The 576716-nt window shown below is 37.2% G+C and overlaps 2 protein-coding genes and 2 pseudogenes across 36 annotated transcripts; 1 reads left to right on the forward strand and 3 right to left on the reverse strand.

Moving 5' to 3' along the window:
• Positions 1-2257: 2257 nt before the first annotated feature.
• On the reverse strand, positions 2258-45733 carry BEND6 (BEN domain containing 6). Of its 3 annotated transcripts, none has more exons than XM_074333132.2 (7): positions 45596-45733; positions 30039-30255; positions 23686-23863; positions 13282-13502; positions 11723-11915; positions 10719-10855; positions 2258-2396 (listed from the first exon to the last, which is right to left on the reverse strand). In XM_074333132.2, exons 2-6 carry the CDS (start codon positions 30156-30158, stop codon positions 10728-10730), a joined length of 840 nt encoding a protein of 279 aa, XP_074189233.1. In that variant the 5' UTR covers positions 30159-30255; positions 45596-45733; the 3' UTR covers positions 2258-2396; positions 10719-10727. The 3 variants fall into 3 exon arrangements, with proteins under 3 accessions (XP_074189233.1, XP_074189232.1, XP_088651768.1); XM_074333131.2 differs by lacking the exon at positions 45596-45733 and adding an exon at positions 35305-35442; XM_088795642.1 differs by lacking the exon at positions 45596-45733 and adding an exon at positions 35305-35442 and having other exon boundaries at positions 2299-2402; positions 10716-10855.
• On the reverse strand, positions 28899-29549 carry LOC109448864 (large ribosomal subunit protein eL34 pseudogene; annotated as a pseudogene).
• A 728-nt stretch (positions 45734-46461) lies between the features above and the next one.
• Positions 46462-475320, forward strand: DST (dystonin). Of its 33 annotated transcripts, none has more exons than XM_019734620.3 (104): positions 46462-46642; positions 47239-47300; positions 97728-97928; positions 140937-141144; positions 241162-241223; positions 263872-263961; positions 264499-264597; positions 266229-266306; positions 268044-268136; positions 287875-288041; positions 301052-301164; positions 301260-301366; positions 303512-303631; positions 305668-305763; positions 305863-305990; positions 309283-309376; positions 309678-309832; positions 310639-311098; positions 311184-311312; positions 311458-311535; positions 311615-311776; positions 311866-311970; positions 314338-314433; positions 315012-315137; positions 315757-315909; positions 316118-316272; positions 316481-316607; positions 317098-317281; positions 318315-318472; positions 318990-319168; positions 319935-320073; positions 320879-321072; positions 322270-322432; positions 323210-323293; positions 324073-324180; positions 324689-324787; positions 334481-334609; positions 336854-336942; positions 338078-338213; positions 339289-344754; positions 344882-345031; positions 345172-345387; positions 345574-345723; positions 346584-346817; positions 348294-348446; positions 349837-350070; positions 350577-350843; positions 353926-354474; positions 355520-355696; positions 363708-363831; positions 366866-367074; positions 367705-368022; positions 368483-368649; positions 370254-370410; positions 371334-371460; positions 373520-373582; positions 374665-374906; positions 375794-375923; positions 378724-378923; positions 380352-380847; positions 382245-383716; positions 399528-399689; positions 401204-401374; positions 403739-403905; positions 405212-405371; positions 405576-405902; positions 406431-406515; positions 407758-407999; positions 408938-409144; positions 419000-419119; positions 419293-419400; positions 421184-421402; positions 424979-425182; positions 426426-426657; positions 427494-427720; positions 429252-429374; positions 429512-429613; positions 431671-431772; positions 434903-435076; positions 435424-435579; positions 438441-438638; positions 438975-439103; positions 441799-441969; positions 442723-442878; positions 443084-443290; positions 445648-445767; positions 448505-448674; positions 450025-450184; positions 452735-452929; positions 453429-453557; positions 456765-456908; positions 457592-457780; positions 459264-459393; positions 461103-461266; positions 462053-462215; positions 463486-463640; positions 463820-463894; positions 464801-464818; positions 467534-467651; positions 468992-469063; positions 469993-470192; positions 470620-470730; positions 473323-473446; positions 474288-475320. In XM_019734620.3, the coding sequence occupies exons 1-104, from the start codon at positions 46462-46464 to the stop codon at positions 474548-474550; spliced, it is 23457 nt and encodes a 7818-aa protein (XP_019590179.3). In that variant the 3' UTR covers positions 474551-475320. The 33 variants fall into 33 exon arrangements, with proteins under 33 accessions (XP_019590179.3, XP_019590183.3, XP_019590182.3 ...); XM_019734624.3 differs by having other exon boundaries at positions 264499-264534; XM_019734623.3 differs by having other exon boundaries at positions 47239-47273.
• LOC109448904 (nucleophosmin pseudogene) lies at positions 58852-59805 on the reverse strand (annotated as a pseudogene).
• Positions 475321-576716: the final 101396 nt, after the last annotated feature.

Here is a 576716-nt window from a genome sequence, read left to right on the forward strand (position 1 = left end):
AGTGGAAATATAATGGCTGTATGTGATGTCAGAGGGGTAGTGGATCGGGGACGGGGGTTGTCACTCCGTGAGGGATATACATGATAAATGTCTAACTATTACATTGTTTTGTACACCTGAAACTAATAATAAAAAAATGTGTTCAAGAAAGGCTATGGCACAGCATCAGTAGAAGATTTTATAAGTAAAAATGTGAAAAGAGCTGCAAAATTTTCAAATGCATGAAAGACATTCACAGGAAAATGCTGTCACAGAACAGATGAAAATGCCGACCACACATTCCACCACGGGGTAAAAATCTTAACAAACTACCATCTCTATGTAGGAAGACCACAGAACACACATGCTGGAACTCAAATCAGTAAATTTTTCTTTGACACTTCGCTGCACTTATTGTAGACTGAGAAAGTCCTTCCCCTTCAGAGAATATAAAACTATTCATGTTTTTAAAATCTCAGTTCAATTTTTACTTTTTATTAATTTGAAATTCTTTATAAAATATGATTTGAAGTAGGAATATAATTATTTTTTATTCATCAATTGTCTCAGTATTATTTATTGAATAAACCTCCTTTGCCCACTATTAAAAGTTCTACTTTGATCATATTCTAAATTCTTGTATAGGTGATAATATATATTATATTATATTATATATTACATATAATCACATATATCTCCATTAGTTTTCTTAATTTGTAACTCATTTAGATTCAATCTATGAAGCTGAATTAAAAACAATACATCTATTATCTATAAAAATATCAACATATCACAAAATAAGGAAGGACCATAGACATTCCAGTTGAATAATACAGATATATTTTGCAAAGGAAATTTTATTTACATTTAGTAGGAAAAATTTATATTACAAAGTATTTTTAAACATCTTAGTAAGATTATCCTTTTTCAATAAAAATATAAGCACCCTGGACATTGTGACTATATCCTACATAGAATGGAAATTGACCGTGGATATTGTCTATACATCCTACAGAGCATGGCTCTTTAGAAGACAAATAAGCCAGAGCCACATAGCCCAATTATAATGGTAACACCTCAGTGTGTGGATGAAGAAGCCATCACTCTTGAAAAGGATTTTCCCCCTGGATTTTATACATTAATAAGAAACAAGCAAATACTTTTTATGTTTTCAATGGGATTTATTTATATTTAAGTAAAAGTAGCAAATATTAACATAAGTTATTTCCTTAAGAATATTTATTTGGTACAACCACATTGTTATCAAACATTTATGGAATATTCCCTGGCTCCATATTATTGAATTTTCCAACTGTTATATGCATCCTCTTTTCCAAGTTTAAACATAGCCTTGTGCACTGAAGAAGCATGGCTTGGCAGTGCAGAGTTTTCCCATGTGACAACCTGACATCAAGGAGAAACCTCTTGATGAGAATGTTTTATCTTTCATTCATTCACAAAATGGAATTTTTCTTTTTTGTGTGATTATCAGCCCCACATGATTTTGTTTTCATTTATTTTTTTCTTCTGATATTCTGAAAACAAAACAGTTAAAGCTAAGCAGTGTAGCAATATAACCAACCAAATACGTGGGATATTACATCTTATATAGGATGTTTTAGATGACACTGATGTTTTATATTATATATCTGTATTTATATGTAGGGCAGTAAAAAGTTAGAAGCATATACACAAACATAAAAAAGATTTTTCTGAAAGTTGATGCATTGTTTTAACAATCACAAAAACCTGGGTTTATTTCCTTTTCAGGAGTACAGTAGAATAATTTCGTATTAAAATAGAAAGGTCTTGCTGCTCTGATTTTTTTATTTCTATGCTATACATTTTAAGTAACAGAATTATCCTGTAACTTTATTGCTAAAGCACTATTACTTGGTTAGATATGATTACCAGATTTCAGGCTGACTTTGCTGCTCTCATTCACGTTTTTGAACACTGATCATTTCACTATACTTTTCCACACATGTGCTTATGCTAAAGATCCAAAAACCAAAACGGTGTCATTGGTAATAATAAATGTACAGCAATTAATTAGAACAGTGACAAATCTTAGGGGTTGAAGTTTTTGTTGTTATGAGAACTCTGACTAGCCTGTTAAGTTAGCTGTACAGAGAAGCATTTTGGGATGGAAAAATGCATATTTCCAAGAAACTATAATGCATGCTTATTTGACTGCTAGAAATTCTCTACTTTGATGTGTCGTGGATACTTAGGGTGGAATCTACATGCAGCTTCTTCAGCAAGCTTGTTGCTCCGTCAGGAGAGCCCGCGATATTACAGATGTCTCCCAGCCTGTCACTGCACATGTCTGTCTGTGCTCACTGCCAGGGAGGTTGCAGATTCTCCAACAAAATCCAATTTTAGATTTAGAACTGGAGGTGCTTAGTTTCAGATACCTATAGTACCGATAAGAAACAAATTTCAAAAAATAGAACAGATTTATTTTACAATTCTTATAGTATTTGTAACTGTGGTATGAATTATTTTTGCATCTACTATAAATTTTTGCTTAAAAACAAATTGTTAATAAGAACTATTACTATTAAAGTGACTTAAGAACTCTTTTATGATCTAGTCAGAGGAAGTCCAACATAAATAACAGTTAAAATATTATATATATATCTATCTCAAATGACTTTAAAAGATATATGTATATCTCAAACGACTTTAAAAGAAACTTTTTCTTAGGTAACATTTAAAACATACAAAGTAAAATGAACCATCCTCACATACCCATCAACCATCTTAAAAAAATTATCAGTGATTCTGTTTGTCATTCTTTCGCAACATTTACTGATTGTTTAAGTATCAGGCAATTTTCCAAATCTACTTCACCTCTTTCAAAACTCAAGAAAACCAAATGAGCTAGGTCAGAGGCAGAACTATTATGAAGCTAATAAACCTTACTTTCATAGGTACCTTCCAAAAAAGGGGTCCTAGTAATATCTTTACATGTTTATATATTTTTGTTAAATTTACCAAAGTTAGTTATTTCAACCATAATTAGTTAAGACCACTGTCTCTTTCCATTTCAACTGCCTTTCAGTCATATTTTCTCCTCTGATTGTAACCATGGAGTGGCAGTGGGTATTCCTGAGATTTTATTAAGGATTCACTGCGATGTGTTTTTGCACTTTGCAAATCTCTTCCATGTATAATTACATTATTGCTGGTCATTCCAGTTTGTAATGTCTTCTAGGAATATCATGGTAAATTCAAAGTACTTCTAGGTAAATTCAAAGTACTCACTCCATAGAAAACTTGAAATGCCCTGAAATCTTATAGCTCAGCTATCTCAAACTCAATAGAGGTTTCCCAAATTTAACAGCAATCCTAAAAATTACATTGCTAATAAAGAGTTGAGAATTTGCAAGAAACCTCTGTAAACTGTCAAAAAGAAAAAAAGCAATTTTCCATCAACTATGCTAGAGGATAGTTTAAATTGTTTATCTATTCTTTCTGTAGACACAGCTATTACAAAATTGTTGTCAAATGAAGAGGTAGCCAATATGTATGCAACTCTAAAAAAGTAGGATAAAAGTATTATACAGACGTTAATAAAAATATTATACAATTTCCTCTACATGATGTGAAGTTGAGATAGTTGTTAACTTTTAAACATTATGTAGTTTTAATAATTTATTCCAAATTAATATACAGAGTTGTAACTAATTGTGTATTCATATTTTTGTGTTTCTTTTCTTAAAGAGAGCTTTCCAAATTCTATAAGCTTCAGGTTCCACAAATCCTGGATCCATCCATGAGGTAGGTATTATTATTATCCCTGTTTAAATTAAAATTCAGAGAGGTCCAGTACTTTCCAAAGGCCATACATTTATTAAGACATAGAGCAGGCTTCAAAACTAGATTTTCTGATCCTAAAATATTTAATTTTATATGTCAACTAGGCTAGGCTATGGTACCCAGTTATTTGGTCAGACACTAGTCTAGATGTTGCTGTACCGGTATTTTTAAAATGAGATTAACATTTAAATCAGTACATTTTCAGTAAAGCAGATTACTCTCCATAATATGGGTGGGTCTCACCCAATAAGTTCTTCGAAGGCCTTAAGAGCAAAGACTGAGGTCCTCTGAGGAAGGAGGAATTCTGTTTCTAGACTACTATTGGACTCAAGACTGCAATGTCAACTCTTCCCTAGGTTGCAGCCTGTGAGCCTGCCCTGCAGATTTCAGACTTTTCAGTTTCCATAATTGTGTGTGCCAATTCCTTAAAATAAATTTCATATATACATATATATATATCTATATATCTCTCTATATATATCCTATTGCTTCTGTTTCTCTGGAGAACTATGACTAATGCAAAAAGAAATACAAAGAACTATATGCTAGTTTTGGCTAATACCATATTGCCCCCCAAATAAGACCTAACTGGAAAATAAGCCCTAGCATGATTTTTCAGGATGCTCGTAATATAAGCCCTACCCCCAAAATAAGCCCCAGTTAAGATAGTCAGCCAGACGGATGCATTTAGTACATCCGTTGCAACACACGAGGGACGTATTGAGTTATAAAATAGTCATATTACTATACAATTAAATATAAATAAATAATATTATTGACATTGACACTGGAAATAAATGATAATATAAATTATAATGAAGTATTTGTAAATACCCAAGCAGGCACCTTTGGAGGAGAGGTAAATGCCTATGTAAACAGATGAACTCGAGACTTATTGCTAAATGACCAATCAGAGTACAGACACAACACACAAATAACATGCACACTTAATGAACGGACGTGGTTGTGTCTAATATGAATCTTCATAATTCAATATGTCATGTGTTGTAATGGATGTACTTAATGCACTTGTGTGAAATAAAGAAACGTTTTCTGAATTTTGGTGCCTGAAATTTTTCGTCGCTTTTGTGTGGACTATCATTCTTAACTGTCATCATTTTTGTTGCCATCCTGTCTCGTAAGTCTTCAATTAACACCTGAGTTAATGGTAGACTTAAAGGGAATAATATTTTGACCCCCAGATAACATGAGTGCAAAAAGAAAGAGCTATTCCATCGAGTACAAGAAAGGAATTGTGGAGGACTCCCGGGGCAAGAATCTTATGTCTTTCTGCAAAGAAAATAAGTTGGATTTCCAAATGGTCCAAAAATGACTAGCAGGGTACAATAACCTCAGTCAACAGGTGGACGAGGGATATGCTAAGAAATGCAAGTGTGGATCAGGTCGGCAACCATTATTTCCTGAGCTGGAAGACATCTCCTGTGAATGGATTGCTGACAGGAGAGCAAAACTTTGGTTGTGCGCAGGGCTGATATTCAAGCATTTGCTCTTGCAATGGCACCACAGTTAGAAATATCCCCAGAAAAATTCAAAGCATCACAACACTGGCTGGATGACTACCTTCAGCAATATGAACTATCTCTAAGATTGACAACACTGTTCAAGCTGGAAGATACTAAAGTTATTAAACGTGCACTTGCATTCAAGTCCTTTGTTGATGACATCGACTTTTCTAAATACAAACTCTGCGACATGATTGCTATGGATGAAACTGCAGTGTTTATGGGCTAAGGATCTCAAATGACAATTGATCAGGGGTGTGCCTTGTCAATCTACATTCCCTCCACTGGTTACAAAAGTGCACGATACTTGTATTTTGGCAATTCATCTGGAAGGAAAGAAAGCCTCACCTTTCATCATCACTAAGAGCAAGAAAGATAAGGTTGAACGTGTTTCAGGCATTTATGTTCTTGAAACCAAAAAAGCCACACAAAAGCAGTTATAAGGAAGTGGGTCAATTTAACGCTGCCACTTGTTTTTGCAAGGTGGCCAAAGAGGTCTGCTAGTCTGGGATTCAGCCAGCACTCACCACGCTAAAGACATGAAGAATCTTGCAGAGAGAAGAATAGATTAAATAATGATTCCCGCAGGAATGACTGCCTAGCTCTAGACTGTTGATATTGCAATAAACAAGTTGTTCAAGGACCATTTGAGCACGGAAATCAATGATTACATTGAAAATAGAATGGAGAGAAATCAGCGTTGGAAACTTTGCGAAGCCTAGCCTGCAAGAGGTTGTGACTTGGGTGAAGAATTCATGGAATAAAATCACTGACAGCTGTGTTGCCAATGCACTACATCTATCGCTGGACATAAGAGATTGCTGGACATAAGAGATTGGGGCCAATGATTCTACAGGAAATGGAGTCGCAAGAAATTCAAGCTGGAATTCGGGGTTTGGAGAGTTATGATGATGTTCCAGAAGAAGATGACATGACTGTATTTGAATAAGTGTATATTTTTGTACACGAATAAATGTAGATTGTTGTACATGAAAAAATAAGACACCCCCTGAAAATAAGCCCTAATGCGTCTTTTGGAGCAAAAATTAACACAAGACCCGGTCTTATTTTCGGGGGAATACAGTAGTTACTAATCATATGACCTTGTCAGTTCACTTAACCTCTTTAGGCTTTAGTTTCATTATCTCCAAAACAAGGAAATCATTTCAGACCAGGAGTTTTCAACCTTGGCACAATTGATATTTTTGGCTGGGTAATTCTTTGTTGTGTGGGGGCTCTCCTACACATTGTAGGATGTTTAGCAACATCCCTGGCTGTCCACTAGATGCCAGTAGTATCACCCCGTTGTGAATAACCCAAAACATCTCCAGACATTTTCAAATATCCTCCAGTTGAAGGGCAGGGGACAAAAGCCCTCCCATCCTATTTGAGCACTGCTGTATTATTAGATCATCTTTAAATTATAATATAGGCATATGTAATATTATAGTAGAGATTATATATACTGAGGCAGCTTTGGAAATTTCGGGAGAAAGCTATTTGACCACTTGGGATTTTATAGAGGTGATATTTTAATATTCTGTAATTCTTATAAATATAACTTTCTTCAGCACTTATAAGAAAGAAGCAAAAAATGGAAAAGTCCAGAAATATTGGCAAATCAAGCTCTTGGCCAAGTGCGAGCTACAGGCCACTTAAGGGCAGTGAAAAATATCATAAACGTAGCCACTTTAAAATGGAATTGGAGCTGCCATCCCAGAGGAAGTGCCTTTGCATGTTTTATTCCTCAACCCACTGGAAAGTTAAAATAGGGCAAAATAACCTTTGTACTGAACCTAAAGCAGCATTTATCCAAAACAACTATTTGCAAAGATAATAAGAAAATAGGTATTATGAGTATCAGACTGAAAATTAAAAACATTCTTTAGAATTAGCATCACTGTGTTAACTTCTCTGCACGATAGCAATTCTTTCCTTCTATTCAGGTAATTATTCCCCTTCCTTTTCTCATAAGGACCCCTTACCTTTGCCTCCTAATTGGAACACTATTTGGGTTCCTGTCTGACTCAGTGCTTCTTGAAGAGCTGTTCTTTTGGATCTCAAATAAATGCTTGTGGCCTCTCAGGCCTTTTAGTTTTAGGTTAACAGCAGTCAAGGAGTGAGAGAGAATAGATGAAAAAGGTGGAAGGATGGACTTTAGCATTTATCTTCAAATAAATGAGTCTTAGCTGGGAAATGATTGTCCTTTCAAATCCAAGCCACCAGTGACAACTCTGAGCTCAGTAGTGGGTGGAGGGCACAGTCCGCCACATGACACATGTGTTGGGGTGGCTAGGCTTCTTGGATGTATAGAAATTCGTATAAGTCTACATGATTTCTTAATTCATATTGCCTTGCTAATATTAATGCAAGGAAAGGTATTTTTTCAAAGAATATATTTTTTGGTGGGAGGTTAGGGAGGGGGTATGGTTTGCCTCAATAAGTGTAATTACCTTTAGGCTCCTGTTAAATGACCAAGAAGAAAAATCAGCAGCATTCCACTAGATGGTGCTATATCTGACTAACTCATCAAGCACAGATAAATTAAGTTTTATGTGACCCTGTTCTTCCCAGCATATTTTCTCAGTCCTTTGAAATAATTTTGATTTAGCGCTACTTCAAATGAAACATACCTGTCAATTAAAAAATTTTATTTTCCGCTCAGAACATATTTACTTCTGACACCTTGTTAATCTCTACCTACTTCTGATTCAAAATATATGCATTTGTATTCCAAGCAATTGGGCAACAAAGCAAGGCTCAGGCTCAGAATGCACAAGAACATATTGTGTTCATAGCAAAAGACTGTTCCCTTTACAAATTTTAATTAATGTCATAGCCAGGTGATGTAACAACACTACTACCGGCAAGTGCAAGCAAAACTGATATAAAAATCTTTTAACTTTAATTTCTTCAACACTTTGCTGACTGATATTGTCAGATGAGTTTTGTGTTTATCCTTGGCAGTCTGAGATATTAAAAAAGGCAGAAGTTAGGATATTAAAATTTTTTGCAGAGCTCTGAAATACAATAATGTGCTACAAAAGATAGCTCTATGACTTGGGAGCTAACTGCATGGCCATTAGAAAGGGAACTTGGCCATTCTACACCAGGATAACAGGATAGGCTCACGTCAAAAAGAGAATTATAAGGGCTCATTTAAGCAATTATTTCCTAACTGGGAAGGTGTAAGGTTCACAATCTACTGAAAATTTTAATCACTTGGGGGAGAAAAAGGTTACAAATATCCTTATCTTTTATAAAATTTCAAGTCAATCTACCAGTGTATAGAAGCCAAGAGAAAGAATTCCTCTGCAGTTGTCATAAGTAGTCTCGTTTGTTTTTAAGGAAGAGAGAATATTGTTGACCCTCATCAGTAAACTTACTTGTATAGCAAAATAGTAAGGGACTCTCAGGGAGGATGGGGGTGGGAGTCAGCAATGGGTGGAGGGTGTCGGGGGGAATTACTGCATTATAGGCAATTCCATATCCCATTTAAAATACGGTCAGAAGAAAAAGACAAGTAAAATGGTCTCAAAAGTGACTAGAGTTGGGTGGAGAACAGGTAAAGTGGAAGTTAAAGATTGAAGTGAAAAAAAAAAGGATGAAAAACCTGCCCTCATATGGTTACCATATATCTCTGTTTATCAACTAGAATATTAACACAGTAATGCATATTTTTCACATATTTTCCATCAAAATAATGCAGAGGAAGGATGAGCACAAGCCAAACACCAGGACATTGGGTTGCTAAAGCAAACAAAATTCCACTTCACAGTTTTGCATAGGGCAGGGCCTGACTACAACGTGTATTTCCTCCAGAACTCACTAAAAACAAATAATTCTTTTTCCAGTGTAATACAAATATCTTGGTAAAAATCCTTATCAAACAAAGTATAACAACTATTTAAAGATTTAAAGACAATTAGAAGCAGAGGGAGGATGGTGGGGGAGACTCCTCAATACTTCCAGCCAGTGTATCCGTCAAACCACTGTTTTCAAGTTTTAAGTTCAGTCCCAGTAATGCACCTCAGAGATTTCCCAAGCGTCTGTATCTCTCTTGTTCTAGAGAGGCACTTCCTAAATTGTCCTCCTTTGGTTCCTTTCTACCCCTACCTACAACTTAACACATGTTCTGTGAAGAAAAAAATTTCTCAGTAAAATATATATTTGGAAAACACAACATGCTACTATATACCCCCTTCTTAGAAATTTCTGGTACACTGGGCATATTAAAGGGTATCAAAATATCTGAGGGGTTCTGGGAAAGGAAAATCTGTGTAACTGAACTGATATCCCAAATTTATTTTACTTATTTTTTTGTATTTCATTGTTTTTATCTTTTATTCTATTTTAATTTTTCAATTACATTTGACATTCAATATTATTTTATATTAGTTTCAGATGTACAGCATACTTGTTAGACATCTATATAACTTACCAAGTGATCCCCCCCAATTAGTCTAGTACCCATTTGGCACTATGCATAGTTATTACCATATTATTGACAATATTCCCTATGCTTTACATCCCTGTGACTATTTTGTAATATTTTTTATTTTTAGAAAGGTTTTCATTGAAATATAACTAACAAACAATATTATATTAGTTTCAGGAGTACACCATAGTTGTCCAACATTTATTTATATACCTAAAGAAGTGGTCACTGTGATAAGTCCAGCAACCATCTGACACTGTACCACACTGTCACAATATTATTGACTATATTCCCTATGCTGTACATTACGTCCCCATGACTTATTTATTTTATATGTGGAAATGTGGATCTCTTACTCCCCTTCACCTTTCCCCCCCCCCGCCTTTTAAAAATTTTCCAATTACAGTTGACATTTGATATTATTTTATATTAGTTTCAGGTGTATAGCATAATGGTTAGACATTTTATGTAATTTACAAAGTGATCCACCTGACTAGTCTAGTATCCATCTGGCACTATACATAGTTATTACCATATTATTGACTATAATCCTTATGCTATACTTTACATCCCCCTTACTATTTCATAACTACCAATTTGTACTTAATCCCTTTACCTTTTTCACCCTGCTCCCTCCCAATCCCCCTCCCATCTGGCTACCATCAGCTTGTTCCTTGCATCTGAGTCTGTTTCTGTTTTGCTTCTTTGTGTTGTTCTTTAGATTCCATATATAAGTGAGATCATATGGTATTTGTCTTTCTCTGTCTGAATTTTTCCACTTAGTATAATACCTTTCCCTTCCCTGTCGCCACCTTCACTCCCAGGAATAACTATTAGCATTTCACAAGCCACTAGTATTCTCTAGTAGAGTGTTCAGAAAATGGTATTCCAGGGATAAAAGTATTACATCTTTTTGCCGTGTTGAAAGGATTGCGAAGATTTAAAAGACTTACCAAAAGGATCTACTTAATATCCTGAGAGTTCATATTTTTACTTAAATTTGGCTTCTTGGTACAGTTATTCAGCTTTTGCCCTATCATTCTCCTGATTGAAACATCATCTGAGTTGGGAAATAACTGTTTTGTGACTCCTGTAAAAAACAACAATAAGAATACACAAAAACACTTTATAAGGCCTTTGCATCTTAAGGTCTGAACTGAGATAAAACATCACACAATCCACATTATAGTTTTCTATTTTGCAAAAGCAATCCAAACACACTTGAGATATTTAAATAGATGAGTATATAAACAAGTTTTACAGTTTTACAAAGCAAAGCAAGAGATAATGAAGGTCTATATTTTAAACTGAGAGCATACGTATTTGTCTTCTTATAGTACCACTCAATTTTAACCTTGCTACTTACTCTGCACTCTAAGTTCCCCTTGCTCAAAAATGTTGGGAATTTAATTTTATCCATCCCAACATCAGCTGAAACAACTAGAGTCTGACTGACCCTTTTCCAAGTAAGAAATCACATACTGTTCAAATGTAAAGAGTTGGGATTCCGTGATTCCCTAAATTTGTTGGATATTTGCAAAAAAAAAAAAAAAAAAAATCTGATAATCTAGATTATTATATTTAAGGAGATTCATTAATTTGAAAACCATAAAAAGGATAGTCAAATTAACCTCTATTTTTCTAGAATAAAAGATAAGGGATAGAACCAAGGTGAGACAGAAAAACAAAACTGAAATTATGTTTGAAAGGATTTTGAAAATTTATTTTAAAACTATGAATTTTATGAATCCAAACTTTTCAGTGATATATAATTTAATAACTGCTTTTAATGTAAAGTTTTTCTACAAAATTTCCCATGTTTAATAAATGAGATTTATTTTGAGATTCTCTCATAGAAAAATAAACTTGGAAAAGAAAGACCATGAAAGAAAAATTTAACCTTGAATGGTAAACTATTTCAAATTCATGTGACAGTAAAATACAATCATATTATCACCTATGATTTCTTGAACTTCATTCTGATTCATAGCTGGTTTTACAGCTTTGTCCCTCGAAGTAGAGGATTTTGCACCCGTCAGGCTGTGTGTGGCCATGTATTCATTTGTGTAAAGTACTTGCATTAAATCATTAATAAACTTCTGAGGCTTGCTTTTGTTACAACGGGCAATCTGCCATTTTTCAATCTTGAACTAAAAAATAATAAATGAAATTGGAAAAAAAAAAGAAAGTAATATCTGGAGAAATATACCTTTAATTAAGACATGCCAGAACAAAAAAATCAACATACTTTAAAGTGAGGTATTATACTTTTAATATATATGTTACATTTCAGGTTAGAGTTAAATGTTATCTTTGAGATAATTCCCCATATCTGTGAAGTATTTGTTCCAGAGTATATACAAATTCTTGTCATGGAATCTGGATTTGGTACTTTAAGGATTAGTCCCCTCCTCTTCACTTCCTACTAAGGGTGATAGGCAGAATAATGGTCCACTGAAGACATCCACATCCTATTTCCTGGAATTTGTGTATATGGTTGCCTTATATGGGAAAAACGACTTTGCAGGTGTGATTAAAATTAAGGATCTTGAGATGGGGAGATTATCTTGGATTATGCACGTGGGCCCAATCTAATCACAGGAGCCCTTAAATGCAGAAGAGGGAGGCAGAAGAATGGGTCAGAAAAAAGAAACAGATGGAGCAGAGATTCGAAGAGTAAGAGGGATTTTGCTTGCATGGCTGGCTGTGAGGATGCTGGAAGTGTGCCTCAAGCCAGGGAATGTGGTTGCTTCAAAAAGCAGGAATGGTTTTCAAGTTTATAGCCAGCAAGAAAACGGGGACCTCAGTTCTACAACCACAAGCAACTGAATTCTACAACAACTCACATGAACAGGACATAGATTTTTCTATAGACCCTCCAGAAAGGTGTGCACCTGCCAACAGCTTGATGTTACCACACTTCTGATCTACAGAACTTGGAGAAAGTCCATTTGTGTTATTATAAATCACTATTTTTTTGGTAATCTATTATACAGCAAAAGGAAATTATACTAAGATTCAAATATTCTGAATGTTAGCTTTTTCATATTTAATGATTGCTCTTGAAGGCATCTTTTTCCAGGCTAATACCTGAGTCTAACAAAACGCTTGCCTTTTTAGCTTCTGTTTCTTGATTAAGAGAAATTGAAAAAGTAGAAAGAGAATTGTGTCCAGCCAGCATGTAGACGCTGAAATTTACATTCTTTCAATGACATAATTTTACTTAAACACCCCTTAGCGCATCGTTATCCTTCTATCATTGGATTAAGAATTTTCTAGTTTAAAAACTTCATCATTATCCACAATTTGACTAGTTTTTTAAACTGGATATTTGTTTCACAAATATTAATTTATTGTAAAAAACACACACACCCAAATAAAACTGTTTAAAGCAATTGGAATGTTATGGTTGTGACCTAAAGTTATCTGATGAAACAATGGTCATTTTGTACTCTTATTTTAATTTTTGTATTTAACTGTATCCCAGTGAAAGATAAGGCAGGTATTCCAACTGACCTGCTTATCATCAGTATGATGCTCTTCTTCAGGTTTCAAGGAAATTGGTGAACTGGAATTAGAATCAGAATTACTGCACATTGAGGCAAATGATTCTGGTGAGGAGTTGTTTGTTGCTCTCCAGAGAGTGGATGCAGGTGTAGACATGGTTCCTCCACCCTTGAGGACGGCCTCCGCCATACCAACCAATTCTTCAAATTGGGTAACTGCCTGTGGTAACACTAGAATGGCAAAAAAAGGTAACACTTTAGAAATACTTTTAACAATGGGCATATATATTTATTTTTATTGGGTAGATATGCATAGAAATACATGGAACAAATTGGTAACATTTGCTACCTTTGAAAAATAAACGTGGTAGGAGGAGTGGTTGGAATACATTTACTTTTTATTATTAAATAATTTAATAATTGCTTCATAATAAAAAATCAATTTTAAAACATTTGGTGATTGCATTTAAATGTATATACATTACATCATAACTAAAATCAGTGTTTTAAAAAGTTGATTCTTTTTTCTAACTGCTAATAATATTATCTGAAGGTATTTAATCTCTTCGTTGTAGACATTACTTAATATATGATCAATCACCTTCCAGATACTTACATTAGGCCAGCTTAAATGATAAGATAAAATTAACCATTTCTCACATATTAAAATAAATTTTCTATGACCTTTGTGTGTCGTTTTCCAGGGAGTCAAATTTTATCAAATTAATAAAAAGTCATTGCCACAATTCAAACCTATGTTTTCACATATTGAAGGTAAATTTTAGTAGTCAACTGCATGTTCTCTTTGTTCCTTTTTTAAATGGAAACTTACACATTCAAAGGTTTCATGCCTCCATGTAAAATGGTCTTCTCTGATGTTATATTTAGTTTGTTTCCTAAGGACAAATAACATTTTGTTGGAGTTGGAAGTCACCTCGAACCCTATCTAATGCAACTCCTCACTCTATGGTTGAGGGTAATGCCTACTGGGGGGAGGGGGGGCAGGCAAAAAGACTCTGAAACTTTTTTTGTACTTATCTTAAGCATATTATTGAACTATAACCTTTAGAATAATATTTGATTTGAGAGCTGAAAAATCACATATTGATGACATGTCCAAATCAATACATCTGGTACTATATTAGTAGAAAAAGAAGAAAATCTACTAAAGAAAATCTTATTTTATATTCTCTCAATTAATATTAAGCATCTCTCATGTGCCAGACACTTATTCAAGCAGCGATTATTTATTGAGCATTTAATAATATTAAGCACTTATCTAGCTTTTGCTCTGTGCCAGGCACTATTCTGGTGACTTTACTCATGTTCATTTATTTAATCCTCATTGTAACTCTCTGAGGCAGGTATAATCATCATCCCCGATTGATGAGGACAATTAGGCAATGAAAGTTTTAATCACCCGTATAGGCTTGACTCAGTGAAAAGAGAGACAAAGATTCAAATTCAGACTGCCAATTTCATGCTATAAACTACAGTTGACCCTTGAACAACACGAGTTTGAATTACACAAGTCCACTTACATGAGGATTTTTTTCAATAAATATATTGGAACCTATTTTGGAGATTTGTTACAATTTGAAAAAACTCGAACCATGTAGCCTAGAAACATTCAGAAAAAGTTAGGTATGTCATGAATGCATATAATACATGTAATATTCAAAATATGTGTTCATCGACTGTTTATGTTATCAGTAAGGCTCCCAGTCAATGGTAGGCTATTAGTAGTTCAGTTTTTGGGGGAGTCAAATGTTATATGTTGATTTTTGACTGCATGGGGGGAGGTTCAGTACCCCTAAACCCTGCATTGTTCAAGGGTCAACTGTACTATATTATGCAGACTCTCAACATTTGCCAACCACTATGTTAGGTGCTAGGGATGAAACTGAGAGCAAAACCAGGTGTGATTCTAGCTTTTTGGAACTGAGAGGGGGTGGAAGGCATTATTTACATAAGCATGCTGTATAGTAAGAATTTGGCCTGCTCAAACTGAGGTCTCTATCCTAACCCTCCTGGCCCCCAAATTCCTATAAAGTAATCTCTGAACCCTTGGAAATTTCCAAGGACAGGAGTGTCTTTCTTAGTCTTGGTGAGGCCCTCAGACCCCACCTTATAGTTTATGCTAAGCTGTTTCTTGGGGTGGGAACAATCACACCCAATAGCCTTAGGGTAGAAGCTGGCCATAGCAAGAAAGCCAGAAAGATTTAGAGACTGAGTTCAACCACATAGGCAATCAATCAATCAGTCAGTCAGTTACGTCTACATAATGAATCCTTACTAAAAACTTTGAACACCAGAGCTCAGGTGAGCTCCTGGAGAGATAATACTCCATGCATATTGTCACACATAAATGCTAGGAGGGTAATGTATCCTGAGGACAGCAGAAGCCTCACATTTGGAAACTGCCCAGACTCTGCCCTATGTCTCTTCTACCTTTGGCTGGTTCTAATTTGTATTCTTTCCTGGTCATAAATGAACCATGAGTATAATAGATTTCAGTGCGTTGTGAGTGTCTTTAGTAAATTACTGAACCAGAGGATGGTTTTGGAAAACCCCTGAACTTGGGGTTGGCATCAGAAGTCTGAGGCAGACTTGGCAGTCTGGAGGACAGTGCTGTTTGGCTAACTCAAGGTCCATGGAAAGAAATGAAAAATTTTAGTTGTAAAGCATGTAAAAATAACATAAATGGAGCCACTTTCAAATGAGCGAGAGCCACCATCCTAGAATCACCGCCTTTGCACATCTTACTCCTCAAACTTGTGGAATGTTAAGACTGGAAAAAATAACCTTTGGACTGGCTTAAAGCAGTATAGATCCCGAACAACTGTTTGCAAAGATAACAAGATAGCAGATTTTATGATCACCAGACTGAAAATGAAAAATATTCTTAAAATTAGCATCACTATTTTAGCTTATTTGCATGTGTAAAATTTCCTTCCTTCTATGCATGTAATTGTACCCATTCGCTTTTTCATAAACACCCTTTGCCTTCACCTTTCAATTGGAACACTATTTGGGTTTCTGCCTGAATCAGTGCTTCCTGAATAGCTGTGTTTTTGGATCTCAAGTAAATGCTTGTTGTCTCTCACTTTGGTCTTTTATTTTTAGGTTAACAAGTGCCACCAAGGAAAGTGTAATGGGCTTGACCCATCCTGGGGAGGGGAGAGGCATGGAAGGCTTTTTTGGGGAGGTCAGGACTGATCTGAGAGCGGAAGGTTGCGAAGGAATTAAATAGCTGGAGAGAAGAAGGAGGTCATCAGAGACACACTAGGAAACACAAGTTCTGTATTTGAAAAACTGCAGGAAGGCCAAAGCTAGAATGCAAAGAGAAAAGGGGAATTAGGTATAAAGTGACGTTTCAAGGCTGTTTACTGTGTTTTCTAATAATGAAATTTGTACCAGTTCATTGGAATATATCCTTCTTGTCATTTCTATCTTTGTATCTGTCTATATGCATGTATTTTCTTTTACACAATTAGGACCATACTGTATATACAGCATTGTATTATGGTTCTGTTTTCCAATTAGGACTGTAAAGTGAATATCTTTCCTGTTTTATCAAATCTTCTTGGAAAATATGAGTTTTGAGGTCTAATTTACATAGCGTCCAAGTCTTAGTGGAACTTAAGTAGGTAAAGGGAAATGAGTCTGACAAAAGGATACACTTGGTTAATGAACACCCATGAAAATATAGAACATTTCCATCCTCTCAGAAAGTGGCCTCATGTCCCTTCTCAGTCCCTGGACTTGCTTCAGAGTCTGATCTGACATCTTTCTTTACCAGAGGTAAGTTTTACCTGTTCTTGAATTCCATATAAATGGATTCAAACAGTATACATTCTCCTCTTTTTATCTGACTTTTTTTTTCTCTGCGTAATGTTTTGAGATTCATTCATGCTGCTCAGTTATTCATTTTTAGTTTTTGTTGTTGAATAACGTTCAATTATATGGATACTCCACAATGAATGTGTCCATTCACCTGTTGATAGGTTATTTGCCATTTGAAAACATGACTTTAATGGTTCCCTAATATTCCAAGGTATTGATATTACATAATTTACTTAAATGCTTTTTACTAAAAAAAATCTTTTTGGAATTTAGTTTGCTTCCAGTTTTTCTTTATTACAAACAAAACTGATGAACTGCTTAGCCCATATGTCTTCATATATATCTCTGATCACCTCAACGCTATAAATTCCTGAAAGGATAATAATATGGTCACAGATATAAATGTTTTCAAGACTCAATATTGTTGAATTACTCTCCGGAATGATTCTTCCAACTTACACTCCCACCAGCAACGTAAGAAATGGGATATTTCATTGTACTATCAACAACAGGTAGTAATCACTAACAACAATCTTCACTATTTTGATAGGTTAAAATCTTGGTACAATTTAAATTGCAATTATTTGATAAATAATTATACATAAACAAATAAATATTTATTTGTTTATGATTATTTGAACTTCCATGAATTATCTATTGGACCATGGAATATTAGTACTTCTTCTATTTTATAAGAACTTAAAAGATTTTTGTAAAGTGCTTATAAGAGTGGCTAGTGCATTATAGACACAATATGTTAGCTATTATTAGCTCCCTTACATATTAAGCATTCTAACCTTTTATTTGTTATAAGTTGCAAGTATTGTTCTTAGAATGTTAATTTTAAACCTTCTTTTTGAAGCACACCCACATGCATTTTTAATTTTAGGTAAAGTAGCAGTCTTTTCTTTAGTATATTATCCATTTATTTTATGTGCAAAAAGTCATTCATCATTCAGATCAGTTAACTATTTCCCCATATAGTTTGTATAGTTTAAACATCTTTTTATAGTGTTTTCCCCCAGAGATATATTTTGAACTTCTAATGAAAAACTTTAAACACAAAAATAGTAAACACTCTTATACCCATCCGCCAGTTCCAACTCACAGCCATCTTGTTGCAGCTATACTCCCATCCACTTCCTCCCCACCCTTAAGATTACTTGAACCAAATGACAGGCATTATCTCATTTCATCTATAACTACTTCCATATGTATCTCTAAAAGGTAAGAAATTTTAAAAGTATAACTGTAACACCATTGTCACAGCCAGAAATACTTAACAATAGCTCCTTAATAACATTAAAAACACCTAGTAAATGTTTGAATTTCTCCAAATATCTGATTTTGTTAAAGTCGGAATCAGGATTCAAATAAGGACCGTACATTACAATTGGTTGTTGTCTCTCATCGAAACTGTAAGTTTCCTCTCCTCTCCTAGTTTTTCCTTGCAATTTATTAGTTGAAGAAACTGGCTCATTTGTCCTGCAGGTTTCCCATGGCCTGGCCCTTAAGTGGTGTTTAACATATTCTCAGTTTCCCTGTATTAGTTCTAAATTAGTAGTTAGGTGTAAAGGCTTGATCAGATTTAGGTAGTGTTTTGACCTCCACAAGGTGGCATTTAATGCATGGCTACTTTTGTGTGATATTAGCAATCACTGATGATCACTGCTTCGATTCACTATGCCATAAAGGGTTGCACAATGGTATTACATGGCCATATTTAGGTGCTAGGAGTGCTCTTCGCTACTGGGTTCTTGTTTGTAGGCTTAATTAGTGAACAATATTAGAAAATATTTATTATTAATTTTTAAAGATAAAATTCATCATGTGTTTAAACAGGTGTTTTCCATTTAAATTCAGAACACAGAGTTTCCATTTAAACTATAGTTATGTTTTTGGTATGCCACATGGGGTGAAATGAGAACCTAACTTGAACTGGCCACCTCCCCCCACCCCCCAGGAAATTATTTGTTTAATAAGTCATTGTCATGCAGGGAGTCACACGGGGTCTCTGCTCCCGCTCCCCACATAAGAACGCAGGATATGGTGAGGCCAAAATGGGACACCCATGGAGCCATAGGTAGGGGAGTCTGTGGGGACAGAGCCCCAGAAAGCAGTTTCCAGGCTCTCGGCCTCACATAGAAAGGTGCTGGCTCAGGTAGTAAATGGCCATCAACTGTGATTGGATGGCCATCAGCTGTGGCTAGTTGGCCGTCAGCTGTAACCAGTGAGCCATTGGCCACTAATATAACTGCTGTGGCTATGCTAGCAGAAAATGGGGACTAGCAAGAAGATGGTGGCTGGCTGGCAAGTGCGGATTGCAGTTAGGATGGCAGGTTGTGGACAGTGTGGATCCTGCTTCCTGTGTCTCCGGCCCAGCCGCCAGTAAGAATATAGTAATATGACTCTCCTATCTATGGCTCCGTGGGTGTTCCTTTTTGGCCTCACCATATCCTGAGTTCTTATGTAGGGAGCGGGAACAGAGACCCCGCTGGACGCCCCCCACGACAGTCATACCACTATAGTCTCGCTGGCGGCTGGGTTGGAGACATAGGAGGCAGGAGCCACATGATCCGCTATCCACACTCCACCACACTACGCGCTTGCCAGACACCATCTTCTTGCTAGCCCCCATTTTCTGCTAGCGTAGCCACAGCAGTTATATTAGTGGCCAATGGCTCACTGGTTACAGCTGACGGCCAAGTAGACACAGCTGATGGCCATCTACTACCTGAGCCAGCACCTTTCCACGTGAGGCTGAGAGCCTGGAAACTGCTCTCTGGGGCTCTGTCCCCACAGTCATCCTTTTACTAACTGACTTGCAGGACTTGCTACATAAATTACCAGGCCCATTGCTAAATGAAAATGCAGGACTCCTTGTCCAAAATGTCTTAAGAGTTTTAATATGGTAGCAGCAGAGCTGTTAACCATTTTGTGGGGCCTTCCTAAGAGCAGGATCCTATGTAACTTCACAAGTGACACACCATGAAGCTGGCCATGATGACTTGTGATAGTGAACACCATAACAGCAAAACTTATATAGCATTTGCTATCACTAGGCTCTGTTCTGAATGCTTTACAAGTCACCCAGGTAATTACTTTTATTATTTCCATTTTTGAGATGAGGTCACTGAGGCACCGAATGGTTAAACAACTTGCACAAGATTACACAGCTAGTAGGTGGTAGAGGCAGGGTTTGAATTTTTAGAACTTTATATGATTTAATGTTGACAAGTTATGTCCTCATATTCTTTTTCAAATTGTTCTTAATTGATTTTGCCTATTTATTTTTCAGGTTAAGTTTAGACGAATTATTGTCAAATTACAACAAACAAACGAACAAAACAATCATTGGTATTTTGATTGGGATTCCATTCAAACTATTAGTTATTTTGGGATGTGAAATGTCTCTCCATTTATTTAGATTTGTATATTTCTCTGCTCAGTTTTAAATTTTTCTACATAGATCCCACACCATTTTTGTTAGGATAATTACTAGATATTGTATAGTTTGTAATTAATATGAATCGATTCTTTTGTCTTTCTTTGAGGAATGTAACCAGCAATTTTTGATCTACATGTAAGGAAATTACTGATTTAAAAAAAATGGCAGCTAGCAGATTTGGAGCACCTATTATGTACCGAGCACTTGTTATTTTTAAAATAAAATAAGACTTATAATGAAAAACAGTAGTCCTTTGCCTTATCACTAACCCCCTTGATTATCACTCCTTGAGGCTACCACTTCCAATCCATTTAACTGTTTCTTCTGCTAGTTACCATTCTAGTCTTAAATAATAATATACACATGCAGCTATAGAGGGTGCCAAAAAATGTATACACACTTTAAGAAAGGAAAAAACTGTATTAAAATTATGCTGTTGGTAACCATTTTGAGCACCTTTTGTAATTGCTTAAGTCAAACGTGTCTTGTATTCATCTTTTGTTATCGATATATATTGAATATTACAATTTTAATACAGTTTTTTCCTTTCTTAAAATTTTTAAGGCACCCTCGGGATTTATTGAATTTTTCAGATCCATATACTTATTTATTGATGTTCAACTATATAATGTAACTATGTAGCTCCTTTTATTCTTTTCCCCCAGCCACACGGGCACTTACACATAGTACTCAAATGAAAACATATGCGCAGTCTTCTCCTTTTTCTGTCATCCCAGTATAGTGCTAACACAATTGTTAGTTCAATAAATATGGTGCTTACATTATTTTAGTGATGTAAATATTATTCACAATTCCTTTCCTTTAAAATTCAAAGAGAATAAAAGGGGAAAAATTGAACACAATGTGTAGAGTCAAATCACTTAAGTAGTTTTCCTACAAACGGAAGGAGAGAAATAGGGTGGAAGTCTTCGGAGAAGCAAATGGTTTGAAAGAGGGTTTTTTGTTTTTTTAAAAATTTATTGGGGTGACAATTGTTAGTAAAATTACATAGATTTCAGGTGTACAATTCTGTATTACATCATCTATAAATCCCATTGTGTGTTCACCACCCAGAGTCAGTTCTCCTTCCATCACCATATATTTCATCCCCTTTACCCTCATCTCCCACCCCGCACCCCGGTTTTTGTTTTTTAATGGGAGAAAGAATAGTACGTCTGATGCTAAAGGAAATGATTCATTAGAGAAGAAAAACTTGATGGTGCAGGAGAGAGGGGCGAGAATCATTGGAGCTATGTTCTAGATTAGATGGGATGGGATCTGGTGCATAGATGGAGTTATTGCCTTTGGCTGGACAAGAGAGTATGTCATTTGTGAGAGACAGGAGAGAAAGTGGAACATATAAACACAGGTGTAGGGAGATGACAGTCTCTTTATATCCTCCAATTTCTCAATGAAGTAGGAAGTGAAGTCATCAAGTGAGAGTGAGAATAAGGGAGGAGGTGTGGGAAGTTGGCCGGAGAGGAGAAAATTAATTGGTAATCCAGGAGTGTAGGAAGAGAAGAAACTGCTCATAGCAAGGGATTCTTTTCATATACTATTGAAACTGATTGACTACTCTTTCATTTAGATTTTTTTCACGTATATTTATAAAAAAAATTGGTCTATAAATTTTTTTGGGGTGGTGATATGTTAAGTGCTGTCAATAAAAACAGACAATAACAATAACTACCATTCCTGAGCACCTATCATGTACCAGGCACTGGTAACTTGTTTCGTTTATCTCGTTCAATCCTCATAACAACAAAGAAATGATATATTGCCCCCATTATACAGATGAGAAAATTGAAGCTGGGGCTGAGGGCACGACATTTTATTGTGCCCTTGTGGTCAAAGTTTTATAACTAGCTAATAAGTGGGATTCAAAGCAAGGTCTGTAACTCCAAAATCAGTACTTTTAACCAGCAATTTATGTTAACTTTATAAACTAGCTTTTCAGCTTATTCTAAGTTCTGGAACAGATGATATAAAAATGAGAATTATCTGTTTTTTTTAAAAATTCACAAAAACCTCACAGGAGATAGCCATGAGTTATAAAAAGGCAATATTTAAATTTGAAAAAATAAAGAGATAATGGCTTGTTATAAACATCTTATTTCCATTCACATGCAGCTGTTTCTACTTACAGTTATGAAGCCTTCAATTTAACAAATAGTCTAAGAAAAGCATGTAAACCATTACTCTGTCAGCCTCGCTCAACATCATGTTCCATCTGTCTCCTATCATTTCTGCCTCGAGAAATATCAGAACTGTCCTGTTTATTTCCATCACCATTGCCCTAGGCTGCCATCATGTTAAGCATGGATGACTGCAGTACCTTTCAAGTTCTTCCCCACTTCCTTTCTTGTGTTACTTGTACTCATTCTGCACACAGCAGCCAGAGCGATTTATTTCCAAGTGTTCTGCGTATTTGCGAATGCTGCCCAACTTAGGGTATAATTGCCAAATATAGGGCTGTATAAAATAGTGCAGGGTGCTTAACTACAAGTGGAAAACATTATTTTTGAAAAATAAACACTTTAAACAATATAGAATCCTACAAAAAGGCATTGTGCCAAGTGGTTTTTAATTTGCTTAGGCTGACCTTTCTCCTTATAAGTCTTTAGTAAAATGATTGTTTTCCCAAACCACTCCTTCTAACCTCAAAATTAAAATTTAATATATGGAATCTTTAATTCTAGTGGGTCTATAATGGACTAGAACAGGCCCCATTTTCTAGTGCTTTCCTTAGCAGAGGGGCTTGAGATAAGTATATCATGAACACCTTAACATATTTGTTTTGTTTTACTAATCTTTTTTCTCCTGGGCCTACCGATGAGTGGTCTATATTAAATGCTCAATAAATGTCCATTAAACATTGTTAAATGAACACAACATTTGGTATTTTGTAGGGAGATCTAAAATTTTCTATGCAATAAAGTAGAGGCTTCAATAGAGTGTTTCTGTATTAAATTATGTAATCATAGATTTTCTTAAAATGTGACCTTTGATTTTTTTTCTCTAAGGCCCTGATTTCCTTTTTCATACAGCTGATTTGCAATACTTTTCACTCATTATGTATTTTCCCTTTCATCTAAAAATGTCAATTTTCTCAAAGTTTACCTTGAAGCATGACCAAAGACTGCCGAAGTCGGCTGTTTTCTTTCCGGGTGTTCGTTAATTTTTGTTTCAGGCTTTTTATTTTTGTGCACAATTCCTCCTTTGACAATTCTTCTAAAGGCTGTTCATCCTCGCTGGAGCTCTCACCAGGCAGAAAGGCATTTCCCGAATAGGGGTCTCTCTAGAACATAAGGCGTGCACAACAAGAAAAGCTTCAAAGTGACTTTCATGCTTTATTCCATGTTCTGTATGCTGAAGGGACGTAACCAGACCTATGAATTCCTGTTCTCTCAGGCACTTCCTCTCCAGGAGAGGAGCTGGGCCTTCAGCTTTGTCTTCCACTATCCCGGGGAACTTGGAATAAGGAAGAACATCAAAGTTTCACACAGGTGTTTTACGAAAAGTAGAAATCAGGATTCTGACTTTCTGCCTAACTTCAGTGAGAAACACAAAGTAGAAAAAGAGCGTAAGAGAGTAGAATCAGCGAGACTACCATTCAGAGCTCTGTAACTCATCCCACCCTCCATTTCTACCTTGTTCCTCATTCACAGCCTGTCTATTGAGATGACACCGATGCCATGAGGTCAATTTTGGGGTTTTTTTTTTGCATCAGAGAAAGGAGACAGAAGATTCACCTAGAACAATAGTTTCAAAAATAGTTTTTAAGGTCAGTAGGAAGACAATAATCTGAAAACACATGCATTTGAGTTATAAAACTCAGGTTGTGTTGAGGCAGAAAAGAAATTTCTCAAATTACCAAGCTGATCTTTATATATCTATATCTATATATAGATATAGATATTGATCAGCTTTATATATATGTATATATAAAGTATCTTTAGTTGCATTCTTGTGGCTGCCTCGGTGTCCTGAATTGATTCAAAACGTTTTCCTTTCACGGTCATTTTGACTTTGGGGAACAGCTAGAAATCGTGCCGTGCCAGAGCTGGTAAATAAGGTGGATGAGGACACACCGTAATGTTCTTATTTGACAGAAATTGCTGTACCAGAAGCGATGTTTGACACATAGCATTGTCATGATGGAGGATGATATAAAGATACTCATGAAAGAGGACTTCCAGAACTACTTCAGAAAGTGGCAAGAACGATGGGCTAAGTGTTTGAAGTGAAGGGGAGTATTTTGAGGGGGATTAATGGCCATGTGTCTTTTACTGTAATACCTTTTTAAAAATTGAAACATTCACTGTATTTTTTTTTTTTTAATCACATCTCGTGTACCTCCAAACCTGGAAAATGGGAGCACAGAGTGGAATTTATAAAGTGCCAAAACCCAGAAGCTTGGAGTATAAAGTTTTTAAAAAAGAGCTTTAGAGTAGAAGAGATAAAGGCATGATCTAAAGGAAGTTCCTGCCACACAGGAAGGGAAAAGCCAGGCTGGTGTCAGGGGAGGAGCCTGGGGAATCAGGAACTGGAGTGACAGGACATCCAATTTAAGCATCTTTGATCTTCCTGCCCTCGCCCCTTGGGGGGAATGGAGAAGGATCACAGGGGTAGGGGTATATGATAGAAACATCCAGATAAATAAGGGGCAATTCCAGAGCAGTGGGGCTGCCTCCTTGCTTCTCAGTCCATTATAAACTCCCTAAAGAGGCGCCGTGTCCAGCATAATGTCAGGGCATCTTGATCCCTCTCTGGGCCATAGATTAGAAATGGCCCAAATCAGTGTCTGGACAAATGGACCAGAGATCGCATCCAGACTTCACAGAGATTATGCAGAGCAGCTCGAGAATCCAAGCAGTTGCTGCATCCTGGTAAGGAAGTAGATAGGTGCTGGCGAAACTGATGAAGCAGAAATAGTATGTTGACAGAGAGGCCACAGGATGCCAGAACCTTATGTGAGATGGCAGTTGGTGCCAGGATGGCAAACTTCCGCAGTTGGTGCCAATAGAATTCCCAAAAGACCTGGAAGGATTGGCTGTACCTCAATAGTAACACTACTACACACCTACGAAGCAGGCAGAAAGGTTAGAACCTGGGCAGAAGACCAGCTATCCCTCCCCAAATGCTGGGATGATATGAAAGACTCCGGAAGACTTGAATCATTTCCAAGGGGAAAAAAAAAAGAAAGTGGAGGAAGATAAGAATCTAGACTCCATTAAGGCTTAAATCCTGAGTGATTGAAATTATACTAATAGCTCAGAGGGACTTCTAAAAACTACAACACTCTGCCATAAACTTGTGAATGGACAAGTTTAAGCTTTTTTCCCCTTTCTTATGGAGCAGGGATGGAGAATTGAAAGCCAGGTGAGATCAGTTATAGAAAATACAAGTACAATTTTGAATGATTTATAATGAACATATTTAACATCACTCCTTATTTTATAAATATACAAATATGTGTTTCATATATTCACGATTACATATATGTGTGTAGGTGACATATATACATAATGGTAATGAAAATGACTATTATCATACGTGGGTAAGTGGTAATATACTGACACTAGATATATAAATCCTATAGAGAAAAATAATGGATTTGATTAAATAGAAATGAAAGATTTTATTTTAAGCTGAAGGATGCCTATTGAGACCATAGTTCTATAGCAAGTACAGTAAGTCCTCACTTAACATTGTCAGTAGGTTCTGCAACTTTAAGCAAAATAACATATAACGAAACCAATTTTACCGTAGGCTAATTGATAGAAACAAGAGTTGAGTTCCTATGGCATCTCATCAACATTTAATGAAATGTTGCTGCTGGACGAAATGATGTTATTTGGGGACCTGCTGTAATTTTAAAAAATTAGAATGTATGGTCTGGTCTTACCATTTTTCGCAAGTTCCTATAAGAAAGAAATGAAATAAAACAAAAGCTAATCCATTTGTAAGCATCAGTGGAAGACAAAGTTAATAGACAATATCAGATTGAAAGAAGACATTTTTAAAATCTAAAACCACAAGAGACTAATTTCTACAATAAGAAGGTATTTGTGCAAATCAATCAGAATAGAGTAGGAAACCCACTAGAATAGACTAAAACCAAACAGAAAAGATAAGAACCCAATAGAAAAATGGACAGTGGCAGAGACTGTTAGCTTTCTCCAGGTATTTGCTCTCCCATTCTCTACCGTAATAGGTTTTTAGCTGGGCAGGTAGCTGTCAGCCAGATTACATTTCCCAGACTCCTGTGCAGCAGCTTAGTGCAGCTATGTGACTAAATTTCTGCAATAAAATATGAGTAGAAGCCGTGTATACCACTACTGCTTCATGACCTTAAAAGGAACGCGGATGCCTTCTCCTCTTGTATTCTCCTTTTTCTGTTGGTAGAGAGGAAGGCATGGTGGTGGCAGCTGGAGCGGTCACCTTAGACCCAGAGATAGAGGCTGTGTGTGGAGGAAGGCAATCAACAGGATTAGAGGGATACTCAACATCATGGAGCTGCCATAGCAACCCTGGACCGCTTTTCCTATTATGTGCTAGGGAAATGCACTTCTATCTTCTCTGAGGCACTGTTATATCTGGGTCTTTGTTACAGACTTTGCAACATACATGATAACTAATCCAGATTTTCATACCTAGAAGTAGGACACCCCAAACCTGACACATGTTAGAATTACTTAGAGGTCAGATTGTGCGCAACGGGAGCACAGGTATAACATGCTGGAAAGTTGTTGACTCTTGTTAGACCCTGGTGACATATTTGGTAAAACTGTCACCTGGAATACCTTGGAAGGCAGACCATGTGCTTACTGAGTCTGGGAAAAGAAAGAATGTTGGTGTGTATCAGTGACTTCTTGTTGTTGCTGGTCAGTTTGCAGAGATGGAAGGTTTTCTCCTTCCATCTGCATTTAGAATGCAGCCTGCCATCTAAAATGACTGAGAGTCCAGTAATGTTAAATCTTCAAAGTTTGAAAAAGCCAATTACTTCTACACCTAAATAGCTGGACCTAAGACTGTCACCTCAAGGCTTTCTCAAGACCTTTTCTTTAAGTGTTCTCTGCTAGACATTGAGATCCATCCCATGGGAAGTATCAGATGCAGTGTGTTACCGTCAAGCTTTTTGTTTCATTTGGCCTTTAGTTAACTTACATACGTTGGAGAGAGAAGAGGCTAAACATAGATGTCATAACAAGAGGAGAGTTTGAGGCTTAGTTTTGACCCAATAAGATCTCTGGCTGTAGTTCCTTGCAATGAAACCAAAGTGAAATAGTTTGGAAAACTATTAACTTTTGAGAAAAAAATAAATTGCTAAAGAAATCATAATACTAGCCTGCAAGAGCACGTAACTATTTTACTCTTCAAGGAACCAAGGGCCCCCCCAGACCTGCCTGAGCAAATTGAAACAAGATATCATTTTCTGTCATCAATTGCCAAAAATATGAAATATAGATATAAATACTAAGTGCAAACATAGGAATCCCTCATGCTGTGCTGCTGGGCGTTGTAGACTGATGTGGACATTTTGGAAAACAATTTAATAGTATCTATTCAAATGAACTAGAAATAAACATATAACTTATAAGCCATAAATTACCCTCCTGCATATTTATTCCAGAGAAATTCTCACACTGTTTATTAAAAGAACATGTATGATGATATTTATTTTGTCACTGTTCGTAGAAGTAAGATGTTGGAGGAAATCTAGGTGTTCATCTTCGGAGGATAGGATAAGTAAAATATGGTGCTATGTAGTAGTTAGACACAATGGATCAACTGTATAATAGCAATACAGATGTTACAAACAGTGTTGATTGAAAAATCAGAAACAGATTGAGGTGTATATTATAATACCAACGTACTATTAAATGATGTACCAAATGATGTATCCATAAGGTTGTACAGTGCAGCATGACTTTTAAAATGAAGAAGGATTGGAAACAAGCCATATCCATCATAGGGGACTGGTTAAATAAAGAATGGTACGTACACACAGCAGAATAATATGTAGCTGTAAAAAAGAGAAAGTTCTTTATATACTAGTGGAAAGATCTTTAAAACATATTAAGTGAAAAAGAAAGTACGAAGCAGCATATTTTGTAAGTTACTTTTTGTGCAAAATAGAGGATACAAATATCTATATTCATATTTACCTTATTTGAACAAAGAAACACCAGAAGGATAAACAAAAAAACAATAAATGTGGTTACCTGTAGTAGGAGGTTAGGAGGTGGAAACAGGGTGGATGGGAGACAGGGATGTGAAAGAGACTTTCCACTGTTTACATTTAATGTATGTATATATTAATATATGTATATATTAATATTTCTACTGTTTAGATTTAACATATGTATATATAGATATATATACACATACATATATTACAAATATATTCTTATTTTATTACTCAAAAAGCTTCATTACTTTTTGTTATTTAGCTTTCTGATTCTGTGCTTGTGCCTTTAACAGTTTCACAATGATTTTGTGCTCCTCAACTAGAAAAGCACACTTGATCCTGTCGTGGACACATTTCACACGCATGGAATCACCATAGGTTCAGCTGACACAATTTTTCATTTTAGATAACCTCATAAGAATTTAGATCTCACAGCATGAACCTCTTATAGTTGGCCTGGGCACATGTGACATGTAAATTTTAGTGCTTCCCAACCTGCTTGGTGTAAAGGTAAATAATTCTGTTACCAGGGATTCAGGATAGCCTAGCTTTGTTGGAGGTTGTATTATAGGATAGCCGATGATGGTGTGTCAAGTGCTGGGCCGTTCTGAAGACCTCAAGACACTATTCCAGGAAGACTAAAAATATTTTAAACCTTGGAAATTAATAGTATATATTTTAAAAATTAAATAAGCATACATGCACATAAAACACTACAAGTATTATGGAGACATACACAAGTACATGTATTACAAAGACACACAAAGAAAAAGGTACAGAGTAAACACATCGATAGGTTGTCTAAAGAGTAGGAGGAGAATGAGAGTGGGGAATTCAGATCAAAAAGGAATCAATGCATAAATAAAAATAAGAAAGAAGCCATGACTAAACCAGTGAGGAAGATGGGCCACAAAATGGAGTAAACAAACAAACAAAAAACGAAACAGAAGAGGCTTTCCAATTTCTCCAGTGTTTTTTGAGAGGAAAAAAAATACTATCTGACAGTTTACTGATCTTTAATTTCCCAGAATATCAAGGAAAGTTTGAACAATGGCACAATTGGCCATTCTTAAATAGAAGCAGGTAAAATGTCTTTTGAGTATGTTCTAATTCAACTTATTCAACATTAAAAAGAGAACATGCAATTTTATTCCCTCGGTTGAATAAAGAACGAAAGGGAAGAATAAATTAGTAAAATAGGTGAAAGTACTAATAAATCGTGAGCGGAATTATGAAATTATGGTGGAGCTAGATAATCAAATTGTATCAGAACACCAACCTGTCCTTTATCCACGTCACTATTTGCATTCTCTGAGTCCATTGTCTTCGTCCTTTTCCTCTTTCCTTTTCTAAGAGCTTGGGGATTGGTAACTTCATCTGTTTGCAAGATCGTCTGCATTTTATCAATTAGTTATCAAAAGTTTTCACAAATTGTAGGAGGGAATGCCCACGTAGATGATACTATTCTTGATGTGGCCCCAAATTTAATGTTTTTCCTTAAAAACAAAAACAAACAGAGGATATGTAATATATTTACAGTTGTAAATATGTCTCATATGTATGTCTCATAATGGCACTAGCCACTGAAGTAAACTACTTTTACTAAATGCTTCCTGTCATTCTTTCTTCCACTGACCAATTTTGTATACATTTTCATGTGAATTAAACCTTTTTCACTTTCATCACACCATCATCATGACATCATCTTTCCATGATATGATATGCAGTGAGTTGTCACTTATAAAATTAGTATGAAATTTTTTCGTATTTACAAGTTTTTCTTGTCAATCAGTTATGAGAGGTCTAAAATCAAAGTAGAAACATAAATGTATCCAAACAGTATTTCAGAAGACTGACGTTCTATATCTTTAGGAAAAAGACATTAATAGTATCAGCAGATTTTATCAGGACCAAAATATTCCAAGGGAGAGCAATAAGAATTACTCAGAAGTTTGTTTTATTTATTTTTTTCTGAAAACTCTAAAGTTTTGAGACAGAAGGTTTCCTTGGTATAAACTTAAAACTTGTACCATAAAGAATGGGGAAAACATCTCAAAGGCAATAATACTTTTCATTAAAATTTTAAGGGATAATAATTTTTCAAAACCCAATAAAGCAGATGATAGTTCTTAGGTCGAATAGGGTTGAAATGATTAAGTTTAACTTTTGCTACAGATGATACAGCACATTTGGTCTTAGCATCCTTATTACTTGCATATATTGGTTTGTGTTCATGGAAATATATTTAATGATAAATAATAAAACTTTTAACTATAGAAGGGACTGAGCTTAAAGGGACCTCAAGAAATACAGGGACTGTTGAGCAGAAAGTAACATGTGCTCCTGTGGGGGCAGAGCCCCAGAAAGAAGTTTCCAGGCTCTCGGCCTCACATAGACAGGTGCTGGCTCAGGTAGTAAATGGCCATCAACTGTGATTGCATGGCCATCAGCTGTGGCTAGTTGGCCGTCAGCTGTAACCAGTGAGCCATTGGCCACTAATATAACTGCTGTGGCTACGCTAGCAGAGAAGGAGAGAAAAAAATGGGGGCTAGCAAGACGATGGCGGCTGGGCTGGCAAGCGTGGATGGCGGTTTGCGGACAGTGTGGATCCAGCCTCCAGTGAGAGTATAGTGCCGCCAGAGAGAATATAGTGGTATGACTCCCCTACTTATGGCTCCGTGGGTGTTCCTTTTTGGCCTCACCATATCCTGCGTTCTTGTGTGGGGAGTGGGAGCAGAGACCCTGCAGGACGCCCTCCACGACAAATGGCGCAGCGAGCAGGGTCTCCCGCACAACAGCTCCTTACCAAATTACACTAAGTAATTCTTTTAGACAATATGGTTTTTTTAATCTATTTTAAGAGAAATGCATTATTCTCTACCACAAGCATAAAATAATATTTGAGATGGTAAATATCATTAGTCTATTAACCCAGAGCAAGGTCAACAAATATTTTCTGTAAAGGGTCAGGTAATAAATATTTTAGGCTTTACAAGCCAAGAGGTAAAATCAAGGATATTATGTAGATAGTTATATAGCAAAAAAAATAAATAAATACATTTCCACAACATTTTCTTCAGCTGCTGCAATCAAACATAATTTAATTAACTCTCTATCGATAGATGGCGTTCCTTGCTTGGTTAACAAATGAACCACTGAGGAACTTATTTTGGTCGCAGACTTATTTTCATTTTTGTGAAGAAATTCTGCTGTGACGGTATATTTCATTTAAAATTTTCTAATTTTTCTGACTGTTGCTGTCTGGTAAGTTGGAAATATTGTAATGAGTGCTTAGTTTGGTAATGTTGACATATATCATGTTCTTTTAGCTATGGCGTCACTGTATAATTAACACAATGCTTTGCCATCTAATTTGATAACAAAATAATCCATACTTTACTCAGCTTTAAAGCATAAGTCTAGTTTTCTCTTTTTATCTTGTTTTGACGTGATTACCATGCACTGGTAAAAAAAATAATAAAATGCTATGCTATGACAACATGCATGACACTACAACACTGTCAGGTTATTATAACTGCATCACTGTGGTTTGTGGTACCCTGAGCAGTAATATGTAGTGATGTGACTGCCCCATATGGTCTCTGTCACAACTACTCAAATCTGTCCTCATAGCATGAATGCAGCCACAGGCAATATGTAAACACAAAAGTGTGGATGTGTTCCAATAAATCTTTATTGATGGACACTGAAACTTGAATTTTATGTAACTTTCACATATGTTATTCTTACATTGATTTTTTCCCAACTATTTAAAACTGTAAAAACCATGATCAGTTTACAGGCCACACAAAAACAGGTGGTGGGCAGATGAACAATAGTTTGCTGAACCCTGACCTACGAGCTCAGTTATAGTTAAAAGGAGTTTAAACTGTATCACCTGCTTTCTTTTCTTTCATCTTTATTTCTTTTCCTGGAAAGCAGGCCAGCTGTTTTAACTTCTTCCTCCCCAGCACCTTACTTCATGGCATATTATTACTAACAAATGAAGAACAGTATTCGAAAGACACAATATATAGCCTGTAAGATTCTAAAGCAAATTGTTTTTATTTGATAAAACTGAATTTTGCCAGATTTAACTGATAGGGGCCTGTTACATATTCTTTAGTGACTGTGACAGATGCCAGAGTCCTGCTTCACTGGGGTTGAGGGTGGGTGGAAGAGGGAATGGGGAGTTATTGTTTAATGAGTACAGAGCTTCAGCTTTGCAAGATGAAAAGAGTTGTGGTGATGATTGCACAACAGTGTGGCCATACTTTATGTCTCTGAACTGTACACTTAAAAATAGTTAAAAGGGTAAGTTTTATGGCATGTGTTTTTACCATAATTAAAAACATTGGAAATTAGTTTACAAATATATAGTTTTTGTCATATCCATAATGTACAAAATTTTCTCCTGATGATGTGATTTAAAGAGCAAATCCTCAGGTTTCTTTGTTTAGGACCAAACAGAAAGCATGTATCAGATCTCTCTTAGAATGATGACTTTTGAGTAGATTTCAGGCCAATATTCTGTTATAACATCCACAGACAGGTGATTTAATGTTTATATTACCTGTCAGCAAATTCAGAAGGGGTATTATGAATATGGCTATAATTTAAACACTACTAGTTCCCGATAGTAAAACAACTCACCATGTAGTAATCTGCCCCTCTTTATTTATGGGGTGACATGGGTGAGGAATGCATCCATATTATTTTTTAAAAATTATGCATATACTAGAGGAAGAGAAATCAAGATCATTGGGTGCTCTAAATGATTGGGTGCCTTTTCCTGCAGTACCCACAGCACTCTACTGAGCAAAACAAGTGCTGGGATGGCTTTCTCATCAAAGTGTTCTTGACTTCTGGATAGAAATTAATAGATTTTACTAATGTCCATCAGAGAACATTTCAACTCACTCTTTTTACTCCCTCCATTCCAAATGACGTCAAACGCATTTTTAATTTCCAAGTTGTTCCAACAATATTCCAATTAAAAAGACAACTTTAGGATGGTTCAACTGTGCTGCCAAACTATGATTGCATTACTCAGACTTGACTGGAGCATAAGCATGAGCCCAAGCTTTCTTATGTTAGGTTAAGTATGTTTGAGGGGCTATGGACCTGAATCATTTTCAATTTTTCATGATAAGAAATGAAAGAAGAACATCCTTATCTGGATGTTTATCTGGAAAAATATCCTTATCTGGAAAAACATCCAGAGTTTGTGGATGCAATTTTACTGGAGCTAATTTAACTAATAAGCAGTGATATGATGCCTTGTCAGGTATGGAACCACTACCTAGAAAAGAAATTCATTTAGCTCCCTATATGGTCCTATGTGACATCCTCAGATCTTTCCAATCCTGTCTCTTTCACTTAATAAGAAGAACAACGTGGCTAATTTTACTGAGTGCTTACTATACGTAAGGTACTGTTCTAAGCATTTAACCTATACTGGTTTAATTCTCACAGAGGCTCTCTGGAGTAGGTACAATTATTACAGATGAGGGATCTGGCCACCACTCCCTGTTGCTAACCCTTAAGCAGGCTAAAGGGCTCTAGAGCCAGAACTTAGAAACTAATCATCAAATCAGCTTTGCAACAGATTCTGTCAATTCCAGTACCTAGGTTTTTGCTTTCTTCGCTTTACTAAGTCCCTTATAGGACCCTCCTTGCCTAAGTTTCTGCCTCATAGTCCCTTAGTTTCAGAGACTGAGTCCTGACTTGATCATCAAGGGCTTCTTAAGATTGTAGCCCTGCTCCAAAACGAGTTCTGGAGATCTTCTCCTTGCCCCCTCCAGACCCCGTCTCCAGGCATCTCTATTTTGTTCCCTAAGCCTGGAGGTTGACCTGTTTGGGCTCCTTCACCCTTTTCCCAGTTGGGTTCAGCCAGTGGGGTGTCCAGCCAGGATATTGGAGGGAGGGAGGACAGTGAGTTAGGAGAATTTATACTCCTGGTTCCTTTTCCTCTCTCCCTGTGGGTCTAGGGCTGGTAACACTTCACTGTGACTAGCCCTGAGATACAGCCCTATTTTTCCTGGTTTCCCTATACCCAGCTGCTATGCTCTGAATGTGCCCCCCCCCCCCAATTCATACGTTGATAGCCTAACTCTCAAAGGTGATAGTATTTAAGTTAATGGGGTTTTTAGGAGATGATTAGGTCATGATGGGGGAGCCCTGGTGAACGGGATGAGTGCTCTCATAAAAGAGGCTTCAGAGAGATCCTTAGCCCCGTCTATCACGTGAGGACATGGCGAGAAGTCAGCAGTCTGCAGCCCAGAAAAGAGGCTTCACCAGAACCTGACACCTTGATCTTGGATGTCCAGCCTCTAGCCCAGTGAGAAATAAATGTCTGTTGTTTATAAGCTACCCAGTCTCGGGTATTTTGTTATAGCAGCCTGAAGAGACTAAGACACCAGTCACACAGCTTAGCTTTATCACCTGTACCGTGTTTCTCTTCTTCTCCTGACCTGACAAGAGAGCCAGGTGCTACATGACCCAGCCTCTGTCTTATCTGTAATTAGACAATGTGACTGACTTACTTTCATCTTGATGTGTTCAGGAAGAAGACTTCTGGGGTAGAGAGGTAATAGTGCAGAAATCAGAGGCTGGGGACAGTGGAAGACAATATTCTCCTGCTCCAAAATGTCACCTATCCCCATCAATTGTCTGCGAAAAGCCAGCAGCCAAGAGTGGAACCATCTGAAAGTTTACACAAGAAAGTATATGCAAAACTTAGAGGGACTCTGGACAAGTTCTATCATTCTAGAGGCTCCAAAATCTTTTCTAAAAGATACTAATTTTTGTGAATATTTTCTCCTTGGCTATCCTTATTTTCCTACCTGTCTTTCCACCCCCTATATTTACATGTCTTTCCTCATTTACCAGACACACAGGTGCAGAGTTAAGAGTAAAGGGGAGTAAGATTCAATTCAAAGTTCTATTTTAGGATAATTATAAGTCATGTAAATCATCTTCCACTGCACATTTTTTGGATTAATGTAGAACATTCTATTCATCTTAAAAGCTGATAGCAAGACGAGACCATTATGATTTTTGCTTTAAGTAGTCATATTCTAAAATATTAATGTTTTAGGCCAATTTTTTAAATTCACAAAATGTAATAATTTTGATGCAAGAATCAATCCCTATGCATAAAAATCAGGATTGATTCAACTTTCAAATATTAATTTATCTTACAATTATAACATGAAATGACAAGTTAATTTCTCTTTGAAATATTTACCCCATTATACACTATATTAATATCATATATTAATGAAATGACTGGTTACCATTTACCAATGTCTCCATTAATTTTGTACTTTCACAGTCTCAAAAGTTTAGGTCTAAACATAATTAATGTGCTAAGTCACATACTTCAGATAATTTACTTAATAAATCATCTTAAGTGGTTTGCCCTCTCACCTATTATCAATAATTTTCTCTTCTTTAATATTCTTTCAGACCATGTTGAAGCAACATTTAAAAAAAAAAAGAACGATCAGATACATTTCAGATTTGTATCATTTCTCTACCTCCTATGTATAAGTCATTAGAAAAATACATTAGTATATATTTGTGAGTGGCAATATTTGCCTATCAATAAATACATAGAATAATAAAATGGAAGGGAATGTAAGAGGCCATCTTCTCTCTGTTATCTATATTGGGTATGGGCAGCTGTAGGGCAAGTTAGTTCGAGGAAACTAGTTTAGGGTGGAGAATGAAAGTACTGATCAAAGAAGGAAGCCCACAGAGATGGAATGGATCTATTTAATCCAGCTGAGACCCAGGAAGTTATATAAAAGCAAGGAAGAATACTTTGAGCTCACTGTACAGACGCCAACCTCAAGGTTCAGGAGTGTCAAAGACTGCGAGGAACAGGGGACTCAGTGGCGATGGCATTTGGGACAATGTTGTGAGCTCGTGATTTTATAGAGAAGTTGCTCAAACAGCCAGAGTGAGACAGAACCTCAGGCAAACGCACATCCTATTCATAGGAAAAGGGGAAGGCTAAACTTCACCTTGTACCAAAGGATAGAAAGCTTAGTGAAATACTTTTTTTTTGTGGTAAAAGTAAAGTCTTGCTATGTAGATAGTTCAAGATAGTCTTTCAGTCTGAATCTCTTCCAAATACTATATTAGATGATGAATCAGGGTCACATAAGTGTTTACAAACACAGGCTCTAGAACCACTGTCTGGATCCATAACTGTAGAACCAATACTTACTACCTATGTAATATTTCTGTGCCAGTTTTCCCATGTGTGATATGGTGATAATAACGGTACTCTATTATGAGTTGATATGTGATGTATGTTAATAGCATGTTAGCTTATTAATAGTAGTATTTTTATTATTAACTGAAGGAAAAAGACCCATATCACCCTCATACAAGCTTAGATCAAACATGCAAGGTGGGAGGGGGGGTTTATAAGCCACAGTAGAGAGGGGTGGTATCAAGAAATATATTTACTTAATCTGGATGCCTATTCTATAATATAACCTGATTCTAGAATAGCCTACTTCTACCTTACTTAAAAATATAAAGAAAATAATTTATTAGAGTTATCCCTTTTATGAAGGACAGCCAGGTGGTCTGCGATAGAGGTTTTTTTCCAAAGTGGGCATCTGCCTGGCCTCCCAGGCTTGTTTAGCTTCTTGGAGGTGCTGCATCAAATTTACCTAAGTGATACTGATGGGGACATGACAATAAATGGTAAGAGTGGATCTATAATTTTTTTAGTAAAAGGTGTCTTATTAGACTGAAGCATTAGAGGAGGTGGTCTAGGCAAATTTCTCACAAGCTAAAGGAGAGGACCAGAGCTCATGTGCCAGCAGACACCTGATATACTGCTGGAGCATCGGGTTGGGCTTCATTCACCTGGATAGGTGTAGCTGAAGGACAGTAAGAAGAGAGGAAGTGTAGCTGCTCAGCAAACTCCAACTGGGAGGAATTCCTACAGAGAAGGCTTCGGTAGGAGGGGAGGCGGTGCAAATGAAAACATGCAACAGAAACTGCAGTTTTTGCAGTGCTGGAGAACCTTTATACCACTTGTTGGCTATGTGATCTTGGGGAAACTCCTTACATCTTGAAGCCCAGGATCCTCATCTATAAAATAGGGATATTAGTAGTACTCACCCATGGTTGCTGTAAGGATTAAATGAGTGAATGTCTGTAAAGCATTTAGCAGAAGCTTAGCAAAGAGTAGATACTCAGTAAGTGTTAGTTACTTACTACTAAAAACAACTTGGTAGTCCTTACCAAGGTAGCCACTAAGTAAGGAGGAAACAAAGGTGTGTTGTCCCACATCTTTGAGTGAGGGGGAAAGGTGAGGTGAATAATGATCATACCAACCAACTCCCAGTGTGTCCCTGGTGCCCCTGAATGAAGTCATCAAGACTAGACTTCAACAGCTCACCAGATGGCAGGGGGTCTGGTACACCAACTGCAGTCCTGCAATATCTTTACAAGGTGGATTCCTGCCTCATTACAAATGGCCACAAAACGAAAATGTGGAAATAACAGTGCCCGCTAGACCAGAGGGATTTGAGGCACTTAGGGAATGGCATTGGTTCAAAGTCTGTCTCTATGTGGGGAATGCATGAATGTTATGCCACGAAACCCTGTACAGCCTAGAGGGTCAGAATGGAATTTGATAAACATGAAACAAATCAGACTGAGAGATCAGGACATCCCTGGAAACTGCACCCATCCCCTGGAGTGAGAAATTCACGTGATGAAATAACCAGCCGCATGATGTGACAGAATGTGAGCATAGCGATGGGACACTGGGACCTAGTGTCCTGAGAACACGATGGTGGTAGGATAGTCAAGGTTCACAAGTTTGGCGAGCATGGGAAACTGGAGATAACAGGTAGATGGAGCTGAGCACTTGGTATGGATGGGCAGTATTCCATACCAATGCAGGATTTTCCTGGCTGGATTGAGGGCCCCGCTTACCTGGTAACTATAGAAGACTGAATGTTGCAAAGCCTCATCAACTACAGCTTGGGGCAGGCTTTAGGAAGGGTAGGCCACCAGGATGTCTACAAATAGTTTCCAGGAGCTTGATACCCAGTCCTTCTACTTCTCTTTTAAGCCTTCAGGTTATGGAGTTCCTTAGTCTGACACAAGACTAAATTTTACGACCAGTGTTTTGGGCTCAGAATGGGCTTACCCATTTAAAAATCTAGATATAAATCAGGATACTTAACTGGCCTGAAGGGAGCTCGGGAATCAAGTTAACCCTTCTTCCTGTGACAGAATTCTGTGGAAATGGTCTTAGATAATGTGTTTCCTCAAAAATAAGACCTAGCTGGACCCTTAGCTCTAATGTGTCTTTTGGAGCAGAAATTAATATAAGACCCAGCCTTATTTTACTATTAAGACTGGGTCTTATTTTACTGTAACGTAAGACTTGATATAATATAATATAATGTAATATAATATAATATAATATAATATAATATAATATAATATAATACCGGGTCTTATATTATTTTTTGCTCCAAAAGGTGCATTAGAGCTGATGGTCCAGCTAGGTCTTATTTTTGGGGAAACATGGTAGTTAGCACAGTCTTCCTTCTTAGGGTTAGAACCAACGTCCCAATGAAAGTTACCTGTAATTTATTTGTCTCTCTTCCAATCTGTTTAAAGTTGCAAGAGGACAAACACACAGCATATCTCCACTTAGTCTTAGGATGGGTGGCATTCACCTGCATTTGGGAGAAGTCCCTGAACTTGTAAAGGTGACAAGTCGACAGCTTCCTCTGTTCATCCTAGATTGACAGTGCTCAAGGCACTTCTCCCAGTCTCAGGGGAGGTACCCAGGTGATGCTAATGTTGATGGACTGAGAGAATGATTTGAAACTGCAGAAGCCTTAGTATCTGTGTGGATTTGTATGGTTCTGTTCTCTCTCTATCTCTCTATCTCTATCTCTCAGAACCTGATTCAAACTATGGATCATGTACCCCCCAAAGAAATCCACATTTTTACATGTAACTTTAGATCCCTAGAAGCCTGTCAATGCATTGCAGGTTAAGAATTCCTACGGCAGAGATAGGATCAGCAAGAATAGGCTTTAGGTTTTTGGCTTTCTTTTTTGAATTATAAACTTTCCTATATTTCAATATAGTGTGTTTGCTATTTGTTTCCTTGATTTACTCCAAAAAGTATTTTGGAGTTACAAATACATTTTAAGATGTACTTTTCTTTCTGTTCCCAGATTTGCAGGCTATCATTACATTTGGATAATTTCAATAACTTCTGGAACTGTATGTTATTGAAACATCTTTTACTAATCATCAGTTACTCATCGAAATTCTCTGTTCTCCTCGGTACACTTGCTACCTCTTAGCGTCTTAGTGACATTATTCTTTCAGGCTATCAACACACTGATGCATTAGCATACAAATCGATTAGCACAGAATATGTAATGCAAAACTCCTACAAAAAATATTATAAGAAGTAGAGGAGATTTAGCTACTAAATGTTGTCATTTTATTAAGACAATCTGGAATTTAATTCATAAACATTAGTTAGTCAAGATTTTATTCATCTCGCAATATAAAAGCTATGCTACGTTAACCCTCTACCTTACTTTTTTTCTTTTTTCCCTTAAGAACGTAGAATGCTTGTGGCTTATATGGCAACTCTTATCTTGGATCTAGAAGGCAATAACTTCAGATTTCAAACTTGCTTTATAAATTGCTCATTCTTAGAAATGGTGGAAATATTTTACACTATCTGAATAATAATGAACAATGCTGCTCTGTGATTTATAACTCTAAGAGCTTTATAATTTGATTTATGAACAGCTCTCAAATTTTCCACTGGCAGCTCATACAACTATGAGTAAATTTTCTGGTCAAATGACTCAGTATTTTGCTGCATGACTAATCCCACACTCAATGTGGAAACTATATAAATGAATTCTATTTGCTTTTAACGTAGATAATAAATGACTACTTTCTGAAACCTGTCTGTAAAGCATTATAGAGTAGATGAATTCAATTATATTGACATTTTAAACTCTCAAACTAGACTTTTTTGAGAAATCTGTAATGCTTGCACAACTCCCACCCACACAAAAAAAACCACACACAACATTCCCCCCTGCCCCCAACACACACCCCATTATCATGGATTCCATAACCTATAGGACAAATAATCCTAAATTTGGCTCTAAAATTTCTAAAATGTTAATAGAACAATTTGGAATGATTCCATTTAAATTATGTTCTCTTACAATGATGTCTTTAAGTTATTTTTAAAGTTTTTTAATGGTAAAATGAATATAAAGTCCTTTCCCAGGGAATATTTGCTGAAAATAGTACTTGATATTACTGCAAATAACAATTGTTTTTCCTTCAAAAACTAAAGTTTTAAAAAAGACAATCGCTATCCATCCACATGATGGCTCCCATGAGTCTGGTGGTTAGAAATTGCCTCTAAGATTAGATGATGTAGGTTCTTCCACATGATGTGGCTTCTTTACTTCCCTATAAAGAACATGTATGAGTATATTGTTGACACAGGTCCTGGTCTCTGTCATGAAAGACCATTTGGGAATAAACAGGCCATATAGCACATTTCTTCAGATTCCTCTCAATTCCTTTCATGTCACTTAATTCTGAGAGTAAAAACTTCACCCAGGAACACTAGGTTACCAGTCCAAAATCAGTATGATTTATTTCTAGTACATTATTGCTAGAGCCATTTGCATCTAAACTTTCTGTTTTCAAGGGGGTAATATTTCAATGTAATGTCCTTGTGTGATAACTAGTTGGGTAATTTACTCACATCCATATAGGTCTGTAATAAAAGCTTACAGACAGCCTGGGCTACATTCCAAGGTATTCCTTATCTTTTCCCCCCAAACATTCTTCTAGCCTGAGTATTAGTAGCCAGGGAGAGGGAGGAGGAGGCCATGGGCAGGGAGCCATCATAACTAGTTAGGATCATTTTTAACTCTATAGAGTCAGAAGCAGCCTGAGAGCAGAAAGAACCAGGCTGTCGGACTCATGGTATGTTAGAATGAATAGCTAAATCACAAATGCCCAGGGGAATGCCCTCTGCTCCCCTCTCTTTATCTCTTAATTTCTTTCCCACTTCTTGTTTCATCTCTGAGTTTCACAGGACTTGTTCACGTAGTCCTATTCTAGCAAAAGGACCTTTATATTGGCCTTTATTCAGGCTTTAATTGCATTTCTACTCATCCCTTTTAGAGCTGGATTTCTCCAAAGATTGTGGACAGCGGCTCTCCTCTTCTTCACGTACCTCACCCTCTTCCACCCATTGGTCTGGCTTTAGCCTTTTCCATTACAATGAATCAGTTCTCTGGACTGTGTCCAGAGGTCTTCTAGTCACCAGTCCGCAGTCCTTATCTTCCTTAACTTCCCATTTGAGCATCTGGTGTAGTAAGCCACTAACGTGGAACACTTCCTACTTGGCTTTCACAGGCTTGCCTTCTGCTCACTTCTCCAATCCCCAAATGGAAGCTGTCTCCAAAGTTCTGATTCCAATTCTTTCTCATAGTTTCCCTTCCTTAGTCATTTCATCCATTTCCATGACTTCAACTACAATTTATGTTGATGACTCCTGCCTGTCTCCGGTTCTGACTTCTCCACCCGATTTTCCATGAGCTTGCAAGATAATTTCACATTGATGCCCTTCTGATACCTCCACTTCAATGGGTCTAAAACTCAGTTGGTCATTTTTCCTTTCAAAACTGTTCCTTCCTGCTAGCTCAAAACTTGGGTCATCTGCGATTCCTTCCTTTCCCTCAATTGGTCATTACATAGCCTATGGTGGAGCCTCTTCTTCTTCCTATCCATAAATTAGGTATCTGAGCTACAACTTTGTATCTCTAGGGAACTCCTGTCAATATTTCTGCCATTCTATTAAAGCTCCCTACTCTTATCTTGAGGCAGTAGAATGAGTCAGTGATGAGGGAAATGGGGGAAGGCCTGCTAGCTACGAATGGACAGGGCTGATATATGAAAGGTCCCTTCTCATCCATGGTCCTATCTCTTGCTCACTCATGCAGAATGCCTCCTCCAATGGAGGGTGTCGGGTTCTTCTTAGCTTCTGGTCTCCAGGTAAGAAAGAGTATAGGTAGGGTTCCTTCCTGCCCTAGGTGGGAAGGACTATATAGTTGACCCTTGAACACCAAGGGGGTTAAGGGCACCGACTCCCCGCCCAGTTGAAAATCCACATACAACTCTGAATCCCCCAAAACTTAAGTACTAATTGCCTACTGTTGACTGGAAGCCTTACTGACAACATAAAGTCGATTAACTCAGATTTTGTATGTTGTATGTATTATATACTATGTTCTTCAATCTGACTTTACCCTGAATAAAGTTAATATATTAATTTCCTTTTGGTTCCTTGTGTGTGTTCTCAATTTGGTTGAAAATCCAAAGGGAAGATGGGCTGCATGATGGATCATCTTCTATATACCTGATACAAAACTCTCTTAGCTATTTTCCTCAACTTATTTGTCTTCTCTTGGGTGACAGTGTTAACTCACTATCATAAAAAGTCAAAAAATTATTTAAATTTCCATTTAAAATTTTCATTTCATGGCATCAAAGATTTGCCCAAGAGTGTACCTCCTCCATTCTTACCCCCAAACTTTAAATTTTTCTGATTTTGATACAATGTCAATTACTCTTTTTAAATGAAAATCTAGCAGAGAGAAAAGGTATTACTTCTACTAAATTAACTTCCAAAAAGGATTGATTGCCTGATTTAATATTTATTGAATTCCACAATGCATTAGGCATCACTGAAACACACAGAAAGAAGCAATTAATAACATGCCATTATTTGGAGAAAGAAATCATAACTTAGCAACAAATCAGAAAATAGCAATGGAACCTAAATACTAAATTTTTTCAATGATTTGGTTTGCTTATTATTAGTATCCTTGAGATAACTGATGCAAAGAACAGAGATGAATGCATCTAAAAGAAATATCTATAATCCTACTGCATGGCAGTTAAGCATTTGCTTGCCAAGAGAGATAAATAATGCTCTCGTGTGCACTCGAAACTTATAAATGGCTGCAGCAAAACTCAGGATGATAACAATTGTGCTAATGTAATAACTCAGAAACTCGTAATTGCTATTTAGTTGCTTTTTGTTGTTAAAAATGCAGAATTTGGGGCAAATTGGTTACTATGCTGTTTGTGGTCTTAGACATGTTTCAAGGATATTTAGACCATTTCAGCTCACTCACGAATTTTAGACAATAAGTATAAAGATGACCTTCCAAAATTCTGTTAGTTATTTCTCCCAATGTTTGCAGGTTAAGTCAGTTTTGTTGTTGCTTTAAATTACTTCACTGTGCCACTGTTGAGTCCATGCGGTAAAGAATTTTTCCTTTCTTAATGTGCCTGCCACACATTGCATGCTCTCAGGATTCTCTTCAATAACCCCTGCACAATGGACAGGAATAGTCTCTCACTGCAGTGGGCTGCGGTATCCAGGAAACCTTTAAGCAATGTGCACATGATGCAGTGCTACCTGTCAGCCTCTGAGTGCCAGGACCTATGAAACCTCTCCTGCCTTGTAGTACCTAAACTGACATTCAACATTGCCACCTTATACAGCATCTGCCAGCAAGGTCCTTCCATCTTCAACCACAACTGAATAAGATGCAACATGTCAGCAACTTGAATGTTTATTTTGTTTTAGGAAATGAGTTGTGCATAGGAAAACTTAATCCATTGTTTCCCACGTTTACGAATCTGGCATTTAAGAAATGCATCAGGCAATGCCTTTTGGAGTTTCCGTTAATGCTTGCACATGGTAATATGTTAAAGAACATCAATGGTTAAGCTTTTATGCAGAGCTGGACAGGTGATTTTGCACCGTTGGAAAACAACACTGATTTTGAGATCCTTCAAGTAAATCACAAAACTTGAGGATTGTCATGGGTTCTTTGCTTTTCAGAATTTTACAAATTACTTTTCATGACACAATTTCTTCAGTCTCTTAAATATTCCAAAGAGTCCACCTTAGTAGTTATTAGAAACCCCACACACATGCAGTAATGCGTTACCTTGCGTTTATAACTGCAGTTTCCTTATGAGAGTAAATAAAACAAACAAGCAAAAACAGCCTCACACAGCATTGTCTTGGGAGCAGCATAACGCAGTACCGCACCTGGCCGGCGGGCCAAGGCCGCAAGATGCCGCAGACTGCAGCAGCGGCGGCTTCCTGGCCAGGTGGCGGTGGCAGTCCATTGAAAGGCGCACGGCAGCGCTCCTGCCATACCTTCTGCGTTGGCATTGCCCCAGCGACCACTGTAAAATCTCCCGGTCATGAACTACAATATACTTTTTGCTGGTTAAGAAGAAATGGGAGGGGGTAAGAGGGAGAGAAGAGGGATTGTGTGCATTTTAAGTGTGCCAGATCATTATTTGTTCACACTAGCTAAAAATTTTTCTTCTTAAAATATTTACCAGCCAATCCCCAACTTCCTTCATCTGTCAGTTCTCTACATCTGAAATTGCCTCTCCCTTCAAATGCACTAAATGAGTCAGGTTTTACGGTAAACGCATGGATATAAGAGAAATTGGCACTTTCGATCAATTTCTCCTCTGCGAAATTTCTCCCCTGCGAAATAGCACCAAGTTTAGGGGTGGGAACAGTTCACGTCTGCAGACCGGAGCGTTCTATTGGGGAGCGCTCCCAGTTTAGAGCGGCTTGGAGACGTGTGGGCCTCCCCTTCCTGGAGGACCCCAATTCCCAGGGAAGGCCCTTCCCAGTGTTCACGCTTCAGCGTGCGAGGTACCCCCCTGCAAGCAATAGCTCACCCGGCTGCATCTTCCAAAGCCCCAACCTCCGGGCGGGGAGCGGGAGGTGGGAAGTTGGGGGTAGCACCGCTTGGAGGCTCCCTCAGCGCCTTTTTCCCCTTGGCTCCTTGGCGCCCCCTGACGCCGGGCTCCCCAGCAATTCGGCCAGGGGAAGCTGGATAGGTGGAAGCCCCAAGCGTGGGGGAGCCGAGGCACCTGGTCCGTGAATCCGAGGACAGCACTGACTGGCGGATGGCCCCGCGGGAGGGCGCTGGGCGCTCAAGCCCGAGCGCAGCCCGCGGCCGCCGCAGCCGCAGCCGCCGCAGCCATGTCCGCGCGCCCGCGTTGCCGCAGCCCGGCCGTGATGTCATCAGCCGAGCCCCCGCCGCGGCGCCCCATACCCGCCCCCCGTGGGCTGCCGCGGCCGCAGCCCAGGCGCCGAGTCCCCGCCCCGACCCACGTGCGCCCGTCTTCGGGATGCCGAGGCCGGCTGCGGCCGCAAGACGATGCACAGGGCCCGGGTGGCCGCGGCAGCAGCGCTGCTCCTCCCCGCCGGCCGCCTCCCCGGCTGGGTTGCGCCCGGGGGCTGCGCACGGACGGGGGCGGGGGTGCCTGGGGAGGGAGGGGAGAGGCTCCCCACCGCAAAGTCCCTGCCTCGTCGTCGTCTGCTGAGTCATGGCAAGCGCTCCCCGCAGCCCTGGATCGCTCGCATAGCGAGGCTGGCGCGCGGTGCGCAGCCATTGGGCTGGGCGCGGGGCCGCGTGCGCCGGGCATGACGCGTTGAGCCGCGCTCGCCCGTGCCCGCCGCTTCGGCTTGCGCCCAGCGCGGGTGCTTGCACCGCCGCACTCCAGCCCCGCCACCCTGCTGCCTCCGCCTAGCCCGCACCATGATCGCCGCGGCTTTCCTGGTCTTATTGAGACCCTACAGCATCCAATGTGCCCTCTTCCTCTTGTTGCTTCTGCTGGGCACCATCGCCACCATCGTCTTCTTCTGCTGCTGGCATCGCAAGCTCCAGAAAGGGAGGCATCCGATGAAATCGGTCTTTTCGGGTCGTTCAAGGAGCCGAGGTAAGACACGCTGCGACAGGTTTCTTCGGGCTGGGAGGAACATTTAAGTCTATTTGAAGAGTGAAGCGCGGCTCGCTCCCTTCTGCGCTGCTGCCACTATCTCCATCATTGCCCACTCCCCAAGCTGAGTACGCTTATGTATTTGACGTCCCTCGCTCCTAACCCCCTTCCTCCAGTCTCCCGGCTTGGGATAAACACAGCGATGCGGGGAGCTGGGAGGAGAGGAACGGACGCAAATTCTTACTGTCAGTTGGTTAAAGCCCTTAAGGGTAATCCGAGCGGTGTCCGGGGCTGCGGCAGCCTTCCTTCACTCACCCATCCCTGTAGCTCAGGGGTAAGAAAGTAAGGCATGGAGAGTTTGGGGCTCCCGAACTCCCCTAGAACTTTCCCTGAAACTTCTCCTGGAGAAATCACCTAGAGACCGATGACCTAGTAACCTCCCCGCCCTACAGGATGTCCCCACTGAATTCGAGGCATCTGGAATGTGTCTTCCCGACCCTTGTCCACCCCCCACCCCCCTAGGTTAAGTCCTCAGTAACTCGGCAGATGAATAACAGGGAATTAAATGAAGTTTCGTTTTTCTCTTTTCTCTCCAGATGCTGTTATGAGATCTCACCACTTTCGTTCTGAGGTAATTTATTTAGCGCGCACGCTCAAGGTCAGAAGAAGTTCTCTTTCCTGAGTACCAGTATTAATCATATGCGTATTAAGAAAACTGTAGGGAATTGAATGGCGAGCATGCTGCCCACACCCGAACTAGTGCCCAGCAGTTTTAGCAAATTTCTTGTGTAGTGGAGCCGCTGTAAAAGAGGCGGGGGTGGGGGGGGGGGAACAGCCTCTAAAAGCACTACAGACCTTAGAAAACTAAGCCCTGGGGTGGATCTCAGCTTCGCTTACAATCTGTAATTTGCTGATGGAAGCTTTCTGGGTGCTGAATGGAGTTGTTCAGTTGAATATCCAAAGGCAGAGAGGAGCTTTTAGGAAGTTAGAACAGAGCAGTTTGCATTTCATTGATCCAATATGCATTTCATTTTAGACTTTCGAGTTTACATTTCTATCACTCATAAAGCTCTTCACGTTTTTATTACGGCCATCTGATGATTTTTGCAAAGTGATGGTGTTATTGATCTGGCTTTATCTGATTATGTGTGCTAGCCTCTATTCTCAAAAGGTGGACCATCCTTCCACGAGCAGGTGGGGCGGTGCAGAGATAGGGTGGGATTGCTGTATGACCAGCTCCACTGAAGATAGAACAAAACAAAACACGACAAAAACATAATTTTTCCCCGACCCGCATTTCTTTCCAGGCCAACCCCACTTAACGTGAAATAATTTTGAGAGCGTTTCACACAGCCAGGCTTGGAGGTTACTGGTCCAATGCTTGTTGTGGTTTACCCATCTTAGCTGCCTTCACAGTTAGATACCCTCCATTTACTTGACATATACCTGAGAAGTTATTTCACATTTCATTTCACATTGATCAAATGTTTTATTGCACCCTAGATGTTTTATTGGGCTCTGGCTGCTTGAAAGCTTTAACTGCATTATTATAACATTATTACAATGTGGCACACAGAGTAATTCTACTGTATGTATCCCTGGAGGGTGAGAATTCTGAGCTCAATTTAGGATACTTAAGAGAATAAATTAACCAGTCAGGTAAGCAGAGGTTCCGTTCCAGGCTTTACACTAACTAGCTGTTTGGTGCTGGGAAATGCTTAACTTCTCAGTACCTCAGTTTCCCTTTCTGTATAATAGGACCAATAGGTCCTGGGAGGGTTGTAAGGGGAGGTTTATTGCAGGTTTCTAAGTAATTATGTAAAAAAAAATTAAAAATGTGTAAAAATAAAAGATGTGTGTGCAAATTTTAGTCTTTATTAAATTGATTCAAGTTAATGGGAAACAACATAAACTGTGTCTAGTGTGAAGCAACACTTTTTGAATATATAATTAATTTAATAAAATAACCCATATAGATGTGACAAAAAATAAGTAATGGTCAGGGTGCAAACATCAATATTTCGATTTTTAAATTCGAAATATTCTTAACTGAGAGATTTCTCAGTTAAGGATTTCGATTTTTAAAAAGAGATTACCAGTTCCATACACGTAAATGATAGAACCAGAATAATAATCTTGTTACGGATTACTTTATTTGCCGTCAGGTATTTTAGCTAAAGCACAAACAGAAAAAATGACATAGAACTATGTTTTGTTTAATTATCTCTCAGTTAAGATTTTGTCCTGAGCTTGCATTTGGTTAGGAAAGCTGGGAGCAGTTGTGTAAGGCCTTAACGCATTTCACAAGATTCCTGGTACAGTTTGACATTTGTTTGTACTTCACATTTGCCTCATCTGCTAGACTGTGAGCTCCTTGAGGGCAAGGACCGTATCTTGTTTAGGGATAGTGGGTTCCCCACTGCACAGTATAGTGGGTTCTTCATAAATATTTACTGAATGAATGAAAAATTCTTTGGTGGGTGACAGTTCCCATAACCGGGCAAATAGAAGTCAGAGTTGGGCAGAAAAGAAAACTGTGCATTCTCAGAATTGAGCATTAGCTGAATCTCAAGTCTTATTTTAACTCTCTAGGCTTTTAAAAATTGCCCTGAAATATGTATTAAAAATGTAAGTCACTGGTTAGAACAAAATGGATTTGGTTAGATTTTTTTTTTCCGTCAGAAAATCAAATGTAAAATTAATTTGTTGGTGGGCTACCCGTGTTCCTTTTTGTACCAAGTTCCTTGGATAAACTACTCAAAGAATATGAATTTATAAGTGAAACACCTGTCTTACATGAGAATGTCATAAAACATTTCATTGTTTTATGTTTACCACAAATAAAACATTTTCCCTTCAGGATAACATCATAGGGAATTGTTTTTCTATTCGCTTTCTATCGAAATGCCATTTCCTGCAGGATTTTCTCCTTGAGGAATATCTCTGAAATTTTTGGATTCTAGCATATTAAAAGAATTAGAATTTGAGTAGCATAATGGATTATTCTTGTTGTTGCTTTTTATTAATAGCTGCTGCAGGATAATTATCAAAGAAAATGTTTTCATTTTCTGACAAGTCATTATCTTATTGAACGAAGTTAATGTTTTCCTGTTCTTCATTCCAGTCTCAGAAAGTAGATAATTCACCTTCAGCATTTCCATAGTGGTGAAATGAGGAAAATGACTTTAGGATCCGCTGACTCACTTTGAAATCTGAAAGAGTTTTGGAAAAGCCCTTGAACACAAGAAGTTCCGTTAGGACTTTGCTGCTTTACTTGGCAGAGGCTATTGCTTTTGCTACCCACACGCCCAGCATGGAGTCCAGTTGGACAGGAAATTTCAGGATGTTCCTATCTAGGTAGAGAAATACTTCTCCAGGGAGGAAAACCATGGCCTCAGGACCCGGTTTGCTTTGGGGAAGTTTTGTAGCCGGGAAGAAAGCCACATTTCTCTCATCTGAGGAGCTCCAGCTTTTTCTCTTCACTATGTATATAATAGATACATTTCTCCAACTCAGTTTCTTCCTCCTGAAGCTACAAATAATGTAGATGTTTATGAGATGTTTTGGAGCCGTAACCACTACAAACCCTTTTTATTTTCACTTACTTGCAAACTTGTCTTTACTAGCTTTTTAATCGTCCTCTAAATTTTAATAATTAGCATATAAGAATGTGAAATTATTAATCCATCCAGCAAGAGCTGAACAGTAATAACCCCAATTCACTGACAGATAAAAGGGCCCAATTAAATAAAGAGACTTATGTGTTCTGTGTATGCAGATAAAGAACTTGTATGGTTTTTTTGTTTGTTTGTTGGGTTTTTTTTGGGTCCTAAACAGCTAATTGAAGTGAAGTGATTTCACACTGATGTAGGACAGGACACAGTGTAGAAACCAAGTGTTCATTCCGAGTGTCTAAAAAGTGTACTTTTCCTGAGGATTTATAATGTTTTATACTGTGACTTTATGTAGTGTTTAACTGTTACCCTAGATTCCTGTGGTGAAAATCAGGCAGTGACAATCCTGATTTTAAGGAAATTTCAGAAAGTGATATGGGTAATTGAGGTACCATTAGGTTACAAGAAAGAGTCTTGGGAGTACTTCAGTAGACTGAAGACAATTATAATGCCCTTTGAGAATACCCAGAGTGAACAGTGGTAAGTGATCCCTATTCATCAGCTCAGTGGAATAAGGGAAGCCTTGTTTGGTAAAAGGAGGGGGGAAAGTGTGTTTTATGTCTATCAGGATTTGAGCAAATATCCTCACTTCCCGTTTTAGGTAAAGGAACCAAAAGAGTTAACTCAAGTTAAGCAGTTCCTGAAGAGTCACATAGCAAGATAAGGACTGAGTAAGACAAGAACTCTCTGGCTACATTTTGTCTGCCCTGTGATATTTAACTGTGTCACTCACAGCTCAGAGAATAATATGCCTAAATTCTCAATGAAAGAAGCTAGGTTGAGTGAATTTTTAGCGGACGTTTGTTATAAAATGGAATAGACAAAACTTTCAGGTTTTTCCAGTGATAATCTGTTATCCTAGATGAAAGTATGGTCAATATAAACCCTCTTGGCCTCATTATATTCCCAGGGTGTCCCTGTAACAAACGGTGGAAGAATGGTCAGTAAAATAACCACATTTCACAGCTTCTTATTAAATTTGCATCTTTCATTCAGAATTACTCAGTTTAATAGATTAAATGATAGTTTTATTACTTAACTATCTTTTACAATTAGGTTATCTTTATAAGTAAATGCTTTGCATACAGTTCAATTCCAGGTCTAAATTAATGTGTACTCATGAAAGCAGTTTTAATTTGAACTCTACACATGATTTGGTGTTCATTTAGCTTCACCTAATTATTTTAAAAATAAACACATTTATTTTTTCATTATGCATGAAGTATGATGTTAGCTACTAGAGCTAACAAAGGGTCTGAGGTATAGCCCTTGCCTTTGACGATTAGTTCTAGGTCACTCCCAATATCAGTGCTGAAATTTTATAGTTACTGGTTTCTTCTGTTACTGTAAACTGAACTGCTGTGCTGTTTCCAACTGTAAATCACAAGTGTGCTGAGAGCATTAGAGGCTGAGGTGTACAAGTACAGCCAATACATTTGTAAAAAAATTTACTCTATTCACAGAAGTTTATTACACCAGAGTCACCACTACCATATAATTCACCCTTACTTTAGCTGCATGGCAACAAAACAGAATGTTGGGGGAAAAAAGGAAGAGAGAGAAAAAAACAAAACACCACTTTTTTCCCCCCCATGCATCAGAGCTAATTAAATGCAATCTAGATGAAAGTTGAACAAAAGCTTTTCCAGAGAAGTTTGAATCTTTGTCTAACCTTTAGGTTCAAGAATGACTCTTTTTGAGATTTGGATTACAAAATAGAACCAGGCTAACAATAACAAGTATTGATTTAATGAAAATAATACAGGAATGAGTTCAAAATCCAATTTTGGGTTCCAGCTCTGCTATTAACTAACTGTGATATTGGTCAAGTTTCTTAGTGTCTCCAAGACTTAACACTTGGTGTTCTCACTGGCAATCTGAAGATGACCTCTGAGGCCTCTTCCAGAAGTAACAGGCCATGTTTCTGCTATGTGCAAAGCATCATGCTAAAAAGGTATTATGTAAAACATGATTCCTGCTTTCTAGGAGCTTAATGTAGGCAAAGATAATATAATTAGCACCAAATAAGTACCAAATAACAAAATATATATAGGAAAGGGATGGTTGGAATAGTTCTGATTACTTCTATCTGGGGTGATCGGAGAAGCCTTCCAAAAGGAGGTAATATTTATGTTGAAGCATGTGATTGGGTAGTACCTGGCTAGACAAAGAGGAAATGAAAGCAAACCCCCAGGCCAGCAGAATGGCATGAAAATAGGCAAAGATTTAGGAAGGCGCATGCTTGTTTTCAAAGCTCAGAATACACTAATATGATTAGAATGAAGGATTCTTGAGATTGCATAAAGAAATATAGAACTGGAAACATAAGTGGGTAACTGCTACAATAAAAATAATGTTTGTATATTACTTGAGAGTTGACAAAAGCCTTTGACATATCATTGTTTTATTTGAATACCTTAGGAGGGCAACTGCTATGAGCCCTCAAGAGAAAAAATTGCCTTTTGATTTCTTTCTTAGCAACTATAGCAAAACAGCCTGATCACGCTATTTTCAGTGTGAAGGACAATGAAAAGTCGTGGCCTCTGCTATAAAGGGCCTGGGAAAATGACTCACTGTGGGTCTTTCTAGTCACTTGATTCTGCGCTTTTGTAAGGTACCATGTTTTTCAGGTCTAATGCACAAGCATCACTGGGTTATATTTTGACTGCAGACACCATATGTTCGGGGATTTGTGACAACCTGCCCGTGTGGTCAGGATAGCCATTACAAGTCCTCATGCAAAGTATAATAAATTTGCAGGTATTTCATTATGTACAAGGCCATTTTTTATCAGCTTAGAAATATATTACAGTTTTTTAAATTATTTGGAATGTGGGCATCTGCATTTAAACTTCTTCCTTGAAAATTTTCCTCTCCCATGATAATTACTCCCTCCTGAGATGTTCATGCCCTCCTGAAATCCTCAATCCTATTTGTTCATCCTTAGCCAGTGACTTTGTCTCTTAACTCACAGAGAACATCAGTGCCATCAAGTAATAACACCTCAAACTTCGTGTCCCTACAAACTAAGTGGCATCTTAAACTTCCCTCCCAGTCCAATGGAAAATTCATCTGTCCTGCATGCTAATATTTTATGCTTATGTTGCATATTTCTTTTTTTCCCATCTCTTGGGAGATGTTGGTCTATTAGTCCTTCCCTCCTCTTTTATCTTCTATTGCATGCTCTCTGCTGGCTCCTTTTCCTTGCATATAAACATCATATATGCTTCTGTTTGAAAACAACAATACAAACCTCTTTGTATCACCAGTTCTTCTCTTGTCAAGAGAAGTTTCCTGAAAAGTTTATTTGTCACCTCTCATTTATTCTTCCACTTAGTATAATCTGGCTTCTGCCGCTACTACTTAAAATCACTCACATTAAGGTCACCGGTGATTTCCAAATTGCTAAATCAAATACAAGTACTTCAGTCTTTAACTGAACCAACCTATCTTATATTTGACACTGTTGGCCACTGCTTGCTTGAAATTCGTCCAGTTTTCTGGACGATACTCTCTTAATTCCCCCCCCCCTTTTCTGGCCATGGCTCTCTCTGTTGAGAGATCTTCACTGGATCTTCTTCCTACTTGTATGTTGAAATTCTCAAGATACTGCCTTGGGCCTAATATATATTTTTTAACAATTTTATTGAGGTATAATTCTCATACTATACACTTCACCCATTTAAAGTGTGCAACTCCGTGGTTTTTAGTGTGTTCACAAAGTTGTGCAACCATCACATAATTTAATTTTAGAACACTTTAATTACCCCCAAAAGAAACCCCATACCCATATCAGTCACTCCCCACTCCCCTCCCACCCCTACCCCACAACTCTAAGCAACCGCTAATCTACTTTTTGTCTTAATAGATTTGCTGGGTCTCATTTTTGCTCACACTATTCAAACTTTACTTGTGGGATCATATCATACTTACTGTTTTAGGTTACCCTGTATAATGGTTACTCTGAAATCTGTATCTCAAATTCAGACTTTATTATGACCTCCAGATACAGAGAGCCAACTGGTTTTTCCTCATTTTCTCATGATGTACCATGAGAAACTAAATGTTGAACTCATCAACCCCTCACCATATTTGCCCCTGTTTTGGAGAATGGTACTAGCTCCCACCCTGCTGCAGTTGCTCAAACGAGAAATCTAAAAGATATGATAGACAACTTCCTTATCCACCCTGCCCTATCTGTCTTCTCTTTTAAATATCTCTGGGGTCTGCCTTCTTTACTATCCCCATTGAGGTTATTTTGGCTCAGGCCCCACAATAAAACTCCAGACAAGTTTCCTTGCTTCCCCATCCCCAATCCATATTCACTAATATAATAAAGATCATTCTAAAATAGAAATTGACTATTAAAACTTGTATCAGTCATGGAGACATTTAGATTCAAGTAATTTCAACATAAAATGGGTTATTAATAAACAAGGATATATATTCTCTGATAGCAAGATGTTGCAGGCTTTGCTTGTGTCACTGCTAGGTAGTGTATTTGGGATGATAACCCTTGTCTTTCCCTCATGGTGGCAGGATGGCTGGCACAGCTCCAGATATGCCCAAATTCAGGAAAGGAAAGAGGGGTAACAGCAGAGCCAACCAAGGAAGGATATTCATCGGGAAATAAGAATCTTTGCCAGAAGCCTTTCCAGTTAGATTCTTCTTACAATGATAGGTCAGAACTGTATCACAAGGCCATCTCTCACACCAAGGGAAGCTTGGGATACGAACTGTTATTTTTCCTAGCTCCTGCAGTAGAGGTAGGCAAGGAAGAAGGATTGGGTAAACCGTATTGCTCTCCTACTTAAAATCTCTCAGTGGTTTCCTACTTCCTTCAAGGTAACGGAGTTCAACCTTCTTACTACAACATCGGAGGGATCTCTATGCTGATGCCCTTGTGATAGTTCTACGCTAACCATTTGTCCACACTGCTTGTAATTCTTCAAATGGACCGTGACCTTTTAGGATTATTGTTTTTGTCCATCACATCTCCAACTGAGAAAGCTTCTCTTTCTCTTCCTTTCCTCTCTTTGCCCACCCGCCTCCAACAAGAACACAAAAAATACTTCGGCACAAAAGGCTAACTCCTGCTCTTCCTTCAAAACTCCGTTTGAAGTTCCTAGAGGGTCGTCCCTTCCAGGAAACTTTCTTAACTCCCTCCTCATAATCATAATTGAGTTTTTTGTTTGTCTTTCCTACAACATTGTATCTTGAAAGTAGTCTAAATCTCTAGTTTTTAGCTCAGTGTCTGGAACAGAGTGAAGCGCAGTAAATGTTTGCTAAATGAATGAATATTTGACATTTTCTATAAGTTAGTTTAATTCTCAATTCTCATGGATTCTGTAACTGTCCAAATATTTCTGTATCCCTCTTTTACTTAAAGGGAAAGAGACAGATGCTTCTCATTTTCTAAATTTCAGACATATAGTTATGCCTTAGTTAACATCCTGTGTTTACTTTGAAAATACACAGATTCAGGCACTTGTAAAAATGAGTTGAAAATATTCTCTGACATTTTTATTCACTATTGAAGAGATTTTAATACTTTGATGTAAGAGTTTTGAACAAAAGTTTTAATATTTAATGGTTTCATTTCAATTTGTAATTTGAAAAATCAATACAAGTATATTCTGAATTATCTTGTAACCAATTTACCTTATCACCAGTATTGTCACCCAATTCCAGTGCTTGAATTTATGTTTATAATCACATTGGTGCCAAGTGGTATTTCTTTAACTGTCATGATCGTAAAATAAAAGATCAGGGGCAATTTTAATGTGCAATTTTTGCATTCATGTCTGGTGAGGGCCAAATGATGTGTTTGATAATCTTTGTTCAATTAGGTTTGAGAAATATTGCAGTGAATTTGAATAAAGAGCATTAGAAATGCCAGCTATCAATATAAATAGAAAATACTATTTCATTCCTCTTAATTAAAAAAATGCATATAATTATTTAAAGTACAAATTATAACATTGTCTTGTGGAATTTATAATGTATATAGAGGGTGCCAAAAATATATATATATATACACATTTTAAGAAAGGAAAAATCTGTATTAAAGTTATGCTGATGGTAACCACTTTGAGCACTTCTTGTAATTGCAGAAGTCAAATGTGACTTGTATTCATCTTTTGTTATCAGTATATATTGAGTATTATTAATACAATTTTAAAACAGTTTTTTCCTTTCTTAAAATGTGTATACATTTTTTTTGGCACCCTCTGTATATAGATATTTGACAACTATTGTGTAGAAAAGTATAGGGGAATAAATAAACTCCCTATATGCCTGCAAAATTTCTACATTTTAGATGAAGTAGTATATTAACTCTAAGTAGAATGAAAAGTTAAGGATGCCTATTTTCATTCCCAGAGCAACCAATACAAATAACACATAATAGCTAAATTCAAATTAAATTCTAAAAAATATCCAAATATTCCAAAGAAGGAAGGAGTAAAGGAACAAAGGAACAAAACAGTTGTGCATATTCCATGTCTTAGAACTGCTCTAACTCCCAGGTCTTGGTGAGTTTCTTCCTTTCCTCATCAGGACCTTCAGTCTTCAATGTTCCTTAGGTTTCAGCCTGTTGATACTTTCTGACTTAACTCCACTTGCCTTTCTGCTAAGTGTAGACCCTTAACAACTGTATGAGAAGTTTTCACTGTTATACTCGCTTTACTCACACAGTTCGTCTGTTACAGGGACTTTGACAATTCCCAGACCTGACTAAAACTCATTGACTCCTTTTCTGTTCTTGTGCCTAGGAGGCTTATCCTTAAATCCCAGACATTTAGTTTGTTGTGTTATGCAGCAGTCATATCTGTTCCTTTTTAGTGTATCAGTGAGCTTCTGCTTTGCAAACAAACCACTTACAACATTAACCATTTAGCTCACAACTCTGGGGACTGGCAATTTGGGCTGTGCCCCGATGGGCAGTTGTTCTGGTCTGAGTCAGGCTTGGCTCATCACAGCTTTGGTCAGCTTCTGGCTGACTCATAGTTTTCCTGTCCTTGGTCTTTCCTCTTCAGTAAGCCAACCCATGTTGGTTCACATGTGGTTAGACTTCAGTTCCCACAGCAGCAAGGGTGGAAGGGCGTGAGGCCTCCAGAGGTCTAGGCTCTGAACTCTTATAGTACCTCTGCTCACACAATGGTGTTGCCAAAGCAAGTCTCAGAGACTGGGGGAAGTAGCGTCCTGATGGGAGGAATTACATAGTATTGTGGGCACTTTTGCAATCTGTCATAATTTTTGTCTCAAGTTTGCTGCTGTCTACTGTCCTCAGAGAACTTATTTTAAACTTTTTCTGTTGTTTTCCCTGGACAGTCTTTGCCAATACCTTGGTTTTCATATATATGGAAATTACTTTCACCTGAAATTTCTACACCTGATTTAATTTTTGAACAATTTTGTGAGGTCTAATTTCCAGTTTTAGAGTAGTTCCCATCACCCCAGATTGATTTCTCATATTTGTTTGCAGTCAATCCTTGTTCCTACCCTTTACCCCCTCAAAACCACTAATCGATTTTTAGTATGTGTAGATTTGCCTTTTCTGGACATTGCCTATAAGTGGAATCATAAAATATGTAGTCTTTTGCATCTGGCTTCTGTTATGTGGGTTAATGTTTTGAGGTTCATCCATGTTGTAACGTGTCGTGTTATAGCATGTATCAGTATTTTGTTCATTTTTATTGCTGGATAGTATTCCATTCTATGAGTACACTGCACTTTGGTCTTCCATTCACCAGTTAATGGACACTGGCTTTCACTTGATCTTAGCCAAAAGGCCGAGAAGCGATAGGACACTGGCTTTCTACTCCAATTTTTAGCTCTTATAAGTAATGCTGCTATGAATATTTGCTTAAAATCATTATGAGGAGATATGGTTTCATTTATCTTGGGCAGATATCCAGAGTGGAACTGCAGCTTGCATTGTAAGTTTACGTTTAATTTTTAAAGAAATTGTCAAAACTGTTTTCCAGAGTGGCTATCAATTTAACATTCTCACCGGCAATATATGAGAATTCTAGTTTCTCCTCATCCTCGGCAATACGTGTCTATCTTTTTGATTATAGCTATTCTAGTGGGTCTGAAGTGGTATCTCTGTAGTTTTAATTTGCATTTCCCTAATGACTAATGATTCTGAGAATTTTTTCATGTGCTTTTTAGCAGTTCATAGATTTTTTTTTGGTGAAGTGTTCAAATCTTTGCCCATTTTTATTTTAGTTTAATTTTATATTTTTACTTTATTAAAATACTGAGTTTATTTCACATGTATATTTTTGTCTCCCCACCATTTCCATTTGTCTGACCACCATTACTACTATGTCCTATCATAACATTCTATACATACCAAGGAAAGGTTGGGGTCCCATCTTTAAAAGCTAAACAGGCATTTGGACAACAATGGAACCTAGACAACATTTATCAGATACAGTAGGAAAAGTTCTCACTCTGTATTATAAATAGGACAACCAGATATCAATTGTTACAGAAATGAAATAAGATGGAAAATTTTAACAGTTTAAATTATTTTCTTAAAGAGACTTCTTCTACTGCCAGAGATTTTGAGAGCCTCCTGGAGAGTCATCTGGAGCAATTCTTCACATAATTGATGATCTTGGCTTCCCCTTTGGGAAGATAACCATCTTTTTCTATACTTGTTTGCATTTTTGTTTTAATGTCTTTTATAGAAACAGGTCATTTCTGCGTTTTAGGAATGTTTTTCTGTTACTGAAAGATTCCTGACCTTTTGATCTTGGTGTTGATGGTTTTGAGTCTTTCATTCTTGTTTGATTGTGGTGCATTTTTGGCTGGAGTAGCTCACATCGATTTTTTTATTGGAGCTTTTTCTTTAGCTTCCTCCTTTTCGAAATCATCATCTTTATCTTCTTCATCATCATCTTCAGCAGCAGCAAGTTTTGCTATTTTTCTGTGGAAACTTGTGACCAGTTCCAGAGGCAGATTACTTTCTGGAATACTTACGAGTTTCACATCCCTCTTCTCTTCATCTTCTGACTCTGCATCTTTTTCCACAGCTGCTAAGTGCTGTCCATTAATACACACAGGCCCTGAACCATACACAACCGTAAGACCATAGATGTTATTTCAAAGCCCCCAAGGGAAACCATTGGCTTTACAGACATTTTCAAAGTTTCCAGTGTTACTTTAATTGGACCGCCTTCATAAGTCATTGCCTCTGGTTCAACAATGTGCAGTTTATCCATTGCACCAGCCCCTTAACTGACCGTTCTTAACTGCTGCTCATTTTCATCCTTGTGCACCTCAAAGTGATCATTTTTGTTGGCCTTTAATTCACAACCAAAAAGTTAGGTTTGGGGTCTCAGTGAGCTCAAGTCCACGTATACTGACTCTTCCATGGGGTGGTGGCACGCTTAGGTGGGAGAGAAGGCAGATGGAGATAAACAACTACTGTTCCAGAGAACAGCTGCGCAGGACAGAACACTCACACCAGGGCTAATCATTTGGTACTGCATCTTCTTAATGAGTTGTAAGAGTTTTTTTTGTTTTGCTTTTTTAAATATATATTCTGGAAACAAGTCCTTTAACAGACATGTGATTTACAAAGGTTTTCTTATAATGTTTGTCTTTTCATTTACATAATTGTATCTTGTTAAGTGCAAAAGTTTTAAATTTTTATTAAGTTCAGTTTTCCTTTATATTTTCCTTTTTAGATTGCATTTTTTGGTGTCAGATCCAAGAACTCATTGCCTCATCCAAAGTCATGAAAATTTTCCGTGTTTTTTCTAGAAATTTTATAGTTCTGGTTCTTACATTTAGTCTGTGACTCATTTTGAGTTTTTCTCTATTTTCTGAGTTTGTGAATTATTGGTATTAATTCTGTTAAATATTTGATAGAGTTCATCAGTGAAGTCATTTGAGGCTGATGTTTTCTTTGTGGGAATATTTTAAGTTATCAATTTAAAAGTTAAGTATCCAATTTCTTTATTTTTTATATGCCTATTCAGATTTTCTCCTTCTTCTTGAGTCAGTTTGGTAATTTGTATTTTTCTAGGTATTTGTTCATTTCATCTAAATTATCTAATTTGTTGGCCTAATAGTATTCCCATTTACTCCTTTTAATTTCTGTATGGTTGGTAGGACTTTCAGATTCCTTTTTGTTTGTCTAGCTAGAAAGTTGGGGTTTTTGTTATCCTGTTCTGCTGCATACTTCTGTGACTATGTTTGTATCCAGGGTCAAGTGGTAGGAACAGAGAGCATGTAAAGTGATGGGAGTTTGCCCTAATCTCTTGGGATCAAAGAGGAAGGTTTTGGTTCCTTTTTACTGGGGCTTCTGATGTCATTGCCTGTGGGATTGCTTGAAGGCTGGGGCTTAAGAGAACTCAGACAAGAAAAAAATGGGGGATTCTGCACTCTGAGTCTTAAGCATTCCCTTTTTCACTCCTCAAGACGGAATAAGGGGGCTTCTGGAACTTTCTCTGTCTGAGCCTCAGTATCCAGCTCTGGGTTTCAGGCTACACTGCTGCGTTTCATTCATGTGGGGGATACGAGAGGTAAAAATGACAAACTTGCCACTGGTTTAGTGATACTTCAGATTCTGGCCTTTTTAAAAACTTGGTTAATTGCTACTATTTACTTTTCAGAATCCTCAAATGGCTGCTTAGTGCATTTTGTTCAGTTGTGTGGTTGTATTCAGTGGGAGACATTGTACTTTATTGTAATTTTATTATAACTAGAACCATGATCTGTTTTTAATTAGTCTATCCTTCACCCCCCCACCCCCCTTTAAGTCCATTGCTTTTCTCTTTTTACTTATTTACTGTTTGGAAAATCTTGTAGCATTTTGCCATCTATTAATAGTAAGATGATACTGATAGACATGTTATTGCTACACACAACTCATGCAATACTGAAGATTCCATTTATTTCATTATTATACAGAACTTTTAGGAATGTATCTCAATACATTTTCATTTGAAGAACTTTTTTTCTTTTCTTTTTGTCCAATCTCATAATTCACCAGATTTTCTGGGTTTTACTCCGGTTTCCGAAAACCAAATAGATTGAGATTACGGAACTATCTGCGGATTTTATGGAACATAATATACATTTAATCATACTTGATGTTATTTACAAAGAGTAGAACTCTCACATTAAGAAGCAGCCGATTAACAAGTTTTAAATAACTAACAGGCCAACTCTGGAGAATCATTAACAAACATTAAATAAGTAAATTCCTGCCGCTTCCCACTCTGCAGTGAGCTGCATGAAGGAGCCAGCAGGCATTTTCAAACATTTCAGACTGATCTAGGGTGTAAACTACCTCTTGTTTTGAAGGGTACTGTAGGGTATCCAAAAGGAATCACAAATGTGTTTGGTGAAATTTTCTAGCTTTTAAAAAGTGATGCAGTGTAAGAAAAATTTGCAGGACAAATTTAAATTTTTTTAAAAATTGAATAATGATGAGGTCTAATTCCTACTGTTCTGAAGTCTCCTTGCAGGTTCTTAACCTTTGGGGGGCATTCTGAGAATCTGATGAAAGCTATGGTCTACATCTCTAGAAAAGTTAAGATACATAGGATGTATACTTTTGCGTATATTTTAAGCGCCTGCAGGGGCCCTCTTACTGCTTGCTCATCTGTGGATAGATGTGGAGTGTAGGGCAGAGATAGACTCCAGTTTAGCATTCCTGCAGTAAGATGACCAGATATCTTTGTCTACAGATTGGGATCATTTTTGAAAATCTCTCCCAGGTGATTTGTCTTGGGTAAAGCCTTTGGGAGGGCAGGTTGAGCTTTAGTTCTTACCATGGTTCTGGTGTGAGACATAGATAACATTCTGTATATTACTTGTGATACTTGGAAGTACAGTAATTCACAAAGCCGTCCCCAGTCCACAGTCTACAACTGGAAATTCCAGCTCAGATCTTTTTCCTGCAACAGACAGTAGGAGGCTGATGTGCTCCAAGTTCATTTGTTTCACAGAGAAGAAGTGCATATTCAGGAATATATGGGGCTACAGAAACTTCCTGGGGAGGCGTTTTTCAGCCCCCCTGCCCTCCCACCCCACCATGCAGCTGTGGTAGAGTCTTGTGAGAAGCTGAATGGTATAGTGGAGAGGATCGTGACCAAGTGGAGTGGTAAGTCATTTAATATTCCCAAAGTTCACTTTTCCTTTTGGTAAACTAGAAATAGCAATACCGGTTGCATCTCTTTACAGGTCATTGTGAGAATCAGTGAAAATAACATATGTATGTGATCTTTAAAAATATATAAGCCTATTGAACTGAAAGATAAAGGGAGACATAGCATAATAGCTATGACAGAATGGAACCTTCATTCTTTCACCATGCATTTATTCATTAGTAAATACCTATAATCTAATATGCGCAGGGCATCTTTAATTTCCCTACGCTTTTAGTTGGGAAATATGGCTCTTTTATCGCTCCAATACTTTTTAGAATCTCTTCACCTTGTAAAGAAAAGAGAATAAAAGGAAGTTTAGTGATACAGAATGAGAAAGTCACATAATTTGTACGATTTAAGTTGGAAAAAATCAGTATAATGGGGTAGTTTGTATTAGCTCTTAAAATGATAGTCAAAGGGAGCTGGATGATTTAGGCTCTTCTGAAAATAGTGAGATCTCATCCTGCCCCACATCCTGTCCTGGAGATGACCTAATTATGGAGAAGTGATAATAGCTGCCATTTTCTGAGAACTTTCCTATCTTTACATATGTTCTATCTCATTTAATCATCACTCGCCCAAGGTCTCATGGCTCTCAGAGCTGAAATTTCAACCCTGGTCCTTTCACCTGCACAGTCCATGCTCCTAGCTACCTAGAAGCAGAAAAGGGGGGCTGAATTACAATGAGCTGAACTGGCATTTACCTTTTCTAAAGTTCACAGGGATCAGTGTTAATTTACATTCTTTAACCTTGAAAGCTCAGAATAACCTTTGAGCTTGCTTTTCAGGACTTAGAGATAGTGGTAATTGCCACCTGAAAGCAGGGTAGGGACTCAGATGGAATCAAGTTTTAGCTTTAAGAAATAAGGTTCTCTAAGCTCCACTTTTTTCATATTTGATATCCTTAAAGAAATGAATTTCCATTATTTAATCTATTTTCTGAGAGTACCATTTTCAAGCATTTTGGAATTTACATTTCCGACTTATTAGAAAATATGAAGCAATATGATTATTGTAACATGTAAATACACTGCATTTTCTTTGTTATTATTAGAAAGAGAAATGTGCTGGTGTTTTCCACAGATGTGGTGTGTCTTTTAGGCTGAATTCCTTCTCGGTCTGCTGTCTTTGCCTAAGCTCCAGTCTGCTGGTTACATTACCTACTGATGTGGCAGAACAGAAGAAACCAAAGGCTAAATTTTAAATAACATTCCTCATTGTTTAGATTCTCTTAAAATATTTAGAATACCTAGCTACATGTCTGAATCATATGCTGTACTGGGTGGGAGGTAAAATTGGGAAATTTTGGCTGACTAGTGCTAGTATATACAATTTCTCTAGAAACCTCAAGAAAATAATGGACTCAAGCATGCCATGAGCTATTCTCTGAGAAACTATGGCAACGGGTCTTTTAATTAAAGCTGAAGTAGTGTGTGTAGCTTAGAAAAACAGATACTGCCAACTGATAAGGAGAGTATACGGGAATAATCTAGAAACTAAAAAAAGATTTCTTTTTAGATATATTTGGTAGTTTTATTATCTATATTGTCAAAGAAACAGGAAACTTTTAATGAATATCAATATTTGGCTTTGGAATATAATATTTTTTAAAGAAAATGTAGTTTCCTAATTATTTTTTTTTAAGGTTAGTATTCAAATTAATTTATGTTTCCTGAGTACACATTACCTGACAGTTGGAAAGACCATCCTGGAGGCATCCTCAATTTCAGAGGGCAGCCATCTTGGGATAAACACAAAATGGGTGATCTTTCCATTTTGATAACGGAGACCATGCATATGCCCCAGTAAAACGCACTGGGGAAGGGGGCTGATGATCAACAAATTAGTAAACTGTTCCCCTCTTGAGCTGAACCATTTACAGCCAGTGTGCTAGAATTTATAAACTCAGAGCATGCCAAAAAATAATTTAAAAACCAAAAACCAAATGGAAAAGCAAGAGTTGCCATTTTTCTTAGATCAATAAATGTGTTATGCTAGCAACCCCAGTGATGGAGAGATTTTATCAACCCCTTTGCCTGGAAGAATTTGAGTTTATGCCTATTGTTTTACCATCCTGTTTGATTAGTGCATCCCTTCACACTTAAAAACATACCTGTTTGGAGGATAAATGGTAGGGGCAATAGCTGGAAAGATAAATAGCATCTAGCGACATAAAATGTAATAGTTCCAAATGTAAAGCTCATAAGCCAGAGACCATGTAGAAACTGGCTCTTACAATAATAGTCTGTTATCCAGTCTCCCTGGCTCTGGCTCCCAGGTCAGCTTTATTAAACTGTTGGCAGAGTTATCTGTCTATAATCAGATCTGACCTTCCATTCCTTTTGCTTAATGGCTTCCACTTGCTTACAGGATTAATACACCCTTTCTCAGTCTCAGATACAGCCTACCTCTTACGCATACATTACTCAAACAAGGCTGAGCTGTTCCTGTTCACTGTCCTTCTGTATTTTCACACTATTGCCAGTGCTGGAATTCCTCTACTCTTTGTGTGTGTGTGTGTGTGTGTGTGTGTGTGTGTGTGTGTGTGTGTGTAAAACTCCTACTCATACTTCAAAATGAGGATTAAACATCACCTATTTCTTCCCTTTGTCTCACCGTCCTCCCTTATTTCTCTCAAACATTCTCCCCTCTGGGACTGGATGAGAGCACCAGATGTGAGGATTTACACATCTGTCTTCTGAAGGCAGGTGCTGTGTAGTTTTTATCTTGTCTCCATAGCCTTGTGTGGTATTTGGTATGGAAAGAGTACTTACTCACTATTTGTTGAATATTTGATGTTGGTAAATATTTGATGAATGGATGAATGGGATAAAGTGGGTGAAATAATTGGAGTCACTAGGGCGTATCTGAGAAAACACAAAGTACCTGTAGTTGAAATTTGGTTCTGCTGTTTGCCCTTCTCCCCCTTTCTCTCACTCTGCTGCTCTCTTCTAGGTACCCACAGCTCTCATGCCCGATATTTGGCTTCGCAGAACACCTTCTGCAGGGTCTTGCCTAGGCTTGCCCTACCGCTAAGTACCCCTCAGCTTCTAAAATACCCTTTACATTTCTTCCCCAAACTTCTACCCTCCACTCCAATCAGAATGCCATTTCCATACTGAAGATATAATTAGAGGATAACCACTTCAACCTAATTCATTCTAGATTATAAAAGACTGACAGGGAGGCAACAGGAAGTGTCTGAAATTTGAATTCCACAATATAAGGGGTTGCTTGCCTGTTCAGATTTCTGACTGTGTACATAACCTTCCCTTTCATATGGTATACTAATGCCATCTCTAAAAAGGTTTTCATGCCAGGATTTTGGATTATGTCATTCTGTTATGACAAAGGAATATTTTGAGAGCTGCCTTCCTGTAACTAGCTTCAGCAACATTACTGTCTTTGTTCAATAGCATTCGTGTCATTATTTGAATATTTTATTGCTTTTATGTATCTTTTTTTTATATAAATGAATGAACATTGGAAAAATGACCGCTAATGCTGGTGATAAGGAAATTAGGTCTCATACAGCTAATGCACTATAGACAAAGATACAGAAAGAATTATCAGGTGAGGAAAAAGAGTCAATTCTTAGCCTTAAATGGATGCTCCCTGAATTTAAGCCCATCTATAAGTCTTTTATTATTTAGGGGGGGGGGGGAAAGCAAAAATAAGGAACATGTATTGAATTCTGGAACTCTGTTCTTGAAGATGGTATACAAAAGAGGACCTGTGACTAGTGACTTTTTTTAATCTCACATTTTAGTTTCTGAGCCTGAAACCTAAGTCTCTCATTTGAGTTCTGCACATTTCATTTCTTTTGTGTTTTCACTAAAACATGGGGCATGGCACACCTGTAAAAGGTAAGGAAGTTACGCCTGGGATTCCTTCAAGCTGCCCCCCTCCTCAATGTTATTAATTCTTGCTTTAAATCCTTCTAGCAGCTGAAATCTAGTTAGTACTTTTGCTGCAACTATTTTAGTAGATCCCAAGATCAGGGCCCTGTAAAACCAGGATATGGTATAGGCCCTTGGGCTGTGTACTGAGACCTACAAGGCGAGGACAGAGGCTCTGCAAACCACTACCAATTTCTTTACCTGTTTTTCTTAACCCGTCCAGGAATACCAAGGCCTGGAGGGCAGCTTACCCTGGGCCATTAGTTCTGAAGGGTTTGGTCTCATGAGAAGAATGATCCCAACCAACTGAGAGAGGCCATTTAGTTAGAAGCTTAAAAAAAATAAAATCAAGTTGAGTAAAACCTGCTCCTACCTTTGAAGAACTCTCTTTTTCAACTCGCAGTGATGTATGATCATATAAGAAATTTGTTATTCATTGAAGTTAGTATGGATGCTTCCTATCTTCTCTTCTTTGGCTATACCGGCATTTTCCTGAGAATTTCTGTGTCTTGTGTGTAGAATGAAAGGGTAAATTAGGTTTGTTATTATTATTATTATTATTATTCCCCCTCCCCCTCAGCTCTATACCCATTCTTAGTTTCTGGTGAATCCTTTCATTAATTATTTTTTCTATATACAAGGAAATAAAAATATTTTATTTTTCTGTTTTTTTAATATGGATAATAACATCCTGTATAAACTGTTTTGCACCTTGTTTTCATCACTTAGTGTTTCTTGGAGAGCTTTCCTTAGAGAGTGCTCCACTTTTTATTTATTTATTTTTTTAAAGATTTTATTGGGGAAGGGGAACAGGACTTTATTGGGGAACAGTGTGTACTTCCAGGCCTTTTTTTTTTGTCCAAGTCAAGTTGTTGTCCTTTCAATCTTAGTTGTGGAGGGTGCCATTCAACTTCAAGCTGTTGTCATTTCAGTCTTAGTTGTGGAGGGCGCAGCTCAGCTCCAGGTCCAGTTGCCATTTTCTAGTTGCAGGGGGCACAGCCCACCATCCCTTGGTGGGAGTCGAACCGGCAACCTTGTGGTTGACAGCCTGCACTCCAACCAACTGAGCTATCCGGGAGCTCAGCGGCAGCTCAGCTCAAGGTGCCATGTTCAATTTTATTTGCAGGGGACGCTGCCCACCATCCCTTGCAGGAGTCAAGGAATTGAACTGGCAACCTTGTGGTTGAAGAGCCTACACTCCAACCAACTGAGCCATTCAGGAGGCAGCTCAGCTCAAGGTGCCGTGTTCAATCTTAGTTGCAGGGGGCGGAGCCCACCATCCCTTGCGGGACTCGAGGAATTGAACTAGCAACCTTGTGGTTGAGAACCCACTGGCCCATGTGGGAATCGAACCAGCAGCCTTCGGAGTTAGGAGCATGGAGCTCTAACCGCCTGAGCCACCAGGCCGGCCCGAGAGTGCTCTACTTCTTATGGCTGCATAATATTCCATTGGATGCATGAATATAATTTAGTTAACCATCCCCCTATTAATAATATTTGGGAATTTTCTAATCTTTTATTACTATAAACAATGCTTAAATATAAGACCTTAGTCATTTCACATGTGTGCAAATATTATCTTTAGTATGAATTCTCAGAAGAAGTATGGGGTCAAACATGTATATGTTTCAGTTTTGATAAATGTTATCATATGGTCTTCCATAGAGGTCTATTTTAATTATTGAGGCTTCATAATATGTTGTAGTCCCCTCTATTGGGATGCTTTTTTGCTGGGCTATTCTTTTTTTTTTTTTATGAATATTAGAATTCTCAGAAAAAATTATTGAGACTATATTAAATGTGATTTTTGTTAAAGCAGAATTGAATCTTTATGATTTGGATTTCTATCTAATAGTTGATATTAGTTCTATGACTTTTAGTATTAGAACTTTTCTGTTAGTTCAAGTCTTCTTTTGTGGAAGAGTCTTTTTCTTGTAGTTTTTCCACATTTCTTGTTAAGGTTATTTCAAGTATTTTATCTTTTTAGTTGCTATTAACAGTGGTTCTTTTTTCCTACTGTATCTTTTTGTTAGTTTGTAGGTTGTATATATGCAAATTATTGGTTTTATTTTCTTAATCTTGTAATCTGCTAATTTACTTAATTATTTACTGTTTATAGTACTTTTCAGTGGAATCTCTTGGGTTTTGCAGGTATACAAACATATCATTTGTAACTGGTGATTATTGTTCATCCTCCTTTCCAACTTTTGCATTTCATATTTATTTCATTTGTATGTTTTGTTGGTTAGGGCATCCAGCAAAATGTTAAAAAATACTTATAAGAGTAGGTATTCTTTTCCTGTTCCTGACTTAACTGAGAATGTCTGTGGTGTTTCCCTGTTAAGCAAAAGCTGACTTTTGAGTTGAGATAAATACATTTTATTATGTTTCAGAAATATCCCACTGTGCTGGTCTCTCAGCTTCACCTCTCCCTTACATACTATGTATACTCTTTGGTGTTGGGACTGGGACTCTGTACACTGCATTTTCCAGATGCCTTTGACAGCCGATTCATGTTTGGGATCTGTCAATAGAGGGCGCTAGATGGAGCCTGGGAAGTGGGAGGAGGGAGAAGCACTTCCTGCCTCTTGCTGTTCCTGTCAGAGGTGCCCCATTGAACTATCTCACCTCAGCCTCCAGCTTTTCTCTGGCATACCAGAACCAGCCTCCTCATATGTACCAGCAGTAACCAAGCAGTGCCCCTTCAGAGGTATGATGCCCAGCTCAGAGGAACCTTCCTTCTCTGAGCTCCTGAGGAACTAACAGCCCCAGAGCAGTGTGCCCTTCTCACAGGTCTGAGCTCCAACTATGTGGGGCCTCTTCTTTGAGCTCTCCTTTTGTTCCCCTAGTTCTGTAGCTGCTTCCTGCATTTATTATCTCTAGTTACCTCAGTGTCTTCTTTTTGCTGTTCTAGTCTTCCAACAGTTGCTTCACCAATTCCCTTTATTAAATCCCCTCTGTAGAAATACCTGATGATATTTCTGTTTCCCTGAAAGGACCCAGTCTGATGACTCATTTATCCCTATTTTATTGAATGCTTTTTTAAAGGGTTGTTTTCTGAATTTTTTTCCCCCAGTGCTTTTTCTGTGCCAGTGGGAATGATTGTGTGGTTTTCATCTGTAGACCAAATGAAATACAATAATGGATTTTCTAATACTGGACTCTTCTTGAATTTCTGTAATAAATCTTCCTTTATCATATTGTATTCTTTTAATGGGTTGCTGATTCTTCTTCCTGATATTTTCATTAGGATTTTTGCATTAATATTTACACATGAGATTGATCTGAAGTTTTCTCTTTTGGGGTAATCTATGTCAGGTTTTTATTTCAGTGCTGTATTTACTTTATAAAAATGTGGTTCACTGTTTTTCTAAGCTTTGGAACAGTTCAAATAGCATTTAAAATTAAACTTCCCAGGTTTCTGCTGTTGTTTTATCTTATTTTTGTTTCTCAAGGTTTGGCGACATTCCTTTATGAGATTCTTTGGGACTGGTGCTGGTTTGGTATCAGATAATGGGAGCTCTGTTTCATTAAATAAATCCAGAAAGACGAACACAAAAAATGATGTTTGATGCTGCATTAGCTGGGCTAGTAAAGAAAAACTTTTGTGAGTACCGGGGCTGGTCCAAACCAAATTGTGCAATAGGCAGTGTGTCTCTGGTGCCCTTTTTATCCCTTAATTATTGTACTTATGTCTCTAAGTAATTCTCCCTCTTACTTGTTCCTCTTTTCTGTCCTATTCTGAAGCCAGTCCCTGCTGAGGTTACCTATTACTAACTGATATAGTTTTTGAGATATGTCCTTACTTAGAAATATTTACATTTTAATAGCAGAATCATGTATATGGTTATGAAAGAATCTTGGGTCCTGGTGCTTTATGTTTTATGTCCCCTCTGTTTTCTTTTTTAAGTTCTTTGAGTATACTTATGTCTAAGCCAAGGTATAAGGATACCAGGTTGAGGAAACTGTATTATCTCCATTGGCTCAGTTAAATAAATTTAATATACTTTCCACTCAGGAACATTAGAGGGTCTCCAGCCTCCTAAAAAACAAAATAAAATGAAACATCAGGGTCACCACCTAACTACCTTGGAGTGAGTAAAGGAAAAGATGAATCATGTTGTTCAAATTTCTAACCTCATCTCTAGTCTCGTAGCTTATCATTTATTTTCAATGCCTTTACATATCTTCTTTTCTCTGACTAGCAGAACTTTCCTTGCCCTTGACCCTGTTTGAAGCCATGGCACTGGCTTCTCTCACACAGTGGTACCTCTTGCCGCCATGAACTGACCACCTCAATTGCCCAGTAATATCTCCTTATGTTACCTTCATTACATTACTTGCTTTTTAGTCTGCATTCTCCTCTGGATTGGTTGCTCCTAAGGGTATGTTCTGTGTGTATTCAATTTTGTTTCCTATGCTTGGTACAGTGCTAAACACATAGGAGGCCTCAAAAAAATATTAGTTGAATTACTGAATAAATGAAACCCAAGTAAAAGTGGAAAAAAAGAAAGATGAATGGCAAATGGATAAATAGATTCTGAAGGGACTTCAATACCATGAGCCAAATGCTAAAAGGTGGGTTTTAATAATCCACTTGTGCTGTATGAAGGTAAACAATGTTTTCATTCTGAGTGAATTTAATTTATATTTGATTATATTTATATTGCATAGGCTTTCCTGGCAACACACTTTCTGAATCTGCTTACTCAGAAGATATTATCAGAATAAGTCAGAAAGGCAGTTTCCAAGGCTGTGAAAGTCTAAAATCCTGTGGTAGCTTTGTAATAATTCACCTTTTGTATCAGGAAATTTGTGTTTATCCTTCATGCATCAGGAAAATTTGTCCTGCTTCAGGAAATGATGACAGTAGAAATAAGAGAATGAAAGGGAGTAATAAGGGGTGCTAAAAATAGATCTGTTGGGAGATGAGATGACCTGAAAGTGGAGGATTAAATTGAAGGGTTTGAGGGAAATAAAAGCTCTTTCCATGCCTCCACCTGGAAAGTATAAAAATAACTGGAGCATAGGATTATGTTTAGCTTGAATTTTTTTCCCTTCTTGAGCTGCTGGAAAATTTTTAATTGGCAATCTGTGTTTCGATGATAAAGTGAGGATTTAGGATTTTTTGGACCCACTTTAGCTACTGAAATTATGCAGGAACATATAAACATTGTTATCCTTATTTTACGGCTCCACTGATGTTACCTGTCCAAAGTACATCTTAATGTATTCTTTATTCTGTGCTCTCTAGGTATTATATGTTCTACTTTTTTCTTCATATCGATGTATTAAACTATTTTTAGTCATGCTGAATTGTGTAGGGACAGTTTTGGAGAAGACTTACCTACATATCTATGCTTACTATTGAATTGCATTAACAGTTAAAATTAATCTTTTTAAAGAGTTTAGGATTACCTCCAAATGAGGACAAATTGTTTGACAGTGGCAGTGTAAATTTGCTGACTTTATGACCTTACTTCAGAAATGTTATTCCTTTTGATAAGACAGTTTGGTTTTTATCAGTTGTGACATAAAAAGGCTCTTACTTGTAAATCAATCTGAGTGCCTTCATTTCTGTCCCACAGAGCTCATTTGTCTTCCTTTAGGGAGTGGGGAATGTAGGTGCAGGATAGAAACCAAGGGAAATAGATCTTACGGTTTCTCTCTCCAGCTAGAGCGTCCCTCCCAGGGAGATGCTCCTCCTCTCCAAAGGGTACACAGTGTGATGACCAACCACTACTGCCTCCTTTCCTGGAAATAAATGCACCTGGATCCCAGTAAGAGTTCTAGCACTATACGGTTTAGCTGAATGCTCTGATACTCGGGGGGTGGTATGGCGGGAGAGCCAAGGTTCTGTCCAGGGCGGTCACAGCCCAGGCCTTTAGAGTTCTTTTATTCTTTAAATCTTCTGTCTTTTCTTGGCGTTTTCTCTTCTTGTTCCTCTGTCCTCGACTTTGCACCTTCCTCCCTCCCCATCCCCTATCATCAGGCATCCAGTGAAGGTCGGTGCTTTTCTCCTTTTTATCATCTTCCGCCATCCTGAGAGGGGTAAGATAAACTCTGATTCGTGATGTGACTGCTGGCTTTGTCAGTCTCTGCAGGGTTTAATAAGAAAGTAACACTCTTCCTATTTAATGCTATTTTGGCTATATATTTTTTGCGACCTGTTGGTCCAGCAGTACTATGCTAAGAAAGCTTTTTAAATTTGCCAATCATTTAGATGCCCAAGTCAGTTATCCTTAATTGCCATGGAAAAAAGCAGACACAAATATAATGTAAGCCAATTCAATCAAAGTTTGGCATGAAATGGAATTGTTATGGTGCCCCTTTTCCTACCTCATAAAATTAAATAGTTTTTTGTTTTGTTTTTTGAGGAAGCATTTTTGTACTTTAGATTTTCCTTTAAACTCAAATGGCCACCTATAGAACTTGGTAGTCCCATTGCATGTTTCCTGCAATGCTCATAGAAATGTAGTTTTCACACTCCTTTGTTGGAGGTGTTCTAATCATAAAAGGGGTAAGCAGAATCAAGTCCATTTCCATCCTGGAAGAACATAGCCTCTCATGTTAGCTAGCCTACCTTAATTTTTTTTCCTTTTTTTTTACTCTGAGTAAGAAGTTATTTAGGAACTTTTTAGAGTACATAACATATGGTGACACGAGAAACCATCTTGCACTGTGGATGTAGCCCATATTTCTGATGATTAAATTAAAATAAGCAACATATATATTTGAAAACTGGAAACATGACTTTGTACATTTTCAATGCTAAAATGTCTAGCTCTCTAGGTATGATAAATTTACTGCCTTTGTTAAATTTCCTCCCCCATAAAAGAATATTAGTAGAAACCTAAGATGACCAATGCTGAGAAGAAACAATATAAATTGTCAGCAAGACACCATCTCCTCAGATTTTCTTGTTTATGTATGTTAAGAATGGCCTCAAGCTTTCCTTGAACACAGTAAAACTAGAATTGTATATGTATGTATACATTTACATAAAAATATAAATATAAATATAAAATATATAAGATCAGTCTTCATCCAGTTGTGGTCCGGAGCTGGCTTCTATCAGCTGGAGGAGCCAGAGTTGTTTGCATCTTTTTCCAGTTTTGCATTCAATGACATCATGGCCATGATGGAAATATTTATACTATAGAAACTAACTGGCAAATGCTTATCACAGTGCTCCCCCGCACCCCCCATTTACCAAGAGCTCACTGTCTCCATCTACTCTAGGGAAAAAAATCAAAGATTCCTAAATAAGCACTTACTATTTACAAGACTGGTTATAGAAAACAGGACTGTAACCAATAAGCCAGTTAATATTTCAGTCAAATGTGTATATCAAATGTATACATACAAATGATTTTTGTATGTTTATTTGTATCTCTTTATCTTACCAAATTCGATGATTTCTGACAGTATTTTAATTAATTGCTTAGATTTTCTAGATATTCAGTCACATTTGTAAATGATAACTTTGACTTTTTCCCTGAATACTGCTTATTTTTTTCTGTCCTATTCTATTAGCTATAGCCTCCTAAAAATTTTAAAATAATTGTGAAAGTACCTTTGGCTTATATGATAAAGATAAATATATAAAGTAATGGAAGTGTCTTTTTCTACCAGTAGTCCTCACAGTTTTGATTGTATACCCCACCAGTAGAATATTAGCATGCACACTCAATATGTATGTAGTTATTTATAAATTATATACATATATTCCTATATTAATGTATTGTCTATGTAATAACAAATTTCATTCTGAGAAAATTAGTCACTCATGCTTATTTAAAATTTTTTTTTTCTTAAAACTGTGATCTAGTAATTCAAAAGTCAATTATTTTAAGCTCAATTTCTTTTGATATTTGGTCATAGCCATTGTTATAGTTGGAAAAGAACTAAAAAAGAAGATTCAAATGGAAAAAGTACATTGATAACTCCCCTTACTATGGCATTCATTTTTCAATTTTATCCATGGATTATGCAAAATTATTTTAAAATAAAATTTACTAGTAAATTTAAATTTTTCCTGATGTCAATAGGTTTTCTTATAAACTAGTCTGAAGGAAATGAGTTTTATGTTTTTAACAAATAATTCTAAAACTTACTGAAATTCTTCATTTAAAACAGATGGTGGTTTTAAAACAGATTAAAGAACTCTATTTTCAAATTTTAAAGTATAAAATTAGAGCTTTTATAGATCAATGAACTTACCTTTTTGGGGGGAACAAAATCATGTATTAGTAGAAATGTATTTAAATACCCATTTTCAATACACTCTTTTTATTCCACAAATGTAAAAGAGCAGTTACTTTCTCTTTCATTGTTCAAATGTCACTTTTATTTATTTGAGTTGTTTGAAAATATCTGCTACCGATGGCCTCTTATCACTGAAAGTTAGCAATTTTGGAATTCTTGTGTTTCTATAATACAAGACAGCATAGTTTACTTTTAAATTTGACAACTCTTTTAAGTGCCTTTAAAGGTAATCAATAAAACTCTGTAATACAGAAATTTTTTACATTCACTTTTATAGTAAAAAGTATGAATTTTCTCTCAAAATTCATTCTTCTCTTATTTTTGTAATATAAATACCCTAATTATAATTGGACATATGGTGCACCAGCTACAGCCTGCGTTTCTCAGCCTCTCTTGCAGTTATGTTAAGTTTTGGACAGTTTCATCTAAGTGGAAGTGATGTATGCACATTCTAGGTTAAGTTCTTAAAGGAGCTTCTTGTCTCCCATAGTCTCTTTCTTCCCAACTGGAAAGGAATTGTGGTGGTGAGCCAGTTTCAACAATGTGGATGAGTAATACCTGAGGGGAAGGTAGAGCAGTGACAGAGTAGGATATCCTGGGTCCTTTATGACTTCATGGATCAGAGCCACCTATGAACTGCAAACTGGCCAAGAAAAATGAATTTCTATCTTGTTCAAAGCACTGTAGTTTTGGATCTATTTATTGTAATAGTTGGCCAATATTTCACTGTGCTTTTCATCTCATTCTAATGCAGAAATAGAGTATATTTCTATTGTTTTTATAAAAAGTTTTTAAGTGTTTATATATTGTTATGAAAGTAACCATATTGATTCAAGTAGAACAGAGCAGAGTGTTCAGATATATATCCAAGTATATATAGAGGTTTAGTAAATGATAAAAATGACATTTTAAATCAATAGGGATGGATTGACAGTTGTTGAAGGCAGGTGATGGGTACTTAGTTCTTTATACTCTTTTATCTTTTTGATATTTTGAGATTTTTCTATAATAAAAAAATAAACAGTTAAAAAAATGAAGAAAATAAATTATTTGGAGAAAGAATAGCTACTTCAGTGGATGATATTACCCACTTGGGAGAAAATTAGAAAACTAGTTTCAGATGGATTAAAAATATGTATGTGATTATTTCAGATGGATTATAAATGTACACTTAAAGGACTTAAAGAATAGAAGAAGATATAGGAGACCGTTTTATAATCTTGAAGTTCGGAGAAACATTCTATGAAAAAGCAAAATTTAGAAGTAATAAAGGAAAAGACTGGCAATTTTGAATAAACGAATTATAAATTTCTGTACAATAATATTAAGAGACAGGTTGCAACCTAGGCAAACATTCTTGCTGCATGTATGGCAAATAATTGTATTCATATTACAAAATGAGTATAGCAAATACATATAATTTGTATGAAAATAAACATAGGATATGAACAGACAGTTCAAAGAAGAAAACAAAAAAAATGGCTTATAAAAATATGAAAATATTTCCAACCTTACTAATAAAAAATGCAAATTAAAACTAGTTCTTTGCCCATCAAACTGGCAAGAAATAAGACTGATACTATCCAGGCGTTGATGGGTTTAGGATTAAACAGGCACTTTCTTTCTTTTTTTAAATACCCCAGTTTTGTAGTTTAAAGAAGCTACTTGATAATAATTCTGTAGGTCAGTAATTTGGGCTGAGCTCAGCTGGGAGATTGTTCTGCTGCTGGTCTCACTGGGGTCATCTATTCATAGAGTCATATGGCACTGGACTGCATGTGGGTTCCCCACAGTAGTCTCACTGCCTGGCGGCTGGTACTAGCTGTCGGCCAGGTCTCTCTCCCTATGTGGTCTTTCATCCTCAGAAAGGCTATCCAAGTCTTTATATATGAAGGTCTCAGGGACTCAAGGGGGAAAAAGAAGAAGCGGCAAGGCATCTTGATGCAAAGGTTTGCAAATCATGTACCTTTATTTCTGCTACATTCTGTTGGTCAATGCAATTCACAATGCCAGCCAAGAGTCAAGGGGAAGGGAAATAGACTTCACCTCTTGTTGGAAGGAATGGCAAGGTTACATTACAAAAGATTTGTTGCATCCATCTTAGCAAACAAGCTACCACATAGAACTAGCAGCAAAGTGATTATAATAAAGCCATGGCAAGGTTCTCTCCAGAAAGAAAATTCCCGTGTGTTTCAATTTACTATTTCTGATTTGAGGGTTTTTTTTCCCCTCTAATAGTGCAAATGCAAATCTATCACATGCATATTGTTCTTTTTTTTTTTTTTTAAATTAAGTTTACTGGGTTGACAATGGTTAGTAAAATTACATGGGTTTCAAGTGTACAATTCTATAATACATCTTCTATATATCACATTGTGTGTTCACCACCAAGAGTCAGTTCTCCTTCCATCACCATATATTTGACCCCCCGTTACCCTCTTCTACTATCCCCCCTCATCCCTTACCTGCTTGTAACCGCTAAACTGTTGTCTGTGTCTGTGAATTTTTGTTTCTTTGTTTGTCTTGTTCCTTTGTTGCTTTTAGTTTTATATCCCACATATTAGTGAAATCATACGGTTCTTGACTTTTTCTATCTGACTTATTTTGTTTAGTAGCATGATAATCTCAAGATCCATTCATATTGTTGAAAATGACACTATTTCATCTTTTCTTATGGCTGAGTAGTATTTCATTGTGTATATGTACCACATCTTCTTTATCCAACCTTCTATCAAAGGACACTTTGGCTGTTTCCATGTCTTGGCCACTGTAAATATGCTGCAATGAACATCATAGTACATATATCTAAGTACATATATCTTTACGGATAAATGTTTTCAGATTGTTTGGGTAGATACCCAGAAGAGGGATTGCTGGATTATATGGTAATTCTATTCTTATTTATTTATTTATTTATTTATTTATTTATTTATATTGGGGGACAGTGTGTTTCTCCAGTTGTCCTTCAATCTAGTTGTGGAGGGCGCAGCTCTGCTCCAAGTCCAGTTGCCGTTTTCAATCTTTAGTTGCAGGAGGCACAGCCTACCATCCCATGTGAGAATTGAACCATCAATCTTGCTGTTAAGAGCTCACGCTCTAACCAACTGAGCCATCCAGCTGCCCCTCTGGAAGCTCAGCGGCAGCTCATTGTCTTCAATCTCGTTGTGGAGGGCGCAGCTCACTGGCTCATGTGGGAATCCAACCAGCAATCCCGTTGTTCAGAGCTGGCACTCCAACCAACCTAGCCATCCAGCCGCCCCCATTCTTAATTTTTTTAAGGAACCTCCATACTGTTTTCTATAGTGGCTGTACCAATTTTCATTCACACCAACAGTGTATCACGTTCCGTTTTCTCCATAGCCTCTCCAACACTTATTATTTGTCTTGTTGATGATAGCCGTTCTAATCCGTTGTGAGGTGATATCTCATTGTGGTTTTGATCTGCATTTCCCTAATAGCTAGTGAAGTTGAGCATTTTTTCATATATCTGTTGGCCATTTATATGTCTGATTGGGTGAAGTTTCTGTTCATGTCCTCTGCCCATTTTTAATCGGATTGTTTGACTTTTTGTTGTTGAGTTGTATGCGTTCCTTACATATTTTGGATATTAGCCCCTTATTGGAGGCATGTTGACAAATATCTTACCCATTCAGTTGGTTGCCTCTTTGTTTTGTTGATGGTTTCTTTTGCTGTGCAGAACCTTTTTAAAAATTTTTATATAGTCCCATTTATTTATTTTTGCTTTTACTTTCCTTGCCTTTGAGGTCAAATTCATAAAATCCTCTCTAGACTCAAGGTCAAGTTTAGTACCTATGCTTTCTTTTATGCGGTTTGTTTTTTCAGGTCTTATGTTTTGGTCTTTGATCCATTTTGAGTTAATTTTGATATATGGTGACAGATGGCAGTCTGTTTCATTCTTTTGCATGTGGCTTTACAGTTTTCCCAGCACCATATATTGAGAGGCTCTCTTTTCTCCATTGTATGTTTTTGGTTCCTTTGTAAAAAATTATCTGCCCATATTCATGTGGGTTTTATTTCTGTGTTTTCAATTCTATTACATTGGTCTGTGTGTCTGTTTTTCTGTCAATGCCATACTGTTTTGATTATTGTTGGTCTGTAGTACAAGCTGAAGTCAGGGAGTGTGATACCTCCAGCCTTGTTCTTTTTTCTTAGGATTGCTTTGGCTATTTGGGGGTCTTTTGTGATTCCATACACATCTGATGATTTTTTTGTTTTTCTTTTTTTTTTAAAGAGGTAAATTATTTTATTTTGTTTATTTATTTATTTTTTATTGGAGAAGGGGAACAGGAATTTATTGGGGAACAGTGTGTACTTCCAGGACTTTTTTCCAAGTCAAATTATTGTCCTTTCAATCTTAGTTGTGGAGGGTGTTCAGCTCCAGGTCCAGTTGCTGTTGCTAGTTGCAGGGGGCGCAGCCCACCATCCATTGCAGGAGTGGAACCGGCAACCTTGTGGTTGAAAGCACGTGCTCCAACTGACTGAGCCATCTGGGAGTTCAGCGGCAGCTCAGCTCAAGGTGCTGTGTTCAATCTTAGTTGCAGGGGGCGGAGCCCACCATCCCTTGCGGGACTCAAGTTGTTGAACTGGCAACCTTGTGGTAGAGAGCCCACTGGCTCATGTGGGAATCGAACCGGCAGCATTCAGAGTTAGGAGCACGGAGCTCCAACCGCCTGAGCCACTGGGCCGGCCCCTTTTCTATTTCTTTAGAAAAATGCTATTGGGATTTTGATGGGGATTGCATTAAGTCTGTATATTGCTTTGGGTAATATAGCCATTTTAATTATGTTGATTCTTCCAATCCATGAACACGGAAAGTCTGTCCATTTCTTTGTGTCTTCTTCAGTTTCTTTTAATAATGTCTTATCAGTGTATAGGTCCTTCACATTCTTTGTTCAGTTTATTCCTAGGTATTTTATTATTCTTTCTCTTGCAATTGCATAAAGAATTTTTTTTTTAAATTTTCTTTTCTGAAATTTCATTGTTAGTGTATAGGAATACAATGGATTTTTGTATGTTGATTTTGTAGCTAACAACTATCGTGTATTTATTTACTGTTTCTAATAGCTTTTTGGTGCAGTCTTTAGGGTTTTCTATATAAAGAATCATGTCATCCGCAAAAAGTGACAATTTAACTTCTTCATTCCAATTCGAATGCCTTTTATTTCTTTCTCTTGCCTAATTGCTATGTCTAGGACTTCCAATACTATACTGAGTAACAGTGTTGATAGGGTACAACCCTGTCTTGTTCCTGAACGTAGAGTGAAGGGTTTCAGTTTTTCACCATTAATTACGATACTAGCTGAGGGTATGTCATATACGGCCTTATTATGTTAAGGTATTTTCCTACTATGCCCATTTTATTAAGTTTTTTCATCACGAATATATGTTGTATCTTGTCAAATGCTTTTTCTGTATCTATTGATATAATCATATGATTTTTATCTTTTATTTTTGTTTATGTGGTGTATCACATTGATTGATTTGCGTATGTTGAACCGTTCTTCTGCCCCTGGGATGAACCCCACTTGATCATTATGTATAATCTTTTAAATGCATTGTTGTATTCGATTTGGTTGTATTTTGTTTAGGATTTTTGTATCTGTTTTCATCAGAGATATTGGTCTGCAATTTCCTTTTTTGTGTTATCCTTATAAGGTATTGGTATCAGGTTTTGGTAATATTGGCCTCATAAAATGAGTTAGGAAGTATTGCCTCTTCTTCAATTTTTTGGAAGAGTTTGAGAAGGAAAGGTGTTAGATCCTCTTTGACTGTTTGGTAGAATTCACTAGTGAAGCCATCTGGTCCCGGACTTTTGCTTTTGGGAAGGTTTTGGATGACTGATTCAATTTCCTTACTGTTGATCGGTCTACTTGAATTTCCAGTTCTTTTTTATTCACTTTAGGAGGGCTTTAGGTTTCTAAGAACTTGTCCATTTTTTCTAGGTTATTGAATTTGGTGGCATATAATCCTTCATAGTATTGTATGATCCTTTGTATTTTTCTGGTAACCGTGGTAACTTCTCTTTCATTTATGATTTTGTTTATTTGTGTCTTTTCTCTCTTTATCTTTGTGAGTCTAGCTAAGGGTTTGTCAATTTTATTAATCTTTTCAAAGAACCAGCTCTTTGCTGCATTATTTTTTTCTATTGTCTTTTTGTTCTCTGTTTCATTTAGTTTTGCTCTGATTTTTATTATTTCCTTCCTTCTGCTGACTTTGGGTTTCAGTTGTTCTTCTCTCGCTAGTTTTTTAAGGTGTAATTAAACAGGTGCTTTCATAGTGTTGCGAGACGTGTAATTCGGTTCAACATTTTTAGAGACAAATTTAGCAGTGTCTTTACAATGTGAGTTTTCTATGGCCTGGCAACTCCATTCCTAAGTAAAGATTTTAAGATTTTATCTATCTGTCTATCTGTCTATCTATCATCTATCTATCATCTATCTATCTATCTATCTATCTATCTATCTATCTATCATCATCTATCTCTATCCATCTATCTATCTATCTGTCTATCTATTCATTTACACTGTTTATAATAGAAAAAAATGAAATATCCCAAATTATAATCAGTATGAGAATAGTTAACTAAAGTATGGCATATCCATATACTAGAAAATTATTCAGTTGTGAAGAACAATTTACATCTGAAATACTGTCTGTATTATTATTAAATAAAAAGAGTGAAATGTAAAACAATATGTATAGTAAGGTCTTATTTTTGTTAATAAGTTATATTAATATATCTAGAAATATCTGTATAAACATAGGAAAGAAATCAGGATGATATTTACTAACTTTCCAGTTATTGCCTTGGAAGGATGTATTTGGAGATATAAAGCTTATTCATATAATTTAAAAGGTGAGTGTGGTATACTCTTTTTGGTGAGTTTGAGTTTCTAATTTATTCTTTTCTGAAATGTTTAGGCAAATAGATCTTTAGAAAAGCAAAAGCAAAACCAAAATGTATTGAGAATCTACTTTGTGCCATATATAAGTAAGAACGATGAAGGATACCAAGGAGAAAGAAACATGTCTCTGCCCTTATATCCACAAATAAATTTTAGATAAATCAAACTGTGATAAATGCTGTAAAAAAAGCCACAGTGAAATAAACACCACTTAAATCAAGCTATTGGAAAAACTCAATAGGCTCATATGATCTAGGTTAAAAAGTTCATAGCTTTTGCCCAAATAATTGCAAGAGAAGATAGCAAAATCTTTAAAGCTCTTAGCTACTATTCAATAACGTTATCTTAGGGAAAAGAGTGGGTACGAGGTGACTGCTAATGCCGAGTTTTTCCTGATGTCCATGTGATGTATACCAAAGAGCAGAAATGAACAACAAAAGATGTCAAAGTAGACTAGCCACCAGCATTTCACACAAACCTCTGATTTACCATCTTTGTTTGGACCCTGCTCCTTTTCTCTCTCTTCTTACTTAGTATAAATTACCGGAAGATTTTGGGTCATGAGAACATTTTTCTTTTTCTTGCTGATAAGTATATCTTCAGAGTAAGCAAATTTTGAAAGGGAATGTGCCTGCCAGAAAAGCATTTAAGACTTGAACACAGACCAAACACACATTCAATTAGCCTCTTTAGGGGCAAAACGTTCAGCCTCCTAGTATGTGTAGGAATGGCCAGTTTTTTCTGCTCTGTGCCCTGCTCTGTGCGTCCCCGGGGAGGTCGGGGGGGGGGGGGGCATGTGTCTGAGACATTTCTCATCAGAGCACTGTGTGCTGGAAACCTCTGCCCATGGTGTTTTCAGGCGTGCTTCACAGGCATTGTGTCTGGGGCTGGATGGTGAGTTTTGCAAGCATTCCTCTCACACCCCCACCCCAACTCCTGGCCTCGGGGCTCAGTAAATGATTACCTCACTTCCCTGTTTTAATACTGTTGCTCACCTTTGGGACATGAAATCCTGCCCTGAACTCCAGCTCAAAAGTCTGAGTAGCTTTTGTTCACTGTGTACAGTGGCAGGGGTGGTGTTCAAAATATTTAGCAATGATTAGGTTGGTGCAAAAGTAATCGCGGTTTAAAAGGTTAAAAACAATTGCAAAAACCGCAATTACTTTTGCCCCAATCTAATAGTTGAAAGTGGACACTGACCAATCTGAACAGATGTCAAATGAAGGGCTTATGCCTTTGCATTGCTAAATCCTGTGGGAGGTTCAGAAGTGGGGGGAGGCGAGCAACAGGGAGGATGCTCAGGCATCTTGGGGCTTCTATTCAGGTCCTGCTTTCCCTGAACTAATCACCTAGTGCCCTGCCCACCTGACTGAGTGTTGGTGCCTGGAGCCTCTGAGGGCTCTGCTGACTCATTGGCTCTTGTCTGCACTTACACGTCACCCTTAGCAGGCCTGGCTTGCTGTTTGCCCCATCACTTGTCTGCCACCTGAACGAGTGAGGCCCCATCTGCCTTGTGGCCAAGGCTGCTTGAATCATGATAGGCTTGGACTCAATTTAGGAGTTTCTCACAGACACTGTACCAATAAGGGATTATGTTGGACCTGAAGATTAAGCTATTGAGAAGAACGTGTTGGGTTGCTGTTGCTATAGCTGTAGTTATAAGGCTCCTTTAACCACCCATTCTTCCTTTGTGTTCAGTGTTAGCAGTTCAGTTTGCCTGTGTGTTTCAGTCTTTGTTTTGACCTCTAGGTCTTAGTCCATTGTGCTGTCCTGTGTCTTGAGTTGTTTCTGATGCATTGTCCGGTAAATTGACTTTAGTCTCTTAAAGATGCTGATTTTATAATGGGTATTGAAAGGCACTTAAGGATGACCTTGGAAAAGACTTAGTTTCCATTTATCATTATTTTCCTGTGACTTGTTGTCAATTAACATGTTGTTGTTTTTCCCTTTCTTATTTTCCTCTGGTTTTCTATTCTTTTGTTCTTTCCCATCTTGTACCTACCCGCACATTTTCTCCTGCACACTCAGTGGCTATACAGCCTTATCTAGCTCCCTTGCCTTTCCTCCCTGTGCACTTTCTGTGGCTCTTTTCCCCCTCATCATGCCCTCCCACCCCCACCCCCATGCTGCCTTCTTTGTCATGACTAGCCTCTGTGGCCTGTTTTTCGTGTGACTCATGGCCTTTGCATAGTGTAACCATTTACCATTTCAGAAATCTTGCAGTTTGGGTGCTATTTGGCTCGCAGTATTCGCAACTGGCAAGTTGTAAACACCCCATAAAACATGTTTCTTTATTTTGTATTTCCTAGCTTTTTATCTTGAAAAGGACATTGTCTCTGACATATTTATATTTTAGACTGTGACTTTTATCTGTAGACATGGTCGCTAGTGATACGGTCTGTGAGTGGGTAGCTCGGTAGCATGCAAACAGATTGTACTCACATTTACAGAATCATCTCTAAGACCCCTCGGTCTGTAATTATGAAGGCTGGGTTATGATTTGCTCGTTGCTCTGCTATTTATAGGAGCCTGTCATTGTGCACGGCTGCCTGTGCCCGAGGCTGGGGGCCTTGTTGCTGAGAGGCGCGGAGGGAGCTGTGGTTGCTGTGAGAGCAGATTGCTGCCCGTTTCCCAGGCAGCCTTCCTCACTTGCCCTCCTTAGCTTTGAGTAGAGCTTCCGCTTCCCTCTACAACTATCGCCTCCCCACTTCACTTCTCTAGATGGATGCTGCTTCTGTATCCTGTTGCTACCTGTTTTTGACGTATGCACTCTCCAGTACTGTTGCTGTTACTCTCATTTCTTTGTACTGATGGATTTGCTGTCTTCTAGAAAGTCTTTATTGCTGATTTTTTCCTGTCATGGATCAGATAGGGCTCAGAATTTATCGATGGCACTGTGTAGGAAACCAGACTTCATGTTTGGTGCAGGTCAGCTTCCTGGGGAAATAAACTGTGAGTTGGAGATTATGTGCAGGAGATTGATTGGGGAGTGCCTGGGAATAAGACTTAAAGTGAGTGAGGGATGCAGGATTGGGCAGAGGGAGAAATTGAACTGCGATGCCTATGTAGCAGAGGCCTCAAGCTGATCCCATGAAAGTTCTGGAGCTGAGAGGCTCCGAAGGAAGAGTCGCTCCTAATTGAGGCAAGCACTCCCCCTTTCCCACTGACCAGCATTGGCCACTGGGGAGGGGGTGTGACCCCGGCCAGGTCGCTAGCTCTCTGGCTGAGGGTAATTCCCACATAGGGCTTCAGCTAAAAGCCAGGACCTGCCACTGGTCTTAGCAGCTGGAAAAATGAGATTTGGGTGGTGCCCCACAGCATTCATTAAAATGTTCTTGGTATAGTTTTGTATGTAGTAGATTTCTATGCTGCTTGTAATTTGATTTTAATATGAATGCAATGTGGGTTCCATACTCTGAGAGTCGCTTCAAAGCCGAGCATATTTATTTTCTTTTTATGGTTCATTTTGGTGAAAAAAACATGATGTTGATGAATTCTATCATGACAAAATAGAGCATAAGCTAGTTCCAACAGAATAAGCCTTGTCTTACTGGACAGCCCCTGCCCATACAACTCACTGTCATTCTGTGCTGATGGCTTTATCTCTTAAAACCAAAGCAGGAGGTGGGAAGGGTGAAGGCATGAAACCTGTTGTACCTCAAACAGTAGAGCTGAGAAACTTGTACAAACCTTTTGCTTGGTAAGGACAGTCCAAATATACAAAAACCATCAGGGAATAGGCATAATCATTATTAGAAAAATAATGCAAGTGCGTCATTTGGTAGTATCATCTGTGCGTTTGACGAAACAGCATAACAGATGTTGTTTAATCTGCCTGTGAAACTGCAAACAGATGGAGGAGACATGGCTGCCAGAGCGAAATTAGACTGACCTTGTATTTCACAGACCAGGTTGTTGCTAGTGGGCACAGATTAGCAAACCAAACGTCGAGTCTAGCTTACTTTACAGTCTGTGATAGAAGCAGACTGCCCAAGGCCCTACAGGATACTGCACGGCAGGGGTGGGCAGAGTTTTTCTGTAAAGGGCCATCTACTAAACGTTTTTGACTTGCAGTGCAGATGAATTCTGTTGCTACTACTCCACTCTGCTTTTGTAGCACAGAGATAGCCATGGCAACATTTAGGTGAATGGGCATAGCTCTATTCCAGTAAAACTTTGCAAAAATAGATAGTGGGTCACATTTGGCCTGAGGGCTATATTTTGCTGATCCCCGATGGAGAGCACAGGTCAGGTTGCCTGAGTTTCAATCCCAGGGCAGAATTTTTTAAATCTATAAAATTGGCATTAAAATAGCATTTACCTCCTAGAAATGCTATGAGATATAAAGAACTGATGCTTACACAGTGTTTGGCACATAGAAAGTGCTTGATAACTGGAAATGATCATTCTTTATGCAATTGTAAAGAGTTAGAGAGATATACTTACCCAGCTGAACAATGTTGAAAAGAGTTATATAAATGGGGCTTAAATTCTGTTTGTCTATGTAATAAAATATATAAATGGGACTCTTTTTGTCTTAGTTTTGTCTGAAGCCCCAAGAATTGTGGCTGGTGAGGATCACATTGTCAGAGAGAGAGCCAGACCCCTGTGCAGGACTTGCAAAGGAGGTGGCTATAAAATTGGTTTTGCCACTAGCTCTGTGGCATAGTCTAATGTTGCTCACCAGTATCTGTGTTCTCTTCTTTCATGAGCTAACCATGTCTTTTAGCAGTTAGGTGATGGCCATGTAACTGAGTTCTGGTTAATGAGATGCAAGGAGAAGTGATGTGTGCTATTTGCAAGCCTGGCCCATTGAAACCATCCACACACAATCCTGGCTCTTTTCCACAAACTAGCAGAGTGGAGAGGACACTGAGGACCTAACAAGCCCCAAGATGGGGATGCCTGATTTCTTAAATGACTGTGTGAAACAGAAATACCTATCCCACTTGCTAATCCATGGGTGACTGTGCCGTGAGCGAGACGTAAACTTTTGTTGTGTAGAGATCCTGAGATTTTGTTGTTGCTTGCTACACCAGTTAGCCTACACTGACATTTATTGTTATCCATCACCAATTTTAGGATATATGGATAAAGGCTGAGGATCTAGTTATGAAAAATTAGAGCAATGCTGTTCAATAGAACTTTCTGTGAGAACGGAAATATTTTATTTGCATCATCCAATACAGTAACCACTAATCACATGTAGTACTGAGCACTTGACATGTGGCTAGTAGGCCTGGAGAACTGAATTTTAATTTTAATAATTAGAATTTAAATGCAAGTGGCTAATGGCTACCCTATTGGATAGCTCAGGGTTAAAGACTGGAAAATTTCTTAGGAGTGCACTGAGTCTCACCCCAAGCTGCCCTGAGCCTTGTGAGAGCAACTTTAAGGAAACCACAAGGAAAGCTTGACATGTATCCTTAGAGTCTGCATACCAAGGCTGGACCAGACCACGTGTGACAATTCCAAAGGACCAGAGACAGTGAGTGTCTGGCTGGCTGATCTAATGGTGAAGTCAGCAGACATGGCTACATGGGGAACAGCCTGCTGTCCCAGAATGTATTGGGGCAAAGGACGCATGAGTATTTCTTACAGATCTCTTGGGAGAAAGAGCCTGGAGTCACTTTAAACCCTGCCCAAGAGGAAGCCAAGAAGAGTGATAAGACCTCATCGGAATGGCACTGTTTTTGTGACTGGAAGTGGCAAGAGGAGTTTTTAATTATCTGAGAATGACGAGAAAAATTATAGGATCTATCCTAAATTTTATGTAGGATAGGGAGAAAACTAACCCCTTATCGTGGGTTTGAAGGACAGCCAAGAGAGAAAATACAGTTAGTTTTCTAAATGTACCCTATCATCCTTGCTTAGGTTAATCTAACAGTTATAATTAAAAAGTACTTTAAGCGCCTTAAGGGAGAAGATGCTATAGCTCCAGGAATTTCAGCTTCAAAGTCTCCTTTTATTCTTCTCCCCATTCCTACCATGGAGGCCATATTTTGTGTCTTAGGTTCATTTGGGTGCAGAATCAAAGACTGTAATTTAGCACATGCTGTAAGGATATACGTGTAATTTAATGAACTTTAAGAAAAAGCCCCATAATGGGGTCTGGCTTCACAGAGACGAGTTGAGAGTTGGTTGTGGATTTAAGGCCTCCTCGCTGCAGTGAAATGCCAAAGGAATGACTCAGATTTACTCCCCTAACTGCTGCTTTTCCTTTTGCTGTCAGTTGGTCGTCTCTCTTCCCCATGGTTTCTATACTCTGTTACCCTCAGTGTATACAAGGGCCACACAGTTTCCTTCATGCCTTCTATGTCCTTGTTACCCAGAGTTTGGTCTGCAGAGGAGCAACGTTGGGATCCCCAGGGAGCTTGTTAGAAATTCAGAATCTACATTTTAATAAGAATCCTAGACTATGCATATACATATTAAAGATTGAGAAGCACTGGTCTATAGAATGATTTTTCTTTTTTCAGTTTCAACTTCTGTGCCCAGTGGCCCAGGCTTGTGGTATTTCTCTATGGAACTCTCAAAGGAGAGACTCTGCCCAAGTATTCAGACCCAGTAACCATGAGCTGGGGGTAGGGGCAGTGCTGTTGTACAAAACATACTCCCTCAGGCAGCAGGGACTGGGGCAGGGCGGGGCATATGTCCAGAAACAGAATGATTGAAATCAGTAAGAGACTGGAAAATATTTCTATTTACAAAACTGAATTTAAGTTGTAATTCATTTACAATTTGAAAAAAAAAAGTCAAGGTTCTCTACCAGTCGGAGCTTCTGATCAGCAGGAACTAATAACCAGTTGACATAGCATGAGTCAGTATAAAACACACACTACATTACTAACCTGTGAAACCTTATCTAAAATAAATGTATAATTCCTAAGTCTTTGCAAAGACTAAATGGACTTTTTGCTGTTATCATATCTCCGGGAACCAGTGATCTATACCAAAAAATGATTAATTATTAGAAAATAAGACTTTAAAAAGCTAATATTTTATCCCAGTATTCTGTATTTGTCAGGGAATACATTCTCTCTGAAAAGAGAAAGGTAGCTTTAGATGCATTATTTTCTTATCTAGCTGACAGAGTGGCTTCCATGGCCGTTCTATTAATGTAGGATTATTAAAACCACAAAGGGCAACATTGCTTTAATCTTGAGGGTCTCACTGCACACAGCACAATGGGGAACAGTGTTATTATGACCAAAATTACTCACTAACCACATGGTAAGGGGCAGGAGCTGCTATTAGTTAGAGCAGGAATTCTCATACTGTGGTCATGGGATGGCAGCATCAGCTGCACATGAGGACTTGTCAGAAATGCAAATTCTCAGCACCATCGTAGATTTACTCAATTGGAAGCTCTGAGGGCAGAACCCAGCAATCTGTGTTTTAATCAACCTTGCTGGAGGCTCTCATGATTGATAAAGTTTAAGAACCACTGATTAGGCTAATGCAAACTCCTACAGCAAAAATACACTTCAATGTATAACAAGATGAAAATAGATTTGTTGTTCATTTAAAGGTACAGGTGGGTGAACAGATTGGCAGAATGGCCACTTCCATGCAGTTATTCAGGGACCCAGAATGATGAAGGCACTGCCATCTTTAATATGTGATTTCCAAGGTTGCTCTGAAGGTCATGCTAGCCAAAAGAGAGAAGCATGAAGAAATGACTGTGGAAAGTGCTTATGGGCTAGGTCCAGAAAGGCATACATTATGTATATGTACATTTCATTGGCTGGAACTCAGTCACATGGTCTTACCTAGCTGCAAGGGAGGCTGAGAAATGTAGTTGAGTTTCTGCCCAAGAAAAAGAGTCAAACATGGATTTTGGTGAGCATCTAGCAGTCTCTGTCATAAACTCTTTATGGAAATTTCTGAGAGTTTCTGTATTCTGGACCTATTTTATGCCATAAACCCCTTTGACAGTCTGGTGAAACCCATGGACTCATTCTCAGAATGTTTCTAAATGCATAAACATAGAATTACAAAGGAGGCCAATTATATTGAAATATAACTATAAATTATTAAAAAGAATTTTGACAGAGCAGTATATGTACTTCTTTATTAATGCATTCAATAATAAGACGTAGTGGCCGATTTACTAAGTACTGTGATTTTGAAGTAACACTGAATATAAATAATATTTCAGAGTATCTGCAGCCACTATAATTTAATATATAAACATATAAGATTTCTTTTGGAGGCAAAAATAATAGGTACTGATAATAATACCAGGTTTATGGACTACATTCATAATTCATAATGCTAATTTAGAGGTTAGTAAAAATAGACATAATTTTGCCCATCCAAGTTCGTTGACTACTCCCCCATCTGCCTTGAATTTTATTCATAGATCTAAGAACTTCTGCTCTACAGTTTATTTCTAGTCTTGGATGAGGAGAATCATGGAGTTTTTACAGGATATTATATGCTTTATAAACATCAGCTTATTAAGATTCATAATATTTTTATGTGCTAAATTTATATCTTATATACTTATAAACCTTAGTTTTTCATGTGTAAAAATAACAGAAGAGCAATTCTATATAAATACTCTGTAATTCAATACATTAAGTTTCTATTTGTTCAGATACTTCATCAGTAAACTGGATGGTAGTTTGATCTTATAAAACAATAATTCTTACCTGAAAATGTTAACGTTTTCCATTTCTGTCTTATTTATTTTTGTTAATAGACCTTTTCTTGTTTTAATCAGTCAACATATATTACTGAGTACTTGCTTAATGCCTGGGCCTGTGACTATATATAGAAGATTAGCTCTGAATGCATTACTACTGCCTTATAATCTCTGTCTGAGAGCAGAGTGTAAAGGGCACTGGTTTGGCATTGGATAGATCTGATTTCTAATACGAGCTTTTTCTAATTGCAAATTTTTGCTTTAGATAGATTATTTAACTGATAAGCCTCAGTTTGCTTGTCTATGAAATGGATGTAATAGGCTTAGCACCTAAATGGTGCTTAGTATGTGATTGCTATTAATACCTCCTCCCTTTTTATGCCAGTCTACACAGTCAAACAGCCTGGTTAAGTCTTAGTATTCAGGCTCGGAGGAAAACAGATAACCATCTGAAAGCATAACAGGATTTTTTGTTTGTAGGCAACAGAATCTGATTTTGTCTGACTTAGACCCAAAAGAAAATTTATTGCAAATTATGGCAGAACTCACAATCTAGACTGAATGTCTGGTTAGAACAGACAGAACGAGGCGGCTTTGGAAGGTCTTTGGTACAGCCACTGGAACTAATGCATTCTTTGATTTTTTCAGTCTTTCTGTCTCCCACGTAATAATCAGTATCCAAGCAGAGAGACTTTGACTGGTTGAGCTTTGGCCATGTGCCTGCCCATGAACTGTATGAGGTTATAAAGAAGCATGATACAGAGCAGGCTGTGCAGCACCCTGATTTAGCTACGTATCAAGACTGCACATTCTGAGAAGTTATTACCCAGAAGGTGCTGATAAAATGGGTTAACCTAAAAATGGTGGAAGTCTACTACCAAGAGACTGCCAAGTGTCTGTCACTTATTGGTTAAAAGGTATGAAGGCAAGATCAAATGAATAGAGAGAGAAATGGACTTCAGATTTGCACTGTCAAATCTGGTTAACACCTGTAAGAGCTTATAGCACCACCTACTGTTTTAACATAAAATTGCCGTCTGTCAAAAGTGGCTTATGTTTTATAGTAGTTAGGACAAGCCAGTGTAATAAACCAAGGACCTATAATCCTATGCAGTGGTTTAGGGAAATAAAAACGGTGGCCACCCACTGATGACTTCATGTTGTTTATACTGTTTGTAGTCATAGCTCTGAACCGCTGGCATGTGAATTGCTGCTGTGACATCTGGGAAGAGAAATAGTAGTAAAAAGGGTGATAATTTATTGACTACTTATTGTAATCCACATACTGTTCTAAGTACCTAATGTGGATTATCTCATTTAAACACCATCATAAGTCTGTGAGAGAGGTATCATTATATGCATTTGACAGATGAAGAAACTGCGGCACGGAGAAATAACTTGGACACCTAGTAGGGGGTCCTAGTAGGTAGATTGTACACCTAGTAGGGGGTAGAGCTGGCATTCGAGCCCAGATAGTTTGACTCACAGGAGAGTAAGTACCTGGGTCTCTCTGGAGCAAAGAACTCTTTCTTAAAAATCAGGGGTGGTTGGTATCTTGGCAGTCCCTCATGTGTGTCTGTCAGCACATGAGATTCATTTTCCTTTTTACATCTGATTAATAACATACTTTGCTGTTAAGACTATCTTTTATTCACACAAGTAACATACATAATAATCATAGGCAACAAGTATGTATCATAATGTACCAGATGCTCTTCTAAGTACTTTATTCATTCATTTATTCTTCATTATCATTCATTCAATTCATTTATTCTTCTCAATATCCCTCTGAAATAAGTATTAGTTTTAATCCCCATTTTACAGATGAGGTAATGGTTAAATAACTATCCAAGGTCACATGATGAGGAAGTGACAGAGGTAGTACTTGAACCCAGACAGTCTGGCTGCAGTCTGTGTACTATACCACAGTACTTACAAAACGTTATTTAGAAATAGTACAAGTGTATTTAGATATTAGAGAAATCACAGAAGCCTACATGTGGTCGTATCTTGAAAAAAAATGTCAGGCATGAAAATGACTGAAGTTTTGGAAAGATTGATTTAACTATTTCTAATTTTTATTGTAAGTAATGATTGAATATCTTGTTGCATATATTTGGTAGATTTTCTGAAGAATAGATGTAGATTTACTGGGTTATTGCTCTACAGAATGACTGTACCAACATGTTATTTTATTTTTTTCAGTTTAAGGAAGTGTTATGCAGTTTTTTCCTGTGTTTCTAGAATTTATAAGCCACTGAGTACTATTGGTAATAATACAAGTTAAACAAAATTTGGTTGGTTATTACTCATTAGAACATAAGATAAGGAGAATTTTCATTCTTACCTAACACATGTACTCAACTCATCCTACTGTGACAAGCTAGTACGTTATGAAATACTTTAATTCTACCAATGTACACTTTGCTGAATTACAGAGTGCAAGGGCTGTGGAAATTAGTGCCACCTAGTGGTTAGATTAATCCTAGATGTTCTCAGTCTTCAGAATGCTGAAAATTAACCAGAGCATGTTGTTAAAACATCAGATTTTGGTCTCACCCTTAGTGATTCTAATTCAGAAGGAAGGAGAGACAAAGCTCTGGCTAGCCTTACTAAATAAAAAGAGAAAAGACACAAATAAACAAAATCAGAAATGAAAGAGGAGAAGTTAACGATGGCTACCACAGAAATACAAAGGTTAATATAAGAGTACTGTAAAGCACTATGTGCCACCAAATTCAACAACCTAGAATAAAAAGACAGGTTCTTGCAAATATATAACTTTCCTAGACTGAATCACAAAGAACTGGAAAATCTAAATAGATCAATCAACAATAAGGAAATTGAAACAATCATCCAAAACCTCCCCAAAAGCAAAAGTCCAGGACCAGATGGCTTCACTAGTGAATTCTACCAAACATTCAAAGGCGATTTAATACCTGTCCTCCTCAAACTCTTCCAAAAATTTAAGAAGAGCCAATACTTCCTTACTCATTTTATGAGGCCAACATTACCCTGATTCCAAAATGTGGTAAGGATAACATGATAAAAGAAAACTACAGACCAATATCTCTGATGAATACAGATGCAGAAATCCTAAACAAAATACGCCCAAATGAAATACAACAATACATTAAAAAGATTACACATCACGATGAAATGGAGTTCATTCCAGGGGTGAAAATAATGGTTCAACATACACAAATCGATCAATGTGATATGCCACATAAACAAACAAAAAAAAGGATAAAAATCATATAATCATATCAATAGATGCAGAAAAAGTATTTGACAAGATACTACATCCATTTATTAACACACTTAATAAAATGGGTATAGAAGGAAAGTACCTCAACATAATAAAAGACAAAACGACAAACCCTCAGCTAATATCATACTTAATGGTGAAAAGCTGAAAGCTTTTCCTCTTAGATCAGGAACAAGACAAGGATACCCTCTCTCACCACTGTTATTCAACATACTATTGGAAGTCCTAGCCAGAGCAATCAGGCTAGAGAAAGAAATAAAAGGCATCCAAATTAGGAATAAAGAAGTCTAATTGTCGTTTTTTGCAGATGACATGATTCTTTATATAGAAAAACATGAAGACTCCACCAAAAAACTATTAGAAACAATAAATAAATGCAACACAGTTGCAGGATACAAAATCAATTTACAAAACTCCATTGCATTCCTGTATACTAACAATGAAATTTCAGAAAAAGAAATAAAGAAAACAATTCCTTTTGCAATTGCAACAGAAATAGTAAAATACCTAGGAATAAACTTAACAAAGGATGTGAAGGACCTATACACTGAAAACTATAAGATATTATTAAAAGAAATTGAAGAAGACACAAATAAATGGAAAGATATTCCATGTTTATGGATTGGATGAATCAACATATTTAAAATGGCCGTATTACTCAAAGCAATATACAGATTTAATGCAATCCCCATCAAAATTTCAATGGCATGTTTCAAAGAAATAGAACAAAAATGCATCAGATTTGTATGGAATCACCAAAGACCCCGAATAGTCAAAGAACTCTGAGAAGAAATAACAAGACTGGAGGAATCACATTCCCTGACTTCAAATTATACTACAAAGTGACAATAATAAAAACAGCATGGTATTGGCAGAAAAACAGACACACAGACTAATGGAATAGAATTGAGAACCCAGAAATAAACCCACATAAATATGAGCAGATAATTTTTGACAAAGGAGCCAAAAGCATGCAATAGAGAAAAGAAAGCCTCTTTAATAAATGGTGCTGGGAAAATTGGGAAGCCACATGTAAAAGAATGAAACTAGACTGCTATATGTCACCATGTACCAAAATTAACTCTAAATGGATTAAAGACCTACACATAAGACCTGAAACAATAAACTGCATAGAAGCATAGTACTACACTTATGGACCTTGGGTTTAGAGAGGATTTTATGAATTTGACCTCAAAGGCAAGGGAAGTCAAAGCTGAAATAAATGAATGGGACTGTATTAAGCTAAAAAGCTTCTGCACAGCAAAAGAAACCATCAACAAAACAGAGAGGCAACCAAGCAAATGGGAGAAGATATTTGTAAACAACACCTCTGACAAGAGGCTAACATCTATAATATATAAAGAACTAATACAACTGAACAACAAAAAAACAAACAATTCAGTTAAAAAATGGACAGAGGACCTGATGAAACACTTCTCCCAAGAAGACATACAAACGGCTAACAGATACATGAAAAAATGCTCAACTTCACTAGTTATTAGGGAAATGCAAATCAAAACCACAATCAGACTTGTTAGAAGGGCTATTATCAACAAGTAAGAAGAAGTGTTGGAGAGATTGTGGAGAAAAAGGAACCCTCATGCACTGCTGATGGGAATGAAAATTGGTGGAGCCACTGTGGAAAACAGCATGGAGGTTCCTCAAAAAATTAAGAATAGAGTTACCATATGACCCAGCAATCCCTCTTCTGGGTAGGTATCTACCCCCAAAACCTGAAAACATTTATTCATAAAAATATATGTACCCCTATGTTCATTGCAGCATTATTCATGGTGGCCAAGACATGGAAACAAACGAAGTGTCCTTCAATAGATGGTTGGATCAAGAAGATGTGTTACATATATACAATGGACTATTAGTCAGCTATAAGAAAAGGTGAAATCCTGTCATTTGCGATAACATGGATATATCTTGAGATTATCATGCTAAGTGAAATAAGTCAGACATAAAAAGTCGAGAACTATATGATTTCACTCATATGTGGGATATAAAACTGAAAACGAACAAACAAGAAAAGCACGCAAAAACTCTCAGACACAGACAACAGTTTAGTGGTTACTAGAGGGTAAAGGGGGAGGGCAGGAGGTAGAAGAGGTTGAAGGGGGTCAAATATATGGTAATGGAAGGAGGTTTGGCTTTGGGTGGTGAGCACACAATGCAATATATAGATTATGTGTTATATAGAGTTGTACACTTTAAACTTACTTAATTTTATTAACTAACGTCATCACAATAAATGTAATATAAATTTTTAAAAAAGGAGGGAGGAGAGAGAGAATGAGAGAGAAAGAGAGAATGAGAGAGAGAGAGAGAGAGAGAGAGAGAGGAAGAGAGAGAGTTGGGGAAGTGTTGTCCAGGAACCAGCATATTTAAAGAGCAGCCTGTGTGGTTGTTGGTTGTGAGGTATTTGGTCCTTAGTCTACTCTAGAACAGTTTTGCAATTGGCCCAGCTCTCTCTTCTTAATGTTTTTCAATGGCAGCTGCTATAGTAGCTCGTGGATTATGGGGTCATTTGGGATTATTTTGGGTTGACGAGGATCCAGCTGAGCTTTCACACAGGGGAGGGATGGGAACAGGCTATGTGTTTGGGGATGAGAAGAAAGCACCCAAACTGCGACCTTAGTTTTGCAAAATCCGTTTCCGTTTCCTCCTTGCTTATTTCTGCTGACCTCGGTGCTACTTTTGACTCTGTGGGTCACGCCTGACTTTTGTCTCCTTCATATCCTTCAGCCTGGTATTCAGGGCCTCCATACTCAGACTCCAGACCTTCTCCCATGTTCCTCAATGAGAATCCCTTATACACATTGATCTCTCAGTATCCCACAGAATCATGCTCAAGCCTTTTCTCATTGTGCTTCTACCCGTGAAATTCTTACTCTCCATTCTTTATGCCTTTTCTGCAATCTTTAAGGTTTTATACATCTTTTAAAATTCAGAAGCCCTCCGTGGAGCATTAACACTTCATCCCTTCTGCTTTCCCACCATACGTCATCTGTAGCTTGTACTCTCATTCTGGCACATCAAATAATTTTTCTTATTGCTACATTAATATTCTGTCCATCCATCTATCATTTTACTTATCCATTCATTCCTTGTGTTGTTTCCCTGGCCTGGACTATAAATTATACTCATTCTTCAAGTGCTCCCCCTCCTCCCTCCAACTAAGCCAAATATAGACTATTCTCAGCTTTGTTTATTGATTCCTTCTCTGAGATCTGTTAGCACAGTCTTCAACTGCCCACTTTAACCCTTAATTTCACATTCTAGTGTGTTCTTGAATTCTGCGTTAGACTTCTTTTTCTGCTGTCTGGTAAATTGGAGCTGCGTAAGACAGAGACTGTTTTATATAATACCTTGATATTTCCCCAAATCGTTCTCCCATTCCCCAATGTGTAATGTAGCCCAGTTGAACTTGTTTCTATTGTCTAGGAAGTTGTCCTTATACTCACCTTGCTCTAAAAGAGGAAGACAATTAATATTTTATTGAGCACCTGTATTTGCCAGCTACTGTGCTTAGAATTTTATGTATTATCTTATCTATAACTTAAAATCCATGTGAGTCAAATGTTATCCATTTCTTAGCTTAGAAAAGTTAAACTCATAAAAGTTTAATAAATGTGTAGCTATAATTAACAGATGATGACCAGACCCAGGCTCATCTCACCCAAAAACCCATACTCTTCACTCCACCATATTTTCTCCATTTAGTTTTAGAGCTTCACTTTATGGTATTTAGAATGATTCTTTGTATTCCTGCTTTCTTTCTTTTTTTTTTTTTTTTAAAGAGTCTGCTCTCAGGAACGTAGAGTGGTACTTTGTAATACTCAGGAATAACATTCAGTCCCACTCCCTGTACCCTGCTTCATGCCTAACTGGAAATACCCTTCTTCACAGGTAGTCGGATTTCTGTCGACTCAAGTAAAGCAATGTGCTCACCTGCTCTTTTTTGGGGGGGTGGGGGAAATGGTTCTAAGGGATTAAAAACATTTCCTAATTTGGAATAACTCTGGGCCCTGAAACACTGAGGTGTTTTTGAGAACGCTGGTGCGGAAATCTTGCTGGCATTTTGCACCTCCTTCTGTGTGCTCGCACTGGGAATGTAAGCTATCTCATTGAGCTTGGTGATGTTTGGGGCTCTTTGTATAACTAGCCCTAGAGAATTTCCAAACTAACTCAATACAAGTCTGGCTGTGTTTTCTGCTACAGGGATTCAGAGCAAGCCCTCGGCATATTAGAAGACGAGCTGCAGCAGCTGCGGCTGCCCGCCTGGAAGAAGCCAAGCCTGTGGTGGAGGTTCACCATCAGAGTGAGCAAGAAAGTTCAGTGAGGAAACGAAGAATCAAGAAAAACAGCCGAGTCCAGCCAGAATTTTATCACTCCGTTCAAAGTGCTGTGACCAGAAAGCCTGTAAGTAGAGAATTGACTTTTATAAGAATATTAAATATACTGTCAAATGGTGTTATCATTCTCTTCGTTTAAAAAAAATATCAGATCAATTTTCAATAATTAGGTTTTCCTGCTGTTAGTCCCAATCAGTGGCAGTATACTCATATGAGTGCGAGCAAGGAATGTGGTTTCACAGGTTTCACAGAAAGCGCTGAGCGCAATACCCTCTAGGTCCATCCATGTTATCACAAATGTAAGATTTCATTCTTTTTGATGGCTGAGTAATATTTCATTGTATACATGTACCACATCTTCTTTATCCAATCGTTTATTGATGGGCATTTCAATTGCTTCCATCAGACAGAGACAAATACCATATGTGGTATCTAAAGATCAAAATAAACAGAACAAATAAACAGAAACAGACTCAGATACAGAGAATAAACTGATGGTTGCTGGATGGGAGTGGGGTGGGGGGATGGGTGAGAAGGTGAAGGGATTAGAAAGTACAAATTGGTAGTCACAAAATAGTCATGGGGCTATAATGTACAGTATAGGGAATATAGTCAATAACATGGTAATAACCATGCAGAGTGCCAGGTGGGTACTAGACTAATTGGGGTGGGGATCACTTGGTAAATTATATAAATGTCTAACTGCTATGCTGTACACCTGAAACTAATATGAAAATAAAATTTAATGTTAACTATAATTGAAAAAAAAAAGATAGCGCTGGGCAGAGAGTTGTCAAAGAGGCCAGAGCTTGTCACTATCAGACATCGATTTAAAAACTGGTGAATTCTGAATCCCATTAGAGCTAGACTGAGGGTAGGGGCCAGCAGGCTGAGGCACGGTGATGATGAGATCAATGCTGGTGAGGACAGGTGACAGTAAAGCCAGTGTCAGGATGGGAGCAGCATGGGTGAAAGGTGGGCCTGGAGTCTGGTGTGGTAGCTGAACCCCTCCAGGGGGCTTTTGGGCGAGTGAGGTCTGTGCTGGCTTCTGCAGCCAGCCAGAGTGACTCTGTAAGCAGACTGGGCTTCATGCATGCGGCCTTTATATTGTTTCAAGGCCGCAGCGTTTTTCTTTTGTAACCAAGTACCCCGTGTCTCTGTTGGCTGCAGTGCTGACTTGTGAAATTCGGGGCTCCACGGGGAGCTGGGCTCCACCTCTTGCTCACCTCCTGAGTACATTGTTCTCTGTGCTCTGATTCTTGGTTGGGGTTTTGACACATGACTTTTGATGAAGGTTGTGACAGTTAAGGATTTGGGCTTAGAAAATGCCACTTTAAGGCTTTTAAAAAAACATTTCAGGACTGCAATAATTTTGCATTCCTTTAGCATTGAAAAAACGTTTGCCTATGGTTTGCTCCCATACTGTAGGGAGCCTATTTTTGTTGTTCCTCATGCCAACCTCGGGGAGCCATCAAGATTTGACTTGATAATAAGTCTTTGTAAATTATTAACACAGAACTGCCGTTCTGTGGGGTAAATGGATGGCAGGCGCAGGTGGAGCTTGCTATAAAGCCAGAAGTGTATCTGACTCAGGGAGCCGGCCAGCGACAATGGCAAGAAGCTAAATTCCTTTACAGAAAAGGAATTTTTATCTTTAACCAATTGTAAAATAAGTATACATTTAGAGATAAGAGTCTTCTGTTCATGATTTAGTAAAACAAAGGCTAAGTAAAATTTAATACTTATGTGGAGCAATATGAAATGGTAGGAAAATTTTCTCATTGTGGGGGCAGAGCCCCAGGGAGTAGTTTCCAGGCTCTCGGCCTCACATAGACAGGTGCTGGCTCAGGTAGTAAATGGCCAACTGTGATTGCATGGCCATCAGCTGTGGCTAGTTGGCCGTCAGCTGTAACCAGTGAGCCATTGGCCACAATATAACTGCTGTGGCTACGCTAGAGAGGGAGAGAGGAGAAGAAAAGAGAAGAATGGGGGCTAGCAAGAAGATGGCGGCTGGGCTGGCAAGTGTGGATGGCGGTTTGCGGACAGTGTGGATCCAGCCTCCAGTGAGAGTATAGTGCCGCCAGAGAGAATAAAGTGGTATGACTCCCCTACCTATGGCTCCATGGGTGTTCCTTTTTGGCCTCACCATATCCTGCGTTCCTGTATGGGGAGCGGGAGCAGAGACCCTGCAGGCCTTCCCGCACGACACTCATTCAACAAACATAAGCCTTTTTATACAGGAAATAAGGGATACACAGGTATATATCAATACCTAACAGTTATTGAGTGCTTACTGTCTGTCACGCAGGGAGTCACGCGGGGTTCCAGCTTCCGCTCCCCACATAAAAATGCAGGACATGGTGAGGCCAAAAAGGAACACCCACGGAACCATAGGTAGGGGAGTCATACCACTATATTCTTGCTGGTGGCTGTGTTGAAGACACAGGAAGCAAGAGCCACACTGTCTGCAACCCACCATCCTAACTGCAATCTGCGCTTGCCAGCCACCATCTTCTTGCTAGCCCCCATTTTCTTGCTAGCGTAGCCACAGCAGTTATATTAGTGGCCAATGGCTCACTGGTTACAGCTGACAGCCAACTAGCCACAGCTGATGGCCATCCAATCACAGTTGATGGCCCTTTACTACGTGAGCCAACACCTTTCCACGTGAGGCCAAGAGCCTGGAAATTGCCCTCCTGCCGCTGTCCCCACACTATCTAATAGGAATTATTTGATGTGACTCACTTAACAACCCTATGAGGTGGATATTGGTGATGAATCTGAGGCCCAGAGAGGGTAAATAACTTGCCTGAGTTTACCTAGTTGTTTGGGTTCAGAGTCTAGGATTTGGATCTAAGCAGCCTGCTTTTAGCACTTAAGCACTTACTTCTACAATCTGCTACCTTCTTATTGTACCTGGTCTCTAGGAACTCACAGTTGAGTCGATGGACAGACATGCAAACAAGTAAAATATAATGCATGTCTGTTATGCAAGTGCTATTGTAGAGTTATGCACAGGGCCCTGTGGAAGCATGTTGGAAGGCTAGAACTATTTACAGAGCAGCAGACACCTGGGATGAGTTCTGAAGACAAGGAATGTATCAGGTAGAAAGTGGAGGTAGGTATTTTTGATGAGACGTTATGTAGCAGAGCACAGAGGCGTGACAGGGTGTGATACTCAGGGGAGAGCTTAACATGGAGCTGGTAGCTGAGACTGGATGGGTCAGGAAGGGCCAGGTCATTAAAGGATTGTATATTATGCTAAATAGTTGGGTTTATCTTCTGTGATGGGGGTCTATTGAAGGTAGGGAATATAAGACACATTGGTTCTGTTGTTCAGAATCTAGCTAACTCTTTGCTTCTTCAAATCTTTCCATGAGGACCAGAATGAAGAAGTAAGTGATGATCACCAAAGTTTAGAAACCTTCAACCACCATTATTCTCTCCTGAGCTCTGTACATACTGCCAAGGCAATAGGATGTATTCCTTATGCCTCTGTGACTTTGAACTTGCTCTTCACCGTGCCTTGAATGCCTATCCTCACTCTTTGTTTGCCTGGTGAATTTCACTTCACCTCTGAAGACTGACTCATGATCAAGCAACTGTTCAGGAAACTCTTTTCAGATCCTTCCTATCAGAGTGAGGTTCCTTTCATTCTGATCCTCAGCACTTTATATAGATCTCCAATGCAGCAGTGACTCAAGTGAAAAAGGTCGGTGCCGTAGTAAGACAAGCATGGGTTCAAATCCTGCTCTGTGTACATGGCAGGAAACAGTTGACATACGAAGAGAGTTTAATAAAAGGAGTCTTTTCAGAGGTGTGGGAAGGGCTAAGGTACTTCACCAACCTTCACCTAACTGCTCCTAATCTGATGGGGCAGCAGAAGGCAGTGGTCTTACCAGACCCTGGTAAGAGGAGCTGGAACCATGGAAGACCCCTTCCCCAGGAGTTGTGGCTGTGAAGTGCAGCTACGACCGGAACCTGGTGAGTCAGCAAGGGAGCAGGTGGAGTAAATACATATTGCTGGTGCTTTCCATTCACTCAAACTAACTGGAAGCCAGAGGGCACAGGAGCTTGTGTGATGCAGGTGATAGAGATCAGCGTCCCCAAGACAGAGCAGGGCCGAGATGGGCAGAGTGTCTGAGAGTGGGTGAGGACAACGGAGAATAAAAAACATGTGTGGTAGTCTTTGCCAAGTTATTCAACCCTTTGAGACTCAGCTTTCTTCTTGTAAAGTGGTAATAGCTACTTCATTGAACTGTGAAGATGAACTGAGCTGATATATGGAAGTAGATGGCACGGTCACCTGATTAAACACTCAATAAATGGTAATTTATTCCTTTCCTTTCCTCCCCTAGACCTTGACTTCTTTGTGGGTCATACCATCTGGTCTAAAATAACTCCTGGCATATGGCATCTGGATGCATTTTATTGAGTAAATGAATGAATGCTATTTATCAATGACATATACTTATGCACTATAGGAATTCAGAGAATGGAGGTTTTTGTTTCTTAAACCCCCCAAATAGGATAGTCAAGGGATAACTGCTTCACAGAAGAGCTGGGATTGAGTTGGACTTTAAAATATGGGTAGGAACTGGACAGACAGCAGATGTTAGGTCTGAGACGTGGAGTAAGCAAAAGTACTGAGCACCGTTTGGCTGGATATGGGGATTTATATGAAAGAAGTACGAGACAGAGCTGGGAAAGAAATTGGGGCCGGAATACATTCCAGAATTATTCCACTGAATTTAAACTTCATTTCCTGTGATTCATGGAGACACTGGAAGATGTGAGTAGCATGATCAAAGCACGATTTTAGAACGATTAAATGTGAACAGGGTAAGTCAGAGGGGCGCTGATGGAGAATCTGAGGGTGGCCTTTGCCCTCTCTTCTTTAGAAGGATCAGTTGGAAAGGAGTGAGATTAGAGAGCAGGAAATAGCAGTGTAGGCTACTCTTGCTTAGGGCAATAAAAAGATTCAGGGGAGTGTGTTTTCAGGGCAGGTAAAGCTCACCTTCTCCATCAGTCTGCATCTCCTAGGGGTTGTGTTGGAGGCTGGATATTGTCAGAGTTGGTAGGTAGTGAGGAGGCCGTTGGCTCCTTGTCTCGCATGATTCCTGCTCAGCTTTCTGGAACCTATGGCCTCAGCTGACATTTGTTTTTATGTGGACTTCAGCTGAGGCCTTTTGTCCTCTTGTGGATTTGGTTAGGAAGTGCCAGCTAGAGCCACCCTATTCAACCTGTGCCTGAAGCCTGTGCCTTCTCTAACTCCACAGTTAGTTCTTATCTGTGGAGTTAAATCAGTTAAATCAGAAAATCAGTGTCGCACACACGTTGCCATGACGGCAACTCTGACTGTGGCTTGGCGTCAAAATAAATCAGCTGTGGTGACTCAGGATTATTTGAATAGTTTTATATGAAGAAATCCAGGCATTTCTAGTGGCAGTCTGAATAAGAAACAGGCCCATGAGTGAGCAAGACTGAAACAGGAAGCAACTGTGAAGAAGATGCGTCAGAAATGTGACAGTGCAGTTTTATCTCCTTTCAGGAGGCCTGTCCCCTGGACGAAGTGGGCCGCATGCCATGTGCAGTGTATTATACTTTAGCATCTTTGCAGCTCTAACTGATTTACCTCTTCTGAATTCCTAATTTATACTCAAATGTGTCTACAAGAATTTGTAATGGAGATCATAATATAAACTTAACAATACGCATGCTTTTTATTTCACTCCTTTGGAATGTTTCTAAGGATGCATCAGCTAAAAATTTACCCTGATTTTTTTCTTAGTAAATATGTCTTGGAACTTATACTATATATTAAGACACTGGAACACTCAGGAATTTTCAACCATCTTGTAGCAGAAAAGATAATTAGATCCAGATCTCCGTTTGTTCTTTAGCATTTTGGCATTACAAAGCATTTTTTTGTGTCTGAATCCTAGAGTTTTTAAACATCATCATCGTATTAAGAGCTCTCACATTTACTACATTGGTAGCTCATTGTATTCTGTTTTTTTCCCCCTCATTTCATCTTCCCAGCAATTCTCTGGGGTAGGTGCTCACTCTCCCGAGGAGGAGACTTGTCAAGGTCACACAGCTAGTGGATGATGGAACTAAGGTTTAAACCTCAGCACTCTGACTGGAGCAGTCTGAGAATGGAGAAATGCAAACCATCACATTTCTGGTGCTAGATGTTTAACCTAATCAACCCTCCTAACGTAGTTTAATGACTCTGAATTTCAGTTTTCCTACCTACATAGATGGTACATATAGGTGAAATCTTTGTGGTTTTTTTTTTTAACTATTACATCGATCAAAACCTATTTTTAAATGGTATTGAAAACCAGAGATAAACCCCAAACCCTTTTGCCATGCATTTTATCGATCCTTTCCTTTTGTGGCAGAGCACTTAAGAAGTAGCAAGTCTTTCCACCCTGTTGCCCACTCATGCCAACCTGTTCACGTATAACAACTCTCAGGCCCAAGAAGTATTTATGTATTTGGTATTGGGGGTGGGATAAGGGGAAATAAACATTTTAGAGTACTTGAAGACAATCAGACACACTGATTCTCTTCCTGTTACATTTTACTGATGCCAGTTTCTTTGCATACTACAACAGCATCGTGTACATTTTCTCATGACTTAGAATCTCAGTCTTTCTCAAGGAGGTGAAAGAATATCTGACTGAAAATTGCTAGCGCTCCTGTGTCATTGCCCAAGCTGCAGTTTGCTCCTTTTTCTGTCAAAACCTCAGCCCATGAGCTTCTGTCTTGTCACTCTGGGTGTCCCAGCACACGTTAAGTGAATTATTGAGCCTGATAATTTTGACTTAGGAATTGGAGGTTGGGACAGGCTTAGCACAGATGATTGTGGTCCTGTTCTCTGAGATGGGAACACTGAAGAAGATGCCGGTTTGGGGGCGGGATATCAGCTTTCCAATTTGGATATGTTAAGTCTGAAATATCTCTTAGATATGCTAGTGTCTGGATTTCATGGAAGACATGAGTCTGGGTTGGGAATAATTAGTACATAGATATTATCAAATCCATGACACTGGATGGGATGACCCAGGAAGAAGAGAGTTGAGAATTGAGCCTTGGATCCTCCAGTGTTGAGAGTTTGGGAAGAAAGGACTGAGGTTCCTTTATAACTTCCAACTCTTCCCTCAGAAGTACAGCTGCCTTATGCAGAGATGGGCCCAGGGCTCTTGACTTTCATTTAAGGATATTCATCTTAGGCCAAGAAAAGGCAACTCAGGTAGAAAGTAGAGAAAGTAGCAGAAAAGGATTTCCCAACATATTGATTACTCCTTCCCTTTCCTATTAAACCACAGTGTTTCTCCTATTAAACCACTTTTTTGATCATTCCCTTCTTTTCCTTCTCTATTTGCATTTTGTTTTCAAGTTTTGGGGAAATTCTCTGCTATTCTGATTGCAGATTAGATCACTGTAAGGCTGTGAGATATTTTGGAACATTGCATAGTTTTTATTTTTTTAAATTAACCAATAGGATTTCAGGTCATCTTTGTAGTTGGGAGCTTGCTGCAGTATAAGAGAAGACAACATATTCTTGATCTTGTTGAAAATATAGTAGGATGTTTCTCTGTTCCTTTCCTGCTTAGATTATTATAAGGTCTTCCTTTTCCTTTTCAAATATGTAGGACCAGACAGCTATATTTGCATAACCTCAGGACACTTCCCTTTCTGTGGAAAGCTTGACTATATAGCTCATAACTTACTTTGTTGTAATTAATGGGCAAATACAAAACTCCTAAAGGAAATGTTTGTTTCCTTTTCCTCTTTGGAATTCCAAGAGAGTGAACTGAGTTAATAAAGTCAAATTTCTTTTCTAACTGCCTCAAAAAGATTTTATTGAATTATGCCCATTCAGCTTACTGAGTCTTTCCTACCCATTGCTATGCCTCCTTTATGGACTCTGACAAAAGATTTCATTTATTATAAATTTGCTATCAATAGAGATAAGGATATTTGGTGCACAGGAGCATGAAAGGTAGGTGGACTATACTACGTGGGCAGTGCTAATATTGTTTAGTTTCTCAAACTGTTCGTGAAACCAAGATTGACTTGGTGAAGGGATTCATCTGCTCTGCTCGGAGAAATGTAAGCATCTGTTTCTAAATCCTGATCCTCTTCAAAGTCAGCATTTTGACTGCGTGCTATTCGTTTTGTCTTTCTTGTACTCAGGGTCATCCATAGTCTTAAAAACCTTAAATTCTTTAAGATCCAAGCAAAGGAAACTTAAAAATCTCATATGGGCATATAAACTTCATGGACAACTGTGGATCAAAGGACTGAAAACTGTGGATCAAAGGACTGAAAAGAAAGCCCTTCAAAGATGGTCTAGTTTATTACCTTACCTCTAACCAGAACAGTCTTTAAATTGTTCCAGAAAGATAGGGATAAATTCTTTTGTTTTAAAGGACATACTCATAGTTTCCCTTGGAATTCTGGTTGCTATTTAACAGCTATCTTTGCCTTGGATGACTTATTATTGATCTTTGCCCTAAATCCCATGGGTTACAATTTAAGACCATTTTCTGTTGTATCATTTGTGAAGGGGGTTAAGTTTAGCCCACCTGCTGCTCTGTTGCTATCAGTCTTTGTGAAATCAAAATGTTAAAGTTTGAGGGGATCTTTGAGTTTATCTGACTCAACTTTCTCTTAATGCTAGATTCTCCTTTTCTCCAACTGTAGTGATAAGCTCTCCCATTGTTAGATAGCTCTAATTAGTAGCAAGTTAATTCTACCTGTGAATCAAAAAGCTGTTTCTTTGCTAGGCTCTCTGGATCTTTTCACCTATATCTAATTCTCAGTTTTTCCAAATAACACCTTTGCTGCATTCTTCTAAACTATGTCCTGTGCGGCAAGAATCCATCTGATTTTTCTCAGTAATGCCCCTTTTTTTTTAGTTCTGAGATGAAGAATGTGGTTCAAGAATATCAAACTATGGAAATTGAATGTATCCAAACAGATTTTAGTTTGTGCCTTGGGAGAGGAGCCGTCAGTTCTAGAAATGACAGTAATGTTTCAGGAAAATTACTGCTTTGCAGTAGTACTTCATAGTTAAGTAGTACTTTTCGTATTTTTAAAAGCATACTCATATTCATTATCTCATGTAATCTGTACAACCAACTTGTGCATTGGTAGGGCATATATTATTAACCCAATTTGACAAAACTGAGTCTTAGAGAGTAAGTGACTGAGCCAAGGTCGTAAGTCTAGATGGAGGCAGACACCCATCACCCTTGTAGTTGGGAGAGCTCTAACTCAGATAACATATGGGAAATTGGGTGAGAAATTTCAGGGACGAGAATTTAGATTCCAGTAGACTGGAGGAATTATTCATGTTTCTCAATCTGAGCCATTCCCAGGGAGTAACTATCTATCTTTGAGAACCTGCTCACACACTGGCTACCCTAGAGTGCCAGTGCATTGGCAAATCCACTTTGGTCTAATACTATCTAGTCTATGCTATGGCCTCCACACATCCTGCTCAGTTACCAAATATAAAGTAGGTTATCACCTCTGATGCTGGGGAATATCACTGACTTATCAGCGTTGACCCCCTACTATGTGCAGAGCAGCATCACTAAGATGAATGAGGATCAGATACCTAATTTAATCTGGTGTTAAAATTAGGTTTAAGTACGCTCCTGTACTGTTACTAGGACTGTAAAATTGTCCAGCTGCTATGGAAAACAGTATGGCAGTTCTTCAAAAAATTCAAAATAGATTTACCATAAGATCTAGCAATCCCACTTCTGGATAGATACCCGAAACAATTGAAAGTAGCATCTTGAAGAAATATTTGTGTACCCATGGTCATAGTAACATTATTCACACTAAACCAAAGGGTAGAAACAACCCAAGTATCTATTGACGAATGAATGAATAAACAAAATGTTACATATGCATCCAATTGAATATTATTCAGCCTTAAAAAGGAAGGAACTTCTGACACATGCCACCACATGGATGAACCTTGAAGACATTATCCTAAGTGAAATAAGCCAGTCACAATAAAAATGAATACTGTATGCTTCTACTTCTCTGAGGTACCTAGAGTACCAAAATCATAGAGACAGAAGGTAGAATGGTGGTTGTCAGGGGTTGATGGAGGGGGGAGTGGGGAGTTGTTTAACGAGTGTAGAATTTTAGTTACACAAGATGAAAAGAGTAATGGAGATTGGTTGCACAACAATGTGAATATACTTAATACTACTGAACTGTACACTTGAAAAAGGTTAAGAGGATAAATTTTATGTTTTGTGTATTTTGCCACAATTAAAAAGAAATTGAGTTTAAACTTCAGGCAAGGAGGCAGAAGAACAATAAAGGTTCATAGAATAAGGGCCCAAATGATAAGAACATCAGAGAAGATATACATTTAGCTTATTTTAAATAAAATTACCATGAAGTATGGGAGGTACAAGGTAAACAAGAGACAATTAATTACAAGTAGCAAATGCTAAGAAAAGTAATTAATTACTTATTGGAGGACATGTCTTTATACACAGAGTGTAGTCATGACTGTGGATTGAATGACTATCAGATGGCAAGACATGTTATTTCATAGGAATGAAATGACTGTTGGTATCATTATTCTTATAAAAGAGAAACTACTAAGAATATAAACTGCTAAGAATGTTGAGGTTTTAAAGGCTATTGAATATGTATATTGTATTTGCGCATGAGTTAAAACATACTCTGGAATGAACAGTAGTGATCTAACACAACATAAACTTGCATATTAATTCAAAAGATTATATTATTTCATGATCACCTTATGTTCTTGGGTCAAAAAACTTCAGAAACTTTATTTAGCAAATACATATGTTGGTGTTGTTAGGCGTCAGAAGTTTTAGTGGGAGAGAGAAGAGGTGCAGGTATAAAATCAAAGAACTTAAGTAAACCCCTATAATCCTAAAATTGAATTGGAAATATCAGTTTGAACTCATAACAAATTTTTCCATTTCAAAAAAGTACTTCCTGGCTCTGTCCACTAAACAAGTCTAGAAACAATGACAAGTCCAGTAGTAATGCCCATATTACAGTAGCCTAGTGTCATTTCTAACTGAAATGAACTGGTTGGGTTCCTTATGCAGAGCCTGAGAGAGGTCATTCTTGTGAAACTGATTTATTGAGGGCAAGCTCTCAGGAGGAGAGTAAAGGAAGTGGGATAGGGTAGGAGGCAAAAATTAATAAGCAGAGATACAGGCTTGCTTGGAGACCACCTTTAGCCTGGTCCTACACTGGGCTCTGGTGCATGAATTGCACCAGAGTTAATCTCAACTTGCAGCAAGACTTTCCCCCTCCCTCCCCACCTCAGTTAATCATTGGCCTTGGGCTACTGAGGTGGGGGGTGTAGGAAGCTTGGTTTAGCCCAGGGGAGTTCCTTGAAGGGGGGGCAGCTGTGAGCCATTAGTGGTCAGCAGTCACAGCTGCTGGGAGGATACTGTTTGGGTGGAGAGGGTCCTGTTGGGGCACCTCAGCAGCCATCACAGACTCCTTGGAGAAATGGCTGATTCTGGATCTGCAACAAGAGATGGAGAAGGAGCCTAGTCCATCTTGTGAAACCAGAAAGCAAGGAAACATTGATTACTGTGGTTTTGTAAGAAGGATCAGGAGTAAACTTGGAGAGGTTCCTACTGCTCAGTCAATAAGAATAATGATCGCAGCGGATTGAAACTCATCAGTATATTTAAAATCCATGACTTTATGATTTTTTTTAAAAAAACACCTCATTGGTGACTTTGGGAGAATGCTAAACGAACCAACTCACTTTCTGAACAATGGTAAAGGGAAAGAATCAAGCATTACCCTGTCTTTGCTGTAAGAATTATTCTACTAGGTCATCAAATAGTTGCTGAGGAAGGAAGGAAGGAATGATGAGCTTAGAATGTCACCATTTTGCAAACCCTAATGAAATAATGAACCTACACAGTAATCATCAATCATCAACCCACAAAAGAGACAACCACACATTATGTGCCTCCTGATGAAAATACACAATACCACTTTAAGATGTATTCTTGCCAGAAACATTGAGCATCAGATCAAACTCCTAGTTCTAATTACAGATTTACACAAAATACAGAGGACAGAGGAATATGTTAAACAATATGTTGAAGATAACAGTTAGCAAAATCTGGACTGTGGGAAACTTTGGCACACTCAACAAACAAATTTCTTCGAAAAATAAATTGTAAGAAAAAAAAGTAAGTGGGATAATCTGTAGATTAAAAGGGATTTAGGAGATCAACCAACATATGCCTTGTTTGGATGAACAAACCAAATGTAAAAGAATAATTCTTGAGAAAATTGGGGACTGACTGGATATTTGATGATGTTAAGAATTTGTATTAATGTTTTAGATTGGTAATGGTATTGTGATCTTATTAAAAATAGTCTTTACCTTTTAGAGATATGTACTGAAATACTTAGTAATGGAATAATAATATCTCTGGGATTTGCTTCAAAATAATCCAGTGATGTGGAGGAGAAATGTGGGTAGGAATACAGTTCACACAGTACTGACCAAGATTTGGTGATTTTTGAAGCTGGGTGATAGTATTTCTTTATACTTTTCTATTGTTGTATAAGCTTGAAATTTTCCATAATGAAAGGTTTAAGACATTAAAAAAGGAAACACATCTGTTTTTTTGAAATTTACATTATCAGCACTTTGCTTCATCAAGTCCCTCTTCCGGCTTTTGTTTGCATAGGGTGAGCCGATTCTTTTTGTTAATAATATTTCCAGATATCAGATACTAACCATTAGAAAGTTTTTAGAAAGGCAGAAGAGGGCAATATTCCCATGGCAATTTTTTGATGCTTTTTATTTCTTTTAACAAAGGACTCTTTGCTTATTTCTCAGCTTCTTTTACTTAGAACATTTTGTAATACCATTTTGGCGAATGGTATAAAAATGTACTTTATTTAAAATTTAAACAGATGCTGTAAAACAGACAAATAATCATATAGGCATAGTCTTCCATTTTAATATCTAAAATTGGATTTTTCCCTAAAATTGCTATTTTTATTCTTTGTAGATTTATTGCTATGAAAATAGAATTATTATTGAAAAAAACTGACCCAAAAGGCAACATACCATCATATTGCTTATTGTTGTCTTGCTGAAACTCAATTGATACCTAGTCTTAACAATTTTTTTGATAGTAAGTAGAATTCTTCTATTCCAGTGTTACTTTATTCCAGAAAATTACACTTATATCTTCTCACAGAGCTCATGAAATTTTGATGATGGCTGAAATGCAAGCTATTGAATAGTTGCCTAATCGATTTGAGTTAATCTTTAATACTGACGTCACATCCCATTATGTGACTCTAATTCAGGAGATGGTTTTCCAGAGGTAGATTATTTACTTGCATTTTGCTGCTCATACTTCTACTTTTTCTTTTGCTAAATAGGCAAGTGAGTTGATGATTTATGCATTTCTAGCTCTGTTTAAAGCTTAAGAAAGCTTGAAACTATCATTAGTTTCAGGGTACTTTAAAATTATTTTAAAATTATTGTAAAATTTTATTTACCAATTAGCCCTATTAGAAACGGGAATCAGTAATTGAGAATGAATTATAATTTTGAGCTGCTTTGCCAAATGCGATATACATATGTGTGTGTGTGTGTGTGTGTGTCCATATATATATATATATATATATATATATATATATATATATATATATCAGTTTACTTTCACTAAAATTAGATAGCTGGGTATGGATCTTTAAGAAGCAATGGGGTCCTTACAGGATGTGTGCTGTCATGCTATTATTTTTTATAACTTACAGCTGCAGAAAAATAATTATTTTTAAATAGCCAGAATAAGTGTTGAAAATGAGCTCCTTTTTCTTAGCTGTCAGAGCAACTATTTCCCTTGATTATAATCAGTTGTGACATATCGCTTTCAGCCTTTTCCTTCTGTATTCCAAGAAAGTTAAACATTACTGAGCATAAACCTTTTTCCAAAGAGTTCAGAACATCAAAAATTATACGTTCAACCTGAGCATATACTTTAAAGTGGACTTCCATGTGCTCCTTCAGCTCTTAGGAGTTTTAAAGAAGAGATGTCAGAAAAGTCATTAGCCAAGATTCTTGGCAAATTTTTCCATCTTTTGTTGTTGTTGTTGTTTGTTTGTTTTTGTCTCTGTGAAACAGAAGATTAGCCTCCCATTTAATACAGTGTGAATTAGAGTTAGTCAGATTTGATTTCTTCAACTGATGACAAATTATAGAGATTTATGATGTTTCACCAATAAAGAAAAACCATTTGGATTAAATAACTAATTATTGATCTACTTTTGAGTTGTGTTATTGTCTCTTCTCAGTAGTACAAGTCTGAGAATGGTTGGAGAGGTTTAGAATTCTGTGGCCTGCTCCTAAAAACCTGAATGGTTCCTTTCTAATTATAAAAATAAACTGTTGGTCTGAAGATGGAAGGTGAAGTGGGAAGATGAGTCAGTTGGATGTCAGGTATTGTCTGATTCTTTTGGCAATTACTTACTGTATGCTTACATTCTTAGTTATTTTTACTGGTTCTTTTTATTTTCCTAGGTATATATAACTTTGAGTAAGAGAGTATTTTATATTGCTAGGCACTGTAGAAGTATTTCATTAGTTGATATTTAAAAATATCTCTTTTCCTAATTGTAGAACTAGATAAGTTGAAAAACAAAACAGTACTGCTTTCTTAGAAATATGCTAAAACTGTTTTTCCAGAATCATTTCTTATTGTAGTTCTGTCTCTTGTTCTGACGTTAATGAGAAGAATCATGTCACCGTAGAAGAAAGAGACTGTGCTTTGTGTTCTAAATTTCAGCCCTAGGGAATTATGGGATTTCAATAAATTTTAATAATAAATCTCTGGTCTACTTTTTTTTTTTTCTTTTCTGAATAGTTATTGCTTAGCCATCATGGAGTAAGGTAAAGTTGTAAGTTGAGAAATCAGAGTGAAGAGGAGTGGAGAAAAAGAGAATTATAGGCTCAGGTATTGTGGCAAACTGAAAAGTTAGATTGTATTTTATATCCAGAACTACTTTTCTTGATACTCTTTTGAAAGTTATCTATTCATCATGGGAACAGAAATGAGAAATTTTTTTATGTTGTAGGCTACAAGAACACCTGTATTATTAATGGGCTCGGCCCAGTTTTATTTTGCTTGAGCCGAGATTTAAACCTTTCAGTAAACATAAGCAGTATGATAGAGTGACTAAGTGTATATTCTGGAGCCACGCAGCCTGTGTAAGCGCAAATTTGGCCTTTAGCACTTATTACGTAGCTCAGTGCCTTTGGGCACTGTGAGTTTTTCAGCTTCACTGTGGCTCAGATACCTCAATTATAGAATGGGGGGTCATAATTTCACAGTGTTATTGTGAAGACATCTTTGTATAGTACTCACAACAGTACTTGGCATATAGTGAATGCTATATCTGTTTACTATTATTACTTATCAGCAACCTAGGTATGGGCTAGAGTTCTGGATATACTGGAGATATGGAGGTAAATAACATAAGGTCTCCGGTCTCAGGAATCTTCTAGTCTGTCTTGTGGAAGTGGATAAACAGACGGTCACAATGTAGTGATAGAGGGTGTTCTAAGGGAATATTACAGTCTCTTATCTCAAAATAGGAAGCTCAGAGAAGGCTTCCTGGAAGAAGGGGTGGCTGAACTGAGTATTGAAGGATTATTGAAGAAAGAGGGAAGAGCCTTCCAGGCAGAGGGAGCAGGAGGTCCTAAAGGAGCTAGAAGTAGTTCCTAATGAAGCTGGTACAGAATATGAGGCTGGTGATGGGTACGGTCACAAAGGGCCCTGTTTGCCATACCAGAGTTTGGACTTTATCTTTTGGCATTGTGGGGCCCTGAAGGATAGTGAGTAAGTGAGGGTTGGGATGAGAAGTCCAGTTTAGAAAGATTAGTCTAGTGCCAGTGTAGCAATTCAATTGGAAGGGTAGAAGGGTAGAGCCAGGGAGACTTATGCTTTGGTTCAAGTAAGAAATGATTAGGGCCTGAATTAAGATCGTAAGATAAGGTAGGTGAAAAGAGAGGAATTAATTTGAGAGCTATAAAGAATTAGAATAAGTATAGTTTGGTAACAGATAATATGTAGGGTGAGGAAAAGGAGAAATCATATATATTTATATATATTTTTTTAATTGATTTTTAATTTTTTGGCTTCTACCTTTAGCTAATGGGTAGATTCTAGAGTCTTTCACTAAAATGGGAATAAAACAAGATAAGAGGAAATGGGTGTGGTGTAGGGGAGGGGGAAAATATGTCGGATTTTGTATGTGTTGATTTTGAAGTGTCTGTGAGACATCTAAGGAGTGATGTCTAGAAAGCAGTTGGGTATTAGAATATGGAATTCACAGGAAAAGACAAAGCTGGAAAGATAGATTTGGTAGTCATCAGCACATAGAATGTTGTTAAAGCTGTGAGAGTGAATTAAACTAGTCAGGGAGACCCTGCAGAGTGAGAAAGGAAGAATGAGATCCCAGATAATATGCTGAGATTCCAGATAATAATATCTGAGGGTAAATGGTGGGAGAGAAAGCCATCAGGATGGAAGAAGCAGAATAAGCAATCAGAGAGGAAATCCAAGGGAGAATGGTGTCACGGAAGGTGAGGTATGGGGATGGGTAAATCTGGAAAGTCTTCTACACCTCTATACCCCAACCCCACACCCACACCCCTGGTTCCAGAATGCCAGCATCCAGGCTTATGCTTCCTATGCAAGAGATCAGAAGAGCCTTCTCTGAAGAAATTGAACCACCGAAGAAGACAAAGATATGTATTAGGAAAAAGCCAACGGCCATCTAATCATCTGGTAGTGAATCTCACAAGTTGACAAACTTCATCCAATCATTCTCTGGTGAAGACCACTTGTTGGACAAGCCTAAATCATGTTTCCAGAGTTTCCAGTGAACTTTTTAGTATCTCAATCATGAATGTGAATGGATGGCTAACCTTCACCAGTTACTGAAGAAAGCCTCCAACATAAAGGAGAGAGAACAGAAAACCCCAGACTAACAAAGAGAAAAGAAGAGGAACTCAGAGGAAGTAGACAATGTAGGGAGATGAAAAAAATTCTTACCAAAATGTTAAGAGAAACTATTGCATCTGTTAAACTGTAATTTTCAAAAAATTAAAAGCTTGACCCTTTTGTACATATAAAATGAGCATGTGTTAAAGATTTTATTTAACTCATTAATTAATGGGAGATCCTCTTAGATAATAAGATCAATTCAAAGGAGAATCTGAAGGACATATGTATTCAGTTAAGAATGCAGAAATGAATTTGCTGATAGATATAAAACAGGTGAATATCCCATAGGGGAATAATATGCATTATTGGGGTTGTCACTTTTGTTGGGTGGAAATTAAACCAATTAGATCAATTAAACCAATTAGATCACTGGACAAAATTCATTTGCATTGCTATGGACAAAAATCTTATGTTTTATTACAAGTTAACTTTACTCTTACAGTGTTGTAAAATAGCCTAAGCCCTGTGGTTTTCAAGGTATGGTTCCTATTCTAGCAGAATCAAAATGGCCTGGGAACTTGTGCTTTGTTCTGATCTAGTGAATCAGAAATTTTGAGAGTGGACCGTAGCCATCTGTGTTTTAACAAGCCCTCCAGGTGATGCTGATTGATACCTGAGAAAGTGGGACAACCACTGACTTAGTAGGAAGACGAAGGTGCCCATCCCAGTGGAATCGGAAAACCATTAGAGAGTTCATGCAATAGTGCTCAGCTCTCCATTGAAAGAACACCTAATAGTCTGTTTTGCCCATTTCCAAGTCCTGGGCAGTTTTTCTTGACACATCTGTGAATCAGAAACAATATGGAATTAAAAAAATAATAAGGAACAAAGAATAAAACAGAAATTTTAGAAATTAAAGATGGTAGCAACCCCCTCCCTTCCTCCAAAGTTTATGGTTGAGGAAATTTTTCAGAAAATGGATAAAGAGACAATTGGAAAGGAAAGATAAGAACATTATAGAATGAATCCAGGAGTTCCCACAGCTGGAAAAAAGAGAGAAGAGAGAAATGGTGAGGAAGAGTTATCAAAGAAATAAAACAACAACAAGTTCTCAGAACTGAGGGATATGAGTCTTTAGATTGAAAAGACCTAATAAGTCCTTAATGCGATGGCTAAAAAAAAGACCTTTCCCAAGGCACATTATTATGTAATTATAGGACACTCGGGATAATAAGATGATCCTAGAAGCTTAGAGGGGGTGGGTAAGGAAAGGGAGGAAAGGGAAAGGAGAGAAAGGTGGAGGAAAGAAGGAGGAAGAAAAAAAAAAACAAGTAAAAAGAATGACTTAAAATGGGTGCATTCAACTCAGTAGAGTTGATGTAAACAAAGTCACAAATGATCATAAAAAGGTCATTGGATTTAAGAACAATACTGGAAGCTTTAAGACAATGTAGCATTGCCCTTGAAATTCTGAGGGAAAATGATTTCTAACCCAGAATGTTATACCCAAGCTGTCAATAAAGTGTGAGGATAAACATTTTCGTATTTGCAGGGACTCACAAAATTTATCTCAAGGGAACCCTTTCTCACTCGATTAATAAAAGATGTGTTCTCTCAAATGATATACTAAAATGAGAAAGAGAAAGACATGGGACCCGAGAAACTGGAGATCTAACCCAGGAAAGAGATGAAGACAATCTGTAGGATGACAATGGATGGTCCCAACATCATATCTGTTCAGCAGACTTAGGAAGATGCCAGTTGCGATGGGAGCAGGAGGATGGAGGACTTCAGGAGAGATTCCTCTAGGAATAAAAATGGAACAAATGTGACCAAATGGAAAATTTGCATTGAGTTTCACAAAGCTGTTGGTGTCAGAGATTAAAATAAGAAAATAGAAATAAGCAATTATTATTTCTCATAAAAGTGAAAGTTTGAGTAAGGAAGAAAATGTAATTATGATATAATACTTGACTGAGCACTGAATAATATTAACATGGCATTAATCATGAAATCACTGAATATGGATTTAAGCAAAAGTTATGCAAGAAAGGTATAATCTTTGTCTACAATAATAGGAACTCAATTGATAAATTAATGGATCTAGGGATATCTCTATTATATAGAACTATATAATAGAACTATATTATACAGAACTATAAAGATCAGTGTCATAAGAACCAATTAGTTGAAAGTGGTTGCATCTGGGAAGAGGGGGAAGAGAGCCAGAGGCCATGAGTTTTATGCGTAATCTGTTTATTGATTAGGGTGCAAAGAGAAATCAAATTTATTTTTATTCACCAATCTCCATGTAACTCACTTTCTGCTCCTAAGGAAAAACTCAAGACAGGTCCCACAGCTTTTCTAGTCACTCTTCGATAATGGAAAAGTCCTTGGGTTGCTTACAAGCCTCAAATAGTTTTAGCCTAGTCTAGTAATAACATAACTCTGGTCTGGTCTTGTGTATTATCAAAACTCCATATTCAAAATTAACATTTTTTCTCTTTCCTGAACTTGAGTCAATTTCAGGCTGAAGTGCCAAAGGCCATGGTTGGCTTCTTCCCTTTTCCTTCCTTGTTTTCTCCTTTGCCCTCCAGTTGTTGCCTCTGACTGCTCTAGAATTGGTTCAAGGAGAAGAGGGGATCAGGGGACAAAGGCCTGGTTTGCACAGCCCAGACAGCTATGATCCAGCATCAGTGCCCTCTGCATGTATTGCAGTTTCCTTTGTGTGGGAAAAGTGTTTCGTTTGCTTGTGTATTCCTGCCTTTCCCCTGAACTTCTGATGTTTCGCCCCCTCTATTTGGTGCCATCTTCCATCCACAAAATCCTCTTGGAAAAGATCCCTTTTACTAGAAGTCTAAGTTAGCTCCCTCTCTCTTGGAACCCATATCAGGTCCCCAAACACATGTGCCTTTGTTGCCCAATTCTGGGCAACCCTTTTACTCCAGCCTCAGTCTTCACCTTTAGATTCTCATAGTGAGAGTGGTATTCCAGGCATATGTTCCCTAATCTCCGGTGAGAAGTCTTTCAAGAGGTCTCTTTGAAAGCCTCTTCTTTGGTTTAAGGTACAGGGTAAGCACCCCAACCCCTCTTCCAGGCGAAAATGCTCTAGGCCTCAGTAGCTTTCTCCAAAGCAATGTTTCTCTTTCTGGTTTCATCGACCTCTCTTGGGATGGGTGATGGGTTTTTGTTTCTCTAATCGGTACTGTAGTCATTTAACACGGCCTTCATAGATTGTCTAGCACAGTTCCTTTTGCACATTTGTGGGTAGGACTTTTAAAAACAATTTCTAATCCATTGAAGATCTACACATGGTTCTTTGGTGACTGGTCTTCAGCTGATGTCACAGGTGACTCACCACATGAGTTCAGCAAGCACCTGAAATGGTCTGTTTATTTAATAAGGTGAATCTACTGGCTGGTTGCATTTTCAGTCGATGTCAAATTATTCTAAAAGTTTCTAAGTCCTCTCAATTTCTGCATTTACCTTGTAGAAAACTATAGGTCTCAGACTGGCAACAGTCCATGGGCATATTTTGAGGTATACTGTTCTAGCATTTTCCTGTAGGATTGGCGGATAGTGGCACTTATTGTATTATTCCTGGCTTTTGGGTCATCAGCTAAAACAGACTAAAAAAGTTCTAATTTAATATCCTTGTGGGGACAGAGCCCCAGAGAGCAGTTTCCAGGCTCTCGGCCTCACATGGAAAGGTGCTGGCTAGGGTAGTAGAATTTCCATCAGCTGTGACTAGTTGGCCATCAGCTGTTACTGGTTAGCCATTAGCTACTGATATAACCACCGTGACTAAACTAGCAAGCGTGGATTGTGGATTGCAGATGGCAGAGAGGCGGATTGCAGTTAGCAAGTGAGGTTGGTTGGCAGAGAAGCAAGCAGAAGGTTGCGGATCATGTGGCTCCTGCTTCCTGTGTCTCCAACCCAGCCGCCAGAGAGACTATAGTGGTATGACTCCCCTATCTATGGCTTCGTGGGTGTTCCCTTTTGGCCTCACCATATCCTGTGTTCTTAAGTGGGGAGCAGAACCAGAGACCTCTGCATGACACCCTGCATGACAATGGAGGTTGTTAAATAGGTGCATTGCTGAGAGCCCAGTTGATGTTAGATTCTTTTACATTTGTCAAGGGATCAAACTACCTGGCTGAAGGATGTTTTCAATGCAGGTATCAGCAATTTAGGATTAGGAGTTAAGGTGAATGTTTCAGCTGATTCAAGATGGAGGATGGAATTGGTAGCTTTAGAGAAAGTGGCTGGGATATTGATATCAAGTGAATGCTTGAAATGATGCATCATGGGACCAGATAGGGAAGAACAGGACATCACAAGGCCAGTAATGGATCCGACCAGGAACAAAGAGGATTGGAGGGCCGATGAGCTTGAAAAGGAGTGAGAGAATTGGAGAACCAGAAATTTGAAGTCATTGTTGTTGTATTACAATGAGAGGTTTCAGAGTTGGCTCAGTTCCAGGTGATGTCATCATCCAGAGAGGAGCCATGGGGCAGAAGAGGAGAGAAGGGGAAGATTATTTGAGTTCAGGAGGTTAGGAACCTTTGTGCTGTAAGTGTTGGAGGCTTATCTAACTGATGTGAAAATCTTCCCAGGTGATGGCAGCACTCAAAGTGGAGAAAAAGCGGTGAGTCAGATGCCCAAGTTCTCAGTGAATGAGGGTGTGTGGCCAGAGGTCAAACAATTCACAGAGGGGAAGAGTGGTGTTGGATAATGACTTTGGACTTCAGAGGGGGACAGGCTTTTGATGGGCTACATGGAAGAAGGAGCAACTTCTGCTCGAGCAGTGTAGTGGTGCAGAGAGCAAGCAATAAATAAGGTAAGACAAGCAGTGAAGGTGGCATTTTCTGTGAGGAAGTACAGCTTGTTGACAGTGAAATGAAGGTTCCACAGGACACCTAGGAAAAGTTGGCCGTAAGGGCAGTGGTGGAGGAGGTACAGATAGCAGGAGAATGATAGATAGTCTTTGAGAGGAGAATTGCCCGTGGGGCTTGAATTTGGGTCAGTAGCCAGGATGGCAGGGATGAGCCATGCGGTGGGTGATTTTACCTGCACTGAGATTCCAGCAGTTCTGGGGATGGATCTCAGGGAAGCCACAGGCATCCTCTGCCACCCAAACCAGTAGCCTTTGCTTCTGGCCAGGTTGTGTGTCCAGTAGACACTGCTTAGAGTGTGAGTTCTCCAAAGGCCTTTTGGATTGACTGAGACCTAAATGTATTATTGATTCCAAAATAAGAACTTTGGTACTTGAACTTTAAAAATGATCTTAATTAAATGACTATAAAGCATATTATTTCAACTAGACAGTTGCAATTCAACTTTTATATAATTGTATATAAATGCAATTTAAAATTACAAACATGTTTTAAAGTTTATTGAAATGATAGAGCCCTTTCAACCATGTGATGGAAAAATGTACGTGTCTGCTCATATGTCTGATGATACGGATAGAGCCTGTACATGCGTGCCTCGGACCCTGTAAACATCTCAGAACATCTCTGGCTTTGGTTCCAAATAGAACCTCAGTGAGGAATTGTTCAGAAAGTGTTAGTGTGCAGTCGAAAATTGCGTGAGGAAAAGATAACCAGGCCTCCAATTTGACCCTCTCCAGGTGACTGGGAAGGGGATCCACTAATACTCTGAGGGATCTTCTCTAGTTTTCACATTTGCCTTTGGTGATTTCGAGGCATAATTTTAATACTTCTTCACAATTTCTTAAATATCACATGTTTTGAAGTAGATGATGGGAAGGACTAAAAGGGATAGGTATTTAGGCTCATGTAAGAAAAATATACTATTTGGAGTTTTAAGATTAGATTTAAACTGGAGCAATAACTTCATTTCTCTGAGCCATCGTTTTCTTTGAGGTAGAATGGGATTAATAGCCATATATATATATATAAAATAGGATTTTTGCAGGGATTAAATGAGATATTTTGACAAGGTTTTTTGAGCTATAAAATGCTCCACAAATGTGGTTATGACTGACAGGGGTTTTAGGTGGTATGATGGTGATAAAGATGGATGAAAAGAAAGTAAGATGGCTGATTCATGACACACTCTCATCACTGGCTCATGCAGGCCAGGTGTTATTAATTAATGAATTAATCTGATAAGTACCCACAACCTCCCATTCAAAACAAAAGCTAGGACCTTAGCAGTCACCTGTGTCTAAACACATGATCGCTCCATTCCAGCCACCTGACTCTCCCTACTCAACGTAACCATAATTCTGAAACACCTTATCATTCTAGTTTCCCTTTTCACAGAGTTTATTACATCTCTGTGTATTCCTATGAAGTTTATATTTTAAATTTTTAGTTTTTAACTTACACTGTTTTTCAAAATATTTGCATCACTTATAGTTCTATCAGCTGTGTGAGCAAGCATGGAGCCATGTTCTTGTAGGCACCTAGTAATGTTAGACCTCCATTTTTTTTTTTTTCACCAATTGTATATATAGTATGTTATCTCATTGTAGGTTTGATATACTTTACTCTGATCACTAATGATGCCAAACATCTTTTCATATGTTAATTAGCTATATGTGCTTCTATTCTTGCAAAATGTCTGTCCATTTCAGTTGCCCTTTTCCTAATTTGGTTGGTTGTGCTTTTCTTATTGATTTGTAGTTCTTTATGTATTTGTATTCACTGGGTTTTAATTTAAGTTATGATATTTTTCATTGGTTATTTTTGATAATCTTTTGTCCCTAACTCCTACTTTTGATGCCTTTTCCCCTTTCTTTAAACATATAAAGTATGTTTATTTTATGTTTAATATCTGATAATAATTAATATACATGAAGTATTTTGTCTATGGGCTTGTGTCTGTTTGTTGTTTCTGTAGTTCCACCTGTGGGGCCTTGTTTCATTATGTTTTGAACTTTTTTTAAAAAAAAAGAGTTATAATTGATGTACAACATTATATTAGTTTCAGGTGTACAACATGATGCTTTGATATTTGTATGTTTTGTGAAATGAGCACCACAATAAGTTCAGTTAACATCGTCACCATACATAGTTATAGAATTTTTTTTCTTGTGATGAGAACTTTTTTTAAATAAATTTTATTGGGGAATATTGGGGGAATAGTGTGTTTTTCCAGGGCCCATCAGCTCCAAGTCATTGTCCTTCAATCTAGTTGTGTAGGACACAGCTCTCTGGCCCATGTGGGAATTGAACCGGCAATTCCGGTTCAAGTTGTTCAGAGCTCGTGCTCTAACCATCCGGCCGCCCCGAGAACTTTTTTTCAGCCTTTTTTTTTTTTTAATTTCAGGTGTGCAAAACAACATAATGATTAGACATTTACACCCTTCACAAAGTGGTAATTCCCCCAAGTCTATTACTTCTCTGATATCATACATAGCTATTACAATACCATTGACTATATTCCCTATGCTGTACTTTACATCCCGAAATATATATATATTTATATATATATGATATATATATATCATATATATAATTATAGTTGACATTCAATATTATTTTATATTAGTTCAGGTGTACAGCACAGTGGTTAGGCATTTATATAATCTATGAAGTGATCTCCACCCCAGTACCCATCTTACACCCTACATAATTTTTACAACATTATTGATTATATTCCACATACTGTAATTCACATTCTCATGACTATTTTGTGACTACCAATTTGTACTTCCTAATCCCTTCACCTTTCTCACCCATCTGCCAACCCCCCTCCCATCTAGCAACCATCAATTTGTTTTCTGTATTGTTTTGAGAACTTTTAAGATTTACTCTTAGCAACTTTCAAATATGCAATGGAGTATGATTAACTATAGTCGCTATGTTGTGCATCACATCTCTATGACTTATTTTATAACTGGAAGTTTATATCTTTTGACTCCCTTTACCCATTTCGCTCATCCCTTTACCCTTGTTTTGCAACTTTTTATCATGATCTTTTGTTTGCTGGAACTTTGTAGTAATTTTTGAGGCTTGGATTAAAGGTACATTTCTCCAGAAAGGGTCTTGTTTTATTTCTGCCAGGCTTTATGAACCGTGGGAAATAAATAAATCATCAACATCAGAGCTTTTCTTACTGCGTAGGTCGTGTGATTGGCCACAACACACAGAGAACCAGCTTGTGGTTATGCAAATGTTTTTCCTACTCAATCCAGCCTCTGGCTAGAGACAAGAAAGTTACCTTGCTATCTCAGGGTATTTTGTTTTGTTTTCCTAATTCATACTTTCCCTGGTTTTATTGGCAAATGTTCCAGACTTCCTTGTCTGTGTCTTCTTTCCCCGACCAGGTGCTTGGCTTTCCAGGGGGAAGCTTTAGGTCACAGGGATCAGCGTATCATGTCTGTACGTGTGCCTTTGCTTCTCCATCTCTCTTGCTTTTGAGGATTTTCTCTATTTTCCTGCCAACTCACTGATACATTAATAATGTGTATATATTATTGTTATTTTATCCAGAATTTTTAGGTATTGTATTGTGTAGTAGGAAGGCTTGTTAGGATATCAAGTTTTGCAGTATATCGAGAAACGCTTGTCTTGTTTCTGTATGACTAAAGATGTTCCCTTACCTGCATCCTCTCAGATCAGAGCTACACGTACCCCAAAGTTTTATCTTCCATACCTAGAGCCACTGAGAGTTAAAAAATCTGGATGTCATTGTCTAAAGTATACTCCCTCCCTTCCCCAGCCAGGGAGCCAAGACATGACTTTGAATTCTCCTTTCTAGTACAATTTCATTTGTACTTAGGGCTGTGTGGTACATTGGGTCCTTTGCTTCTCATCTCTTTGTATTAAAGCAGATGACACAGCACTTTCATTTCCCCCAGATGGTAGAGTTCATGCTCACATAGGGTAGTAGAGTGACTCACTTATTTTTAAGTCTCAAATTTCAGTACATATTTGTTATTTTAGTTAAGCCAAATCAACTTTCTAATTGCACAATGTTTTGTTATAACTTGGAGTTGAACATAAAACTTCAAATGGGGAAAATATTGATGCAATATTTTTATGACAGAAAATCCAGATGAATTATAAAAATGGCAGTTGTGGTTGTCAAGTTATTTTATTTGTTGTTTTTGGGAATCAGCAACTTTCTAAAAGAATGTTGTAGTCCAAAATAGACTTTTTTTTTAGAGGGGAGGACGAATTAGGGGTTAGAAGGGGATATTTTCTGTTTACTATCTTACATGTGATACTCAGTACAGGATATCTTATTAGCTTTTAAACTTAGTTCAAGATAAATATATAGACAGGCTTTGTGTAAGTTGGAAGTAAAACATTAAAGATATTGGAATTTGGGCATCAAAAGAACTTTAGACATGATGGACTTGTGGACAATTTAAGAATTTCAAAAATCATCCAGCCTAGATTGTTACTCAGAAAAGTGACCTGAGATGCCAGATGTCATATATGCTTTTAATTTCAGAGTCACAACTGGAAATAGTATCTCCTAGTTAAGCACACTTTTTTTCTGTGCTGTGTTGTTTCCCTCTTTATATGCCATGTTCAGCAAACATTTCAAATTTTTTATATCTATAAATTGTAAAATATATATATTTATATGTTTTGTAAAATGAACTGACCCCCTTTCTCCCCCCATGTTTAAAATTAATTTAGGAAACCCAGAAAGTTTACATTTTAAAAAAAGTATATAATAATCTTTGGAATTTATGGGACTATTAAGCAGGCAACACAGATTTCTTTAAGTTTATTTCTATAATGTGTGTAATCACCATGACTCCAGGCAAACTCATCTGTTTCTTAGAGCAAAAGAATCAGGACGTCTGAGATGCAGACATTTCAGGATACTGGGGAAGTGAAAAATAGCTTCTTCTGAAACGCGAACACTGCTTTTTATAAACAAATGACTATCATTATTTCCTGTTTTTTAATACTATTAAAAACTACTTTGAAACATCATCAGCCCTTTGCAGCTCCAGCGATAACCATAATTAAGTAAAACAGTACAAGAAAAGAAGTTGTAAAGACACACAGGCATCTCATATCAACAGCATTTTTATGGTTGCTAACTACTACTAATAATGCTAACCAGCCTTTTTTAAACACTTCCTGTGAGCCAGGCATTGTGCTAGACAATGAGCATTAGCTCACTTAATCCTAACAGCAACCTTAGAAAGTAGATTTTCTTTATAAATTAGAACAGCAAAGTTTAGAAAGTTTAAGTAGCTTGTCCACAGTCAAGTAGCTGATAAGTGGGGAAGCTGGGCTAGGAAGCACATTGACCTGCCAGACTCCAGGGTCATATCTCACCTCAGTTCTCCTTTGTCTCCCCAGTTAGCTTGCTGAGAACAGTTCCCTTTCTGGTGCATGGTTAGGAAAGTTTTACTCTGGGTTGTGAGACTGTGTTATGCTTTAAACCTCTTTTTCCAAGACAAGTTTCAGGGCAACTGTAACAAGCAATGATTGTGGGAGAAGGAAGGTAAGAAGAAGGAATTAATATTTATTGAAGGAAATTGGTATTTACTGAATACTTAACTGTGTGTTAGGTGGTATGGATGTTTTTGCAAAAGTCACTCACTATTCATGCTTCCATTCTACAAATATTTACAGAGTGCCTGTTAGGTTTGTCGCTGTGCTGGGAACTGGGAATATAACCATGAACTAAGCACAGTCCCTATACCCCCGGAGCTTATTATCCAATGAGGGAGACAGGCAACATACAGATTGACATTTACATATATAACGTGTCAGTGGTGGTAAGTGCTATGGGGAAAATTGAAGCAGGGTAAGGGGTATACAATGAGGTGGGTAGGGAAGGTAATATTATATAAGGTTGTTCAGAAAGAACTACCTTTAAAAAGATGACATATGAACAGAAATTTAAAGATTATGAGGCCTTGTAGGTTATGGTACAGGCTTTGGATTTCACCTTGAGTGAAGGGTAAGGCTGCTGGAGGGTTTTGAGCACAGGTATGACATACTCTCACTTGTGCTTTTTTTTTTTTAATAATTAGAAACAAATCTCATATATATTTTTATCTTTATTAAATTTATTGGGGTAACATTGGTTAGTAAAATTACATAGGTTTCAAGTGTACAATTCAATACTACATCATCTATATATTGTGTGTTCACCACCCAGAGTCAGTTCTCCTTCCATCACCATTTGACCCCTTACCCTCTGATAACCATTAAACTGTTGTCTGTGTCTCTTGAGTTTTTGTTTCTTTGTCTTGTTTATAGCTTTCAGTTTTATATGCCAAATATGAGTGAAGTCGTATGGTTCTCGACTTTTTCTGTTTGACTTATTTCACTTAGCATGATAATCTCAAGATCCATCCATGTTGTCGCAAATGGCACTATTTCATCTTTTCTTATGGCCGAGTAGTATTTCATTGTGTATATGTACCACATCTTCTTTATCTAACCATCTATTGAAGGACACTTTGGTTGTTTCCATGTCTTGGCCGCTGTGAATAATGAATGCTACAATGAACATAGGGGTACATACATCTTTACGGATAAATCTGAAATCTGAAAATCTGTGTTGTGCTTTTAAAGACACAACCTGACTTCTTTTCTGGAGAATAGATTGTTGAGGGACAAGGAGAGAATGTGACTTAGAATAAGAAGCCACTGTCATTCATTCAATGCCCACTATGTAATTTACGTATATCATGTCTAATCCTTTCAGTAATCTAATTGAATTAGGTTAGGCCTGTGCAGCAGATGATAGGACTGAAAAGCTCCTAGTGGCTTAGAAATTTGCATAAGGCCATGCAGCTGTGACTGTAGGCGGAACTCTATCAAATTGATAATTTTGGCACAGCTCTTTAAAATGACAGCTGCCAGTTAGGGTAACCTCCTGGATGCCATATTTGATCCTAAGAGCCTAGAATATATTACACTTATACAAGAGCTCTGAGAGGTAGGTACTATTCCCATTTGTAGACGAGGAATCCAAGGTTCACAGAAGTTGCGACTTACTGACTTGCAACAAGGCCGCATAGCTAGTAAGGGGCGGAACTGGGAATTGAAGCTCTGATCTGTGGACCACCTACTTAATTATGGTAAAGCAAAGAATTTATAAAATTGTGAACAATTTTACTCTTCTTCACCTTTCTGCCTTCCCCCCCCCTTGGCTTTGATTGCTTTCAGGGGATCCACACCATCATTTTGGGAGGAATGCCTGATGAGTTACTAATAGCTTAGGATGCCGTTGTATAGTTTATTATCCCTCCTATAAATATGTGCATTTTACAAGCCTATCACAGGGAGAGGAATATTGAAGAGTGAATCTCTAATGGCAGAATTTCCGACATGTGGCACCAGTTTTTGGTATGATCTTCTGACTCCATCAGATCACATGAAAGATTGTGTTCTCCCTGGAGAATCAGGAAGGCAGGTGAGAAGATAAGGCCATCTGCTTCCATGACTCAACAGAGTGGTAATGATGAGCCTGTCCTCTGAACTAGGGAAACAAGAGGAGTAGATTGTCACATTTAAATTAAAAGCATGCACCCCAGGCAGTATTTCTCTTGAGCAGTATTATGAATTAAGGCCAGGCTGTGTTTCTGTTAGTAGTACAGAGACTCATTTAGCTCCTTGAATCCCTGTCTCTGTAATAGTCAGAACCGGCTCTAAGAAAAATTGTGAGATAGACAAAGTTTATCTCGCTTTACTTCTAGGAGCCTCAGCATTCCCTCCTTTTATCAAAATGTTTGTTTAGGCTGTAGTCTGATGACCTTATTTGCACTAAAGTATAAATGACTGATATCACTTACTGTTTTCTATTAGATGCGTGATTAGAGATAAAAAGCTTTAAACCAAAAGAAGCTTTATTTATTGGAATTTTAATCTTCAGTATGCAGGTGATGTGAAGGGAGGTGAAAAAAATTTTCAAGTCTTCAAAATGATATACTTTTTGGTACTATAACTATAATCACTGCTATTTTAAGTATTGTTTACCTGGTTTTCATTTTATCTTTTCATCTTAGAATAAAATGCTATAAAATATTTTGAGTACTATGTGCTAGGCAGGTATCGTATTAGATGCTTTACATACATTATATCACTTTGATATTGTATAACATCCAATGATGTAGATGTGATTATACATTTAGAATATGGGCAAGTCAGAGAGTTAAATAACTTTCTTATGGTAGTATGGGTGGTGAGTTATGGAGCTGGAGGAAATACTGGCCGCCTAACTCAGCCCCATAAAAGTCCTGCATAGTCTTTCTTTCCATTACATTATATAGTGTGTGGATTATAGCGGTTGTTTCTACTTCTCTGAAATGGAGTAAAGGTGAGTTATAAAACCCTTATAAAATAATATTGTAGCCAACTGTATTAGTTAAGGTTCTGCAGAGAAACAGAACCGATAGGCCACACACACACACACACACACACACACACACACTTAAGGATTTGGCTGACATGATTGTGGGGCTGGCAAATTCAAAATCTGTAGGGCAAGTCAGCAGGCTAGAAATTCAGATCAGATTAGAGGTTGCAGTCTTGAGTCTGAATTCCGCAGAGGCTGGAAACTCAGGAAGGGTTTCTGTGTTGCAATCTGACGAAAATTCCTCCATCTTCAAGAAACCTTAGTCTTTGCTTGCAAGGCCTTTAACAGCTTGGGTGAGGCTTCTGATGCTATGGGGGTAATCTGCTTTACTAGAAATCATCTCTAAAAAATACGTTTACAACAGCATCTAGATTGGTGTTTTGCCAAAAAACTGGGTGCTTGTGGATTTGCCAACTTGGTGCATAACATGATACCAATAAACAATGATTTTCATTGAATAGATTTTTGAAGGTACCTGGGTTTTTTACCTGCTAACTTTCCAGCTGGTTCCCATGCTGTGGATACAGACAGAAGACCAGTTGAGAAGGACATGAAGCTGGGCACAAGGGAACAAGCTATTTGTTTATTCCATGGTGTGCGTTTCTGGTAGAATTCATCGTATTGTTTTGTGGACATGGATATACATTTTTAAAAATTTTTCTTGGTTTTATGTTATTGATGGAGGAAGCTATCAGACAGGCTGAGAAAGCACCAGTGGAGAAAGGGCGGAGGAAAAAAAAAAAACTTAAACAATATTTCAGGGCCAGGAGTGCAGCTGGGAAGGGGAGGGAGGTCAGGGGATTGGAATTCACACAAATAAGTAAATGTACAAGTACAATGTGACTAAGGAGGAGAGGGGTGGGGCTGCAGGATTATAACTGATAAGAGAGCCCCATGTTGGGCATTGTGAAAGAATGAATGAATTTGCTTTATACGCCCAGGGGGAAGAGTTTACCTGTTTTCTTGTTATAGACGATTAGAAGTCAGAAAAATATGGATATTGCGATTTTTGTGTTTTTAAGTAGCATAATGTCATGGCTCATAAAATGTTACAAGAAATGTGTGTTATATTCTCTAGTACAACTCCTGTGTGAAAAGGGACGGAGAATAAGACGGTTTATACCCTCTTGTTCCTTATGTGTATGAGAAAAAAGACAAATGACAGAGTAGGTGGCTCAGTGATGCTTTGGTACTGGCATGCTACCATCTCAGCAGACCTTCACCTGACACCGACCAGCTGCAGCTTTTCTAAGGGGCAGTTTTCCAGCCATACCCTACAGTGCTGGGGGTCAGGGCTGGAGTTGGAGGAAAATATGGGTCCCTTGGAGGTTGGTATCTAGCCAGCCTTTTACCTTAATCCAGTTTGTATCCCCATGCACTTGGTAGCTTACCAGAAAGATTTGACATTTCAAACCTTTTTGTATGACTCATCTGGCACCTACTCATTTTTCTGTTGCCCTTGTCTGACTCCCCATTGTTACACTTCTGCCTCATTTCTGACCTTCTCATTTTTTCTAGGTAAACTACCTTAACTGCTTACTCTATCAGTCACCGCCTAGCCTTCTTTTCACCTTCTCTTTTTCTAGACTCCAAATATTTCTCCAGTCCATCCTCTCCTTTCCATCGCTAATATCAGTGATTTAGTTCAGGCTGTCATCATTTGCTGGACTATTATAATAACTTACCAACTAATCTTGTCTCAGCCTGAGCCCTTTCCAGTCCATTCTCTCCATGGCTGTCAGAGTCACTCATCTATCAGGCAGACTGCTTTTAACCCTTCAGCAACAATCTGGGTCCTACAAGATCAAGTCCAAGCGCTACCATTGCACGCAGGTCCTCCACGGTCTCCACGAACCACCTGCTTGCCCAGCCTCATCTGCTGCCCCTTCCACCTCATGCTTTCTAAGCACCTTATGATTTTCTGGGGTTAGATAACTCGTAGGTCTCCACATCCTTCTCCCCTCTCTCCACTATCTTATTCGTTACCTTAATACCCATTTTGGAACAAGGTGGTGATAAGCAAGCAAGCAAGCAAATTCATTCCCTTCTTTGTTTGGTTCTAGAGTATTTCAAAGTAGCCTTAAAATGAGAAATGTTGCTGGGGAAGGAGGCAGCTGCTGTGGTGATCGTGTGTGTGTGTGTGTGTGTGTGTGACAGAAAGAGAGAGAGAGAGAGAGAGAGAGAGAGAGAGAGAGACAGACAGACAGACAGACAGACATGGACAGACAGATACTTGGCATTTCTGGCTCTAGCTGGCAGAACTTCTTTTCTCAGTCTCCACTTACATGAGATCCAGCTGCTGAAGCCAAGATGCCAAGCCAGTGGATTCATTCAACAGACAGCCATTGGGGTACATTCCCAGAAATTGGGATTCTAAAGAATGTAAACAGACACTGCCCACACAGTGAGTCTAAATTGCAGTCTATTAACTCTGGTGTACAATATTTTCTTTCTTTCTTTTTCTTTCTTTCTTTCTTTCTTTCTTTCTTTCTTTCTTTCTTTCTTTCTTTCTTTCTTTCTGTTTCTCTTTCTTTCTTTCTTTCTTTCTTTCTTTCTTTCTTTCTTTCTTTCTTTCTTTTTCTTTCTTTCTCTTTCTTTCTTTCTTTCTTTCTTTCTTTCTTTCTTTCTTTCTTTCTTTCTCTCCTCTCTCTCTCTCTCTCTCTCTCTCTCTCTCTCTCTCTCTCTCTCTCTCTCTCTCTCTCTCTTTCTCTCTTTCTCTCTTTCTCTCTTTCTTTTTTTAAATCTCAAATTAGGTTCTGACTCCCAGTTTCCCCTTTTGCCAGGCCTGGTGCTTTTCACTTCCTCCACCTCAGAATTGTGTTAAGGTTCTGGGCCCTTCAGGCAGCTTCTGGGTTTCTCTCAGGACACAGGTAACCTTTGAAAGGTTGTACATGCGGTCTGTCGCCCTAGACACACCTCGATGCATTCATCTCTCTCTGGGTCTTCTTCTTGAATTCAAGAAGTCCCCTGCTCTAGGATCTAGATGCTCCCTCTAGCCCAAAGGGGCCTCTTTGTAGGCTGCGGAAAGTCTTTTTTTCCAGAGCCCTCTGCCCTTTTCTGTAACTTATCCTCAACAGCTTTAGGTTTGTGGAAAATAAAAGCTAGGCATGTTTGCAGGCTGTTCCTGCTTCCTGCCATGACACATAGCTTCCCCTAGGAATAAAGCAAGGAAGGGACAGGGCCAGATTGCCTTCTGAAAGAGAGATCTGTTACAAAGACAAAAATGAAACCTGAAGTAGCCCTTTATATATATACGTGTGTGTGTGTGTGTGTGTGGAGAGAGAGAGAGCGAGAGAGCAAGCGCGAGTGCGAGAGCGAGGCAGGCAGGCTCTGGGCCACATCATTGTTCTGGATGGATCTCAGGAGCTCCAAGACTGGAATGTAGAGCAGATCTTAGGGAAAACCCAAATATTAATTAAGAACACTTGTAGTGCATGTGCATGTAGCATTTATTCCCCAGAGCGGGAGGCTGCGATTGGCCTGGGCTACCATCCTCCAGCATGAAGCCTCCCGCTGGGTAGTGTTTTCCACGAAGTCAGCTCAGAGGCAGTGGACGTCCTTGTGTCTAGGAACTGCTCCCTGGTCACAATTATGTATGGCTTCTGACAGTGGGGTAACAGTCACTTAACACACATGAAACAAGCCCTGTTTTCCACAGAAAGGGGCGGTGGAAGTGCCAGGAACTTAGTTTCATGGACTTAGCTTCAGTACAATATTAAAAGCTTTGTTTGTTTGTTAAATGAAAAAGTAATTTTTCCACTTGATTGAAATAATAACTGAAGTGAGAGAATAACCATGTAAAAGCTATTATCAAGAGTGATTTTCTGAAGTCTCATTAATGAAGTTGGTAATGAAAATGAAGGTATAAAGAAAGACACAAGCCTGCTTATGTTTCAACAGGGAAGACTTGAATATAATTGCTATTTAAGATAATGTGTTTGTCTAGGTTTCTGTTGTTGTTTCCAACAATGGAGACAATGAATTTAAAACAAAAAAAACCCCCTAAATTTAAAAGAAAAAAATTAGGAACGTATGGGAAAGACACAGGGTGTCCCAAAGAATCGAAGTTTTGATAACCAAGCTTGGGAAGGATAGATACGGGAATTACACTGGCTTTTTCTCCTGACTTAATTCCAATAACTTCCAGTCTCTGTGTCTCCGTTTGTTGTTTCAAGTTTCTTGGAGTGACGATCATATAGGCTCAACTGGAGTTAGTCATCTACCCCTGGCTCACACAAGTGTTAATAGGTAACATCACTTAATACTAAAATTTACTTAATGCTTTCTAAATATTGGGCATTGCTCTTAGTACTTTTCAAGTATTGTTTATTCTGCCACTATGACCCTATGTATTATGTAGTTGTGCTTCCCGTTTTTCAAATGAGCAAACCAAAGCCCAGAGAGGCTGAGCAGTTTTCCAAGGTCATATGGCTTTTACCCAACATTCAATCCTTGGCATGGCGTGCACAGATCTTTAACTTTATGACTAGACAGCATAGGTGGTAGTTGGGGTTTGGTCTCTGCAAACATCCAGTTCTTATGCCTTGGGGCACCACATGAGTGAACGTAGTCTACACTAATTTGACACTAATTTAACAGATCTTTGGGCAGCCCTCTTTTTGTTTTGTTTTGTTCTCTTTCCTCTAGTTTTCTTCTTATTTTTAAAACTGTCATCCCCTTTTATTGATTACCATTATCCCTACTTTTCTCCCCTCTCTTGTTCCTTTATTCTCTGAATGCAACAATGTCACCCATCTCTTAATTTATGCCAGAGGTCCCAAACCCATATGTCTGCAGGGCTCAGGTATCATATGAATATAGTGGGTCAGGTAAGGATTGTGGCAGACTAGAAAGTGTATGTCCTTTTTAATAAGGGGAAACAATTACTAGGCCCATTGTTCTACATCTGAATTTTTATGCAAAATTCCCAGTTTTTAAATGTTTGCCATTAATTCGATTTTTTAATGGGCAGGCCAGCCACAAAGCATCTACAGGATGTCTTTATCAGCAGTCAGCAGTTTTGGATATGATACTGTTGGAGAAGTAAAGGACGTGGGGAAATACCTACATCTCCATCCTGGCTTCTAAAGGGACTACAGATATTCCAGTTTATTTCTCTCTCCTAATTTACTTTATACTATAAACCATATTTTATGTTTATATTTATATTATTCCACTGAAAGACATGTTTCAGCCTAATATGTAAAGATGATAATATTTAATAATAAGTTGACTATTTATCACCTTTGCTCTCTCAGTTAGATTTTAAGCTCCTCCAAGGTAGAGAAGCCTATGGGTGCTTAAGACATATTTATAATTGATTAATATAAATATAAGGTTAAGATTATAAATATAAAATATGAACATAAAATATAAGATTAAGTATTCTCTGGTTAAAGATATGTTTTCAGTATTTGAGTTTGTCTTTCTAATGAGTTTCTTTTTTGTGGGGCTATTTTCAGAGTTATGTTTGCTTTTCTTTTAGGAAAATGATTGAAAATTTCTTCCTCAGTTTAGAAAGGCTATTTGCAGATATTTAAATGAAAACTAGTTCTTGATGTCACCATTTCTTTGATATTAATATGATTGAATTAAGGATGACTTGCAAAAAAATATAGATGTCTATGGTATTTTGGAGAGATTTTTACAATTTTAGAAAAATTTGGTATTTTGATACTTAACATAGTTTTCCTTTTATTTGTTATCTATTTGGGGAGAGGATTTGTGGAGGGGTAGGAGTCCATAGGACCGAAGAATCTTAGGGTTGGAAGAGACCGTGGTGTAAATTCAACATTCCACTCAGTGAAGGCTTGGTTGGAGTAGGAAGATGCTCTCTACCACAGTCCTTTCCACTTTTGAGTAGTTTTATATTTTTGGATGGGTTTTCTTGATTGTGAATGGACACCTGTGTCTGCTCATTTCCATGCTTTGGGCCTAGTAGTTCTGAGCACAGAACAAGTCTAATCCTTTTGGGCTCCCCAAATATATAGTAAGATCTTTGAGGGCTATGATTATATGTTCTTCCCAGTGCCTGAGGCCACATTTTAGGGCACTTAATAACACATAAGGTTGAGAGCACAGGCTTTGGGGCACATGGACCCAGATGGAAATCCTGGCTCCACCTTGTACTGACAGGGTAATTGTGGAAAAGTTACTTAACCTCCCTAAGCATGTTTACTTATTGGATTACACTGAGTATTAAATCAGATAGTGAGCCAAAATGCTTTGTAGTATGCTCCCTGACTATAGTCACTCCGTAAATGATGCTTATAGTTAGAACATGCTGATTAAATGGAAAGGAAAGGAATCTTGTAAATGTCTTAGTGCTAATCCAAGGCTGCCTAGGATCTGAAGCCATGTTCCTCACGGAAATGAGTCTTTGAAACTTACCTTGGAGAGCTTCTTACACAGCTAGAGGAAAATGATTTTGGAAATTTCCTCCCTCCTTTATCCCATCAGCGAGCTCAGTTTCCCCAGAAGTATAATACCAAGGAACACTCTACCCGATGCACAATCTTCATACCCTAGAAAGAGTTTGTGTCCTGAATTCCAGGGGTCTTTTGTCATTGGCTGATGAATTGGGCTTCTGCACCTAGAAAGAAACCTTTGACTTCTTTAAGTATTTGCCCAAAGCCTCCTCCCTTGAGTCAGAGTCAAGAACCTCCCAGCTTCCCCTCCCTCTGATCTCCTTTTCCTCTCCCACTCCACCCAGGCTCCTCTTCCTTTCTGAGTTAAAAGCTCCCACAATCTTCCCTAAAAGGAGACCGTGACAGCCAGCTGAGTCCTCACCAAGCTAGAGGCTCCACTCCCTCTTATTTAAAGGTAGTTTCCAGTTGAGGGGCTAATTAAGAGCTATTTATTTGATGAGAAGGCACTTGAATTGTTTGACTAGTTTTGAAAAAATTTTAAACTAAAACAAGCACCCAGTCCCCAGAGTTTACCATCACTCATTTATTTGTCAAGGGGTTAAACATACTTTCTTACATTTTCCGTAATTGTTTTCTTCTATATTTATTTGTGGTAGAGATTGTTTTCCCTGAAATCTCTAAAATCAGATAATGTGCCCTTGCTGTTTGACTTACTTCCAAATAAAAACCTAGTATGTAAGGATAGTCTTGGCCATGCCCTGTGTTTTTATATTATCCGTAAGAAATTAGTGTTGCTATTTACCTAATCAAAGAGATTATAAACAAAATTGGATCTTCCTTTTTCTAAATTTTCATGTCGTTTTATTTTGTTTATATATATGAGTTCGGACAATTAAGTTCGCAAACTTGTTGCAACGATGTTGCTAAGCTCTTTTGATATCAGAGGGATTATTCATTATGAATTTGTACCAAATGGACAAACAGTTAACCAAGTTTACTATTTGGAAGTGCTGAAAAAGCTGCGTGAAAAAGTTAGACAACCTCAAATTTTTGCCAACAATTCATGGCCCTTGCGTCACGACAATGTACCAGTTCATACAGCACTGTCTGCGAGGGAGTTTTTAGCCAGTAAACAAATAACTGTATTGGAACACCCTCCCTACCCACCTGATCTGGCCCCCAATGACTTATTTCTTTACCCGAAGATAAAGAAAATATTGAAAGGAAGACATTTTGATCACATTCAGGACATTAAGGGTAATACGACGACAGCTCTGATGGCCATTTCAGAAAGATTTCCAAAATTGCTTTGAAGAGTGGACTAGGCACTGGTGTTAGTGCATAGCTTCCCCAGGGGAGTACTCTGAAGGTGACCATAATGATATTCAGCAATGAGGTATGTAGCATTTTTTATAGGATGAATCCATGAACTTAATTGTCAGACCTCGTAAAATATGAAAAATTGTATGATATTGAACCAGACTATATTTTAAGTGAATAACAGAGAAGCTTCTTCTTTGTGCTTCCGTCTAAACATATACTTAGGACTGAGGCCAGCAGATGGCTTTCCTCTGGTATCTTGTTGACTTAGGCCTCAGCTTCAGGGCTTCTCTAAGTGGATGTGAAGAAATGCTATGCATAATTACTTAGATGGACACTGTCACTGTGTACTTGCAACCCGGGGGTCTTGTGTGAACAGGCCTAAACTAAGCAACACTTAAGGAAAATAACCAAGTGAAGAAGGCCTTCTTATGTGTGTTGCCTGAACTTTTCATTCTGAAAATATTCAAATTTACAGAAAAGCTAAAGAGTAGTACAATGAATACTTACTGTACTACTATTGCCACATTTACTGATTCCCTCTTGAACAATCCCCCAATTGTTTTTATTGAAACACTTGAAAATAAGTGCACACATCATGCGTTCTTTCACCCTGCATCTTCTAGGTTAAAAACACTTTCCTACATAACCTCAATACCATTATCACACTTTAGAAAATTAACAATAATTTCCCAGTATTTTCTAATTAAACAATCCACGGTCCATGTTCAGATTTTCCCAATTGTCCCTAACATATCATTTTAGTTTAAAAAACAAAACAAAACAAACCAGAATCCAATCAAGGTTTACAAATTTGTAGTTATGCTTCTGTTGTCTTTTTAAATTTAGAATAATCCCTGCCTGTTGGGTGTATATGTTTCATGACATGGACTTTTTTGAAGCATGCATGACAGTCAATTTGTAGAATGCCCCACAATCTGAATTTGCCTAATTGTTTCCTCATGTGCTTTTTGTTTTTTAATTTTTTAATTTTTTTGTAAATTTTCAGACATATGCGTAACAGAAATGTGCATAAATCCTAAGTATGAGGGCTTGTGACAGTTAACTTTCCAGCCTCTGGGATCCTAACAGTCTGGCTATGTTACAAACCCTTATCTCTGCACTTGTTTCTCTTGCATTTAGAGAATGCCTAGTGCAGAGACAATTTCCTGGCACTTTCCTCCAGACGTGGGTGCTAAGGCTGGGTGACTTCCAATTTAGGCAGTTCCATTGTACTTACCTCAGATCTCCCACCGGGGTTTCAATTAAAGAAGTTATTGTTTAGTTCCCCTTCTAAAAATGTTGCATTATGTAATTATCCTGGCTTAGGAGATTTGGGTTGTTTTTATACTATGTGAATGAATTGGCTATTAGGAAAGTCATTTTAAAGCTTTTGGTGATCTAATTCAATTGTTAAAACTAATGCTTTAATAACTAAGTTGTAATAGGACACAATGTAGGGTTTTTTGGTTTCTCACGAGCTAGTATTTTGGTTTTTCTTTTTTCTTTTTTTTTTGTTGTTGTTGTTGTAGAGAGCCAACATTAATTAGTACAGAGGTGGCTCACGGTCTTTCATTTTTAAAAAAGACAAAATGTTAAAAATATGACCTAGGCTAACTTTGTCTTTACTATCTTAATTAACCTTTCTCCTCTTTCCTCGTTTGTACTCTACAGCTCTTTCCCAATTCTCTTGTTCTCAACACGCATGCCACATGGTGATGACAGATGATGGTGTAAATTGGGGTCTTAACCTGGGGTCACTGGGTCAATGAACCTCTTAAAACAGTATGCAAAATTTGTGTGTATTTGCTTATGTGCGTTATTTTGGAGAGAGGTGTCCACAGATGTCATCAAATTTTCAGGGGTGTCTGTGGGCCCCAAGTGGTTAAAAGCACTGGCTTAAATAGTTACTTCTTATTAGGGCTTTGCTATGTTCTCTAACCCATGACATAGTTGACATAGTATCTTTTACTTTTTAGTAATCTTTTTTGTGTATTTGTTTTAGATTAAAAAATTACAAGGAATAAAATAAAATCCATTTATAATATTAGTCATCACCCAGAGATAACCATTGTTTGCATATTGCTACATAATTATCTATCTACCTATTAGGCTATCAGTCATTTCTGTTTGTCCACTTACGTACACACACACACACATGCACAGATATTTTTCAGGAATTATTCTATATGAATTATTTCCACTTTGCTAAATGTAGATCAATAACATTTTGTTTAATTGCTGCACAGGAGTCCATTGTATGAATATATTGTAATTTATTTAACCAATCTCTTATTGATGGGCACAGATATTTGTATTTTTAATGGGAATCAAACCAAGAGTAGAAGAAGAGATAGGAACTTGGGGCTTTTGCCTGTCACAGAGCCCTTTTCCTTTGTTTTACCCTTCCAAGCCCCACATCAAAGGTTAGGCTCTGGACTTTGGGTCAGAGAACACTTTCTTTTTCCAAAAGAAAAGAGAACTGTACTCTTATACTCTAACCTCCAAGTTAGTGACGTGAATTGGCCAGTCGTTTCTAATTAATAAAGAGTATAATAGTTTTAGTGGATCAGTTGACTTCAAAGCAGCTTTATTTAAATCCATTTTCAATTTTTAAAGTTCCAAGGGGCCTAATTTTATATCGTTTACCTTATATTTTTAAAGGTATTTATGAAAATTATTGTGGAAAGAAATCTAATACTTTAATTGTTAAATCGCTTGAATCGTGTAGCCTGGGAGAGACTTTACCATATATAAAATACTTATAATTTCTCTCAGTCTCTCTGTGTGACTGTATTTTTCTGTGATATATTGTTGAAAGAGGTGTTGCTGATTATCTTTTCTTTCTGTTTTCTTTTATCTGTTTACCAATGACACTACCAGAATAGAAGCTGCACCAGTGAACACCCTTGGGTCCAGGGGTTGTAACTGTTCCCATCTGGCTACGTGTGATTAATGGTGTTTATGTCATGGCATAAATAACATTTTGCTGTTCAATCAGCTGAGACTCTGGCCATTAAAAATTTTCCTCTACAAAAATCAATAACCAGTGGTTTTTGGAAAGGAGCAGTTCTTTAACAGTTATTTCCTAAATGTGTTTGTAAAGATAAACAATCAAATTACTATACTCATTGAAAATAGTACAGGCAACAATAAGAAATATAATCTCACAGATAAAGGATGACCTTAAGTAAGGACAGGTAGGAAGCCATTTTAAGGAAGACAGAAGGCAACCAAAGAAACCCAATACCCTTTTGAAAGTCTTTAAGAATGTTGCCCTTTTTCACGGATCCAGCCAACAACACAACCACAGAGAACTCAAGATGAATTTCCAGAAAAGCATGGGAAATAAATTAGGTTTATGATAGCATTCCATGACTGACTTAATGCCACTTACAACTCTCTGTGGACTCTAGCTACAATAAGGAAAATCAATTTTATTTATTTATTTGCCTCAAGTGTGCCTACTACATATTGCCACTAGGAAAACATACAAAATGTAAATAAATAAATAAATTAGCCAAGGTGTGAAATTTCATGCACAATAAAATGGAAGGCTGCTTTTTTAGGAAAGAATACAGCTTCAGATAAATCTTTGATGCTTTGCTTTGCTGAAAAAATATTATGTGTACTTTGAAAATGATGGTGTTGACCACTTGTAGCAACATGCCTGAATAGACCAAGGTAAGGTCAATAGTCTTGATTCACTTATAATTTATTTCATATGCCTTGGGTGAATGCTTAGGGATGTTGCTCACACAGCCCCCCCCCCCCTTTTATTTTTGCTGTAGTTACCATTGCTTTTGTGAGCAGCTCAGTGTTTTTGCTCAAATTGGAGCATGCCTCACTGATTTCTGTCTGTAACTTGCGTCTTAGGAATCTGTGGCTGCAAGTTATATTTCAGGAATTCAAGTTATACCAGTTTTGCATCTCCACCATGAGTCTCTCAGCAAAGTGGAATTCTAAATGGAAAAGTGGAGATTTCCGTTTGATACTTTATTTTATTTATAACCTTGTTTATAGCACAGGTAGTCAGCGTCCTTGTTTCTATTGTAAGCTGGTGGGTCTCTAGATAATCACAAACTTAAACCAGTAAAGAAGGAAGGAATAACACCGTGTGCCTGTTCTCTGAATGAAAGATGGAACCCTTTTATGCAAGGTATGACCCTGAAGATTTGCTCCTGCTAGATGAAGAGATGGCTAACCTTCAGGCAAAGTGCTTTGGTAAAAGCATCATGTTTCCCATTTCACTGTGTAATGACCAGGAGCTGAGAAGAGCTCTGTTTCCTGTCACTGCACTGCATCATTCTCATTTGCATTATTGGCAGCTGTTACTTTGCTAGAAGTTTAAATTATCTCAAGAACTCTAAACTGAGTTCAGATGTTTGTTTATTGGAGCTGCCTTAGCCTTCTGAAAACAGTCTTTTGTGTTCTCCCAGTCTTAAGAAAAGGCTCTTCTCAGAATCAGCCCTTCCTCCCTCCTTGCTCTTTTCTGGGAACCTGCTTCACTCTCATAAAGAAAATTAAAGAAAGAGGACACGGGGCTCAAGACTGGTCAGAAAAGAGACTCCGGTGGTGAGGAGACTTGAAACGGAAAGGAATAGGGGCTTAACATCCTGCATTTGTGTTTTGTTTTCGAAACTTAGAGGTAGTTGCATTAATGAATTAACCAGCAGTTAGTAATGGAAAATGTTTCTCCTGTCCTGGTGGGGGAGCCAAATACTATAGATTTGTAACAGGGAGGCTGTTGATTTCTGGCTTCATTGTTGGGCCAGTCATTTGTGAGCTGGTGGCCGGACCGCAGGCCACACACTTCTGTGCAAATCTTCCATGTATTGGAACTGCCTGGGTATTGTTGCTACAGTCGGAGACACAGCCAAAAAAAGATGGTGAGCCCCGGGTTTCATTTCTTGTTTGTGTATCCCCTCAGCGCTGAGGAAGATGCAGGATGTCCGACTGAGTTTGGGGGCAGGGAGGGAGACTGTTGAAATCGATGAGCATATGTGAGTGTTTTGCTGTTAATGCTTTTTTCTGTGTCATCCTCTGTAGAGTTCTGGGAACGCGTCCTATCGCTGCTCTATGTCTTCCTCTGCGGATTTTTCCGATGAGGATGATTTCAGCCAAAAATCTGGCTCAGCATCTCCGGCTCCTGGAGACACCTTACCCTGGAATTTGCCTAAACATGAGAGATCGAAAAGAAAGATTCATGGGGGCTCGGTGCTGGACCCTGCTGAGAGGGCAGTGCTTAGGATAGCAGGTAAGAGCATCCGGGGAGGGGATGGAGCCCAGACGACAGTTGCGGAAATTCACCCATCTGCTCTCCTGGGGCTGCGGGGCGGGAGGGGGGCATATCTGGGAGCTGATGCACTGGGCACAGATTTGTGGTCAAGGTTGGGGAGGACGATGACCATGTTTACTTTATGCCCCCGTTTATCGATAGAGCGATTTGCTTGCCTGCTGGTGACTAAGCTGTTTGTTTGGCCCTGTCTTCCGTTTGGATAAATAGATACCTTTGATATGCAGGGAGATATTTACAGACCTCTGTATTAAACTTTCCTATTTATATGCAGTAGCCACCATTACAATTTGAAAGTACAGTATTAACTCCAGTGATTCATAGTGCATTTGCTGGAAGCTGTGAGAGCCTTCATTTCCATCTTTGTCCAGGAGCACTGAGCTACGCAGATTTAACTGGGGTAGATTCCTGGGTTTTGGTACCCGGGATTGCAGAAGGTATTCTAGCAACGAGGATGCCATTTCTGTTTTTTTTTTTTTTTTAAGTGTAGCATCTCTCAGCATCAAATACCTATAGCAGCTTTCTATCCCTAGCACTTTTGAGGGTTTAGCCATGGTGCATTCCTGATTAATTAATATATGGGAGGTGCCAATGTTTCTGTTCTGTGTTACCCGGTGGTGTTCCCTTGCATTGGCTGTAACAGTTGAACCAGAAGTGATGGCTTGTTTTACCCAACTGAAAGCTGAGAACTCCTTGGAAATCAATCCTCCAACTCTGCAGTGCCTATGTGCTTTGTGTGTATGTTCTGTGCATCAAAGTTGCTTCCTGGGGTAGTTTTTCCTTCATCCCTTCAATCATTTTTTTTCTCTCTTGGAAATGGTAGGGTAGGATGGAGTATGTCTTTGGGGCTCTCTTGTAGAAGCCAAAGGTCAGGTGTTTTTCCAAGTTAGCTTCTGCAGCCAGTGGGTCCCGCCTCCTTTCTTCCCTCCTCCCCCACTCTCAACTCTGGGACCCCTAGCGCTCAGTTTCTTTTGCCTCCAGCTATAATGCAAAGTTGGTACTTTTATCTTCCTCTGAGGGAACTGAAGGGGACTAGCCAGGATCTCAGTCACCCTGGCAGCTGAGAGTCCCCCTAGAGTCCCCCTTATGGGATTTTCTGATTACGGGAAAAACAAACAGCGCTCAGCCAGCCATTCTCTGGTCTGGGTTTCTGGGGCAACAGCCTTGAGCTTCTTCTGGCTTCCGTTGTGAGATGCTGGCTGGCTTCACCCTGGCCTTTTGAAGAGGCTGGGTGGAGTGGGGAAAGAGGAAGAGGAGGGAGGATGGAGGATAGAGAGACTGTTTGGGAGCCAAGAGAGTGAGCAGGGGTGGCTTGGGAGAGCTGGGGGCAGACCTGGCTCTCATTGCACTCCCGGAGCACCAGAAAGTGTTTAGTCACTGAAGCCTGACTCCTTGCCCTGTTGAGACACCTCCCACCCTTGCCCCTCAGCAGGTCTGAGGCACTGGGAGGGAGGAGACTGTGCTGGTATCAGATATTTGGTTCAGCAGAAAGGGAAGATTGGTGAAAGGAAGGTGTGTGAGGGAAGTTGATGGGGCTTTGTGGAAAGCCTGGGGCATCAGAAGAGGATGCCAGTATTCTGTGCATTTTTATAGAAGGTAGAAGGTGCTTCTAGCTTGAGAGTTTTGATAATGGTGGCAGAGGTAGATATTTTGTTTTTGGTAGTGAAGGAAGGGGTTATGAGAGAAGGACAGGGCAGATGTTTGTCAGGGAAAATAAGGTGATATAATCTGAGGAAGACGAATAGGCAGAAAGTCATGAGAAGTTGGTGGAGGTAACCACCCCTAAGTGTACACTCAAGGTGGGGAAGAACTGGCAGAACTGGAGTGCTTACAGGATGCAGTGGACAAGCAGATGCCCATATTGCTAGTGGGCTGCAGACTCCATGAAGTGGGGCCCACGTCGTATTTTTTGTAAAATGTTCCTTAAATGATTTGTTAGTGGCAAGTTACTGGCAGTTAATGCACTTTAGACCTAAAATTTACATACTTTTGAGATTATAATATTAATCAAAAACAGAACACAACAGCATTACACAACAAACAGAATAAGCAGCCTCGTATGAAAGTGTATTGTTGTGTTTAAAATAAATGGTAAATTGGCTGTTTGCTACACAAATCATAATCAATCAGTAATCATACGTGGAGCATAGACTTGGAGGCCAATTCACAAGTATCTGTTTAATCATAATGTGGCTAAAATATGAAATTCAGATATATCGTGTGTTATATTTGCCACTGATCACCCACTGTGAGGACGGGGTAACAAGGAATCTGATAGAATTTGGTGCTGTGTATTGTTTGAAAACATACTATTGAGATTTTAACTTCTAATTTTATGAGACATTTTCACAGTCTGCTTGAAACTCACCCCATCTTGGAAATTCTTTCCAGTAAGAGATGGGGTGAGGTTCCGAAATGGTATGACGATGTCCATAGTGTTCATTACTTAGTAATAAAAGAATTGAAAGTTCAATATCTTTATTTGTTATTAAGGTCATAAACAATATAATTGAATATGAGAATGTCTAGAGCCAACAAGACCACACAGTCTGTGGGATACCTTAATTCACTCACATTTAATAAATATTTATTGAGCCCCTGGAATAAAATGAAGAAAAGCACACAGTTCTGCCTTTAAAGAAGTCATAGTTTAATATGATAAATAGATGTGTTGTTAGTACAACATGGTGCGAGACATTAGTTGTAATGGCCATCAGCACCTAATGTTAAAAGAACCCAGAGGAGAGTTTAATTAATTTGGATGGAGAGGGGAGGCATGAGGGGTTCCTGAAAGGTTTCTGAGGGATAGTGTCACTTAAGGTGAGATTTAAAGAGCTTGATGGAATTAGGGTGAAAGGGAACACCATTTCAGAGGGCTGGAACTGTGAGGACAAAGGTAGGGAGATGTTTTTCAATGGAAACTTGAAGTAATATGGGTAGGTAAAGCATGGGATTTGGTAGGGAATAGCAGAAACTGTAAAAGTGCTTGTGTACAATACTGAAGAGATTATACTAGGCTGAAAGATTTCTAAACTGTGCAGTGACATAATCAGGTTTAAATTTCAGAAAGTCATATTGGTGATGGCGTCACATGTCTGACATTTTATATTTTCCAAAGTGCTTTTGCACTTATTATGGTTTCTTCATTTTAAAATCTTATACTATAACATATGCTGTTCCTGTCTCTTAGAAGAGTCAGTGCGAGAATACGGTAAAAGAATGTAAGGAAAGGGGCTTTGTAATACCCATCCTAATGCCCTTTACATAAGAACAAGACAGATCTGCTATTCTTAGCTACAGGATACTGTAAGTTGGGTTTTTCAGTCTTGAAGTACCTGTAAAGGAACATGGTTTGTCAGTGATAATACTATATTAAAATATAGATTTTTGTCCCATGTGAATTCTCTGAAGTTGGAACAGAAGGTTCTAAGCAGGGTCAGACTCTGGACTTAGGAAAGCTTGGATTTTAATTCCCCCTCTATCACTAACCAATTGTGTTTTCATGGATAATTTACTGAACTTTTCTCAGCTTCATTTTCTCTATCAAAGGGCCTGGTTGAGGTTATTAAATAAAGTAGTGAATGTAAAACATTTTGTAAATTCCTCGCACACGTAAAATGCTCTATAAATAATAGTTTTACTGATGGCCAGATGTTCTTATAAGCACTTAACATTATTTAATTTAGGCCTCCCAACAACCTTGTGAAGTAGGTACTATTATTTTCTCCATTTTTCAATCTAGAAATCTTCTGAGACAGGGACTCTTCCCAAGGTAATCCAACTAGGAAGTGGTAGAGGTAGGATCTGAATTCAGGCAGTCTTGACTCCAGAGACCACACCTTGTAACTGCTGTGCTTTTGCTGCTTCCTTATGAAATACACTATTATTATTATTATTATTTTTAATGACAATTTTTAGTAAAGTTACATAAATTTTCAGGTATACAATTCTGTATTACATCCTCTATAAATCACATTGTGTGTTCAGGTCTCCTTCCATCACCATATATTTGATTCCCTTTACCTTCATCTACCAACCCCGCCCTTACTCTCTGGTAACCACTAAACTATTGTCTGTGAAATACACTATTATTATCAGCAGATTGACCCTATATTATCATTACAAGAATGCATGGGACAAAGGTTATTTTGCTGCTTTTGTTCATTTTGACTGGCTCCTTAAATGGACAGTTACAATCACTTAAGTGTACATTGATTATATTAATAGAACTGGGTACTACTGGGTGTCAGTCTCTGATGAAGACTCAGACTGTGCTCTCAATGACCTTAGTTATTGTGAGGGAGAAAAGACACTTTTGAGAATCTATGCCTGTACATGTATGATCTGTAGATGGACTGACTCTTAGGAATCTAATTCCTAACTCTTTCATTTCAAGAAGGTGTCCCATGTGATATGTGTTTGTTACTTCATAAACTAATGTTTACATAAATGCCTACCAAGATGCAAGAAAACTCCAGTGATGCTAAAGGCACAATGGGACGTGGAATCAAAATCAGGTTATAAGACAGTGGTCATAATAAAAAAGAGAGATGTAGTTTTCCTTTTTAGGAATAGGCCAAATTGCTGAGAAGTAAAGCTTTCCAATTCAAAGTTAAGTATTTTTTAAGAGTATACAGTTTTTTCAAGTATACTCATCCCCATCTAAGAGTTAATGGAAGGAAAATGGTCCAGATTCACAACACTGAAAAAGAAAGAAAAAACAAAATCAAGGACAAAAGGTCAGTATACTTGAAAGGAGGAAATAGGGAGGAAAGAAGTGGGCAAGAGGTGAAGTTGTCATATGCAGATAGTCAACAGTGGGCTGGTTTATCTAATAATAATAGCTAACACTTATAAAGCTATTTAATATTGCAACTTTATGAGGGAGGCACTGTTATTCCCATTTTACTGATGCAGAGAGGCTCAGAGAGAGAGGTTAGCTTGCCTGTATCACACAGGAAGGAGCCAGGAATTCGTCCAAGGCAGTTTGACTTCAGTCAGGACTTTTGAACACATCCAATTACATGCCTGGGTACCATCTAGTTCTATTAGTGGACCTCTAAACTCACCCACTTTAGTATATAATATGACAAATTAAGGGAAATGTTCCCATTTTTACTTAGGTTCATAGGATACCGGTATTGTGGGGAATGAATAATGGGTAGAGAGAAGGGAGGTGACAAAGTAAGTTGGAGAGTTGAGAATGGGCTGGGCCTGTGCCGATTGCAGAGCGCAGCGGCAGATTCTCAGGCCGGCTCTGGGGGGCGGAAGGGAGGGACCGTGGGCCAGTCTTCTGGCCAGCGCAGGGTGGCGGGGCGCGCAGGCGCACAGACTCCCAGGCTGTCAGGCCCTGATGCGCCGGGCCACCTGCAGAGGCCGCCCGCCCTGCCCCTGAGATGTGCCCTGGTCGTGGACCCCTGTACCCTTCCCGCTCTGCACGCACTGCCACAGGGTTACCAATGTCCTTCTGTGCCATCAGCTGGGTTAAAAAGTATTTCCCATTCTGCCCCCCACCGCTCCCTCACCCTGGAGAGATGCCGGCCCCTCAGCAGGGGGCTACGCACGTCTGTGGCCGAGATCTGCGGCTTTGTTTCCCAGGCACCTGTTGTGGGTCCCAAATAGAAACCTTGTCCTTGGCGATCCAGGGCCAGCCGGTCATGTCCGGGGGTGGGCGTGCTTGGCAGTGGGGTCAACCCGGGTGGGAGGACGGGGGAGAGGGCCTGGGGCACCGCGGCTCTGCCTAGAAGGGAGGGGCCCAGCGGCGCCGGGGTCGGAGCCCAGCCAGCCGGGGTCGGAGCGGAGCCAGCTGGGGCGCTGACCGCCGTGCTCGCCCCCTCCCTTCCGCCCTCCTCCCTCCTCCCTCCCTCTCTCCCGGGGCGCAGGCGAGTGTCTGCGGTGCGGCGGCCAGGAAATGCCGCAGATGCGCCGTGCAGCATCCCGGGCGGAGGCAGCACGCCCATCCTCCCGCAAGGCCGCCGCGGTCTCGGCGCGGCCCGGAGCAGGCGCCTAGTGCAGGGCCGGGGTGGCAGCTGCATTGGCCCCAGAGGGTCCCGGTGCCAGCTGCCCCTCGCCCATCTCCACCGTGCTCCTGGCTCCGCCGCTTGGGGTGACGCTGCTGGTCGCCGCCCCCAGGATCGCCGAGATTTGCTGCTCCTGAAACCCGAGAGGGACTCTGGCTCCACGGGAGCCTTGGCGGCCCAGCACCCGCGGCCAGCCAGGGGGCCTGGGCGTTTCCTCTGCCTGCTCCAGCGCCCACCGCCCCCTGGCGCCCCCAACTCTGCATCTCCGGCTTCAGCGCTCTCCCCCAGCCTGCTGCTCCTTCCGCTTTCCCAGTTATAGAGGCTGCGTCTTGCTGACTACGATACTGTCCCGGGTTCCGAGGGGGAGAGGGGAATTGGCCAGTCATCGCTTAGATAAACTTTGGCATGGCGGGGTACCTCTCCCCAGCCGCTTACCTGTACATGGAGGAGCAGGAGTACCTCCAGGCCTACGAGGATGTCCTGGAGAGGTACAAAGGTATGTGGTTCCCCACGCTCGCTCTGGTTGCGGGGCTTGGCAGGGACCAGCGGGGTAACTGTTACCTTTGCTTAATCAGAGCCACCACTGCTTGGGCGCAAGTAAACAGGTGTCTGGACCAGTCTTGGGAATGGACCAGGTCTTTTTGGGTGGGATTCAGTACCCCCAACGCTGGACGGGTGGTGGGGTAGGCGGCGGTCCGGAGACGCCCTTGGATGGATGGTAGAGTGGGGGGGCAGGGGTTTGGTTTCCAAGAAGCACATTGTGTTTTCTCTCGCTTGTAAAAGCTCTTAAGCACTACGCATAATCATAATTCTTCCTGGGAGGGTGGATACTGATTAATTCTGCATGGGATTACTAAAGCATTGCTGCTGTCAATTGGCATGAGGTAGAGGTTAACCCTATAGAAAATGTTCTTGGGTTCTTAAATAAATGGCCGGTTTCACCACTGAGCGCATTACCAAATCATTTTTCTTAAAATTATCTTATTTGGAAAAGTTAATGGATTGTGAGCACACACACACACACACACACACACACACACACATATATGTATATATTGTGTGTATATATATGTATATATGTATATATTCTTATGTATCAAAGACTATTTGATAGTGTGATGGATGTAAGACTTTAGTCAGTGAATCTGTTGTAAATTTAAATGTAAAGGAGTATATTATGAGATGTTTTTCTCCCTATCCTTTGTGCTGTGGAAAATCTATGCCAAACTAATAAATATTGGTATTTTAGTATAATGTTTACTTTGGCTTTATGGTTAAATATGGTATTAGACAAGCTGCGCCTTCTCATCTTAAAGGGTCTTCTTGTCTCTGGACATTATTTTTCAGTGTGTACAGATGATCTCCTTACTGTGGCTCCTAAAACACCTCACACCCAAGGGTAGCTCGCAGTGCCTTAATATATTAATAGTGAAGAGGGGCCTATTTCATAGGTTGGATTAAAATGGTTTTGCATCTCACATGTTTGCTATGGGTTTAAGAAACTCAGTTTCTGTAAACTAAATGAGGATTATATGGTTAAAAATGCATGTAGTTTTCTATTATTAGAAAGTAGAAATATAAAATCCTGAACTGAATAATTAAATTCCAAATCTCCAAAAAGCTCAGAATTCACTCACAAACATGTTTTATCTCTTTCTAGAACCTATTAATTTATTACTGACACTCTTACTCCGTGTAGAATTTTGTAAACAGCACAATCAGAAGTCCTTTGTGCCAAGACCTTTTTGTGTATAATACTGCCACTGAGCAAGTACAGTGATATTTGAGGTGAAAGCACATTTGTAGCGTGTGTGTGTGTTTGTGTTTGTAATACACTCATGTTTACATGTTTACATCTATCTCTCCATTTTAAAATAAGGTTCTTAGTCAATTGTCTCCAGAACTTTACAAATGAGAAATATCAATAAAGACTTCTAAATCTTTTTGAAGCCATATACCTATGCTCTTTATAGTCAAAAAGAAAAAAAGTCTGAAAGTTCTAAAGTATATACATTTTATACTTTAAAAAAATTATAGTGGTATGAATTTATATTCCATAAAATTTTACTTCAGTGACAGATGGGTGATTTCAGGTGACTTTGAAAACAGAAATAACTAAAGTGCTGATTTGACTGGTCTTGAGGAGGCAGATGTTATTTAATAGCTTTTCTTTATTTGTTTTTAGAAATAAAAGGGAATTAAAGATGTGCAGGCTATTGCAGGTCTCACTACATTTCATTTTAATTATAACCTAATGGCCAGTATTGTACTTACTGTCCAAAATTTTGCTGAAAAAGTGATGGTTCTTTCCTTCATTTTCTTTGTAGTTTTAAAATGCTTAGGTCATCAACTTATACTTGGCTTTATAGATGTTCTATGTTTCATTTAGTCTTGGAAAGGAAAATAAAAGTATTGGCCAGTGTATCACATGAAAAGCTGGAGACCTGGAAAACTCATTGTTTCCTGATGTGTTTTGAAGTCAGTTATGATTTCCCATCAGTATCCATCCAGTACGATGACTTCACTACAGTGCTTATTATCCTGATGACTTGCTATGGGGGCTGATCTAATCAGAAAAGAATTGTAGGCTTTGAATAGGGAGTGTCAGTTCACTAAACTTTCAAAGTACAGTTGCTCATTTTCTGAAATTACGCGTTGTTCAAAACATTATACATTCCCATTTGAACTTAAGAAAGGTTATTTTGATTTTTTTGTTTCTGACAGAGTTTCTTGGTTACAGAATGAGTTTGCATTCAGCTACAGTATTATCAGGTTGCCAAGTTATCATATGCCCCAGCTGTTGAATAGTGTAAGTGGTAGAGTCAGCTGGAACAAATTCAAAATCTGTCTGTTGTCAGAAGTGTAGAATTATAATAATCTATAATGTTAGCATTTAGGATTATTAGGTTCGGAGGTTGGGAGTTTTGTTAGACTTAGTCCTCAGATGGCCTTGGAAGGACTTCAAATATAAGAATAGTGGCGAGTGAGACTTAATTATTTATGGTGTGGTCTATTCTTGTGTCTTGCTTTGGTCCTTTACTTCTGAGTGAAAATAGGCAACTGTTTGTTGAATTAGAATAACAGAAAGAGCTATGTGCTACAGAGAAGGGTACACTATACTGATTCATCTTCTAATCTTTTTACTTATAAAATCTATTCATAAATAGAATATTCAGGGCATCTGATTTAAAAGACATCATATTCAGCTGATACCACAGTTAGGGCGAATAAAGGTATTTATTTATGAATAAAATATATTTCTTTATTATTGTTTGTATTAGAAATACTCATGTTTAGTGGCTTTCTTTTATATCTATAGTAAATTACCCAGTGTATTTTTCATGGAATACAAAACATTGTTGTCGATTAGCCTGAAAGATACAGAATAGTCCCTCTTGTTTTTCTTGTCAGTATAAGTAAACTAAGCTATATACTGTTATTATAACTAACTACTTTATATTATGTTATTAAAATTAATTAGATGTTACTTTATGAAATTCTGCTGTTTGAGTCTGTCATTAGAAGATTTTATATTCTCAACACATTACTTTTAAAAATATGTTAAGTGTAAAAATGAAATCATTAATGTAAACCCAATAGATTTTATTCTATATTTTTAGACTTAATTTAAAAAGACATTAAATTATTTTGGTCGAACAAAATGGATATTTTTCCATTGACCTGGAAGTTAGTTGTCCCCAGACAACTGTAAAATGTGTTTCATTATTATTCTCTATGAAAGTTGAATGGCAGATTTGTCGCTTGTCTCTAATATCACTAAAAAACCCTCTTTGATTATTTTGAGAAACAATATTTTCTGGTTTTCATGAAAACTTTTGAGTAATTCCTTTAGTCCCTTCTCTCAGTAGGGCTATAGAATTCGGCCATGTGCATGGTGACAAAAGGAACTGAGAACTACTCCAACTGTAGTTTCATTTTCAGTTTAGTTTTATGGCCTACTAAATTTGTGATTGGTAAAAATCCTGCCTTTTTACTGCATAAACCAACTCTGGTGCCAGTTGAGTTGAAAGTTGGAGTATTGCAGTCCCCCTTTATCAACTGATCCCCAAGTGGATAATCCCAAGACCCCCATTGGATGCCCAAAACCACGGCTAGCACTGAACTCTGTATATACTATGTTTTTTTCCTATACATATGTATATGTTAATACGTATGTTTTACAGCTTCTTTTTGGCATATCAGAATTGTCAGCATCACCAGTCTTATGCTTTGGGGCTACTATTAAGTAAAATAAGGGTTACTTGAACATAAGCACTGTGATACTTTGACAGTTGATCTGATTACCAAGATGGCTACTAAGTGACTAACAGGTGGGTAGCATGTATAGTGTGGATATGATGGAAAAATGAGGATTCACATTCCAGGCAGGACAGCCTGATGGGAGAGATTTCATCCTACTATTTAGAATGACATGCAATTTAAAACTTAAGAATTGTTTATTTCTGGAATTTTCCATGTAATATTTTCGGACAGTGATGGACCGCGGGTAACTGAAACTGCGGAAAGTGAAATCATGGATAAATGGAGGACAACTGTATAAAGGTTTCCAGGACTAGCCCCCCCCCCCCCCCGTCATATAGTGTGGTCTTTGATGACCTGGCTCAGTGGTTTTCAGTTAGTTTCCAGGATTCTACAAAAATTTGATTTCAAATTTTGTTTGCTCATGGCTTAATAGATAGTTGTGTAATAAGTGAACTTTCACTGTGTTGCATCGTGACGGTGCTATTTTGTAGCTAGTTAAAACAGAATTAGTCTGGGTTTTTAATTTTGTTTAAAAAATGAAATAGGCTTAATTTGGTAATGAGGATTAGTTGAGTGTGTTTGGTTGTAACAGATGATAGTACTTAACCAAATAGATGTTTTCTTTTTCTAAGGTAATGAAAGGCCCAAGGTAGACAGGACAGGGCTGTGGGGTGTCTCTATTTGCCAATGGAACCCAAACTCCTATATTTCTGTGTAGCTGCTTGTAGTGTGTCATGTGGTGGTTCCATCATCACAAGATGGCTGCTCCTCTTCCAGATGGGAAGAAGTGGAAGTGCGAGGGCAAAGGACAAAAGATGCAACCTAGTTGATTCGACCTCTTTTTAAGGAGCTTTTGTAGAAGCCCATTTAGGAACTTTCACTTGTATCTCATTGGCCAGAACTGTCCCAGGGGCCACCGCTCTCTGCAAGGTGGATTAGGAAAATACAGATTTTTCAGCTGGCCCCACTTAAACCCCCAAAATTGAAGTTCTGTTTGTAAAGAATAAGGGAAGAATAGATATTGGGTTTGCAACCTGCAGTGTCTGGCATGCAGAGGGTGAGTGTCTATCTTGAAATTGGAAAGTTTGGGCACATCAACATCCATAACACAATGCATTTGACTTCGCTAAAGTTTGAGAGACTGAAAGAGCCATCAGAATCTCTGAGGAGTTTCAAAATGACACACTTGAATGTTGTGTAATGTTACAACATGGATTTGAGAAGTAATTTCTACACCAAATAACTAGGATTTAAATTGGCCAAAGAACTTGTTCATTGCTTCACTCTGTAAGAAACGTATCAGTTCAGGGATGAAACCAGTTATTAGATACTGTTAGTGAATCACCCAAGACTGAGTTTGGGCTTTATTCTGTAGGTAGGGAAGAGAACCTTGATGCTCTTCTTCAGGATGTTACCAGTGAAATAGGTTTTAGAGAGAGAACTCTAGTAACTGTAGCAGACTGAGTGGAAGGAAAGACTCAGAAGCATGGATATGGGTCTGTAAAATCCCGGTGTTTGGAATAGAAGCTTGGATTCAAATTAAATTTCAGAAATTGACAGCTTGTCTGACTGGTTGGTTCTGTCATATGCGGACAGGAGGAGTCCAACTTCTGTTGTTGAAGTTATATTTGAAGAAGCCTGGAGTTTTTCTTTTTTCTAATTCATAAAAAAATTATTTTTCATTTGTTAAAAAAAGGCTCACTGGAAAAATATATTTTTGAAACAAAATTTTAGTATTAATCATTATTAGACCTTTTTTGGTGAAATGGAGTGAAATGAAGTTAATACTATTTTGTTTGACCTTGGAAATACAGCAAATAATGTGATCTATAGAAAACTAGAATGTTCTATTGAATGTGGAGCTTCATAAGTAATACCTTATCAGTCCTCTTGCTGGGGATCCTCTTTGTATGATTTGTATTATATTCCAGTAGTGAATCTGTTTTCTATAAGCAAATAAAGTTATTGGTTTCAGATCCTTTTTAGAAGTAACTACCTATAAATGATTGAAAAACAAATCTTGCAATATATTTCAACAATTTTTTTTCATTTTTTAATTGTTTTTTTATTTCTACATAAGCTTCAGCAGATTTGTAGTCAGTTTCGTTTGGTATATAAGAAGTTCATGGCTATGTGATCATTTAATGTAAGTTCTAAATGATCCTTGAATTTATCTGTTAATCCCTTAATTTTTAGCTTAAAATGGTAAAAATAATAGCTACTATACATATGCCTGCCAACTTATATGCCAGGCACAGTGCTGAGTAGTTTACATGAATTATATATATAATTTGTAACTCTCATAACTCCTTATCTTGACTATGGCTACTGCCATTTTACCAATATGGAAATTGAGGCTTAGAGAAGTTAATTTTCCTGAAATCATACAACTATAAGTGGTAGCAATAGCATTTGAACATCAAGTGCTATTTGAACATGAACATTTAACATAAACTATATATGTATATTTTGAGTTTCATTACATTGACTAGAAAATGTTGCAGAAATAGTTTTTAGGAGAATTTTTTTATTATGATTATGATTTTGATTAATACTAGAACTTTCTGACATGTGTTAAACGGATGCATGAAATCAAAATTAATCGTTTAAAAATTCGTAGAGATTTATATCAATTCAAATATTAAACAGATTTGGGAGCTTAAACTGCTGTATTTTAACTGGATTATAATTTCTAATTAACTATCCATGAAAGGAAAATAAAATTTTAATATAAGCATTTCCAGTGTATATTTAGGTTGACGAGATTTTGAAAAGAATTAAGTTTTGTAAATGTCACCAGTGAATGTGGCTGCTTTGATACATGCCTGAAATGTTTCCTGGAAGGAATCACAAAGGGAGTTGACAAAGTCTTGATTTTTCTCTAGTGGGTGAAAATATTTCCCATTGAATCCTGGTATTGAAGACATTATACAATGATATTATTGTTTCAGTGAATTAAAAAATGACCCAATATTCAGTGTTACAGTTCTCCATGCTGGCCATGCAAGTGTGACAATTTGTAGTCATGATTTTTGGCATGAAATGGTACTGCTTGTGGCGCATTTTATCCTACCTTTTTTAAGCCAGTGAGTTAGATGCAGCATATCTGCCTACTGTCTACCTCACTGGGTTAATAAAGGTAGAATAAAAGAGGAGCATATGAAGTATTTTGAGCAGAAGAGATGACATAGACAGTTAACGAATGAGGCAGACCTAAGAACTCAAGTACTCTGGCTCTTCCTAGGCTAGGAGCCTTAAAAAAAAAAAAAAAATCAATACATTATTTTTCTAGAGCAGTTTTAGGTTTACAGAAAAATTGGACAACGTTCCTCTAAACTTCCTTCTCCCCACCCCCACCCAGTTTCCCCTTTTGAAATCTTGTATTGGAGTGGTACATTTGTTATGATTGATGAACAAATATTAATAGGTTATTGTTAATTAAGATCCATAGTTTACATTAGCGTTCACTGTGTTGTGCAGTTCTTTGGGATTTGAAAGGCATATCATCTGTCTACAATTACATGATCATACACAATAGTTTTACTGCCCCCCAAATCCTCTGTGTTTTACCTATTCACTCCTTTCTTCCCACCACCTCTGGCAACCACTGATCTTTCTATTGCCTGTCATAGGTTTTCCTTTTCCAGAATGTCATAGTTGGAATCATACAGTATGTATCCTTTTCAGACTGGTTCCTTTGAAACCAGAGGCCAAACGAGTCCAGGGGCTCGTGCTGCCTGCGCTGCTCAGCCAATAGATTGACACAGGAGTTGAGTAGTAGAAGAAGCGTTTATTATTAGAGCACTGGTGGTCTGAGAAGGCAGCAGGTTAACACCTGCAAACACTGCCTTGACATTCTCACACCAGCATGGATATTTAAGGGAAACTCTGGGCATTCCTCCAGAGGCTGCGTGATGGTTCCGGGGGTCTGCATGGAGCCTTCCTTCTGGCGATGTGGCCCTCCAACATGGTCATCAACCTAGGAGCAGTGATGACAGTAACTTGGAAAGAATGCTAGGCCATAAAGATTGTGATCAGTATGCATGGGGGTATTTATTATAAGTTTCAGCGTGATTTTCTAAAACGGAATGGGGACAGGTGACATCTCGAGCTCAAGCTGCAGAAGAATAATCTATTACTAAGCTTTAGGTCAAGAAAAGGTGATGCTGGGGACGTGGCAAGGCCTCTACTATGGGGGTTCCAACCCGGCCCTGCTTCACTTTCACTTAGTAATGTGCATTTAAGGTCTCTCCATGTCTTTTCATGGCTTGATAGCTCATCTCTTTTTGTTGCTGAATGATATTTCATTGTCTAGATGTACCACAGTTTATCTACTCAAGTATTGAAGGGGACATCTCGATGCTTTCAATTTTTGTCAACTCTGAATAAAGCTTCTATAAAGATTTGTGTGCAGGTTGTTGTGTGGACATAAGTTTCCAACTCATTTGGATAAATACCTAGGAGTATGACTCCTGGATCGTATGGTAAGGTTGTATTTACCTTGTTATAAACTGCTATCTCCCAAAAAGGCTGTACTGTTTTTCATTTCCAGCAGCAGTGAATGCGAGTTCTTATCGTTCCACATTCTCACCAGCATTTGGTTTTGTCAGTGTTTTGGATTTTAGCCATTCTGATAGATTATAGTGGTATTGAATTAATTTGCAATTTCTTAACGACATGTGATGTGGAGTATCTTTTCATATGTTTATTTGCAATCTGTATGTCTCCTTTGGTGAGCTGTTTGTTCAGATCTTTTGCCCCCTTCTAAATCGGGATGTTTGAGGGTTAAATGATTACCTAGTAAAACTTTATACTGTTATTTCCTTTTAACACTTTTAAACCATTGCATATTAAAGATACTATTTAAATAAGTAAGGCCCTCATTATTTCCTTTCATATGGTCATCTTGTTGTGTTTCCCTGAAAATAAGGCCTAGCCAGACAATCAGCTCTAATGCATCTTTTGGAGCAAAAATTAATGTAAGACCTGGTCTTATTTTACTATAATATAAGATCGGGTCTTATAATATAATATAATATAATATAATATAATATAATATAATATAATGTAATGTAATGTAATGTAATGTAATGTAATATAACATAACAATATAATACCGGGTCTTATTTTAATATACTATAAGACTGGGTCTTATATAATATATATTATAATGTAATATAATATAATATAATATAATACAATGCTGGGTCTTACATTAATTTTTGCTCCAAAAGATGCATTAGAGCTGATTGTCCGGCTAGGTCTTATTTTCAGGGAAACAGGGTATTTTGTTTTGGGCACTTACGTTGTGTATTGTACCTACTTCACAGACACTAATTACATGGCATGTCTCAGAGTTCAGCAATCTGACAGTTTGCTTTAGTATATCTACATATGTTGCTGCAATCAGGTATCCAGTTGGTTGGCAGCTATGATTTGTAACACGAGTCTAAAATTAGTTGAACTGTTCTATTTTAAATATAGACTGAAATTAGTAGTCCACGTCCTGCAAAACATATGAAAGTTAAACTCTTAGGATATCGAATTACTTCTTTTAAAATGTAATCAGAAGTAGGATTAGGTAGAAAGTAGTTTGTTTCAATTTTTTAGAAAGTTTTTGTAACAGCGATATGATTGTAGCCTGAGTGTAATGCTGTATATACATAAAATAACACAGAGTTTTACTCTTGTCCCTTAGAGTAAAGACATTGCTTTTATGTAAATGATCATGTTTGAGTTTTAAAAGCATATGTGTTAAGAGGTAGAGCAAGATTACCTGAATTTTCTTTTAGAATATTTTTAGGAAAGCCACAACCTGTAAATATTTATGAATGCTGGAACACCATTGACTGCCTTTGCTAGAAAAAAAATGTGAATGATTAAAGGGGTAGTCGGTTGTTCATTTTGTCATTTTTGTGGTAACTTTATCTACATAACAGAAACTAGAGAATACTGAAAATACTGAGTAGACAAAAAGCTGAGTCATTGAAATTCAGAGTTTAATTTTGCATGTAGTGTGAATTTTATTATTTCCTTAAGCAAGTGCTTACAATTATGGTTAAGGGCGTTTGTGGTGTCATTAAATGTGCGATTTAAGCTATATCAGGAGCTGTTACTAGTTACTATAGATAATTTGTAGCATTTATACTTTTTTCCTTTGAAAAGTTTTGGAGGGTCTACAGGATTGAAGAATTCTAAGTTGCAGAAAGCAAAATGCAAGGATGCTTTAGTTTTCTGGTGGAAAAACAGAGATGTACTTAACCTCCGTGCTTTTACATTTAGAAAATGACATAGAAATGTAAATTTGTGCTTCAGTAGAATTAAAATGAAAAACAGTATGAAATACTTTTATAATGAGCATGTCTTTGACACATTCCAGCAGCATTGTTCCTAACCTCACATTTCTTATATTTTTCATCAGAACTTAATTGATCACCTGCTTCAAGTGAACAAGTTACCATGTATTATCCCCCACCCACTCCCACCCCCAGCCTCCATCACATTTTGTACTATTTCCCTAGAAAAACAAGGAAGAGAGAAAGTACTTGGGGCCAGAAGAAATTCATCCTCACCAAATTGCAATATGTAGTTTAATTCGAAACAGTTATTGATCCTATATATTGTGTAAAGGAACTAGAGTCTAGGGAAGGGAGAGGGGACCCAGGGCTACAGGACTGTAGCCTCCTGAGAGCACAGTTGGGTGAGGAAGGTGGGCCATTTCCACTTACTATAAGTGAGTGCTTCAAAAGAGGAGTAATCTGAGCATCCAAGATTTCACAAGCAGGGTTGGCATCTGAAGGAAGGCAGAATTTCCATGAAAGGAGAAGGCTCTGTGTTGTGGGGGTGGATGGTGTGGGCAGAGGGCTTTTGTGACCATACCATTTCATCTGGATCATCTGACCTTGTATTTCACTCTTTCCTTTGTAGGAAAAGTATTATCGTAATGACTTAATCCACACTTCAGTGGAAACCAGACACATTTTGTTTATAGGTAATCAGTGTTCACTTGAAAACTTTATCCTCCCTTTTTAAGAACTCTGCAAATGCCATAATTATATTGTCAAATCTCAGGATTTTGTAGTGAAAAATCTTGTAGGCATCACTCAGCCAATTTGTAGATTGAGTGAGACACTCTTAACATGGTATAGAAAACTTATTAGATTTATGATCATAATAATAATAGCACCATGCATAACCTATATTTTTACATATATGATGTAATTAGATTCTTATACCCACTCTGAGAGAAGTAACATAAGAGCCAGTGCCCTTATTTTATAACTAAGGAAACCAGGCTCTCATGATTGCATTGGCTGTTGGCTGGCTGGAAACTATTGTAGAAAATTGTGGCCCTTTTTTACATACATTCAAAGTTATTATTAACAGTATAGATTAAGTAATGTATATGGTGAGAGGCAAATAGTCTCAGTTTAAGTAAATAGCCATTGAATATGTTCTGGAATTACTGGTCGAGACCCATGTAGGAAGGAGAGAAGTATGGTTTACTTTTTGTTTAACGTGGTTTTGGGCTCCCCTTGATCTATACACGTCAGTGGAGAATTCTGTTGCTGGTTGTTGAGGATTTAGTTACTTGAGGGAAAAACTTCATTATCTTTTATCTCCATTGTTAATTGAAGTAGCTTTTAAAATGATAGGGTTTCGCATTTAAGCAGAAAAACTATCCCATTGGCTAAAGATTTAATTTCTGTATTATTCAGTTGAAAAGGTGGAACTATGTAAATACTTGGTGGAACGTGGGAAGAAAAATCTATGGCATAAACTTGCTAACATTTTTGGAAAATAAAGAAATGTACAAAATATGAATAAAAGTAATCTTTAGTTTTATTCAAATATATTAATATTTTACATATTTCCTTTTCCTTAATATATAACATTTTAAAAATTTGGGACACTTTGTATAAAGTTCTTTTTTTTTTTTTTTTTTTTAAGGGGAACAGGACTTTATTGGGGAACAGTGTGTACTTCCAGGACTTTTCCAAGTCAAGTTGTTGTTCTTTCAATCTTAGTAGTGGAGGGCGCAGCTCAGCTCCAGGTCCAGTTGCCATTGTTAGTTGTAGAGGGCACAGCCCACCATCCCTTGTGAAAGTCGAACCGGCAACCTTGTGGTTGAGAGCCCGTGCTCCAACAAAGTGAGCCATCTGGCCGCCTGGAGCTGAGCAGCAGCTCATTGACTTCATTCTAGTTGCGAAGGGTGCAGCTCGCTGGCGCATGGGGGAATCGAACCGGCAGCCCGTTGCCCAGAGCTCATGCTCTAACCAACTGAGCCACCTGTCTGCCCTGTATAAAGTTCTGTATCCTGCTTATTCACTACATATGGTATTTTATGATGCTATTAAGTATTATTTCAAAACATTTTTAATGACTGATGCATGTGTTCTGTTATGTAGTGGTGTGAAACACTATCTTGAAATCATTTAAGCAATTTTGGATCCTGATGGGTTCTGGTTAATAATATCACATTGGTGTCTTTAAATCTAATTACAAACTTCAAAAATATCAGTTTTCAAGATAAGAAAAAAAATAATATGGGTTATATAAGCCACTGAACAGTTAACTTTTTATAAGGTACTACCTAATTCCTGATTGAGTAGATTCTTGAGTTATACGTCCAATGTAAAAATTCTAATCACTGAATTTTAGAAACTCAACAAAAAAGGAAGTAATGACTAATAATCAGGAGATCTGTTTTCCATTCCTGGTTCGTCCGCTAACTAGGCTTGGATGGACTTATAAATGAAAGTGAATGATTGCCAAGGTTCCTTCTCATCATATAGTACTTGCCTTAGTGAATTAAATTCATCATTTATTCTTTTAAAAAACACGTATTGAGTGTTGCCTGTATGCCAGCAAGTATGTTAGATCCTTAGGGTGACAGACATAAGACAGTGGGTATGGTCCTTTATGTTTTTTGTTGAGTTGTGAACATAACTGCTTTGTGGTATGTCGGTTTTTCTTGACATCACTTTCTGACATACTTTCCATTTATTAGTTACGGCATATACCTCATTTTTAATTTTTGGAATGGTAACCATATTTGTGGGTTTTATTTTTTTTTTCCAGAAACTATAATTGGTTTCTTTTGGAAACCTTTAAAAAATGCCTTTGGGCCTTTTGATATAGGTTGTAATAATTGACTGCATTTGTTTTTTTATTAGTTGTTTAGTCTTCAAGACTGTATTATTGATTAATGATCCTGAGCTAAGAAATACGTTGAGGGATTAAGTTTACCTGTAACATGGAAGTAGAACTTGGGAAGAAATTAATAATTTTAAAAGTTTTTCCAACCTCATCACCTACCTTAATGATATGTAAACTTGGTGCGTTCCAGTGTGTGCAAATGATCTCTTTTTGGAAGTTTCAAATTATCTGTCTTAATCACTGTGTATTGTTCTGGTATGTCTAGGTTTGTGTTTCTGTTGTGTTTAGTTAAATGATGACCATATGCATCATGAGGAAAGGCCTAAATGTCATTCCTTCCAAGCCTTCTTCCATCTCTGGTTAAGTGGAAGATTTCTTTCACGGTATTTTTAATTCTTTACTTTGGGAATGAATATGAACAAAAAATTCCCGGTGGGCCATTCTTTGAGTCTGAGAGGCAGCTACAGAATCATGACTAGAGATTGTGGTCTTCAGTTTTGAAGTGATTTCATTCTGGCGGATTGCTTAAACTGTCTCAGTTTGTTTTTCCCTTCCCTTCTCTCCCCATCCCCCAAATTAACAGTATTATACTTCTGCATCTAACCCTGATTCTGCTCTCCTACCTGCCCATCTGAGAATTGCCATTGTTTGTGGTTGTTATAGGGGAAAGATAGAAACATTGAGTGTGCTGATTTTTAGACTTTGCTTTTATACTTGAGAAAACTGAAGTGTGTTTAAATGAATATTAGACAATCCCAGAGAAATAGGGTCAGCAAAGGGGAAAGCAAGATCTGAACTGAGGTCTCCTGATTTCTGGTTCTCCACATGCTCAGTCTACTACTTGCTGGGATAGAAGAGATGCTTTCATTGGCTGTGTCTAAGTCATTTAGTGAAAAGGCCATGGTTTACTAAAGAGTTAGTAAGGACCATAATATAGAAGACATGAGGGGAAAACTGAAGCAATAGCAGATGGCAGTATGCTTGCTATCTAGACTGCTTTCCTAGACATGCAGTGTGAGGAATGCTGAATTTTCAGTGCTGCATTTGATGTTTATGGATTTTAGGTACCAGCATTATGTCCGTGATGATAAATTGCATGTGGCAGGCTCATCAGTGTTCTGAGGCTTAAAGAAATAGATTAGGCTTCATAGAAATTGGAGTTATAACATGCAATTAAAATATTCCTCCCCCTTGAAAGCTTCAGTGACAATTTGGCTGCAGTGTTTGTGTTAGCATGTGGATATCTGGCTGTTTCCTAGTTAACCACAAGATACAGGCAGGGTCCGGGCAGGTGGCTCTGGGCCACTCACCACCCTATACTTCACCTCTACCCATGGCCCTTCTCAGGATCTGTTGGAATCTGGAGCGTTTTCTTCTGCTGTGATTAGAGGAAAATGCGATGCTTTGTATCCTCAATTGTAATACACTTAGAGAATAGGAGCGGCAGTGGAAGGGACGGAAAGTTTGGATTTGCTCACACTGCACATAGACATAAAACATGTGCGTATATGTGTGTGGAGAGTGTGGAGAAGGAAAGGCATGGGAAAGAGGAGAGGGAGCTTATCTCCCAGTGTTTCTGGGAAGCTGGGAGATACAGGCGAATGGTGGACTGATGCCATTCCTCAACTTTTGGGTCTCCGTACATAACGTTTTACCTCCCCTCGCCTTCCTTGCTCAGTTATGTTTCTTCTGGCTGGTACATCTCCTTAGTTTTGTCTATGGAAGCAGAAGGTAAGTATATGGTTGGGAAAGATGTGATTTGGAAAGTATTATTCCAATAGGAACATGCCTGTTATATGTATGTGTTAAACTTTTTTTCAATAGGCCCAATAGTACATATTTTAATTATTATTCTGGATTGATTACAAAATGTCACTGTATATTGTATATCAATATTTTTTTTAACCATTTTTAAAATAAAAAAATATAGCCTTGCATTAGTCTGGATTATCTAATCTTCGTTTAAACAGCATTTTAAAGAGAGAATGTGTTATAAATTTACTGTTTGGAACTTAACAAGAAAATTTCTTGGGTCTTATATTAATTTTTGCTCCAAAAGCTGCATTAGAGCTGATGGTCCGGCCAGGTCTTATTTTTGGGGAAACATGGTAGTATTTTTAAAAATTTTGTAGCCACTTTTATTCTTATCCTTTCCCAAAACCATTTAGCATAAAATCCAGTTACTCTCATGCATTGCCTGGGACGTGTGGTTTGTTACCATCTTTGGGGAAAGGAGGTTGCTACTGAAGGCACATCAACACTTTGATCCACCAAAATTTCAGAATCTTTCCTACAGGTGGAATTCAGGATATTTATTGTGACGTTGTTTATAATTACAAAACACTGGAAATAACCTGAATGACTATCAGTAGGGGATGGCTGAATAAATTTGATACCTCCCTACCATGGAATGTTAAACAACTAATAAAAGATATGAGTTAGAACTCTACGTATTGACCTATAACGTTTCCCTGAAGTATTATTAAGGAAAATTAAAAGGAAGAGGACTGGGGATCAATTATATGGTGATGGAAGGAGAACTGACTCTGGGTGGTGAACACACAATGGGATCTATAGATGACGTAATACAGAATTGTACACCTGAAATCTATGTAATTTTACTAACAATTGTCACCCCAATAAATTAAAAAAAAAAAAAGGATGAGGACTAATGTTTATGGCCTTTTTTTTTTTTTTTAAATCTATATTGAAACATAGAGAGAGAAATGAAAGATAGAAACCAAACTGTTAATAATGGGTAACTCCAGAAGATGAAATTATTTTTTTCAGTCTCAGTGTTCGACATTTTAAAAAGGTATCTATTACTTCTGTGATAAATACAAATACCACCACAAATAAAGTAGAAAGTTTAAAAGAAGAAAATTATTAAGTATTTGAATGTAAATGAAGAAACACTGCTGGTTTTTGAGAGAAACTTCCTCCATGTGATTCTGATGGGTATAATTTATAAGCAGCATTGTGGGTATTAAGTGACGTTGACTTAATAGACCATCTGGCACTTTCATAAACAATTTACAGACTTATGTTTTGTGTGGTCGTTTATGGCTGAGGTGGTTCATTATGACCTCAGCTATCATTTTCAGCATCGGACTTGATCATATACTCACAGGCTGTCTTCTCAGGCAGAATCCAGTGGGGGTGAGAAGGCACTGACTTGAATAGGTCAGACAAATGAAGGGAATCATGGTCTCTGAGGAGTGCTGTCTTTAACCAGAGTTCCTGTTTGTTTGGTGACTCATCGGACTTCATTTTTTTAATTCATTTGTTTAACAAATTATATAGAATTATATTGGGTGCCCATGGCATGCACAAAGATGAAAAAGATAATGTTACTTTCCTTTAGGAGATCTCAGTCTGTTGGAGAAAACCATCATGGCACGATGGACGTGGTACACTCAGTATGAATAAAGTATCCCAGGAGTAACGTTCTTACACCCTTTCCCCGGTGAGGCCAATGTGTCCTGTATTCCTTCGCATGTTTCATGAAGTTTTATGTCTCTGACAAGTAGGAATCAAGAAATTATAGTAGAGCCCTATTATGGTACAATTTCTTTTTATGTGGAGTAGAATATAATATAACCCCAGGATTAACCCCAGGGAGTACCTAATACTGAGGGGATACGGAAATACAGTAGAGCGATTGAGAAAAACAAATTGCATACTTGCTTATTGAATCATCAAATCAGGGAATATGGAATAGTTTTTGAAGTTTGCAAAACCAAGTTGTGAAACTATAGAAAATACTTTTTATTTAAGTCTTTTAACTATTTCCAGTGCCTGTCACAGTACTTGGCATATTGTAGATGCTCCAACTATTTTGTTTTTAAAATGACTGAATGAATGAATTTCTACTGAGGGTTTTGAGCTTTAGGATTTTCCAAATTAATTTTCTTAACCAAGCCAAGCGGAGTTATTCTAAGGTTCACTAATATTTTCTTTTGCAGTGTCTGTCTGACCTGCTGTTAATCCCATCCACTATATTTTTCATCTCTAGAAGTTCAGTTTGGGTCTTTTGTGTCTCTAAATTTCTTCTGTGTCTCTCCTTAACATACCAATGTGTTTCTCTATCTTTTTGAACATATGGCGTATGTTAATAATAGCTGTTTAAATATCTGTTTACTACTTCTATTATCTGTGTCATTTCTGAGTCTGTTCCTTTGATTACTTTTTCTCCTTATTATGGGTCAGATTTTTTAACTTTATTTTGCATGCCTGGTAATTTTTTATATAGATGTCAGGCATTCTTAATTTTATTTAGTTGGGTGCTGAATTCTTTAAATGTGTTCTTTTAAGTGTTTTTGAATTTGGACTTGAACTGCAGTTAAGTACTTAGCATAGATTGATCCTTTCAAGATTTGCTTTTTAAGCTTTGTCTGGCAGGACCAGATCAGGCTTTAACCTACGACTTTTTCCCCACCTACTGAGGCAGTGCCTTTTGTAGGGCATAATAACCTGCCTGCTTCTTTCTCGTGGTTCTTTACTTGGCTTCTGGTAATTTCCTTGCACATATGTACACAGTACACAGATAAGGATGCAACCCTTTGCAGATCTCTAAAGTTGGCTCTCGTGCAGCTCTTGCTGGTTCTGTGCCCTGCAAATTCTAATTGTCTTGACCTCCTCAGATTAACTCTGTCTCTTCAACTGAGGGAGACTGCTGCCCTCACCCCCCTTTCTTGTCCCCAGTCCTCCATACCCCTGCACTGTAGCCTAGAAATTCACTCCAGGCAGTAAGCTGGTGTGATAGCACGGCTTCCTTGTAGTGTTTCCCTTTGCTCAGAGATAATTGTCATCTGTTCTGTCCATTGTCCAACATAGACAGAAACTATGGTTTCATAAATTTTGCCTTTCTTTTTGGAGACAAAAATAGTTGTTGTAAAGCTGAAGAGTAAATCCAGTCTATTACTCCATCATGCCCAGAGGTGGGAGGTCCTCCTTTTCTTTGTAAATAAGACTCATGTACATAAAATTTTGCATTACTTTTCTGTTGTTATAATTAGATAGACTGTAGCAATGTGGTAGACTTAAAATCTTCAGTTTATCCACATGTTTATTAAATTCTTTCTTTGATGGAAGTCCTGGACTCAGCTTGGTGACAGTACGGAGAGGAAAACAGTATGGTCCTTGTTCATTTGCATTTGTCTTTGTGTTAATATGACCCTAGACATGTAAAAGTTGTTGTGTAGCTGGAGAATTAAGACATGACACATAAGATTTGTATATTTTCACATGAACATAAATGTTTCTATTTATATGATATTTAAAATTGAGTTAGTTTAATAAAACAATGTTATCATAGGGCAGGCAGTGAGGAAACACTCTTTTTGGAGCGGCAGCACATTTATTCTGAAAAATAGAGCAGAACTGTAGAGCTGAGATTATGTAATTTAGCTCCTGCATTTTATGTCTGAGAAGAACTAGGCTCAGAGATATTAAGCTCACAGAACTAGTTAGAACCAGTGTTGGAACTGGAGCCCAAGTGTTTTAATTCTAGTTTAATGCTGTTTCTTAATCATGATGACCTAAGAAAGACCTTATGCTCCTTAAGCACCCGGATGCATGTACTGTCCTTCCTCTTCCTCCTGGTCCTGACCAAGTAGGGTAAGTCTTGAGAGCACAGCCTCCTGTTTCCTGGCAAGCTTCATTCTGTGTTGTGTGAACATTGCCACACTTTTGATGTGAATCAAAACACTTAGTTGGTCCCTTTGAATACATTATTTATGTATGTATTGCATTAGTTCCTAACACATGTCCTGCACTGAGCAATTGGAAAGCAGTTGAGTACTTGACCATTATTTTGGAAGTTAATATTTGTGTTTCAGCAAAAATGACTGTGGGCCTGTTTGATTGTTTGATATTGACTTGAGTTGCTAAGTAATGCCAGAGGTCAAAAAACTTTTAAGAGATGTGTGGACTATATCAGATGACAGTTTGGCATTTAGCTTTTACTTCCTTAAGGTGGCCTCCATATTGAACCACGGTAGATTAGCCTTGTTATTTTTATTTTATTTTTTAAAGATTTTATTGGGGAAGGGGAACAGGACTTTATTGGGGAACAGTGTCAATCTTAGTTGTGGAGGGTGCTGTTCAGCTTCAAGTTGTTGTCCTTTCAGTCTCAGTTGTGGAGGGCGCAGCTCAGCTCCAGGTCCAGTTGCCGTTTCTAGTTGCAGGGGGCACAGCCCACCATCCCTTGCGGGAGTCAAACTGCCCTTGTGGTTGAGAGGACGTGCTCCAACCAACTGAGCCATCCGGGAGCTCAGCGGCAGCTCAGCTCAAGGGCTCAGCTCAAGGTGCCGTGTTCAATCTTAGTTGCAGGGGGCGCTGTCCACTATCCCTTGTGGGACTCGAGGAAATGAATCTGCAACTTGTGGTTGAGAGCCCACTGGGCCATGTAGAATCGAACCGGCAGCCTTCGGAGTTAGGAGCACAGGGCTCTTAACTGCCTGAGCCACCGGGCCGGCCCAGCCTTGTTACTTTTAAAGAATACTGAATCTCTCTGGCTTTGGCAGTATAGAAAAGGCAAGGCCCCTGCTTGTTGCAGTTACAGACAAAGTATATAGTCCTTTAGGGACACATTTTTGAAAAGGAACCTGAGATTGGCAGTCAATTTTGTATATATAGTATCATGTAGGGACAAGAGGTGGACTACAGATAACTAACATTTTGAATTGCCACCCGTTCTTTTTTCCTGTGAAGAGAAAATAAAGATGATTTATTATAACTCACTATAATAAGAGTCAGTGTGCAGATAAATATTTGACAACCAGTTCATTTGGGATAAAAGTCTTGATTTACATATAGCATTTGGTCTTTTCCGTGATGTAAATACTTTCACCATGGCCGATTTCAAGCTACCAACTTGACTTCACTGAATGCAGATATGGAAAGAGATGCACAGTGGCACACCGTTATAGGGTATTTGTACCATACAGATGCAGTAGATGTAAATAAACTCAAGAGTATATAATAGTAAAAAGTAGTAACATAATAAGTGATAAGATTTGGATATATATATTTTTTAATTAAAATTTTTTTGGGTGACATTGGTTAGTAAAGTTACATAGATTTCAAGTGTACAATTCTGTAATATGTATTTCACATTGTGTACTCACCACCCAGAGTCAGTTCTCCTTTCAGCACCATGTATTTGACCCCATTTACCCTCATCTACCACCTCCTTCCCCCTTTACCCTCTGGTAACCACTAAACTATTGTCTGTATCTATCAGTTTTTGTTTCTTTGTTTGTCATGTTCCTTTGTTGCTTTCAGTTTTATATCCCACATTTTAGTGAAATCATATGGTTCTCAACTATTTCTGTCTGACTTATTTCGCTTAGCATAATAATCTCAAGATCCATCTATGTTGTCACAAATGGTCCTATTTCATCTTTTCTTACCACCGAATAGTATTCCATTGTGTATATATACCACAACTTCTTTATCCATTCATCTATTGAAGGACACTTTGGTTGTTTCCATGTCTTGGCCACCGTAAATAAAGCTGCAATGAACATGATATTTGGATATTTAATTTTATCTTTGTTTTTAATGTAATGTAGTTGCACCTTTATGTAACTTAATTTTTAATGTTGGCTGTGTTTAACAACTGGCTGACAAATTCTGAAAATTCAGCAATCAGCTCACTCAAGCTGTTCTGAGCTGGCACTAGCATACCACTGAAAATAGATAACACTTACTGAGCACATACTATCTGCCAGGCACAGTCTAAGTGTTTTGCATGAATTACGTTATTCTCAAAGCAGTCCTATGAAGTAGGTGCTTAAATTAGCTATGTTTTTCAGTGATAAAGCTGAGGCACACAGAGGTTAAATAACTTGCCCAGATCACAGTTTGGAAGTGGCTGAGCTGGGGTTCAAAACCAGAGCACCTGTCCCTAAAGCCTGGACTCTTCACCACTTTGCAATACTGGCTCTTGAGGTTAAAGATATTCTTGAATATGTGGCAGTAGTAGCTATGATAAATTTTAAGTAAATTACCCGTGCTTCAGAATTATTTTATGACTTGTTTCAGTAATTGTTTAGATTTTTAATTTATGTGAATTTTTATTTATGATGAAGTGTTAACTATCCTTAATACATGAAATATTTATATACATTGGCAAGAAAAGTGACATTCTCTTTTGTGGAAAAACAGACCAGAGATTTCAATAGACTTCATTTCATAAAAACTGAAAATGACCTGTGAACGTTGAAGGCAAGGACAGTGTCCTTTTTGTTCATTGTGATATTAAGCCAACTCTTGCAGAGCACCTGACACATAACAGGGCTCCACAAATATTTTAGTATCTGTTAATGTTTTGCTTGTTAATGAAGCATATATAAGATTTCTTGACGTTTTGCGGTATATAAGGCTATTTTCTAATGTTGCCTTAATTAAAGAATTGAAAAATTTTAAAAAAGTACTTGTGATTGTATTGTTGGAGATATTTTATTATTAAAAAACCCTGAGTTCAAATAAGGATGAAGAGGCCTAATAAATTATTTTTAATTATAATTAATAATCAATATAAGCGGTTTTATATCATTTTAGCATGTAAAATTTATATTTCTAAATTTAAGAGACCTAATACAATTAATAAGAAATTGCTATGTAATTTTTAGAACCTTTAAGTCCCAAGGGCTGATGTTTTAATGCACAGAGCTATTTATTTACCAATCTTTTTGAGGAATGTACAATGTATCCTGAATCTTTTTAGAGACTGATATTCCACTTTGTGTCTTTTTCTGGTTTTCCATTTCTTTCTTCTTTCTGGTAGATGTTATTTTGGTCACCTCAGAGCTCACATACAGTTCTGAAGGATGTTGTGAATTACTTTGAGAAATGATGAAATACTTGTATATCAGAATGTTTTTGGTGTTGACAGCTGAATTTTGGAGATTAGGAATTAGAGATGTTTGGTTTGAAAGGAGTGTTTTGGTTTTGTTAATAAACTTGTTATCTCTTGGTTTGGATAATCTGGGAGATTTGCTTTAGTATTTCCTTCTGAAGATGGAAAGGCAGTAAGGGAAAGGGAGAAGGGAAAAAGGGACAAACTGATAGAACGATGACCTGGGGTCAGATCCAGGGCTACGTGTGTACATGCATTATAATTAAAGTGAAAGATTGCTTATTCAACTACTGGGAAACAGAGGTTGGGGGAGGTGGTAGGGAACTGGTGATTCCTTTAGAAAATATTCAGTTCACTAACAGATAATGTAAGGGCAGAACCAGCTCTAGTCTGTCCTGTTTCTGTCAAGATACTGAGTTGCTTTTCGGAGACAACAGACCCAAACCACAAGCCATGCAGCTGAAGCAGGTGCAAGGGAGAGAACTTTGACTTCCAGCTGCACCTGGAATCAAAGTCTTACCCCACCCCGCATGGAACCAAAGGCCCAGGACAAACAAACTTGAACACCGGAACCCTTTCCGAAGCAAAGCATCCCTTGTCCAGGAAGATCTGTACAAAAGCCCCTTTGCCATAAGTGGCCAACCAAGTTCCAGGGCCCTCCAGTTAAAACTTGCCCCACCAGCGCTTCTGTGTATCTGTCGCCCCTAACCTTTAACCTTCAGTCTTTGTCTTTAAAAGCCATTGGGGAGTTTAGGTTTTAAGCTATAGCTTCCTGTTCTCCTTGCTTGGCCCCTTAATTTCTCCATGGCAAACCTCAATGTTCAGTGTTTGGCTTTGCTGATAAAATACCAGGTAGCACAACTTTTTTCTATATTAGTTGATCATAATGGCGATCAGAGATGGTGCCCACTAACCTTTGGAAAAATTATCATGGTTTCCTTTAATGCATAAGTTAATAAAAAATAAAGGATGACAAGTTTGGCTAATTTGTATTATGCTGTGTTGGGGATGGGGAAATTTTCCGTTAGTTCTTCTGGCTGGTAGAATTATTAAAATCACATAAGGCAGATTAACAGGAGAAAATCAAGTTTTTATATGTGTGCATGGGGAATTCACATAAGCATGAAAATTCCAATGACTGTAAGGCAAAATGTGGTATATATGTCATTCTGGACTAAGGAGGGGGAGGAGGGGGTCTGAGGCTACAAAGGGAAGGAAGGGAAATTTACAAAGAGATGCAAAGAGTTAATGTTTAGTAAACAAATGTTTGCTGGGCCATCTTGAAAGTAGGGGCATAGGGAGGACTTCAGTCAAAATGGGCTTTGCTAGGTTTCTTCCTGTCTCCCACACCTAGTCCAGATTCAACTATAGTTATCTATGATGGTATGTCCGTTCCTGGGGCTGGTTCTCCAGGTTAAATTCTTTTAGGCAGTAAAGGGAATGGTCCGACTTTCTTCTTGAGCATTGACTGTTTTCAGCCTTAAATCTACATGCCAGAGTGGCACATCTTGGGGCAACTCATTCCAAACCCCTACACTTGTTTTGAGTTAAAGTGGGGGAACTATTCAAAGGAAATATAACGATATTTTGCCATCAGAGTTCAGTGATAAAATACTAAGGAAACAGATAAAATACCATTGAAAAAAATAAAACCTGTATCCCATCAAGTCTTATTGTCACAAAGTGCTTTTCACATACCCAACCTATTTAATATAAATAATGTATTTTGTCTTCATCTTGAAAAGGGAAATAAAATCAAATGGCCCTTAGATTTTTCTTGGAAAGGCTGTGCTATTTTCTTAGTTGGTTTATGTTGTGAAATTTCCTTTAGAACTATTTAAATTCTTATTCATCCAAGAAAACGATTAGCTCAGGCAGGCTACCTGAAGAGAGGCTATCTTTAGAAAGGGAGATACCAAAGTGAAACGTGATAGTCCTCATTTAAGTTTTTTTAATCCTCATGTTTTTTAAGGCCTCTTTTTTTCTCTCTCTTTTCTCTCTCTCCAATATCTATTTAATTCGTTGTATTTTTTTTTTAAGGGGCTTAGAACAACACTCATTATCTCACAATTTCCATGGGTCAGGCCTCTGGATAATACTTAGTCAGTGAGTTCTCTGCCAAGGATCTCACAAGGCTGCATTTGTACTTGGATTTTTGAACAGCGAAAAATTAAAATTGAGCAGCAACTATAAAGATCTTTGGTAGGAGAGAATTTTAAAACTACATATGAACATTATTGCTAATAAGCTATACTTCATATAGTTTATATAGACCCTGAAAAGTATATAAAAAACAACAAAAAATGTTTAAAACTATTTCTTCTACTTAGAATATATTTCCGAATATATGAAATTTGAGATTAAGGGAGGCAGACTAATCAGACTGGAAACTTTGAGGCTTGTTGAGTGTTTCCTGCTAATTACCAACACCTACCTGAGCCCTGCACGTAGATGGGGGATTCCTTTGGTACTCTTTGTTTCATAGATAAGGCCTGTTAATAAACTGCCAGAATACTTATAATGGGCGACCAGAGTGATTACAATGAGTGCTGTTGCTATGCAGTTGAACCATAGGTCTATAATAATACATCAGGGACAAAAATAAGTGTTCTCACACATGCCGTAGATCTTGGGTGCTCTGCTAACCCTCTCTACTTGCCTGAGTCTGTTAAGCGGATGTAGCCTCTTCTCTATGCAAAGCGGGATATGTTTAAGGGGTTGTAGAAACATAGGTCTCCCTGTTCTGCTGAAGGAGTATTAAGCAAGCAACTTTTTGCATTTGTTTTGTTTTATAGGGAGCTTAAAAAAAATCAGGTAAGAAGTTTCTCAAGGTTGATAAATTTTCATCAGTTCATTAACACCTCACTCCCTGTGACTTTGGGTTCACCTCATGTTATGGAACTGAATTCATTACGTGGGGATAAAAAACTGGAGCTAAGTCAGCAGGCAGTTTTAGGGAGATAAGAGTGGGACTGTGACAACAAGAGAGAGTCCTCCTGTTAGAGCATTTATTTTTCTACCCAAAGGTTGCCCTTTTGATCAGAATTCAGGAAAGCCCTGTACAGACATTTTATTATTACTACTGTAAGTTTTCATGGAAAGCAGAGGAAGAAAGAAAAGCAAAATAAATTTCTCAATTCTAATTTTGTTCAGAGTTGGGGCATGAGGGCATACACTTTCATCATTTTGTTATCAGATACCTGAACCATATGGAATAATCATTTGTTAATTAGATTAAAATACATTTAATATGATTTTGCAATACTTTTCATTTAAATATAGTTGATAATATTGTTTGAGTCCTTATTGGCTGAAATATTTAAATTAGAAAGAAGGGGAAATCAGATGTTTACCGATTTCATAATTTACTTTCAGGGTTAGCTATTCCAGTTTAACCTCATTTGCACTCCTGTGTCCTCTGAAATGGCCTCAAGCCCTAAATTTATGAGAGGCAGAGGTGCTGGGATTTGGGCTTCAGAGGTATCTTCATTCCCCTTTGTGGGGATCATCTTTAAAGGGCATGTGCCCAGACCTTTCACCCAGTTCTAAAAGTGGAACACTTCTACCATGCTGTAAAAATTGCCTGAATCGGTCATATTCCTTTTTGGAAAGATGTGGCAAACTCATGTCAGCTAAATACAGTGCTTAATTAATTTGGTTAGTGTAGACATCATACACTAAAGCTGTCTTGTTCTGTAAAAATAGAATGGTATAAATGCCCACAGTTTAAAATTTGAATTTTTTTACGTTGGTGTGATGGGTAACATGGATAAAATAAAAACAAGTCTTGTTTATATAGCACACTCTAGAGCGCTGTGTTCAGTGGCCTTTTTTATGGATCCATATTCTATTCCTATCCTATTCCAGTCCTCACCTTTCCCTCTTAGGCTGAAATTTCTACAAAATTTCCTACTTGCCAGGTACTGTTTTAAATGTTTTACATATGTGAAATTAATCTGCATACAGCCCTATGATGTACGTCCCATCATCCCATTTCATGATGAGGACATGGGTATAGAGAGAGGAGAGTGACTTGCCTAAGATCACCCAAGGTCACACAGGTGAGTGGCAGAGCTGTGATTCCAACCCAGGCTGTTGGGTTCTGCAGCCTGTCCACCCTGGTCTCCTGCCTACACTGTGCTGTATCTACCACAGTCCCACTTCTAATTTATAACGTCCTGCTTGTCATTTTGTAAGTAACTTCACATCATTTTTGGAACATCTGGAGAGTACCAATAAACAAATAGATAAAACCCTTCAGCATATATTTTGCCTCTGTTTTTGTTCAATAATATATTGATTGAGGAATTAAACTTCTGGAGCAGTTAGCTTCTAAGATACCATGAAAAACCTTGACCAAAATATATCCTAGAATCAGCTTTGGAGTCGTCTCATATTCTGGCAAATGTCTGAAGAGTAAAGAATTTGTTTTCTATTTTTCACGATTTGCTTTTGATAATTCTGTCGTGTGGTGCAATTAGGTTTTCTTACTCTGAAAGCACAGCTGTAACTGTCGCTGTGACAAATGCTGTGGGAGGAAACTGTTGCATTGTGAGCAGGAGTGAAGAGATACGCTTCAATTAAGTGTTTTCTTTGGTCTGTCACGGACTTAATGGGAGGTCAAATTCTGCTCTGATGGACTGTTTGTGGCAGGTGCTATTTCTGTCACCAGGATGGTCTCTGCTAATTTTTAATGCAGTGACATCCCCAAATAGAAGCATTCTGTCATTCTCTCAATCCTTCCATTTGTGGAAGGACTTTGATCAAAGAATGCTCTTGGTTTCTTATTTATTGAGACACAGCATCATATTTCATATAGAAATGCCTTGTGTATGGTAAAAATAAAATTTAACAAAGTAAAATAGCGTATTTTCTTTGCTCAATTTTCATATACATGAATTTTTGTGCTTTAAAAATGAAGTCATATTTGTACACCTGAAACTACTATAAAAATATTAAAAAAAATAAAAATGAAGCCCACCTTCCTTATTTTAACCTGTGTTTGTATAATAAATGTAATAATAAATGATAATGAGTAATTTTGTTTGTATGTTGGTACCATCACAATTGTTGCATTCATACTCTCAGTTATTTTCTCCTTGGTAATCAATGTATTTCAAGTTAGTCATACAAAAAGCATATATAGGCTCAGTAATTTTTTAAAAAATGAGTAGTGAAAGATACTGATTTCATTTATTTGTAATTTAGTAAAGATTGTCTATTGAGGGATGAAAGAGCTGGAATATTTTTAGTATTTGTAGTTCACTGCAGTAAATATGTATTAAGTAGCACAAAAATTAAATATATGAAAATATAATTTAAAAATATTTGCTTCATAGGGGAACAGCTCAAATGAAATGAGTATAGTTGCATCAAGGGTTGTTTAAATATATTTTGTATTATTCTGAGGTTTTGAAGGTAATCAAATATGTTGTCACTGTTTCAGTCCAGTATGTGATGGCAGAATTTGAGACTTTTGATAATGTCCTACATTTAAAATATTAGTCCACTTTATTTAGCATAAATGTTTTGGAAGATTAAAAGTTATTTTTCCGGCAAATAGATTTTAGTTTAGATCTACCTTTTGAAAAATTTTGTCCCTAATAGTATTTACCTCAGGATATTTTCTCCTTTCGTGGAATATAATTTATGTTTCAGGTTTACATTTTGTTCTATTTTTAGACTTTTTGTGAAAAAAATTTAGACTCAGTAAATTCTCATCTTAATTAGAATTAGTTGTGATCTCCTTTATTTTCAAGCAGATAAAAAAATTGAATTTGTTTTTAATAGAGGAATTTTAGTTTCAAACAAGCATTAAAAAGAAAAGCCCAATTTAAAGTTAAGTAAACTGCTTAAAAGACATCTCCCACATGACCGTATCTGCTGAGAATTTTGGTTAGACATATCAATTATCGCAATTATTAAGAAGTACAACATTTGTTTTATTACCAAGGAATTCGTATTCCTAATCACATTGTCTATTAGGAACCAGTGCAGTCTTTTGTTTTCAACACAGCCTTGACTTTGACGTATCAGATTCTGGCTTGCTGACAATAAGGAAGACCTTTGACAGGTCACTGTGTTTGCCTCCCAATGGGAAAATGAAGTTGACACAGTTTAATCAATAGCTTGCAGATCACATTTTCTCTCCTCCATTTTAAAAGAACAGTCAGTATCTAATTAACAAATGGATTTGTTTCAAAGTTTCTTTTTAAATTGGTTTTCTGGACCTCATAGCTCCTTTCCTTACCTTACTCTGTTAGCATCTTGATGGTACTACAACATCAGGTGGTACCTATGGGAAAAGTACATCCCTCAGTTCCTTTCAGAAAATCAGACGCCTGGGTGCATTTCCTTCTGGTAGCGTGGGGAGAAGAGCTGGCTTCTCTCTGGATTCCTCCCTGGTGTCACCTGAGGCTTTTTTGGCTTTCTCCTTTATATTCTGTCAAGGGGCCCAGTGCTTCCTGATGCCTCTGTCAGGTTGCGACTGGGGATGAACTCCCGATCCTGCTTTCCTGCAGGCAGGCAGCTCTGCCATGTCACCAGCAGGTGCAGGGAGGCAGGGCATCTTGCTGGGCAGGGTCCCTTGTAAACCTGAGGCTTTTCAGCCCTGGGGTAGGGGTTCCTCTTTTTCTATTTAATGATGACAATATGATGTAGCAGGAGGAATAAAACACATGGAGTCAGGATACCTGGAGTTAGCCTGATGCTGTTGTTTTCTTACTGTGAGACCTTGCTCAAAGTACCTTACTTTTCTTCTTCAATTTTTTTTTTCTTTGGTGGTGGTAGTTTAGTCTATCTGGTGAATAGGTAGCATTAGGTTTCCTCTAATGTTCCTTCCTGCTTTAACATTGTATGAAATGGTCACATATTTCAGAACGGGGTTGACAAATGATTAGGTTCTTAAAAGACAGGAAAACAGGATTTTTTCTTTTTAATTTTTTTTTTTTTTAATTGGAGAATCTTGGGGAACAGTGTGTTTCTCCAGGGCCCATCAGCTCCAAGTCATCTTTCAATCTAGTTGTGGAGGGTGCAGCTCAGCTCCAAGTCCAGTCACCGTTTTCAGTCTTTAGTTGCAGGAGGCACAGCCCACCATCCGTGTGGGAATCGAATTGACAATCTTGTCGTTGAGAGCTCACGCTGTAACCAACTGAGCCATCCCGCCACCCAGGATTTTCTTTTTTTACATCAAATACAAAAGTTTTACCCATGGTTGAATAAGAAACTCCTTAGAATTAGAATGTTTACAGTTGAGTATATTATCAATAGTTGACATTATAAGCTCAGTGCATTACCAGTGAAATGCCACAATGTCTGGTGGGGCTGATATAATGTACAGAAATATGATATTAACGTTATACCTATAATGTGCTTTTTGGCTGTTTCCTGAAAGTAGAGGTTGTCATTCTTGTATTTACTGTAACCTGACACATTGAGTGCTACTGGGAGGCAAATATACGAGAAAGTAAAGTAATGCTGAAAAATAAAAATGTCATATTTAAAATTTCTAAAAGTTTACAAAATTGAAATGGTTCATGGAATTTTTTATGTGAAGGTGAAGCAGGAAAAAAGATTTAAAAAAGTTACAGTCTTGTGATTGAAAATCTCTCTCAAATACATCAGTCTCTTTTCTGGTCCTAGTTCAAGTGGTAGACATAACTGAAGCCTGAAGTGTGTTGCCACAGAAAGAGTCATCCGTGGGAGCATTTGCTGTGATTTTACCAGCTGTCCATGTGGAAGGTGGGAGGTTAAACTAAATATGTGCTAACACCAACCAACAATCAATTTATATATTATTTGCATTTTTTTTTTTAAGTAGAGCTTGTAGGGATTGTATTTCGGAGGCCCTATTTTGTTGGGTTTGTAATGTTTGACTACATAATGATTAATTATAGGGTGGCAATATTTTAAAATGTAATTTATGCTATTACCCAAATGCCTAGGTTGTGAAACTAGGTTATTTAACATAGCACTGAAAGGTCTGTATACTCCTTTTCAGATAGCACCCTGACATCCCATTGGAAAAAGATGCTAGGAGCCATTCAGAAGTTAGGCCTCACTCAGGGAGCGACCTTGAGGTCTGCTCCGCAAGGCCAGCCCCATTCCTTGAATACTTGTGGCTGATGAGGCTGACTTGGTGGGGGTGACTTGGGAGGGGTGAGATTGAAGGAATTTGGGGTGGGGTGGTATGGAGACTTACAGGAGAGCTAAAGAAGCAAATCATGGGCAAAGAGGGATTAGTGACCTTTTAAGAGAGGGTGGGGAGATTTGGGAGGCATGGGCGATGCTGTAGGTAGTTCTCACACAATCCTGCCTCCCAGCTGTTCTCCTTGCCTTCAGATGCTGAGTGACGTGACATTGCAGGCAGTCAGGGAGGGTGCGGCGGGATCGGGAGGCCACGCAGCTCCATGGCAGCCATGCCACAGTCCAGCATCTGCCATCACGTTAAGCCCCCGTGCAACAAATTTGCCACCTAACCATTATTCAGAAATTACTGAAATTCTCATTACTGACTAATAAACACAGATTACCAGCAGGTGGTAGAAAGTGTTCTATTATTAGATTGTGCTCCACCAGCTAACTATGAAAATGTCACTGGTTCATTTTTTTTTTAACCTCTTAATTGAAGCTTACTAAGGCAAACATACTATAGAATATTTCTTACTGGTTATATGAAATCAGTTTAGTTTGAAAAGCAGTTAGTAAATAGAATGATATTCCATGCTGATTCTCAGTAGCCATGTCCATAGTTTTCCTTATTTAAGAAATGTTGGTTAGACTCAAGCAAGTCTAATTTCATTATTTTAATTTAGGAAATGATCTCAAGGTATTAGGTAAATAATAGACCATTTTTTCTTCTTGTCCATTATTTTTTTCTTTATAATAATGAAAAACATGCATTTTAAGGGTTTCCTTTTTTTTTTTTTCCCTTACTGTATCAGATTTTGTTAACTCTTGACTGGTTTTCTTTGTTTTCATTTTCAACCATTCATTTCTTTTTTCCTCTTTTTATTCTCAGACTTGCTGGAGCATTTAGTAGCAAATGTTAACTATTTCAGTAGACCGAAGCAAACTTCTTGTGTCTTTGAAAAAAAATCAGTGTGGGAAATTTCAATTGGTGTCTTAAACAGAGTACTGGTTTTCAAAAATACTGTTTGTAATAGTTAAAAAATAGGTAGAGGGAGAGAGACTTTCCTAGAGTTTGGGTGGATGGTGTAGCAGTCATTGGGATGTTAACTTGGATGAAGTTATTATAGCCCAGGGTCTGGTTTTTAGTTTCGTAGGTGTAGAAAGTGACTCTTGTTAATGCACCGCACTCACGGAAACTGACCCATTCTAGGTAAATGAACTCTCAGGACATTGGTGTGTAGATTACAATGTCAGTTTATTAACATACAGTGAAAAGAATGCAGCTGCCAAGTGGATTGGATGTTGTGCTGGAATAGAAGACTGGTGCATTCTTCCCATCAGAAAAGCTGTAGGAGAAGACATCGTGTGCGTGAAAGTGGGGGTTGCACAGAGCATTTGGAAGATGAAAAGTTTTTATTTTGATGAAGTCCAATTTATCATTTTTTTCTTTTGTGGTGCATGCTTTTGATGTCATATTTAAGAAGTTGTTGCCTAACCCAAGGTCATAAAGATTTTCACCTGTATTTTCCTCTAAAAGTTTTATAATTTTGTCTCTTACATTTAGGACCATGGTCCATTTTGAATTAATTTTTCTATATGCTGTTAGGTACATATGCTAGTTGCAATGAACATCTAGTTGTTCCAGCACCATTTGTTGAAAAGACTATCTTCCCAATTGAATTAACTTGACACCTTTGTCAAGGGTACATGGTGGGGTCTGGCTGCCCTGTTCTGTTCCAGTGGTCCATGTGTGTAATTTTATGCCACCAGCACACCATTTTGATGACTATAGATTTAAGTGATGAAATTAGGTAGTGCAAGTGTTACAATTTTGTTTTCTTACAAAGTTGTTTTGGCTTTTCAGTTCTTTTGTATTTCCATATACATTTTTTTTATCAGTTTACTAATTTCTATAAAAATAGTTTGCTGTGATTTTGATTGTTATTGAATCTATAGACCAGTTGTGGAAAATTGAATGTTAACAATATTGCATCTTTCAGTTCCTGAACACAGTATTTATTTTGATCTCTTTAAATTTCTCTCAGCGATCTTCATAGGTATATTATTTTGATGATTAGTAGAGCATAGACTGTGGACTCAGATCTCGGTTCAAATCATGGCTCTGCCAATTACTGTGTATGTGAACTGAGGCAAGTTACTAAGCTTGTCCGCGAACCTGTTTCCTCATTTATAAAATAGGGCTAGTACCTCATGGGCTTTGTGTAAGGGTTAAATGAAATAATGTGTGTAAAGGACCTAACATCGCGGCTGGCAAAAAGTTAAGTGCACAATAAAAGTTCGTTGTTGCCATCGTTATCATCATTGTTGTCTTTGCCATCAAGAAATGATAGCCTGGTACAGCCATCTCTGCCAAATAGTTGTTCTTGCCCAGCCACCAGACGGTTTGTAGCAGCTGCTCAGGGCTCCCGTTTTTGTCAGCATGGCTAATGAACACTGACTGCCACACTCTTGCTCTTTGGGCTTCTCTTTTCTCTATGCCACACTGAAATTCTCCAGCTGGAGCTGTTACAGATTCTTTCTTTGGGTTATGTTAGTACCGTTGATGAGCTTTCCTTTCCACAGCTTTCCTTTGCGTTCTGTCCAGTCTTCTTCTGATTTTCCAATCTTGCATTCTGCTTTTTACCTGGAAGATTTCATCTTAAGTGTCCTGTCCTAAGCGTGCTAGTGAACTCTTCTATTAGGTATTCGTTTAGTGAGTTTAACTTTTAGAGTTTTGGGGCTGCCTCACTTACAGTCACCCCAGTTTTTATTTGAATATTTTGTAGATTGTGCAATACATTTATCAGGATATCATATTTTAAGTGTTTACACAGGATCTGTGTTTGTAAATTTTGCCTCATTTATTGGAAAGTGGGGAAAAAACAGGATGAGATTTCTATTTTTAATTTTAAAATGTTTGAAATATGTGAGTGTTGTAGTAGAAAATAATTTGATAATTGTCTAAATCAGCTTGTAGCTGTACTATTAGTCTTATGAATTCAGAAAGTCCTTTGTTTGGAAATTAGAATCTTTCCTCTTACCCCTATCCGCACAAGGTTTGCTGGTTGGCACTTTCCCTCTCAGGAATCATCAGGGAAATGAGAGTAGGTTCTCATGGGAAGCTTTGGGATTTCTATTCTACGTCTACATGGTGTTTGCATTTTTGTACAGTCATGATTTAGCTTTAAAAAGAATATTCTGTATTTGACACTAAATAGTCTACTCTTTTCTGAACCATCAAATATTATTACATTTTATTCATTATTGGTTTTAGAACAAAATATGCCACTTCCTAACCATGTAATTCTGGGCCAGGTATGTATCCCATCTGTGCATCAGTTTCCTTCTTTCTAAAATGGGAAATTGTGCTTATCTGCAGTAGTTTGAGGATTAAATTAAGTTAAACTCTCAGAATAATGTGTGAAACACAGTAGGTACTCAATAATTGTTAGCAGTCTGTTTTATTCTAGTTCTTTGAAGAGTGGAATCCTGGACTTAATTATTATGTTCAATAAAAATCATTTAGCCATAATTGATGGTTTAACCTGTTGTATCATTTTTTAATCATCCTGCTTAAACAGGAAATAACGAGGTGTTTTTTGTGTGTGTGTGTTTTGTTTTACGTGAATGTGCTTGTTTTTCCTTACTAGCTGGTACTACTGTAGTAGCTCAGGGATAGTATTTTGACTCCATGGTGATATTATTTTCAAATAAGAGGCAACAGCATGTTCAGTTTTATTTTTTTTAAATAACATGGAAATTTTATCTTGAAATATTAAATCTGATTTTCCAAAGATCCTGTGTTTTACCTTGTTTCTACATAAACTAACTGAGTCACAAGGAAGGTATTTGCTTTGCTAAATCACATAGGAAATCAGAACTCTTGGCTCCTAGTTTGTTTTCCCAGCCCCAGATGATTCATTTTCCTTAGAAACTGAACTATACATATGGTTTATGAATTATATATCAACTTAGCTTAAGAACTCCCTCAATTGTTTGAAATTTGTTTTAAACACTTAAAAGATAATCTGAGTAATTTTAATGAATAAATGCTCACTTATGAATAAGTGTACATTTATTTAAAGATTTAAAATTAAAATACAAGATTAAAATGGGGCAATTATCTTTATATCATCAAAACCGTCCAAATTTTGTAACCGGAAGGAAATTTGATGAAAAAAATTTCAGCATTCAAAGGTATCAATATAATTTCTACATTTTTATACAATGAATTCACAAATCAATTAAGTAGTTTCAGCTTGAAATAATAGTGCTGGCTTAACTTAAAGTCTTAACGACAACCCCACGAATGTCAGTTCGACACGGTGATAAGACGTTCCTTTAGGATCACAGCACTTGAAAAAAAGTTAACATGCCGGGGGAAAAATATCCCACGAAGAGAAAGTTCAAAGGGGATCTAGAGCACATTGAAGTAGAAACCAAACTTCAATTTTTCACATGCAAAAAATACAGTAGTAAAACTTGCCAATCTACTTTTTATGAAATATAGTCATGGGGAAAAGTGTTCTTAGTCGTAAGGGATGACACTGATCGTTATTATCACCAGATTAAAAGGCTTGCTCTAGCAAGATGTGTGGAGGATCCGTTTGTGCTCATCTCCTCTGAAAATGTGTTTAATGGGGCTACTTCAGGGTGGTCACTTGGACACGCCTGTGATTTAGTCCTCAAGAAATGTATGTATGTAAATTAGTGGAATTTCAGGAAAATCTGTATTTTACCTTTTCAGATTTCATTTGTCAAAAGAGACGGATATATATTGAAAAGCCACATGATACTGACAATTTCTTTGGAGTAAGCAATATAATATTTCACTTGTCTTCCTTTTCTTTAAACTAGTGTGTCGATGAGAAATTGAAGGGGTGTTAAAACATTTATCTCTGTATAACTAGGGCTATAACTGCCTTACAGCTACCTTACATTTTTTTTTTAACATTTAGTTTTTACCTTACTTAATGACACCTTTTCCCAGAACTGGATTTCAAAGTAACTACAATAACCTGGTGTTCAGAATTGGGAAAGGGTCTAAATCCTTCAGATTGCAGAGTCGCAATTGATCTGTCTGATTGTCATCCATTGAATCTTTAAGGTAAAAACTAATTGTAGTTAGAGCCTTTGGAATGTTGCTGCTTAATTATTCACAATTATGCAAGGTATCAAGATACAGGCTACAATTAGTGTAGCCTATATCTTGATAGCTTGATTTCATGAATGAAATCTGTGATTTAATGATATGTTCAAATTCACGCCATAAAGAAAACCAGCTCTACACTGTAATAATTTGGAAGACTGAATTTGGTCATGTTTTGGGATTTAAGCCTTTAGGGGATTCCGTGAAATGGGATCATGGCCCTCCATCTCTGTCCTTTGCATTTGTGTAGTGGGAAAACCGCCTTGGTTTCTAGCACCATGATTTCCAGTTTAGGAGAGTGGGTTACAAAGAAATCGTGTCTGCTCTCCAGAGTCCCCATCAACCACCGGTCCTGTGGACTACATCCTAGGGAGCTGTCTTAAAGCTTTAACAAGAGGACCAGAAGAACATCTTGGAAAATACTGAAGGTCTGGGTCACCACACTGTGAAACAGTGTTTGAGCTCTTGCTCTCTTAGGATGGGTGGGGACATGCTGGCCAGCTTGGTCTGCATGAAACGTTCATATTAGGGCCCGTGGGAGATGAAATAGCATAGCTTTCTCTTTGAAAGGGAGTTCTGCCTCTGGCAGTCGGGAAAATGGTTCGTGGACATTGAATAATTATAGCAAAAGAAAATGGCAGTGATGAGTTTAAATAGAAGATGCTCGCACTCAGATTGTTCAATTCAGGTCTATGCTATACATATTTGTTATTGTTTTGCAGTCTCCTGAACACTTAAGAGGCTGAAGGTTTATTTAAGCAGTAGTGTCACTGCTCTAGAGATTGAGGAAGGAAAACAAAAACCCTCCCCTGGAAAACGAAGTATCAAATAAGATGGTAGCATAACTTTCAAAATAATTTCCAAAGGAATAGGCTATTTCCAAGAATTTAGTTGATGTGGTTGGTCAGGCTGTGGAGTTAATGGTAGATAAACCATAGTATTTTAAGAGCACAATGGTTTTATCATCGTGGCTTTTCTGGTTTACATCTCTAAGTTTCACTCTCCTCACCTACAAAATATGGATACTATCCACTGATGATATAGGTAAAGCATGTAGCTTAGTGTTTACCACACAGTGAATATCCCGAATGGCAAGTGTTGTTGCATAGATTTTTCATGGCAGCTACAGTAGTTTTGATCATTTGTCAGTATTGTACTGTGGTATTCTTTCTATGTTCTGGGCCTTCTTAAGTATAATGATTTTTTTCTTTTCAAATTGAATTTTGACCTTTTCAAAAGTCTGGAATTCACTGAAGACAAGGAATTATCTTAACACTTCATGAATGGTGATGCTTATATTGGATTGGCCAGGAGCCAGGTGGCAAACAGCATTCAAAAGCAGACATAAATTTTTCCCTTTACAAAAGGCCATATGGTGCGCCTTTCCTGCATCAGGCTCCCATGGACACAAATGCGTGTTATGTGTGTAGAGCAAGCGAAAGGTCTTGCTACTAAAAAGTGGGGCAATGTGCTAGATGGGATCAATTAGTATGTTCCCATGAGCTCATGTTTATCCTAAAAGATGTCTTTGTCTTGAGGTTCTGTTAGAGTCCAGCTAGCAGTAAAGCGTCAATATTTGATCTAATTCTCAGTGGTTGAATGTTACTAGGATGTTCTTAGTTTGTCAAAAAACTAGCGGTATCAAAGCCCAAACCAAAATATTTATTAAAATTTTACATGCTGTACTTTGTGTAAGGTGATATTTGCTACAGAGTTTATTCTTGTTAATAAATTTAAAACATAGTCTTAAATGTTTTACCAAGAGTTTTAAGATAAGTGGTACTTGAATCCATAAAGTTAGGAAATTTTTTCTGCTCTGTCCATAAATGTACTGTCAGAAAATGAAATTCTAATTATTTATAGAATTACATTCTAAAATTTAAGTGTATTTCTCATTGTCATTTAATTTATAATTCATTCTACTTATAACACACAATTTTCAAGTCTTTTTCTGATGATTTGATAAATAGATTGATGAAGAAAACAAATAATCAAAAAGTAGATATTAAGAAATTAGAAATCAGGTTTAGTTTCTCCCTTAAGATTTATTATGTGACATGTATCAATAAAACTAGAACATGTAGTAAATTTTATATTCTCATTTCTATGGACTTGTCATTATGGTTTTTTCCCCTAGAGTTTCTCAAAAATTTTATTATGAACAAATCCTATATGAACATGTCAAGAGTCTTTGGTTTATCCATTTAATTATAAAGATGAAGTTTGGCATACCGGGAGTGCCAAAAAAATGTATACACATTTTAAGAGATGTTAACATTCTGATCAACGTTGCTCAAGCAGTAGTTCACCATAATCAGATGTGTCTGGACGCTGATGGTAACCACTTTGAACACCTCTTGTAATTGCAGAAGTCAAAAGTGACTTGTATTCATCTTTTGTTATCAGTATATATTAATACATGTTTTTCCTTAAAATGTGTATACATTTATTGGCACCCTCTGTATTCTGGGGGAGGAGGGTTTTAATTCTCTTCTCGACATTTTATGAAAAGACATTTTTGATCCTTGTCTAGATTGTGAATAATGCATTCTAAGCAAATATGTACTCTGAATATGGAAAACAAGGTTTATAGGGTCCTTTCATATCAATTAGGTATTCTCAAATAATGGCATTTTCTCATTTTACAGCAAAGGGACCTGAGGCTCAGAGAGGTTAAAATAATTTGCTTAACTTTAACGATTGACATTGCTTAAACAAGTTTCTCCTGAGTATAAGTGAAAAATAGTCCTTGAAACTGGAAGGACCTGACAACTAAATAAATATATTGCTGTGCTCTAGATGGAACAAAAAGAGGACATTAATAGAAAAAAAAATGGTGAAATCCAAATAAAATCTACAGTTTAGTTTTTAAAAAATGTGTAAGAAGTTAAACATTCTTTGGAGAACATAAGACAAAAAGCTTGAAGACAATTGAATATATGAAGCCTTGCATGTGTGCAAATAGAGAGATCTTTTTTTTTTTTTTTATCATACTGTTGCTTTTACTAGAGAAACTTTGGAAATAACCCGAAATGACAAGATAATGGATAATTAAGTGGTTGTATAATTGGGCAGTAAGTGTAGTAAGTCCTCATTTACCGTTGCCAATAGGTTCTGCAACTTTAAGCAAAACAATGTGTAACAAAACCAATTTTACTGTAGGCTAATTAGTATAAGCAAGAATTAAGTTCTTATGGCATCTCATCAATGTTATAACAAAATGTTACTCAAAAACATACTGTACTACATATAAGTTAAAAATGAACTAATATCAAGAATTAACTTTAAAAATAAAGCAAATTATCAAATAAAAGTACATAGAAAACTAAGCAAAGAAGGAAGACAAAAGCCTTCTATGAATAATTTTTATCAAATAAAATCTATTGATTTTTATATACCTTATTTAAATATTATGCTCTCTGTACATGGTTACAAAAATCAAGCAGTGCAGAAGGATTTATAATGAAAAGGAGTAGTTTCAATTCCACTTACTGCCTTTTCCTATCCTGCCCCTAAAAGCCATTTGGAATCATGTTTTAGTTTTTCTGGTGGCTACTTCCATGTCTCTAAATAAAATGTTTACATTGCTACTTTAAAAAATATACTAAGCATAGACATTTCCTATTAATTCCTGTTATGATAGATGAAGATTTACCTTGCTTATGGAATGCTTTTGTAATTTAGTTTTTTGTTGTTATTTTTTTTTAAAGATTTTACTGGTGAAGGGGACCAGGACTTTATTGGTGAATAGTGTGTATATTTCCAGGACTTTATTGGGCAACAGTGTGTTTTTCCCAGGACCCATCAATGTCAAGTCAAGTTGTTGTCCTTTCAATCTTAGTTATGGAGGGTGCAGCTCAGCTCCAAATCCAGTTGCTGTTGTTCAATCATAGTTGTAGGGGGCGCAGCCCACCGTCCCTTGTGGGAGTCGAACCGGCAACCTTGTGATTGAGAGCATGCGCTCCAACCAGCTGAGCCACCCATCTGTCCCCTTTGTAATTTGGTTTTAATTTTTATCAAAATTGTTCATATGCGTAGTTTAAGAGTGAAATAGTTCTACAAAGCTTATTACAAAAATCAGCAGTTCCTTCTGTAACCATTTACTCCCACCAATCCCAACTATTGCTTGCACTCAGAGACAAGTACTTCAGACTTTTGGGTGTTTTTTTTTTTTCTGTTTAAATGAGACATAATTGACATACATCACTTTATAAGTTTAAGGTGTGCACCATGATGGTTTGATTTACTTACATTGTGAAATGATTACTACAATAGGTTTAATTAGCATCTAGCATCTCATACATGTAGATACAATAAAAATAAGACAAAATAATTTCTCCTTGTGATGAGAACTCTTAGGGTCTACTTTCTTAATAAATTTGCTATGTAACATACAGCAGTGTTAATATAGTCATCATGTTGTACATTACATCCCTAGTACTTTGTTTTGTATATTACATCCCCATGCCTTATTTGTTTTATAACTGGAAGTCTGTACCTCTAGATCCCTCCCGTTCACCCATTTTGCTTACCCTGCAACCCCCTCCCCTTTGGCAACCACCAGTCTGTCTCTGTATCTGTGAGTTTTGTTTTGTTTGTTGGTTTGTTTTTTAGATTCCACATATGAATAAAATTATGTATTTGCCTTTGTCTGAATTAATTTCACTTAGCGTAATACCCTTAAGAACCATCCATGTTGTTTGCAAATGGCAGAGTTCATTCTTTTTTATGGCTGAGAGGTATTCCATTGTGGATACTGCATCTTCTGTGTCCAGTCATCCTTCAGTGGGCACTTAGGTTATTTCCATATTTATTCTTTGGTATTGAAATTGTTTCAGTATCATTAAACAACAGAGTTTTAGATTGACTTCTTGATTTTCTGTTTTATGCATTGTCTATTGGATTCTTTCTCTGGAAGGTGAGCATTGAGTCCACTCTCCCCTCTTCTATCACCAGATATGTCACACTCGCCATCCTCTGTCCTCCTAGTGTAGTTATATCATTTGTCTAGATCCGTGTTCTGTGTTTACATTACTGTGATTTAGTAAATGCTATTCACAGCGGAGACATGGAATGAAATATGATGACTTTTCCTTTCTGTACAATTTTTTGTGTTCTCTGAATTTAATAATTGTCTTGCTTCTTTGCTTAGATTTCTATGTACTTATCACAAATCCATCGCCAGATTGTCTCCCAGTTGTCAAGAATTTCTTTCAGTACATTCAAAGATATCAGGTATTTTGTGTGTTTTTTTTTGGACACTATTCTCATGGAACCTTTTGAGCGGTTCCATTCTGGCTTGGTTGCCATGTATCCTGGGGCCCCGTAACCACCATCCTGGGGATTCCGTTTGCCTGTTGCTATGTTACATCCCTGTTTGCTGGATCCCATGTCTTCCTCTTCCTTGGTTTACTACCTTGTTTTGGTCATCAACCTTCTCAAGGAGTGCCTTGAGGAAAGGTGCAGGGAAGATAAATTTTGTGAGACCTCAGTATTGTGGAAATGTTTTTATTATGCACTTACACTTAATTGATAATATCTAGGTTGAAAATAAGTTTTTTTTTTTCTTTTCGGAATTTTGAAAGTGCAGATCTGTTGTTTTCTGGACTTTCACTGTTGCTGTTAAGAAATCTCAAAATCATTCTCCCTCCTTCTCTCTCTTTTTTTCCCTTTCTTTCTGGGTAGTTTTAGGACAATGATTCACAGTCCTGGCATTACTTTAGAATCATCTGGGAACTTTGTCCAAATCCTAGGATTGGAGACTTTGAAATAATTGGTTTTGAGTGGAACCCAAACATAGGTATTTCCAAAAAGCTCCCTAGGTAATTCTAATATGCAGCCAAAGTTGAGAACCACTATTTTAGAATCCCTTCTTTGTCTCCAAAACCCTGAAAATTCATGATGATGTGCTCTTTTCATCCATCATTCTAGGAAATTTATTAATCCATTAATGTGCAAATTTATGTCCTTTAATTTTGGGAAGTTTTTTATTTCCTTGCCTCAAATTCTCCTGTTTTGTTATTTGTAGGCCCTCTGCTTGTCTCTTCTGTTTTCTACAACATTTTCCTTTTGTTTTGGTTTCTAGTTCATTTCCTCAGTTTGCTCTTTCTACCATTCCACTGAATTTTTCTTTTCTATTACCATATTTTTATTTTCCAAGAATTCATTTTTTTGTGCTCTGATTATTCTGTTTTTATGGACTACTTTCTTACCACTACATTTATTGAGATACAATTAACACATACTATTATATAAGTTTAATGTCTACAACTAGTTGATTTGATACACATATGCATTGCAAAATGATTATCATGATAGCATTAGCTAACACTTCTGTCATGTCACATAATTACATTTCTTCTTTGTGGTGAGGACATTTAAGATCTCTTAGTAACTTTCAAGTGTATAATACAGTATTATTAACTATAGTTACCATTAGATCCTCAGAACTTATTCATCTTATAACTAGAAGTTTGGACCTTTTGACCAACATCTCCCTATTTCCCCCAGCCCCCAGTTTTTGGTAACCACCACTGTATTCTCTACTTCTAAGAGTCTGGGTTTTTTTTTTCAGATTTCACATATAAGTGATAGGCAGTATTGTCTTTCTGTGTCTGACATTTCACTTAGCATAATGCCCTCCAGGTCCATCCATGTTGTTACAAATGGCAGGATTTCCTTCTTTCTCATGGCTGAATAATATTCCATTATATCAATACACAACACATTGTCTTTATCCAATTATCCATCTGCAGACACTTAGGTCATTTCCATGTCTTGGTTATTGTGAATAATGCTGCAATGAATACTGGAGTGTAGATATCTCTTGAAAATACTGATTTCATTTCTTTCAGATCTATAACCAGAAGTGGGATTGTTGGACCTCATAGGAGTTCTATTTTTAATTAATTTTTTTAAAGTTAAAAGTTAAAAGATAAAATTAAAACTATTTTTTTCCACTAAAAAATATACTTTAGTTTAGAGACCCTAAACTTTTTCCATAATGGCTGTACTAATTTATTCCCTCTAGTAATGTACAAGTGTCCTTTTCCACACCCTGCCAATACTTTTTATCTCTTTTTTTCAATTTTTACTGGGGAATATTAGGGAACAGTGTGTTTCTCCAGGGCCATCAGCTCCAAGTCATTGTCTTTCAATCTAGTTGTGGAGGGCACAGCTCAGCTCCAAGTCCAGTCACTTTAATCATTAGCTGCAGGGGACACAGCCCACCATCCCATGTGGGAATTGAACTGGTGACCTTGCGAGCTCACGCTCTAACCAACTGAGCCATCTGGCCGCCTCTCCGGTAGCTCAGGGGCAGCTCACTGTCTTCAATCTAGTTGTGGTGGGCGCAGCTCACTGGCCCATGTGGGAATCGAACCTGCAATGCTATTGTCCAGAGCTCATGCTCTAACCAACTGAGCCATCCAGCCGACCGTATCTCTTTTCTTTTTGATAATAGCCATCCTAAGGTGTGAGGTGATAGTTTATTGTAGTTTTAATTTGTATTTCCCTGATAATTAATGATGTTGAGCCCCTTTTTATGTACTTGTTGTCATAGCCTCAATAATAATTATTCTTTATTTTATGGATGCATTATCTTCCTTCTCTCTAAGGATATTAATAAATTTTTGAAGTTTTTATCTTGTTTCCCATCTCTGATTCTTCTAAATTACTTTAAAAAATTCTATCATGTGTTTAGTCCCCTCCTTTTATATTAGAGGCTTTCCTCAGAGGTCTTCCGTGGCTGCCCACTTACTCATGTTTAAAGAAAAGCTGATTGTGGAAGCTCTGTCTATGTGGTGGACTTGTTAACTTTAGCATTTGCTGCGGGAGGATCTGCCTGGGCCCCTGGAATTAGGGTTTTCAGGCGGGAATTCCTGCCCATTCTCAGGAAGTTTTTTCACTTTCCTGTTCCCGAATCCTGAGAAAAGTTGGTCGGGAAATCAGCTCCTTGAACCCAGTAATACCCACAATGGGAAATAAATGTACTACTCACAATGTATCTCTTAGATATTTTTTCTATTTTATCGCTAGGTTTTACGGGCGGGAATTCCCGCTCGTTCTTGGGATTTCTTTTCACTTTTCCATTCCCGAATCCAGAGAAAAGTTGGTCCAGAAATCGGGAAAATCAGCTCCCTGAACCCAGGTGGTTGGTAGTATTGGCCATCACTTTGTGGAAGTGATTCATCGTGGAGAACAGAAAACAGTTTGTATCTCGGGATTTGCGAGCGGGAAAGCAAAAAAAAATTCCTGAGAAACGGCGAGAATTCCTGCCTGGGAACCTGACTGGAATAGGGGAACCCTTGCTTTCTCTGTCTTAAGGTCTTTTCTCTTGGACTGGTCAGATTCCTCCAAGAATTCTGTTTTCAGCTCCAGCTGAGAGGGCTGAGTGGGCAGATGGTCGAAAAATTTTCAGTTTTAGTATATAAATTGACACTTAATCATATTTCTCACCTGTGCCTCTTGTCATGCAGATTAGAGACCCATCTCTTTTACTCTCTTCAGAGAGTAAACCTCCAGCCTTCCTGGGGTTAGGCAGTCATTTGAGGGAGGGAAATCTTTTCTCTTCTGTCTTAGGGCCCACCCCAACTTTCAGAGCTAATGGTTACCATCAGTTTCTGGTGGGGATTTGGGGGCTTTCAAGGTATGGGTCAGATTGCTTCTCTCAGCTTTCCCCACTACTGGTTTAGGATTCAGCTCTGTCTGTTAGGCCAGGCACCACTTGTTCTTTTGATTTTAGCCCCAGATGTTGTTCATAACAACTCCTTTTCTTTTCTCTTGTTTGTAAGGGTGCATCCTAAAACCAAATCCCATTTCTGTCAATATAATATGTTTCCAGGGGAGAGTAGAGGTAAGCTGTGAGGTGAGTTCAAGCTGCTCTATTTAATCAGAACCAAACGATTTGATTATAATAATAAGTGAAATATAAAGAGAGGGCACAGTCCTCAGATTGTCGTGATTCCATTTTGCATGTCAGTCCTGAATTGCAGTCAAATTACTTGGTATATATAATACCCGCAGAGACCTGGCAACAGCTCAGGTTTGGTGTTCTTTGGTAGTGGATCATGCTGCAATTAGTTGGACTCAGAGTTAAATTTGGAAGAGTTTAGACTCTGCTGCAATGCAGGTTGACAGCCTGTGTTAAAATAAAATGTTTAGAAACCCTAAAAACTGGTTGTTGGTTTCAACCAAAAGAGCTCTAATTTTCTCCTTAAATCCATCACTGACTATATATTTTAAGCATTCTGTTTTCTCAATACCATGTATACCTAAACCAGAAATCACACAGAAAATTTAGAAATTACAAGTCATTTCTATTTTTTTATTTTACTTTTAAAATATAAACCCTATAATGTAATCTTTCATTTTAAAACCTTTTTCTTTCTCTAAGGGAATTGATAACATAACATCTAAGGGAATTTTAATAAAAATACTATTTTTTGATAAGTTGATTGTTATTACTCATATGTCAGGGTCAAAGTGTACTTTCTTCACTATATATTCATTTAAATTTAGAAAGCCAGTCTGAAATTAAGGTATGTTTGCTAGACTATGAAACAGCTAGATTTTTAATGTTTATGCTAACAAGAAACTACATTCTTTGGGGGTAAATATTTGTCTCTTCTTCAAAAGCACAGTGTTCTTGTTTATCTCAGAACCTCTTTTGTTCTGTGATTTCTCTGTGGGTAGTTTGCTTTCCCTCCATTGTTTTATTTTGGAAGCCTTAAAATCTGCAGAAAAGTTGAAAGAATAGTTAAATGAACACTGTATACCCTTCACCCAGGTTCACTGATTGTTAATATTTTGTGCTGTTTCTATTTTACATTTTTACTGAACCATTGGAAATTAAGTGTACGCATCATGACACTATGTCCCCAATTCATTAAGCATGTATGTCTTCAGAATAAGGACATTCTCTTACATAATAATCGTGATACCATTTCATCCCTAAGAAACAATTCTATACCATCTAATACATAATACGTATTCTTTCCTTATTTTCCCCCAGCTTTTAGCCCCGAGCTTTCCAGCACTCCCCAGGACTCCAAGATCCAAGTAATGATCATAGATTGCATGTGGATGGTGTATTTCTTTAATCTCATTTATTCTGTAAAAGCCCCCTCCTCCCCAGTTGTTTTAGAGAATGTCCCACAATCTGGATCTCTCTTATTAATTTCCTCATGATTGGATTTAGGTTAAACATTTTTTGGGCAAAAATATTATCAAGGTGATGGTGTGATATTGCATGGTATCAGGAGGCACATGTCAGTGCATCCCATTAATGGTGGTGTTAACTCTTAATTGCTTCAATACGGTGATATCTGTTAGATCTCCTGAGTACCTTTCTGGGTACTTTTTCTCTCTTGTAATTAATGTGTTATTTGTGAGTAATTTGTGCATATCCCGTTTCCTAATATCCTTTTACCCAGTGATGAATTTTCCTTGATCCTTGCTTGATTCAATTATTGTAAAAATGGTGATCATTTCTTTCTCATTTGTTAGCTGGCATTCTTCTGTATAGAAGAACTTTCCTTCACTCCTCCCCCCGTTTCTTTTTTTAAATAGTACTGTTGACTCATGGATTCTTTTTTTTATTATTTAGTATGTTAAAATCCATTACCATTGCTATTCTTGGTGCTTAATTGTCCCAAGTTTGGCTACTGGGAGCCCCTTGAAGCTGGCTTCCATGTCTTCTTACTATGTTATTAATCTTTAAGTATTTCTTTGCTTCTGGCACAAGATGTTTTAAGCTCACTTTGTACTTTCCCTGCCCCAGATCTGGAATCAGTTATTTCTCTAAGGAGTCCCAGTTTATTTCAGTGGGGATTTGTATTCAGAAGTCAAGATCTGGGCCTAGATGTGCTTATTGCTACCTGGTAGTTGCTGCTTCTAGGCCCTTTTGATTAAAATAGCTGGGAGGTAGATATTTATTTTTTAAATTCTGAGTTTATAACTGATATTCCCTATTCAAATCTGATACCCTAGTGTTCTTCTTTACCTTTTCCCATTCTATATCTCCCCTGGTTCTCAACAGCATTAATATATTCGTCCAATTGCTCTGTCCTACTCTGTATATAAAATAATTTCTCAGTTCCTACACCCCATATCCTTACCAGTCGTATTTGGTTTCAAGGTACAGAGATTCACTCAGGCTACTGAAAAAGGATAAAAGAATAAAGGATTTAGTGTAAGGCTATACAGAAGGCTGGATCTAAGGCAGCTTTTGGCACTAACTGTTTCTATCCATCTGCCCTCTTGGCCTTGATTGGCTTTTTTTTTTTTTTTTCCCCCCATCCCAGGTATCTCTGCTTCTCATCTCTCACCTTAAGTCTTCCCAAATGTGGAGGCATTTATTAGGTTGATTATTTCCTTCTAATAAGTAACATTCTTGTTGGGCAGCTCCTGATCAAATTACCTTGATACCACTGGCCAAGGACAGGGAGGGCAGTGGGGATGTCTTTTGTTGGAAGCATCTGGCTGCTTTCTTTTCTTTGATTACTGTTTATCATAAGGCACTTTCAGGTTTCGTGGACTGGTACAAACTGGCTTTATTTTTTATTTTTAGTATAGTTGTAGCTTCTTCCACTTAGAAGTGTGGTTAATTTGGTGTATTTCAAGCTCATGAGTAATTTAGAAAATAAGGTAATCAAACATGTTTAGTTTCCAGCTTCCCAGCTAGCAACTATAGTCTCTTTCTGAACAAATGAAAGTCAGTACACAGGCAGCTATATTTAGTTATTGATGACATATTCTTAGAGGGAGTCCCAAAGAAGGAACAAAGGTCTGTCTTCTTTCTAGGTTTTTGAATGAGAAAGAGAAAGTAAGTTCCTAACATAAATAAACCTGATGTTCTGAGACGAATCGTGGGTTTTATTTGCCATAGGTGTTAGTGACTGAGAATTAACAAGAGAAATTGTAAAAGGTTGCATAAAGTAGTGACGAGACCATAATTTTTAAATCTTCCAGACTTAAGTTCCAAATTTGGCTTGGCTCATTCAAACTTTGTGACATTGGGTAAATTACTAATGCAGCCCGGGCCTCAGTTTTCTGTTTTGTAAAATGGGCATCATAACACCTATTACCTATCATAGTGAATAGTAATTATAAGTGAGAAATCATACAGGATTGGACAAAATATTTTCTTTTTTCTAACTGCTTTCCGGCAAGTCAGAAATCCCAGCTCTGCAGCAATAATAGAAAAGTCCCCACAGTTAGCAAGTGAAAATATGGACAGGAAGAGTAACAGAAGCACTGTCTCCAAGTGTTGTGATCTGAACACTCAGGGAGCAGCCTGTGCATGAAGAGAGATGAGGGTATCCTGGCTGAGTGGGCTACTGGGGTTTTGTGTGGTAGAGGCTGGAGCCTGATACCTCCTGAGGTGAGACTATGCAGAGTTCCTGCTCCCATGAGTGACTGAGTGATTCCGTGCTCACATGGGGGCTCCAGGGGTTGAGAGGTGGAGGGGGACTTCCCCATACTCCGAAAAGTGGAGGTAATGTTTATTGATTTTTCTTGACTGGTGTGTGATTTCTTTCCAAAATGTGCTCATAGTGCCAAGTTCTGGTATAGACAGTAGAGTGAAGTTATAAACCATATAAAGTGGAATTATCCTCTCCTTAATGAAATAGAGTTCTTTGTGCCAGGGATTCTAACATAAGGTTTTACCGTGTTTATGAATATATTTGTAAATAAGCACAGTATTCTACTTAGTAGCACTATTCACAATAGCCAAGAGGTGGAAGCAACCCAAGTGTCCATCAATGGATGAATGGACAAAATGGGGTCTATACATGCTGGAATATTATTGAGCCTGAAATGGAAGGAGATTCTGACACATGCTACAACATGGGTAGACCTTGAAGACCTTAGGCTAAGTGAAATAATGCAGTCTCTAAAAGACAAATGCTGCATGATTCCGCTTATGTATGGTATCTAGCTTAGTTAAATTTATAGAAGCAAAAAGTATTAGTATAATAGTAATTACCAGGGAAGTGGCATGAGGGAGCAGGAATGGAGGAGGTGTTGCTTAATGGGCACAGAGTTTCAATTTTGTAAGATGAAAATGTTCTGGAGATTGGTTGTACAACAGTGTGAATATACTTTAACACAGATGGACTGTACACTTAAAAATAGTTAAGATGGTAAATTTTATGTCTTATATTATTACTACATTAAAATATTTTAAAAATAAGCACAGCGTTTTGAAAGGTACTGTCTGCATAATAGAGTGTGTGTGGTTATAAAATACAAATATTTAAAAATTAGTATAGACATGTATTTCATGCCGTGCTATTTAAAACAGTATTTCTGCTAAGACTGAAAATGATACAGTCTTTCTGCAGGACAAAGTACATATTCGCATTGACTCAAATTTCACTTTTAAGAACTTATTACAAGGGAAAGATAAATATGCACAAAGGTTTATCGAGGGCATTGATTACAGCACTATAATAACAGTGAAAAGATGGAAGCAAACATTGCTCAATATTGGGGAATTGGCTAGATTATGGTGCATCCATCATTTTGCTGGAATAGTATTGCAGAAATATATCTTGACATTAAAAAATACCTTGACTGTTAATGCTTGAAAAAATGTAGATTCCATGTATAAATGGCAAAGCTAAAGTTTCTTAGTCCTACATATTATACTACAGCCATTATAACAGAGGGTTTCGCTGACTTGTGAGAATTAACCTAGAGCTTTTTGCAGAAGCTATCTCTTATATAATTAAGTATAATAGAAGTATAACTTGTACAATTAAATGTTTCATAAGCTTTTGCTACCCAAACTATTTGACAGGGAAGAATTTAATGGAGCATTTTTCTTTATAACTGTCATGAGTAAATTTAAATGTTTTTTCGTAGTCTAGTTTTTAAGGGAATGTATATTGCATGAAAGTTGTATCTTCTTTCCTAATACTCATTTTATCAAGTTAACATTGCAATGCTCATTTTGACAGAGAAAGTTACTAAATTAATCCATGTTAGAATCTCTTAATAGCCGTATTTCTTTCTTTTTTTTTTTAAATAATGCAAAGCTTACCCAATCTAACATTTATTTGGTCATTAATAATCACCAAATATGGTGTTCAAGAAATATCCATGGGTAATTGGTATGCTTCTCTGTCAGCTTTGATTTTAATTCTGAAGTGATGAAAATCTTCATGTTGTCTTTTGTGGTATATGTCACAATGTTTCATATTTTTCCTTAGTAACCCTGGTGAGAATTGCAGACAGTCTTAGAAAATGCTATTTTGTAACAGCTTGTAAAAGCTATTTTGTAACATTTGGTAGGTGTCTAGGAATGCAAAACATTTGGTCCAGTTTGTTTAAGAGATGCTGAGCTTCCAGGTCAAGTCTCAGTTTAAGTGGCTTAGGTTAAACTAATTGATCTTTCTCAGCAGCAGTTTAGTCATCTGAAATAAACACAGAGATGATAGTAGACATATACTTAATTTTTTGCGACGAGAATATTATTCACTCGAGGCTCATTTACCTTAGGCAAGTTTTACTATTACACGCCCAGACGCAGAGTTTGTTCTATCATCCCATGTCTCGATAGTTTGAACATCCTTATGCCTTAGGATTATCTTAGTTCAAAGTTTGTGATAGCATTTTATAACCTAAACTTTTTAATATTTCAATACGTGAGAACTTACTGTTTGGTAGATATTTGTTACTATGCAGTAAAAAAATCATGGTTTCAAGGAAATTGTACTTCTCCTAGTGATCAAAGTAGATTCTGCTTTTTCAGGGAACTAATTTCCATTGTAGCAGACTAAAATCAGAAGAAGCAGAAGATCCCTAATGATCGGAATTCTTTCTGACCTTAGAGTTGAGAATTTAGGCTATTTTCTTCTGAAAATATTCTGTTATCCATGAAGTGTTCCTGAACCCATTTTCTCAGCCATTTGTAGGTATGGAAACTACTGTCTGATCCTCTTGTGCATGAATTTTAAAAGGCAGCCCACGGCCACATTTAGGTGGTGAGTGATTTTCTGTCCCAACATTGATGGACCCTTGGTATCAGTGTGTAGGCTATCTGGCTATTCTTAGGTACATCTGGGTTAAAAATGTACTAGGTTTGGGTTGTTAGGAACATGATATCAAGGGGAGGAATGATCAGGAACTATACAGAGCTTGGTTATAAAACCACAGAAGTCAGCCAGAATGTCTTTGGCTCTCGTTATGGGCTGATCAGGAACTCAAACATTGGAACAAGGTCAGACAAGGTTAGTATTAAAATCTGAAGAACTCAGGCTTACCATCTGCTAGTGGAACAAAGACACATTTATCAAATGCAAGGGATCTCTAAGAAATGGGATGAACCTGAAAGTTTTGGAGGTAGGGGAATGGAGCCTGTCTGGGGAACAGACTCTTGATTTGTTTTTACAAAATTTAAGATACAAGCACACTATTTTAACTCATGTAATAGTCACTGAGGTAAGTGCTGAGGATGAGAAGATGATTCCTCAGAGAGTTGACTGTACTACAATGATAGTGATATGGAATGATACTGTTTATGTGTCAGTAAAGATGGATGAAAGGGTCCATAGCTGCTCAGCTTCCTTCAAGTGTAAGGAAACACGGTTAAGAACAAAATGAAAAATAAGGAAAACTCTGAGTACCAGTAGGCCCTCAGCTCTGTTATCCTTCTGTTATATTCCTGCCTCAGTTCTGCACAGTGATACCTTGGACAATTTTGTTCTATTTTGATCCTAATTCATGGTGTTGCTTAGGGGAGACAGATGAATGAAAGGCTCCCAATTCCTTGGCCTCCAAGTATTTCTTAGATTTACTTAATCTTTGTACTTTTACATTCATAGAATAAATTTGCAACAGTGAAATTACGGAGCTAAGGAACATCCATATTTAAATTGTTAGGCTGTCTTTTGCATTTAAAAATATTCTTTCAGGATGGCCAAATGGCTCAATTGGTTAGAGAGCGAGCTCTCAACAACAAGGTTGTTGGTTCAATTCCCACATGGGATGGTGGGCTGTGCCCCCTGAAACTAAAGATTGAAAACAGTCATTGGATTTGGAGCTGAGCTGCGCCCTCCACACTAGATTGAAGGACAACCACTTGGAGCTGATGGGCCCTGGAGAAACACACTGCTCCCCAATATTCCCCAATAAAAAAAAAATTAAAAAAAATTCTTGTAGTACCTATATTATGCAATGAAATAAATGATGCAATGAAATAATGATTGTTTTACTGCTTCCTTGTGGGGGAAATGCTTCTTCCTTCTTCCCAGTGTTTTGCTTCCTGTGGTGGAGATTCCATTAGTGTAGTAGGTATGCCTTCCTGTCTGCTTTCAAGGGAGTGGAAGTGTCTTAATCTGATTGATGAGTCTGAAATGAGAAAGTAGGCATATGTGCCCCACTACTTTTCCCTGTGTTGCTTGTGAACAGGCTGCCCATAGCTTAGTCTGTTCCTCCATGCTGTGAGTTTTAGGCCGTCCCACCCCAGGGCATCAGGCTGCCTGTGACTGGGAGGGGACATCTGTTCAATTATGGGGTTCAGTATGTGGAAACCACCTCTTGTCTGTAGTAAGCAATGTTCTCCAATAGGTTTTTTTTGGGAGTAAAGGTGACATTTTGGTCTTCTGTTTGCTGTCTTATTTCTCCTATCTTATCCAGCTATCTAAATTATTTCTGTTATCTCTCATCTATTTTATCTCATTTCCAAATTGGTTCAGAGTTTGGGCAGAAAACAGGGCTTCCTATCTGTTGGATCTCCTTCAGACATAAATGCCTTATGCTTCCTTATGCCTTGAATTTCTGAATTTAATTACATGCCATTTATTATTTGTGTAAAGAAACCAGGGTTAATTGAAGTAAAGTATTAGGAGCCACTGCCAAGTGAAGAACAATCAGCAATAAACACAGGCATTCTCATCTTTGCATGAAGATGAACAGCATTCATTCTTAATTTCTAGCAAATTAATTTGTAAAGTGTATTGGGCCCTGTTAGGGCACCTGAACAGTATTTGCATTTGTACTCCACTACGATAAATGTTAAAATTTCAGATTAAGATGTCACTTGTCTGTCTCTTCAAAGTTCACTTCCTCCCTTGTATGTACAAAACCTTTTAAGTTTTGATTGGACTTTGATTTTTAAATAGACAATTTGCTTTTGTAATGCTATTGAAAATACAACCTCTAGATGTGATAGAGGAGGTTTAATGAGCAAGACATTTTTAAAGATTTAAAAAATAAAAATGAATAATTTAGGTATAACATATGTCTTTTTTAAAAAAACAAATTAAAAAATATTTTTAGTATAAAGCTTAAGTCCAGAGTCTTCCTTTTCACTCAAGAAATGTTTCGAAATACATAACCCCTTTGAAATTTTAAAAAATTTAAATGAGTTTTTTATTTTAGAATAGTTGTGAATTTGAAGAAAAATTGCAAAGATGGTACATAGATAGTTCCTGAATACCCCATGGCCAATTTTCTCTGTTGTTAATATCTTACATTAGTACGTCTGTTTGTCACAGCTAATGCACCGACTTTGGCATATTACCTTTAATTAAACTCCATATTTGACCTGGATTAATTTTTCCTTGACACCCACACATTTTCTATTTCAGGATCTCATCTGGGATACCCCATTACATTTAGTTGTGATGTTTCGTTCTTCTCCTCGGGCCTGTGACATTTTCTTAGACTTTCCTTGTTTTTGATGACCTTGACAGGGTACTGGTTGGGTGTTTTGTAGAATGTCCTTCAATTGGGGTTTGTCTGATTTTTTTGGTCTTCATAGTTTATTTAGGATTTCTCACCGGAGTATTAACACTTGATATGTTTGTCACTATCCCAGTGTTTTACAGGTCAGAGCACAAGTCTAGTCATATAATTTTGCAATGGGTTTTTTCCCCTCCAGGTTAGAAATTTTTAAGCTGAGGTTAAAGGTCAGGCACTCCCTAGATTTGTAAATAAAATTTTACATTCATGTACATGTAGTATGCGCATTTGAAATAAATCCTGTAGGTTTCATCAGCTTCTTGAAGGGACCTACGGTTCAAAACTGTTAATAACCCCTAGCGTTTGGTGCGATTTTGTCTGTAGTTGGGATTAATTTTGCTCTTATGTATGTGCAGTGTGTATTCATGGCCAACGGCGTACAGATTCCAGTTTTTTGGATAGGAATGTGGATTCTCAACATTTTGCGCATAAACACTTAAAAACAAAACACACACCTGAATACTTTGACCCAGGGTTTCTGTACTTGCTTGATGATTATATATTTAGAATTGTTAGAAATAATAATTTGACAGTTTTAATGTTTTATAAACATTTTAATCCTCTGCATTCAATACAGGAAATTATAGTGTCTCTCTCCTTAAACGACACCACATTCTTTAACTATTACATTACAGTCAGAGCCAGAATGTCAGTTGGGCAACTGCTCTTTGCAGACAATTTTAGTCACATACCAGTGTGAGGATTAGCATTAGCCTCAATTGTGTAAAAGAATTTATGAACTTCTAAAGTAATACCCGGTTTTCTTAGGTAATGTTTGTCATTCTATTCCCTTTTGAAGAGATGCTATTATCTAGCAGGAATGTAATTAAGATATCTCCTGATAATTTTATGGTCAGAGTTATTTTAAAAGATAAGTTATTCTGGGATGTGGTTGCTCTAAGACTGTGTATATATTGTCCAGAAGAGACACTTTTATAAATATAGCTTTCCTTTTCTCCAATTCCTACCTTATCCCGTGATAATTTAGTTGCCTGACTGGTTGTTTCTTTGCTTACATTTTTAAAGGCAGCAGGTTTTACTGAGATTCACATCTTAAGGGTGTAGCAAAACCTGGTCTGGGGAAAATTCTAGTTCATCTTTGCCAACCTTATTACTTTACAAGACTTGAATAAATTGAGCATGGCAGAGTTATGTTCTACCAGTGGGAGACCTGAGCTCCCAGCTCTGGGCAGATGTATGGAATAAAATAGAGCATTTCACACTGGATTTTAATTCGTTGACAGGGTTTAAAATTAGGAGCAATTATGATATTTTTTGATTAAGTTAGGCTGATTTCCAGCTTAACCACAAAGTTATATTTCTTGAACCACTACCTTTGACAGCTTGAAGATAACATATAGTACAAAAATTATATCATATTTTATGGTGTATGCCAAGACCTTGAGGCCTTGGAGCCAAACAGACCAGGTGTTGAAATCCTAGCTATTCCATTTTTAATGGGGGGCCTTTTCTTATTTAACATCTCTGTACCTTAGTTTCCTTACCAGTTTATGGTTTCCTGGTTACTGTTGTATCATTAAACTCCTTTGTCTGCTTTTAAGGAATCTAATGGGGTGGGGGGAACATACGTTGATTAAATCACCACACACATACGTATCTGGAATAGGTGACTGAAGAGCAGGTTCCCAGAGCAATGAGAGAATATACAGTCATCTCTTGGTATCTCCTGGGCATTAGTTCCAGGACACCCCTCGGATATTAAAATCCAAGGATACTTAAGTCCTATGTGTAAAGTGGCATACTGTTTGCACATAACCTATGCAGTTTTCTCCGTATGCTTTAAATCATCTCTAGATTACTTATAATAGCTAATACAATGTAAATGCTGTATAACAGTTGTTATACTGTATTGTTTAGGGAATAATGACAAGAAAAATGACTGTACATGTTCAGTACAGATGGAACCATTGTAGGCCTAATTATATAATACACGTCAATGACAACATAACATTATTTCTCATTGGATATGGAATCTGCAGATATGGAGGGCCAACTGTATTGAGATTTGACAGAGGGAAGTCAGCAAAAGAATATTGAGCAGTAACTCTTTATCTTACATTTTTGGTGCAGTTGTATTGCCCTCCTTACACATGATTTTTGATATTTTATTTCTACTTTTACTATCCTTTTACTATGTGTCATCTTGTCTTTTAAAAATGGGCAGGATATGGATGATAAAGTAATACGATGTCTGACAATTAGGTTTGCAAACTTGTTGCAATGATGTTGCTAACCTTTTTTTTTTTGATATCAGAGGGATTATTCATTATAAATTTATACCAACTGGACAAACAGGTAACCAAGTTTACTATTTGGAAGTGCTGAAAAGGCTGCGTGAAAAAGTTAGACGACCTGAACTTTTTGCTAACAATTCATGGCTGTTGCATCACAACAATGCACCAGCTCACACGGCACTGTCTGTGAGGGAGTTTTTAGCCAATAAACAGGTAACTGTATTGGAACACCCTCCCTACTCACCTGATCTGGCCCCAATGACTTCTTTCTTTACCCGAAGATAAAGGAAATATTGAAAGGAAGATATTTTGATGACATTCAGGACATCAAGGGAAATATGACAACAGCTCTGAAGGCTATTCCAGAAAGAGAGTTCCAAAATTGCTTTGATGGGTGGACTAGGTGCTGGCATCAGTGCATAGCTTCCCAAGGGGAGTACTTGGAAGGTGACCATAGTGATACTCAGCAATGAGATGTGTAGTACTTTTTATAGGATGACTTCACGAACTTAATTGCCCAACCTCCTATAAGTATAAGTTTTTTGAAGACAGGAATAACTTTTTTATTAATAGACTTTTAGAGCAGTTTTAGGTTTCCAGAAAAATTGGGAAGAAAGTGAAGAGAGTTCCCAGATCTCCCCATTTCCCCATAGTTTTCCTTACTAACATTTTGTATTAGTGTGATACATTGATTATAATTGATGAAGCCACATTGATACATTATCATGAATTAAAATCCATAGTTAACATTAGGCTGCTACAGTTCTATGGGTATGGGTAGTTCTTAGGTTACGTATAGTTCTTTGACAAATGTGTAATGTCTAGTATCTACCATTAAAGTATGCTACAGATGAATTTTACTTGCTCTAAAATTCCTCTGTACTTTACCTGTTTATTCCTCTCTTCTTCCCTCACCCCAACCCCTGGAAACCATTGATCTTTGCTGTCTCTGTAGTTTTGCCGTTTGCAGAATGTCCTATAGCTGGAATCATACTGCATGTAACCTTTTCAGAAAGGCTTTTTTCACTTAGCAATATGCTATTAAGTTTCTTCCATTTCTTCTTGTGACTTGATAGCTCATTTATTCTTATTGTCGAATTTCATTGTATGGATGTACCACAGTTTGTTTACCCACTCACCTATTGAAGGATACCTTGGTTGCTTTCAAGTTTTGTTAATTATGAATAAGCTGCTATAAACATTCATGTGCTGATTGTTGTGTTGACATAAGTTTTCAGTTCATTGGAGTCAATACCTATGAGTGTGATCTTTTGGTGAGACTGTATTTAGCTTCATAAGAAACTATTAAACTATCTTTCAAATAGCTGCACTATTTTGCATTTCTGTCAACAGTGAATGAGTTTCTGTTGCTCCACATCCTTGTCAGCATGTGGTGCTGTCAAGTGTTTTAGATGTTAGCCATTCTAATGGTGTATTTCATTGTTGTAGTGGTATTTCATTGTTATCATAATTTGCAATTCCCTAATGACATATGATGTGGAGTATCTTTTCATATGATTATTTGTCATTTGTGTATCTCCTTTGGTGAGGTGTCTATTCAGATCTTTTACCCATTTTTTAAATTGGGTTGTTTGTTTTCTTATTGTTGAGCTTTAAGTGTTCTTCTCATATTTTGGATACTAGTCCTTTTTCAGATATGTGTTTTGCAAATATTTTCTCTCAGCCTGTGCCTTTTTGTTTTTTTTGAAGAGTGTCTTTTGCAGGGCAGTTTTTAGGTTTAATGAAGTCCAACTTACCACTTTTCTCTTTCATGTACCATGTTATTGGTATTGTATTTTAAAAAGTCATCATCAAATTTAGGGTCACCTAGGTTTTCTCCTATGTTATCTTCTAGAAGTTTTATAGTTTTGCGGTTTACATTTAGGACTATGATCCATTCTGAGTTAATTTTTTGTGAAAGGTCTGTGACTAGATGCATTTTTTTTATGTGTTTGTGTGTGAACGTCCAGTTGTTCTAGCACCATTTGTTTAAAAGATTATTTTTTCTCTGTTGAATTGCCTTTGCTTGTTTCTCAAAGATTGGTTGATTATATTTGTATTGGTCTATTTTTGGGCTCTCTGCTCTGTTCCATTCATCCATTTTTCTGTTCTTTCACCAACACCACACTGTCTTGATTACTGAAGCTGCACAGTAAGTCTTGAAGTTGAGTACTGTCAGTCATTTAACTTGATTTTTCAACATTGTGTTGACTGTTCTGGGCTAAGGATAATATATCAATATTGGTTCATTATAATCAATGTACCATGCTAATAAAAAATGTTAAGAATAGGCACTTGGTACATATTTTGTGTTGAGTTTTCTTTTCTTTCTTTTTTTTTTAATATAGCAGCCATAGTAATATTTAAAAACATAAGTCAAATCTGTTATTTTTCTGCCCCAAATCCTTCCAATGGCTTTCCATTTCAGTGAGAGTCAAATTGAAGGTCCTTGAAATATCTTATGTGTTCCTCCAGTACCCGACTTCTCTGTTACCTCTCTGATCTCATCTCTTAATACTCTCTCCCTCAGTCTCTTCCTTGTAGACACAATGGCCTCCTTAATCTTGCTTGAACACACCAGGCATACCCTTCCCTAGGGCCTTAGGAATGGCTGTTGCCTCTGCCTTGAATGTCCCAGATAGCTGCGTGGCTAACTCCTTCATCTCGTTCAAATCTTATTCAGATACTGCCTTCCCAATGAGGCAGACTCTGGTCATTTCAGTTGAAATTCCAGCCTGCTTCCCTCCTCCCCTTCAGTCTCTACACTCTCAGTCTCTTATCATGCTCTACTTTTTTCATAGCCATCATCACCTTTCACATCCTATAAACTTAATTGTTATGTTTACTATCCTTGCTTATAGTCTCTGTCTTTCTCCTAGAATTTAATTCCAAATGACAGGGCTCTTTGTTTTGTTGGCCCATGTGTAAAACAATATGTTTTCAATAAATATTAATTTTCAAAAATGAACGAATGAATGATACGGTGACTAATAGTGCATTAGTTGTGTGAAAAGGTGCTGTGTGCCTGCTCCTTTGATCTTACCTGGTCCCTAAGTTCAGGACCTTATACGATGAAGTCAAAATTGAAACCAAACCAAGCTAATGCTTTAGCAAGTTCATTGATTTCTGCCAAGCTGCAGCTACTTTTGGTGGTAATAGTAGGTTTTCCTTACTGTGTTATTTATGAGTAGCTTAAGGGCACCAGCCAAGTCAAAATACAAGAAAAATCACTGACATATCAGATGTTTGTTTGTTTATTTATTTATTTTTTCACTTCCTGAAACTCAGAATTTTATTTCACAAGCGTAAATTTAAACGACAAGTTTGGGATTAAAAAAAAAAAAACTTTATCAAAATGCAATATATTTTGGAAGTAAATGCATCAATAGTGTCTCACAGATTTTTTTTTTCTCCTGAAGTTATTAAGTATCACAATAAAATTTAAGTGTCCATTAAGGACACCTAGGTTAAGGTCAAGACCAGGAAGTGCATAATTATCATAGTATATTCATGCTTTAGTCTCTTTGTCATATTTGTTGCAAAACTGAAAATTTGCTGCTATGCTGCTTTTAAATGTTTGCAACCTACTGCGCCATCCTGACTGGAAATTGGCACATAAGGTTTTTAAAACACAAGTTGTCCATGTATGTTTCTCAGATAAGAGAATTGGGATTTTACTGTGTAATCAGGACTATTAAAGGTGCTGCCACAATTATAGAGAAAGGCCTTGTACTTCTAAGATGAGAAACTACAAGCGTTAGAAAGCTGGCAATGTTATATTCCAAAACAACATGACCAGAATTACAAATCCGGTCCTGTTTTACCCACATTGTATCCAGTACCTAGCCTGGTTGCTACCCGGCATGTAGTATGCTCTCTGTAAGTGCTTGTTGAAAGAATTAATATTATTAGAGACAGTGCAGTCATTGAATCACCGCGACATTCATGATTTCGAAATGTCATGGAACATGGGGGTGATTATACCATACACTTTCGTTTTGTAAAGAAAATCCTTTTTATACTTTATCGTAGAAATTGCAAGAAGTAAGTTGTCTTTGACTTAAAGTCTCAGGCAAGTGAGCTTTCACAGAATGTGCAGCCATACTTCAGTTAGCGACTCTTTGGGAAACAAGGTTCATCTTTCACAGTTAGCGTGGATGGATTGGGCTTTCAGTCCCAGGAAATCGTAGTGTGAGAGTGCTAAGTTGTACATGTGCATCATTGAGTAGGACAAATAACTTCACTTAGATTTTCTTTGCCAACAAGGCTGTTCACACAAACACAGCAAACTCCAAATCGAATTTGCTAAGTGAGTCCTGAGAGGAAATGTTATTCACGTGTTTTTAGAATGTTCAGAGTTTTAGATGTTTTTTGAAATGATGCCTTGTTTCATGCTTAGGAAGATTGAAGAGCAGGCTGGAGGAGGCTGTTGTGTCTTCCTTCCTGGACAGTAGTAATTCCTTTAACTTGGGTCTGTCTGGCAGCATCTCAAGCTCTCTGTCAGAGCTCATAATTCCTACTTCTCCATCACCACATCACTACATCTCCGTTCTCTAAACAGATTGGTTTCTGCTGACTCTCATCACCTCTGCCTCAAGATTCAGACCTGAAATCTGTCTTGCATATCTGACTTCTGCGGCTACCTTTATTCTGTAAACTTGCCCTTTATGATGTCCTGGCATGCACATGTTACCTATATTATTCCTGCCAAATGGTTGGTTGGAGTTCATTCTCTTTGTTGGTAGTTATAGTTCCTACCTAACTTCTTCCTGCAGTGATTTCTTCCCGTAATCCTAGAATGGTGATTTGAGGGTAACACTCATAAGTTCTAAATTATTGCATTTCAGTGTCCATATCCATTGTGAAACTGAAAATATTTTGAAACATAAAATTAGGGGGAAAATGATAGCCACAGAGATGTAAAGTGTAAAGAAAGCAAGGCTTTGCTTTCAAAAATCTCACTAAAAAACGGGTGTTTCCTGTGGTCACCTTTACAAGCATGGTGTATGTTTGAATAAGACAGTAAGGTATTAGAATATACAGGTTACAGAGCCTCTGAGATCATGGACAGTAGTCCAGTTATCTTACAGATAACAAAACTGGTTCTAAAGAATTAGTGTCCTTGCTCATTTATTAATAGCTAGCTAGTGGCAAGCAATCATATGCATATTTGCTGAGCCCGAATTTAGTGTTTTTTGCCTCTTTATTTGCCTACTGCCTTTCTAACATCCTTCCATCCTAGTTTTCTTCCTAACTCCTTTTTTCCCCCCTAACTTTCTTTACACAAATATTTGAATGTCTGTTCTTTGCTAGGCAGGGCTCTCGTTGCTGAGAATACAAAGATAAATGAAACAAGGTCACACTCTCAAATTGTACCGTGAGTAGTGAGGGAGCTGGACTCGTGAACAGAGACCTGACCCTGCAGCTTGGGGATCCCAGCCACTAGTGCTGGGGGAGCATAGAGGGCCAAGGAGCATGTGATGGGGCATCAGAAGTTACAGAATATTGATGGTGACCAGAGGAGGCAGAGGAAAAGGCTGCCGGCCAAGCAGAATAGCAAATGTTATTTGCTATTTATTAAAGTGGTTTGACCAAAAATAGTCTTGGAAAATGTGCTTGTTACTTTGCTTGTTGGTGACTTGCATTTTTCAGGTTAACCACTGGGGAGCGCAGGAAACCTTAGCAGTGACATTCACAGAGGCTATTGTCTAGGTTTAAGTTCTGGGTATTTCTGGGTATTCAGGGCTGGTATTTCTTTTCAAGACATCTGGGACTGTGCGAGTGTGTGTGTGTGTGTGTATGTGTGTGTGTGTGTGTGCTTTCTGAGGAAAGGTTTTGGCTATGAGGAAGGGTACTCAGGGACAGGTAGTTAGACTGGCTGGAGACTTCTTATTATTGGACTTTACTGTTAGGTTGGATTATCATTAAGCTATATATTAGGTTGGTGCAAAAGTAATTGCGATTTTTGCAATTATTTTTAACCTTTTAACCGCAATTACTTTTGCACCAATCTATTGTGATCAATTACATTAGAGGAAAACTTACGTACTAGATAACAAAAATATTTATAAACCTTAGGTAATTGTGTACTTAATCTAACTACATTCTTGAACAGTAAAAAATGTAGGTGATATAGTACCAGAGTTCCTTGTGAGATTGGACCAGTATTTCTTGAGGTAAATGGTAATTTATTAGGTGAATCCTTTAGTGTTAGTGCATTCTTGCTCTCTCTCTCTCTCAATTAATTAATCAAAGATAAAACCCAGGACATGTTGACTTGATCCAGGTAGAGAGATACACTTTGACATATTAGGTAAGGGATCAGGAAGATGGGGCATGAATTAATACCCATGTGAATATGTCTCGAATATATAAGGAGAAAATCAGAACACATGGTCACACATGCCAAATCCCTGAGGATAAACAAGGAAGAGCTACTTTCTGTAAAGGTGTTATTCTCATAAATCTGATTTACCCATAGTGTAGCATATACCGTGTTTCCCCGAAAATAAGACCTAGCTGGACAATCTGCTCTAATGTGTCTTTTGGAGCAAAAATTAATATAAGACTTGGTCTTATTTTACTATAGTATAAGACTGGGTCTTATGTAATTAATATAATATAATATAATATAATATAATATAATATAATATAATATAATATAATATAATATATAATACAATATAATATATATAAATAATACAAATAATATAATATAATACCAGGTCTTATATTAATTTTTGCTCCAAAAGACACATTAAAGCTGATTGTCTGGCTAGGTATTATTTTCGGGGAAACACGGTAGTTAAGTGTTAGAATAAGTGCTTGTTGAATGAATGCAATAAACTAATCAAGAAAAAAAAATCACTTTGTTTTTACCGAAATATGTATAGTGGTTAAAAAAAGAGATTAAGGGGAAAATAGTTGAGCAAGTAGTTTACAATGTTTTGTTAAGCAACATTTATTGGGTGACTCTTAAGTGAAACTCTGAATGACACTGAAAGAAGGGGAATACAAAGGACTTAAGGTGGGATTCCTGTCTTTAAAGAAGTAATCAAGAGATGGAGACAGAAGTGCACACGTAGTGTTAAGGGATGCAGTACTAATTGTCAGTGGAAGCAAAATTAAAGCTTTGCAGAGAGCAACTCTGCTCCTAGAGTCTGGGGGAGCTGCTTTTAAAGCTTACCTCTGCTGTGAAGTCTTTGCTGAGGCTGGAACAAGGCAAGCCGGCCACATAAGATGGTTTCTAAAACCCTTCTCACTTTAAAGTTATGTGAGTCTGTTTCCACAGTGGTGCTTAAGGTTGATACCTGTGCCATAACTAGGCAGAAGACTAGTTAATATAAATTGCTATTGGGGTTTAAATGCTCAGCTGTAAGGTACATTAAATAATAGTTAATGAGTGCTGAAAGCGTAAGTTGTATTCAGGTTTGTAAGTGAAGTTTCTGTACATAATCATTTAGTAAAAAGTGATTGGGATGTAAGATCTTATTGTTTGATTTGAAATGTCAGTAAGTAAAAGCCTGATTAACTCTTTTCTGAATTGTCAGAAGGAAGTTTTAACACAATAGTGAGAGTTCAAGCTTAGTTTTTTCACAGGTTTTTAACCTGGGGTTAAGATGCCAGGAACCTACCCCAGGTTTACATGACTTGGAGGGTGAAGCCTAGCATATGTATTTTTAAAAAGTTGCACAAATGATTTTTTCCAGCTTTCTTGAGATATAATTGACACATGACATTAAGTTTAAGGTGCACAATGTGTTGATTCAATACACATATATTGCATGGTTTAAGGCATTTGATGCCAGAGTGATTATGTAAACAAGGGAGTGTTATATTGGTCACCAGCTCTTGTCTATAAGGCAGCAGTGAAATCTAATTCCCTAGATTGCAATACCAGCTTCCAAGGTCTCTGCTGATCAATATCTGACACTACATTAGATATACATGTGCAGTTGGAAGATCCCATTTACTAATTAGCCAGGGAGAAACCATTAAAAGTGTATATTACCATTAAGGACCATGCCAACTTCTTAATCTCCCCCTGCCTCTAAGAAAGGTTGTAATTTATGGAAATGGAGTATTTCTTTATCTTTTTTTTTTCTGTAATGTCATTTTAGGTAGGAGTAAGTTGCTAATGTTATGATGGAGAGAGATCTTAACATTTGGAGAATGTGGATGAAGGGGTATATGGGAATTCTTTGCACTATTTTTGTGACTTTTTAGTAAGTCTGAAATTATTTCAAAATAAAAAGTTAAAAAATAAAAATTGCAAATGTATTTACAAGTAGATTTGTAATATATGATGGTTGTACATCTTTGTGGATTATGATGGATTTTACTTGAATTTAGGGACTGTTATTCTCGTTTGTAGTTTAAAAATGAGTCTGTCACTTTTCCTATATAAGAAATTAAGACAGAGTTGGCTTTTCTGTATGTACTAAACTCATCAATTAAGTTCTTTTTCTGCAGTCTTGTTTGGAAGTATCTTCTTTCTATGGTGAAAATCTCATTTTAAGCATAAATTATTCTATATCTTAATTTCTGTAAGGATGTGAGGAACACGTTCATAGAAAGCTGACTACCCTATTTTTTTTGCTATGAATTTTATTGAGATGTAGTTCACATACCATGCAATTCACTCATTTAAAGTATACGATATAACATGTATGATTAAATGGGTTTTAGAATATTCACAGAATTCTGCAATTATTCGTGTAATCAAATTTAGGACATTTTTATCACCCCCCAAAAGAAACCTCACACCCGTTAGCATTCTCCCCATCTGCCCCAGCCCTAGGAAACCACTAATCTACTTTCTGTCTGCATAGATTTGCGTATTCTGGACATTTCATGTAAATGGAATTCTGTATGTGGCCTTGTGTAACTGGCTTCTATATTTTTTCTATCTTTATTTTCTATGGAAAAGGGGAGATTCATCCTTAGAACCCTACTGTTACACCTGTGGCTTCTAGAAGGGTTGGTTCTTCAGTGAATGAATATTGCTATGATGGAAAGACCAGGGATCCAGGAAGGGCATAACTTACAGATAATACCTGAGATGGTGCTTCCTGCATGTAGGAGAACCATCCTTTGATTTCATTAGTCATCTTGTAATCATTACAGTTATTTGATTCTTTTTTCCTTAGAAAGGTAGTTATAGTTTGTACTATCCTGGTGTTTATTTACCTGGTAGATAGATTTTAGATTAATCTTTATCTGAATTCTATTTCTGCAGGCTATGTTTGCATTGGAAGGCTTTATGTGGTTCATTTTCATTTCAAATTTTCATGTTTCAAGGTTCAGAATTAATATTCACTTGATTTTTTTTCTGTTAGAATAAAGGTCCTTTTGAATCCATTCTCTTACAATTGAAAGGAAGACCCCAAGGCTGTGGTCTTTAGTCATTTCCCACCTTCTAGATGCTGAGCCGGGAGTGTGGCTAGGAGCTAGTATGACCTCTCTTGCAGCATGTCTTCTGGCTCCTTATGTCATCTTTTCCTTAACCTTCTCTAACTCCTTCAGCGATTCAAAGCCATTATGGTAGCTTTCTGGTGGAGCCATTGAGATAAAATAGCCACAATTGCTTTATTTATTAAAAAAAAATAAATTTCTTGTTTAAATACCAAACAATTTAAATCATTGTAATATTAGTTAATAAAGCAAATGGAAAAATTTCAAAGCCATGGTGCATACCTTTTTGATATATAGGGCATATTGTCTTCATAAAAAGAGAGTCAGTTCTTCCTTTGAGGCTTAGTGTTTTCTCTAACTCAGAACATGGCTCATGAAAATCTAGAAATTTGGGAATATAAAACATTCTTCCTCATTCCCTCCCTCGTTTGTCTATCAGCCACCTAATTCTGGAAGAGTCTAGGGAACCAACTCATTATTTTGAAACTGGAAATAAAGGGAAAGAATCAAGCATTTACCTGTATGAACTGTACGTGTACCTCAAGGTAAAAATATTTATTGAAAGGAAGAATCTCTTTATGGAAATAATTTAGATTTTAAATGAAGAATGAATGATAGAGTGCTACTATTTTACAGCACCTCATGCAATGATCACTAATGACTGCTAACTTAGAAAAGAGACTCAACCAGCCTTTATGTGCTTGAATCTCATCAACCATTTAGGTCTAACTTCCAATTTACAGGCAGCATTAGGACCAGGTGAAATGGCACCATGGGGATGCAATCACTAAAATTCAAACTGGGAAACTACAGGACAAATGATCCTGTTAACTTCAACAAATAAAGGAAATAAAGAGAGAAAAAGAATGGGGGATCTTCTAGATTGAAAGAGACTAAGGAGATATATTAGTCAGTTGGGATCCTGACTCAGACAAAGACACTGTAAAAAGAAATTAACAAACTACTGGGAAAATTTGAACACTTTATTTCATGATACTCAGGAAGTTTGTACTGTGTAGAGACACATGCTGAAATATTCATGGTTGAAATTGTATGCTGTCTGAAGTTTACTTCAGAATAGTTCATGGTGGGAAGGAATAAGGTTGTGAGTTGATAATTGTTGAAGCTAGGTGATGGATATATGGCAGCTCATTATACTCTCCTTAATAGTCTTTTTTCAAAAGAATTTTCCCATAATAATAAGTTCTTTAAAAAAGTAATGTTCAGGCTTTTCCTAGGGAGCTAAATATTTAGAGTTAACACCTCACAGGCAAGGTCTCCTTTAAATTAAGTGATAACTGTATGTTTCACAAACCACAAACACAACTCTTTTTCTTTCCATTTATTGAGATATAATTGACATATATCATTGTACAAGTTTGAGGTGTATAGCATGATTTGATACATGTACATATTGTGAAATAATTACCACGATAATTGTAGTTAACATCTTTCACCTCGCATAATTATAAGTTTTTTCTTTGTGATGAGAACTGTAAGATCTACTGTCTTAGCAATTGTCAAATATACAAAACAACGTTGTTAGCTACAGTCATCATGCTGGACATCACCTCCCCTGAACTTATACCTGGAAGTCTGTACCTTTCACCCGATCACAAACACAGCTCATAATCTCAATTGCTAAATATAGGAAACCTGTGAGAAAGATGAACCTCAAAGCCCTGTTGGAAGAAGCACTGCTGGCAATTACCTGATCACCATACTGCCATCGGCCTGCTGCAAAAGACAATATGGCATGGAGCCTCAGGGATCATGCCAGTCTGCAAATGAAACAGCATTCTGTTGGTCCTGACTGTGATTGATAAATAAGGACAGGGAAGAGAGTACAGATCTGGGAGCCTTCTCTTAAGGATATATTCTGTGTCATCCGGCAGCAGCAGCAGCAGCTCGTGAAATGGTCCAATTATAGTGCCATTCTATGAAAGAGAACATGTGGTTTTTCTGTTTAAGTCAATATTGTCTGTGTTCTCTGTTTGTTAAAACCCCAGCACAGTTTTATACCACCTTTTGGATGTTTTGTGACCTGGAAATAAAACTGGAGAGATTCAGGGGTAAGCACAGTAACCTAGTGAATTAGTAGTCCCTGAATTGAAGAGGAGCTAACACATACTGAGTATCTGCTCTGTGCCAGGTACTGTATTTAACCCTTGTGGCATTTCATCACCATACTGCGCTTGGTTCCATTTTATTTCCCTGTGTGAACTAAGGCTCAGGGAGGGTATCTTCCTTTAGGTCTTGCAGCTGGTAAGTGGTGGAACTTGAATTTTAACTTAATCTATTTCAAAAGCCCTTATTTTTCTGAATTCTACATTCATAGGTTTTCCTACTAAAGTATTCTCCTCTAGGTACATATTTGAAAGTAAGATACATGGTTTTACATGGATTTTGACATGTTCAGACTTTCACAGTTTTGTATTAGTGTGCTCTCCAAGTGTGTTTTCTTTTTTGCTTTGAGGGGACATGCAGAAACCAATGATCGTTTTACATGCTTTGTTTTGAGTGGGTATGAGGAGGTAGAAATCCTACTGCTCGTTAATTAAAAACTATAAAGGCAATGATATATCCAGGACATATTAGATGATTAGACTATGAAATTATTTTGTGAAACTAATAGATTCTTCAAGGATTCGCTTTTCTTGGTTATAAATAGTTGAATAAAAGGGCAGGTAGAATGAGGGCTTGGCTCAGCCTAGAGTAGGGTCTGTGGGAGGATAGTTATGATATGTGAGGCGTTAGAGCTCAGTCACCCTCGCATGGTACATCTGGAACTCTTTGTTTTTCAGGCTACAGTTTCCTGGCTGTGTCAGCATCTTTATTGTCTGGGCTCAGAAACTTCTTAGTATACCAAACCGGGAAGGGAAATTGGCAGCGTGCAAGTGACAAGACGATTAAACTGTAATAGGGATTTGTGACATTCATTAATAATTTTGAATGAAGAAAATATGTCAACAGCTGATAATATAGAATAAATTATAACTACAAGTTCATTGTAGTAGTTATAAAATTAGTTTCTTGAGGTAGTCATTGTTGTTACTTGTGTTTGATGATTAAGCAGTATTGGGGTGTATATGTATTTAAAAACTTTTTTCTACAAAGACCCACAGTAACAGTGGCTTAAAAATGCTCCCTTTTATTTCTATTCTGGTAGTAGTCCAGAGGAGGAGAGTCCAGAGTGGCATGCAGCTCAGTTCCTTGAGTTCGGCTAGGGCTGGTATGACACTCGGGACCACAGACCGCAGTGGTTTTAAAACATGTGTGCAGTTTCTTTGCTGCTTTTCCTATTGAAAAGTCAGTCTTTGTCTTCTCCCCTTGAATCTGATTGGGCACTTGGCTCCATTGTAACCAGAAGGATGTGGGGTTAGTGATGCTACATGACTTTCAAGGTTAGGTCAAGAAAAATGATGCCGCTTCTGCCTTGTTTGCAGGGACCTTGCTTTTGGAACCCTAAATTACTACAAAAGAAGTTTGACTAACCTGAGGTTGGTTGCCATTCTGTCCTGCCATATGTAAAGGCCACCTGTGAGTGTTCTGGCTGACTCTTCCAAATGAGGTCCCAGATAATAGCTAGCGTCATTCACTAGACATATGAGTGAAAGTACCTTAATGTGATTCCAGCCTCCACCCTTTTAACTTTTGCGTTTTACCAGCTGAAGCCTTTGGGGTAAGCTGTCCCCAACTTGGGCCTGGTTTGAATTTCTGACCTATAGAATTTATGAGCATAATAAAATTGTTTTACACAGTTAAGTTTTAGGGTGGTTTGTTACACAGCAATAGTAACTAGCAAAGAGGGGCGGCCAGTTAGCTCAGTTGGTTAGAGCGTGGATCGATCCCCGCATGGGCCACTGTAAGCTGCGCCCTCCTTAAAAAAAAAAAAAAAAAAAAAAAAAAAGAAGAGATGGAAGTTCCTTTTGCCATATTGCTTTGCTATCCTAGGTTGTTGCCCTCAAATGGTTCTTAGGTGTTTGGCCACCACATCTGTATGCCAGCCATGCGGACTGAGGAAGTACAGAAAAGGGCACTGCCCTTCTCTAAGGACACTACCCAGAAGTAGCACAGTTGCGTGTGTTCGCATCTCATTGGCCAGAACATGGCCACACCTAACGGAAGGAAGACTGGGAAATGTGTATTTATTCCTGGTGACCACGCATCTAGCCAAAACTTAGGGCATCTGTTTATTTGAGAGAGAAGGACGCGTAAATATGGGGAGAAGTCATAATTCCTGCTACAGTGGCATTGGTTTGAAATACTAAACTCTCAACCTCGTAGTTTGTAAATGGCATTGATTTCCCTCCTAGGAAATATTTCATTTCAAAGAGCTCTCAGTAGCAGATTGGCTGGGAAACACTGCATTTTGGTTAGGATTTGAATCAGTAATAATCCTGTTTTGCAAATTAAAACAACAATGACTTAAAGAGAATGAAGTTGACTTCTCCCTCATGGGAAAGAAGACCAGCAGGAGGCAGTCCAGGGCTGGCTAAGAATGGTTGTACAAATACTGGTTAATAGCACCATCATCAGCAACCAGGCGGTTTTTATCTTGTCCTGTAGCCGTAAGGTACTGCCTTGTGGTCCAAGATAAGATGGCTGCTTGAACTTCATCCATCAGGTGGGCTTCCCAGCCAGTAGAAAGGAAGAGGGAAGAAGGGACAAGGGGCGCATTTAGTGTCTTTCATAGAAAATCCCTAGAAGTTGCCGTGTGACACTTCTGCTTTCGTTTCATTGAGCAGAACTTTGTCATTTGGCCCTGCCTGCTGAAAGTAAGTCTGGGGAAGTGCAGTGCTTATTCTGGGCAACCATGTGACCCCATCAACATCGGGTTTCTGTTACTAAGCAATATCATGTGAGTCATCAGCAGACTCAGCTACACATTGTCAGTTTGAAAAGAATGATTTGATTTGCCAGAACGGGCCACGTTATGTATTGCAGCATAGATAGAAGATGGTTAGAAAATGCATAGTAAGTTTAAGAATCCTTGGATTCACGCGTACATTTGTGTTCACAGAAGACTTTCAGCCATTCTTTTCCCATTATTATAAACACATGAGTTTGTAGGGACATCTGATGTTTACTGGCAGACTACACACGGCTGTGTACAGGCTGTTACTGTTTTAGCCTCAACTCTCAAAGCCTTTCCTGAAAAAGAACAATCCTATTTCTAGTGTATACATAATAGGGCCATCTGTCATCATTTCTCAGTAGTCCAAAGCTGCATTGTTTGAGGTTTGGCTTTTCTAAAACTATACTCTTTGTTTTTCTTTCTTGCTCCGTGGAAGGATTTTTTTCCTCTTTGTATTAGAGTTAAAATAGTCTGAATTAATATTTTAGTCATTTCTGATGCAAGACTGAACTAGTTGCGAGGCACTGATTCTTCCCTGTACCACATACGGTTGCTATAGCGCTTTTGTCTTGATAATACCTCTCTTGAGAAAATGCCATGACTCTTCCTTGTGCTCTGTATAAAGCAACTTTTCTGACTTATGTAGTAGGGTTGAAAGATTTAATTCACAATTAAACTTGGAAATGCAAAGAAAATATTTTCTTTCATTTTATAGCTTCTCTGGTTGTCTTCATGAGTTCTATCTTCTGATTAGTAGAGAAAATGTGCTACAGTTGATTTTGTTTTAAAGCTTAGCCTGATGTGGCAATTTGAATAGTCTCTGTTTTTGCTCTTCTGGACAAAAATGCTCAGTTCTGGTAGGTAACCTCCCTCCCTCTCTTTTCTCTGGGCATCTAGGGGGACAGAGGTGGCCTCTGCAACCCTGCCTTCCTGGGGAAGCTAGGTGCTTGCACCTAGCAGTGTCTTTATCCTCCTTTTCAGTATCTTTCTCTCCCAGGTGATATCCTGTTTCTGTCTGATGCTCTGTTGGCCACCGAGTCCCAAGTCAGCATCCAGTTAACTTCGGGCCCATTCTCGGGGTTCCAGCCACGCCCTTTATTTACTTGACTTCACCTTGGATCCTGCTACAAGGCCCTCTGAGAGGTCTGGCTGGGATTCTCAGTTTTTCCTGGCACGTGTGCTCTGCTCTGCAGCCCTTGCTACAAAACCCTTTCTTTCTGCCAGGATGACCCCTTTGGCCAGTGCCCCAGCCAGAGTCACAGATACTTCTCTGTCTCGTCCATATCAAGTAGAACCAAGGATGGCCTCCTTCCCAGGGTCCCAAATAGGGAGAAGGGCCAAGAGTCCCCTTCTGCCTCCCCCATCATTCCTCAGTCACTAAATGCATCTCCTCTCAGGACCAAAGCCTGGACAGGGGAAATCGGTCTCGCCTCTTGACTCTCTCTTTTCTCCCACAATCTACCTGTTTCATATCCCATATAGCCCTATATCATATTTAGCTAGCGCTGTGATTCATAAGAGGTATTCTTTTTTACGCTGGAGGAGAATTATATGAGCTACATCAGGTCCCTGCATAAAATGAGGCAGGGAGGAGGGAAAGGAATAAAGCAATTTGTAAAATTCTCTTTAGACAGGATGGTTAGTAAAGTTATACAGTCTTGTTGAATAATCCAATTTTGCGAGTCAGAAGTGATTATCCATCTTTTTGTAGCATTTTTATAGTCTTTTTGTAGCATTTTTTTTTAAGGCTGATGAACACTTTGTGTACTTAAAGGCAAAAAGAACATATGAGTGATTTTCAAAATATTGTCCCATGACACTTGCTTTTAAGATGCGCGGAAATTTTAGTCTTAAACTTTACATCCTCTAAATCAGTCTCTGCTGGTAGGGTTTAGCAAGAATGTAGGACTTTATAATCCAAAGACCTGTGTTTAAGTCCTGGTTACCAGCTAGATGATACTGGATAAAATCACTCTCATGGATTAGTGCCTCCAATTTTTCATCTTTAAATGTGAGTAAGGATCTACCTCACGAAATACATGTGAATATACAGTAGGGTGATTATGTGAAGACATTCTGCTAACTCTGGAGTGCCATGCGATTTTATTAAATACTAGTTCGCCCGTCTGACATGCTCATTTACAGATGTGTATCGTCTGCTGTTGTTCCTTCTTCGTAGAGTTTGCACCTCCTGCATGCACAGCAGTCTGTCATGAGTACTCAGGATACACTGGTCATGCTACTCTTAGTTCCTATTCTGCCTGTGGTCAACAGGCTTCCCATTTTGTGTCAAATATCTTATTTATTTATTTATTTATTTATTTATTTATTTATTTATTTATTTATTTATTTCCGCTGTTACATTTGAAATGCTTGCCAGGAGAGTGAAACTAGTGATAAAGGAGATGGCCTGTATTCAGAATCAATTGAGCACGTTTACTCTAGAGGCACTATGGGAGGTGACATGCTAGAGTACCTTAAGTCTGGATCTCTCAGTTAAGAACGCAGAATCCCCCCCCAAAAATGAATCATGCAGACCCCATCTGCAAAAAAAAATGTACAGAGCCAGATAAAAATCTACCTTGATTTTGAATGTCAGCGTATTTTGCTTATACTTTTTAAAAGGTCAGCACCTACAAAAAAGCTATAAATTCCTTCTGTTGAATTAATTAAAATTCCTTTAAATAAAATTTTTCACTTTATAAAGTTATTGTGCTTCCACTAGAGGGCACTTGGAGTGGCATATATCATATTATACTTCAGTTTCTTTCTCATTACTATTGCTAAAAGAAACAGAAAGTCTTATTTCTTTTAAAATTGAAAATTTCATTATTAATAGTATTTAAGTGAATTTCTAACATTGTTCACATAAACCAAAAGTTATGTTTTAAGAAAAGGGTTACTGTATTCTTTGCCCTCGGCTGCATTTTGGAGCTATGGGCATTTAACTGGCTATGCTATTGCACTATTACTGTAACTGGATAATCACCTTGCTTTTCTAGGGTAGCAGTAACCTATGAACACGTGTCTAGTTGAATGTGTAACCACAATAAATGTCCTGTTGCTACTTCCAATCCTCATCTTGCTAACTTGGCTCATTCTTCATATTTTCATAAAAATCTTCCCCAAAGGAAATTGGTTAACTTAATTCAAAAATTGGTTCCTAGAGGTCCCGTTGATAAATTAACAGTTACCGAAGTAGTGTGAGAATAGTAGAAGCTTACTTAGATTCCAGGAAATATTTTAAATGAGTGCATTTAAATCCATCAAACAGCATTAAGAGGAGCTACCATTTTATGCTAAGCATTCTCTTAGATGTGTAATATTCATGATTTCAGCCTTTCTACAAGTCTTGGAAATGGGTGGTATTTTTTCCATTTTAGAAATGAAGAAAATAAATTTTAGGGAGCTTTACTACCTTGCTGCAGCCCACAGGGTTGGTAGCAGAGTGGGGATTTGAGGCCAGGTCTTTGTGCTTTCCAAATTGGCGCGCTCTAAACTGCCTCACTGAGGTTGTAAGGAAAGTGCCTTTGTGCAGCTGTTGGAAAGTTCTGTTCAGTGCTCTCTGTTGCCTTCCTGGTAGAATCCCAGCTCCTTGGCATGGCATACCTTTATAGGCCTTTCATTCTGCCTAACCATGTGCAATTCTTCTATGTGCATCCCACACTTCATCCATGCTTAATCACCTTCAATTCTCCAATTCTCTCTCTCTCTCTCTCTCTCTCTCTCTCTCGAAGTTTATTGGGGTGACAGTTGTTAGCAAAGTTACGTAGCGTTAAGGTGTACAATTCTGTATTACATCATTATATATCACATTGTGTGTTCACCACCCAGAGTCAGTTCTCCGTCCATCACCATGTATTTGACCCCTTTACCATCATCTACCACCCCCTCCTCCCTTACCCTCTGGCAACCACTAAATTATTGTCTGAGTTTTGTTTCTTCATTTGCTTTTCTTGTTCTTTGTTGTTTTCAGTTTTATATCCCACATATCAGTGAAATCATATGGTTCTCTACTTTTTCTGTCTGACTTATTTTGCTTAGCATTACAATGTCAAAATCCATCCATGTTGTCACAAATGGTCCTATTTCATCTTTTCTTACCACCGAATAGTATTCCATTGTGTATGTGTACCACAACTTCTGTATCTATTCATCTATCAAAGGACATTTTGGTTGTTTCCATGTCAATTCTCTCTTGATTTTGCCTCCTTCCTTTATCCATTTTCTTTGCACACCTTATTCATTCATACCTTATACTCTTCATCATCCCTGAGCACTACATTAAAAGCATGGAAATACAAATTCAAAGATATGAAACAAAACAGATTAAATTCAACCTTGTTCACAGTAGCATAAGTTGCTATTACATTGGAAAGTGCCCAAAATCCATTAGTAGGTTAATGAATAAACAAACTTACTGTATCAATACAATGAAATACCTCTCAGTAATCACAAGGAACAAATCACTGATACACGCAACAACATGGATGATTCTGAAAAACATGCTTAGTGAAAGAGGCTAGACTCAGATAGATTCTTATTTATGTGAAATATTAGAACAAGTGAAACTAATTTATAGTTTTGCCTATGGGAGGGGTGTGGGGATGGACTGCAAAGAGGTACAAGGGGGGTGGAAATGTTTTATATCTTGTTTTGGATTCTGGGTATACTATGCAAACAATTGTCAAAACTGTTTCAACTGAACACTTAGTATTTGCTTTGTTTTGTTAGCTAAACATCGATTTAATAAAATCAGAGGTGGCTGGATGGCTCAGTTGGTTAGAGTGCGAGCTCTCAGCAACAAGGTTGCTGGTTCAATTCCTGCATGGGATGATGGTGGGCTGTGCCCCCCGAAACTAAATATTGAAAACCGTGGCTGGACTTGGAGCTGAGCTGCGCCCTCCACAACTAGATTGAAGGTCAATGACTTGGAGCTGATGGGCCCTGAAGAAACACACTGTTCCCCAATATTCCCCAATAAAAAAAATTAAAATCAGGTGAAGCTCCTTTTGCTTACTTCTCTCATAGACGAATCACGCAGTTTTGCAAATTCTGGCTTGCAAGTCTCTTTTCTGCTGGCTTGAGGCAGGCTGTGTGACTCATTCCTTTGTGTACTGCCAGTGTTTAGCACTCGCCTGGCACTTAGTAGGTTCTCAAGAGATGCTTGTTAAATGAATGGAAAGCCGCTTTCTGAAAATCCTGACCCATTTAAAAAAAGTGTTTGGAAATAGCGGGGGCCCCAGTAAAGTGTTTAATGTGGTTTTTAGGAGCGTGTAAATCTACACTTCATAGGAAATGCAATATAAGCCATTATTAATTTAGTTAGTTACAGGGATTTGTGTACAAAGAATAATTGAGACTGAGTTTCTATATTTTTAGTGGTTTACTTTGCATTTTTTAGTCACGAGGTGTCAGGTGTCATCTGAAGTTTAAACTAACATCATTTCCCTCACCATCCTCTCACTTTTTCCTTTGGAATAGATTTAGGCAGGAGCAGATCCTGAATCACACCTCTAGCCTTAGGGGCCTTGAAAGTACTTCATTATTGAAATAAATTTTAGTTTACAAATGCCATTTAAGTAGTCAAGCATAGGTGGCTGGATGCTCAGATGACTTATAGCTAGTGGGCCACATGGTGGTGCCCGGTTATCTGAACCCAGTAGCTTGTCTCTTGGGACAATTCCTCAGCATTTTAAATAACTGCCTGAGTCTGGTATTTCAGTGTTAGCTGCACATGTTCAAGGTAATACCAGTAGCAGCCAGGGAAGTAATACATTTTTTAAAAAGTATTAACAGTGTGATTTATAGATGATGCATTACAGAATTGTATACCTGAAATCTATGTAACTTTACTAACCATTGTCACCCCAATAAACTTTAATTAAAAAAAAAGAAAGAAAAATAGTTTTACATAAATTGAGAGGTTCTCAAAACAAGAATGCCCACCATGTAACCCTCCCTTCCAGCTGTAAAAAATAATTATATACATTCCATGAAGAAAATTGGAATGAAATATTGGTACTATAATAGGCATTTTCCATGTCACTGACACTTTTCAGCATTTATTTAATGAATGTATAATCATTATTATGGCTGTGCCATGACTGACTTGATCATTTTTCTATCCTTGGGTATTTAGATTATTTCACAATTTTTATTAATAAGTAATTAATAATACCTTTATAAATATTAAATATTTGTTATCAGACAAAATTCTATTTAATGTTTAAATGAAATATTTCTTATATAAATTATAGTCTGGATTTTGGATTTTTTATAGACTATTCCACAAGCAGTATAGCTGAAGGGGTTAAGAGTGTGGACTGTGGGGCCAACTGCCTTGGTCCCAGATTCTCCACTTAACAATTTTCTGACCTTGAAGAAATTATTTAACTTCTCAATGCCTCAGTGTCTGCATTTATAAATTAAGAATAATAAAAGATCTCCACTGTGATAACATGACATGCTTAAGACAGGCCTGGGTCACAGTTTGTGCTATATAAATGTCAAGCATTGTATTACTATGTCAGAACACATGAATATTATAAATATTTTAAAAGCTTCCTTATCAGTATTGCCAAATTTCCAAAAGGTTATACTAGTGGAGTCTCCCATCAGCACTACCTCAGGATGCCTGTTTTTACAACAAAGAATTAGCTATTAACAAAAAACCCTCATATGCGTCTATTGTTATTGGCACATCATCAATCATTTTCTCTTCTTTGCTCTACTAGTCCTGATTTTAGTATATAATTTATCTACTCATTAATAAAAGTGTAGAAGCAATAGCCAAATAACAAAAATGCATTGACTGTTCTTTATATATCTATATCTATATATATAATTTTTTTAGGGGCTAGAATATGACATGTGATTTTCTTATAAAGATAAATAGTAGGAGGGGTCATGTAATTTGAAAGTTTGAGACCAGTATTCTAATAGTAGACAATAAAGATACATAGAATGTTTTTAAAATGAGTGGAAGGATATCTGAGAAAAGTATCCACTTTTTCAAAATTTGCCTTTGGTTTTCAAGAAAATAAAAAAGCAAGTGAACAAGCCAAGAATTCTACAGAAAGTTGAGGTGAGGAAATAACAAACCCAAAGTGATATTCTCTAGTGGTAACTCAGGGAGAAGCTCTTTTTCTCTTCTGACTTCAGTCAGAGCTATTTTATCTCCATCTGTTCTGTTATGATCTGGGGAAGCTGGGTGGGTTGGGAGAATGCACCGTTGGCTAAAGCAAGTGTGAAGATTTTTTTCCCCCAGTAGGAACTGAGCCTCAGGTAGAAGTCTCCTGGCACCCCAGACGCTTACTAGGATGTGTGCCTTTCCTGTTGCTCATCAGTACTCATGGGTGCGGCTTCGGAAAGGGGGTGCAGTGGTGGTAGAGGCAGAACCTTTCTGGGATGGGGTTGGGTCGCCTCGTGTGTGACTTCTGAAGCCCACTGGGGCATGCATGGTGATCCTATAACTAAAGCAGTTGCCCCACAAGCTGTAAACTACATTTAAATTAAAAAACTTTGGGTGGGAGGTAATCTCATTGTGAAATGAGCCCAGGCTGAATTTTCCCCCCCGGGTGGTTCAGAGTAGTTATCTGTGGTGTTCTCCACCCTTTCATCCTGCTACTGACTCACTCTGTGACTGGCCTTATTGTATTATAGGAGTGAAAGGTGTTGTGCTGGTGAATCACCCTATAATTCCCATTGACTTGAGAAGTGGAGCCTCACAACCTGAAAAAATACTCTTAAACTTAAATTCTTGGTCAAAATAAAAGAGACCACAACTGCATGAAAGGAGTTACTAAGAATTCTAGATGTCAATTATACCTCAATTAAAAAAAAAAGGAATTCTAGGTCACTGTCTTTCATCAAAAAATCAAATTTGTTAGGTGAATATTAGACTGTGTATAAAGGTGTATTTGACTTTGTTCCTTGAGTCACGGTGACAAATTCATGGTACCAGTCAATACTTATCAGGAAAGACTGATTATATTCAAGGTAAAAGGAATAAGAATGTTCCATTGTGTGGTAACCTACATTCTAGTACCAGACCGAGGCAATAACTCCTAAGTTCTTATGTTTGCCCTTGTAATGATTTACTCTGTCCCCTTAGCAGAATGAAGAGTTTCTCTGTACCTTTTCCTAATTTACAATATATAGGAATTTTATGCAATTTATTTAATGAAGGGATTGTTTCCTCAGTAGCTGAGGACATTTTATTTTGGTTTTTCTTTTTCTGGAATTGATATGGTAAGAAATTAGAGCACCTACTTATCTTATGTCTCTCCCTTCTTAGGTTCCTTGATTTTGGAGGGTATGTGGATTTGATTCACCCTTGTGTTTTGTTCCTATATATTAAAAAGGACGTTAGACAATCTGGGTTAGACTCTAGTTCTGCTGCTTCCTTGCTTAGAGACGCTTTGGGCTAGATTAAGTTCTTTGAAATTTATTTATCTTTAATCAGTAAAACGAGGATGATGATATGTAAATACAGTTGTAAGATTGTTATGAGATGATGTGAAATTCTGTTGTGCATAGTGTGGTAACTTTGAGGCGACTGACCTTCCTAGTAGGTACTCAATACATACGTATTTGCTAATTGAATTAAAGTGAGTAGGAAGCCAAGAGTGTTTGTTGAGGGCCTACTCTAGCATATTTATACAATAATATTTAATGCTTATCATACTTCTACATGGTAGGTATCCAGTAAGGTGTCTGAAGAGGGTAACTCTATTTGACAGATGAGGAAACTTGAGTTTCACGGAAGTGAAATCATTTTCCCCAGCTGAAATTGCTACTGTGTTTCCCCAAAAATATGACTTAGCTGGACAATCAGCTCTAATGTGTCTTTTGGAGCAAAAATTTATATAAGACCCGGTCTTATTATATTATATAAGACCGGGTATTATATTATATATTATGTTATGCTATGTTATGTTATATTAGACCAGGTATCATATTATATTGTATTATATTATTTTATATTATATTATATTATATTATATTATATTTATTATATTATATTATATTATATTATACCGGGTCTTATAGTAAAATAAGACTGGGTCTTATATTAATTTTTGCTCCAAAAGATGCATTAGAGCTGATTGTCCAACTAGGTCATATTTTTGGGGAAACACAGTAATAGTGATCATTGTAAAAGAAAAGCGTTCAAAACCAAAGACTTTAAAACCCAAATTATCTAAGGTATTCATAAGCATAATTGAATTATCTCATATATAAATAATATGGAAATGATATTTATTTAATTTGTTTTCATCAATTTATATGGTAGCTGTGTGCTTTGGGATGGATTCTTAACCAGACTTCTGAATCTGGAAAGAAAGGCTAAGATTGAAAACTTGAAAAGAACTCTAATTTCTTTAAGTTAGTGTAGCACAGAAAAAGTAATTGCAGAAACTTTCTGCCCATAACAGTGACTCAGAATGGCAGCAGTTAGGTTATATAGAATATTTAAATGTTTTAGCAGGGTAACTAAAATTGGAAGGTTCTTTATGTTCATGGTATCAGAGGCTCTGGTAGGAGAAAGTAGGTTCAAAGCAGATTCTAGGAGTTTTATTTTCAATTCTTGGCCAATCGTGAGGACAGATACCAGTAAATTCCTCTTCAGAGCAGAACCCAATACCTCTTTGCTCCCAACCGATACTGTTGATCCGATACTGGTTATCCACAGCCACACAGCCACTGCACTACAGTAAAGCATGGGATCTGATAATTGATTGGGGGAGGAGGGATGCAAGCAGGGGAGTAGATAGACAAAAAAGCATTTGTGCGGAGAGATTTATGGCGTCTATTGTTCTACACCATTTGTGCCTCAGCTTACTTAGCACATTCTATCCTTGTCTTATTTCTGGATTCCTGACAAGTGAAGGTAAAACCATGCTGCAGTTTGTTCTGTGGCAGTTAAACTTCAAATAAGGATACCCTCCAAGCAGGGTAAATTCTGAACATATTCTATTATTGATTCTCCTTTCGGAGACTTTCTACAGCCTCATAATTTTGTATCCCAGCCTGGGCAACCAGTTTCTGAAAAGGTTTCACCAGCTGTGGCTCCACCTCTTCTCCCTACCTCTCTGTTCTCTTTCTCCTCCCCTTGTTTCTCCCCCCCCCCCCTTCCTTTTCCCTTCACCTCTGTAGTCAGCAGCCTAAACTAATTTAAAAAAAGAAAAAGAAAAAAAGAGTAAACCTAATCATACCTGAAGTTTTTAGCTCTGTTTTCAGATCTGAGTGGGGTTACTCTGGCCTGTGTCTTAGTTTTTTTTTTTTTTTCCTATATCATCTGTAGAGTACCAGAGCATTGAATACATAAAAGAACTTGAAACATGTTTATTCTCACAGTTATTAGTAAAAGTAATACTCTGTAGGGGAGGAAGAAACTTTAATTTTCTAGATTCTTCTAGCAGGTCTAATAATCAAGTAGACTCAAGACAGATATTAAAAAGAGAAAATGACCAAATTAATTACATGCATACATGTAGTAACCCTGCCTATTAGAAAGAGCCAGAGACCCCACATACATGACAGGTTCAAAGACAGCATGTTAAAATGAAGTATACATGACATTCTGAGCTAAGGATAAGGTAAGACGCCTGGGGCTTCAAGAGGAGAGGAAGGTCATTCTCAGGACAAAAAGAGCAGGTGTTTCGTAAGTAGAAGTTTTCCCTGCCCTATAGATAGGTCATAAAAAGTTATTTCTGGGAATAATTATTATGGCCAGGGCCCCTAATTTAAATTCTTTAAAGGCGAGGTGAAAGTTTCTCCTGAGGCTGCAGAGTCTCCATTGCCTTCAGCTCAAAATAATTCACATGCCAAAGTGGCAGCTCTTGGGGAGGCCTGTTTAGAACCCCTTCAACACAAATACATTTTCTTTGTAAAAGATTCAAACTATCTAGAAATATGCAGAGTATGAGCTATATTATACCAGTCCCCTCTCCTTCTAGCTTCTGTCTCTTCTGATGAAACTGTTCTTTCTCAATTTGATGTGCATCCTTTATGTAATATATATTTATTATTTTGCATTTTTTTCACTTAACTATATCTTGGAATCTTTTTGTGTCACCATGTGCACGTTTTCCCTTATTAGTATTCTATAGGATGGGTGAATTACAATTCATTCATCTAGTGTCATATTGACTGACATTTCAATGGCTACAAATATTTTGTTACAGCAAACAGCCTTCTATGCTAGTCATACATATGCAAGTATTTCCTTCAAGTGGAATTGGTTCGAAAAATAAATGCATTTTAATATGTAATGGGTTCTGCCAAATTGTCCTCAGAAAAGTTTTTGTCATTGTATGCATTCACCAGTGTTGTTCAGGACTACCTGTTTCTCTGCATTAGTTATTATCATTCAGATAAATTTATTTATGCCACTATTAAATCATTTGCTTGCAATTCCTGATTAGAAGGGTGCTTGAACATTTCCCCGTATCTTTATTGGCCATTTGCATTCCTTTTGTGAATTGTATGCTCGCATCATTTGTAACTGAGGAGGGGCTGTCTTTTTTTTCTTAATCATTAATAGTAGGAGTTATTCATCTATTTTGGATATTCTTGGTAGGTATTATATAGGTAGCAGGTATTTTTTTCAGTCAGTCATTTTTTAACTTTATTTCTAGGATCTACTATTACATCAGGGCATTGTCAAATTTGTCAGCCTTTATATGTTCAGTTTCTTCTGTTTTTTTTCTATAACTTGTTTTGAAACAATTTTACTATGCAACTTTTTTTAAAAACATAGTTTTCTGTATTTTCTTCTAATGGTTTTGTTTATTTTATTCTCATTTCTAATACTGTATTATTTCCTCATGTACTGCCAGGTAGTATAAACCTGAAGATTTTATTGTAACTGTATGTCTGAGATGCATTCCTAGTTCCATGCTTATCTTGAGATATCTCCTTTTTAAGCTATCTTCATTTCCTTGGAAGAAAGATTCCGAGTTTTTGAAACTGAAAAGAGTTTCATTATGAAGATTATAATTCAGATATGCCATTAACTCCTTTTTAAATGTGGGTTTTAACCATGCTTAGTATCTAGCACAGAAGCTGTAGATTGATATACTCTGGTCAAGGAGGACTGCAGCAGAAATCAATGTCCATTTAATTTAGATTCAAATCCTAACAGATAATAGGTATACAAAATCAAAAAGCTCAGAAAATCATCGGGAATTTAAATTGGTGAAGCCAGTAATAAGAAAGGGACAACCCCAGAACCTTTTTGTGCTGTCAGTTCTTGTAGAAGAGGATGAATTCTGTTTAAGTCATGAAGAATTGAACTTTGAAAATGAAAGAAGAAAGCCTCTCTCAACCAAAGTTTTAAAGGATTTCTTTGCATCATTCAATAGCATGAGAATCTGCTGTTACCAAAACAAATTACAGCAGAGGCAGAATAATACTCTATTGGAAGATCAGCCATAGGCTTTGCAGTAATGACTAAGCTAAGAAATTACTCGGCTATATCATTGGTATACTTTCCTCGATGGAGTCCTAAAATATTTTGCAAACTTTATTTTTAATGATGGGTAATTTAATAGCGTTACTTCGGTGTAATTATCCTAATAATAATCTTTTTTTTTTTTAACAGAACAGGAGAGAGGGAGGAGGTCTTGGTTAAGGCTCAGAGATACTAAGTACCTTCCTCTAGGTCTGTAGTCCCACATGGGTAGGTCACAAACACCAGTGGGGGAAAGATGGATTAACTGGAAAATGAACATCAGTTGTAGCTCTGTACTCACAGAAATAGACCATAATGAGGCTTCTCTGGGAATATTTGGTAATATTTTTTAATTAAATTGTTTTTGTTTTCTTACCCATTTCACCTCCAGTCACAAGTGATGTTGGCTGAGGCCCCAGTGGGTGATGGAGTTGTTACTAGGATGAGAGGCAGAGCCCCTAGGTGATGGTTGGGTGAGGGTGGAGGTGGGACTGGGTGGGGGAGGGATGGTGTGCAGCTGACCCGATCCATTCTTACCCTGCTAACTGGTCACCAGCTTATATTGTCCATGAGTTTTAGGAGCTGCTCTTTTCAGTAAGCCCAACTATTTTATCCAGGCAGTTTGCTTTCTTCTATAATGATAGAAACATTACAACTTTTCCCTTGCTGTTTTTACTGTATTGTACTACAGAACTGTTTCCGGGAAGTGGTAGAGAAACTGACTAGATTCCCTTCTTCTCTTTCCTCCCATCTTTTTTCCACACAACTCCAACAGTTCATATTTTCTTTTTTGTTTTTTTGTTTTTTTAAGATAAATAGAGCGTTTTGCAAAATTTGTATCTGATACCTATTAATAATACACAGAAATCTCATCCTTGCCCTAAATTCTGATGTGACCTCCTAGTAAAGCATTGTGGTTACCCTTCCTTATTCTTTAGAATCACTAATTTACAGAAGGTGAGTTCCATCTTTTGTGTAGACCCACCACGGAAGATGTGGCCAAGCCTCACTTTTTACTTTTTGTTTAACTTAGTTTTAAAAAGTTAACATTTTGTTTTCCAAGTATGAAATTATAATGTTGAACATGCTTTTTGCAAGCTACGTACATCCTTTCTCCACCTCCTGCCCTTAGCTGCGTGGGCAAGTTATTTAACCTCTAAGTATCCCAGTTTCTTCTTTTGTAAATGAGCATAATCTCACAGGGCTGTTGAGGATAATATGCAGTATATGTATGTTATGTGTGTGTAACTAAGAATAATATCTGGCACATAGTAAGTGGTCCCTAAGTGTTTGCTATTATTGTTATAATCCTCTTTCCTTGAAATATGTGGGTCCAGGCTTTCCTGTAGTGGAGGCAAGGGCTCTAAACCACAGACAAATAAAAACAAATAAAATCAGAAAGGAAGAGAAAGGAAGTGAAGGGATACTTACTCACTAAGCAGATACAGACTTTAAACTTCTCAACAGAAGTTGATACAGTATTTTAATTTATGGTGTATTTACAATAGAGTTAGAAGTCATATGGATGCTTCAAAGCATATTTGTAATAATTAACCTAGCAGTGTCTTTTCCCTTGACATCAAATTTGCTGACTTCCTAATGCTGAAAATAAGTAGTGATCATTTTTTGTTTGTTGTTTGTTATTTTGGACTTACTGCGTATACAGTTTCTGTTCAGGCAGGTCCATTTGTCCGATGTTTTGGACAAACATAGGAATATTGAAGAGTCTTGGTCTGTTGCTTCTATAGAATAAGGGTTCTCATTTCTTAACATTTTTTTCATTTCTTCATGCTTAAAAGTGACATTCTTATAGAGACTCCTTGCTTTTCCTGTATTATTAGATTAGGGGTTCTATTGTTTGATGACAGAGAAAGGAAGTGGGTTTTGGAATCAGATTTAAGATCCCACTTAGGCTGGCTGTGAAATCTAGTTTCTTAATCTCTTGAAACCTTGGTTTTAGCATCTTTAAGATGAAGATGTACCATGCAACTTAAAGAATTTCTGTGAGATTCAAGTGAAAATACGTTGCATGGAAAGGAATGCTTGATAGTGGTATTCCCCCTGAAGGATATGTGTTTAGCCTATAAAATTGAGCTTTCCATATCACTTTCTTAGCAGGCATATCAGAATGAGTTCAACAAGTTAGGCTGGGTATTGTTCTCTTTTCCAGGGGAATTCCGCCTGGGGTGTTAGAAGAGAGAATGCATGAGTTAGTGCAGCAGTGGAATCTAACATCCTACTGGTTTGCCTCACTGCCAAAAAAGTTAGAGACTCAAAACTCCCTTGTTAAGGAACTTCCTATGAACTTTAAGATTAAAAGGAGAAATAGATAATTTAGTATTTTTTTAGTCATAGCGGTATGTGTCCCCTACAAAATAATGGAGGAGGCGGGCTTTGCTAATGTTTGTTTAAAAGGGGGAGTTGACAGGTTTTCAGTTTGTAAGTGGGAGTGTCTAGTCAGTGTTTTCCTTTCTACATAGAAAGTTAACAAGACTCTGACACATCAGAGTTTCTACGGAAAGAGTGGAGGGAAATATTGGACAGATTTCCCACAGAATGATGGGGCATCTGATAAAATATGATCCCGACTGGAACGCAAAGCTGGTGGGGCTGATGTGCTGCATGGGTTAGTAGTATCACCTGCGCTACCACTTTCATGTTTTCAGAACTGAGAAAGGAAAGTCGCACTATCAGTGTTCGCTTGCTTCGTGGGAGCTTAGCAGGCAGACGGTAGGGCACCTTTCAGAAATCTTAGACAGCCTCGCACAACAACTTCGGAGGCTCCCTGGAGAGAACGTCCCCCTGTTGTTGTGTTTAAATAATTTCAATATTTAACTATGTGCGTGATGTGATGATAAGGGGTTTTAGCTTTGATTGGATTATATTGAAAACCTGTCACTGTAGGTTGTAATAATCAGTATCTTTTTACACGTTTGTTTGTTCCAAATTGTTATTCTTTGCATTCTATGTCGTTACGTGTTTTCAGCCACGTGGTACATAAGTTGATCATAAGTATATATTTTCATTTAAAACTTACTCTAGAAATAACTTTCCAGTAGAGGAGTGTTTTAAAATCTTATTCAGAAAAATAACTGGATAGTCTGTAAAACCAATAGAATCAGTGTAAATCTCAAGAATGATTTCCCCTTCTTGTTGTCATAGCTACTTGCCCTAAATACATAAATCTCAGCGTTAGACAGCTCTGACTGAAATGAAATAAAGAACCATTATGAGACATGTAATTGGAAAATTAGATGGTGTAATCTGGAAGACACCCTTTTGAAATAATGTGTATGGAAAGTGGTAAATCATAGTCTCCCCAGACTTAAATTATTCCGATGATAAGTTACTTTCCTGAAGCAAGGTGTGGACTTTAAAGACCACTTTAACTCTTTTCTCATTGTGGGAATCTTCTAGTGTTAAAGAACTTCCCTTGTTGTACTTCAATGGGACTCATCAGGGTTTATCATGGTTTAAAAGAACAGATTAGGGCTGTTATCATTAGAAAATGATATCAGAATTTATGAATTATGTGTGTTATTTAATTGGCTTTAGTCTTTGTGCCTTACTTAAGTACTTTAGCTGTAGATCATAATCCCTGGATATTACCTCAGTATTACTTGTCAAATATTTAGCACCCATCTTACATTTTCAGCACTGCTTTTGAGCTTCTAGCAGTCACCACCACAAACGAAACTTCGGTAATCAAAATAATCTTTTTATAATTGTATTATTTAAGTTGAATGTCGCATTGGTACTTGGAGGTAAATTATTTGATTAAATCAGCTTTTCTCGATACTTACCACCTGAGCAAGAAATTAACAAAGTGATTGGCCTTTAGAATATATGTTCTACTTCATGTTCCTTAAAATATGGGACCAGTTTCTATTAATTTAGAAAATAAGAAATAGATTTTATTAACTGTTATATGCCAAGAGGAGAGGATTTTATATAATACACATAACAAGTTAAATTTAACAAGAGTAAATTTGTTAGAGTTCATATTATTTTGTGATTGATTCAGTAAGTTAATAAACTTGATACAGAAGCTGTCTATTCTTGAATTAGAAAGATTGTTGAATATTAACACATTTTAACATTTTTTCTTGACAATTTTACATTAGGTTCCTAGATTATTAATTAGATGCGAATATATGAGTGTTGCCTAGGAAGTGCTCTTCCCCCCACCACCCCCCATTCTGTTTTCTTTTTGCTGGACGCGTAGAAAAGCACTGCTGCAGATGTGGTATGAGTAGCAGACTTTGGCACAGAGGTTCCATTGTTTGCGTTTACTTGTCCAAAGTTCACATCACACAGCAGGGCCCATTTCCCAAGCCCCTGTCTGTGATGGAGGTGTGTTCAGCACTTCCTTTTGAAAGATGATGGTATCTTGTGGTAGTGGAAGCAACTCTGGAGGGAATCACAGTTATGGGTTCTAACTACAGCTCTTTCAATCCGAAATTATTAAATCAGGGTTTCTCTTTGGAGAATTCTGTGCATGGTTGGCTTCTGTCTTGCTCCTCTACCTCAACGTCCTTTAAGCTCCACCTGACTGACCTGGGCAAAGTTGGTCTTTCTCTCATTTGTGTTCGCTTACATGGTGAGTGCCACATCCTTTGTTCAGTTGACCTGCCTATCACACTGCTTTCTTGTCAGTTGCCCTCTCTGGATAATGAGCTCCAGAGAGCAAGAGCCAGTGCTTTTTCTGTCCAGCTGAGTGATCCCAGCTCCATGTGTCACTATGCTCATCAAAGGACCTGATAGATGCTGGAATGAATGAGTGAATACATGAGGAAAGTATAGAATCTGCATTTGATCGGTAAGAAGGACTAGTAGGTTGCCTCTCTTTCTTGTTCTAGCCTTAGGTTCATTCTGAACTCTTTAGGAACAGGAAAGCTGAGAGATATTTAAGACACCATATATTGCTTTAAGAGATACAGTGGTGTATCCACTCTGTGTAAGTATATGAGTAATTATACATTGCTATTCTGACTTGGATTATCCTTTTTGAAACATAATTTCACATCATGACATTTATTTGTTGAATGCATAAAAGCATTATGCTGTCTGCTATGGGGTAGACAAAGATAAGTGAGGTGCAGATGATGCCCCAAAGAGGCCAACAGAGGAATTAATAAATATTTTGTGGATGATAATGTTGGTTGACAATTGTTGATGTTATTGTTCTTGGCAGAGTATTTATAAGCAATGTGTCTGGGGACTTTCCATTGGGAAATTTAACAATTTTAGCATAAATTCTAAGTATTTATGTTCAGATTCAACAAGCCTCTATCTTCTGGGTCTGCTATCTGCAATCTCTTCTTCAATTTTTTAATATTCAATGTTAAGTCAAGAAATAGACTAGAAGTTTGGGGCATTGAAAAGGAATCTGTTACGGACAGACCAAATAATAGGCTATGTTTAGGTTGTTTTTTTTTGTTGTTGTTGTTCATTTGTTTCTCCCTGATGATGGTAGGAAATGTAAAGGGTTTTGAGGAAGTACTTTGGAGAAGAAATGAAATACAAACTAGGATGTATGGTCCCTCCCCCTGCTCTTTCATGTTAGCATTAAAGTGTAGAAGAGCTCTAAGTAATATGGCCTCACTGAGTAGCTTTGCAAGGAATTGAATGTGAACAAACCTTTGGATGGCTTTACTAAAATTTAACTGTTTTTGTATCATTGAGCACTTTTTTTTTTTGCAAAACTTATTTCGCTGTTGTAAACAGTCTGATTTATATTCTCATAGAAAAATTTTGTACACAACCATGATTATAGCTTTTGGATAAATTTTACAAGTAGACTTGCTGGAGATGAAAATATAGGTAACATACAATATCATATTAGTTTCAGGTGTACACCATATTTGTCCAACATTTATATATTAATACCTAAAGAAGTGATCACCATGATAAGTCCAGCAACCATCTGACACCGTACCACACTGTCACATGTTGTTGACTATATTCCCTATGCTATACATTATAACCCTATGATTTATTTGTTTTATACCTGGAAACTTGGACCCCTTATTCCCCTTCACCTTCCCCTTTTTAATTTTTCAATTACAGTTGACATTCGTTATTATTTTGTATTAATTTCAGGTGTACAACATAGTGGTTAGATATTTATATAATGTAAATATCTAGTGATCTGCCTAACTAGCCTAGTACCCACCTGGCACTATACATAGTTATTACAATATTATTGACTATAGTCCCTATGCTATATTGTACATTCCTTATGCTATCCCCTATACCTCCATGACTACTGTGTAATGACCGATTTGTACTTCTTAATCCCTTCTCCTTTTTCACCCACCTTCATCCCCCCTCCCATCTGGCAACCATCAGAATGTTCTGTTTCTGTTTTTGTTTTTTTTTGTTTTTTCTGTTTTGTTTGTGCATTTATCTTGTTTTTTTAGATAAATGAACAAACAGATTGGCGAAATTACACGGCATCAGTCTTTCTCTGTCGGACATACTCCACTTAGCAAAATAGTCTCCAGGCCTATCCATGCCACTGCAGATGACAAGAAACCATTCCCTTCCATGGCCGAGCAATATTCCATTGTATATATGTACCATCTCCTCTTTATTCATTCTTCCACTGATGGACAGCCTGGCTGCATCCACATCTTGGCCGTTATAAACATGCTGCAATGAACATATGGATGCATATGTCCCCTTGAAGTAGCATTTTGGGTTTCTTTGGCTATATACCCACAAGTGGGATTACTGAGTCCTTCTTTGTCTCTTGTTATATAGCCATTGTTTTAAAGTCTGTTTTGTTTGGCATAAGTATTGATACCCTAGTTACTTTTTTTCATTTTCATTTTCATGAAATATCTTTTTCCCATCCCTTTCCTTTCAGTCTGTGTGTGTCTTTGGATCTGAAGTGAATTTCTTGTAGGCAGCATATGTAAGGGTCTTGTTTTCTCATCCATTCAGCCCTGCTCTCTTTTCATTGGAACATTTAATCCATTTATATTTAAAGTAATTGTTGATAGCTGTATAGTTCTTGCCATTTTATTCATATTTTTGATTTTTAAAATTTTGTTTTCATCTTAAATAAGTCCCTCTAACATTTCTTGTAATACTGGTTTGGTGGGAATGAACTCCTTTAGCCTTTTCTTGTCGGGGAAGCTCTTTATTTTGCCCTTTGATTCTAAATGATAGCTTTGCTGATAGAATAATCTTGGTTGTAGGTCCTTGATTTTCATCACTTTGAATATTTCCTGCCAATGCCTTCTGTCCTACAAAGTTTCTGTTGAGAAATCAGCTGATAATCTTATGGTAACTCTGTTGTAGGTAACTAACCGCTTTTCTTTTGCTACTTTTAAGATTCTTTCTTTGTCTTAACCTTTGACATTTTAATTATGATGTGTCTTGGTGTTGGCCTCTTTTGGGCTCATCTTGTTTGGGACCCTCTGTGCTTCCTGGACTTGTACATGTATTTCCTTCATCAGGTTAGGGAAGTTTTCTGTTATTATTTCTTCAACTAGGTATTCAATTCCTTGCTCTCTCTCTTCTCCTTCTGGTATCCCTATAATGAAAATGTTGGTACACTTGATGTTGTACCACAGGCCCCTTACACTATCCCTATGTTTGGGATTCTTTTTTCTTCTTACTGTTCTTTTTGGGTGTTTTCTGCTACCTTATCTTCTAAATTGCTGATTCGGACCTCTGCTTCATCTAATATACTGTTGATTTCCTCTAATGTACTGTTGATTTCCTCTAATGTATTCTTCATTTCAGTTATTGTATTCTTTATTTCTGTCTGGTTCTTTTTTATGTTTTCTATTTCTATTTTTATGTTTCCTATTTCTGTTGAAGTTCTCCTTTAGGTCACTGAGCATCCTACTACCAGTATTTTGAACTCTGCATCTGATAGATTACTTGTCTCCATTTTGTTTAGTTCTTTTTCTGGAGCTTTGTTTTGTTCTTTTATTTGGGGCATGTTTTCTTTGTCTTCACATTTTCGCTGCCTCCTTGTGTTTGTTTCTATGTATTAGGTAGGGCTGCTATGCCTCCCAGTCTTAGTAAAGTTATCTTACTTAGTAGGTGTCCTATGGGGCTAGAGACCCTGATTACCAGAGCTGGGTGCTCCAGGTGTGTCCCTTGTGTGGGTTGTGTGTATCCTTCTGTTGTAGTTGAGCTTTGGTTGCTGTTTGCAAGCCATTGGGAGGGATTGACCCTCAGACTGATTGGTTGTGAGGAGTGGCCTTGGCTACAGTGGAGGAGTTGGGTGCAGGGGCTGACCCTACAGAGCATGATTCACTTTAGAAGGCTCTGGTGGCTGCCCAATGTACCCTTTGGGTGCATCCTCCTCGAAGGCAGCCAGGTGATGTTCCAGCTCGTCTGAAGCTGGCCACTTGGTGTGCCAGTCCCAGGGCCTCCTGGGAGGAGACCCGCTGCAGCCAAGTTCAGCTGCAGCCTGTGTCCTCCCTGGGGTCACCTGGCATGAGCCACAAAGCAATCCACAGATGGTCACTGCCTGTGCTGGGCTTGGAGATGCCTCAAGAGGCCAAGCCACAAACAGAGGCTGGCTGTCACTAGTGCCAGGCTTAGGGCTGCTCAGCCACCAGTACAGGACATGCCAAAGCCAAATGTTGCTTGTTTGGGTTTTGTGAACATTTGAGACATTTTAGGAAAGTCTGACACATAACCTAAGACAGGGAAAAGCCACTGGAAGCAGCTTGGGTGTGCCTGAAAGTTGGGTGGGACAGGGTCTCAGGGAATATCCAGGACAGGGGAAGGAACAGTATTCGTCAAGTTGATGGAGATTCAGATATGGCAGCTGCTGGCATCTGTATACCCAGGAGTGGGAGGGCTCAACAAAGAAACAATGGCTTCCTCCAGCTCCTCTGTCCAGGAGAAAGCTGCTCCACCAGGCCTTGCCCTGAAGCCAGACAATTTAGTTCCTACTTGTATGTCCCTGGCACCTTTCAAGTTGCTGCCCCAGTGCTGGAGCTCAGAGCGAGCGCATCCATCAGTGAGTAATTCCATGCACAGACCCTTTAAGAGGAGTGCTTGGGACTGGAACTGCCATGGTCTAACTCAGCCACAATCTTGGCTGATTTTCACGGCCAAAAGTTATTGGGACTTCTCTACCAGGCACGGGAAACCTGGGCTGGGGAGCCGAGTGTGGGGCTGGGACCCCTTGTTCCTCTGGGTGTGACCTTTGCAGCTGAGATATACCTCCTGATTTTCAATCATAGCATGTGGGTTGGGACCAGTCCATTCTGTGTCTTTGCCCTTCTTGCCAGTCTCAAGGTGGATTCTTCTTTTTGTCCTTAGTTGTAGGACTTCAGTTCAGCTACACTTTAGGCCATTCCTAGTGATGGTTGTTTTGTCGTTTAGTTGTAATTTTGATGTGGTTGTGAGAAGATGTAAGTACAGGATTTACCTACTCTGCCATTTTGACTAGAAATCACCACAGTATGTGTATTTTTAAGCCTTTTGATATTTATTGGCAAATTGTTCTAGAGCAGTGCTGTCTAGGAGAACTTTTAGAGCAGTGCTGTCCAAGATAAATTTTTGTGATGATGCGAACATTCTATATCTGCACTTTCTAATATCTTAGCCATTAGTTACATGTGATTGGTGAGCACTTGAATTGTGAGTAGTGTAAACAAGAAAATTAATTTTAAATTTTATTTTGTTTTGGTTAATTTTGATTAAACTTTGTGACTAGCCACATATGACAGTATTTAATAGTGAAGGTCTAGAAGATTTAAACCAAATTACTTTTGCACTAGTGATATAGGAATGTTCCCTGTGTCCTTGTCAGTATCAGTATGTTTTTTCATAAAATTTTGGCAATTTGATAGGTTAAAAAGCTTGATTTGTTATTTTATATTAACATTATTTGCTAGTGAGTTTCAGTACCTGTGGGAATTAATTTTTTTCCATGGATTTCCTGTGTGCATATATTAAGAAGTTCATCTTTTTCTTTCTTTTACCACCTCACATCTGTTAGAATGGCTGTTATCAATAAGACAAGTAATAACAAGTGTTGGAGAGGTTGTAGAGGAAAAGGAACCCTCATACACTGCTGGTGGGAATGTAAATTGGTACAGCCACTATGGAAAACAGTATGGAGGTTCCTCAAAAAGTTAAGAATAGAATTACCATATGACCCAGCAATCCCTCTTCTGGATATCTATTCAAAAAAATGTGAAAAAGTTTATTCAGAAAGATATATGTACCCCTGTGTTCATTGCAGTATTATTCATGGTAGCCAAGACATGAAAACAACTTAAGTGTCCTTTGACAGATGATTAGATAAACAAGATGTGGTACATATATACAATAGAATATAGAGGTATGAGAGGGTAAAGGGGGTCAAATATATGATGAATACACAATGCAGTATATAGATGATGTATTATAGAGTTGTATACTTGAAACCTATATAATTTCATTAACTGATGTCACCCCCAAAAATTTGGTAAAAAATTAGTAACCTTGTCTCACAGATCTTTTTCCCAGCTGATTTATTTTAATAATATTTTTTGTTTGTATTTAAGTTATTGTAAATTGCATTAATACTTTTAATCAGTAAGACAAGCATTTCAAAGAAATTTTAGTCCCATTGAAATAGTTTAAGAGGGTTTAGGGATAAAGAATGAGAAAGAAAAGGAAGAGAGCAAGACATGTTTCACCCCAAGGGAAAGGATGGAGAGCATCTCAATTGTGGAGAAGGATAGAAGACCACCAATGAAAAAGAAAAAGGTCTCCCCATATGCAGAGAGAAAGGAGGAAGGAAACAGGAAAGTAGGGAATTGCTGCCTAGAAACAGGGAGGAAGAAAGCGTAGCTCTGAATGTTAGCTTTAGACATGGGAAGATCATGATTCTATTTTAAAATAATAACTTGGTGAACCAGAACCTTCCAAGACTTTTTCTCCTTAAATCCTAAGAAGCCTCCCTCACCTTTCTTTGCGTTGTGTCTGTAGTAGAAACCACAAGGGCAGTATCACTCTCAATAGTAAGGATCTAGTTGGGGTGTTTTCTTTTTTACCAGAGAATTTAAAACAGGGAATCTAGGAGAGAAGCAGTATGGTTAGTAATTAAACAAGAGTCCACTTCAAACCAAAGAACTGAATATAAGTCCTGCCTATTATCACAACTTTAAACTATTTGCTAAGAAAAAAAGGAAAAGCAAAAAATAAACTATTTGCTGAATAATTGTGGACAAGTTTTTTAACCTCTTTAAGTCTTGGTCTCCTTTTCTGTAAAATGGGAATGAAACTACCTACCCTCCCTCTTACGGTTGTGAAGATCAAAAGGGACGTCATATGTGGTAAAGTGCTTTGGGAAGTTCAGTGCCAGGGCTCACTTGAAGTTGTAAAGTTTAGGTTAGACATTTTCATGGTGGTGGTGGTGGTGATGGGGGTTTATGTTACAGAATGTACAGAGGACATTTGTTTAGTGGAGTAATGTTGGCAAATGCAACACTGGGAAGAAACCAGTCTGACAGATAGTTCTTTAACACTTTCTTACAGATAGCCTAAAGTTGCCAAAATCTAACAAGAAAATTTGAATGCACTAAGCAGTATTTTTTGAATACTTTATTTTTTGTTTATATGCATAATCCAATTAAAGTCTATTCATAGATTATATCAACTTTATATCTTTTTTTCTCTCTTCTAGATGAACGGGACAAAGTTCAAAAGAAAACGTTTACAAAATGGATAAATCAGCATCTCATGAAGGTCAGTTTATATTTCTTTCACATCTTGGAATTGTTTTACATAATTTATTGTGCAGTAATTGATTGTATATCTCTGAAGCACAGATTTTCAATATCAACTTGAAAATTTAAATTCTAGAGCATTTCACCTGCATTTTAGGCATCTATAATTATTTGGTGTGTGGCCTGTGGGTAAGAATGGGGGTGGGAAGATAAGTACCAAGTGATTACAGTGTATTCTGTGACATTAGTAAAACCTATTATTATTGAACTGTAAAAAGTCTCAGCAGTTTAAGAAATATGTAAATATTTACATGTTAGGACATGGAAAAACTATAATTCTTGGTAAGATTGTTTTCTTTCAAGATTCAAACCAAGTTCTGGCATCAGATTTATGTGGATGGCAAAGGGTTAGATGAGAATAAAGGTGTATTGTAGAGACAGAAGTCTAGAGTCATTTTATTTTTTGTACTATGTACGACCCAGAAATTGGTACTCACGTATACATTTCTCTGCCTGTGAAGCACTTAATAATTGTGGTTCTTAAAATAATATTTTTTTGTGTGTCACAATTCACTTTGGGAATCTGATATAAGCTCTCCAGAAAAATACACATGTACACAAAATTTGCATCCAATTTCTTGGTTATTTGATCACATTGAAGCCCATCTGTAAATCTCAGCTAAAGAACCCATAGGAATTCACAGTGAACTATTAGTCACTTTTTTACACTTTTATGGACAATTATATATTGGAAATAGATAATGTTTTAAGTCTAATGTTCGGGACTTAGAAAGAGTTTTCTCACACAGAAACATTATTTAAAATGTGGTTATATTTTTAAGCTATCCTACAATTCCTATTTAAACCATCATGTAGCATTGGAGTGTTACCAGTAATGTAATAACATCTAATAACCTTCTATAAAAGTGATTTTTATTTCAGGGGGCATATCAGAATTACCTGAGAGGCATTTTAGTTTTCTCTCTCTCATCGCCTACTGACAAAGTCCTTTCCCCCAATTCTGATAGATCCTTCAGGGAGGCCATGTCACCCACTCCCCAACTGAGAATCAGTTCTGTAAGGGAGCTTCTGTTACTACTGGGAGCTAACTCCTCTGGTGTGTTGGCAAGAGATAAAAGGTTGAAATCCTTTGCTTTATGATCCTTTTGTGAGGAAATATGTTGTGAATTCTAATGAAGGATACCAGCAGTTTACCTCCTCTCGTCCAAGCTTTGGTCTCATCCTACATGTACCATGCACACGGTTTGAGTGGGACTATTTCCCATAGACTAGGGTAGATACAGGCTGACGTGAGCATCAGGACATGAACCTTTGGAGCTGAAGGCTCTGACAGGATTTTCCTATTTCTGAGGGGAATCCAGGGGAGCAAGAGTTTTGATGAAGAGGTGCCCCTGTGGTGGCTGGGTATCTAGGGGTGCGCATATGGGGACACAGAGTTGTCTCATGTCTTGTCGAGTGTAACTGTTATGGTTTCAGGTAGGTAATCAAGTCACAACTATTGGCAGGGGACATCAGAGAGAAGCAGAAGCACAAACGAGGATGGCTGCCATGGGAACCGTAGTACTGGCACTGAACAGATATCTATTGGGAGCCTGTCATGTGTCAGGCACGTTGGACTTGACCATTCATCTTACGAGTAGCTCCTAAATTGGATGATTGAGTATAAGGAGACTGACTGCCTTTGCTAAAAATGTTAGAACATTATTTCTGACTAATGCAGTTGAGGACAAAGGCTGTATTACTCCTAGGGCCCATCCAGTGCCTGGCATGAATATTTTAACTGTGTGTAATACTCATTGCACACATTTAATTGTTCCAGCAACCTGCCAAGGTGGTTTAATTTAGTGGTTACACACACGTAGCCTTCAGAGTCAGATAGCAAGGGTTGAAATCGTGATTTACCTAGAATGTGCAACTTTATTTGATAAAATGACAAATATCAAAGATGTAAATTTTAATTTTGCTGCCACAGAGTAAGCATTGGGAAAACAAATATTTTAGGCACAACAGCCAATGGGTAGATGCCAGGCCAGCTGATTAGGGGTACAGTCAAATTAGCTTGTTTCTTTGAAGTCAGAATGTAAGATTAGCTCTTACTAAATGAAGAGCTGTTTTAGGGAAGGGGAAAGTTAAACAGTATAGTCCTGGCTAACTCCCACTGTTAGCTGCTTACATTCTTGTTCTATTTTGTTCTGGGATCAGCTCTAGTCTTTCCTTATAATCTTAAGAATTATGCACTGAAATTAGAGAAAAGAGAAAAGGGGTGAGGGAGGAGGTTAAAGCGGGGAGAGAGGAGATGAATGGCTGCCTTTGTGCAGTGAGGGCACTTTCCTTGCAGCCCTGGGGTCATGTATTGGGACGGCCCTAAGGGGCCAGGGTCTGGAGACTCTGTCCTCGGCTTAGCTGTCTGGGAGTGCTGACTCAGGCTAGGCATGTGTTCCCCACCATTTGAAATAATTCTTAAAAATGTTGCCCTTTCTAAATTATTATTTTATTGTCATTTAATATTCTTTCATTGTTCCTGTTCTAGTAGTTAAGCCCTAGTAATTAAGGCTCTATGGAAAACTGTTTTTGGTAGTTCTGTTCCTTTGGTCAGTGAAGTGATTGAGAGGTTAGTCCCAGAACAGACTTTTCTTCACTGGCTTTTTCTTTTCACTTTATAATTGTATAGTCTGCTAACGCAGAGCAAATCATCTTTGAAAGAAGGTTGTCTCCTACAGTTATCAGTCTGTGATGTGTAACCCAAAGATGGGAGGCAGCAAGGGGTCAGGAAGACAGGGAGTTGTGTCCAGGCTTTGCAGTTTATTATTTGTGTGACTTTAACCTTCTTAGGCCCTCACCTCTAAAATGGTAATGATAGGGTAGTGTGAGGGTTTAAATGAGATAATCTATCAAAGCATAAAGCATGGTATTTTGCATATTGTAAGCTCTCAATAAATGAGAACTTACGGTATAAAGAGTAGATTGACTTGGATGGCTTCAGACAAAATAGTAAAGTGAATGGAAGTCACCTTTGGTGGCCTGCTTGCCTGTCTTATCTAAATCCCTGTTCTTTACCTTAAGTATTATCCCTTTTAGTTTATTCATTTTAGAAAAAGCTGGGGTTTGGGGATCAGAACCTCCTAAGGAGATAGATTGTCCTGTTGAGGTAATCCTGTTAGCTATAGTTTCCTCCCTCCCTACACACCCCTGCCTCGTCGTTATGGGGCCCAAAAGCTGTTTTTTACTCCTCTTCCCCCCCACACTCTCCTCACAGGAAGGGAGTCAAAGAAGACTCTGAAGATTCTGATCAGGTTCTGAAAGGTTGGCAGCTTTTGGTCCTCAGTTCTCATTTCACTTAGATCTACACTGGGAGGGCACCTTCCAAATCCTCTGGTTGGCTTCCCTCATTTAACAGAAGGGGAGACTCTCCCCAGCTACTCACTGGCCGAGTTGCACCAGAAGTCATAGAATGAGAAAATGAATTAGAATGAGGGATTGTGTGGGGTTTGGCTTCTCTGCACTGTGGTAGGTTGCAGATCTGCCAGCAGGTTCCCTTTGGCTATGAGATTGTGTTTACTTTTCTCTACCTCATCGGTTCAGCTATTCGCTAATTAAACCCCTTGATTTAGGAAGTTATGATTTATACAGCTGTAAAAGAGCATATAGCCAGTGCCTGGGGGATGATTCTGGCATGGTCGATTTTTAAAGGTTTAGATGACTGAGAAAAGTAAACATTGTGGAGCTTTTAAATGATTGCTTAAGTTAGTATTCTGTCCATATGTGTAAACATTGGTTCCTTAAAATATTTGCTTAGGACTTTTTTAAAATGCATTTTTCTCCAGAAAAAAAATTGATATAGTCGTATTTTATATTTACCAGAGCTAAAATTACATTTGTTTAAAGTGAAAAGATTGCTCAATTAAAACTTATTTTTGTTGGTGAGCAGATGTCTCTGGCTTTTTTCCAAATGTATTTAAATTTTGGTGTTCTGGTATTTGAGTTGTTTGACTAAGCCTGTCCTTAAACTGATTGTTCTGGCAAGATGTTTTCTTTTTGATTCATCATTCTTCAGAGTACTTTTAAGAATAAGTTCAGTTAACATGCTCAAGTCTGCTGCCTCTACAAGTCTCTTATCACACTGAGTAGACCAATTGTTTACCTTGCAAATTATGGTTGCTAGGTAAACCATTGGTGTCAGTAACATGTATTATTCTTTAGCATAATTTTCATTATTGTACCAAAACCTGAACTGGTTGTTTTTGAAAATTCCTGTGACTTCAGTTAGCTCAATTCTACCCAGATAATTGTTCTAAAATATAAAATTGATATATACTTTTTATTATTTACAATATTTATTTATGCCCATTCTATGTAATGCACTTTATAAACTAGAGGGTCTTATATCACTATTTAGTTTTTGTGATTACTGGTTACATGCAGTTCTGTCTTGCTGTCTAAAATTGATAAGACAGTAATATAAGAGATGTCACTTAGCTTTTGCGTTGTTCTGAGGGGAAATAAGAAAGCAGAAAACTGTTTTGAAGCAGATTAGAAGATTCCTTTTTAACTGTTTACTTGGACCCAGAATGAGAACTTGAGCCGTGGCCTAGAGGCTGTATTCAAAAGGAATAATTGAAGGTAATAATTGATTTTTAGGAGATTGGAGTCGGAAGAATTCCATATAATGTGCTTTCCTTGCATTGGATCCATCTAACTGGGATTTTATAATGAGAGTATATGCTTTCGCACTGGTTAGCTATACTGTAAATTTATTCCTTAACATTGTAATAGGATAATTTGCCTAAATTTTAAAATCTTGATATATAAATGCATTTGGAGAGGAAGAGGCCCTGGATTCCAATTTTGAACAACACCTGTTTGTTAGTAACCTGCTTGGTTACCACCCAACTGACTTAGCAATTTTATCTCTGTTCCATCACGTCTTTGGGAAGCTTAATTTACTCATGGCATAGATGTCCTTTGCCCACATTTTAAAGTCAGTAACTTTGTGGCTCCACTGAATCAATCATGCTATTCTTTATTTTCTGATTTGGTGGCTGGAAGGAAATGTAAATTCCCCAAGCTGAGAACACAGTGATAAATTTTAGGGAATAGAAAAAATTGCTCTGTTTGCTTGACCATTGCATTTTTATCGAGTGTTTTACATCCGTGGGCATAGATGAAGTAGGAGAATTTTTGAAGCATTGACTTTATAAAGGGCTAATGAAAAATACCTCTTCTGAAAGTATAATGCAGTGTTTTGGTTCTTTATTTAGAGTCTATCAGAGATGGAATAGAAATGATTAGTGCGTTGGTAGGAAGGGGAGCTAGGTGGTGTCTAAGATATTTTCCAAGACCAAAATTGTATAACCAGGTGACTCAGCTAGATATATGATTTATTAATAGGGATAGACGCAATTTTTTGGAAATAATTTTAAAACTTAAAAAGTTTTAATATAAAAATAATACAAGGAACACTCTGATTAACAGCAGATTAACCTCTGTTAACATTTACCTCATTTAATTTTGAGGTCAAATGCTGTGTTTGTGTTTGTGTGTGTGTATGTGTGTGTGTATGTGTGTGTGTATGTGTACATATACATATGTATGTCTATATATTATGTATACTTTTTTTATCTGAAACATTGGAGAGTAAGTTATATACATCATGGCCCTTTATCCCTAGATGCTTTAGTATGTATTTCCTAAGACAAAGGATGTTCTCTTTCATAGCCATAAAATTATCAACTTCATAAATTAACATTGTATTGTACTTTGTTGTCCATATTGCAGCTTTGTTGATTGATCTTTTATATTATACCCTCCCTACCCCCCCGGGGCAGGATCCAGTTTGGGGTCAGGTATTGCATTTAGTTGTCATGTTTCTTTATCCTGCTTTAATCAATAACAGTTTCATAGCCTTTTTATAAACTTTTATGATATGACTATTTGAAGAATACAGAGGAGGAGTTTATAATAAAGAATGGGAGATGAATTAATAGCAAAATTTATTTTGAATTTAAAGTTATTTTATGAGATGAACTTTTTCTTGTTTTTATCCACAAACATTAAAATCGGTTTTAATTGTTGTTTCAACAATTACAACTGATTTCAGTGTTTGTGGATAAAATAGTGATCTACCTTTCTAAACTAAGAACATCACAATTTTACTCAGTAATTTCATCAAATAACTGTAGTTTTATCTTGTGGTCAGTTATAACTTTTCTTCTTTTTGATCTCCTTATTCATTATTATCATTCTTGCTTTCTTCACCACTGCTACCATTTACTGGATGCTTACTATGTGCTAGATCCTGAATTAGGTGCATAACATATGTGATTTAATCCTCCTTTTACCAGTGAGGAAATGGAGGCTCAGGGAGGATGAGTTAATCTGCCCAGCATGAAATACTTAGAACATGGCGGGGCTGACATTTAGTCCTTGATCCTTCTGGCTCTACAGGAAAACTGTCATACCATCACCTCATGCCACAACAGAAAGACCCACTTTCAGAAAGATCACTCAGAGTTAAGGAGTGATCAAAAGGAAGACAGAGAATTAGGGGGAAAAAAGCAATGTGCCAGGATGCATTGTCACTTTACTGAGGTCTGGTTTCTCTCAGTATTTTTCTATATACTTTAAGTCTTTGCTGTTATGGCTTGGCCTCTTTATGCAGAGAATTTACATTCTCTTCTAATCAATGTACTTTATAAGAACTTAGAGATAAAGGTAAAAGTATATGAAGAAGCCAAGCAGCATTCCTGAAGGTCATTGCGTTAGCTGAAGAAAGGTACTGACTAAAGTATTTTCAAAGGAGAAAAAAATTGCTCTTTGATTGGTGGTGCTAACATTCTACATTGTGTTGTAGAGCCTTTCCATCAGAAGTGTCTGCTTTCTGTAATTAGGGAGATTAAAGCAGAAGACTGGTTTGTTATTTCATATCAGACTCTAAGCTGCATGGGCATGTGTCTGTCTTATTAAAGAGTTGCATCCCCAGCACTGAAGCAGATGCAATGCTGTTTACCTCAGACCATACTAAGGAATTTGTTGCTTAATGAATGGATGTGAAACCAAATAAAACTCCCCCGTCCCTAGTTTATGAGGTAGAACTATAACCGCTATGATGGGGGAACTGAAAGTGTTGCTTTGATAGGAATGAGATAAAAGTTTGTCTGGAGGAAAAATAAATTTCTGACAACTTCCTTCTTTTAAAGCTGGAAAGATCTATTTCATAGGTATAGAGACTGAGGCCCCAAGTCAAACAGGTCATAATTGGCAGGGTCGGACTTAGGAGCCAGTCTCCTGACTCCTTTCCATGTTCTTTCCATTACATAATTTAGTTTCTCCATTTGCGGGTAGGTCGTAGAAAGTTTACTCACATTCATAGACGAGATTAATTTATTTAATCTAAGGTTACTAATTTGCTTTGCTATACTTATCCACTATTTTCATCAGTTCAGAATTTAGAAGAATATTGGCTACAGTTAGAGTCTTCTCACTTGGAAATTCTCCAATAATATATTGATAAAATCAGCAGATTCTCTGCAGTCTTATTGCAGGTAGGGAATGAAAAAAAAATACTTTGCTTCTACCCTTCTAGGTTCTATAACAAAAGAGAGATAACAGAAAAACATACAAATATATTTAATAATATTTTTGTGTGTGATATGGGAACCTTCATAAGAAAATGAAGACCAGAAGAAATGTTAAACCTGAGTGCTTTTACACTTGATTTGATAAAGAGTAGAGTGAATTGGGGGAAACTCAGCAAGGCCTATTTGTTCAGACTCTCTTCAGTGTCTTTCCGCCTTCAGAGATAAGGACGCTCCTTTTCACCAGGTTCAGGAAGGATACCTCTCACAAGAGGTTCCTATGTCTGACCTGCTTCAGGGGAGATGGAGGTAGGGGTTCAGAGAGTCCTAACACCTGCTATTTCCCAAATTCCTTCAGCTTAACATATTTAATGTGCTAAGGTGCCATATTTTGGGGTAGCACGTCCTGAAGCATGTCATGAGGATGTAGTTAGGTTTCTTTGAAGATACTTTGTACGATACTTTTTTCCATAGAAGCAAATAGAAAGCCCCGTTTCCAGGTCCAAGTCAGAGTATGCTGTATTGCAAATCTGAGGTAGAATTCAGAAACTAGTGTTAAAGGGGGGCTGACAGAGGAAGACAAGTAGCAAAGGATGAGGAAGCCAGTGATCAGAGGGGTGAGAGACCATGCTCTGCAGGGAGAACCTGTGATCAAGGTGTCAAAGGGGGCCGTGGATCCAGCTGTACTTACCTAGGAGTTTGGACACTGATGCTCATATAATATAGCGCCATTTGATCTTAATATAATAGAGAAGAAATTTTGTGTTGTGAAAAAGACAAAGAGAAAACTTCAAAGGGAAGCTGTTGAAGCTGGGAAAACTATTGCATACGTCTAAAAATGCTGAAATAGTATACTGCCTGATGGCATTGTCTGATTTTCATTGCTAACATGTTCTGATACTGATGTTTGCTTAAAGAATTTATCAAAATTGTTCAAGTACTCTTGTTTTTTTAAGCTCTCATGGAAATATACTACCATTTTTCAAATAAGGATTCCATGGCATTTATTATAAGATCAATTTTTGCTACTACATATGTACAGAGTCCTTAACATATGAATGGGGACTTTTGTAAGTCATTTTTAGAGGCCTGCTTTTCCCAATATGGTTGCAATATGTTATAATGCTGGTCTTGTTCTCAGGCTAGTGCACTATATCTTATTTGATGCATATCCTATTTTACAGATGTTAAGTTTCTCCTAGAGGAGAAAGAGTGGCTCCCTTTCCCTATCCCCAAGTAGGTTTTAAGTTTCAAACTTCACTCCATTTCTCTGTCTGTTCCTTAGACTCACCCTCCTTTTCTTCCCCAGGGGCCCAGGGTATGTGTGTATCCTCCTAAGACTCTCTTTTTCAGAGTGTTCGTGTTCCATTTTGGGCTCCCAGGGCAGCTGGTCTCCAGTAGAGTCAGAAGTAAAGCCCAATGGGAACCTAATTCACTGCAGTCCGTAAATGATAATGCACTCTCACCACTCTGCTGGAAAATCAATCTCTGTGGAATTTCAGACAGATTCAGGAAGAGTCAGCTGTGTATAGGAAGGCCAGCATAGAAGGAAGCTAGGAGTCTGGCCAGGTGGCTAGATTTTCTAAGATGTTGCTACGTTTTGGAGCATCTCCCCTCACTGTACTTTGGAACCCAAGGAAGGTGGTATAGTGTGGTGTTGAAGAGCACAGACTGAGCTGCTTGGACTCACATTTTCCCAGGATATTTATTACTAGAGATGTGACTGTGAACCTTTGTAAGCCTTTGTTTTCTCATCTTTAAAACCGTGGTATGAATAATGCCCTCCTTATATCTGTACACCTTTAAGATCATCACAAAGCTTCAGGTTTTGTCCTCCTATCTTCCATAACAGTGGCAGCTGTGATCCTGATGTTTGCATATTGGGTTTTGGTCATAATATTGCCTATGTAATGAAAAGAAGGAGGCTGCTCGGAGCGCACAGCTATAGTGGTTTTATAATAATATGACAGTGATGGATGTCAGTTAAATGGTGAACCCTCACTAAGGAACGTGATTTTCACAGCCTGGGCCCAGACCTACACTAGCACCTTAATTTTTCCTCCCATGGGTATGACTCTTTGAGGTGAGAAGCTGCTGTGAGCATTGGCAGCCGGCTGTTTGGATTATTTGTGAGCTGTCACATCACTGGTAGGATTTAGCCTAGCTAAGATAATTCACAGAGCAATAGCCCAGTACAGCCACAACCATGACGAAGCATTTCAGCCTCGGGCCTGAGCAGAAAATCAGACATGTATCTTTTCTACAAGAGCATCCTTCCAATTTTTTTCAAAAAACAAAACTCCCCCAAAAACAGATACTTTAAGATTTCCAAAAAAACAGTACTACTTACTGAATTTTTTTGAAAACTAATATAAAAATTCTATTTCTTAGATTTATGTACAGTTATATCAGAAAGATACAGTGTAAGTATCCTGACAAATTGTAAAAATAGAAATTTTTCCTATGGATTTATTGTGTGAGTTAATGAGTTTTAATGTGACCCTTCTTTTATCTTGCAATTTGTTACTGTTCCCAAATGTTTTAGATATCTAACTTTTATTTTACATAAACTTAAAAAGCTCAAGAAACCATATTTGCAGACACTTTGATTTTACTGAGCAGCGTACATAATAGAGCCATTTTACTGTTTCTTTTGGGTTGTTAAATACCAAAGTTTTGTCTGGTAAATTTAATTTTTGATTAATGCTTTGTTGCTGAATTCTGAAATTAATTTTCCATGGTTGATAAGATCAAATAAAAACATTTTTCTGTGGAGGAGCAGCATTTTTCAAATCAGGTTCCCAGGAACCCCAGTGTTGTGAGATGCCCTGGACAAAAAAAAAAAGCGTTTCAATTGCCAAAGAACTTTGGAAAGCAGCCTTCCTGGTTCAAGAGATTTAAGGTTCATATTAGCATATCAAAGGCTGAGAACTTGGTAAAGAACCCTGTTTGATCCAGTGTTCCACAAATTCACTTGGTCATGCATTCCTTTTATCAAAGAATACCTATTAACATCCCTTTTGGGAAATCCTACAGGAGAGTTTTAAAGTGACTGTTTTTAAGCAAATGTAATTAATTTTGTGTTAATTCCAGTTACAGATTTAGACAGAATCTAGTTAATTTGGTTGTCATTGAAGGAATGTTTTCTCACAGCCTTTCTTGTGGGTCATTGCTTTTCTAATTTATGGACAACTTAATGCTTTTCGGTCTATTTGAGTTGTAACAGCCTATTTTTCTCATGATCTAGAATTTGTTTACTGTAACTCCCACCCACTCATCTTGATATGACATATGTAGCAGCTCTTATATATCTTAAGAAACTATTTTGTCTCTTCTTTAAAACTTGTCTTGTCATTCACATACTTCCATTTCCTTTATTTCATTTTCACGTGATAGTATCTTAATATCATGCACTTCTTTTTCTAGCATGTTTTCTTTCATTTTTTTTTACATTTGAAGTTTTAAAAACTATTGAATTGAAGGCAGAAAATGAGTTGAACGACAGTCTACCAGGTAATCAGAGCTATACAACAAGAACGTGGCAATAGCTATCAATAGTGTGATCACAATTCTATTTATAATATCTACCTACCTTTTACCTCCCTACCTTTGTATGTGTTGAGTTATTTACCTATTTACTTACTTTTACAATGGTTTTCTTTTTCCTGCGTTGTTGGATAAGTCCTTTAATTTGAACTATTTTCCAGTTTTTCTACAGGGAACATGTATTACTTTTATTATCAGAAAATAAGGTAATGTTATTTTGTAAAAACTTAGTCTTTTCCACTCTCAATTTGCTATAGCAAGGGAAAGCAATTGGATAGTTCATCTCCTTTCCAGGAGAGAAGAACGTATACCTATGACTAAAGTGCTGCTACTAAGGTATTTGCGTTTCAACCAAGAACTCCTGTTTTTTTTTTTTTTTTTTTGAGGGGGAGGTCCTGCACACTGACTATGGCCTGAGGGCCAACTCTTGTCACAGCATGTCTTTTGGTACTTATAACCCATGAGCTAAGATTTGGTTTTACATTTTTAAAGAATTGAAGACCAAAGAAGAATGTTTTGGGACACCTGAAAATTATATGAAATTCAAAATTCAGTGTCCATAAATAAAATTGTTTCGAACCCACCCACTCTCATTCACTTATCAACTGTCACACCATTGGACCCTTAAAGCCAAAAATCTTTACTCTGGCTCTTTACAGTAAAAATTTGCCTACCTTTGTCTGAGGGGAAGGTTTTATATGTATTTAGGATTAAAGTTTTGCGTGTATTCACTTTAGTGCTGAGGAATAACCTTTTGTGTTTCCCTGAATTCATTCATGAAACTGGCTTTCTTTTCCTATATGTAAGATCAGCTATAGTTCTATGAATATAATTTTATATCATAGCTGCTTTTCTAAATGAGCTTCCCTCTTTGATTTATTTATTAAAATATTTGAAAAGGCCAGTTCAGTACATTGCTTTACTACTTAGGCAAAATTTTATTTCTGTGATAATCCTCTGAGTCAAGATGTGGTCGCGAAAGATATGCCCATTGCAAGTGCCACTTCAAGTAAGAATTCAGTAAGTAATTTTGATGTAAAGCTGAGGAAATATTTCTTTAAATAATCACTCACATTGGATCTGTTTCCTAGCTAGATATCTTGGTAATCCTTTAAATATGACTATTCCATTTGCTTTTCACTTTTTTTTCTTTGTTCCTTTTTTTTTTAGTGAGGGTGCAGCTCACAGTGGCCCATGCGGGGACAGAACTAGCAACCTTGGTGTTATCAGCACTACGCTGTAACCTACTCAGCTAACCGGCCACCCCTGCTTTTCACCCTTTTAATATACCTCCATTTTGGTCTAGCTTGAAGTTTTTATAGTGGTTGGCATTGCCAGCTTTTCAAGCTTTATTAGTAGTACGATCAGTCCATTTGTTTAATTAAGTATCAATTTATTATCTTTGGAACTATTTTTTAATAGATACAAATCACACATCCTTCTAAATGTATTAAATGTGTCTACTGACCCACATTAGGACAGTCTAATATCCTATATTCTGGGCACTTTTATTAATTCTTGTTGAATTGTGATGAGTATAAACATTTCCCATATGCAAAAATTGCTGCCATTCTATCTCCAAGTGAGTGTGATTGAAATATTTTTAAGAAAAGCTTTATTGAGATATGTTTTGAACATGGTAAAATTCACTTGTTTTAAGTGTATAATTGAACAATTTTTAGTAAATTTTCAGAATTGTGCAGCTGTCAACCACAGTCTAATTTTACAATATTTCTATCACCCCCAATAGAAACCTTGTACCTATTTGCCATTTCCCTTACTCCCTCCGGTGCTAGCCAACCACTGATAAACTTTCTATCTCAATAGATTTGCCTTTTCTGGATATTTCATGTAAATGGAATTATATAATGTTATTCTTTTGTGTCTGACTTCTTCCACTTAGCATAATGTTTTTGGGGTTCATCCATGTTGTGGCACGTATCTTCATTCCTTTTTATTGCCAAGTAGTATTTCATTCTATAGCTAGATCACATTTTGTTCATCCACTTAGTAGTTGATTGGCATTTGGGTTGTTTCCACGTTTTTCTGCTATTATGAACAATGCTGCTATAAAAATAAACATACAAGTCTTTGTATGAACATATGCTTTCATTTGTTTTGGGTATTTATCTAGGAGTAGAATTGCAGGGTCATATGGTAAATCCAGTTTAACATTTTAAGAAACTGCCAAACTGTTTTCCAAAGTGGTTGCACTGTATTATATTTCCACTAGCACCATGTGAGGGTTCCACTTTCTTTAAATTCTTGCTAGTACTTGTTATTGTCTATCTTTTTGAGTGTAGCTGTCCTAGTGTGTGTGAAATGCTACCTCATTGTGATTTTGCTTTGTATTTCTCAAATGATAAACGATTTTGAGCCTCTTTTTAGGTGCTTATTGGTCATTTGTGTGTCTTCTTTGGTGATATGTCTATTTATATCTTCACCTATTTTTAAATTGGGTTATATGGCCTCTTATTATTGAGTTTTCTTTTATCACTTATGCTTTTGGTGTCATATATACGATATATTTGCCTAACCCAATGTGACAAAGATTTACTCCTCTGTTTTCATCTAACAATTGTATAGTTTTAGCTCTTACAGTAGGTCTCTGATTCATTTGGAGGAAATTCACATGAGTCCTTTTGCATGTAGATATTCAGTTTCGCAGCACCATTTGTTGAAGGGGCTAGCCTTTCTCTACCGGATTGCCTTTGTTCTTTTGTCAAAAACCAGTTGTCCGTAATTGTGTGGGTCTATCTCTTATTCTATATTCTGTTTCATTAATCTATATGCCTATTTTTATTGAAAATATTTTGTTTTTATGTTTATTAAGTCTTGAAATTGGATTTATCTGAACATGTTCCTGTCAGTCATTTATTAGACTAGTATAGACGGATAAGGGGAAATATTTAGAATATTTGGCATGCAGAAATGGACATATCACCTCTCTGTGTTAGCAATTCAGTGGTATTTATTTAGCTACACCTGTGTGATAGGACATTAATCCAGGTACTATCTCTCATAGATGTCATAGTGGGCCGTAGGGGCAAAGACAAACTCCTTACTAGGAAGTGGCTCCTTGAATCTGTTTCCTGAGTTTCTCTTTTTCCCCATAACTCAGCAGGCACTCAAGGGCCCACCGCTGGGGGCATGGCTAAGGTCACAGGCAAAGTGCAGCTGATTAATCTTTTATTTATTGAAGAAACCTTCTTTGAATATCTACTGTCTAAAAGGCACTTTACAAAGCATAAGGCATTTACAATGAGAACTTAAGACAGGGCTCTGCCCTTTTAAGGGACTTATTATGTATATCATGAACATGTCTGGGGGGGGGAATGATTTTCCTCCCACTCTTTTAAGTTCTGCTGGCTAGAGTAATGACAAAATTAACATAAGACAGATTAACAGGAGAAAATGACCAAATTTGTTACGTATGTACATACAGGGGTTCCATAAGAATGTGAGAATGAAGGACAGGTGGGCATTTAAGGCTATATACCATGGAGCTAATGCGAATGGGTGGGGAGGGTTGTAGTTTGAGACTTGAAAAGCCCATCTTTGGTAAATAAATGTTTGCTGGGGTATGAGGCAACAAACAGTGGGGTACAGAGAGGACTTTGACCAAATGGGCTTTGCTTGGTTCTTCCGTGTCTCTCACATTTAGTGCATTTTAACTATAGTTATCTATGATGATAGCTCCCTTCCTGGAGTAAGTCCTCTGTCAAAATTCTTTTAGGCAGTTAGGGAAAGGTTTCTCCTTACTCTCATTTTTAAAAAATAACCAGCTTAAAATAATATCTAAAAAAAGGCATATTTGGGGGTGGCAAACTCTGCTTTCCCTCATTCGTAAGACTGTTCTGTAACGAAAATGATTGGTGTCCTGGTATAAACCAAGGAATATGGGAGTGCAGAATTGCAGAATAGGGAATTGTTCACAGCCTGGTTGACATTCGAGCTTGACCTTAAAGGAAAAGTAAGATTTCAGTAGCCAGAGAAAGAGTTGAAACAGAACAGCATTTTGGGTTGAAGGAATACCATGAGTGCAAGCAGAGTTTATGAGAGTTGTAGTTTCAGAATGAAACCTTATCTATTCAGCCAACATTCTTTTGAAATTCTCTTAGCTTTGGGGATTGGCAGTGAAATTCTACTGTTAGGATGCTGGGATCCACGTGTCTTGCAGTATTCCCACTTATTTGCTAGGTGTTAACCTGGCCCAAGCCTATTTTTAGTGAAATGTCAATTTAAAAGAGAGGGTGCTCAGAACAGGGGCTGGGGACAAAATAAAACTTCTGCTTAGATTTTAGGCTTTGGAATGAGACATAAATGTGGCCTCTCCTCTGTGACTGGTCATGTGCAACTGGGAGGACTAGCTGTTGAGCATTTGTGGTCCATAGATCTCTGTTGAGTAGACTGGATTCTGGAAATTTGGCAAAATTGTAACGTTATTGAGAAGTTGATAGCATCTTTGAAAGTTTTAATCTCCCTACAGAAGGCATAATTCCATTGCAGAGATTAATTTTAACGTGTCAAATTTTTTTCATTAAGTAATTAATGGAATAAACCTGTATTTGTAATTTCATCCAAACCTGTCAGTTTCTCAGATATATTTTACAGTGGTTATTTTGGAAAATATAAATCCTGGTACTGGGGACTTGGAGTTTCATCTGAATTTAAGGCAACAAAAAATGTTAAAAAAATAAATAACAGGGAAGAGGTGTTAAGCATTACCATGATAGCAGAGGCAGTCAAATCTCATCATCTCGGGGTGTCTTTTAAAATAGCTTCAGTGTTCATCTCCCTGTGACACTTGTCTTGATCATAATCCTGGGTTATTGCAAAAGTTAATGCAAAAGATACAACCAATAGTTCTCAGTTATTTATTTGTAAGGATTTGAAGAAATGGGCTTATGTTTACAGAAGAGTGAAATTGTTTGCATATAAAGTGTTAGAGTATTGTGAAGGCCTTAAACCTATAAAATATGCTATTAAGAGAGTCCATAGATTTCCCCCCAATCCTTAAGACTTAAAAAGAGACTTAAACAACCACTTGTGTCAACCCGCCCATGGTAGTGTCTTTCCCTGGCAAATAACACTCAGAAAGGGACACCAGGAAGTGCCCATGATGGTGTGACTGGAAGTGTGAATAGATGGTGTGAACTGTGACTAGATGGTGTAAATATCCATATTGGCCAGCTCCACCTCTCCTGGCACCTTATCCACAGGTGGATTTTATTATTTGCCCAGCACTCTCCCCTCTCTATGAGGATCTTGCTTCCTCCCCAGCCTAGAGCCTGACTCATATATTATAACCATTCCAGTTGTGCTAGACATTATCCCTGAAGTAGATGAGGTTACTTTTTGAGGGCTCAGTTGGTTGATTTTTGTTTTGTATGCATTGAGAGCATAGCTATTTTTTTTCAGTGTTGTAAAAGGTACTTTAAGTGGTGCCAGAAGGAGAGAGAGTCACTCTCATTTGGGGCAAGTATCCACTTAATTGTTGAATCACTGTGTAACAGATCAGGCATTGGCAACCCAAAGGAGATGATTCAGCTCAGAAGTATTCAGTAAGCAGTTGGGGTAGCCAGCACTTTAATCAGTAGTTAGAGTTTGTATTTGCAAAGTAGTTGAAGTTTGTATTTGTCACTTCTCTGTGTCCCTTTCCTGGACTCTTCTCACCCCACTCACCAGCTGCCGAGGGTCTTCCCACTACCTTCTCAATGTTAAAAGCTCTTGCTCTGGTATCCTACCATGCTCCTGCACCACAGTGCCTCATCAAACCTCCCTCCACCCAACTTATTGCATCTTATTGCCAACCATGATTATAAGGTTTCTTTGAAATGGGCAATAGGTGTTAAGAAGGAAATTATTCTGATAAAGTGACCTGGCATTAAGGGGCAAATGACTGATATGTTGTTCTTTCCCAGGAGCTATCTTTATTTTTGTATAGGAACTAAATGTATTATCCTGGATGCATTTCCAGTTTATAATTAATCTGAGCCTGACTTATGACATTATATGACCTTACCGGAGAGTCACTTGTAGAGATTTATTGAGGAAATACACATATATTTTAACTAGTTGGGAATTTTGGTCATGACTATAAATAAAACCAATTAAAAATTATTTACAATAATTTTACATGATTTTTATTAAAAAATGTACACAATTCTTTTTCAAAATTTTTTTCAGTAAAAACTAAAATTAGAAAATACAGTGGAATTTGTTTAAAATGTTGATGGTAAAAGGTGGGACTTTGATGCTGTAGGTATAGCTTACCTATGTCAAACAGACTTATTTTATGTTGTATTAATATTTTTTAGGACTTTGCACAAATGAACTCATGTACGTAAGTTTGTAGTACTTAGCTATTATAATAGTATTTAGTTTTCAGTATTTGTCTTGTTATATTTATTATAATTTATATATATTATAGTCACATATTTATATCTGTATCAAAATTGAGCTTAATTGACTAGTTTATTAATTATTTCTTAAGTGTTAAGTGATTGTTACCCCACTTTCCCCAGCTTTTTCTTTGTTGCCCAAATTGTGAGAAGGTGAGAAGAATGGGAAAGAGGTGAACATACAAATGCTACTTATTGATTCCTTCTCTTTTCATCATGCTATTATTGAAAATGGCTCTTACCATTAGAGTAGCACTTACCATGATCTTTTAAAGTGATAGTTTAATGATTTATAAAACTAATGAACTAGGAGGATATTTGAAGAACTTTTGAAAGGTGAGACCTCTATCCTCCATTTACCATTGGGTTTTGTCCTCAGTGACAGAATACTAGACGGAAACATCCTTTAGTTGCACCTAAAATCTCCCTCACCCTCTAATTTTTAAAGACTACATGGAATGGATATTGCTGGTCTTTATAAACCAGTGGTCATTTGGTTGACATTGTAGTATGGAGATTGTCCAGAACACATCTTTAATAGAAATTAACTCCAAAAGACAGTGGGCAGATACAAAACAATGAATACGAAAAGTAATTGATTTCTGAATTTTTCTTTCAGTTACATTATCTATAATTGCTCAGCACTAAGATCTGTACAGCTCTGCAAGAGATAACAGATCTATAGGCTGAGGGAAAAACACGTGCAAAAATAGATTTTTGTCTGTCTTCCTGTTGACAAAAGGGAGGAGCTGGAAGGAAAGGTAGAGGACTCAAACCCAAAACAAACCAAACCACAGCTAATCACCCCAAACCCAAAACAAATTATTACAAAAAAGAGTAACATGTTTAAAAAATTTTAAATATTGAAATAGTCTTTTAAAAAGGTTCCTTTCTATGTCAATGGTGAAATTGGACAGAAGAGAATGTAAAAAAAAACTGAACTGAAACTATGACTAAAATACCTCCCCCCCCAAAAAAAAATCAATCAGTAATGTAAATGCTTTTATTTTGTTTAACTGCATATAGTTCCATATTGTGGTAAAAGACTAGAAAATACCTTTTTAAAAAATTGATTGTAGATTGTCAACCTGAAAGTTTAAAAGAGAAATCTTTGTCAAAGAACTAATTGGGTCCATATGAAGAAGTACACAGATTATTTGCACTGCCTAGGACCAACATTGATTTGTTTCAAACTCTTCATTATTTTATTCATTAATACCTTAAGATGTATGACAAATATCTTTTTAGTTTAAAAAAAAGTAAAGGAGATCAGTTATATATGGTCTTAATGATGACTTAACGTATTGCCTAAAAATAGGCATAACTACCTTTTTATTACATCCCCTGCGGATGTTTCCCCATTATATTTATCTGTACCAGTATAGAATTTATGGTAGTTTAGGTAGAATCTGAGCTGTCGTTTTATTCTTTCACAACTTTTAGAGAAATAGTACTAAGTTTATCATAAACAAAACTGTTTGGATAAGGCAGATATCTAAAAGAATACATTGTTTGTAACCATTTATGTATATTTTAAAAGCATCTATTTACTTATCAATAATTGATATGGTAATACATTGATAGATTATTTTTATTTATTTGTTTGAAGTAGGACTTCTAAGGAATTCTCCCAGGAGAATTTGGTAGCTTATTTTTCATAAATGTATTTGTTTGAAGTAAAAATAAAAATTGTATTGAAAATAATTTTAATTAGTAGTTTTCATTGAAGCTGACTGTTCTCCTTCTTCACCCAATATGTACAAGGTAGTGAGATGATCTCATTTGGGACAAGCCTTCTTTTATTATTTATGTTCCTTTCTAAAGATAGCCAGTTGTTTCCTAGAATATGGTATCCTTTAAATGTAGGACTTTTTAAAGAGATGACTGTGAATCCTTCCTGATATTTTGCTGCTGTGCTGGGATCGTGCATTTTACCCAAGGTTCACTGATTGTGTGTTCTCTCTAGTTTGCTTTTTCCTGTGAGACCTTTCCTCCATGATTGCATACAGATTGGGCCCTTGGTGGCTTTATTGTGATTTGGGTTTGTTCAAGATAATAGTTTCCAAGGAAGCTTTTGTATTGGTCACAGATGCTGTGTCCTTATTCTGCTTAAAAAGCCCTTCACTGGTTCTCTTTGCTTAGGAAAAGTCTAAGCTTTTTAAAGGGGCATGTAAAGCCGCCATGTCTCCCTGCCCATCTTTCCTATCTCACCTTCCACCTCCTATTTCACTGATATCATGGACTGCTTTCCTTCCTTGGAACTCACCTTACAGCTGCATACATCCTAGTCTTTTTCCTTTGTTCTTGTTCTTCCCTTCACCTGGAACACTCCCATATCTTAGCTGGGAGGACTTAGACTCCAGATTTGGTTAAAGCACCTCAGAGCTTCCTGAACTAACTCAGAGTATATTTACTCTACACTGAAATTTCCTCTAGAAATTTCTACCATCTCAGACTGCAGGCCTCAAGAGGTGGCATTCTCTTGTTATTCACTTTGTACCTTTGGAAGTTAAATGGTTCCCTGGCATATAGTGGGTACTCAATAAATATTTAGTGGCCCAATTGAACTGCAGCTACGCAGTAGCAATGTGTTTAAGTGTGGAAAATAAAATTTTTGTGGAATTTGTCTAGATTAACATCAATCACTACAAAGTCAGACTTTTGGAAAATGCAGCTTTAAACATTACATAAGTGGCTATGACGATCTTATCTTTAAAGTTGAATTTGATTTAGCCCAGTTAAAACCAAACAATTATACATTTATAAAATACTATTTTTACAGTTGTATTTTTTTTTATCAGTTAAGCCATTTAGATAATACATGGTTTAACAATATGGCAAAATCTATATTCCCTTTCAAAAATAAATGTGAACTATGTATTACCTATAGTCATCATCACCAGCATCTTAAGAATTTCTCTTCCCCTCCCCCAAACCTTCCCCCACCATTGGTTTCTGCATACTTAATTTTCCTTTCTTCGGATACTCTTTTCAAGCAAAAGATTACTGCCCTCTAGGGGTAAACTGCAGGTGCAATGCAGTACACACAATTTAAAAAGCACTGCAAAATTCTCAGAGAATTGTATGAAGTATAGAAAATGATGCTTTATCCTTATTAGGCAATTCATGTTATGTAATTGAATCCCAGAGTATCTCAAAGTGCTTTCACTTTCCTCATCACTTCTTCTAGCACAATTTATTCTGACAGTTTTTTGTTCTACAGGAAAAAAAAAATATCCAAAATGAGAAGAAAGACTGTTTTATTGAAAAGTGAAAACGGAAGGTTACGAGTATTGGCACTTAGTATGGTCATTTGTGAAGGAAAGTTACCAGGCCAGATGTCTATGACTCAGAGTTAGGGCAAAATAAACAGTGTTTCTATGTCAGTTTAACTATTTAATTCCTTCTTTTCTTTCCTCTAAATTGATCATTTGATCAAATATTTCTCCAGAACCCAATTTTTTCCTCTGCTCATTCACTACTGTTCTTTCCCCATAATGTTGATTTGTAATTTTTAATTAATATTCTCTTTTATCTCATTCTTTTGTGGTGAGGAGAATGAGCCAAGAGATCTGAAGGTCTTTCTTAGCACAGGGTCAGGTACCTAGTATTAACTTATTGTGTGTGTATTTTTATCATTGTTGATCATGGTGACATTTGTTTTTCATAGAACGATAAAGATGATAGTATCTTACCTTTATGTACCCTTTTCATATACAGTATTTTTGTGAACCGTCAGAATAATCATCTGACACAATAAAAATAGGCAGTATTGTGTGACAGCAATACCTCAGGATTTTTTCCGGCATTACAGAAATTAGTCTGTTTCTGCATTTTCTTCTAAAATTCTTAAGAAATTACGTCACGAGACTTAAGAGCAGCTTTCCACTTTACGTGTTTTCTGTTCACATATTGATTTTTAAAAAGATAACTTTACTTGTATTTTCATATCATAGAATTTGTGTTCTGTAGTTTGAACAAAGACCTTGCGTTTCCATTTTTATTTGGCAGATGAGAAAATTGAGGCCTAGAGAATATAGGCAGCTGGTACTAGTTTATGGGACTCATGGCAGAAGTAAGACTAAAATGCAGGTCTCCTAACTCTTTTTCCCTTATAACATGTTTTCTCTTTTTCTAAGTTGGTTTTGAAGTCATGATATTATTAATTCCCTTTTATAAACATGCCTAATTTATTTTTTCTTTATTGTTACATAAATACGGAGAAAAATGACACCTAATTTTGGAAAGTTTCCCTGATGTAGGCGGTTTAGTTAAGTCTGGCAAAGCGAGTCGTGAAATTGCCTTCCTATGAAATAAGTGTTCAGAATCACACCTCGTCTTTAACTGTCCTGGAGTGAGAAGGACATAGGAAGTGAAAGGAGTGAAATGTGACTCTGGCAGGACGTGGATGGGTATAGTGTGGGTACAGTAGGCCAAGCATTTACCGGAGATATCCCTACTTGGCAGACTGAACAGAGGTTTTGGAAAATCTTTGGTCGTTTGAGCTCTAAAATCACAGCTTAAATAAGGCCTGTGGAATGGAGGAATAAGCTATCATAAGTTATGGGTTAACCTGGTGCTGGTGATAACATGGTTATGAAAGGAAGGTTTGGACAGAGGTGTTCTAACCTCATACATGTGAATTTTTCAAAAACATTTTTTATTTTGAAATAATTATAGATTCACAGGAATTTTCAAAAATAGTACATAGAGTCTCATGTACCCTTCACCCAGCTTGTATCTGTGAATTTTTGAAGTGTGGAGTATGTGTTTCTGGCATCCTGGATCTTGTGGCCCAGAGAGTGGGAAGACCAACTGGGGGTCAAAAGTCACCCCTCTTGCTAAGGTGACTTTGGTCACTGTATCAGGAATCATGATTAAAATCAGGGCATTGCCTGTATTTTAAAAATTGTAACTCCATGAGTTATTAATGTGAAATTTACTTTTTTAATGTTTAGTTTTTAAATTTTGCTTTAAGTAGTGAGAGAATAGCCATTGTAAAAATCGCTATATGAATGAACACCATATGAGGAATGTTTTCTATTTTGTCCCCTTCTTGTTTGAGTATTAAGGATGATTCTGGGTTCTAAGACCAAAAGTTAAACTGCTTTTCTTTGTCTAGGTTCGAAAACATGTGACTGATCTCTATGAAGACTTAAGGGATGGACACAACTTGATCTCTCTTTTAGAGGTTCTTTCGGGGGACACCTTGGTAAGTTTGAACTTTCTTAATTTATTTTGAAGAACATGTAGTCCTCTCTGCCTGTGACTAGTATGTTTTCAGAATAGACTGTTGAGACTTTTACAATATTCATCTTTTGAGCTGTAAATTCTGCCTGAAAAAAAGAAAAGAGTTCTGGTTAGATTTAAAAGCATTTTCAGACTTCCAGTGATGCGAACTGGGGAGAATGAAGCACTTCGATTGCCTTGCTTATATAATCAGTTCTATAATTCCAATACTATTTTTGTTCTTGCTTCTTTTTTACCTTTGGGTTTCTTTTTGCTTAGCAGAAGTTGGATGCATAATATAACCACATATTAAAAGACTCACAAATAGCAAGGAAATAAACATCGCTTTCTGAAAAATGGTCTAACCCCCTTCGCTGGTGTCATTTCCTTTTTTTGTGAACATGACTTCCCCTTCTTGGTTACCTGTTCTCCGCCATTATGTTCTGTTCATGCTCTCCTTTTCATTTCTGGTCTGTCTTGTGTCTTTGCTGTCCTATCTTCTGTCTGTTATATTCATTAGCCAAGGGAGCGAGATATTTTGAAGACCTTACGATTGGTGAGTGCCACAGAAGCATGCGAATATGAACAGCATGAGGATGTGAAGGATGAGGATAAGGGGGTAGGTGTCGGCCCCCATAACTCGACTAACTTAGCCGTTACAGTGCGGTGAGCGCTAACATGACAGAGAAGTAACCCACGGGTTTGGGCTCCTTTTTAGAAAAACGATAGAAAGGACCAAACCCCCCAGTGAGGTGGATGTGTGTGTACCAAGAAGTTGGACAAAGGAAATATTTTCTCTTTAAATTTATTTCTAGGTTACTGTGCACTGCGTGGTAACTAAACATATGCACTTAAATGAAAACATGGCATTTTAGCTAAAGAATTCTATGTACATTTTATATAGTTACGAACATCTTGGCAACTAGCCTGCTAATTTTTATGCAAATTTATTCTACTTCTGGAATTTGTATTTCAAACATGGCACCTATTTATGGCTTTATTTGAAGGAACTTATGGAAATTTATTTAATGTTTAAGTTTGTGCTTTAATTATATCTATTGGCAATAGGTATTTAATGGACATTCTTTACCTATCTGCTATGTCTCATTTTATATAGAAAGGTTTGGGGAGGTTTTAAAATCTAGAGTCCTGACAGAACTCTCAGAGCTGTTTCATCTCTGAGACACTTAGTTGACTTCAGCCCACCTTTGCAAGAGAAATGTGCTTCTTTTATCACCCACATCTTTTCGTGCCACCTGATTTCATAGGAAATTGTGCTTTTTTTTTTTTTTTGATGCAGTAGATGAATTCATCAATATCATTCCCACGTGTAGTATAGAACCTATTTTTCCATTCTGTAGTCTGCTGTCTGTTGTATTACGGGGCCTTGGCTTCAGCAACCTATTCATATCTGAGAAGCTAAGCTGTCAGTTTTCTTTTTTTCTGCCCTTTGGAAGGTTTTATGTGGTACATTTCAGCTTCATTCTTTGTATTTTTGTTAAGCATTTTTTCCAGCTCTGTTTCCTTATATTTTCCTTCTGCTAACGTAACTTTTCCAAAGGGGAAACAGTATCAAGGAAAAGAATGATGATTGTCAGTTTTCCTGAGACGGTGAATAATCATGTCCATCCCCAAGAAGTATACAACTATGATAGAGTCCAACTGATTTTACAAAAAAACTAAAATAAAATAAAGAGGAAATATATGGCTTTAATTGCTTTTCTCTCTTCCTCTGTCATGGCTAAGTAAAACTCCACTGTCTTTCTTCTTCTTGGTGGTTTTTTATACTAACTGCATGCTACTTTACCTCATTTTCATTTACATGCCATACTTATATAATTATAAAAACCCTCTTGATAATAGAGTTTATTAAGGAGGTAAAATGGAGAATGGTATTTAATCCTTTTTGTGTATCTATAGCTTAATAACTGTAGGCTAGAATTGTTGTATAGTCAATATAAAAAGTCTATATTAGGTATTTTTCTCTTCCTTTGTTTAAACAAAACATTTGGAATAAAGCATTTGTTTAAATAAAATATATTTGGAAAAATCCCTAGTAGTTTAAATTCAGTTCCAGATAATACCAAAAAATGAGGACTACCTCTAAAAAATTTAATGGACTTACCCAAAAAATAAATATTGTTTTGACATATTAAAATGGGCATAAAGTATGTTTATGTAGTATATTAGCTGGGTCTGTGCTATCAGAAACTACAGTGTTTTTTATACCCTGCATTTTTCTGTCCTTAGCCCAGAGAGAAAGGTCGGATGCGTTTTCACAGACTACAGAATGTACAAATTGCACTTGACTATTTGAAAAGACGCCAGGTATGATGTTTTTCAAAGACTGTACTCATGTAAACATATGTGACTGAGTAAATCTACACAGAAACTTGTCATGGAATGCAGAAGTTAAATTTGACTGAATTATAATCATTATACTTGTGTTTTTGTGAGACAAATATTTTAAAATGTTTTTAAACATTTGCTCCAAAGAAAAGAAAGTTAATGGTAGGTGTAAGCTTAGAGGAGTTAAAAATGGCTATATTTCCATCAGAGTAAGAGCTACTATTACTGATTTTCCTTTTGTCACAACTGGAATGCTTTTGCCTAGGAAGTTAATGACAGAATTAAGAATGTCTATGAATAGTTCTTAGTAGTAGGAACTTTAATTTTTATACTTAGTTTATAAAATTATTTTATAAAAAATAGTTTATATAGTACTTTAAAAAAACCCAGTGTAAATATTTTTAATACTTAGTAGTGATGAGGCAATAGTTTATTTTTTTTATAAGTAGGTAATACTGGGTAATTTATAAGTGGTTAAAAATAAAACAACATTTCTGACAATAGTCCCCAACTGGCTTTAGATTTCAGAAGAAATCATGGAAAAGAATGAATAGCATATTGAATATGTTCTTGATTTTGGTAGTACTGTATAGTATAAACCAAATAATTGCTAATTTTTCAATTAGTACGAAAAAGGAGAAAAATAAATTCAGGAGAATTGAAAGTTACTGAAAACAGTGGCAAATCAGAGGTGCCAACAATTTTGCTTTTAATGGAGTAGGAAAAAAGGAAAGGAGGGAAAGGGATAGAGGGAAATAACTCTTATTACTCCCTCATTTAGTTTATTATGAATACTAAAATGCTTTTAGTTATTACATTCTAGAAAATACTATGTTCTTAAATAGTTTAAATGCTATTGGTATTTTCCTTATTATTTTTAATTCTAGTGGAAGTTTCCAGAAGGATTAATTATATTCCCTGTCTGAAATGTTTTTTTACAGTGTTTTCTCTAGGAATTAAAATGTTAGAATCATTGTATCTAATTTTTGTATTTAATTCATGATATTTAATTCTTTGTCTATCCGGGAAGTAAACATTAGATGTCATCATTACATTTATTTACCTGAATGCATAATGTGACAGTTGATAATTAAGTCTTCTTTTATATATATGTATATATGTATACATATGTATATATATGTATATATACACATATATACATATGAATACATATGTGTGTATATATATGTATATGTATATATATATATATATATATATTAGCAGCCTTGCAAATGTCCAGTGACTCATATATTTTTCTTATCTTGCTAACAGTTTTGATAGACAAATAGAAAAATAATGCTTTTTAAAATAATTTGTGAAGGAAGTGTGAGAAAGTTGTTAAAATTATTTCATGGTTCAGAACTGTTTTCTACTTAATTGTAAAATAAAGCTTATTTTCAGAAGACAAATTTCCAATTTTAAAATGTCAAGTATCTAAGACTTCTCATTTAAGTTGTATTTTTGTTTTGACCAATGAGTACTTTTATTCCTTTATCTAGAATACAAAACCAAAATAATACCCATTTTTCTTTTGTGGTTACTTTGTAATTTGCAATCTAAAATGAGTAAAGAGAGGGAGTAATACAATATTTTGCAGGTTACTGGTATTTACGTCATTCAGATTTTTTTCTTTGTATAATTTAGAATCACTTTTATGTAGGTAAAGATAACTCATGATTGAAAAACTGTTTTATCTCTTCTTCACATATAAAACAGGTGAAATTAGTGAATATTAGAAATGATGACATAACAGATGGAAATCCCAAACTGACTTTGGGATTAATATGGACGATAATTTTGCACTTTCAGGTAAGTCCGATTTTTCTTAATTGTCATTTCTTTTATCCTCTCATTGTGATTTCAAGTGGTTCATATGAAGGGTGGATTATGCACTCATATCCTATGGAAGAAAATACATTTTAGGCTTCTTTTCTTAAACAATATATTTGCATTATTCCTTTCAAGTAACATGCTGCTTGAGAATCTGGTACCCCATTTCCTGTTGTTCAGAACCTTCAATGTTTTTAGGATGGTGCTTGTAATTCAGAGTTGGAAGACAAGGCCTTCTTTAAAATTGAATGTGGACACATTTTTTTTTGTGTTTATTGGACAGTACTACCTGATTTAGATACATGAAATATTATTACTGAATCCTTAATTTAGAATGGTTCTTGTTGCTATTATCGTTTCTCAACCATGCAAACTATTTTTTCCATTGATAGACACTAGATGGCAGTATAATTATAATAGCGTGTGAATTATGTTTTGTGTAGAGCTGTACTTTTTCAAACTAGATTTGAGAAGAGTAAATGCAAATTTATTAACTGTGAATTATTATTTAATAAACCTATGCCAATTGAGGGCTGGTTTTGATTTTTACTTTTTGTAAAATGATCCATTTTGAAAAGATCATCTTCATTTGATTTAAAATGAGTCCTCATTTCGGAACTTGCTTTCGTTGTATTAATTAGCTGCCTGCTCACGCAGTGCTCTGTGTGCAGCACAGAGCCTCACCCCTTGTAGGCAGACAGCACATCTTACTGATTGACTGTTGTGCAGTTGGACCTTGAGGGAGGAAAGGAGCTTGAGTTTTGAACAGATTTTGAGAGCAGTAAGATTTATTTTTTATTTTTTTAAAACTTGACTGGGATATAGGGTTTGTTGGGGAATGGCAGAAAATAATGTATCCGGGGCTCATTTGGGAACAGGATAAATCTGACAAGTATGGAGAGCTATAGGAAGTGGGGTTTAGTAGGTTCCAGGACCTGAACAGGCAGCGGAGCAAAGTTGCAGCAACCGGAAATCAGAGGAGCAGACTCAGTTTCCAGGAGACCCATGTAACCAGGTTTCAGCCAGACAGACTACAGGGCAGCTAATCTAGGTGAATGTCCACTTAACTGGGCACTGATGTCAGGGAGATCCAGTAACAGGAACTGGAGACAGGGACCTGAAGGACTGTGGGTTTCCATTTCTGGAGGGCCCAATCCTCAGAGGACCCAGAGTACTGAGCACTAAACCAAGACAGGGATTTGGGGATGGAGCCAGACCTTGTTACCGGAGTTGGCTAAAGACTCAGTAGAACTAGCCAAAGAGCTGATTTCACATGGAGTTCCTCAGCAGCTTCCTCAGGGATCCTTTAATTAGCCTAGAACTTTTAGTAGGGTTGAAACTGCAAGAACCCCACATAGGAGGGTTAGAGGCCTATTGGAACAGAGAGCCAATCACATCAATATTGACAGAGCTGGTGAGACAGGCTGTGTCTGGGTATTAAATGTCAGAGTAAGAATCACTGTAGGGCAGTGAGAAAGCACTCAGGTTTGGGAAGGAGGCAGAGCTAAGTGTCATTGTTGGCTCTTTTATTTATGGCTGTGATGGCACTGAATAAGTCATTTAACTACTCTGAACCTGAAAAATAATGTTTTAGGCAACTTGACCTATTGCTTCTATGTAAAATAAATTGAAATGAGCAGAGTCCATCATCAGGGAGATAAGCTAAGAAGCTGAGGTGGTGATCGCGGAGTGATAGAGGCCTTGACTCAGATGGGGATGAAAAATTGAATCCAAGAGATGACACTTTGGAGGAAGAAATAAAGGGACTTGGTGATAGTGAATAGAGAGAGGATGAACAAGAGGGAATAAAGATGACTCTCAACTTTTAGCCTGGGAGGTAAAAATCAACCAATAGACAAAAGACTACTGAGAGAAGTGGGGATGATGGTAAGGGGAAAACTGAAGACCTTCTAGGCGGCTTTGATGGCATTGTGGGATAGCCTGTGCATCGGTCTGCTGAACAGTTACAGATTTGTGAGCAGAGCAGAGCTGAGAAGTCAAAGGTACAGATAAAAAACTTGGGAGTTACCACTATTCAAGTGGCCATTGAAACTATCAGAGAGAAGGATCCAAGAGAAGAGCATATGTGAGGAGCCAAGAGTAAAGCACAGAAATTTGGGGAAGGCCCATGAATGGGGGTACAGGAAGAAGAAGATCCATCTGGGGAAACAGAAAAGGATCATTTGATAAGACGGATGAAGCAACAAGAAAATGTAGTATTGATGAAATCAAGGGAAGAGGATTTCAAGGGGAAAGGAATAATGAGCAGTATGAAATGCCGCTAGAGAACTTGAGACAATCAAGACTGAATACAACTTAATGGTTTTGTATAAAAGGGAGACATTGGAGATCTTGGAGAAAATACTCCTAAGGTACTGGGAGCAGACACCAGAAAATAACTGGCCAAAATGCGAGTAAATTGTTGTGAATTAGATGCAATATATTTAGACCATAAGTTTGAGGAAATTTAAGGGAAAGTTCATTCAAAATGAATTATATATTAAGAAAGCTCTTTGGGGTTCAGATGTTTTGGAGGAGAGAAGACCACCAGACACAGAAGCACCAAAAATAAATTTTGCTTCTAATATGAGCCAGTGGCTTATATTATGGAATCCAGTGTACGTTAGGACCTGAATTCCAAGATAATGACTGTTAAATTGTCACCAATATTTAAAAATTAGAGCAAGATCTATTTAAAATGAAGCACATCGATGTTTTGGTAAAACAGAAATGTTCCTTTATTTAGATGAAATGACTTTTCTTAGTACTATGATAGTTTAAGATCAGAACGGTTTTACTGGTTATGCCAATATATAAGGCTATTTATAGCAGCGGTAATCACCCTCACGCGAAATGACTGGGCTTATTTTTTTTCCCCCTCTCTCTGTACTTTACATAAATAAGGGAAGTAATTTTAGAAGACCAATTTATTTATTTATTTTTAAACTGTTTGTTATGAGCATCACAAATTGAATCTCTCTTCCACTCAGGCTGTCTGAAGGTAAGCATGATTGGTGCAGTCATCCTGTATCATCAACTGCCTACCATATGCTAGATCCAGAGATCTAAGGTCATGAAGAATGTTGCGCTATCTCTTGGGAGAATTTTCAGAACACTCACTGTACTCGAGGGTGATGACTCTATTACAATAGAAATAATAATAGGGTTAGGAAGGTGTTAGAGATTAAAGGACATTTTCACTGATATTAGAGATAGACTTGGCAAGATGATTGCCAGCTATCCGGCAGAGACTAAAGTTGGGTCACTTCTGGGAGAGGGAGTTGTGTGCAATGGCCTGAAAACGGACAGTTGCTCAGTTTGGCAAGGTTTGAGGAAAGGTGAGTGGTGTGCAAACCACTGCTTGCACCCCTGTCGTGTCAGTACAAATACCAGCCATTATACTTTTAAATTCTCTTGAATAATGATTTATGCCATTGAAGACATTGAAAATCAAATTAACAAACAAACAACCAAACAAACCCGAGACTTTCTATTTGCCAGCTTGTGTTCTAGGATATTCAGTTTTTGCTACTAGAGATTGTTTAATTTTCTCTTTCAATAATTAAGGAAGACATCACAATGTAGACCTATTATTAATAAATATCAACAACATTGCTAACTTGACTGTATAATTGAATATTCTTGTTTAGAAAAATGTAGTGAGTTCAGTTTTGATCAGTTCAAAGGCTACCTGGAGAAAGGCAGTTATCAATTTATTTGTATTAGTCAGATGATTTCTGCTTGCATGTTAGTCCAGTAATACCATACTAATTTCCTTTTTACCATATCTATGACTCAGTGTTAGAAATATGTACACCTTAGATAATCAGGTTCTATACTGATTTATTATTTTTACAGCAAGGCCCTAGTAAAACTGTATAATATTTAACTAGGGTACAATTATAAAAGTTACATATTAAATTTAACTGCCTTAATTCATGTATAAGAACACGCAGGTGTTTCTTTTGGCTAAACATTTCATGCATTAAATCATATAATTTATCAATTTGCTTATGTGAAAATCCTAATGAGCACATAACGGAAATGGCTTAGAAATCTTTGTCATAGGAAAAACATTACAAACAATTTTAAAAGATTGATTTTAGAAACAATTTTAATGGAGTATTTTAGACATTTAGCATTTATTATCTTCTCCTTTAGCTATTGAATCAGGCTGGTTTTTTTTTAATGGCTGCTGTTTTGAATAAGAATCTTAATGTGATTTACAGAGATTTTTTTGGCCTTTTTGTTCAAGTACCAAAATCAGTTGGTGTTTCTTAAGAAAAATAATTGTGTGGTAAAGACTCTCGGAAACTAAATTTGAAAGGCACTTTGCTAAATGTCTCCTGACTGGTATTTGCTTTCTGTTTGCTCTCAGATTTGTTGAACCACCAATAGTTTCAAAGGTTAAACACAAACTTTGGTAGTGTAATTGCATTGCAGAAAACTGAAAGTTAAAGTGAGGGCCAGAGTCTTGTCGTGTAATAGAGCTAAGGGTTTGTCTTGAAAGCTCATCAGCGCTGTCATTTGACAGTGAGCAGCAATGTTTGTCTAAGAGGATTGGTGGCCAGAAATAAGCCACACTGTCTGTCTAATGAGACACAGGGACCCAGCTGGGCAAGATGCCATGGTATTTCTTGCGTGTGCTTTTCTCATAAGCAAAATGGCTTCATGCTGAAGAGGATGGTCGCACAGTCTGAGGAATTAGAGGTCACAGTAGAATTTTTGGACTTAATGGAGAAGAGCTAAGTAAGCCCTGGATTTTGAAATGAGTGAATCTGTGGAACTGTGATTTCCTGCACATCAAATGGGGAATGTCTGTGGATGTGTAAGAGCTGAGAAAGAAGAACAGTATTTAGATCCTGCCAAAACTCCTTTGAGCCCTGAGAAATATTCTCCCGGAAGAAAATATTTCAGAAGAAAACCGATCAAGAAAATTGTAGGTGACACAGAGTCAGCAGAGCCGAACAATGAAAATGAAGGAAAGAAGAGGAACAGCATTCAGCTCTCAGAAGAACAGCCAGCTCTTTTATCCAGGGGCCTGGTACGGGAAGAATCTGTTACCCCAAACCTCACGCTGGGAGACGGCATTCAGCAAGGAAAGACAGAAGTTGTAGTTGACCGTGTTAAACAGAAACTTCTGCCGAGTGCTGCAAGCAGTTGGTCTTACCATGTGAGCGTTTCTCCTGCTAAAGACAGTGAACAACGAGTAAAAGTTAGTGAACTGGATGAAAGGATTACAGAAAAAGACAGCTCTCCATATTGTGCAGAGAGGAAGAAACATTCAGATGATGTCAACACAAGAGAAATAACATTCCAGAGAAAAACTGAAGTTTTTTCTTTCCGAAAGGCAGCCAGCTTAAGTTCCATTCAGTGTGGTACAGAGAGATCACTTGAAAAAAGTGGGTTTTCTGAAGACCCGTTAGAAAATCATAGCAATGGTCAAGAAAAGCAAACCACTGAGAGATTTTGCCCTCATGCAGCACACTATTTTCAGATTGAAAAAAAGAGATGTCATTCCCTCTGTACTAATGTGTGCTCTACTTCCAAGGATACAGATGAAAATGAGGTAAGAAACGTGGCGTCTGAGTTTCAGGTGTAAATAAGTACGCCATGTGTTCACATCTGACTGAGGTTCTGTCATTTGTCTTTTTAAAAAGTTATTTTCATATTAGTTTATGTGAAAGTTATAGAGTTCTTGGTGCATTTTATTTGTAGCCTTAGGTTTGACTGTTATGATTTTTTTGTGTGTGACATCCCTTTCTTTAATCACACTTTAATTTCAAACCCTAAAAATGTTTGTTAGTTGGACTACTGCTTGAAGAGAATGTGTATCTTTTGCATTTCTCTAGTTCATGTGTCTTGACTTTTCCTGTGCTGTACCCTTTGGAAATGTAGCTGCATTGTAGGTAAAAGTTAAATCAGAAAGAAGTCATGACAAGACAATAGCTCCTTGACAAATGTAGGGAGGATACAATACAATTTTCAATCAGTACTGACTTGCTGATTGCTAAGTTGAAAAAGCCAAATTCTAGTTCTCTCTCAGTTTTTATATACAGGAGCACTTACATAATTACTTGTGTGTGAGTGTGTGTGTGTGTGTGTGTTTGTGTGTGTGTGTGTGTGTGTGTGTGTGTTTCTTAGGGGCAGGGGACACAGATGAAATTGTCCTAATGTATTCTGTGTCTGTTTTGAGAGTTATTCCCTGGCCCCAGTCTAAAATCAGAATCATTTGGGCAGCATATCATAGGAAATTGAATACAAAGACTGCCGGGAAGCTGAGATCTTTATTCCTAACACTGATATTTAGCTTTAGAAAGTTACTTCTCTGGAGTTTTTAACTCGTCTTTAAAATATAAGTGAATGTTTATTTACTTGCCTGAGAAGTACTTTCCCCAAGTAACCTCCTTTCCATGTTACTAGTTGGGAGTGGATGGCCTTTTCTTTAAGCTGTTCCTAACTTCGTCTCCTAACAAAATTCTGGACATAAGTGGTATATGTGATGTTACCCATTTTTGGCAAGGTCATGATATCACAGGGCAGAGTTCATCTGCATAGTGATAGGGTGAGGTTTTATTAGGGTTAGCGAGCACGATCATCGTTGGCCTTAGCTGCTGGTTCTGCTGAGGTGTTTCTGTTTATATACACCACCACGCCTTGCCAATATTATGTCATCGATTCTATTTACATTTTACAGTGGTTGCATTTTAAAAAGAAAGCATCCAATCTAGGTCATTATCTGTGTAGGTCTGGCTTAAAGGTCAGTACAAAAGGAAATGGCTTGCTTGCCACATGTTTATGAATGGAACCACTTGCATTGGTCACATATGTTTTCCAACTGCTTTTTGCATAATTTGGCTTCAAGTAAGCCTTACATGTTTGCATAAATGGTAACTCTTCAAATCTGTTTCTTAATTGGTACATAAGCCTTTTTTTCCCCGTTGTATTATCCTTATGCCAAAGTTTTTACCCTTCTTTCTAATTGTGTATCTAATGATTTGTAAAACTTCAGTGGAAAATGTAAAAATAAGTCATACACCTGCCAATCAGATTTGTTAAATGATTGTGATATGGGGGTACTTACCAGTCTCGTATCTTCTAGGTAAAAGCTGAATGGAATAGTCTTTATTTTATCTGAGGAGTTTGATGTCTCACTTCCCTGCAGTCCAGATAAAGACTATTTAGTGGCATGCAAAGAGTCAGAATCAATAGCTTAGCTGTTGCTCTTAGGATATGCTTTCTGTTACTTGGGAGGTGTTTGACTCTGCTGGCTTTGTTATCTTTGGTTAGAACTGTGCACAGAACTCTTTATCTTGCATTGGAGTCTACATTTCTTCAGCCCCCATCCCAGAAATGGCCTGTTAGCCAGTATTCCTTTTATTTGTTCCTTCAAGAACTTTCATATCCTCTCTATTTGATCATTTTTACTCGGAGACATTTGTATGCAGGGTTGCTTGGGCTTGATGACCTTCAAGTTAACCTGAAAGTAGAATGGTATGCAATTCTCTGAACTTTCCTTAACCTTAGACTTAGCTCAAGCCTCTGATTTGAACTTGACTGGTCCTGTGAAATTTGTCATTCGTAGTACAGGTAACCAGCCTACCTCCTCTTTAAATCCTTGTAACCACACACTGACCTAGCGTGGCCTTTCAGGCTCACGGGTTCTGTGGAGGTGGCTCGGCCAGCCGCTCCTTGAGTGCCAACTGAATAGAAATCTCATAGCATGTTATGTCTTTACTAGGATAAGGAGGTACAAATAAAAATAGGGAATAGTTTCGATTTATATATTGCTTTGGAATTGGAAAAATGCTTTCAGACACATTGTATCTTTGGATTATCCTAACAACTGTATGAAATAGGCAAAATAGTTGGTTCCTCTTTTATGGAATGAAGAAATAGAAACTCAGAAAGTTTAAATAATGTCCTTAAGGGAACACAGTACATGGGAATAGTTGGGTTAAACTATGGCACAGCATCCCACTTTGATTACTTGTCAGAGTTCAGAAGGAGGTTAGAACAGGGGTTGATGTCTATAGGGGTTAATGTTCATCTCTGCAGGATGAGTGTTATAAACAGAGTCAGCAAAGGCAGGACATGATTGGGGACCTTTCTCCAGGGATCCCTTGATTTGTCTAAGACTCACATGCTTCCTGTACCTTGTGACGTGGTCTGGTTTCCTACCTTTGCCCTTGAACTTTTCCCACAAAGCATTCTGTTTTCTTTAGTTGCATAAACTCACTTCGTCCTGGTCTTGTTATATTGATCTCAGCAAAGATGGTTGTTTTCAGTTTATAGTTCATTGGTTCTGTAACTGACCTCATGTAAGTGTCACCGGAGGAGCTTTGAAAGCTACAACTGCCTGGATGTCACTCCAGTGATTGTAATGGAATAGAGTAGGTGGGGCTCCGCAGGTGATTCTAATAGTCATGACTATGTAAAGTGAGCGGGTCATCCTTCTTATTCTGTAGCAGTGCCTCTCAAAGTGCAGTAGAATCATCTGGATTGCTTGTTGAAGACACCTTATCCCAGATTTAACTTGACCACTGTCTTCTGGTGGGGCATGAGAGACATTGCATGGTTTAGGCACCCTCTCTCATGCTTTTTAAAAACACTAAATTTTGAGAGCCAGCATCACCCTGTTTTAGCATTTGCCATCTTATTCTCTTCTCAACATAGGTTTTCTGATAAGTACTGTGGATTATGGGCCAGGAGGTATGAGTTCTATTCAAGCTTTGCCACCAGAGAGCTGTGTAACTTGGACAGTCTTCTTTATTTCTCTAGGTCTCTGGTTTGTTTTCTAGTAAAAGAGGATTGGACTAGGCCATGATACTATGCTTAATAGTAACGGTATTTCTTGAGTCCTACCATATGTCAGACACTCCACCACTATGTTATTTAATCTTCAGAGCAAGCCAAGGAAATGGTTCTATTTTTAGTAGCTCCATTTTACAGAGGAGGAAACTGAGCCTCAGGAAACTTGAGTAACTTGCTCAAGTCACTCAACCAGTAAGTGGAAGAACTTGGATTTCACCCAGAATTATCTACCAAGCTGAACTCTTAACTGATGCAGTATTCTCACATACATCTTCAGTTTTAAATTTCTATGAATTCATGTATTTAACTGCATACCTTTTTGTTTGTTTAGTGTTTTCACTTCCTCCTCTATCCCTCCCTTCTTTTATTTATCCACCAAATATTTGTTGTGCACCTATTACAAATCGAACACAGAGTAGGCACTCTGAGAGAAATAAAATAATTGCCCTTTCTGCATGCATTATATATAACCCATTGTTTGCTCATGACAAATGACAGGGACAAATGTCTGTAAATTTAATCACCTGAAAGTTAGGCTTCTGATATGATGATCCTCAGTAATTTTAACTTCCCACCACACTATGTAGCTGTATTAACTAATGAAAACTGAAGTATGTTTATGCTACTTTTCATCTTTGGTGAGTTGCCAAGGAATAGTAAAGTGACCTAAGTAGGAAGGAAGCCAAGGAGAGAAGAATGAGAAGGAGTGTGGATATTGTACAAATTATATTATCAGTTTCTGAATAACAGAGTTCAGTATTTTTATTAATTGACTTTTATGTTATAAAAATGTAGACCGAAACATCTCAGAATGTTGGAATACGTTAATATTCAAGTTCACTGAAATATAATATTTATTTAATATTTTCTTCTTTAACCAAGTTTTTTTATGAATCTTAGGCTATAGAATCTTAGAATTCAAGGACTAGGATAAAATTTAAATCTTTCTCCTTTCAGATGGTAGCTTTGCTCTACAAATCTTGAAAACAAAGGTCATTTGGTTTACAGTTGACTACTCATTTCTTTCTGAACCATTTTATCTTTTTTAATGAAAATGCATTTATTGATTTTTTTGTTGTTTTGTTTTTTACAATTTCTAGTTGTCATTTGGATTTGATAACCACTTTGTAAGAATTTAGTTATAAAATTGTTGCATAGATTTTGGGTCTCTATCGCTGTTATAATGCCTCTGTCTTTTCAGTTAAATGAAGGACATGCAAAAGTTTAAAATCCTTTGCTGTACAAGGAAAGTAGTTATAGCTATGTTCGTTTTCCCTGAAACGAATATGAATAAAAAATAAATGAGCATTTGCTAAACGTGGCCATCAATTTAAAGCATTAGCACTTGAACCTTACCAACTTTTTACTTTTATCCTCTATTTAATTCTTCCTGTTAGGGAGGCAGCTTTTAACCAGATAGAACTTTCAAAATATGTGTGCCATCTTCACAGTTAAAAATATTTTGTGCAGCATTATTACACATTTTTGAAACTTGGAAGCAGACACTAAAAATGTGTTGATTACATTTGTTTCTGGCAAAATAGTTAAAATATCTTTGAGGAGCTTGTCTTTGGAAGCAAACATCTTGGCTTGAAAATTTTTCCTGTGTTGACAAATTTAATATGAAACTTGCTTTTGCCTGACTACAGTATTAAGTGGTGTGAATAAAAGAGTTTAAGCAATAATATTCACCCTGGTACACAGTTACCTCCGCTCACTAGGGGGCAGGCACTGTTCTGAACCCTGTGGGCATGTTATCTTCGTCTCTCAACATCTTTGAGGAGATACTTTACATGAGAGGAAAATGAGGTCCAGAGAAGTCACAGGGTTAATAAGTGGTAGAATCATGAATTGAACACAGGTCACCACCCTCCACAACTCTGTGCCAATCTTCCAATGTGCAACTTTTACTCTCTTGAAATAATTACGTTAAGAGACTCATGATGTAGAAGAAACTTGAGATCCATCTTTTCCAGCCTTCTGCTTTCATTCTCATTAATACTTGAACTCTTTCAAATAGAGTATAAACTCGATTTCTTATTTTGACAAAAAGATGTGAAGGAGTTAAATTTCCTTTGCTAACACTCTTGTGTCTAAACCTCTGAACCAATAGGGATTTTGTGTTCTGCAGGAAAGAACATGTGACTAACTATCATTTCTGTATTCAATGTGTGTCCCTAAAATCCGTTTTTGCTTCTGTAAAATGAGATGGTTCATTGATAGATAAAACTCTTTCGGAGATGTTGTAGGGGGTCACTATAGATATGGAGTTGCAGAGGAAAGAGAACTTAAGAGATCTTGAGTCAGAAGACTTATATTTAACATGGCCCCCCTTCCACATCTGTAAAATGGGGTGGCTTCTTCTTTAGAGGATTTGAGGTAATACATGTGAAGAAGACTTAGTAGACTGTAAGCACTTTATAACTTCTATCTTATCACTATCTTCTGCTCCTGTAGAAAAGACAAAACATCTTGTAACCATCCACTGAGTAGAAGAGCTCTGTAAGTTTTCAAATTTTTAACAGAGCACTTCTTTCTCTCCTTCAGACAAAAAGCGTTCTGCGTAAGCAGAGTAGGTTGCCACCCTCATCCCCCAATTCCATTCATCCCTCCCCCACGTTTTCAGCAAATATTTACGAATACCTATGATGTGTCAGACAGTATATTCCTCTAATTCCATAATTAGCGTAAAATTTTGTCAACCTGTTGGAAAAGAGATAGACCCTGGGAGGACCCATTCTTGAAGCTAATATTTGTTATTTAAACCTAGTATAGATACAGTTCAAAGGCATTATTGATAGTAGCTCCGGTATGAGAGAAGAAGAGAATGTAATGCCAGAGGCAGATCTGCTTTTCCATGGAGGGGAAAGGCTGCCCGTTAAGGCAGTGTGTCTGTCTAGTGAGGAAAATTTCTATCGTACCTGACGTTCAGTTCATGTGAGAGATTCAGGGCTGTATCTTTCTCGGAAAATGTGTAGTGTTCTGTGTATTAGCTGCTTTGCCAATATAGAGACCGAGAAGCTGAAGTAAAAAGGGTCTTTAGGAGGTGAGGCAAAGCTAGGCGATGACCTTTCATGACCTATGTGTGTGCAGCCATTTTCCCAGCAGGGTGCAGTGAAAGGAATCACCCAGTGTGGCTGGTGACACAGAGAAAAAATTAGTCTGAGTTGGAAGGATAGATTTCTAAATATAAAGGAGAAATTTTACTCTATTTCTGCAGATTCTGAAGTGGAATTTGGGAGACCGAGGTCCATACCTGAGGCCTCTTAGTAGTGTGCTATAGAACCCTGGACAAGTCACATCATCTCTTTTAGCCTAAGTTTGTTCGCCAGTGAAACAAGGGGGTTTACCAAATGGCTTTGCATTCTTTTGGTTTGAGTTCTCCTGATTCCTTAATCAATTCTAGTCATAGCCTTCTCTAAACTAAATATCTTAGCTCTCTTAACTTCAGAGATGTTGCCTTTTGCAATGTTACACATCATTTATCTATCTATCTATCCATTCATTCATTAAATTTATGGGGTAACATTGGTTAATAGGATTATATAAGTTTCAGATGTACAATTTTATAACACATCATCTGTATGTTGCATTGTGTGCTCACCGTTCAAAGTCTGGTCTCCTTTTTGTCACCATATATTTGACCCCCTTTACCCTCTTTATGCTCTCCCTACCCTCCCTTCCCTTCTGGTAAGAGATACTGTTGTCTGTGTCTGAGTTTGTTTGTTGCTTTCTGTTTTATATCCCACATGTGAGTGAAATCATATGGTCCTTGTCCTTTGCCATCTGACTTATTTCACTTAGCACGATACTAGTAATTTGATTAAACTATTTCATCTTTTCAACACATTGTAATTTTTTAAAAATGAAAAAAAATAAAGTTTCATTATTTGCTTCATATAGAATAATGAAATACATACTTTTAAAAAAAATATGAATTATCTTTTGGGGAATATCTGATTCAGCTTTGTAAGTTGGCTGTTCTTGGGTACAGTGCATGCCAGAACCATGACAACATTTGTAAATATAGGGTGTTCCTGTCGCCCAGTTGTCTGGTGGCATTGGCTTTGTTCAGCAGACTTTCACATTTACAGACTCAGCTGACCTGCACAGTGAGGCTGTTGCAATTCATTTAGCAGTAAGTGGGTCATCCATCAATCAGCTGTGAATGAAATCAGTGCTGTGAGATGGGATATGTTAGCTGGGTTTCTTTCATTGAAAAGACATTTTGAGGGTTATATACTGTGTCCAATTTATGTAATTTTATAAAAATGATTCAGATTAAGCTTAGGTGAACTACTTGACATTGGTTCTCACTGTGTAGTCTCTGGGTTGTGCTCACTGCTGGGCACTTTTGTGTAGTAGTCAGGGTGTTCTCGTATTATTTTGGAAAGTGAGGTTAAAAGGAAATCATTTACTTTCTAAGATGGTAAGGTTTACATGACAGGTTAAAACTCATTCATACCAAATGAAAACATGAAACGTGTTTCTAGTATTTATAACCTCTCTCCCGCCTCCCCTCCCTGTCGATCCCTCTCCCCTTATTTAGCAGATAATTAGTTACTCAGTACCTAATCCATGCCATGTTGGGCAGAGTATATTCCAAGGGGAGAAGCAGCTTGAGCAGAAGACCCTAGCAGAGAGGAAGCATGTGGTTCATGTGGTTTGTCGTTCACATGGTTTGATCATAGAATCGATAGAGAATGGTTTGAGTCTGGAGACATCAGCCAAGACTGAACTCGATTACTGTGGCTGTGGAGTAAAGAACAACCTAAACTGGGAAGTGAGAATAGGGCAACACTTGGTGCAATGAGAATATTCCTAATTAGGAGACTATTACTAGTTAGGAGGCTATTCCCAATCCAGACACTGAAGCTTAGTTCTAGAAGAAGGTGGAAGCTCTCTTGAGCCCAATATCATTCTAGGCCTATCATGACTGCATCTTAAAAGATGACATTGGAGACGAGAGGTAATGGTCCAGACCAAGGATAATAGTTACTTCAACTCAATAGTTGGTAGAGAGAAATGAGGGGAAATGATGGTATAAGACCCTCTTCACTCTTAAAAACACTCTAAGGACAACTAATATGTCCATGTTATTAGGTGCTTATATATTCTGTAGGGATGTGGAAAACTAGCAGATGACTGAGTGTTTGACAGGTCAATCAACACACATGAGGAGGTTTCAGAAGAGTTGGAGTTACCTCATCCTTTTATGTTTTGAGAGTTCTGCACTGGTTTCTTTGGCTCCTGGATTCCAGAAGCAAAACAATCTGTGTGTTTTGGGGTATTTATTGTGCCCCTTAGCTATTTGTTGAGACTCTGATTCACATTTTCTGACTGTGCTCTATGAGGCATTCGGTCAGACCTGCACAATGAAACAAAACTCATCTCCAACTTACCATGAGCAACCATATGTCTAGTTATGCCACAATTAGACCTGTGCGAATTGGGGGTCAGGCTTTATTAGTTGCATTTGAATTCTTGTATCCACCCCCACTACCCTCCACTAGAGCCACTCCCACAGCCACCTATACCTTCTTCTTTTAGTTTCAATTATTTGGGTTTCAGTTATTGGATGTTTCAGCTCTGCCAAGAGGGAGAAGGGAAACTATGTAGTCAAGTGTCAGTGTTGAGCGTAAGGTTAGAGGCTATGTGGGGAAAAGAGAGGTGAATATCGGAAAGAGTATGAGGGCTTTTCGTTGTCGGTAGCATTTTTTATTTTATTTTTTTAGGCTGATGTTAGCTTTCAGCTTTTTATTTCAGTTTTGCATCTTGCTTGTATGGAGTAAAAGGATAAAACAGAAATGGTGAATTCTTTCCTCTCAAGGCCCAGAATCCTGAACTATAAAAATGCCTTTATGTATTGGGCATCTTGAGTCATTTTTTCATGCTCTAGACAGCTCAAAATAATTTTGCTAAAAATATAAAAACCCACCAAATTTCTGTTCCAGTGAATTTGAGTATCCCCTATCCAAATGGTTAGATATTCCTAAGCATTTGTTTTATTACCAGTAGGAACAATACTTTTATAATTCGCATTTGGAGAAACTACTTTCTCACATGACCACACAGTTTTTGAGAATGCCTAGTGTTGAATATTTTCATAGCCCAGAAATATTGTCTGTAAACCAGCTTTTGTCAGGGCTCTGGAAAATATTTGCACTGGACCTAAAAATCTTGCAGATTTTTCTTTCTAATTTAGGCTCAGACTTTCCTGGAAGAGGAATACACATAAGAAGAGTGGTGGTAAAAGGCAGGTGACCCTCTCTTGCTGTAGCCATTAGTGGCATTACCCCATTCTGAGTTCTACTGAACGGGGAGGAAATAACATTTTCCCTGTAATTCAGAGAAGTAAAGATTTGGCCTATTCATATATGTGGATATAGCAAAAGTTATATGAAAATTGGGTGTTTTTCTGTTGTTTTGCTTTAACCAATTCAGTGCCATTTTCATGTGGAGCTTGAACTTATTATATCTGAAAATAAGAACAGTAGATTTAAGCAGACTCTGTGACAAACTATTTCCTGAAGTTTCACATTTAAAGAAGATAAGCTAGGAAAAAAGTCAGTGAACTTGCTTAGTTAGTCTAAAAGTTAAACAAAATAAGGCAAAAGAATTACTTTGATTATAGGGAAAATAGAAAGCGCCTGCGATACAGACCAAGACATGATATGAACCTCAGATTTCTAACAGTGAGACTCGGTTCTAGAAGAAGGTGGAAGCTTACTGAGCCCAGTATCATTTTAAACTTATCATAAATGTGTCTTAAGAGATACTATTGAGATTGACATTGGAGTTTACCTGGACTTCTAACATAAATACATAAATTTAAGCAGTTCACATGGTAGTATGGTTTTCTTTGGTAGATCTTTATAGCTTAAAGCTTAAGGCAAAGGTAGAGAAGATATACAGCTGACTTGATCAGGACTGAGGTTTGGCTGGGTAGTTGCAGGGTAAGGAGAAAGGTGTGAGGGGGTTGAGGGTATTGGTTGAGGTGCCAGATATATAGTACAGGCCAGACAGCAGGAAGTAAAGATAGAATAGGACTCATAGATTGGGACAAAATTGGGCAAGTCAAGGAATGTGAGATGTTAGCAAAGCCAGATAATTGGTTTAGCTAGAGTTAGGGAGTGAAAGTGCTAGAAGAATGGGACATTGTTATCAGAAGTTAAATACTTGAGGTGGACTTGTTCGGGTTCAAGATGATGAGATCCAGGATGTAGCAGTAGGTATGTGAACAGCTAAAAGTAGGGAGTAGACAAAGGACTGTGAAGATGGAGGGTGCGAGATGGAGAAAGACACATACTCAGCCAGGTGCCAAACCTTTGGGGGACGTAGGGATTATTTTTGAGGAAAGGAAGAAAGTGGTAGTGCAAGAGTGGCCTACGGTGTGAAAAATAAAATAAGGTCTTAGTACCCACAGCACATGGCTTGAAAACTATGGCTTTGCATCATTGGGGGAATTAGAATACACTCCTCCTGCTTCTGGGCATAGTGGTGTCTGGACTTGAGTTAATGCTGTCGGGGAGACCTGGGATTCAGTAAAAAGGTGGAAGCAGTACAAAGTATTGAAGGTGTGAGAGACTTGGTTTACCATGAAATAGATATTTCTGGCAAGTTTAGGAACGGTGGCAAGCTGGAGCAGGAGAGATGATGAAGCAGCAGTATGTGTGGGCATGAGGGGCTCAGTGACAGGAAGAACTTGAATTTGGGTGGCAGTCAACAGTGACCTGGACGGGAGGCACAAGGGCTTCAAGTTTCCAAAAGGAACTTGGGTAGAAAGTCTGGTTTGTTTTTGATGTTCGCTGACAGATTGTTGATGAGAAGCTTTAAGCAGCAAATACTTCTACTACAATTGTAGTGGGGGAAGCTAACATTTACAGTTTTTTGCATGCCAGGCCCTGTGCTAAGCATGTGGTGTGGATTATTTACTCGACGCTTTAGAAGCACTCCAGGAGTTAGAAGTTATGATGTCATCATATGTTTTTTTCATGAGGAAATGGATTTCAGAGAGATTATGTGGATGGCTCTGGGTCATAATCCTGTTAACTCTGGGAATTGAGATTTGAACCCAGACAGCATGAATTGAAACCCTGTCTGACCATCACTGTATTGCTTCCAGGGTTTGACTGGAGGAGGCTTGATTACTTCCTAGAATCCAGTCTGACCTGTCACTGCTGGAGGATTCAGGCTGTCTTGCTGATTTTAATTCAGGGGTCATGAAAGACAACTGCCGATTTATAATTTTCAGCATTTAAGTTTTCTTTTTAGTTTTGGCTACATGGTGTCACAAAAAAGTCTGATATATTCAGATAGATATTGGCTAATGGTACAGTTTATTTTTATAATGACTTTACATTTCCATGTAGGGTAATATTGGATAATACTGGAAATAGCAGGAGAAGCTGAACATGAGTTAATGTGTTAGTAGTCTTTGATATGTTAAAATTTGGTTCATTACATGTTTGAATATGCATTTTAAAAGTAAGTTTTTTAAGTAGTGTATGCTTGTGTAACAGTCTGAAATTGTGTGATGATCTGAAATTCATCTATTGGAAAGTTATTTAATAAGAATATGTGATTTTATCTCGGGTGATATTTAGACTATTTTCAGACGTCTACACTCTTCTTCCTTTAATATCTTTCCTTGGATAAAATGTTGTTTAGCATTTGGACCTATTAAAGTTAAATTGGTACCTTGTAGTTGTAATTTACTGACTTCCCTTGTTACTCGGTAATTACTTTTGTGACTGGACTGGCAAGGAATGTTCTTGACCCAGGGGAAACGAGTCCCCCCTCTTTTTTTTCTTTCAATAGCTGTAAATACCACCCACGAAGCTCCTACATTGTAAGAGTTCCCCAAAGCCATTGATTTTATAATTTGTAAAGGCTAGGAGGGACTCGTTGTGAAATTTTACCTAGAGGTTCAACTTTTCCATTTACAGAGTTTCCTCGGTTAGTTTTTCTGAATTCTTGTTTTCATAGATTTTGATTAATTTGAGGCAGCAGATGTCCAAGGTTTATCTTTCACTCCTGTGTACAGGAAGAGAATTAGGAGAACAATAATGCCAAATGTGTGCTTCTCCCTTTGTCATAAATAATCAGGACAGTCAAAGAGCTGAGCATGCACTTACTGTGTGCCGGGCATACACTGTGCTCATGTTGTTGAATTCTCACAACACGGTGTAATAATTGTTACCTTCATTATTGTACAAGTGGGGGAACTGTCTTAAAATAGGTAAGTAATTTGGACATGTAAGGGGAGAAAATGGGATTTAAACTCAGAATGTGCCAGAAAGGCTCTCAAGCATAATTTGAAATCAGAATATCAGTTGGAAGCTGGGCAGAAGAAAATTGGCGATTTTTCAGCTCTTTTTGTCCACATTAAAAAAAGAAAAGAAAAGAAAAGAAAAATCATTTATATTTATATATATATAAAATGTGTTCATCATCATATGTCTCTTCCATGCTACTGAGCTTAACACAGTTAACTAGGAAAGATGATTACATTGAGACACTGTGCTCCACTTTCAAATCCTGGTCATTTGTCAAAGAACATGTCTCAGACGGTGGCTGAACTGCCTCTGCTGAATGCAGGAGAAGGGGGGTGTGTGTGGCCGTCACCTCCAAGTGATGGTTTGGGGGTTTCCAGGCCTGGTGTGGCCTTTAACTGCTGCTGTGTTCCTGCCCCAGGCCCTGGGTTGGCCACGCCCCTGGCTCTTATGGCAGTTGGGAGAAATAAAGGGCTTCCTGTGTAAGCTTGGCATTGCTACAGTCACTAAAGACTTTCTGTAGTATTTTTTTTCTTCAATTCTGTGCTTTCAGTTGCTTGACTCTGCCTATTTTGACTTCTGACTTTTGTGTTTTATTTATAGTCTCAAGTCTAGACCGAAGAGAGTCTTAAACATTATGTGCTTCTACCTCCTCCCTTCTCAATTTATAGATGAGGAAGATGACTCATTGACATGAAATGAATTCAAAGCTGTGGATCTACTAGTGGCCAGGACTGGAAGCCAGTCTCATGACTTTAGTGATTTTTTTTTTTTACCCTGTAACAAAATGACTTGGGCCTCTTTATGTCTTGCTTCCAGTCTCTTGTTTACTCATCCTGAGCCTGCCTTGCCACCTGCCTTCTTGATCCCTTGACTTTGCATCCTGCACTGATTGAGGGAACAGTTGTTTGTTGGTGTTAATCCCAGCTTTGGAATTACTGTGTGACCCCTGGTAAAGTCACTTTGTGCCTGATATTATTATCAGCAGATGAAGTAGGAACCTGATGAAAGAAATTCTTGAGAAAATGTAAATCATGAACTGATGACCTGTTTTATTATTAACGGAAATGACTTTTAGAAAATTTAATGAAAACAAAAATATAGGGAAAAAATCCGGTGATAAAGGTTTCATGTTGAGTAGGCTAAGCAAGGGATCATGAGGATATTAAGGTGACGTTAGGCCAAATTGTTATGTAATGTAATTAATCGGAGAGGGTACTGTTTTCCTTCTTTGTTCTTTATACAGAATACCTGTTGGATTAAATTCTTCTCTGCAGGTGGTAATGTAGATTAATTTGTAGGTTTTCCTTTGGATCCATTTGAACTTGGAAAAACATTTGCCTAAGTTGTTTTACCAGATCTGATTAGTAACAGGAATGGAGACTTTTTAATGCTGTGACATTGGATATAATAAAAAAAAAATAGAAGCTTGGGTTTAATCCGACTTTTTCAATCTATTAACCTCTTGGGAACTCAGTTTCCCTAGATGTAAAATGGGGAAAATATACCTAGTTTCCCCATGAGGATTAAGTAAAATAGGATTTGTAAAGTGCTTGGCACATAGTAGGTTCTTACTCTGAGTTAACTTCCTTCCTTTCTAACGGTTTAACACTTTCCATCTTGTTTAGATGTCTGATATCCATGTTACTGGAGAGTCAGAGGATATGTCTGCGAAAGAGAGATTGCTACTATGGACACAGCAGGCAACAGAGGGCTATGCTGGAATACGGTGTGAAAATTTCACTACGTGCTGGAGAGATGGAAAACTATTTAATGCCATCATTCATAAATACAGGTATGGAATTGGTGGGTGTTTTTCCTTAGACAAATATTTCCAAGTGTTTTATTTCCAAATTTTAATGTAACCTTTTGTTATCATAGAAACATTGCAGAAAATTAGAAAACATAGACAAGTAAAAGGAAAACCACCGCATTCCCACCATGCAGACTGCTACAGAGGCAGGCACACATAGCTATAATGCGTCTTTGGATGGTACCAGTCATTTAGCAGATAGTAAGCTCTGATATGTAGAATCTACAGGTAGGAGACCAAGTTTGTTTAAATAGAGAACTGGTATGTAGTAAGATAAGGGTTTAGTTCAGACTTAAAGCTCACAAGTTTCTGCATCGTAGTCCCCCAGTATAGTTAGTTAACTCTGGTGAGTAACTGGGTTTCACAGAGGCCAATTTTGGGGTGGTAAAGAGTTTTCCAGCGAGAATTATTAATAGGTAAATCCAAGTGAACACTTCCATAGCACTTACTGAGTGCCAGGCACTATCCTAAGCCGTTTACATCTATTAATTCATTGAATCCTCGCCACGTCCCTAATTGCCACCCCCTAGTTAATGGCAGAAACTGAGACACACAATAAATACTTGCTTTAAGTCCCACAACCAGCAGGTGGCCAACTTGGGATTCAAACTCAGGCATTCTGGCTCTTGAATCCATGCTCTTACTGACTTCTGAGAAGCAGAATCTCCAGAAAATGTGTATTGAAAACTATGTATTTCTTGATCGCAGTTATTTTTCTTGGTTTTTCAAAGATTATATCAATGTTTTTGAAGAACTGAATTTCTTGCTAAATAGAGTAAGCCTAAGCTATAACTCATGAAACTGACAAGCTTGTTTCATTAACTATTAACTATATAGAATAGTTACTATTTTGATAATGTTCTATATGTGAGGCATTCTATATGTAAGTACTTTCCATATATTATCTCATTCAACTTTTCCATTTGTTGCATAGAGCAGGAACTGTTAGTATCCTACTTTTACAGACGAGGAACCTCAAGTTTGGTGAGGTCACACAGCTAATAAGCTACAGAGCTAAGATTCAAACCTTGGTCTGTTTGACCTGAAATTCTGTTTTCCCCTCCCCGCTCTTCTCCTTTTCACTCTCCTCTTCTCTCCCCTTCTTCTCCCCCACCTCTTTTATTTTAGAAGTTTTAACATCTCTAAAACTGTAATGACTCTCCTATGTATCCACACCCTAAGAACCCCCTTTAAACACTGTAATAGTGTTTATGGAACACTTCCTTTATGGAACAGCATTTCAATGGAGGGAGGTATAGGTTGCTGAATTACAAAGAAAAACCAGGATCAACTTGCCAACACTTGTCCAAAATAAAGTCCCAGATCTCCTTGAGTGACACAATGCCAGGAGGGTTTAGTGGTTACAGACACTGTGATTATCACAGGGCGCTTCCCATGTGACTTAAAACACAAGGGCCATCAGAAGGCTGTGTATCTGGATGCATTCTCTGCCTGGGATGATAAGATCTTCTGGGTCTTTGACTAAAAATATTTGGACTGACATACTTAAAGGATTTATATCATGATGCATCTTTGAGGGTGTGTTCTGCTCTCGTCTTTGAAGTTTTTTTCTGAAAAAGCAAAACATTTAGAAGCCAGCTGTCTTCTAAAATAATTGACTTTTAAATACAATGGTCTCCAGGCAATTGTCTCTACAATATTTGTGAGGGATTATAAGTCCCAATTGGTATACGCATGTTATGCATTTTCCTCTTAAGTACTTAAATACGTCTATGTATATGTCAAAGATCCTACAATTTTCTAGGAAAGTTTAATGTTATAGAGCTTATACTGCTTTAGGAGAGAATTGGGGTTGCTTGAATGTTATTTGTTTTGAACTTTTATTTTGGCAGAGTGATCATTTTAGAAAGTTGTTGTACTTTCACTTTGAATTTTGATTTCCTGATTTGCTTTGTTTTGCTTTGTTAGAATTCACGGTAAAAATACTGAATATCCAGTGTAAATGATTATAAGATTTCTTTGTTGCTGAAGTTTTGTTAAGTTATCCAGTGCCTCATAATATATTACTGTGGTTTTTTTCATTAGAAGAAACTTTTCATCTGTAGAACTATATTTTTAGTTAAAGTCCTCAGGCCTTTCTTTTTACTTAAACAATTGAGTACTTGTCTTCTAGAATGTGTAAAATTAAATGGATGGGGTTGAACTACATATAGTTTTCACTGTGGAATGCCTTGATTTAGTCTATAAAGACAAAAGAGACAGTTGCAAACAATTGAAAAATCACTATAGACAGATTTTTGGATATGGGGTATTCACATTTAGATATTGGATATTCTCGTTTAGAGAGTCGTGTCTTATTTAACAGTTGTTTTTACTTGATAATTATTTCCATAAATTTTGTGATGTGTTTGGATTTGCTATGGAAACATATTTACTTAATTGGGGTTTTTTTCATATTTTTTTAGATAAATATGAATTTGTTAATATGAATTTTATTTGACCTCTGGCACATGGATTTGGTTTCTAGTCAATTACCTGTCTAACCATATGGAATAATTTGTTGTGTAGAATCTTAAGAGAGAGTGAGGGTTTAGAAGGAAAGAACCTCGTGATTACTGCATTGTATAGAAAAAGGGACGTGATGCCTTTTATATAGCAAGTTTGCATGCTGTATGGAAAGGCAAGAAAGATTTAGAATATGAAAGATTTCTTCTGGAGATTAGAAGGAAAATAGATAATATTTGTCTTTTAAGAGTACACTGGTATTATTTGTAAAAAGTGATTTAGTAAGATTTCTGTGTACATAATATGTTCTAAAGATTTAGAATATTGATTTGAAATGGAAACAGAAGTAATAGCAGCCTTTAGATATTGTATTAATGTAAATACAGTCAAAAGTTATTAAGTACATTAATTTGGATTTTCTAGCATATTCTTATTGTTCCCACATTGAATATGACTTCTAAAAGTAGAGAATGTTAACCCCAGTAAGTAGTACTTTACTAATAATTCAGTTATTCTAAAATATTCCATAGAAAACTTAAGTTTCCAATATTTCTGTTTCTTGGAACAACTATTATATGAAATAAAAATGAAGAAAAATTTATATAATAAGACTAATATAGAGATGTTATGCAATAAAAATGGCCCCTGAAGGTAAAATGAAAGTAACTGTCACATAGTAGATACCCAAGAAATATATGCAGAATGACCATGTATCAGTTTCTTACTAGCTGTTTTTCACATGTGGTAGCTTTTAAATGATCACAGTCCTGTGAAATAGATGGGATTATTTCCACTTTATCAATTTATTAAATTAGCAAATTATTAAATTATTAAGCTGAAGCTGTAAAGGTATCTGACATTGTCAACATCACATACCTTTTAAATAGTGGAGGTGATTACTTTGGATTCTCAAACCCTTGTAGTCTTCTGTGTAACTTACATGATTTTCTGTAGGCGAACTAAATATCAAGAAATGGACCTATTGACCAGAATAACAGTGACAGTGCAACTTTGAAGACTAATGACATTCAGCAAAGATATATGAAAATTCTTAATAAACTTAAGAAAGGACTGAATAGTACCATATGTAACTGCCAGCTAAGATCTTTGTCCTTTGTAAAAAATTAATGAGGGACAACATTGATTACTTAACTTGAATTAGCCGTCTATGAAAATAACATCAGCAGCAACTCATAACGCAGTGAGGAAAATTGTATATAAAAGAATATGAAAACAGCATTAAGTAAGCACAAAATCACAAATGAACTGTTCTATAGCTTTTGTTTGTCATATTATCCTAAAGAGGATGAAGAGACTGGATTATGCAGTGAGTAATAAGAAAAAGGAATATGATTTAGCGGAGGAAATTGCAAGGGATAGTTCTATAGGTCCTATTTAAATAGGTCACTGATAAATATATTATGTTCTATTAATTCTGTCTTAGGAAGTTGTGCTCCTAATTCCTTCTAGGAATCTCTATTTATTATGTTCAGTTTTCAATGGAACGGGTTCAAGTAATAAAAATACCATATGTCTGTACTAGTTTCTGCCTGTTTTGTTTGTATAGTTTAAATTTTCCTTAAACATATTAAAATCTTTTCACTGAAAACCACAACAGGTAAGAAATCTTAGGTAAATAAACGATTTGCCCCTAGCCTTAGTTTTCATTCAAAAGAATAACAATGAAGACTGGATTTGATTGACTTATATCAAAAGAATGTCACAAAAGCATTTGATGAGTAAGTGGCTTAAAAGCAAGAGAGGATGAAGTAGAATTAGCCAAGCACCAACAGCCACGGGATTGTAGGAGTATCCCCTAAACACTAAGAGATTAATAAGTCACCAGGAGGAAAGGTAGAAGTGAAGGTGTAAAACTCAACAGTACGTGTTCTTCAGAGGTAGGGGCTACAAGCAGAGAGTTCAGCTGATACTTCGGTGTTCTCACTAAAGTGCGCTCTGGCATCACAGTGAAATTGACTTTTTTCTTTCTGAGAGAAATAAAGCTCTGTCCTCCAGCTTGAAGTTCAGCTCCTGACTTGTCTTACTTTATCAGTCTCTCCAAGTGGATATCTGCCCTAGAATATTAATGAAAGCCACGTTCCAAAACAGCAAAGCCCAGCATCACACAGTGTGAAAACATGTTTGCCTGAGCAGGCATGAACATGAGAGTGGCCCACAGGCCAGAAAGAACAGTACAATGTGTGCACTGGGGCCAGGTGAACCTAAGGTGGCGACATGGAAAGATCCTAAGTATGTCAAGACGAAAATGCTAGGGGGCGTATGTGTTTTGAAGAGAGATTATTTCTGCTTACTAGTTTCTGCTTGTCCTATTCTTGTTTTTAATTTATCCCATTCATTTAATTAATTCACCTTTTAAGTTCCCTGGCATTCTTTTCATACGCATGTTTTAAATATATTACCCAAGAGAGACTCCACATTTTTGAAATAGGTTACATTCAGGAGCATGCCATTTAAATATTTCCTAATTAGGTAGCCAGGAATTGTTTCACTTGTTTGCGTGTATAGTTGGGAAGGTAGCAATTATTTTGTTCATTGTTTGCCTTGTGAATTAGAATTTAATGGGACCATCATATTTCATTGTATTCAATGTTTAAAGATGTGGTAATTGGGAAGGTTAATACCTAAGGCTGTGGTCAGAGTCTTCTTGTTTAATAATCTGACCTGGAGGCCTGTGATTCAGCCACAGGCTTGGATTCAATCACACCATACAGGCTAAACTGGATTGGACTGGTTTAATACTGGGAGGAGGCCCTGTGCGGCTTGACATGTTCCCATAGGCGGTTGGGTGCTCGATGACTAGATGATTCTTTGCCCTCAGAACTTGATCTGCCTTCAGGCTGCAGAACCCAGAGTTCTGGGGTGTGGATGTGTGTGTGCACACATACAGGTATGGGCTCTGATTTGTGTGGCCACGGGTTACGCACAGACACAGAGCCCTGGAGGTTGTGAATTTTTTAAAAAGTCATAAGTATTTCAGTTCGTGAGGCAAAAGCAAAGGTACCTTACCAAATAAACTCAAAACAGTCGAACAGAGAACATCAGTGGTTGACTTCTAACCATTACCACCAATTTTAAATCCTTCGAGAGCTCACATGCATTGCTTGTAATGCATCTGCATCAAAGTGAGGTGTATAAGTTTGTGTTCACATCTGGTGACCGTTTTTCAGTGTAACTGTATTTTTACCTGCAGTTTTGGGGCTATAATTTGGCTTGTAGATATTTAGAGGAAACATCTGTTTATGTTACCTTCTTTCTATGTTCCTGGCCCTCTTGCCCACTTTATAGAAATTCTCTATAATACTAATCCTTCCACTATTGTATGAAGTAGTTCCTTATAGATGTGACGTAAGGCATAGCCAAAGTTCTAGTTCCAGTTTTTCAGTCAGAAAATTGAAAAACTGACACAACCATCATGGGAAGACTGCTCCCCTGGCTGTCCTCACCATGAAAGCCTTTGTAGCAGTTTCTACAGTAGGCACTCTTTGCCAACAGCCCTGCTACTTCTTGTATCTGTGATTTTTTGTTTAAATAGCAACCAATGGAAAATGTAACACATTAACATTATAAAAGACTCAAATAGAGTGAATGAGTATGTATTGAAATGTGATTTCTTTCCCCAGATTTCTGAGGCAATTGCTATTCTTCAAGAAATTTTCTATACATATAGAAATACTTATTTTCTGTTTCTTTTTGAGGGAAGGGTCAAGTTTATTGCGGTATAGTTTACCTAAGCACCTAATCTTGAACATAAATATAATTTTTTCTAAAACACAAATGAGAGAATAGTATATGTGCTATTTTGCATTATTCTTTTTTCCGTTTAACTTGTTTTAGACATTTTTCCATATCAGCACAAATAGACTTATTTTATTCTTTTACATGCTGCATAGTATTCAATTAGATGGATGTAACAATTGATTGATGGACGTTATATTATTTGCTATTAAAAATGTTGTATTGGACTTTATATTGTGCAGATGTGTGAAAGTGTCTGTAGGATAAGGTCCTAGAAGTAGAATTACTGGAAAGATATTACATTTAAAATTTTGAGGATATAGACCCCTTCTGCACTGTTTGCCCTCCGTGATGCCTTAAGAAAGAAACAATTCCTTACTTTACTTGCTAATTGGATTCTAGCAATTTTAATTTTCCCTTTTATTCATAACATTATTTTTCTTTATCTTTCACAGTATGTGCCAGAGCTGAAATTGCAGACTCAGGTTTCCCTCTGTGTGGTGTACAAGCTTTTAGTCTTAACATGTGTGGGTTAAGACTTTGGGGGGGGGCGGGGGAAATGACCAAATAAGTTGGCAAAAATGAGTGATCTAATCACTTAAAAAGCATATATAATAATGAATGTCAACTATAATTATATATATGTATATATTTATATTTATATATAGTCACAGGATGTGGAGTACAGCATAGGGAATAGAGTCAGTGGAATTGTAACAGCTATATACGATGTCAGAGCGGTAGTAGATTGGGGGAGGGGGGTTATCACTTTGGGAGGGCTATAAATGTCTAGCTATTACCTTGTTTTGTACACCTGAAACTAATAAAAAAGAAAGAAAGAAAAAAACAACAACACATCAGCTGTCTCGGAATAACATATGAGAGAGTGCCAATCACAATGCCGGAGATTTAGGAAATGTGTAATGAAGCTCAGTGTCCCTCCCTCCCTAATGGCCCACTAATAATAGGGCATGTGACAGTACAGCTCAAGTGAAAATGGGCTTTAAAGTCTTCCCTTACTTCGAAACCTGACATATTCTTCCTTCATGCTTCCCGTCAGCATTTTCTTATCTTTCACTTAGTATTAAGATTTCTCATACCTTGTAGGGGCAGCTGGCATGTGATGATCTCTCTCCTACTTTTCTTTGATAGGTCCATCTGTTCCATTACAACACTTTTTTATTCTGACTCATTTATAGATTCATATTCTTATGTTATTCTGGGATATGAAGTAGTTTAATTGTTTTTTTCTACCAAGTAAAAAATAAGCCGAGCCATCTCCTTTTTTTGCTGGGGGGCAGGGAACTTATCCCCTAATCACTAAGGCTTACGTATAATTTGCTCTCACAAGTTCACTAAAATATAGGTACTGAAGAAGTTAACTTCTCTATCTAAATCAATACTGTTTTCCGTATTTATTAAAGTCTGTGAGGCTGTTAACAGAATTGATTGTTTGCGAAGTGGAAGTCATACTTTATTAGGTATCTTTTAATTTCTGAGGTTGTTAGATTCCAATCTTGAAGGACTAATAAATCTTGCTGTAAATTACAGTGTTTCTCCCTTGTTGTTAGTAGAGAGTCATTTTGTAGGAAAAAAAATTGGAAGAATATTTGAAATAAGCTGGGGCATCTAGATTTGAGAAAAGGTAGAATTACCTTCACAGCTTGTTGCCACCTTGGAGTTCTTGGCTGTGTTTCTTTCAACAATATGTGTCCAAATATGAGCATAAAGGAATGTCTATACCTAGTTACACAACTGTGGGTGGGTCTCCTGCATGTTCATATTTATTTGCGGGGGGAGAGAGGAGGATCGCATTATAGGTCTTTTTTTCCACCACCCCCCGGGGTTGGGGTGGGGTGGGGGAGGTGAGATGCTTTTAGCACCAATAAGAACGGTAAGAACATGCTAAGCCTGAACATGATTTAATCCAAACAGTCATCTTTGGGAATTTGTTATGGCAACTGCTCTTCCATCAGGATAAGTGAGGCATATTTAATGCATATTCTTCTTGTGTGATTTATTGAAGAGCAGATGTGAAGTGACATATGTGGCTTCATGCATCTGTGTATGAGTTGGTGAATTATGTTCTGGAGTACAAAGATTGTTCTAAGACTGATTTCTAGGTAAAGGGAGTGGTTTTTTTTTTGTTTTTTTTTAAACTTTCATGGTATCCTTTTTCAGTTCCTCGGAAGCTGCTGAGCACAGTCAGTAAAGCCTGACCCCCTGTGAGCCCAGCTACGAGTGTCTGCTTTGTCTGTGCATGTACCCAAGCAGTGAAGCACACTGGAGCAAGTCAGACTTCAGGCTAGATGGGTTTTACTATAACTTCATCATTACCAGCGTCAAAGGGTTCAACCAGCAATCTTTTTCTATCCATGTTAACTCACCCTTTCTCTCCCTCACACCGCCTTTCCTTCCCTCACTGTTAACTGATAATCTCAATTTGTACTTTTCAGGAAAACTGAAGTCAGCAAATGGAAAGTCTTTTTTCTTTTTACCAAAGATACAAACCTCCCTTTCATGTGTATCCATCCTAGCCATCTTTGCTCCTATTAACAGAGGAATCCACCCTCCACCTGTCCAAGGCCTGTCTCCCTCTTTCCATGTTCTGGATCCCATTTCAGCCATTGCCTCAGAAGCCTCCTTTCTGATTCTATTAAACTTTTCCCTCCCTACAGATCTCTCTCATTGGATTTTAAACTCGCTGGAGCCTCTTTGTTAATAAAACAATGAACACTAAAAAAACCCTCTCCCTTAGCCCCATGCTTTTTTCCATCTAATGCCTTATTTATTTTTTTCTTTAAAGGCCAGACATCTCAAAAGAGCTGTCTCTACCTTCCATTTTCATTTCTTTACTCCATACTTATTCCTCAACCCACTCTAATCTGCTTTCTGGCCCCATCATCCACCAAAACACTTCTTCTCGGGTCACGAGTGACTTCTGTGTGGCTAAAAGCCTGTGGACACTTACTTTTCAGGCCTCATGTTCCTTACTTCTCAGTATTTGACTCTCTTAACCATTCTTTTCTTTTTGAAATATTCTTTTTCTTTAACTTTATGGCACTATACTCTCCTGGTATTTTCTCCTGTTTCTTGGGCCGCTTCTGCTCTGTTCCTGTTGCAGATTCCACCTCTTACATGAACTCCAATACTGAGTTTTTCAAGGTTGCCTGTTCAGCTTTGTCTTTTTCTCTGTGTTGACTCTCATCCATGCGTATACCCCTTATTACTACCGTGTTTCCACGAAAATAAGACCTAGCTGGACAGTCAGCTCTAATGCATCTTTTGGAGCTAAAATTAATATAAAACCCAGTCTTACTTTAATATAAGACCGGGTTTTATATAATATAATATAATTAATATAATATAATACTGGGTCTCATATTAATTTTTGCTCCAAAAGATGCATTAGAGCTGATGGTCCTGCTAAGTCTTATTTTTGGGGAAACACGGTATCCATAAAGTGTTTGAGGGGACTGGACCAAAAAAAAAAATCTCTTATGCAGTTTTAATGTTCTGCTAGTTTGGTTAGTGTGAGTGGTGATATCTTTATATTGCATATACATATATTTACATACATACCTATATTTACGTATACACATATATGGATATGTGTGTATGTACATGTATGTGTGATTGTGTGTGTGTTGCGTGTGTGTATGCATGTGGGTATATATATCTTTTTTTGTCTAGGGAAAATACTCTTTTAAGATATGCGTTATATAAAAGATAAGAATTACTTTTATCTAAAATTATTTTGTATTATGGTAACAGCCATTTTGTTTGGTGCCTTTTCATTCTATATTTGGAACAAATTAAGGGCACTTAACCATGCATATCAGGGTTTGTACTTTTTGGCCTCACTTTAAACGTCATCTCATGACCTTATTTTGGTTTTATACTTCTGATTTAAAATTTATGTTATCTTCTTATATTTTCATTTTTTTGTAAGCTGTTTTTAATCATTTATAGAAACAGGGTGGCATATAAATATGTTTTAAAAAATTGCTATCCATGATGACTGAGTCATTCAGAAAAGATTACATTATCATAGAATAATAACACAAGTAAGAGTTAGAATGGCCTTTTTTCAATAAAAAGATTAGTATATATCATTTTAGGTGGCAGAAGATTACTTTATATGATTTTGAAAGGTTTCCAGAAATTAGGGAAATTAGAATAGTTAATACTTAACTATGTAAACTATAACAGGAACATGATTGCTGCCTTCTACGTGCTCACAGTATAGTGTAGTCTTTGGTTAATCGAAAATATGATGAGAATGAAATTTCCTGTTAATGTTACACAAAAAGGAGACGTTACTGTGAAATGAAACCCTAAGAATGAAAATAAAAATCTTCTTTATGTGGAAAACAGCTGAAATTTTTCAGGCTGTATTATCCCAGTGAGACTATGAAAGAAGGAAGGTAGACCGGTCATATAGCACATGCCTCTTTTGGAACTTGCAGACAAAGAGACGAAAACCGAAATGGAACACTGGTAATGACCTAGGGCTCAGGAGATGATTGGAGGAGAGAGAGAATTTTGAGAACTTTCAGACTGTTCTTTTTCATAGTGGTTTTATAATTTTTTCCTTTTTCACTTTTTGCTTAATTTTATTGGTCTACTGCAATCTCTTAATGGAGGAAAACGATTTCAGTTTTTGTTCCATTAAAGTGTTAAATATCATGATAAAGAGGTGACTTATTCCAACTCATGTATTATACAGCCGCTTTTGTGCTGAAATGACTATGTCATTCAGAAGGAAATATTATGTTTTATTCTCCTACTCAAAAACTTGATTCTTCAATGACTTTATTCATTCTGTCTGGGATTACTCAGTGTTCACTTTCTTTGCTAATGGCAGGGTTCGCATAACAACATGCACTTTCTTGTTGGGAGATTTGGCAAACTCATAAAGACTGGTTTTCATTTCTTTAAAATGTGAGAACTTTATGGAAACAAAACAATTTTTTTGAACTTTAGATATTTGTTTTTGTCTAGGCTGTTATGCATACCTGTTTAGTAATCTTGAAGTTGGCAGATTCTTCAGAATGCTTCTATGTGAATAAAAAATGTTAGTTTTAGAGGTATGTCATTTACCTCTATTGTTGTCAGTAGATTTATTTTTCCTATAATAAATGCAGGATCATTTTTCAGTAATCAAATTGGTGGCATGTGAAACACATGAAAGAATTTCCTAATAATTTCCTGAGAAAAGAGTAGGTAAGTAATGGTAGCTACAATTCAAGGTAATGAACCCTTCAAAGAGCTATAAAACTATAACTAGATCTCTTTGGAGATCTGCTTTCTCATCAGATAAAAATAGGAGTACAAATTGCTGTTTATACCTTCCTAAGATTAATGATACATTTTCAAAGAATTGCTCATGTGAACAGCTTTCCAAGTACCGTGTTTCCCCGAAAATAAGACCTAACTGGAAAACAAGCCCCAGCATGATTTTTCAGGATGACATCCCCTGAACATAAGCCCTAATGTGTCTTTTGGAGCAAAAATTACGATAAGACCCAGTCTTATTTTTGGGGAAACATGGTAGTATTGAAAATAATCTGCATTTCATTTGTCCCACACTACCTTTGAGCCCTCCCACTCTTTCCAAATGAATCTTTGGAGCAAACCAGGATGCCTGTGTAGGGTATGGAGAGCCTTTCCCTATAAGTTGATAAACAGGTTCGTACTCAGTGATGTGGGGGGTGGGTGCCACTCTTTTGGAAGGCTTTACTGCTTCCACATTTGTTCCTGAATTATTTTAATGCTTTATTTTTGAGAAGAAAGTTTCCTGACTGGCTTCTGGCCTTAAGTTTCCAACTACCATATTTTGCTACTTTGTATTTAAGGAGTATCTTAGAAATCTGTGTGTGTGTGTGTGTGTGTGTATGTGTGTGTGTGTGTGTGTGTGTGTGTGTATACAGGCATGTTTGTGAAGCTACAAACCGGTGCTTATTTCAGTTAGTTATTTATGATTCAAATTACTAACTCACCAACCTATTTACCAAGTTATCTGTAGGTGTTGATTGAATGCCTGCAAAGTATATGTCACTTTATCGCAGCAGAAAGATAAAATACAAATGTGTATTAGTACATGGTTCTTGCTGTCCTCGCATTGGCCTGTTGGAGAAACAAGGCGTAAGTGCACATTAAACAGTGAATTAATAGGGCGAGGAAGTATATGATTATTGTGCCAAATTGACTGGCACAGAACTAAGAGTATAAGGAGTTCAAGGGACAGAGAAAGAAAAATGAGAGCTGGAAGATTGGTGAGGGCTCCACAGACAAAGTGAGGCTTGATCTCTGCTCTTAAAGATGAGTAGGATTTTAGAAGACAACAGTGACATGAAAGGGCATCCTGGATGGGGGATGCCATGAGCATGGCATTGAACTGAGTATGAGCTTTTGTGTTTGGTGAAAAGCATTGAGAGGGTGCTAGTTGGATGGGAAACACACTGTTGGAGTAGTGGAGCCTAAATAGGTTGAGTGGGACAGTTATTTAAAAAGATTCGGATTTTGAGGGATTTGCTGAAAGTTATATACATTCAGATTTTTATGTTTTCCTCGATACACTCGCCTTTGCCACACAAAAGTTTCTGAGAGGAGTAAGCAATGTTAAATGTTTGATGAAAACCTCTGTATTTCAACACGAGCTTAGTATTGATATTTGCAGAAGTTGTTATATAAATAGATACACCTGGAAGTGTAATGTTGAACTGGCACGTGAGAAAACATAATTAACACAGTGAATTTTTTCCTAGGCCGGACCTGATAGACATGAATACTGTTGCTGTTCAAAGCAACCTTGCAAATTTAGAGCACGCTTTTTATGTAGCCGAAAAAATTGGTGTTATAAGACTTCTGGATCCTGAAGGTGAGTTGTTGTTTTGAGTGGATGTAGACGGGCATAGAAGTCTGATCAAGAGTGATCTGTCAACATTTTGACATAATTTATGTTGCTGCTTTTAGATGTTGATGTCTCCTCTCCTGATGAAAAATCAGTAATAACTTATGTGTCATCTCTCTACGATGCATTTCCCAAAGTCCCTGAAGGTGGGGAAGGCATCGGAGCAAATGTGAGTATTGATTTTTCCACGTCAGAAGCTGCTGATTCCATAATGCCCAGTTGACTGAATTCTTTGATAGTGCGTTTTATAGTTCTTAAATATTTTCATAGCATTTGAGTGAATATGGTGTTTAATAAACTGATACTGTATGCATTTTAATGGTATCATTCTACCATTAAAATTATAACTCAAAAAATTCTATTCTATATCATAAATAAAGCTATTCAGAGTTAGATGTCATTTTAGAAATAATAGCTGTATAGCACTGAATTTTGTACATTTTCATTTTTAACTTGCTGCTATTTTACAACTCCTCTAGCTGATTGTATATATATAGAATAGCTTACTTTTGAAAGTCATTTCCAAGTTTATGAACTCATATGATTCCATGAGGTAAGTTGGCTCAATACTGTTTTTCTGATTTAATGGTGGGACCCAGAGGAAGTTTATTTATTTTGCCAAATTGACAGAGCGACTTTGGAAGCAGGGCAAGGTCCCTGACACATAGCTCTGGACCTTATTTGTCACTGTTTGCCAAAGGGTTGTGTAATTCAGTTCAGTCATGCATTTTGTAGTGATCATGCTAATGAGTGCGTATGCATTTCTGGAAGAGACAGGAAACCCTGTACATGTTATGCATTTGGGGATGATCTCCCCTCACCCTAAGCTTCTGCCCTCCTCCTTGCAGATACCATTTTTTAAAATTTCACCTTGATGATTTAGGAGCTCATCTCGGTAAACTTTCTTTTCTGTTCTCTTATTTCACCTCTGTAAGCTATTGTTCTAGACTTATTCCCATTCACTTCCTCTTGTTCTTTCTCTCAAAGGTGTTGTCTACTCTTTCGATCCCTGAGTAACTCGCTCCCCTGCTCCTCCTCTCCTCTGATTCAGTGCAATTCTCCAGTGACTCAGTGTTAAGCGTTGCTTGAGAATGTTTCTTGTGGCCATTCCTCGCTTTATCTTCTCACTATCTCCACCCCATCCCTGACTCTTCCCTTCACACTAGAATCAGGATGATAGCTTTCTATGGTTTTTCCATCTCCCATTATTTTTCTCTTCCCATCAACTCTGCACACTGTCACCAAATGAGCTTGAAAACTTTCAGTGGCTATATATCGCTTGCAAGATTACATCCAATCCAGACAGTCTGACATTCAAACTTCTGCATATGTGACCCCTTCTTGCCTATGTTTTTAGCTATGACACCCCAGCACAAACTGTTTGCTAGTAGCCATTTCTACTGCAGAGTCCTGACTCACTTGGGACTCCTTTATCTTTTATCCACTTCTCTCTGCCCGCCACCAACAGTTACTTACTGGGCATTGCAAAACTGCTCTGGGACCACCTCTCCCAAGAAGCCTTTAGTGACTGTTTTAGGCTTACCTGATTCTTATCTCAACTCCTAGCATACACTTTGTGAAATACTACTTTTCATTTTGTTCAGCTGTTTATATTATAACTCTCTCTTGCCTCCCCATCTAGATCATATTTCTTTCATCGTAGGTATTATGTCTTAAAGCATTATATTTTTATTACAACATTTAGCTGAAGGAGCACAATGCTTTGAATGTAATTAGCACTCATTAGATAGTTAATTGAATATAGCGGTTGACAACCTTCCAGTTTCCTCCATTTTAAAAAAGTTTGCTAAATGAGTGCTTGGATAATCTCACCATACATGGCTCCTGTAGGTTTCATTCCTATCTAGTTTCTTACATATTGTATAGTTCTTTTGAGTTTCATATATACAGTCGACCTAGATCTAAAAAGGGTGGCAGAGTGACAACTAACTTGGCTTATGCATATTATTCCCCTTTCTTGAGTGCCTTACACATTGACTGTGGAAGTTTATCCTGTTGTGCTTCAACGCTGCCTCAGAACCCTTCTCAACACAGTGCTTCAGGCAATCACTATCTCTGGGTCAGAATTGACACTCATTAGGGTAGTCTTTGTGGTCAAATATTAATAGCATGCTTTTAAAGCTGCTTATGTGGAAAGATGGGAACTGCATGGAAAGTAGGAAAACATTTAGATGGTTCTCTCTGTCAGACTTAAAGACATGCAAATTCACAAAATGACCTCTGAGTAAATTGTGTTAGATATGAATATGATTATCTATACACATGAATCTTTTCTGTCCTTTTATTGTCCTAGGATGTTGAAGTCAAATGGATTGAATACCAGAATATGGTGAACTACCTCATCCAGTGGATTAGACACCATGTGACCACAATGTCTGAGAGAACATTTCCTAATAACCCTGTAGAACTAAAGGTCAGTGTCACTATAGAAGTAGGTTTGACTCGATTATTAAACTTTTAAATAATGCTGTAATAATTCTGTTATTTTAGAAGTTTAGGAAAATGTCCCTTGGTAAGCCACTAATAAGGAGGCATTTAAAACTATGTTCATCTCCCTACGATTCAGAGAAAATGGAGGTAAACTTTAGTAATCAGAACATAATAGCAACAACATCTTAAAGAAATTTATAGTCCCTTAGCCTTGAATTGAGAGTTTTAAGGTTTAAAAGAGTCTCTGGAAATGACCTCGCCAAACCGTTTTTGGTGTATGGGAAATGCTTGGAGCCCACCGGGTGGCTGGGGTGGGAGGGACTCTGGGAAGCTTGCACAAGTATGTCAGTGGGTGGGAGTGGCCTGCAGTCAAATCCTGTTAAAACTGCTTCAGAGCTTTCTTTTGTAGAGCAAGAAGTACATACTATATTTCACTATGAATTTGAAAACACAGATCTGACTTCCAGTAGCAATGAATTCATGGTTTGGTGAAACATTTTCTATTACCTAAAAACAGGTCTAACTCTCTGAGGCACAGACATGATAGAAAGATAAAAGTCACTACAGATATATAAACTTTGTTGAAGAGTAAGTTGCCTCAATTTATATATTAGGATTTGTGATAGTAAAATAGTCTGCTGGACTATTTCAAGAAACTGCTAATGTGAATATTAACAACAAAGTCCTAATTCGTTGAATTACAGGCTTTATTTTCATGATCTAACTCGAATCACAAAAACTGTAACAGCCCAGGGTGGGCCCTGTTATAGTTGCTCGTTGAGTTCATGCATCTATACAGAACATCTGTGCAACAGCTCTGAATGCACATTGCCACAAGGAGTTTGTCCTTGGCACGAGGTTACTTGGCGTGTGTTGATATGATGCTTTTTAAGTGTTCTAAAATTGTTTGTGAAGTCTCCCTATGTGGATGTAAATCTTCCCAGGGCAAGAGAGATCCCCCCTTCTCTCACCACATCTGCGATGAACAGTGTTTAGGATATAATGGCATTCTGTGCTTATTTACTCATGGACATCCTGAAACATTACTGTTTGAGTTTAAAACAGATTTCAAGTTCAAATTATTTCCAAATGGATTCCTATTGTCCAGACCCTTAGGTATATTTATACTGGCTTCTGATTAATGTAGATTCTGAAAAGTTTTGGAAGAAGTTTGAGTGATTACCCAGATTCCATAAGATGTAATACAGGAAAGAAAATATATATGGGGAAATGCCAATAATTTTATTAGCCAGCAAAACGTTGAATGGAGTCCCTCAGAAACGTGTCTGTGTGAAGATTTAAAGGGACTTTTTATAAAACAGCATGACTCAGGATGAAATAATTAGTATACACTTATTAAATGTGGATATGTTTTATCTACATATTTTTTATGAAGGTTTTTTTTTAATAAATACAATAAATTATATATGAGATTCCAAATTAGTATCTGTAAACTAGACAATAATTTAATTATGTGGTTGAAACTTCTATAATAATAGCAGCAACCGATCACATCTCTCTTTGTTTACTAAGAGATCTGTTTAACTTGGCCAGTGGGACATTGAAACCAAATTTTAGCCCTATCTAGCTGATAAAAATTCTATTTTCAAGGATAGACCCATGATATAGACAAGAACAGAGTTTTTTTTTTTTTTCCCCTTTATGGAAATTGGCATCAGATCGTTTTTCTAAAAGTTAATTTGCCACAGTCGGAAAGTACATCTCTTAAAGGATATGGTTTCTTGTTTGTACGATAATAAACACTGCCGTGGTTAATTATTATCCAGATCCCTGTGTGGTATACACGTTGAATCATGGCTGACATCGATAGTTAACATCCTCATCAAATCTTGTATAACCAGGACACCAACTAGCTGGCATTTGGTATAGTCCTTGAGTGTCAGTCTTATAAAGAAATTCCACTAAATATATACATCGCTTTTGAAATAGTAACACCATGCCATAATGAAAACAGGTTTTTGCAGTTTGAGCCTTCATTTACTTTCCCTTTCATTTTAGGCACTTTATAATCAGTATTTACAGTTTAAAGAAACAGAAATTCCACCGAAGGAGACAGAAAAATCAAAAATTAAACGCCTATATAAATTATTAGAGGTAAGCAGAAATTTCCTTTGTATTGCCAGGTATAATCTTTGTTATTTATCTATGTATTTTTACATCTTTGCTTCCCATCACATTTTTTTCCCCCTCAAGATTTGGATAGAATTTGGACGCATCAAACTCCTTCAAGGTTATCATCCAAATGACATAGAAAAAGAGTGGGGGAAACTCATTATTGCCATGCTTGAGAGGGAGAAGGCACTGCGTCCAGAACTAGAAAGGTAAGCTGGAGTTATTTCTGCCATTGACATCAGGTAGAGAGGGGGGTCTCTTTGTTTTCGTGGAAAGAACTTCAGTTTTTGAGGCAGGCACACCTAGGACCAACATTTACCTTTTCCATTTCCTTGTCCATGGACCTTGGATAAATCACTTAGTCTTTCTTATCCTCCATTTTTTTATCTATGAAACTCTTCCAATAGGTTGGAGGAGTAAATCAGTAACATGTTTAAAAAGGAACCCAGTGGACGGGGGGTATGTGAAGTCTCATCTAATAAGGCAGTTACAGTTTTAAAGCCTGTCAAAACTACCTGTGAGAATTTCTCAAACTGACTTAAATCAGCGGGGCCTGGATCTGGAAGCTCACAGGTCAATAATTAACTTATTTTGCTTCTTATATTATTGTCTATGATGGTCTTTCCGTGGGACAGTGGAAACCAGAGTCTAGTCTGCCTCCATTTAAAGGGCAGTGAGGTGGCTTCTAGAAAACACTCAGTTAATGTTGGTTCAAGTTCTCTTTCTGGCCACTTCTACAAATCCATTTATTCCGTGAAATCATCATTGACTCTTTATGAGTCTGTCTCTCCCATTACACCCAGTTGCCTGGAACGGTACCCCGGGAGACATTTGTTGGATGCATTTGTCTTCAGTATAGTCCTTACCTCACAGCCTGACTTGTGATACATGGCAACTGTGATCTCTGTTCCTCATTAGCTGTGAGCTCCATAGGGGCTGGGCCTTACAGAAAAGGCCTTCGTGGTCAGGCTCACCTCTCAGGCCTTTCTCATAGCCCACCCTCCTTGCTTTCTGCAGTGCAGGCACACTGGCTGTCTCTCAGGAGCGCTGAGGTGCCATAGTCAGGATCTTTGCAACTGTCTGTTCCTTTGGCAGGGAAGTCTATTTCATCCTCCCCCTCTCTCTTTATTCCTAATCATTCTCAGACCTCCGCTCCAGTGGTATTTCCTTAAGAAACTTTCCATGGTCTCCTAGGCTAGTTCAGATATCTTGCTTAGAACTCTCATATTTACATGTATTGTCCCTTCATAGCACTTATCTCGGTTATAATTTTATATTTATTTCTGTGATCATTTGATTAAGGGTTACCTGTTCCGCAGTTATGAGCTCCAAGAATGTGGAGACAAACTCTTGTTTTCTCCATCCCTTGTGTCGCCAGTATTTGTAACACAGTGCTTGGTATACATAGAGGTGCTCGGTATACTTGTGTTCTCCGTGCCCTGCCTGTGACTTCAACATTGTCGAAATATGAACTAATACGTTGAGGATATGTGAACAAGTCTAACTTGTCAGTCCTTTATTAAATTACTAACTACACTCTTGTTGAAGAACAACATTATATCCACATAGCTGGATCATTAGAACCCAAATATGCTTGAAATACAAGGGGTGGAACTTTTATGGAGGAGGAAATTGTGGGTGATTAAAATGAGATACTAAGCTAATCATCTGAAGTAATGGTTGATTACTGAAGTATGCCAGAGACAGGATATGGAGTAGATTTTTAGTCATTTGAGTAGTAACTGGATGTTTTGTACGGGTTAATGAAGAATGCAGTGGTTAAGAGTTCAAAATCCAGGAGTCATCAGTCCTGGGTTAAATTACTAACTCAGCTTGTAAGCAGTGTCATTTGAGATAAGGTATTAACCTCCCTAAGCCTCAGTTTCCTCATTTGTAAACAGGATGTAATAGTACCTACCGTGTTTCCCTGAAAATAAGACCAGGTCTTATATTATGGTTTGCTCCAAAAGACGCATTAGGGCTTATGTTCAGGGGATGTCACCCTGAAAAATCATGCTAGGACTTATTTTCTGGTTAGGTCTTATTTTGGGGGAAACACGGTACCATATTTTGTGGTTATGAATGAGTATGAGATGAGTTATTGTATACAAAATGATTAGTTAATTTCATGGCACATAATGCTTAATAAATGTTAGGTGCTGCTGTTATTATTTTGAGCTTTTCTGTTTACTAGCTATATTTGATATGGCACTCTCAAGTTTCCCCTTTCCTGCCTTCCAAAAAAAAAAAAAAAATCAACCTTTGGAGTGGAGAAGTAGCCATTTGGCATTGTAGTGTTGAGGGCAGGAAAATATTTAGGAGCTTGTTTGGATAAATGCCTTCAGTTTTCTTGATGCAACAAGTTTTTTGGCAATAACTGTATATTGCAAATAATAGCTATATGGTGTGGGAGTGTGTACAAGACAAATGAGGAGTTCTTATGCCAGGTAATAACCTATAGAAAAGAAAACAAGCACAGATAAATTAAACTTGCAAGCATTGTATTGATATTCTACTTAGCAATTTGGCTTTTAAAAATATAAAGGAACTATAGTAAGATTGGAAGTAACATTCCAGAGAGTACATCATATAAAGAAAGGTAAACAGATCATTTGCCAGTTAATTTAACCTAACAAACAAATGACATGGTAGTTAAAATGGGAATGTACTTCATTTTTCATCAAACTCATTTGTTTATACGTGCTTAAAAGTGCCAACTTTTAGCCTCTGAAATTCAGAACAGACCTAGCCCTTTATAAAAGTCAGGCAGGCTGTGATTGAATTTTTGTGTTGTTTTAGCTGATAATTGCTATAGCCAGAATAACTTTTACTAATTGTACCTGGGCTTCAGTGAGGCTTCTGAGTTGTTTTTTAGGTGGCTGCAATTGGATGACTCTTGGTGAAAATATTTGGCCAGTCTTTTTCAGTGACGCCCGGATCAGGCTGCCTTGTCCATACTTGTAGGGTTTTAATGCAAGCTACAAAAGGCAAACTTCAGCTAGCAAACGCGTGGCTTTGGGCGAGATTCTTTTGAATACTTATCAGCTTGTTATTTGCTGTGTGTTGCATATGCATGTAGGAGCATATTTAAGGAGCTGTTAAAGCTGTAACATTCAGCTGCCACTTTTCACCGTTAGAAGTAGAGTTTTCTGCAGGCCTTCTACTTTTTGAGTCTACTTTTAATGACCAAGAAAGAACATCATATCAGGAATAAAAATGCACAGCAGTAGTTATAGTTACCATAGCAGTGATTCTGTGTTTAGTAACACAACTAGTACTCGAACCAGTCTTGATTCAAATGAAAATTTTCTCTCTGTTAATTGTGGTCCAACCCTGATCAACTCTTGCATTAGCTTCGGCAATGAATCCATTGATGGACACAGGTATCGGATCATGGGTGTGGGGTTGTTTTACTTTTGATGGGCCGCATTTTTTCAGTGATTGTGAACTCTGCAACTTCCCAGGGAAAGGCTTTATTTTATTTCATTCCTTTTTTTTTAGGTTGGAAATGTTGCAGCAGATCGCCAACCGAGTTCAGCGGGACAGTGTCATCTGTGAAGACAAACTGATACTTGCCCGAAATGCTCTCCAGTCTGTAAGTTAATTTTAGGAGCCCTTGGGATTGTGATAGAGGGGTCTGTGCATTTGGATGAACTAAAGCTTTTGTATACCCTTTGGTTAATTCTTGGTATTTTTGTCAACTGAAACTTAAAGTTTATTAAAGATGATTAGCACTCTTTGCTCTATTGAGGGACAGTGAGCAAAAGCAAAACATAGTTTTGAACCAACAGAGAAAACCTAAGTAAGCTTTCTGTTCCAATATTTCGAATTTTACATGCGAGGCTGGTTTTGAAACTTTGTTTCACAGAATTAATATTGACTTCTTTTAAATACAGGACTCTAAAAGATTGGAATCAGGGGTGCAGTTTCAGAATGAAGCAGAAATTGCCGGGTATATACTTGAATGTGAGAACCTTTTACGCCAGCATGTAATTGATGTACAGATTCTTATTGATGGAAAATATTACCAGGCAGATCAGTTGGTACAGAGGTAAGAGGGCTACTTACTCATACCCTGTTGTTTTGTACAACTGTTTCATGGGCACTCGGGATAGGAATGTAGAATATAACAATTTTATGAATATATAAGAAAAGTATCTTTTTTAATTCAATTTTTTCCATTTTCTCTTTATCCTAGTATGAAAATGTTTTATAACAAAATGTTGGAAAAATATATATTGATAAAAATCTATGTCTCTGGGAATTAGGTTTGGATTTATGGAACCTTTTGGGTTGTATACCATATATGTAGCAAAAATTGTAAATGATGCCCTGATCCAGTTATTTCACTTTTAGGAGTCTATAGTAATTCTGAAAATAAAAAAAATATGTATAAGTAAATATAGATTAAAAGCTTTTTATTCACCTGAGAAATATTTTATAATAACAAAAATTTGGAAATATCCTGTCAAAGAAGACAATGACACATTATATTGTAGTAATTATATTGCTTATAAATTATAGTTATAACAAATAAGTGATAACAAAAATGCTCAGAGTACAATTCAGTGAAAAAAAATTGTGCAAAATTTTATTGATATGAGTACAATGACTTTTAAAAATTGACTTAATTTAGCAGTTTAGGTTTACAGAAACGTTGAATGGAAAGTACAGAGTTCCCATACACTCCCTCATGCCTTTCCTTATTAACACCTTGCACTAGTGTGATACATTTGTTATAACTGATGAGTCAATATCAATGCATTATTGTTACCTAAAGTACATAGTTTACATTAAGGCTCATTATTTATGAAAAATGCCTTTTATATTAGCTTATCATTTTTCATTTTCTTTTAGGGTTGCAAAACTGCGCGATGAAATTATGGCCTTAAGGAATGAATGTTCCTCAGTGTACAGCAAAGGACGCCTGCTGACAACAGAACAGACAAAGCTCATGATATCAGGAATTACTCAAAGTTTAAACTCAGGATTTGCACAGACCTTAAACCCCAGTCTGAACTCAGGGCTGACCCAGAGTTTAACGCCTTCCCTGACCCCTTCTAGTGTGACCTCAGGCCTGTCATCAGGTCTGACCTCCCGCCTGACTCCATCCCTTACTCCAGCTTATACACCTGCTTTCCCAGGATTAGTTCCAAATTTCAATTCAGGAGTAGAGGCAAATTCATTGCAAACCCTGAAGTTGATGCAGATCCGAAAACCCCTTCTAAAGTCGTCTTTGTTGGATCAGAATTTAACTGAAGAGGAAATTAACATGAAATTTGTTCAGGATCTTTTGAATTGGGTTGATGAGATGCAGGTAAAAAAATGTGTACCTTGCCTGAGAATTTCAGTCTTTATTGCCATCAGTTTCTTTTTTAATCCTAGTGTCTTTCTGTCTAAAGGTGCAGTTGGACCGTACTGAATGGGGATCAGATTTGCCAAGTGTTGAAAGCCATTTAGAAAATCACAAAAATGTTCACCGAGCTATTGAAGAATTTGAATCTAGCCTTAAAGAAGCTAAAATCAGTGAGGTATATGAATTTCAAATCTGTGTATATTTCATTTTAGCTTACTGTTGCTTTGCTCTTTACGTAAAGACCCTATAACAAGATAATAGATACATTGAGTATGAGTCAGAATTCTTTAAGATTCCTAACCTTTTATACCATATTATAGATCCAAATGACGGCACCTCTTAAACTAACTTACGCAGAGAAGTTGCACAGATTAGAGAGTCAGTATGCAAAACTCTTGGTAAGTTTTTTTAAACTTTCTGTTTTTCTTATCTCTATTTGACAAAGACATGGTTCTTACAATGATTTTCCTTATAAAGAATACATCCAGGAATCAGGAACGACACCTTGATACACTCCATAATTTTGTATCTCGTGCAACTAATGAACTTATTTGGTTGAATGAAAAAGAAGAAGAGGAAGTTGCTTATGACTGGAGTGAAAGAAATACCAACATAGCTCGGAAAAAAGATTACCATGCTGTAAGTAAAACTTTTGTAATTGGATATTAAAGCTGTATTTCAGGTTTAGCTCTTTTCCTAACATACCCCTGAATTCTTTCTTACATTAGGAATTAATGAAAGAACTTGAACAAAAGGAAGAAAATATTAAATCAGTGCAGGAGATAGCAGAGCAGCTACTTCTGGAAAATCACCCAGCACGCTTAACTATTGAGGTGAGTCAGGAAGTGTAATAGTCATGGTGGAATACTGATATTTGATTATTACCCTTCAGGTTCTTTTATTGCTGATAAATTGAAAACTTCAAACTATCAAAATTTTATTACAACTTGTCTCAAAAATAATGTTCCTGACAAATCATACTGATTTGCCGTCAGTGCTCTTGCTCTTTGTGTCACCTACCCATCACTTAAAATAAAGATATTTTTGTCAACCCCTGTGACCAAGGAGATGTATTGCAGTAAATACAAAGGACCTTGACTTTATAAGCTTTGACATGTTATTTCCTCCTGACTGTGTGACATTGCACAGGTGATGTAACCTTGCTAAGCCTCATTCTCTTACCTATAATGGGGAAAATCGCTTGTAACCCATAGAGTTGGGATGAGAATGAAAACAATAATGTACTCTTACCACTTAGTACAGTTCTTGGGACCTAGTATGTTCTCAAGAAGTATTAGTCCCTGTTATTTAGTTTAGTAATTTTATTTATGATCTGGTTTTGTGAGTTATATTGAAATAGCATGCTGGCAAGTCATCATGGTATAGAGTATATATTTCAAATCCAGAAGTGGAGAATTGATGGGGGATTTATCAGGTTGTCTGTGTGGTGGTGATCGTGGTGGTAGCCTTGTGTTTAATCTTTTTGGCCTGATATATACTAGTTAGTTAGTGATCTCCTAAATGTGAAAGGGACATAACGCATGAGGGCAAAGAGTATCAAACTTAGTGGTATATTTCCAGAGGAAAAAAAATGAAGCTGTGCTGAAAATGTGACATGCCTCAAACTATCACAGTTCAGGAAAGAAATTCAATCGTCTTTCTTCACTGGAATCATCATGACACAAAAGATTAGTAATATTCTAGGCCTCATTAGGAAGTTTTGGGACTGTTACATTTGACCTGTTATGTGAAAATAGGGTTTTGTATCCACAGGAAATGCCATGTAGGGATATTAAAGGCATAGAGGAGTAGGAGGAACAATAGGGAAAGGGAATGAGAACAATGAAGGGTCTGGATATACTTTTGCACAATGAAAACTAAAAATGGAATATTCTTTATAGTAGAGAGAGGCAGGCTGTTAGGAAATATGACTATAGGTTAAGAATTTTGATGGGAATGCAAATGTGGATGTGGACCTGATTACTTTTATGTAGAAATGTTCATCTAATTACAAGTTTCTTGAGGGGTAAAATAAAGCCTTAGTCATCTTTATGATATCATTTGCCTATTCAATGTCTTGTGGGTATATGGATAAGAGTTAATTATCAACATTATTTCATATTTATATGAAAAAGAAACTAAGATACATACATGGTATATCTTTTATAGACAATTTACTCAAAGTAGCTTAATTTGAGGAACCAGGTAATGTGATCATGATGTGTTGCCAGATTTCCAGTGCTGCGCCATACATTCCATTCAGAAAGCCTGCCTCCTGAGCATAGCTCCCCAGGAATGAGATTTTCCAAGAGGAAGAATGACAGGCGTATTTATGATAGTCCTTAAAGCATCCAGAACGCCCTCTTCTGGAAGTCAGTGAATTGCACCTTAAATATAAAAGGGTGTTTCATGTTTTTCTAATATTAACAGAAGTAGGTGTCTTCTACAGTATTTGTGCCCTCATGAAAGGTGCATTTTGTCTTAAATAAAAATTCAAGTAAACAACCATTTTTTAGTAAAAAATTCTAGTATAATGATTATAACCTCAGAATTACACTGATAGGGGATTGCATACTCTTCTCCACCCACTCCAAACATTTTCCTTGTAAAAACAAATAAATACTGCCTCCCTCTGCCCCAAGGTTCTGGCCTAGTTTTAGAAGCAAAAACAAAGAGAAAACTACAGAATCATGTATTTTCATATCAAAGGTGTATTTTATGACCCAGTGATTCAAAAATTCAGAGAAAAGAAAAATGAAGGGAAAAATGTCAAAAAGGAAAGTGTATTTGAGGACTCCACAAAATAGAAAAAAGGTTGGTGGCAAAGGAGTAAAGGGTTAACTTGTATCCATTCAAATGTTAATTTTTTTTTCATGTAAAAATAGCCAGAGTTAGCTTTTTCCATATATTTTAAGAAAAAAAAAATCAAAAGTTTAAAATCTGAAAGAAAGGGATGGGACTGATTTAAAAATTTATATTTAAACTTCCAAGGACTGGCTTTGGGCAAGTGATAAGTCTTAGATTAGGCAAGTGATAAGTCTTAGATTAGAGGGACATTACCCTGATTTTCAAGTCTTATTCTGCTAAAACAATCTCACCATCTATTTAGATACAGTAGAATCTTTTATCCTTTAAAAGCATTGTTGTATGTGTATGTCTTTACTCTCCCCCAGTGACAATAGCTGTGTTTTATCTTTAAGGCCTACCGAGCGGCCATGCAGACGCAGTGGAGCTGGATCTTACAGCTCTGCCAGTGTGTGGAGCAGCACACAAAGGAAAACACCGCCTATTTTGAGGTATGTGATTAGAACCACAACTTCAGTAGATGGCATTGTGATTTTGACTGACGTACAGAAAATATCTTCATAATTTATTGTTAAGATACATGTACATAATGTGCAGAGGAAAAACTGAAGTGTTTTGTTTGTAGGTTATAAGGGATATCCGAGTATGTTCTATAGGATACACTGAAGCATTCTATTAAGGAGGATTTCCTTAAAAAACCCTTTACAGTGTCAGAAAATCTTTATTTTACAAATATGTCTCTTATGAAGGAAACGTTGTCATTAGAGAGAACTCTTTTTTCCTATTCTTCAGAAGTTTTAGATTATTCTTGAAATTTCACTCTTACTTAAGAGTTGTTTAGAATGTAATAAATGTTGGACACTTAGTATTCATTCATAATTATCCAAGTTCAATTCAAGGGCTCTTGTTTGTTGGGTAAAGGAGTGATGTGGCTATTAAATTGTGTTGTTTTGAATTTATTCTGTTCTTACTTATGAGGGGTACACCCAGGGCCCTGGTAATTGAACTTCATAACTGTGCTTTACTGTCATTGAATATATTTTAACTACCAGTTTTTGTCTTTCCCTAGTTTTTCAGTGATGCCAAAGAAGCTACTGATTACTTAAGGAACCTGAAAGATGCCATTCAGCGGAAGTACAGCTGTGATAGATCAAGCAGCATTCACAAGCTGGAAGACCTTGTTCAGGAATCAATGGTACTGATACAAAAGCCTATGAATTGCCTTAGTAATGTAAAATGGGGATTAGATTAGTTTTTACTACATTTTTATAGGTGCAGAACTTTATATTTTATTGGTACTACTGATCATTTCACCTCGTTCAATCAAGCATTTAAACACTCAGTTTTGGTATTTTTTGGTAACAAATACAAAAAATTTTTTATGTGATAGTCTTGACATCTTAAGATGTTTTAGCAGTGTGTGTGTGTGTGTGTGTGTGTTTAGTCATTCATCCCACAAACACGTTAAGTACTTTATATATCCTAGGCACTGTTTTAGGTGCTAGAGGTAGAGCAGTGAACAAAATAGACAAGAATCCCTGCCCTCGTGGTGCTTACATGCTAGAGAGGGGAGTAGACATAAACATGATAAATAAAATATATGTGTGTGTTAGATAGTGGTAAATGCTAAAGAGGACAAAAACGAAAGAAACAAAACAAGGGAAGAGAGATGCAAGCCAGATAGAGAGGGATTGAAAGTTTAGACCATGTGATCTGGGAAGACCTTTTTGATGAAATTTCATTTGTGGAAATCCCCCAAACAACAGAGAATACGCGTCTTTTACCACTTCAAATCCATCTTATTTATTTCTTAGGAAGAGAAAGAAGAACTTTTACAGTATAAAAGCACAGTGGCAAGCCTGATGGGGAGAGCAAAAACAGTAATTCAGCTGAAGCCAAGGAATCCTGACTGTCCACTCAAAACTTCTATTCCAATCAAAGCCATCTGTGACTACAGACAAATTGAGGTACTTATAACTCCTAGAAACAGACCCGTTTCTGGCATTATTCAGATGTTTTAGAAATGAGGTCGTATTGCTCACTAGTAAAGTTTTCCACTTCAAAAAAAAAAGACAACAAAAAAACACCAGTAAAAAAAATTCCAAGATTGGGTATGGAAAAAAGATTAGTCAACAGTGACCTCATTTGGTTTTTCTGTTCTTCATTTAAAACCAGATAACCATTTATAAAGATGATGAATGTGTTTTGGCGAACAACTCTCATCGTGCCAAATGGAAGGTCATTAGCCCTACTGGGAATGAAGCGATGGTCCCATCTGTGTGTTTTACAGTTCCTCCACCAAACAAAGACGCGGTCGACTTTGCAAACAGGTTTGTATGCATTAGCTAAAACACTGAGAAATGGCTTTGGAAGCTCTCGGAAAGTTAAAGAAATAATCAATACTTTATCAAGGCCCACAGGATCAGAAGGATCTCAGACTAGTAAACATGGGATATTTTACAAACGAAAAGAAAAGTTGTAGCATGTTGTCAGAGGGAGTGAAAAGGCTGAATCTGTGTTTTCTTTCATATATTTCAGAATTGAGCAACAGTATCAGAGTGTCCTAACTCTTTGGCATGAGACTCACGTTAACATGAAGAGTGTGGTATCCTGGCATTATCTCGTCAATGAAATTGATAGAATTCGAGCTAGCAATGTGGCTTCAGTAAGTATAAATCTACACATCATCTTAATCTGTCCGAAAATGTGGGGCAACTTGTCATGAGGGGTAGAGTTTCTGAGTGCTATAGAATAGGAGCAGAGCCCAGCAGATCCGTGGTAATATTCACTCATTCAATGATTATTTGTTATACAGCTGTGATATACAAGGCACCCTTCTAAGAATTGGGGATATCTGGAGATCACATATTTTACTTAGTTCTTATATTTTGATAGGGAAGTAAGATATAGTGTTTGGACATCTGGAAATGGGTTCAGTTTAATTTCATTTATTGAATTGTATAGTCTTGTTTTTCCTTACTTTAAAACCTCAAAGTATTAATGAAAAAGAAAATTAATTTCAAATGGTTCTTTTATTAATGACTGTTAGTATGAACTGGTGTATAACACGAGACCCTAATCTGAGATCTGTCCCCTTTAAATTTAGCTCTTTGTACTATAATCACTTAATTATATGGATCATTGGTCTTCTTTAGATAAAGACAATGTTACCAGGTGAACATCAGCAAGTTCTGAGTAATCTGCAGTCTCGTTTTGAAGATTTTCTGGAAGATAGCCAGGAATCCCAAATATTTTCAGGCTCAGATATAACACAACTGGAAAAGGAAGTTAATGTGTGTAAACAGTACTATCAAGAACTTCTTAAATCTGCAGAAAGAGGTAAAGCATGGAAATTCTTGTTTTTTTCTCCCATAGGTTATTTTCTGCTCTCAATGGGAATTTCACTCTTAGGTGTGTTATGTCACTCAGCCTGTGATAGGTAGACACAGTTACTGGAATGTTAAAATCGTGTTTGAGGTAGGAAGATGCAAGAGGGATTCATTTATGTCTAAATGATGAATTAATGAAAGATACCAACAAAATAGTATAACAAATGATTAAATTTTTTTTTTTTAGACACAAAACTTAATTTATAGAAATTTTTTTTGTAGTTGTTACATTCTCAGTGTGAGTTGAGCTGGAATCCACTGCCCCACCCACAAATGATTAATTCTTAATACATCTGCTTTTCAACATTTTTAGTATTTTGCAATGTAATGTTCAGAATGATAATCTTTTAGTTTCAGAAAAGATTATCTTTTCTGAATTATTTTTTCATGTACCAAACTTAGATTTTTTAAAAAAGACTATTTTTAATAGAAGTTTTAGATTCACAGCAAAACTGGGAGAAAGGTGCAGTGATTTCCCATAACCAAACTTGGATTTTATATAGGGGTTAAAGGGAAATATTTTGTCTAGTTAACTTTCATTAACTATAAACTTTATTCTGAACTCTTGATATTACTAAGAGACAAAAACTGTATTAGTAATGTTCTGTTAAAAAGATTTTAAACTTTAACACATTTTATCTGCCTTTCATTTTTAAGGATTTTTATTTAATTTTTATAATTAATCTGCAACTAATATAATTCACATTTTTGTGAACATGAAAGCAATATATTACTTTCCTTGGACATGATAAATCAGAAATCGTACTTCAAATGACATTAAGGAAATTTTATTAATTCTTTGTAAATTGTAAGGCCATTATTTTAAAGTTTTTATCCTTAGGGTCAGTTCATGATGATAACTGGTAACATTAGTGTGACTCGCTATGTCCTAGTAGTAGTAAAACTGCCATATTAAAATATGAGCAAATGCTTCTAAAAGATAGAAAACAGGTATTTTCTAAATATTATATTTACTTTTACAGAGGAGCAAGAGGAATCTGTTTATAATCTCTACATCTCTGAAGTAAAAAACATTAGACTTCGGTTAGAGAACTGTGAAGATCGGTTGATTAGACAGATCCGAACTCCGCTAGAACGAGATGATTTGCATGAAAGCGTGTTCAGGATTACAGAGCAGGAGGTAAGATTTTTAAAGGTGTTGGGATAAAAATTAACTTAAGGTAATTTACTATCTTAATGACTATCACCACCTCTGTGACTTCTTCTTATATGTTCGATTTTGCCCAGTGGTCACTCTGTGAGGTCTGGTGATGTATTTATTGTTTATTAAAAACTAGGATTTTGTAATTCAGTTCTACCTCTGAATGAGGTAAACACAGGAACATGTGCCCTCCTACCTATTATGATGGAGGCTATAGGGCTTCTCACCATGAAAGTCATTATACGCTTGTTGATTACCTGCTATATGCAAAAAGCACTAAGTTAGATGTTTGGGCCTGAAAAGATAGGCAGTAAGGGAATTTTTGATAATAAAACTTGAATGCTATGGCTTAGTGTATTTGATAAAGAAAAAGTAAAGAATGTGTAGAATTTTAAGTTCATTATCATAATGTAAAATGTGTGTTTTAAAACTTTTTTAAGAAAGATGCCCCATCTGGAGTAAAACCTAATACCTATGTTTGTTCTCTATTTTATAGAAACTAAAGAAAGAGCTGGAGCGTCTTAAAGATGATTTGGGAACGATCACAAATAAATGTGAAGAATTTTTTAGTCAAGCAGCAGCCTCTCCTTCAGTTCCAACTTTACGATCTGAGCTCAGTGTGGTCATTCAGAACATGAACCAAGTCTATTCTATGTCTTCCATGTACATAGAGAAGTATGTAACCACTGCCAATGTCAATTTGCTTCATACAACTGTTTTCTCGCTCTCTATGTGTATATATATGTATGTATACACAAACACACACACAAATGTATACACATTTTAAGAAAGGAAACTGTATTAAAATTACACGGATGGTAATTTGAGCATCTCTTGTAACTGCAGAAGTCAAATGTGACTTGTATCCATCTTCTGTTATCGGAATATATTGAGTATTACGATTTTAATACGTTCTTTCCTTTCTTAAAATGCATATACATTTTTCTGGCACCCTCTGAGTGTGTGTCTGTGTATATACTGTTAATTTAAAGCATTCATTTTTATGAAAATAACTGTTCACTTTTTAAAATAACAAATATATTAAACAAACATTTCTGTGGATTTATGATGATGCTTCTTGTTGAAAGGGAATGTGCCTCAGAGATTAGGGCATAACGTATGATTTTCCCACATTTTGCCTGTGGTTTTGGTAGTTCAGCTGTTGTAGCCTATACAATTTTTCTCTTAAGCTTGGTCTGAATAAGATTTGAAAGAAAACCATCTTATCTTGGAATCTGATGCTAAGTACCACTGTAGTCAGGGAATGGGTTTGAGCACCTGCTGTCTCTAAAGAAGAGTCAGCTGAATATTAATCTTGTGGTAAATGTGTCGTGTTCCATGGTGAACATGCTATTTCATCCATCAAAATGGTGCTTCAGGACTGCATTATGAGAAAATAAATGTTTACCAATAGAAGGTTATTGTTTAATTCTCTTAATAGGTTGAAAACTGTTAATTTGGTGTTAAAAAACACTCAAGCTGCAGAATCCCTTGTAAAACTCTATGAAACTAAACTGTGTGAAGAAGAAGCAGTTATAGCAGACAAGAATAATATTGAGAATCTAATAAGTACTTTAAAGGTATGTGTCTCACTTTTGGCTGCTTTTCAAGATTGTACTCGAAAAGTATTTCTTTAACATTTAGATCTTCAAACATCAACCGTTATATGTTTTAATTTGATTATATTTATGTTCATTCCATTTCATATATCTTTAATGCCATAGCTTACTACAAATAATTATATTCAGGCATTTTTAGTTCGAGGTGAGTTCTTCTCATTGGAAATTTGAATCATCTTGACAGTAGCTTTTTGTAATCAATTCATGTTGGCAGCAAGAAGGGTTGACCTAAAATTTTAATTATTTGTAATATATTCTCTTGCTGAAAGAGGCAGTTACTTTAAGAAATCAAGGAGGTAAGTAGAGGAATTAATCTAAGAAAGGGAAAAGACTGGTAGTTATACTCACCTGTATCTATACTTTTATATATAAAGAACTGAGTAAAACTATTGCAAAACAGTTGTGAAATGTTATCTCAGTGACTTTAAATGAATTTTCAATGAAACGATGTTGATAGATGTTTTAAAAATAGCAATGAAAAAGATTCATAGAGGGAACAGATTTACTTATAGAATATATTTTGTTTTATTTATATGCAAATTCTCTTAGGCTGATCTTTATAAAATTATCAGGCTTATTTAGATCAAAGTACAGTCAAAAATTGGCAATGTCATAAGGGTCAGCCTAATATATTATTTTTGTATATGATATTCTTTCCTTTATCTGATTTTGTATCAGTCATTTGTAAATAATTGTAAAACTAGGTAAATAAATGTGTTCAGTGGTTGACACATTTTTATAACTTCCACCAATTCATGTATTTTAGCAATGGAGATCTGAAGTAGATGAAAACAGGGAGGTATTCCATGCATTAGAGGATGAGTTGCAAAAAGCGAAAGCCATCAGTGATGAAATGTTTAAAACATATAAAGAACGGGACCTTGATTTTGACTGGCACAAAGAAAAAGCAGATCAATTAGTTGAAAGGTGGCAAAATATTCATGTTCAGATTGACAACAGGTTAGTATCATTTTTGTTCAGTTTCAGCAGAGCTTTAATGTCTATCCTTGTGTTCTTGGTAAAATCTAAACTAAATAGGCTTTAAAAAATATTCATATATAATTTCATATATGTAGTTAATTTCCACATATAGTTAATTGTGTTAAGTGCAAGAGCTCTATCAAAGTATCTTTCTTATATGGTGGACTTAAGTAAGATATTTAACTTCAAATAAATCTTTTACGACTCTATGTTATTAAAGCTATCGATATACTATTTGCATAGCTATCATTTGTATAGTTAATCTACTCGCTTATTTCTGAAGGGTAAAAAATATAGTTTTCTCCTTTTGCCAACTTATAATATTCAAACACAATATTCAAATAATTAAAAGTGATTAGCAACTTACAAGACTTAGTAAGAGCATGGATCATGCATTTTATAGGGCTATATGTAGCAAACTATATTAGACTTAAGAGGTATAAAGAAATTGTAATGACCTGTTTTTCATGTTTTTTATTTTTATTGAAGATACAAAAACTTTGAAATTATTCACCCAGTGACTAAAATAAAAAAGTGAGAGGAAATGGGATGGTTTTAGGGCTCATCTAAAAAAATGGTATAGTGTCTTTTCTCATTCATTTTCATGTTTATCTTAATGCAAATAAAAAGCTTTTATGATATAGTGCCATTCTTGAGGAGTAAAGTTATATTCAAACATATATCTCATCTCTATAAAACATGTGACATATATGTTTAATGTAGTGATTTTTATAATCATAGAAGCTGATGTATTTAATCACTCCTAGAAAGTATTCCCTGAGTCCATGTTGAACCATTCATTGAACTACCTTGTCATTATTTCAAAAGTGAAGTGCCATTTGATGCAAGCTTTGGGTATTGATAATAATTATGGTGAAGTTTCCAGTTTCACTGCTTTAGTCTCTTGGGGTTGCCCCTAGGATAATCTGTTGTACAACACCAAGAGCAAAATAAGTTGCACAACTCCAGGAGGAAAATATTTAGATTCAACCCAAGCCAGTGTGGAATGCCCTTGGAGATGTGCCTCGGAGTGCCGTAGCCTTGATCATTACCCATACCCCTATTGTTGTGCTTAGTGCAGTGTTGTGGTGCAGTTGTTTTGTCTCTCCCTTCTTTACTACACCCTCCTAGTGGATACTGTTGGAAGCTATGACTATTCTGTTACGTTTTTCTTAGGTTACGGGACTTAGAAGGCATTGGCAAGTCGCTGAAGTACTACAGAGATACCTTTCACCCTTTAGATGATTGGATCCAACAAGTTGAAATGACTCAGAGAAAGATTCAGGAAAATCAGCCTGAAAATAGTAAAACCCTAGCCACACAGTTGAATCAACAAAAGGTATGTAAACGAAATTCCTTGTACTAAGGTTATGTGTGCATTTGGTCAGTAATGACCCTTATCTTCCTTTCGCTTGTTAAAAGAAGAAGCCAGCAGCTATTTGGAGGAAGGTAGGAAATAAATCATAAATATTAAAATCCTGCCATCCAACCTTACGTATATCACTCACTTTGATTTCTTGGAAGTCATTTTCAAAAGCATAAGGAAGAAGAAATAATATGTTGGGGCAGTTTTCAAATCCCTAATGATTATCTAATCATAGATATGGAAATTTCTTTGGTACTCTGCTGGTTATAATAGTTTTGTGGGATCCTAAATAAGTAAAAATGGTTACTGATAGAAAATTGAATAGCCACAGAAAGTTCAGTGATTTGAGATTTTTCATTTTTAATTCAAGTTTATTGGGGTGACAATGGTTAATAAAATTACATAGGTTTCAAGTGTACAATTCTGTAGATTTTTGTTCCATCTTGAGGGGCTAGTAATTTCTAGCTCTGTTTTGATCAGGAATATGTGGGAACCAAGAACTTCAAGTCTACTTTTGCGTAATTCCTGTGGAGTTTAGTAATTTCTGCTTTGAAAGCCCCATGTGAGTGGGTCGCTTATATGTCTTAATCTGGAAGTTTGTGATTTACCCATAAGGTAAATTACATATTATGTACTGAGGGCTAAGGAGCTATATTATTAAATGATATACGTATTTCTTAATTCCTGAGCATAGAGTTAAATAGCATAGTGTTTCTTTTCATTTTCCTTCTAAATTGTGTGTATTTATAGATGCTGGTGTCCGAAATAGAAATGAAACAGAGCAAAATGGATGAGTGTCAAAAATATGCAGAACAGTACTCAACTACAGTGAAGGTAAGACAATTCAGTTATTTGTATCAAATTTAATATTCAAGTATGTGATTCTACATTGTACTTTTCGGAAGCCTTTGAACGTCATTTCACCCTGTGTTAAGTGAATACAGGATCTTCATTTGAAAACTTTTTGGCACTTATCTAATAATTTTTTGTGAAATCTGCATCACATGACAGCCCAGGGTTCATTCATTTTCTCTCTGTCACACAGCATGTGCGCGCATACCCCTCCACACACATAAGAAATATAGAGCTCTGAAATTCATTTGTTAATCACTTTATGCCCCTCTCTTTCTCCCTCCTTTCTCACTCTTTCTAATAACGCTAGAAAAATCTCTTAACTTTTTGAGAACTCACGCTTTTTGAAGTCGTTAACAACATCTCAGCTTTAGTCACCCAAATCTGCAGTTCCATTGCTTAGAGGAAAGGGAAGCTGAAGACAACTGGTGTATTGTATTAATAAATGTTTTCCTGAGTTTCTACCTAGACTTAGAAACTTTTCTGACCATCCTAAATGTTTCTGATTTTTATTAGCACCTTGGAAACATCCCAGGATTGGATAGATTTCTAAAAATGTTGTTTTGCATTATTTTCTTTAAAGTTATTTAGTGAAACTAAGTTCCATTTCTCTGTGTCCAATCACTGTAGAATTAGATTTTAGTACTTTGCTGTAGTTAATTTAATCTTACTGACTCCTTTACTGTCCAGAATTAGATTTTAGTACTTTGCTTTAGTTAATTTAATCTTACTGAATCCTTACTGACTCCTCCTTTGCCCAGGACTACGAATTACAAACAATGACCTACAGGGCCATGGTAGATTCACAACAAAAATCTCCAGTGAAACGCAGAAGAATGCAGAGCTCTGCAGATCTCATTATTCAAGAGGTAAGAAAAGTGCAATAGAGAAGGGAGGGGTTGTAGAAGAGAGAAACGATGCTTAAAAAAATGTATTTATTTATATGGTAAAATATACATAATGGAAAATGTACCATTTTAACCATTTTTAAGTGTACAATTCAGTAGCATTCAGTACATTCAAAATGTTGTGACCACTATCCATTTCCAGAACTTTTTCATCATCCTTCAAAGAATCTCTACCTATAACGTTACATTTTATTAAATTTTTTTAAACCTATGAAAATCTTTATTCAGGATTAATTATTAACTGCAGAGAATAATAAATGTACTTCCTGATTAAATTTGGAAGAGCAATGTCATTTAGTCTGGTTTGTACAATAGTAATAAGCTCATTCCTACCCAGTTGCCATGATCAGGGAGTTGTGTACTTTGCTGTCACAAAGCCTAGTTAATATTGTAATCATTACTTAACATTTATTCAACTCACTTAAGGCAACTGGAGATTATGTTTTTATTATTTTTTCCTTACTTGCAGTTCATGGACCTACGGACGCGGTATACTGCTCTGGTCACCCTCATGACACAATATATTAAATTTGCTGGTGATTCATTGAAGAGGCTGGAAGAGGAAGAGGTAACCATTAATTATGAACAGCTAACTAAGAAGGAAGTATATAGTATGGTTCGCGAAAACACACAAGGTTTCATGATAAATTTACATGGTTGGTAGCTGATATATAAGTATAATTTAATTCTAAAATTACAATGAAAAAGAGTAGAGGCCTAGGTTTTCAAAATTATTTTGAAGATTTTCTCAAATAGAGTACCATTTTTTAATTTTCACTCTAGGACTCTAATATGATAGAGTTAATGACTTAAATGATTCTGTTAAATTACGAAATGTTGGCACTGGCAGAAATTTTTCTAGTTTTCTCACAGTTGAGAAGTATGCTTCTTTGAAGTATACTTACTAATGTTGTAATGTCTATAGAAATATTACATGAACACTTTGTCTTATGCATTTTAAATTAATTTACATCTTCAAGGATTTAAAACAAAAGCCATTAATTTAGAAGTAGTAAGTGTTTGTACAAAATGATAGTACTTTTTAAGAGTTGTGTTAAAAGACTAAAAGACTATTTAAGGAGCATTCTAATTTGGAGGACTTCTGTGGCTTGGACTCTGCATTTTAAAAACATTCAGGAATAGAAAGAGTGAGGAGTTATTTATGAAACTGTATTGTCATAAAATGCTATTGTATATACTTTTGAAGGGATTATTCTGTGCTCAGTTATCTTTATATGCTTTTTATTTCTAACCTCAGAACAGACAAAAATAGTAGACTGAATGCTAAAATTAGTAAATTGTGGGATATTAGCCATTTTAAATTATACTGTTGAAATTTTGAAGATGATTATCCTTCATATAATGAGAGAATCAAAACAGTAGTAAATGTCTAATAATAGATGGTATTTTCTATTTCTAAAACTATGACTGCTTTTATAAACTATTTTAGTCTGTTCAGTGTTAACAGTTTCCTGCGACTAAATCACTAACATAGCTAGTTGCAAGTCTTTATAACTAGCTTCCTTTGTACTTAGAAAGGAAAACCATATTTGTGACCATCCAAATAATAGTCATATACCGCTCACTATGAAAGAACATCCATATTTTTAAAACATATTTTTACTTTTTAAGAGATACAATTCCATTTTAAATGGTATATAGGTCTTTTAATTATATGTTTAGTAGTTAATGTAAAATAAAATAATTTAAGTCCTTGTCCTTTCTTATAGCGTGTATCTATCTGATTGCACATATATGGGCCACTTTGCTCAGTTTATCTGATCAGGTAGAAATACTAAAGTTGATTGAACCAAATGACAATTCACAAAGCCTGAATATATACACGTTATGCTTGTCATGGTTTGAAATGTAAAACAATTATAGTGACTCGAAAGTTAAAACAATATAGTTTATGGAAGACCATGTAAAGTCTATAATTTAAAATACATTAAAAAAATTTCTGAATATACATTCACCTGTAAAGAATCTTATTAATGGTCGGTCTTGTTAAAAATATATAGTTCAGTTTTTAGAGTCCGAAGAGTAGTGTTTCTGAAACTGAATCTGTAAAGATCTACATGAGAAACCTTGGACTGAGAGTAGAATTTTCCATAACAAACATTAAATCAAAGAGGGATACTAGTGAATTTTAGAATTTAGTACCAAATTAGAAATGTAAGCAGAGTATCTATAATGAATATTAGATAGATAAAGAGAGTTTCTAGTTTATGTTGAGAGCAAAATGTTTTAAATATTAATTGCTGAGATTAAAGGACAGCATGTCTCCTTGCGGAAAATTTAGAGAAAACTTGAAGTTATTTTTATATGAATATGTTGGAGATCTGCAGGAAAGCAAATCAATAGGACTACATTTTTATAGTAGTATTTCTAGTATTCGCTAAAAAGTTCAGTGTTATCTAGACAATGTAAGATTATTAACAATAATAAAATGACTTTAATTAAAACACTGAGGGCTCAACAACAAACATTTTTCTCCAAGAGAATTTTCATTTTTTTTTAACCTCTGAACATACTTAAGGAAAAAAACTCAAAACTTCTTAGCAATAGCTAAGTTTAAATGAGGTTTGATAAAGACTTGAGAAATACCCTATTAGAAGTCAACTATTGAAAAAATATTGAAAATTTAATATTTAAGCAGATAAAATGCTTAAGTGTCACTAAGAGTTGTCCCTGATAACAAAATAAAGAAAACAGAGCACTAAGTACTGCAGACTGTGATTATATTTGTTTTACATGAATTCTTATTATAAACCATGTTTAGATTAGCAAAGGAAACAACTGAAATTTTTGTCAAAATTATTGGGGATCAAGAAATGAGAGGAAGCAAAATAAGATGTGTGGTCTATAATGTAAATTTAATTATTGAAATTTACCCAAAGCTTCTCAATTTAATAAAACAAAATCTATGTAGAATGATTTCTGTACTTCTGTTTAAGTTGTTTCTAATTATGATAGTTTTTTTGAGTTGATGATATGAAACTAACCACCTTATATTAATAAGGAGAAACTAAATCGTAGTTAAAACTAGCCCTGATCATGTAATTCTGTAGTTAATGCAAAATATACTCCTCCCAGCTGAGATCAATCCTGTCATTAACGGAGTAAAAAAAATTTCTTATATTTTATTCTATACATTGGGGCTGAATCCCGAAGTAGATTGTTAAAAGAATTTCTATTTAACAAATATCTTTATATTTACGGAGTATCTAAAGGTACTTGTCAAGGTGGATTCCTATGAGGCATGTCATTAACAACATCAACAAAATCTGTGAGTATATGAAGCACGTCGTTTTTGAAGCCACCAGGGACTATAGCTGCCTTTGCATTAGCAATTCTGGTTATAGCTGTCATAATATGGCAAGTATAAACAAGTAAGGAATTTGACTTTAGAAATTAAAGTTTTTATATAATTTTCCTCCTCCCCCATATTAAGTAATATTTCTTCATTTGGCTGTTTGTTCCAAAGTTTCATATTTTGTTTCTTTAACCATAAAACAGAGGCTTGTTAACATCCTTTTTAATTTCCATTGGACTAGATATTGAAAATTTAACTCTTTATTGTCATTCGGTTCCTATATGTTGTATGTTCTTCTGAGCTTGCAGGACTAAGTTTTTTTGTGAGAGCAGAAATAGCACTGTTGAGAAAGTTTTAGTTCCCGCTTCGTTATCATTTAACCTCCCTGTACCTCAGTTTCCTCATCTGTAAAAGGTTGAGGTCATGCCATATGTTTTGTAAGGCCTCTTCTTGATGTAAAATCCTGAGCTAGCTAATTTTTAAAACAAAATTATTCCTGAGAGACAAAAAAGGAATCTTTGGTTTAGAAAACCTGTCATGAAGGGCTTTTGTCTTCTCCTTTTGCTGACTTTCTGAAGCTTCCTCTCTGAAGAAGGTGATGGTGGTGATGGTGGCGGTAGTACTGCTTGTTCTGCATTTGTGTTCACTTGTATTTGTAAGTTCTTTTGTGAGCCTTGCTTCAGATTTTTAAAGATAAATATGACTAGAACAGGTTTGACACTTTTAAACATCTCTTGTAGATTAAAAGGTGTAAGGAGACTTCTGAACATGGGGCATATTCAGATCTGCTTCAGCGTCAGAAGGCAACAATGACTGAGAATAGCAAACTTACAGGAAAGATAAGTGAACTGGAGAAAATGGTAGCTGAACTACAGAAACAAAAGTCCCGAGTAGAGGAAGAGCTTCCGAAGGTCAAGGAGGCTGCGGAAAATGAATTGAGAAAGCAGCAGCGAAATGTGGAAGACATCGCTCTGCAGAAAATCAGGGCTGAAAGTGAAGCCAAGCAGTACCGCCGGGAACTGGAGACCATTGTGAGAGAGAAGGAAGCTGCCCAACGGGAGCTGGAGCGAGTCAGGCGGCTCACGGCAGAGGCTGAGGCCAAAAGAGCAGCTGTGGAAGAAAACCTTCTGAATTTCCGGAACCAGTTAGAGGAAAACACCTTCACCAGAAGAACACTGGAAGATCATCTTAAAAGAAAAGATTCAAGTCTCAATGACTTGGAACAACAAAAAAATAAGTTAATGGAAGAATTAAGAAGAAAGCGAGACAATGAAGAAGAACTCTTGAAGCTGGTGAAGCAGATGGAAAAAGATCTATCATCTCAAAAACAGATCGCAGAGAAACAGTTGAAAGAAAAGCAGAAAATTGAATTGGAAGCGAGGAGAAGAATAACTGAAATTCAGTATTCATGCAGAGAAAACACGTTGCCTACTGGTGCCGTCACACAGAAAGAGCACGACAAGCAGAAAGCAGAAGAACTCAAACAGCAGGTAGATGAACTAACAGTCGCCAATAGAAACGCTGAAAAACACATGAGAGAGCTGAAGTATGAACTGAATGCCCTCCAGCTTGAGAAAACTTCATCTGAGGAAAAGGCTCGCCTGCTAAAAGAAAAACTAGATGAAACAAACAATACACTAAAGTGCCTTAAGTTAGAGTTGGAAAGGAAGCATATGGTAGAGGAAGGGTATGCTCAGCAGCTCAGAGAACTGGGTCGGCAATTGAACCAAACCACAGACAAAGCTGAAGAAGTCATGCAAGAAGCTAATGACCTTAAGAAAATAAAGCACAATTATGAAGTAGAATTAGAATCCCTTCAACAAGAAAAAGGGAAACTGCAACGGGAAGTAGACAGAATCACCAGGACACATGCTATAGCTGAGAGGAATATTCAGCATTTAAATTCACAAGATAACTCTTTTTGGGATAAGAAGGAATTCTCTAATGAAAGAATGCCGTTCTGTCAGAGAAAATCAGATCACCTAAAAGAACAATTTGAGAAAAGCCATGCACAGTTGCTTCAAAACATTAAAGCTGAAAAAGAAAATAATGATAAAATCCAAAAGCTTAATGAAGAATTGGAGAAAAGTAATAAGTGTGCAGAAATGCTGAAACAAAAAGTAGATGAGCTTACTAGGCAGAATAATGAAACCAGATTGGTGATGCAGAGAATTCAGGCAGAATCGACGAATGTGGTTTTAGAAAAACAAGCAATCCTGCAAAGATGTGAAACATTGAAAATTCAGGCAGATGGTTTTAAAGATCAGCTCCGCAACACAAATGAGCACTTGCACAAACAGACGAAAACAGAACAGGATTTCCATAAAAAAATTAAATGCCTAGAAGAAGACCTGGCCAGAAGTCAAAACTTAGTAAGTGAATTTAAGCAAAAGTGTGACAAGCAGAACATTATTATCCAGAATACTGAGAAGGAGGTTAGAAATCTGAATGCTGAGCTGAACGCTTCCAAAGAGGAAAAGCGACTGGGGGAGCAGAAAGTGCAGCTACAACAAGCTCAGGTACAAGAGTTAAATAACAGGTTGAAAAAGGTACAAGATGAACTGTACTTAAAGACCATAGAGGAGCAGATGACCCACAGAAAGCTGGTTCTGTTTCAGGAAGAATCTGATAAATTCAAACGTTCGGCAGAGGAGTTTCGGAAAAAGATGGAAAAATTAATGGATTCCAAAGTTATCACTGAAAATGATATTTCAGGCATCAAGCTTGACTTTGTATCTCTTCAGCGAGAAAACTGCAGAGCTCAAGAGAATGCTAAGCACTGTGAAACAAATATTAGAGAACTTGAAAGGCAGCTTCAACAATATCGTGAGCAAATCCAACAAGGGCAGAATGTGGAAGCAAATCATTACCAAAAATGTAAGAAACTTGAAGAGGAGCTGGTAGCCCAGAAACGTGAAGTTGAAAACCTGAAGCAAAAAATGGATCAACAGATAAAGGAACAGGAACATCAATTAGTTTTGCTCCAGTGTGAAATCCAAAAAAAGAGCCCAGCCAAAGACTGTGCCTTCAAACCAGATTTTGAGGTGGCAGGGGAGGGTAAAAACTCTGGAGACCTCCCCTCTAGGAACACGGGACAGCTTCACCGAACAGCCAGATCTCCTCTACTCAGATGGGCTCAAGAACCACAGCAATCGGAAGAAAAGTGGCAACATCAGGTTGTTGAGCAGATACCCAAGGTACCCAAGCGCTGGCTGTCAGGGGCTCCACCAGAGAAAGAGAAAAGCCAGGAGTGTTACTCTGAGTATTTTTCTCAAACAAGCACCGAATTACAGATAACTTTTGATGAGAAAAACCCGATTTCAAGACTATCGGAAATAGAGAAAATAAGAGATCAAGCCCTGTACAATTCCAGACCACCTGTTAGATGTCATGATGACAAATGTGAAATGAACCTGGTGAAGCTTTTGGCACCCTTAGAGGTATAAACTGGATTCTGAGACCTTATCAGCTACCTAATGTCAAGTTTCCTCTCTTGTTTTCTTTCTCTGCTAGACCAAATTTTTTAACAATGTTAAATGTGATTGATTGGCTCTTTGTTGTTCTGACTGAAAATAATGCTATAATTTTCTAGTGATTTACTGGAATCTTTACTACAAATTATAACTCTTTAATGTTTAAATGCTTGAGGTTAAACACGCTGATATAATGGTTATACTGTTATAGCTATGGGATTATAGTTTTAAAAATATGACCATAAAAAAAACCTAGAAAAACCAAGAAGTTAACTTTAAGTTCTGATGTGTTCTCTGGGCAAATTTCATCTCAGTTTGTTTTAAACATACTGTTTTAATACCTTAATTGTCATCTAAAGTAAACTTCAGGCTCGCAAAATAGTATTACTTGTTCCTGAACCCCTCTTTGGTTTGAAATTCTTCTTCTCTTTACTTATCTTTGTTATTCTAGAAATTATATTTGGATTAAGAATGGGTAAAGTGATGCAATGTTCTTTAGATGACTTTTAATGTCTTATAAATTCCTGTTACAGATAGCTAAGAACAAGCAGTATGACATGCATACAGAAGTCACAACATTAAAACAAGAAAGGAAGCCAGTTTCCAGTAATGAAGAATGGATACTTGGAGGGTGCAGAGCATCTGGTGGATTCAAGAGAGGAGATTTTCTTAAGAAAGGCTTAGAATCAGAGACCTTCCAGAACTTTGATGGCGATCATGCATGTTCGGTTAGGGATGAGGAATTTAAATTCCAAGGGCTCCGGCATACTGTAACTGCCAGGCAGTTGGTTGAAGCTAAGCTTCTGGACATGAAAACAATTGAGCAGCTGCGACTTGGTCTTAAGACTGTTGAAGAAGTTCAGAAAACTCTTAGCAAGTTTTTGACGAAAACCACCTCAATTGCAGGGCTTTATCTAGAATCCACAAAAGAAAAGATTTCATTTAGTTCAGCAGCCAAGAAAATCATAATAGACAAAATGATAGCATTAGCGTTTTTAGAAGCTCAGGCTGTGACAGGTTTTATAATCGATCCCACTTCAGGTCAGACATACTCTGTTGAAGATGCAATCCTTAAAGGAGTTATTGACTCCGAATTCAAAATTAGGCTCCTTGAGGCAGAGAAGGCAGCCCTGGGATATTCACATTCTTCTAAGACGTTGTCAGTGTTTCAAGCTATGGAAAATAGAATGCTTGACCGACAAAAAGGTAAACATATCTTGGAGGCCCAGATTGCCAGTGGGGGTGTCATTGACCCTGTCAGAGGCATCCGCGTCCCTCCCGAAGTCGCTTTGCAACAAGGGTTGTTGAATAATGCCATCCTACAATTTTTACATGAGCCATCGAGCAACACCAGAGTTTTCCCTAATCCCAACAATAAGCACGCTCTGTATTACTCAGAATTACTGCAAATGTGTGTGTTCGATGTAGATTGCCAATGCTTTCTGTTCCCATTTGGGGAGAGGAACATTTCCAATCTCAATGTAGCAAAAACTCATAAGGTTTCTGTAGTAGATACTAAGACCGGAGCAGAGCTGACTGCGTATGAGGCTTTCCAGAGAAACCTAATAGAAAAAAGTACGTATCTTGAGCTCTCAGGGCAGCAATATCAGTGGAGGGAAGCCACATTTTTTGAATCCTATGGGCATCCTTCTCATATGCTGACTGATGCTAAAACAGGATTACAGTTTAATATGGATGAGGCTGTAGAGCAGGGAACAGTTGACCAGGCCTTGGTCAAAAAATATCAGGAAGGCCTTGTCACACTTACAGAACTTGCTGATGCTTTGCTGAGCCGGTTAGTTCCCAAGAAGGATCAGCACAGTCCGATCGCAGGGTACTGGCTGACCACTAGTGGGGAGAGGATCTGCGTCTTAAAGGCCTCCCGTAGAAATCTGATCGATCGGATGACTGGCCTCAGATGCCTTGAAGCCCAAGTCAGCACAGGGGGGATAATTGATCCTCTGACTGGCAAAAGGTACCGGGTGGCCGAAGCTTTGCACAGAGGCCTCGTCGATGAGGGGTTTGCCCAGCAGCTGCGACAGTGTGAATTAGTAATCACGGGGATTGGCCATCCGGTCACGAAAAAAGTGATGTCAGTGATGGAAGCCGTGAATGCAAATATCATAAGTAAGGAAATGGGAATCAGATGTTTGGAGTTTCAGTACTTGACAGGGGGGTTGATAGAGCCCCAGGGTCACTCCCGGTTGTCAATAGAAGAGGCTCTCCAAGTAGGTATTATAGATGTCTTCCTTGCTACAAAACTCAAAGATCAGAAGTCCTATGTCAGGAATATAATATGTCCCCAGACAAAAAGAAAGTTGACATACAAGGAAGCCTTGGAAAAAGCTGATTTTGATTTCCACACAGGACTTAAACTCTTAGAAGTATCTGAACCGTTGATGACAGGAATTTCTAGCCTCTACTATTCTTCATAAGAAGATATGTTAGTTCCTGTGATCTGTCCAGAGCATGATGGTACCAGTTACATGGTATTAGTCTAGTAATTGTGTCACTTGCTCAAAGCACTATTTCTAGAAATTGATGACTGTTCAAGAGAGGATAGTTTTTAAATTTAAAATAAGAAAAGATTTACTGCTCTAACAATGGTTCCATTTAGCTTTGAGATATATATATATATATATTTCAAATCTAGCCCACACTAAAATAAAAGTATTGTACCTAGAACGTGGGATAAGCTTGATGAAGTCCCGCAAGTTCAGCGCATCCTTTCTTCAGAACTCTTCATCACTGAATGGACCCAGCCTGATGATGTTAGGGTTCCCGTTTGTAAAGTGATCTATTACACTCACTGAAAAAGCACTTCAAAAAGCACCATGGAATCAGAGAGAGAGAGATGTCAATTTCCACTGAGGCTATAGTGTTTCAGATTACCTTAAAAAATAAGAAAAGTTTGTAGTTTTTCTGTATGTAGTGAACTTCTTTACGTATTAAACGTTTACCACAATCTCTCGTTTCTAGACTTGGTAATTAAAGTAGCACTGTGAATGGATTGTCTGTTGGAAGAGGGGGGGGAAGAGTTTTCTTCATTCTATGTAATTTTCATATATGTGTACACATTCTCTATCCTTGCAGCTTCCCATTTCCTCATACTTTTCTGTCCAGACTATTGTGATTGTAATGCTAAGGCAAAGGCAGCAATTCAAAGATCTTCTGGTGCTTCATGAATAAAATTGAGGGTTTTTTTTTTTTAAATTTGTCATATTGATTGACCAGCTGGGAGGTTAGACTGATGATTAAAGAATGTTTATCACAACTTCCTTTGCTACCATAACCTTTTTGGAAGTACATTTGCTATGTGATACAATAAACATGGTTAAGTGAATGAATAAAAGATTTTAGTAACCTGTGTGTGATGGAAACACATTTTTACATTCTTGTTTTCTGTGGCGAGGTCAGATTAATAGCTCAGTCATTTACCGGAATATCTTTTTTTACTATTCACACCTGTCAGAAGTCACTGGAAGAAGAAAAGAAAGAGCATGTTGAAAAAGCCAAAGAATTACAGAAATGGGTATCAAATATCAGCAAGACTTTGAGAGACGGAGAGAAGGCTGGAAAATCTCCCCTCTCTAAGCAAAAGGTATTCACTGAGGTCCTTGTTAATAATATTGGGTAGAATTTACTGAGAAGATACAGTCCACTTAAAGAAAAGTTTGCCTTACTTTCCCCCCATTTTTATAGGCAATTACAAGTGAGGATCAGGGAGGTTAAGTAACATGCCCAATGAATCACAGTATGTGGCAGGCAGGCAGAAGGTGTTTCTGATTCCAAAGCCTGAACCATATATATCAGTCATATTAGCAATAAACTAATGTTACGCTGCCTTTCCTAGTAGTCAGATCTGCTTCTTGAAGGATGACCGTGAAGAGAACTGCTGAAGAGCAGAGCCATCCTTTTTAGGCCGAGAGTAAATCCATGCACTCTGTATCATACATGTGTGCAGTTTCATTCTTAACAAATATAAACAAAAACTTTCAACAATTACAGAAATACAAACTAGGATATTAACAGTTTTGAAGGTTGAGCTTAGTTGTGCCTTTCTGGACCTTTTCTATTTTATAAAGGCGTGCTCTCCAGTCAGTCACTGGAAATTCTAGATGCTTTCTCTGACATAAATGAATTCTTCAGTTCTGTGGGCTATCTTCTGTACCCCAGCTCCTTGGCATTGGCTGGGTAGTTCCCACTCCTGAGTTGTTTGTGCTCCATGGTGTCTATTGCACTGCCACCACTTGAAGCTCCGAGGGCACTGGTTGGTAAGGTGTAAATTCCAGGATTGCTGCTGCTGCTACTAGTGACAGCATTGGAATTACTGCTGTATTTATAAAAAAAAAAATTTCCATTAAGTGAAGCAGCATTTTTCTTGAAAACTTTTCCTATACTGCCGTCCTGCCCCTTCCTGACCTATGGATATCAGGGGGGGCTATTATTACCTGTCATTAGCTTCTCATTTGTCATCAGTTGACAGTCATTGTGGACATAATTAAATAGAGGAAAACTTCAGTGTCTTGTCTGATTTCCCCTATGATGTGAGGCAGATGTACCTTATCTGTGGCTCCCCCTCGGAGAAGTTTACAGGCCTGACTATGTATTTGAATTATTCAATTGAAATGCAGCCATATTAGCTCATAGTTTTGTGTACTATATTTCCTATAGTGTGGAAGAAATAAGAAGTTGGAACACAATTACATTTGGTGTTTTAAACGCAAGGCTTTTCAAAGTTATTTTATGCAAATATTTAGTTTAAAATATCCTCATCCTTTTTTAATCCCCCTTGTCAAATAGGAAGAGAACTAAAATAGGGACATTAATCTTGGCAAGGATTTCTTGGGAGACCAAGTTTCTTTTGAGAAATATGGATTATAAACCCTTGGTATTTTCTCATTCTGTGGTATTCTCCAAAATTTCGCTAGATCAGTTTTAGACCTAGCAGACATAAAAGTAAACAGATACTTTTTTAAATGCAGATCACGGCCTCAATTATAAATTTCTAGTAACGATGATCTGTATGTTAAAAGAATTTAAGGCAATTTGATGTGAATAATGCATGTCTTTCAAAATATCAATATGACCTTATTACTACCTATAACCATGAAATATAGACTTTAAATTGACTCTAAATAGAAGACTTTTTGGGGAAAAGATACCTTTTCTTTGGCCTGTCAGTTACTCTCATTTCTGCCCATTTAAAAGAATGGCAGACAATTTCTGATATTAGGTATTCAGAAATGAGACACTGAGGAATGAGGAAAAGTGTTACAACCTCTTGCCCTCCTCAAACAGATCAATTTTATTCCTTTGATCATCACAGGCAACTTTCACTAGTGAAAATCTTAGCAATAAAAATTATTTAATTTTGGTCAGTAGACCTACAGATTATAACAGTCACTGTAGTTTTCTCAAAAGGAGCCTTGTATCCAGGAGCTTGGGGAAGGAAGGTCCTCGCTGGGGGTAGTGTTCCTCAGTCATGTGTATTTTTGTTTACTGTGATGTACAGGGATGCTGAGCCTCTAGCCACCTGGCATGTTAAGGCAACCTTTATTCATGTTTAGGCTGGGACACATGTGAGAACCAGATAATGCCGCATTATTCTTTCCTTATGAAAGTGATGGTATTATGGTTAGAGAGGCTTTCCTTAATCATGCATTCTAAATATAAAGTATTCTTATTCAGGCCTATAGACTGATTATAAGTAATGGGTTTGACTTGGGTCACCTAGAAAATAGATATCGTTTGGGTCTTGATGACAACTTGATTCGTTTTTAGAAATTACTGTTGTCTAGTCTTCATGAGGGGCAAGTGTGAATGTGTTTTCCTTACCTTGCAGATTTCCAGTGAAGAAATATTAACCAAGAAGGAACAATTATCTGAGGCACTTCAAACCATGCAGCTCTTTTTGGCTAAACATGGAGACAAGTATGATGGTTTTCATTAGATCTTTTATTCAATGTAGGGCATTGGACTTAAAAACATTCAGCAAAATAAAAGATGGTAAATTTTAGTTGAGGTTTTTAAAATGGAACTTAATCACAAATTTGCCTAGTAATATAATTATGTAAGATTACACATTTAGCAATTGTCACTTTTAGTCTTAACAGAAGTCTGAAATGGACTTATTATCCCCAAATATTACTGATAAGAAACAGGCTCAAAGAGGTTAAGGATCAAAAGCTAGTTGGTTGTGAAGACTGCAAGCCAAGTCTTAATACAAAGTAGTGCTCTTTGAGGCTTACCTTTTGGAAAATGTGTGTAAATATCTTCTTCATTTTCTTATCTGAGACCTGCGGCAACCTGATTTCTTATATTTTGGTCCTACTTTTTGCAGTAAGGCACTTTATATATTTTAGTTAATGCCTCAGGCAGGGAAGGAGTCTACCCTTTTCTTTTTTCTTTCTTTTTTAAGTATCTCATGATAAATACTTTTACTGTGGGTGAAGACTGAATATTTAAAGAAACAATGACATTTTTAAACCCAATAAGTAGTGATTTCAGGATGTAAACAGAGCTGCGAGCTGGAAGCTTCTCTGTGGTACTCAAGACTCCTCCCCGACTTTAGTTTCAGAAATTGTCTGTAGATTTAAGGATTTGAATCTACCCTTTTCTTAAACCCTTTTTGGCTGTCCTCTTTAGGATTATTCCATAATGATTTTATATTTCCTCTTTGTTCATCCTTCAGCTTAAACAAGTTTCATCTTGAATAATGGTACCTTACTGTCCCTTTTCCATGTTGGGACAAACAATGATATCCTTCCCTCTTGTTATTTCAGAAACTTGTATATGCTAGAGAGGTGCTACTATGTTAGTTTACATCCGATCCTTGAGTCCCTTTTTTATACAAGAGAAAGGTTCCTAGGTGTATTCAGGGCCATCCTTAATTTGCACATACAGCCATTCTAAGACCTGAGCAATCTGTCTGTGAGGTTTTATTTTATTGTATGATGGTGTACTTATTTAGAAAAGTATTTTACATTACAAAATCATTGAGCCTAATATGTAATCTTTATCACATGAAGACTTGCATTCCTCTTTTCATATTTTCTGGTTATTTTAGAATGACAGATGAAGAAAGAAATGAGTTGGAAAGACAAGTGAAAACTCTTCAAGAAAGTTCTAATTTATTCTTTAGTGAATCTTTGAAACAACTACAAGAATCACAAACCATAGGAGATGTAAAGGTAGAGGAGAAGGTAATTTTTTATTGAAAACATGAAGCTATTTCAGAATTCTCAGTTTTATTGCATGATTGCAGAAATGTATGTCAATGGTAAAGAAATGACCTTGAATTGTGTACATGGAAAAAACATGGATGGAGTTTATTTAAGTATTTGGCGATTTCAGTGTGTATTAAATGCGATCTTACACTTGCTGTCATCAGTTTCTGTGACATCTTAATCTCTGTCTTGCATGGTAAATGAAAAGAATCATTCATTTTTCTAACTCTTCTCTTTAAAAGCCATTCTTCTACTGCTACATTAGGTGTTTTACCATATAAATATAATGATATAAAATAGCCTGTGAATCATCTCTGAAGGTGACATTGGAGTGCTATGGGATTTGTTTGATTTTTCAGATATCCATGAGATTTACTTGAGTGATACTAGGCCACACATTATAGTAAGGATGCCATAGCATCTTGTTAAAAATGTAATAGAGATCACTTAAAATCTGGCCTGTTCTTAAACTTTTATAACTTGACAATAGGTAGTCACAATATTCAACATAGTGTTCAATATTCAGAAAGTTATCTCTACTTTCATTTCCCTTACTCCTGGAATTCTTTACACATTATTTTGGGGGTATGTAACAATTTTTCTGGTTCATTAGTTTTTGTCTGAAGAAGTCTGTATGCTGTAAACATCAATAGCATGGGGTTTGATACTCTTTTTCGTGTTAGTAGACTAATCTCACCCAGTTGCAGAAAGCATGATGGCCTTCTAGGTATGTGTTCTGTTTTCTTGCTATCATCATTGACTCTGTGGTGTCCTCACTAACCTTGTTAATGTACATAATATTAAGTTTTCAATTCACAGATGCATGTTGTTTTCAAAGCTTTTATCACATCCTGTGCTGTTGAATAGATCACTGACATAGATCACTTGTGCATTTGAGGTGCCTAACATTCACAGCATTGCCACGCTTTGGTAAGTAGAGGATTTTCATGTTGAAGTGTATTCTTTATTTAAAACATGCACATGGAGTTTCCTGAAACTGGGCCCACCCCGAATCGCAGACTGACCTGAGAATTTTGTGTTTCCCTTTCAGCTGGATAAAGTGATCGCAGGCACTATTGACCAGACAACTGGAGAAGTCCTTTCAGTCTTTCAGGCAGTTTTAAGAGGCTTCATTGACTATGACACGGGAATCAGGTTGCTTGAGACACAGCTAATGATTTCTGGTCTAATTTCACCAGAATTAAGAAAATGCTTTGACCTCAAAGGTGCTGAAAGTCATGGCCTCATTGACGAACAAGTCCTGTGCCAACTCAAAGAACTAAATCAAGCAAAGGAGATTATTTCTGCTGTATCATCTACCACAATCCCTGTGCTGGATGCTCTGGCTCAAGGCCTGATATCAGAATCCATGGCCATCAGAGTTCTTGAGATACTGCTTTCTACAGGCTTTCTAGTTATTCCAGCCACAGGAGAACAACTGACCCTACAGAAGGCTTTTCAAGAGAACTTGGTTTCCTCAGCATTATTTTCTAAAGTCCTGGAAAGGCAAAACATGTGTAAAGATCTTATTGATCCAAGTACCTCTGAGAAGGTGTCTTTAACAGAGATTAGACAAAGAAGTATTTTACAGGAAAACACTGGGATGCGGCTTCTACCTGTGAGACCACAAGAAGGAGGCAGAATAACGTTAAAATGTGGAAGAAACCTTAGCATTTTAAGGGCAGCTCATGAAGGTCTCATAGACCGGGAAACCATGTTTAGGTTATTAGGCGCACAGCTTCTTTCTGGAGGTCTGATCCATTGCAACTCTGGTCAAAGAATGACTGTTGAAGAAGCTATGGCAGAAGGGGTGATTGACAGAGATATTGCTAACAGTATTCTAACCTATCAGGTTCAAACAGGTGGAATCATTCACTCAAACCCTGCTAAACGTTTAACTGTAGATGAAGCAGTCCAGTGTGATTTAATAACTTCAAGCAGTGCCCTTTTGGTACTGGAGGCTCAGCGAGGCTATGTTGGACTCATTTGGCCTCACTCTGGTGAAATATTTCCCACATCTTCTTCCTTGCAACAAAAAATGATTACAAATGAATTGGCGTACAAAATCCTGAATGGTAGGCAGAAAATAGCTGCTCTCTATATTCCAGAAACTTCTCAAGTCATTGGTTTGGATGTTGCTCAGCAGCTTGGAATTATAGATAATAATACAGCATCGATTTTAAAAAGTATAATACTTCCTGATAAAATGCCAGATTTGGGAGATTTAGAAGCTTGTACAAATGCCAGAAGATGGCTCTCGTTTTGTAAACTCCAACCATCTACTGTTCATGATTACAGGCAAGAAGAGGATGATTTTGATGGAGAAGAGCCAGTGGCAATTCAGAGCTCAGAACAAACTAAAAAATTGTTCCTGTCTTATTTGATGATAAATAGCTATATGGATGCAAACACAGGGCAAAGACTTTTGTTGTATGATGGAGACTTGAATGAGGCTGTTGGTATGCTACTGGAAGACTGTAGTGCAGAATTTGATGAGGACACACCCATAAAAGAAGATATTGATGTCTTAAGACTCCCTGGTGAATTTCTGAATAATACCCCAAGTAAAGAAAAGGATGAAAGTATAACTTCACCAAGTGGTTTTGATACATGTCATTGCAGAAGACCTAAACATAAAGAAATCCCTGAAGATAGAAAGCATGCCTTAGATGAAGAGTTTAATGAAATGGGAAGTAATGTTTGTAGTCGTGCATTTTATCAGTCAGGAAAGCTGGCAAATATAATAGCAAGAGATCATAAAGTTAAGAATTCATCCAGTGTGAATGTTCCCAATTCTATATCATATTTAACACAGCCTGGACTTGGAGAAGTTAGCATGCTTAGCCAAGACTCTGAAAACATACCTAAAGATGGTGAAAATCAAAGTCAAGTTGAAACAAAAGAACATGCAGATGCATGTAGTAATTCTAAAAACATTCAAAACTTTGCAAGTGATTTGATAACAGATTCTATTGTGAAATCAAAAACTAGTAGAATGTGTGATTTTAATGAAACAGAGATTGAAGATAATAAAAACAAAGATTCAACTATCTTTGACTATTCTCCCAGGTTGAGTGCCTTGTTAAGTCATGATAAATTGAAGAATGATCAGGGAAGCTTTAATGATGTATACGCTATGAAGGGCAATGGAAATAAATGTGAAGCCTCTACTTTACCATCCAATGACCAAACCATGTCATTGGGTCAAAGAATGGGAGAAAAATTGCAAGACCAGTTTCTAGGAATTGCAGCTATCAACATCAGTTTACAGTTAGAACACTCTGGACAGAACTCTTTAAATATTGGTTATAATGATCCTCAGGTACAATATCACAACAACAAATATATTTCAGATACTTATGGAGAAGATGAAAAAATGAATGCTGCTTCCCAGCAGAAACCTGAAGACAAGCAAAACGAGTCCGAAGAACACTCGTATGCCACAGCTCCAAGGGGTGATATCGATAATGCCAATGCATCTCATGTTTATGGCACACCATTGCTTGAAGAAATTGTTAGGGCTGATGACTATGAAACATCACTACTGGATGATCAGCAGAGTGACACAGACACAGACACTAATAGCGATGATGATTTTTATGATACGCCCTTGTTTGAAGATGATGACCATGATTCTCTGCTTCTTGAAGGTGATGATCAGGATTGCCTGCAACCTGAGGACTATGATGCTCTGCAAGAGGAAAATGATGGGGCTGCTTCTCCTGGTGATGTTTTCTATGATGCTCCAAAAGGGAATGAAAATTCTCTAGTGACTCAGGGGGGACAGCTTGATAATTTAAGTCTGAGGGGAAAAGCACAGACTCCTCAGGATTTTCTCACAACTATTGAGAAAGCTGAATTGGATCCTCATGAAAGAATACATTTAAATTCAGTTGGCTCATATGAGGTCAATGAACAGTTGCTGGGAACCGTATCAGAAACGGAAAGTGCAAATAACCTTGAGAGTGATGAGTCTGACTCGTTGACTGATGATGAAATTGTAGGAAGAAAAGAGAGCTTCAGTGCATCCTTAAAATTTGATGACACTGGCTGTTGGAGAGAGACAAGAGAAGAGTATGTAACTGGACAAGAATTGAACTCTGATACTGATCTAAACGATTCTCTGCAAAATGAAGAAAGTTATGGGGATTATATATATGACAGTAATGATCAGGACGATGATGGTGGAGATGATGATGATGATAAGGAAGGAGTAGGACATGAGAATGAAAAGCCTGTGTGCCAAGATGAGGCTGCTGGTAAGGATATCCAGCTGTGTGCTACCATAATGGATGAAATGGAAACCAGCTATGAAAATCAAAGTATTAATAAAATAATTCAGCTGGATAAAAAGCACAATTATAGTTCTTTAGAAAAGCAGCAAAATGTAAATGTTTTACACCTAGAATCAAGTAGTAAAAGTAGCTTAGTTACTGAAAGAAACAATCTTCTGGAATATACAACTGAGGCTGTTAGAAAAAGCAAAGAAAATCTGTTGAATCATAAGACGGCCCTTAAAGATACATTGCTGCCTATCAGTAAAGACACCAAATCAGAACACACCTTTGGTGCTGTAGGTATTTCACATAATACTAACATCAATGCAACTTCTGAATTAGACAGTGATCTAATGAACATAAAAGTTAAATTTATTCAAGGGCCAGAATCTGCTGACTTAGGGAAAGGTGATGAATATTTTGAGAATGTCATGCATCAAGTCGACTTATCTTTTGATAAAATCGTTTGTTCTGAGCCTGATTTAATAGGAAAACCTGCTGAGGAAAGCCATTTGTCATCCATGGTAACTGATAAAGATCATCAAGGAAATGGAAGAGATCTAATTAAAAAGAGAGATGACAAAAGCAATATATTAATAGAAGATGAAACATCAATTCATAAAATGTGGTCAAGTGAAAGAGAGAGACTTATAGAAGGTCTAGTAGAAGATAATAAATATCTCAAACTTTTGCCTAGTGAAAGTACAAGGGAGAGTCTTGATTTAGTTAATAGTCAGTTTCCACAAATCACAAACAACGAAGACCATAATCAGAAAGGAAGCCTTAAAAAAGAAACTGTAACTCTTAAAGATGAACTAAAGAATCTACAAACAATGGTTAGCAAAAATCCTGTTCAATCTGAGAATCTTGAAGAAATATTTGACTCATCAGTTTCCAAAGTGATCCATGACATTACTTCAGACATTACATTTTCTGAAGGGGATACAAGTACTGAGAAAGATTTATTCGTCGATGGACCTGAGAAAAAGCTCGATCTCTTTACTTGTTTAAAACATTGTGCAAAAAATATAACAGCAAAAGATGTCCTGAAACCAAATGAAGATATCCCAAGCTCTACTTTAGTAGCATCCCCTCCCGTGAAAGAACAGTTAGAATTAGGAGTTAATAATGCAAAAGAGAAGGCAACGCTTACCCAAGAAGGCTCACCTATAAATGAGATGGTTCAACGGAATGACCTTTGTACTAAAGGTGTCTCAGAAGGAGGAATGGAAATTCCTCAGTTCACACCAGAAAGAAATGAAAGCCCACTTTCAGTCTTACCACTTCGAAATGTGGAAGCCCTTGGGGAAAATACTGATATTGTGCAGTCAGGACTCTGTGCAAATGGAATAAGAAACGATAACTCATTAAGCACTGAATACTCATTCCTAGAAATTAACAAAAACAAAGAAACAACTGAGCAACAACCACTAAAAGAACAAGCCTTGTCTCCAGGATTCCAAGAAAAGGAGGTTCAGTTACCTGAATTATCTCAGGTATTTGTGGAGGATGTAAAGGACATTGTAAACAGTAGATTAAAAGAAGGTCATACGAATCCTCAAGAGGTGGGAGAACCTTCAGCCTGTGCAGACACTAAAATTTTAATTGAAAGCTTAATGAAAAGGGTTAGCACATCACAGTTGGTGAATGAAGCATCCAGTGTGCCCAGTGACTCAAAGATCAGTGACTGTACTGGAATTTCTCCTGTGAATAACTCACCAGAACTAAGAGCAGAGATTAGAGATGATCCATTGTGTATTGCAAATCTTAAGTCTGAGCTTCTCCTTGATATACTTCAGCAAAATCAGTATAGCTCTAAAGTTATAGGAGCATTTGAATTGATGAAAGAATTAACTCAGATGGAGTATGATCTAGAGAAAAGAGGTATTAAATCTGAAGTACTTCCACTGCAACTTGAAAATGTTATCTACAAGCTGCTTGCCGATGGATATTCAGAGAAAGCAGAACAGGTTGGAGACTTGAATCCAAAATCATCTACTACTTTCGAGATGGTAGATGAAAAACCACACATTCTTGATTGTCTTAAAAGCAAAGAAGGAAACCATGGTCCCCTTAACTTACAAAATATAAAAGAAATTGGACCAGAGAACTCGACTGATGGTGCATCAGCCTTGCCAAAAGATGAGAAGTTGGAGGAGCAATGCCATGATTTCCAAAACCATTTGGAATGTATTTCAGGGTCAAAAGAAATGACTTCTGGAGATAACTCAATGGAACAAGTAAGTTGACTTTATGTTTTATATGGGAGTAGCTACTTGAGACATGGGGGAATAATCCCATACATTGTATTTGCTTTAAAAACCTGCATAAAGACTATTGAATTAAAATTTCCTAATTTGTGTTTAGTTTTCCAATGAGTTACAGCAGTGTCTACAGCACACATCAAAAATGCAGGAATATTTGGCTTTGCTTCAAGATATGAAACCCCCCTTAGACAACCAAGAGTCTCTGGATAACAATCTGGAAGCTTTGAAAATACAACTGAAACAGTTAGAGGTAAGAATTGTCTGCTGCCTGTTAGGGATGGTAGTCAGCTAATGTTAATTTGGAAAAATAAGCAGAGCCCTTTTATGTTTTGAGTATTAGTTATATTTGTGTTTCTTACTAAATTGTTGGGGGATATATATTTTTTGCAGACATTTGAATTGGGATTGGCGCCAATTGCTGTTATTTTAAGAAAAGACATGAAGTTGGCCGAAGAGTTTTTAAAGTCTCTTCCCCGTGACTTCCCCAGAGGACATCTTGAGAAATTAAGTATAAGCCACGACAGTTTACAGAAGGCCTTCTCTTTCCTCAGCAACGTGTCTTCAGAAAGAATGAAACAAATCATGCTCGCAATTGACGGTGAAATGGTAGGCATCAAAGTATTCCACACTGAGTCAAATTGGAGTTTTGAAGAAAATTTGATTATTTAAAAATTTAGTCCTAAGATGAAGTACTTTATTTTCAGAGGGTTGAGCCTTTCAAACAGAATCATCATTTGTAGGAATTTGAAATTTGGGGACAGACAGAAATGGATACACAATTTTGTTTTCTAGTCAAAACTAGCAGTTTCCCATGAAGAATTTCTGCACAAACTTAAGTCATTCTCACATTGGATATCAGAGAAGAGCAAATCTGTGAAGGATATGGAGACTGTGAATGTTCGAGATACTGAATGTATAAAGAAAACTTTGGAGGTACTCAAGGCAAGTATCAAAATAAGTAAGACAAAGCAAATTTAAAAACTTGTGGATTTAGTATAACAAATGTTTAAAAAACTACGACTTTGCTAAAGCTATAAACTATTATTTCCTTTCTTTGTTTCTGCATGATGTTGGTTCATAATTGTTGCAACTATAAAATAATCACAACTTTATGGATGTCATTTTGATGCTATCCCAACTGCCATATCAAACTCTTACTACCATTGACATGTTACGATTTGTATTTATGTATTTATATATTAGTCAAATCCATAATAGTATAAATACATCATACTATGAGTTGTATTCATATATTAGTCATTTTTGTCGTGCCCTTTTTTTCTTCCAAGTTTTTAATTTGAACAACATGCCTCATGAATGATGGTTAGGCTCCTGGCTCCTGGCTTGTGAGTCAAAAAACTGAAATTCTGGCCCATTTAAGTCATGTTTCAAATTTTCCCTGATCTTGTTTATGTGCTACACAATTACATGGCTACTATAAATGTTAGCAAGCAATATTTTAATGTTGATACTTCTCGTCATTGTGCTAAATGGACATAAGTTGGATCTTTACTTTTTGTCAGCGTTACATTTTAGTGTGATGTGGCAGGCAAGGGTGAAATATTCTTGGAGGGGTTATCTTTTTATATAATATTAATTAATTCAGTATTTAAATAATTTAATCTATAGTTGATACTAGATGATAAGTAGATTTTCGACAAATTGAAAAATAAAAGAATATCAATAAAACCTTGAATCCTTTGATATATAAAACATATTTTAAAAACTGAATATTATCGTTCATATAAACTTTACATTGTGGCTTAATTCCCTGTTGGTCACTTGTACTGCTTTCTTCACAGAATGTGTTAAAAGACCTTGGACATACCAAAATGCAGTTGGAGACCACTGCCTTTGATGTGCAGTTCTTCATTTCTGAATATGCACAAGATCTGTCTCCCGACCAGAGCAAACAACTGCTGAGGCTCTTAAATACAACTCAGAAGTGTTTTCTTGATGTACAGGAATCAGTTACTACCCAGGTGGAACATTTAGAGACTCAGTTACAGCTAGAACAAGATCTTGGTGATCAGAAGGTTTGCCTTTCTTTGTGGAGTTGGAATTCTTTGTTTTCAGTTCTTCAGTGTGAAACATGTAATGTAGACACCCAGGGATTATGGCATGATAGGAAAGGCTTTCTGGAAAGGCAGTTAATGGACAGGGTGTATATATAATGTAGAGATTCTACAATATAGCATAATATTATTTTATACAATAATTCATTGATTTTAATTTTCCTGACTCCCTAAAACTACTGTTTTCAGGTGAGAGTTTGCACTCTTTCCCTAGGAGTAGACTATGTGGATGCACTCAGAAATGTCAAGGGGTGGATGGATAGATGAACCTGAGTAAAGAAAGTTGAGGCCATCTTTCTCCTCTAGGAGGCAGTATGGCTGAGCAGTTCAGAACCCTGGGCTCTGGAGCCAGACTGCCTGTGTTTACATCCCAGCTGCTCCATTCATTTATTGTGTGACCCGAGGGCCAATCACTTAACCAGTTTCCTCATTGGTAAATTGGAAATAATAAATTGGAAATAGTGCTTACCTGGTAGTATTGTAAGCATTGATTAAAAATATATATATATGTATTGCCCAGCATATGTTAAGCTCCTAGTAAATATGACCTATGGCTATAAGATGAATTAACTAGTAGTACGTATATATATACCAGGGATGCCAAAAGAAAATGTATACACATTTTAAGAGATGTTACCTATGCTCAAGCAGTAGTTCGCCATAATCAGCAGTGTCTGGATGCTGATGGTAACCACTTTGAGCACCTCTTGTAATTGCAGAAGTCAAACGTGACTTGTGCTCGTCTTTTGTTATTGGTATATATTGAGTATTACAATTAATACAGTTTTTTCCTTTCTGAAAATGTGTATACATTTTTTGACATCCTCTGTATAATAGGAAAATAAAAGATGCAAGTAATTGACATGAAATAAATCTCTTAGAAATATTTAATGAATTATATTAGAGTGCTGCATCCAGCAGTAATCGATAATGACCAAAGGGGTGGGAATAGAATTAGACATAGTGACTCAGTAAAAATATTGCATGCAGTGTCCTTTTTATTATTTCTCGAAGCACCCAGGCATTGTTTCTAGCATGATAACCTATATGCACATATCAAATATATTAACAGACAATCACGACTAACTTCTGTTTTGATATCCTTTTACAGAATTAATTGTGTGTGTCGCAGGTTTCAAGAGCTTAAGAAAATGGAATGTTTCTTCCTGTCGGTCCGAAGTTCCATCTCTCACACATGTGCATGGCCAGTATTCTGTTGAGCAGTTTCATCCAAACATGATCTCTTTCCTTGTACATGGGACATGCTCTTACTTTCTGTGTCACCTAGCTCAGTTTGTACCCCACTGCTATCATGTTTACAGCATACTTAGAAAAGCTTATTTAGAGGAAACTTGCAAAATGTGTTCTAATAAGGAGCTATCACAATAGTGAGTTTATGACCTCCATTTAAGAGGCTTTGGTTTTGCTCCTTTTTAGATGGTGGCAGAGCGTCAGCAGGAGTACAAAGAGAAACTGCAAGGGATATGTGATCTCCTTACGCAAACTGAAAACCGCCTGATTGGTCACCAGGAAACCTTCGTGATTGGAGATGGCACAGTCGAATTAAAGAAGTACCAGTCCAAGCAAGAGGTAGAATTTGGCTTTGCATCAGCAGGTCAATGTTGATGTTAAGTTTGGTTACTGTTATTTGGAATTCATTTAAAATGACTGCAGAGTAGCATCATTTTTAGCTTTTCCAAGGCAAGGTGTACCTAGATGCCCCCGACCCTCCTGAGCTATAAACTTTATACTAAGAGTTCCATTTCCAACCTCAAGCAAGCCAAGTAATTTTCTTGACTAGTTTTTGGTAATATAGTGAATGGTAGAGATATAAAGGTGTGATAGTGGAAATACCTTATGAGATGAGTTAAAACTTGGATCCTTTAAGACCAACCTACTCACTTGCAAATCAGATGAAATAGCCCTCAGTTTGGATTCTTTCTCTTGTTTATTCCTTTCAACTTTCTTTGCAGTTTGTCCCTTTTCATTGAAGGAACAAACAGTAGTGGCAGATAAAGATATCTTTATTTTGATGTCAGAAGAAATAATATTCTCATCTTAACTAGTTAGCTCTTGCTCTAAATTCCAGACTCTACATGTTGTTAACTTTATAATTTAATCTTTTTGTGCTACAGTTTTTTCATCGGTCTTAGTTCCATTGCTATGTTATTGTATGAGTTAAGTAAATATTGTGTGTTAAGTGACTAGCACAGTTAATGTCACATAGTAGTGGTTCAACAAGTAGTATCTCTTTCAATTTAAATACTTCTCAGAAAAATTTGAGGAAGCTTAAAATAAAAGGATGCATAAATAATATGAAAGCTCAAATACAGTGCAATACAGAGAAGAAAATGCAAAGTAAAGGAGGAAGAGAAGAGGAAAAATTACACAGAGAAATCTAGACAGAGGAAAGGTATAACTGCTAAGGAGATTTCTTAATTTTGAACTTCTTAACAGCCAAGGCAAAGGTGCAAACATAATATATTGTAGAGCTCTAGTGTTTAGAAGAAGAGATTATCTTAGTATAGAAATTATCTTAGGCACAACTTAGCTCATAACTTGGAGACCTATTTGTTTTTATCCTGAGCAGTAGATGCATATTAAAACATAAATGTTTAGAAATGGAATAAATAACATGGCCAGGTATTTAAAAGCTTTGCAAATGAGCTTATATAATGTGAAAATATCTGGTATATGCCAATTTGTATAAATTGTATACTGAGTACTTTGTTGTTTTCAATGTTTTACAAACCGCATCTCTGTTAAACACGAAAATCTCATTCCTTTCTTTAGTGCTTTCAAATTACATTAAATATTGTGACTTAAATAAACCAACTCAAGTTAACATATTGAATATGCTTTTTCAGTCTATACATGCTAGATTCTCCTTTTCTGCTCACTTCCTCTTTTAGAATTACAACTCAGGATAAATTAAATAGGTAATAATTTAATAAGATTTGTTTTCTTTTTGTATTATAAGGAATTGCAGAAAGATATGCAAGGAAGTGCACAGGCTTTGGCAGAAATAGTGAAAAACACAGAGAACTTCTTAAAAGAGAATGATGAAAAGCTGTCACAAGAAGATAAGGCTTTGATTGAACAGAAACTTAATGAAGCTAAGATAAAGTGTGAACAGCTTAATTTAAAGGCAGAACAGTCGAAGAAGGAGCTGGATAAAGTTGTGACGACAGCAATCAAGGAAGAAACTGAAAAGGTCCTTATTCAAATAATGGGTACACTGTTGCTTTTGTTGAAAATGATTAGTGTAACAGTTTTTTGATTTATTAAATGACATCAGGTAGTGGTAAGCAATCATCATTTAGTACCTGGGACTACAATTTTGGGTTTCCAGGTTTGTAATTGACCAAATACTGCAGTAAGGTTGAAGAATTGGCTTTACTTAACTTAAAACAAAACAAAACAAAACAAAACAACATTTAAGTGGGATTATGAGAGTTTCTACTTGTGAAATATATAGGGACTCATTAATTACTATAGTTAAAACTTAGGAATATGTTTTTAAGACCAGTGGAAACTTAAAAGTAATTTCCAGTTCCTTTAAGGTTTCACTTCAGTGTGTTCAGTTTTCAGTGTGTATCAGTTTTTAGTATCCCCATTCTAATTGTAAATTATCTAAATATTTACCTTTAGCATGTCTTAAAACTAATGCCTTGGCCCATGTTCAGAATACCCATTGTGAACTCCCCCCCTCCCCCCCAGGTTGCCGCTGAGAAGCAGCTGGAAGAGAGTAAAACCAAAATAGAAAACCTCTTGGACTGGTTGTCAGATGTTGACAAAGACTCGCAAAGGGTGGGGATAAAACAGAAACAGGTGATTGAACAGAATGGGACTCATTTTCAAGAAGGTGATAGCAAGTCGGCGATTGGAGAAGAGGATGAAGTTAATGGTAACCTGTTGGAAACTGATGTTGATGGGCCAGTTGGAACCACTGAGGAGAATCTGAACCAGCAATACCAGAAAGTTAAGGTTCGTTGTCTTAAACATAATGATACTGTAAAATTCTATTTTCACGTCGGTAAACATAGGAACAACTTAGCACATGTCTTGTCTTTTCAAACCTTAACACCTTGCGTACGGATCACAAGAATCTTCACAAGGGATTTAAACCCTGCCGTATGCAACGTGTTAATGACCATTGAGAATAAAGTCCTTTTTTCCCCCTAGGTCCATCATTATGGCAAATGTAAGTTATTGTGAGAATTCCAAGCAAGTCAAAACAATGAGAAATCAATCATTAAATATGCCATTCTTATAAGTGAAGCAGAGTTATAATTAATAGAAATAATAATAATACAACAACGAAGATTTATAGAACAAATTACAGTGCGCCAGGCACTCTCTAAGTTCTTCCCATTTTAATGCATTTAGTTCTCCCAGCTACTCTTTGAGATTATTATTCTCGTTTTACAGATGGGGAAACCGTAACCTACAGAAGGAAACTAATTTGCCCGAGGTGACACATCCAATAAGGGAGGGGTTTGGACTTAATATTAGGCCGTGAGCTCAGTCATTGCTACCTTTAAGCCATGTTCGTAGTGCAACTTTCTGTGATGTTCCCTCTGGGCCTCAGCTCATCTCTACGGTGAATGCTAGTATTGAGAAGAGGAACAAGAGGCCTTTTAAAAATTCACTGCCTGGTGGAAATCAAAGCTAACGTTAATGCTACTATGGGACCAAAGGCAACTTTCGAAAACCAGTTTCAAGTGTCCCGTAATTGATCATTTTATTTCAGCGTTTGACATTTGGTAGTGAGACGACTGGGTTTTTAGGAACTTCTGCAGTTCTTTGTGCTTTCCTCCAAGTTGAAGTCTCTGGAAGAGTATGCTGTCTGTGAGGTTCTGATGTTACAGAAAATATAAATTAAACCAGAAGTAGGGTGGAAGTATTTACTGTATCACAATGTCAAGGGACCTTATTGTAATTGTCTCTTATAATGAAATTATCTAATGAATTCCTGAAGGAACCTTGTGAGTCAGTGACAGAGAAGTCAGGAAAGGATAGTAAATTGACCCAAGTAGTGAAAAATACCAGTGGGCGGACTCAAAGATAAAGATGCCTCACAGGAACGTCTTTGTTTTTAGTCACAGCATGACGTTTGCTTTCTGATGTGTTAGCGTCTATGAAAATGACACTCTGAAAATACTTTAGCAATTCCTCATTTCCTGGTAGAGAGATGACCAAAGAGCCTGACCAAGGTTCTGTGTCTAGATCTTTCTAGGCATGCCTCAGTGCTGCACATGCTGGGCCAAGCTCTCCTCTTCCTACAATCTGAGTTTTCTCATCTGTAAAAAGAAGGGGATGGATCAGATTATTTATAAGGTGTTCTATACGTCTATCCAACCTACTGTGTGCAAAAGACCTACTGGAGGATAGTGTGTGAATATAATTTGAATGTCAATGGCACAGCCTGTGGGAGAAAAGTGATTTAGACAAAATATTTATCATTTGCCCACAGTGTGGCAGGCATCATTACAGACAGTGAGAATAAAAATATTAATGAGTCTGTTCTCCGCTGCCTAATTGGGATCAGACCTGTAACGGAACCATTGCCCTGCAGCAGTGCTTCTCGGTCCTTTGCACTTCATGGCATACAGTTATTATTATTCAGCCACTGTTCTGGGTACTTGGGGTTCCCCAGTGAGCAAAATAAATTCCCTGTTCTGGTGCTTGCATACTAGGAGGTGAGGATGATAAGGCAGGCAACAGAGAACTAAATTTTATGGGGTGTTAGAAGATAACTTTTTGCTAAGAGAAAAATGTTGAATTGGGTACAGGCGGTTGAGTGTGGAGTTGGGGCGAATTTTCAGCCTTGAATACGATCCTCAGAATAGCCCACTATGAAGAGATGAGATTTGTGGGAAGATTTAAAGGAGGGGGGTGGGTTGGCAAACAGATATCTGGGGAAAGAGCTGTTACCAGGCAAGAGAACAACTGGAGAAAAAGTTGCTAACGTACCTAATAAGATGGGGGTGAAGATAGGGGTGGGAGAGGCCAGAATGCTGGGAGTAGAGTAACAGAAGGCCAGGCTATAGAAAGAGCTCTGAGGTAATGGGATCAGATTATTTGGTTCCGTCTAAGTTAGTATAAGAAATGTGGAAAGTTGCCCACAAGGATTGTTATCCTTTTGGTCATATTTGTATAGCATATTGGGGTCAATGGGAAAGCTGCTTCTGGCTGGAGAGAAAGGGACTCTAGCCGCCTGAGTCCACCCCACCTTCCCTGATGGCTGAGGTAATTACTAGCTCTGCACACCTGTGGCCTCTTTGCAGCATACTTGCCGGAGACTCTGCCTTCTGCCTTCGGAGTGGATTTTAGTTCCTGGCATGTGTCAGGTTCTTTGGGAAGGTTCTGCATATGTGATCTCATGTACTCCTTTCAGCAAACCTGTGATGTGCAGGGGTTATTGTCTCCATTTTCAACATTGCAGGAAACTGAGGCTCAGTAAAACTCGTGGCTTCCGTTTTGTTTTGTTATATGTGTCCCTCTAACTTCAGTGGGCTTCTCTGAATGTATGTTGTTCTTGCTTAATTATTGTCATAGTATTTTTATAGCTTTAGAATTACAAATTCCTTTTCTTTTAAATTTAAATGAATTTTCAAGATAGTTCATAATAAAAAGTATTGCACCCATTTGCTCAATACGTAGGTAAAGACATTAGCAGTCTCTTTACAGTAGTTGTGAAGAAGCAGTGAGTAAAATGAGACCTGGTTGTAGATGCTTGTTTTAGAAATGGCACAGACATTTGTTACATTTTTTTCCAAACTTCTCTTAAAAACAGTACTTGTGCTATGTGATTACTTAAGTCCTTTCTGGAGAAGATTGGAAATCTGCTTAAAATAAGATTAAAGTTCTCCAAATGCAGCTTTTGCTATTCTGAAATTCATCAGTAAAAGGGAAATACTGTGCATCTGGAAAAGGTTGATGAGAAGCAAGTTGTCTGCCTGGAGGTCATTTAAGTCTGTAGGTCCTGAGGCAACAGACTGCTTCCTCCAGCCTCAGTGTAACCTTGTCCTTGCTTTAAAGACACAGTCGGTTTGTTTTCATGTAGGCCCAACACGAGAGGATCATTTCTCAGCATCAAGCTGTCCTCATGGCCACTCAGTCCGCACAAGCCTTGCTCGAGAAACAGGGTCACTATCTCTCGCCGGAGGAAAAAGAGAAACTGCAAAAGAACATGAAGGAACTCAAAGCGCATTACGAAACGGTGCTGGCTGAGTCAGAAAAGAAAATGAAGTTAACACATTCTCTGCAGGAAGAGTTAGAAAAGTTCGATGCTGATTACAGCGAGTTTGAACACTGGCTGCAGCAGTCAGAGCAAGAACTTGAAAACCTGGAGGCTGGTGCAGATGACTTAGATGGTTTAATGACCAAACTGAAGAGGCAGAAGAGTTTCTCAGAAGATGTGATTTCTCACAAAGGTGATTTGAGGTACATCACCATTTCTGGAAACAGAGTGTTAGAAGCAGCCAAATCTTGCAGCAAAAGAGATGGCAGTGGGAAGGCTGACCAGGATAATATTGACACTTCTTCAACTCACAGAGAGGTCCAGAGCAAATTGGATCATGTGACCGATCGGTTCAGGTCTCTCTACTCTAAGGTAATTTTATTTTTATGTTTTAAGGTGAAGATCAATCTGCGATTATAGTTTTACTCTATCTTCTTAACTGTTGTTTTGGGAATTAGAAGCAAGAAACCTAAAAATATGAAGCAGGGAAAATAAGTTTAATCCTACTTCCCTCAGTCTTATTCATCTTCTTTACTTCTGAAAAATGTGTTTTAGGACTAGGTCTCTGAAGTTATTTTTTCAATTAGTTTGGAGTGATTTTTAGGCAGCCATAGCTTTAAAACGCTCTAACACCCAATATGACCACCAGGTGGCGTTTATGCTTTTTCTCCAAACGAACAGTGCCTTGCTAATTTTTGCAGCCTCTCAAGCTTGAGAACTCAAGTTTCATCTTAGATAATTTCCTTCACAAGTACGGCAGGTGCTTCTTTTACAGATAATAGTTGATCAGTGTATTATTTTAATGTTTGATGGCTAACAGGCTCTTTCAGCTTCTCTTACTCACATGGACAAGTAAGAGCTCAAAAAAAAAATGTAAGAAAACATTTCCCTGTTTACTATCTAAGCTGAACAGACTGACGAAGTTGCACAAATGATTTGAAAAGCGTCATTGAGTCTTGGCCTTTGCTTCAATCTGATATAGATTATATGCCCTCCTTATGTTAATCAATCTTGTGCAGCATATACAAGTGATTTATTAAGCACCTTCAAAACCTTTCCATCAGATACATAGCTATTCACATGGTGTATAAAACTCAGTTGGAATGTACCCTGGTAGATCAGCCTCTTCTGATGATTAATATCTAAATCCTTCAATCTGGATTAAGATTCAGCCCTTGTAAAGATGTTTTCAAATTGGCATAAATTGAAGACTAATCTCATTTTTATGGTACTTTTTGACTTGTCAGAGGAAGCTTCTTCATATAAAGGAGAAAAAAACTCAACCCTCCAGTTTTCACTCACTTTGGTTGAAGTGTGGTGTTTTCTAAGTTACATAACTCATAGGTCCTAAGGCTATTTAATACATACAAAAATAGCATATTTTAATCCTCCACCCTTTTCTCTTTTGTTATTTTAGTGCAATGTCCTTGGGAATAATCTTAAAGATCTGGTGGATAAATACCAACATTATGAAGATGCCTCATGTGGACTTCTTGCTGAGCTGCAGGCCTGCGAGGTCACAGCAAACAAACACTTATCTGAACCCATTGCTGTGGACCCGAAAAATCTGCAAAGGCAACTAGAAGAGACCAAGGTAAAACAAAAAGAGAGACACAGAGAGAGAGAAAAGAAAGAGATCCAACCCTTTAATAGTCTTACCGAAAACCTTTTACTTCCCCACACTTGTGGTAGTTTCACCTAGGGAAAGGGGACAAAGGATAGGAAAAGTATACTTCTCCCTCTAGAGGGAGTTATAACTAGTTCTCCACAGTCAATTCATTTCTCTTTCTGATGCGATTGTTTTTCCCACTGTTGTTTAACTGGCTTGATTGACATTGCTGTTATTGCTTGTTGCCTGCATCCTACCGCTCCTTCCTCCCCAGACAAAAACCAGTATTGTCTGGGCCCCTTGTTTATCTTATATATTTTGTTTTTTGTCTTTCTCAGACATTAGAATTAAGCTAATGAGGGCAGAAGTTTTTATTTAGTTTGCTGTACAGACTATAAAATAGTACCTGGCCCACAGTCACTATGCAGTAAGTTTTTGTTTAAGAATGGACAGGTGAGAGGGAGGAAGGGATGTCACTGTCACATGCGGGAACTGAGGACCAGGATTGGTGTTCCTATTTAGTAGTCCCGTGATGCACAGACACAAACTTCAGTTATTACCTTAGCACAGTTCTAAGAAAGTCTGCTTGCTCTTTCAAAAATGTAGACTTGATGTGGGAATTGCATAATTGTGGAGGTCTCAGTCCTACCCACAGTGTCGAAGAGAGTCTCTATTTCTTAAATTGTAGGCATATTTTAAGATCCTCGTGTAAGGGGAGATAATTTTTGAAATATCTTATTCTTATTTCATATGACCAATAATTTTGAGTTTGGAAGTTTAATTTCATAAATCTATTCTGTGATTCCTTTTAGCAGGTGAGTAGCAGTAGCTGATTTCTACGAGAGCTAGAAAGAAAGTGAACACTGTATTGCCAGTTAAATAACTGCCTTTCAGAATTTAGTTGCATCTGTTAGTTATAGAATCAAAACTCTTTATTGTGCCATTAGCAAGGAAAACAGACACCCCACTGAGTGAGCTTAACATTAGGTATTGCCTGACACTGGTGATTTCTGGCTGGGAGAAAGTTAAGTCATACCCTGGGGTGAAATGCGGCCGATGAAGACCAAGGCAGAGAGAAGGGAGGTGGTAGCATGGGACAGAAGTATAGGATGAGAGGAGGGAGGACACATGTGGGGAGGTGAAGAGGCTGGCAGCACGGCTGGGAGAGTTTAGCTATCCCTACGTTAGGCATCAGGGAGATGTCTTGGGCCACGTCAGCTTCCCTACAGAGAGGCAGCCTCCCCCGACGCTGCCTCCTTCCTTTGGATGTACATTCTCAGTATTGGGTGTTTTGTTTTGTTTTGGTTTTTCTCTTTCCCACAAACACAAGCACAAGAACAGATCTGTCTTAATTAACTTTCCAGTTCTCACTTGGTTACTTTTCCAAGGGCAGTAGATGTGGGAGGGTCAGAGGAGGGGCTATTACATAAAAGCTACTATTTTGGCAAGAAATGCCAATAGCTTAAGAGAATTATTAAGATTTCCTATATTACATTTAATGATGTAATTGGGTATTTTTAGTATAGGAAAGTGTATAAAATAGAAATAACTCATTTTAAGTTAGATATACGAGATTGGACAATTAAATTCGTGAACTCATCCTAGAAAAAGTGCTACATACCTCACTGCTGAATATCACTACGGTCGCCTTTGAGGTACTCCCTTTGGGAAGCTATGCACCTGGTTTACCCTTCAGAGCAATTTTGGAACTCTTTTTCTGGAATGGCCATCAGAGCTGTGGTTGTATTATCCTTGATGTCCTGAATGACATCAAAATGTCTTCCTTTCAGTATTTCCTTTAACTTCAGGCAAAGAAAGAAGTCATTGAGTGCCAGATCAGGTGAGTAGGGAGGGTGTTCCAATACAATTATTTGTTTACTGGCTAAAGCTCTCTTACAGACAGTGCCGTGTGGGTTGGTGCATTGTCGTGATGCAAATACCATGAATTGTTGGCAAAAAATTCAGGTCGTCTAACTTTTTCCCGCAGCATTTTCAGCGCTTCCAAATAGTAAACTTGGTTACCTGTTTGCCCAATTGGTACAAATTCATAATGAATAATCCCTCTGATATCAGAAAAGGTTAGCAACATCATTGCAACAAGTTCACGAACTTAATTGTCAGACATCATATATTAGGAAACACTGCATTCAGTATAAAAATAATTTTTATGTAACTAGAGCAAAAAAGAAAGAAAGAAAGAAAGAAAGAAAGAAAGAAAGAAAGAAAGAAAGAAAGAAAGAAAGAAAGAAAAGAAAACCCAAAAGAATATTATGGCTTTTAAATTAAGCAGAAACATGAAGTAATTATAAAACAGAGAAAAACATACTTGATATGTGGTCCAAAAAAAGATTTCTCTAGTCCTGAGGCAGCTAAAGAAATGTAAAAAGGAGAGCAGTGTCTCTAAAGAGAATGAATTCTAATTAAGCCACAGCATAATTTTAAAAATTAAATGTGCAATTAAGGTTGTTCTTGGCATATGTACATATTTTCCTCTCAGTTGATCTCAGCTTGTAGAGAGGATACATTTTTATGAAAATGAGACAGTCCCCGTTTCTTTCATTTTACTAACATTTAAACATTATTTTCTTTAACAATAATATAAGCACAGAAGAATATTACAAAAAATCAGCCTTCTCTACATTTACAATGCTAACTTCTACTTATATTCTATTGTATAATAAATGCAAGTTTGGGGCACCCAGTTGGTTCATTTGAAATAATTTTGTCCAATAGCGTGTTATTTTAGCATTATTATTCAAAGGACTGTTAGCTGTATTGCCAACCATCTGATAATACTGGGCTGTAATGACACTTCTCAAAATCTGCTTCCAGGGAAATCAGTGGATAATGCAAAATTTTTGCCCCATACAAGGCACAGAAAGACAGGATTTGGGGACCAATCTAGAGGCCTGAGTTTGGACCAGGCATGGAGCTAGGTCACACTGACCGACAATGTCAACCTTCCAGCCCTGTGCTGATCTCTGGGATGGCCATAAGTCAGGAAACTTTTATGAGCTGGACAAGTACCTACAGCTTTATAATTTCTCCCTTTTCTGATGACCAAGCTGGAGACTAAGGTCATAATCTTGCAGTGTTCCCTGTCACAGATGCTTCTTTCATGATTTAATTTCATTGAAATCCATTACAAACAACATATGGTACCCGTTTGAATACTTTAATTTACAGGGTCTCCCCTCCCCAAAATTGTACTATAAACAATTCCTAATCCTGATAACATGTTAGGAATTAAAAATATTGACTCTCTTGAGCATAATTATGGAGAGAAAAGACATGGAATGTGTTGAAAAGAAGAGATGCTTCTTTTGTCATCCATTTCTGTGTTTTAAGATGGTAGGTAGGGCCATCTTTGGTACTGGATGTTTTTATAGAACCATGATAACTTTTACATATACAGAGGGTGCCAAAAAAATGTATACACATTTTAAGAAAGGAAAAAGAAACTACTAAAATTGTAATACAATGAATGATGCTAGCATTCATTTGATTAACTCCGTCTTTTGAGTGAACATCATACTACACATTGCTACTGTAATTCAATTCAACTTTGAAAAGTAATACATAGATAACATCTCTTAAAATGTGTACTTTTCTTAGCAACCCCCGGTATTTGTTTCTGTGGTAGACATTATGTGCTAGGCCCTTTGCCAGCTTTTGTGAAGACACAAAGATTTTTAAACTCTACCTTGGCCCTCGGGAAACTCACATTTTTTTAAAAAATATTTTTTTAGAGGTACCTTTAACCTTTTTTCATATCCTAAATAACCATGCAGTGCAAACAAACTGCCCCTGTGGCTTTAGTCTGGTTCTAGGTGAAGTTCCTTAGAACTTATTATGTAATAGTTTCTTAACTAAACCTTTGGGAGAATTTTCCAAGCAGATCCACTCCGATACAGATTCTTTGGCCTCTTGGAACTCTGTAGGATCTGGTATGCTGATCATAGATCCCATGTTGGTCACAGTTTTGTGGACTTTCTGATATATACACAACTGCCTGTATATTGTCATTATTTCTTAGATATGAAAATCAGTTGAGGAAATTTTTGCCATTGGCTTTAGGCATTTGTTGTCTTTTTTCTTTGTTGTTGTTGTTGAAGGCTGAAGTAGAAGAGGATCTTTTAAAATCTTATACCTGGTATCTTCTTTAATTTTTTTTTTAGTTTTTAATTATAGTTGACATACAATATTATATTAGTTTCAGGTGTACAACATAGTGATTAGACATTTAAATAACTTACAAAGTGATCACCCCAATAAGTCTAGTACCCGTCTGATACCATACATAGTTATTACAATATTGTTGTTATTATAAAACAGTACACAGTTATTACAATATGCTGTACTTTACAACCCCGTGGCTGTTTTTGTAACTGGCAGTTTGTACTTCTTACTTCATTCCCCTTTTTCACTCACCCCCCTGACTCTTCTCCCATCTGGCAACCATGAGATTGTTCTTGTTTTTTTTGTGTGTTTTTTATGTTCCACGTACAGGTGAAATCACATAGTATTCATCTTTCTCTGATTTATTTCACTCAGCATAAAACCCTCTAGGTCCATCCATATTGGAACAAATGGCAAGATTTCATTTCATTCTTTTTTATGGCAGAGTAATATTCCATTGTATATATGTATCACCTCTTCTTTATCCATTCATCTGTTGATGGACACTTAGGTTGCTTTCATATCTTGGCTATTGTAAATTATGCTGCACTGAACATAAGGGTGCATATACGTGTATCTTCTCGGATTAGTGTTTTCGATTTCTTTGTATGCCAGAAACTTTTATGAAGGCCTACTATGTGCCAAGCACTGAGCTACGTAGTGATAATACAAACCTAAATAGGATAAATTCCTAGTTCTCGAGGAGATTACAGCTTGATAAAAAAGACAAATTCACTGATAATCAAAGGGTATTTCTGAGAACTCCTGAGGGGAATACTTACAATTGGGGTAAGGAGTTAGGGAAGGCTTCCCAGCTGAATTTTAAAGGTTGAATAAGAGCCAAGCTCAGGATGATGGAGGGGTGGGGGTCGGTTGCATGGGCAGGTTGGTGTGTAGAGATGCTAAGGCACTGGGTATATAGCATGAGCAAATAGCTAAGAAATAACCATGTTGTTGGACATTTCTGGAACAGAAAGTGGAGAAAGATGAGATTGAAGATAGAATTAAGGAACAGATTTCACCGGACCTTTTATTTATTAAAAAAGGACCTTTGCCTTTATTATGAAGACAATGGGAAGCTACTGAAAGATTTTAAAGAGGGAAGTGATATACATAGTCAGATACGTATTTTCCATAAAATACATTGGCAGGGGGCTGTATCAGGCAAAACAGTGGAGGCCGGGAGCACAGTTACAGTGCTTTTTCCAATGAAACGAGAGACTATCCTGCAGTGATTCTGAAATACAGAGCAGAGGTCTGATTTCAAAAACCAATATACGAATCAGGTAAAATTATCAGGGCTTGATGGTTGATTTGCCTGTGGAAAGGAGGGCAGAGAGTGCAGGAGGAGCGTCAGGCTCACTGCTTGGGTAGTGAGATGCCCCCGCACGAGGAAGTGTAGGGTAGGGAATGAGATGATGGGTGCAGATTTGAATTTGAGGTGGCTCTTTACACCCAGATGGAAACATTCAAGAGGCAGTTAGAAACCTGGGCCCGTGGCCAGGGATGAGTTCATCTACAGTCAGACATATGGGAATTTGAATTTACAATCCAACTGTGAGACTAGAAGAGAAGCTTGAGTACCTTAAGTGAAATGAAAGCCAAGCGTAAGGCCCGTGTGTCCAGGCGGCCCATTTGGACAGAGGTGTGAGGAATGCAGGGCCAGACTTGTGGAAGATGGGTCTGCGGTTCCTGCCTCTACCTCTTTCTCCTCATTCCGGCTGTTGACATGCGTCTGCTCACTCACAGAGCTCCAGGGACCGCGAGGCAGCAAGTTAAAGGTTACATTATCCTTTCTGGAGCAGCTGACAGTGAACCTTTTCCACGTTCTCTCTACTTTTAAACTTTAGGGAAAGAATTATTCTGGGCTCATTTCCATCTCCCTCATCACATTTGTCCTATCTCTTTTTTCTCTCCTCGTCACTTAAAATATAAGCACCCTCCATGATTCTCTATGGCCTCCTTCTCTGGTATTTCTGTGCTTTCTCCTTTAGCGACCTCATCACAGCCTTGGCTCCCAGTGCTTTATGTTGGGCTCTAGCCTGTATTCAGAGTCTCCTCCATTTCCAGCTTTGCCGTTGCTTTCTATAGGAGTGTCCTGAAAGCACTTTGAAGTCATGAATTCCCAAACAGATTCTCTTTTGCTCCTAAATGTGCTTCCACTTTGGCTGGCAAATTCCATTAATTACCTACCTCCTCAAATCTCCTCTTGTCCTTTGTAGGAGATTATAGAACATTCTGTGATGATCTGCAAAAGTTCTCTAATGCTCTGTCCAATTGTAATAACTACCAGTCACACCTGGCTACCTAGCACTTGAAATGTGGCCAGTACGACTGAGAAATTGAGTTTTAAATTTCATTTGCTTTTAATTGATTAAAATTTAAGCGCCATGTGTAGTTTGTAGCTACCATATTGGTCAGCACAGCTTTAGATTATCAGTCAACTGATTTTATGGACTCTTTCCAACCTCGTAACCAATTAATTCTGCTTTCCCCTCGTAGATAGGCCCTGTCTGAAGTTGACACTGCTGAAGGTGCCCTTAACGGGTGTCTCTGCTTCATTTCTTCCCCATTTAATGTATCCCACACAGTGTTATTAATATAAATTTAGCCTTCCCTCAGACAGCTCTGAGCACATCAGCTTCTTACTCAAAAGCCTTGAATGACTCCCTGTGGCAGCAAGATAAAATGTGAACTCCTTATCGTGACGTTTGAAGCCTTTCAGTCCTGGTACTTCTTACTCACCCATATACATTCTCAAACTGCATGAGACCCTCCTCTTCTCCGCTGATGTTTCTGTCCCTGTCGTGCGGGAGACCCTGCTGTCCCTTTTGTCTGCAACCCACCGACGACTCTCTTTCACTCTCCTCCACTCTCCTCCTCTCTCCTTCGTAGCCGCAGCAGTTATATTGGCGGCTAATTGGCTAACTGGCTACAGCTGACGGCCAATCAGCCACAGCTGACGGCCATCTACTACCCGAGCCAGCACCCCTCCACGTGAGGCCGAGAGCCTGGAAACTACTTTCTGGGGCTCTGTCCCCACAGTCCCCCTCCTTGGTCCTTCTGCTCATCCTGCAGGGAAATGTTCTTACTCTCTACTTCTACAAGCCCAAGTCCACACGCCCTTCAGGACCCATCTCAATGTCACTACCATCGAGGTGACCCTCATTTTCCTCCCCAGATAGTCCCCCTCTCAACTTCCAGTAGTCGTTTTGTTTGTTTGAGTTTTTTTTTTTTTACTCACCTTTGGTACTTATCACTTCCTGCCTTCGACTAGAAAATGCCTGTGGGCACATTTCACGTCTGTTTGATTTTTGTATTTTCACAAAACATTGCACGATTTTTTGAATTGGTTAGATGTCAAGTAACGTTTATTGAATTCACCGAAAGAAATATGACAATAGTGAGTCACGATCTCCTGAAATGGAAGTCCATAATTATCTTTGCACATGGAGTAGAAACGGTCCCAAAGGTTTTCTGCTGTGTGTTTGTTTTTTGTTTTCTGGTGGCAGTGGGGGTTAAAGGGGAATTCAGGCTAAGGGTGGAGGGTTACAGGGTCAAGAATCAGGCCAGTTATCATGAAAATATGCTCGAGGCTTTATTTCAAGACTGAACTTGTATTATTCTGACTGGCTGATGCTTTTACTAGTGCCACTTTATAACTGGCTTTGTTCTAGAATTCTGGAGTAAGTTTATAATGATGGAAAGTTTATTCTGTCTAATTGAACCTTATCCTACTATAAGTCTTTTTTTTTTTTCATATTGGAAACATGTTACTTAGTTCAACTGACTATAATCGAAGCATTTAATCCTCCAGGCTCTGCAAGGACAGATATCAAGTAAGCAGGTTGCTGTAGAGAAACTGAAAAAAACAGCTGAAGTGCTTTTAGATGCCAGGGGATCTTTCCTTCCAGCCAAGAATGATATCCAGAAAACACTGGGTAAGTGTTCATTTCCTTGTTTATTCTCTCTCAGGGAAATTCTAAATGAAGCTATTCTCCTAGATATGGAGAAAAGTTTCATTAGTTAGTACATGCTGTGTGACTTGCGTCCTTTCCCAGCGACATGATGCTTGTCAGTCTGGGAGAAGGTATACCTTCTTTGGCAGGTGTGTTAGAATCTTGGGTGTGGGGGCTGTGTAGTTTGAAAAGGGTATATTTAAATTTTAGTTCTATATTTAGATGTAACAGAAACTCTTTTTGTAATATTCAGTACATAACAAGATGCTCTTGGTTGATGGGGTTGGCCAGAGCTAGACTCTCAGCCTGTGGCCAAAATAGACTTTTGATGGGACCTGTCTCCATTAAAAGCAGGAGCATGGATTTCAGAGGTTCAGAGACATGTTTTAAATAGTGTTCCCATGTCTCCATTTTCTAGAAGTCTCTGAGTGGTCTCACAGGGGTCCAGCTACCCTAGTTGTTCAGTGACACTACAAACTTGTATCGCGGTACAGAGGTGCTTTTGTGCTCTCACAGTGCCTTTCTTGAGAGAAAAAGTATCGTATGTTATTCTTTGTATCTACTCACAGTATTTAGTTTATACTAAATGCACAGTGGATTATCAATAAACATTGTTTACTGTCTTATTGTGTTTTTTGTTTTGACTTGGCTGCCCTTCATAATATTTTTAATGTGTGGTTTGAGGTTACCACGTATTTCTATGTGTGAAATAAAAACTTAACACAACAGTTGGTTAGACATATGTCTTACTCCAGTGAAAACATGAATTAAAATCTGAGTAGAAATTTTAGATAAAGAGAAGGATGAGTCTTTACTCTTCTAAAACCACTCTGTAGAAGGTAAACCTTTTTCCTTTCTTCCAGACACCCAGACTCTTTTGATCATGCACCCCTATCAAATAATTTTTACTATGTACCCTCATATATGCATGTATATATATATGTATATATATATATAAATTACATAAACATATTGATATCTATTATGTTATGTGTATTATAATTATAAAATGCAAAAAACTATAAGAATTTAAAGTATAAGATAAAAATATGGATGGAAGCTCTAATGTTTTTTTCCTGTATCTCAGTGCACTTTCTTGACATCCCACATTGGTGACCACTGCTATAAAGACTTGGGCATAGAGATTTGGAGGAGAAAGAAAGACTATATTATATGTATTTCTGTTATTTTAAGAGGCATTTTGACTTTTTCCCATTGTTAATCATGCATCATCTCACATGTATTTGTTTACAATCCATATGTTACATGCTTTTAAGACTTTAAAACCTTTCTGGCATAATTTCCTAGGAATCTGTGTAAGAATATTTACGATGTAGAGGAGTTTCTCTAAGATCTGACTTCTAAGAAAATCAACCACTTAAAAAAGAGTAACATTCTTTGTACATTCTGTTTTGTACCTTTTTCTAAAGTAATTTTTAATTGCTAAAATCAAGAATTTACTTTATTGACAATATTTTATCACTAAGAAGTCCAGAAACACCAGTAACAATTCAGTGTGTTAGTTTTATTAAAATAGCTTAGGAAATCACTTACCATGGTTAAACAGATAGCTGATGGTACCCTGTTGATACACAGTTTGCCCATTTCAAAAGCCGCTTGCCTGCCAATCATGACCTGCAATTCAGAGCATCTGCTACTATGACTTTCAAATGAGGGCTCATATTTTCTCTGCTGATATATAGCTTCTTGGTGCTTATTAATTGTCCCCCCAGCATCCTCAGGGGCTTCATTGTATTTTAATGACAGGAGCATGATTATCTTTTTAAATCCTTTCAACATAACATCTCACTTCAGTGAAAATTTGTTAAACTGTTTTCTCATGATATAGTATTAAAACAATCGAAAAGAAATATTGTTTGTTTATATGGATTATGTTCCCCGGGCCAAACACAAGCATGTGGTAGTTAGTTTTTATAGAGGTGTTTCAGGTCCAAATTTTCTTCTACTGAAGCATTCTACAGTGTGTCAGACTAAAACAATTCAGAAATAATCAAAATACTTTTCAAACTCTTGGAAAATAAGTGATAAATTAACAATTAAAAACAGATTGTTTTCCAGAAAGAGCAAGAGAGAGAGAGAGATGAACACATTAAAACCATTGTTCTTGGAACTTCTCATTGGTCTGCAGTATAGAATGTAGAATGTTAAAAAGTAGAGCTTTATATCCAAGTGAAAACTAGGCCAAAACGTGTTGGTTTTGTTTGTTTGTTTGTTTAGCATCTTAAGTCTTTAGAATTGAAAGTTAATCTCATCTGAGCTAGCTTAACCTGTTAACCTTGTTTATTTTTCCTTTTAGTCTGCTATTGAACTTTTCAAATAAATTCTCTTTGTGTATATTTTAAAATCATGATCTTAACCTTTATTATAAGTGGATTTTCTTCCTTGTGTATTTTCTCAATACATTTACATTTGTAAATTTCTGTGCATTTGAGTGCGTAGGATGTGATGGATGACAAAAGCATTTTTTTATGAAAGAGAGAGAGAGCTCACTTGAGGGAGAGGATTTTTATATATGTAAAGGTTAATTCTTGACAAGTCCTTATGACTGTGTATTGTTCCTTGACAATAGCTGTGTATGATTGTCACCTTTATCCCCCATATAGTTATCAATAATTATGGCTAATTTAAAATGTTAGATTCAGGAAGGGGATTTATTTCAACGATTTGCTGTTTGGACTGCTTTCATCTCTTGAGGACAATTCAAATGTTTATGCATCCAAAAATAAAAATCTCTTCAAATGCAGATGATATACATATTAACCATTTTAAAACAAATACTTGGTTTTCATTCTCCACTGTGATGTTTTCTTTTCTTTTTTTTTTAAGGTTTTATTTAGATGGTGCTCTGATTTTGCATTATGAATTTATCATTTAAACTTTTTTTCCCTTTTTCCAATTTTGGTGTAGAAATTTTAGGATTCACCTTAGGTATTTTTGAAAAGAAATAGTGCCAAGAGAACTTTGTGCTTAACGTTTCCTGATCTTTTTGGACTAGATGACATTGTGGGGAGATACGATGATCTGTCCAAGTCTGTTAACGAACGAAATGAAAAACTCCAGATAACCCTGACCCGCTCACTGAGTGTGCAAGATGGCCTGGATGAAATGCTGGACTGGATGGGAAGTGTGGAAAGTTCTCTGAAAGAACAAGGTCAAGTGCCCTTAAACTCTGCTGCTCTTCAGGATATCATCAGTAAAAACATTGTAAGTGACATCCTAAAGAGAAAAATAATCCCACTTCTAGATTTTAAAAAAAAGAACCATTTAATAAACTCCATAGGACAGGTGTTTAAGATAAATGTAAAGATAGAGAAAAAGACGTTTTCTGACTATAACTGTGGAAAGCAGTGCTTGCACAAAGGCAAATGTGTAAGACAATTTTTCTGCGAAGGAATATGGAAAGAGCTCTGTAGACTTTTTTCATGAATATTATTCATTATACAGGGCTTACGTGTACATCAAGTCCTATATTGTTTATCATTGCTGCAGCCAGCTGCACATGAGATTAATCTGATCAATCTTGTTGTTGTCCAGCCTTTTAAAAATTAGGACCGTGGATAATCCCCAGGCTCCGTTAGATCCCAGGGGTCGCTGAGTAGCAGCCATCTCCTGCCTCACTCAGGCAACTAGCCAGCTGTTCTCTACTCTCCCTTGAAGAGATTTGGGATGGGATTTCTCAAGGGACAGATTAAACTTCTCAGTCAGTCCCAAGCCATTAACCTTCCTTAGTCACAGGTTATTCAAGCTTATGTTGTTATGAATAGCAATTTTTTAAAACTCTGGGACATTATTTGTAAACATTATAAAACCTATGCAATATTTGGTTCATTTCAGATGTTGGAACAGGATATCGCAAGTCGTCAGAGCAGTATAAATGCCATGAATGAAAAAGTGAAGAAATTTATGGAAACAACAGACCCATCCACTGCATCTTCACTACAAGCCAAAATGAAGGACTTGTCTGTTCGGTTTTCAGAAGCAGGTCATAAACACAAAGAAAAACTTGCCAAAATGGAAGAGCTAAAAACCAAAGTAGAACTGTTTGAGAACCTCTCAGAAAAGCTTCAGACATTTTTAGAGACAAAAACTCAGGCTCTAACTGAGGCAGATGTGCCAGGAAAAGATGTTACTGAATTATCCCGGTATATGCAGGTATGTCTTCCTTAATATTCAGAAGGCTGATCAAGTATGTTAACAGTTACGACAAACTCATATATTTATTGGCAGAATTAGAATGTGCCACCATCATTTTAGTTGCTGATGGATTGATAAAGATCTATGCTTTCCTCCTTTGAAAACTGTAGACCTTGATTTCTCCTTGAAGCCTTTGCTTATTGATTAGAAATCAATGTATTTCACACATACACTTTCCACAGACCATGGATGATATATAAGTATTTTATGTGCCAGAACCCACAAAGAGACAGAATGTAGAGAGTTTACTGTATTCTCCTTCAAATAGCCTGCCTGCATGTTTATTTATATATAGGAATACTGGCCATAGGTAGGGTTTCCTTATGTGAGATTCTGGTTACACACATAACTCTTGATGGAATGCCATTTGAAGATCTAGCAACATCTTATAGTGATTAAATATCTAAATGCTTTGTAGGAATCAACTTCTGAATTCTTAGAACACAAAAAAGATCTGGAGGTTTTGCAGAGTCTCTTGAAGGAGATATCCAGCCATGGCTTGCCAGGTGATAAGGCTCTGGTTTTTGAAAAAACAAATAATTTGTCAAAGAAATTCAAGGAAATGGAGGATACCATCACAGAAAAGTAAGCACTGCTTAAGAAATTGGATTTTATTCTACTTGATACTAATTAGATTATTTTTATTTACTTATGTAGATACCTGAAACAGTTTTGAATATTTGAGAATAAGCATAGGGATATTTTATAAGTGCTTTGATGTTGATTTTGTTTTTGTTATTAAAATTAAGTGTATTTTTGTTAAAATATTTAGAAGGGAATTTCAAGATTTCTTATATAAAAGTAGAAAGCATTATGTAAGAAAAATGGTGATGGTAGTGTATTACTGACAGTAACCTAAACCCACTATTGTGTCTGAAGCCTTTAGCAAATACCACATTTTTATTTGCAGAGGCAGAAATAACCTTGAAAGATAGCTTGTGGTTCTTGCTTTCTGGGCTCAGCTCAGAAGCTGGCCTTTTTTGTTTTCCTCTGAAATAATTTACTTTTTAAAGAGTTGTAGGTAAGGCATAACTCCATGAATAAACAAGATGAGAAACAAGAGAACGAACCTAAGTTGAGCTACAAAGCTGTACGGGGATAAGCCTTGTAACTGAACTTTATATTTCTGATCTCACATTTGTTTAAAATATATAGTACGTCTGGTTTTGCTAAAGTTTATACAGAAGACCCCCAAAAGATAGAAAATAGTTGTTTTTCTTTCAGCTATTCTGTATTTCTTCCTAATTTTCTACTTAAAACTTTTGAGTGCTGTCTCTACTACTCACAGAGCTATATTTGCCATCTTATCATATAATATTTAATTTACGTGTTGCACAGAAGAAATTAGTCTTGATTTTCCTAGGTAAACTCGAGGTTGTTTCTTCTTTCAAATGGATTCAATTTTAAAACCACGTAGCCATCAATAAATAGTCCAGCTGCAGTGGACTCTGATGTGCCAATATTCCACACACTTGCACATGTGCACATGTCATCCACATGTCATCCGACTTCCAAATATAACTGTCTTCACAGCTGTTCATGTGCTGGGCATGTGCCCTCCCTTCATGGTGCTGAGACACAGAAAGACCCATATAGTTGGCCGTGGAGCTTCCTGAGTACCCAGGGGGGAGGCACTCATTAAAACTTTTCAGTTATTGGGTCTGACCTCATTATTTTTTTTGTTTGTTTGGTGACTGAAATCCGTGCTCTTTAAAGCACCCGGTTTTATCCATCCACTGAAGTGATTACAATATAGTATAGAAACCACTAGGTGGCGCTGTTTTCGTGAGGGTGATGTGTGAATGCTTTCCTTGGTTTGGTGCCTGCTGGCAGTAAGCACCATATAAAGTGGACAGATCAAAGCTCACTGAATCTAAATAATGTTAAAACTGTTTATATAACCTTAGAGTTGATGTAGCATTATAAAGTGCCATTACATGTGGGTTACAGATTTCTTCTCTTCTCTTTATCTACAGACCTTCCCTCTGAGGAATAGATAAATAGTTATTTAGCTGATTTCACTTACCACCCAGGAAACCTTTCCTTCTGTATCAAAGGGTTAGAGTGTAGGTGGGGAAAGATTTTTTCTTAATATTAAGCCTGATATGGGAATATTTATTTATTAGTAATTAGTTCTTTGGAGCATCTCTTTCTGTGGCTTAAATTTGTCAATGATTTTTGTTGTCTAGAAAAGAAGCTGTATCCTCTTGTCAGGAACAGATGGATGCTTTCCAAGTCCTTGTTAAATCATTAAAGTCATGGATAAAAGAAACAACGGAAAGAGTTCCCATTGTGCAGCCTTCTTTCGGTGCAGAAGATTTAGGAAAATCTTTGGAAGAAGCTAAGGTCAATCACTGTCATAATACTAATTTATTGTGTCAATACTGAGAGGTTAAAAGACTAATGGTGGTTCCTTTTTCTGTAATATCACATACGTTAGGTCCTTCTGTATGTACAGTATATTCTGGTGATATTTGCAAATCATGACATGGGGTTAACTGATTCTTTTGAGGAAAAACACAAACTTTCAATGAATTAACTTTCTGACTGGGATGTATTAGTGAGTCTCTGACTGTTCTAGCATCCAAGTTTCCTTCCCCACCAAGTCTTTACTTAGTTTCAACTATTTTTATACCATTTTTCATAATATGAAGTAAAAGATTCTTCTCTTCAACTCAGCAGCTTACTGTAGCTTGGATATATCACTATAAGTAGTATTTGCAAATAGAATTGAATTTCTAGTACAAATCGTGTACAAGTCTTTTTGTCATCTGACTTAACATCATAAAAACCTATGACCAATTATACCGATTTTCCCACTCCAAATTTGTGGAGGTGTGTGTTTTTTAAAAATTCATTGAAATTTTGATGTTTAAAACTCACTAGTAAGTGGAATTCTGAATTCCCATTTTTTAAAATTGTTTTTAGTATATTTCTTCTTGCAAGTTGACTGTTACCTAATGTAGTTTTCTAGACTTACAGTTGACAGTTACTTTGGAACCTCTGGCAGCTAGGAATAGCCTGACTTCTACTGTGGCTAGGTCCCAAATGCAGGATGGATCCTACTTCACTTCTCACTGCTAACAGTGTTAACAGTCATCTGGGCTGTTGGAACAAATAGGGATGGTGCCTTTTTCTCCCATCCACTCCCTCACAAATCAGGATCCACAATCATCATTGATTTAAGATGTGTTTAAGAACTTGAATTATAATGTGTACCTTTGAAAAGATTACAAAGACTGAAAAATAATGTGTTTTTGTACCTCAAGAAATTACAAGAACAGTGGAGTTTAAAAACACCAGAGATTCAGAAAGTAAACAACAGTGGGATCTCACTATGTAACCTCATAAGTGCTGTGACTACCCCTGCAAAGGCAATAGCAGCAGTTAAATCAGGTATGTGCTTTGTTTACATTCATGTCAAAGACCATAAGAATTGGGGCCACGCATGGTAATTTTATTTGTCTATATTATTTTTTAATTAATGCATCAAATAACCTCCGGGGGGGGGGGGGTAAGTGACAAGAAAGATGGTATCTGTAAACACACTAAAAGCTGCCATGGAAAAGTATATGCTAGTCAAATTTCAAATCGCTCTTATGTTTCATTAAAAACTACAATTAAAATGTAGCCAAATTAATATGTGAGAATAAGGAGCATTATATTGGGGGAAGGGAAAGATCAGATTCCAATTTGTTTGTTTTTCACCTTAATTAATGGAGATGTTGCAATTCTATTTGAAATATTTGATGAAGAAATGAGTCTGGACTCCTGGGAAAGAAGAAGTGAGGGAATAAAACAGGTTCTTTTCTCTAGAGTGGAATTTTTATTTTATTCCCATCTGCTTTTATTCCTTACATTATCCAGCTCCCTCCCAAAAAGTATTATATAACATGTTAATCAGTATATCTAAATCACAGTCCAACAACTCTTCTCAACAGAAAGGGAGTCATGTATGAATAATGGTTCTAAAATTAAGTTGGAGGTGTAGTTTTAAGTTTGAAATGTATTTATATTGTTGTCAATATCAGCCTTAAAAAATAAAAATTCCAAGAATAGACAGAAGGCAGATATCATGTCTTTATCCTGAGAGTTTCTGAGCCCCGCTCCCACCTCCCATCCCATCCCTGTTGTGCAACTGATATTCCAACTGGGCCTCTCTCAACCAACCATTTATTCCGCTGTAGTAATCCCATTTCAGGGAGTACCTGTATTATATATGGTGTGATGAACTCTCCCTTCTCTCCTAATCAGATTTCCTGAAATGTCAAGTTTTTCTTTTTTTTTTTTTTTTAAGAAAAATGCTATTGTGTTTTATTTTTGTTCATGTCCACTTTATATTTGCAATAAGTAAAAAGTATATTTTTCTATTCTTGATAACTACTGAACATGGTAGAAGTTAAATTTGAGCATCTACAGGATATTTTCACTTCCGTCTGAAATAGCATTGTGATTTTTTTTCTTTTTTTAAAGGGATGAAACTTGCATTAAGATTCAGATATTTAACTGTTTTTATTTGTTTACACTTGTTCCCATGTGGTTAGTTTTGGGAAATGTCCTTGTGTTTTAGATAAGTAGCCAGTGCATACTCCAATGAGAAAGTCTAATTATTTGTTAAATATTCTAATTATGAAAAAGGTACCAATGCTAGATGTTTATATATTTCAAGAGAAAAGCATTACTACTCGCTGAGCAGTTCCTGTTTTGTAGGCAATAGGTTTACCGTGTTTAATTCCCACAGTGGTCTCACAAGATAGGTACTCTTATCCCTATCAGTTTAGTGAAGTGGTGATTAATTTGTCCAGTAACACAGCCTGTAACTAGTGGGGCTGGGATTTAGATTCAGGTGCGTCATACACCAAAACCCAGGCATTCCACATCACTGTGAGTTTAGTAGTAGGGTTTTTTGTTTTTGTTTTGTTTTTTACTTTCGACTTTTCTTTTATGTCTTCTTACATCATTCTGCCTGCATTAAACCCATGATAATACTGGGTAACTGCACCAGACAATTTTCATTTCTGTAAGCAAGGCAGAAGTTTTTTTGTCTGTCAATCATTTGTGCTTCGTGCAACACGTGTACTGAGCGACTTCTGAGCATCAGAGACTTTAGCACTAAAATAACTTTACCAATAAAGAAACTTTATCACAGAATTGTTTTATAAATTCATATTTAATGAGTAGTATACTTGTATATAATCTAAATTACTGAAACTTGTGTTTGAGGCCTTCATGTTACTAATTTAAGAAGTAGTATATAGAAAAGAGGATATTCCTTGATCTTTAAATTTTGGACCTTCATTTGATTTTGAAATTGAATCAATATTTTAAACTCTCAAGTAGTAATGGCATGTTTAAATGATTACTGCTTACAGGGGTTTGATTTAAAGTCATCTTCTATTAATGTATAGAAATATTATGGAAATCTATGATTACTTCAGTGTTAATATTTTTACAGGTGGAGTAATATTAAATGGTGAAGGAACAACTACAGATACTCAGGAAATTTTAGCAAATAAAGGTGAATAACTTTAAGTGCTTATTGATTAAAATGTCTTGGTATTTTTTGAGAAAGGAAATCTTTTTAATTTTTACTTTAAAGGTATATATATGTATATACATACGTATACATATATACATATATATATGAATTCAACAATGCATAATGTTTATTCATCATATATTTTCCATTTTTGTTATGATCTCAATGTTGAGTAAAAGAAAAGATATATCTCTGCCCTCATGGAGAAACTTGCAGTCTACTGTTGAGAAAGACAATGATTTGCACTTATTTACAAGCCAGAGACTAATTAATCTCAATAATTGTTGCCAAATTTACTTCATAAATGAGCAGAGGATGCATTTCTCTTTGCCAATTACATTAAATAGCTTCCTTAATTTTTTTATGATGCTTTGAACTTTTTTTTTTCATTTTAGTTTTTTTTCAATTACAGTTGACATTTAATATTATTCTATATTAGTTTCAGGTATACAATATAGTGGTTAGACATTTATATAATTAACAAAGTGATTTCCCCAATAAGTCTAATACCCATCTGGCATTATACATTTCACAGAGAAAATGTTTTTAGAGGTGAATGGTAGCTATCTTGAAATTTTAAACTTGAATTAAAATGGTATTAATATAATAGTCACATTCTCCATAAATATGTTTATATAGCATTCCATGTAGTTTTCTTCTTCTGAAATTAGTGAAATCCAGTAGTTCAGTTTGGCCTTTGGTTTATGTTTCCTTCTTTTTGGTTAATTTGAGATATTTTGTCACTTGAGATATTGTTTGAGTTATTTTCTTGAGTTTGATGCCTGAGGAATTAATCAGTAATATTTCATGGTTTTGGTTTTTTATTCTATTTAAAATATATTTCATTTCACTTGTATTATGCAATGTTCCTAAATTATTTGTCATTAAATCGCCTTATAAGATGATCTAACCTTTTCCTTATAAAAATTGTATGATTTCATCATGGTAGGCTAATATTGACAAAACAGAAGGGAGTCTCATAGAAAGCAAACTTTTATTTCTAGAGCTCTATTCTAAACATCCTGAAAATGTGTCAGTATAATGACTTTTCTTGCTGTTAGGATTAACATCTATTAAAAAGGATATGACTGACATAAGCCATGGTTATGAAGATCTTGGCCTCTTACTTAAGGACAAAATAGCCGAACTGAATACCAAACTCACCAAATTGCAAAAGGCTCAGGAAGAATCAAGTGCGATGATGCAGTGGTTACAGAAGATGAACAAAACTGCAACAAAGTGGCATCAGGCACCTACACCTACAGATACTGAAGCTGTGAAGACGCAAGTGGAGCAGAATAAGGTATATTCTGTGGGTACATGAAAACATGGAAGAGAACAGATTAGCATTCAGAATTACCTAAGCCCGGGTGGATTGGAGCCCTGTCCTGATTTCTTATTCAATAACCTTCAGCAACTTATTTTCTGGTTTTGTTTAATGTGTCTTTCTGTAGAAATTGATGGTAGTAGTCACCTATTTTTGCACTAAGACATTATAAAGATGAATAAACTGTTAGGTATAAGCAACTTTGCCACCTTTAAATCAGTTGCAGTCTGGGATTTTAACTAGTCAATTATTGGAAAAGATTTATGTATTTAATGGCTAAGTGTATTAGGGATCTGTTCTGTCTAGTATAAAATGGGAGGGGGGGGCTTCTGCTTTCCTTTTCTTTAATAGACAGTGTTTCTTTCTACAACTGTCAAGGTTGGGAAAATGGTTTTACATTGTGTCAATAATGGCAAAAATGTCTACAAATTACTAACCTATATTTTAACTCTATGTTGTGTTGTCCAGAAAACTACTTATTCACTGGTAGATTGTTAAATCTGGCAGCCTTTATCAAGACTGATTTTCTTATTAATGATAATCTTACTGATTACTAATTCCATCTTCCCTTTTTCCAAAGGGATTTGTTTGAGAATAATATGACATTCCTTCTAGGTAATAGGAACAAGAGTCATTATCGCCATGCGGTAGCTATAGCATTCCTCTTTGCGATTCTTGTATGAGTAGTTAGAAGAGGAAAGGAAAATAATTAACTGCTGATTCCAGGTCCTCCCCACTTCAGCATTCAACAGTGGATTTTTTTTCCTCTTTTGGTCATTCTCTATCATAATTCTGTTTTTGTTTTTGATATTGACGTACTTCAATGTAGTTAACTTTATTTCCCCCCCCCACCCCCTTGTTAGTCATTTGAGGGAGAACTGAAGCAAAATGTAAACAAAGTGCAGGAGTTGAAGGACAAATTAACAGAGCTGTTGGAGGAGAACCCGGATACTCCTGAGGCCCCCAAATGGAAGCAGATGCTGCTAGAAATAGGTATGTTATGTTACTTATACCAGACTCTGCAAACAGAAGCTCAGTCTTTTTTTTTTAATCATAATCTTTATCAGAAAACATTTATCCAACAACCTTACTTAGTTTTGGATTTGCTTTAATGTTTCAGAATCTATTTTGGCATATTTAAAAGTGCCATTTCAAATTATATTGTACTGACTTGGCAAATTTTTTCTTGGTGTGGGGGTTTGCTGAAACACAGTAACTAAATTGATTTTTATGAAGAAGGTAGATACTAGTAAATAAAATACTGTGCACTGAGTAACATGTTTTCATTGTTGTTTATTTTATACTAGGTTTTTGGTGTTTCTAATTTTTTATGCTTTGTTACATTTTAATTTAAACCTTCCTTTTAGTTTATTTGTCTGGAAAAGGTTGGCTCCCTTCTCCTTCGTGGAGCTCCTTCTGGGACACCTCTTGCCTCTGTATTTTTCTCTTCTCTTCTTCAACCAGTATTAAAAAGTAGCTCCCCACAGAAGTCTGGTGGTTTTGATTCTGTATCTAGAGTTACCCTCCCATATTGACTCTGTCACTATATAAACTGTTCCTCATAGGTACAGAATTTTCTTCATGAGCTCTATTATCTTATCACTCCTTTTTCAGTGTTGTAATAATATGGAAAAGACAATGATACTAATTTTTCCTACTTTATATTGTTGTTTGGAGAAATCAATGAGTTAATGTGTGCACAGCTCAGATGAATAGTACCTGGCAGCAACACTGTGTTTCTCTGAAAATAAAACCTAACCGGAAAATAAGCCCTAGCATGATTTTTCAGTCCCTGAACATAAGTCCGAATGCATCTTTTGGAGCAAAAATTAATATAAGACCCGGTCTTATTTTCAGGGAAACACAGTAGTAAGGACTATGTGTGTACTATATTGATAAGAATTATTTACTTTCAATCTTTACATTATATTTAGCTAAAGATTGTCTTTCCTTTAGAGTCAGATATGCTGTGATAAATTTAGAACTCTGTCAGTATGTTTTAGTTTGGAAGAGGTTGTCCCAAGGGATCTTAAATGTTCAAAGGTCTATTTAGTCCAACTATAGAGACTCCTATTGCATTATAATGAATTTGTCCCTAACTCTGTGGCTCTCACCTGGGATATCAGAATTACTTGGGGGAGTATTATCAAGACATTTTAGAATAGGAGTGGGAATGAGGAATGTATATTTCAAAAAAGCTTCCTGATAAGATTTTGATATTTCTTCCTCTCAGTTTACTGTTTTAATTGCATTATTTTGTCAGGTTATGTTTTTTTCCAGAACATGACATATAGGTAAGGTTTCAGGGTTGGGTTCTATAAAAATCAGACCTTTAGTATATTATGCTAGGTGAAAAACATCCATCAGGTCAACTAATTACACCCATCAATTATTGAGTGACTATTATATTCAAGTGATGGTCAGTTACTTTTGGCTTTAGGAGCAGGCTGTCTTGAAGGTGGGCAGAACAGGAAACCCTTCCCAGCAGAGAGTAAAATTCAGAGGGATTTTGAAGGAAGGGTAGAGCTGGGATACATGGAGAGGAGGTAGAGCATATCAGGTATGGAGCGTGTGCGAGCAGAAGCCTATTTGGGTGTTAATGGTAAAATCAGTGGGGCTAGATTAGAGGATTCATCTCAACGTGCAAACCCTCTAGGATTCGTAGACTAAGGCTAGTGTGTGGGAGGCCGTGAATACCGAGCAGGTCTTCAGATTTTATCATCTAGGGGGTGAGGACTTCGTTATTGAAGGATCTGAGCATAGAAGTGACATATTTAAAAATGATTTTTTTTTGGTAAGGGAAATTACTTTAGAACCAAGTGGATTGCAGCTGAGAAACACCAATAGCAGGGAAGCCAGCTGGAAAAGACTGACAGTCTCGGTCTGTAGTTCTCATAGACTGGGAGCAGAGCAGCAGGATCACCTGGGAACTTATTAGAAATACAAAATTTCAGGCCCCAGGTCAGATCTACTGAATCAGAAACTCTGGATTATTAACAACCTGTGTTAACAATCCCTCCAGGAGATTTTAATGCAGCTATAATGTTTGAGAACCACTGGTCTGGGTGTTTCATGATGAGGACCCAAATGGAGAGAGGGAGTGAGGTCACTGGAGAAGTAAAAGGATGGGTTTACAGTTTGGGGATCAAGGCTAGAGGAGAGGCGTAAAAGAACATTGTGAATTATTGCATCTCAGTGACATGGGAGTAAGGATAACCTTTGAAAGAAATCTCGAAGTCAGAAAAATCCACCAATTTTGAGAGGAACATAATGAGTTTTTTTGTTTAAAAATGAGTGTAAAGGGTTGGTGAGATTTCCTAGTGTAACTTCGAGCAGCTGGTTACTAATGTGCAATTTGAATGGAAGAGAATGATTGAGCACAGATATAAAAATGTGAGAGTCGGTTGCCTAGAACTGATCATTGAAGACTTGATACTAAAGAACACGATTAATGTTCATTGTCCTAGCAGGTCGGTTATAGTTGAATCGGCAGACTCTGTAGGACTTCTGGAAGGACCAAGGGTGCTCAGGAACCTGTTTGCTTTAAGGAATATTCCATACTCTACGTTAGTTTCTCAAATCAGATTCAGATATACTTTCATTTTACTTCAGTTGACACAACCATCAGGACCATAAAAATCTGTAATAAATGCAATTACTTAGGTTAGACTTTGATCAACTATATAAGAAAAGTTATAAAGACGGAATGGTGGCCATTGGATATCATTGTGAGTCACATCCTGCAGTCTTCATAGATAAGAAATACCAGCTTTATCCTTTCTTTTTCTTTTAGATTCTAAGTGGCAAGAACTCAATCAACTAACAGTGGATAGACAACAAAAACTGGAGGAGTCCTCTAATAACCTAACTCAATTCCAGACCGTAGAGGCTCAGTTAAAACAGTGGCTTGTGGAAAAAGAACTGATGGTCAGTGTTCTTGGGCCTCTGTCCATTGACCCAAATATGCTAAACACACAAAGGCAGCAGGTACAGGTGAGTAGTGTTTCACAAGAAAAATGTTTTCATTAGGAATATATTAGGCTCGGACAGTGTGTGCTCTAACTACCTTTGAGTGTATTTGTAATGTTTCAGATGTCCATAGATACCATTCTGAGGTTAGTGGGAAACCCCAGAGAACCAAAGCTGTGCGGCATTTCACAGTAGTCAACGGAGCCCGTGAGTGGGCCAAGTCCCTTGATCATTTCAGTCATATTGTGGTTTGTGCAGACCCTGTTATAAAGGGCCTTCTTTGAAGTATTAATGTGATTTTATAAGTAATAACATTTTTATGAGAAGCTAGTGTATGCTTTTTATGGTTTAGGAATTACTCCTTTGAGGTTTTATTTATTTCGATTCTGATAGTAGATAATGAAACTTTTAAAACGTATGCACTACAGCCCTGTCAGGGGGAGAAACAGGATAAGTAGAGGGGAAAGAATAAGGGAAGCAAAGAGGAAACCTTGAAACCTAGAGGGTTGGTTAGACTACTCTAATTATAAGCGCGTAAATCCGCAAGGAGAGAAAAATCCATAAAATCTAAGTCAGACGTAATACAGAAGCTCCGTTGTGGTCTCGGTGAGATTTCTTTATGTATGGGTAGTGGTATCAGAGCAATGAGGCTGATCCTGTACTCTGAAAACACAAATTCATGTATGTTCTTAATCTGAAGGGAATGAAAACAAAAGCTGTAAGTAACCATTTTGGGAGATATAATTGCCCCCTGTCTTGGTAGTCTCTCAGAGATAGATAAAATATTGCATTAAAAAAGGAAATTTTTGGATCATTCATTACAGAATGAGAGCCAATGTTGAACCTATACATTCTGAGCAGCATGACCCATTGGCTAAAACCATTATAATAAAGACTGTAAACATCAATAAACCTTATGTTGAAAAACAAACAAACAAAGTAAAAACAAAACAAACCTGTGTAAATCAATGTACCATAACTTAATATATTCTAAGACTGTTACCGTTCTTCGTTTCTTTTGGTGTAAAATACTATAGAGTATTTTTAAAAGTCCTCCAAAGAGAAAAAGTACAAGTAGAAAAAAACAAATTTGGTGCAAGTATGATGTGAACTATCCAATAGCAGTGTTTCCCTTTGTATATGCAAATTCGTGCATGAATTTTTGTTCATTTTGCCCAAAGTAGTGAAAATATTTATTCCTTTCGTTTTCCTCTTTGGGGGATATTATCTAAGGCAAAACGTTATCGCTGTGGAGCAGCACAGCTCTTTGAATTACTTTAAGATAATTGCACTGCCCTCAAAATAAAAACTAGGAAAGCAGTAACTAAAAATCAAAAATAAAAACGAGATAAATAAGTAGCATTTCTGTCTCTTTAGAAACTTAAAGCTATGCCTCCTATAATTATCTGATAATTTGTGTGTTTATTTACCCTTATAACATCTTCACCTTAGATTCTCCTGCAAGAATTTGACACTCGGAAATCTCAATATGAGCAGCTTACAGCAGCTGGTCAAGGGATTCTGAGCAGACCTGGTGAACACCCTTCCTTCCATGGGCTTGTGAAAGAGCAACTGGCAGCTGTGACCCAAAAATGGGACAGTCTAACAGGACAATTGAGTGACAGATGTGACTGGATCGACCAAGCCATTGTTAAAAGCACACAGTATCAAAGCTTGCTGAGAAGCCTTTCCGATAGACTGAGTGATTTGGACAATAAACTCAGCAGCAGTGTGGCTGTGAGCACACAGCCTGATGCTATGAACCAGCAGTTGGAAACAGCCCAAAAAATGAAGCAGGAAATAGAGCAGGAAACGGAGCAGATAAAAGTGGCCCAGGCCCTCTGTGAGGATTTGTCAGCGCTAGTCAAAGAAGAGTACTTGAAAGCAGAACTTAGTAGGCAGCTAGAAGGCATCTTAAAATCATTCAAGGATATCCAGCAAAAAGCAGGTTTGTCTAGCTTCTTTTAAAACATGTATTTCCTGGAAATAGAGATCATGGATTGCCTATTTCCAAGTCGCAGCCAGTCATCTGTGGCCCCAAAGAGAATCCTCCCCCATTGAGTGCAGAAGTAGAGAGGTGGCCGCTCACACACGTGCAGACAGCGGTTGTGTGCGTGTGCGCCCATAGTGTCAGGGTAATTCTACACAGATAACAGAGGGACGGTGTTGGCAAAGTCCACTCAGTGAGGGTCCACTGAAATTTCAGGTATTCCAAATTGGTTTTTAAAAGATGTAAACGTGTTTGCTGTGTGACAGTCTTATTTCACCAAAAAACAAACGAAAAACCACAAATGCAGTATCATTTTCTCATCTGCATTAGCGTCTCATCTAACTCTGTCATAGAAAATATTTATAGGGAAATGTGTGAAAGAGAAGCATTTGGCACTATTTTCCTCTCACACCTCTGTGTCCACAAACCTGTGACAGGTGTGCCAGTATTTGTCACAGGCAGCAGTAGTGACTTATTGGACTTCAGAAGGGCCGGCCAAAGAATAGCACATTTGACTGATGTGTTTGCTCTGTTTGAAAAGTAACACTAGGGGCCTTGTACCTAGTGAATACTCAGCTTATGTGTTTTTTTTTTTTTTAATCAATTGGATTTGTTTCCTGATCAAAGCAACTATTTAGGCTTATGCCTTTATTTTGGTGTGATTTCAATCCTAAATATTAGCCATTAAGATTATGATTATTATTACTGTATGGACACTTTTGTGTGGCAGGCCTTAAGCTGAGAACTTGACCTGTGCTATCACATAATTGCCACAACAGCGTCTATTAATGTTGCCAGTTTACATTTGGGGAAATGAAGCTTAGAGGTTTAATCATTTGACCAGGGTCTTCCAGCTCCTGAGAGGTTGTAGTGGGATGCAAACCCATGGGGTTCCTGTGTGCTACATTCTATTGCCTTCATGCTGTATAAAATCATAGAAGGTAAACAGTCATATCTGATGAGAGATGGGTTATGTATCAGCATACTTAGAAGTTTGAACTGTTGTCACTTCCACATACTGGAATGGCAGTGACTTTATACCGCAGGCAGTGTGTGTATGTGACTGTCCTCTACCACCTTGCAGCTTTACATTTTACTTATTCCACAATTTGGACCTCTCATCTCTCTCCTCCTCTCCTTGATTGTCTCTTTTCTTCTAGTTTTGCCTACCTCTTGCTCCTACCCCCCCCCCCGCCCCCTTTGTCAATAACTTAAGCTCACTTGTAGTTATTCTAGTCAGTGCTCACAGATCCTGCTTTTAGATAGTCCTGTACATTTCTTTGGTGGTTTTGCTTTGGCTTTCCATAGATTAAATCAGCATTTTGATGTAAACATGTCTGTAATTTCATTTTTAGAGAATCACGTCCAGCACCTCCAATCAGCCTGTGCCAGCTCTCATCAATTTCAGCAAATGTCGCGAGATTTTCAGGCTTGGCTGGATACAAAGAAAGAAGAGTTAAACAAGTCTCACCCAGTATCAGCCAAACTGGATGTCTTGGAGTCATTAATTAAATATCAGAAAGACTTTGGTAAAACTTTGATTGCTCAGTCTAGTATTTATGAAAAAACCATTGCAGAAGGTGAAAATCTGTTGTTAAAAACACAAGGGTCCGAGAAGGCTGCCTTACAGTCACAACTTAACACAATTAAAACCAATTGGGATGGACTTAATAAGCAGGTGAAAGAAAGGGAAGACAAGGTAAAAGATACATTGGAAAAAGCCCTCAAATATAAAGAGCATGTAGAGACTCTCCGGCCATGGATAAACAAATGTCAAAATAACCTGGAGGAAATAAAATTTTGCTTGGATCCTGCTGAAACAGAGAAGTCTATTGCCAAGTTAAAGTCTCTGCAGAAGGAAATAGACCAACGCTTTGGGATGGTGGAATTGCTAAACAACGCAGCCAATAGCTTGCTCAGTGTCTGTGAGATAGATAAAGAGGTGGTTACAGATGAGAATAAATCACTGAACCAGCAGGTAGACGTGGTCACTGAACAACTTCACAGTAAGAAATTCTCTCTGGAGAGCATGGCCCAGAAGTTTAAAGAATTTCAAGAAGTGTCCAAAGAAGCTAAAAAGCAGCTTCAGTGTGCAAAGGAACAACTAGATGTCCATGATTCTCTGGGACCCCAGGCTTACAGTAACAAATACCTGACCATGTTGCAGACTCAGCAGAAATCACTTCAGACCTTGAAGCAGCAGGTAGATTTGGCCAAAGGACTTGCACAGGACCTTGTGGCAGAAGCCTCAGACTCAAAAGGAACCTCTGATATTTTATTACAAGCAGAAACCTTAGCTCAAGAGCATAGTGCCCTAAGTCAGCAGGTTGATGAAAAGTGTTCCTTCTTAGAAACCAAGCTTCAGGGCATTGGGCATTTTCAGAATACCATCCGAGAAATGTTTTCTCAGTTTGCAGAGTTTGATGATGAACTGGATAGCATGGCCCCAGTGGGGAGAGATGTAGACACATTGCAACATCAAAAGGAGGCTATTACAGCCTTTCTGAAGAAACTAGAAGCCCTCATAGCTAGCAACGACAATGCCAATAAAACCTGCAGGATGATGTTGGCCACAGAAGAAACCTCTCCTGATCTTATTGGCATCAAAAGGGACTTGGAGGCTTTAAGCAAACAGTGCAACAAGTTGCTGGACCGAGCACAAGCCAGAGAGGAGCAGGTTGAAGGGACAATTGAGCGTCTTGGAGAATTCCACAGCAAATTGAAGGAATTTTCTACTCTCCTTCAGAAGGCTGAAGAGCACGAAGAGTCCCAAGGCCCCGTAGCTATGGAAACAGAGACAATCAACCAACAACTCAATGTGTTCAAGGTAGGGAATTCTTCACTTTTACTGAGCGTCATTATTGTTAAAGGAGATTTCTCATTGGTATGTAAAGGAGATTGTCTATCTTGTAGAACCTTCTAATACGACTGTCACAGAGTGTTTGAGCTTGAATGAGCATATGTGGAGGTAATATCCAGGCACATGTGGCAATTCCAAGCTTACTGGGAATTTCGGCCCTCATGGGATAAGGCCTTGAGGTGATATTAAGAGGTTAAAGGGTGCTTGAAAAGTTGCAGCACTTCTCTATGAAGCGTGCAACTGACATCATGGAGTCCGTTGCTGATATCATTCACAATGGACATCTGGAGGAACAGGAGCCTTGTTTTGAACTCTGCTTGCAGAGGCCATCCCCTAACGTGAAATGCTTGTTCTTTTCATGTTTGTGTCTCAGCATTTTCTTTCATGGTGAGTTATAGTCTTTTCCTGCTCTTTCTTTCTTCTTCTTTTTTTTTTTTTAATGGTCTTCTTATCCTTCTTAATTGAATTTTATTTGTAAACTGTTTTCTTCCCAAAGTCCATATTTTTAAAGGCAGAGTGGAGTTCCATGTTATAATCCTCATTTTATAAAACAAAGATTTTTGGGCTCATGTCCCAGTGGATTAGGAGTAAATTATTTTTGATTGGACGATAAGCTCCTTGGTGCCAAGGAGTGTCTGCCACTTGATAGTGTAATGAACGGAACGTTAGGTAAAAATGGTGGGCCAGGTTTAGTGTCACTGGAGTTGGCCTCATTTAAGAGCAGAGATTGTATCTTGACAGCGGACAAAGATAGGTTCCTCCTTGCCCACAGAGGGTCCCAAATATCAAACATTTGCTGCATGGGACTGACATGAACCTTTGGGGTTGGCATGGGTCCTGTTCTATTTATGAGGTGTGTTTTATATTCCCAAAAAGACTGGTGTGATGATAAGTCCCACCATTAGCACATAAAGGATAAAATAAGACCAAATAAAAACAGAAATTGCAATACTACACAGTGTTTCCCATGAGAAATGAATATAAATGAAATGGACTTTCAAATTCTGAGCTGTTGTGTTTGACATAGTATTTCCCTTACTCATCCTTCACAACAGTATTTATGTGATTGAATTTTGAAAAACAACTTCAAAATCACGTCATTTTCTTCTCGGCCTCTTCCTTCTTCTTCTTCTGATGGTTATTTGTTGTTTATGAAGTGCCTTGGAAGCCTAGTACCTTCAGGGCCTAAGAATCTGTGATTCTGTATTTAGATCTTGTTTCTTGAAGGTGAAGGAAACTACCTACTGTTGTTTTACTGTCTTCTCCTCTGTGAAACTTTCCTATTTCTGGTTTGTAAAATACGGAGTTCACATGAGAGAATTCTATATTAGAAAAACAACATTCTACTAGTAAGACTGGATTTGCTGCTTCTAAGAATGGGGGAGAGCATGAGGAGTGAGTCTTCCTCAGACAGAAAATGTTGGAATTTTCTGTAGAGCTCTGGCAAAAGTTGAAAGCTGAAGTGACAGTAACCAGGTAGCCTGTTTACTAATGAGATATAAGCACGTTCAATGCCTTTGTGAAACATCATCATTGCTCTAGGTTTTCTGTGAATTTGTGTAGAAAAAAGTTTCCTCATTTCTCTATTTCAACTACTTGTAAGAAAATGGGCGAAAGTAATGGTGCTGCTGCATGACTACAGTGAAAAATGTGGCTTTCCTTATGGAGAATTCTTTTGAAAGGAAGAAAAGGCAAGAGATACGTAGGAGCCGTCCTCTCATTATTGCTTTGAAAGTGTTTTGCAAACTGAAAAGCACTAACTAAGCATCATTACCATTAATGGTTCCAGGGATTGTTTTATTTGATTGTGAAGAAAAATAAACCACTTAGCCTGCTGTGTTTGTCTGTTTTCTGATTCCTTTGGAGGGAGCTGATTGATTTTAATGACATTCAGTAATAAAGAATATCAATGCATACCATCAGTGTCTTGAGACCCAGTGACATTTTAAGAAAGGAAAAACTATTAAAGTTGTAATAATATATACCAATAACAAAAAATGAATACAAGTCACGTTTGACTTCTGCAATTACGAGAGGTGCTCACAGTGGTTACCATCAGGGTCCTGACACTTCTAATTACGGCGAACTACTGCTTGAGCAACATTGACCATAGTGTCCACTGATATACATTTTTTGGCACCCCCGGTATATTCCAGTGCCTAGGTAAAAAAAAAGAAGAATATTATTATGGTAAATAAACATGGTAACTTACACAATCACTAGTTCTGTTTATTTGAGTGTGTGTGTGTGTGTGTGTGTGTGTGCTCTAAAAAAGCAGCCATTACAACAATTAACATTTATTGTGGGCTTATTATGTGTCCAGCATTCTTCTAAAGTTTCTGTTTTCAATCCTGTTGACATTCATGAGAGGCGGATGCTATTATTATCCCCATTTTGCTGTAAGGAAGCTGAGACCCAGGGAGGTTAAGTGACTTGCCCAAGGTCACACAGGTAGTAAATGTCAGAGCCTGGATGTTTTGGTGGAAATAATGCAGTGTTTTGTGTCACCTTTATTCATCATGTTGCACAGCTGATATTTTCTGTGGAAAATTTTCAAATCATATTTGTTGCAGCTGAATTTGGGTGACCTGAGTGACAGCCATTGTTCACTTTAATTCAAAATGCAAGGAACACCTGCTTAGGGAAAGTGGTCTATTAAACTGGCTGCTATGAGAAACATGAGATAAAAGTGTGTAAAATTGTCTCAGAAATTTATATGTAGATGCTGTGATGATGATGGGGATGGTTACCATGATTGCCTACTACTGAGGATGAACCAAACATTTCATTGTCAGTGATTATATCTTAAGTGGTAAATTAGTTTACAACTCAGGTCTTAATTTGGTTTTTGTTGGACATTACGCTTTTGTTGAACATTAGTTTTAACATAATATTTTATAAATTTTTTATTCTTAAGTGGAATAATTTATATTGAGTGAAAAACCAATTGTTTGATTAAAAAATAGTGAATAGTTATTCTAATTTCTAAAAATAAAACAGAAAAGCACTGAAATACTGGATTTCGAAAGTATTTTTATTATAGACTTTGAAGCACAATCCAGTTTGACATTACTTTTTCTGGTAGATTTAGTTTAACCTAATGTCACAGATAAAATTATAACAATTTTTCATAATATAAAATAAGCTGTCTTTAGAGTAGGACTAAAACTTAATAATAGTTATTACCCAGTTACTCAGTAGGGGGTGCCTTATAATCACTGGGACCGTAATGGATTATTTAAAGTAGGTAAGACAGACTTCTCTGCTTCCATTTTTCCCCCTAAAGCTTAACCTGAGAAATAACAGTTAATATCCTTGAAAGTACAATATTCATTCATATTTAATATACCCAAACATAATGATTAAAAACAAATGCTGTTCTGAACCAAATGTACTAACTCATTTTCAGTGAAAACTATTCCAAGTGTTTGAAAATAGATTGGTATTACCTTCTGTGTTAGCTTAACGTTTTTAAACTATTTCGATTGTTTCGGTTTTATCATACATTTTTCTACTTCTAAATATTAGTCATTGGACTAAAATGTCTGACCAGTGAGCTGTTTTCCATTACTGCTGATAACTCCCAGTACCATTTTCTACTTATAGTTCTCTATTATTACATTAAATTCTATGCATACTGTCATAAATTCCAAGGCAGAAAGTAAAATAATGTACCTTTGGTGTTCCCCCATCCCTACCTCCTGTTGGAGACTCCTAGCTCAACATTATCTTCAAATCTAAACTACATTATTAAATAATAATGTTTCCACATTTTTATGTATCAAAGACATATGTAACCAACCATATATAAGGAACATGTCCTGATAATTCCCATGATGTCATCAACAGCCAATCAGATTTTCTGGTACTCATGAAGTAATCATTGTCACCATATTGATTTGATTTAATTCCAGTGAAGATCAAGGAAACTTGATGTTTTAACGAACATGTACAGTTACATTTTATAGTATATATAGCTAAATATATACCCCTTCCCACCTCTATCTAGGCCATGGTAAAAAATCTTACAATCTGCTTACTGTTTATTTCTGGCCACTCTAATGCTACCCTCAATCACCAGTCATTTTCTCCCTACAAATGAACACCTCACTGGTATAAATCTCCCTGAACCGAAGATATTTATTGTTTTCAAAATGAAAATAGCATTACATAGAGCAGAGAATTTTTAAGCCAAATTGAAGCCACAAAGACCAGAGAACACATACCTAATTATACCCTAATAAATTTTCTCTGGTCCAGGTCTTCACCAGGACTTCACATCTTTTAACCCCAGCATCATCATTTAAATATTGGGTAAACTAAAATGCCAGGTATCTTGAGGCTAGTGAAACCAGGCCGTTTGAGCACTATTCGTAAATAGTATTGCTGAAATAATTACTTTGCAAATATCTTACTAAGATGTTTATTAAATGATCCTAAAACAACCTCTGCGATGTCATCATAGTTTTAAAGATAAAATTAAACTGTCCAAAAAATGCTTTAATAGTGGTTTTTAAGTATGCCCATATTGTTATATAGAGGTCGATGATGAATTGTTCTTCATTTTTGTTGAGAATGGTGAAATTAAATAAAGCTGTTGCCGAAGTGGCTTTTGTTAGGGAAAAAATTCTTTCTTGACTGGATTTTTGTTAATGAGAGTACATTAGCAAGGAAGTTGGGTGATACCTTCCTCTGGTATTTTTCAAGGTGAAAATATTTTCACTACAGAAGCTATAACTTTGATGCATGGGCTTTATAGGAGGGTCACATTAGTTAATCAGCTACATCAAAGTGGCATCTAAGATTTTAGGTAAAAAGAATATCACATTGATGGGCAAGAGAGAAGCTCCAGCAAGCTACTAAGAGTTGGAGTTGATCGGCTGTATAGTATTAGTAATACCTCATATTGTCACCCGCACAGATGAGGCATAACAGTTGGGTGCACTCTTTCCTACGTCACACACGTAATATACCATACTGCTCTGAAAGGGCAATCAAAGGGGAAGTTGGCAGTGTGGGTTCTCTTTCTGCTTTTGTTGCTAAGTAATGCTGTGACTCTTTATGGTACGTAGCCTCTCTTAACATCTCTTGCTTTAAGATTGAGGAATGAAAGTAGGTTTTTCTGAGGGCAGTTCCAGCCAGAGATTTTTATAACTGGATTTAAAATAATTTTTTTCTGTTTTTGTTTTATTGTTAACGGGATAATCCTGTATTAACCATTTTAAAGTGAGCCGCCCAAAAGCACCAAACTCTAGCACATCCCTTAGATAAAGGAGTACCGACATAATTTTTTTTAATGTGGAAAGTTGCTTAAAGATGTGGATGTGTATGTGCGGCTTAGACAGAGAATTTGCTTTGTTATGAAATTATATGTGGGTTTTCTGATAAAAAAATTTGACTGATAGATATTTTTAAAATGTTTACCTAGGTCTCTACTCATTCATTAAATAATAGCCGAGGATAGGTAGATGCTATGATTATAAATTAAGTGAAAAGCTTTCGGAGATGTTCCAAGAACCAAGATACCCCTAGAAAATGTCTGTACTCACATCCTGTTCCTCACCTACCTTTGTCTTAATTTCAAAATTACTTTATTTCTTTTGTCAGTGTTTTAATATGAAGATTGTTTTCAGGTTTTATTTGATTTCAGTTTTTGTCTCTCTGAAGGAAACTGAATGGAAGAATCATTAACAGGTGTATTGGTTTGCTTGCTGGATAACTTTTTTTTTTAAAATCAACTTTTAGAAGTTATATATATATTTCAATTAATAATATTTACACATAGAATCATTTTCTGTTACATAGAATATTTTTGATCCACTGTCACCTGAACACCATATCAAAGGATGGGGGTGGGGGACAACATCGTTTTAGTATTGTAGTAATTTCCTGGAAGAATAGCAGTGCTTATTAAAGATATTTCCCATCAAGATCAGATAATGAACCTATTAAGTGTTTCTGAATGTGTTTGCTTTTGTGGTAGAGTCTGAATAGCCTGCTTTCTATTAAATATAAACTCTTTTCTACTGAAATAAATAGCTATTATGTATTAATTGGATGAATACCCCCAAAACCCTTTAGACATTTATGTGTAGAAGTTTATTAGTTTGAAAACTAAAAATATAGGATGCTTTCAATTTTCATTAGGTAATGGCCTGTTTTAGAAAAATAATAGAAATTGTTGCTCCTAAGGCCTATTTTTGTACTCACAGCAAAAAAAACAAACAAACAAAACATACCTCTTATTTGGTTTCTAATCCATATTTCAGGAGCTATTGGGCCAGGAAGATACTTTTGTCCGTTTTCATGGATAATGTTGCATTTATTCATACAGACATTTCCCTACATATTACACATTGAATTTTATTAATATCTCCAACCTTTCAGCTCTAAAAATTACACATTTCTGTTAATAAAATTAGCCTTTTAACTTTTCTATGAAGTGGATTGTTGCACTTAGTGGTAAGATTTTTCAAGAACTTCCCTTTTTAAAGATTTAATTTAGCTTTAGAAGTACAAAATGAAAAAGTGGTACTATTTTGTTTATAATTCAATTAGCATCCATGCACTCTTCCAAAATCATTTGCCTTTAGTAGTAACTTTAGCTAGATTACATCTACAAGACTATGTAAATCAATATTTTGAGAACATTTAACATTGTATGAAATTAAGTGTTGACAATTTTCAGGAAAACTATGCTCATTTTATTCATTATGTATTTCTCTCATGAAAATGTGAGATCTAGATATCATGATTAATATTTAACACAGTGTAATATATCTTGATTTTTATTAACATTAGAGATGATAACATTTAAAGTTGCTGTATAAACCAAATTTGCGAGGAAAAGGTAAACCAGCCCAGTTCTGCCCCAAATATGAGAATTGTTTTATGTTATCTAGTTACGCCTTTGGAAATATGATTACAAGTAACAAGGTATATATCATAAATACCAATATAATAGTACAAATTTTAAGTTGAATTAGAATGTATTAGGATCATCATTTATAGAATTGAAATCAGTTTAATAAAAAAGGAATTTAGTTATTAAATACATGGCATCTACTTAAACCTAAGTGGATTGGAGGATAAGCACAATGAAAAGTACTGGAATCTTCAATTATTATATGCTTAATTATTCCACTAGCAAAAACGATAACCTTTAAGTGACTAAGACAGTAAATTCTTTTAAGACAGTAAATTCTTTAACACAATAATTGAGCACATACTATCAAATGAGTAGTGTTAGGACACTTCCAGGCCACCAAATACACCCAATACTCTGCATTCCTATAAGCACTTCTTCCATAGCACTGCCACACTTAATATATTAATATGTTATTTACTGATGTTAATATATTAATATGTTAATATAATATATTAATATGTTAATTATATACTGATACTCATCTATTTTACTTTTTGGAAATATTATGTACATTATCAAGCATACACAAAATAGAACTTTAAATAGAAGTGCTAAAATTTTATTCCCAAACTCCTATGATCGTCTTGCATACACCTTGAAGTAATACACTTCAGTGGAAATCAGTGACCCAGGCTATGTGCTCCTAGAGAGAGGTTCTTAGTTATCTTTGTTTCTTCAGTGCCTAAGTCATAGGCAGTGCTCAGTAAAAATTTGCTGAATGAGTGAGCAAAGGGACACAGGAGAATATGAATCCACAACTTACCTTTGGACATGCTAGTTCATCGCCCAGCTGCTTACTCCAATATAAGTACCAAATTCTACTTAAAGAAAGGGGGTTAGAAGAAATTTTACCCACTGTATTTTATTATCACAATTTAAAAGCTAAGAACAATTTTTCAATTCTTGCAAAACAAACAAACAAACACAAAAGAACGCCTTATAATTCTGTTTCCAGAATGATGAAAGGAAGGAGAGAAGAGGAGGAAGAAATAATTAAAGAACTAGAGAAGATTTTTAAGGTGTCTTGGAGTTCTGAAATGCTCTAAACTGTAATTCATCTTTCATTTAATGTTTTTATGCTATATTTCAAGCATTTAGAATAATTTTTAGGAATACACAAACCACAAACTTAGATGCAAACTTAGAAGTGAAGAGATGAAGAACGTAGTGGCTAAAATTCTCAGTATCCATTTAATACAGTAGGTGTACATTTTTCTGTAGCACTCTAAACTGTATCATGCCCTTTTTCTCATCCGTATTCTCCATTGTATTACAAGTGGTATCAGGACAGTGGCACTTCATCTCTATGTCCCAGTGTTTTTGCCAGTGCTTACCATGGTGTTTGACAGATAGAGAGCAGTATTTGATGAATGGTTGAGTGTAGGAATGAATTATCTTTGTATTAGGATCATCATTTATGGAATTAATCAAAATCAGTTTAATAAAATCGGAAATCAGTTATTACATAAACAGCGCATATACTTAAACATAATAAACTAGATGACATTTTCAAAAATGTACTATCCACCTCAAATGTGAGGTTACATGTTGCTCTTCTTAGCTTTACATAAGGGTAGAATAATATTGTGCTAATGATTCAGAGTTCGACTCTAAGGACTGAATTAGGACTATTCTTATGAAAAGTTCTGTGAGGATCTCAGAATGTTTAGAGAAAGGCACTCATTCACATTTTATGGAAACTTTATTTTTAATATTGCCATGAATAAGTAGCTTCCAGGTTTGCATGTCAAGATAGTGGCAGTTGGGGAGTAAAACCCTTAGTCTCTACTAATTCTTGGCCTGGTGCCCAATCCACTGTTTAAACATCGTAACATGTGTGCATGTTTTTCTTTTTCTTATTATCAGCCCCTCAGAACAGCCTGTGTGCTTAACCACCACAGAATCAAGTGCTTGTTGAAATATTTTACTTCTTGTCTGTGAAAAATGGGCATTGATATTGTGATGTTGATGGGTATTTTATATAGTTTTTCTTTATAGTTGTTTATATATATATATATATATACACACTATATATGCATATATAATATATATATATATACTATAATATATATATATATATATATATATATATATATATATATATATGTATCCCCAACTTCACGACCACATACTGAGTTGTACCTAATAATTGTTGAATGAGTATGTTACTTATTACTTATAGAGTTCTGGTTATGGATAGATTGTTTTTGTTTTTTGTTTTTTTAAGATTCAATTTTTAGGTTTATAAAGATAATTTTGAAATAATGTTTCCTCTTCAAGGTACAAAAGTCCTCTCCCACATCTTTTCTGTAAAAGTGTCAGAGAAAGCATAAGGTTGTTTTTGCTAGAATGCCTTCTTCCAGCACGATTTTATTTATGTTCAGATGATTATTTTGTGCGCTTGAGAAAAGACAATCTGCCCTCACTTATAACTCAGCGGCTTTGGCGGTGTTGCTTATTTTGTAAAATAAAGGATGCGTAGATTTCCTTCTATTTAAATAAAACTATTAATTTTCCCCCAAAAGGCTAAGGCTTGGCTTGCTGAATTTAGTTTCAAGCAGTGTTTTTAAAGAGTGTTTGTTCAGTAGATAAAAATCTGTGCATGTGATTTTGTTTATGAAATATCTGGAGTCACTTACCGCCCTTGATCATCGCCGGGGCCTTGCATTAACCTCAGGAGGACTGCATGGTTATTAGTAACTACTAATATTCATGTCAGCAGTGCTCAGGGCTGCCTGCCATAGGAATAATTCACTCTGGAGAACAGATAGACTTGAACTTGGGCTTTAAAACAGTGACAGAACACTCGACTTCAAAGTGAGTCTCACTTCGCAGGGCAGATACTACTTAAACAGTCTGCAATTGCAATGCAGGAGAGTGGTTTTCACTGAGGGATAGGACCTGTGTAGCTACTTTTCTCCCCATTTAATATTCAAATGAGCACGATCCCCGGACGCTCACAGAATGATTTCTTCGTGGAGCTCCTGGTGTCAGGTTCTGCCTCTGCAAGCCCTTCCTGTCCCTTCCTATTTTGAACTCGGTGGTGAGCTTTCGGCGATCTCTGAACCCAAGCTGCCCCTCTCCCCAGTGGGTCTGATTTGCGCTGATGTCACCACCAAGCTGTTGCACTGCAGCCTCTCGGCCTCAAGGTACCTCCCCCTGAAACAGCTCGCTGGCTCTGAGAAGAGGCAAGGAGTCAAAAGAAAAGATGACTGCGAAGTTAAGTCACCGGAGGGCGTAGCAGCGAAGTGATAGCTGCGCGTCCGCGTCCGGAGCGCTCCGCGGGCAAAGGGACGGAGCAGATGTTGCCTAAAGAGAGAGGGCATTGCTGGAAGCGCCCTGCCTGGGACCGTACTGCTTCGAGGAGCTGGGGACAGCGCAGGAGGTCCCTGCCGGAGTTCCTTTCCTGCCTCCTCCACCGCCACCTCTGCCTCTCTCCAGCTGTAGCTAAAATGAAAACCAAACTGCGGCCACAGTTGGTCAGTTTCAAAGGATTAAGTAGTCTTGGTTTTCAGCTGAATGTGAATGACGCTGCCTGTGCCTTAGAGGAAACTCGGAGCTCTTCTTTGCTGCAATTGCCTCAGGTGGAATAAGCCTTAAGGAAGATCAGATAAGACTCTTTGGGAAATCGCTTTTTTTTTCTTTCTTTTTCTTTTTTTTTTTTTTAAGGAGAGTTTATAGAATACCATGCTTTCTGTTTACTTTAAACAGTTGCTGGATTGTACTGGCCTGGCTGTCCAAAAGTTGAATTTTTTTTTTCCTTTGGGTAGTTCTGACTAGCTTCAGAGAAGCTTAATATGGGAAGAAAAACTGCCTTTTGAATCAAGATTATTTATAGCTACTCCCCAAAAAAGTCAAAGAAAATTTTAACTTTCTTACAGCATAAGACTTATTTTTCTCTGAAGATTTGTTCTGTGCCTTGATCTGAACAATACATGGTCCCGGTGTTTGTCTTTTAAGTTTCTAAAGCATGGTTTATTTATAAAGGAGATGAAGTTTTGCAAGCCATCTTTAAGTGGATTACAGTTAACCAAAGCTCTGCCTAAATTAACATTCAGCCTGTTAAAATGCTTGCTCATTTGGAAATTTTAACCTGGAAATTTCAGATGCAAAATTAGACTAAAAAGGGAAATGGACTGACAATGGAATGTTCTTAGTGTTTGAGCCACTGTTAAGTGTTTGTCTGTGTTTTTTTGTTTTTTGTTTTTTTTTTCTGTGTTTTGGAGTATGTGAAAGGGAACTTTGGGGGCTGGGGAAGGAGATTTCTGTTCTGTGTTCTTGATGCACTTTATTTTTTAGAATCATTCTAAAGACTACCAGATAAAAGGATAGTTGCATTTAGACTGATGCACTGATGATGACCTTAAAGACCTCATGTATTTACGACGTACATGTATTTGAGCATGTGTCTTTATGCTAAAGACACTTTATAGTTCTGTTCAGTAGTACGCTTTTTTGAAAGATGCTTTATCTTATTTCTTGTTTTTTGTGTCAAGAGCTGCAGTATTTGCTTTAACTTTCTACAAAATGGGGAAGCCACTCAGCAGACCAGACTGTTTGCGCCAGAATCCCCCATGCGTAGGGAAGGGTGAAGAAGAGGAGGACCTAAATATCGAAGACTGTTACGTTCCACAGCGGTCGATCTATGATACTGTTAGACTAAATGAACAGATAGACTCGGGTTCAAAAGGTAGCCTGTCTTCCAGGCATTTCACAGACCGGACCTTACCCTATAGTCACAGAACACTGGATGTTAGTTCGTTATGCTCCAACGGTGCCCTTGCATCTTCCAGTGTGTTTGAGCTGAAAGGTCGTGAAGCTAACAAACTAGATGAAAAGATGATCTTTGATGCGCTCAAACTAAATAGCGATATCATTCGAACCACAGGATTACCCAAAGCCAAATCTCACGCAGAAAAGAAAGAGCATAGACGGTCATGGCGAATGTTTGTCCCAGCCAATTTTATGGATTATGCAAACAAAAGTGAAAGCTCTTTTGTTGAACCTACTGATATGTCAGATGCTGTTACCAAGGCCAGCAAGTGCAGATGGGGGACTAATTCTCTTACATCGGAGGAGGAGGACTCTGGTTTATGTAGCCCTCCAGCAGAGAGGGAAGAAAAACAGGGCATTTTAACTGGAGACCAGTCACGGATTGGAAGCTTGCCTTCTGCTGAAGATATTCATATAGCAGAACAATATAGACCATTTTTTTCTGTCAATTCCACTAGCGAACAGAAAATCCCATTGCTTTCTTGTAGAAGTGCCCACCCGGATGAAAACTACAAAATGATTTTACATGATGTCTCTGCCCTAGAAGAAACAAAACGTGTACATGGTCCAAGGGAAATCCATGGTGAAATTTGCTGTCTGCAGAATGATTTGCAAGAGAGCACTGTTAAGTATGACTCATTAATTATGCCAAGAGATAGAGAAAATGAGGGTGTTTCTAATCCTGGAGAAGAAGGGAAAACATGTGGACCAGGAGAATTCCACATCATAGCACAAAGTAGGGAATTTATGGAAGATTCTCCTGAGGATTTAGATCTCTCTCATTCAGATTTGGGGGGACATGATGTAGATTGTGATAGCACAAGTTTAGTAGAAAATGTGACACTGTTGACACGATGTGACTTGGAAGAATCCAACAGAGCATCTAAAGAGGAAGTGGAGGCTCCCTTTTCTGCCCAGGAGATGGAGGTGATACATATGAAGTGCTCCCCGAAATTCATACCAGTAATAAAGAAAGCAGCTCCCAGAAAAACAAGGGCCCAGGCAGGAATATTGGACACAGTCTGTAATGGCTTTCAGTCAGTTCAGGTAACTAATGGAAATGGGAAACTCTGCAGTGCCAAAAGTTTGTATTTCTGTTCAAAGTGGTCACTAGTGTCTTTGATAAGGATCAAATCCAGTCTTTTACTTTGGGGGTTTGACTAGTACCCTGCAAGATACCAGGCATTGATGCATTGATCATTATAACCAATTAGTTAGGGACCATTTTTGAGGAGAATGATTATTCCCAGCTGTTTATAGAGTCCTGTTATTGATTGTGCAGATGTTGGCTGTTTCCTTTCATTTAGAATGCCTCCACTGTGAATTTATGTTCCCATTCGGCTTTTACACACATTGCGGTTTAAGACACTGCCATTTAAGGGCAGTTATACTGGATTTATTAAGCTTGAGAAGCTTAGTCACGAAGGTACAAACACAACATTATATTGTTGTGGTCTGTGAAGTACTCTACTCAAATTCAGGATGTTTTCAAATGTGCTGAAAATTTTCCCTCAAGTAGCTCTGCTTATGGAAGTGCAGAAGTTATTGTGCTGTATTTTACAGTCGTTATAGTTCCTAACTTTGTGTGATTATTTTTGTGAGTGGTGAATGAGGTAAGAAAGTAAAGGGTGCAGCCTTGTAATAAGTAGAGGTTGTTTGTCAAGCCTGTAATTTTTTTCTTCCCACTTAGATTGAAGTTCAGCTATTTTGGTACTTTTACTAAGCTCTTCTGGTAAACTTTGCCTTAGAGTAATTTTATTTTATTTTAAGCTTTTCTGTGTTTGTGTGCTGATGGATTAGGCTGGGGGAAAGCCTCTTTTGATAAATATTATGTTACACTGAGAGATAAGGAATTTGGACAATATCAGAAAAGTTCCTCTTTTCAGTCTGTGAAATAATTGCTCTAGTCAGCGATGCCCTTTCCTTGAGCATGCTTTAAATGTCATGGTGGTTTAAAGGCTCGGCAAAGTATTTTTTTTAATGCAAATGATCTTGCAGTTTATTTGTAGGAAGTAATTAAACTCCTAGGAGTATGTAGATCCTTCAGTAGTTATTTTTTTTAACACTTAGTATATTTTTTGTAGCACTTCAGAAAATTACCACAGACTCACCTAGACCTAGTCTGATATATAACCCTAAAATTAATTTCTTTAAAATCAAGATCAGAGAGTAAAGGTAAGGTAGTTTATCAGAATATTATGTTAGGTTTCTGTGTCCTGCAAATTATGTGAGAGCGAGAATAGAACTTTTCCCCAAATCCTTATATACCAGATAAGTTCTTGCAGTTAAGAATGTAGCAGCTCCCCCTCCTCCATTTTTTGTAAGTAGTAAAACTTATCCACAGCTATTAGTTCCTAGAAGTTGCAACTTAGAAAGTGATGTAGAAAATAAATAGAATCATAATACAACACCAAATTCTATTTTCATCACCTTGCTGCAGCTTTCTATTGCCTTATTAGGTAAATTACTGCCTTTTAAAAAATTGTGATAACTTATGTTTTTTTCTTAGTTACTTGGGGGAATTCTCATAATTTCGTTGGTTATGTGTAGTTGACTTTTTATATTTAGCAGTGTAATACAGAAACAACTAGCCAGTGTGGAAATGGTCTGTATGGATTTTCTATAGAAAAATTTTGTACTTTTATGTAGGAGGCGACTTTTAGAGGAAATGATCATTTATTTGTTTGCTATTCCTTAATGTACTCGTTCTTACAATAACCCAGAAGTATGCTGCTCGCTAATCCTTGGGGCAGAGTCTGAGAGTTTGTCTCTTGCAGCCTCTACATCTTTCAAAATTATTTTCCGTACTGTGTCTGTAATGTTTTAAAGTACTCTTTTGATATTTGCCTTTATTATGTTTTTATATATTCTGTTTTAACTGTTCATTCACTTGGACTATTGATATATTTATATAGTACGCTACAGTATAATGACTCAGAGCCTCACACCTTGTCTTATCTTAGTATCTAGCTGAAACTTTCCTTCCTTAGTTAATTTATTTTCTTCATGGCATCCTTCAAGCCTTGTATAATAAACATTTGTATTATCTGTGAAAGAGTGGATCTGCCCCCAGTATTGTCTGTTGAGGGGTAGATATCACTCACCCCATGATATAAATATAATTTTTCTATATTGATATTCATTTGGCAAATAATTATTGGGTATATAACAATGTTAGGTACTATGGTAGGTCCACGGCATGGAACTACTTACTGTAAGGAAAATTTCTGCTTTCATGGAACTTGCATTTTACTCTAGCACATTAGATCTTTTGACAGTTACAGGCAACTGGGGACTGTATGTTGGATGGGAGGGAGAGTCGGGGTGAGAGAGCTAGAAAGCTGCTAACAGTGCAGGCAGTGACCAGAGAGTAACCAGAGTTGCTGCGCTATGATCATCCAGGGAGTGACGTCTGCGTGCCTCTTGCAAGCCCATCAGATTCTTGATAGACATTGAGGGGGCTAGATGTGTAGGGATCCATGCGATTGCAATGCCTGCCTATATCGTTTTTCTTTTCCATACATGCATTTTGGCCCCTCTGGCAAGCCATAGATTGGTCTCTTGGCTCACCTCATCATCTTGTCAGTGATTCTTATTTCCAATTTGAGTCTCAAACTTCATTGCTAACTAACAGAAGCCATCCTTAGAAGAGTAGGTAAGAATTTTTGTACTAGGTAGCTGGGCTCATCTTGGGCCCATCTTACTATTTTGTTCCTTAGCATTTTTCATACAATTTTTTCCTAGAGTTAAACTGGAATGATAGGAAATTTCTAGTGCTATGATAATGAAGCAATAAAGAGAGGACAAATGTACTATTTTCTTGGTTTTATAGGTAAGCTGATGAAATGTACTTAGAATATTTTTCTTTAATATTCCTGAATGGTTTTGGTAATAAATGTTATGAATTTGTATTTAGTCTAATTTCTTACAATTATTAATAAGGCAACTACAACATATGAATAGGTAACAAAAATTATATTTATTTCTAATCATTGATACTTAATAATTAAACAAATGTTTATATTTGATGGTTATTAGGTAATATAATTCGTATTATTATTGCTCCTCCAACTGCAGGTATTTCAAAAAGAGGAGATTGAGCCCTTGCAGGTAAAACAGCAAGACGTAAACTGGTTAGGTCAAGGCCTGATTCAGAGTGCTGCTAAAAGCACCAACACCCAGGGTTTGGAGCATGACCTGGATGATGTCAACACAAGGTGGAAGACTCTCAATAAGAAGGTAATTTTCTCCTGCCCATTTGTTGCTATTTCTATTGTTTATTATTCACTAGCATTTGTTGTGACCACTGATCATACTTATAGTAGCCGGACTTCCCTAAACATGCCTACTTCTTTATGTTGCTGTAAACTTAGACGGCCCAAACTCAGATGCCCACAGAGCTCAGTAGTGAGCATAAATGAAAGAAACAAGCTGGGTGAAATAGGGCCTCTCCTTGTCATTATCTCTACTTGGACGGAAACACAATAGTGCAAGTGTGATGGCCGGTGGCCCATGACATCGTCCTGTGTTGAGAGAGCACACACACCTCTGAAAGTACAGTAGCTGCTTCCCCGCCGCACATCAGTGCCTTGTCGGAGTCTTACTGTTGCCAAAGAGAACACTAACGTTCAAAAGAACCTGGAAATCTCACTTTTTATATGAAATCTTCTAATTTTCAAACGTCAGCAACTAATTTCACACTGTATAATAGGCCACACTGTGCAAGTGAAAATCAGCCCTGGACTTAGGGTTTGCTACCCTCATTAAAGAGCATTGATTCCAAATATTATTTTACTTATCAGATGTAGATCCCACCTTATAAAAATTATCTGTGAGGGAGAACACTGGAAAACAGTGCTCTGATGTCTTAAAGAGATAACGCTGACACACAATGGCAGATCTTCACATGACACAAATGATCAGAAAATCGTTACCAGAGGCAGAGCTTATCAGGTGGTGGTGGTTATTGTTCTTGTACCGATTTTTGCTGCCTTGAAATCGTAATCATTGCCAAGTCTCAGACATACATTTATCATTGTTTAAAGTCTGATTTATATTGTAGTGCTCTTCAAATATTGTTGGACTGCAGTGTCAGGTGAAAATATATTCCCTAGTGCTTAAAATATCTTGCCAACTACTTTTTTAGTCCAAAAGGAAAAGATCTATGAGAAGGGCAATAGGATATATCTTTGTAGGCCGCAGGGACTCCATTTAATAGAAGACAAAGCCCCTGGTCTGTTAAAAAAAGGACTCAGAGCTTGGAGCTGCAGAATTTAATGGGATACTTTATAATCATTTTGCCTAGCAAAACATAATTCTGATTCTGTCTGTTATATTACTTTTTTTTAATCTTAGTCTTTTTTAAAATTTTTATCTTTATCCCTAATATTTATCAGTAGGAAATAGAAATTAATTTCAGGGATAATGATAAAAAATGACTAATGAATTGTTTCTAAAATACTAGAATCATTCATTGCTAATCATAAATGCATTGGATATTTCCCAAATCTCAAAGATTTTGTCATCTACATTGACTGTTTGGGATGGTAACCTTATCTTCTTGGCTTACTGCTGACGTATGACTCCTTTCTGCCCCCCGCCTGCCACTATCAATGCTTTGGGTAAATCTTGAATGAAAAGGAAAAGAAGATTTGTGACTAACAGAAAGATTAAACATGAAAAGTGGTGGCCGGTGGGCAAATTTGTTATTTTATTAAGCAAGTAAGTAAGTTGGAACCACTGGAACCTTGCAGGTGGCCCAGCGAGCAGCCCAGCTGCAGGAGGCCCTGCTGCATTGTGGGAGGTTCCAGGACGCCTTGGAGTCCCTGCTCAGCTGGATGCTGGACACCGAAGAGCTTGTGGCCAATCAGAAACCACCGTCAGCTGAGTTCAAAGTGGTGAAGGCCCAGATACAAGAGCAAAAGGTAATTCAGTGATGCTTTTGTATTGTGTTTCATGTTCCTCTTACTAAAATGAGAGTAAACATTTACCTTGTGACTCTGTTTATTTATATGGATAGGATATCCTAGTAACTGGTTATCGACATTATTTTGTTGGTCATTCAGCAGATATTTATGGAACATCTGCCATGAATCCGGCATCGCTCCAGGTGCTGGAGATACATCACTGAATAAAAAACATAAAAGTTCCTCATGGAGTTTTAAGGTTTAGTGGGAAGGGAATTATAGGGAGGGAGAAACAGTAAACAAAGTAAATAACTAAACTGTGATAAGTTAACAAGTAATGACTAAAGCAGGGATGGGAGGTAAAAATTAGGAAGTGATAGCAAGGATGGGGGACAGGAAGTGCTAGAGTGGAGGATGCATGTGTGTGTGTGTGTGTGTGTGTGTGTGTGTGTGTACGCGTGCAATTTTAAATACTGTAGTCAAAGACCTCACTCACTGAAAAGGTGACTTTGGACAGAAATATCATTGTTCCCTTACATATTAGGTTGATCCATATAAAACTGCCTTTTTTATAGATTCAATACGGGCAGTTTCTTTTGGTTCAACCTATACTAAAGAGGCAAATATTTTTTTTGATTCGTATATGCTAAGGAATGTGCTGTTGTGTCTTTTGGCACTACTAATACAGGGCCAAGTTGGAAAAACACTCATCTTTCCAAGAGGGATGATAACTACTTGGGACCACACATACAGTTTTTGTGCTCCTGAGGGCGCAGTCAGTTAGAAAGCATTAGTGATGTTTTCAGTATTAATTTTTCAGCCGTGACTTGGAAGGTCATATGGAAGGGGCCTGCAACACAGCACATTGGTAAGGTGTCTCCTGTGCGAAACTAAAAAGAAGGGAACGTACTAAGAGGCTCAATTTAGTTTGGAATTTACTAATATCTCTCTCAAAATTCTTTAAAGACTTTAGTATATTGGGAAATTAACCTATTAGAAATAGAGTTAGAGTTAAGAATTAAAGAAACATCACAGGAAACACATGGCATTTGTGTGTTTTTTAAATAATATATATAATATACAATATGTAGTAAAATAACATATAATATGTAGAATATAATAATATTCAAAATATAAGGTGTTATATATAATAATATAACTGCTACCATTCACAATTTAATTTAAACCTTTATACTTCTCCCAGAGTTATTGACTATGCTTTTCTGAGGAAACCTATTTGCTGATTTTGCTTTCTTAATTGCCAGAGGCTTTGCTATTAAAGTTTATCAAAAGTAATCCACTTAATTAGTTTTCTTTAGTGCCTCAACCACCTGTTGGACTTAGATTTTTTTTTTAATCACTCTAACCTGTGTCTAGATAGTTTGTGTTTCTTCTCCTTTTTAAATATGTTCCTCTACCTCCTGCTTCGGTGGTCTTATTCTCAAAATGCAAGTGAGCTAATACTCTTGTAGCTTGTTACTTCTGGGTAGCTGTCCATTTCTTTAATCCTTAACTATGAGTCAGCATCAGATGAAGGAGACAGTGAAGTAGTTAGTGTTTTATCTACCTGTGCTTTTCTCATTCCGGTTAACAGTGCCTGTGCATAGCGCTTGCTCATGAAATATTTGTTTTGTTTAGAAAAGAGCAAGGTAATCCCGAGTTCTGGCCACCTGTATCAAATATTCAATTCTAGGCTTCTCGAAATGTTTGCTGAGAATTAAATTGATTTTTTTTTCCCCTCCTGCTAAATCCTGAAATATTAGTCTTATTTTACTAGCATTGTGGATTTCTGACGTGTTCCACCCTCCATTCCTTTTGGAGGTTATATTTAAAGGCTCTCTTTCAGTTTTCATCCTCAGGAAGGTTTTAGGAGCTGGTCCCACCAGTAGAAAGAGCCAAGAGCCTCGAGTTTTAGTCTCAGTGGCTTGTGAATTTGGTCTGAGTCTCAACTTCCCTGTCTGTACTGGATTGTTTAACATCAAACAAGGTTTTGAATAATGGGAGAGATCATTGTTGAATGTTTAGAACACTCCTATTTCATTACAATAAGGGGGGTTTGACACGTTCCGTGCAGTGGAATTACCCTAAGCAGCACCTTCTACCCCATTATTTTATATTAAAAATTATTGATTTGGTGGCCTTATCAGTATTTGTTTTATCTATTTTGGAAGCCCCTACCACAATGTCTGACACAATAGTAATAACTCATTAAGCAAAATGAGTTATTTTTAAAATCCTACTTCTCAGATCCTTTTTCTTCAGAATCCATACAAAATATGTATTTTGGTCTCATATCAAAAGTACTTACAATATAGTTTCCTTTATGTTGATACAAGTATTCCTTTAACCTTTGGGGGGGGTTATTTATTGTTTTGCCTCAAGCTTCTCCAAAGATTGTTGGATGACCGCAAATCTACTGTGGAGGTAATCAAACGTGAAGGAGAAAAAATTGCTGCCACAGCAGAACCTGCAGATAAAGTAAAGATTTTGAAACAACTGAGTCTCTTGGATAGTAGATGGGAGGCCTTGCTTAATAAAGCTGAAACAAGGTAACTTACACACTACTTCCAATCTTTTGAAAGAGTAGCAATGGTTTTAATAGTAATATTTTATATTTTGGTAATACATACTTTTCTTGTTATTTTTCTATGTTTGTCATTTATGTGAACATAGATAGCAGGGCCTGTGGTGCCTGCCTTTCTCCTCATTCCTCTAATGGTAGTCAGTGTCTTATAGTCACTGGATATATCCCAACTCTTTGTTTTATGAAAAGCATTTCTCTCAGGGGCAATTTATTCATGTGTTTCTTACATAGTCATTGCCCATCTACTATGTATCAGGCACAGAACTAGGCTTTGGGTTACAGGGATGAGCTGAACCTATCATCTGTACCATAGGGTACTCCTCGTAGATTTTATAGAATTGGAAAGTAATGACAAATGTGATGTTTCAAAGCAAAAACACAGGGTTCTATAGGAGCATATAATAGGAAGAACCTAGTCTGAGGGTAGGGAAGTGACAGATAAGCTATGTTTTAAAGGAGGAGTAGGAGTCAGCTAGGAAATGAGGCAGGTGCTGTCACATATCTGAAGGCCAGGAAGCCTAGATTATGGCCCCACTGGGCTTTGGCGCTCAAAGTTTTGTCATTACATTTCTGCATCCTCTCTATTGGCACCCCACTGACCATTTTTGAGTAGCGGCTACATTAAGTGTAGCCACATAAACTTGTTGGGTTGAAAATAGATGAACCACTGAACAGAATGAATATTTCCATAAATATCTACCTCCTTTCGAGCTAAAATGGTGAAAAGAAGGATTTGACTAATGTTGAATTATGGAGCACAATTAATTGTAGTTCAAGGACCATAAAGTAAAGTACTCCTAAGGAGGCTAAAAGTTTCACGTTGACCTTCATATGTGTCAGTAGATTATTCCTTTTCGGTAATGCCCAAGGACATTGTGCACTGGCTGCCATGGGAGATACCTCTCTTTTAAAAGAAAAAAATAAATGTGTTCAATAAATGTTATCTTATTGTCATTATTACTTCTGCTGTTGTGTTATTACTGTTGTTATTATTATGATAACTATTATTATTCTAAGTATTATAACCAGATTACTTAAGACTTTCATAAGATTCAGCCACTTGAGGTAGGTCTGTTGTTCAATTTTAGTTTTATTTAATAGGAGAACTATATTAACCTGTTCTTTAAATGTGAGAGATTTTAATTTTAAGCTTAGATGTTTTCTACAAAAAAAATGTTTAGACTAGAATGCAGGAGCATGAGTGAAGATTTCTGTTGACTATTTCATACATTCTTCATTCCTAAATGACCTTTGTCTTGGCACGTTTGTAGGAACCGTCAGTTGGAAGGTATCTCGGTGGTAGCACAGCAATTTCACGAAACCTTAGAACCACTGAATGAGTGGCTTACAACCATAGAAAAGAGGCTGGCGAATTGTGAGCCCATAGGAACCCAAGCGTCTAAACTTGAGGAACAAATTGCACAGCACAAAGTAAGATACCCATCACACATTAGTAAGATTCAGTTTTCCACTTCTTTCGTGGTTTCATGACATAAATTTGAGTTACGTATTATTGTTGTGTTACGCATAATTGCACATTAAATCCATTTCAAATGGCATCCATTTATTCTATTTATGTTTTCATTTTTATTTGTCCATTCTGTTTGTTTTTCTCTTTTTTTAAACTTCATTTAGGCCTTAGAAGATGACATCATCAATCACAATAAACATTTACACCAGGCTGTTAGCATTGGCCAATCCTTAAAGATTTTGAGCTCCAGGGAGGATAAAGATATGGTGCAGAGTAAATTAGACTCCTCTCAAGTATGGTACATTGAGATTCAAGAGAAAAGTCACAGCAGGTCTGAGCTCCTCCAGCAGGCCTTATGTAATGCTAAGATTTTTGGGGAAGATGAAGTTGAGCTGATGAATTGGCTGAATGAAGTACATGGCAAACTGAGCACGCTCTCGGTCCAGAATTACAGCACTGAGGGGCTGTGGGAGCAGCAGTCTGAACTTCGGGTATTTTGATTTATTTTATTTTACTTTCATTTCAGTTGTCATTATTTTCTGAATCTTCCTTATTTCCATATTATTTTTATGTTTGTTATGATTTAGGTTCGTTATGAATTGCTATACTCAAAAAAGACTTTACCTGTGCATACAGATTACTTTTAAGGAAGTTATTTAAAAAAAAAAGAGATTGGATTTATCCAACAGCTGGATTTCTCACTTTTCATTTGCTTTTTATGGTTGTATGCAAAGACCCATAATTAACCAGTACTCCAGTATCTTCACATAGCTCACTTTCATAGGATCCTATGTGTTTTCTGAAAAGGAGAGTGCTGTGGTTATGGTAGATGAACCTGGGACATGGGCCACAATGGTGGAAAGAGGAGGGTAAACAGGGAACAATAATGGATATTTGAAAATGTGAGATGTTTACTCAAATATATCTCTACAAAACCCAGTTAAAGTCCTCTGATGTTGACTAATGCTAACGCTTCTTTAATTTTCCCCCCCCACACAAAAATGGTACCTGCATTTTAGGTTCTGCAAGAAGACATACTACTCAGAAAACAAAATGTAGATCAGGCATTGCTAAATGGTTTAGAACTACTTAAACAAACAACAGGTGAGATATCTTTCAAATTAAATAATCATGGAGTGAACGTTTTGCATTGCTTTTAAAACATTTTAGGGATGGGGAAAAACAAAAACTTCATAATTTTGGGGTCCCTCCGAGACTTCATTCTGGAGAATGCTTTTAGGACTGATCAAGGAGGGATGGGGTGGGGATATGATCTGACTTTTTTTCTTATGATCTCACTTGAGTTCTTAATAGAAGTCGGGTGTATTACTCATAACACAAAGTGCTGTGGCACAGAATCTGGTCAGAGAGGCTCACAGCATAGTTATATTAGTTTTCCATTTGTGGAAGGCATTCGTTCTAGATGAGCACATAGGTTATAGATTTTTTTTTTTTTTTTTTTTTTTTTTAATTTTAAGCTAGATTGCATTCAGTGACACATACTGTGGCTATACCAAGGCTTCATGCTTGAACTTCCTAAGAAAGCATGTCTTCATGCTTGAACTTCCTAAGAAAACAGATAGATACAAAGTAACTTGTTTTAGTATTTCCTTTGGCCATAGGAAAGTTTCACTGAACTATATCCAGTTCAGCATGTGTATGCGATAGGGTCAAATACCATTTGTTATGGGTTGGAGGAATTCATTATAGTATTTAGAGCCTTGAACTAGAAGTGTGAAATCCAGGATACAATTTCTCTGTGTGTCTGAAAATGAGGTAGAAGAATAGTGCAAATGAGTGTACTATTTTTAATATGTGCACACACATGCACACACATGCGTACACACATATGCCAGGCACTGTTCTAAACACTTTGCAAATATAAACTCATTGAGTTTTTATCACAGCCTTATGAAGTAGGTTCTATTCTTATCCTCATGTAATGATAAGTAACCAGCGGCACAGAGAGGTTAAGTATCTTGTGCAAGGTAACAAGGCGAAAGTCAGTAGTTTTAGACTACAAAGTCAGTATTTGAACCCAGACAGTTTTTAACCCGTCTGCTTGAGAGCTGAAAGCACCATACAGATAGATGCAAAGGCGATGCTTTCCGCATAACTGAAGATACTATACTCCTTTCCAGTTTTCATATTTGCATTTTCAGACCTGTTTAGAGTTGCCAGAAATCCTGGGAATGATTAACACCTAGAAAAGAGCTTCTCTTGAGTCAGAACTTCTTTAGAAAAATGTCTCCTATTATTTTTTTTACCCCCAGAAACATCTCATCAGTGTACAATAATAGCTGAAGAAACCCTTCCCTGAGATATAACATGCCTTTGAAATTTTAGGTGATGAAGTTTTAATAATTCAAGATAAATTGGAGGCCATTAAAGCACGGTACAAAGACATTACTAAATTGAGCACGGATGTAGCCAAGACCCTGGAACAGGCCTTGCAGCTTGCGCGGCGTCTGCACTCCACACACGAGGAGCTCTGCACCTGGCTGGACAAGGTGGAGGTGGAATTACTTTCATATGAAACCCAGGTTCTGAAGGGAGAAGCGGCGAGCCAAGCACACATGCGACAAAAAGTATGCTCTGATTTATACACTTGTATCTGTTGGTTATCTTTTAGGGAGTTGTATGCACACAGGGATGAAATGATATTTTTCTCGGTCATTACTAATATGCTGAAGGATACCTTGGTGGGCAGGGACCTGACAGAAATTGGCAGCGGATCAACTGTTTAAACTTGTAGGAGCTCAGAGATGAAAACACTCTGATAATTTGTTTTTAGTGTCTCATGGTTGGGAGTACAGCTTATATTACACAAGAAATAGAATGATGAAAACAGAAAAAAATAAAGGAAAAGGATCATTGTTTTCAGAGATACACATCGTTTGGTTAGAATAGCAATATTTTTATAAGACAGAGGAATACCAGGAGGTGGCTCTTTTAACTATACTGCAAATCTAGTGTCCTACCATGTTAATCATTCTTTTCAGAGAGAGCAGCCTCTTTTTATCATCCCTGAAGTATGATCATATGTGAATGAAAGGGAGTCGGTAAGGTCAGGCTTGCTGGGCTTTTAATGATTCAACTGGGATGATTTAAAAAGCTAATGTGTCCTCATTTTGAGGGTCACTTGGTTCTGGCTTGCACTTTACTCTTTATTTTACTTTTCGGGTACCTGATGGCTTAGAGGTTACCAGGAAGCAAAGAGGAATACATGGTAACTTGCTCAGTTTTGTTTCCCAATTTTTAAACATTTATATTAAATTTCAAAGATCAAATCTTACCATGTTGACAAACGAATTGTTCTTAGGAATGTTTCAGGAAACACTTTCCTTTTTGCAAAATACCTTTAAATAACAAAGGTTTATAGAACTTAACTGAAACTAAGGGGGCCAATGCGTCGCATTATTAGCCTGCAAAGGACTTTAGCCCCCAAATGCAGTTAAAGGAAAAGACTGTTCAAACATGTAAGCATTATCCACAGATGTGTATCTTTTCTTAATTCTGTTTTCAGGAGCTGAAAAAGGAAGCTAAAAATAGCAAAGCCTTATTGGATTCCCTTAATGAAGTGAGCAGTGCTTTACTGGAACTGGTACCATGGAGGGCAAGGGAAGGACTTGAAAAGATGGTGGCCGAGGACAATGAGCGCTACCGATTAGTGAGTGACACCATCACTCAGAAGGTGGAAGAGATTGATGCTGCCATTCTGAGGTCACAGCAGGTAGGGGCAAGTGGTTTGTTGTCCAGGCAATACATTTTCTCCAGTTGTTCCCAGAGTCTCTACCTGAACAAAGACTTCTGTTCATTGTGTTTCCATTCATTTGTTATGCTTCAAAAATGAAAGGAGGTGTTTGAAAAGAATGGGGGTTACTTCGACATCTGAGTTCCAGGGCCAGGCTAGTCTGCACGTTGTCAACGGCCATTTGCCGTATTGTTTCCCAGAGTGATCCTTCCCAAATCAGCCCCTGGAAGATCAGCCCTGCTTTCCAAACAAAATGCTTCTTGTCTACATACATGCATATTGCTAATGTTGATTTTATGCGTTGGCCAAATCTGATCTGTCTGTGAGTAAATATTTTGAGTTATCATGTTAAGTCAGTATTAACTGTTCATTTATATGCAGCTGTGACACAGAGAGGCTGTATTCTTTCTAAAAAGAAACAGTTGTGTTGATACAGATTTTTCTGAAGATGACTGAAAAGGGAAAAGGGATCGTTTCTGACTTACCTGCGACTCGTACAGAGTTACATAGTTCCAGAGAGTTTTAAAGGCACCAACCCTTACCTATAGCTCCCTTAGAAAACTGGGCAACCAGTGGGGCTGCTGAAAAAAATAGAAGTTCATGATACATGTTTTGATTAACTTTGATTGAAATCTCCGAATATTTACATTAAGTCATCAGACTATTATTGCAAGCTTTCGGTGATGGTGTTAGAGTGGTGGTGCAGTGTACTTTAGCTAGAACAGAGCTGGAGAAGGTATATAATTAAGCTTTTACTCATACAAGCCAAAAGCAAGAAACACAAATCAAGCAGATTGCGTGGTAGCGTCCAAAATTAATTTTCTAAGGTTGCCGTAAAAGTGTAATTTATACAGTTCTAAAGCATAATGCTCCACTCTTCATTTCAGTGCTGTGCTCTACAATCACAAAAGCTGATGAAAAAAAAATGAAAGCACAAGGGCTGCCTAAGAAATTTTTGCGAGGGAGGGCATTCATGCCTGAGGAATGTATTTTCATGACTGTTTTCAAAGTTTGGAGGAATTTGTATGTTTCATTATTATAAGAAAATAAGTGTGTTTATTTGTGCGAAGTTTTCTCAAGTATTTGAAATATACTGAATTTTTTTCACCGAAATTTATTCCAGCAATTCAGAATTGGCACTGAAAACATCCCTAAATAGCAAGACAAATATTTTGTACTCTTGGGAGTAAGATTTCCTTGAGAAGTTAACTATGGTTGGTTAGTTCAGTGAAGTGATAAGGGCAAGGTTACAGGTTGAGCTCGTATCGGTTAGTTAGCTCTGATATGTACCAAGGTCATTAACTGTAGCCCAAGTCTATTCGAGGCCTTACAAATGTTTTCCAAAATTAAAAAAAAAAAAAGAAAAGAAAAAAAAGTAGTAACCAGGTCAGTATATGTCTTCTAGAACCCAAAACATGTATCCTTTAGGAAAATAACATTTTTTTACCCTAAAAAAAATCACTTCTTTAAGAACATTTAAAGATTTTCTGAAAGAATACAGAAAAACTCGTGGAAGAAAGTATGTATAAACATTACGGTCTCTATCCTTCCAGCCTTCTTTTTGAGAGAGAGAGAGAGAGAGAGAGTGAGAGAATGTGTGAAGTAAAAGTATCTTGTTACCAGTAGGTCATACAGCTTATATTAGTGCCATTAACATCTTCTGATTGTTCATGTGTATTTATTTTGTATTTATATGTGCATTCCTTTCAAATGCCTACAAGTCTGTCCAATGAAATACCTCCATTAATAAAGAAAACAATAAAATGCACTTATGTCATAAGAGAAAAAAAAATAAAAAGAAAAAAATAAAAGAAATGCCTCCAGCAAGGCCAAACAAACATATAGTGTAGAGCTGTGTTTGAAGTGACTTGCCTGTGGTCCCACAGTCAGTACGTGGCACAGTTGCAAACAGAATTTAACCCAGATGTCATCCTACCACACTAGAGTATCTCCTTATAAATTACGTAGAGAAGAAAAGTCCTGAGGGGTGATCCATTTTTTCTAACCTCCTTCATTAATCTGAAGGAAGGTGCCATTATTGCAGCAGAATGGAAATATATAATGAGGATATTTCCAGTTTATAAGGACTGTGAGACATGAGAATGCAACACTGAAAGGATCGTGAAGTATCACTCTCTAGGCAGGTTTAAAAACAAATTGGTACCTGTCTTTCTAATTTGGCAGAAGTTTTGTTTTCCACTCAGAGGAATAGTTTCTAAACTCATAATTTTTAGATTTATAAAGGAGATAATATATCATTGAAATTATCTTATAACCTTGCCCACTTGTAGATGTTTGGAATTAGGACAGAGGACACTTTGACATTAAAATATGTTTTCTGTTTACCCAATGACAATACATCATGAAGTATAAAAGGAATGATGCGAAAATAATCTTCAGAGTTCATGTTAGCCACATGTTTTGTACTACATGTTTTTTGTTGGATAAGCAAATCATCTACCATTCTCTCTCTTCTCTGTTTGAAACATGGACATGATCTGACCACAGTCCATCTTTTTAGACATACACACTTTGTTTTTTTAACACTATTTCCCAGATTTATACCCCCAGCATAACCACACCCACAAGTGACAGGGTGAGGACATGTGCCTTGAACATGAGTTGGTAATTTTTACATTTATAGATTGAATGCTTTGCCTCTGAATCACCTGGCTAAATTAAACTAGATTTTAAATAACTGAATGTTATGTTTGTTTTCCAAACATATTTCTTTTAAGATGTTTCATATTTTGCCCACATAAGGTTGTTTATAATGTTATAACCTACTTTTTGGAATTCAACAAATGCACAGGGACTTTCAACAAATGCATGCAACAAATGCATAGGGCCTCTATTCACAGAGTGTATTGACTTCCATACATTGACATGAAAAATGTCCAGGAAAACATGAAAAAGAATTACAGTTTGAAGAGAGAAGGGAAGCGAGCATACAGGTATCATCTAATTAGCACGTCCTTTGTAACTGGCCTGTATCAAGTTTAGTTTTTAGAAAAGTTCTGATCTGACATGATTAGATTTTTCCTGTTAATCCTATGTCACAGTAACAGTTTTGAAAAGATAAGTCATTAAATTTTGAAACCATAAGGCTAAGAGCACTATGAAAATTTGAGTGATGTTTGATATTATTTGGGAAACAACTGAACAGCCTCAGTGACGGGCAAATGAGTGCGGACTGGATGCATTTGGTTCTACCAGTCAATGAGCCGCCAATCTGACTCTACAGATTTTCAGGCATTGATATTCTGAAGAGGATATTCTTTTTTAAAAAGAACTGCGCTCATTCATTACTTTGAGGAAAAATCAGAGTGCAAAAATGCAGCTTAGTAAATAGTGATGGTGAGCTTTATAAAAAAATAAATAAATAAAAAGAACAAAACAGCTGCCAAGAACTCACAATGAATGCCTTTATCTGTTAAAAACTGTACATATTTTTGCATGCTAAGCCTACACAAAGTAACATGTCTTTGTTGCTTTCTTTCCTTAATTGCAAATTGAACCAAATAAACCATGTAGAAATGAGGAGGGGCACTTATGCTTAAAAGATGCATAGATGTGTGGCCTGCATTCTGACCACTGTGATCGTTTAGACCTCGGAGTGGCTCACTGTCCTTTATCGCTTAGAAGGGTGCAGTTGTTAGAAGTCACTCAAATGTGTTCATGTCCCTGGGTCTGAAAATCCCAGGCACTCTTTGGCAGTTCCAGTCGCCTGGTTTGTTTTAGCAGGCCTTCACAACCCAACATAAAGGCACATGGGTTGGTCGTTTGGGTGCAATTCAAATAAACAGTTCATTGGCCCATTAGGAATCAGCCTTTGAGAAAAATAACACCTGTTTATTTTTTCTTAAAGACCTCGAAGGAAACCTCCCCCACGGAAGTGAGATTTGTTTAGACCCTCCAGGTGTTGGGGGTGGGAAGATAGGGCTGTGTTATGAATAGTATGAAGCAAAATGGAAGGAAGTGCTAATCAAAAGAAAGTGATAAGATCCTCAGGAGGGGAAGGGAGTAAAAGGATGTCCTTGCGGTTAGGGCTCCTTATCACTTTCTTTCTCCATCCTCTACTTCCACTCAGGAGAGACTTTACAGTTAAGCATGAAAGCAATTTGTCAGAGACCAGAGAAACGTTTAAATTGTAGGTTAAAACCTGCCACTTATTAACTGTTGTGGTATTTGAGCCATTTTTGGTGAAATCACATGACTATTTTGAGTTCATGAAGACCAAACTGTATACAAGTGCAAGGGTTAAAACATGGCAGTTAAGACTGCAGTCCCTGGGGTTCATATCAGACCCCCTTGGTTCACATCTCAGATCCAACGTTTACTAGCTGGGTAATCTCTGGTAAATTAGTTAACTTCTCTCTGCCTCAGTTTTCCTGGTTGTAAATAGACTTAGCAGTAATACCCACATTGTACAGTTGCCGGCATTAAAGGAGATATTGCATGTTAAGCACTTAGTGTGTCCCTTAGAAGAATGCTGACCCTTACTATTTTAGTGCTTTTCAGCAATATTTAGAGATAGCCAATTAAAATGTCTTTCTCTGACTTGTAGGAAATTCCTGAAATGCTAGTTCAACTATAATAGGAGTTACAGTAGCTAAGGTTGATGGTTAGACTCTACTGAGGATACTGATAAAATATTTCCAAGAATGCAGTTATGGATGCTAAGATCATCTACAATTCATTTGAAGTTAATTTTTGCTACTTGTATGAGCAGTAAACACATTTATTGAAATTTGTGTAGCAATCTGGCTCTCCATGTTGCTCACATGTAACGTAAGCAGTTTTTATGGTCCATTGGAGGTACACACATTAAGTAGTCATTTGGGAGGCATAGACCTAAAACAAATGCCTCACTTTGCTGTAAATTGCTCAATGTAGACCCCGTGGCTATTCCACGTGTTGCTAAATATTTAGCAATAAATAAATATTGGCAATAAATATTTGCCAATTTAATAAAAATTAAAAAAAAAAATTCCAGAAGACAGAAGGGACATTTTGGCTTGAAGTCCTGTTTTCTTTCAGCAGAGCAAATATTTGCCTTGGTTAACAGAAACAGTGTTTGAGCTTCAGCTTTTCTATTTTGGCAACTTAGATGGTATCATCATACTATTTTCCATTGGATACTTTTTTTTTTTTTTAAGACAGGGAGACTTGGTATTAAACTAATATTAACACTAACAGTCTAGGTTTCATTGGAATTGTCATATAAATACTAAAAATATCTGAACTCAAACAAGAGGGGTAGTGTGGGGTAGTGTGTTACTTTATTTTTTTTCAGACACCAGCAGAAGAAAAATATCGTTATTGTTAGATTTTATTCAGGTATCTTGCAGCATTTGCACCCAGGTAGAAAGGCCTGGGCTGTTTTTCTCAGTTTTATGCTCCTTAAGGCAATCACATGGCGAAGTTATACTTTGAAGTTTCTTGGTATGTGGCTTGAAAGCTAATAATCCACGCATAGAAGACTCTTCCACTTTTTTAATGAATATTTCTTTTTCCACATCTGAAGCTGCTGAATTAGTTGATGAAAATTTTTTCCTTTATCACATTGATCCATAATTGCTAATGAGTAGTTTCATCTGAAACTAAGTAATATCATTAAGATAGATTTTTGAACCAGATTGAGGTAGAATTTTTCAAATGATTCATCAAGCTTCCTTCTGGAGTCCATATTGTTTTGATTTGTCCCAAGAGCAGAAAAAGGAATGAATCAGTGAGCAAAACATTTGTTACTATCACTGTGGGCAAACCATGAGCCTGTTCTATGTTTTTTGAAACAGGTAGCTTCACTGAAATATAATGTATAATGTTATGGGAAATACAAAAAAAAATAAATGGAGATTATATGAATGTACACAGAGTTATTTTAGAAGTTCTGCCCTTATATGAGAGCTCACCCACTCTGATGATTAACGCTGTGCATTTCTGTCTGGAACAACTTAGCACATTAGTGATCCTGTTAAACATGTGACACTCAACGGAGAGCCCGGGGAGACAAATATATTCTAATCAACGTATATGATAGTGTGACCTCTGCCCAGACACTTTGTAGGCTTAAAGCAGCCTGACTTTTGCAGTGTTTTTTGGTAGCTGTTGGTTTATGTTCAGATTTTGTTCTGGTAATACTTCTAGAGATTGTTAGGTAAAGGTTTGTTATAAGCCATGTCTTCCCTTTCATATCCTTATGTAATTGAGTTTTTATAGGTAAATGTAAGATTGTTATCTTTATCTCTTATATTTCTTATTATTTAGATGATTATTTACATTTTTTCTATCTAAAATGTTGACTAAAAGAAATTGACCTGCAAATAGCTTTAATATTTATTTACTCATTCATTATTTAGTAAAGGTGAAAGCAAGTGGCTGCATGATATATCTAAAGCAAATAATAATTTAATGTTATGTATTTCTCACTTCTATAATTTGTTATTTTTATTTGTGAGATTAAAACCATAACAATATTCTTAACCAGTGCTGTTAATGTTTGTGTCCGGTGATTTCCTTATAATGAAGGAAAGTCTACCAACAAGCTTTACAAATATTATTAAAAAATAAAGGATATCCCCCTGGTGATGAGGGTGTCCAGCCAAACTCTGCTTGTGGGAATATAAATGAGTACATCTTATCTGAAGGACAATTTGTCAGTATATACTTAAAAGACAAAATGCAAACAGGAACTTACAGATGAGAGGTTACGCACATAGAATTTTTCTTGTTATTTTTTAAATAACTTGTTTAAAGATAATTGTAGGTTCTCATGCAATTGTAAGACATAATACGGAGATCTTATTGTCCCCTTTCCCCAGTTTCCCCAGTGATAACATCTTATAAAATTATAGAACAATATCACAAGCAGGATATTGACATGGATGCAGTCAAGACACAGAACATTTCCAAGATCAGAATCATTCCTCACGTTGCCCTTTAACACGTTGCGTACGGATCACGAGAATCTTCACGAGGGATTTAAACCCCGCCGTACGCAACGTGTTTTAAGAGCCATACTGATCCCCTCCCATCTCTACCCCCTTCCTTAACTCCTGGCAACCACAAATCTGGTATCAGTGTCTATAGTTTTATAATTTTAAGAATGTTTGAGTACTTTTCAGCCACAACCTCTTTCTCTCCTTCTGGGATTCCAATGACATGAATGTTAGATCTCTTATTATAATTCCACAGGTCCCTGAGGCTCAGTTACTTTTTTTTCCAGTCTATTTTCTATTATTCAGATTGGATCATTTCTATTGTTCTGTCTTCTACTTCACTGATTCTTTCCTCTGTCCCCTTCCTTGATGTCATTTATCCCTTGAGCATTTTGTTAGATTTTTAAGTTCTGAAACTTCCATTTAGTTCTTTAGACATGCTGTTTCTTTGCTGAGGCTTTCTGTTTTGTTGCTGAGGCCTCTTAATTTTTCGTTCATTCCAACGATGTTTGAAGTTGCTCATTAGAGCATTTTGATCATGGATACTTTAAAATCGTTGTTGGATACTTTTAACATCTCTGTCATCTAGACATTGGCATTTATTGTCTTCTTTAGTTAGGTTTGAGGTTTTCTTGGTTTTTGGTGTTATGTTCTGAGTCTTGGGTCTTAAAAGTTCTTTTTAAACTGGATTTTTCTGACACCACTCTAGCAGAACACGTGGGAGTGCTACCAGGTGGAATTAGAGGTCCAGGTTCCCCACTCAACCTCTCATGACATCTAAGTGGGGTGGGGGACACTTATATCTGCTGTGTGGAAACGGGTGTTCCAGCTCTCTGAGTGGTATCTACTGACACCACAATGAAGGTGGCCACATCACCACTAAAGAGTGGTCGAAATCCTGACTCCACTCAGCCTTCTCTGACACCCAGAAGAGGGGAGGGGGAGAAAACTCTGTTTCTTGGTGGCCCTGGAAATCCTGGCTCGCCACATGGTCTCCACTGATACTGTGGCCAGGGGACATGTTATTGGCCAGTGGGGGTGAAAGTTCCAGCTCCCTACTTGGCCTTCTCTGACGTCACCCTGGCAAGGATGTGAGCACCTTGTTATAGGCTCATGAATTTGGAAATCTAGGCTCCACATTCAGCCTTTCTTCATATCAGTGTGGGTGGGACCACAGCTTGTTTTTTTTCCTGTGGTGCTTGATTAGAGTAGAGTAACATTGTCTAAAAGGTTTCTTTCTTGGTAGTTTGCCATTTTCTGGTCCTTTGGCTAGAAAGAGCAAGCTTTTCTTGGGGTTTTTGTCTGTGCCTGATGGTCTGTCTGGGTTGTCAGTTTCTCCAGTATCCAGCCTTGGGAAGTGAGGCAAGAAGGAAACCTAGAGAACTCACCTCTGTGTTGTTCCTTGGGTCCCAAGGTCCACAGCAGTTCTATTCTTTTCTCTCTCCTTTCAGAGTCGTCTTACGTATATTTTATGTATACCACCGAGGGTTTTTAGGTGCACCTATGAGGAACAGGGAAAAGTACATCTGCTCCATCTTCCCACGAGTCTGCCTAATGTTGCGTAGTATTTTAAAGTATGAATTGTTTTCTGATCTAGTTTCTTATCTCCACCCTTCTCACCCATCACCTAGTTATCCTCGTAACCCCATCTGGATTTCCAGGTTCTTTGGAAAAATTAGAAGTTCTGGCAGTACTGGATTTGAATACTCACAATGTCTATTTCCTATTAAATCTTCCAACTGTGGCCATTGTTAGTTACCATTTATCATTAGTGCTTGTGGTGTCACTTGCCCACTTTACTCATTTATGATAACTGCTTGGCCCTGCAAGCCACTGGAGTTTATCTGATGCAAGGTACTGAAAATGCTCATGTTCTTTGATTTGGTACAGTCAACGTCTAGGAATCTACCCTAAGGAACTAATTAGAGATGCCAATGTAGATTTATATATAAGGCTATTCATTAGGGGGTTGTTTATATAATAGCAAAAAAAAAAAAAAAAAAAATGCAGAGAGCCTAAATGAAAATACCCAGGTGTGCTAGCATACAATGGTGTTATTTAAACATCACACTTAGAAGAATATGACACGGGAAAAGTGCATAGTAAATGATAAAGCAGGATATGAAACTGTTTATACAGTGTTATCCCAGACCTTTATAAATCTTTCTCAACTTCCGGAAGAAAATTCACTAAAATACCAATGGTATTAACTCCAGTTTTTAAATTTTCTTCTGTATATTTTTCTGTATTTTGTGAATTTTCCACCACAGATTACTGTTATGATCATAAAATAAAATCTCTTGAAATGTGTAAAAATGCTCTAGAAAATATTTTCTGCTATTAAAAGAGATGTGAAAAAATGACATGAGTCATTTGGGGATACACTCTGCATACACAGAGACGTATTTTACATATATAATTGTACACACATCAGTAATAAATATATGGGAATATTCCATTCTTTATGCTAAGAATCGTGTCCTTTGATAGCAGAATGCTACCTGCATATCACATGGGTTAAAGTGATAGCGGAAATGATTGAAAGGTGGCATCCAGCTATTGACTTCTATAGTTGTTCAATTTGGATAATACTCCTAAGGAGAAAATTCTTGTAACTACCCAAAAGAAGGCAATAACAGTGTTACTGTCCTAAAGTCATTGATGCTGTGTTATGGATTCAACACGCTTTAAGAGCATATGTTTAATTATTCAGTGGAGAGTTCGCCTCACTTTATAACTTCAGTCATTATCATGAATTATTTCAGGATGCCATGAAGAGAGAAACTCCAATTTTCCACTTGCGTAATAAGGATATTTGAAAGAAATGTAGATAGGTGTTTTTCTGGCACCAGTTACAGGAACTTGCTGACCTAATTGTTTGTCTTTTGTTTAGTTTGACCAAGCAGCTGATGCTGAGTTATCCTGGATTACTGAAACCGAAAAGAAATTGATGTCTCTGGGTGACATCAGGCTTGAGCAAGACCAGACCTCTGCTCAGCTGCAGGTTCAAAAGGTGAAGGAGCACATTTCCAGTTGCATCTAAATTATTAGCTAGTCTAGAAAATGTCCTTGCATGATTTACTTTGCAACACCCCACTCGTGTAACTTGGTATTGTCAACTACTTTGCCTAATTGTTTTTACTTCATTCATTCTCTATTTTTAATCTTTATTTTTGTAAATCACAGACATTCACCATGGAGATTTTGAGACACAAGGATATTATCGATGAACTTGTTAAATCTGGACATAAAATCATGGCCACATGCAGTGAAGAGGAAAAGCAACCAATGAAGGTATAAACTTGTCTATGTGACTGGTAGTGACACTCTTGAATAAACGGCCTGTATTGAGCTTTCAGTCCTAGAAAAGCACTTTTCCTTTATCCACAGCTGCCATTTAAACAGCTAAGTCATTAGTTTCAGTGAGGCATTTTTCAAGCATACAGAACAGCAGTGAAAGGAATATTCCTTAAGGGAATCACCCTGGGGACGGTCTTTTTTAATATACAGAAAAGCCATTAAGGTTTGAGTCCTTGAATAACTGGCACACATTAAGCATTCAATTAATGTTAGCTGTATTATTGCCATTATTATCAGTATAAATTGTTATTATATCTGTCAACTGTTGTTTACGATCTCTAGAAACATTTGAGCCTCTTGAGCTGAAACAAAACCCAAAATATGTGATTCCCGCTAATGCTGAAATCCATTCTGTATAAAGTTACAGAAAGCTGTATAGGGAAAAAAATGAACTGAATAATTAAGGAAGTATCCACTTTATGTAGTTTCAATGATACTTTAAATTGATAGAACACCAGCCACAAGGAAAATGTTTAGTTCAATTCATATTCAGACATCTGAACAGCCTAAAGAAATTAATGCTTCTAGTAAGAAAATATCCCATGACAAAAAACAAAATTATACAAATGTTTATGCCTTAGATCACATTTAAAAGAGTATGCATTGCTTTCAAGGTATAACATAGGAAAGTAATGGAATGTACGTTATTTAATGATACTTTGTCTTTTGTTTATACGCTACAGTGGCAATTTACTTGTGTATAATTTAATATTTCCTTTATTATTTTTGTAAAGATTCTGACATGTAGGTACAAATCATGAAATAATTTTGATGTAATTCTGTGGTTTATTAGATTACTCTTGTGCTTTATCTTCTGCTATTAGTTTATGATGTAAATGTGTACCATAATCTTAATCACTGTAACCACCCCATGAAATTGAATGGATAGCAGAAGGTTCCACTTTGATTCCAATATATGTAATTAATTTTTTTAACTAGCAGTTCCTCTTAAAATTTCATTAGTGAAAGGTAGTCCTTGTTTGTTTTTTTGTTTTGTTTTGTTTTTTGAGACAGCAGTGTAAATGTTACTAGAATCATGAGACTTGTTTTCTAACCTAGAAGATGTTGTGAGAATAGCTGGAAAATTTTGCTAATTATGTTTAGAGAGCCTAGTGTCTTACTCATAAAACTTAAGGCCTTAACAACAACAACAAAAAAAGAAAGAAAAGGAAAGAAAAAAAATAAAACTTCAGGCCTTGCTCATTTACATATTTATATTTGGGTTTTGTCACCTATTTTTTTTTTTGAGAAATTCTCTGTGTCATTAAATTCCATGATTTTTAATGATTGTGTAGAATTCCTTTGTAGGAATATATCATAATTTGTTAGCCTGATCTCCAATTGTTATGCTTTTAAGATGTTCCACATTTTTGCTATTTTTTACATATGTATCCATAATTTTTTTATAAAGAACGCTTAATGTAAGAACACTTACATTAGCATATGTTGGAATATTAGTCAGCCTTAAAAAGGAACGAAATCCTGCTATGCAACGACATGGATAAACCTAGAAGGCCTTTCTTTAATTTAAAGTGAACTATTTTATACATAGAAACAGTTAAAACCTAAATAGCTTTTATTGACTTATTCACTTACCATACGTTTACTGAGTGTCTGCTCTGCACCAGGCGTATAGTGCTGGACAAAACCATCTTATGCGCATGTGCTGCTTGGCTTGCTTGATCAGTTAAACACATTTTATCATCTTAATTTCTAGAAAAAACTGGACAAGGTGTTGAAGAACTATGACACCATCTGCCAGATAAACTCAGAGAGGTATCTACAGCTAGAACGGGCACAGTCCCTGGTTAACCAGTTCTGGGAAACATACGAAGAACTTTGGCCATGGCTGACCGAAACACAAAGAATCATCTCTCAGCTTCCTGCCCCAGCCCTCGAGTATGAGACTCTAAGACAACAGCAGGAAGAACACCGGGTAAGCTCTGTGTCAAAGAGAATGTTATATTTCCCAATAAAGAGAGTCATGATTTTCGTGGTGTTTTTTAATGCAGTGAAGACACCTAACGTGAAGAGGATGTTGTAGTGATTTTCTGTTTTTGTCTGTACAAAGTGCTTACCTCATAGTTGCTTACCCTGTTATCCAGGTTTACAGTGAGAAGACTCAGTAGGTAGATCACACTGTGTATGTCATTAATTATATCACAGCTTTTGTAGAATAGTATGCAGTATAAACCATCTGGGTACAAAAATAAGGTTTCCATTCACAATGTTAGAGAAGTAAGCTTTTGAAGTACTTTTAATTTATGCATATCAAATTGCTTTCAATTTACACGTGTTGACTAAATTTTATACTTTGTATATAGTGATGAGAGCAATTTAGACTGCAAGTGAAGAGCAGAAGTATATGGAAGTGACATCACACAAACAAAGCAATTGAGCCTTGCGAAAATGTACAATATAACAAATGTGTCAAAATAGCAATATCATGAAAACTACCTCTATAAAAGGAAAAATGCTGCAGTATGAAGATAAACTGTTTCCCTTTTTTTACCTTATGCATGGAACTCTTTTTAAATTCTCTGCTGCTATTAGCATGCAGGAGTAAACTAGAAGGAATATTTACCTCTACAAATGTGTCATGTTTTAAATATGTATAAAATGGCATTACGAAGCTCCTGTTCCAGCAGTCACTTAAATGTTAACATAACTTAAAATTTTGCAAGGGTTTGAGGAAGGGAGGGTTCAAGACTTTCAGGAAAAATATTGGAGTTCTTGCTATTTATGCACTTGAGAACCTTGTTGCTATCCCAGAACTGTACAAGATGTACTCTGAGATTAGTTGTGTATGTGTGTGTGTGTGTGTGTGTGTGTACTATTGCATCATTGTTTGAAGTATGTGACATAGTTATTAATATTGTTTGTTTCCTTTTTTAATACATTAGCATTGAAGAATATCTCTAACTGAAGTATTTATTTAGAAGAGAGCTTTAGAGAACAAAATGGAAATTTTATGGAGTTCTATCTAAATCATTCAGTAGGAGAAAGACTTACAAACTGTAGAATTGAATTTTAGTATAAAGATTTATTTGTGGCAGAAATCCTGGTGCCTACCTACTGAATGATTTTTAATATAAAATGTTTCATGGATTTCTTCTACTCTGAAATGAGATTTGAGTAGCTATGTGGCTAGCATAACATCAAATATTATTATTGAACTGAAAATGTCAAAGTTGTTGTATTTTTTGCATATTTTTTAGCTTTCAAAACAAATTTATGATTTTATATATAAAGGGAACTAAAAACTGTGTAGCCAAGTCTTCATGTTGTTCAAACTGAATTGTTCAGAATATGGCAGTTCTTCTGAAGTTTCATGATATCCTCGTCAGCTGTTTTTGGCATATCTTCTAGTTCATTGTAGCCAGGAGTAAAAGAGCCATATTACCAAATGGTAGATATCTTGTAGTCACACCGGGTATCTCCAGCCTGACTGGACTCTTATGCTAGTATGTGGCCAAGAATCATTTTGTTACATATGAGGCAAATGACATCTCCAATGGGACCCTTTTTCCATGTACTCACATACACCCATGGAGGCATCTAGTAGGTGTTCCCTTGTCTGTCATAGAATGGTCTTGCAAAGGCTCATCTCACTACTTCCTAAGCAAGGTGTCTCGTAGTGGTGCTACACAGATGACATCTACTTAACTCTAGGCAACTCGGAAAATCCTAAATCTCTCATTTTACTTGAAGTCTCTTGATAACTCAAAAGTGTGAGCTTGTTGTACAATCATGCCTTATAGAATATTGAAACCAGAATGTGAGTAACAGATTCCTTTTCCTTGAGATTGTATATTAGTCGATATTACCATCACCACCTCCATTCTGTAAAACAGCATGAAGATATGATCAAGTTATATGAAACAAAAATAAGAAAATCTCAGCCTGGAGTCCCCCAGGAGCTAGACTGCAGACAGGACCCTCCCACATTTTATATGTAGCATGTTAGATTAGGTCTCTATCCTTTTTTAAAAATTGAATTTGTATTTATTTAGCTCTTTTCCAAAAAGAGTTTTGAGACCACCTTCAGATAAACTTCAAAAGTGATATATTACACTGGGGATTGTTAATGATATAATGAACCAATTTCCTCAATATTCAAAATAATTTGTATGACTGATTTTAGTGGGCAATTTCAATAAAAATCCAGGCATGTGGCTGACCTGGTGATTCTTCTTGATGAATGATAGAAATTAAAATATTTGCAGGAGAAGATTGTTAGCTTTTTTCCAGATTGTCTTTCCTGAATACAATTTTTCTCAGAGAAGCTTTTATTTAGGAGCTACACGGCAAACAGTTTGGAGAATACCTCCTGGTGAGGACAGGAACTGCTGGTTAGGGAACCAAATGAATAATGTGGTATAAATAGAAGACTTCTCCATGCTGCATGGAGGCCGACCTCAGAGAAACCTGCAGGCAACGACAGATCTTCCCCGAGAGTGGTTTTGGATTTGGCCCATGAAAAACTGCTCAGTGGAGTGCCTGGGTTCCATGGAGTGTAGATTTATCTGGCTCCTTAGAAGGAATGGCACTCCACTTGGGTTCCATACCCACTCGTTAGTATGAATGTCATTGTGTTTCTTGATTAGATGATTTTATGCAAAATGTTCATGTCACATGTTTCTTTAAATACACCTTACAAGTAATGCTCATGTGCAGCTATGTATTTGATAGATTGGTTACCCTTGCAGTCTTAAACATTTAAAATAAATACAAATAGATTCATTCATATGTATAGGTATATATATCATGCATATCATATATATGTGCACAGACTAGATTAATACATTCATATTACAATGTAATATATATATGTACATTTATGTTGGTTTACATATAATTACAAAACCTTGTGGGCATACATCCCCTAATGTAGCTTTATCTTTAGTTTTTTTCTGTCAGCAATGTATCTACCTTTTGAGGTTCCTTCCCTTCCCTCCCTCCCTCCCTCCCTCCCTCCCTCCCTCCCTCCCTCCCTCCCTCCCTCCCTCCCTCCCTTCTCCTTCCTTTGTGTCTTCTTTTCTTCCTTCTTTCCTTCTTTTTTTACCTTCCCTTTCTCCTTTTAAATAATTTCTGTATACATCATGATTGTGCATAAAGGGACACCAAGAGTTATGGCTTGGTCTCTGTAGGTTGGGGACATACAATAAGTTCAGAATCCTTTTAGGTAATATGAGTCTTGGCTAATACTCTTGTCAAAATGTCTTATGGTATGAAATGCATAACGAACTGAGATTCATTATTTCACTCAGCCAACATTTTTGTGTGTATCCCTAAAGGGACTTTGACATGAGCAGACTGTTGTTTAATCTTTGTATCGGGCATTTTTTTTTTTTTCTGGCAAAGAGTTGTATGAGCCATGCTGGGTTAAATGCCTTGTGATGGGAGGGTGTTTGTTTGGAGTTTCTTGCCAGCTGGATGCATTGGGGATGTAGACAGCTGTAATATGGGGGTGTGATCCTGAGATACTGAGAAACTGTTTGGTTTGTTATAGCAACTACGAGAGTTGATAGCTGAACACAAGCCTCATATAGATAAGATGAACAAAACTGGGCCGCAGTTACTGGAATTGAGCCCAGAGGAAGGCTTTTCTATCCAAGAGAAGTATGTGGCAGCTGACACTCTTTACAGTCAAATTAAAGAAGATGTCAAAAAGCGAGCTGTGGCACTGGATGAAGCCATTTCTCAATCAACTCAGGTAATCATTTACACCAGCAATATGATTGGGTTCTTCTGAACATCAGAGCGTGGAAAGACATTTTCCTGATTAAATTTCAATGAAAATTATTTCACGACATTATCTCTGAGGATTGATGTCTTCGTCTCTTAGAGGTGATATTTCCTTGAGCCCAGTTCTTGTATTTCTCTGTCTGCTTGTAGACAAAATAAAAAGTAAGGTTCAGTCACTTAAGAAACATAACACTTGTCATCGTTGTCCAAATATTTAAATAAGTGTCCATCCAGAGTAAAATGTCATTGGGAGAAATAAAAGAAAGTGTGATTATCATTACTAATAAAACACTCACTGGAAGGCCATGAGAAAGAATGAGTGATAGGCTGAGTAAGACGGAGAAAATGCAAAGTTGGAAAATGTTTCTTTTTCCTTTTCTGAAGATATCTTTTGAGAAATTGAATTTTAAATTAACTACAGAGTTTCTGTTTGCAACGTTTGGTATTTATTATTAGCTACACTGACATCAGCGTGGTCCGTTTTCTGTAATCCCAATGGTGAGTCCTGTAGTGTTGAAGATAGTGTAGAATTTATGAATGAACACGTTTTTAAAAGTTTGCTTCATTGTCTATGATACCTTTGCAAACAAGAGTTTAAAATTCTTTCATGAATTTGATTGACTATGAATTAAATACAAACTTCCATTACAACGTTGGGGAGGGTTTTGTTTTGCTTAAATTTTTACAGATTTCAGTTCAGGAAACTTCTAACTTAAGAAATTCTTTTAATCTAATCAAAACTGCCCATGAATTTCACAGGTATTAATATAACATTTTTTAGGATTGCATAGTAATCAGTGAAAGTAAATAAAACAGTTTTGATAGACAAACACCCAGATTATTGAAGTGAACATTTAAAATTAATTAAAGTGAAGATAACATGATGAAACAGTAGATAAGGTGCTGCTGTAACGTGGTCCAGTTCTATGTTAACGTGTACCATTTTGTAACGAATATACTCAATTATTTTCAAGAAACAGTCCAGTCTACATTAAGTAGTGTGGCGCAGAGAGGTGCATAAATCATGATTTTAGGATGTCTTGATACACCAGCTGGATATAACTCTTTGGCTGAATCTGTTAACAAAGGGACTAAGATTGAGTTCTTGATTGTGGCATTAAATAGATGTTTGTGTGTTTTTTTTAATTTAAATTTCACATTTGGTGTCACAGACCTTTTCCCCATAAACGATCCCTTTATTTTACTACTAGTTCCACGACAAGATAGACCAGATCCTGGAGAGTCTGGATCGCGTTGTGGAGCGCTTGAGGCAGCCACCCTCTATCTCTGCTGAGGTGGAGAAGATTAAAGAGCAGATCAGTGAAAACAAGAACGTGTCAGTAGACATGGAGAAGCTACAGCCATTGTATGAAACTCTTAAAAAGAGGGGAGAGGAGATGATTGCTCGATCTGGGGGCACTGATAAAGATATATCTGCCAAAGGTAATAATTTCAAGATAAGGAAACAATTGAATTTTACTTTTAAAACAATTGTAAATGTTCATGCTGCTTACTGACAGTCCAATTGCATATCAGTACGCCAGGTTTTAGAAAAGATATGAAAATTATGACGTGTTTGAAAGGCTGTGTACATAAATCCCTTGTTAATGTCTGCCTGTGTTTGTGAAATCAATCGGTTAAATACAAAGTGTGCCATTATACATAAACCGTACGTTCTTCGTGCCTTTTAAAGCAGTTGGTTAAAACATAACGCTAGTAAGACCAAACCTAGGGACTTTTTTAATGACTTCACTACCTTACATAATAGGTGCTCTATCCCACAGCCACAGACATGGCAACCGTCTTAAAGGTATGACCTGGAGCTCAAAAGGAAGAGAATGTGAGTAGGTTAGTGGGAATTCATGCTAATGGTACTCTGGAAACAAGCCCCAGATACACATCCTATATTGTTACATTCCTGGGACTGAACAGACATTTTCACTCTGGACTTGGAAAGCGTAAAGAATATACCTAGGTAGTTATTTCACTTTCCTTATAATTAAGGCCAGCCTTGGTGGACTTGAAACTCTGTGAACTTAGGTGTTGTCTCTTGCTTTTGAGCATCTACTTTTGTCAGGAAGAGCCATTCAGGAGGAACAGGATACCCTGGAATCTTTCATTTGTCTGGAATAGGCTCTTGGGCCCTCTGATACCCACTGGTCTGGGGTCAACCAAAATTATTGATACTTGAATCACTGTTTCGGTGTGAAGCAAAGCATTCGGCTTTATTGCTTAAATGGGCTAACATACTGCCTTTTTTATGTTGTTTTGCTCCATAGCTGTTCAGGATAAGCTTGACCAAATGGTTTTCATTTGGGAGAACATACACACACTGGTGGAAGAAAGAGAAGCCAAGTTACTGGATGTAATGGAATTAGCAGAAAAGTTCTGGTGTGATCACATGTCACTGGTGGTCACCACTAAAGACACTCAAGACTTTATCCGGGATCTGGAGGACCCTGGAATTGATCCCTCTGTCGTAAAACAACAGCAAGAAGCAGCAGAAGTAAGCAGAATATCTCATTTACAGTTAAGAAATACATTGTAGTGCAATATAAACTGGATTCTTTTGGTGAATATTCAGAATTACTCAAAATTTATATTTAGTTCTGAATATGGAATGCATAATGCTACAATAGGAGATAGAGTATATCCACAAATTTTGCTTACAGTATATTTCTTCATCCCCATTTCTTCTGCCTTATTTCAGGGTCTCATTCTCTGTGTCTCTGTCTCTCTCTGTCTGTCTGTCTCTGTCTCTCTGTCTGTCTCTGTCTGTCTCTCTGTCTGTCTCTCTCTCTCTCTCTCTCTCTCTCTCTCTCTCTCTCTCTCTCTCTCTCTCATTTCTAAAGTAAAGTAATCCAAAGTGATTTCCTTCCTGGCAGAGTCTTTCCTTTCCAAGTTCCTACCCTTTCTGCCAGTCGTCTCGTCTCTCTAGACATGCTCTTATTGTGTTGCTGCGTAAAATCCTGCAGAGGCACCCACTGTCTCCTGCATAAGGTCCAAATTCCCTAGAATAGGGTGTCAGTCTTTTTTATATCTTAGCTGAGCCTGTGCCTGTGTTTCCAAAGCCACTTTCTCTACTGCTGCTTTATCAAGCTCCTTCTCTTCTGGTGCACAAAGTGGCTTTCCCCAAACTGCTGGCTCTTTCTAGCATCTGTATCTCGGCACATTTTATTTCTTCACCCTCGAATATACTTCTTGTCATTCTTCTGGCACATCCCACTCCAACTTCAAGATGCAGTTGGATTATTACCCTCCATGTAAAATATTTTTTGTGTACTCATCAGTTAGTCTGTCCATGTTCCTATAATACTTTCCTCATGCAAAGGACACATAGCATGACTTACTGATTGTATACCTCTGTTTTTCCTAATGGACTCAGAGCCCCTTGTGTAGAATAGTCATATATCTATTTTTCTTTGTATTCCCAGTGCCTAGTTTAGGGCTTATTTTATGCTTGATAAAGGCTTCTTGAATTAATAAATATATTTAACCAAGAAGATGAAAACAAAGGTAGAATATTGCATTTCTGACACAGTCGTTTTTGTAGTTTACATGTCCTAGGATAAAAATAAATTCAGAGCTAGATTATCCTAAATGTACTAAACAAATGCATTATTTTGTGTAAGGTCTTTGAACTCATGTTTTACTAATGTCTATTTTAAATGTGTTTGCCAAACTCGTTGGTTTGAAAAACAAAATGTGTTTTTATGCTTTTTAGTATAGTTGACATTTAAAAAAAAATTGTTCTGGTACTTATTATGTAGAATTATTTCCTAAATATTATCTTTATAATAAACATTTGACACTTGTTACTCGAACAAAGGATGCTATTTTTTCTTTAAAATATTCTTCTGTTATCTTTTCTTTTTGAAAAAAAAAATTATTGCAGAAATCTAGAAGACAGAAAGAAGAAAATACAAATTGATCATAATTCCACCCCTTAGAAATAACTCCCATGAATGTATATGTGCATCTTTTTAGTTTCAGTGTGGTTTTGCTTAAAACTCTAAGGCTGCTGTTTTTTATTCTAGTCCATAAGGGAAGAAATAGACGGACTACAGGAAGAGCTGGATATAGTTATTAGCCTGGGTTCTGAACTCATCACCGCATGTGGGGAACCTGATAAACCCATTGTCAAGAAGAGTATAGATGAGGTACACCTTCCATGTTTTTTACTTTTATCAGAATATTTGTTGTTGTTTTTTTTGGAAGATTTCGTTAATTAAAGCATGTTTGATAGAAGTAGTTGAAAAGGTATGATAATAAAAGAGTTCTAATATTTATATTGTAGTTAAATTCAGCATGGGATTCTCTAAATAAGGCTTGGAAAGACCGTGTGGACAGACTTGAGGAGGCAATGCAGGCTGCCGTGCAGTACCAGGATGGACTGCAGGTAAGAGGATTACAGTTTGTCCGTTGGGAGAAGGAATCATGCTAATTGATGTCTGCAGATTTACACGTTGGCATCACCCCAGGGCTGCAACTGTATATGTAATTTCTTCGCCTACTTCAATTCATGTTTTGCCTTTTAGAAGGTATTTCTGACATCTAAACAAATTTTTATATACACATTCAGTGACATTGACTTTGAAAAGAAATATTTTAATTTTTTAAGTGAAAGTAAATGTTCCCACACAGTATTTTTCGTAAATGGCTCAGCACCAGACAGTGAAATGGAACTGACCCTGAGTTCTATTCTAAAGCTGAGTGGAATAAGATGAAAGGAGTAAACACTATCTAAAAATATCACCAAGTTTAACTAAAGTCAGAAGTAAAGAAATTTGATTCAAAGCCAGCATTCCCCATGAACTAAAATAGATTTCTCTTTTATTAGGTCATAATCTGTTGTGTAAAAAGTGTTTTTGGTTTTTTCACATATGTATATAATTCCTTTTAATAGTTGTTTTTCACATGCCTTAAGAGTTCTCACTCAATTCATTAACTATTTTTTAAGTTTCAATATTAAAAATTATCTCATTAGTTGAGGCCAACTCAGGAATATTTCTTTCCCTACCTTTCTTAAGTTTATTCCATTTCCTAATGTTAAGGCTGGCAAGAACTTAATCTTTCATCCCTCCTACCATATGGAAAAAGCCTTTCTAAGTATTTCCATAACACCAAGTGAATATTCTTTTTAAAGCTCGGATGAGAACATCTTTTCCTTTTTCTTATAGCCCTCCATTTCTGTGTTTATAAAAATTAATATCATAAGCCAGGCTTCATTCCAGGTGAAAAGAGTTTTTTGAACTTTGGAAATAGATGAAAATAATTCACTACAAACAAGACCTTTTTATAACTTTCCCCCTCTGCCCCTCCCCTTTTTCTAACAAAGTCATAATTTATTGGTTAGGTATCAGTGACCAGTAACTGATCAAGCTTCAGCCATCAATCTGTGAGGCCAGGTCATGATTGTCGCATACTTTGGTAACTTATTGAGTTGTGCCCTCCTTCATGGCTAGAGATGGCATGGTCGCCACTTGCAGCTATTTCACCTCAGGAGCCATTAACCAACCATAGGAGGGCACAGGCTGGACCCCTTGACTTACACGGCCTCATAACCTCTGCTGGGAAACAAGGCCCATCATCGGTTAGTAGCATCACCTGTGCGAGTGAAGGGCCACTTGACTAATTGAATATCTGTGGCTGGCTGTAGCTAGAGGTCAGAAGCTCCAGAAATTCCAGAGGGTCAAGGTTGATTATAAAGTAAAATAAATTTTATTTCTCAGGTTGCCGCTTAAGTTCTTAGGGTTTATTAGTGTTAACTTTCAAATACCAGATATTTTCCAAAGATTTTCTCCCCCTACTATATGGTCTGGCAGCTTCATTAAAGTGCAAAATAATTTTGTGTGTTTATTACCTGGAAAAAAAAAATGTGAGTTGAGCCTTTTTAGAATGTTCATATTTCCTAAAATAGAACAAGAAAACAGGAGATTTTGAAGTTTGTGTTGCAACTCAGGATAATGGTCTTAATGTTAATCATTATATGTGCAGAATTTTAATGCTAATCTAAATGATATGTAAGGGTTTAGTGGAGCTCAATATTTTTCTCAAGTGCTGAACAATAAACTACTTGATTATATGAAGAAGCAGATGGGTTTCAATCTTTTTCTCTCAGTATATTGACACAGTCTGCTTTTAGGCAGATGTAAGAGAACATAGAAAACTTTTTCCAAATGGGCTTTATTTTTAATATTCTAAGAGTTTATTCAAGGTAGAATTTCCTTTGCAAACTTGGATGCACAATTGTAGGTTACATCTATTTGATAGTTTGGACAACTGTTTGGGTATATTGCTGCTTTTATTTATTTAAATGAACCATCTTAATTATTTATAAAATAGGCTCATTGTATATCTTCACAGATTTATGATTGTACTTTTCTGTAACACCGAGATGTTGTAGCAATTTCAAATGTACTGTGATAATAACACATGGGCTAATGTGTTTTTCAGGCAATATTCGACTGGGTAGATATTGCAGGTGGTAAATTAGCTTCAATGTCTCCAATCGGAACAGATCTTGAAACTGTAAAGCAACAGATTGAAGAGCTAAAGGTATGGGTAGGGGCTAACTGGTTTATCAAAGACATTGAATTTTTAAGTTCTTGATTCATAGGGTTCTTTACACAGATTTATTTATTTTACATTAACTGAAGTAATAACATTCTGATTATGAAACTCGTTTAATATAATGCCTGCATCTAATAAGCAATATGTAAGTGCTTCTTAAAGGATATAAAATACTAGTAGTTTTCTTCTCATTAAATTAATGTTTGTTATAGAAAAATTAGAAAATATAAAGAAGCAAAAAAGTGGCATTTTAAATGCCACCCAAAATGTATGTATCCAGAGACAACCACTCTTGAGACATGATTTATAGCCTTTCAGATAGTCTCATGTTGAGGGTAGGATGAGGTATGGGGAGCATGTGTGTGTGTATTTTATACATATGTATAATAGATCATACTGTAAGGGTTTTTATAACTTTATTATTCAGTAGTATATTATTGTTGTCAATAAACATACAGCATTATTTTCTCCATTGTCTTCAGAATAATTCATTTAGTCTTCCAGGCTATAGAACAGGGGTATCCAAACTGCGTCCCGTGGGCCAACTGCGGCCCATGATCCATTGTTAATTGGCCCGCAGCAAATTCCAAAAATATATTTAGTCTATTTAAATAAACCAGGTGAGGCAATACGTACTTCACCTCGAGTGAGTGGCCCAGCTGTTTGTGTGTTTTACTGCATATGGCCCTTGGTGAGAAATGTTGAAAAAAGTTTGGACACCCCTGCTGTGGAAGCATCCATAGGATAACTGTGTTTCTCAAAATGTTTGTTTTGTAAATGTTTGTTGTCCATCTGCTTTTCTCTGTAATTTTTTTTTTTTGTGGTTCTTTATCTCCAGCTGTGAAAATGGCTGGACTGTTTCCTCTTTGAATTCTTCTGTGCTGATCTGATCACTTATCAAAGTGGGGTCAGCTATTTCCTTCCTAATTTTAAGTGTCCATCCAGAGACATCACACCATTTTCAGTGAACTCTACTAGATTTTTATATAAAATTATTATCTGGCTTTAGAATTGTAGCATTTTCAGCTCCAAAAGTGATACAGAATATTTTGTTTAGAAAAAAACGTGGGATTTTTTTGAGAATTTTACTATTACCATCATTAGAGTGCAATTTTATTTTTCTTTAAAACCCTGTCTGGTTATGTAGTAACATGATATACTTTATGTGGTAACATGATACCCTTATAGGTATAGGTGTGAAGGAGAATTTATTTTGGATATTTGCATATATCTCAGTGGTTTTCATATATAGGAAAGTTAGGAACGCTCTCTCTGAAATCAGGTTGTCTCAGATTACATCCCAGTTCATCCACTTACTAGCTCAACGCCATTGGGAAAGTTACCTAACTGGTCTCACGTTTGTGTCCTTAGCTTAAATTGAGGATAAAATTATGTTCTCTATAATTTTGTTGAGACTAACTAGTACATAGCAAGTATTCATTATACCTTATTATTTTTTAATTACCATTTTCAAGTGTTTGAAAAGGTTAAGGGACTGCTTTATTACTTACTTATAGTTACTTATGTCATTTATTACATTTAATTATTTACTGTTATACATTAAAATAAATATTTTATGAAAGCACAGTTTCCTATTACAAGCAACCATTTGCTAACCTTTATTAGTTGGTAAAGCCGAGATTCTTAAATACGTGTCAGTAAGCACCAGGAGAGTGAATAATGTTATTCTGAGTCAGCAGTGGGGGAGGCATAGGAATAATTAAATATTAATGAACATAGGACAGCTACACAAAACATAAAATGTTCAGTGGATGCAAGATGTGATATGTTTTTGAGCAGGACATACTAATTTGAGTTTCCTGGAGATATTATTTCTGAGTTTCATATATATCAATATATATTTTATTTTCTTCTTTTCCTACAATTTCAAAACTTATTTATTAAATACAGAAGGCACCAAAAAAAGTACACACATTTTAAGAAAGGAAAAAACTGTTAAAATTGTAATACAATGAATGATGCTCTCATTCATTTGATTAATGCCATCTTTTGAGTGAACGTCATACGATACATTGCTACTGTAATTCAATTCAACTTCAAAAAGTAATATATAGATAACATCTTTTAAAATGTGTACATCTTTTTGGCACCCCCAGTATATGTAATTAGATTTTGGAGTAAGTTCAGTCTTGCAATTTGTTGAATTTTTTTATTGTAGAGAACAAAAGTAAAATATCAAAATTAAAAATAGAAACATTTCTCCGTCAGAAAACATTGAATAAAAAGAAATGATTTCCCTTATATTTTTTTATCTCTAATTTTTTCATCATTAAACCATGTATTACATTTTTTTCTGATTAGTTAATTCATTTATTCTTTTCTTTAGATTCCACATGTAAGTGAGATCATATGGTATTTGTCTTTCTCTGTCTGACTTATTTCACTTAGCATAATGCTCTCTAGGTCCAGCCATATTGTGGCAAATGGTAGGATTTCATTCTTCTTTATGGCTGCGTAATACTCCATTGTATAAATGTACACAGTTTCTTAATCCAGTTGTCTACCGATGGGCATTTGGGTTGTTTCCATGTCTTGGCTATTGTGTATAGTGCTGCAATAAACATAGGAGTACATACATTTTTTCGAATTAGAGTTTTGGATTTCTCTGGATAGATACCTAGGAGTGGAATTGCTGGGTCATAAGGTAGTTCCATTTTCAGATTTTTGAGTTACCTCCATACTGTTTTCCATAGTGGCTGCACCAATCAGCAATCCCACCAACAGTGCACAAGAGTTCCCTTTTCTCCACATTCTCGCCAGCACTTGTTGTTTGTTTATTTATTGATGATAGCCATTTTGACTGGGGTGAGGTGGTATCTCATTGTGGTTTTTCTTTGCATTTGTCTAATGATTAGTGAGGTTGAGCATTTTTTCATATGTCTGTTTGCCATTTCTATGTCCTCTTTAGAAAAATGTCTCTTCATGTCCTCTGCCCATTTGGGTTGTTTGTGTTTTTGTATTACATTTTTATTCCTCTTCACCCCTCCCCCCTGATAATAACTGTGAGCTAGAATAGATCTAATCCATAGAATATTTTGTTTGTTTAAAGTTACTGTTGGTAACAAATTTTCCTTGTATATCTCTTAAAAAATAGCTATTTAAGTCAGAGGCTTATCAACAACAGATAGAAATGGAAAGACTGAACCATCAAGCAGAGCTTTTGCTGAAGAAAGTAACAGAAGAAAGTGACAAACACACTGTTCAAGACCCATTGATGGAACTGAAATTGATATGGGATAGTTTGGATGAAAGAATTATCAACAGACAGGTAAATACCAAGACTTTTGTTAAGAATTTATAAAATTTCAATTTTACATATTAATGTAAAATAATTATTACCAAGTACAATTAGGTGATTATATATATATAAACTTTTGAAGCCCCTAAATTGTCTTATTTCATTAGAACTCTTTCTGCTTCTCACATGCCACTTTTTAACCATAAAGAGTTTCAGACTTAGAATGTAGAGGTTTATGGTGATTGGGCTTCATTGGATATGCATACAGACGTACGCAACAGGAAACAATTGATTTTTTTGCTCCTGTTTAATAAATGTATGTTGTTCATAGTATCAAATTTGTAAATGGATTTTTTTACTCTCTACTTTTTCTGTAGCATAAGCTGGAAGGTGCTCTGTTAGCACTGGGGCAGTTCCAACATGCTCTGGATGAGCTATTGGCGTGGCTGACACACACAGAGGGCCTACTAAATGAACAGAAACCTATTGGAGGAGACCCGAAGGCTATTGAAATTGAACTTGCCAAACATCATGTACGTAGCTGTCGTTGCATGTTGTTTCTTCTCCATGCTTTTCTAGCGTCATCAGCTTTTTTTGTTTCTTCATGCATTTTTCAAGTTTATAATTTTAACACAAGTTCGTATTTGACATGTGTAACTAAAGGTTAAACTACTTAAAACGTACTTCTTAAAAGATTGTAATTAAAATATTTTTCTCATTGTTAAAGGTAGTTATTAGCGAAAACAGCAAGGATGGGAAATTTCTGGCAAAATTTTGTTAGGACCACATGGCAAACACTGCAGGTTTCAATCCCTAATTATACCTGTCATTGGATTAATATGGTATAGTTTTAAAAGTTGTTGGGAATAGCCTAATAAGTCATAAATTCAAAATGTTGTTCTATTGCAGGTTGTGTGTATGTTTTCCTTCTAGTCATTCTTATTTCCATGGGTCTCTCACTTGATGATTGCTTGGCATGTCTAACTTATTTCTATCTGTCTATACATCTCTCATTATGCTGAGGTTTGTTCTTCTGTCTCTTTGTCTCTCTTTTCAGTGGCTTTTTGTATCTTAGTTCTTTTCTTTATGAATTAGTTTTTTTAAAAATATTATGTTTAAAAGAGTTTTTATGTATCCTGCACTTGATTTAAAGATAAATTGAAAATTTTTATCTTGAGATATATGCAACACAATATTATATTGTTTCCATCTTTGTGACACTTGGTTGATAATTCTTAATAGAAAATTCACTGTGTCATGTCAGTAGGCGTAATGAATGAAAGGTTATGCTCAGGAGAGTTTATCCTGACATTCGACAGTCTTTCATGAAACCTTAACATTCACATTAATTGTGGTATCTTATTTAAGGTTAGGTCCTAAGTCCTAACCTTATATAACTTGTTTTTTATTATAAAAAAGAAAATGTTTGAATTATTTTACATATTTAATAGCATTTTAAAGTGAAAGGTAGGTTTTTAGTACTTTAAGATCATGATATGCTTTTGTTTTTGACTATTCTTGCTTTAGTTCTCCTCTTTTCATACATTTCCCACAGTAATTATTCCCTAATTTAAATTTTCCTTCCTTCTTTGCCTTGTTCTGTCTGTATTTATAGACATTGCCCAACCATATTTGATTAAGCAGTTAGAACTTACTATATACATAATTGATATTTTCCTTATTTAATGTCTATATTATACCTCTGTTAAGAGCAATAATGCCTAGTCAGACTGACTGCATATAAACAGAATATGTTTATTCTTCTGGTGTGAATTTATAGCATCTACATTTCATACATGTAGCAATTGTCCTAATAGTCACATACGTCAGCAACAAGACCTTTGTAGAATACAGTAGAGGTGGGAAAATGAGGGACCCTAATCCAGTTATTTTGGTGGGGAATTAGTTAAGGATCTTTTATTTCTGTTTATCTATCTTTGAGCAGTTAGAAATAGCTCCTTTTCTCCTTTCATTTCTCAAAGGTCAAAAGTTAAGGGACTTAGAACTGCCAACAGGATTGGTGGAGTAAGGGATGAAATGTTTCCATCCCTCCCCTGCCTTTTTCTCCCTCTCATAGGCTGTGGCTTATATAGCGGGACTCGGGCCACTTAGAAAAATCAATTTTACAGAATTATTTTTTATATTTGGGCCATGAGAATATTTCAGTCTTATCTTTTAAAAGTGATTCCTATTGTTAACATGTCAGAGTTCATGCTTATTATAAAGGAGACTCCTTAGTTGATTTTAAAGTCTTTGAAAAATACTCCCTCATCAAATGCCTCAGACAATGAGTATATATAGAGAAACAGTGATCGTAGATGGGTAGTGCCCTTTACTGAAAATCCTCCCTGGTCTGGATTTCCCTCCAGATGTGATATGTTTTACTGAGGATGGGAAATGATGTTTCTTTTCTGTTGACAATCCTGAGTCAGTGAGTGGAGAGAAGGATTATCATTGACTTTCACTAACATTAGAGGAAGGTTCCTCCTCTTGTTTCCAAAAACATAACTACAGTCTTCTTGAAAGAACACTATTACTAAGCTCTGTTTGTTCTTTAAAGTGTAATTCTTTTCAGTATAAGAAATTGATCTTTTTAGCCTTGCTGTTGCTTCCTGCACTTACCGTTCTTGCCTCATGTTAGTGTGTTTAAGAGTTACTTATCTGTTCTTACATTTCCACTGTGTAATAGAATAGAAAGGCGTTATTTACTGGGTTCTGTAGTAAGCATTTCATATGTGTATTTTCTAGTAAAACAGCAGCTAAACTTTGGAATATTGGGCTTGCATGTCCCTGATATACAGTGAAATAAATCACTTTCCCATTAGTGTTAGGTACTCCCAAGATTCCTGTCAACTTAGCAGTTAGTTCTAGCACCATTCCAATGAGAGAAGATAAAAGAATATTCTATGATAATTTTTCCCTTTGAGAGTGCTAATTATAAAACATGGTACTGTACATCTTAGGAATGTAATAATTTTATATTTGAAAATGAATATATAGAAATAATAGCTTTTAAACTGCTTACTTAAGACATGAGGTTAAGGTCAATTAAAAAGAGATTGAATCAAATGAATACTTTTAGAATACTTAGTAATAGTTACCTTTGATTGTAATGCCTAGATACTTAATGTCATCGATTGCAAAGTTATTTTAATGGGAAGAACTTGCAATGGTCTCACATAATCATTTCAGGGGATATTGGTAGACGTGAAAGAAAGCTGCAAAGTTAAGGAAAAAGAAGTCCATCACTTTAAAACTTCATTAGTGTTAAATTTCTATGTAAATGATGTATTTGTTTCAGAGTATTTCATAACCAGGAAATAAAATAATTGCATTAAAAGTGATGTTAACATGTTACAAATTAGCATCCATAGTGTTCTCTTAATACTTTCAGGTGCTCCAAAATGATGTATTAGCCCATCAGTCCACAGTGGAAGCCGTTAATAAAGCAGGAAATGATCTAATTGAATCAAGTGCAGGAGAAGAAGCAAGCAGCCTTCAACACAAGCTAGAGGTTTTAAATCAACGCTGGCAAAATGTTTTGGAAAAAACAGAACAAAGGAAGCAGCTGCTGGATGGTGCCTTGCGCCAGGTGAATAAGAGAATACATTCTGAAACTAGTCTTCAAGACCAAAATAACATGGAATGCTTTCATTGGTTTACAGACCCCTGTTTAATTTTTGTACCTCAAGGAGAGGAGTAAAAATAAGTGGGATAAAGAAGAGTGCTGATGAGAACACAGCTCTCTGGTTCTTAGTGTAATAGTCTTGTCTACTAGCGCTCTCCTAAAGAAGAAACAAGTCTAGTGGCACCTGGCCCTCCTTAAGAAGTTATAGAGAGCCTTAGCAGGCTGAATTGTTTAAACCTTGTTTTCTGCTTGAAAGTGACAAGGTCTATGGGCCCGACTTAAAATTCTCTGTCACTCTAGGCCAAAGGGTTCCATGGCGAAATCGAGGATTTGCAGCAGTGGCTGACGGACACGGAGCGCCATCTGTTAGCATCTAAACCTCTGGGAGGTTTACCAGAAACAGCCAGGGAGCAGCTTAATGCCCACATGGTAAGTATGTTGTTTCCTACAGCTCTAGCCTCAGATTAAGAAACTGACTGTTTTGTGTGGGCCTTGGTGATAAATAAATCGGGGGAGAAGGTTTTACAGCAGAACTCTTGTGTGTGTAAGTGCTGAACACCATTTATTGATTACTGTTTTCAAGTCAGAGCCTATTCTTTGTTTCAAAGGTTAGTGAGTCAGTAGATGACAAGAGGTTTTAGAAGTCTAGATATTCTTTAGAAGCATTCCTTCCCCCATAAAATAATAAACTTGTATGGATAGTAATAAACATTGTGTAAATTATAAACTGTTGCGCCTTGAGTGAAAAGAAACACCCCTGAAGTAATCAGAATTGACTTAAAAATTATTGCTGTAAGCATGGTATCCCCGGCTTGTTTAATGGAAGGCTGGAAAATATGTTTTTCTTCTGTTAAAACAAACTTGCTTGTTTTTTTAATGGTGATACGGCTGTATCTTCCACTTCACACCTATATCAGACCTGGCCAACGGGAGGCTTGTTTCATTGTCCAATCTGGAACATTGTTTCTGTGGGCTGTTCCCACCCAGATTTTGTGGCACTGTCAATTCTTAAGGATAAGAAGGAAAAAATAATGAAACTTGAGACTCTGGCTTTTTTCCATAGAAATACAGACTGACAAACTAAATTTAGACTGCCTTTGATTTATTTACATTTCCTATTCATTTCCCATTATAATTCATCTCTAAAACTTCTAAGAGAAAAAAGTCTGTTTCAGATTTTGAAAACTCTAATTTTTGTACTTGTGAATTTTCATCAATCTTTTTTTAATATTCAAGTGCTGATAATTAGTATCTTACAAATAAAAGTAGAAGTACTTAGGGATTTGACAAAAGATATGGGCCATTGCACATTAAAGTCTGTATTTTTTTAGCAGATGTCTAATTTTGTTGTAAGAGCTTATTAAACCTGTACTGTTTCGAAATAATTTTTAATTTGCTGATTTGGAGAGGAAGTAACCATCTTTAGGTGTTGTGAAGAAACACTACAGCAGTAACATCTTATTCACTTCACAGTTGCCATGAGCAGTTAAAGTCAATCTTATTAATCCAGTATGGAATTTTCTAGAAACCTTTTATGTATGTTCATTGGTTTAGAAAATTATTGTTTGCAGTTTTGTTGTGGTGGTGGTGGTGGTTTGTGTGTGCACCACAACAGACCTATTTGTTCACTGAAAAAGTAATTGACTAAATCATAACTTGGGGGTGCTTGTCTTCCTTTTCCATAAAACCTAACTGACTTCCAGATACTTTCTTTTTTTCCTGGAAGTACCTGTGTAGCTATTACAGTGTCCATTCAGTATAAGTTTAATGAATTGTTGAACAAACACACTTGGAATTAATCTCTAATTACAAATATTTTAAAATGTTAATTTAAAAGAATATAAGTAAAAAATTGGAAAGCAGAAAGCTTATCTTTAGAATATTTTACTTTTAGGAAAATGTTAGGTATCAGTTTATTTGTTTTGGGTGGGGTATTTAGAATGAATTTGTTGTATAACCTGATATAATTTACCAGATTATAGGAATTCCACAATTTGAAGGATTCTAAAGAGCTATTGACATTTGTAATACACTTTTAGTCACATTCTTTTGGTTTGGTTGTGTTAGAAATCAAGGAAACCAGAAAACCTCACGGTTTCCTGAGATTTAGCTGTATTTAAAAGTTTTGTTTTAGGATTAAAAGCTTTTAGTAGGTAATATTATAAATACGTTTAGAAAGGTTTTTTTTTTAAGGCTTAACAAGTTTTGAGGCAATAAAAATGTTCTATAATTAGTAGTGATGGTCGCACATTCTTATGAATAGACTAATAAAACACTGGATTCTATACTTGAAAATAAGTGAATTTTATGAATTCTATTTTAATTTTTAAAATTATAAAGTTGAAAATGTTAGACATAGGATGTATAATTTTTCAGTGAGCTATATAATTTGACCCACATTATAATTGAATTAATGGACTAAAACTGGTCTTAATTTTTTACATGAATGTAATTCTTGTTTCATTGATTTTAAATTCTGAATTTGTTTAAGCAGTATATTTTTTTATATTCTCTATATTCTCTGCATTCTAGTTGAGCGCTTTGAAAATGTTATAAGTGAAAATAATATTTGCATAGTACCACAAGTTTGGCTTGTGTGATTCGAAAGTCTGAATATTCATGTTAAATGTCTCACTATACTGAGTCTCACTATACTTTTTATCCACTGGGTATCTTCGGAGCCCAGAATTAAATTATACCAAAAAATATTACAGTCGTCATGTCATAATCCAAGGAGAGACTTAGAGAACTGAACCCACTTCACAGAAGAGGAAATTAAGGCTCAGGGACGTTAACTTACTAGCCAAAAGTCACAAAGCTAATTGGTTACTGTACAGTGAAGTCTTTCTTGATGTCATTTAAAATATTGTTTCACAAACCTTACCACACCGGAATGGCTGGTTAATGATAGCAGCATTTCTGAGATTTGTAGGTAGACTGGGTATGGCTGTAGGTCTAGGTGTTGTTTCGATATAGTGAAAAGTTTGAATGTGTCGGTTATTCCATGTGCTGCATAGGGATGAACATATGATAAGGGGCAGGGCTTGATGACCTGGGATAAGAGCTCTTGGATTTTATTCTCTTAAAAATGATATAACTTGGGGGGGATACTATCTCAATTTAGGAGATCTGTGCTGCCTTCAATGTTAAAGAAGAAACATATAGGAATCTGATGCAGAAAGGCCAACAGATGCTTGCAAGATGCCCCAAATCTGCAGAGACAAATATTGACCAAGATATAAATAACTTGAAAGAAAAATGGGAATCAGTGGAAACCAAACTCAATGAAAGGAAAGTATGTGCCTTGATTAATATAATAGAATAAGTGTTTCAGTTGTTTTATTTCAGGGGTTTTACCTTATCTCTGAGTAGCATGATCAGTGGAATTTGTCATGATCCATGTTGAAATTTTCTTAGTGTACATTAGGAGGTTTGTGGGGTTAGTTGAAAGTAGTATTCTGACTTTACATAGAAAAGCAGAATTAAAGGTATCTATTCAAACATAGATAAAGGGATATCATAGATCTGTGTTACTAGGTATATTTTGAAATTTGTGAACCACTCAAATTCTGGATGGTTAAATAATTCTATTTTAATCATACTTATTAAGCAAAAGGCTGTATGTAAGGGGAGGGAGAGCGAGAGATCAAGAGAATGAGATAATTGTGTATATGTAACAAGCACTTACATAACAAAAATCCGTGAGAAGCTCACTGACAGAGCATAAATATATTTCATAGTATTTGGATCCCCAAAATTAATTGTATGAATGTCAAGTTTTCCTTTTACAGATTCTGTTTAGTAATTGTGTTCTGGGATTAACTGCCCCCAACCCACAATTTTAGGTATATTAAAATGTTTTTAGCTGCAGTGAGGGATTTGGTTTGTCAGTATTTTAGTGAAGGCCCATTACATTCATAAATTGTTTAGAAAATATAGATTACACGTAAATAAGTATCGATGGGAAAGAAATCTGCTAGAGAGTGGTTAAACTGGGGGAAAAACACCCCTTGAAAATCATCAAATACTAAATAATCTGTCCTTGCAGACTAAACTGGAAGAGGCCCTCAACTTGGCAATGGAGTTCCACAATTCTCTCCAAGACTTCATCAACTGGCTTACCCAGGCTGAACAGACCCTAAATGTAGCCTCTCGGCCAAGTCTCATCTTGGACACAGTCTTGTTTCAAATCGATGAACACAAGGTATGCTATTACTCAAATGGATAGCTTTCTGATTTTAGACCTTTTTAGACAACAGACTGTTTTAATGTCAAAAGCATGAATTTGGTAGTTTGACAACTTTTTTTTGTCCTTTGAAACAGTTTCAGCTTATGACACCAGAAGCATTTTCAAGATAGGTCAGTTTTTCGTTTGTTTCTAATTATCCCCCCCCTTTTTTTTGGGAAAGGTCTTTGCCAATGAAGTGAATTCTCACCGTGAGCAGATAATAGAGCTGGATAAAACTGGAACACACCTCAAATATTTTAGTCAGAAACAAGATGTCGTCCTCATTAAGAATCTACTTATCAGTGTACAAAGTCGATGGGAAAAAGTGGTTCAACGGTTAGTAGAAAGAGGAAGATCTTTGGATGATGCAAGGAAGAGGGCCAAGCAGGTAAACCGTTATAAAAATTCTCTGAACTTGGCAATAAATCAGTTCTAGCTGTTGCAATACATCGTATGTTATTAAAGTACTTTTATCGCAGGCTGTATTAGGTGTAACAATCATGGCATGAAGCCATGATTTGGTGTTTGTTTCTTAACGGGGCTGTGGCCTAAGTTTGCATCATGACATCACTTTTTGACCTGGCAGCAACTTCAGGCCCTGGAGACTCATTTGGAAAAGACTGATTATAGCTTGACTTCATAGGTAGACTATTAACATTAAAGCCCAAACAGAGACTCAAAACGTTTGTTGTTGGGTTTGTGTGTTTTTTTCTTTGTCCTTTTAACCTCCAGTCTCATACTCAGAGTGAGACATCATACGTTGTTATATTGCTACTTTTTGTTTAGTTCTGAAGCCAAACTTTCTTCACACACTATGAAAGCCGAGAGCCAAACATGCAGCCCTCTAGACAGCTCTCTGAAAGGGCGGATTCTATGTCTGAGTTCACCTCTGAATCTGTACACTTGTTGGCAAACCTCTGTTTCATTTCTAATATCCTGATACAGCTCCATCTGACTTTAAATTGTTTGAATCTCTTGGGGCAGCTTTTTCTTACATCTTCCTTCACCTGTTATTAATATTCTATTCTAGACTAAACACAGAGAAGTAAAATTATGTCTCCTCCAAGGAACAGAGAGATGCACCCACCTTGTTTGATATATATCTTTGATTTTTACTAGTAACTAGAAAGTGTAATATTGAGGCTGAATTGTATAATAACTTTTTGCCCCATTCAGTTGCATTTGTTCATCATTGGTGTTGAACTCCATTATTTTGGGGAGCTAGGCTCAGTTGGGTGATGCAGAAGGTGTCATGGGAGTCAAGTGTTTCAGAATTTAAAGCTGTCAGGGTAAGTTTTTAAAGGCTTTAGAAATGACAAATTGCATTGTTATAGGATTACATACCATATATCCCTTTTTGAGTGGGAGGTATGAGATGTTCAATGTTATACCTTCTCCATTTAATCAGTTTTATTTTCACAATTTGTTTAACTAGCTGTATACGGTCTCCTGTTTTCAGTGCAATAGTATAACATTTCTTCTGTACCAGTATGTGTTGTACCGGTAGTTTTGGAAGTAGGACCAGCCTTACTTAGAACCTATGTGTTTATATCATTAAACTTACCATCCAACTGATGTAGCCTGTGCTACTTATTTGTAGTAAGGTTATTTGTAGCAAGATTTCCTAGCACCATGACTAGTTGTACCTTTAATTTATTTCTTATTCTTCTAATATTTCAGTTTTTGGCTCAGATCTTGATTGATCGTGGTTCTCCGACTTTGACAGTCTCTGTGCCTAGTTTGGCCTCCATGTTTTCATGTTTAAATTGATTAAAGTTGTGGGAGGGATGTGTAGGGAAAGCAGGTTTGTCTGAGAATCTCTAGTGTGCTCTTGTAACTTTGTGATTTTGTGCTCTTACTGTGTTCTTTTTGTAAGAAGTGTCTTTTTGTTATTTCATTGTTAGTGTACTTTGATAGAAAACACATTTTATTTTGATTACTCAATAGAGTTTTTGTTATGTATCTGTTCACTTAAGTTTATTATGAGTAATAATTTATAACCAATTTCACAATTTGGTCTCCAGAAATAGTACCCACTAGCTCTCGATGATAAACAGAAAACAGACTGTGGGTGAAATTAAATATATGTAGCACCAGACTATTTCAAGGTCATAGATGCCAAAGAGAATTATGTTTTGGTAGAACTCAAGCATTGTGGGTGTTCTTACATATTAAACCATATGTGAAGCACAGGCAATAATTTGAGAATTTGATAGCAGCAATAGAGATGTGAACTATCTTTGTATTAAATAGAAATGAAATGACCTCTGTTTGTCCTTGTGCCTTCTAAGACGAATTTACAAACTTTATCCTTCTCTCTCTCTCCCTGTTTGTTTCTTTTGCTTAACATAGGAATTAGCAGCTTAGAAGTAAACCCAGATCTGTCAAGAGACAGCAGGGAGCAAACAAAATTCTCTGAGAGTTTATGTTACTTATTAAGAAAAAAAAAAAAGGAGGAGACATTGTCCCTGCAGCTCCTTAACATTTCTATTTTTGTTAAAGTTTATGTGTTTGAATGAATTATAGCAAAGTGACCATGGGGCAGGACCACAAAAGCCAAGTGTTAAGAAGACAGTTGATAATCTGCTGATGAAACTATTACTTTTTTCTTCTTCAGGAGAAATGTTGTTTTAATAATTTTCAATATTTTCATTAATATTAATTTATATTTTAAGTATATATTAGATTTCAAATATAGCGAGTATACCAGAAAATTTGCTGGACAAAATGTAAATTTCTTTCCAGTTCCACGAAGCTTGGACTAAACTTATGGAGTGGCTAGAAGAGTCAGAAAAGTCTTTGGATTCTGAACTGGAAATCGCCAATGACCCAGACAAAATAAAAACACAACTTGCACAGCATAAGGTGGGTCTACAATTAAGAAAAACATGTGGTGTCATTATATGTCTCAAGATCACTTGTAAATTCTTACTTGATTGTGTATTTATTCATCACTGGAGAAAAAAAGGTTGTTCAATGTGATCCCCATTAAATTGGAAAATAGTTGCCCTTCACATTGGTCAAGTGGCAGTATCTTTACTCTCCAGTGACCATTCCAATATGATCCAGAATTAATGAATAAAACCTACAAAATTAAAACTGGAAGTCTTACAATCTAAAACATGTAAAGGATTTATAGGGGTTCAAACATTGGTATTTCAATTTTTCACAACTATCTTATCTTGTAATTTCTTTCATAGACCAGGTAGAAGATAATTCCATGGCAAAAAGTAATATAGATTTCACCATATAGATTCTTTTAAACAGTACAGTGGGGAAAATTGGTTTCTCCTTCCTACGTTGACATTTTATTGTGTATGTGTCAGTATATGAAATTCCACTCCATCCTTACCCTCAAAGACACACAGTCAATGGCTTTCTTGTGTAGACTAGAAGATGTAGAAATATTGTGTTTTATGTTTTCTACCTTTTCTAGTCTTACTACATGACATTCAAAGAGCATTTCCCTCATCCTCCTCAAATCTTTTGAATTTGGGTCTTTCTACCATTCTGTTTTGTAAAGTTATTATCAGCCCTCAGGCTAAAGATATGGGAAAAGGAGAGTGGTTCCTGAAAACAGTTTTATAGTTTTAGGTATTTATATGTAAATTATTGCTTGGTACATGATAATTGTTAAAAGATTGGAAAAAAAATGGAGCAATATAAGGTCATCATCAGAAAATTCTAGCCATCATCTTCACCCAGGTTGGTTACTTCCATTGGTGATTCTACCTAATCTCAGGGTTGAAATCCTAGGATGGTGGAAGGAAACATAGAACAACTGTTCTTTGGTTACATGAGGGCTTATGAATGGCTTGTTCTGCTGGCACCCTGCGCCTGTGAGGTGCCTCGTCTAATACTGGCAGCGCAGTGACAATTGGGCAGTACCTTTTCTTTCCCTTCTCATGGACAAATAAGAGCCTCCTTTTCAGTATAAAATGCCTTATTTGAACTTGAACATAGAAGTTGTATCTTGTAGTTGTATGAAAGTATATCGCATATTGAAGTTAGAGAATCCTAGAAATAAGAAGTTGCAAAGAAACCTGTTAGGGTCTCTGTTTTACCTAGTCTGACCTATTGTCAAAGTCACCATTTCTTGAAGATAAAATACAAGGTACATTCAGCCAATTTTAAAAGAAGTGGTTTCTATTCATTATTTGGGTACTCTTTGTCTTTAAAAAGTTTTCACCTAGCCCACGTCCACCTATAACATTTATTATGTGTCTGCTATGTGAAGAAAATCTGCCAATACCATGATTCTAAAGCTAGCATTCTGCTTAGAATAACATGAAAATAAAATATTTATAGAAAACGAACTATAGAAATAGTGTGATATTGTAATGGTGTTTATTGCTTAATAATTCCCAGATGTAGTTGCCTCCTAGTACAAGGCAAAATAAACATTGTAGTCATAATAAGACACTTAACATGTCTCACTTTTAAAGGCAATAAAAAGTTATTACATAACTGTAACTGAGATTATCTTGGAAAATTATACATTTGCATAGTATTTTAGTATCTGGTGTGATTCTGATGTGCTTGCCAGGATTAAGAATTACTGTATTAGTGTTCCTGTGATTTTCTGAGTTTGTAAGATGCCTTTATGAGTTTGTAAATTGACCTTTATTTCTTCTCATCCCTGAGATCATATATTCAATAGCAGTTCTCATTCTTCCTATTACATACTTATAAACACACACAGAATATAACGAGGGTTCTACAAAGGCGATATCCCTGCTTGAGAAAAGCTTATAATTGAGTTGTGGAGAAAGAATAGAATTCACCCCTTACATACACACACACACACACACACACACACACACACACACACACATTCACACAAAAATTAACAATGTAAAGAGTAGCAAAGCATAGATGCTATTTGGTACTTGGAAGAGTTGTCTGTAGATCTTCTGAGATTTTGAGAGGTTATTATAGAGGTGGAGAGGAGGGGGTAGGCTTCCGAAGTGGTAAAAATACAATGAGCAGTAGGTCCAAATGTAGGAATCGAGAGACGTGGTTCTTATTTAACCCTCATCCTGGTTCACAGATAAAATTACATGTGACATCCTGACTTACATGTGACTATCCAAAATGTGTGACAATAAATCTGTTTGACCAAAAAAAAAACAAAAAAAAAAAAACGGTAGTAAATTTAAACCTGTACATTATTGAATCACTCTGTGTCCTTACCGGACCTGTAGTTACTCAGAGTTTTAACTCAGAATTTTCCTCTCCAAACTGTGGGATTTTCAATAGTTTATTAGCAATTCTATTTTACCATAGCTAGCCTACTGTTTGTGGCTTATAGCTACAAAATATTCGGGATTTGTTTTGTTTTGAAATTATTTTCTTAATAGTAAGTACTCTCAGAGACACCTGGCTTCTGAGAAAAACAAATCCTTCAATTTGAAAATATACCAATTGTTTTCTACCCTTGTGTATTCCTGTGTAGAACATAGCACTACACTATCTGACTTGATTATTTGCTGTCTCTTCGGTGGTTAGACTCCATTTATTAGGGATGTCTCTTTTAATTCCTTTCCTATTTGTTTATTAGTCCTAAATAGAAATGTACATCATTTTCTTGTTAAATATATAGGAGTTTCAGAAATCACTTGGAGCCAAGCATTCTGTCTACGACACCACCAACAGAACTGGACGTTCTCTGAAGGAGAAAACCTCCCTGGCTGATGACAACCTGAAACTGGATGACATGTTGAGTGAACTCAGAGACAAATGGGATACTATCTGTGGAAAATCTGTGGAAAGGTAAAATGTTGTTTAAGGCAGTTTGGTTACTTTGTAGACCTCTTTCGAATACACAATAGTGGTACTTTGCAGGGTATTTTAGGAACCTTAAATACTTCATCTGGAGAACTTAGTACCCCACTTACACCGTACCTGCACTGAGAAGGTTTTGCTGTTCATTATTACTTATTTTTAACTGCTCAATTCACGCAAAAGTGATAACACTCTCCAAGCTTCTGTCATCTCATACCTGACTACAGCAATTGCCTTCTGACTGGTCTCCCCAGGTCTGCTACTGTCCTCCTTAATCCAGTTTCTACATAACTACTGGGGGGGGGGGGGCTTTTAAAAATGTAAATAGAATTTTGTCACCCACTGCTTCATACCCTTTAGGGACTTAATATTGGGCATGAACTAAAACATAGGCTTCTTAATGTGGTTTCACGGTCCTGCTGATCTGACCCCTGTGTTCCTTTCCATCTTCCATCTACCCCTTTCTACTCTTCCTCTTTCTCATTACACTTCAACCATGAAGGCCCAAAACTTATTTCAAAGTTTTTTAGCATTTAAGAAAGTATAATAGTACTAAAAGAGTTAAAATGTCTTAGAAATGTTCTCAAATTTTTCATTGATCCTTAGTCTAATTACTTTTGTCAATATCAAGACTAAATAGAATATTATACTCAATTCTAGGGAATTTTATAATACGTTGTGCGTGTGTGTGTGTGTGTGTGTGTGTGTGTGTGTTTTGAAATCTTTAAAATTTCCACTCTCAAATGGTTATATGCTTTTTCTAATGTCATATAGTCATGTAAATGAATTTCATATAAATGGCTTCACTGATATGACATTCTTGAAAAGGCGAAAAATCAGTGATGGCAGACAGATCTGTAAATGCAGGGGACTAGAGATGGTGGCAGGCTGTGACTATGAAGAGACCACACAAGGGAGATTTTTGAGATGATGTATCTTGATTTTGATGATAGTTACATGAATCTACACATTTATTAAAATGAATAGAACTGTATACCTAAAGAAATTAAGTTTATTGTATGTTCATTTAAAACCTAAATTAAAAAAAAAAATTAGTTAAAAAGTCGTATTGTCATGAAGAAACTGAAAGGTCATTGATTTCCAAATGTGATGATAAGCGAATTTTCCTGGAACAGATGCCTTGTATTTAAGGAATAAAAGAGAAAGTATGAGAAAAGGTGTTGTTATTTTCTAAGGAAAACAAAGCAACAGCAGTGAATACCAATATATTGTTTGTCCTCTTGAGTACTGCTCAAACTTCATAAATGAATTTTAGCTGTTTGGATGTATAGGGCAGCTTTTTTGTTGCTCAGATTGATTTTCCACCTTTCCCTGCAGACAAAACAAATTGGAGGAAGCCCTGTTATTTTCTGGACAATTCACAGATGCCCTGCAGGCCCTCATTGATTGGTTATATAGAGTTGAACCCCAGCTGGCAGAAGACCAGCCTGTCCATGGAGACGTTGATTTAGTGATGAATCTGATCGATAATCACAAGGTATTGTTATCTGGGACATTTTATTGATCTTACTTGATTATTCTGAATATAGAGGAAACTATAACCACTTAACTTAGCCTTTTAAAATGTAGATACTATATATCATACTACATAACAGTCTTTAATATTGAAATACATGTACATTTGAGCAGAATCAGGAAACCAACTTTAAATGATATTGGAAAATTAGTATCAATGAAATATTTTTGTTTTTAATTTCTAGATCTAAAACCTTTTAGCTCTTGGAAAGTGATTTGGTTCTCTGGTGCTTTAAAACATGATTCAAGAATGTTTTACTATCTTTTTTTATTCATTTAAATAATTATGTAATATAATTTAAAATCGTTCAGTGACCTAGAACTTGGTCATTGCATAAGTGAATAGATTTGTGACATGATCTGTGGGGGTCATGATCAGCTGCTTTTCTTTTTTAAAAAATATATTTTGTCCTTGCTGCTTGAACTACAGCAATCTATGTGACAACAGCATATGCTGTGAGGGATTTGATTATTACTTTAAGAAAATTGGTTTCCTTGCAGTCTCCTGATATTGTATGTTAAACTGTTGTGCAAATCAAAGGTCATATTTGAGACGTCCAGCTGATACTGAGTGTAAGGTCCTCAAGTATGATCAAATGCTGTGTTACCACATAAAGAACTTTGAAAACAACCTGAAGTGCAGTAGTAATGTGGAATGGTTGTATCAGAGTTGACTTTATATTAGGTTGGTGCGAAAGTAATTGTGGTTTAAAAGGTTAAAAATAATTACAAAAACTGCAATTACTTTTGTACCAACCTAATATATAGCTATCTTACAGCATTCTACTTGAATGTTGTATTTCCCCTTTATAGTTTTTGAGTTCAAAACATTATTTCATTAAAAACGTTCTGTTTATACTTTCCTGGTTATGCTATTTTGATCTTACCTGGGTTTTTTGTTGTTGTTGTTGTTTTTTTTTTGTTTTTTTTTTAAATATACGTAGTTGCTCCTTTTGCATATTTATTTCCCTTATTCTGGTTCTTTTATTTCATTATATCCATAAAAGAGAGTTTGTTATTCTGAATATTAGAAAATAAAGGAATAGATGAGGAACATTGATTGGGCCTGCAAAAATTAAAAATTTAAAAAATTATGTTGCTTTGCCTATATTAAAACCAATGTTTTGCGCATGATTAATATAAACTTTTCCATTCCCTGGCATTCATTCAATGAGTAATGAATAGTGTAATGTTACTTTTTACATCAATGCCATTTTTGTAAGCTCACTGTCTAAATATTTACTCCCCTAGGCACTTGCCAGGTTTTTTTTTTTTTTTTTTAATATATTAAGGGTCATCAGGAATGAATTAATCATTCAGCATTAGTAATACAATTGGAAGGCTCAAGAAGTTTAAGTTTACAAAGTACATTGGAAAGGCAACTCAACTCTTGGACTAGTCCTATCACAAATAGAATGTTTAGACACTGTACCCTCTGTGTGTGTGTGTGTGTGTGTGTGTGTGTGTGTGTGTGTGTGTTTATCTGCAGGCACATCTCGTTTAATACTATTAGAGTGAAATCAGCAAAGAATTTATCACACTATTTTTTCATTGTTTTTGATGGGCTCTCTTTTATGAATGATCTGCGTATCAAAATAGAAACCCATGGTTATAGCCAAAATTATAAAATGTGCTTGGGAATACTCATTTGTGATGAATTTTTAGAAAAATAAGTTAAATTTATTCTATACGTGAAGTTGGTTTTTTGAAAGATTTAGTTGCATATACAGAGTCTTGGATCAGAAATGAAGAATCCTGGGCTCCTTTCTTAGATAAAATCTGTGGCTAAAAGAAGCCAGTTTAGCTCCTGGCACATCGAAGTTCATCAAAATGCAATGGGAGAAAAGAAACACAAAATTTTTACTCCAATGTGGCAGATAAGGATTTCAGCTTCTAAAATTAGACGTTATGAGTTAGTACTCAGGATGCTGTGAGAGGTGAAAAAAGCGTGTTACAGAAAAAAGGGACTATGTGCCAATTCCCTATGAAACTCCCTGCCATTATTTCTAAGGACTGTGTGAAGAACCCAGCATTGCTTAGTTGTTAGATACGTTTAGCTGTTAGATACGTTTACTAATTAAGAGTAGTATGTTAGCCAACACTTGGTACTCACTAACGATTTGAGAGGAATTGGTACACCATATTAAAGAATCGTAGAAAAAAAGGAATTTGATGCTTGTGTATGTGAGTGTGTGTGTGTGTATGAAATTGAAATGAAGAAACGTGGCCACCATTCTTTAAATCCAATGTGTCATTTAAAAACTAAGGTTACTCACTCAGGAGAATTACAAGATCGAGCAAATTTATACAAGACTGTGTTTGTAACAGTGCTTTGACAGGAGCAGGGTCATGTGTGATCTACGGATGCTGTGAAAAATATGGGTCCTTCCACTGTAGGTCTTAGAGATCTGAACATGATGTTATGTACACACATGTATTTCAAACAGGATGGTACTTGTTTTGGTTTTGTAATGTAAAAATGAATTTCTATAAAAAATAATGGTTTTCTTAGGGCTTCCAAAAAGAATTGGGGAAGAGAACCAGCAGCGTGCAGGCCCTGAAACGCTCCGCCCGAGAGCTCATAGAAGGCAGCCGAGACGACTCCTCCTGGGTCAAGGTCCAGATGCAGGAATTAAGCACACGCTGGGAGACTGTGTGTGCACTTTCTGTATCAAAGCAAACACGATTAGAAGCAGCTCTGCATCAGGTAAAAGTCATGTAAATTTTAGCTGGGGGTAGTGACAAGGTATTGAAGCCTCGGCAAGAACTGCTCTCGTGAAGAACCGTGAGACTCCTCATTTCTTAACCAGGACAATCACAGGGAAGGAGACTCTTACAGCATCATTGCCTTGCTCCTTCCCCCCATTCTGTCCCCCAAGAATTTTAATTACTACAGAGGGAGGCTTTCTAATCCTCACTGCTGCTTGAGTAATCTTTCAGCTTGTGTGTATAATGGGCTGCCACTCATCTGAAATCAGATTATTCCAGTGGTGAATTATTCTTCATATAGGCCTTTCCAACATATTAGATGTGTCCTTACATTTGTAAAACGCAGCGCCATATGCCTTTGTCTTTTTAATGGGAATAGTGCATGCAATTGCTTGATTTAAATATAAAACTTGGTTTTCACGGAGAGGAAGGAGCTACTACACTAACGAGCATATCTGGGAATCTTATTTGGGGTGTGTGTCTGTGTGTACTGCTAGGCAGAGGAATTTCACTCGGTGGTACATGCCCTCCTGGAGTGGCTGGCTGAGGCTGAGCAAACCCTTCGTTTCCATGGTGTTCTCCCAGACGATGAGGATGCTCTTCGGACTCTCATTGATCAGCATAAAGTGAGTCACGTAAATGCTAAGTAAAATTAATGAGAAACTCCAAGTAGAGAAAATAGACTCATGATTGCAAATATCAGCTGCATGAATGCTGTCCTTCCTGAAAAGTAGTTGAAGGTCTGGTACATTTGAGAATTTTCCAGTGTCCTCCTTGCTTACATAAGTATGTCCCCATGCCCCTATACACAGGTATGTATAGCTATCTTTTTATGTTTTCTTTATAAAGAAGGTGGTTATTCTAAAATTAGTCACTCCGTTTCCTACCGTTGGGAAGCACATTGATTTTTCTAGGGGGTTACTTGGCTTCTGACCCACATTGGTCAATTGTGTTGCACTTCTATGTGCATTTCAAAGAAGGAACTTAATGAGCAGTTTGGCAAAATTATACCTTTAGAATTGTCAATTAATAATTTCGACATTTGTAAGCAAGAAAAGGAGGAAATTTAATAACTGACCTTCAAATTTTGTTTTTAAGCCTCTGCCAATTCTGTTTTTAATCAAGAGCCATCTTAAATTCTTTTGTGAATTCTGGTATAAATTACAAATTTAAAAATTGAAATAAATACATATACTTTTGAATAAACAAAAATCTGGCCTTTGAGTTTCAGATCAAGATCTTTCCAATGATAATACATAGAACTTGCAAAACTCTTAAGAGAGTGGTTTAGGTAGCTCTTAACAGATGTTTTTTAACCTTTGACTCAAAAAGTCAGGAATTTGCAGTGCTAACACTCAATGCAGTATTGATGTTATCATTTCCAATTAACTTGAAAGGATCTGTTTAACCACCGAGTAACCTCACCTTTCAAGGTAAAATTGGAAATACATCATTATTTCCAGTGTAGCATGGGTTACATCCTTTACAGAGTTTTCTTATTTAATTACTACGCTCTCTCAATGATGGGTTATTTAAGCCATAGCAATGAAATGTTGCCTTGTCGTTAATAAAAGTGATGTGACCTTGTATGGTATTATCTGGAGGAATGAAATGCTACATACGCCATTTAAAGTTGAAGCTAAAATAAATAAATAGATAGATAGATAAATAAATATAAATAGTTGAAGCTAGAATGTAAGAGTAGGAAAATTACGTCAAACTTACTATAAATTTTTTTTATTCAGTTCCATATTTTGAAAATCTAGTTTAGATTGTATTACTGTTGGCTGATCAGCAGCCAGCATTGAGTTCTTCTAACATACTGCGGCTTGGGTCAGAAGTAGTCCCTTGAAGCACAGGGTCCATACTAACCCTACAGAAAGGAGCCCACTTGTGGTCTCACCACCCTCACAGTAGGACCAGGAAACCCCTAGAAACATCAGGAGACAGATATCTAGAGCAGAGGTAGTGGTTTTTACAAATACAGTAGTAGGTCTTCCAACAATGTCATTATATTACAACATTGATGAGATGCTCTAGAACCTTAATTCTTGGTTATATCAATTAGGCTGTGGGAAACATGGTTTCGTTAAATCGTTTTGCTTTTAGTTGGAGAACCTACCTATCAACAGTGTTAAGTGAGGACTTATTGTCATTATCTTCAAATATTTTTAAATAGTGTAAGCTATTTAAATAACATGTCATTGTATAAAGGGCTTCTCAGTTAATGATATTTTGAAGTAACATTCTTTTTCATTTCCTCTGCTTCCCTTCACACATTCACCAGTAGGAGAAAAACAGAATGTTTTATTTAATTTCTCAGCCCCAGGACTAGAGGCCTGTCAGCATAATTCAATTTCTGAAAACTGGCAAGCACTCCTACGTGAGCACATACCCCTAACGTAGCACTCAGATGAGGTTGGAAGAGCACAGAACATAGTGAGAACTTGACGGTCCAGTCCTAACGCGCCGGCAGGACCAGGCTCTTTGAAATATCCGAGTGATTAAAAGTACATGATCAGACCAACTGCCCTCTGGAAAAGTGCAGATGTTATTAACCTCTGGATTTCTCTTCCCAATAAAGTTTTTTATTTTTTTTCATCTGAGAGGGTATATATTGGGGGAAATTAAAATATTTTTAGAAGTAGGTCATGATATTTAAAAAGTAGGTCATGTTAGTGGAGTATATTGTTAATTGAACCTTGACTCCACAGCAGTAAAAATGTGTAAATAAAAGGTTAAAAAGCATTTATTCAATCACAAAGACACAAAATTGAGTAAGACACAGTCTTTTTGATCTTGTGGACCTTAATATCTAGTGGATATGTATGTAGACAAATTATTTTAGCACAATGCCTGAGTAAGAGGTACATGACAGAGCTGCTTCACAGAGGTTAAAAACAAAAGGTTACTACACTTTATAGTAAACACTTGTATTTTCAGTCACATGGCACGAGTGGCATGGGCATCAGCTATGTACGCAACCTCTGGCACCCCTTGTGACCAAGGGTTCCTTCTTAGCATGGGGTTCCAGATAGTTTGGGGTATCTGGATGCTTAAAATTCAATGTGAGGTTTGGGGAGCATGTTACCTGTTTTAGGGCAAAGGTCCTCATTTTTTAACCACATTTGCAGAGTTCTATGATCCATGTATCTATGGATTTAGTTTTGACGGTAGAAAGTAGTTATGTATGTGAGACATTTATAAAAAGGTTGATTCAAAAGCCTTTCCTTGGACCTGTGGGCTGATTGGTCCTTTTGGGGCAGAAAGCAATGCTTACTGGCCTTTGAGAAGGACAGGTCTCTCACGGGCTTGCCCGCTCTCAGGTACCCTCCCTCCAGCCTTCCCCTGACACCTTCTTGCTTGGACATTTGTGCCCTCTCTTCCACACCTATAACCCTTTATAGCTTTTTGCCCAGCCTTCTCGCTTCCTTGGCATTTTTGTTTTTATGTATTTGTATCCCTCCTGACACAGTTAATGATATTTTAAATACCTCCTTGTATCATTTGTTATAATAGAACACTTTTTATTAAAAATTTAATAATGCAATTTTAATATGTCACAAATTAGGAGAGAATGTTTTTATAATACATTTTGTGAAACGTGAGCTATTATGCTATACTTTTATTTTAAAATGCTTATCAGAAAGTTTATTTCCTATTTTTGTCCCTTTTTCTGCCTAAACTCCCCACTTAGTACATTATTTCTAGCTGTGAATAAGCCACTTGAAGTTCTTGTGTATTTGTTTAACTCTGACAGTCAAACGAATGTCACCAGAGTCTCGTTTTCAGTCAGTGCCAACAGCTAATCGAAGTCTTTGTTTCTGCCGTAGGAATTCATGAAGAAACTGGAAGAAAAACGAGCCGCACTCAATAAAGCTACCAGTATGGGAGACGCTATTTTGGCCATCTGCCACCCTGATTCCATCACCACCATTAAGCACTGGATAACCATCATCCGGGCCAGGTTTGAGGAGGTCAGTGTGTCCCAGCTCATCTTTAGAGCTTTGAGAGTCGGGGTATGGAAATGTCAGCAGTTAAGAGGCACTTACGGCCATGGGAACACGAGGCCGCTGCAGAGAAAGGTGTTCTCTAAAACGCCCTTCTTGTGTGTATTATCTGTCTCTGCAGTCCAGTTTTCTTTAAAACGTTAAAGGAATTTGCATCTATGTCCCTGAAATATGAAAAGGCAATTACTTGGTTCGCTGTATAAATTTGTGTCCCATTTCCACATTGTGTCCGTGGAATAATCAGGGAGTTGCATAGTATTTCAGCGTGTATGCTTGCGGAGTGAATTGCATGCACAAAGTAAATTCTGTATTTAAGATCTTAGCTATTTTAATTTCTACTCTGTGCTACATGCAGTAAGTACACTTGATCCCTCGGAGAATGCATATTTGAACTTAAGTTTGAAAGCAAAAGGAAGCCTGGGCTGTTGACACACATCTCTAAACTTCTGAAGTTGATGAACATCAGAGAGGGCTCCCATATCCTCCACGAGCTGGTTCTTGGTACCACAGAGGGGATCTAGAAAGACTGGAAGCATTGTGGGTCTAGCCCAGGATGATCCTAATTTACATTTAAATTCTGTATATTTTACATCAATTAAATGATTCACTAAGATGAAATAAATTCAGAGAAATTTCCGTTTTTCCAACAGGTGCTGGCCTGGGCGAAGCAACATCAGCAGAGATTAGCAAGTGCTCTGGCTGGGCTCATTGCTAAACAGGAATTGTTGGAAGCATTGCTAGCGTGGTTGCAATGGGCTGAAACTACACTTAGCGATAAGGATAAGGAAGTCATCCCCCAGGAGATCGAGGAGGTGAAAGCCCTCATTGCAGAACACCAGGTAAAATAAATATCTCCCTAACCCCTATCTCCTATGTTCTTTCTTGCACTGCTATAGTTCTCAAAAGATTGCTTTGTGCTTATTACCTTCACTCCCTTACGCATACTCTTCAACTCCTTCCAACTGTGTTTCTAATTCTACTACTGCCTTAAAACTTTTCTAGTCACAGTTACTGCATTTTGATGGTCTTGCCTCTTCATCTCTCATCTCCCCCAAACTCATTCCTTTTGGGCCCCTGTTAAGTTACGCTCACGTGGCACTGCCTCAGATTGGCTCCCGTCCTACTGCCTGCTTTGCAAATGTCAGCTCTCCTTATATCATATCCTCAGCTTTCGACACCTTGTTCATTCTCTCTCTCTCTCTCTCTCTCTCGGCGATCTCACCCTCCTTTGTTTCAGTGCTCCATGTCTGCATTTTCTACTCCCTGCTGCTAAACATCTCCCCTGACGACTAACAGGACGTCACATACAGATCTGTATGGTCTTGCTTCAAAAAAATTACTTCTCCTGTATATCCTACCTGTTTAAAACTCTGAAATGATGGGCATCACACCAACTCTTATTTGTTTGCTTGTTAGTTTAATATACATTCACAAAAAGAAACGTTGTATTAGCTTGGTTGGTTAAGCTGTTAACATTGCCATTTATTATATTTTAAGAAAAGCATACGATATCGATGTCTGTAATGGCCCTGCAATGTCTCAGGCCATGTTCTCTATGATCAGAGGTCTTAAAGTGGTCAGAGTTCCCCAGTGTGCCACATACTCCAGAAATGTGTCACTTCACTTTTATCAGCCTCCTCCTTTCTCCATCACTTTCACCAGCCTCTGCTGTTGCCACATATTCCAGATACAGGGATACCTGGTCAACAGTACTTATAAGTCTAAGGAGATGAGATAAGAAATGGCAAGATATTCAGACCTTTTAAATATACACTTTAACATGAATTACTTTTACTCTCCTTAGCATATTCATTGACAGAAATATTTCAAACATGTCTTCATTTAATGAGGATACTTTTTGTCACTGTATATCAAAACCATCTTAAATATTTCAAATGTGTAGGTGAAATGTGCCACAGAAGAGTCTTAGGGGCCACCCCAGTTAACGAGTGCCTTTGCAGATGAATGGTCACTTTTAGATCCTTCAGGAAGAGCATGGATGCTTGCTCCTGGGTGGTGCACAGTCACGATATGTTATTCACACAGCCTCTCCCATGTGGAGTCTTCAAAGTAAAACAAATTACTTTTGTAATGCTGTAATTACTTACCAGCTGTAACATTTTGTGTTTTTTAGAAATGAGGAAATACTATGTTATGATGCTTTAGATTTATTTCCCCCTAAAGATAAAACGTGATGGTTCATTGTTTTTTCAGAAATAATAACACGGTCTTTTTACCTTCTGTATTTAGTTCATTTCTAGAGGTGATTTTCTCTGGTATACTTATACTTGGATTTAACTGATACAATTTCTTTCATGGCAGACCTTCATGGAGGAAATGACCAGAAAACAACCTGATGTGGATAAAGTTACCAAGACCTATAAGAGGAGAACAGCTGATCCTTCCTCGATACAGTCCCATATTCCAGTCTTGGATAAGGGACGAGCAGGAAGTAAGCCATGACCAATTTCTTTAAAATGAAGATGGTTAAGCAAGGAAGTTGGTTTTCTTTCATTTTGATTTACCATAGGAAACTTCAGAGCAATTGGTGATTTCTACATGAGTGCTCTATCATAAAAGATTTTCTTAAAAGAATACATGGGCTTAAGTTTTGTAGCAACTTACTTAAAAATAAAGAAAAAGATACATCCAGGTCTCTATATGTAATTTAATTTGCTTAAAGTGTATCTTTTAGATTAGCTAGAAGAAACTGAAAAATTGGCAACAAGAACAGAAATCATAACCCCTTTTGAATGGTCTCATTTTGTTTCTATTATATAAACAACCTCAAAGTGGAATGTAACAGAAATAACCATGACCTGGATAAAGTTCATGACCTAACTGTTCATTTGTAACCAGCAATCTGATAGATTTTGCTTATGTTCCTATGACTTCAGGCTCTATTTACTTCTCAGGCTGCCTTGACCCAATAAAATGACATTTAAAACAATAGCTTAGAGAAGATTTAAAAGAAGCACAATTTATTTCATATATTTTGTATATTTCTGAATGATGCCTTAATTTAAAAAAAAGTTTCAGATTGATTGTGGTTAATATAATAAAAAAGAGTTGTTTCAGATTTATTGTGGTTAATGTGTTGCAGAAGGAGGCAAGGTAACAAAGTGGTTGAGAACTGTAGAGACAGACTCCTTAGCTATCCCCACCATTTGGGAAATGTAATCTTGGAGAGGTTACTTAAACTTTCTGTCTTTCTGAGCCTCAATTTTCTCATCTGTAAAAGGAGACAATTATAACCTCATTGGGCTGTGGTGAGGATTTAATCAGTTCATGTGTATGAAGTGCTTCACATACTCTGGAATATAGTTAAATGCTCAATAAATGTTAGCTACTGATATTTTTATACGTGTAATGCCCTATATGATTTAGGAATTCTGCGCAAATCCCACCTTGGACAGCAACTTCCTATAGGACCTTAGGCCAAGGATTTTCTAGGCCACATTTAACTATTTATTTTGGTGAGGAAACTGTGTTGAGATAATTGTTCTGTGATGTTATAGAAACTTGTGAAAAATAGCCAGAAAGAGGGAGAAAACATTAGTAAGGTAAGGAAACGGGGGTGTGAGTATGCCTATGAAACACACAATCTCAGTGGAAAATGAACTTGGATGAAAGCTGGGATCCTACACACGCTTCCATGGCTGATTGGAATTGTAAAGTCTCTGGCTCTGACTCTAACAAATGCCCAGTGCTTCTTGCCCTCACCTGCCCTCCTTTCAGCCTTATTTTCTAAGAAGGGCAGCTAGGTTTACGTAATGATTCTAAGCTACATCTCACTTCCCTAGGAGGTTTCTTTTATCATTCCTTAACAGAGAGGAGGATCACAATGTACTTCATTATCATTGAGGTGGCTTGGGTTGGAAGCTGGAAACCGATTAAAGCCTACATTTATTGAGAGAGCTTTCCAGCATTTAAATGCCCCTGTCAAGATATATTTCTCTAATTTATATGACGAGTATGTGATCCTTAATAAACAAAACAGATTTGTACCTTGACATTATGCATCCCTTAAATAGGATATTTGTGTTTGTAATACCCGGTAATTAAGTTGACTCCGCCTGAGCTAGGAACGACACAGGCCAAGCCTTGTCGTGTTTCAGAACTCTGGACTCTGCCATCCTAACTAAAGTTATATTTCAACAGGGAAACGCTTCCCAGCATCAAGCTTATATCCCTCTGGATCACAGACACAAATTGAAACCAAGAATCCTAGGGTCAACTTATTGGTGAGCAAATGGCAGCAAGTCTGGCTCCTCGCATTGGAAAGAAGGAGGAAGCTGAACGACGCCTTGGACAGACTAGAGGAGGTTGGAAAACACATGTACATTCAGCATTGTCTCACCAGAGCACATAGCCAAATTTTTCAACTTCCCTGATAACAGATAAGGAAACTCTTGCTATTTGAGTGCATATTTTACTTCTAAAATTAATACCATGAGTATGTACATTGTGGGAGGAGGAGGGAACCTGATATATGGGACTCGGATGTAGAGAATCAATAAAGTAGGAAACTAATACATTTTAACATAATCAGAAGCCAATTCAAGAAAAGATCTAGCTTGACATATGTTTACTTGGTGGTATTAACTGGCAAATATAACCATTTACAATTCAGATATTTTCATTATATGTATTATGTAATCTGAGATTTAGAGTTTCAGGTTCTGAAATTGGGGAATTTTTAGAAGTCCCGGGGAGTTCGAATGGCAAATAGCAGAGAGAGTGAGGGGTTACATAAGAACCGTTGAGCTGGGCCTGGTGCATGGTGGGCATAAGATTTACCATTGTGTTATATTGGGGCACGCCACTACCTTTGTGACTTTGGCATTCTCAGAAATTTTCACTTGGAGTTTTTGAGGAGTGTTAGTTGTTTCCTCTATTTGTAAAGAAAAATCAGTGACAGTAATGAAATAAAACTTGACAGGGAAAAATGGTACCAACCAGTCCGCTTTGCAAGATCATACCTTTCTTTGAAGTGAGAAAGCTATGTGTATTATCTAGAGGATCACTGAAAAATAACATCATTCATATAGCATTAAGATGTAACTTGAGCACAGCATTAACTCACTCAAAACACCCTTTGTATTTTTCAGCTGAGGGAATTTGCTAACTTTGATTTTGATATCTGGCGCAAAAAATACATGCGATGGATGAATCACAAGAAATCTCGGGTGATGGATTTCTTTAGGAGAATTGATAAAGATCAGGATGGGAAAATAACCCGACAAGAATTTATCGATGGGATTCTTTCCTCAAGTAAGTCCCAAGAGAAGTGACTGAAACTGATGTAATTTTTTAAAGAAAATAAGTACAGTTTAAATTTGTGGGGCCAGTACACTTGTGTTACTAATAAAGTGTCGCTTTTGAACTTGACTATAAAGTCACACACACACAAAAAAAAGTGTCCTTAGGAAAATTTATAGCTTTGGAGTTAAGCACACGTAACTAATTGTGTAACCACAGATTCCTTCACACTATTGAAGCTGTAGCCTCAATATAATAAAGTTAATAATACTATACAATTGCTTCACATATAATGGGAAATCAATAAATGCAAATCAGTCTTGTTTTAATTCTAATTCACATTAACATTCTGATCTAACATTATCATTAGTAGGAAATTAGAACTCTGTAATATAAACTTCTGAAGGTATGTATCATCTTCTTGTTTGATGGTTCAGTCGTGTGTGGATGTAATATCTCTGGCACATGTTACTGGAAGTCATTCTTAAAATAAGTTTCATATAAATTCTTTAAGTAAAGTGGTAGTTAAACCATATGAAATTTACTAATATTAAACAGTTTTCAAGCTAGGAAAAGCAGCAATTTCAAATAATTCAACCCAGTAGTAACTAAAGATAAATTTAAGTCACATAATTGTGGTTTAATTTATGATGTAAATATGTGTTGTTTTTTTAAAAAAAAAGGGTTTTAATATATTTGATGACCCTGATAATTTAACTAGCCACAATAAGATTAAAATGTACAGTCGAGAATGCCTTGAGGCAGAATTAACAAGTTATACTACTTACTTTTTTTTTAAAGACTTAAACTTTTTGTGAAATTTTATCATAAGTGGCAGGCATTATAAACTTTCGTTGGGAATATTTTATGGCTTATTTTGAGAGTATCTAAATTATAACTCATATGTAGAATCTAACTAAAAAGTCAAACTCAGAGACATAGTATAAAAGTGGTTGCCAGGGGCTGGGGATGGTGGGGATAGGAAGTGGTTGGTAAAAGGATTCAAACTTTCAGCTGTAGGATCAATAAGGTCTAAGGATGTAATGTGTAACATGGTGACTCTATTGTAAAATTGAAATTTGCTAAGAGAGCGGAACTTAAATGTCCTCACCAAAAGCAAAAAGATAAATATGTGACGAGATAGATGTGTTAATTAAGTAGATGGGAGGAATCCTTTCCCGATGTATGCTTATATCAAATCATTACAATGTACACTTTAAATATCTTACAATTTTGTCAATTATACCTCAGTAATGCTACTTACTATTTTTGAAATTTTTAGAGTTCCCAACCAGTCGCCTGGAGATGAGTGCAGTTGCAGACATCTTTGACAGAGACGGTGATGGGTATATTGATTACTATGAATTTGTAGCCGCCCTTCACCCAAATAAAGATGCATATAAACCCATCACCGATGCTGACAAAATCGAAGATGAGGTACTCATTATCTTTCCACCACTTAAAACAATAATACTACAGTGTGTTCTGCCCAGATAGCATGCACAATTCATACAGCCACTTTACTGATTTCCATGTTTAGTAGTTATGTCAAGGTTTCAAGGATTCACTATGTAATATTAACATTAAAGTGGACATTTCATCATTGCTTTTGGCAGGTGACAAGGCAGGTGGCTAAGTGTAAATGTGCAAAACGATTTCAAGTTGAACAGATTGGAGATAACAAATACAGGGTAAGTTTTCAAAATAACCTTGTAGTTCTTTTAAAGGATAAAAATTGCAATTTATATATAATTTGATTTGTGTTGTTTTCCAGGAATGCTAAGTGTTTACTTTTACTTCATGTCAAAATGTAATGGTATATGAATTTCCAATTCTTATCATTTAAAATTATATAAAAATAGCCTACATTTTGTATATAAGGACATATCTTTGACATGTACAACATGTACGTTATTTTGAAGGAGAAAAACATTCACAGTAAAACACGTCTTATATTTACATTGCTCCATATTACTTTATAATATACTTTTTTATGATTAGAGGTAAGTTTTCATTCATATTTTTAGTGACAAAGCTATTCCAAGCAGAACCATGAAGTTAAAAATGTTGACTTATTTTTATAAATATGAAAAGGAGGCAATGTTTTCCACTTGTGCAGTGATTTTTTCCTTTTATTCAAAATCTCAATAACTGGGGTTACCTTCTTCATAACAGTTACTTGAAGACCGGTGTGACTTTGTCACTCTCTTTTTTGCTCTTTTTTGGAAAATCTCTTACACATAATAGTAGCTAGACAGGAAATGTGCTGAGTTTCCCTGATACAGTATAGTATTATACTTAGAAATGAAACATTATTTATTCTTATTTGTATATTTCCACATTTAAAATTGTTCATCTAAGTATTTGAATTTTTAACTTAAATTTGAATCTCAAATATTTTTCAAAAAAATTCCTATAGAAAAATTTTCTGATTATTAGGTTTGAAGTTGGGACAAGTGGATACTTGCACATCTCTAAACTAGATACTATATTTAGAAGCCAGGAGTGTGAGTGTGTGTGTGTGTTCTAGAGCCATATGGAACGTTTCTTGTTGAACTAATTATATCTTTCTTCCATTTTCATTTTTTTTTTATCAGTTCTTCCTGGGAAATCAGGTATAAATCAGTGGAATGTATTCTCAAGTTCCCAATGATTTTTTTTTTTTAACTTTAATTCATAGTCATTACAGCTTGCCATGGCCAATCTTTCCCATGCTGCCCCCTAGCTACTACATTGTTGGTTGGCGTGGTGTTTCTGTAAACGCTATAAGGGTCCTTGATCCAGGATTCCTTTTTGCCTTGTGTCTCAAATGAGGAGATTACTTTTAAGCAAACCAGATAATGAGTTGTAGCATGGCTGGTTACCATGTTACAAAACAATTTTCTGTTCCCATTTTTGATAATACTATTATAGTATATATTTTCCGCAAGTACTCCCTGGAACATACATCTCTATATAGCCTCACTGGTATTTATTTAAACACTCAGGATGTACTGAATACAGTAGCTAGACAAGGGTCAGCATTGGGCAGTGACATGGAAAGGCAGGGTACTGAGCGGTTTCCATGCCACTCAGCCACAGGAAATGTGCTCTCTCCAAAGCAGCGATTATTGTCCACTAGTTCTAAATCATTGATTTAGAACATTGCATCCTCTGAGTACAAATTTTAACCCTGGAGGTTTTAAATGGTTATTCCTTTTGAGGAAATATATCTCTTGTACCTTATATGAAATCTTGAAGTCTCACTTTGTGCCATTTTCACCTCACATTTAAGTGACTATAAGCTGTTCAGTGGCACTGCGCCATGATCAGAGTTTTAGAACTAAAGACAAGAAAAATTGTGTTTTGACTTAAACAAGGAAAAGAGTTTTTTATGTACGCTTTTGGAAAGAACGGTGCTATTCATAGTACCTGACTTTATCATATTAGATATTATTCTGCCATTCAGTTTTTAAGCCCATGTTACATCTTAAGCTTCAGATTACTATGATCCCCATTTATTGCAAGCACATCATTTTTTCAAATAGACATTTTCAGTTACTTTGAATAGTTGTTTTTAAATCTTCCACTAGATATAATACCTAATAATTTACTTTTCCATCCTTGTTATTTTCTGACTCAGCAATTGGGATGGTACCTTTTATTTGTAGAGAGGATATAATATTCAACCTCAAAAGGTTTTCTTCACTGAAAGCACAAAGAACGACATCAGTCTGTTTTTTCTTGTCGCGTAGTTTGGCTCTTGGGGAAATTCTGAAGACAATGTTAGCTGTCTAGAGAATGCCTTCTTAAAATAAAATTTAAAATCATTCATATTTATTAGAATCAGAATTTCATCTGTATAAAGTACTTTAGTTCCTTAAAACTTTTATTTTGAACATAATCTCGGACCAAAAGTGTCTGGTCCAATTATCTGGTTCCTTAAGGGTAATTTTCTTTAAATCCCCTCCTTTCCCTTTGCTTATTAGCAGCACCAAATTTTTTTCTAACAAAAAAATATGTATTTTGATTTTTACCTTTTGATTACATTTCAGGAGCAGGTTCAATTATAGGAAAGTTTAAATCTCAAGTCTTAAAGGTGGACTTAGAAATAGCAATATAAAAAGGGTTGATGTAAAATGCATCAGTTCCTGCTGGAACTAATTTTACAGGTCCTTCTGAGTTTCAGGGTCTTGAATGGTTGGCTTTGTTTTACGGTTTGCTTCCTGAAACTCAGGGGTAAAGCTTATTGAAAAGTAGCAGATTGTTTCTACTTAAAAGTTTCTGTTTATCCATCATAAGCCTAGACAAATAGTCAAAGTCACAATTGTATTTTACTTGCTTTAAAAAAGAAGCTATTTATGTTTAATTGACTGTTCATTTTGCTATGGTATCAGTTGGGTTGGCAACCGTGAAATTCAGTGTGGTGGCTTTTATAAGTTGGACGTGGGCCTATTAGAAATGATTTAAAAGTATAAAATCATTTCTCATGGGCTTTCAAAACACATAAACTTTGTGGTCAGAAACTACCTGTAGTCTAGACATTTATTCAGGACTTGCAGAATTTAGAGCACATCCAGGTGATTGGAGAACCATTGAAAGGGCAAGAATAAGACAATTGCTTATTAGTGTCAGCAATTATGAGAACAGCTTTAAATGAAAGCCTTTCAGATTTGAAAGCTGTATCATTAATGTCAGTGACTATTCTCATATTACCGTAATCTAAAATGGCACATTAACCCAGTCTGTAACAGATTGGTTTACTAGATCATTAGTGATGCAGAACTTTTGTTTGGCTCTGAAAATTTTATTTTTCATGTTCACTTACTTCTTTATACCCTTCAGTCAAAACTGCTCTTAGAGAAAACAAAATGGGTTTGTGAAGATTTCTCCCCCAGATTTCAGTGGCAAACAGTTTTAGTGTAAGAGAAAGTTTTATTGAAAAATCAAAGTTTATTAAATTTTCTTTAGAATCATCTTATTTTGTATAAACCCTGGCAAGTGGGCCAGTGCTTATTTTCATGGCTGTGTTTAATTTCTATAAACATTTTTCAATCACCACCTTACTAATGTTGTTTCTGTCATAAGAAAGAAAAATTATTTTTTGAAGAAATCTTTAATATACTTGATACCCTTTGTTATCCTTTTTCAAACTACTTCCTTTGGGCTAAATCAGCATGCAGCAGCCTAACGCAGATCATTACAAACACCTTTTTCTGAGATTTTACTAATCGCTGTGAACTAAGCAAAAAATTAAAAGTTGGTTGCTTAAGCTACTGCAGATTACACATCATCCTTGAGTGTAGAATTACTTTTGACAATTAGAGGTTCTTCTTTCTTCATCTTCACAGTTTGGAGACTCCCAGCAACTGCGACTTGTTCGAATCCTCCGAAGTACCGTGATGGTTCGTGTTGGAGGTGGATGGATGGCACTTGATGAGTTCTTAGTGAAAAATGATCCTTGCAGGGGTAAGGAGATACTTATGTCAAGATAATAACACTGTAAAAGTACATCAATTTTGTATTATTTTCCAGTATCAAAAAACATACCTGGGTGTAATTTTGGTCATTTATTACAACAGTAAATGTTTCACATTGACCATTCAGCCTAAAAGTACCCAAAGAACTTGTGGCAGTCATGGAAACCATGTTCTTCTCATTGATTTTTTTATTTGTTTTTATTTTTATTTTTTTAACTTCTAAATATGAGACTGGTGGGCAGGGAATACTGGAATAGATTTTCTTCATGAGATGCTCCCATCTGCAATTTTCAAAATGAGCAATTACACCAACCAAGGAATGGATTTCATCTGTCATTAAATAGAAAAGTAAGAGCAAAGAAAATTAATGTGATGAAAACTGAAGATACTGGATAGTGAAAGTTTTTCTGAAATTAGGGGGAGATGAGGGAAGCAATATATAAAAATTTAAAAACTAATAACTGCTGACTTGACTCTTACTTTGAAGTTGCAGATTAAAGCATTAAAAATGTAAACATATATTACTATAGCTCTCCATATCTACCAGTCTAGGAGCCCCTTGGTTAGCTTTAATTTTCCGTATTTTTCAGGTCCTATTACCAATTTTTGAAGGTAAATCTTAATTGATTTACCTTACAAGTGGTCATTTGATTACATTTTCTAGTTAGTTCCCATTTACTCAGTAGGCCCATTTTTCTTTGAAAAAAACAAACAATAAGATTTTTGTGATTTTTCTTAAACCTGTGAGCTCACTTTAATCCTTTTAAACAAACAAACAGTAACGAATGTTTGTGCCAGCACTACTAGGCTACCAAGTGGGAGGCCAGGGTTCCTTCAGCAGGCCCCTTCGTTTCAGTGCTGGCATCTGAAAATAAGGGTATATCAGAGTGAGTTCCTTTGCCATCACAGACCTGCCTCTCTATCAAGGCCACTGTGGATTGTTATACAACCCTACCCAGGAGCTCTGCCCTCTGCAAGTCAAAGATATAACCACAAAGGAGTAAAATGACAAAAGTTCCCTTTTAGTTTTATATTTTGAAAATAAGGCAGCCTAAGGTAATAGAGCTCTCTTTATGAAACAAAGAAATTAGAACATGTAGTATTCATTGGACGGCTTAGCAAAGTTAGCGTGCCTGTGGCAGAGTCTTCCTAATACATTTTTCTTGTTGAGTCAAACCTTTGAGTGCTCTTCCTGATGCAACTGTTCCTCTCAATTGTGTGTAAAAGCTTGATCTGAGCATCCTTTGCATATTCAACTACTGTACTTTGTTTCTCCTCCTGTTAACAGTATTCTTTAACGTGATTGGTATCCTGTGTCATTTTTTCTAGTTCATCATCATGGGACTAAAATGTTACGTTCGGAATCAAACTCTTCAATTACTACTACTCAGCCTACTATAGGTTGGCAACCCGTCTCTTGCCTCTCCCCTCTTACTTTTTTCTCTTTCCTACTTTTACATTTCTGGCTTTAATTATTTTTTTTTTTTAAATAACGCGCTTCATCCATCGCGTATGGCTTAACTCATATCCAACTGAGCTGGTGCTTCCAAATTTAAATTCTGAAAATTTTGCACACTTGCGGTGTGTCGCACACGTAGATGTTGGAGAAGTGATCGAGCACATGCTAACACGTTGCTCATTGGGTTCTCGTGGCGTGTTCTCCGTGTGCATATGTGTTTGTATGAGTGCTGCATTACTGATTACCTTGGGTCTGGTGTTTGTTATTGCATGTTGGTAAAACAGAGTTTTTCAAGGCATAAAACAAAAACACTAGCTGCCTCATTTAAGTGAAAAACCGGAAAGTTTATATGTTGTCATGGTGATAACAAGCCATCTCTCGTTCTGTGTAATTCTATCATTTAATTAATCCCAATGTTCAGATCCTGGCATTCTCCTTACCTCAGTAGGATATGCAAAAGACACAGTCCCTGCTTTACTGGCTTGTTTTCTCAGTGTGGGGGAAGGGTAATGAACCCATGTGGGCATCAGTAACTGATGGATTAACAATATTTTAGCATGAGCTTTCCATTTTCATGCTGAATCTTTCTTTAATAGTGGTTATTCTGGCTGGTGTCTAGTGTTAGAATAAACACACTTTTTTTTGTTTCTTTTCTTTCCCAAACTGACTTGTATACAAAAGGAATGCATTGTAAAGGAATGCATTTTCCTTTTTGTTATGCTGAGTTGGAATTGGCATGGCAAAAAGATGTTCTTGAAATCCTCAGCGTAATCTGTGGTGCCAGGTGGTTGTTCTTCCCACAAAAAAATTGAGCACCGTTTTTTCCCTTCCTCTTTTGTTTGTGTGCATTGTGCTGTGGTCCTCAATCCAGCTAAAGGAAGGACAAACATGGAACTCCGGGAGAAGTTCATTTTAGCAGATGGTGCCAGTCAGGGTATGGCTGCTTTCCGACCCCGGGGCCGAAGGTCGCGGCCTTCGTCGCGAGGAGCTTCACCCAACCGGTCAACTTCTGTATCCAGTCAGGCTGGCCAGGCGGCCTCCCCACAGGTCCCTGCCACCAGCACACCCAAGGTAGGACTCGGGCATGAAACGTTTTCCTCCCTCTATACAATCAATGTCTAGAGTATACTTTTGAATATTTCAGGACCCTAGAATTTGTAGGAGCACATTTTTGTGTTCCTTCTCACAATATAGCAAATGAAGGCTTTTTTTTTTTTTTTTTTAATGTATGCTTTTCCCTTATGGCCCATTTAGGGACTATCTATTCAGGTGCTTTGGTTACCTTTCAGATTGGTTCTTTTTAAAACTTCTTTTTTTTTTTTTTTTGGTATGTATTATTTGCCATCAAATCTTTCCATTTATTTTTTAATTATTATCACTCTTACTGTGAAATGTGACTCTGCTATGAAAATCTTTTTCTGTACCTTTGTTTTTTTTTTGTTTTTTTGTTTTTTTTATCTGCTATCCTTTACATTTGATTTGCCATTGTTCCATACAGATTCTCCATCCTTTAACACGCAATTATGGTAAACCATGGTTGACAAACAGCAAAATGTCAACTCCTTGTAAAGCAGCAGAGTGCTCAGACTTTTCCGTGCCATCTGCAGAGGTATCGTAAGGCCCCAGATTCTAGTCTAACAGTCTTTAATTTAAACTATCACCCACTAACACTGCTTAACCTCCCCCTTAATATATGTGATTTTGATAATACTATGTCCTTTTATAGACTTTTATTAAAAAAAGTATCAACCCAGCAATTCTGGGAAAACATGGGATTAAGGGGTTAACCAGAAAAGACAGTTTTAGTTCTTTGAACAATGTCAGTTTAACAGAGTCACACTTGTACGTGCTGTACCTCCTTTGTTTTTTTGTTCTCCTACTCATACTTAATTTTGCTTTTCTCTTCTTGGGAAAGTGAAGTACAGGAGATTATATCCAATCTTAAGTAAAGTTGCTTTTATAGCTGATGGTATGCTTTTGTTTGTAAATAAATTTAGGCAAGAAATGTAACCAGCCCCCTTTAGGTGAGAATGAGAGGCAGTATTATTTACAAGAGAATCACTTAAAAGACTATTTATTGAGTGTTCACAATGGGCAAGGTCATTCTGAATGTCTGTTGTATTTGCTTCTGCCCAAGAACACTGCACTGGGTAGGTGGGACATACGCCTTTTAGTTATCAGAGCAGGGGTTGGGGAGCTTAGGTGTGCAAAAAGTTATCTGTCATTTTCAAAATTATTAGACTTTAATGATTATTATTATTCAAGCAAGCCCTAGCTTTTTAATATGGCATGATATATGGGGATACTTAGGTGATATACAATTTTCCAAGATTGACACATATGTCAGATCATTTACATTCAATTGAAAGTCAACCATATATCTTTTAAAGGAACTTCTCTGTAAAATGACAAACATAAGCACCAAATAATCACATATTTGATTAGAAAGGATTACAATAATTAGGAGGGAAATCCCTAAATAACTTTTCTTGACTTGAAGGAGGTATTTCATGTTAAAGGCAGGGATCCAGGTATACAAGTGATACAGACAGTGCCTTTGGAAACTCCTTTATGCTTGTTTAAACACTTTCTTATTATTTAATCCTCACATGAATAATAAGAGGTAGGCAGAGAAAATGTCATTTCCCTCATATCTTATACGGAAGTAATGGAAATAACATTGGTGATAGGGGTAGAATTGGGGCAGAAACAACTCATTCTTTAACTCTTACTCATTTCCCAAGCCCCTAATTTCCACCCTTTCCCTCAAGCAGGAAATGCTGGTATTATATATTATTACATCTAGAGATAATCTATCACTTATGATGGATCTCTTGTAGCAAAAACTGAGAAAAGTTTCAGGAACCTCAAGCAATGTACTTGTTTTAAGTATTTAGGGTTATAATGCTATGTTAGTTCAAATTTTTTTTGAAGCAGAGAGTCTCCAAAATTAAAGTCTAAGTATGCTATTTTGACTAATAGAAAACCATATGGTTCATTGCAAACATTTTTGTCATCAGACAAAACAACCAACCAAACAAAACAACAGTATACTCTTATAGAAGTGTCTTTAAGACTACGAGGTAGGATTTGTGACCATATAATCAAAATAATCAAGGTGATCAGAGAAGAATGATTTGGGTCTTTCATGGTAATAAATTCTGGCACCTTAAGTGATATATTTCATAACTGTGGGTCCTCACTCTCATGGATTGTTGGGATTCTTAGGAATTTAACTAGATGAGAGTGTCAGATCTTAGGCAAATCACTTCCCTCCACAGGCCCTCCTTTTCCACATTTGTTAAAAAGTTGTGATTAGGTGAGTGGGAGGATTAATTATGGTTATATGTGTGAAAGTATTTTGAAAACTTTAGTATTGTATGTATACAAATATGAATTCTATACTTAAAAGTATGTATAGAATACATATATAAATATGTAATATTACAGTAATGTTAAAATTTCACAATTCTGATGTTTCAAAAGATCTTACATATGATTTATTAAACATTTAAAACTATTTAATAGAGGAACAATTGATTTTGTTAGATGTCTCAATGAACTCCTATAAGAATATTAAAAGAATTGTCCCCAAATGTTGCCCAGATATCTTGCATGTGTTGACCATAGAAGGTGATAAAGCCAAGAAATGAAGTGGCATTGTACCAAGTTATAAAAATGTCACTTTGTTGTTGTTGCAGTTAAGTTTGTTAAATTATGGCTGTCTAGGCTTCACTTATTTACTTGGTGTTCTATCTCTGCCCAGTTTCTTAAAAGCAATGGTGGCAGCAGAACATCCAAGCACAGTTTTGTGGAGCCCCATCTTCTCTCTATACCGTGCAGGCACCATCTTCTTACCAATACCCTCTTAACTCTGTAATATTCACTGACAGGCTGGATGATACTAAAGTACTCACAGTTTAATTGGTCTTTTTCTCCTTGGGGATCTCCATTTGTCTGTTTTCTCTTCAACATGAATTCATTTTCTTCAGAAACTTTCCTTTGAATTCGGGGAGAGAATAAGAAATTACTGGAAACAAGCAAGGGAGAACCCCATGCCTCATTTAACTGAAAAATGTCTCCCCCTCCACCTCCTGAAGAGGTCTAGTAAGGGGTCTCCACCTATCTGTAAAGTGTTGTCGGTAGAATATCATGGAAAAGGAGCAATATCTTGAACTGTCCTTTCACTGGTTAAATACAGGGAACACCAATACAAGGAAGCAAGCTTCGACTTCCGGGATATTTATCAGGGAAAGGCTTCAACTCTGGGGAAGACAGTGGCTTGATAACAACTGCAGCCACCAGAGTCCGAACACAGTTTGCTGGTGAGTATGGTACATTTCTTTCTTTAATGGCTTTTGTAGTACACTCTGAAGATTAAATTCCTAATTGGGAAAGAAATTAGGAATTGATGATGCTGTATTCTTTTGGAGTGACACGTAGCCCCAGTCCTCCAGCAAAGGTAGGGGATGAATGAGTCATGGGAATGAGCAGAAAATCCCTGTTAGAAAGTGGGAGAAAGATGAGACAATGACTATAGAACAGTAGGAAAACTACAGCAGTGTCTTACGCCTTCAAGCAGGAAAGTCTTGATTCTTTTGTCTGCTTGGAAATTCTGTGGGGCTCTATTTTGGGTGGTTGGAAAAACCCAGCCATGCTGGGCCTTACACCAGTGTTTCTCAGGTTTCTTCACAGAATAGTGAACCTAACCCCTGGGATTCTGTGCTCAGCAAGCATGAAGTTTTCTCAGAGTTTCAAGTCTTTTAAATTCCTGTGTGTTTTGAATTACTTGTCCTCGGGCCAAACTTGCACCTAAAACTTTGCTCCATGTTTGCACTGCACACATGTGGGTATATACACTAAACTTCAGAACTCATAATCTTGAATTATAGGTATATTTCTTGTCTGTTTGTGGTGAATGGGATCCTGTGGGGTAAGCCGAAACCTACCTTTGTTTGTAAATCTAGCTTTTTGTATATTGTATCTACTTAGAATGAGGCTGCCTATGCTTGTGGAATGGAGAAAGGCCATGAAGCCACAATATTTCCTGAGTGCCTACTAGGTGTCAAGAAAAACCATTGAGATTAAAGGTGGCATTAGTTTCCAAGGGTCTGTTGCAGATGGACCCAGTGATGAGGGTGATCCATCTCTGTCTTTTCTCCTCAGATCCCAAGAAGACTCCCAGCCGACCGGGAAGCCGAGCTGGAAGCAAGGCTGGCAGTAGGGCCAGCAGCCGCCGAGGCAGTGATGCATCAGACTTTGACATTTCAGAAATCCAGTCCGTGTGCTCAGATGTGGAGACTGTCCCGCAAACACACAGACCTACGCCCCGAGCAGGTTCTCGGCCATCCACAGCCAAGCCTTCCAAAATACCCACACCCCAGAGGAAATCTCCTGCCAGCAAATTGGACAAATCTTCAAAGAGATAGTGCAATTAGTTTGACCAAGGCCCTTCCTTGAGCATTTATTATTTAAGTTTGAAAGATGTAAAATATGTAGAAATTATTGTGAAATATTGCAAGAAGTGAGTTTAAAATTCTGCAGATGGCCTTATTTGTGTATTTGTCTTTTTATTTTATCTGTATAATTTTTTTTTTGTCAGACATTCTGGGGTTAAAATCACATCATATGTGAGGGGAAGATAGAGTTTAACATGCACTAACATTTCTGCACTGTAATGTGTGGAGCACACACTAAAAACAATTCCTGTACCTACAGGTAAGTCTACATCCTCTCTGACAGCTGCGGTACTACATCAGTAGCTAACGTTAAGGATACCTCATGATATTTTCTTGCTTTTGTGGAAACTCTGAAATGCTGAAAGACACACACAAGGGATGTATTTCGACATGATTTAAAGGTAAACTAAAAGATGATGGAGGGTAGAAAGACAAGTATATCCACACACAATCCATCCAGCAGTTTCAGACAGAGAACTCATGGGAAGTGATTTTAAGCACTTGCCAGTGCTGTGGTATTCAAGAACCTTGCAGCATTTCTGTGCCATTGTTTCACAAGAGGCCAGGGGTGTTCTGGATATTAGATCTATTATACTGTAAGAATATGATTATAAAGTGCATTCATATAAGTGTGAGGTTTTCTTTTGCTTGAGTGGACAGTAGCACCTGTATCATTGAACTCATTTTGTATCAGAGCAATTTTGCTTGCAGAAAGCTATGAAATAAAACATGTCCCTTAACTACGTTGCTATGGAATTAATTTTTTTCCCCAGGGAAAATCAGTGTATTTTTTTATGAGCAATATCAATTTGGAGTGACCAAAAGATACTTAAAAATGGGTTTATTTTGATTTCTCATCTGAAATAATCATGTTCTGGTATTATATCTATATTTAATAAATATATACATTTTAACTTATTATGTATACTCACTATAGAAAGATATTAGTATGCATTTAATAAAACATATTCACTTGAACATATGGAATACCTGGTTATTTAAAGTGAACTTTTCCTGTTGTTTTTTTTGTTTTGTTTAAAATAAAGTTTATATGTATAATGTATTTTTACTAATAGTATAACAGGCTAAATTTGGAAGACATCAAACACAGGGATATAATATTATAATAAATATATAATAAAAATTGCAATCACTACTCATTCTACAAATATTTTTAATTGCCAGCCATGTGCCAGCCTGAGGCTACAGGTCCCCTTCCCTCGTATATTCAAGGGGAAAACAGTTAAATAAATGACTGAAAAAATATGAACTGAAACCAGGGGATCTGTGATGGGGTGACGGATTTTATTAAGGTAATATAGTGATATTCTTCTGGCCTCTGTACCTTTAAAAATCAAATTATGGAATTTTCCTGACTATAAAAGTGACATCAAATATAATTAGAAGGATGGCAGATTGTTACTTTTGGCATGACAGGTCACAACTTTCCCCATGCCTTTTTAAATTTATTTCAGCAAACGGCAGAGGTGGCTTTTAGGTTCAAGGGGATATTATTATGTCTTCCCTGCTTGGCCTTTTTCATGGTTGCCAACACTGAAGGACTGGAATTTCCACTGACAGAAATTAGGTGCCACTTTTAAGTGAGAATAATTCCTTCTTTCTCAAAGCATGGGTCTCAGGTGGGAGCCTTGACGGAAAGGGTAATTCTAACCTGGGAGATCACATGGTATAATTCATGCATTTGATTATAAGCATGTCATCTAAGAAGGCAATTGAAATTGTTGTTATTCTTTTGGTGCTTTGCATATGATCACATTTCCACTTCAAAGACAAATTGAAGGGCATGATTTTATCTCAGCCTGTTTGAAAGCTACCCCTGTTAAAGAGCTAGGTGGGTTGCTTTTTTTAGTAGTAAAATAAGCTTTTGGAGAAAGATAAGTGGTTTAAAATATTTCAGAGAAGTCTTAACTACTCCTAGTTATCAGCAATTGCGGGGTTAGGGGTAGGGTGGGGGGCTTTTCAAACTTTGATGCCTGATAGTGTTTTCTCTTGAACGAATTCTAGAGCCTCAGGCTGACTTCTGAAGCGTCCTGTAATTTTCAGTGAATGCAACAGAAACACCTCTATTCCTATACACATTTCTTTTCCTTTCTCTTTCCTTCCTTTTTAAAAACAGGACATTGGAATGAATCTCAACTCTATCTTAATGTAAAGATTGTTGTTGTTTTTTAAAGAAACTGAGGCATGTTAAAATTGTGAAAAAGAGTTTATTCGCGCAAAAATCGACCGAAATTAGTGCCGAACTGTAAGTGGTTAGGAGCGTTCCACCAACAGGAGCTCAGAGAAATACTTTTATGGAGAAAAGGCAAAATAAAGGAACTTAGAGATGGGCTACAGCTTAAAGCCTAGTTTGCTGTTTGCGCTTGGTTGTCCTTAGCGTTTTGGTTTGGTGCCCTTGAGGAATTTACAGCCTTATAGTTTGGTTTGCTTATGTATTCTGCGGAGACCTCTCTAAGGACCTTATCTAACTATTTAAGGAACAATTCTAGGTTAAACGTTCTCCACTGTGGCCACTGTAATTCAAAATTATCGTTGGTAAAATAACTTGCTAGTTCAGCTTCAAAACCAAATTTTATTCACCGAGGGCTCGCCCTGGCCCATTCCAGTTGGTTTCCCGACCCACACCGGAAACAAATGCTTTAAGTCTGAAAGCACAGAACGCGGATGCCGCGGAGCCAGGATTTGAGGGGACTTACCCACAACCCCCAGCGGCGGCGGAGCGGCGGGAGCGGAAGCGGCTCAGCAGGTACTTTCACCAGGTTGCTCTTTGCTCCTGGGGACAGGCGGGTCTCCTTTGGTTCCCTCTTCCAACACCAGAACTGTTAAAGATAAACTGAAGCATATTAAACATTTTAAGAGTTTATTTGACCAAAAATCGATTTAAATGGGACAGTGATAAACCGGAAGTGGTTAGGAACCCTCCCCCAAAGGGAGCTGGGAAGAGACTTTTCTAGAGGAACCTGTAGCCGAGTGTCGTGCGGGGAGGCCTGCAGGGTCTCTGGTCCCGCTCCCCACATAACGCAGGATATGGTGAGGCCAAAAAGGAACACCCACGGAGCCATAGGCAGGGGAGTCATACCACTACGGTCTCACTGGAGGCTGGGTTCACTGGACGTGCGACCTGCTGTCCGTTTTGTCTGCATCCCACCGGCGGCTCTCTTTCACTCTCCTCCACTCTCCTCGGCTCTCCTTCGTAGCCGCAGCAGTTATATTAGTGGCTAATGGCTCAATGGCTACAGCTGACGGCCAACCAGCCCCAGCTGATGGCCATCTACTACCCGAGCCAGCACTCCTCCACGTGAGGCCGAGAGCCTGTAAACTACTTTCTGGGGCTCTGCCCACACACCGAGTAAGGAAATGATGGATTGGCGAAACCTTAGCCTGGTTGGCTGCTGGTGCTGGGTTGTCCTTAGTGTGTGGGTTTCATAACCTTGCCGTATTTCCAGGCTTACGTTTTGGTTTGTTTGCGCAGTCTGCCGCAACATTAGAGCCACCTCAGCCTAATGACCTCTTAATTTAACAGTTATTCATCATTAGGGAAGCCGAATCGGGAGTAGAGTTTTGTCTTAAAATAAAAACTAATTCTCATGTATTGCTATCATCTTTTGAAATAATAGAGTGTCCTCTTTGACCTCAGTGCAGAAGTGAATGGACCCGGCAGAATCTCAGATCTGGTTCCTTTCTTATGGCAAATAGGGGTGGAAGGGCCCTGTTGGCCGCCGAGGATTGACCTGTAAAAATGAAGAGAGTCTGGGAAAGGATCTTGTTTCCTGTTTTTGATCATTCTAAAACTTGCTGTATTTGCAACAAGGGAAGTTATAATGAGGTGTAGTTACTTCTTTTTGACAAAGTGCTTTAAAATGCATGTACTTTATTGTCACATGGGTGGTCTCATACCACCCAATAGTATATTTGCAAGTGCCCAAGCTATTGTGTGTGTCTGATGCCATTGCCACCTGGCTGTGGACTTCTCTTTGGAGTCCCACAAAGAAGACGACACTTTAGCTTTGTCTTTTGGTGCTTTAGTAACTCAGTTCCCTTGAGTCATGTGAGAGGTTGACTTGGTGGTCACCAAAATATGCTTGGAAGTGAATAGAGTCATGGGTGAGATGTTTCGGCAAGAAATAGTTCATATGACTATTTAAAATATCTGACTTAACCTGCTGAATTATACAACTCAGGTTAATTTTATGTAATTCTGGTGTCTGCAGAGATTTTGAATATCTAGTTAGAATGAAAAACAACAAAAACGGGGAGATTTTTTTTTTTTTGCTTCTGCTTCCAATGTGGCAAATTAAGCATATTTGCAAAGCAAAATGTGTTCAAAGGAACTCTGTATTAGTTTACCCACAGTTTTATTTTACTCTGTTATTGGAAATTAAAGACTATATAGGAGATAAGAATAAAATAGAGTCAGTGGAACTGTAACAGCTACCGTGTTTCCATGAAAATAAGACGTAACCGGAAAATAAGCCCTAGCATGATTAGTCAGGATGACATCACCTGAACACAAGCCCTAATGCATCTTTTGGAGCAAAAATTAATGTAAGACCCGGTATTATTTTCAGGGAAACACAGTATGTACGATGTCAGAGGGGTAGTAGATTGGAGGAGGGAAGTTATCACTTTGTGAGGGCTATAAATATCTATTACATTGTTTTGTACACCTGAAACTAATTAAAAAAAAGTTTTCAAAAGTTATCATCAAACAAAAACAAAACATTCTTTTAGAATGTTACTAATTCTAAAGTACAGCTACTTTTGCCCCAGCGCAAGGATGAGAAAATTTACTTCCCACAGCCTTAGAATCTGCCTCCTATGCCAGTGTTTTCCAGACTTCTTTGGTGGCATATTTCTATCAGTAAGTTTTTTGAGCAAACACTTTCTTTGAATGTATTTTAATTTCTTCTAAGATATTATTTTCATGTATTTTATCATTAGCTAATTTCTCAAGGCTTAATATAATGTTAGAGATTTAGCTTTAACAACATTTGTTGTTGGTATACGTACTAATTTCAAACAGTCTTGACATTTTTTTTTGGCCAAATTCTTGTCAAATCTGATAAGATCCTCACTGGTTTAACTCATGATGTGGTTGATGAAGGGCTTATTCTAGAAGTGTCATCTCTGCCATTTTCTTATTTGTTTCTTAAACCCATGTTTTTGTTTTGGTTTTGGTTTTTTGCAGGGATCCATATAAGCCACATTTTGTAAAGATTATTTTGTTTAAAAAGATAAAATATATAAATTCATCCATCTTGATGTAGATAAACTACAGCCGTCTGCACATGCTGAAGCAAACTAGGAGTTTGGGAGCTGTTGGAACTCCCACACTGTCCTTAGGTCACCTCAGATACCAACCATGCGAGCACACTGGGATGTCACTGGAGGACAAGGCACCATTGTCAGTCTGTAGTAAATGTGAAGGTTAATTTCCTCCTCTTTTTAGATGAAATGCAAATATAAATCTCATGTTTTTTCCCCCACATCCTATAAGGTCACCTTGCATACATTTTATTTTAAGGATCACTGTTAATTTGATCCTTAACTGTTAAATCACTGTTGTACACTATTTTCCTCTTTCTACCTCTTCTCAACCATCTTTTTCCACCAAGTAGAAGTTTGCTATCCAGTTCCTTTCCCCTCTGCACATGTTATTCAAGGATGCACACCTGTGCTAGTGGTGCTGTGTGAGCACAGGCGTGTCTCACTTTATTACGCTTCATTTTACTGTGCTTCACCAGGGTTGCATTTTATACAAACTGAAGGCAAGGCCCTCCACCAGCAAAAAAAGATTATGACTTGTAATATCTCTGAGGTATGCCCACGTTGTCTTGGTTAGCTGTTCTCTTAAAAGTTGAGGGTGGTGGGTGGAGGGGACATATCAATATTCCTGAAGCCACAGTTCTGGCCCTTGTTCCTCTCATTTGTGCTCCTCTAACGGCCGCCTGTTTATCTCCTCCTTCCAAAGTCTCCCCCAGACATCAAGTTGGAGGAATTGGCCTCAAGGAGAGGGATGTGCCTTTTGATATGAAGGACTGGAAGAAAAAGTGGTTAAGATGGGACAAAAGAAGTTGAGTTACCCTGCACTGACTTCTGCCAGCAGATTAGAAGATCTGTCCTGCCTTGAGTTAAGGAATCAGTTACAAGTTTCGGTTATTTGAGTTGAGCAGAGAAGGTTTGAAATAGCTGAGACCGTGGGTTTATAGTTACCCTGATCTACAGGGCACTGCTTGGTGGAATATGGGACAGGAAGTTCATTGATCTGGAGCTGGGGTTTTTCCAGTCAGGCTCAACAGAAAGAGCAAGGGATTAGAGTAATGGAAGGTAGCAGAGAGTGAAGGATGGGTTTTTACCCCAGAATCAGGTTTTAGGCACCCAAAAGCAGGGGTTTGGGAGGAAAACATTGTGGTTAGGAGTTTGGATCAGGGTGGTAGAAGGCTAGAGCAGTCTGGATGAGCACACAGGAGCGGATGTATGACCAAGAGTGACTTATATCTGGGGCATTGTCTAAGAATTGCAGGAATGTGAGTTTTGGTGGCTTCAGCAGTTTGTTAAAAATTAGTCTCAGCTGTTCCAAGTCTTCATTGATTTGTACTGTGCTTATGACCGAATCTGCAAGGAGAAAGCAGTAGTCACTTCCTAGAGTGTGGAAGGCGGTGGAAGAGTCTGCTTTTCAGCTGGGATGAGTTATGCTTCAAAGTCCCAAGTAGGGAGACGGTGTGCGTACGTGTGTGTGTGTAACTTTGGCTTTTCAAGGATGCAGAAGTGTCAAACTTCAGGAGTATGGTATATTAATATATGCTTATTAGATTTGGCTATGTGCATGAGTTAAAAAAGGACCACAAAGACTACATTTCTGAAAGGACCAACCAGGTAGGAAAACATACATGGTCATGTTCTTAGTTACTAGTGTAGGAAAGTTTGTTTCAAAAATAGCCTGTCAGTGGACATATATTCTGGTCAATAATTTAGTTACCTTCTTAACAATTGACTTTCTTAATTGACATATACCTTCTTAATTCACATACACTTCTGGTGAACTCAGAGGAATAGAACAGATTTGAAGCAATGTCTTCAGATGTAAAACATAAACTTTACAATGCCATATCTGATCATGAACTAATTTGGAGTTGTTTTTCTTCGGAAACCTTTTGCTTCTTTATGTATACTTAATTATGCCCATATTGATTTTTGTCTTACTTTTGTCTCTCAGTTTGGGTTACTAAAGCTCTTGACACAAATATGTGTCTTATATGAGGTTCCCAACCAGTCACTTAAATAGGAGATAAGTACTATTTGAATTTAATGAATAATTTAAACGAAGCTATAGAGGTTGTTATTAGTCTAGGCTCACACAGCTAGAAAATGAGTGTGTAGCTAAATCTTTTCATGCAGAGACCAATAATCATTCGACTACACCTCACCATTTACCATTGTTTTCTAAAGAAGGTAACTTCATAAAGAAGACATGATCATGACCTCTCTCAGGAAACCACGTCACATCTGGATTTTTTTAGAGCAGCAAGCTTCATCTTAAAATAGTTTTAGTCTCTTCTTTGGAGTGTTGGAAATGTTTGTGTTCCACAAGTAGACTAATTTTCCATTGTTTCATGTCTCATCTGATTATCTGGTTCCCAAGAAGTAACGACCTTTTAAAATTGGTCTGCTGAGTGAGATGGTCTGATTTGAGGCAGCTAATATTTAACACTCCCCTCCCCTCCAACCATTACAAGATACATAATGAGTTCCTCTGTAAAGTTGCTTCATTGCTTAATTACTAAAGAGTCCTTATTCCTCCTGCTGCCAAATAGGTATCCTAAATGACTTACTTGAATTAGATTTGAATTAGACTCAAGTTCATTGACAATGTATATGGATAAATGTTGGAACTCTTCACTGACTATGTCATGGTGTAGTATTTTCAAATCAAGTTGTTTTCAAAACTTTATTTCAGGTGTAGAGAAACATATATGTGACCTAACGAAAAGATCTAATAAAGATATGTAAGGAATGATATACATTATGATTTCCCTGCTTGGTTTTTGGTCAGATTGACAACAGTACTTTAAAAGGTGCTTTCCTAGGCATTTATCCTGATTCTATCACTCAACTATATTTCAAATTAGGTGGTACTTTTCATAAATGTTTTCTTTTGCTCATTCTTACTCTCACAGACTTCTGAAATGTATCTTTTAAATATCGGTTTAATATATCAGTGTTAGAATCATTTGCTTTTGTCAAACCATGTTTGAAAGGTAGTTAATTCAGTGGAAGACTTTTATTTAGGACCGTCCTTTGATTTATAGTGACTGCATTTTGGGAGTGGGATATTTTATACATTCAGTGACACATTTTATTATCAATTTCTGATTAACTACACTTGTTAATTGTAGAAAATTTAGTTAATACATAAAAGTACAAAGAAGAAAAAATCACTCATCACCCCACTACTCAGAAGAAATCACTGATAAATTGGGGGTGGGGTGAGGTAATTGTTAATTTGCTTTAAATTTTTGATGTCATACTGTAGTTTCATTTTGGTATCTCCAATTATGTCCTTAAACTAGAGAAGGCCAAAGATGCTGTAAATTATTTATCTGTAGTTATTTTAGCCTTTAAAACTGGAAATAGGATGATACTTGCATTGCTTTCCAGTGCTGGACAACAATTGCCCAAATCAACAAACTTGGTGATTTCAAGCAACTCGTCTCACAGTTTCAGTGATCAGGAACCCAGGCGAGCGTTAGTTGGGTCCTTTGCTTTAGTGTCTCTTACGAGGCTGTAATCAAGGTGCCAGCTGGGGCCACAGTCATCTTTGTCACAGTTCATTTGGGGCAGGATCCACTTTAACGTTCACACATTGAGTGGTTGTTCATCAAGATTCCATTCCTCATAGGCTGTTGGGTTAAGGGCCTCAGTTCCTTGCTAACTATTGACTGGAGGGCTGGCCACCCTCAGTTCCTTGCCACATGGCCCCTCTCACATGGCAGCTTGCTTCATCAAAGTGTGCGAGTCAAAAAGACGGTAGAGTCTAACAAGACTGAGTTACAGTCATCATAATCTAAGCATGGAAATTGTATCCTATCACTTTTGCCATATTCTGTTAGGAGCAAATCACTAGGCCCAGCCCACACTCCAGGGCAGGGTTACATGATGCATAACTCCCAGGAGGCAGGAATCACTGAGGGCCATCTTTGAAAGCAGCCTACCACAATACTAAACCAGAAAAGCTTTCTTCTAATCCCTTAACTTCTTTATGTAATGAAGAGACTGGTCTAAAAACCTCTTAAAACAATCTCAAAGTCATTTTCATCACACATGAAAAATATGATACATCAAAATTCATTGACTGCTTCAACACAATCTAGATTGGAAGAGCAATGTTTCTTCAAAACTTCACTTTACTAAAAAGTTACTTATAGTATTGGACAATGAGCAACACAAACATTCAAGCAAAGATTGTCTATCCCAAGCTGCAGAAGGAGTGTTGTCTGGCACTCGAAACAAGAAACAAAAAGCAGGTTAAAGTACAAATGGGCACCGATGGCTTCATAGTAGGGATGATGCAGAGACACAGGGAAGTTCGTGAACAAACATTCCTCAAATACAGGGAGAGGATTGATGGGGTGAAGACTCCAGGATGGGCACTCAGTAGAACCCACCTCTCCCCATCCTGGTCAACTGTTATCTTGCCTCATTCTCCTTCTCTTAACTGCCTTCCCTTGGTAACCTCGGAGATGCTAAGTTGCTGCTCTATGGAGACTTAGATTCTCTCCGCCTGGGAACACAATTCTATGGTTGGGAATATGCGCTTGTTATTGGCACCTACGTGCTCCTCTGCTGCCTAGGAGCTCCCAGGAATCACTAGATGGTTGGGGTTAATACTCAATTCAAATTTTCGTCCAAGGGATCCCACATTTGCAACACATGCATTTAAAAAGACCCATACTCTTTTGTGGAGCAGGAGAAATAAGTTTGGCAACAGATAAAACATGTTCTTATGGGCCCTCTCGCCTTGTTTGCACGTCCCAGTGTGGTTTTTCATTTGGTGTGTACCAGTGAGATCACTTTCATATTCAGAGGAACTGTTTCATAGTGTTCTCTAGAAAACTGAAGTGTGCAAAACACCTCAAGAGCAGGGACTAGGAGTTCGAACTATGGTTTATCTAAGAAATTTTATGTATAATAAAGCTACACTGCTTACTGTTTTTTGCAGCAGCTGTGAGCCAGCTTGCCTATGAATTATTGTTAAACAATCCATAAACAGTTGAGATAGTGCTTTTCATGCCATATATGAGGTGTGACAAAAAAATCTGAATGTTTAAAATAAAAGAAATATTTATTAAAGTATAAGGCACATTGCCATTAATCCCCCGCAAAATACTCCTCTCACTTTGAACACACTCATCCCATCATTGTTGCCACTTTCTGAAGCAGTTCTGGAAGTCCTCTTTCATTAGTGTCTTTTGTTTCACTGTCATGGCTGTCTTGATGTCCTGAATCGATTCAAAATGTTTACCTTTCATGGTCATTTTGACTGGGAAAGAGTCAGAAGTCACTCAGTGCCAGATCTGGTGAATAAGGTGGATGAGGACACACTGTAATGTTTTAATTTGACAGAAATTGCCGTACACCAGAAGAGATGTGTGACACAGAGAGTTTTCATGATGGAGGATGATTTATGGCACAGTTTAAAACACACCTTCTTGCAACCATAATTCACAGTTGTCTGACTGCACCAAACAAGTGGAAACTTGTCACACACTGTTACTAAGGTTTGACGCTCCACTTCCCGTATTGAAGATCCCCACCTTTCCATTGGATGGCACTTGGCAGCAGCAATCACTGTAGTTTTTGCTCATACCTCATATATATATATATATATATATATATATATATATATATATATATATATATATATATATATATATATCAGCTTTCAGGGGACAAAGCTATTTACCAGTTTTTATTACTTCAAGAGAAAAACCAAAAGAATCCTGGAGGCATTTAGAGGGTTTGGCACCTCCAACCCCACACAATACTGTTGACAGATAGTGAAAGTATGAATCAGGTCTTTTGTAGGTCTCTTTGTGCTAGGAACCATGTTTTCTTCTCATCCAACGCTTTGAGATGGCAGTTATCCCACAGTGCCAGTAAGGGATTTGATGAAACTGAGGCTCTGAGAATTACATGCCAGGGTCACCCAGTTCATATGTAGAGGAAACCATGTTTTCTGATCCAGTTCTGGCTGAACCCAAAACCCATGATCTTTCTACTATACCATGCTGCTTGTGTAAGCATGTTATTTTTTTAGATTTATTTCTTGTGTCCTTGCCCACATCTTACTGATCAGTTTCTTCCTTTATTTCATCCTAATTTGAGTGCTTTAGCAACTTTAAAAACCTAAAAATATATTCTTCTCACCCTGCTTCTTCCACCAACAAATAAGTGAAATAAAGCACTTATTTTAAAAAATGGAATTCACCTATTTTATGCAAACCTTACTTACCTGAGACCTAAAAGCAGGGAGAGATTAGAAAGGGAAAGGCAGAAGGATTTAAAATGCCAATTGGGAAGCAACAAGAAATGTGGGTCTTTGACATTGTGATGTATATTCAAAATGCACAGTTGATTTGTGCTCAGCTGTGCAGGGAAATCCTTGGCTTTAGAGGATAGTATGTAACACTGTTTAGGATTAAGCTGAATTATGGCTCCAGCTGGGTGGAGGAGTCCATTTTCTGTGCCAAGAATCAGTGATCTTGGCTTTTACTTGCCTCTTATCTCTTTGATATGTGGTGCTGAGGTCTCTTAAGATCAAGGATGACCTTTGGAGTGAAGTGCCTTTTTCTTCCTCACTGCCAGATAAAAAGTTGTTCCAACCTAGATAGATGACTGTAAATGTCAGAGCTACATTAAGTGATGTGCACTTACCATTATGTTTGCAGGAAAATATTAGGGAAGAACAACACTTGATTCTAGTACACATGTTTGAAAATGCAAAATAAAGCTCATCTGTTTTTCTGCTGAGCTCAGAATACTGCACGTACTTGCTATCATCTTTGTCAGTTACCTTCCCTCCATGACCTCCCTTGAGGTAGATGCACTAGAGTGATTACCCATCTGGTCACCCATGTTTCCTGTTAATTGACCTGAATGGTGGTTACCAAGCAATTGCTGTTAAGAAAAACTCCCTCACTCTGATACAGTGCTACACAGATGGGGTCTCTTTTATTTTTTAAACCTAAGATTCCTCAGTCATCCTTCCTTAAAGCTTGAGTTTCTAAATCAAGAAGTATTTTAAAAACAAATAGGTAGGAGATGATGTTGAAGAGTACAAAACAATCCGGACATGCTGGGTTGACAATCTACAAAGGAAAGCTAAAATTGAACAAGTTGTGTAAATTTGGGAATGAGGAAACCAAATGCAGGGGATGAGAAATTCATCCATAGAACACATAAGAAAAAAAGTGGTTGTAGTTGACAGCTCGGTGGAAGTCAGTTGGTGATGTGTGAAATGATCTTGAGCTGCATTAATACACACATAGTGCCCAGAACAAGGGTTGAGGAGAAAGTTCTCCACTGTGGCACCTCATTATAAGATGTGGGCAACTGGCCAGCTTCTGCGGGTGAGGGACCAGGATGCAGCTCAGAACCGTACTGGAAATGGACATCATAACGTGGAAAAACACGATTTTATGTTATTTGTTGCTCTAAATGTCTGCATGCTAATTAGTCCAAAGAAATTTACTTTTGCAAGAGAATCCACACAGTTTGTATACTGTCCTGCTTACTTGAATGATAACAGACCAGTGAAATCGCGGTTAACAGGTTACTTATTAGAGCTTTGATGAAAAAATTCACTAATCCCCATCGATGGCATTGTCTATTAGGAGAGCCTTCTTGCCCACCATCTCTGTTGCGTCATCCCAGCAGCTGAAACTTAGGGAGGGCTCAAGGCCATTGAGTTACATGCCCACAGCCGTCAGTCTGTGCAGGGCAGAGATTTAATCCTGAGGCAGTGCATTCAAACCCAGCCCTAACTAGTTCACCCAGGCCTGTGGTGAGCTAGAAGCTGCTGGAATGTGAGCTAGAAGGAACTGGAAGGTGAGCTAGAAGGAGAGGCTGAGAAGAGGAGAGGGGAGGAGAAAGCCACCCACAAAACTAGGTGGAATGAAGTCCCTTACTCGCAGGGTCCCTTCCTATGGGACATTCTGCCACCCGAGGAGGTAGGGACCCAGTCACATTTGATTAGGGTATCCAGGCGGGACTTCCCACCCGTTCTCAGGAATATCTTTTGCTTTTCCGTTCCCGAACCCCGAGATACAAACTGTTTTCTGTTTTCCACGATAAATTGTTTTCGCAAAGTGACGGTGGATACTACCAACCACCTGGGTTCAAGGAGCTGATTTTCACGATTTCCCGACCAACTTTTCTTAGGATTTGGGAACGGAAAAGCGAAAAAAAATTCTGAGAACAGGCAGGAATTCCCGCCCAGAAACCCTAGCGATAAATAGGAAAAATATCTAAGCGCTGCATTGTGAGTAGTACGTTTATTTCCCATTGTGGGTATTACTGGGTTCAAGGAGCCGATTTTCCCAATTTCTCGACCAACTTTTCTCAGGATTCGGGAATGTGAAAGTGAAAAAAATTCCTGAGAACGAGTGGGAATTCCCGCCTGGAAACCCTACATTTGATTCATAGGAATGGAACATGTGGGTGCCCAGAATTTCAGATCCTGCCTCATGATGGACCCAAATTCAAAGTTACCCCCAGAAAAAACTGACCCCGCAAGATCTTGACGTGAAGCCCTGTTCCATCTTTTCCCAACCATCCATGAGGAGGTGGTGGAGGGAGTTCCATGCCTTTTAGAGGAAAGCTGAGAACTAAATCCTGCCCTGAGGACATTCTGGGTTAAGAAGCACTAATCTGCAGGAAGCAACAAATGGGATGGGCTACAGAAAACCACCTTTGTCTTTTGGGAGTAAAGCATCTAAATGAAGAAGCCAGATTATCCAGGTCTAAATCCTACTTTGACATTTAAATTATTAAAAAAAAAAAAAAAAGAAAGGAAAAAAAATCACTTGAATTTTTACATGGGCTAACGAAGATTTTCCAGTAGCTAACATTTATTCTCTATAACAGACAAATAGTCTCAAAGTTACCATTACCGTAGTTGAAAAATAACTACTAAAGCCTCTGAATATTACAGGAATACTCTTTGGACTTTTGAGACAATAGATTTAGGAACCTTCATGATGACTATATACAGAATACATATATGTAATCGGCGGGTAAACATTCTATAACTATTTCTCTGATATTTCTCCCCATCCTCCAAGAAGAAGGTAATAGTTATCTTAGTATTTTACCCTTGTAAAGTCTTTTCTAGACTTCCAATAACATTATTCAGAATTGTGGCTGATTAGAACTGCCACTTTAACTAGGCTGAAGGACATAATCCGGGGCTTATAAGAACTATGGTAATAATGGTTTCCCTGTAAGGCAGGTAAAAATATTTTAGAGATAAGAAAACACAGGTTAAATAAATTGCCCAAGATCACAAAGTAACCGAACTAAACCCAAGTCTGTCTGACTTTAATACTTTTATAGATTTTTTTAAAAATCTGAAGGACTACCAATCGTTGGAAGACAGATTTTCATTTCATCATGAGATAGAAGTTTCTTTTCATTACAGCTGTCCTAAGGTGGCTGCCTTGGAAGTGGAGTTGCCAGATAAAATACAGGACACCAGCTAAATTTGACTTTCAGATGATGAAAATTTTTTAGTATAAGAAAGTCCCAAACATTGCATAGAACATTCTTATATTAAATATTATTCATTGTTCATCTGAATTTTAAATTTAGCAGAGCATGCTGTATTCTTATTTGCTTAACCTGGCTACCTTATTTGGGAAATATTGGTTTCCAGGTGCTCAGATTAGAAACACTAATGCTGACATGGAGATGTCGTATTGAGGATTTGAATGTCAGAAGAAGTACAGTTGGGGTTGGTTGTATGGAGAGTGGGGTTCCGATTTCATCATCTTCAAGGGGGTCTTCATTAAGTCCAGAACTGGGCTGGGTGTGGGGTGGGGGGGGCGGCACCGAATGGCTGTACAGTCCATGGCTTTGGGGAACAGTGGTTTTTTGATGGTCTTTTCATTTTCATTGTTTCTTGTTCCTTTGGCAGGATCGTCTCACTGCTCCCCAGCTCCGGTAGATGCAGGGGACAGTGGAGAGTGTGAAAACAAAACAAAATACATTTTGCTCCTTCTTAATATTTCTTAAACTGTTGGAAATCCTTGGACACACATCTGTATGGAGGCTTGTGTTCCCACCAGGAATTCTGGAATTTTCACCATTGAGATGTAGCGTGTCTATTTTCTATTTTGTTCCCAAAAGAATAAGGCATTGGAAGTATTCTCCCTAGAGATAGGAATTAGGATAAATAACTTCTGGCAGATCCTCCAAATTACACAAGAAGATAAGTTAAAAGTTGGCCCTATTTTGAAGTTGATGAAACCATTTCTTTGGAAATGTTTCTTAATGTTTCTGAATAAAATACTTAGAAGAATTCTTCCTTAATGGATATCTTGTAGCCCATAAAATTCATGACCTGTCACATGAAATCCTTAAGTAGCATCATGTTGATAATTCACAAATAATGCAAGTTCAACTAAGGCCCCTTTCAAATTCAGTTCTCCCATGCAGTGCGATCTGTTTACTGGAGACTGTTGTTAAGATTGTAAAAACAACGTCTGTCTGGGTGCCAGAACAGAATGCAGGCTGCCCACGGCATGAAAAATCAGTTGTGCATGTTCTTGGTTGTAGCAGTGTTTCTACAGATATATTTTTAGGTTATAATTATGAGCAATACTTGAAAATGCCCTCGGAGAGGCAGGGACCAGAGCCATGTCTTTGAGAGAACCAATGCAATGTGTAAGAAAAATACCCATTTTTATGAAATTTTAAAAATTATTTTAACTAGTGGACACCTGCCTTCCATCAAAATAAAATTCTGTTAATGTTCTCTCCCCAGCCCCCAAATGGAAAAGTCTGGTAATACAAAAGAGAAAATTTCAAAATAGAATTGTAGAGTGCTTTTTAAAGCAAAACACAAAATACAGAAACCATGAATGAAAGATGGATAAATGCCTGCCCATCAAAAAATTCTATAAAGTCAAAAGACAAACTGGGGGAAATATAGTGGCAAAGAACACGATTTTCGTAATGGATATGAAACTACAATTTATAGTCGAAGAATATAAAATGGTTAACTCAACTCAAATGTAAGAGTTATGAGATCACATTCTCCTCTGGTAATCTGGCAAGTGGAGAAAAGTCTGATTGTACACAGTATTGGCGAGACGGTGGTTGAGAGGCCCCATGTGCCGTTACCAAGAGTGAAAATTGAAGTGGCCTCTATAGGAAATAATTTGGCAATGTCTGTAAGGGTCTACGTACACATACACTTTGATTCAGCAGTGCTAGTTCTGGAAATGCATCCAACGACTTGGGTTCCCCTAGACTAATTTTCCAGGAAAAATATTTTCCTCACCAGAGCCGGGTTGCTTTGCCAGCCAACACCCAAGTAGTGAATTAACATTGCTCAGGGAAGAAGAGAGAAGCAGAGAGAGAACATAGCCTTGGTTTCAGTCCTGCCAGGATGCTGATCAAGCTGAGCTGGGGGCCAGAGTGACTGTACAATTTGTAAACTGAATCTCCATAGGGAGAGCGGGTCCGTCAAGCTATTAGTTGGGGACACTACGTTTCCATATGGGCCTCTATGTACACTAACTCCTCTTGCAAAGAGGGTGGCATTTGAGATACTCCAGGATTCTTCCTCTTTGAATCTAGTTGATATTTAAAGCTGCTTCTTTGCCCTTTCCCTTTGAGCCCTATGTTCCCTGATCCTCCAGTGTGACATGGTTTTCACTCCCTCCTGGGACCACGGTTCCCTTCATATGTAACATGCAATTCTCCAAGCACATTTCCAGCCCCCAGCCCTCTGTATCCCTCCATCCTCAGCCAGTGCTAGGCTTCATGTAGTCTTGTGCAGGGTGCCACTCCATGGCCTCCTGCTCTGGAATTCTTAGGCCTTTGCAGCCTGTCTCCTAGGAGTGTTTCCCTTTAATCTTATATTTATCTCAGCCAAAGACAAATGGACACAGTAAACACTTCGAATGAAGCCATTATTGCTGTATCCATAGAATCCTAGGCAGCTACAGGCCCAGGAAAGATCAAGCCTTGCTCACTGCTGCTTCTCTGTCCTCAGCTTTGCCTATCCTTAGCTTGCTCTCTCTCTCTCTCTCTCTCTCTCTCTCTCTCTCTCTCTCTCTCTTTCTTTCTTTTTTAAGCATCTTAATTTTATTTTTAACAGGCAATACATTTTCATGACTCAAAAGTCAAAACTATGAAAAAGGTGTAGATAACAAGTCTCGGTCCTGCTCTCCTCTTTCCCATTTTATTAGTTTCCTATTCTTCCAGTGTTTTTGTTTGTTTATTTTTTTAAGTTTTGTTAAATTATCTAAAATAGTGAAATACAAATTCATCATGTACATACAATCTATTTTGACCTTCCCTGGTATTTGTAGGTGTGTGTGTGTATGTGTGTGTGTATGTGTGTGATTTTTCCACCTTTTATTATTTTTTTAAAATTTTGTTTATTTTAAAATTATAGTTAACATACAATATTAGTTTCAGGTGTACCACATAGTGATTGGTACACCTGAAATACATATAGTGATATATACCAATATTTATATATCTTATGGAGTGATCACCATGGTATAATTTATATATATATAAACAAAGGAGATTCTGCCAAGTTTTATCTCCCTTTCTTAGCCAAAAACATTTGCATATGATATAAACTGTACTACACTTTGTTATTTTTACCTAAAAATATCTGTATATACATTTTTTAAAATTGTGACAAAGTACATATAACATAAAATTTACCATCTTAACCATTTTAAGTGTATAGTTCTGTAGTGTTAAGTATATTCACACTGTTGGTCAACCAGTCTCTACAACTGTTCTCATCTTTCAAAACTGAAACTCTATAACCATTAAGGACAACTGCCCACTTCCTCATCCCCCAAACCCTGGCAGCCACCACTCTACTTTCTGTTACTATGAGTTTGACTAGGTACCTTGTATAAGTGGAATCATGCACTACTTGTCTTTTTTGTGACTAGCTTATTTCACTTAGTATACTGTCCTAAAGCCTCATTCATATTGCAGCTTGTGTCAGAATTTCCTTCCTTTTTATGGCTGAATAATATTCTACTATATGTGTAGACTACATTTTGTTTATCCATTCCTTCATCAATGGATATTTGGGTTGCTTCTACCTTTTGGCTACTGTAAATAATGTTGCTATGTTCATGGATGTACACATCTCTCTCCAAGACTTGCAGTTGTTTTGAACATATACCCAGAAGTGGGAATGCTGGATCATATAGTAGTTCTACTCTTAATTTTTTGAGGAGCCACCATACTGTTTTCCATAGTGGCTTCACCTTTTATATTCCCCACCCACAGTACACAAGGGTTACAATTTCTCCACATTCTCGCCAACTCTTGTTAGTTTCTGTTTTTGATAGTAGTTATCCTAATGGATGTGAGGTGATAGCTTACTATGGTTTTGATTTGCATTTCCCTAATGATTAGTGATCTTGAACATCTTTTCATGTGCTTGTTGGCCATTTTGTCTCAGCTTTTGGCTATTCCAGGCCTTGAATAATGTAACCAGCTTCAGTAGCAACAGAAACATTCGGGTCCCCTTCTTTGAGCCAAATCTTTCTCTGTAGTAGTGGGCTATCCTGCAATGTTTCATGTCCTTGCTCCTTTCAGCTGAACGTTTACCATCATCATCTGCTTCTAAGGCTACTTCTTGCCCATTTTTAATAGATGTAAAGATTCTGCTGAATCGTGGTGTCTTCATTACTTTAAGTCTTTACATTCTGTTTGACACACTCCTCCAGATTCTGCAGGATGCAGGCACCACAGTGTGGGAGAGAGGAAGTCAAGTTCTGAATCTGCTGAAAACCTCCATTTTTTTTTAAAACAAACCAGGTGGAGTGAAGAGATTCTGCATCATAGGCCAAGATCTCTTGCTACCCTGCTGCTTCCTGTCTGCCAGGTCTTACCCATACCTGGACAATGTCTTGTAGATGATCAGTACTTCCACCCTCCCCAACTCTTGCACGCTGAAACTCATCTACTAATGCTTGAAAAACATGTGCTGATCTTCCCAATCGTTTTTTTCTCAAATCTGCCTAAATCATTGGTTCTCGAATTTGGATGCACATTGGAGACAGCTAGGGAGATTTTTAAATGACTGATGTTTAAAAATGTTCCACCCCAGAGGCTTCTATTCAGTTGGTCCAGTTGTAGCCTGGGCATTTGGATTCCAAAGTACAGTCAGGGTTGAGAACTACTGACCTAAATTTTATGAACAATGAATAAATCTTATTAATGAGTGTTACTAATCAATCGTGTTATCTCCCTGTCTCTCACTAGTAACTCCCTGGGGGTTACCATAGTTAGCTTTCTGGAGTTTTATCCTTTGTTAATTCATCCCAGGCTTCCCATGATCTAATCATAAGTCCCCTTTCCTAATCCCAACTGTAAAATAAGTGTGCTTCTTTTTATCTTTCATATCTCTCTACCCTGTCAGGAACAGAGTAGAGGAAAATATCTTCTTTATCCCACCCTCGAACCCCTTCTACAGGCAGGAATACATATTAGCAAATATTTGCTTCAAGGCTTGTTGGCAAACGTTTGGAGACTGATTTCTGTGATTCTAGAATCCTACTAAAAGTTACCTATTTATAAATATATCCAGCTGGCATCTGCTATGTTAAAGACACATATGCAGTTGGAAAGGCAAGAAACTTTTGAGTCTAGCAGAAAAAATGGGTAGGAATAATAGGGGAGGGAGATTGGCAATCTGAATGCTTTGAAACTAAGTCAGTCTATTTCTCTTTGGAAATGTCAGAAATTTTTTGCTCTTAGGTCGACTCACATGATCACTCTCAGTTGTACCATCTCTAGAATCTGTGACTAGTGGAACTCTCATTTCTTAAACTCAGATGTTGTTGAAAGTCACCCAGTTATTCTACTGTGAGAAGGTAAGCAGATTACACATTTTGTCCTTGATATTAGAGAGTGTTACTGATTACTGGTAAGAGCCAGTGGGGACAGCTTTTCTCCAATGGCTTTTCCTCTGCAGTCATGAGCTGCTTTATGGAAGTGCTGTAAGTTACACTAGCAGCACAAGTTCATGCTATTTGGGCCACATAAGGACGGAAGACGTCATGATGGATATGCCTCCAGGCAGTATGTCTTTGGGCCAGACTTCTCCCAGGAGTCGGAGTTCAACATGGTTTCAGCAAGAAAATTGCAATTAATCAAGATGTAATTAACTGCTAACTGGAGCTCTCCAACCATCTCCCCCTGGAAGGAGTAAATGATTGTCTAGTTGGCAGTCTCTGCCATGCCTTTGGGAGGCCCTTGTTTAGTCTGCTTGGGCTGTTATAACAAGTTACCATGGGTGGCTTAAATAGCAGACACTTATTTCTCACAGCATGAAGGCTGGAAAGTCCAAGGTCAGGGTGCTGGCAGGCATATTTCTTGGTGAGGGCCTACTTCCTGGTTTAGACAGTCATCTTTATATCCTCACAAAGCGCAGAGCAGAGAAGCAGGCTCTCCTGTGTCTTTTCTTCATAAGGGCACTAATCCCATTATGAGGGCTCCACTCTCGTGACGTAATTTCCTCCCAAAGGTCCCACCTCTTAGTACCATCACAGTGGGAATTCGGGATTGAACATAGGAATTGGGGGAGGACACAAACATGCGATCAGCAGCAGCCCTTCTCAGTGCCCTAACCACTTCAGTGTCCAGGAATCCTACTGATACATGTATCCACTGCTGTCCATCCAGCAGTCTTCCTGCCAGCTCCTGAATCTTCCATCACTCTGCCTAATGGACACTCCCAATGATTTAGAGTGTCCAACTCAACTACTTACCTGTGTGCCCCAGACATTGAATTTCTGTCTCTAGCTGAGTTTTTTCCCAGGTCACATTGCTGTTTATGGCTCCTCCGTCCCCGCCTCATGTTAGCCAGTCAGCCCAGGCCCAGGCCCCAGCCTTGCCCTGGCCTTATCCTTGTCACAGCTGCACGTGCTCACTCTTGTCCTTGGTGAAGAAGAGCATCAATGTGGAGCAAGGCTTTAGGATTCACGTTCACATTATGCTCGTGGAGTCTCGTTTTCCTCAGGTATAAAAAATGAGACAGAATGGTAATTACCTCATAGGATTGCTATGAGGTTCAAATGGAGAATCCACATAAAGACCATGGTACATCATGAGTGCTCAATAAATGCAATCAATGTTACCCGTTCAGTTGCAGGAGACATAGTCTAGCTCTAGGAACCATGGGGCTTGTTCAAAGGCTACCAAAGAATTTCACATACGCCAGTTTCTATTCCAGTAAGGACAGATGAGTGTCCAGGGTCTGGGAAGTCACAGACCACCAACCACTCCTTTGATTTCTGATTCTGTCTCTCTCTGTGTGAGTGTCATTTCTGCTTCTTGCTGATTCCTTTCTACTGATTCCCTGGGAGCACCACCTTTCTCAACTTACATCTGGTTTCAGCGACCACTAATCATTCTCCACTCTCCATTTGCCCTTTTGTCTTTTAACAACAGAACCCTAGTATTTAGCTGAGTACATGGTAAAGATGTACTCCCAGCTAAAGATGATACTTTCTGGAGTCTCTTGCAGCTAGCTGCGGCCACGTGGCCAAGTTCTGGTGTGATGTGGATTGTATGCAACTTTGTGATCATACAAGAGGGCAGACTCCTTTCTCCATTCTCCTGTCTAGAACATGGAAATGGTAGGGAGCTATTTTGGATCATGCAACCCTAAGGATGGATAGGTCACAAGATCAAAGGAGTCTGGGTCCCCAGCTATGTGAAGTGGACTATTTCTGTTCGGATTATTACCTGGGAGAGAAAATATCTGTTACCAGGGACCAGGGAGAGGAAATCAAGTTCTCTTATCTTGTTTAAGCCATTTTATTTCTATCTTTATTACAAATGGTTGAATCTGTGTCGTCCTAATAATTGAATCATTTGCTCTCATAGCCTTGTGCAAATTTGGTGTCCTTTGGCTCCAAATAAATGTTACCTTTAAGTGCAGGCACTCGCCATTGTCCAGTTGACTCAAATTTTTAGTTCCCAATTCCAAATTCTGTTCAGAAGGAATCTGATTGGCTAAGCTTGGCTCAGGTATCTAGCCTTGTCCAGCCATCTGCGGCTGGGGTTTTGGGGTAGAGTGGGAGAGGAGGAGAGTTGTGTGGTACAGAGAGGTGTCCTATACAAAGACTGTCAGTGTTGCACCTTCATTAGTAATAGAATATGGATGTTAAGGTATTTACTGGCATGCCTGAGATGCAATGCATATGTCCAGAAAATAAGCTTTTGGTGATTAAAAAACAAAAAAAAAACCTTCTGAGATTTCTGAGATGTGTTGGGGATCAGGAAGGATTTAAGTCAGACCCTTAGAACCTTCTATTTGCATTAGGATAATGTAATAATCACTGAATAAAATAAACATCTGCACAAATAAAGAACTCAAATCATTAATACATTCTACAATTATGTTTATTGAATTGACAAGGCCTAAAACGATACCTATAGATTCTATAAATATTTTTAGCCCAAATTAATCTGAATTAATCAGAAAATGCAATATAATCAGGTATTTCAACCCTGAGAAATTTAAGTTACTCAGGATTTTGCTGTCGGTAAAGTTTTTTAGCTGTGACATTGTCAAAATGTTTTTTATGATAATGTGATTAAAGTGGGTACAATTTAGCTGTCATCATTTCATACTTAAGAGTCACAGTTAGCCTACAGATCAATATCAAAGGACAATATGATATTCCTGGGGATACAGTTTCTGAGATTCTCTTTGTCTTTAGCAGTGAAACCATTTCATTTCCACCAAGCCTATACAGTAGCATTTCCAATGTGTGTACTGCTGACCACTGGGACTCATAGATACTCGAGGAAAAGAGGAGTTCTGTTGTAAAATACATTTGGAAAATATGCTGCAAATTACACTTCCCTCTTGGAGACTCATAATGTTGTGCATCCCTAAGGATTTGAGACATCCTGCTGAAATGAAATGTATGATATCTATTGAACATGTTTAATCCTGTGTTTCTCCAACATTTCACGCTGTGGAAAGTGCTGTGTATGTGTATGTATTAGCCTTGGGAGGGACAGATGCAAAAATGAGGCCATGGATAGAACTGTAAGAAACAGAGGTCAAAGTAGCAGAGTCAGAGATGACGTTGCCTAAGAAAGATGAAATTTTCATGCTTATAATCTGTGAAGAGCTATGGACATGTTTAGATGCAGGCATACTTTGTTTCATTGTACTTCATTTTATTGTGCTGTGCAGGTATTGCATTTTTTACAAATTGAAGGTAAGACCCTCCATTACAACTTGATGAAAGTTCAGATGATGCTTAGCATTATTTAGCAATATTTTTTAATTAGGGCATGTACACTTTTTTTTAGACATAATGCTGTGGCACACTTAACAGATTACGGTATAGTGTAAACATAACTTTATGTGCACTAGGAAACCAAAAAATCTGTGTGACTCGCTTTATTGACACATTCATTCTATTGCAGTGGTCTGGAACTGAACCCACAGTATCTCCAAGATATGTCTGTAGAGCAAAAGGTATGAAGAGACATGTATATTAATCGTTGCCACCAGAGTTATGCCCATGCCTAAAAACACAGCCATTTATATACTTTATCATTTACAAGGCAATTATACTGGGGATGCCAGAAAAATGTATACACGTGATTTGTATTCATCTTTTGTTATCAGTATGTATTATTACAATTTTAATACAGTTTTTTTTTCTCCCTTTCTTAAAAGGCGTATACGTTTTTTTGGCCCCCTATTTACATGCATATAAACTTTTACTTAACCCTCATGTTAATTTCATAATATGATATTTTGAAAATGAGAAAGCTGAATGCTAGGACGGATAGTGACTGGGCCTGAAACAGGAGGACACACTGCGAGGAAAAGATAAAGGTGAGAGCTACGCCGCAAAAAACAAACAAACAAATCACTTCAAAAGGCTATTCTTAAATAAGTTTGGAGAGGCACAATACACAATAGACCACTGAACATTCTAAATTATCATTAGTAGAATGATTAGATAATCACTCACATTAGATTTTGACCTGACATTTGTCCAAGCTATTTGCCTGCAAGGACTTTTTTTTTTAAAGTTATTTTTCCACATTAATTTCCTGTCAACTTTTCGTGGACTATCCTGTGAGAATGGCTGCTCATTCTCAGGAGCATTGGTTTCTGACTGGCCCAAGACAAGAATCTTCATGGCAACAGCCCTCACATAAATCTTGGCTTCTTAGGCTACATTCCATAGAAATATACAAGAAGTCCTGGAACTGGACTAAGTTTACCTTTGTGGTTTACATAAAGAACACACTTGCTAAGTAATTAGTATCTCCTTTCCCACTGCAATTTGCCTAAATTAGTTGGGTGTGACTTAGCTCATAGAGCTTTTTCTGTTGTAAGTCTTTTCCAAGAACTGAGCCAGGTTGACATCTGCCATGGGTTACTTCAGTTATTTGGGATCTTATTAGATACACCTTCTGAAAAATCAATGGGAAGCATGGGCCAAACTTTAAAAATAAATATTCTAGATGAAAACAAACTGATAACCACATACAGATGTTGATTTAGTGAATGCATCTCATGTGATGCCATGGGAATGGCAAATTCCAAGTATTTGGTGGCTAAAGTGGGGAATGTTTAAAGTCTTCCTGACTCCAGTAAAATGCCACATGTCCATTCTTGGGGAGGTCCTGCTTCTTTCAGTTGCGATATTTAATTAGACCAGTCTCCAAGCAGTCTATGAAGAGTCATTATAAACACATTGAAGAATAATGCCAGGAAGGATACCTAACAGCATACTGTGAAAATGCAAAGGCAAAAAGGCATAGAAGCTACAAACTTCACCCTGAGCAATCTTTTTAGAGAAAAGTTAATGTCTCTTAATTTTTTTCTTAATTCACTTAAAAAGAATTAAAGTTTACTTTAATTCATATTCATCCTAAGTGACTAAATGAACAGAAGAGCTATAACTTTGAAGGAATGTTTACACATCTAATCTGTTAAATGTCCTTTTCCAACTTTGTTGAGATATAATTAACACATAACATTGTGTAAGTTTAAGTTGTATAACATGTTGATTTGATACACTTATATATTGTGAAATGATTATGACAGTAGGATTAGTTAACACCTCCATCACCTCACATTATCACTGTTACTTTGTTTTTATTAAAGATTTTCAGGGTGACAATGGTTAGTAAAGTTACACAGGTTTCAAGTGTAAAATTCTGTAATACATCATCTATATATCACATTGTGTGTTCACCACCCAGAGTCAGACTGTTTCTTTTTTATAGAGAGAATGTTTAAGATCTACTCTCTTGCAACTTGCAATATATAATACTAGTTCTGTTAATGATAATCACCATACTGTATATTACATCCCAAGAACTTATTCATTGACATACAGAATTGTGTAAGTTTAAGGTGTATTATGTGATTATTTGACATGTACATACTGTAAAATGTTTTCCACAATAAGTTAGTTAACACATCCTTCACCTTGCGTGATTACCATTTTGTTGTTGTTTTGGTGAGAAAATTAAAGCTCCATAATCATAGCAACTTTCAGGTACACAATACAGTATTGGTAACCATAGTGACCATGCTGTCCCTTAGATTCCAGAACTTACTCATCTTATAACTGAAAGTTTATACCCTTAGACCAACATTTCTAATTTCCCCAACCTCTCCACCCCTGGCAACCACCATTCTACTCTCTTTCAATGAGTTCAATGTTTTTAGAATACACATATAAGTGAGATCATATGGTATTTGTCTTTCTCTGTATGACTTATTTTACTTAGCATAGTATTTTCAAGGTTTGTTTATATTGTCACAAATGGCATAATTTTCTTTTTTCTCATGGCTAAATAATATGCAGTTGTATATATACATATATGTACACTACATGTTCTTTATCTGTTTATCTGCTGATTGTTTATCTGTTTATCTGCTGGTTGTTTCCATATCTTGGTTTTGTGAATAATGTGGCAATAAACACGAGAGTTTCTTTTTGAGACAGTGATTTCATTTCCTTTGGATATACAGTTACTCCTCCCTTATTCACTGAGGATATGTTCTAAACCTCCCAGTGGATGCCTGAAACCACAGATGGTACCACACCCTACACACACACACACACACACACACACACACACACACAATGCTTTTTCTTACACATACATGCCTTTTCACTTGAACGAAACACTACAGCTTCTCTTTGGCATATCTCAGTTGCCAGCATCACTACTCTTATGCTTTGGGGCCATTATTAAGTACAATAAGGGTTACTTGCACACAAACACTGCGATACCGTGACAATAGATCTGATAACCAAGATGGCTACTAAGTGACAATGGGCATATACAGCATGGATACACTGGACAAAGGGATGATTCATGTCCCGGATGGGATAGAACAAGATGGCATGAGATTTCATCATGCTACTCATACCAGCATGCAATTTAAAACTTATGAATTGTTTATTTCTGGAATTTTCCATTTAGTTCTTTTAGACCTTGGTTAATTGTGGGTAATTGAAACCATGGAGAGTGAAACATGGATAAGGAGGGACTACCGTGTACCTAGAAATGGGATTGTTGGATCATAAGGTAGTTCTATTTTTAATTTTTTGAATGTTCTCCATACTATTTTCCATAATGGCTGCACCAATTTACATTCCTACCAGCAGTACACCAGGGTTCCCTTTTATCCAAATCCTCACCAGCATTTATTATTTCTTGTCTTTTTGATAGTAGCCATTCTCACAGATGTGAGGTGATATCTCATTGTGATTTTGGTTTGCATTTTCCTGATGGATTAGTGGTGCTGTTTACCGTTTCATGTACCTGTTGATCATTTGTTATGTCTTTGGAGAAATGTCTACTCAAGTTCTCCACCTATATGATTGACAAATGTTTTCTCCCATTCTGTAGGTTGTCTTTTCATTTTTCAAATTGTTTCTTTTTCTATACAGAAGCTTTTTAGTTTGACGTAGCCCCACTTGATGATGATTTTTGCTTTTGTTGCTTGTGCTTTTGGTGTCATATCAAAAAACAAACAAAAATCATTGCCAAGACCAATATGAAGGAGCTTTTTCTCTGTGTTTTCTTCTAGGCATTTTATAATTTAAGGTCTTATAGTTATTGTTCATAAGTGGTGCAACATAGGGCTCCAATTCTTTTGCACGTGAATATCCAGTTTTCTAAGAACCATTTATTGAAAAGACTAGCCTTTCCCCATTGTATATTCTTGGCTCCCTTGTCAAGTATTAGTTGACTGTATGAGGAGTTTATTTCTGGGCTCTCAATTCTGTTCTGTTTTACTTGTCTGTTTTTATGTCAGTACCATACTGTTTTGGTTACTGTTGCTTTATTTGAAATCAGGAAGTGTGACACTTCTGGCTTTGTCCTTCTTTCTCAGAATTGCTTTAGCTATTCAGAGTCTTTTGTAGTTCCATATGAGTTTTAGGATTGTTTTTTCAATTTCTGTGGAAACTACCATTAGAATTTCGATAAGGATTGTATTGAATCTGTAGATCGCTTTTGGTAGTATCGATGTTTTAACAATATTAATTCTTCTGATCCATTAAAATGGAATATCTTTCCATTTTTATGTCTTCTTCAATTTCTTTCATCAATCTCTAATTGTTTTTGTCTTATAGTTCCTTGGTTAAATTTATTCCTAATTATTTTATTGGTTTTGTTGCTAAAGTAAATGGGATTGTTTTCTTTATTTCTTTTGCAGAGAGTTCACTGCTGGTGTATAGAAATGCAATTGATTTTTGTATGTTGATTTTATATCCTGAAATTTAACTGAATTTGTTTATTAGTTCTAACAGTGTGTGTGTGTGTGTGTGTGTGTGTGTGTGTATTTGTAGTCTTCAGGAGTTTCTGTGTGCAAGGTATGTCACCGGCAAACAGACAATTTTACTTCTTCCTTTCTGACTCTTGGACACATTGGTAACTGCAGGGTAGTGAAGCCCTGTGGCTGCAGGGTTTTGCACTGGCTTACACACTGCAGTGGGGGCTGGTGATTGGAATTGGGCTGGCAGGAGGGTGCAAGTGCAAAGCTACTGAGGCGAACTACGAACAAGCGTAGCGGTGCAGACCAGGGACTGGAGATAGGGCCTAAGCAAGCTCAGGAGCAGCTACAGGGGCCCTCCCTGTCAGCATGCACTCTTGTGGCTGCAGGATCACCTCATAGGTACATGCACAGCAGTGGAGGCTGGTGTTGGGTGTCGGGCCAGGGGTGTGCATGTGCATAGCTAGAGGGCTTAGCCTCAAAGGTGCACATGGCAGTGAGGGGGCTCCAGGCTTGCATTTTGTACTTCTGCAGCTATAGAGACAGGCTGGCTGCCACTGGGGATCCTGGGCTCTGCTGGGGGTGGAGCAGGTGAATGACTGGGATGGGACTCAGTGGATGGCCAATACACGTAGGGTGGAAACCTGGCAAAATCTGCAGGGGATCTGTGGTGACAGTGCCGGCCATTGCTTTCTTCAGTGGCAAGAGCTGCTGGGCTCCTCTACAGAGTGGGTCAGTGGGAACTATTGTTGCTCCCACTGCGTGGTTGATACTGATAGCACCTGCTCTTCTTCCTTGGTCCTAGCCATCTGTATACATCTCAGCTTTGCTGGTCTCTGGATGGGGTGAAACCAAGCCCCTCAAAAGGCTTGGGAAGCTGGTCCTTCACCCTGCTCTCCCTTTCCCAACAAAGAGAACTCTTTCTAGTAGGGAGTTTCCTCTTGGCACTGAGCGGTGCCAGCCTGGGGGATGGGATGATGCAGGCAATTGGAAACTGCTCTTCCTTTCCTTAATGTGCTCTTATTCTCAATTGGGCTTTTTTGTTGTTATGGTTGTTGTTCCACTCTGTTTCCTAAGTTTCTTAAGTGGATTCCTGACCTCTCCCAGAATTATTTTTGTTTGTGGATTGCTGACTAAATTGTTGATCTTTGTGGGGAGACAGAGGCTGAGGTGATGTCTTACTTCACCATCTTGGTGACATCACCACTTAAATGTTCTAAGATAAAAACCGGTAGATTTATATTTTTTCTGTTCTTTTTGGCTTTTATCTCCCATCCATAGTTGACAAGGTTAGGATGGCGTTTTATTTTAAACTCCTTCAACTTCTGTGAGCCTCCATTTTCTCACACCAAAATGAAATGATTGGGCCAGGAATGTTTAAAGTCCCTTCATTCCATGATTTTAGTATAGTTTATGGCCCATGGTGAATACTGGACAAATACTTGTTGAATAATTCTGGATATTCGGTCACATATTCTGACCTCTACCAAGCACAATAGTTCTGCCATCTAGTAGACCCAGGTTAATACCGTGGCTCCACAATTTCCTAGTTCTGTAAAGTAGAGCAAATTACCTTCTCCAAGTACTTGTGGCAATATCTGGAATATGGATAAAAAAAAGTGCCCATATCATTTGGTTAGTAGTGAATGAGATAAGGCACCCACCACCACCCTCAGCACAATGCCTGATACAGAGCAAGCGCACAGCAAATAGTTGTAGCTATTATCATATTAATAGGTACTTATGAGAAATAATTATCACTAACAGTAGCTCTATGGGAATTCCCTGACAGACTTTACTAGAATAGTTTTCTTTATGGGCACTTATCTGTCTCACATAACATCTATTACATTGAGGAATGTGTTCATAGACAGTGCTGATATCTTCATGTTCTAGTTCCTGGGAAATCACTTGCCTCATTATGAATGCTCCTGAACTCCTCCTCTGCATCCCGCTTTCTCCATCTCTATCCCACTGTCTCTGCCCGTCCATCATCTGTTCAACTCTTGTGCATCCACTCCTGCCAGCTTTGCATCCTGTGCTTACCTGATCATGGCACTTTCATACTCTGCTGGCTCTATCACTCTCTCAGGCTCTCTCATAAATGTGAGCTACTTGACCATCATGATTTTGACCATCTCATTCACCAGTCTGTCCCAAGCACCCAAACCCATAATAAGTGTACAACAAATATTTGTTGAATAAACAAATAAATAATGTATCCACTGCTATTCTTCATTTCAACAGAGTTTGGTTCCAGATGGATGTTTCAGACTACAAAGACGGCCAAATCTCAGATCTTCCCATTATTGCAGAAGTTCTTGGATGAGGATTATCCAAAGATGATGTTATTGACTCAGAGATTAATGGTTCGTTTTTCCATTTCCCCATTCTTTTCTATACCCGCTATTGGATATGACACAGCAGTAGTTTGCTGTAACTAATGCACAGCCTACCTGTCTTACTTTTCCATTAAAGAACCAGAAGCTAGACGAGCATCTGAGCTTCAAAGCCTTGCCTCCTGTGCTGTAAAATGATATAGAGGAAATCTAGAAGTCATTAAGTAATCACTTAGGTGAAACTTTTATCGATTTTGTATCATTTGTTAATAGACAAGAAGACTGAATGTACTTTTTGCAAAAAGTAGCTGAGACTAAACCGCAAGATCAGTTTGTTTTAAAACACAGGGTATTCCTTTACTTTGGCAAGGAGAAGAAATTTCACCTATTTGTAAGCCTGCCTCTATTGGTTGTTAAGGCAGATTCTTTCTGAGAATGAACATCATCTTTATTTGCTTAAAATCACCCATAACCTCTTCTAATCTGTCTAATAAATCTCCATTCTTGAGAAATTACATTATGAAGTCAGTTTATCTGAAAGCTAATTCCAAAAGAACACATTTTGGCTTGTGTCATCTTTAATATAATAAATAACCTAAAAAGGTTCTTACCTGTACTAATGTCTTATTTTCAGATGTTATTATCTGGATATATAATATACAAGTAGAGTTTACCAAAACTACTAACATGGTTAAGAAAATGTTTATGCAGTGGTGAAATTTGCTTTAAGCTAGAGACCTGTGCGGTAGTCCAAATGGCATTGCAAACTTAGGAGTCTGGCTCTTGTCAAGGAACAATGACTTCCTTCCTTTACTCTTTGTTAAGTAGCTACTTTGTGTTAGGCATTGCATTATAGTCATGATATACAATTCATTCATTTATAAATTCTTTCAAAATTATACGTTGGACATATAGGTGCCAAACACAATTCTAGATACTGTGAATGATCAAGTCACACGCAGTTCCTGCCATTAAGAAGCTTATATTATGTGATGGAGGGAAGTGGAAGGTATAGACATGTAAGAAACATATGATTGATCAGACTAGATCGTCAAAGAGCAACAGTAAGACAAATAGCTAACTTAATTATAACTTACATATAAGTCACTGGAATGATATTTTTAAAGTGCTAAAGGAAAAAAAATCCTGTTGATGTAGAATTTTGTGTCCCCCCAAAAATCTTTCAAATATTATGGCAAGCTAAAGACATTTTCAGACAATTAAAAGTTGAGCAAAGTTGTAACTAGCAGACCTTCGATACAAGAAATCCTAAAGGAAGTTCTTCAGTATGAAAGAAATTGATTCCAAGAATCCGCAGGAAGAAAAGATTGTCCCCAGAAAGTGTAACCGTGCATAAATGTGAAAAATATTTGTGAGTTAAAGCAACGGCAATAGTAATGTCTTACGGAGTTTATAACATTTGTGAAAGTAAAATATTTGAAAATAATAGCACAAAGGCAGAACAAGGGTAAATGGAATTAGTTGTCTTGCTTTATTTAGTAGATGGTGAATGTACTCATTTAAGGTGTAGATTGTACTTAGTCAAGAATGAGAGCCTATTATAATCTTTAGAATAACCACTTAAAGAATAATATAAAACTGCTTAAATAAAAGCTAAAAGAAAAGATAAAATGGAATACTGAAAAATACTTGATTAATTAACCATAAGTTTAGAAAATAAGAACAAAGGAACAGAAAAAAACAGATGTTTAGATGGAAATAAAAAGCAATATAGTAGACTTAAACCTAATATGTTAGTAATTACATTAAATACTAGTGGAATACATACTGTGATTGAGAGACTAAGATTGCCAGAATATATTTCAAATATCCCAAATATTTCCTGTTTTTAATTTACACATTAAATATAAGGACATCGATAGGATGAAAGTAAATGGATGGTAAAGATATACTATGCTAACACTAATATGAGGAATTTTTTCTAATAAAGAGGAATATTTCGTAATGATACAAGGGTCAATTCAGTCGGAAAACATAGTTCTAAATGTGTATATATCTAATAATATATACTTAAAATATATACAACAAAAATATTTTGTTAATGTGATATATCACACCAATTGATTTGCAGCTGTTGAGCCATCCTTGCATACCTGGAATTAATCCTACTTGATTAACTCATGAATCAAAAAAAAATCACAGTAAAAATTAGGAAATATTTTGAAGGGAATGATAATGCAAATATGACATATCAAAGCATGTCAAATGCAGTTAAAGCAGTATTTAGAGAAAAATTTATAGCTTAGAAAAGTAGAAAGATTGAAAATTAACAATCTTAGCTTCCATCTCAAATACATTTTTTTCCCCCCAATTTTCAATACTTTAATTTCTTTGAAAATCCTCTTTCTTTCACTTTAGGCCTCTCTCTCGTAAGAAGATATGTTCTTTTTTTTTTTTTTTTTTTTTAATTTATTGGGGTGACAATTGTTAGTAATATTACATAGATTTCAGGTGTGCAATTCTGTATTACATCATCTATAAATCCCATTGCGTGTTCACCACCCAGAGTAAGTTCTCCTTCCATCACCATATATTTGATCCCCCTTACCCTCATCTCCCACTCCCACCCCCCTTACTCTCTGGTAACCACTAAACTATTGTCTGTGTCTATGAGTTCCTGTTTCTCATTTGTTTGTCTTGTTCTTTTGTTGTTTTTGGTTTATATACCACATATCAGTGAAATCACATGGTTCTCTGCTTTTTCTGTCTGACTTATTTCACTCAGCATTACACTCTCAAGATCCATCCATGTTGTCACAAATGTTCCTGTGTCATCTTTTCTTACCGCCGAATAGTATTCCATTGTGTATACCACAACTTCTTTATCCATTCGTCTATCGAAGGACATTTTGGTTTCCATGTCTTGGCCACCATAAACAAAGCTGCAATGAACATTGGAGCACACGTGTCTTTATGTATAAATGTTTTCAGATTTTTTGGGTAGATACCCGGGAGAGGGATTGCTGGGTCATATGATAATTCTATTCGTAATTTTTTGAGGAACCTCCACACTGCCTTCCATAACAAACACATAGACCAATGGAATAGAATTGAGAACCCAGAAATAAAACCACATAAATATGGACAGATAATTTTTGACAAGCTAAAAACATACAATGGAGGAAAGACAGCCTCTTCAATAAATGGTTCTGGGACAATTGGATAACCACGTGCGAAAGAATGAAACTGGACTGCTATTTGTCACCATGTACCAAAATTAATTCAAAATGGATCAAAGACTTAAGCATAAGACCTGACACAATAAACTGCATAGAAGAAAACATAGGTACTAAACTTATGGATCTTGGGTTCAAAGAGCATTTTACGAATTTGACTACAAAGGCAAAGGAAATAAAAGCTAAAATAAACGAATGGGACTATATGAAACTTAAAAGCTTCTGCACAGCAAAAGAAACCATCGACAAAATAAAGAGGCCACCAACTGAATGGGAGAAGATTTTTGCAAACAGTGCCTCCGATAAGGGGCTAATATCCAAAATATGCAAGGAACTCATGCAACTCAACAACAACAACAAAAAAACAACCCATCTCAAATATTTTTGATGAAGAATAGCAAATTAAACCCAAAGAAAGTAAAAGTAACAAAATCATAAAGACAAAAGAAGAATCAGTAAAATAGAAAGCAGTTGTAAACAGAAATATCAATAAAATTAGAAGTTGGTTTTCTGAATAGATTAATAAAATTGATAAAACCCTGATGCATGACTGATCAAGGAAAAAAAGAGAGGGAAGGAAGGAAAGAAGGAAACACAATTTACCAAAACTTCTTAACAAGAAATAGCCATTCTGAATAATCCTATATATATTAACGTAGTTGAATCTGTAATTTAAAATATTCCCACAAAGAATATCCCAGACCTAGATGGCTTTGTCGATGAATTCTTCAAAAATATTTAAGGAAGAAATAATGCTAATCTTAAGCATAATCTTTTAGAAAAGAGAGGAAGTGGGAACCTTTCCCAGCTTACTTGATGAGGATAGCATAACAATGAAATCAAAAGCTAACAAAAGAAATAAAAGAAAGGAAAATTATAGGCCAATATAGCTCAGGAACAGAGAAAATATCTACACTGAATATTAGTAAATGGGACCTATAATAGTACATCATGACCAAGTGGTGTTTCTTCTAGGACAGAGAGGCTATTTTACTATTCAAAAATGTGAATCAATGTAATAGATTAGTGGTCCTTGATAGTTGGTCCTGTCAGAAATGTCCACACTTAGAAAATGTTCCTGGATTCAAATAGCCCAAAAACTTTATATATATTTTTGATTAATAGGATTAATACATAAAAAATACTATCATGTTTTATTGGTCTAATAATTGTATTGTGGCCATATTGCCAATAATAACCCTTCTTGCCTTGGCAGTCTAGCTGGTAATGGGTTTAGGTAGATGAGTTGGGTTTTGAATCTTGAAGAAGTGTGGGATTTATATTCATTGTGGACCAAATTTCTCCATGAACATTTTGGACAGGACCAAATTTCAAGGACCTTTTGGCATGGACCAAATGTCTTCCTGGACGTTTTGGCTCAGACAAGATTTAAAGGAGCTTTTGGTATGGACTAAATGTCTCTGTGGATGTTTTGGACAGGCTCAAATGTCCTGCAAGGTTCAACATTGTTCTGTAGGCTTTATCCGCGGGGGTGAAGGGGGGGGAGAAAAGGAAAAGAAAGAAACAAAAATAGAAAAATGAAGACATAAAATTCACATTATTCACATATGACATGATTGTTTATATAAACAATGGAAATGAGAAAATATTTTGATACTTGTTCTCCTCTCTCCATCTCCCATTCCCAAACCCCAACCCTAGGTGAACCCTTGTCAATTCCTTTTCTCCATATTGACCAAAAACTTTTTAAAAGCATTTAAATTACTAAATCTAAGATTCTGTGAGAATTCCCCTTGATTTTAACTCTAAATAAACTTGGAAAAACTTATCAGGTAATCTAGTGACTTGGCCAAACTGATATCAACATTGATGTGAAAGCTCCTGAATAAAATATTGACATCAAACAGAAGCAAAATTACTTGGGAGTCCAATTACTATAACATATTGTGGGAGTAACACAGGCACTATCTATGCTAAGCCCCAGTACGTCCATAAAAATGAGATGCAGCCTCTTCCTTCAGTGGGCTCACACTCTAATAATAATAACCAAGGTTTATACAGCACTTCTTGTGTGCAAGAAATTGTTCTAGGTGCTTTACTTGCATTAATTTATTTGATTCTCACAAGAAGCTAATGAGATATATTATCATCCCCCATTTTGTATGGCAAAACTAAGGCACTGAGAGGTTAAGTAATTTATCCAAGATCACACAGCTAACAAATGGTAGAGCTGGGATTTGATCACAGCATTCTTGTGCCATGTTTTTTACTCCCTTTTTGTCTGTGAGTGAGCACTTCTTCTCCCTTTGGGTTGGGTAGGAGAATATTTGGGGAATGTATTCTTTGGAGCTCCTTAAAAGCCCAAGAACAGCCCATGTTGGGAGCCATGTGTGGTCAGGAAAGGGGTGCCATCTCACCCCCTTTCTGGAGGCCTGGTCTGCAGAAGGTGCTCTCTGGGTCCATATTTAACCTGTAAAATAGAATGGGTATTCCTGAGCCCAGGCATCCTGTCCACCTCAGGCTTAGAAGTCATGTTTTATCTCAGATGAAGCAGTTCCTTATTCTAGAACCTCAGCCCTGTGGCACGCAGGATAGCCAACTAACAAATTTTCCTAAGAGAATTTCGCAGGCAGGCTGGCAATTGAATCTTCTTTCTTCCAGCACACCAGCACCACTGACAACATTTGCAGAATTCCCAGTAATTAGATTAATTTGCCAATACTGTAGATTCAACGGGTATTTCAAACTTGATTTTATTTTCCTGTGTATGGTTTATTTCTTCATCAGTGTGGTTGCTTAATTTATTTTTCTCAATTTACACAGGCCTTTTCCCTGAGCAGTCTGAGAGGTACCCCCTAAATGAGAGCTTTTTTGTTCATCTTTGATTTTAAAAAAAGTGAGTTATGTTTGACATAGAACATTGTGTAAGTTTAAGGTATACAACATATTGATTGGATACTTTTATACTATATACATTTATACTGTATGATTGTCATTGCAGCATTACCTAACACCTCTATTATGTCATATTATTATTTCTTCTAGTGTTGGGAACAATTACAAACTAGTCTCTTAGCAAGTTTAATGTTTATATTGCAGTTTTGTTGTCTATAAGCATTGTATTGTATATTAGATTTCCAGGACTTATGTGTCTACTAGTTTCATCTTTGATTTTTTGGTACAGGGTTTTTTTCTTTACACTTTCAGTACAGGTTTCTCAGCTTCAGCACTGTTGACATTTTCGGTAGTACAACTCTTTGTCACGGGGACTGTTTAGCCCTGTGCATGGTAGGATGTTTTGTAGCATCCCTGGATTCGGCCTACCTGATGTCAGTACCACCCATTTCCCCAGATGGGACACCAAAAATGTGTCCAGACTGTGCCAGATAGGGAGAGAAGAATCACCCTAGATTGAACTACTGCTTCAGTTCAAGGTTCACAACAAAAGCCAAGTGTAGTTAGATATAAAATCCCAGATGTGGCATTTCTATACAACCAACCCAAACACAAATAGTAGGCACCTTCCCCTCTCACTGGGTGGTTGTGAGCTAGCTCCCAAGGACACAAACTCATGTAGCTTCTAGCCCTGGGCCTGACACATAGTCTGCAGAATGTTTTTGTTGGGTGAATGAAAAGTACACGCATGAATGATGAACACATAAATGTCATGAATTTGAGGCAACTGAATGTCAAATAAACCAAATACTCTGACTGGCTTGGTTAATTGTACTCTGACTTGGTTGCCTAGCATTCATTCAGGTGTGTATTCATTCATTCTTTGGCTCAGCAAACACTTATGAGATGTTGCTTTGCTATGTGTAGGCAGCCTGGCCCAATGGTTCGTGGCATGGGCACTGCTGCTGGATTGTCTGGGTCAAGCTCTGTCACAGCCACCTGTTGGTTTTGTGACCCCAGTCAAGTTTACTGAGTTCTCTGTGCCGTAGTACATACTATGTGGAGTTATTATACGGATGCAGTTACTTCATATGTGTTAATTGATGAGACAATTCCCAGATGCCTAGTGAGTGCTGTATATGTTTGCTATTATTGTGCCTTGATGGGAAGGTACAGAAAGATAAAGTAAAAGATGTGCATCAGAATTGCTCTAATTTGAGGCAGAATATAGTATGTGTTATAAGAGAGGTTCAGACTAAGTGACACAGGCGCAAGGTCACATCCAGTGGAAGGGTGGAGAAAGTGAAGATGGCCTTAGGACAGAGGAGACATTTGAGTGGCGCCTTTAAGGAGGGATGGGTAAAACAGCGTGTCCTGTGAGCTGGGGCTTCAGGAGAAGGCAACAGTACAGCGAGATTACAGGGACATGGGAGGGGAATCCTGGCAGTTCTATTGTGCTGTAGTTTGGGGAGGTGATGGGAAATAAGTCTGATAACACAGGGTGGGACCTGATGGAACGGCTTTGAATGAGATTCAGTTTGTCCTGCATGAAACGCGAGCAGGCCTGGGATTCAGGTCCCACTTTCATTACTTCCTAGCTATGTCCTAGGCACATCATGAAACCTCTCTAAGCCTCAGATTTTTGACATTAAAATGGGAAGAATAATGCCTACATCACAGAATTGTGGTGCGAATTAGTATAAATAATGAATATGAAGGACCTAGTATACTCCCTGTAAGCAGCATTAATTATTATTATTTTCCTAAAAAGAGGGCCTGAATTTCGAAAGCAAAGAGAGAAGCAGCAGAAACATTCAGGAGGAGACAATACTGACTGACTTACAAGGCCCCCTTTTAATGCTTTGTTAGTGATGATGGGTGATGATGGCTAGAACAAGATGCCAGATGACACTTACTTGATAAAACACAGTAGGCTTAGTGACTACCCCATTTTAGGCACTGCTGTGTATGGGGAATAAAATAAGTAGGGTTTAGTCCCTGCCCTCAATGAATCCACATTTCAGTAGAGGAGACAGACCTAGCAATTAAAACATGGCAGCACTTGGCCATCCTGCCTCTCCCTCTGTAAGTGGCACAGTGGATAAGCATAAGAAGGCAGAGGTGTGGTAAGAAGAGGGGCTAGTATGGGGGCAAAAATTAGGCACCCTTGAGCCAGCTTTTCACTGTAACTTGTATAATGCTCAATTTTCTTATGGAGCAGTCACGAAGGTGTAGGAGGGACATTAAAAACAAAAAGGACCAGCAATTTTAATAAATAGTTCAAAAAACTTGAAATCTTTCCTTCCATCTCTTCCTAAAGACATGGTTGTTTTAGTTTTTGTTTTAAGAAGGTGAGCAGGAGAGAGAGGGTTGAGGGTGTGTGGTACTTTCATAAAGCACGGGTAAATTTCTTTTTCCTCATCTTATTCACATCCAAGTTTCTACTATGGCAGCTCTTAAAGTCTCCTCTTCCCAGACCCCAAACTCATCTGCAAAATTGGCCCCTCAAAATCCAGTTGATGGATTTGGATCCATCAATTTTCCCTCCCCATCTACCCAAAACGCAACCATTTATCATGTAGGTTGATTTCACCTCCTGTGATTCTTTCCTTTATTGGTTCTCCCACACCCTAGATTTTGTACAATTAGAAGCCCAGAACTGATCAAGCTGGTCAGCACTTTTCCTACTTGGGAACATGGGTCAGGGAGAGAGGAAGAATGACCTGGAATTTTTCTTAGAGAGAGAGACAGGACAAGAGGCTACAAATATGCGTTGACTACTGATTTTTGATCCTGTTTTAAAGAATGGATTAAGAGTGAATCTTAAAATAAATTTGACTCTTATTTCCCACATTAATTGTTTGTTGTTGTTTGTGTTTTGGTGATATGCACATATACAGCACAAGGATGCTACCTGCCTCAGTTTGAACTATAAGGTTGTACTAGCACTTTAGTATATTCTTACATTGACAATGCTCTTCGGTTAGAGACCACCAGGAATCCACCTGTAGTGAAAGAAAGATTGGGTTTATCAATTCGTTCCAGGGAGGGCAACCTCACTCCATGGGGAACTGTGGGGTATCTCAGCAAAGCGGTGCTAGAAAGGACATACTATAGGATTTGGGCTTGCGTTAGGTCATTTTGGTGAAGGTTCAAGGAAGCAGGATTTTATTCCAGAATAGATGCTGTCAGGAAGCAGAGGTAATTCTATGACTGGTTGTAATTCCTCTCTAGAAGGCAAAGAAACATAACCACACAGTGCTTTCGTCACTCACCCAGCTAGCCCCTTGCTGCACAAAGCCATAGTCTAAAAACATCAGGGAAAAGAGTATCTTTACTCATTTATTTTTGAAGATCCTTTTAGGTAACTCTCATTTCAACTCCTGTCCTGTAAATAGAAAGTGAAATGGTGCTATTTTCTTAGTCCAATGAGACTCGTCACATAATGAAGTATCCAGTTGTTCATGGAGTGTCTTTCCTAGTTTGAATTGGTGAAATCCATTCTAGAAAGTGATAAATTGACTTCAAGGCCTGGCCACAGTTTGCCTTCAGACACAATTTCACGGCTTACTGGGTAAGTTTGTGGTTGGCTGGGAAGTAAATGAATTGTTGAGCTGGGGCTCATTTTTCAGGGTTTGTCTGTCTAAGAAAGCTGTGTGACTTTTCTATCACCTTGAGACTTTGACCCAACTAAATGCTATGTATAGTACATTTTCATCTGTCATCTCAGCACATCTCCCTTTGAGTCAAATATTTGTGAAATTTTCCTCTTGCACTTACTTTATTTGTTTATGATCCGGATCCTTTAAACACCAGACTGTCAACTTAATTCTCCTCAGCATATGGTTGTCCTTCAACGAAAATACACGTTATGCTTTCCACGAATAGATTGTAATTGGGTGGTGTGCACTGTACAGCTCTTGACCGCCTCTTGAACTCAATGACCACTGCGACTTGCATGTCTTCCCTGAGGTTGCCTCTGTTATTCCGTGACTCCTGGCTTTTGGGGGAAACTCATTTTTGAGAAGGGTTCAGTGCATCTGTCACCTCCTATTCCCAGAGGATTATGAACTAGACACTGTCCTCTCAAGAGACCAAAAGCTTCCCTGGGCTCATGGGTGGACTTGGAGATGGGGCAACAGAGGGTCTTAAACTTTTATCTCTGCCTTTACTGTTTAATGAATGCCAAATACCTTTGCATCTTTTAAATAACAGACTACGGAGATTTCAGAATTCTCTTATCGTTAGCCTTTTCAGCAATAAATCTGTCACGTGTGACACCGGATGATTCCTTCTGGCCTCTTAGTGACATTCCTTTCTAAAACTGTAAGGATTGCAGTTGCAACCAGGTCCTTGATGAATACAGCAGGTCAGGGCTGCTTGGCACACGTACTTGGCTTTCTCAGATCCTTTGGGTTTTGTAACTGAAGCCAGAGCTTATCTAGCATCCAGCCTTCGGGGGAAATTGAAAGGAGCCTAAAGGCAACAGAAGTAGGAGAGGGTGTATGTACACTGCAGTGGTCAGCAATTGTAACAGCTATACACGATGTCAGAGGAGTAGTAGATTGGGGGGGGGGCGGGTTATCACTCTGTGAGGGGCGTAAATGTCTAACTATTACAATGTTCTGTACACCTGAAACTAATAAAAAAAAAAAAAAGAAGACGAAGTAGGGCCCGAGCCTTGAGTACGCTGAGGGCTCTAACTGCTCCTCCAGTGTGAAGATGAGAGACTGAATGTACACAGGGACAGTGGTCAGGCCACATAAAGTTAGAACTTTGACCCACAATCCATCATGTCCATCCCAGGAAGGCTGGTGATGGCTCTGACAGCCCTTGTAGTGTGAAGAGATTCTGACAGCCCCCAAATAGGCATCAGGACTCTGCTCAGTTTACCAGCATTTCCACCTGTAACCCCCGGAGCCAGCTATGGATAAGGAAGAGCGTTCTCCTAACAGGCCTTCTAGACGGGCTGGCTGTAGCTCAGAGGACTTCTGCAAAGGTGGATATGCTCTGTATTCGGAGCCTCCCACGAAAATCCTATTGCTAGGCCTTGAAAGAGGTGCCTTTAAAATGTATTTTTTTAAAAGCTCCCTTGTATTACTGAGCAGGGTCAGCCTTAAAAGTAACGATGTTAACTAACCATGACTCTATTTCACTGGGTAAATGTTTTAGTGATTAAAACAGACCTGGGAGAATGGAGCTTGTACAGGATCAGCAATTTTGAAAAAAATGTTTTGCTGTGTGGCGGCACATGAGGGATGAGAAGAGTGCTAAAGTAAATTTTTTTAGAGTACTAATTTGAATTGACCTAGATAAGGACAGGTTTCTCTCTTGAAGGGAGGATCCTTATTTCTCTTCCTTTCTCCCTCTGCCTCAAAGGCTAACGATGGATTCGTTACCATGGACCCTTCCCCATGCAGGTTTCAAGTACCAGTGTACAAAGAGGGCACGGAACCATCAGGAGTTATGTAGCTGCAAGGTTTTCTCTTTGTCCTTGTTTCATACCCAGGAAATGTGTCTGGTGAGTTAAAGAAAACTGAAAATCCCAGGCAAATTGCAAAGCAGGCATGTTTGTCTTTGGTGTTTCCCAGTTTCTAGTGACCTTAACCTTGCCCTGGCTTTCCAGGGGGAAAACATCACCCTACCCAGCCTCATCTGTCACTGTGATCTTCTCCTTTCCCTGGAAGGAACAGCTCATGTTGAATTATTTCAGAACCCTATATTCCCATCTCTAACGTGGCAGGTGGCTAGGCTTATGACTAGTGGGTGCTAGATTACCTACTGCACTTTTGTTATCCAAATTTAGTGTATTCTAACATGGTACAGAGAAAACACTCTAATGGTGATTTCTTATTTTGTGGTGTGTAGGATGGGCTAGACCTCTAGGGGTCCAACATTTGTTGAATGCTTTCTCTTTGTCAGGTACTGTTGTAAGCATGTCATATCTACTAACTTACTGACACCTCATAACCAACTTAGCTTTAGGCTCATTACTTAATTCTCCAAGACTGTGTGTGTGTGTGCGTGCATGTGTGATTAAATCTGGGAAATTTAGATAAGTTTACTAACATCTCAGAGTTGATGTAAGTATTCAAGTGAAAACAAATGTAATATGCCCTGCGTGTAATGAATCTGTGCATGATAAGTGAGTATAAAAAGTACTCTGGTGTTTGTTGTTCTTCGCTGGATTTATGGTGAACGGCAAATACGCTCTTCTTATTTGAGAAATACTTCAAAGGAGCCTGATTTTTTTTTTCCTTCATGAGTTAATAAACTTTCCCCATACCGTTAATTAAGCAGTAATCTATCTCAATTTACTAGGTTTCGGATCTTCTTCAAATAATTACTTAAACCCTTTTCCACATTTACTACAGCACAGAAAAACTGAGCTATTTGGTCACTAAATGGAAATATGTAAAACAGTTACATTGTGTGTATGAGGATGTCAGCACTATGAGGACAGGGATTTTGTCCATTTCTTTTTCCCACAGCTGGATTCCCAGAGTTTAGAACAGTGTCTGGCACATAGTAGGCAATGAATTTTTATTGAATGAATGAATGGGACCTCAGACACAAATGCACACCCCTTTCTTTGTAGAATTGCTCTAAACAGAGCTGTAAGAAGCTTAAGTTTTTTTTTTTTATCAAGTGAACGAATGCAAGTGCATAAATGAATGTTCTTTATCAAATGAATGCCCATTAAAGAATTTTGAAAACTGTAAAGCACTGCAAAAATAGAGGATGTAGCTTTTCTTCCCTTCTGGGTAAGTGGTTGGGGAAAAATGGTTCTATAGGAAACAATATCAGGCTTTTTAAGTTTGTTCAGAGTTTATTTAAAGAAAATGCATGTAAGCAATAACTAGAGCACTGTATTCTATTTGAAAATTGGAAAGGTTCCAAGAAGTAAAATGTGAGGAAAATCTGACTTCTCTGATAGTTTGCTGAGTGTGTGGCAGATGTGTTTGTAATTCAGCATAATTGTTTTTCCATCAAAAGCCAAAACTAATCTTTTAACAGCTTCTTACCACGTTAGATTCAGTCTTTCTCTTTCTATCAATTCCATCTGAAGAGTTAGTTTTGTTTAAAAGAAAGCAGACGGACATTCACCAGATGATCCAGGGAAATGCAGGAAGCTAGTTGGATCACTGTCCTCTCTCCTTAACTTGATGTGTGGAGTACCCTGTTTCCCCAAAAATAAGATCTAGTCGGACAATCAGCTCTAATGCGTCTTATAGAGCAAAAATTAACGTAAGACCCAGTCTTATTTTACTGTAAGAATGGGTAAAATAAGACCGGTCTTATATGATATAATATATAATATAGTATAATATAACAATATAATATAATATAATATAATATAATATAATATAATATAATATAATATAATATAATATATAATATCTGTGCCTTATATTAATTTTTGCTCCAAAAGACGCATTAGAGCTGATTGTCTGGCTAGGTCTTATTTTTGGGGAAACATGGTATTATCGTAGCAACTAACTAAAGTCCACAACAGCTCAAAACTACCTCTGACTATTGGGCCCCCCTGCTCCATGTTTAGTTCATTTTAAAAACCTTGGTATAAACTGAGGAGATCTTGATCTCTCTAGATACCCCCACAATGTTCAGGAGCCCACTTAGAGAAGAATGAATTGTACATTTTAATGCTGATAGTATACAATTGGTGATAAAGTTGTTTATTGTACTTGTCCTTTGGTGATTTTAAAATATGATTCATTTAAAAGTAAAATCTCTCAAGCAAACTGTATTAAGTTCTCTTGGTTGGGGAGAACTGTAGCTTTGTATTACTTTCTTTTTTTTTTTTTTTCCTAGTTTGTACCTCCCTACTTTATCCTTATTTCTATGGCTTCTGGATAGTTCATTTTTGTTTATTTGTTTTTAGAACTAATTGTAACATTTTTTTTTCTTTAAAACCCCAAATGAATGAAAATAATTCATCAAATGGTTATTGCCCACAAGCTCACTCTGTGGGGATGTTACCCTGTATCATTAATAATTATTTAACCTAGCTTCCAAGTTTTTCCCAAATATATATTTTGAGATTTTGCAGGAAATCTGGCCTGTTTCAGATGATGTTAAGGGCAATTTTATGAGTGTTCTGGCCTAGAGATGTTGTCCCCTTTATCTACTTATTACATTCTGGTGGTGGGAATTGTAAAGAACAGAACAGAGACCAAAGAGGGATACCCTCTGGACAAAGGTCCTTCAGATTTACCCTATGAATGTGTTAGGCTGCTGTCTACCGAAAAGATTGGAAAACCTGCACCTAACTGGCTTGAGCAATAAGGGGATTCATTATTGTACATTATAAGACATCCTTATGGATGGCACATTCCAGGCACAATATTTAGCTCTGTTTTTGCTTCTCTGTGACCCCTTTGTCCCTACGATCCATGAGGGTTGGCTTTATTATTTGGCTGGTAATGAGATGCTACACCAACCCTAGGTATCACCTTTAGATGTGACAATGTAGCCAGAGAGAGTGTGGGTCTTTTTTTTCCCTTCTTTTTAAAAGCATGATCTTCCCATGTTACCCCCTGCAAATTTCTCCTGGTGAGTGAATGGCCAAAATTATATGAAAGGACCTCTCCTAAACCAGGGAGGATGGGATTGCCATGGAAAGTTGTGAAGACTTTGGCTTTTTGGAGGACACAGATTATCCAGGTAAAATCAGAGTTTAATGTAGGCAACCAAGAGTTTCAGCTGTGCCCTTGAAGGGATATGAAGGGGAGCCTTTTGAAAGATAAGAAATGTAAATGGGGTTCTTGACTTGTTCCTGTACGTGTATTGGTCCAAAAGGCACAAAACAGTGTTACAAATATTTGAAGTAAAGGGGAATTAGGCAAGACACTAAAACATGGGGGTTACAGAGGTGAAGTAAATTTATACTCTCGGTCAATCCATCCAGAAGAAAGTACTAACTCTAAAAAGTATGATAGCCCCATCATCTTCCAGTTAGCAAACCAGTAACAAAGACAAGTAGGGGAGAAGCTTTGGTGGTTAGGGGGTGTTCATGAAATAAATGCAAATAGAGCTTCTGCGTTAGTAGAAGATTTCGTCTATTTTTCCAGTCGCCATTCCCCACTATTTAAAAAGTGTTGTTAAATAGCCACTTGCAAATGTTCCTGTTCTGGGTAATGAGGTAGATGAGTTAAAAGATAATTGGCAAAATAAAAAATGCACTTCTAGACTGTATCAGCAGCCAGAGCTCGTCTCTCCCCCGAGGTGCCTCCCCTCCTAAGCATGCATACATTTTCCTGGACTGGGGGAGAATGAGAGCCAGAGGTGAAGCAAGAGAGTAAGTTCCTGAGAAGGGACCAAGGATGGTGCATGGAGAGTATAGAATAACCAGGATAAGTCTAGGATCCAGGAGCAGAAGGCACTTGATGTCTCTAACTCACAGGAAAGAGCCCAGGAAGCCTAAAAAAATGATTGCATGTAAGGTGTCTCAGATGAAGAAATATCTGCATGGTACGTCCAGTGTATTAGTCATCTGCAAGCTGGAGACTCAGGAAAGCTGGTGGTGTAAAAAAAAAAAAAAAGAAAAAAAATGCACTTCTAGCTTTCCTCCATTAAAGGGCAAGTGGGCTGGCAAGGTGGGTTGGAGAGATGGCATAGCTGGGTACTGACCTGTAATTTTGAAGGTCATGGAGGTCAAAAGTTATAGAGCTACCTGAAGTCCTCTCCTCAAACTGCTGTTAGAGAAATCACCTCTTCAGTAGTTAATTACTCGATACATCTTTTATCATATCTCTATGATTCATTACATGGGGTTAATAAATACTTTTTTTCAGATTTAATCTTCATTTTTAGTTTTTAGTTCTGTTGGGATTCTTTGATATTTATTTTGTGGGAAAACATGCAAGGGAAGCATCTTAACTGATAATGAAAAATAATTTTATTAAATATTCCTGTTCAAGAGTCCCTTTTTTGGAAAGAGGGAAGAAATTGAGAGGGCTTCCAAGTGAATACAGGCCCAAATATGGAAAATTAGTACTTTCTGAGGTAGCTTTTTATAATTTTCCAAAAAGGAGAGAGGGGTGAGGAGAGGGTAGCTTTGCAATTGACCAGTTCTTAAAAGGCTGAAAATGAAATAAAGCTTTTTTTCTTTTTTGTGAATGTCTGGCAAAATCTTACTTAATATCTTTCTTTCAGGTATGGAGACACGCCAGCATGAAAAATAAGAGCAACTTAATTTTTCTTCTGTATTTTGTAACTAATGTTATTTGGCATCCTCTTAATTTGCCAGCAGGCTGTATGCAAATTATAGATTAGTGAAGAGAGTAATTGGTATAAAGTCTTACTCAACAAATAGTCATTGTACATCTGTGAAAACTCACTAGGTTCAAAGCTACTCCAAACTAGTACTTTACCTAATACTTCTTAATTTAGTTGTTTTTTTTTCCTTTTTGTATATGTCTCCTCTAATATGTCTCAAAAACCCTAAAATGGACCCTTGCAAATGACTCAAAATCTGGAAAATATGCTTTCCTGGCCAATTCTGGTTTGCCTCAGTAGTGTTTTGAAGACTTTCTGTGCTAAGTGCAAACATTCATATACCAAATTCCATGGAGCCTTCATCATTTTTAATGTGAAAAGAATCTGGTTTTGGTTTCTTTAATCTTTATGGCCAAATTGGGTCCAGAAGATGAAACTGTGGACCTACACTTTTCTAACTAAACAAAACATTGCTAATGGAGAGGAAATATGTGGAGATTCTATGCAATCAAATCTTCAGGGTATGATTTCTTTGAAACAAAGAGATCTGTTGAATACAGGAGAGAAACACTGCCCTCTCACCTATAAACCACTGAGAGCAGGAAATCATTTCAGAGGCTCAACAGTCTGGCTTTATTTGAGATCTACTTCCAACAGTAGACTTCTATGAAAAGATGTAATGGCTTACCACTTGCCATGGGATCACAGGCAATGTTATGAATGCCACTCAGGTGAGTAAAGAAATCCTTTTCATGGGGCCCATTTTGAGGATTTGACATTATATCTGCATATTTATTATTTTCTCTAAGGGTTCTTAAATTGTGGTATGTGGCTGTCCAGAGCATCTATGAATAGGTTCAGGAAGCCTGTGGAACACTCTAGAATTTTGAGTTCATTTTTCTTGGTTGCATCAGATTCTGGAAGGAGTCACTGATCATCCTCAAAACTTAAATACCACTTCTTAGAGACTTATATTCAAGACATTTTGAGCCTTTGTTTTAAGGTTTCCCTTTCCTTGTACAGAGTTGAGTACTGAATAGTGACTAGAATTAAGTGAAGTATATATATATATATATATATATATATATATATATATATACTTCACTGTTGTATATATAGATATATATATACCACTATATATATATATATATATATATATATATATATATATATATATACTCCACTTTTAAAAAGAGTTATATTTTAATCAAAGATATACATATTTTCATGTACAAACAGTTCCACAGTGTTTATTATAAAAATACAGTATTTCCGCATCCTATTTCTGTTTCACATAGGCAACTATTATACTCTCAACTTTCTTAGCTGTTTCTTTGGAGTTTACCTCCATATATCTAAATAACATGATTAAATTGTGAGTCTTGGTTTTTGTAGTGTTAGCTATTATCTATTGACTTCCCAATTACAGAAGAGGATGTACTAGCTCTCATAGCTCCCTCCCAAATAGGGCTAGGATATTGCAGGTATTTACACGTGCAAATATTCACACCCTTCGATACTTCTCTTTCTAAATTCCTTTAATGTATATATATATAGAACAGTAGTTAGTTCAATATTCATCACTTACATTATTCTCATGTAAACTTTATTCATAGCTCGGTCACATAATAGGATTACATTTCTTGTTTTATATAACTTTTGTTTCTTGTAGCGCTAATAACTTTTTTTAAGGTTCTAGAAAAACAGCCCAAAACGGTTTTTTGATTGTGTTTTCTATAATTTATCCCCAAACTCTCCTCCAGAGACATAGATCTTGGCTTAAATTGTCCTTACCTCTCAGGCTGTCTATCACTATCATCATTTCTTATAGAATAACTCCTCCAGTTCGCTGTTCTTGTGACTGTTCTCTGGGTCTGTTGCCCTTGGATTTGCTTTCATCATTGCCTTGGATTCCTTTCATCTCTCTTTAGAGTACATCACCTGCTTGGTGGATTTATGCTTTTCTCTATCTTGGTTTGTTCCCTCGTTTTCTTCGAACATATTCTTTGATAACTTCCCAAGAAAAATTGCATGGATAATAAATGTTTTTAGAGTTTGCGTGTTCAAAAATGTCTTAATCCTACCCTCACAATTGATTGATAGTTTGGCTTATTATAGAATTCCAAGGTGGAAAATAATCATTTTCCTTTAAAAATTTTGAAAATACTTAAACAATGTGTTTTGATGATAAAAAGTTAGTTTGGTGGATATGAGAGTGTTGCGTAAAACAGCGTTTCCAAAGTACATTTTTTATTAATGTGAGGTGTGCAAAACAACATAGTGATTAGACCTTTATATACTTCAAAAGTAATAACCCCAATAAGTCTATTACCCATCTGACACCGTACATGGAGATAATTATTACAATATTATTGACTATATTCCCTATGCTGTTTCTTTTTAATTATAGTTGACATTCAATATTAGTTTATATTTGTTTTAGGTGCACAGCATAGTGGTTAGACATTTATATAATTTATGTTCACCTGATAAGTCTAGTACCCTACTAACACTACACATAGTTTTTACAACATTATTGACTATATTACCCATACTTCACTTTACATCCTTGTGACTGTTTTATAGCTACCAATTTGTATTTCTTAATTCCTTCACATTTTTTACCCAGCTCCCCAATTCCCATCCCCTCTAGCAATCATCACTTTGTTCTCTGTGTCTATGAGTCTGTTTTTTTGTTTATTTTGGTCTTTAGATTCCACATATAAGTGAGATGATATGGCATTTGTCTTAGTCTGATTCATTTCACTTAGCATAGTACCTCCTCGGTCCACCCATGTTGTCACAAATGGCAGGATTTCATTCTATTTTATGGCAGAGTAATATTTTATTGTATATATGTACCATAAGTCCTTTATCCAACTGTCTATTGATGAGAATTCCGATTGTTTCCATACCTTGGCTATTGTAAATAGCACTACAAGAGTGAATATGAACATAGGAATGCGTATATCTTTTTGAATTAGTGTTTTGGATTTCTTTAGATAAATACTCAAGAGTAGAATAAGGTAAGGCCTATTTTAATTTTTTGAGGACCCTCCATACTATTTACCATAGTGGCTGCACCAATTTGCAATCCCACCAACAGTGCACAAGGATTCCCTTCACTCCACATCCTCACCAACATTTTTTGTTTGTTGATTTATTGATGATGCCCATTTCATTAGGTATAAGATGATATCTCATTGTGGTTTTTATTTGCATTCCTCTGACAGTTAGTGATGTTGAGCATCTTTTCATATGTCTGTCAACCATCTGTATGTCCTCTTTGGAGAAATGTCTGTTCAGGTCCTCTACCCATTTGTTAATTGGATTATTTGTTTTATTTGGTGTTGAGTTGTATGAGTTTTTATCAATTTTGGATATTCCTTATCAGATGTATCACTGGCAAATATCTTCTCCCATTCAGTAAGATATCTTTTCATTTTGTTGATGGTTTCCTTTGCTGTGAAAAACTTTTTACTTTGATGTAGTCCCACATGTTTATTTTTTCTTTTGCTTCCCTTGCCCGAGGGGATATATCAGTAAAAATATTACTAAAGGTAATGTCTGTGAATTTACTTCCTATATTTGCTTCTAGGAATTTTATGGTTTTGGGACTTACATTTAAATCTTTAATTCGTTTTGAGTTTTTTCTTGTATATGGTATAAGAAGGTGGTTCAGTTTCATTTTTTTTTTTTTTGCATGTATCCAGTTTTCCCAGCATTTATTGACTAGACTGTCTTTACCCCAGTGTATATTCTTGCCTCTTTTGTCATTGATTAAATGACCACATACATGTATGTTTATTTCTGGACTCTGTATTATGTTCCATTGGTCTATGTGTCTGTTTTTTTGCCAGTGTCACATTGTTTTGATTACTGTAGCCCTGTAGCATAGTTTGATATCAGGTAGTGTGAAACCTCCAATTTTGTTCTTCTATCTAAAGATTGTTGTGGCTATTTGACGTCTTTTGTGGTTCCATATAAATTTTAAGATTATTTGTTCTAGTTCTATGAAAAATACCATTGGTATTTTAATAGGGATTTCATTGAATCTATCAATTGCTTTGAATAGTATGGACATTTGAGCGATATTAATTCTTCCTATCCATGAGCACCATGTATGTGTCCACTTATTTGTATCTTCTTCAATTTCTTTTTTATTGTCTTATAATTTTCCAAGTATAGGAGTTTTACCTCCTTGCTTAAATTTACTTCTAGGTTTTTTGTTCGTTTGTTTGTTGGTTGGTTTTGGGTGAAATTGTAGATGAGACTGTTTTGTTTTTTTTAAATTCTCTTTCTGACAGTTCATTATTGGTGTGTAAAAACAACCCATTTCTGAATATTAATTTTGTATTCTAATACTTTACTAAATTTCTTTATCAGTTCTAATAGTTTTTTGGTTGAATCTTTGAGATTATCTATATAGTATCATGTCATCTGCAAATAATGACAGTTTTGCTTTTTTTTCCCAATTTGGATGACTTTTATTTCTTTTTTTGTAGTATGGCTGTGGCTAAGCCTTCCAGTACTATGTTAAATGAAAGTAGACATTCTTGTCTAATTCCTAATGTTAAGAAAAGTGCTTTTAGCTTTTCCCTGTTGAGTATAATGTTAGCTGTGGGATTGTTATATAAGACCTTTATTATGTTGAGATATGTTCCCTCTATTCCCACTTTGCTGAGAATTTTAATCATAAATGGATGCTGAATTTTGTCAAACACTTGTTCTGTATCTATTGATATGGTCATATGATTCTTATTTTTCCTTTTGTATATGTGGTATATCACATTAATTATTTGTAGCTGTCGAACCAACCTTGCTTCCCAGGAATGAATCCTACTTGATCATAGTGTATTATCTTTTACGTGTATTGCTGAATTGGGTTTGCTAATATTTTGTTGAGGATTTTTATATCTATGTTCACCAGGGATATTGGCCTATAGTTTTTTCTGTAATGCCTTTGGTTTTGGAACCAGAGTAATGGTGGCCTCATAGAATGAGTTTGGGAGCCTTCTCTCCTCTTGAAGTTTTTGGAATAATTTGAGAAGAATAGGTGTTAAGTCTTATTTGAATGTTTGATAAAATTCACCTGTGAGGCCATCTGGTCCAGGACTTTTGTTTGTTGGGAGTTTTTGACTATTGATTTGATTTCATTAATAGTAATTGGTCAGTTCATATTTTCTGTTTCTTCTTGATTCAACCTTGGAAGATTAGATGCTTCTAGAAGTTTATCCATTTCTTCCAGATTCTCCAACTTGTTGGTGTTTAATTGCTATAGTATTTTCTTAATTTTTTTTTTTTTATTTCTATGGTGTCTGTTATCACTTCTCCTATTTCATTTCTGATTTCATTTATTCATGTCCTCTTTTTTTTCTATTTGAGTCTCATTAAAAGTTTATTAATTTTGTTTATCTTTTCAAAGAACTAGTTCCTAGTTTCATTTATTTTTTGCATTTTATTTTAGCCTCTATTTTGTTTATTTCCCCCCGATCTTTATTATTTCCTTCCTTCTACTCACTTTGGGCTTTCTTTGCTGTTCTTTTTCCAGTTCAAATATAAAAAATTAGATTGTTTGTTTGAGATTTTTCTTCTTCCTTGAGGTAGCCCTGTAGTGCTATGAATTTTTCTCCTAGGACTGCTTTTATTGTGTCGCATAAATTTTTGGTCATTGTGTTTTAATTTTCATTTGTCTCAAGGTATCTTTTGAGTTCTTCGTTGAACTCATTGTTAACCCATTCATTATTTAGTAGCATGTTATTTAGCCTCCATGTTTTATATGTTTTTCAAGGTTTTTTTTTGTTTGTTTGGTTTTTTTTTTGGAATTGATTTCTAGTTTCATACCATTGTGGACAGAGAAGACGCTTGATATGATTTCAGTCTTCTTAAATTTATTGATACTGGTTTTATGGCCTAACATGTGGATTATCTTGGAAAATGTTCCATGTGCACTTGAAAAGAATGTATATTCTGCTGCTTTGGGGGAAATGCTCTAAAAATACCAATTGAATCCATCTGGTCTAGTGTGTCATTTAAGGCCACTGTTTCCTCGTTAATTTTCTGTCTGGAAGATCTGTCCATTGGTGTCAATGGGGTGTTAATGTAACCTACTATGATTCTGTTGCTGTCAATCTCTCTCTTTATGTCAGTTAATGTTTGTTTTTTGTATTTAGGTTCTCCTATGTTGGGTACATACCTGTGTAATAGGGTTATGACCTCTTGTTGGATTGATTCTTTTATTATTATGTAATGTCCTTCTTTGACTCTTGTTATAGCCTTCATTTTAAAGTCTATTTTGTTTTATATAAGTAATGCTATCAGCTTTTTTTTTTTCATTTCCATTTGCATGAAATATATTTTTCTATCCCTTTACTTTCTGCCTATGTGTGTCTTTTGGTCTGAGGTGAGTCTCTCGTAGACAGCATATGTATGCACGAGTCATGTTTTCTTATCCATTTACTTACCCTGTCTTTTGATTAGAGCATTTATGCCATTTGTATTTAAAGTGATTATTGATAGGTACATAGTTATTGCCATTGTGTTATTCACATTTTTATCTTCTTTTGTTTGTTTGTTTTCACCTTTCTTCTTCTTAAAGAAGTCCTTCTAACATTTCTTGTAGTAGTCATTTGGTGGTAATGAATTCCTTTAGCTTTTACTTGTCTGGGAAGCTCTTTATTGAGTAGTCTTGGTTGTAGGCTATTTTCATCACTTTGAATATTTTCTGCCACTCTCTTATGGTCTGCAAAATTTCTGTTGAGAAATCAGCTGATAGATTAATGGGAGCTCCCTTATAAGTAACTAGTTGTCTTTTTCTTGCTGCTTTTAGGGATTCTCTTTTTGTCTTTAACCTTTTCCATTTTAATTATAAAGTTTCTTGGTATGGGTCTGTCTGGGTACATCTTGTTTGGGCATCGCTGCACTTTCTGGCCTTGTATGTCTGTGTCCTTGGCCAGATTAGCGAGGTTTTCTGTCATTATTTTTTCAAATAGATTCTGTATCCCTTGCTCCCTCACTTCTCCTTGTGGTACACCTATGATGTGAATGTTGTTACACTTGATGTTGTCCCAGAGATTCTTGAAACTGTCTTCATTTTTTAAAATTCTTTTTTCTTTTTGTTGTTCTGATTGGTTTCTGCTAACTTGATTTTTAACCTGCTGATTTGATTCTCTGTTTCATCTAATATGCTGTTGATTCCTTTTAGTGTAATCTTCATTTCAAGTTATTCTTTATTTTTGACTAGTTCTTTCTTATGGTTTCTATGTCCTTCTTTATGCTTACTATCTCTTTGTTGAAGTTCTCACTAAGTTCCTTAAGCAATTTTATAATCAATGCTTTAAACTCTGTCTCTGGTAGATTGGTTGCCTCTGTTTCATTTAGTTCTTTTTCTGGAGGTTTCTCCTGTTCTTTTATTTGGGACATGTTTCTTCATTTCCTCATTCTGGCTGCCTCTCTGTGTTTGCTTCTATGTATTAGGTAGAACTCCTATGTCTCAGTCTTTGTCAGGTGGCCTAAGGTGGTATATGTCTTATGCAGTCCAGTGGCATAGCCTTCCTGAGCACCTCTTCGTGTATTCCGGGAGTGTCCTTTGTGTATATTCTTCTGTTGTAGTGGAGCCTTGATTGCTTTTGGCACAACAGTGGGTGGGATTGACTCTCAGGCTGGCTGTGAGGATTGGCTATGCACTCAGTGTATGAGCTGCTGTGTGGGGGCTGACACCTTAGAGAGTGATTCACTCTAGCTGGCCCTTGTGCCTGATGAGACCACCCTTTGGGTGGCACTTGTGGGGCTGAGTCATGCTCTGGTGTAGTCTGAGCCCAGCCTCGTGGTGTGTTTCTGGTGTCTTTTGGGAGGGGTTCCTATGCAGGCTAATTTCAGTCTTGCCTGTGACTGGCCTGGTGCTACCTGCGGAGCCTCAAAGCTATATGTGGTTGACTGCTGCCTGTGCTGACCTGGGGTCATATGCGGATGTCCTCACTGAACCGAGTCCAGCTGCCACCAGTATTGGGCCTAGGGCAGCTTAGCAAAAGGCCCAGAGCCCCTCCTAGGCCTGTTGCCACCTGCCTGCTACTGGTAAGTCTCAGCCACCAAGCCTGCTTCGGTGTATGGGCCAGGCTGGTTGACCCAGTGTTGACTGCTCCCAGCAATGCCACCAGAGTTGAGTGGGTGGGGTGGGGTTCCAGGGAGTCATGGGGTGTATTCAGTGGTTTTTATAGAGTTAATGCAGGTTAATTCTTTTGTCAGTGTTGAGCCTGTGGCCAATCCACAAAATGCCCTGATAACACCACGGCTAGCCATCACTTGTCTCATGCCTGCAGATCCTCGAGGGGCACCTAAGAAAGGCTATAGCAGGAGCTGGGGTGATTGCTTGCCACCAAAACTTTCTCAGGCCACCACGGCAGCATCCACTCTGTAGAAGCCTCCCACAACTTGCAGAGTGGGGCTGACCATCTAGGAGCTGAGTGTGCCCTGGGTGATGTCATACCAGCTTGGCAGGGTCCCAAGGAGTCACCAAGGTGGTGCGTGCATGGATTTTACCAGACCAGTGTGGTCTCAGATTTGGCACTGTGGGGGATGGTTCAACACTCCATGTGAGGTGGTCTCCGCACAGGGATAATGGTGGCTGTCCCTCTAGCCCTCGTCCTGAAGGCACACAACTCAGTCTTTCCTTGATGTCTCTGGTGCCTCTCATGTTGCCCTTTTGCTGGAGGCCAGGGGAGTGCTTGCATGCAAGCGAATCTGTATGTGGGCCCCTTGAGAGGATATCTGGGTTTCCAGTGCCTTCCATCTTGCCAGGATGGATGGACAGAATCCTCACAGATTTTCACTGCCAGATGTTGTAGGAACCCCTCTTCCCACCACAGGACGCCTGGGATGGTGAGCCCAGTGTGGATCTGGGAGCCCTCAATCTTCAAGGGGAGCCTCCACTGCTGAAGTGTCCCTCCCAGTGCTCAACCACTACCTGTGGGTTTGGGGTCAGCTCGTTTCACATCTCCACCCCTGCTACCTGTCTCAATGTGGCCTCTTCTTTATATCCTTTGTTATGGGGGTTCTGGTCACTTAGTCTTCAGATTGTTCTTGAGGTTGATTGTTCTATAATTTACTTGTAATTTTAATCTGTCCATGAGAGGTGGCAGACACAGCATTTACCTATTCTACCATCTTAAACTTTCCCAAAATATATTTTTATAAGTACAGATTAGTAATATCTTGGTTAAATAACATATAAAAATATAGGCAAAAGCATTTTTGAGTCTAGGTAGCAAAACAAAAAGTGATATAAAAAGTATAGGTCCCCCCACTTTTGTAAACATTATTAAATATTAACTTCTACTGAGAAATCATTTTGCTCAAACATCACAGGCTTGGTTTAAAGTGGTAATTTACAAATAGATGTTTTAAAACAGTTTTCTCTAGTATAATTAACAAATGTCAAAGTTAATTAAAACAACTGGCCTTCTATGTTATGTATTGAAATCACAGAATACTTTTTTTTGGTAAGAATGTGAATAATAACTCAAATGTGACATATTAATAGAGTTCCTAATGGTAAATTATAAAAATATTCCTTAAAAGTGAACTTATCATATTTTATCATTCTATTATTTAATGGTAAAGGCACAGTGCTAGTGAAAAACTTGAGTATATTTTTGAAGTAGTATAACTTCAAAACTAATATTTTTAATTTCTTTTTTTTTTGGTCTGACCAAATATAAAACAAAAACCATACCTCATCATTAAATTAACCTTCTTTTCAATCTTGATATCTTCCTTTAATGAAAATACAACTAAACCATCATCCCCTGCTGTCTTTATTCTCATTAGTTCCCTTTAATATATCAATTTTAGGGGACTAACTTCAAAGCATCAATAGAACATTTGAAAAAAAGCAAACACTTTGAACATCAACTCTCATATTAATGTACTACAGGAAGATACATTAAAAAAGAGTGAGGGTAAAGGCCACACTTTGCACACAATGAGTGAAAATAAATAGCTTTGATCATCAGCTTCAGCTGGCATTGATTTCAAATACAGTTTATTCTTGTCCAACATATGGAGAAATTTGTATTACTTAAAATAAAGGGGATGACAATGGATGAGATGATGTATACACCACACAGCTATCATTAGTAATCACATTCCAGCAAAACAAAAAACAAAACAAAAATGAAACCAAAAACAAAAAAAAACACCTATCTCAAAATGGAATAGTGCAAGGTGAAAAAGCCTGGTAGGTATTAGGGTTCCATTTGGCTAAAGCCACAAGGGGTTCTCAAGTCTGGGATATCAAACATTCCATCCTCAAAGGAACTCAATGTCAATTGCGAGGGCTGATCTTTCAAATGCTTTTTCAACAGGTCTATTAAGACTTTTTAAACTGTCTTTAAAAGGAGAGAACATTATTTTCAAATTTAGTTAGTAAAAATACAATCTTACTCTCTCATTTTGTAGATAAGAATCTTAACTTAAAATCTAACAACTGGACCTTATAGGCTATTTGAATTTTTCTCTGTTAACTTTCTATGAATAAACAGTTTAGGAGAAGACAATAAACTAAAAATGGCTTGTAATAAGTTTGCTGCAATCATGGTTTTAAAGTTATTTAACATCAGACAGAGGACTTTAAAAATTACTCCATAGATCTGTTTTTCGTTTTATTTTGTTTTGGTTTGATTTTAACTATTTAACCATGACCATATATATATACCTTGTATGGTTTTCCGCTGTTTTATTTGGTAAGAAGATAAACATGTAGGTAAATTATTTGTATTGAATGGTGGCAGCAAACTGGTTTTAACTGTTGTTCTCAAACATGTACAGCAAGAATAAGGAAGTAAGAGGCTTAAAGTAGGGCTGTGTGCTAAGTAATGGCCCCTTCATTGGTCTCATCAGCTGGTTTTTCTGTTTCAATAGCTAGATGTCCTACTACTCAAAAGCATCTTAAATAAACATGAATTTTTTTCTTGATATATATAAATCTATCATCCTAACCAGTGATTAGCTAGTGAGGCCTGTTGACCTCAAGGAAATTCATTGTTAACGATAACTTGCTGAGCAGTCATTGAAAACCAATTCCAACATTTGCAGTTAAACTGGAAGGAAAATGAAAATAAGAAATTTACAACATAAATAAAAACCATAGCAAAGTTAAATAATGTTAAAGTACATTTTAGAAAAAGTTACAACACATCTAAAAATAAAACCAAAATTAAATTGCACCACAGTTGTTTAAAGGATAGGATTCTTTCAATACTCATGAAAACCACAACTGGACTCATTCTTGCTCCTGCATGCATGTTTCCTTCCACGGGTGCTTTCAAACACTGCTGTCTCCATCTCTGCCCTGCATTTACACTTGCACCTATGCTTGCATTTGTACAAACATCTCTTGCACGTGACAAGCTTTTCCAGCAAGGTCTGGTCTTTGTCACATCCTCACTTTTTACTTTTCTGTTGTTTCTCTTAAGCCTTTCAGAGTGAAAGTTTTCAGAGTGAAAGTCCTGGGATATGCGCTCAAGATCCACTCATTTCCATCAATCAGCTGGATCCTACCATGAAAATTGGAATCCTAGACTTGAGAGGGCCCAGTCTAATTAATCTACAAACTCCTCATCTTCATCTGATCCTTCTTCAGGTAAGTGGTAAACTTTGATATTACGTTTTTCAATGTCATCAAGAATACGTTTCTTCAACCGCTATCATTTCTTCAGAGTGAGGTTGTCAGTGTTGCAATTCCAGATACATTCACCTTAATGTGTATTATCTTCATAAACTTAGCTGCTAAGGATTTAAGTTCATGCTCAAAAAGTGAAGTAGAGTAAAAGCAACAGTGCATTGTGTTCTCTGTCATATGAACACATTCAAACCATTTTCATCATGCAGATATCATTCACACTGCTCATCATATAAGAGATAGTATTGAAACAAACTCTGCAGTTGATTGCATTGGCATATCTTGGTGTACCCACTGCTGTAAGTCACATTTGACTCTCTGTCTCTCTCTAATCTTAACTCTTAAAGCCTCAATTTAGACAGTTTTTTCAATTTTCTCTGTTCTGTGCAAAATTATTTTGAGATGGAGATCAGTCAAGAATAGGCTATCTATGAGTGTAGATTTTCAGTCATTACTGTGTTTCCCAGAAAATAAGACCTAGCCAGACCACCAGCTCTAATGCATCTTTCGGAGCAAAAATTTTTATAATACCCGGTCTTATTTTAATAATACTGGGTATAATATAATATAATATAGTATCACATCACATCACAACACAACACAACACAACACAACACAACACAACATAACATAACATAATAATACCAGGTCTTATATAATATCATATAATATAAGACCAGGTTTTATATTAATTTTTGCTCCAGAAGACGCATTAGAGCTGATTGTCTGGCTAGGTCTTATTTTCGGGGAAACACGGTAGCATAAACTTAAAAGCATTTTCACTGGACTTGATTAGAAAGATTTACAAATCCAAAATAGGCTAGAGTTTCTGGATTAGTAAACTGAGCCAGCTTCTTGAATATCTTTAATGAAGTTTGATTAATCATCAAAGTCAGAGAGTTTGTGCCAACTGACTGAGCTACAGACCCAACCCATGGTCATGCCTTCAGAAGTTTTAAAATAAAAGCTTTATTGAGATATAATTCACACACCATAAATTTCATCCATTTAAAGTGCACAATTGAATGTATATTCACAGAGTTCTGCAGTCATGACCACAATCTAATTCCTGAATATTTTCATTACCCCCAAAAGAAACCTTGAATCATTAACAGTCATTTTCCATTTCCTCCATCCCCTTGTAATCACAAATCATCTCTATGTTTCCATGAATTGACCTGTTCTGGACAGTTCATGTAAATGGAATCATATAATATGTGCTTTTTTGTGATTGACTTTTTTCACTTAATATAATGTTTTCAAGCTTCATCCATGTTGTAGGATCAGTACTTATTTTCTCTTTATGGCTGTTCCATTGCATGGATATGACTTTGTTTATCCATATATCGGTTAGTGTACATTTGGGTTGTTTCCACTTGTTGTCTAGTATGAATAATGCTGCAGTGAATATTGGAATACATATTTTTACATGGATGTATGTTTTCAATTCTCTTGGGTATATGCCTAGGAATAGAATTGTGGGTTACATGGTATTTCTATGTTCAATAGTTTGAGGAACTGCCAAAGAGACTGTACTATTTTACAGTCCCACCAGTAATGTTTGAAGGTTTCAATCTTTTACAGCTTTGCTATAATAACACTTGTTATTGTCTCTCTTTTTTATTATAGCCATCCTAGTGAACGTGAAGTGGCATCTCAATGTTATTTTGATTTGTATCCTCTAATAACCAATGATGTGGGGCATCTTTTCATGTAATTATTGACAATTTGTTTATCTTCTTTGGAGAAATGTCTATTCAAATTCTTTGCTGATATTTTAATAGGGTTGTCTTTTTTACTATTTTTATTGTAAAATTATTTTTTACATTTTAGATACAAGTCCCTTATCAGTTATATGATATTTTCAAATAAGATAACTTGCAAATATTTTCTCCCCATTCTGTGGGGTGTTTCCTCAGAAATTTGAAGGAAATTTTTCATTGTCTTCTGTGGTCAAGTTTGCTATTGAGGACTCTGATGCCATTGTAATTCCTATTTCTTTTTTGGAGTCTCTCTCTCTCTCTCTCTTTCTCTTTCTCTCTCTCTCTCTCTCTCTCTCTCTCTCTCTCTCTCTCTCTCTCTGCTTTCCAGACTCTCATTTTGTCTCTAGTGTATAGTAATTTTTGGATAATGTACATTATTGGTGGTAGTAAAATATCCAATGTGTTTGGGGATAAATTATTTTATTATGGTAATTTCTAGTTATATGCAAAAGTGAAGAGAACAATGTAATGAACACGTGTATAGGTTGTAAATGTTTTGCCAGCCTTATTTCATCCATCACTTTCTTTAAAAATTTTTTTTCTGGAATATTTGAATGTAATACTAGACATGTATTATTTCACCCATAAGTCAATATGCATCTCTAACAGATGAGTTTTCTCTTAACATATTTATGATGTCATTATCTCTATAAAAATAAATCATAGTGCCTTAATATTATCTAATTTTCCATTTATAGTCACATTTCCACTATTGCTCAAAAATTTTATTTACAACTGGATAACATAGTTTATTCAATCATTCCCCTATTGATAGACATCTGGATTATTTTCAGTCTTTTATTATTACAAATAACTCTATAATAAATATCCTTGTGTGTATGTCATTTGGCATATTTGCAAGTATTTTTTTGGATAGAATCCTAGAGTGTGATTGCTTGGTCTAACGGTAAATGCATGTATAATTTGTTAGATATAGCCCAATATCTGTACATGAGTGTTGTATAACTTTTATTCCCTTGGTACATACATTAATTTGGAAACACATGTCCTTCACTTCTGGGAAATTTATTGAATTCTTTTTTTGATCATTTTTTCTCTCTCCCCTTATCTCACTTTCTGGAATTTCCAATATTTGGTTTTTTTTTTATCCTGATCCTTCAATTTTGTCATCTTTTCTTTCCTATTTTCCATTTCTTTAGCTTTTCCTTTTATTTTCAGAGAGAATTTTCTCCATTTTATTTTCTAAGCTGTCTACTAGATTTTCATTCCAGCTGTCGTATTTTAATTTTCAAGAGTATTTTCGTTTTATTTTCTAAAAGCTCTCTTTTATAGTTCTTTTCTTGGTTTTGGGATTCAACTTAATTTCAATCAATCTTTCATTCAACAAATATTAATTGAGCACCAATTATTATGTCCCAGGTATTATTGTAGGCACTGTAGAGTTGGCAGTGAATAAACAGATAAAATCTCTGCCCACAAGAAGCTCTCAATAAAATGGGTACGATGACATAAATATTCAATGTCAGTTAGGTAATGATAAGTCTATGAAGAAAAATAAGCAGAGTAAAGGAAGGCTGTTACATGGGGGAGTCAGGAACGGCTTTGCTGACAGGATGATATTTGCAAACAGACTAGAAAAAAGTGAGGGAGTAAGAAGTGATATGGGGGAAGGGGTCTTTTCAGGCAAAGGAAAATGAAAGTAAAAGGCCATGAGGCCAGGATATGGGACGTTTAAGGAAAATCAAGGAGACCAGTATGGCTGGAGCAAAGTGAGGAAGGGAGAGAGTGATCATAGGTGAAGTCAGAGAAGAAGCAGCACTGTAAAATCATGGAGAATTGTGAGCTGAGGGAAGGCATGATCTGATTTACATGTTTAAAATATCACTCTGGCTGCCCTGTGAAGAATAGACAATAGAAGGTCAATGGTGGAAACAGATGGAATAGTTGGGAGGCTGTTGCAATAGTGCAGGTGAGAGGTAATGGTGACCCAGACCTGAGAAATAGAATAAGAAGTGGTCAGATTCTGAGGATATTTTAAAAGAAGAGCTGATAAGAGTTGTTCGGGAAATTGTAGACTCAAAAATGAATCCAAGGTGTTAGGACAGAGCATAGAATGAATGTTGTTGCCCTTTACTGTGATAAGGACAGTATAGGAAGAGCTAGTTTGGGAGAGAAATTTTAAAAATACAACTTTAATCTTGTTAGGTTTAAGGTATGTATTAGAGATTCAAGTTAATTTATCCAGAAGGCAGTTGGATATATATGTGTGGACTTCAAAGGAAAGGTCTAGGCTAGAGATATAAATTGGGAGTGATCAATATCCCATGCCATTTAAAGAGAGGGAAAGAAAAGAGCTCCAAGGACAAAGTCCTGGGACATTCAGAGATTGGGGAGAAGAGGAGGAACCAGCAAAGGAGACTGATAAGGATAGATTGATAAGGTAGGAAGAAAACTGAGAGAGAGTGTTACAACCTTAGACACCCAGAGGGAAAAGTGTTTCTGGAGAGAGGGAGATTACTGTGTCAAATGCTGCTTCTAGGTTGAGTAAAATGAGAACTGAGAATTAGCTATTTCATTGACAACAGAAAAATCTGTTTTGATTGAGTGATAAGGGCCAAAGTCTGACTGCATGGATTCGAGGGGGAATGAAAGAGAGGAATTGGATACAGTTAGGATAGGTGTTCTTTTGTAGGTTTTGCTGAAAGGGTGACAGAATGATGCAGTAATAGCTAGAGATAGATGTGAGTTCAAGCATGTTATCTCTTCCTTTTCTTCCTCCTCCCCCTTCTCTTCTTCCTCCTTCTTAATGGGAGTGCCAGTGGGAATGATTCACGTCAGAGAGACAATTGATGATGCAGTATAAGGAGTAGGTGATTGCAGCACATCTTTCTTGAATAGGTAGGTGTGGTGGTAGAATCCAGTAAATATTGAAAAACTTGGCCTTGGAGTGAAGCTAGGACCACTCTTCCATTTTTAATGGGAGTAAATGCAGAGTATAAATCTCCTAGGTAGGCTAGAAGATTTAGTGGTAGTAGCATTTGGAGGCTCTTTTCTGACTATTTCTATTTACGTGATGAGGTTAGAAGCAAGGATATAAACTGAGGGTAAGCATGGGGATGGAGATGTTGCAGGTTTGAGGGAAAGGAGAAGGTATGAAATTAATCTAAGAAAGTAGGAGTGACAAAGAAAGAAGGAAGTGTTTTGGTGCTGTAGCTCAGCACTACAGGCCCATGTGGGGTGACGAATCACAAATTTAAAGGCCAGTCAGCATAACTGCCTGATTTTTTTCCAGCCATGTTCAAATACGTAGGTATATGTGTGGAGTGGGTGCAACTGGGGTTTCACTAGGAGAGTACAGCAAAATGGAAGTGCAGAGCAGGTATACAAAATAGTAATGAAAGACTCCAGGGGCAGGTGAGCTGAGGAAAGGATCATTGGAGAAGGCCAGTACAAGGAAGTGAGGGTATTGAGCACATCATCTACATATGGACATTGCCAAGTGTTATAACTAGAATAATCTTGGAGAAAGTGACCACAAGCTAGATGCTAAAATCTTTATGGAATGAAGGGAAGTGACCCAGAGATGTAGAGAAGTCTAATAAAGATGGTGCATACTTGGCCTTCAGAGGAACTGATGGGTGTTAGGGAGGAAAGACAGATAAGATTGGAAATGGTAATGAGGAGCACAGGGTGACCCTCCTTCTCTCCAGTTTTCTCCAGGCTGTCTGGTTTATGGGATGTGGGAGATAAAACAGCCACCACTTGCATAGGGCATGTGGAAAGCTACCGCTTGGGAGAAGGCTTGTCTCTCTGAGGACCAGAAAGTGAAGAGAATTTTCAGAAAAGATGTTGAGGATGTAGGGGTTTTGCTGCTGATTTTGTATCTGATCTTATATTTTAAAATTTGCACTGGAGGTTTGGGGCTAAGCAACAGAGTGTGTTTGGGCCCATTTAAGGAGAAAAGAGCAATTGATCTTGTTCTTCTCAGTCACCAAGGGACACAAACGCAGGCCTAAAGGTAGTGGAATATGAGGGAGTCAGTTTCTGCCATGAGCACACAGAGCTCTGTGAGACCTTTTTCTGGTCCCACCTATGGTGAGATGGAAGCTGGTTTCAAGTGGGAGCATGTGGAGTTTCTTGAGAAGGAGAAGTTCTTACACAAAGCGCAGTGAACTCTGAGGGAGCCCTCTTTACTCAGCCATTGGTGCTGTGTCGGCCAGGGGCGAGGCCAGGTCACTGGGGGGAGACTGAGCTCCTTTAGACCTCTTGGCAGTATCTCCTCATATTCTGAGAATATCCCATACAGTGTGGCTTGTTGTTGTTATTTGCTTTTTCTGTTTCCTACACTGTCTGTTTTCCTCAAGGTTCTTGTTTCCTGTTTGTGTGTGAGTTTTGAACTCTGTTTGCAGGACCTGAGGCAAGAGTACAAATGCAGGCCTGCATACTACATCTCTATAAACACAAAAATTATAAATATAGCTAACACATTGTTAGTAAAATGTGTTCTACTCTTCTGCCTTGACAACTATACATTTATAGTAACTTGGAAATCTAGGTTCAAATCTATTGTGGTAATCGTATTACAATGTATAATGTATCAAATCAACAAATTTTACACCTTAAACGTACACAATTTTATATGTCAATTACATCTCAAAAAAGTCAAGTTTTAAAGTTTTGGAGGAAAAGGGTTGGGGACTCATCTTTCATTGTAGACCTCTACTAAAGCCTACATGTTTGCAGAACTGTATCCCTACACTAAGCCATACCTGGTGTCTCCATATTCGGAGTATCTCGCCTTAAACCTCTCCAGAAACTACACCTCCAGTCTTCTACCTGAGTGCTGTACGGCCCATCCCCAGGCTACTCTAGATAGGGAGGCAGGTCTGCAAGTCTTTCTACTCTACCTTTTATCTCATTCTTCTGCTTTCAGCCCCACCTGAACTCTGCTCAGTGCTCCTGAACTTCTCATCCATTCTGCTTTGATTTGACTTGTTTCTGGGTCCCACACTCCCTCTTCACCTTTCACAAGTCTTGTTCATCTGCTTTCTTTCCAGCTTCCAAAATCTTTTAACAGTCCTCTCTTCTGCGATTCTCATTGTACTACTTATGCTTAAACTTTTTTTGACTGTTATTTTAGTAGATTTTTAGAAGCTAGATTAAATAAATATGTTACTTTAACTTTAACTGGAATTATTAACCCTTCTTTTCATCGGTGCTGACATTCTTGTCATTGTGATGACGACAGCAATCTGCTGCATTGGTATATATGATGACAATAAACTGTTTAAAAAGAGAAATATTTTGAATCTCTGTATTTCAACATAGTGCAAATTTTTAAACATTTTCTACTGACCTGATTTGCTGACTGAATCATTTGGTTTATTTTAAGTAGTTGAATAAGAAGGATAAGAGTCAAATCTGGTTTAGAGGGATACTGGATCTCCAAACTTTCTAGGGAGTGCATTGGATATTTATTTTGTGTATCTGTTTATAATACACTACCATTTTCTGGCATTCGGTTTGTTTTTTTTTCATTGGGAACTCCCCCTCCCCCACTCTCTGTCCAAGTGTTTGAATGGGCCTAGGTCTGGGAGATATCTATGATTCTGCTTGTTCAATATGTAGGTTTCATCCTCTGGCTGCAGATGTTGGTTCAGGGATGAACATCTGATCCAAACCAGTGCAGTGTAGCACAGTCTAGAATTTTCGTTAGAACTCTTCAGGAAGAAATAATCTTTCTCCCTGTGGTTACTAAGTTGGGAGGCTGTATGGCCACAGGTGCTGGTAGCCATCCTGTCCCTATGTAGGCAAATGCCTGTGCAAGAATGCAGAAAAGGACAGAGAGAGATTGAGATTGGGGTCTGATGATGTTGGTTGTTGCTAGTGCTCCAACATATATCATTGCCTGAAAATCTGTCCTTGGACTTTCTGGTTACATGAACCAATGAATTTTTACTTGTTGAAACTAGTTTGTGTCGGGTTTCTGCTTTGTGCAACCACAGGGGTCATAGCCAAAGTACAATATATGCAAGGCCTTGGACATATGTGTGTGCGCGTGCGTGTGTGTGTGTGTGTGTGAGAGAGAGAGAGAGAGAGAGAGAGAGAGAGAGAGAGAGAGAGAGGAAGAATTCCAAAAAAAAAAAAAAAAATCATGATCCTTTTCACTTTAAGTATAAATATTATTGTGCTTGTGGAAATGAGTGAAGCTAAATTGTTCATGTGAATATGGATTTTTTTATGTGTGAATAAAATAAGAAAGCATGATACTAGAGATGTGGCTCTTTGATAAACTTCTTTTCATAGCCTTTGAGGATGATTTCATCTCATGCTAACAGCCCACAGGGGAATTTCAGAGGGTAAGAAAAAGTGAACATTACATGATTCTACCAGATGTGGTATAAGGGAATAATTTTAGAATTTAAATAACTGAAAAGTGCCTCTGGTGTGCTTCTAATGTTTTAGTATATGCAAATTAGATTTTATATAGTGCATCTCATAATATGGCCAACAATAGGGTGAAATTGAACTTTAATTGAAAGCAGAGCTAAATGAAAGCTGGGGTTGGTAAGCACAATTTCCAGTTCCAACAAAAGCCATTTACACTGCATATTAAGAATAGGTCATAATTTTAAACAAAATCAGAAATTGATCTGTAGAAAGGAATTCTTTCCAAAGAATGGAAGCAGACTGAGAGACACGGGATAAAATCCTATATATTTGGTAATTATTCAAATGTAAGTGAGAGAAATTATTACGCACAATTTTTAAAATTGTCCATAGTGGAGTAGATAATAGGGCAAGGAATGAAGTAATGCTAGATTGAGAAGCACACTGATAGGAAATACTATCAGAAATGCATTTTGACATCAATCTGTGCTCCTAAGTCATTGTTAATTGTATTTTCTGCAGTTTTTTAAGATGTCAGCTTGGAATAAAAATCCAAGCAAATATACCACTGAGACCTAATTATAGGACTGTAGAACACTTTCCCCACATCTCACCACTACAATACTGAAGACCTATTGACAGCAGCTCCATTTACCCAGTACATTTCTTAGCCTATCAGGAAAAAAGCATAAGACATACCAAAAGTCAAAAAACAAAGTTTGAAGAGACAGAATAAGCTTCAGAACCAGACTGAGATATGGCAGGAGTTGTTGGAATTATCACATTGGGAATTTAACATAATTATGATCATATACTAAGAACTCTAATGGATACAGTAGACAGTATGTAAGAACATAAAGCCAATGTAAGCAGAGAGAAATTCTAAGAAAGGGCCAACAAGAAATGAAGAGATAAAAAGACAAAACCAAACAAAACACTATACCAGGAATGAAGACTAAATGGAATTATTAGCTGATTGGATACAGCTGAGGAAAGAATCTCAGTGCTTGAGTATCTATCAGTAGAATGCTCTAAACCAAAAATCAAAGAAAACAAAGACTTAAAACAAAAACAAAAAGCCAGAACAGAATGTGCAAGAATGGGAAAAGACTGCAAAAGCTATAACAAACACAGAAGGAGACTAGAGAAAGGAACATTAAAGAGAAATAAGGAATAAGAAGAAATATTTGAAACAACAGTGACTGAAAATTTCCCCAAATTAATGTTAGACACAAAACCACAGATTTACTAGGAATCTTAGAGAACATTAAACTGGATAAATGGAAAAAAAAAATCAACAACAAAAATCTACAACTAGGCATATTATTTTCAAATTACAGAAAATCAAAGATTAAGGAAAAATCCTAAAACATGCTAAACACTTTACCTGTGTTACAGCAAAGAATTATATCTGACTTCTCAGAAATCATGAAACCAAGAAAAGATTGGAGTGAAATATTTAAATTATTTAGAGAAAAACAAAAACAAAACATCGACCTAAAGTTCTGTACCCTGTGATATTATACTTCAAAAGTGTAGGGGGAAATAAAGACTTTCTCAGACAGACAAAAATTGAGGAAATTAATTTCCAGTAGACATGCCTTGCAAGAAATGTTAAAAGTTTTTTAGATAGAGAAAAAATGATATAGATCAGAAACTTGTATATACATAAAGTAAGGAAGAGAAGATCAAAGAAAGAATAGAAGTAAACTAACAACGTACTTTTCTTATTCTTAAATGATCTACCAGATAAGTTTTTTTTCCAAATAATAATAGCAATGAGACCAAAACCTGGTTCTTTGAAAAGATCAATACAATTGGTGAGCCTCTAACCCACCTAACTAAGAAGAGAAAAAGAGAGACAATACAAATTACTAATATTAGAAGTGAAAGAGGAGACATCGCTACAGATCCTATGGACATTAAAAGGATAATGAAGGAATAGTATGAACTTTATGCCCACAATTTTGATGATCTAAATGGATTAATTCCTTGAATAACGCAAACTGCCAAAACTCACTTAAGAAGAAAAACCATCTGAATAGGCCTATATCTATTAAAGAGATTAAATCAATAATTAATAATCTTTCAAGCCAGAAAGCAACAGCCTCAGGTGGATTTACCGTTGAATTCTACCAGACGTTTAAGGAAGAAATTATACTAAATCTCTACAGTCTTTTTCAGAAGATGGAAGCAGAAGACATACTTCTTAACTCAATCTGTGAGACCAGCATTAACCTAATATCAAAACCAGGCAAAGGCATTACAATAATAGAAAATTACAGACCAATATTGCTAATGAACATAGATGCGAATATCCTCCATAAAATATTAGCAAATCAAATCCACCAATGTATACAAAGAATTATATACTAAAACTAAGTAGGATGTATCCAGATTAGCAAGGCTGGTTCAACATTCAAAAATCAATTAATATACTCCATCACATCAACAGGCTAAAGAAGAAAAATCACACAATCATATCAATGGGTTTAGAAAAAAACATGACAAAATCCAACACACATTCATCATAAGAGCTCTCAGTAAACTAGGAATAGAGGAGAACTTTCTCAACTTGATAAAGAATATATACCAAAAACCCTGTAGCTAATATCATACAAGTGAAAATTCCAAGCTTTCTCACTCAGATCGGAAACAAGGCAAGGATATTTCCTCCTACCACTGCTTTTCAACATCAAACTGGAAGTGCTAACTAGTGCAATAAGACCAGAAAAGGAAGTAAAAGGTATACAGATTAGGAATGAAGCTCTATGTTTGCACATGACATGATCATCTATGGAGAAAATCTGAAAGAATCAACAGCAACAACAACAAAAACTCCTGAAACTAATAAATGATTATGGCAAGTTTGTAGGACACAAGGTTAATAAGCAAAAGTCAATTGCTTTCCTACATACCAGCAATGAACAAGTGGAATTTGAAATTAAAAACACAATATCATTTACATTAACACCCCCAAATATAAAATACTTAGGTTAAAACTAACAAAGTATGTACTAGATCTTTATGAGGAAAACTACAAAATTCTGACGGAAGAAATTAGAAGAACTAAATAAATGAACATACTCCGTGTTCATAAGTAGGAAAACTCAGTACTTTGTCAAGGTTTCAGTTGGTTCCAACTGGATCTATAGATTCAGTGTATTTCTAATCAAAATCCTATCAAGTTATGATGTGGAGATTGATAAACTGATTCTAAAGTGTATATGGACAAGCAAAACACTCAGCATAGCCAGCACAATATGGAGGGACAAGAACAAAGTTGAAGCACTGATACTGTCTGACTTCAAAACTCACATAAAGCTACAATAAGCAAGATAGTGCAGTACTGGTGTAGGAATAGAGAGATGGGTCAATGGAATAGAATAGAAAGCCCAGAAATAGACCCACATGAATAGTCAACTGATCTTTGGCAAAGGAGTAACACAATGGAGGAAAAATATTCTTTTCAGCAAATGGACCTGGAACAACTGGACATCACATGAATCTAGACACAGATACATCTTTCACAAAAGTTATCTCAAAGTGGGTCACAGGCCTAAGTATAAAATGCAAAACTATTAAAACTTTTAGAAGTATGATCTATGAAAGTAATAATAAGCTGGATTTCATTAAAATTAGAAATTTCTGCTTTGCAAAAGACACTGTCAAGAGAATGAAAAGACAAGCCATAGACTGAGAAAATATTTGTAAAAGACACATCTGATAAAGAACTATTACTCAAAATGTACAAAGAACTCTTAAAATTCAACAATAAAAAGACAAACAACCTGATTAAAAAATAGACCAAAGATCCCACCAAAAAAGATATACAGATGGCAAATAAGCATATGAAAAGGTACTCCTCATCACAAGTCATCAGGGAAATGCAAATAAAACCAGCAAGGATGTACTACAAGGCATTTGTTAGAATGGCCAAAATCCAGAACCCTATGAACACAAAATGCTGGTAAGAATGTGCAGTAACAGGCACTCTTATCATTGCTGGTGGGAATGCAAAATGGTACAGCCACTTTGAAGACAGTTTGGTGGTTTCTTACAAAACTAAGCATAGGCTTTTCATATGGTCCAGAAATCATGCTTCTTGGTATCTAGCCAAAGGAGTTGAGAATTTATGTTCACACAAAAAACCTGCACACAAATGTTTATAGCAGCTTTATTCATAATTGCCAAAGCTTAGAAGCAAAAGATGTCTTTCAATAGGTGAATGGATCAGTAAACTGTGGTACATCCAGATAATGGAATATTATTTAGTGCTAAAAAGAAATGAACTATCAGGCCATGAAAAGACATGGAGGAAACTTGAATACATATTACTAAATGAAAGAAGCCAATCTGAAAAGACTACATGCTGTTTGATTCCAAGAATATGACATTATGGAAAAGGCAAACATAGGGAAACGGCAAAAATGTCAGTGGTTGCCAGGGTTTAGGGGGAATGGAAGGAGAATATGTGGAGCACGGGATTTTTAGGGTGAAACTATTCTGTATGGTGGATACATGTCACTATACTTTGAAATTACTCTAAGGTATTATAATGATGAATATGTTAATATATCATTATACATTTGTCCAAACTCAGAATATATAACACCAAGAGTAAACCCTAATATAAACTATGGACTCTGAGTGATAATGATGTGTCAGTGTAGGTTCATCAGTTGTAACAAATGTACCACTATTATAGGGGGGTGTTGATAATGCGAGAGGTGCATGTGTACCCACTGCGGGTACATGGGAAATCTCTGCATCTTCTGCTCAATTTTGTTGTGAACCTAAATCTCTTCTAAAAAATAAAGTCTATTAAAAAATACTAGGACATTTTTGCAGTAGCTATTCAAAACTTTGGAAATATATATCCTTTTCACCCTGAAATTCTATGTTCATGGATTCATAAAAAGAAAATAGAGAGTTCTGTTCTAGGTTGTTAATCACAGAGTTATCTACATGGCAAAGTAAATAGTCTAAATATCTGACATTGGGTAACTGGAAATTGGTTAAATATATTATGATATATTCACAATGATCCTCTTAAAATTATGATGTAAAATTATTTGTTGATATAGGGAAATACTCACGACTAGCTAAATTCATTCAGCCAAGAAATGTTTATTGTCACAGAAGGTATGCATTTTATTTAATAGGGATATTTCAAGAATGAGATGGGCTATACTGTCAAACAACGGAAACAGTTGATTAGTGTTAAAATATTTTTACAATCTTTCTTAGAAGTCATTCATCCTTCCTTATTTATTTGTTCAACTATTCATTTAGCTCCTAGGTTCCCTGGGGTTTTAAAACCTGTTCAGAAACTGCGACTCCCTCCAATAAGGTGGATTCCAGTTTACCCTCTCTTGAATATGGGCTGGTTCTGATGACTCGTTTCTAGCAAATAGAATGTGTTGGAAGTGATTTTATGTACTTACAAGGCTAAGTCATAAAAGATGATACAGTATTGTGTCCCCCCCAGCCTGTCAGTACAAAAGCCTTGGGAAACCTAAGTTGATATGTAAGAAATCCAGTTCTCCTGAAACTACCATGGTGGAGACACCATGAGAACAGAGCACAGAGAAAACAAGAGATTCCCAAGGACACCGGTTGTCCAGCCCCAGCTCTTTGTTGTCCAACCTAGGCACCAGGCAGGAAATCGAGGAAGCCTTCCAATAATGCCCCTGTCTTTGAGGCATCCTGGCTGACACTGAGTGGAGAAAAGACAAGCTGTCCCCTTTGAGCCCTTCCCAAATTGAAGATTTGTGAACAAACTACATGTTGCTGGTTTTAAAGCCACTACCTTTGGAGGTGATTTGTTATTCAGACTTAGATAAGTGAAACAAACTCTTACTTGCCATGCAGGTTACAATTATATATACAAATCTACAAAGGTATGATCTCTCTCTCTCTCTCCTTCCCTCCCCTGACCCCTCAAGAAGACACTAGAAGTACATAAAACAAAAACATGTTGGTAAGATTCTATTTGAGTGGTGGAATTATGCAGAATTTTTGGCTATTTCTTTGTGCTTTCCTGTGCTACACTTATTATCTGATATTAGGAATATGTTTATTCTATCATTAGAGAGTAAATCAATAAATGAGTAGCTGAATAAATGACTAGAAAAGGAAGAGTCATTTCTGAAAAGGCCATGATAGTCTTCTAACACTAATCGCCTGTTTACATATTATATAAATGACAGAGCCCACCTCATTCATGAAATATGCTTATTAAAGTCCACATCTGCTTTGACAGTCAGTGTGCTGAGCTCTCTGGCTTCCTAGATTCTGCATTCTCAATGCAGGAAACACGATCTGGGAGGAGAGAGACACAACTCCAGGTGGCTGTCTTGTGTCCACTGGAACGGCCATCAAAACTATTTTCATCAATATTCATGTGTTTCGAAAAAAATAGTTGTCTGTCTCTGGGTTCTGTGTATTTATAATCATGTTCTTTAGCCTTCATATAATGACTCACAGAAAAGAGAAGTCCACAAAACTCAGATGGATGTCTACAGTGCTTTCCCTAATGTGCCAGTGCCAGGAGAAGATTGCTGGGAAGATAATCATTCGTCTGCTCTTTACGCACTTCAGATGCTCCTTGCATAGAGGGGAAAATATGAAAATAGCTGTAGCTTCTTGGCTGTTGGGCTGTGATTGTGTAGAGTGTTTGGTTGGTGATGACATTTGCTTTCTATTTCCACATCAAATAAGGCAGTCAAACATGCTGGGGAAGCTGCTCTAAGTAAAGAATACTTAACATTTTCGTCCCCAGGGAAAGATGTCATAGACACCATAGGTCTGGATTTGGTCTAGAAACATCAGGCTGTTCTTGTAGTAACCTGTGAAAGTGTGTTGCATATTATTACTGTGTCAGGATGAGGGCCAAACGAAGGCAAACAAGAGTCTAAAATTTATCTTTGCTTTCAGAACCCTGGAATATGTCCATTTTAATAATGTTTGAGGCAAGGGAGTGCTGGTTTCCCAGCCCAGCTATAAATAGCTTGTTCCTGAGGCCAAGTTCAAGCTGCAAAAGGTCTTTGAGCATCCTCTGCCCAACTGTGCCCACCCTCTTAACATCATAGCAGTATTTTTTCCCCCTTTCATTTCCTTATATTGTGAAAATGTTGACTGTAGTGTGACATCAAATGCCTTGGGAAATGACAGCATTTACTTTCACTTATTTAGTGATTACTGTGTGGCAGACACCAAGTGCTTTGTATGTATTAAATCCTTAATTTTCCGATAGCCCTGTGAGGTGGAAAACACCTTTACCCCCATTTTGCAGGTGAGGACACTAAAGCAATGAGAGAGGACACTGCCTAAGATCACCCAGCCAGTATGTGGCAGAGCTAGGATTATAAAGTTAGAAATCATAAATGTGCTATCATACTTTTTAGTACTTATTTTGTGCCAAGTTCTGGGCTAAACACTTTATGTGTATTAAGAAAAGTTATCCAAAGCTTGGAAATAAGGCAAAATGATGACTGCATATCTTTTCATGCTGGAGCATTATCTAACAGGATTATTTAATTCTCTAGGAATGTATCTCTGTCTAATTTTGTATTTACTATTGATTCAGGCCCAGATGAAATTGGATGCGAATTTGTAGCAGACTGATCCGTTTTAAATAATTTTTTGATGGTAGAGGTGCAAATAATTTCTATAGAAAAGATAACTCCAAATGTTAAGTTCTATGACTCTGTAGGATAGTCACCAGTTTTATAAATAATTTAGCAATCTTATTCTAGCACTTCCTTTTATTTATTATGTGTAACAGTCTTTCCCATATTTCTTTAAAGTAGCTTTGTCATCATGCTGGCTTCCTCATTAATGCGTTAAATAACTCTTGGTCTCATCTTCACTGTGGCTTTGAGGAACTAGTCTTTAACATTTTGAGAATTATACTATTTAACTCCCACAAAATCCTGTGAAGTCGACAATGTTGCTTTCCCTGTTAGTCAAAGAACCTGAGGATTGAAGAGGTCAAATAGTCCAAGGGTTCACAATAATAAGGAAAGGAGCTGAGACACAGGCCTAGGGCTGCCATTCCACAGACGGTGTTTGGATCGATGTGCTTGACTCCCTGTTTGCTGAGTCATTGAGGGCAGGGCCTTGTTCTATTCATTTATATGAAAGAGTCTGCTGTAATAAACACTTGTTAAATTTTTATACCAAAATAAATTTCAGAAATAATCTTAAACTTTATTGGAATAAGATGGGGTACCTAATTTTAAAAAATAGTAATTGAGGAAATTGTCCAACTCCAGATGTGATCTAAAGATATGGCTTTGAAACTCTCATTTCTGCTAAAGCCTTAAAATATTCTTAATATCACACTTTTCTTTAAAATGACTTGGAATTTGGAAAGTTAGTCCATTCAGTATAATGTTCTAATTAAGATAATATTCTTTCTTAGTTCTTGTTAAGGATAAGAGCTATCTGGTGACTAAGTCCTAGCCTGGAGTCCTTGCTTTTGATTCCAGACAAATAACCATCTTTCTATTAGAAAATGAAGATGTTTTCTCAATATTTTCCATGTTTGGATTTGCCTGGCTCAGCTGTTGTTCTGTCCCAAATGCTTTTGAACTTGTAACTAGTTGCCTATTGTATTACTGTTCTCAGATTCCCAATACTATAATTATTTGAAGTGCTGTTAAAAATTCACATTCTTAGGTTTTGCCTCAGTTATTTTTGAATCAGAATGACTAGAGCCAGGAATCTGAATTTTTAAAAAATCCTTGGTGATTCTTATATACATTCAATTACCGGTTTGTTTAAAATTCTGAAGTCCTGGGTTCTAGTCCTTCATTTTTGGACAAATTACTATTCATTTCTAGGTTGAAAATTTCTCATTTATTTAAAACAAAGGTGATGGCATTTGTCTTACAGACAGTAGATGGTTGTAAGTTAAGTCCAAAGATGCTGATCAAACAAACTTCCATGAAAGTTGGTAGAGACAATGTCTTGAAATCTCTCAAGACGGAGTAATTGGGAGTCAGGCTTGGGTCGCCTCTGGAAGGCGGAATTGAATTGCTGGGTTTAGAAAAAAGAATTAGCAGGAAGTGATGCCAAAAGCTATTCTTGTAGGAAGCCACAGAGTATTTTTACTGGTAGGAGAAAAAAAATCAGCAGACTTGAATCTAGATCAATAGAAATTTTGCAATCTGAAAATACAACTAGGTTAAAAAGGAAAGGACAGTGTGCATTTTTTTGACACCAACTATGTCATTTTTTTCACACCAAATCTTTGACACTGACTGGATATCCAACAATTCAATACTATTTTGAAACGATGTAACTGGAGTTAGCATCAGATCCCACAATTAATGGACTTAGTCCCATAATACTGCTTTCACTTCAAACACCAGCTGCAAGTGGGGTTCCCAGGCAACCCATACTTTGGCCCAGCTGACAATAAGTTTGGGGGTTCCACTGACCACCTCACCATCACCTCAGGTTTGATCATTCTTGAGCACAACTCACAGAACTGAAGCAATTTGCTCTACTTACTATTACAATTTATTATGAAAAACTACAAATGAACTCTCAGATGAAAATGCGCGTCGATTGAGATCAGGAAGGGTCCCAAACAGAGGAGCCCCTGCTACCATGGAGTCAGTATTTGCCACTCTTTTGGCACATGGATGTATTCACCAACTCAGAAGCTCTCCTAAACCAACCCTGTTTAGGGATTTTTATGGGATTTCGTCATGGAGTCACAGTTGATTAAAGTATTGATCATAGGTGATTGGACTTAATCTGCCCCTCCTCTCCCCTCCCCAGAAGTGGGGGGATACTGCTGAAAGTTCTAGCGCTCAATCATACTGTTGTTTTTTCTGGCAACCAGCTTCCATCCTGAAGCTATTTGCCCCACCCTGCCCCACAACCTGAACCATCTCAGCGTACAAAGGACAGTAAATTACTAGAGTTTTAGAAGCTCTGTGCCCGAGACCAAAGACCAAATATTTCTTTTTTATTACGTCACAGATAAAAAAATATATTCCATGTAAACAGCAACCATAAAAGACCTGGAGTATCTATACTAAGATAAGACACAATAAACTTTAAGACAAAATATATTGCTGTAGGCAAAGAGGGACACTTTAATTCCCTAGTATCCTATAAAGAGGAATGAATGGGTGGATGGGAAGAAAGGGAGGATCAGCAGTTCAGATGCTGGCTTTCCCCTACAGAATTGGTTCTGGAATGTGACAGGCCTTAATATGAGCAGGGCCCATTGGGGTAAAAAAGGTCCAGGTGCATATGAGCTGCAGAACACGAGATCAGAGGAAGAAAACCTTTCCTTTAATTCCTTTCCTCACAAACCTCACAGTTTAACTTTTATCATGGCTTACACCCTAAGTGGAAACGATTTCATGATCAGGATGAGTCCTCAAAAACTGCATTTTTACCTTACTAGGAATGAGATTGAGAGAATATAAATTACTTGAGAGGGTGGTAATTCAGTTTAATGGTTGAATGGAATGTGTGCCTTGACGACTAAGCTAAGAAAAATAAATGATGAACAATTATGAACAAATGGGAGAAAAATACTTGAGAAAATAATATGTTTTACTAGAACTTATGAAGACAAAATTCTTCAATACTTTTGCTATCTTATGAACTTGTGATAATCAAACCAAAGGATTCATCAATCTTTCAAAAGGACAGTTTTACAGTAATTGGGTGAGTTTTAGTGTATAATTTCATATGTCCACCATAACACTACCAAATTGTATTTATTTAGCATTAACACACATGAAAAAATTGTCACCCTTATTTTTAAAACAGTAGATGTAATTCTTGCTTGTTGAGATCATACCACTTAATTTATTTTGTGAACTAGCCCTTCCTACATTTTTAAAGAGAAGAATGGTTTAATGAACAACCTTTTGTTGATTCATTTATAACTTTAAAGAAGTAGTAGTACTGAAACTATTTATGTATTTATTTAAAATTAATTCTTCAGTTACAGTTGATATTCGATATTATTTTATATTAGTTTCAGGTGTACAGCATAGTGGTGAGACATTTATATAATGTATGCAGTGATCCCCCCAATTGGTTTACTGCCTGGCACTATACATAGTTGTTGCAGCATTATTGACTATACCGTGTTTCCCCGAAAATAAGACCGGGTCTTATATTAAATTTTCCTCCAAAAGATGCATTAGGACTTATGTTCAGGGGATGTCATTCTGAAAAATCATGCTAGGACTTATTTTCCCGATAGGTCTTATTTTTGGGGAAACACAGTATTTTCTATGCTGTACTTTATATCCCTGTGTTTTGTAATTACCCATTTATACTTCTTAATCCGTTCGCCTTTTTTACCCAGTTCCCCAACTCCCATGCCCTCTGGCAACCATCAATTTGCTCTCTGTATCTATGAGTCTGTTTCTGTTTTGTTTGCTCGTTTATTTTGTTCTTTAAATTCCACATATAAGTGAGATCATATGGTATTTGTCTTTCTTAGTCTGACTTGTTTCACTTAGCATAATATCCTCTAAGTCCATCCGTGTTGTCACGTATGTTAACATTTCATTCTTTTTTTCTTGCCAAGTAATATTCCATTGTGTAAATGCACCACAATTTCTTTATCCAATTCTCTATTGGCAGGTACTAGGGTTGCTTCAGTATCTTGGCTATTGTACATAGTGCTGCAGTCAACACAGGAGCGTATATATCTTTTCGGATTAGTGTTTCAGATTTCTGTGGATAAATATACAGAAGTGGAATTGCTGGGTCATAAGGTAGTTCTATTTTTAAATTTCTGAGGAAACTCCTTACTGTTTTCTTTAGTCACTGCACCATCAACAGTGCACAAAGGTTCCCTTTTTCCCGCATCCTCCCCAATGCTTTGTTTACTGATTTATTGATGATAGTCATTCTGATACGTATGAGGCAATATTTCACTGTGGTTTTTATTTTCATTTCTCTGATGATTAGTGACGTTGAGCATCTTTTTATATGTCTGTTGGCTATGTGTATGTCCTCTTTGGAGAAATGTCTTTTTGGATCCTCTGTCCATTTGTTAATTGGATTATTTGGGGTTTTTTGGTGTTGAGTTGTATGAGTTCTTTATAAAGTTTGGATATTAAACCCTTATCATGTGTTTCATTGGTGAATGTCTTCTCCCATTCAATAGGCTCTCTTTTCATTTTGTTGATGGTTTCTTTTGCCATTCAAAAATTTTTAGTTTGATGGAGTCCCATTTGTTTATTTTTTATTTTTTCTCTTATTTCCCTTGCCCGAGTAGACAGATAAGAAAAATATATCACCAAGCACAAGCAATGTCAGAGTTTACTGTCTATGTTTTCTTCTAGGAGTTTTATGGTTTGGGGTATTACATTTAAGTCTTCAATTCATTTTGAGTTTTTTCTTGTATATGGTATAAAAAGGTGGTCCAGTTCCATTTTTTTTTTTTTTTTGCTTGTATCTGTCCAGTTTTCCCAGCACCATTTATTGAATTGACTGTCTTTACCCTATTGTTTATTCTTGCCTCCTTTGTCATAGATTAAATGACCATATAGGTATGGGTTTATTTCTGGGCTCTCTGTTCTGTTCCATTGATCTATGCGCCTGTTTTTATGCCAGTACCTTGCTGTTTTGATACTGTAGCTTTGTAATATAGTTTGATATCAGGTAGCATGATACTTCCAATTTTGTTGTTCTTTCTCAAGATTGCTGTGGCTATTCAAGGTATTTTGTGGTTTCATATAATTTTTAAGATTACTTGTTTTAGTTCTGTGAAAAATGCCACTGGTATTTTGATAGGGATTTCATTGAATCTATAGATCACTTTGGGTAGTGTGGACACTTGAATGCCATTGATTCTTCCTACCCATGAGCACTGTATATGCTTTCAATTTCTTTCTTCAGTGTCATATAGTTTTTCTAGTACAGGTCTTTTATTTCCTTGCTGACATTTATTTCTAAGCATTTTATTTTATTTTTGATATTATTGTAAATGGGATTGCTTTTTTTAATTTCACTCTCTAACAGTTTTATTAGTGATGTATAAAAATGCAACCCATTTCTGAGTAATTTTGTATCTTGCTACTTTACTAAATTTAATTATCAGTTCCAATAGTTTTTTTGGTGGAATCTTCAGATTCTTTCTATATAGTATCATGTCATCTGCAAATAATGAGAGTTTTACTTACTCTTTTCCAATTTGGATGCTTTTCATTTCTTTTTTATGGTCTGATGGCTGTGGCTAGGACTTCTACTACTATGATGAGTAAAAGAAGTGAAAGGCCATCTTTGTTTTGCTCCTGATCTTAACAAAAACACTTTTAGCTTTTCCCCATTGACAATGTTGTGTGTTCCTAGGAATTTATCTGTTTCTTCTAGATTGTCCAATTTGTTGGCATATAATTGCTTGTCGTATTATAATCCTTTGTATTGCTATGGTTTCCATTGTCATTTCTTCTCTACCAGCTCTTGGTTTTCATTTATGTATTATTTTTTTTTTAGACTCTATTTCATTTATTTCTACTCTGATCATTATTATTTTCTTGGTCCTACTCACTTGGGGCTTTGTATGTTGTTCTTTTTCTAGTTCCGTTAAGGGTAAGTTTAGATTGCTTATTTGAGATTTTTCTTGCTTCTTGAGTTAAGTCTTCAGTGCTATAAATTTCCTTTTTAGGACTGCTTTCACTGTGTCCCATAGATTTTTGGTCATTGTGTTTTTATTTTCATTTGTCTCAAAGTATCTTTTAATTACTTCCTTGATCTAGTTGTTGACCCATTCGTTGTTTAGTAGCATGTTATTTAGTCTCCATGTGTTGATGTACTTTTCAGTTTTTTTGTTTTTGTTTTTTGGGTTTTTTGGGTTTCTAGTTTCATACCATTGCGGTCAGAGAAGATGCTTGATATGATTTCAGTCTTCTTAAATTTATTGAGACTTGTTTATGGTCTAACATATGGTTTATCTTGGAAAATGTCTTTTGTGCACTTGAAAAGAATGTGTATTCTGCTGCTTTCGGGGGAAATGCTCTAAAAATATCCATTAAATCCATCTGGTCTAGTGTGTCATTTAAGGCAGCTGTTTCCTTGTTAATTTTCTTTCTGGAAGATCTGTCCATTGGTGTCAATGGGGTATTAAAGTCCCTTTCTATGATTGTATTACTGTTCATCTGTCCCTTTATGTTAGTCAATATTTACTTTATACATTTAGGTGCTCCTATGTTGGGTGCATAAAAGTTTACAAAGGTTATATCCTCTTGTTGGATTCATTCCTTTATCATTATGTAACGTTCCTCTTTGTCTCTTATTATAGCCTTTTTGTTTTAAAGTCTTTTTTGTCTGATATAAATATTGATACTCCAGCTTTTTACATTACCATTTGTTTGAAATACCTTTTCCCTTTACTTTCAGTATGTGTGTATCTTTTAATCAGAAGTGGGTCTCTTGTAGACAGCATATATATGGGTCTTGTTTTCTTATCCAGACAGCCACCCTATCTCTTTTGATTGGAGCATTTAACCTATTTACATTTAAAGTAATTATTTATAGATACATACTTATTGCCATTTTGTTATTCATCTTTATGCTCTTCCACTGGCCCCCCCACACACACACACACGCACATACACCCTTCTTAGAAAAGTCCCTTTAACATTTCTTGTAACAGTGGTTTGGTAGTGATGAACTCCTTAGCTTTTTCTTGTCTGGGAAGCTTTTTATCTCTTCTTCAATTTTAAACAATAGCCTTGATGGGTAGAGTAATCTTGGTTGTAGGTCCTTGATTTTCATAACTGAATATTTTGTGCCAATCCCTTCTTGCCTGTAAAGTTTCTGTTGAAAAATCTTATGGCTTTCTCTTGTAAGTAACTACTTACCTTTCTCTTGCTGCTTTTAGCATTTTCTTTTTGTCTTAACCTTTGCCATTTTAATATGTCTTGGTGTGGGCCTTTTTTGATTTATTGTGTTTGAGACTCTCTGTACTTTCTGAGCTTGTATGTCTATTTCCTTTACCCGATTAGAAAAGTTCTCAGTCATTACTTCTTCAAATAGGTTCTTAATACCTTGTTTTCTCTCTTTACCTACTGATACCCCTTTGATGTGAATGTTATTACGCTTGATATTGTCCCAGAGGTCTCTTAAACTATCCTCACTTTTTTATTTCTTATTCATTTTGCTGTTTGGATTGGGTGTTTTCTTCTGCCTGTCTTCCAAATTGCTGATTCAGTCTTCTGCTTCATCATTTTTACTGGTGATTCCTCCTTGTGCGTTCTTCATTTCAGTTATTATATTCTTCATTTCTGACTGGTTCTTTTTTATGGTTTCTATGTCCTTTTTTTAATGCTTAGTATCTCTTTGTTGAATTCTACTGAATTTATTCTTACCCTAAGTTCATCGAGCATCCTTATAACCATTAGTTTGGACTGTATCCATTTCATTTAGTTTTTTTTCTGGAGTTTTCCCCTGTTCTTTCATTTGGGACAAATTTTTTGTTTCCTCACCTTGGGTGCATCTCTGGTTGTTTCTAAGTATCAGGTGGATATGCTGCATCTCCCAGACTTAGCCTGATAACCCATTGTAGTAGGAGCCCTGCGGGCCCAGTGGCACAGTCTCCCTGGTCACCTGTGCCAGGTACTCTAGGAATGTCCCTTGTGTGAGTTGTTTGTGCCCTCCTGTTATATTTGAGCTCTGGTCCTAAGCTGACTTCTAGGTATGTTGGTTGCAGGGCCTCTTGGGAGGAGCTATGGTGCAGGCCCAGGTCAGCTGCTGCCTGTGACCGGCCAGGACTACATGATAGGAGCTACAAAGTGATCCATTGTTGGTTGCTGCCTCTGCTGGACCTAGAGGCATGTGGGACAGGCAACACTTAGAACTAAGGATGGCTGCCACCAGTATGGGGTTGGAGTAGCTCCAACAAAAAGCCCAGAACACCCCAAGTCCTGCTGGCTCCTGTAAGGCTGGGCCCTGATAGAGCCTCATGTGGTGTGGGGGAGGTGGAGTCTCAGGTAGTCACCAGGGTAGGGTCAGTGGTGTTCAACAGTTTAATGTAGATTCTGGTTTGTTGCCAGTGCTGAGCCTGGAACTACTCAGCAAAAGTCTCAGAGCACACTGAGGCCAGCCACTGCCCTCCTGGGGGCCCACAAATCCCCATGAGTTGTCTAAGAAAGAACACAACGTGAGGCTGGGTGCTGGCAGAAAAAGAGCTTCCCTCATTCTGAGTTGGGTGGGGCAGGGTCCCAGGGAGTCACCAGAGTGGAGTGAGCAGAGTTCACCAAGCCAATGCAGATTCGGATTTGGCCATGTCAGGGAGGACTCAACACAGAAAAGATGGTGCCCGCCTGCTGGCTTTTACACAGGGAAAATGACAACTGTCCCTCCAGTCCTCGCCCTGAAGCTACACAACTTAGTCTCTCCCTGTATGTCTCTGACACCTCCTGAGTCACTGTAGCTCTGACGGAGCCGAGGGTAATGGTCTGCAAATGAGTGGATGTCTTTAAGAGGATGTCTGGATTTCCCACAGCCTTCTGTCTTCCCTGATTGGAATCCCCACTGTTTTTCACAGCCAGATGTTGTGGAGGGTCCTCTTCCTTGCAGCGGTACTCTGGGATGGGGAACTTGGTGTGGGGCTGGGGTCCCTTGTTTCTCCAGCGAGAACCGCCATGGCCAAGTTATCCCTCCCAATTCTCAACCTACACACACAGGTGGGGGCTGGACTGTATCTTGTCTCTGCCCCTCTTGCCAGTCTCAGTGTGGCTTCTTTATATCCCCAGTTATAGGACTTCTGTTCAGCTAGACTTCAGATCATTGTTCAGGTTGACTGTTCTATAATTTACTTGTAATTTTAATGTGGTCACAGGAGGAGGCAAGCACAGTGTTTACCTACTTTATCTTGTAAGCTTTTCTTACTGTAACTGTTTTGACTCTAATCAAGTCGTGTCTAGGTAAATTTTGAAATGTGCCAACTTTGGCATTTTTCTGTAAGAATGGATAAACCAGAACTCAAATAAAGGAAATTGCACATTATGAAATCTTTAATCCTAATGTTACCTTGGCCTTTCTTATCAGGAAATTATGTTATTTTTTTAAATAAAACTTTGTTGGGAACTGGCATTGACTTATTTCCATTATTCAGGCTTTAAAAAATAATTCTCAATATTTTCCATATTTGCATTTTGATAGGGCAATAGGATTAATTACAGTGGCAGATCCCTGGCACTTGACTTGTGACATTTTATGTAAAACACAATGACTGATATTTAGAGGCTACATTGGTTTGAATTAATTAACAATTTTTAAACTAAATTAAATTGTTTCCATTTAAATTTTGTTCTATCTCATTTGTCCCTGCAATGAGAAGGGCTTATTCTTAGAAGCTATTAAAGTATGTATACAACATGAATTTTAAGGAGGCCTGAGTAAATTTCACCATATAAACCTCTTTGATATTTGTAAGGTAAAGTCACTCTGAGAAAGAATGTTAGCACTGGGAAGCACTCCAGGTCATCTGATCCAACCCTTTTACTTTACGGATGAGGATGGTGGAGATACTTTGACTTCTCCCTTTTCTGTAACTCTCCTATTCAACAGGTTCCCAAATTCTGACTGTTTTTCTTTCTAAATATTTCTTCAATTTTGCTTTGCCAGATTTACTCTGGAAAACTGGTTTTCCTATCATCTTTTCACTTCTTTTTAAATCCATCTTTCACATAACCACCAAATTCAATTATTGAAAAAGCAAATCCTAAAAAGATACTCAGTATTAGTAGTAACTGAGGAAATGCAAGTCAAAACCACAATAAGATACCATCTCACACCCACTAGGCTAGCTGTAATACCCACACACACAGAAAGAAGGAAGGAAGGAAGAAAGAAAAAATAACAAGTGTTGGCAAGGATGTGGAGAAATTGGAACCCTCATACATTGTTTATGGAAACATAGAATGGTAAAGCCACTGTGGAAAAACAGGTTGAAACTTTCTTAAAAAGTTAAACATGGAGTTACCATATGACCCAGCAATTCTACTCTTAGATATATACTCAGAAGGGCCGAAAACAGGCACTCAAACAAACATTGTACACAAATGTTCATAGCAGCACTATTCATATTAGCTAAAAGTGGAAACAAATTGTTCATCAGAGGATGAATGGATAGACAAAAATATGGCATATTCATACAACAGAATATTACTCAGACATAAAAAAACGTGAAGTACTGATAGATGCTACAACATGGAATGAACCTTGAAAATATTATTCTAAGTAAAAGAAGCCAAATACCAAAGGTCACACATTATGTGATTCTATTTATGAAATTTCTAGAATAGGTAAATCTATAGAGACAGAAAGTAGATTAGTGGTTGCCAGGAGCTAGGTCAGAGGGTAATGGATGCTTAATTGATACAGGGTTTTTTTGAATTGATTATAATGTTTTGGAACTCAATATAGATGGTGGTTGCATACCATGGTGAATAAACTAAATGCCACTGAATTGTACACTTTAAAACAATTAATTTTGTTATATGAATTTCATCTTAAAAAAAAAAAAACTTTAAAAAGACATAGATGAGTGAGGCAGAAAAGAAGGGTATAGTGATGCCGTGTGAGAAGGAATCAACTTGCCTTTGTCAGCTTTGAACATTGTGGAAGGGCGTCATAAGCTAAAGAATGTGGCCAGCTTCTAGAAGCTAGAAAAGACAAGGAAATGGGTTCTGCTCTAGTGTCCAAAAACGAAGTCAGCCCTGCTGACACTTTGATTTTAGTCCAGTAAAAGTGTGTCAGACTTCTGACTGACAGAACTGTAAGTTAATGAATTAGTGTTTAAGCTACAAAAAAAAAAAAGAAAAAAAAAAGAAATCTTAGCATATAAGTCCTTCCCCCAAAAGTGTTCCAAGATATTTCATTGCTATTAGGAGACAATATAAGCATTTCACCATGGAAGGTCAGCGCCCCTGGGATTTGATCCCTGCCAACCTTTCCAGGAGCCTCAGACATCACTCCTATTGCTAATAGTGCCCTCCAGCACCCTTGCCCTGGGTGTCATTAGCTCAGACTGTTCCCCTCCAGGCCATATTACGCTCCCTTCCTTGGTGCTCCCATAGCATCTTGGACATGTTTCTATCCTTGTAATTGCATCCTTTGGCTTATGTGCTGATTCTGTGCAACCTGATGTCAAGGCCTATCTTTAAGCCCCGAGATGTGTACTACATGCTTCCCGAAGTTACTGCAGAAAGCAGTGCCTATAAAAGTTTGGTGAATGCGTAAAAGGACGAAATATAGTCCAGACAGGTGAAGTGGCTTGTAGGGAATCATTAACAGAGCTGGGAGTGAGTCTTCTTCCCGGGCTGGTGCTGTTATGAGCTGCCTCAACATACTCAGCAAGAAGAACTTGTCAGCAATCATATCAGGATCTATTGTTTATGGACCAGGGTAATTTAGGAAAATGTCACTTTTTCTTTCTGTAGTTTCCCTTTCTCAGTTCCACAAGTGTAACCGAGCCCTTTGATGCTCTTTTGGTGTAGAGGAAGTTTTTGTTACTGAGTGGGAAGCAGACGTTTTCAGTAAGATATTTCTCTTCCTGGCTTTTGTTTTTCTAAAGCCTCCACTTTAACAAGTTCAGGAGGCTAAGATCTTTTTAAGGATAATCAGAGGAGGAGAGGTTTATTTCTTTAGATACAATAAAAAGGTTAGAGAAGAGAAGTGGGTGTGAGTGGTGGTTCTCCCTTAGTCACAGTGCAGAAGCAGAGATGCCTGTTCATTGACACACTGGGCTGACCAGTGAGGGTGTCAGGGACACCAGGGAGAAACTGACATTCAGGGGGTCTTTCCCTCAATTTTCATGCACTGCCTTGCCTTTTGGATTCGGGCGTGCCTGCATGCTGAGAAGGGGCTTTGAAGGGATGGATGCCCCAGAAATTAGCAGGGAAGAGGCTGGGAGTTGTATTTACTTTAAGGTAAACCATTTTAAAATGGGTATTCTTTCTTCTTTGAGTTTGTGGACTAAGATTCATAGTCACTTAAATATGGATAAATGGAAAAAAGCATCAAGCTATGGGGAGGTGGTCTAAAAGATCCACTTTCTCTTTTATATCTCTTCTGACAGACTGCTTCAGTGTCTGAAATGATCACATTTTAGTGTTTTGAAAATTATTATTGTCATAAAGTCACTGAAGGAGGTAACTGTATGCTGGAAGGACAATTAAACAGGAAGCCAAAGACCTGGGCCATTTCCCAAGCACATGGGACAAGATTATGAGGAGGTGGTTCACCTTGGATGGTAGCCCGCAGGGTGGTGCTTCTGAAGTCCCCTTCCTCTGCTCTGCTCCAGAATAAGCTCTGGGTTGTCAGGCTTGTTCTTCCTTTATCAAAATCTGTGGGAGGAACTTGGACAGGAGACCTGCTCTGTCATTAGGTACCTGGGTTAGGAGAGGGAGGAGAAATGAATGTGACATCAAATCGTTACCAGACATTGCCACTGTAGCATGGAGTAGTTTGTCAGATTATCCAGTTACCTAAGAGAACAGGCTGTAAGGGAATAGTAGTCAGAAAGGAGAGGTTTGGACTAATTGGGAGAAAGAGGAATTTGCTGGAAAGGTGAAGACTGTGGGTAATGTTGAGATAGGGCTATAGGATGGTGTGGGGAAATGTGACTGTACACAGGCTATTCAGAACCAACACGGAAGCACCAGGCCCCCTTGAGTCAAGGAGAGGCAGTGCCTTAGCTCAGGTTACCATAGCAAAATACCACAGACTGGGAGGCTTACGCAACTGACATTTATATTCTCACGGTTCTGAAGACTGAAAGTCTGAGATAAGTGTGCCCGCATGGTCAAGTTCTGTTGAGAGCATTACTCCCAGCTTGCAGATGGCTACCATCTGGATGTGTGATCACATGGCCTTTCCTTGGTGCATGCATGTGGAGAGAGAGTGATAGAATGAGAGGGCACGAGCATGTGTGGGAGAGTGAGAGCAAGCCAGGTCTTCCTCTTCTCATAAGGCCACCAGTCCTATTGGATTAGGACCCTAGCTTTACGACCTTATTTAACCTTAATTACTTCCTAAAAGCCCTATCTCCAAATTCAGTCACTTTGGGGTTAGGGCCTCAATATATGGATTTGGGAGGGGTGTACACAATTCAGTCTATTGCAGACAGAGAGAGAAGGAGGGTGGGAGGAGCACAAAACCGATTTCCCAGCTGCACCTGCTTCTATACATAAGGCTGTCTTCTTTAAGAACGAGAGCAGCAAATCCACTTGATTTTCCTATAGAATTATGAGAATGTAGAGACAGCACAGGGCTCTTGTTTCATATGAAAGACAAGCATTTTGGAATAACCAATGATGAATTGGAAAGGAGGACTTGAGCATTCCAAATGAAGGTCTAGGGCACTAAAATTCACAAATGTGGGATTAATCAGTAATATACTGAAAATTCCATAGAGCTACTGTGCAGATCATACCTAATAAAGCTCCAGCTCTGACAGGTGTGGTCTGCTTACTGCCCTGGTGGTGGTAAACTTGACTGCTTGTCAAATCAGACGCTTTTGTTAGTCTCCTTTTTACAGTTCCGTATCCATGTCATCAGGAGTAATTTGCATGTAGGTCACAGATTCATATCTGTTGCTGAAGTCAAATTACTGGCACAGAGGACTACGGGAAGGTGAAGCTTTTGCATGGTGTCATTGTAAGGGTGTTGCTATGAGAGTCTGAAAAGCAGCCATCACTTGAGATTTGACAAACGGTGCTGCTGGAAGTGTAAATTCCAGTTGGAGTCAGTTTGTCACTTTCAGCTTCATTAAAATACAACTTGTGGACTCAGCTGACAATTGAAAAAATACTCCTCACTTTGCTAGGAAGGCAGTTCTTCATTCATTTGGGGATGATCTCAGTCAAAATTGATTAAAGGGAAGTTTTGTAATGATTGCCCAAAGCAACTTATAACACTTATGTTGTGTGAAAGTTAATGTGACACCAAAAATACCACAATATTCTTACTGCAAATTTTGTAAAAATAGAAGTGAAAGTTTTCATGAATCTCTTTGTCATTGAGGCCGTGGGCTCAGGCCATCCCCAAATAAATATTTCAAGGATTAAGTGAAATAGTACTCCGAGGAGTCCAATTGCTCCTCTTTGAGGTAATAGTCATATAATCTCTCTTTTCCTCTCTATCAGGTGGGCTTCAGTTGAGTGGATGGAGAGATAGCTTGTTTCTGTTTGGGCAAAGGTCCATAGACCAGATGGCAGGTAATACCTGAATTCAGGTGTTTATTCCATTCATTCAATTTTTCCCTTTCAAACTAAATCACAGTAGCCACAGGTATATAGTAAATATAACTTCATAAACTTGACCATGTAAAAATGAAAAACATAGGGGTTGCTGATTAGCTCAGTTGGTTAGAGCGTGGTGCTAATAACACCAAGGTTGCCGGTTCAATCCCCACATGGGCCACTGTGAGCTGCACCCTCCTTAAATAATAATAATATAATAATAATAAGTAAAGGTAAAAAAACCTAATTCTATTTAAAAATAAATGAAAAACATATATTGTTGCCAAAAATATAAGGGCGATCAAAAGACAAATGATAGACACAGTAACTGCTACTTATATCACAAAGAGCGAATTTCCCAAACGGTTGTCATTAGTTGCTGTAATTATGTTCTATGAATATGAAGTCACTTCAAACTCTGAATTAGCAAATACTGAACCATTGCTCCTCGGGGAAATACAAAGTAGTTTCCTGGGAGCCTTTGGTCACATCCTGTTTGTCAGCCAATCAATACCTAAGCTCATTGTATATGTTTTCTATTGAAAGACACCTTATTTAACATGCTCGCAGAGAACGGCACCGTAACTCGTGCCTTAAAGCTTAAACACCCATATTTTCTCCATAGGCACATCACAGCCTTCTTGCTCTTAGGAACATCAGACAGTACTTGAGCACTGTGCTTGGGGAGCCATTTTAAACAGCCACACCACCACTGGCAAACACAAGTGTGAGAAATGTGGCACAAAGCAGACCATGGAAAGAGCACTTACTTCAGTGCGAGAGCTGAAACAAGAAGGCAGCGCGTGGCCTTGTTTGATAGCTTAGCTGGGAACGTGCATGTTGGGTGACTCAGATTTTTCGCCTCTCTGTGCATATGTATGAAGAGCCATGGAATCACTGCGAGTATTCATTTGAGGGTTACAAGTACATTTTAGCAAGTGGATGAATTCACAAATGTGGAATTCATGAATAATGAGGATCTATTGTATATACAAAGAGTTTATAAAAATCAATAAGAAAAAGATCAATTGGCCAGTAGAAAAGTGGGCAAAGGCAATTAATAGACATCTCAGAGTGGGAAACACATGAGTCCTAAATATATGAAAAGATGTTCAATCTCCTTCAGATTAAGAGAAATGCAAATTAAATTAAAATTGTGTCGAGATGCCATTTTAAAACCTATTGGATTAGTGAAGATAGAAAATTTTGTTAAAATGCCATGTTGGAGAAGTCCTAAAGAAATAGGCACTCTCGTATTTTGCCTCTGGTAGTGTAAATGATATGGTACTAAATACTGTGTTTCCCCAAAAATAAGACCTAGATGGACAATCAGCTCTAATGCGTCTTTTGGAGCAAAAATTAATATAAGACCTGATCTTATTTTACTATAACATAAGGCCGGGTCTTATATAATATAAGACCGGGTATAATATAATATAATATAATATAATATAATATAATATAATATAATATAATATAATATAATATCGGGTCTTATATAATGTAAGATCAGGTCTTATAATAATTTTTGCTCCAAAAGACGCATTAGAGCTGATTGTCTGGCTAGGTCTTATTTTCAGGGAAACATGGTACTACATCGCCTGCCCTTTTACCTAGCAATTCCATTTCCAGGAACTAATTCTGTAGATATATTTGTGTCCATAGGAAATGACATACATACATTATTTACCACAACATTGTTAATAAAGGCAAAAATCTTGATAACACTTTAAATGTCCACAGTAACTCTGATACACCAAGAGAATGAAATATTATTCAGCTTTATAAAAGAATGAGAAAGTTTGCTGAGAAACACTGAATTTAAAAAGTGTGCAGTATGTTAGCACTGTGTGTGTATGTTTACAGTCTAAATGGCATACATACAAAGTTTAGCATTCTTCTAACTTCCAGTTTATTTTATTTTAGTTAAGGTCATGTACATGTATGTTACATGATCACATCTGTGTACTTGAGGATACTCGAACACTCTTTTTTCCATCCCCTCCTCTTCTAAACTTATAGTTTTAACTTTTATGAATATAGATTTCTGGGCAGGAGAGTAGAGTGAGGAGAAGATGGGAGACTGATGAGTACGCATTATATTTCCTTAGCCTCTTTATATATTATCTATATTCATCTAGATCTTATCTACAATGTTTTGATTCACAAGGTTGTTGAGTGTATCAGTAGTTGGTTTCTTTTTATTGCAGACAACTACCTCATTGTACGGATATATCATATTTTGTTTATCCATTCAGCTCTTGATGGACAGTTATGTTTTCTAAAGCCTGTTTTGATGTTTGTTTTTTTTTCATCAAATCTTGTTCTTAGCCCCACCTGCTAGTTGTTTCATGTCCTTAAATCTAAATTTCATTCATTTTTTTTGCCATTTAGTATGCTACTTGGATATATAGTTCTCTATATACTGTAAGAAAACAAAATATGATTAAAAGTATACAAAGTATATGTATATTTATGTGGAATTATTTAGGAATTTTTAAAAATTTGAGTTCTTCATGATTTCTTTCCCAAAGGAAATTGCTTCTAATTAAGAATGTATAACCTTTTCCTCCAGAGGCCAGTGTTATCTCTGGGCCATTTGTCACCCTGATGGCAGCAATGAGGCAGATTTCTATAGAAATGTATGCTGGCATACAAAAAGTAGACCAGAAGTCCTCTGACAAAGCTCTTCCTTGGTTCAAAGAAACAGTACATAACATTTATAGGGATTTCAGTTATAAACGTTGATAAATGAAATGTAGGGTTTTCCATGTTGCCCATTTGAAATTTAAGTTCTTTGAGACTTTCAAAGTGACAGTCATTTCTTCTCACCTGTTTTGTTTCCTGAACAGCCTCATCTGCTTTCTTCATTTTACTGACCACTTACATGTAAATAATTCCTAAATCTCCATCTCCAAAAGTGACTCTTCCATCCTCATGCACATGTTTGACATTTCCACTTGGATGCAATATAGGAACATGTCTGAACCAAATGTAACACATCTACTATCCTCATTGCCATTCTCCTTGTTCTCTTGTTCTCTTCCTGCCTTTGAATTGATCCATTTGGTCCCCCTACCCACGCACCCCACGCTACATGTGGTTGATCATTAAATCTTTCACGGAACGTTTTGATTTTGCATCAGTCATAGTTCCATCAGGAAACTGATGTTATGTTCAAATGATGTGACTCAGGGGTGTAAGAATCACTGTGTAAAGGAATGATTTACACAGTGTGGGCATGGTTTAGGGGAACCAGCGAGGGATGGAGCAGTGCACTGGGGCTAGCATAGCAGAGCGTGCCTTCCACGCTTAGTCCTGGAAGGGCGCAGGGCAGGGCTGGTGAGCAGAACCTGGAGAGAATGATTGTGTAGAGAAGACTGTCTGATTGGAGCTGTGATCTCATGGGGAGGGAAGCAGAGAAGTAAAATTTCAGACCTCACTTTACTCCTACTCTTCTCTCTTCTCCTGGTGCCTCCCACTGGCTGCACCCAACTGGAGGCCAGCAGACAGACAGATAGCCAGTTCATGCAGTCCATACAGTTCAGACTTCCTGGTCAGTGAGCAAAGTGGAGAAGCATGGAGAGCAGCTATGGAGAGCCAAATGGAAAATATCCAACACAGGCTCCTTCTTCTGGGACTCAGTAACAGCTGTTACTACTTATACTAGGGTTTTGCTGACCTTGATGCTATTCGTACATGTTCTCTTTCTCATTCTCTAACATTCTTTCTATCTTATTCCTTTTGGCTCCGGCTTTCTCCCACTTTTCTTCTAAACTGGCTTTCTGCCTCTGGCTGAGCCCATACTTCCCAAGAGTTCTGGCAACATGGAAGACTACTCAGCATGTGGTGGGATTCCTGCTCTCTGGGGTACAGTGACACTGTGTCATGGTTGAAGTTGTTTATTTCCCTCGGCAAAGGCTGGTTTTCTGACAAACTTCCCCAAAGGAATCATCTTCCCGTAAGACTGAAAACTCTCACTATGTTCTAGGTGACCATAAATACCGTGTTTCCCTGAAAATAAGACCTAGCCGCTGGGCCATCAGCTCTAATGCGTCTTTTGGAGCAAAAATTAATATAAGACCCTGTATCATATCATATCATATCATATCATATCATATCATATCATATATCATATCATATATCATATCCAGTCTTATATTATAGTGAGATAAGACCAGGTCTTACATTAATTTTTGCTCCAAAAGACACATTACAGCTGATGATCTGGGTAGGTCTTATTTTCAGGGAAACACAGTAGGTAGATCATTAGAAAAGAGTGGATGGGGAATTTGTTTAGAAGCAGTGGTTTCCTAATAATGTCTAAATGTTGCTGAAAATGTTTTCTACAAACTTTCCAAGGTTTAGAGACAAGACAACATAATGTATCTTATTTTGAGAAATTTCCACACAGAAGATCCCTTCTACTCATCATATTTCTTGTTTTCTTCACTTTAAGGTATCATTTCTATTTTGTTTGAGGAGGTGGAACAAGCAAACAAGATTTGTTTTTTTCAATTCTTTGCAGTGTGGTATTTGTGAGTTTTAAAAGACTAGTGAATAATTAGAGAAAGTTCTGTATAAAAGGAAAATGCTTATCACAGACAGCTCTTTCCTTTGGAGGTGTCACCTCCTCTATTCCGTAAGGTCCTTGTGAGATTGTCTTTCATGAGCCCTACTGTTCTGTCCATAGAAAAGGATATTTCACACAGGGTGGGCCAATCATAAAGTCTCATTCCGCTAGCAACAGGAGAGGGGCTGGAGTTGGCATGGGACCCCCAAAAGATCAACAGGAATCCTTGCCTGGATTGATGATATATTATACAAACTTAGAAGAGAGAAGTTCCTTTTCACTTGGGGTTGTTAAGCTTGGGGCGGCTGTTTGTAGTCAGGTTCTTATTTGCAAGCAACAGGAGAAAACCACACTGGATGATTTAAGCAGAGAAGAAATTTATGAAAAGGTTACTAGGTAGTAGAAGGAATCCCTGGGATAACCAGAGATCAGGTACTATGTTCAAACACGGGGACAATGGCCCCAAAGTGTGCCCCAGGACAGGTCCAGTGAGGACACCATTATCACTGACAGAGCATGATGCCCACCAACGTACAGAGCCGACGCTGTGAGCAAAGGCCCCAGACACCAGCACACAGCTGCTGCCATCACCCCTACCACAGGGCCAAGAGCTTGTCAGGGAGAAGGCCTCAAAGTCCCTGCCTTCCCCCTCGCCCCCTTTTCTCTTTATCAGCGTTTAGTTCCAAATTTAGGACGGCTGTGTTTGGTTGGTGTTGTCTGGGTTACATGCCTGAGCCCCAGCTGCATAGGAGTTTGGGAAATCAGGCATCTGACATTTTCCACTTCTGCAATGGGAGGGCACATGCCCCACCAAGACTTATGAGGTGGGAAATTCCCAAATACAGAGAGGAGTTCCAGATGCTACAGAACAAAAAAAAATGACCAATACCATTCCTTACAGCAGCTACTTTCCGGAGTCATGGAAGAACTGGTCTGTAGAATTGAGCCAAGGTACAGAAAGAAGAAAAGCCAAGAAATGGAGAGACAGACAAAACCCAGATGACATTATTGAAGCCTCTGAATCTAGATGTGCCTGAATCTTTTTTTAAAAACCCTGGCCTATTTATTTAAGCTGATAAATTCCCCTGTTGACTTAAGTTACAAACTCCCTTTTGAGTTGAGCATCTGTCACTTGTAAACAAGAGACTCCTGCCTTATATGGTGCTACTTTCATTATTAGTGTTGAAATCATATTCTTGCTTCTTTATTGGGACATTTTTACTGAGTTTCCTCTGCCAGGACTTTCTGAATTCTCTTGACATGTTGGCACAGGGACAAGCCTGGGTGAGGGGGGAGAGAAGCACCATGCTTGTCGCCAGCCTTCTTGGCTGGGCCTTATACCATATGCATGCTCCCTCAGATAAAAAATCCCTCAGCTTTCCACGAATTTTTCTCCTGTCTCCCGTATTTCAAAGAATATTGTTCTCAGCTGAAGGGACTGTGAGAGCCAGCTGTGTGTTCAATTGCAGGCTCAAAATGTCCACTTGGTCTTTAAAGTTTGTAGATTTGTATGGGGATCCATTTGTACGCTCAGGATCAGGGGTTGAATCCTTCCCCTTCAGGAACCGACATAGGAGTTTTCTGGTGTGGGAGACACATTCCAAGGATTTGTCCTCTGGAGAAATGAATACCTTGGAGTTGTCTCTTCAGTCCCCAGGGCACAACACTTATGTGTTGTCCTTTTCACCCTCTGGCCTCCCAATTTCATGGGCTCACTCTGGTCACAAGGAAACTCACCCCATCTCCGCCATGCAGTGACCTGGGAATGGGTACTGAACACGCCTTCCTCCTTATCTGATGCCCTCTCTTCTCATGGCCCCGTCAGCTGGTGGCCTTTGGGGCTTTAGCCCAGGAGGCATGAGTGAGAGGTCAGGAATTTAAAGAACTAAAGAAGGGGATCTGTAATGTCTTCTTGGCGTCCGAACAGGTGTTCATTCCTCCTGAACAGCTGAGACACTCCTGTGGACAGTGGTTCTCTTACCAGATCACACCGGGAGGCTGGACTGCAGATTCTACATGTCTCTGGCACTTTTGGGGTCTGTGAGAACTGGCCCCTCAACCCACAGTGTCCTTTCCTAGGGAAGCGTAATAAATTCCAGGCTGCCAGGAGCTGCTGAGAGGGCAGAAGAGGAAAAGATGATCAGGGCAGGCAAGTACACCTGGGTGGGAGCTGACCTCTCTTCACCGGGTAGACCCTCAGGTGGGAAAGGCCCCCAGCCCCAGCATGCTGTGAGCTGCGAAGGCAGCCATCATCAGGATGCCGCAGATGGGCCACGAAGTTTTGTCGGTCAGCTGAGCTGAAGCCAAACAACTGTAAGGTGTCCTTTGTCTTACCCCATCTCGATGTTCACATTTAAACTCTAAATCCTTTTTGCGTTAGAATTTGCAATGAAGCTACTGAGTAAATAGCAGATGCTGAAAAACTGAGTGGTGATACATTTTTAACTTTTCAAACACGGATGGCATTTAACTTCTCTTGAAGATGGAGACTCTGGAATACATCACACTTGTTGGCTAGATTTCCTCTGAACCTGAAGGTTTTCAGCAGATGTGAGTGACTGGTGAGCAGCGAGGTTGGTCAGCATGTGGTGTAGATCCTAGAGGAAGTGAAAGCAGGTTTTTAAAATGACCCTTCGATTCTTTAAGGCATTTCCTTTTCCCATAAAAATAATTATATATTAAGATGATTAGGAATATGTAAATAAGCTGCCTCCTTCCTCTTGTTTTCATCTGTTGCCCTGTAAAATCTGCTCTTACTCTGGAAATGGAAGGAACTGATGTAACTGTTCTGTGTGGAAGACAATGGAGAGTTACGGGATGCTTGCCAACTCCATTTCCTGCCAGGGCTTGCTCCTTCACTCTGTTTAATTATGAGCGATTGTTTGGGCTGTGATGTGAAGAAATATTAGAGAATGGAAAAAAAAAAAAAAAAAGAGCAGAGCTCAGAATACTCTGCTGCAACTGATTCATGTTTTGGCAAGAACTCTTAACTAGATTTTATGCTTTAGCCCTGTGACGGTATCATAGGGAGCAACCTTGCCATATAAGCACATAAAGCCCGATTCCATGGTTTATTTTGAAAAGGTCCAAGTGAAAGCATTTAAAAAATGCAGGAATAACATCAGCCATCGGGTAGAGTTCTGTGTTAATCATGTGCAGTGCCCTCATCTAGGGACTGAAGTTATTTTCAACTGGGTGTTAGCACCCCCTATATTTAGCTGGTGTGTCACATTTGACTGCTTAATTTTCATATATTTGACAAATCTCACATTTTACAGAAAGGCTTTGATTAGTTCTCACTGTATGTGTTCAGGGAGGGACAGAAAGCCAGGGAAAGCTGAGCTCTGTGAGGAAGGCTGAGAACAGAGACCTTTTTTTTTTTTTTTTTTTTAAGATTCAGGTCTGAATCAGGCAACCTTGGCACAGAACTATCCTCTAGTGGCTGCTGCTGGGAAAGTGAATGGAGGCAAGGAAGGGTCTGATATCAGATTGTGAGAGGGGCAGTTTTGGTTGGCTATTTGTTTTTTATTAACAAAGTAAAAGACAAGTACACAAAAGCATAGAAAGAAATTTAGAATAGCCTTGTATCCTACCACCTGGAGATAACTAAACCTTCAAATCTTTTTCTATGCATAAATTTATGCTTAAGTACATATTTTTTGAATAATTATAAACATTCAGCATAAATTGTGTTGTAATATACTTTTTCAATTAAAATATATCATGAGCATTTCCCTTGCTTTTAATTAGAAGGAAACAAGGTTTTTTTGGCTGTGGTTACATTGTGTTTGTTTTAATTTATATTTATTTGAATATCATTGAGGGTGAGCAAGTTTTTCATATTTATGGCCATTTATGAAATTCTTCTTTGGTGAATTGACTATTCGTGTCCTTTGTCCGTATTTCCATTGGGTGAGGTGGGGAGGCATTCAGTTCATCCCAATTGATTTGAAAAGTCTCTTTCTATGAAGCTTATTGACTGCTTTTATCATTCATTGCAAAAAGATTTCACAGTTGTTCGTCAGAATTTTTTTTAATAAGAGGGTTTACATTCTTACACAGTCACATATATCAGGGTTTTTTTTTGTGTTTTTTTTCCTGTATGCTTTCTTCTGCTGCTTTTATGCCCAGAAAAGCCTCTGGGCCGGAAGATCATATACTTTTCACCCATGTTTTCTTCCAGTTCTTTAATGGAAACAATTTTACACTTTACTCTCGCTTATATCTGCAATTCTTTTTGCTGTGTGATGTGCAGGATGGTTTTTGATTGTCCATGCTTTTGTCGAGTCCTCTTTTCTATTTTGAATTGATTTATATCTATTCTCATACCATTACCACAGTGATTGAATTCTTATAACTTTATAATATGCCTTCATATCAGAGGGTAAGAACTCCTTCTTTTTTTACTATTGCTTCAGAACTTGCTTGGCTATTTGTGCCAGTTAAGTTTTTTCATAAATTTTAGTATCGTTTTGCTAAATTGCCTTTGGAAAAATTCCCCCTTCAGTAGCATAATATTTCTCTCCATTTATTTAAATATTGAGATATTCTGAGCACTTGTACAATAGAAAATAATTACTTCTAATACCTGGATAATATCAAATCAGGAATTTAAAAATATTTTTTATCAAATATGTCAAACGAGATGAGATATTTAAACCTCTCTGTAATTTGATACATGTTTACTGTAAAATTTCAATAAGCTTTCACCTTATGATTTTGAATATCCAATCAGAAAATGAAAACAATCATTATATGAGGCCTGACAATTAAGTTTGTGAACTCATCCTTGAAAAAGTGCTACATACTTCAATGCTGAGTGATCACTATGGTTACCTTTGAAGTACTCCCCTTGGGAAGCTATGCATCAATGCCAGTGCCTAGTCCATCCATCAAAGCAGTTTTGGAACTCTTTTTCTGGAATGGCCATCAGAGCTGTCGTTGTATTACACTTGATGCCCTTAATGTCATCAAAATGTCTTCCTTTCAATATTTTCTTTATCTTCAGGTAAAGAAAGAATTCATTGTGGGCCAGATCAGGTGAGTAGGGAGGGCTCTAATACAGTTATTTGTTTACTGGCTAAAACTCCCTCACAGACAGTGCCGTGTGAGCTGGTGCATTGTCATGATGCAAGAGCCATGAATTGTTGGCCAAAAGTTCAGGTTATTTTCATCTAACTTTTTCACACAGCCTTTTCAGCACTTCCAAATGGTAAACTTGATTAACAGTTTGTCCAGTTGGTACCAATTCTTTATGAATTGGTACCAACTGGACAAGCAGTTAATATTTGTTTCAAAAAAGGTTAGCAACATTGTTTTGACTCTGGATTTGAACTGAAGAATTGGCTGACTTCCATTGTGCACTTTGACACTTTGTTTCAGGGTTGTATTGGTATACCCATGTTTCATCACCAGTAATAACACAGCCCAAAACATCATCCTGTCTCACCAAAAGGTCTTGGCAAACTTCGGCTCTCCTTTACTTTTGTTCATTGGTGGCCTCCTTCAGGACCATTTTTGCACATACCTTTCTCCTGCCAAGATTTTCAGTTAAGATTTTCCTAACTGTTTCTCTGTTGATGTTTACTTGGTGTGCTATGGTTTACACAGTCAGCCAAAGATTTTGATGCACAATTCAAATAATTTTTGCAATGTTTTCATCAGTTTTGCTTGTTACTGACCATCCTGACCGCTCTTCATCAGTGACATGTTCTCTCCCCTCAGAAAAACATTTAATCCATTTGTACACTGCTCTTTTCTTCATGACATTATCCCCATAAAGTTGGACGAACATGTCCCTGATTTCACGTCCACTCGTGCCAAGTTTAACAAGAAATTTCATGTTTGTTCATTGCTTTAATTCAAGTTCAGACATTCTCACGACGGCACACAAAAACGCGCAACAGCGATAATGAACGCCACTCAGGAAGACACCTCCACATGTTGACATGAACACAGCTGTGAGACACTGATATACAAGGTTATGAACCTTACCGAGCTGTTTGTACTCGTGCTGCCAATGTAGTGCTGCCAATGGAAGCGCAACCCATTACAAGTTCACGAACTTAATTGTCAGACCTTGTATTAACAGATTATTTCTTCTTTACAGAGCTATCAATGTTTAAAATATTTTTTTTTACTTAATTGAATGTTTTTTTAAATTGAACCAAAGGGTCTGTTAGCTTTAGTTAATAAAGATAACCAAAAGCAATTGTTTCTTGATATTCAGCTAATAGTAGATATTCTGGATTTCAATCTAGTACTTAATTGCATTGAATCTATGGGATCTGTATTCAACCTAGTTAATTTCCAAAGATGGAAGAAAATACTGTGCTGACCATTCTACAGATAGAGTCTATCTCAGCAAGGAACATATTGGATTTATACTGGAGAAAATAAGTTGACATTTTTTTCTACTAAAATAATCACAGTTAAATGAAATGAATGGTATATCAGCTCATATTTAAAGACTACTGTGGAGAATTAAAAATTAGAGACCATGGGGAATTTCTCTTCCTCAGCACTACTGAAAATATGAACAGGAAATGCCCCAAGTGACACTCGCTGACAGGGAATTAATGGTAGGAAGTGACCTTGAAGCTATGCTCCCAAGAAATATAAACAAACTTTCCCTAGCAGCTGAAGGCAGATATTCTGAAACAAAGGGAAGTGTAAACGAATTTTAATGGGAGTGAAAAGAAGAGAGTATGGAGTGAAGACCTAGTTCCAACTAAGACCAACTAGAATTTTAATCAACCAACAAAGTATTCACAGCCCTGTATGTCCACTTCTGTGCTCCTAACCAAGATTCCCTTTCAGCTACAGAAAAATGAACCATTTCATATTTAGATTTGTTCCACTTTAAGGAGTCAAGTTGTGTATTGCATCATCCACCCAAAATTACTATGAAAAAAATGCCATTTTTTTTCTTGGTTAGTCTGCATACCTAAACAGCATACTTTTAAAGTCTATAGATGCAGAGATTTAAATTTTTGTTTTTGTCTAGTCCATGAATCATCACTTATACTTACAGATCAACAAATAATAGAATAACTTAAATGGATAAGGTTCTTCTAGAATACTTTATCTTAATTTTTAAAATCATTTATAAAACACAAAAGTGCAAAGAGTCTGCAGATACCACCCCCACCTCCACCTTACTGAGTCATAGGAGAGATTGTTGAGCAATTCCTGACTAGAGTGTTGAGAGTAGTACAAATTCAAAATGCTTGACTTCATTGGGTAGTTTTTTAATCAAAGCAATTGTACTCAAATGCTCATGGGTATTTACGATGCAAGAATCATTTCACTTCCAAGTAATAAAAGACTGGATGAATGGGCTTAAACAAAGAGGGTATTTATTATCCTATCTCACATAATAAGAAGTCCAGCTCTAGAGCAGGCTAATTCATTGGTTTGACCATCTAGGTTCTTTCTTCTCTGACATTCTCAGGGGATTGTAAGGGATTTTTCTCAAAGCATTATTTCCAGATACAAAATTCTCCTGTAGAAGAATGACTGTTTTAATTTTAGTTTTTTGAGAGGGAGAAAATTTTTTTCCAAAAGTCCTCAGAATATGTTCCCTCACATCTCATTGGCCAGATGTGGGCCACGTGCCCACTCCTCGACTAATCACTGGAAATGGAAATAAAACAACATTGTGGTTTAGACTAATCAGGATTTATACTCTGAGTCACATGGGAAGTGATAAATAAGCAAACAGAATTGGGATTTTACCAAGGCTAAAGAAAGGTGGGGAAGGCTGTTACATGAAGAGTAACCACGAATAATGGCATTATTTATCAGTTCCAAGTACTTTAATATTGATTTTAAGTAAAAATGAAAAGCTACTAAATGTACAGGGTCATTAAACTTCGTATTTATTTGTAAGGTCCCATTGACCTTACGTATTCTTAAAACTTTTAATCTAGGTGTAACTTTGAGGAGATTACATTTTTTTGTTAACTACGGTAAAGTGTCTACAGGTATGTTTTTAATAGTACAAAGAATACCCCAAAACTTCAGAAGTGTCATTAGTCTTCCATGGTTGACCAGTTCTCCCTCTAAACACAATTTAGCCTAGTGGGAATAAACCTTCTTACAGTTATTGCTTCATCAGTGGCTAAAAATCACTGTACTCTTTTTCTTGCCATGAAACAATTTTCCACTAATGGTACTGTGGAAACACTCATCTGGAAGAAACCTGCATTTGTCCTCTGAGAGGTGTTGGCCTAGAGTTCAAACCAAATCCCATCACCCTAATTGCTCCTGCCACATGGTCTCAGGAGTGAAGAATTCTCCCTTTGTTTGCAACCTGACAGAGGGCAGAGCTCCTGAAGATATATTGCTTGCAAGAGAGAAATATGACTCTACATGACATCCTCCTCTTGGTTATTTGCTTTTTTGGCACTGCTTGGTTATACATTTGGATGTTGCTACATTTTAAAAAAACATGTCTTTTCAAATGGGAGCAGCCCATTCTCACTTCTGATACTCAGCTTCTGAGAATTGACATGATCTCAGCCAGACACTCATCAGATTTTCCTGTTGTAAGACTTGACCATCCAAGCGTAAAGCCTGCCCCTGTACATGTCCAGTGGTCCCCACAGTTTGCAGAGAGAAGTGTCGTGGGAAGAATGTGAGCACCGCATAGACTCAGCCTCGGTTAAGGCTGTGCAGTCATCAAGGTTGTGTCTGTCGAGCCAGACTGTTCTGTGTTCCCTCCTGTTGCAGCTTTCACCTCTGCATCTTTTTTTTTTTATCCCTTTACTTCTTTCAAATTGTGATCTCAGGAAAGGAATCCAACATCCTCGTTAATATACAAG

This window comes from Rhinolophus sinicus, chromosome 2 (genome assembly GCF_057876585.1).
Source record: "Rhinolophus sinicus isolate RSI-liver-muscle chromosome 2, RSI-T2T, whole genome shotgun sequence".
Taxonomy (NCBI): domain Eukaryota; kingdom Metazoa; phylum Chordata; class Mammalia; order Chiroptera; family Rhinolophidae; genus Rhinolophus; species Rhinolophus sinicus.

Bases quoted from the DNA above. Each gene is read 5' to 3' on its own strand.
- DST (XM_019734620.3), top strand. From the start codon at position 46,462: ATGATCGCCGCGGCTTTCCTGGTCTTATTGAGACCCTACAGCATCCAA. The intron at 305,764-305,862 runs GTAAGCAGAAAT...TTCCCCCTCAAG, and splicing joins GCCTATATAAATTATTAGAG to ATTTGGATAGAATTTGGACG. The intron at 368,023-368,482 runs GTATGTCTTCCT...AATGCTTTGTAG, and splicing joins AATTATCCCGGTATATGCAG to GAATCAACTTCTGAATTCTT.
- BEND6 (XM_074333132.2), bottom strand. From the start codon at position 30,158: ATGCAGACGATCTTGCAAACAGATGAAGTTACCAATCCCCAAGCTCTT. The intron at 23,864-30,038 runs GTTGGTGTTCTG...CTTATGTTCTAG, and splicing joins GTGACGTGGATAAAGGACAG to AGAGACCCCTATTCGGGAAA. The intron at 11,916-13,281 runs GTCAGTTGGAAT...ATTATTTTTTAG, and splicing joins ATCATACTGATGATAAGCAG to TTCAAGATTGAAAAATGGCA.